The following is a 576,716-nucleotide window of genomic DNA, read 5'->3' as shown; positions in this document are numbered from 1 at the left end:
TTCATATTAAACCTATTTCACTCATACCTTCGATGATGACTCTTTAAGTGACCTAACCTAAACCACTCATTTTCTGATATCTTAGTATCAGATTTGCCTCTTAGTGAAGAGTGGAATTGATATATATATACTTGGGCAGCGTTTTGTCCCTTGTGAACAGACACCTATGACTACAGCTGGCTGCCTGCTGAGTTCAGGGCTTCAAAACCTTCATGTTTTCAGCCATTGCAAGGACTGATTTTCCAAAGTAGTCTCCATCCTATGTTCTTCCTTACTTAGCAAGTCCTTAGCAAGCCTCATCTCTTTGTATTGAGGAGTAGGATTATTCTGGATGGTTGCACCCCCCACTGCAGAAGGTGAGCCCATGTCACTTCACTCCCAACTCTCTTACTGATTACTGACATGAAACAGGGCTGCAGGCAAGTGCTGTCCTGGAGACAGGAACTGAGGCAGGCAGTTCAGAAACTGCTGACAAAAATTTTCTGTTTCTGCTATTTTCATATTCTAAACTCGGAACTTCTCCCTCAAACAAAAGATGCAGGTCACCATTTGTGGGAAAGCTGAATTCTTGATGTTCATTTTCAGCTCCCCTTGTGGGGGTCAGGAGTGCACGTGCCAGAGCAGCCTTCCCCTGCATCCCTGAGCGGTACAAGCCTCATACCTGAGCTGAGGTGTGCCTGTGCTCAGCCCTCTACCTGGTGTGACTTCCTCACTTGCCCCAGACCTATCTCAAAACAGGTGTCTGGTGATCCCTGGACTGCATCTGAGCTCATCACCATCACTGGCCATGCCCTGCCTTCCTGGCTGGGCACAGGGGGACAGCACCCCATCAGTGCAGCGCTCCCCAGCTCCCTGCTCCTGGGCAGTGCCATTCCTTCTCTTTCTCTGCAGGACTGTTTTGGACACTGCCCTTCGGAAAAGCCTGTGTTGCTATCAGTTTCAGAGGGGTTCAATAAATGCACCCCTGATTTTGCTGCTAGAGCTCTTTGTATCCTTCCCAGCCAGAACTGGCATCATTTACCAACTGTGACGGTTGCTCATTTCAGATCCCTACTAGTACAGAAAATGAATAATAAAAGCCTTGCTCTGGCAGCATCAAGCAGAGCTAGAAAGCATATGTGCAGCTTGTTCCAGAGACAACTCCACAACTACAGCAAATTGTTTTTCTATCTTTAAGGATTTTCTTCATCCAAGGCACTGTTCAAGCCATGGCAAATGTGTCACTCCTTAATAAACAACTTGTATCAATTAATAATACTTCATGTCATACTGACAAGCCTCAGGGCTTCCCTGGTTATGTGATGTTTTTTAATTATGCCTTCAGACGTACATGGTCTTTTCTGATGGGGAGAGATGACCACTGGGGCAGGTGTTTCTCCCACTTCCTTTTCTTGTAGTGATTCCACCCAATGCTGGCATCAGCCTGACTGCCAGCAGAGTCTCCTCACAGCTACCCTGTAGGCTCTTCCCTGGTCCCTGCAGCCAGGTTAGCCAAAGAGCCTGCAAAAGTCCCTACTCCTGACCATAACCAGCCCTTATGTCCAAACTGGTGCTACCATAGTGCAGGCCAGGCATGTCAGATTTTGGGGATCATATTCTGGTGTCCCTATTCCTGTGGTGCACATCGCAGTCAATGCAGTTATGCCCATCACTTCTTAGCGCCCCGACATGGTAAACTAATGCACTCCTGCTATGCACTCTCCTCACTGCTGTCCTTTTCCACCACAGAATTTAATAATACGGGACAGTAAACTGAATTTTTTTTTCTCAATTATGCAAAAATGAATGCAAACGAAGGATATGAAACTTGGAAAAAGATCCTTAGAGGACAGCAGAAGCTGGGGCAGGCCATGACATGGAGACCACCTAGGAGAGTGCATGGAGAGAGCTGATGCAGGCTGCAGCCTCTCTGTGCTCCCCAGGTCACAGGGACAAGGACGTACTTAAGCACAGACCTCTGCTTCTTCATTGTAGGACAAAAGGACTGCAGTGGAAATAGAGGTTGCCAGGCCCTGCTCCCTGCCCTCACAGGCAAGCATGTCACGCTGTTCTTTTGAATTTAATAAGCACTGCCTAAAATCTCTTCCTTTATGTCATTTTTGCTCTGCTTGAACAGCTGCTCCAGAGAGGACTGGTTTAGAGAAGAGGAACATCTTTTAATTCCCAGCCTATTTATATCTGGCGTGCAAATGTCAGCTTGTGCTGACACTGTCCTTCTTGTGAAGTGTTCCCGCTCCACCTCCATTGTGCAACTGTAGGCAGCAAGTGTACTGTCCCTCCTACCCTCTCCTGTTATTAAGGTGACCAAGAGTCGCCAGCCGCCTTTCATAAGAGACTGCCCGTTGCCCTGCCCCCTCCTGCCTGTTTCACTCACTTTCACAAGCAGCAACTGGTCCAGCAGGCAGAGCTCTTTGTGAGGCCCCATTCCTGAAAACACTTCCTGCAACTTCTTTTGCTTTCTATAGATTGCTTTCCATGGTATATCATAGTCATTCTCCAGTCGATTGGCAATCTCACACTTTCCTCTCTGGCTGGCAACAATAAGGTCCTTGTTGTCACATGGTTTTTGTTTTTCTCAAATATACAGTAATTCTAATAGGCTATCTAAGCCTCCTCCCTTTTCATGTTACCCCCCAGCTTTATGACGTTAACACATATCACCAACATTGCACTTATTTATTGTGCTGAAATCACTAACGGAATTATTAAAGTTGATGGGTCTAAAGATTAAGGAATTTTCACTGTCAGCATCTCCCTGATTTTCATGCTTTGCAGTCACCCTTGTTCTGTTTACGCAGCAGACCCTAGACGGCAAGGACTGACTGAAGAGCTTGTGCATGCAGAGCAGTATCTTCATGGAGCTGTGCAAAGAAGGCAGCACCAGCCCAGGCAGACTGCAACTGACATCTGGCAGGCGGTGACTTTGTTACAAACCAGCCTCAAGTCATCCGATGCCAGCCAGTGAACAATTGATACAGTGGTGGTGGAAGTTGGTGAGGTGATTACCAATGTGTTGTGGCTGCAAAATGGTTGATTTTCCTATCACCCCTGCAGTGACAGCCAGCTGGAGGGTAGGACAGTCCCAAAGTGCCACTGATGGCATGCATAAATGTTCCTTTCCTATACACACAGCAGCTGTGCTACAGAGACTCCGTGGACACATCAGTGTGAAAGAGTAACACCACTGAGGATGACTTCTTTGACCAGGAGGGCAGATATGACTGCTCCTGTGCTAGCAGATTCAAGCGTGCCCAGCATGCCTCCAAGCATCTGTTGTAGTAAACCATTAGACTGATCCCTGGCCCACACCTGTCCCCTTGCAGCAAGCGTGCTTCCTGAGTAATGCCTGGGCATGGTCGGAGCGGTGTAGGTGGTTTGTGTGCAGCAACCCTGCTTTGGAGGATGAGACAATTTATTAGCATAGATGTAAGCCATTCAATGCCAGTTGGCCGCAGCACCTGGGAGCATTCCTAGGCACATCTGATTTATTATTATAGACGCAGCCTTTGTGAATACCACTGTGGGATACCTTGGCAGTGTGCACAGTGCTCTGTGGCCCAGATCTATTTGAATATGAAAGCAATTTTTTGCTTTTAAAAAATATGAGTATGTGCTGTTATTTCAGGAAAGCTCAATGTACCCTCTACTAGCCCGGCTGATGAGGCCGTTCCCTGCTATGAGAGGACCCGGCAGGAGATGGGTCAGTTGTGGACTGAGCTGCTGCTTAATGAACGCAGAACTAGTATTAGGCAAACTGAAAGCAAAATGGCTCTGTCTGCAACCTGGATGAGGTGCCAGGAAGCCCAGTGTTCTTCGGAGTAGTGGGGTGGGAGGTAAATGGCACAACATTTACAAGGATCACGCAAAGAGCTTTTGCCGGCGAGGGCTTAGGACATCATCAGTTCACAGGTTTGGCACAGGCAACTAAAAAGCTCATCTGTCATCACTGGGAGCAGTCCAAAAGAGGTAGGCATTGCAAGGGCTTTCTGGGCCTGGAGCTTTGTGTAGCAAGTGGTGGTGCCCAGGGAAATAGGGTAAGGAAATGTGTTGCTGTGTTACTTTGTCACATCTATGCCAACTGATAACTGCTTTATATAATTCTGAAATCTATTAAAAGTTCAGATCAGCCTGCCTGTTTCTTGTGTTTCCTTTAAGTACTTATCTGCCAATGGACTGTGGAACTAAGGTATTTAATAAAGCAGGTAGAAGGTGTTTAGAAAGAATAAATACAGCTTTGTTAAGAAATATGTAGACAGTAAACAAAGTTTGAAAATGGCAGCAAACTGCCTGCCATGCTACCTGTGGAGAGGATCCCAACCCCATGCAGCATCACGGCCCCAGTGACGGGGTTACATGTTATCAGTCTTTCTGCTCTTTTCCCCACTATTGCAGTGGACAGAAGACAAAGAAGCTCAAGCCTCTGCTGATACCAATGTCCTGACCAACCCCCTGCCCACGACAGTGTTTTCCAGAAGGTTTCTCAGGTCTGGAGTGCAGTAGTACAGAAATGGTGCTGGAGATGGAGAGATCTGCAGAGTCCCCTCTGCTCATGCTTTCTCACCCGCCAGCTACAAGTGTGGCATTCTGATACCACCTTACCTTCCCCGCCCATCAGCAGACTGTCCCCATCTCCTCTAGCTCCTTGCTCAAGGAGGTGGCTAAGCTCAGACTCAACCTGTATGTCATTGTAGCTGCTTGTACTTCTTCCCCTCCGCTAGTGGGTGAAGTTCCCTTCCCCAAAGCCCTCAGTGGCTGTTGTAGTCTAGAAAAAGTGCGAGCCCTGATATACAACGAGGGAATGACAATATTTTATTTGTCCTAGGAAAGTAATAAAAGCAAATACCTTTTCATATTCTTTTCTATAGCAAGGTCACAGCTAGATGCCTCTGACAGTTCACTAAGCCTTCTTTTCAATGTGTGTCTACTAGAAGCATTTGCCTCATAGGTTATTAGCTTCTAGAAACAATAGCAACAGCTTAAGATTTCCTAATTTTTACAGAAATCAAGAAAATAATTTTTGGCTTGGCAGAAGGCCTAGACAAACTTCAAATAAGACTTTTTTACCAATTAGGATCTTTATATCATAGCCCGTTCACGTTAATTTATTGCAGATGCTAAATTGGAAAAGGCAGTATTTTCTCAGCTCTCATAAAAGTGTTTCTTTGCTAAAAAACCTTTTGTCACTTGGAGGTGGAGCAGTAAATCAATGGATGAAGAAGGACTGCAAGTTATAAGAGGGAGTAAGAATTGCAGTGACATCAGGCTTCATCAGCCAAGAATCAAAAGATGTAGGTGAACACAAACAGGATGCTGAACTGTGATACAGAAGCCTGTTCATTCACCCCTTACGCTCAGGGAGCACATGAAGGGAACAGGTGCCTCTCCAGTGACTTTTCCAGTCAACACAGCCAAGAGACTTCAAAACAGATACCACCCAGGACACTGCCTGAATGCTAGCATTAGTGTCCTAAACTCAATATATGCTATGTGTAGGTACAGTGCAAATATGCAGTCTCTTCTGTTAAGTCTGCCGTTGTAAATACTTAAAAAGCAGTATTCTGTTAAAGCCTAGCAGAAAAAATCTCTAGCTGCAGGCTCAGATATTAGCTCTCCGTCTGGGCTCACACATGCTAGTGATGGCAGAGGAACAGACCACTTCTCCCCTTGACTGAGATCCCATAGCGAATAGTAGCTACCAAAACAATTTCAGTCATTGGTCATGAGATTACATGGAATTTTTCTCCAGGCAGCATCAGCTTGGCATCAGCTGTGTCTCAAGTGCTGATGATGTTCCTTCCTTCCCTGGTTTGTTCTTAAGTTTTACCCTAATGGCCCTGCAGACACTTGTTTGCATGCTTGCTTCCAGGATCCGCCCCAAGGCTGGGGTCCAATCCTGCTTCCTCTGCTTCCAAAGCTTTCTCTAAGACTGTTACTAGTCTCATCCTCAGTTAAAAATGCATTTGGTAGGCTACAATAGCCATCAAACATGGCTATTGGGCCCATGCTGGGTGAAGCCCTTGTCAACTTCATATTAGGGAAATTATCACTGATGTCTTGGCTTGCAGCCAGGGTCCAAACCAGCAATCTGGAACAAAGTTTACGTTTATGGACAGATGGCGTAGTGCAGTGTGGGTAAAAGCCAAGTAAAACCCCATGTTAATACTACAAATAACCCAGCGTGGACAGGGAAGCTTCAGTCAAAACTCTTTCACAAGGTTTTAGGTCTATTTTCTCACATAGCATCCCTCTGTCTCGCAGTCCTTCAGGGCCTACCACACCAGTGCAGTAAGGTGCAGGGCTCTGCAGAAGGCTTGTGTTGTGGGGAGTGAAAGACATCTGCAGAACTTACATCATGCATGCTCACAAATGGTTGTGGTCCAACAGGCTGTTTCTGCCACAGGGAGAGAGGAACAAGGTGCCTTTTTATATTCCCGTGCAAATATAATGAAATCATTGAGCACTGAGGAAAAGGGACCTCTTTCTCAATGTGACATGGGGAGCAGAGACAGCAGGGAATCCTATATTTAAGTATACTGATAGGAACCTTTTGTAGGATACATAAGCATCGAGCTGATCATGCCACGCACGGTATGTTTTGTCTTAACATGGATGGGAGACCAAGGTCAGCCTTTTAATACTGTAGTAACATCACCAGGTTTTGTGAGCTTTTGTTAAAGTAGGGGGAACTTCACTGCTAGTGTGGATGAAATGTTCTGATTCTCCTCTGCCTGCCTACATTTAGGTAAGAAGCTGTTCTTTGGGGAAGAAACAGGATTGCACTAGTGGGTGCGAGAGCTTAAGGATCAGACTTGTAGGGCTTGGTGCCATGGGGGAATGGCTGTGGTAGTACAGTGGAACAATCAGTAATGGGCGTAAGCTGTTACACGAGCACAGACCGCTCTGGCATTTCGAGCATGAGGATGGATGAACGAGCTTTGTACTAGGATTTCTCAATTTGCCTAGGAGAATGTCTACATTGCCATTTTGACCAGTCCGTATCACTGCAATACTGTAAGTATGCCAGCACAGCTCTGTGCACGGCTTAGCATTCCAGAGTAAAACTGGCTTTGCTTCTAAGCAATGAGTATGTTTCCCCGATCAATTTACACTTAAGCGTGGAAAATGAAGAAAAGTTTTTCTGGCTGGTAGGAGCCAACACCTTCTCTGCTTTACACTTACGGCCTGGGAGGAATGGTTTTACTACCATTGAACCACAAGGGGGAGAGAGGAAAAGTAAAGAACAGCTGGGTTTAATGAGCTGGAACAGGTGCAGGTATTAAAGCAATGCCTACACTTGTCATGCAAAGCGTACCCACATGTATATAAATGACGAGCAATTTAAATCAGTATTTCAGTTACAGAATTTACAATGGGCATTATACCCTGAAAAAGGTTCAAAACTTGGTAGCTTAAATTATTATGGGGGCGTGAACTATTAGTCTGTATTTTAATGTGTGATGGACTTTTCATTCTGGACTATATAATGGTTTCCTTTTAAAGCTGTCTGTTCCTCATTTCTCATATTTTATGTCAGGCTATGTGAGTGCTTCCAAGGCAGATTCCTAGAATGCCAGTTAAGTAATCATTTCTTCTTTTGAAGACTGCTCCAGAGGTGATGCATCAACAGCTTTGAGTCTTTGTGCAGTGCTCCTGTGTAGTTGAAAAGGAACAAGCTCAAACCCATTGAAGAGAAATGTGATAGCTTTATAATTTCAGTGAAAGCATTAGAAATAAATCATATGTCAAGAGGATCTCCATACTTCCACACCAATGCAGTCTTAAGTGACAGGATCTGGTATTGGGAATACAGAATTTTCTCTGTAGGGTTAAAGATGCCAATTTATATTTATGCAGATAAATTTAACTGCTTAATTTTAGACTGAGATTAACTATTTTTCATGCTGGTAGCTTGACAGTTTTCAGTATTTAAGTGAGACAGGGATGAAATCATTATAGAAAAACTTTTAATCAGTGACTTATTCTCTAAATCAATGCTAATAGTTAGTCCTAGGGCCAGAAATTTAATAAAAACGTAATGATTATTAAGGATGGCTTATTCTTTTTAATAATTCCTTATTATTAAGGATGGCTTAGAGGAAATGAAATGCCCCAAGAAGGTGTCGCTTTTGCAATAACAACAGTATCTGTATTTAGAATTCAAAACAGCTTTTCCAAATTACCTATGAAAAATCACTATTTCACTTATATGGATTCAGTCCATAAAAGTCTTCCCCTACCTTCGGACAGTCACCTGGAGACATGTGGGCTGCAAGCATAACTAGCAACTGCCCCCAGGTTGAAGAAATCGTGCATCTCTGGAGAGGATTCAGCCCGCGAGGATTTGGATGGTCCACTTTGTCAAGGGGCTGGTGCTTGGCAGACATTTGTGAGGTGCCTTATGCCAAGAGCTCTTTCCAGCAGACGGTAACAGCTGGGTTATGCCCAGCTTCAGCAAAGTACAGAAGGAGCCCTTATCAAAGGCCCGCTGTGTGATCCCAAAGGCTTTTTCTTGCAAGTGAGCTTTTGTTGTATCAGGGCAGAATTCGCTCAGGCCGCTGGGGAGGACACGCGTTGAGAGACCTGCCTTGCTACGGCAGAATATCGGTCTGGGTCCTGCATCACAGGAGACCCAGTGACTCAAATGGAATCTGACCTCTGTGAATGTGAAATATATTCCTTAAAGTAACAGAGGTCTCTTCTTACTGCTGGTGTTGAAAATACTTGTGGTACTGGATATTTTTAATTACTCCAGGAGTGGCCATTCAAACATTGTAAGGAAAAACAGAAGAGTGCCTCAGCTCTTTGCGGTTGTCTTTTTATTAACGGGTGGACCTGTGCCACACAATGCTCTGTACAACAGGTGACTATGTAAATTGCCGACCTTACTCCATATGTATATTCTAAATGATCAGTTTATGCTAAAATTGCACCAAAATATGCATCTTGATTAAATGCATCAATAAATCATGTTTCATTGTTTTGCTTTGCTAGCAAGTAGTCTTATTTTACTCACATTATGCTGTCAAATCATTCCGTGAGGCTGCTCTGGAGTAACCGGGAGCCTAATTAGGAGGCCTGTAATGGCTCAGAAAGCTGTATTTTCAAATCCTGGTAGACATCCAATACTCAAGAATCCAAATTTCATTCAAATATTTTTTTCTGGACTGCACCTCTAACACGTGTCAGAGCTGTAACGCGTGCCAGTTTCCACACAGTTTAAAAAATGCCAGAAAAACAACAACATGGGGAGCGTCTGGCCTGTGGTCAGATCCTGAATTTTTGGGGCAGTTCTGCTGCTCACATACAACAGCCAAAATGCAGTTCTTGTTAGGTGACATGTTTAGCTTGCTTTCATTTAGAAATGTGGTTCTGCTGCTCCTGTTGTCTTCACGTGGGGACTCTACCTGTAATCCCCCGTCTTTTTATTTTGGATACAGCGTCTAATTGGAAGCCCATTGACAGACAATGATTTAAACCCATACAAGTTTCATGGAGATAAGCAGCTGGATGGAAGGTACAAACTGGTTTTAAAGTCTACACAAAGGAGAGGCGTTATGTCTGCCTCGAGTCCAGAAAATACTTGGATAAGTATTTTTATGTCTTCTTAAACATGAGGGAATCTACTGGAAATTAGTACCGTTTGTTCCGCTGCTCAAAGAACTACTTGCTTAGATGTGCATAATACAAAAGATTCACCAGTCCAACATATAGGCGACTTAAGACGAATTCTTCATATTGCTTGGAGCTTGTGCTGCTGCCTGTAGAATGCCAGGCAAAGATCCACCTCCAAACCCAAGACCTCCAAGTGTCGACGTGACTGATTTTTACTGTTCAGGCCAAGAACAACATCGTCACATCTCACAGAAGGGCACGGCTTTTCCTCGGTTCCTGCTAAAAACCTCAACTCAAAGTACAAAATTAATTAGATAGCTAGAGGGAAAAGATACACACAGACACACACGGGCGGACACACAGAAACACACACAAAGACACACACACACTCAGGCACGCACTCACTCAGGCACACACTCACTCAGGAAGACACTCAGGAAGACACTCACTCAGGCACTCAGGCACACGCTCAGACACTCAGGTACTTGCTCAGGCACACACTCACTCAGGCACAGATTCGGCCAGACACTCATTCAGGCATCCACTCACTCAGACACTCACTCACATAGGCACTCAAGTCAGGCAGACATTCACTCATGCACACACTCAGACACATGCTCACTTTAGAACGCACTCAGGCACACACTCTCTCAGGCACTCATTCAGGAACTCACTCAGGCAGACAATCAGGCACTCAGTCAGGCACACACTCAGGCACTCACTCAATTAGGAACACACTCAATCAGGCACAAATCCATTCTCACACACACTCAGGCACTCCCTCGCTCAGACACTTACTCAGGCACACACTCACAGGCACACACTCAGGCACACACTCATTCAGGGAGACACTCAGGCACACACTTAGGCACACACTCACTCAGGCACACACTTAGGCACACACTCACTCAGGCACACACTCAGGAACTCTGGCCCTCACTCAGACACTCACTCACTCAGGTACACACTCAGGCACACACTCTTTAAGGCACACACTCAAGCACACACTCAGCCACACAGTCATTCAGGTACTCAATCAGGCACACTCATTCAGGCACACATTCACTCACGCACACACTCAGGCCCTCACTTGCTCAGACACTCATTCAGGCACACACTCACTCATGCCCTACCTCACTCAGGCACTCAGTCAAGAAAACACTCAGTCAGGCATACACTCACTAAGGCACACACTCACTAAGGCACACACTCAGCCACATGCTCACTCAGGCACACACTGGCTCAATCAGACACTCAGGCACACACTCACTCAGGGACTCACTCAAGCACACTCTCAGATGGGCACTAAGGCACACACACAGGCACAATCTCAGGCAAACACTGAGGCACACAGCCACTCAGGCACACAGTCACTCAGGGACTGACTCAAGCACACTCTCAGACAGACATAAGGCACACAGACAGGCACACACTCAGCCACAAGCTCACTCAAACACATGTTCAGGAACTCACTCAGGCACTCACTCAAGCAGACAGTCAGGCACATACTCACTTTAGCGCACACTTGGCCTCACATTCATTCAGGGACTCACTCAGACACACACTCGCTCAGGGACACACTCAGACACAAACGCACTCAGGCACACTCAGGCAGAAAGGCACACACTCAGGCATACACTCAGGCACACATACACTCAAGCACACACTCGGCCACACACTCATTCAGGCACACTCACTCAGGCATACGCTCACTCAGGCACACGCACACTCACTCAGGTGTAGAGGCATGAAGCCGGGTTAATTAACATTGCTAACACACGGCTGTGGGCTGGCTTCAGGGCGTGGGTTGGCTGATGTAGACAAGGTGCAGCTGTGGCTGGTTCTGTGAAGCGGTTGGGCAGCCAGTGAAGAGGGAGCAGCCGAGGGAGAGAGAGGAGGAAGAAGCAGAGAGAAGGGAGTGTGTGCCCTGGCTGAGAAGAGACTGGGAGAAGGCAGCAGAGGGACTGGCATGGACAGTATGTTGGTACGTGGTGGTAAAAGGCCTTGTTGCAGCTGGCTGGTTTGGAGAGATCTGCGACGCTCAGGCAAACACTGAGGCACGCGCTCACTCAGGCACAAACTCACTCCTGCACACAGTCACTCAGGGACTCCAGGAACACTCTCAGCCAGACACTAAGGCGCTCACTCAGCCACACGCTCACTCAGGCCCACACTCTGGCACACACAGTCACTCAGACCCACACTCACTCAGGCACACACTCACCCACTCACTCATGCAGGCACTCACTGACTCTAGGCACACACTCATGCCCTCAGTCACTCAGGCACTTAGTCATGCAAACACTCGCTCAGGCACACACTCACTCAGGCACATAGACAGACACTCAGGCACATACTCAGCCACACACTCACTCAGGCAGACACTCACTCAATCACATATTCAGGCACACACTCTAGCCACACACTCAATCAGGCACACACTGACTGAGGCACACTCTCACTCAAGAACGTGCTCAGGCACACACTCACTCAGGCAGACACTCAGACACACAATCAGGCAAGCAGTCACTCAGGGACACACACAGGCGCACACTCACGCAGGCACACTCTCACGCAAGCATACTCTCACTCTGGCACACACTCAGACACATGCTCACTCTAACACACTCAGGCACACACTCTCAAGGGCACTCTGTCATGCACTCTCAAAGGCGCATGCTCACTCAGGTGCACACTCGCTCAGGTGCACACTCACTCAGGCACACACTCAAACACATGCTCACTCTAGCACACAGTCACTCAGGCACACACTCAAACACTCAGTCACTCAGGCATGCACATACTCAGGCACATACTCAGGCAAAAACTCAGCCACACACTCACTCAGGTAGACACTCTGGCACACACAGTCACTCAGGCACACGCTCAAACACTCACTCACTGAGGCACACTCACTCACTGAGGCACACACACTCACTCAGGCACACACCTAAACACTCAGTTACTCAGGCACTCACTCAGGCAGACACTCAGGCATACACTCACTGAGGCACATATTCAGCTACACACTCACTCACTCTAGCACTCACTCAGCCACACACTCACTCAGAAACACACACTCACACAGGCAAAAACTCAGGCACACACAGTCACTCAGGCACACACTCAGGCACAAACTCACTCAATCACATGCTCAGGGACTCGCTCACTCACTCAGGCACTCACTCACTCAAGCACTCACTCACTCAGGTATACACTCAGACACGCACACACTCAGGCACACACTAACTCAGGTGTTTGCTCACTCAAGCAGACACTCTAGCCACACACTCAGGCACACACTCACTCAATCACATGCTCATGGACTCAGTCACTCACTCAGGTACACTCCCAGGTACACACACTCACTCTCACTCAATCACATGCTCAGGGACTCAGTCACTCAGGTACACTCTCAGGTACACACAGTCACTCAGGCACTCACTCATTCAAGTACACACTCTAGCCACACACTGAAGCACACACTTACTCAGGCACACACTCAATCAGCCACACACTGAGGCACACACTGACTGAGGCACACACTCACTCAAGCACGCACTCAGACACACACTCACTCAGGCAAGCAGTCACTCAGGGACACGCTCAGGCACAAACACACTTGGAAACACTCACTCAGACAGACTTGCACACACTGAGACACACACACTCAGGCATACACTCACTGAGGAACATGCTTGGCCACACACTCATTCAGGCACACACTCAGAACTATGCTCAGGCACACACTCACTCAGCCACACATTCACTAAGGCCCACACTCAGCAACACGCTCGCTCAGGCACATGCGTAAACACTCAGTTACTCAGGCATTCACTCAGGCAGACACTCAGGCAGACACTCACTCAGGCACACAATTACTCAGGCAGACACTCGGGCCCTCGCCCGCTCAGGTACGCACTCTGGCACACACAGAGTGTGCCGTCTCCTGCTCCCGTCTTCCCAAAATGGCGAGGATTGCTTGTGGCGAGACGAACAAGCTGGTCCGTGACCCTCCCGGCCAAGGCTCAGGCTGACGCCCTGACCAAAATTAAGGCTTGCCTGCACAGTGGAAAGCGCATGCGCAGCCGCAATTTGGAGCCATGCTTTAAGGGGGCATGAAAATTTACCCTTTTAAAATGCCCGTCTCCTGGCTCCTGACTCTCAACCCCCACAAACAAACCTTATACGTGCTAAAAAATGTTTGGTTGGGGTTTTTTATTTATCATTCGTTATGTGGTCTTGCTGTGCTGATGTATCCACGTATGATGATCGCCATGTATCATTCCATGTTTTATACATTTGATTCAACGTGTTGTAGAGTGTTATTGTTTACTTCCTTTTACTTAAATTCATGACAGAAGTTTCTAGACCCATACGGTACATGCGCGTTTAGCTAAGGGGTTGTGGAAATCTATTTTCCTACTGCGTATCCTGACCCCAGCTTTGACAGAGCAGGGCAGCAGACCACATGGACTGCAACTGCTTCGCTTTGTGTTGTCGAATTCACGGGAAATAATGGAATACCTGTATGTTCTTGTACCAATTTATTTTGCAACCTCTGTTTTGCTAACTATTGCTGTAATTTTTATGATGATACTTATTACTTGCCCTTGCAAACGCACACCTTGTAATTGCCCATGTAACCCTTTTCCTTCTGCTTCTGAAACCAGGGACCATGAAACCGGGTTGTAAAAAATTTCGGTTTTGTAATGTTAGTTTATAATATAGTTACTAGAGATGTTGTTAGTTATTAGATGTCGTTAATTATTGTGATACGTGTTATCTCTATTCCTTCCTCCACGGGGTGGTGTAAGAGACTGCGTGGGTGAGGCCCACCATGGCCACAGCAGATGTGCTGTCTCAACATTGCCATGTCAGTGAATGCGCTGTTGAGGCAGGAAGGTAACACCGCTGCCACAGAAGAGATTTGCCTGTACCTTGTTAAAGGAGGAAACCGACTGACGCCATGGAGCAATGGGGGCGGCTGATCCCGCAAAGCTTAACCAAACCGCCGCGCATGTGCCCAGACTTGGGGTCGGGGGGGGTCAAGGTGCCTGGAGGCCCCTGAGGAATGTTGGACATGTACGCCATTGTTGGGTGGGGGGTGTGGTTGAGCAGAACAGCTTGTAACAATTCTATAAAAACCGGAACCAACTAACGCCAACAACCTCCTACGCCAGGTAACATGATGACTTCTTTGTAAACTGTAAGAAAAGTCTATCTGTAAAAAGTTGAAAGGGAATAAAATAATAATTTACATCTCCTTAAAGAAGGCTAAATTGAATAAGGCTACATTTACTTTTCAAATGCATTATCTGTTGTTACAGAAGCTGGCAAGTCTCTAGAGACAACATGGCAAATTCGGGTCACACTTTTGTTTAAACATGATTGCCTGCCTTTCAAATTTGGTGTTTACACTGAAGTACTCTAACTACAGATATTCTGGATTACCAGTCCTTAATATCAGTGTTTCATGTGACCTGTTCATATATCTGTACGCTGGTTTATTGTAGGCTTGATAGCATCTACAGGAATTTTGTTCGTCTGTCTACTGAAGTGTCAGATTACCTTTTTGTAAGTGTTCTTCTGCCTCTAGGCTGTGAACAACTTCAAAAATGGAACTGGCTACACAAAAGGGCTCTGTAAGCAGATTCAGCAGCAGCAGCAGCTGCTACCACCACCGCTACCTGTGACTGTGACACCTCCTGCTGCTCAGGTGACTGCCACCAAACTTTCTAAATCTTGCCCCTCTTCCAATCAGCGGTGTGTTGGAAGAGAAGGTAAGTTTTATTTCAACATATGCTGTTGAAATACTGTATTTATTAGAGCTTGTTTTCCAGCTGTTTGCAATTTATTCACAAAGGCTGCCTGGTTTCTGTAGTAAGACAACTGGCATTACCGTCTTCTGAGCCCCCAAGAACGATCAATACCCTCAACTGGTAAGTGACTGTAACTTTAGAATTTCTTTTTAAAAATTGCCTTCAGATGAACTGAATGGGATTTTTTCTTTTTAGCTCTCCCTACTCCAACAGGTCATCCAATGACAGCCAGTAGAATTCACTCAGCAGTTGGCAGACCAGGCTGGGAACCGTAAATATTCCACAGAAATCCAGTCTATGACTACTTGTAACCTGTTAAACGAGGCCATAACATGCACATAACTTCCACAACAGCTGGTTTATAATTAAATAAGTATGCATAGATAGTTGTGGAGAATACAAGTCGTAATTAATTTTTAAATGGCTCAATTTGAGTTGGCTTTAACAAAGGGGGATCTGTGCTTGCGGTAAAATTATTTCCAATAAAACTTCAGTATGTGATTGTAAAGAGGACTCTGAAAAATGAACACTTTGAGGAAACCATAAGTACATCTCAAAATCAAATATAATCACAGGACAAGGTGGAAAGCCACCCTTTTGATTACTGGCTGGACAGGGCTGAAGAAATTGATTTCCCAATAGAAAACAGCCTCTGACGTTCTATTTTTAATGACTTGGTTGATAGTGATTGAGCAAATTTTTGGAAGAGTCAAAGCTATTATTTTATGACAAATAACGTTCACATACCAGTAGAGGCCAGTATACGCCCCCTTAGATCCATCCATAGCTACGGTGGTTCATGCAATAGAAGTGAGTGGAAATAGACTTACCCTTCCTGTACGTTTTGACACTAACAAAGCAGCAGCTGTCTTAGCTTGTAAGCAGAAACATTTACATGTTACCATGCTCCTCAATTTGCAGTAGCAGTGTATCAGCAGCTGAAAGCAGCTTTGACATAAGCATATGGAGAGGAAAAAAAACCCAAAAACAAATTTGGGAGAGAAAAACGTGGTGTGACTGACCGTTTTGAATTAACTCATTTATTTCCTTTGTGTTGTGTTTGGCTTTTTGGCTGTGTGTTTTGGTGTTTTGGTGTTTGGTTGGTTTTGTTTTGGTTTTTTTTTTTAAGGTTTAAGTCTCCCTGTAGTGCTTCATCTCACTCTACAGGTTTGTATAAACACTCCAAGTCAAGATCAGGTTCTTCCCACTTTCACTGCTGCTCTCGATCATTTAGTCATGCCCACTCTTGTTCCTACCTGCAACCGCTGCCATATCCTAGAAGAGGCAGAGGGAAGAGTTGTAACTATCATTGTAGGTCCAGGTCACATGGCTATCCCTGTTCAAGGTCATGGTCACCCCCATACAGAAGATACCATGCATGGTCAAGGTCTCCAGTATTTAGAGGCCACTCTCCCACTAAACAGGCCACACCTTAAGGGGAAGGAGAATGGGAATGTTTCAACAGATACACAGTTCCACCATATAATATGAAAGCTTACCATGGCAGAAGTGTAGACTTCAGAGATCCATTTGAAAATGAAAGATACAGAAAATGGGAAAGGAACTATAGAGAATGGTATGAAATTTTTCACAAGGGCTATGCTGTTGGTGTTCAACCTTGACTTTTAGTAAAATGAAAGAACTTTTCTCCAGATAGGTTAGGTCCACCTGGAACCAGATGAGAAAATTTACAGGGATGTAAAGAGGATTATCCTGGTGGACAGAGCCATGGAAATTGTAATAGGGCTGGAAATTACCTTGAAGAACCTTCTGGAAGGGAGAGTCATGGCATCAAAGATCCTACAAAATCAAAAGAGAAGGAAGTGCAAAATCCCCTGGGAGATGGCAATGGAAATAAACATAAAAAACACCGGAAGAGAAGAAAAGGGGATGGGAACAAAGGATTTCCCAATACTAAGTTGTTACAAGGTGCAAGCAAAGCAAGAGCCCATTACAGCAGAAGACACTGAAATGGACTCTCTGTTCATGCTCTCAAGCAGAGATGGGGCCAAAACTTTAGTTGTGTTTACCTCTCCACAATTGCTTGCTTACATGTTGAAACAAGAATGTATATCTAATTTCTCCATCATTGGTAGAAGTAGGACATGAAGGAAATACCAGATCAGACAGTCCCCAGTCTGGTAAGAATCTCGTGTCTTCATTGATTAAACGTAGAGTCACAAGATACTAAATTAATTGATTACTCATCATCTTAGTTAGCGGACTCATCCTTTCTCTTGTCTGTTCCCTTAATTGAACACCTTCGGAAAAAATACTGAAAATTTAAGAATTTAAACAAAAGCCGCTTCATGAAGCATTACAAAAGATGGCAGTTTGTATCTCACCCATTACAACTGCACACTTTTTTCCTCTTAACACTAGTTCTACTGGAGGAAGCCCCATTATAAAAAGTGAAGGAAAGCCAGGTAAAAAAGGAAGTGTTATTAAGAACGTGAAGGATTATAACAAGGATATTACAGCCCCTGCTGAAAACATCATTATAATGATTCAGGTCTCTAAGTCAAAGTGGAATGAAGATGACTTTGAGTCTGAAGAGGAAGACATTAAAACTACCCAAGTGCCCACAGATGCAGGAAAACCTGCTAGCATTATAAAGACTGTGAGTGCTAAGCCACCAAACCCCGTAAAACACAATGAAAAAGAGATGAAGCCTTGGGGGAAACACAGAAAACTACCAAAGAGTAAGTTATGAAAGCTTCCAGCATGATGTAGTAAGGTCAAAGAGTTCAATGTCAAATGAAAAAGGAAAAAACAAAGACTGGGGTCATTCTTTGTCAGGCAAGGACACTTCTGAGAAGAGCAGTGTTCAGCAAGAAAAAGACCACTTGGAACATGCAACTGAACAAGGAAATGGACAAAATATTTCTCAGTCTTCCAAAGACCGTAGATCTTCAGAGAAACATGATCCTGGCCATGGGTCCACTGCTAAAGACTTTACTCCTAACCAAGACAACAGGTCTCTCTGTGATAGCAACAGAGATCATTCCAGTTTCAAGTGTAATGATGAAAAGAGTAAATTAGCAAGAAGAGACTCCCCTTCTCAAAACAGAGGATCTATGTTAGTATAGAAAGGCAAGCCAAGACAACAAACAAGCAGAGCCATCCAACAAAAGCACTGGAGATGCCAGAAGGAGCAGCTACAGTCCCCCCTCCGCATGAGCGGAAGCGGTCTGATCCCAAAGCTGCTCATGGTTCAAAGCGTACATTGGAGGAACGCAAACCTCTAGATAAAAATTGAGGAAAAGATAAAGAGAAGCATGTACCAGAAGTAAAGAGCAAAAAAGAGAAACAGCCAGGTGGTGATAAACCACCTTTGAGACAAGAACCACCAGATGTAAAAAATGAGAAAAAGAACACGCCTGGACAAAACATTAGAAGTGTTGTCAAGCCTAAGCATCAGGTAAGCAGCTCCTCACGGCTCTCTTCTGATCTAACTCAAGACTGATGAGGCTCTGCTTGTACCAGACTACAAGGAAGGCAACATTGAGAGTAACGGATCGGCAAAAGCTGAAGCAGCTGCAAGGGAAAACTCCTAAAGGACCAAAAGAGAAGGCTATTGATACAATGAAAGAGGACACAGCAGCACCTGCTGCAGCTGACCAGCCTGAGGGAAGCCGAAGCGGTCCCATCATTAGCTGCAGCTGTAGTCAAAGCCCTTCTGAGAGTCAGCCACAAAGCCACACCAGCAGTGCCAGCTCAGGAGGCAGTCCAGAGAGCGAGGGAAAGAAAAAGAAAAAAAGAGCAGAAGAAACAAACACAAGCAGCAAGAGGCTCATAAACAGCAATGAATCAAAACTGGAAAAGAGCCAAAACCTCAGCACGGTGGGGGTTTAGGGTGTGTGAAGTTAGGGCTGGGATTACGGTAGCGGTTTAGCAATAGTGGGGGAGGGATAGGGGGTTATCGATAGCTATGGTGGGGGGTAGGGGGTTAGCAACAGCCGGGGGGAGGGTTTGGAGGTATGGGGGGGGGGTAGGGTTTGGACGGCAGGGTAGGCGGGGTTATGAGCTAGGCTGGGGGGCTTAGGTTTCTCTACAGTTAGTTTTAGGGTTGTGACACATTCATAAATGTCAAATTTGAGTATGAAAGATTCACATGTTTAAGTCCAGGAAGCAGGAGGTCCTGTTAATATAAAATAAGGTACACAACGTGGCTTACAGGGTTAGGGTTACCAAGCTCCCTAGTTAGCCCTGCCAGACTTAAACAAGCCCTTTCTATTATATTTACCTGAACTGCAAGCAATAGTCAGGGGGGCCAGACAGTCTGCAAGCCATAGGCTATTACTCAGCAGAGCCAGAGCTCGTAATTCACAGCAGGATTTCACGCAGCTGGGCTGTTGCAGCAGCAGCAGGCGTGATGGAGAAAGCACGAAATGTTGTCCTGAGGCACTTCTTAATACTGATGGTTCGTTCCTTACTTAATAGTCATCCTCTCCAGAGTTCAAGCAATTGTGGATGTGCTGCAGTTGGGATGTACGTAGGTTTGTGGCAATAAACAGAAATGGCCACTGGCTTCATTGGCTGAACTTCCTGTAAGTGCAAGGAGACACTCAAACAACCTGAGATGTCCCCTCCCTGTGCTGGCCCTGCAGCACGGGCAGCCCAGTGCCACTTATCAAAGCTCTCGGCATCTTTCCCAGGCTGTCTTGCCCTGGCTGGCTGCTGACAGGAGGGGACAGCTGGTGGGGACAGCCTTGGGGGTGACATAAGGGACACCAGGTGGTGACAGGACATCGGGCAGTGATAGGCCCTGGGCTGTTGAGAGAGCCACCACAGGCACAGGGGCTGACAGGAGGTGACACTGGGTGGTGAAGGCCCCGGGGGGGGGGGGGGGGAGTTACAGGAGGGACACGACAGACCTGGCATGGGGTGGGGAACAAATTTAGGGACAGATGCTGGGGGTGGGGCAGGTGATTCAGGGGAAGGCCCACACATGCGAGGGAAGGGAGACAGGCACACGGAGGGTCTACATGCATAGAAACATTCATTGATAGGGGCACCATAAAAACTGGTGAGTTTTGCTTTTGGTTTTGGCATGAAAAGCTTTCCAGTTGCACAGATCCCAGGGGATTTGGCTTTCGAGGGAGACCCAAATGGTTTCGCCTGTTGCAGACCTAGAATTAGGAGGTTCAGGGTATTTATGTGCCATGGCAGTGGCTCCCACTCCTTCTGCGCAGCCCCGCAGTGAGAAGTCTTTATTTAGGGGAATCAGCCCCAAATCAGGATGGGCAAGGGCAGCTTCTGAAAGTGCTTTTGTATCTTCCATAGACAGGTATTTAGAGGGGGCTAGCATTTTAGAATCCTTTCTATTAACAGGGTTCCTTTGCATTTAAAATTTTTCTATAGCCTAGATGTCATAGTGACCAGGAGATAGATAGAAGACAATGTAGAAAGAAAATTTAAACCCTGATTTGGTAGAAGAAACACAGGAATATTTAAAAAAACGTGGAGAAGGAGATGGATAGGAAGAACCATAATAAAAAAAAATTAAAAGCAACAGGGTACAAGACACACAGGAAATAGTTAAAAAATAGGCACAGGAGAGAGGGAAACAGAAAGAGAAATTAAAATGCAATGGGGTATAAGAAACACAGGAAAGCACTGAAAAATCAGGAGAGGTAGACAGAGAAGGAAACAGAAGAAAATTAATGGATTAGGTGGTAAAGGGCAGAGCTGGAAGAGTCACAAGTTTTGGGGAGCAGACAGGTAGCTGGGCTCACGAAGAGGGAGACAGAATCAGAGGCAGATAGGGAGGCACACAGAGATGTGGGGAAGGACAGCAGAGATGGACTTGGATGTGCACAAGAGAAGGCAAGACTCACCACAGCTCCTGGCACCAGCAGGAGACCTTCACCACCCCGACACTTTTATCCCCGTCTCGGTGGCGGGCACCTCAACGCTCCTCCACCATGAGGCTTCCCAGCAGCTCACACCTCCAGCCCATGGAGACACAGAGCTCCCGGCACCGTGTGCTGGTGATGCGCTCCGGATCCTTCCTGGCTGCAAGGCCTGGCGATTCCTTGCTGGAGGCACCTGCCTGCAAGACCCCCTTGGATTCCCTCCTCAGCCAGTTCCCCTTTGCCAGCTCCCTTGGGCAGGGGTGCCCAGGCAGCCCCTTTACAGCTGGAGCCCCTTCACACAGCAGGGCCAGCCCCATCCTCAGCCTCACTGGGTGCACCTGGGGCTGCCCCAGCTGGAGTCCCAGGGGAACAGGGGCCATTGCCAGAGCCCCACAGCACATCACACACCCCCCTGCACTGGGGCACGGCCAGGAGCTCTGCACCAGGGGCTGCAATGCATCCAGGGGCACAGAGGAGGCAGGAAATGTTTGTTCATTAATGCACGTAAGAAATCCTGGCAGTGAGTTGGCCACAAGACTCAATGTCCAAGTGCAGCAGGACAGGGGGATAAAAGGGAAAAGCAGGAGGAAGGACAGAGGGAGCCGGAAAACGGGATGCTGTGAACAAGAGAGGGACAAGGAGCAGGACATGGGTGTAGAGAGAGGAGGGCTGAGAGACTGAGCAGGAAAAAACAGGGACACTGAGATGGAGGGTTAAATAAGAGACAGAGAGCAGAAAAGAAAGGTGGAAGGGACCAGCAGAACAGCGAGACAGAGGGAAGACAAAGACAGGGGGGGGGAAATCTGAATTGATAGGGGAAAAGAAACACGGCAAGAAATAAAAAACCCAGAAATCGGGAGCTGGATAGAGGTAAGCACAGAAAGAAAAATTTGAAAAGAGACATGGCACAAGAAACACAGGCAAGAACTAACAAATAGGGACAGGGAGATAGAAAAGAGGGAGATGTAGAAAGAAAATGTAAAAAGTGATAGGGTACAGGACTGAGAGGGAAGAAGTAGTATAGCCAGGGAGATGGGATAGAGGGAGACAGAGAAAGACATTTTTGAAAGCCACAGGGTACAAGAACGATAGACAAGAATTAAAACATAGGTACACAGGGCTGCATATTGGGTGAATAGGAAGGAAATTTGAAAAGCGACTGGGTTCAAGAAGCACAGGCAAGAATTAAAAAATAGGGATCAAGAGTCTGACAGAAGGGAAGATGTGGGCTGATCTTTGCTGGCTGCCTGGTGCCCACCAAGCCCCTCTGGTGCTCCCCCCTCCTCAACAAGACTGGGGGGGGGGGGGGGGGGGGGGAGGGTAGAAAATACAATAAAAAACCCTTGTGGGTCATGATAAGGAGAAAGGCATTGCTAACCAATTACTGTCACAGGCAAAACAGACCCAACATAGGGAAAATAATTTAATTTATTGTCAATCAAAGCCTGATCAGGATGAGAAATAAAAACAAATCTAAAAAACACCTTCCCCCTGCCCCTCTCTTTTTTTCCTGGACTTCTTTTCTTTTCTGACTTTTCCACCTCCTCCCCCTGAGCAGCAGAGGGGGACAGCATTGTCTCTGCTGCTGCTCCTTCCTCATGCTCTTGTTCTGCTCCATCATGGGGTCCCTCCCACTGGGCTACAGGTCCCGCCAGAAAACGTGCTCCAGCATGGGCTCCTCTCCACGGGATCACAGCTTCCTTCAAGCACATTCACCTGCTCCAGCATGGGGTCCTCCATGGGCTGCAGGTTCATGTCTGCTCCACCATAGACCTCCATGGGCTGCAGAGGGACAAGCTGTGTCACCATGGTCTTCACCACTGGCTACCGGGGAATCTCTGCTCCTCCTGAAGCACCTCCTCCCCCTCCTTCTGCACTGACTTTGGTGTCTGCAGGGCTGTTTCACACTCACATTTTCTCTATCACAGCTCCCATGCAACATTTTTTAGCCCTTCTTAAATATCACCACAGAGGCACTAGCAGTGTTGCTGATAAGCTCAGCTTTAACCAGCAGCAGATCTATCTTGAACCCGGAACTAGCTGTGCCCAACATGGGGGCAACTCCTGGTTCTCCTCACAGAAGCCACCCCTGCAGCCCCTGTCCCTCCCTAGCCCAGCCAGCAAAACCCTGCCATGTAAACTCCATACAGCAGCAATCGGCTACAGGGCAGAGAGGGGGGATTGAAAAATGGAAAGGAAGCCATGGGGGACAGGGGAGGCAGTCAATTAGCTATGAGCTACAGGCCAGAGAGGAGGAAGAGACAGGGAACCTGACTGAGAGAGATAAGAAAAACAAAGAGTACTGATGGGCCACGGGGCAGAGGTGCAGGAATTTTAAAAGGGAACAGTGAGGTGGACAGACAGAGACTGAGAAATACAAAAAAAACTTTGATGAGCTAAATTGGAAGAGGTAAAGGAATTAAAGAGTAGGGAGCCAGACAGAGAGAGAACGATAAAGACAAAAATGGGCTATGGGACAGGGAGGGAAGAAATTAAAACACAGGGACAGGGGCCTAGAATGAGAGAATGTAAGAAAGAAGAAGCATATCTAGAATGTGGGGCAGAGACAGAGAGGGATTTAAAAACGGACATGGAGGCAGACACTAAGAATTGGCAGGGGTGGAGGGACTGTGAAGGGCTAAAAGGTCGAGGGGAAGGAATTTAAAAATATTGGGATAGGAAGAGAGACAGACGGAGAAAGACAAAAATAGGCATGGGCTGCAGGACAGACAGAGGATCGGAAAAAAAGAGGGACAGGGTACAGCACTGAAGCACAGAGAGAAACAGAAAAGAGAGAGGTAATGACAGAGAAAGAGGGGGACTTGGAGAATGAGGGAGGGAGAGGTACAGGCAAGTGCAAAAATTACATCAGTGAGAGAAAGAGAAGCAGGGGAAGGGAGGGATCGGAATGCAGAAGAGGGGTGACAGCCCCGAGGGTCCAGGACTCACTGTAGCTTACACTCTTGGAGCTGCTGGGTGAATCTGACACTTCAGACTTCTGTCTTTGTCTGTCTCTCCCCCTCCCTTCCTCCTCTGTAGCTCTGGCCACTTGACTGTCATTCACCTAAGGGAATACATTGGTTTCTCCCAGCTCTTAGAACGAGGCTTCCCAGATACACAGCCTCACACGCATGCATGCTACGGGGCTGTGCTGTGCTGTGGTTACACATACAGGCCCTGTTGTGCACGTTGGTGATCCGATCTGCTAAGGACTACACCAAGACAGATCCTTCCTCACCCAGAGATCTTGGCAGTCTGCCAGGATCCTGTCTGCAGCTGGAGGCAGCTGCTGGCTAGATCCCCTTCATTTTATTCTTCAGCTGCTTTACCTTTCTCTGGCATCTCCAGCTTCAGCTGTGGCAGCTCCTGCCCACAGCCAGCAAGTGCCCAACTGTCCCTTTTCACCCATGCCACTAGCAGAATGAAGCCAAAGGCAATGCCCACAAACCTGAGCCAGATGCAGCCAACAACACTCCTGGAAAAGCATCAGGACAAAGAGGTGGATATAGAAAAATCAACGATGGACTAGAGGATATAAAAAAAAGCCAGGGAGAAGGGCAGAGGGGAATAATGGGACAGTGAGCTGGGCAGGGGGATATAGTGAGGAACGAAGGGACAGGCAGTGGTACAGTGATATTCAGGCTAAAAATTAGGGGGAGGATGGAGGGCAAAGAGAATAAGAGAAGAGGGACGGGTAGTAGAGCAGAGATGGAGAAAAAAACATTAGAGCCAGAAAGACAGGACTGAAGCAGAGAGATGGACTAAGAAAGGAAAGATAGTGATGGGTAGGAGGCCAAAGAGACAAGAAGAGACAAGAAGGACAGAGGGATATAGAAAACAGGTGATGGACAGGGAGCCAGAACATGGGATGCTGCAAAAGAGAGGGGGACAGGGATCAGGATGCTGGGATGGACAGCAAAAGAGGAACAGAGAGAATGACAGGGAGGTGGGAGGTGGAGCAAGGGAAAAAACAGGGACAGAGAGGTGAAGGAATAAATTATAGGGTCAGGAAGCAGCACAAAGAGTCAGAGAGAAGGAGATGAACAGGCAGGACAGTGACAGTAAGATACAGAATGGAAAAAAACAGCAACAGGTGAGCAAGACAAAGGGATAGAGCAAAAAAGACAAGGAAGGAAGGACAGGGAGGAAGGCTGGGACAGAAAGTGGCACATATAGGCACAGAGAGGAAAAGAACGCTAGGAAACAGGCCAGAGAAACTGGGGCAGAGAAGGGGGCAGGAAAGACATGGATACAGGTCAGGACATAGAGATGTAGAGGAAAAAACAGCAGTGGGCTGCAGGACGGAGGATGAAAAAGGAGAGGGAGCAGGACAAAAGCAGAGACAAAAAGAAAAAGGATTGGTAGAACAAGAGGGGGGGCAGAAAGGAAGAGGGAGCAGCACAGAAGAATAGAGAGAAGAGGTACTGGGAAGCAAACGAATCACAGCATCACAGGAAAGAGAAGGGCCGAGAGGGGCAGGGAGGGCCCCAGGACACACAAGAGGGGTGACAGGGCCCTGAAGGCCTGGGACTCACCACAGCTCTTGCTCTCGGTGCTGCTGGGAGAATTTGACGGCTCAAATGCTTCTTGTCTCCTCCTCTACTCACTTCCTCTTCTGTAACTCCGGTCACTTGGCTGTCCTTGACCCAAGACAGCACTGCTCTTACAAGATGAAACTTCCTAGACATGTAGCCTCGCTCGCTCATGCACTACACGGCCATGCCACGCTGCTGGTGACACACACACACAGACCCCGCTGTACACGTTGGCAGCCTGGCCTGCTGCGGACTGGAGAGGCAGGATCTCTCTTGCCCGCAGCAGGAGGCAGCTGCCAGCCAGGTAGCCTGTGCTCCCTTCTCCTTCGCCTTTCCCTGGCCGCCCCAGCTCCGGCCCACAGCCGGGCCGTGGCCGCCTGTCCCCTCCCGCACCCGCGCCGCAGGGGGCAGGCCGGGCAGAGCCCACCCCCGGCAGCCCGAGGCGGCGCAGCCCGCGGCATCCCGGGGGGGATGGGCAACCACGCCTCCAGCACGGCCTCTGGGGGAGGGGGGGAGGGAAGCAGCAGCGAGCTCTATGACCGTGGCTCGCCCCTGGCCCAATCCTCTCCCTCCGCGGGGGCTTTTGGAGACGCCGCTCGTTCCCCGCACCGGTGCTGACGGCACCCGTGATAAGGAAGATCAAGAGCACTTGAGAGCTGCCGCCGCTGCACGGGGCGAGCGTGGCCGGCTGAGGCTCAGGGGTCTCTGGCGACCTGGAGAGGCGCTTGGCGTCTACGCCCTGGCGCTCGTCCGCCTCCTTCCCCTCTTCCCTCCCCTCAGCCCTCGGCACCTCCGGGGCCGCCCGGACCCGGCTCGCCCCCAGCGGACCGGGAGCCTGCCGCAGCGGCGGACTGACGCTTCCCGCGCCGCCGCCCCCGCCGCAGGGGCTCGCTCGCCTCACGCCGGCCGCCGGCCCTCTGCCGCCGCCGCTGCGACCGACCGCCAGCCGCGCCGCCGGGCCAGGGCCGGCCGCCAACGCCGGGCTGCGGCTCCGCGCTCCGGGGCGGCAGCGAGCGCCGCGGGCAGCGCGCTACCCCATCGCCACTGCCCGCGGGCGACAACGCGGAGCACGGGGGCGCCGGTGCGCGGGCGGCGCTCCCGAGCTGCGGTACCGACACTTGGGCACGGGGCGGCAGCAGCGCATCAGCGGCCGGTGTCGCAGCCCCGTTTACACCGGCCACTGACGGTCACTACTTACTGAGCTGGGTGTGCATTTCTCCGCCCTTTCCCACTGGCAGGCCAGGCCGTAGTATTCATTGCATCTGTACCAAAACCCATCCCACTGGCTTGAGCATTTCAGTCCTTTCTCCTTGGCGGCTTTCCAGCTCTGCTGGCTGTCGCAGTCCCTGCCTCTCCCGCCTCTTTACCTCAGGAGGAGCAGCAGCAGCAGCACCGGGAACCGGTAAAGCAGGTTCTCCTCCCCAGTCCCCATGTAAGCCCCCGCGATTGCTGTATCCGTCTGCGTGTATCATCAGAGTTGTAAGTGACAGCAGTGAGTCAACAGATACCAGAGATATTTGTTTTAAAAAACGACGTAAAAAATAAGGCAACTCAGGTGGGCATCCTGAGTGCTGCTGAGACCAGACTGACAACTGCTTTGTGCAAGTGGGCCTGCTAATTCAGCGCAAAACAGCGCATCTGAGCAGACCAGACCAGATGCAAGTGGCTGATCTGCAAATTAGCTGGGAGCCTGATGATTCTTGGGCTTTGTTGTGTTGTTTGCACCTTTCCTCACCTCTCTGCTATCAGTAATCTGCTGTCCCATTCCGGCATACACAGGCGGCTTCCGGTGCAGAGCTTGTAGGGAGGAGACACAGCACCGAGTTACTGTCCTGTCCTCCAGCCTGCAAAGTAATTAGACATGAAGCAGGGAAAGCAGAGGCATGTTGGTATATTAGATGTCCTCAGCAGACAACCACAGAGCTCTGGAGGTTCCATCTTGGCTCTGCACTCCTTCCTGCTCCTGCCACCAAGCTTTGCCACTTGCACTTCACTGCCTGCAACATGCAATACTTGGTAGTCCAGATGGGCTCTTCTGCCAGTGTATCAGGCAGGCAGCTCGGTTCCTTTGGCTGCCTAATTTGCCTCCATAAAACAATCACTTCTATACCCAATAAGTATCTTCTGGCCGGCAAGCCATTTTCAGCTGGCAACACAGCTGAAACACAGTGCTGGTAGAAATCTGTCAACCTGGATGTCAAAAGGCTTTTGTAACTTGAACCCTTGATTGTTCTGGCATCAAGAGTTGCAAGGCAAGAAATACACCTCTACTTCACCAAGCAAGACACCTGCCAAACAGCTGTGCACAGCGATACATGTCTGCCTGCAACCGACACCTTCTTCTGCTAAAACCTGACCACGGTTCCCTTCTCCCAGCCTCTGGGAAGTAAGCTGCCAAAGCCGAAGAGTGAAACAGCCACGGCACAACCTACAGTGATTCTGCCTTGCAAGTCTGGCTAGGCCAGACAGCATGGTTGTTGCAGAAACTGCTGGGAGACAGGTATGCTTGCACAGCCCAAGCACTGCTGCCTACGGAGCAAAAGGCGCTATAAAGCAGTGATGAAAAACAAGGATGGCCTATCGAGATGGCAGGAATAACACAGAGAGCCTAAAGCATTAGCAAGGCAGGGCTTGCAACTAACTTCAGGCTGTGGTTTAATCCCAGCCATCAACTACGCAGCACACAACCACTTGCTTACTTCCCGCCCGCTGGTGGGATGGGGGAGTCAATCAGAAAGGTAAAAGTGAAAAAACTCATGGGCTGAGATAAAAACACTTCAATAACCACAACCAACAACGACTTGAAAAGAAGAAGGAAAAAAAGTAACGAGAGAAAACTAAAACCCAAGAAAGACAAGCCATAAAAATGAACACAGTTGCTCACAACCCACTGACCGATGCCCAGCCAGTCCCTGAGCAGCACCCCCTCTGCCAATCTCTCCCCCCAGTTTTATGACTGAACTGGTATTTACGACTGATATGATATTGTATAGTTTGGAATATCCCTTTGGTCAGTTGAGATCAGCTGTCCCGACTTGCTGTGCGCCCCAGCCTGCTCTCAGGCGGGATGGTGTGAGGAGCTCGAATGGCCTCGGTGCTGCGCAAAGGCGCTGCTCATCCCCGGGTTATCAACACCGTTTCCAGCACAAATCCAGTACATAGCAGGAGACTGGAATGGGAGTGGGGTGAAGGGAAGTGGGTGGGGGACAATGGGCAGGTGAGAGGCCGCAGCGAGTACCCTGGGGGCCAAAAGCAGAGGGGTTATGGGGGGAGGGTGCCGAATACACGCGAAGGGGGGGAGGGGGGGAAGAACGGACTTAAGAAAGAGGACCGAGGATGAGGGGGGTGTGTCACAGGAAAACCTCCCATGGGGGGACACTTTGGTGGAGGCACTTGGGGGGGAGGAAGGACACACCAGAGGGGGACAAGGAAGTAAACAGAAACGAAGCAGAAGTTAATGGACACATACAGACAGGGGGGTCTGTGTGGGTAGAAAGATGAAGGGTGGGACATATGTGGGGATGACCTGCACCAGGGGGTCCACCCGGGATAATCCACAGCAGATAACTCACCTAGGATAACCCACAACTGGATAATCCACTCTGGATGACTGACACACACCAGATAATCCCCAGCGATGCCCCTCAAACTGCCAGCATTTACCCTGCATTTTCCCCAAACTGGCTTTTTTTCACTTTTCCACAATATAAAAATTAAGTTTTTTTGCTTTTACAAATAAAAAAATTGGGGTTTTCTGGCACCTTTCTACAACATAAAAATTGGTGATTTTGCTTTTGGTTTTGTGCATGAAAAAGGGGGTAGTTTGTTGGGGTTTTTGCTTTTCAGCTGCACAAATCCAGGTGGATTTAGCTTTCCTGGAAACCTCAGAATGGTATTTCCTCTCCCCCTCGCCCCAATTCCTGCCCACCCCCCATCACAGACCCAGAATCAGGGGGTTTAGGGTATTTCTGTGCCATGCATTGCCCCACAGAGGAAAGTCCACACTTAGGGGAATAGGCCCCAAATCGGGATGGGAAAAGGGGAAAAAGGAGAATGCAGAAGGGGCAGCTTTTGAAAGCACTTTTGCAATTTTGTATCTTCAATAGATAGATATTTAGAGAAGTTTTTACATCCTTTCTATAAACAGGGTTTCTTTGCATTTTAAAAATATAGGGTAGGCAGTTACACTTAAATATCTATTTATTTACACATATATTTCACAGAAAATACCTATTTAATATATATGTTTACACTTGAATATCTGTTAAGACTATGACTACTTACATGATGTCTACTTACAATACAGAACATCTGTTTAGACTAGCTATCTGTTTGGACGTACATTTTGACACTAGTATCTTTTTAGACTTCTCTAGACTTAGATATCTACTTGCAATTACATCTCTTTAGACTTAGTTACCTGTTTAAAATTATATATAATCTCTATTTAGATGACATACAGTATTTACTTAGGTCTATTCAAACTTTTTTCTATTTTAAATTCCTTCATATATATATAGGGGTTTTTTTTGCATTTTAAAGACTTTTATTTCTTAATTTATATATACAGTTATTTTTTGTATTTTAAAAGCCTTTACATCTCTACTTTTTTATATTCTAAAATCCTTTGTATAATATAGCAGATACAGGTTTTTGTTTTGAAATCCTTTTACATATATTATTTTTCAATATATAAAAATGAAAAGTTTTCTCTATTTCAATGTCTTACACCCCTATTTACAGTTTTTAATTTTTTTGGTGGCCACCCCCCTCTGAATTTTCGGCATTTTTGGGCTGTCCCACAAAGGGGATCCCACCCTGTGACCCCTCCCCCCACATCCCTTATTCCGCTGCTCCTACGCCACATTGTCATCCCTCCAGTGACACTGGGGTGCCCCAAATGACATTGTCACCCCCCAAGAACCCATCCCCTTTCATTCACACCCCAAAAAAGGCACAAAATGAGGAACACTGTCCTGACCAGCAGCTTGTTACTCTTGTTACTTTAATAATGCTATTTACATATGTAAACGTCACCCCACCCCCACCCCCCGCCCCGCAGGGGCTCTGCCAGAAAAATAAAGGGGGGCGCAGCTCCCAAAACGATTGCAGCCCCCCCAGCCCCCATCTCACAAGCTGGTGGCTGTCCCATGGCACAGGGGCAGTGTACCCTAGGATGGTGCCTCACTCAGGCTCTGCACCGTGACATTCGCACTCCATTTCCACAGTGGGACAGGCTCCCCAGGAGAACAAATGCCCCCAGTCCCTGTCAGCCCCAGACTCTGCATCAGACAGCCCTTGCTGTGGGGCACACACTGGAAACAGAGCCAGGAGCCTCTGGCCACAGGGCTGGCCCCTTACCATCAGCGTGCTTAAAAACCAGCAGGCAAACCTGGGCTGCAGGGTATCTTATTGAGCATCACGAGGCGCTTGAAATATGAGATCTGAAAAACAAAAATCCTGAACTACATTTCAGCATATTAAAAAAATTACGCACAATAAAGTAGAGGAATTCAGTTGAAATAAGGGATAGGATAGTAGTTCAGCTAAAGGATTCTAGGTAAACAGGTCAGTTCAAAACACAACACAACCTTTAAAAGCTAGAGTGATTTGAACTCGCAGTATTAAGACTAACTGACATTGAACACATTGTCAGCACAAAAGTAAACACTCTTGCCAGTGTAGGAAATGTCTTATCCTTCCTTACAGCACTGCTGAAGGGAGATAACCCCGTGAGGCTGCAGGGCAAAGTTGTACTGTAATCAGAATCTACGCTTACAGATCCATCACAACAGCTACAGCCCTCACGGTGCTGCACAACTTGCTTGCTTGGTCAATAAAGCTGAAAGTGAAGTGTAAAACGTTAAAAAGTAAACCTAACAAATCTCAGTTGATTCCCTTTATAAAAGGGCAATGTATATACATGAAAAGGGGTGTGTATGTTTATATGCATCCACTAAAAATACTTACACTGGTAAAGTATTCAATGTTCTTTTGCATTAACTTCACTTGCATAGCTGTGAATTAATACCATCAAATTATCTCAAAAATATAGTTACAATTTGACTAAGGGCTTTTTGTGCATTACATAATTGGTAGGGACATCTGGCCAGCTGCACTGCCCGAGACAGATGCTACTGAAATGCCACTATTGAAAGCAAGACAGAAATGAAAGAACTTTAGAGCATTCCAGCAAAATATTGGGGAAAAAACCCCGTAATATTCAGTTGCCTCTCTTTTTAAACATTTAGAACAAATGCCTAACTACTTAAATACACCTAATAAATTGTATGCTACAGCTACTTGGCAGTTAGTTTAAACAATGCAAGTCAGTTTGTCAAGTATAACATTTTTCCCCCTCATAAATGAAATTAAAAAAAATAAATCAGTGAGATAAGAGATCCCCCATATAGTTTTATTTTTTAAAAGAAATTTAAAAATTCAGGTCTCTAGTGCTGCAATACATAAGGCTATCAAAAAGGATTTGTAGATTTGCTAATGCTTTTGGCTACAGTGAAGCAAGCAGAGGAATATGTTTTTGTATCTCAACTGTTACGACTGAGAACCCAAAGAGCAGCGATGTCATCAGCTTTTGGAAGACCTGCTATACTTGGGTCTTTGGAAAGAAACTGACTTGAGTTTTCTTGGGGTTTTTTAAGACAGTGAAAAGTCTTGTGGCCGATGATTTATTTCTACTGCCAAGTACATCGTCTCTGAAGATCCAATCTGATGTCAAGTTCATAAAATGCACCTTCTTTGAATGAGAAAGATTTCCATTGTGGAAAATCTCTTTCCAACTGAAGTAAAACATTACACATCGCAGGTTAAGGAAAAAAAGACATTATTGAAGCAATCACTCACCAAAAACACCTCAGGACTCACTATCACTAATTACAAGGCTGCTAATGTTTCTCAGGAAAGCCTGGAAAACATGGGCAGGCAAAGCCAATATGTCCTGTTTTGTCCATGTCTCTTCTTTGACCTTGATTGCTTTTAGTACACATGCTATTATCTCAGCAAGGTTTTTGGGTACTACTATACTTAAAAAACTTATTGACTGAAAAAGCATAAAGCTTTCATCTTGAATATCTGAACTCCTATGAAGAGTTTCTTTCCTCTTTTAGTACAAAATCATTTTCACATTATCATTTAATAGTAATCACACAGAAACAGAAGATTATGCTTTCAGGAAAAGAAAATAAATGGAGGGAATAAAGCTTTGCATAGGCATAACATGCTCCAGGACAGACCTTATTTTTTTTTCTTGGTGATAAAATATTTCAGAGGAAAAGTACACAAGGAGATTTGGCACATTCTTAATGTCAACTTTAAAATCCATACTACAAGTACCTTAGGAAAAATGCAGCCACACATCATAGACATACCTTGTAATCGCAGACCACTACAGATTCTTTCCATTCATCTTGTACTTTCATGGCAGAAGAAAGACAACCACAGTGAAAGGGTGGCACTTGACATTCTGCTGAGAAAGGAAAAAACACTTCAATGTAAAGCTGGGTAGGAATCTAAAGCTTCCTTTTTTTATGAATGTTTGTGAAGACTACAACCAAGTGGAGGAAAAATTATTTTGTACCATCTTTAGTATGGTTGTTGATACAGGCCACTAAAGCTTTTGCATTTTTTAGACAACTGTGCCTTTATTTGACTCATTGGCTGCTTCAATTTCACTTGAACCATTTCCATAGCTTCACGCAGGTGACAGACAGATACTTACATGTAATTTCTCAAGTCTACGTATAGACACGATTTCCTCACCCTATATGCCCCAAGTTGAACATTTTTGTTTAAGAGTACAGCAACACATCTGTCCTTGTGAACTGCCTCCTTGCACAAGAGGAATGATTTTTTTCAGGCCATTTCTCCAAACAGTCAAGATCTTTTAAGACTGCAGTTGTGCCACCAAAGCTGCTTAACATTCCTCCCAACTTTTGACTGTCCTTAGATTTAACAGGCACATACTCTATTCCATCTTGCAACAGTGAAAGTAACAGAACGCTGTCAGACCCAGAGCACACCTCTACCATGTCCACATACACCCTGCTGTTTCAATGAGGAGACACCGAGCATCCCAGTGAGCACAGGTGCATGTGCCAGGTCAGTTTCACCTACACCAATTTCAGTGAATGTAGTTTCTAAGGTTTAAGCTGAAAACTCTACCTTGACACTTCACCACAGCAGAAGTGATCCATAACTAGAACTCTACAAAAATGCAGTAACACAAATTGCACACCCACAACAGCAACAGCTTCTGAAATTTTTAGACCAGAAACAAGGGAGAAAAATGAAACAGCTTTATTATGTGCACAGGAAGCAGCAAATAGAGAAAAGGGTCAGCATTCACAGCCCTTACAGAAAACAGGCATTCTCCTTCCATTCCTAAACTCATTTGTTACGTCTAAATATCACAGCTCTACTGTGGCAATACTGAGTGTAGGGAAAAATAGCCCTGCTGCTGGACATGCTGTTGATTGATGCTATTTATGTAGCAGGACACATAAACAGAGGGACATGCTTTGCCACACACAGCCCTTGTGGGACAAGGCCTGAGAGGCAAGTCTCCAAGTACGGTCCAACTGATAAGCGGGGATGTGCCGGAGCTTGCCGGCCATAAACCTTGGGAGGACGGCTACAAACCTCAGGAGGCCAAGGAATGTGAATAGATAACAAGATAAGGGAATGAGGAACAGATGGCGCCAAGGAGAATTAACACGTTGTTGTTAATTGATGACTGAAAAAACTTACTTAGTCCTTTGTTTGTAGTTAATCAATTAGGGATTGCCTAGTATGTAATGTTTAGTTTAAAGAACCAATCTGTTTAAAGCGCAAGGCCTCTGATAACATATATAAACTTGTGATTGTATACAATAAATTGACATTTGCTTGCATCAAGCAGCGTCCAGTCTCTCATCGTGGCAAACCCTGAATATCCTGAAAATTTATGTTTACCAAAAATAGCCACTTGAACACATTGCCAAACAATATTTGCCAACAGAACTTTGATGTGTTTGACAAACACAATTTTTTGGAAACTTGCTATTTGTTTCCTTTTATTGTTGTGCTTCCTTCAGATACTCTACTTGTAGCCAAGTTATTCACCAGTGGTTTAAGCATTTACCCTCCTGGTATTACCAGCACATTTACACAGGCAAATAACATAACTGCTCTTCTAAAATTATGACAATTACAGCCATGAAAGAGGACTGAAAGAAAAGAAATGGAGAGGTCAGACAGCACAAGAGCTCTGCAGGCTGGCACCAGTCAACATTGCACTTTTTTTTGTTTAATACTCCCCCCCACCCCTCCCTCCCCCCAAAAAAAACCCCAACAAAACCCCACCATATACCCCCTGCAAAAAAACCCAACCAACCAACAAAAACACTACATACCACACAAAACAAAAACCCCTGTGACCTTGTATCTCTTTTTTTCCGCTCCTTTTGGAGTTCATGCCTGTCTCAGCATATCATCTCATCAAAGCATGAAGTGCAGACGAACTGTATCCCAATGACATTTGCATGTGACAAATATGCGTTCAGAAATAGTCCAGATCTGTAAAACCAGTGTCATATTTGTGGTTTTAATAATTGACTTACACATTTGTGAGGAAACTAATTAACTTTTAAATGTAGCCTCTCTTGGGGGAAAAAACATGTTTGAGACTGGAAAAGTACCATTCAGAGCTCCCAGCCATGATGGAGCCATGGGGAAATTGATGAAAGTGAAGGCAAACAGCAGCAACATTAAGTGAAATTCATTCTAATCTTGTACTTAAATAACTCTCCAGGTCTACACCTCAATCCTATGAATTACTAGTGCTTTTTTGGAAGGACAAACCTTTTTTCACCTAAAAGTTCTAGATTGAAGGCTGCATGGAACAGTGGATTGAGCCATGACAAAATGCCAACTCTAACAAAAATAAATTTAAAAAATCAAGTTTAAACATCAGTTTTCATTATGTTTCATTCATTACATTTCTACTGGTATCTCAGTGCTCAAAAATTAACTATACTGATACCATGTATTACTAAAAACTTAGTTACGCATATTAAAATAAAAGGCTGTAACCAACTTGCCCATAAAATTAGTACGAGGAAACAGAAGAAACACATTTGACCCTAAAAAGGGTAACAGGCAGGTCTTAGTTTATTATAGATGAAAGTTTGCTCTTTTACCTGAAAGGAAAACATTTGTAACTACTAAGGGACCAATTTAGGAATGAGGCATGCGCTGAAATTTTTAATCAGCTTTTCTGCACTGGCAGGAAATTTGCCTTTTCTCTGAATTAATGTGGAGCATCTGTAGTGCCCCTGAACTCAGAAACGTTTCTCGCACTCCCCCAGCCCCATACATGCAACTACCTGACGAGCAAGTGAAATAATCCATGCAAGACTTTCTTCATGTGATGCAGAAGGTGACACTGGGAAAAGAAAAGGCAAAACATGAACCTGTTTGTCCCACCATTGGCTAGGTGAAAATGGAGTGGAGGGTTCTGCCAGAGGTGCCATGTAGGGCTAGACTGTGCACCCCAGGAGCTCTGGCCAGTTTCTCGCACCTTTGCCAGGGACCAAGGAGAAGACTGCCTTGTGCTGCCGTCTTGCCCATGGTGCCTCACAGCAGGGCTGCCCCAGGAGAGCCAGGGGACTCACTTCTACCTTCAGGAACGGGACCTGGAGAGACCCTCTGCACAGAGAGGGGCAGACCGCATGGATTTAATCCCTGAGGGAAGAAGCTGGGCTCCCTTTTGGCAGAAAAGATGACTCCCCTGCTGCTAGGAGCTCCTTGCTGGGGACAGCCCTGCCAGTGCCTGGTCATGCTTCAGCCATGCTGGGAGCATAGTCCAACTGATGGATGCTCCAGAGAACAGACACTCCAGCTAACTGCAGCTCCTGCTCACTACAGCCACAGAATTTTGGCTCTGGCTAATACTATAGACAGCAGACCCCCCTTCTCATTCTAGCTCCTGGCTTGCTATGGTTCTGGCTAATGGAAGCCCCAGCTCTACAACACCACTCCAGCTGATTTCAGCTCCTTCTCCTTACAAGCTCCAGCTACTTCAAACAGCCTGGGCTTTTGACAAGGTCGTAAATCAATCCCTATCATAACTTGACTATTACTATTAAATGTCAGAGCCGTGCATTGTATAAACATTAATCAGTTTGTATGATTAATTACTTAATAACTATTCTAAGCAGCATACAAAAAGCTAGATTTGAAGAGGGCATGGGGGTCTGAAAAGTGCTCTTCCCCCCAGAGACCACCTCAGACATTGTTTGGCCTGCTGTGCACTGGCCTCCTGAAGTTCAGGGTCCAACACAACCAGACTCTCACCTCTGGCGAGCACCCATGTACCCTGCCCACCCCCTACTTTCCCCCACAGCCTCCAATGGCCTCCCACCTACACAAACAGCCAAGCTGGCTGCTGCATTTGGCCCCTAAACCAGCTTTAGTGCCCATTTTTGAGCCCAAACCCTCAGCTGCTGAGCCTGTTCCCAAGTCCCCAAAATGCAGGCCTTGACCTGTGTTCCCGAGCCCAAAACCACACAACTTAGACCCTTCTGTCACGTCCTGAAAATGCACAACTCCAGCTGTTTCTGAGCCCCCAAATCAGGTGCAGGACCTGTTTTCAAGCCCCAGGAACAAAAGACCTGGTCTCCATTCTCAACCCCCAAAACAACTCACCCTGTCTGCTCTCTGACCCCCTTTGCAGTCCCCACGTGCAATGCTGAAGGAGGGGTCAGAGCATGTAGCCACCCCACAACCCTGCACCTCCAGGGCCCCACATGCACTTTGGAGGAGTGCTAGGGCACTGCGGAAGGCTCTGCCCCAGGCAGCACCAGCACAGGCATGAACTCGACTTACTACTGCCATTTCAAGCTTTACTTTTCCGGTATCACCAGCACCGCCCAGCCACGCCGGGAGGGCGGCCCGGGCCGCCTCCAGCAAGCGCCGGCGGCTGCAGCCGGGGCCCTTCCCCGGCGTGCGGGCACAGGGACCCGCCTGGCACTGCAAGGTGCCCGATCCGCGCCAGGAACAGCAAAGACTGTCCCTCCCCGCCCTGAACAGCAGCTAAAAGCCAGATGGAGCGGCCCCTACTTCCCCGAGCAGCAGCCCCAAAAGCTGCCAACGACCCTGGGGGCAGCGCTCGGCCCGGGGGCCCCTTCTGTCCCCCCAGACCCAGGACAGAGCCCGAACCCGCCCACATCCACGACCCACCGCGCCCACCGCCCCGTAACGCGCCCGGCCCCGCCGCCTCCCCCCTGCCCCGGCGCGGCACAAAGCGGAACAGAACCGGGCAACTACCCCGGCCCCAGCACGCCCTGCCGCTCGGGAAGCGCCCCGGGCCGGGGCAGCAGCCCTCTCGCCCGCCCCCCGGTTCCGGACGCCGCTTTTCTCCCGCAGGAGCATCGGAGCCTGTTCTCGGCCCTGCGACGCGCTCTGCTGCTCCGTGCCGGGCCCCACCTGCCGGGGGCCAAGTGCTGTTCTCCACCCGCCCACAAAGAGCCGTCCCGGGGCTTCCGCGGTGCGTCCGGCCCCGTCCCACCCCCGAACCGGGGAGAGCCGAGTACGAGCGCAGAGCCTCGGAACAGGGCATGACCCAGTCATGCCGACGGTCCCCGCCCGCTGTCACCTCCCTTTCCGCTCCGCAAATCTTCCCCCCGCCACGCGTGGGGACGACCCACGGTATCCTCAGGCAGGGGCATCCCCAGGGAGCCACGGGCCAGACTGTTCTGGGTATGGGGCTGTGCTGTAGGAAGGCAGCCTGGGGGAGAGATGAGATGAGGGTGCTGAGCACGGTAAGCTGCTGGAGGGAAAGGTGTAGTAGGTTTCCCGTTTTTCCCAGTCTAGTCCTCCGCCCTGGCACCCAGACGCCCCCCCCCCCCCCCCACCCCGATGCAAGCCCCAGGGCCAGAGGAACTACACATACAGTGACAGAAACACAACCCCTGCTGGGGCAGGTTCATGTGGGGGTTGGTAGCTGTGATGAGGTGACCCTTGGCTTTTTTGGGCTCTGGTTGAGGCCCAGCACCTGCTCCTCACTTCTCGGTTTCTCTCACTGCTTGGGAATCCACTGGCCAACACAGTTGGGGGATGCTGCATCACTGCCCATTGCTGTCATGATAATGGGCTTTGGCCAAGGAGGTGCTTGTGCTGTTAGAAACACCAACTCCTTGTACCCGCTGCTGGGGACATCATCTGGTCTGTCAGTCACTTGGACCTCCCGGTGCTTTTTCTTGGTCCTACAGGTTACTGTTCATGGTAACAATGCCAGCACAAAAACATGCGGTGGGACACACATTGCACTGCAGATCCATCGGTGCCACTAACGATGCAACTGGACATATGCAGCTGGTTGGGCAGGAAGGTGAGAGTGCTGCAGCATTCTTATGGGAGGCTCCATTACAGGTCCTGTGCCTAAAGCAAACAGCTGGGGCTCAGGTCTCTGCCCACTCGATATACTTGCTGGTGCTCCTGCAGGGTGTGATGGTTCTGCTCAAGCAGAGATTCACATTGTTGCTTCCTGCACCACTGGCTAGGGCTGGGCAGTGGCTGCTTCAACTGCTCACAGCTGCACTCTGTATGAACCACAGTCAGGCTGGCAATGTGTTTCCAGGCTTAATACTTCTCCTCCAGCGATGTTTGACATCCCCCATGGGATGCAATTGCAGCTTGATTTTAGGCAATCCCAAAATCAGGTATTTCCTCTGGATGGCTCAGGGTTGTGGCCACCCCAGCCCCCAGAGCCAGAGGGCTTTGTTCGGTTCAAGTCACATTCACTTTCATTGAGGTGCAGCATGTTGAGTTGACATCAGAGAGCATCTTGGCATCGCTCCTGGCACCCAGGCACAGAAACTGTCCCAGTGATTGATCCCCTTAATTCTTTATACTGCCCAATATAGCAGCAGTCAATCATGCTTGCTGCTTTCAGGAGGACAGTCAGTAAGAGCAGCTGCCACCCTCCCTGCCACAGGAAATGGCGCTTTGCTGAGGAGGCAGAAGTAGCTTGGATCTTGTGCTCATCACCTTGGATAAACATTTTCTTTTGCCTTTAAGATGGACTTGCAGCCATGGCAGTTCACCTGTGGAAAGAAAAAAAAAAAAAAAAAAGGAAAGTGTTATACTTTTCCCTTTCCATGTTGCAGATGACATTCATTTCCTTTCTTATTTCACACAGGATGAGACAACCGGAGCAGCTGAAGCAAAGCCGAGCACCACAGACCTGTGAGCTGCACACAGCCAGCACAGATGACGGCATCTGTGCAATAGAAGGCAGACAAGAGCAGCTAAGAGGGTGACCGGTAGTGATTTACATTACCTCTCTGTAGGTGTCCTGGGTTAGAATGGGGCCTACAAACAGCACATTCATTCCTGTACTTCAACCTGCTGCCTAGCTCATCTTTTTCAATGACTGTTTTCCAGTCCCCTGTGCTGGTTCATATCTGCAGGGTTCCTTCTTCTGAAACACATAAACCTGGTACTTTAACCGAATTTAGCAGTTCTTGTATTTATGCAATGGTTTTCAATGTCATCTCATTTTTTGTTTGAAACTTGAAAGCAACAGTGGTTTGAAGGCATCAGTTAGTCACATGCTACAGGTAGGGTTAACATTAGGTAAGTCATCTGTTTGTTTGGCTGGAATATTTTGTTCTCCGTGATCCTTCTCTCAACCCTTCATATATTTAACCTCACACCTCCCCTTTGCTTTTTTTTCAGCACTGATTAGGGGTTGATGACATAAGGGCCGTTGTCTGAGACATTAAAATATTTCTCTTCTCAGCTGTCACCATGGGAAGACTGTGCATGCGGAGAGGCCTTGGGCACCTGGAGGGGATGGACAAGGCCTTCTGGCAGCCAGGGCCCAGCAGTGAGAACAAGCATTCCCCACACACAGGTGTATCTCAGACTGTGGCTCCCAGGCAGGCACAGGAAATAGGCTGCCATCCCTGGGTCATGCCAGGAGCCCAGACTGCTCTGCCATCCCTGGACAACTCCACCAGAAAGCAGGATGGGGCCTCATGTCTGCTCCACAGCACAGGTCCCCTACAGCTGGCACCTGCCTGGAGGGTGAATACACATTCCCAGACAAAGAAGGGAACCAAATAGTGACCCAGCATCACTCCTGTCCTTGCCAGGGCACCTCATGGATGAGCCCAGCACATGGTTGAGGAAACTGGTAAAGTATACACAAAACGGCCTCAGCCTGCAGTAGCAAGAGCAGTGTGGGAGGGGAGGGAACATCTTCAAAACTGGTCTTTACTCTCGGTGATGGGTTTTCTTGCCTGCAGGGAGCAGCCACAAAGAGAGCAGCCAAGTCCCAGCTGCTGGCAGCAGTCTCTGTGCAGCTGAGGTTGGGGATGGCTGGGGGAGCAGAGCAGGGACCTCCTGGCCAGGCTCCTTACTCTTATGACACTTAGTGTCTCTGAGAAGGGGTGTTGGCACCAGACACCTCCGGGCACAGGGAGCTCCCACTGAGGGATATTTTGGATGGGCAGCTCTGGGCTCTCCATAATGCAGTTTGTTAGCTGTGTTTCAGTGGTGCCAAGCATCCAGCTATTACCACTGTGTCTGACTGGCAGGCAGGTCCTTGTTGAAACTTGCCATGATCCTTGGCCACTCTGGAGTAATAAGGCACAACACTGCTTCTTGGCTTGCCATAGCATGGCCCTGGCACCAGGGCCAGGAGCTGCTGCTCAAGCAAGAGCTTTGTCCTCCCAGCCATGATGCTGCAGCTGCTTCTTCATGACTGGTTTCTTCAGCACAAGCAATGGTGCAGAGGGCAGCCAAGCAGCAGAAAAGCTCAGCCTGGGCCAGGGCACGAAGCATGACTCCAACACAGGCAGTGCCAGGGGACACCAACATGGGAGAAAAACATTCAGCAAGTGCTCTAAAATAGGCAGGCAAGCAGCTGTGCCATGTTCTAGGGGCTTCTGTCAGGGTCAGGCACCTTGGAAGCATCCCAAATATACACATGCTGAGAAAGCTGTGCCTGTCTGTGCTTGAGGAGAAAAACATGCCATGCTTGTGGTTTCTGGTGGTGGTGCCATTCCTGTTGTGGGGTGGTTTGGGGCTGGCACCACTCCCAGGCTGCAGCAGGGTCAAGGCTGCATCTCTCATCTCTGTTGTGCATGGCTGTTGCTTGGAAAGAAAACATTTTTGCTTTCAGGTTCTAGTGGTGTTAAATGTCCTGCTGCAGGGCAGTTTGCATCTGCACCAGCAACACTACCAGGCAGGGGCCCTGGCTGCAGCAGGACCAGGCCAAGGACTGGGGCTGTGCCCCACAGTTCTGGGACAGGTCACTGCAAGGAAGCAGAGAGAAGCTCCTGCGTCAGTCCGGTCCCAGGGCAGCTTCTCCCCACACCATCAGCGACCGCCGAGCCTGCACCCAGCAAGTTCTGGCATGACTCTCTACACAGCTATACTAGGACAGCCCTGTCCTGCTCCCCCTGGAGTTCCTGGCTGTTCTGGGCCCCTCCTGAAACCCACGTGGCTTGGTTCAGCTTTATTTGATGTTTAGCACTGGACGTGGCTACGACATCTAGCAGGATGTGAAGCGCAGCCTGCAGCTCCCCCAGTCCCACTCCCGGGCAGGGTGAGGGTGGAAGCCAGAGAGGGGCAAGTGCTGTGCCAGGCCATGTTCTGGATGGAACAGCCCATCCTCATCCCCAGTATTGTTAGATGTTGTAAATGCCTGAAGTGCTCCTCACTGAGCAGGAAGGTTTCAGGGAAGTGCACATTCTCACCTGCTCTGTGGTGAAGAATATGTTTTTTTCTGGTTGAGGCCCAAGCTCTCCCATTGTCATTTCTTCCTCCTCACCTCCCATGTGTGGTACTGGGCAGCCTCTGCCAAAAGCAAGATTTCAGTTTCACTCCCTTTTTGCAGATACAGAGGAGATGCCGACACTGCCTTGCCTGCACCCCCTCACAGCGTGGCTGCCCCAGGGGAGCTGGAGGGGAAGAGGCAAGGCTCCCCACTCATGTAAGGACAACAGGCCTTCCTGCTGGACTGGGAAGAGCTCCTTGTTGGGGACAGCCTCAAAATACAAATCTGATTGATGGGACACCCTGGCTGATGGATGCTTTGACTCCAGGTAATTTCAGATCCAGCCAGGAAGCATTTCTTACAGATGCTCCTTCCTGTTACAGCTGTGGGTAAGCTTGGCTCTAGCTAACCCAGAGGCTACAGATTGTGGATGCTACTCCAACTGCACTAGGAACACAGGTCACTGATGGACACCACAGTTTGTTACAGCTCTAGCTAATGTAGCTGTATGGCAGCTCCAGCTTCTTATACTTCTACCTCATGGACACTCTAGTGCATCACCACCCCAGGTAATTTCAGTTCCTGCTTCTTCCAGCTTCAGCTCTATATTGCAGGAAGCAAGCAGCAGGAGCCAGAGCTGTTCAGGTAATCTCAGTTCCAGCTCTTCACAGCAGTGAGATGCTCTTGCTGATCTACATTCCAGTTTGCTTCACTCCAGCTTGTTTCCATTTCAGCTCAAGCTTCATACAGGTTTGGCTCATGGATGCTCCAACTTCTTTCAGGTTCAGGTACTTCAAGCTCCACCTTGTTGAAGCTCCTGCTTCTTACTGCTCCTGCTGATGGACACTCCAGCATGTTTTACTCATGCTTGTTTCAATTGCAGCTGCAGCTCAGAGATGCTCCAACTTGTTTCTGTCTCGGCTAATTTCAGCTCCAGCTCTTCCAGCTGATGGATGCTCCATCTTGTTCCAGCTCAAGTTACATGAAGCAGCAACTCATATACATTTCAACTGCTGCATGCTCCCTCTTGTTACAAGACAATTAAAGCTCCAGATAATTGCAGCAATCTGGACTTTTGGCAAGATCATAAATCAATCAGTCATAACTTGTATGTGAATGTGAACTGCCATTTAGTCTATATATTGACTAACTATTCTGGTGGCCATGCACACCTTGAAAAAAAAAGCGTTACACATGAAAAGAGTCTCTGAGGGAAAAGGCAATCTCAGACATGTAATTTGGCTCAGCATGTGCTGGCCTCCCTTTGAGCAACTAGGCCTTGCCCAACCCCCTCTCATCCACCAGGACCCCAACAGCCTCCCTCCAGCCCCCTCTGTCTCCAAATGTTCTGTTGCGACCCAAGTTTCCACCCCCGCACGCCTCTGTTTTGGGGGCCGAAAATGGCCAGCTGAGCCTCTGCTTCCAAGTCCCAGAAATACAGCAAGCACTTCAGGTGCTTTTTCCCGAGTTCAGAAAACACTGCACTCGGCCTTGCATTTTCAAGTGCTGGAAACACACAAGACTGTCTTTCTCTGAGCTTCAGAAAGGCAGTGCTCAGTCCCTGCTTCAGAACCCCAAAAACCACAGCACTTTGTTTTTCATGCAGGGAGACAGAGACTAAGGGCTCAATTTATTTCCCAAGCCCCAACAACACACAATTTGGTCTTAGATTTCTGAGACACAGAAAGAAATTACCGAGTCTCCCTTTTAAAGTTTTGAAAACACAGCACTTGTTCTTCTGTTGAGCCCCAAAATGCACAGGGCAGTCTCTCTTTTCAGGCTCTGAAAACACTGCACTTTGTCAGTTTTTGAAGACCTTCAGAACAACAGTATCTAGCCTCTGGTTTGGAGACCTCAACCAAACATACCAAGAGAGTTTCAAGCCCAGAAAACAATGCTCTGATGTTTCTCAGGGCTTAGAAAGACACACCTCTCAAACCCAACCCTGCATGAAATGTCTTGTAGATAGGGACAGGGAACCCCTACCCACCCCCAGCCCTGTGCCTTGGAGATCCTACACCGAATTGCTTGGGAACTGGGACTAGGGGCAAGCCACACAGTAGGCACAGCCCTGGTGCTGTCAGGCAGGTCAGGGCTATCACCTGGCTCTGGTCATTCAGGTTTTCTTTTGTGCCAACACTGACAGTCACCCCATGCCCCCTGAGCCAGGGGCAGCACATGCTTTACCCCTTTCTCCTCAAGCAGTATCCAAACTATCTGGAGAACAGCACGTGGCTCAGCAGGGCAAGTTGTTAATCCTCCAGCAGCTTGCCCCAACTTCAACCTGTGGGACAAGGTCTGCAAACCAATGGAGAAATTGCAGCTGGGCCAGACTCCCAGCTCAAGATTCTGGCACAAACTGGGGACAGCAGGCTTGCAAAGACAAAAGATGACAGCCAGTATGCATTAACTACACATGCAGCTTATCAGAACCATGCTCTACTTTGAAGAGGAGCTTCAAAGGCCAATACCAGATTCTGACCCAAAGCCTGCAAGCCTATCAAGCACACATTTCATTGCCTCAAGTCTGACCAGGGAGCTATGCTTAGGACTGCAGGGGGCTCTCCCTCTGCTCACCACAGCAAACACCCGAGTTGTGCTGGGAACAGAGCTGACCCCAAAGATGCCACCCTCCCACAACCAAGCCAGGCAGCAACATCATCGCTGCAGTCCATTTAGGTTCAGCTCTGACCTTTAGAAAACCATCTCATGAGGGTTTAGCTTTCAAGTCATGCTTTGATTTTTCCCATCCCAGTTTCTTTCTGGTCTCTAGTGCTGGGGCCCACAGAAGAGAGGCATCTGGCCAAGCTGCTAGTCCCACTACACCCGAGTGGGTCACCAGGCCCATCTGGGGCAGAGGCTGGCTGTTCTTAGAAGGAAGGGTGCAGCAGGTGCTGATTGTGATTACCTGCCATCAGCCACCTTCCACCTCTGAAGCACCAGTGCCAACATCTTGAGTTGATCCAGGCCACAACAGAATCACCTATGCCATTGGCCACAAAAACAGAGACCTGCCATCCACCCTGGAAGTAAAACAGCCAGTGTTTAGTCAGTGTGGCACAGGTAAAAGTCTATCACCCTCTGAGAAAACATGGGGGTCACACCTGAGCAACACAGCCACAACCATGTGGTATTCCGTGACCGGTACCACACACCAGTTATTACAGGCCCTGGAGCAACGTCTCCTTGGTCTCTGGCTAGCAAGTGCGGAAGACTCTCTGCTTACAATCAAACATCTCCACAGTTCAAGGGACAGCCCAGACCAAGCCCTTCCTCCCCACAGTGCAAGTACACAGGTCAGGAGGGGCAGAAACAAGGAAATTTACCCACAGAGGACCAGCACAGGCAGATGCCTAGAATTTTAGGTGCTCCAGGACCTGACAGTACCTGGCACTGCCATAGGAAACTGGCCTGGGGCCCCCAGCAGGATTTGGCTGTGGCAGGCCTCTGGCAGTCCAGAGGGGCCCAGCTGGCCCCAGAACCAACCCCTGCTCCCCATGGCAAATGGCCCTGGCTGCTCATCTGTGCATGGAAGGGTCCCCGGTGGCCCAGGAAAGCTTGAACAGAGGCAGAAGCACTAGTAGAGCGAGAGGGAGTGGGGCATCCCACAGCACCCACACTGCCTTGGCAGAAGGAATCTCTGGCATGGCTATGTTCCTCACAGGCCAGGAGGTCTTGGCTCAGCTCCACCATGCTCCCTGCCACAGCCCCGACAAAGAAGAGCCAACAGGGCTCTTGGGGCCAGGGCATGGGTGTTGGTGAGCAACATCTCTCCAGCCTCTGCTTCTCACAGCTGCATTTTGTCAGCTTCTCCCACCAGCCACCCACAGCACCAGGGCACTCCACTGTGCAGGAGCAAGGGCTGGGGCTGTACTGAAATGGCACAAGGCTGAAATGAGGAGCAGTGGCAGAGGGACCCACCCCACATGTCTCACGGCTCCATGTCACCTCTGCCACTCACTCAGCTCTGGTTCAGGCTCAGGAGAGTTGAACCCCAGCCTGCCACTGCCCAGCAAAAGGCAGTAAGGAAAGCTTGACCCTGCCAGCAAATGATTGGCTTAGTTTCTAATGTTCCAACTACTGCCTTAAGGTACACCTGTTCAGACCACCACTCAGGATTAGAAGTGCTTAATTCCACAAACTATTCCAGGTATCAGCAGATAATAGCACCAAAAATGAGGCAGAAAGTGTTTGTTTTCATCTCCCCTCCCCTTCTCAATTTCAATCCCTCCACCCATATTCTTAAATAGTTTCATATCACCCTGTGACTCAATCTGTGTGATTACTTACAGAACATAATGAGTTGGGGAAACAGTTAAGAATGAGCGAGTTGGGTCCTATGTACTTGGACAAAAAAGGAATAGTGAGGAAATGTTTTATTTTACACACTGTGCCAGACCAGGAGCAACCTGAAAAGCAGTACCATGTCTTAAGAGAGCACGCAACAAGCACAGCAACATAGCCAAGGGCTAAGGTGCAAGGACTTCAACAGCTCTAGTCTAGTCTTACACACCTGTGTGAGTGCACCTTTAAGGTACTCCCAATGCTGGAGTTCATCAAGTGAAAATAGGTATGCTACATCTAGCTACAGACAGGTACAGTGTTCCCACACCACCACGCAGGCACTACCCAAGATTCAAAGCAGCACTTGTGTACCACAATCCCAACCATACCCATTTAAGCACTCAGACACCAGGCAGCTTCTGTTATCTGCAAACAGAGCAGGAAGAAACACTAGTCAGCTGTTACACAGGTATAGTCAGCTTGTTGGGAACTGGGACACAAGAATAATTTTTTGAAAGCACTGCTAGCAACATTTGACATATCCCAACCCTGACAAGTTTCCAGAGCAGTCTTCACTGCTCCTTTAAAATTCTCCTTCAACTCAATGAAATGAAAATAGGTATCACTTCTGGTAAATGAAAGTTAGCATTATTTCTGCTATGTTACCAAGCTAAAACTAGTTTCTAAATAACACATCAGAAAGTTATTTGAAGGATCAGAGAAGCTTTAAAGGCAGGAAAATAATTCTGTTTATCCTGGCAGCAGCAGAACTCTGCTAGCTCCTGTGTCCCTGGAGCTGCAAGACCACCCATAACTGTGGGACAGGTTACCTCAGCTGGCTGACTGCAGAGATGGGCTTCCTCCCACACCAGGGAGCATGTACCCCTCTTTCCTCTTCCCCATAACCCCCAGACCAAAGCAGCCCCTTCCGGGCTACCTGCTTCAGCCCCAGTGCAGTTCTAGCAGACCCCTCCTAGCAGCCTTCCTGACAATACCCTGCTGTTCCCAGTTCCCTCTGAAACACAACACGTGGGGCTTGTAGAAGCACAGCTCTTCCTAAGGGCAAAGGCTAGCAGCTTTTTAGTAGGAAAGTTGAGGGTGGTATCATCTAACACACCCTGATCAAGAGAAACTGGGCTAAACGGTTCTTGAGGACAGCCTAAGAAATTCAGCCCACAAAGCAGTAAGAGCTAAAGTCCAGAGAGAAAATTCATTCCTGTAAGCCTTCAAGAATTAAACCACACCACTGACCCCAGCCACATACTCTGTAAAAATAAAACCAAAGAACACTGGTTTCCAAGGAGCTTCAGCAAGTGGATCACCTCTCTTTATTGCTCTCCTGCTCTTTTTCATTCAAGTTGATAGGCTTCACCACTATGCAAAAAATATCCAGCTAGATTTACAGACAACCAGGAAGATGTAGGAAGAAGTTCACAGTACATATATACCACATTAGGAGCCAATACATTTGTTACGCTGTCACAACCACGCGCCAAATGCTTTCTGACACAAGAAGCCTGCAGCAGATTTACATTAACACAAAAGCACAGGCAGCTCCATAACCCTACACAAACCTCCCCATCCCTACACATGCATGCTTTCAGAAATTATCTACCAGAAAACCCTGGACCAAGCCATTTGCTGCAGTCACAGGACTCACTGCAACATTTTATGAGACGACACGAGACAGGCTGAGAGTTTTAAGGCAAAAAATACCACCCCACCAAAGACCTTCCAGACTACAGATCTGTCACCTCTCCACAGAAAACATACCTGGCCACGATGTTTTCAAGTGGCCTGAAAATGATCAGGGATAGACCTGCATCTGTCAGTTGTTTGGCTAAGTGAGCCATACCTGAGCAGGGCTTCTCTGATGGACCCACAGACCACCGGCAGCCACCCCATGGTTACCTGTGTCACTGTACGTGCCAAACCACTGTCCAGGAGAGCCACCTGGCCAAACCGCTGGCTCTTCAGCAGGACCCCGAGGAAGCATCTCCCGCTCCCAGCTCCAGTTTCCCCAGCCCCTCCTTCCAACCCCTGCCCAGGCAGGCAGGGACGCCCTCCCACCTTGCTATTCTTTAAGCAAGAGAAGGGCCCGGAGCTGTGACTCGCCCCCGCTGTGACTCGTCACCCCAACGCCCGGGCTCACCCAGCTACGCGGCCCCAGCTACGCAGCTCTCCGAGACGGCCCCTCCACGGGCGAGGCCCAAGCACCGCGAGGCCCCCGAGGCGTCCCCAGGCGGCCGCAGATGCTGAGGGGGCTGACGACGGCCGGACCGCGGCAGCGGCCTCCAGCAGCCCAAGGCAGCGGCAGCAGCCAGGGGTGGACCTCCCACACAGGACTGCAGCGGGGCCACGGGACCGCAAAGAGACGCTTCGCGACCCGGTTTACCTCACGCAGCCCGGGCTCCACACGTACCGACCGGGCCTTGCGCGCGGGGCAGCCGTTAAACGGAAAGCGGCAGGAAGGACCGCCCCGCCGACGGGCCCGCCCCCTCGCCTAGCCGTGGGGCGCCCGCGCCCCCTGCTGGCCAATTCTAGCCATGGCGTCCTGTGGACCTTCATCGTCCCTACTGGCAGCCTTGAGCGGCACCTCGGCCCACCCACCGCGGGGCTCCGGGGGCTCGCGGGGGGTCTCGGCAGGGACACGCCGTGAGGCAGCGCAGGAAGGCCAGCCGCCACACTCGCGGCCACTGAGGGTCACTTTCTTACGGTTACACTGACAAAGGGCGTGGATAAGGCTACAAGCAACAGAAACACTGACCTTTCTGGGCCTTAATTCGCGTAAGCTATAGTGCACGGGAGGGCAGCTCACGGGAGCGGCATGCAGTGCTGCTTGACTTTTATTTTCAGTTCACAGGCTCTTTTCAGAGCTCCTGCCCTGCGCTGTGCCAGCTGCCCTGGGCACCCGGGCTCCTGAGGGAACCCGTTGTTCTGAGACTCCTAAGCATACACTTTCCTTAGCATGAGGCTTGTAGGAGATTTCCAGCAATTTTTAAACCCTGTATCAAATGTGACGGAGTCAAAATAGGGCACTTTAAAAAGGCAGGGGTTTGGGGTTTTTTAACTTTATGATCTATAGATTGGCAAAGAGCACCGGTTCTCTGTCAGTTGCTTGGCTTTCCTTCCAATGAGGTCCCAGCCTCCTGGTGAGATCCTCCTGGAAATACTTCCCTCAACTACGTGGCCACAACGTCCCAAGGCCAGTGAAGAAGCTGACTTTGCCCGTGTCCACACCTGACGTACAGCGTTGCAGAGCGCAGGGAACCCTTGCAGACTGGTTTCACTATGTGTGGGGTCACATCCACTGCATGGGCTGTGGGAAAGGAACAGTGTGGTGAAACGGTGGTGCATGCGGATACATGCTGCTGCACGGGGCATCGCTTTGTCTGCAAGTCGATTCAGATGCTCTGTACAATCGTCAGTCAGAATAAAGGCAGTAGAAGATTTTCCCACTGATTTTAATGAAAGCTGAATGGAGCCCGTAAAAGAAGGCACTAGCTGTTTGATGGTTTTGTTTCCCTGACTTGCAGCTAGCAAAGCCTGTGCAACCTCATGTTAACCATAAACAGTTGAAGAGGGAGCAGACTGTGGAAGCAGAGGCTTGCATCTCAAGCTATGCACTGGAAGCTATTTTGCATCATTAAAAAGTAGATTTTCTTTTCGGGGTTTATATGAGCACTGACCATTGTAAGTATAGCATGCATGTGTCATATCTCACACAGGTTGGGGTTTTTTTGTCATATATCTCTCCCAAAAAGAACCTCATACACCATGTTTGAGATGGTGTTTTCCCATTTCATTTATAAGTAATTACATAGGGTTTTTAAATGCAGAAATAGAAACATGATAGATTTAATACAACTAGCAATTAGATGAGTGCATCTTTAGAGTGTCGGCTGTTCACAAAGCAACCAACCATACCCCTTCTTTAACTCAAAGTTTAAAGGAATACATTTCCAGTGCATCATGTGTGCTGTGTACAATCACATTCCATAGAGCAGTCCAGATTCTTCACTCTGCATTGTACTTCTTGCCCCCAAGATTCTGACAGGACTGAGACAGAAGAGGCCGTTCTGTGGACAGAGCCACTTTCCTGCAGCTGACTCACTCACCTGGGTGCCCCACAGATAATGATTTCCCCACTAAACCTTTACTCAAATGTTTTCCAGTTTCTGCAGGCCCAAAGTATTTCTGTTCATTTTTTTTCCAGGCTGTATGAACAGGACTGATGATTTCCAGAAACAGAAGCAGATTCAGTCCAGTCTAAACATTCTTTGAACTAAACCAACCTGTCTGTAAAAGATAGCTGTACTTTAGACACCACCTCAGAACCAGAGAAGTTACTGTGTCATAAAAAAGGGGGAAAAAAAGGCATTCAGGCTGAGGGGGTTGAACAGCATGCTGCACATGGTGGGAGGTTGGAAAGAAACACTCAAGACCATTAGACTGCCCTTAGTGTTGCAAAGTGTGATATTATTTTAAATTTTGAGTTCAGTAGAAAATAGATTCTGACAATGATTTCTTGTGTGTTGTGCAAGGTCTCTCAGCATCCCTATGCACCGTCTTCCCTTTGTGTCGTGTCAGCTTTGCTTTTGTTTTGTAACTCCCTGAGAAATCCAGTTCTAACTGCACGCCCCTCCCCACCCACCCCCCCCGGCCCCCGCGGTTGCTCTCTAACAAACACAGCTGTAATTGTGGTGGGTTTTTTTGTTTTGTTTTGATTTGGTTTTGTTTTTTTTTTTTTGTGGTGGGTGTGTATGTAGGTGAAAGCTCATACCTCTGCCACTAGAGAAGGTGTCTCCGGAGGCAGGACAGGTGATGATGCTTTCTGACAGAGGACAGAGCTGAGGAGCAGACCGCCTGGGCTTGGTAGATGGCAGCACCTTTCCACAGCTCCCACATCAGAGCAGAGATGCAGGTGAGCACCAAGGAGAGACAAGCAAGCAGAAGCAGCAGTAGAGTGACAGAAAATTACCAGGTGTATGCTACCTACACCTAGTTTTTAGTGTAAGTGATGACTTTTCATGGAATCACTTACATTGGCAAAGACCTTTAAGATGATCAAGTCCAACCATTAATCCAGGACTGCCAAGTCCACCACTAAACCATGTCCCCAAGAACCACATCTACACATTTTTTAAACATGGCCAGGGAAGGTGATTCCATGACATCCCTGGGCACCTGTTCCAAGGCTTGACCACCCTTTCAGTGAAGAAATTTTTCATAATAACCAGTCTGAACTTAACCTGGTGCAACTTGAAGAGGCTTCCTCTTGTCCTGTTAATATTTATGTGGGAAAGGAGACCAGCTCCCACCTCACTACAGCCTCCTTTCAGGTAGCTGTAGAGAGGAATAAGGTCCTCCCTGAACCTCCTTTTCTCCAGACTAAACAACCCCAGTTCCCACAGCCGCTCCTCATCAGACTTGTGCTCCAGACCCTTCACCAGCTCCATTGCCCGCCTCTGGACACGCTGCAGCCCCTCAGTGTCTTTCTTGCAGTGAGGGGCCCAGACCTGAACACAGTATCTGAGGTGCAGCCCACCGGTGCTGAGTACGGGGGACGATTGCTGTCCTGGTCCTGCTGGCCACAATCTTTCAGACACAAGCCAGGAAGCTGTTGGCCTTCTTGGCCCCCTGGGCACCCTGCTGGTTCATGTTCAGCCAGCCGCCAGCCAGCACCCCCGGGTCCTTTTTGGCTGGGCAGCTTTCCAGCCACTCTTCCCTAAGCCTGTAGCATTGCGTGGGGCCCTTGTGCCCCAAGCGCAGGACCCGACACTTCTCCTTGTTGAACTTCATACAGTTGGCCTCAGCCCATCAGTCCAGCCTGTCCAGATCCTTCTGTAGAGCCTGCTGACCCTTATTGTGCAGTTCAACACTCCCCCCAGCTTGGTGTCATCTGCAAACTTACTGAGGGTGCAGCCAATCCCCTCGTTCAGATCGTTGGTGAAGATAATAAACAGGACTGGCCCCAGGGCTGAGCCCTGTGGAACACCACCTGTGACCAGCTGCCAGCTGGATGTAACTCCGTTCATCATCCCTCTTTGGGCTCGGCCACCCAGCCAGTGTTTTACCCAGTGTGGAGTACACCTATCCAAGCCATAAGCAGCTCATTTCTCCAGGAGAATGCTGTGGGAGATGGTGTCCAAGACTTTACTAAGGTCCTGGTAGACAACATGCACAGTCTTTCCCTCATCCACTAGGTGGGTCACCTTGTTCATAGGAGATCAGCATCATCAAGCAGGATTTGCCTTTCATAAACCTGTGCTGGCTAGGCCTGATGGCCTGCTTGTCCTGTACATGCCGAGTGATGGTGCTCAGGATGATGTGCCCCATAACCTTCCCCGGCACCGAGGTCAGGCTGACAGGCCAGTACTTCCCTGGATCCTTCTTCCTGCCCTTCTTGTACATGGATGTCATGTTGGCTAACCTCCAGTCTGCTGGGACCTCCCCAGTTAGCCAGGACTGTTGATAAATGATTGAGAGTGGCTTGGTGAGCTTCTCCACCAGCTCTCTCAGTACTCTCAGGTGGATCCCATCCGGCCCCACAGACTTGTGCATGCCTAAGTAGAGCACCAGGTCACTAACCATTTCCTCCTGGACTGTGGGGACTTCATTCTGCTCCTCCTCATTCCTGTCTTCCAGCTCACGGGTCTGAGTACCCTCAGGGTAACTGGGCTTGCTGTTAAAGACTGAGGCAAAGAAAATGTTAAGTACCTCAGCCTTTTCCTTATCCTCTGTGGCAATGTCCCCCTCACATTCAATAAAGGATGCAGATTATCCTTGGCCCTCCTCTTGTTTCCAACACATTTGTAAAAACATTTTTTGTTATCTTTAATGGCAGCAGCCAGCATGAGTTCTAGCTGGGCTTTTGCCTTTCTAATCTTCTCCCTGCATAACCTTAAGACATCCTTACAATCCTCCAGAGTTGCCTTCCCCTTCTTCCAAAGGTGGCAAACTCTCCTTCTTTCCCTGAGTTCCAGCCAAAGCTCTCTGTTCAGCCAGGCTGGTCTTCTTCCCCGTCAGCTCATCTTTCAGCACGTGGGCACAGCCTGCTCCTGCAACTTTAAGACTACCTTCTTTAAGAATGTCCAGCCTTCCTGGACCCCTTGACCCTTCAGGACTTCACCACATCCTTGCAGCTGCCCCTTCAGGACTCATGGAGAGTGGGGAGGCTGGCCACCCAGCGCAGCCCAGCTTTGCTCCCCTGAACTGTTGTACTGTTTGGTTGCTGCCCTGATCTGGCTGGTATCCTTGCAAAGGGTTTGGGATTTCTGCTGCCTCTCCCTGCCAGCCACAGACCCTGACTGCATTCATCGGAGCTGTTGCCGAGTCACATCCCACTGCCTTGCCGGCAAAACCGGTGACCCTTTTTCAGCCTTGGCCCTCTTTTGTCAGCTTGTTGGCCGTTCATTTATCAGTGCCAGCACTGATCCTGACTCCAGCTCACCCCATTTCCCCCTGTGAGTGCCCAGCAGTAGGTAATGTATGCGTGGAAGAGACACAGTAGTAACCTGGCACAGGCCCTCTGGAAGCATCTTATTTCCATTTTTTCTGTCTCATGACACAAACAGATGACTTAGGAAAAAGCTGCTGTTCCTAGGCCCCTGCTGCATTTCTTCCATTCTTTCTTAAAACTAAAAGCTTTTGGTAAAAGAACCTGGGAAAGTGTTTGATATGAAGCTCATCATTCCTTAGGAATTGCTGACTATGAAAACACCTGCACTGCCTTTGATAGACTGTCCTGGTTTCAGCTGGGATAGAGTTAGTTTTCTTCTTAGTAGCTGGTGCAGTGCCGTGTTTTGGATTTGGTGTGAGAATAATGTTGATAATGTATTTTTAGTTGTTGCTAAGTAATGTTTATAGAAAGCCAAGACTTTTCAGTTCCTTAGGCCCTGCCAGTGAGAAGGCTGGAGGGGCACAAGAAATTGGGAGGGAGGAGACCCAGGACAGCAGACCCGAACAAGCCAAAGGGATATTCCATACCACAGAACATCATGCTCAGTATATAAACTGGGGGGAGCTGGCAGGGCTTGCTGATCACTGCTGGGGGACTGGCTGGGCATTGGTCGGGGCAGAGGGGTAAGCAAATCTGTGGTGGGTCACTTGTTGTTTCCTCCTCTTCCCTTTGGATTTTATTTCTCTCCCCTTCTCTTTCCTTTCCATTACAATTATTCTTATTCTTTCAATTATTAAACTGTTCTTATCTCAGCCCTTGAGTTTTACCTTTTCCTGGATTCTCCTCCCCATCTCTTGTGGCAGAGGAGTGAGTGAGCAGCTGCGTGGCACTCCTTGGTTGCAGGCTGGGGTTAAACCATGACATAGGTGAAAGAGACAAAGATAACTTTGCACAGCAAATTTCTCTTCTATGGGGCTCATTGAGGACTGAGTAATCTGAAAGTAGCTGAATTGTTGAGGCTAGTAATATTTCTTTTAAAAATTGCGTGCAAACTAGTGACAATCAGCATGGTATAAATTTGCCTGAATCACTTGTAAATCAGAATCATCTGCCAATAAAAAGGGGAAGAAGTAACCTCAGTGCCCCAAAGGTTTGAATTCCTACATAAAGGGGTGCGGATGTTATAATGTGTAAGCCTGTAAGTTTTTTGTATTGAATGAGAGGAAACAGCCATCCTGACACATGGAGACTCTCTGGGATTGTGGGCAGGTTGGACTCAGCCAGATGTGGACGGGGTGTTTCTCTGTCCCACAGGGTCTGTCTCTCTCCTCACGCTAAGAGCTGCTCTCCTGCTGGAGAGGCTGGCAGGGTCCTGGCAACTTACTCTTGAGTGGGGGAAGCAGCACGGAGCAGATGGGCCACTGTGCACTGCAGTGGCTGAAATGGAACTGGGTTTCAGGTACACCTCCACTCCATGATTTTTGCCCAGTTATTGGGGCAGCAGGAGAAAACATTGCCTCCCTTTATGCCAGGTTAGTCCCTGGCTTTCAAGACTAAGGTCAGGTCTTTGTCCTGGAAAGGAAATGGATGGGCTTCTCTGTCCATAAACTGCCAACAACATCCAGAGGTAGCTCAGGATTTGAATGGTCTCACTTGCAATGAAAAGCAGGTGAGATGTCTTTCTCTTCACACTATGCAACCACTTCTCTCCAGACAGACACAGCTTTCCCCTGCTGTGGTCCCTAGGACCTTGCAGTGAAGCAGCGAGAAGTTGTTTTATCGCTACACGACCAAATGGGAGCTGAAGTCCCAAGAGACTTAAGCCCCTTGCTGATTGTTGAAGGCCATCTGGAGAGCTGTTACATAGCTTTGGGTTTAGACACCCCTGACAGTTTAACAGTTTGAGTTCCTCGAGATTATGCAGAAAGTGTGGGAAAGAAGAGACAATTAAAGGCAGCCTTCTAGGCTGTAGTGTAGTGCACGGCCCTAAACTCACCCTCCCTACCCATTTTTTGCAAGGCAGCACAAGGCTGGTGCTCTGTATCTCTTGAGTTCCCTGTGCTTGAACATTGCAGTAAATTATTTTGCCTCCTGTGACAGGTTTGAGCATTTCTGATTGACTTCTTTTTGATCTATGGATGAATAAGCAGGAGTAAATCAAGAGATACAGACAGATGTGCACGCCTTAATATGCCTGTTACCAAACATAATTTCCCAGTTTTGTTTCTCACCACTGAAGTGGTTGCACATCGGTGCTTGGATAAATGGTTCCTACGGATGTGATGCTCCTTAAGTGCGTAAGATGTGTTGAAGCAGAAGACCAAGGAAAATGGATTTGCACCATGTTACAATTAACATATTTTGTGCATGGTAGAGTTTTAGGGAGAGAGGGGAGGCAGTGCTAAAGAGGTAGGATGCAGCATGAGTACAATGAGGCAATTCCTCCCACAGGTGGAAAGCAAGGAGGAGGCTGCGCAGAGAGCAGACTCGAAGATGTGAAATTAATGATAAAAATTTGACATTGGGAAAAGCTTTTTTTTTAAAAATAAGATTCTAAATTAGATTCAGCTCTTTGTTTGCTATGGTTTTTTAAATTCCTTGGAAATCTGGATAACTTGGGGCTTGCTAAAAAGGCTCATATATAAGAACAGGATTCTCTGGTCTGTGTTGCAGGAAGGGAACCTCAAAGTGAAATAGGAAGCTGAAAAGAGGGAAGCATCTCTTCAGAAAGACCTCATGAAAATTCCACAGGGCAAGAAAAAATGTGTTGGGCTTTTTTTGTGTGTGTGCAAGCTTTGTACATCAAAGCCCTGTTTCTCCACATCCTCTGAAACACACGTGTGACCTCCTTGCGTGAGGTAAGATCTAAATTCCAGCTTTCTGGGAGAAGATTGTTCCTCTTCAAAATAAGCATATAAAATCCTGAGCCTTGCTCAGAAGGAGGGGGTTAGTGGTTTGGTACAGAAGGTTTGATTTGTGAAGGATTTACCAGCAAGCAACCCCTGCTTGGGTGCTTTCGCACCCCACTGTGCTTTCCTGTTGTTCTGTGCAATGATGGAGTTCAGGTTTACCAGGGGCTGTAAGCACCTCTCTGTTAATAACTACCATCCCTCTCAGCAGCAGTGATCAAAACATGAGGTAAGCCTGGAGCAGCTCCCTGAGCTGCAGAAGAAAATGCATCTGTAAGTTATGATCCTTAAAGTGCCAGGCACCTTTCTTTAAGTGCAACATGGGGGTTGAGAAAGCGGGGAAGGATGTACGGTATCGTCATGCCCAAGACAGGCTCTCCTGCCCATCCATCCATAATCATGTGCAGCTGTGACCTGCCTTCCTTGACCCGTTATATCCCTGTGGCTTGGGAACCCAGGCTACCTCCAGGCAAGAGGGCAGGATATTACTCTGAGACCCCAACGCAAAGTTACCTGCTGGGTTGGGCTGGCAGGGAACAATCAAGCAGTCAGAGGCACCCAAAAATCCCTCGGAGTCAGGGTCCCCGCTCTCACCACACTCTTGTAATGAGAGGCAAGACATTATTTCAAGCAGGAGAGCTCTTGCTGGGGCAAGTCATGCCATACCTGGAGGGCAGGTACCTGCCCACCGACACCTCTGGGCCTTCAATCAGGCCTGGTAACCTCAGCAGCTTCTTAACTGTCATACTAGCTAACCTTTAACTGAATCCATAGCACCCACTCCCTCACCACTCTGTACTTTGCTCTGTAAAGATGATCTCTGTTTGAATGGCCTTTGCAAACAACCACTCGAGATGGATGCATTTCCAGAGAACATGCACACAGAAAGCAGCAAGAACTTTTATGGTCTTGGAAAGATCTGAGTACCACACAGGAAAAAAAATGGATTTTCATGTAAAAAGTGATTTTATTTTATATTTTCTCCAGAGTTCCTTGTGAAAATTTCCATTACTGAAGGGAAAAAAAATACAAATCAGGCAAGCTTATACATCAGTAGTGAAACATGCCCTTCACAGTGTGGCCGTGATCTGTCCTTGCAAGCCTGACTACAGTTCTAGCATTTCACCTTTGAAACAATAGAGAAAACTGTACTGTCTGAAGAGCACTGAGATAAAGAAGGAACCATTAACAGAACAAGATGGCCACAGATATAAAATAAATTAAAAGCATTTGTAAAAGTTTCTTTTCATATACAAAATAACTTTTCTTTTCCGGGGGTAATTTTTATTTTTTTAAATTGACATTGTCTGTACAAAGATTAACCTTTCAACAGAAACATTTAAAAGGTCTGTTTTTACAAGGAGAAATGGGTTGCTAAACAAAACGTCAGTCTCCCGCACACTGCTGAGCCTCTCCACAGATACCAGTGCACAAAGCTTTTGGGCCAGCCCTGTGGCGGAGCACAGTCATTTGCAACCCCAGGGCTGCTCAGCACCTCATGAAAGGCGCTCTGCTCCTTGCAAGTTCAGGGCCCCCAGACAAAGGAAAAAAGAAGAGCCTGCCTTGTGACCCTGTTCAGCGGAACAGGATCATTAGTTCTAGTGGGCAATTCTCCTGGGCCAAGGTACCACATTGCAAGTTTTATTTTGCACTCTCTATTTTGCACACTTACCGTGAGATTCCCTATTCAGCCTCCAGGAGCGGGATTTTCAAGAGCTCTCTGCAGCTGCCTCCTCACAGTCTGCTCCTCACTGGGGACTTTGCTCCCAGAAGAGCCTATCTGAAGAGCGAGCTTGCCCAGCTCAAGACATTCTCCTGCCCATCTTCTGAGCCAGGCATAAAAATTAATGTGCAGGCATCAGATACTATGTAAGTAGATGGGAAGCAGAGCCATTTATCAATAAATAGTATTTAAAAAACCAGAACAGTGGGAAAAGCCCCCTGTGCTGATCTGAGATTAAAATGGTGATTAATAACATGAATTGGAAATTATTTTGAGGTCCCTACTAATACAATATATACAGAAATAATTGCCTGTGTGATTAATACATTACTGATGCAAGACATGGGTTTATGTAGAAAGTTTCATTTACAGATACAAATGCAAAACAAGTCGTGGGCATAAAATGTCTCACTTCTACGTGGCTAATCGAAGAGAACACTCTTAGCTTAGAGTTGGAAGAGGCAGATCACATTTTACGTGGAAGACTGTACCTATTCTACACGATATGGTTCATGAAAAAGTCTGCCTGTATCCCAGTGAAAGCCAAGCATAACATATTCATGTTTGTTTTCAGGTGATGCATTTAAGGCCACTTCCAGGCTGTCTCATTACAGCACTGGAAAGCATTGCCTGTAGCCTCAAACCCGGCTTCAGTCCCAGGGAGCGACTCAGAGCATGGCTGCCCAGACTGCTGTGCCAGCAAAACACCTGTATTTAGTTAGTGCCTCTGTTCTGCAGTGCAAAAGTTGGGAAGCTGGGCTGCCGACATCCTATTCTGATCTGGGTAACTCTGCTAACATCCAAGGGGTGGGCCAGGGTGCATCCGACCTCTGCACTCTCCTCTGAGGAGCCCCGCTCCTGGCACTGCTTGTGATGGACACTGTTCACAAACTGAGCTGTGTTTGGCTCAGGCCCATCCTTCTGCCCAAGAGCCAGCCACTCCCAATTCAGCCCACCAAGTGGGAGGCTGGGGCTCAGCGATTCCTCACTTTATAGGGTCCCCATTCCCCCAGAATTTTCCTGGGGGACTGACTGCCCTTCTCTGAGGCAGCAGCCTCATTTGCAGCAGGATAACCCCCCCCATCCCTCCTGAGGGGTCACGATGGCACCACTGACCAAAAAAAAAGTCAATGACTGAGTGTTTAAACTAGCCTCAAATAGCTGTGAAGCTGCAAGAAGGCATTTATGTAGGAAAACTGTCGTCACCTTCAATATGCTAAGGAATTGCTGACTCCAGAGTAGAGAATTTAACTCTCTTGATGATGGGGAATTAATTTATTCCCTATGAATATCTGCTCTTTAACTACACTATTTCAGAGAGTCAGTTACAGAGGTAACTTACGGAAAAGGCTGTTTGACCTTTACTCTTAGCGCAAACTAAAACATCGCTCCTGTCAGCCAAAAGTGCTTCAAAAAGCATCACCCTCTACGTATTGTGCTGCTGGAAATGGCACCAGGGTTCTGTCTAAAGTACTTCTGTGAACATTTACTCCATAGCACAAAAACCTTTTTGCAGCTGTGCCTGAGATTGATTGGATGTTTTCTTTCCTGCTTGTAGTTTCTCAAATGAATTTTTAAAAGACATCTTAAACTGACAGCATAGGTACAACAAATTTCATTTTCAGGAATGTGAACTGAGATAAGGAGGGGAAATCTACTATCTGATTAATTTAACAATCAAAACTCACCAACCAGAGGCAGTTTTGATCACATAGTTATAGTGAATGCCTACAGATAAGAATTATGCACCAAATAATTTCAGTTTAGGAATCAACTACCATGATTTACTCACAGATTTTTTGCAACTATGTTCTAGAATTGTGTTGAGAACAAGTCACTCAGCTGCTTCACTGAGTGTGATACTTTCATACCCTTGGCCTGCTGCGTTTCTACAGTGGCACTGAGAGAAAACTCTTCATTTCTGAGGTACTGCAATTATGCACACAGCAATGTGTTCTGTGTTCTTCCAACCAAGGATACTGACATCTAATAAGCTGAATTATGAACCCTATGTCAATGAAAATGAATACACACAGGCTATCGGTGACATGTCCTACCAAGAAGATAGATGTGTAAGTTGGATTGTCAAAGGCTCTTAGGATGTCAGATTTGTTTTTCTTCCTTGCTGCACTACTCAATAACCTAAGGCAGAAAGCTTAGTTTTAACATGAAGAATAGTACATTTCTAATCTCCTTCCCCATCAGTCACCATAAGAACGGAGATAAAAATTAACAGCTACTGCTGCTTCCAGAATCTTGCACAAAAATAAATCAGTATGTCCTTCTGGCAGTCTCAAAAATCTTGAAGAGTCTTCTGCAAATTCCTCTTTCATCTCTCAATTTCGACAGAAACAGTCAGTCCCCACTGCCAAAACTTGTGTCTCCGTCAAATTCAGAGATGAACGAAGTTTGTATTCTCCTTCCTTGGAAATGCTATTTGGTTTCCATTCCATTTCCATCCTCACTGTTTGGATCTGTTTAAATTTGTTGGTTTGTTTATTGTCCAAAGGAAATGCATTGGCAGTGCAAACAAGTAGGTATGATGAAACACCTCCCCCCCACCCCTGCCCCAAACAGCAAGTGATTACCTCAGCATTTCAAAAGGGTCTCCTGAGATGTTATCTGCACGCACAGGATTCCACTGTCATGTTGGGGTACACCTTAAGAACCACGTTTTTATTTTCGTCAAAGAATAAGATACTAAGAGAAGACATTTTGTCAGGAACGCAGCAAGGCTCGGGAATGCCTGGGATGACCCCGACGGCTCTCACTATGCTCTGGATGGTGGCATGGTTGGATGGCTTCAAGGCCTGCAAGAGAAAGATACAGCAGAAAATGTAACTGCACCCATGTTAGAATGGACCCAGATATTCTAGAACAAAACGGGTTCCTTGAAGAAGGGCCCTGTGGAGAGCCCACGCCTGTGGGGACAGCTAATCTGTCTTCTACACAACCATTTCCGGTTGTCACCATAGCTGTTCTGAACCAGCAGCAGGGAATGCAAATCTGGCCTGGTTCTTTTGACCACTGGATGCAAATGTTGCTCCACCACTTTCAGCTCAAGCATCTTTCTGGGGGCAGGGGCTTGGACTCTCCCTGGGATGTGCCTTCCCAGGAAAATGCCCAGGCCAGTGGACCTTGCAGCAAGGTGTACCTATAGGTCAAGGTAGTCTCTTCTGAGAGAATTAAGTTACATGTGGGCTGCGATTTAGTCCCGAAACTTATTCAGCTGGGAGGGAGGCAGTCAGTGTGCTAGCAGGCCAAGTCATTAGGGAAGTGAAAGAAATGTAATTTGTAGGCTGGGAAGTCTGGCTGGTGGAATGCTAGGAAAAACAAAAGGGGGTAAAACGCATGCAGATGAGAGAATTCAAGTACTTTATGCCACGATGCTAACTGTTACAGTTTGTTCTCGTGTACGGTTAGGTTGTTTTGCTTGTTCTTCCATGCCAAATCACTTCTTGTTTGTAGTATACACCTTCAGTGACATTGCCAGTAACTGACCCTCCAAATCCTGTGTCAGTTGTTCCTCATATTAAGGTGACATTTTTCTCCAAAGGACAAAGTTTCCTGGATTTATACCCACGTAAATAGGATCACACTTTGGTTTGATATGAACAAAAAGCAAATCTGACCAGTGAGATAACTGTATTTCTTCACAAAACCAGAATACATTAATACCCTCATAAAAATAATAATGAATATATTCATAGAAATGAAAAATACTAAGCTTTACCTCTTAACCCTCAAACCATTCCAAATCCAAGCATCTGTATGAAGATGGGTGAGCAAGAAAAACACACAAGATGCAGGTTTTAGCCAGAGACTTTTGATTTTGTAAGAGTGAAATTTTAACAATGCATATTAGAGCTCTTTTAATACATAGAACCTGGGAATCACACAGTACAATATGCTCAGTCAGGTGCCACCGAGAAATAGAAAGAACAAGATCGCTTGGGCCAAACTGCTGTGACAAGCAATTTGTTTGGGGAAAAATGAGTCTTAAGGGTTCACCTACCCAAGGTGAAAGTCTTAATGACCTTGCATGCAAAAAGCACAGGAATAACTGTGAGATTCCAGTTCAGTGTATTGTTTGTGTAGCATGTTAGTACATTTAAGAGCAACTGCTTCCAATTCTGCTGGCAATACACACGATGTCTAACTTGTCCCTACTGACGGTAGCATAGCTTACAGCTAATGCCAGCTGTATTTTCCTTCCTTCTCATGGAGACAGCTGTTCCCTGAATTCTGACAGAAATGGATCAGAATGGACTTTTTCTGTATCATATTGTTGAAACTGATCTCAAAAGAGAACTGCAACCATTTGACACAGAAGTGAACAGGATTCACTGGGGAGCGTTCGTCTCTTCTTTATGTACATGTCAGACATAATTTGAATGTTTTTCTTCTTTTCACGAGGAACTTATTTTGTCTGCAGGAAGGCTGAGCAACAAATGGTGCCAATCCTACACATCCCTTGCTAAATGCAGACATTACACAGAGCTTAACCTTTTTCCCCTGTTGCTGTTTGTTTACTATCATAGCTCATCAGATGAATGAGATGCAGGGCTGTGGTGATATTGTGTTTAAAATACAAATGCAAAGCTTGTCACATCACCCTCATAATGGTCGTAGACTTTCCCAGCACGGTTACAAAGATATTACTCTCCATCTAGGTAGCTGATTTCAAGACAGACATTTCTGTGTGCTTGTTTTGAATTCAAGAGTATCTATACTCCTCAGCAGTAGTTGATAGTGAGACAAAAATGTCTTAGATTAGCACACAACGCAGATTTCTTATCATTGCTGTCTGCAAAAGGAAGTGAAGGCTCCGGTAGCATCCAGGCTTGTCTCCTTACTCAGCCGTAGTGCAGCACTCTCCACAGGAGAGAAATGGGAGCCAAACAGACCTCCTGAGCCTGCTGATCAGACATCAAAAGGTAGAACATCTATCGAGATCCGATTTCCCACTGCCAGTAGCAGTGGAATTAAAAACAGGCCTCCACATATGCTGTGTTAAGGTCTCATTAGAAACCCTTCCCCTTCAGATATGGAATCCATACCACTAAAACACTAAATTGCACAGAACCAATTTCAAGCATTGCCTTGGTTGTTGGTTGGAATAGCTCAGATACATTCAGTCACTGTATGCTACAAGAAATATCTCTTGTATTTTGTACCTTTGATACAGGTATTGTACAATACAGAAAATTCTCCGTACTGACTTGAAGTCTGTCTTGGATGCCTGCCCCTGGCCCTTAAGGCATGCTCTTGAGGACAAACAGCCTTGGCGTTAACTCTGCTTCTGCCAGTGGGAATTTAACTGTGATCAAAGTAAAATCCAAAGGCATGCACTTCTCAGAAAGCTGAAATCCCCCTTGGAGTACTGAACTGGTGTAACGCCCTGACCGAGGAGGGTGAGTTAGGCTGCTGCCTGCGGGCCACCTACACTCTGTCCAGCACGTGGTCACGAAAAGCAGGCAGAGACTTTCTTTTAGGAGGGGAAAAGCAGGGGAGGGCCAGAGGATTGGTGGGAGGAAAAAGTGCTGAGCTGACTCCAAACTGCCAAATTTGTGAATGAGTCCAGCTGTGGCTCAAGCTGCACCTGCTAAGCTGCACACATCCTTGGGAGACTTGCTGCCCTGTTGAATTTCATTAGGGATGTATTATGAGCAGGGCAAAAGATGTCTGTTACAAGCTTTCATTCCTGACCTGGGAGAGGGTCTGCCTGGCCTGTACACTCTGTGGCATTACACAAGCCCAACACATAGCAGTCAAAGGGCCTAACTGAAATCAGGGAAAGGGCAAGGCCAGAAAATTTGAGTGGAAAGGGGAGGAGGGGGAAGAGGCACATCTGTTCATAATTACCCAACAGGTCATCAAGTTTAGGAGCTTGCCCTCAGCAAGGGAACATTATATACCCATAGGTACAGATTAGTTTGTTATTGCCTGACAGTTAGAGTGTCCTTTTGCAAACACCGTCTTATTAGTAGCACCAGATATAACACATGGCTCAAGAGTAAGACACGGGTCTGGAAGATGCTCACTTCCCCTTTTTATGTAATTTAGCTTTTCACTTGCTTTGGAAAACAAGGTCGTTTTCGTTTCCGTGATTTAAAAAGTGCATAAAAGGAACAATTTGGATTCCAGCATGGACAGAAATCTACCAATTGCTGTCAGGGAACCACACACAATGTGTTTCAGTAACCTGCTCTCTTAACAAATTAGCTCACTCTGCAGTACATGGCAGCAAATATTCAGCTTTGCAGTGACTGAAGAACTATAATGCACTGCTGCTGTAATTCTTCACCCAACCGAGTTAAGAAGAGTTTCACACAGAAAGTTCAGATTACACCTTTCAGCAGGAATTTGTAGAAGAAAACCAGCATCCTGGTTACGGCCTCACAGGCCTGCACTACAGGCTTAGTTCATGGCACTCAGACCTTCTTCTTCATGTCAACGCAGTCATTTACATTCTGTCCTTTATTTGCATACCCATCTCTCCTGTTTATTTCTCACCTTTTTTCTATTATAAGCTTTTTCCAGGGCAGGGATCACTTCTGATAGCACGTACTGGCAGAGGGGTGAAGAGGAGGAGAAATAACACTCCTGTGGGACTGCTAGACTCAATTACTGTGAGAACAGTAGGCCATACCGCAAGTCTACTTATCAGAGGAGATGGAGTTAAACTACAACATCTCAGAGGCCGATGCTACTATCCACAGGAAATTAGAACCTGAATTTGGCAGAAAAAAATTTGGCTGCACACATCTGAAAATCTTCTGATGCAGAGTGTAATACCTCAAGCGAATTACCCAAAGATGAACAACTTGCAGGCAAAGCTGGAACTCCTCTTTCACCCAAGCAATACCTGTTAACCACTGTGTGCACTGTTTGTACCTCTCTGTGATGCTCTGGAGTGTCAAACATAAGTTTAAACTTTGTTTTGCCTCTTTGGAACTACTGGTACTGAATTAATCTTGGGACGTTTTACTTGCAGAAGCATTTGTATGGCTCACTGTATTTCTTTCCACAGGTTTGAAGTTACTCTGGGAACTAAGCCCTGAGTTTATGGAGCATGTTAGGGAATTTCCAGTTGCAGGTGCTAACAAAGGCTCTGTGTGAGGAATAGGAACCTTCTTATTACAGTGCTTCTTTATCATTACTTTTCGTTTCTGAGAGTTTATCTCCATGAATATACATTACGCTTTCTGCTGCTGGAAAATCTGTCTTCTCAAAGTCTGACCTCGACTCTTAACGAGAGACTTCTGTCTTAAATTCATTTCCTATCAGCTCTCAGCAGGATTAGATTTCACTCGGAGCAAGGAGAGATCAGTAACAAGGGCTTCTAAAAACACCACATCCAAAAGTTTTTTTGAGAACATCTTTTTTCTTGAGCATGCACATTATTGAGCAATCTGAGTTTCAATCCAGACTGTAGGAGCTACAGGCAAAGGAGGGTTCTTCCCAGTCTCTGCATCAGGCACTGGCTAACCCTGAAATATATGCTACCTGTTGACTATTAAAAGAGAGCTTTTCTGCCTCAGAAAGTAGAAACGTATTTTGCATGCCTACCAAATGTAAAAAAAACCCCACAAACACAACATCTCTAGCCACTGGGTTGAAACTGTTACTCTCTAGCAAGTGCTAGATCCTGGGAGTTCATCAGCACCTCAACTATCACCTACTTTGAGAGCCAAGAAAGCCAGACCTGATAACCTTAGGAAATGTGAACCTAAACATTTCTGGACTTATAAGACACTATCAAGACTTTCTTAGAAGCTGCTATGCTGCCCCACTGCTCTGATCATCAGAAATACCAGGAACTTGACTGAAATGGTCTTCCAGTAGCATTGAATGTCCAACATGTACTTGACTCTTTGCTTTGTTTCATTTCTAATGCTGATGGTAGCCCGTAGCAGGTGTCTTATTTTAAGTGAAGAATATTTCAGGGGCCATGACCAGCTGAGCTGGAGACACTTTTTTTTTTTTTTTTTTTTTGCATTCCTTCATTCCTTTGAACCAAAGTACTTTTAACTCTTCTGGTTTAAGTTTCATTTTCTCCTAAACAAGAATCAGAGCAATGCTCTTTTATGGTCAGGATAAGGTTTTTATAACTAAAGCTGCAAACAGAAATGCTAACCCAGTGTCGCATTAAAGGAGAATGGGGTAATTTAGCAGGAAACACACCCACCCACCCACCGCCTTCCAACTCTGTCACTGAGGTGAGAGGTTGGGTGCAGCTAGGGTTAAATTCTAGGTGATGTCAAATTTACCGCTATCAGTCCAGTCACGTTTAACCTGTATATTAAACTACCACGGGTCTGGATACACTGATAGCAGTCTGCACTGCCAGTCCAGTCATGCTCATGAACTAGCACGGCTACACCTTAGGGCACGGTTGTGTTCAATGAGAAACTGTTGATGACCAGCTACTTAACAGCACAGTTTTATTAGCAACAGATAGACAAGTTCTTTGGATTGCCAGTGATAGTGACTGTTTGCAAAAAGGCACGTGCAAGTAAAATATTGTAAAGTCTAAAATGCGTGGAAAAGTTACAACAATACAGCCTGGCTACAAATATTAAAAAGTAACTCTCTAGAGATATTTCTAAGCTTCCCAAAGAAGGACTTAGTTTAAGTCTCACCCAAGGCGTCCCAAGTCGGGGAGAAGCAAGGCTCAGCCTGTCGGCTGGTCCCAGAAGTCAGTCTTGGTGGCGTCTTCCCTTCACTTGTTCTCAGTGGTGTTTTCCCCACTTGTCCCCTCATTCGTTCACTTTTTATACTCTTCTTACTCTCAGGTAGAGCTTCAGTGACTCTAGTCTTACATTCCTTTATTATGATTGGTGTAAAATTCTCTTGCTTTCATTTAAAGGTACAGTTCATTTTAAATTTACTGTGCATGCTCCCTGAGCAGGGGATTCACTCTCTTTGGGGGGGTCATTTGAGTAGGAGGTCCGATCTCCCACTACCACAATTATTTTACCCTAGCATCCTTGAGTTTTATCTCTTCAGCAGTTTGCTTTCTTTTAGCATTTAGTATGTCCTTGTTAGAAAGCTTACCTTTTCTTTGAAGTGCTAAAGGAGCCTAGTTCCTGACCATCTCTCGCAGATAATGAGCCTCTTGCTTGGTCTTTGCCACAGTTGTTGGCCCAGCAACAGACATCTTCTCATATATTTTGCAGCCGCTATTCAGCTTATTGGCTGTACGGTACCGTCACATTCCCAGTCCTGCAGGGAGTACAGCAGAGCCTGGCCGCGGTGTCTCCACTCCGTTCCACCCTCCACTGCTCCTCTAGGATAGCAGGTTGTATGATTTTAGGGAACTGTGGTGACGTAGATTCTGTGCATGCCAACTGTTCGAAAGTGGCAACTGTATTTTTCCCTAAAGGGTTGTTATAATATTAGATCTGTAATTCCCCCCTCCAAGCAATTGTACAACACCCAGTCTTAAGCAGAGGGTTACAGCAATCATTTTTGTAATTTACATGTCCTTAAAGCTAGAACGGAAGAAGTCCAGGTCCGGCGCTTTTAGAATTTCTAACCTGCATACCAAGTTACTGGTTTGACAGAGCACGGTTCCCATCAACAATAAAGTAAAAGGCTCAATGTGATGTATTCAAGGGTAATGTGAATGGTCAGGAATGACAGGTATCTCTTCCTGTTCCCTTTCATTTTCTCCTTTGATCCGAAACCTGAAAGCCTGCCATTGCAGTTGGAGGTAGTCAGGTAAGACTCTCTTTCAAAGAGAGACTCCTGCCTTCCTCAGCTTGCTTCCTCTGGGCTCCATCCCCTTCAGTACATTTCCCCACTTGTAATTTTCAAAGGGTGACTCCCTTGGGTCCTTAAGCCACCAAAACGCCACATAAATTTCAGAACTGACTGCTAAAGTTTTGCTGAGGCAGAAATAAAGTTTCCTGAATGTGAGGTTATGGTGGAACCAAAAGCCCCACCTCTACTGACATGTCCCATAGGCATTATTTCTGCGTACCCCTCATTTCAAGCCAGTCTCAAATACTGCATCCTACTTTCAGGTTTCAGTAGACTCCAGGGGAGGTCCATGCTGCTAATAATGACAGCGGGCATTTGCTTTCAAAGAGCTGAATTCATCCACCAAAGTCACAGGCCTCAAAGCACATCACCCTTTCTCGCTATCTGCATGCAACCATCTCACACAATCCAGAGAGTATTTCAAAAGTCAGTGGGCTGGAATCCATTGCTTTTGGATCCACTTGGTCTGTCATAGAAGTTTGACTCTTGCTTACACTTAGAGCTTCCCAACCACTCCCATAGCTCCACAGAGTCTCTATGTCATCGTGACAGTCATAGCTCATGAGGCACACATTTTTTCCTGGAGTGTGCCATGCTGACCAACACCAGCATGGGTCTGGCAGCAAAGACTCCTTTGAGGCATGATGACTACTGTTTAATAAGCACTTTTCTGGATCTGGCTCGTATTATGTTTATTAGACAGGTTAATAACAAGTTCACACATCATAAGCACTATTCAGGAAATGTTTTATGGCAATTTGGGTTCTGGACAAAAAAGTGACTAATTTTTTTTTAATTACCTTTACAAGCCTGTCTTTTTACTAGCTGTCCAACCACCACTCCTTGCAGCACGAGACAAAGATATCACTTATTTACTAGATCTGAACATGTAAGAGGTAACCAGCTGCCTTTTACTGACACAGGAGAGAAAATGCATAGTTTACAGTAATAGACAGTGCAAAAGAATCAATAGACTGTACCTTTGGAATTGGAAACTGGCATTCCCCCGAGCAGTAATAGGCATCGAAGGATTTAGGGGAAATAATCCACTCGCTCCAGCCGATGTCTGCAAAATCCACCTTGAGATAGCGCCGGGCGCAATACCTTGGCTCATTCCACTGCTTCCTCCTTGCCTTCTTCAGTGTTTGCTCATCGAACTGGAGAGTCTGGCTCTTCTGGTGATGATTCTTCCTCTGCTTTTTCTTACTCTTTGCCCTCTCTGCTAACCGCGGCTGGAAGGTTTTGTAGGGCTTTCTGTCTTCCCATCTCTCATCCTCATTGTACTGGTACTCAGCTCCTGGAAGCTCATTATTCTGCAATGGCAACAGGATGTTTGCAGAGCGTTTTCGCCGCCACCTCCTAAGGCTGCTCTTCACGTGGTTTTCTGGCCTGGGAAAAACCCTTGCCAGAGGATGATGGTGTCCTTGCAAACTAGAGACAACATTCTCTGGCTCTGAAATAGCAGAATCATTGGCGTAAACCAGAATGTAGGGTTCATAGTGAGAAGGTGCCCTTTCCCAGGGGTGATGGTGGGTCAGATCCATCCTGACACCGATCAGGAGTTTGTTGCTTTGTTTTGCTTCATGCAGGAGTTGAGTGATATCCTTCCACTGCCAGGAAAGGACATCCTGGTAAGCAGCAGAGACATTTATTGGGAAGCGTCCCAGGCTCCGAGTCCGGTTCCCTACAGAAGAAAAGGTCCAAACTGAAAGATGTATCTGATTTTCAGGTCTCCTGTGCCTGTGATGAGAACAGCCTTCAGACTGGGAACAGTTCCGCTTAGCGTGCAGCAGGTCACCAATATAGTAATACACCGAAGCTGACAAGATGTTTTCAGACTCAGTGAGCGATGTCAAGTTAAAAACGTACATCTCCTGGCTTTCAGAGCTCCCTAGAAGAAATACTTAGATAAGAATATAGACATTTCAAAATTATATAGAGAAAGGACTGAGCCCATTGCTTTCTAGGGTATACATTAAGTTCATGGGAAATTTTCACACAGTGCTGTGGGAATGGGTTTAGGCCACTATTCAGAAAAATAACCAAGCTAGTAAAATGATGGCCGTAAATCACACCCCTTTGATCTGGTTTCCTTGTAATACCTATCTCCATCCAGAAATACTCACACATTTAATATTGCTCCTCTGACTTCAGGAAACAAACTAGGTCACAGGAACACAGCTCAGTAACAGACGCACTAAGGACTTTCTCATGCAGAAATCTGAGCAATGCCATAATAAGCTTTTGCTCTTTTGTTTTCATTTTTCTGCAACATTGCCAAACCCCTCCCTCTCAAAATGCACTTAGGTGACTATGGCTGCTCTGTCCTGAGTGAAGAATCATCTTTCTGTATCAAAGACAGCTGGGACTTCAATGGGACATGAATGGCACTGAATCGTGCCTCAGTCCAGACCAAGCTGAAGCTGGAGAAAGGCTCACACTGGCTTTGCTAGGCACTGGACTGTCTGTAAACTTCCATTATCCTGTTGAGTCACAGCCTCGCTGGAAAGAAAAGATTTGCTTCCATACTAGTAGAGGCTTAATGTGGCAGTGAGGAGGAGGAAAAGCCTGGATTCAAACAGAGCACAATTCTCAGTGTTGGCACAGGTTTTGGAGTTGTACTGCCACATAAGTCACTTAAGCTCCCATCTCCAAGCCAAAAAAAAAAAAAAAAAAGGCAAAAAAAAAAAAAAAAAGCCTAGCTGGTTCCTTTACACCTTCCACTGTGATCCACTGTGATCCAGGCCTCACCTACAACACAGACTTCAAGGCCTGGATGGCACCTATTCTTAGCTTCTAAAGATTTCAAAGATACTCTTAAAGAGGGACTCAAACCCAGGTAACATTTGGTACAGCTATGTGTGTATATCAGGATGCAAAACAGGTAAGGAAACACAGAAAGCACTACGTATTTCAACAGCTAAATGAGAAGATAAATCCAAATCCTGTGCTACAAAGGATGTTTCCTCTCAGTATTAACCATTCCTCCATTACAGTAAGACCAACTTAGGGCCCCTCAAGTGGTCAGTGTCCTCTGCATGCACAACTGGGTCTTCATGACCCAGAGCCCTTTGCAACAGCAAGGTTAGAGTCAAGCACAGAAGGAAGCATAAAGTTACTGACAACAGCCTCGCATACAAAGAAGGAATGCGTCTCGCCTCTGAAGATGTGGGGAGAAGAAATACCAGGGCAGAATCACTGTTTAAACATTTTTAGGGCTTGGATGTCAGCTCTGGAGAAAGAGATGACTCACCATTTATAAAAAGCTAAAGACACACAAGCCGGTCTGACAGCTTTTTGGCTAAGCCAGATGCTAATCGTGACTGAAGACTCCCTCTAGAATAATTAGACCCAGGACTGCTTCAATTATACTGGGTAAATTTATTCATTCCATCTACGACACTTCATCAATTTTCATGCCAGTCAGAGTTAGAAAGTATTTACTAGCATAGCTGAAGGTAGGTGGACAGTACTTGAGCAAACCCAATAACCAAAAGACAGCCAGCCCACAATGTCTTGGATTTGGGGGGCAGTGGCAGTGGCAAAACGCACCCACTTGCCTGGCGCAGAGGGTAACAAGCCAAGGATAAACCTTCCTCATGGTTGGGATGTTACTGTATCATCAGGAGGGATGCAGGGGACAGCAGGGTTTCCACAGCTGTGAAATCAGAGAAGTCAACCTAACCACAGGCATCTTGCACAAACCCAAAGATGCACTCCTACCACAGGCTGATCTGTGAAAACAGATGGCCGGCTACTTTAATTAAAAGGATGCAACAGAAAGGCTTGGGCATAAGTTTAATTTTTATTTTAAAACTTTCTGCTTGGACTGCAGCTACATCTGCCCTTTCAGAGTGAAAGAAATACAGGCCTAAATGTGAAGGTACTGTTGAGAGCTATAAACCCAGGCTGTATGGAAAAGTCAAACATAGTAAAGCAAAGGTATGGTCTGCAGCCCCCCCAAAGGGCTAGAAACAACCCAACACATTAGGAAAACAAAGGAACACGGAGTTAAATGCTTCTTTGACATCATGGCAGGTCAAAACCCTCTCTGGAGGGTGAAGAGAATTCATAGTTCACAGAATTTTGTAAGAGCTTTGCTATTTCTTTTTTTTTAATTTGAAGCAATGACAAGCATAGAGGTGCTCACGGACTAGGAATAAGAGCCTCTCTGCTTCTACCCTCAAAATACTGTACTAAGTCCCCTGCCCAAGCAAGTGAAAACATAATTTCTGGTACTGATCTTTCAAAGATTGTGTCAGCTCTGTGTTCTGGGTGACATTCTGTGCTTCCAGCCTGCAATATCCCAACTGCTAATGCCATTCAGGTAAGTCCAGCAAAAGACTGTATTCTCCCTCCTCCCCCCCATTCCCACCCCAACAATCTAAATGGCCTCTTCTTCTAAACATTTTTTTTCTCATCAATATTTTAACTGATACACTAAAAAAGCAGGAATTAGTTTCACTGGGAAGAAGAACCCTTCTCCCCAATGTATCACATGCACTTCCTCATGCAGTTACGGAGAAAACAACATACAACATTTTCTCAGTGAAATGGGGCGGGGAAGGCCAAGTCCTTTATGGAAGACACCCTTGTTTACACATTCAGCCCAGCCTGATGGTGGATCACACAGGTAAGTTCCCAATAGCTGAAAACTGACATACCAAACCCAACCAGTTTCTAGCTATTAGTTATGCCTGGGGAACTAGATTTTCTCTGAATTCAATCCTACTTTTAATTGCTCAAGCCAAAACCAGCTGTTTATTACATTTGTACTAAGCACACACGAGGACCCGACCTCTGCTTGGTTTGCGATCGCGAATATAATACGGTTAATATGTAATTTGGCAGAGCACGAAGTACATCAGTCTTAGGAACCAGGATTTACGATGTCTCATAAGCACCCATTAAAGAAGTTATTATCTGAATCACTGTTGTATGTTGAATGGCAAGTGTTCATTTTAATTTTTAGTAAGAATTCCACTTAACAAATACTTCCTGTTCTAAATTGGCATATTGCAGCAGAACACAAACCAAGCTGCTTTTATTTGTAAAGAAACCCTAGATGGCGTGAAACAGACAGAGGAGGAATACATAGTTTTGATTAAAAGCAAAACCCAAGAGGCCCCTCTCAGCATGTAGCTGTACCCCCAAGATGGGTACTCACAGCAGGTGGTGCTATTTTCTCACTGAATGATCTCTGCGCTCAAATGACTCCAAGACTTTCTGTATTAGTCTGCAACATCATCTTGAAACTAATTACTAGTAGCCAGAACAGATATCTACAGATTCACTGGCTTCTGGCTCAGGAAAACCCAACCATGTGACCCAGGTTTCTGTCACCACTTAGGAACAGTGTCGAATACATCCGTCGTGTGATGGCAAAACCTGACTCTCAGGTGTGAGCAACGCACAGAAATGAGCATTCTCCAGGCCAGTCATTGCCCTTAAAAATAACAGACATTGAGGAAGATTCAGCTTTAGAATACCTCAGCTTTAGAATACCTACAAATGCACCCTTTCCTCAGGAAAATTTCATTTCGCTTAAATGAAACTTCCTCCTTAAACCCAGAGGACAGAAACTACTGAAAATCTGCCCCCACAATAATGTAGTTTAAACTATTAGCTGAGGACAGGAGCATAGTTTAAACTTTTCACCAGTGTCAGGAGGTGTCAAGGAGCACCTAACAAAAACTTCACTGTGATGTGGGAAGCTTTCCATAAGCCTCATCCAGCTTTCTCTACTGTCACCTGAAGTTTACTTACTGGTGTGAGCTGAGGCTTTAGTCTTTAGAATGACTTATGCTGGTAATTCCTCTAGTCTTTAGAATGACTTACACTGGTAATTCCTCTCATATAAATTTGACTGACTGATTTCTCCCTTCGCTAATCCCAAAAATACCCAAACAAAACCCCAAGCCAAATCCAAGTAGGGCTTTAATTCTAATACCTTGCTCAGTAAATGGTGTTTCGTAGAATGCAGCCATCAATGGCTCGGTGTTAAATGCAGGGCAGGAGAGGGCCAAACCACAGGGTGAAGTCCACCAACACCTGCTCAGCAGCCAGCAGAAAGAGGCAGAATGACTAAGCACAGCTAAGGCCTCTGGCCAGTTTTCCCTCTATGACAAGACCTTTAAAGTCTCAAAGGCAACAAGATCCTCTTGCAACAAAGCCCTCCATTGGTCTAGAAGCATCAAGTCATCTTCACAGGTGAAAGAAAGTCAAACACAGGCCCAGAAACCTATGCCCTAGAAGATCACAGCATCACAAAAGCTTTTTTCCTTATGTTTTCAGTATTGAACAAAACCGGTGAAAACAGCAGCTTTGCAGCAACTTTCTCTGCACTAGCTGCCTAGACAAGAAAAAGTCTGTTGCAGACACAGGCAATGATCCAATGCCAAAACATGACCTTTCAGAGGGATGCTGGACAGAAGGTCCCCCTCTGCCTGGGCTGGCTCTTAGGATACAGCAGTGCTGGGAAGATCTTATGAGCCCGGGGTGTCTGCCCCACAGGCAGCTGCTGCAGCAAACTCACAGTCGGGTCCACCACCTTACTGCCTGGCAAGATTCTGTCCACGATCTCTGAGCAGCTGTAGTTGGTAAACCTCGCCTTTGTCTGCAGTGGTATACAATGCAATTCAGTGGCAACTCAGTATTATTTCAGCAGCAGTAACTTCCCTGGCTCACTTGATATGCCTCCCAATTCTGTGATTTCTATCCAAGCACCACTACTTGTGCTAAGTCTTTCAGTTCTTCCTCTCTGAGAATGAGTTCTGCTAGCTCAGCTTTGCTCTTTTGCAGTACAAGATATGAAGTGCAGAAGACTTCTCAGCAACGAAGTGCATAAGGACAAGAAGATTTAAGAGGAAACAAGCAAATGAAAAATAAGTGCAACAGAGCTACATGCAAGGAATACACTGCTACCTTCCAGATACTCTGAGGCCAGATTTTAACAGCAATCTCTGCTGCCCTTCAAGGAATCACTGTATGTTGCTGCCAGCCTGATGAGGAATTTTCAAGATCAAGCTCTGCATGACAGAGCTCTTTTGAACTGCAGTAGGTAAGACATAGCATCATTGCACTGTTGGTATCACTCACTTCTACAGCATAGAGCTTTGGAGCGGCAGCCACGAGTTAGGCAGAAAGGTACTTGACAAGGAAAACATCTTGTCATTTGTATTCGTGTAGGATACGATTTGGAAGGCACATGCAGTTAAACGGATAGGCTACAGATTTATTGGCCTCCTCAGCGCATATGGAAGTCGTTATTCGTCTGTGCACTCTTCCCTTGCTCAAACGAAACCCAGACACCAGTAGCACCACAGCAAAGCTTGTACTGGGACAGTGTCACTTCCCCAGTCTCCTGCACAAGTGACAGCTGAGCTCTCAGGGGTGTGAGGAGAGGGGAGGTACAGTCTCTCCAAGCCTCAAGCAGAAACGTCTTTATCACACAGGTGGTCACCCAGACGCCAAGTCAGCGTGTGACACCACTTGCTGTTCTGGGTATGAGAGATGCCAGCTTACTGAGAGCTCAACCCAGCTTGTAGCACTACGGTGGAGGTACTTGAACCCACCGAGTCTTCAGAGGCACGGCCCATGCTTCCTCACCTTCCTGCAATAACCCACAGCCATATGGATTGCCTGCTGCTGGCATTAAAGAGACATTTTAAGAAAAAGCAGTAGGTCTGTGGAGACTGACATCAGTGGCCTGAACAGATTCATGTTACGAGGGGCATTTCCAGGCATCAATAAGGTGGAACAAGTCTGTTAACATGTGGTGTGCGTACCTTTATAGAGGATGCAGTGGCATTCTTATGGACTGCCAAATCTAGCCCAAGGGTGAAAAAGGATGCAATAATGAGGACTATTTAGTTATATAGTCACCATGAGTCATCATTTCAATGAGATATTAAAGTTGTGTCCTTGTGCCAGTGCACAGTTAAGAATGTATTGGTGTTTCCATTGTAAAACTTTATTGTCATGGCTTCCATAGCCCAGCCTTAGAGAAGGTTTGCAGATTTGGGCCCAGCCTGCCCAAACCATAGCTCAACACCTTTCAGGTTCCCTCTGCCTGAAAACTACCAGGATGCTTCTGCTGCTGCTTGCATTTTCTTTATAGGGGTACAGCAAAAAAACCCAAAACCAAACAAACAACCCCCCCCAACTCTCACCATCTCCTGCTTGCATGTTTTTAAAGCTCTCATTATAGAAGACCCTTAATGTTACTAGAGCTCAAAGAGGCTAGAATTTGGCCCCTACTGGTTTTTGCAGACTGACGGTGGCTGGTGACTAGCCGGTTTCCCCATGCAGTACTTGGTTTCCTCTGTTTGCGTGGGCATTTCATACCACAACAAAGGAAAGTAAGGCGTTTTGAAAAGGAGGAGAACATAGTTCTTAAACCACAAGAATTGGCCTAGGGGCAGGTGTAATGCCTAAAATTGCTTGAAATTCAGTCAATAAAAAAGAGTTTAAAGTAATTTCTGACTGTATAACTTTACTACAACATCATTAGAGGGACCCTCCAATTAAAGTCGAGTTTTTTAAATGACTCATTTGCAAGACGTTCCTTTAGCGATGCTATGATCAAAAGTACTTTCAAAAGCAAACTGAAAGTCTTGCGTTTGAGGCTTTTATCTCTCCACTCTCATTTATTTATTGCATGCTCTATCTTTCCGCCAGGTCCTGAGCCTCTGAAGTTGTAGATGAGCACACCTCTATGGGGAGCACTGAAGGTAAGCAGATTTGTATCAGGTGAAGGTCTGGTCATTCAGCAGTTGTGCTAACTGGCAGGAGGAAAACAGTCGTGAGCAGAAACTGATCCACAGACTTGACTATAGTTTAACAGTACATTTGCCAGAATTGCCAAAGCGTTCAGCTCTTAACTCACGTATCGTCTGACCTTCTTCCTAGCTGTCTTTGTAGAGTCACAAGGGATGGAAGGAAAACCACGCACTGTTATGGTACCTGCAGATAAAGAACCGGAAAAGGCTCTGTCTTAGTATTTTTCCTGAAGTAGAGCTCACTGTGAGGCCTGGGCTAAGCAAGCTAAGGGCTGCTAGCATCATGCCAGAAACGTCCCACAATGACACAGCTGCCACAGAAATCACGGGCTGAAAGTCCTTTGACTCAAATATTTCTATTTATAGGAATAAATTAGAGCATTTAAGTCAATGAGAGAGGACAGTGCTGGAATATAACTAGATATACTGTGAATGATGTACATCCTTACTTCACTTGTGACAGATTTTGGGCCTGCAGTTTCTTTCAGCTTTGTCGTGGGCATCAAAGGTTCCTTTTTTGAATGATGCAAACTGAACAATTATGTTTTGAAATAATTTAGCAAGATTGACAGACAAGAATTTTGCCCAAACAGAAGATCACATGAACATTCATCAAAATCAAAGGCCAGAACCCCCAGTGCAAACAAAAAACCACATATAATTCAGCCTAATTGTGAAATCTGGTGCACAAGAAATTTCAGGGAAGTGTAGGATGGAAACTTCAGAGGTGCGTGCGCAGGGCTGAAGCCCTCATCCTATCCCCTTGGAGGACTGAGACACGGAAAGAGAAACTTGCATCTAACAGTTGTTAGGACACTTCTTTTGATTAATCATGTCTTAGTTCTTTCTTGTTGGCTGTCCATTGCAAGACCGCAGCTGCCACATGCAACACCAGTTTTCTTGGACTAGAAACAGGGATGAGTTTCAACAAATCCTAGCAGTTCTTGGTCTCATCACACAGCACTCTGTCTTAAAGGGGCTCAAAAATTTGTCTGGTGGCTTACCTAGGAGGTCTGGAAAAGGCCTTTGTTGTGTGCCGCAGAAGAGCCAGAAGCCCTCCAGGGGAAAAGCAAGAACAGAAAGGTTTCACAGCCACATTTGAGAGTTGTGTTGCAGAAAAGAAACAGGAAAATATATGGTTAAATTGCAAAATATATGGTCAAACTGCAAATGAAATCATTAGAGATGTCCTTCAAGGCCTCTTCCTGTAGATGCAGGAGAAATGGGCAGACACGTAGGGAAGTTCTGCTCATCATAGACAAAAAGCTGTCTCCTGAAGGGGCTGGCAGCAGGGATGGTAAAATGCACTGAAGGAGTAGTGACAACGTAATTTATTAATTTAACTGATGCAGCCACATTAGGGATAAGGGAAAGCCTGTGGGAGTCTGAAATTTGCATCCAAAGAGTTCAACAGTCAGAGCAGAGGATCCGGAAGCAAACTACTTGAAAGGGAAATACTGTGGATGCGCCGTTTCCATTGCAGGGCTGGGCAGGCAGTTGGGCACAAGGAAGAAGTCAGAAATCAGAAAAAGCCTTTTTGCAAAGCAGAAAAAGCCTTTTCACTTCCCCCCACCCCCACCCCAAAAAACATTTTATCTAAGGGTTTTCTGGAAATGCACTTTTCTGCCACCCATAAGCATACAAAATGAGCCACTGCCGCCTATGGTGAGAGAAAGACAACAGCTAACTGGTTAAATATTTTGCATAAATACTTACACAAGCATCAAAAACCCTATAACCACTTCCAATTTATTGCTTTGGCACTTGGAAAGTATTGCAGGAGGAGGAAAGGGATTAGTGAATAGTGTGTTTATAGGACTGCTGCCACCCAATGTCAAGTGAGAGTATAAATATAATCAGAAAGACCACAGAGATGAGATTTCAACCAAAGGCCTCTTAGGTTTAGAACAATAAATACCTTGAATCAGATACCCTTAAAGGAGCAAATATCACTCTGCTGAGGTTATACACACACACGCGGCTTTTTTTTTTTTATTATACCTTCCCCGCTTTCAGTGAGGAACTGCTTATTTCAGAACAAAGCAACATACATTAGACTTCATATTGCAAAAAAACAATCATGTTTAAAAGGCAAGAGAGTTCCTCTGTAGGAGCAGTAACTGGGGAGTACCAGCTCTCCATTCTCCAAAACCAGGGTATTTACGCCTCCAGCCTCTAAAGCCTCTCTCGTGGACAGAAATACTTGCAGTAACACATGATGGAGAACATTTGTAGGGCTGAATCCTAAGACACCAAAGCCATCCTATTATTCACAGTATTTGATCTCTGTGCAGAGCTATCCTGTAATAGACATTGTTGCCTTCGAATCATCAGAAGTAATGACTCGCAAAGAAACCTAAGGAAAGTCAGGCACCCAGCGCTCAGTTTTCTGGGAGAGGGAAGTAATCAATGCAGGCTGCTGAAACTCCCAGACAACACTCAGTTTTACTGAAAGATGTTTGTCCGTGAAAAAGCTGCTGGGTCAGTCCACCAGCAAAATGAAAAACAAAGAGACTGGCAAATCAGGCTGCAATGTACAGCATGACAGCTGTCATACAAACAGCAAGTTTTTGGGATGCAGTGGATTTGGAAAGCATATGCAGGCAAGGGTTGCAAGGGATTCTGGCATTTCCACTTAGCCCTTGCAGAGATAAGATGCACAAAAAGCAGAACAGTGGGATTGGGTGATAGAGCACCAAGACAGTGCCATCTTCCCTTCCTGCTAGGACACAGTTCTTTTGGGATGCTGCCATGTGAAATATATGCTCCCCTCCCCTGCCCTTAATGAAAAACGACTTTACATTTTCATAAAGGTACCTGTGCATGCCAGCCTGTAATCACGGGGAGATCCAAGTGCCACCGCCTAAGACGCTGAGATGCAGTATTTACCAAGCACAGATTATGCTTCAACTAAACTCATTTGCCACTGCCCCAACTGCGAGTACTGTCACCAAGGTGTCAGAATCTGTGTACTCTGTAGACAGTCTAAAGGATCGCCAAGCCATGTTATTGCTTTCTCGCATGCAAATCAGCCCTTGGTTTCAACAGAAGCTACACATGCAAAACACCATTAAAAGGAGACTCCAGAGGGGATACGTCAATTACTCTACTTCCCTCATATGGTACTCAGATACCATACGGCAGAGACGCTGCATACAGAGTTGAAGAGATAAGCCAGTAATTGTTACATGGGAGACAACATAAACATTCTACCCCAAAACGCACGACGGTTGCTGCAGGAAGCGTTACTTTTCTAAGCCTCCTCTCATCTTCTTCCCTACAGCAAGGTCCCTGGGCACTCGAACGGACACGCAGCTCAACGAGGCAGGCTGGGCACCGCTCACAGGGGTACGACCGGACCGTTCCCTTCGGGAAGCCCATTTGCCTGCACAGCGGTACCCCACAGCGAGCCGCTCGGGCGGCCGGGTGAGCCCAGCCCGCGGGGCGGCCGCGGTCCCCCAGCCCAGCGCCCTGTCCCGGCTCCGCTCGGCGCGCCCGCAGCCGGGATCCGCCAGCCCCGGGGGAGCGACCGGGGCAGGGGCAGCCGCGTCGGGGGGCTCCGGCGGGCAGCCCCGGCCCCGCTGCCGGCCGGGGGCGGCTCCCGCCCCCTCCGCGCCGCCCTCGCAACGGAGCCGCGGCGATGCGGGCATCTCTCCGGGGCCCCGCGGCGGGGCCCACCGCCGCCCACCCCCGCCGCGCCCTGGGACTCACCTGCCGGCAGCGGGCGGAAGCCGCGCACCGTGTTGCCGCGGCGGAGGTGCAGCCCGGGCTGCCCCGGCGGGTCCTGGGGCCGCGGCGCCGCCGCCCGCCCCCCGCTGTACTGGTCGTAGAGCCGCAGCATGTGCTCCGAGACCTTGTCCCCCGGCCGCGGGCGCTCCGGCGGCCGCCGCCGCTCCTCCTGCCCCGGCCGCTGCCCCGGGCTGTAGTCACCTGCCGCCGCCCTCGCCCGGCCTCCCCGCACAGCGGCCGGGGCTGCCCGCCGCCGCAGCCCGCCGCAGCGAGCCTTCAGCGCGTCCCCCAGCGCCAGGCAGAGGCAGCCCCAGCCCAGGCACAGGCACAGCACCCAGCGGGTGGATGCCGCCATCCCGCCCCTCCGACCCGGCTGGGCGGGCTCCGGGGTCCCCCTCGTCCTGGCTGCCCCGGCCAGCAAGGCAGGCGAGACCCGGACCCCCAACGAAGTTTGTTTCGGCCAGATGCTACCCCCGGCGGCGACGGGTGCGGACGGGGCTGCGCTAAAAATCGCGGACGCGGTCTCGTCTGGTTTTTTGAAGAGGGGCGGAGGAGGAAGGGGGAAAAAGGAAAAAAGAAGAAAATTAAAAAAAGAACAAAGTGGGGTGGAGGAAAGCGCCGCGGTGTAAACCGCCCGTCCTTCCCGGCGCTGGCAGCGAAGGTGTTTATCGCCCTTGCTGCGCAGGTTGTTTTTTGGCGAGAGGTGGAGGTGCTGCTCCCCCGCAGCTGGATGCTCGCTCCCGCCCGGCCCGTGCGGCCGCAGCCCGGCCGAGTCTCCGCGGGGCGTGTGCGCGGATGTGCGCGTGCGAGCGAGTGCGAGCCGCGGCGCGCGCCGGGGCTGATCCGTGCGAGCCGCAGCCAATCGCGCCGCCTGCTCCTGCGGCCCCGGCTGCTAGCAAGAGGCAAAGCGAAGGGGAAACCTCCACCCAAAGGAAAGCGAGCACAAACGCAGAGACAGAGGGAGCCTTGACTCTGGAAAGTCAATCACTGGCACCGAATGCGGCCCTGGGGGCAGCCAAGGAATAGGGTGGCGGGATGTCCCCCTTCCCACCTCCAGTCAGCCTCTTCCAAAGGCAGTATAGTAACATGGTTGCAGTAAAACAAAAATCGCGAGTCAAACCACACTCTTGCCTTCTCCCCTCGAAAATTTTAAGCCTTGGCTGAACTCAGAGCACCGTGCATGTCAGGCGGGTGGAAGGGATGCTAACTGGGCTGCGATGGGGCTCAGCTCACCTCTCCTGAGGGCCGGCCATCCTCGGTGCACTCCGCTTCCTCCTCTGTCACCCTCCAAGCCGGCCAGGGCTGGCAGGTGTCCCTAGCAGCCTGGAGCCCACGGGAAGGGACGTGCACCATGCCCACGTCCAAGGAGGACAGACCCTCTCAGGCACGTAACCCTTCTGTGAGCTGCATGGGGAATCCTGTGCGTCAGGACTCCTCCACTACAGCAGGGCACAGCCAGGTAGGTGTTCCTTGCCTGGAAGAGAGGATTTCATGTGCCTCCCCCCTTTGCTGCTTTTCACCACCAAAAGGCCAGAAACATCTCACTCCCCTTTCCAGTGCCAGAGCAGCAGACAACACCCCACTGGGTATGTAATGCCATCCCTTCCAAAGTAATGCTTTGCAACAGAAAAGGTGCCTTACCTTGTATACCTGGGTGGTGGTGGTGGGGACACAGGAGGGGGAAGAGACGCTTACGGCATTTTCACAGTTTATAAATATGTTGGTCCACAAGAATGACTTAATTTCTAACCTGAAGAAGGGAAATAAGAACATTGGCTTCCAGAATAGTATATGGTGCTTAGCACACATTATTTCCAGCATGGAGCATTCACATTTTCAATGGGCTACAGAAAGTGTATCATTATCAAGCACTAAATATAACACTAAAATACATCATGTATTGGAGGGTGAACTTGCCTTGCAAATTCCACTGAATTTGGGATCGGCAACAAATATGTTAAACAGTTTTAATATGCCCATCTGTAACTACAAAAGGCAAGTGCCTACTGGCAGGTAGGAAAGAAAGAAGATTTTCAAAAGATTGTTACATGCTTCTATATTTGAGTACTCAAATACAGCATCTCATTTTCAAACACTTTTGAGGTATCAAATTTGCCACATGCATCTAAAAGTATTATCCATATATGTACAAACACACACAATTTCAGTATTAATGCCAATAGTAAGTAATGCTTTTCACTTTTCTATGTAAGAAACTTATATTATTGGATTATAAGAACAAGCCGTACAAGCAAACGTATGTAATTAAAACATTAAGGCATGACTGAGTTTTTGGACACAATTAATAGAACCAGTGTGGATCTCTGCAGGAAGAAAACAAAATTATTTGAACCAATAGCTAAAAAGTTCAGCACAAGCAGCAATCTCTGGCTTATATCCACAGCAGAACTGTCAGTCCCAAAGAAGAACCTTTAGGCAAGTGAAATACTGGAATTGCTTCGGTCATGTTATTTTCTGCTCATGAGAGATGCGATTTTAAAAAAAACCCAACAACACACCACAACTCTTAAAATAAAACAACCACAACTGAATCCTCTTTTAAACCTACAGCACCAAATAATTAGCCAGAAGAATGTGCTGTTTTTCACAGCCAATGCGTCTTGCAAACTGCAGCCTGACTTTTGAGATTGGACCACTGTAAATCAAGTATGACTTCAGTTCAAAAAAAAAAATTACTCAGAGACAGCATGTATCTAACACTGTACTCAAGCAAAGGAGGATTAGACAAAAACTTGCTGAAGTTCATCATGGAAGTCCCAGCACCCTTAAACCTTGCTGAGCTTTTATTTAAAAACTTTTCAATGTTATCAGAAAGCTCTGTTTATGCAAAATTAATTCAGAATTTGGCTCCCAGAGCCTTGTCCCACCACTTGACTGTGGTTAAGTGTTTAAAATAGAAAGTTAGCCCTATAGAATCCTATTAAAGCCAGTAAAGAGAGAGAAAGAGGATGCTTGGTGTCAGGCAGAAAGGAAAAAGGAAGTCCTCAAGGCATTAGGTGTCTTCTCTGAATCCCCCTTTTTAGATGGCCATCGCAGTTTTTTGAGAGTGCCGCAGAAGAACACGCTGGGTTTCAAATACCCCTTGCTTTATGGATTGTCCCTGTGACATGGTGGGATGCTTGTTACACGTAGTTCTGTGGCTCCCCAAATGAAAAAAATATCCTTAGAACAAACTGGACATAAGCTTTTTAAATGTCAGACCACCATGACTGCACAAACCAAACCAAACCAAACCAGTACATGTAAGGAGTTACTCCTCATTAGTAAATAAGGGCTGGCAAACCCTTAGACCTGGCTTACGAGATAACGGTGCTTTTGCACTTCTCTATTGTTTTTCCAGTTCTTCCATGGAACTGCTGCAACTTACTAGCAAGTTTAGCATTGTTCAGGGAACCAAACTTCAGCCGTGTCTCAGAGAGTTTACAGTTTAACCCCACAGGTTGCAGAAGAGTTGTGCTGATTTCCAAGAGAAGAAAGAGGCCCGCTGAAGCCACAGATATAACTGTACTGGTACCACGTGCAATGGCAAAGCTGTGTTCTTAGCCTTGATCGAGGAGCACAGTATTTCCACTATAAATACCACAGAGGTAAAGGCACCCACAGGCTCACCCTCAAAACAACAGTTCTGTCAGTGAACTTTTTTATAATTGTCAGCATCAGTAAGGGCCACTGAAACCACCCCTTCCTCTTAGAGATGCAGTATTCCCAATCAGGAGGCACACTGCTTTTTGGCTTTGGAAAAAGAATCTGAAAGATCAAATTCAATGGGTTATTTAGATAATAGAGTCAAATTCCAGCTGCTTTCACAACCCTATAATAATGTATTTGCACATAGCATTTATGGGACAGGATGAGGAGCAGAAAAAAGTAATTCACCAGTGGGCTGGGACAGTGATGCAACATGAAAAGGACACACTGCGACAAATGTCTAGGCTGCCTAGCTCACCCAGCACAGTTAGACCTAGATGAAGGGATGGTACAACCAGTACTGCCAAACGTGGGCATGTTATGCTGTTGCCCTACCCAGTCTTAGAAAAGAGAGGAAAAAGGACTGAGAACCAGTTAAAAATAGATCAAGAACATTAAGAATGAGACACTGACATCCATTTAATCTTTCTTTAATTTCTCCACTAATGACTGAAAGCTCAACGACTCATTATCTCTGCAGTTTTTTGGGTGGGGATACAAATACATGTGACCTCGCTTTTCATCTTCCAGTGACGTACTGCTCGTAACTTGTGGCAAGATGGGCCCTGAGTCAGTGTTAGCCTGCTGGGGCTCTGGTAGGAGGGAAGGGGCCTATACGCTTTACATCTTGCTGCAGCCATTCCAGAGCACAATGCAGAGAGCAGGGAAGTTCCTTTCTGTACCCTGCCAAACAGGGGAGGAGCTGCACCCCTCCCAGCTTTGCAGCAGAGAGCCCTCCTCCCTGTAGGTAATCCTCCACTACTTTATGTTGCTCTCATGGGGCACTAAGGGGCAGATGACACTGAAGAGTCTGCCCTTGTTCTGGTCTTGAGTGACTGTTTTCACAGCAGATTAAATATTCCCTTGTGCAATATGTCTGTCCCCATGAAACCCAGCAGGATGGTTTAACACTTGTATCAGTCTAAGCAGAGTCCACGCTTGTAATTCCATCCTGCCCCCTCACGCATGCTAAAATTACAACGTAATTCTACTAATAATAAATATCAGGCTTACCATGCAGCAGTTCAGCAATGTACTACACAAAACCAGAGCTTACCCTGAACTGAAAGGACTACCTATCTTTTCAGGATGATTTAATCTTCATGACCCCACTTTTCTTGTAAGCTTTCCACTGTGGCTGACTAACAAGAAACCAGCTAATCCCAGCTGTCAGTTCGCTGGTACGACCGCCTCAGAACCGGGAACTGTCCCAGTGTTACTGACTGAGACAGCATTACTATTTCTGTTAGGACAATGCACACCCAGTAAGTGTGCTACAGACAGACTGTGGTGCCGCACTGAAAGGACTCAGCCCACTTCAACATCCTCAGCTCTCACTGTTCTGTGTAAGCGACTGTGAAACATGCAGTCTGCCAGTCCTTATCTAGCAAGCAAACCAGGCTTTGGCAGGAAAAAGCTGTCCTTAATTGAAACTAAGCAGCTCAAAAATCATGAGGGTCATTTTCAATCCATCTTATTGCAGTTTTTGAAGCACGTATTAAATGTGCACAAAACATTCCTGGCTACAAGCTTGCATTGCGACTCTTGGTACACACAGCAAATACACCAGGAAGCTGGTTTTCAGCACAAGTCAAGGCATTATTGAAGTGGAGTAAGATTCTTTTTCAAAGCTCCACTGAACTACTACAGCAGAAGCGCAGGGTGATTTGATGAAATGGGAGTCAGCGGACCTGCTATTCTCAACCGCTTCGGGTACCTCTGGAATTCTAACAGAGGACCACCATAAGCACTCACTGTTACACATGGTGCATTAAGACACCTAGCTTCAGATGTCTGCTTTCCAACTGGGTGCCAATGACGCTCTTCTCATCAATGCAGGGAAATGATCTAAATTCTACTCACTCAGCTTTTAGTTAGCTGGTTTGCTGTCCATGCAACCGCAAAGACACTCTTGGAGTTGTACGGCTGTGACTTTCAACTTCGAAGGCTGAAATATAACACTTTGAAACAATAGTCCTGAGTTAGATCGTGAGCCCTCAAGGTGGTTCTGTAGCCTTCGTCTTCAGGGGCGTGCAGGTGAATACGTGGACAAGAGGCTCTCCAGATTACTGCCCACTTTTGAAAATATATGTCTTGGCACACAAACAGCAGTCTCTGCATCTGAAAGTGGTACTAGGTTTTGCTGATTGTGGGGAGAAAAATCTTCCTTCATCAGTTGATGAATACTCATCACTACTGGTTTGCACATTAATGGCCTTTGATGAGTTGGGAGAAGCAACCCTGCTATCCTCTCAGCCACCGTTTCTTTTCTTTCTATCTAACAATGTTTATTGCTAAGATATGGATGTATTAAAATGTTAAGAGGTAGACAAGGAGATCTGGCAAATTGAGAAAATAGTTTCATTTAAAATGTAATATTTTGGTTGAAATAAACTGCAGCTGGACTACATCCCCATCTTGAATTCTCCACAGGCATCTTTTCAGCTCAGTTTCTTTAACCTCTTACAAACAGCAATGAGACCTATGGAAAGAACCTGTGGTTTGGTTTTCAGTAGATATTTTGACACTGGTGCTACTTTCAGAATGAAAATGTAGTTCTGCAGTTTTTCTTAGTGTACTTTGTGGCCCAAGTCCTGCTCCAAGTGAAGCAGATGGGTGTCTGGCTGCACCAATTGGCCAAGTTTCACAGGGCCAATATACTTAATAACACAATGAGGTCAGCATTTACTGATACATTTTACTACTGTGCTTCATTCTCTGACAAAATTAACATTAACTTTGACTGAGGCAGCAATCTCCTGTGCTTCCAGTTTAGTTCTTGGTTAAAAAAGGAACAAGATAAACAACTATCTTTCAAAAAACAAATGGCAAGGTTTTTGAAAGAGACTCTGCCAGCTCCGTTTTGGAAAGAAGGAAGAAATAGGACAGCTATGGTGCTGCTCTGATATTTTCTACCAAAATGGCCAAATGAAAAGGTCAGATCTGCATCTATTCCCAGAATAACAGGAAGTTCAGGCTTGGTTTCACCCAATATGACCTCAGTCCATGCAACAGATCACCGAGTATCAGAGACTAATCACTGTTAACTGTTGGTGTAAAGCAGCTCCCTAACAGCTTATCTGTGCCCTCCTATGGGAAAGACAAGGGCCTGTGGAGTTACGTGGGGGGGGTGGGGGTGGGGTGGGGTGTGGCGGGGAAGTCTCCTCTGCTGGATCTGCCAGGGTTACATGGTCAAGAGGAGGCGTACCAACAGTTGCCTACCATACAGCCTCACTTCAGTCTCTGGGAAAATCACAGAGCATGTCCTCTTGGGATGTGTTTCTGGGCACATGAGGGAGAAGAAAGTGACTTGGAACAGTCAGCACAGATTTGGCAAGTCATGTCTGACCCACCTGATTGCTTTTAGTGATAAATTGATTGGACTTGCAGATGAGAGACCAGTCGATGATGTTTACCTCAATTTCAGCCAGGGTTCTGCCACTGTCTCCGACAAAATCACTATATCCAAGTTAGGACATTACCATCTGGATAGCTGAAAACCTATTTAAATAATCAGGCTCTGAAGGCTGACATTGATAGGACATAGTCCACTTGGAGGCCAGTAATAAGTGGACAGGTGCAGGAGGCTGACACACCTCTTGGCATCTGACTGATATGAGCCAAAAGCTTGCATTTGCTCTGTAATAATACGCAGTCAAATGCCGAATGTCTTTTTTTTGGGTCAAATCCTCAGCAGACACAAAATACAGGGCTTCACCAATTTCAATGTTATATACACAGCCCAGATTCACTAATTATAATAGTCACGCTTCAAAGATTGGCAGTACTTTTTTCCCCAAGACTCTTAAGAAAACACTCATTTGCTAATTAAACTAGTATTACTTCACCGATTTAAGCTGTAATGTGTTTCCTCATGTACACTTTTGACTTAAGAAGTACAAAAATGGTTAATAACAGTTCTTAAATTTAATATCTCAGCTTTTCAGCTGTCAGCAGAACTGGTCCCAATTACAGCTGAAGAATGACATACCTGAACTTGTCCCTGAATGTGGGTCCACCTGGCGACAACTGATGTGCACCCTGATTGGCTTTTTTGAGTTTTCTATTGATAGAGGCAAAACAAGCCATTTAGAAGGCTAAATGTTAAAGAATGTGCTGAGCCCTGATGTTGATGCAACAGCAGTAAAAATTATTTGCACAGAATGAGATCTAGTCTGAACTTGGTGCAGAAATACTACATATTTTGCATTTTTAATGGAGATGGCTAAATGCGGCATCAATTTCTTATTTTACTTCTTCCCCCCTTTTTTCTCTCTCAGTTTGCTAAATGTAGCAGTGCAATGGCATAATCTTCAAAGCAAGCATGGAATAAAAACTTACCTACCTTTCCTGTATTTATAAAAACAAAGCAAACAAAGCAAACATTTCAGTATGATATACTGACAGGCTCCAAAAACACTCGAAACACTAACTTCCTAAATCACTTCTTTGGATTTATATGGATATCCATATAAACTCATCTGCCTTTCCGCACAGCATACAAATCATTTTGGTACAAATGTACAGATCAGGTCTTAGTCAGTCTGGAGGGCAGGTCTCTACACAAAACAGCTGCCGGGGCATGAAAAGCTACAAAACATGCAGACAGACAAAAAGAATAACCATCACCACATGGGACAAATTCTGCATACACCCTGGTATGATTATGGAGTGACTCCATCCCGTCCATTACAGTCACTCTAGATTTCCCATCTGCAGAGCTGAGATAACAATTTGGACGGCTACAGATAATCAGTTGTCTTGTTGGGAGTTTTGTTGGTTTGGGGGTTTAGGGTTTTTTTACTTCCTGTCCCCCCTCTTCTATTAAGAAACAGGGAAAATGCAAAAAGGTCAAATAATGCTGCTCCAGAAGTAGACACCAAACTCTGGCTGGTGCATGCACATGTGTGTACCTACAGATGCACTTGCAGGCAGATAAACTTGAGGCAAAATCAAACTGAAACTATCTGAAATTCTGGCTATGCATAAGAGAGCCCAACTTTTTTTTTTCCCCTTTAGTAATACAAAAGTTTCATGCCTTACAATTGGGCAGGACTTTCCAAGCTGAGCACTCATCTATACTTATTATACCACAGTACTATAGGAAAAGAGGGTCAGTGGATGCTTCTCCTTTGTTCTCATCTGCATCAGCGAGGAATGGTTATCCACAAACATCCTCCTTCCCAGCTACAGCCAGCACAGCTCCGGTCAGGTCTGTGGATCCTGCTCCCTCTCTGCGAGGCCCTAGCGGCTCCTTGCTAGTACAGCTCCACCTCGATCCACTGCAGAGTCTCCAGTTAGTGAAGCAACCTAGCCTTTTTGTTCCTTAGACCCGGGCACACAGTAGGCTTCAGTCTTAAATAAGTTTATTTAAATGATGAGCAACACCTGTGCCATTATCAGGGCCAGCCTCACCACCCTCCAGCAGCCCCTTTCAAAATTGCTATTTAAACCTCTACCAAAAACTTCCAGGTTTCCACTTTTTCAGAGCTTGCCATGTAATGCACGTACCTGGTAACCACACAGTTATTTGTGCCCTCCACACAAGCATTCGGAAGTCCCAGGGAAGGGGAAACCACAAGTAGTCCTTCTGGGGAAAATTAAATAATTATGTATTTGCATAACAAAGTGATATTAGCAAAATCTGTTCAGCATGTGAAGGCCAATCCCACACTTGCACTTATTAGTAGCCTGGCTTTCTAGAATTTACTTATAAAAGCAATCTCCGCTGCTGTGGCTCCTACATCCAGCTCTCCTCGCTGTCATCTAGTGAATATCCTCTACAGCTTCACCTCGGCTGGCTCACACCAGCCCTCCACACCATCTGCTTGCCCATTTTGGATAGGCTTCTGTGTATTCTGCTGTGGCAGGGCTCCTGCCACCAAGTCTTCAGGTCAGTGACACCAACTTTACTCCCAGCAGCATGTCTCCAACCCCCCAAAGTCACCCTTGCTCTTGGTAGATCCATAATCTCATGATAAGGTGTCTTGTTCTGCCACCAACACCCCCCCCCCACCCCCCCCCCTTGAAGCCATTACTCCAGAGAAATCTTGTCTTTTCTCACTGGACTTGGTCTTTGTGACCCAGTCAGCAGAATCCTCTACAGTCAGCTCTGAATGACTCACTTATCCTAAGCTGTATCATTCGCCTGCACCCCTTATATACACATTCCCACGTACAACATCGTGAAGTTCATAACCAGCACAGAAGAACACTAAACAGCACATCAGCCAGCAATGCTTGGGTTCATGCTACACAAACTGCAATGTGCAGAGCCAGCTCTCCCCTTTTACCAGGTGGTGCTTGCTCTCTTTGACTGTCCTTGCTCATGGCCTTAAGAGATGGGGACAGAAAATAGCCTTTTTCTAGGCAGAGTCATGGTGAGAAACTTGCACCAAACCACTCCTGTGTATAGCTGTTAACATACATCCATGACGCTTGCTCTTTTACATTTGCTAGACTGGCTGTTTGCTCAGGTGGCCAGCACTGGCCTTCCAGCACTGGCCTTCCTGCTGGAGGTGCCTTCCCAGCATAATTTCTTCTCTAGGACTCCGAGATCACATGTTTCTCTCATCACAGAGAACTTCTGCTGTGGGATCTGTTATAACTCTGCTTGGAGCTGAGCTGAAATAAAACATGCCTCAAGCGAATAATAGCCAAATAACAAGAGTCATGTTTTTTCTTCTTGTAAAAAGCGTGTACTGCACACAGGACTAATCTGCATGGCTTCAGTACATCCAGCACCTGTGTTTTTGTTTTCTTTGCAGCGAGAACAGTGGCTTGGCCTGCACTGCTTGTCCCTGCCTGCCTTGCAGAGAATTGCCCAAAGGTTTCACTTATTTTTAATCTGGTTTCTTTTCTGTATGTGGGGAGTTGGAGTTAACGCAGGGTTTTCCCCTACAACCTCTTTCGCTGGTGGCCAAAAGGAGAACATCCAATGACCAAGCTGTACACTGCTTGGAGATCTTGTTCTTTACATGAGCTAGAGGTCAGTTATTCAAATGGCACTGCCACCCCATCTTCTTCTTTCAGCTTCTTCTAGCAGCATCAGAAGATGCAGCTAGGTTGGTGAGGCTGCTGCTAGAATCACAAACCTTAGAGTTCATGAAGTGCTGCTGTGTTTTCTGAGCTGATAGCTTACTGTACAGCTACCAAATTCAAAAGTGCAGCTTAATTACCACCATTGCTCGGTGTCCTCAGACAGCTGGCCTTCCACAAAACCACTTTTGGTCAGAGAATGCAAAGCTGCTGATGCCTCTCCATAAAATCACACCAAACTCACCAGAAATTCATTTCACATCATGCAAGAAGTTTCTAACTACATCAAAGCATCCTGTTGTGACAGTTAAGAAGAAGAAGAAAGAACTTCAGACTTTGGTGTGAAATGACTTTTCTAAATAAAAATGGTACTAAATAATAACTAAATGGTACTAAATAATAACTCTTGCTGTGATTCTGCACGTCGCTCAGGATGGAGCTGTTCACCACCAATCTCGTGCTACTTTTCAGCTTCACTCTATTATCCAACACAACAAGAAGAAGAAGAACAGTGCCAAACGCTGTTGCAAGACCAAAGATCCAGACTCCACATAAAAAGAACAAAACTATGATTTTGGCGGGGAGGTAAAGAAGTATAAAAATCCAAAACAAACACAAGCTAATAAAATCTGTAGACCATAACTCATGTACACAGTTTAGACATGCTTGAACCCCCCCACCCCCCACCCCGTATAAAATCTAAATTCTGGGGATTCTTTGCAAGCATGCACTTTCCTATCAACGCCTAAGATCAGTTATCTCATGGCAGTCTGCAAACTCCGTACCTGCAGTAAATGTCCCAATGAACGATGGTACCAGAGTCTCTTTTCAAAACAGAATGGAGATGTTTCCATTCACCTTATGTTTAGAGCAAGCAATAATTTCAGGCTAGACAGTTTGCATTTGTTTCTGCTAAAAAAATCACAGAGCATAAGAACGTTTACAGGAAGTTTTCATGTGTTTATCAGTCCTCGGAAAGCTTCTCTCTTGATTACCACGTTTTGCATGTCCAGTTCACTGTGTGTCTACCCAGGGCTGACCAGTGACAAGACGTTGGGAAAAACCACCACTGACATTTTAGGGAAATGGACTGTAATAGCACTTAGTTGCTTTTAGGCATATCCTGTTTGTAACAGCACTTAGTTGCTTTTAGGTGCTATCCTGTTTGTCTAAGAAAATTAACCTTTAAAATGCAAGCCAGATTACAGAAGTCTTTGGGGACAGATTTTCGCTTACAGCAGAAGCTTGAGTTTCTTCCAGTTAGGATTGGCAAAGGACTGTAACAAGTAACTTGGGAGCTTTCACTTATGGTAACACTCTGGGGTCCTAGGTTTTGAATGTCAGAAGAGACAGAACACCAGGAGATTAGCTTATAGGCAAAGATGGGTGGGAAGGAATCAAATGAGTTTACTGAGGAGCCAGTAATTCTGTGAATTGCTCAGTGAATACCATTCTTTTGCTGCAGATATTACAGTTTATTTTTTGTTGCAAATGAAGTTTATCACTGACTTCAGAAATAGCATGAAATTACAATTCCATAGGTGGTCAGCACCAACTGCAAAAAAGGAGGCTTCCTACATCTTTACAGCCTTTCAGTAGTTTATCTTTAGAGATGTACAGTGCAGCAATGCACTCGCTGACCTGAAAACACGTAAAGCCCACTTAGATCCAAATTTCCTTCCATCTTCCTGCAGATGTAGACAGAGGGTTCTCCCAGACTTCCTGCTCTTCTTTTGAGTCAAGAGCATCAATTAATAACATGAAAACAAAGGAAACTGAATTTGTAGAAATAACTTCTAAAGTTGAAAATTTACTTCTATTATGTTCTACTTAATTTTATTTTTTATCTATTATGATGCTGAGATAATGTTCTCCAAATTCCAGGGACCACTTTCCAACTTCAGGTTTTTCAACATTACTTTAAAATCTGATTACATTAAGAAATAAAAATTATAATTCATTTGTTGAGAGGAATGAAAACCAGAATTCATACCCTTTCTGCCAATTGTCCATTCTACCAGCCTTCATAATGGGAATTTCTCCATCTCCACTGCTCGAGAGGCAAACCCTAATGTTTTTTAAATGGTTCAGGAGTTTTGAATTTTTCCTTGAAAAAAAACATATCCCAAACTCTAAGCTGTACAATAAAGGCAACCTTGCTTCAATGCTACAAAAAATAGCGGTAGGTCAGTAGCTGGCCCTTCCCTTGCGCTGCCTCACAACACAGTGGCAGCAAAGCAAAGTCGGCTCCACGGCAGAAGCTCTGTTTTCTGGTGCGATGCAAGGAGCGGTACTGCTGCCCGAAGGAAACACCTGGAAGCGCCAAGGTCAGGAGCAGCCTGCCCTAACAGCGCAAGCGCTTCCCTCTGGAGACTTCAGTTTCCAGCGCACGGCCCTGTGCAAAACCGAAGGGTTACGCAGGCTCGGACTGCAGTTCCTTCCGCCCACAGCCCCGGGCGGAGGCTCGGGCTGTACGCTGGGTGCACCCGCTCCGAGGCCAGCGGCTCCGAGGCCAGGGGCTCCAGCGGGCGCTGGGTTTCTTTGCCCGCCGCGGGCCGGGAAGCTCCCCCTGCCGGCGTTCGCTCCGCCGGCGCTAGGGGGCTCTGCTGACCCGGCGATGGCAGCGGAGCCGCGGGCGAGCGGGCGAGCGGGGGAGCGGGGGAGCGGGCCGGCGGCGCGGGCAGGCGGCGGGCAGCATCCTCCGCAGCCCAGCTGCAGGTCAGGGAGCAGTAAACTAACCTCCAGTTTGCGTACCTGCTGCAGAAATCTCAGGGTGCTGTGGGGTGAAGCACTCAATGTAAAAGCAAATTGTCACAGTAAAAGATTTTATTGTATTTTGGAAATGGCAGAACTTCATAACTTTTAAAGTTTTACCAGAAAGAAAACAAGGGTTCTAAGTCTCTCCCAAATTATTGCAGCTTTGAAGTAGCAACTTTCACTTTGTAATTGTTGGAACACTCCCTCTCCTTGCAGTAAAGGGATCTTTAACACACCAACTGCTAAGACCAAAGGCGCTCAGCCTTTTCCAAAGGGAACAGGCTTGCGATGAGGCCAGCAGGTAAACCTCGCCCTATGGTGAGCCTAGCAGTGCTGCTACCATCTTTTTTCTCGTCCGAGTTGCCTAACTTGTCCTCCTCACAAATTCACAGTATTGAGTCCAGAAAAGATCACTATAATCATGCAGTCCCCTTAAAGGTCCAGGGAATTTTATCCAGTCACTTTCTACCTTTGTTTCCTCTGCCTTCACCTCCACATCCTTTTTCTTTGTAATTCCCGCTTTTGCTTCCTGCTAGTTCTTTCTGCTGCTTAGCTCTGTGCCATTTTCCAGTTCTCTGGTAAGCAGACAGCTACGCTGCTGGTATACCAGCTGGGTCATGTAAGTACGGGCAACTTCCCCAAGTGCCCCAGGAATGGAAGGGAGTCCCTTAGGCCATTGCGTTGCTGCCTGAACTTCTGGCAAGTTGGTACTAGAACAGCACCAAGAGCAGGAATGGATGAAAAGTGGCTTTCAAGGAACCATTAATGCCATCAAAACACTGCAGATTTCTTTACATTTACTGGCCTATGTGGTACAACTTCTCCCTGCTACCCTGTGAATGGCTTGGTCCACATTACATGGTGTTAGCTGCTCAACAGATGTCCACGCCAACCTAGAAAAGAGTCTCCCAGGAAGAATTTAAACCATCCCGTTGCTGAGGGGCTATGGAACAGTAGTTTCTTTTCTTTACTCCAGGAAAGAATGCAGCATCTCTGTCCCAGCCACCCTGCTGCCTTAGGAGTAATAGCAAAAAGCTGGGTCCAAGCCTTCTGTCTTACCTTTAGGTGCTTTTGCAATTCACATACCCCAAGGACAAACAAGGGACCCACATACGGACTCTACGGCCTGTACGAGGTCTTCCTTCCACTTTATATCCCTTAGGGGGCAAAGCACAAACCAACTCTAAATCCCTATAAAAATCCCTCTTTCTACCCCTGAACACCACGTAAAGATCTTTCAACCGCTTCTTTTTCTTTCAGAGGACTTTAAAATAGCTAAACAAATCACTGGGAGAAGAGCCACACAGATGGACCTTAGGTCCCTCTTCTGATGATATGGTCATAGATAACAACATAGAGATCAAGATCGGTTTCAACTGGTGGCCATGTCGTCTCCTGAGTAGGCCTGAAACACAGAATATTACAGATACCTGGTCAGGAGAGAGAAAAGACCTGGGTTTTATGTCATTAATTTTCTTCTTCTTCCCTCAGAACATAAAGTTTGATGAATGCAGCTAGCTCTGAGGGTGGGGATTTCTCACTGAAGATGAATGTCCTGGCACCAGACAGTTCCATTTCTCCTGCAAGGCTTTTAGCAGATGCAAAGACAGTGATAAGAGTTCTTTTAGCTAAAATACAACCAGGAACAAGTGGACAAGCAACTGGTCAAAGAGGACGCCTGCTTGCAAAGATCAGGCAGCTGGTCCTAAAGTCTGTTCAAGACTTAACCCCACAAGAGAGAACTTGTGCTGATTTCGGTTTGGCCCATAGCAAGCACTCCTCAAAAGCTTGATCTCTATCAGTGAGTGTTACAGAAAATCCAAAGCCAGATGGATCTCATGGGGATTCACAGGCCTGTGCCCGGCAACCCGTAGGGGGATGCAATGTACACACACAAGTGCTTCTTAGTGTGACTCTTGGCACACGAGGATCTTTCACGTAGACACTAAAGAGCTGGTTATTTGTTACAGATGTTCTGCAGCTGCAGGAAGTTGGATTGGTGGCCCACTTTCAATGCAACCAAACACATTTTTAGGTATGCATTTTTCAATTTCTAACAAACCAATGCACTTATTTTGAAATGCATATAATTTGATATTTTGTAGTGTTACTATTCATATGTGACCATCTCTTATGGGAAGCACATCAAAGAAACCATCATCCTAGATCAGTTCTGTAGAAATCCAACCCGATTATTGCCCAGCTTAGTTCATGTTGGTTTGGAAAGTAACCAAAGCCTGGGTGTGTTTATCACATCTAACTATAGTCCAAGGACTTCAGTTGTAAAGTTTAAAAAAGCGCGGTTGGCACCAGAGGAACATGGCTTCTTGTAGAGGGAAGCTGTCTGTAACATTACCCACGGCAATATAATCAGCTTTCAACCATGGCTGAAAATGGGATATCCAGGTACGATTTGAGCATTTGCTTTGTTCGGATTCAACTGCTATGTAAACAAAACGGTAGAGACCAAACAACTTCAGCAATAATAGGCTCAGAGCCATTTTTAGGTGAAAGCAAAGCACACGTTTGTGCTGTCAGTTATGCATGAGAGACACAGAGACCACAACATTCATCCAGTTTATAGCACTACCGAGGCACAAATATTTTCCTTTCTTTTATTCAGTCATAAGTCCTTCTGATTTACTGCATGCTGGAGAAACACAGCTCTCCACAAGAAGATGCATCTAGTGTCAGATTTCTCTTTTGTAAGTGACAGGGCTTAAAATCCAAGTTTGACCCTTACGCCCGTGATGATCTCAATCTGCTACAGGAACTAAACTACCTTAATGGGGCTGCCTTCCTCAGGACTTCTCAAATCTTTTGTATTAAGGAGCAAGAACAAGGATTATGTGCAGTTGGGAAAGGAACTCTGCCAGTTTCAGTTCACCACTGCAAAAGTGCTGAGGTAGAAGATGGCCCGCACTTCAGATGCAGAAACCGATTCTGCTTTCTGTATTTGATGGTGTTCAGCAGGCCTTGCCAGGATTTGGGACATTACAGTTCCTTCAGGTTGCAGCTTTTGATTCAAAGTACCCTAATATTTATTTATTTTTATCAAATATGTATTTATTTTTATCCACCTGCAGGCATGTTTCATAATAAAGGTCTGATTTTTAAGAGGAGATGGATACAGGGACCAGCAGCCCCAGGACATCACCAACATTTTAGTACTTTTTCCTTTTAGTTAGAGACATGTGTGTCATCCTCTGAGTAAAACAGTGTCATTCTATATATATTCCCATGCTTTGGTCCTCACATCTTCCAGTCAGTCCTGCTTCCCTCCTCAGCCCATTCCCTTTCCTGTGCTTCCCTTTCCTTAGCACTTCTCAGCAGTTCAATTAATAGGACGTAGCCTCGGCCTGCAGCCTGTCCTGGCAGTAGTGGCGACAGTTTTGATTGGAAAGAAAAAAGGGCAGGCAAAGGGGCAGGGTGTAAAAGAACCCCTGCTTTGGAAATCTCACCATTTTATCCGTCAGTTCAGGTTCTGATGTTTGTCGTCACAACGGAAAGACCTAGACACACTCAGTCATAAACAAGCTATGCTAAGTTTATCCTGACAGGGACCAGAGCGGCTGTGTTAACATGGGCAACAGCATGTCTGAGTGAGCCTGAAATGCTAGGTGTGTATTGATAAAGACACTGTTTGCAATTGGACTCAACAGTTTAGCAGTCAAGCTCCACTGCATAAAGGCTATTTAGAATATTGGGGCAGGGAGGAAGACATTTACCTTGGGATCCACGTTTATTATTTTCCTATCATTTTTGTTCTTGAAGAGTAGTCCACAGGCATTTTCGGCAATCACTTGGTAATTTGCGCTGGAATTTGAAGTGCTGACATTTCTATCCCAGTTGTAAAAGCTGTGAAAATGTGAAACAGAAGTTCAGTACTTTTAATGGATGTCATTCTTTCAGCTTAAAGGGCAGATTCTGACCTCCTTGTTCATGTTGAGTAGTTCCTGATTCCCTCTGAAAGCCAGACAGATCCACTGAGGAGCAGAAGCCCACTAAATATTAGAAAACCTGCCCAAATGTGGCTCTACATGTCTGATCTCTGGCAAACCAAAACCAAGGCCCCTAGCTATCTCCTCATCCACTCAGTACTAGTGTTACTAAGAGACTCAGAGCCTGGGTATAACTAGTGGGAAGTGGTAGTGCTTGAGAACTACCACTGTGATGGAAACAGCTCTGGAGACCACCTGAAAGGGCTTCCCAGACCACCACAGATCTGCAAACCAGATGTGGGAACCAACAGTTTCCCCTTAGGATCTCACTGGAACTCTCTTGCTGCCTTGCTGCTTTCCTTTCTCTTGTTTTTAATATAATTCTGGTAGTAAGGAGTTTTTGGAAGTCTCCTTATGAGCCAGACACAGCGGGGGGTGGTGGGTGGGGCTGAACTCCAGCTCCCTGAGGAAAATCCCAGCTCCCTCAAGAGCTGCAGGTGTCAGCCTGGGATTGATTCTGGAGCAAACCATTCGATCAGTCTGACTGTGCTTGCTAGCTCCCAAAATGTCTGGTGCTAAACAAAAGTCAAAAGGAATCAGCCTGCTATGTCAAACACAAAATAGACAAAGGAGGGTTTTAGCGGTTTATCAGCCTCTCTCCCAAGTCAGAAGAGCTGGAACTCCCGGAGCCTTCTCACACTGTTGTTGTTTGGCTTCTCAAACCTTTTAGCACCTGACCTCAGCCCTTCTGGGCTTTGTACTTGCTACACAGGCAACTAACAGGCATGCCCACTGTTAGTATTTGTTCAGAAACCTTTTCAGATCAGATTTCAGATCAGATGTACCTACAAATTGCACAGTGCAATGGCACTGCTACACATACCATGCTGGGATACTCATTTGATCACTGAAGTGGCGCACTGCATTTCTGCTGCTGATCAGATGAGTGCATCTTTTGCAAAAGACAGAGGAGAGGGGAGGAACCCTTGAAATCACTCTGTGTAAGGAGGATTCAAGAAATTTTGAAAATACCTTTTAATTTTCCTGCCTTCTGAAAGCGTACTCCATTCCAGCTAGATAGATGGTTCTGCTTTTTAAAGCATCTTGATTTCTTCCTCACTTTGAAAGTGCAAAACAATAGGCCTTACTGTTAAGTATACTAAACCTTTTTACATCCTGAATGTCTCTGGTAGGAATGGAGCAATGTATACTGACTTGGAGATGAATTTATCATGCCCTTACAGAATTCACCCTGGCATCACTGAAGCCAGTGGGTGACTTGCCACTGAGCTCAATAGCCTTGGATTACAAGCAGATAATGTAGAATGTGCTCAGCTCAAAGTTGCGTCCTCGAGTGAGTGAGTCAGCGCAAGTAGAAGCTGCCATCTGGAACTTCACTCAGCCTAACGCTTAGATGCCTGCAGAAAGTGAGTGAAAGGTGGGTGGACACAATTCATTCAGCTTAGCAGTAATAACTTCTTTGCTTTGATATGCTAATCGGTCACTTTAATTTGTCATCCATAGAATTATTTAATGCTCCAGAATACCTGTATTAAGTAGCAAACAAGATTTTTTTCATTCATTGTTTAGATCCAAGAATAAGAACATGCACAAACTTATACACAGACTAAATACACAGATTCTTTTAAGTCTCTACTCAGTACCTTATTTCATCCATACAGTTTTTCCCAGGACACAACTTGGTTAATGAGTCCAATTGCCGAATAGAGATTGTTTCTGGTGGAAGACTGCTACCAGATTAGGAAGGAATTCCTCTACATTATCTTGAGGCAGAGAGGGGGACTTCTCTCTTCTCTGCTAAGACTTCCTCACATTCATTAAAAAAATTAAACGTCTGAAGGTGGAAATAGTCAGTTAGCTGTCAGATAAAAACTTCCTGCATTTTGCCAAGTTTCCAGTCCCTCTCCTACCATACTTCCCCATTTTAGCCAATGAGGACAAAATCAGAGCTCAGACAGCCTTTCTTCTGGGAAATCAATGTCTAGCACAAACAGTTTTGTTATGTTCTCTTTCACTCCATGACAAATTAGTTTTCATCATGTGCTTAGATGTGAGACGTAAATGCCAAACCCACTAGCAAAACGAAGTGAATCTCTCTGAACCCTGTACTGAGGCCTAAAGGGAATGGGGCAGTGTCCCGTGCAATGCTCCCACTGCCTTTCCCACATATAAGCCCCGAGCTTCTTGGCATTCCTATGTTCTCTAAAACAAAGACCAGCAGACAGTGAGACGGCAGCTGCTTTAAGGAAGCCCAGATGTCTGGCTGTGAAAGGAAATTTCCCCTGCATACCTTTATTCATGCTCTTCGCTGAAAACTGATGACATCAAGAGATTCAAGCAAGCCTCACACCCACCTTCAGCAGGTAGGACGAGAAGGGCTGCTGCAGGCAGAGGACAGCATTACCGGGAGGACAAAGTAATACACACTAGCAGGACATACTCCTAATACTGCCTAAACAGGCAGGAGGTCAGAAGAAAGTTTTGACCAGAGGGGCAAGGGGTTGGAGAAGGCTGCTCTGGAGCAGTCTCTCCCCTGCCAGTTACTGTTAAGGTAAAACTTGCTCACTATAATCAATACATTCTACCATGAGGCTGCTGCAAGAAGAGGGGGCTAGAAATCAGGACCTAGGGAATCCCATCTCATCTGTGTTTCTTTCTCTAGAATAAATATGAAACTAAACTTCAGCAGTAAATGCTATTTAGGAGTTACTACAATCCAAATCCAACCAAACTAACTTTTGTTAGTGGAATTCCATGTGTCTAAATATTTAAATTATCCTGAGACAAAAACATGCTATCAGATCAACATGACCAAATGCCAAAGAAAAAAGAAATTCAGCGTACATTTTTTCTACTATTATTTTGTTTGATTACCATGTGTTTTGGAACAAATGTGACAGTTTTCAGCATCACACTTAAGTTTGTGGAGTATGAGAGACTTAGCAGTGTCCATAGTCCAACTGCAATAAGAATACCTCTTGGCTTTTTTTGTTAATTTCATCATTTTTTCTTTAGACAATGACTTGTTGGTGCAGTGATATATATAACAAGTAACATGCTGTGTTTGGGAATACAGACTAAAATATGAGGCAGTTTTTTTTCATTCATCAGCTAATTCTGTTCTGAGTGGAGTTTCATTCTGCAGGCAGGCAGATGCCCTCCAAGAACACAGGAGTCTGAATACAGGGTTTTGTGCCCTTGAAGTTATCCTTTGGGTACCAGGATGGCAGCACATCAAACCATATGGTGCTTATAGAATGTCTTTCATCCCAAAATCTCTGGGTCCTTTTGTAAACATGCATTAAACCACTTGACATTCTTGTGAGATGTAAGGCAGAATTTATAACAGCTCATCAGTGCTGGGGGGAGCCAGGGCACAAAAAATGTTGGAGATTTTCCCCTAGGATACATGGGCCTATGGCAGAACCACAGAGTCCCAATTGCCAGGTCCAGCCAGGAGACGGGGTGCTTTGGTTTGAGACCTGTGGCTGCTCACATTTAGGGAGCTAGACAACTGTTTTCCTAGAGGCAAATCCTTGGCAAGGTTTCAAAATGGATTTTGATGCCTCAGTGTGGTTGTCCCCCTTTTCCCCTTATTCTGCAGTAGGAAATTAGCTGTGATGGAAGAACTTCTTACATAGCTTATTCCAGGGTTTGAAACGACACGGTGCATCAGAGGTGGACAGATCAGAGAGCACTCCAGACGCTGAACAAACTGAGGGCTGCCAATCACCATCTGACCAAAAGAAGGTGTGCATCTGCAGGGTAACAGCTTTGTTATCCCAACTTACTATTTACTATTTAAATCAGCAAAATCAGGGAGACAGAACATAGTGTAAAGGTGTTTATGTCTGTGTTGGCCCCACCTTTGATCCCGTAGGGTTAGATTATACTACCCTATTCTTTCTTCCCCTCAGGATAAGGATTGGTTCCTCGATTCAGTTCTCCACTTCTCTCTTCCCACCCACACATACACAAAGATAAAACCATTCCCTATAGCAGACTGGGACTTCAGTCAAAAACTAATTATAAACAATGATGGCTCAACAGCTTTTTTCTGTTTGTGGTTCTACGAATTTGCGATGCAAACTATCTGGCTTCAGACCTCCTCCTGGTAGTTTACAGACCAGCTTGCTTTAGTTGGGCAGCAGCAGAAAGGTGCAGACAAGGGAGACAGGGGCATGCAGGACAACAAAGAAGACTGGAACTGGCGATAAAAAGAAGCAGAAGCACCTTTATCCTGGCATTCTCTTTCTTTCTGCCCTCCAGTAGGAGCACTCTGGTAATCGTTCTAATGGGGGGAAACTGGCATTCTGCATACGCTTGCCAAATATGACAAAGTAGCAACATACTTGAATGGGATTTGGCCTGTCAGTCCTTCCACAACTTTCTGGTGCAAATAAGGTCAATGCCTTGGTGGGACACGACACGATGTAATAGAGCACATATGCCTGACTCCATGCCAACTACTGTTTCATAATAAGATGCATGTCACAGACCTCTAGTTAAACAAGAACAAGCTACTTTTTCAACCTAAGAAATTTAAAGATGCTGCGTTTTGCTTTTCTTCTTCATCTTGAAGCAGCTTTGGCTGAAATATAATTATGTTTATCAAATGATTGCCAGAGTAGGGTGAGATATGCTACAGTACTTTGGAAAACCAAGGCTTTGATTTGTCCACAGTAGCTATTTTGGTGATTTTTTTTCCTGCTTACCTGTGCTACACTGTCACTACTGAATTAAAACTGTTGCATTTAGCTAAACTCAGGTGGCTGATCTTGCAAGCTGGTTGTACATCAGGAGTAATTCCAATGAACTCTTGTATAAAATTGTTAGAAATGAGCATCTGGCTGTAGGACCAATTCATGCCTGGGTTTCCTAGAGACAGTGGAAAAGCACAGCACTGCCTGCTGCACATGCAGGTACAAAGCAGGAGTCACTGTAGCAGACAGCAAGCGTCTGATGTGTCCTCTTTATATTCCTGGCACTGGGAGTAATAGGGATCTCTGCTTCTAATCTGTGGCCAAGCTTCCCTGCTCAGAACCAGCATGGTAAGAGGATGTTCAGCGCTGCAGCCAGAAATAAACTTTAAGACTGTTTTAGCCTGCCTTTGCCATTTAGCAGTTACATTTAGTGTAGTTCACTGTGGATCATTTCTGAACTTGGGAAACAGCCCCATCATCACCAGGGTCAGCAATGACATTTGATTGCTGCAAGGCAGTTTTACAGATGAGCACTGCACCAGCTAGCACCGGATATGTCTGAGCCTAGCAGAGGTGCAGCTTCTCCCTCTGGCTCAAATCTGGACAGCTCCTGCAGCAACGCTTTGTGGCCAGCAACTCCTGAACACAGCTGTTCCTGTGCATCTCTCCCAAGCAATCCCTAAAATTCCACTCAACAGAGAACAGCAGCAAAGCTGCCACCGGTTGCAGGAGGGCTGTTGCTCACCCAGTATGTTCAACAAGCATAGGACAAGAACTAACACATCACAGCTCGTCACTGGTATGACAACTACTCCATGGCAATGAAGCTTAAGAATAGCAAGAGTTTGAAAATACCTCCCTGAGCTGTTGACTGCCCCCTTTTTGTATGGCTTTAAAAACAAATATTTTTTTCCCTTTTCCCTTCCTTCACTTCGTTTCTTCTAAAAAAACACATAGGTGACACTCAGCAAGAAGAGCTCTGAAAGGAGCACGTCCATGCCAATTCCTGTTCCCTTGTGATTCCAGAGCAAAAGGGTGATGAACTCAACGCTCCGTGGGACGATTGAGATCCTGATGTGACACCACAAAACTAGTGCTGTGAGGATGTGCAGTCAGCCAAGTGCTCTGCGCAGGGGACCCTGCCACAAAAACTGATGACAAACATTATGCACAGTGAGTGCGAGGAAGTGTCCAGTGGGGCACGGAGATCAGCTTTAGGCCTCTTTTAATTTAACAGTGGCGGTGGTGTGCTGGAGCAACTGTTGAAATCAAAGGGCTTGCAGAGCTCTTCTCAGCACTGTAACCCTTTGACCTTACCCTCCCCTCCCAACAACCCCTCAAGGCACACAGCTGCTCCACTTCCTGCCTAGGGTCTGCCTCTAAGATTGGCCCTTTCTCCCTATATCAAGGAGGAAAAAGGAGTGTGTTATGCAAAAATGATGAGCACCTGCAACTTCTGTTGACCTGATATGAAACCGGATGCCTGCTCAGCAAGTCTCTAAGTCAGCTCTCATGAGTTCATGGGCATGCCGTGAAGGGCAATGCACGGAAAGGCGGTGAAGATAAATGCAAGATGGCTAATGGGACGGTACGAGCTTCACCGAACTATAAACCCACACTGCCCGGGAAACGTACATCTAGACTGCACAAAAGCATAACACAAATCTCAGTCCTACGATGTAAGCTAGAAGTGCCTCAAGGAGGCTGTACGTCTGAAGCTTTCCTACTGTATGCAGCTCCTATCGATGCATTAACTAAATGGTGCATTTTGAGTTTATTACGACTTGGCACACTTCTTAGTCAGAACAGCAGCAACACAAAGAGGACTCAGAAAGCAATTCTGCTACACAAGAGAGTTGGAATCCCCACAGCCAAAAGATGCTATTGTCCCGCGATTCTGTTTTTCAGCCTATTTCTTGACAAAATAATAACCTCCAATCTTCATATAAAATAGTCATTTTTATATTGAAAAACGCAGTACTATCTATGTTCTCAGTTACCGCCAGCACACACCTCTCCTATCTGTCCCCATTAACAGCTGCTGTATAGTTTATCTTGTTGGTCTGTCTACCAGCATCTCAAAAGGCTGGATTTTTTTCCCCTCTTTCACACACACAGACAGAGCCCGTTGAACAATTCTTTGCACAGAGCTTAGTCATCAGGTAAGTTTTCTTCTGGTCCTGAATTATCTATGAATCAAAGACAACTTCAAAGAGGTGTAACACAATGAGCACATGATACATCTGCTCTGTCCGCATACACACCCTCACATGGGTATCCTACAGGCACAGTGGGATTCAGACACTCATCCTGTGCCTCTCTGTGCTACCTTACCAACTGCCCATTCTCCTGTCTCATCCTGTTATGTCACAAGCCATTGCACTTCAGCTTCCCTCAAAGACGAATGACTTCAATAGGGCCACATATTTCAGTTTGCATAATCTAGGCATGTGACTCAAGTTTCTGCTTCAGGAGGATGTCATTAAAATCACCAAACCCTTAACTGCTATATTAAGTTTCCCTTTTTGTTTCTAATATTTAGGACTTTCATTCTTCCCAAACTTCCCTCACCTCTGGGTAGAACATTTTCCTATGGGACCTTAACAAGTGCAAAGAAATGTTTAAAAAATCAGCAGGGTTGATACAAGACAGCATACCGCTGACTGAAGGTACCTTTGAGTGCCAAAGATTTCCTTTCCTAAGTTTGGACTTGTGATGGGTTGACCCTGGCTGGACGCCAGGTGCCCACCAAAGCCGCTCTATCACTCCCCTCTGCAGGTGGACAGTGGAGAGAAAATATAATTAAAAGCTTGTGGGTCAAGATAAGGACAGGGAGAGATCACCCTCACCAATTACTCTCATGGGCAAACCAGACTCCACTTGGGTGAATTAGTTTAATTTATTACCAATCAAATCAGAAAACACTAACAAAAAATAAAACCAAATCTTAAAAACATCTTCCCCCATGCGTCCTTTCTTCCCAGGCTCAAGTTCACTCTCAAATTCTCTCTCTCCTCCCTGCCAGCAGCACAGGGGACAGGGAATGGGTGGTGTGGTCAGTTCATCACACGTTGTCTCTGCTGCTCCTTCCTCCTCAGAGGGAGGGCTCCTCACACTCTTCCCTTGCTCTGGCATGGGGTCCCCCAAAAAGAATTGAATCAGACAATGGGACTAATTTCTGAAATAACCTCATAAACTCCTAGACAAAGAAATATGGCATTGAGTGGATGCATCACATCCCCTATCACCTACAAGCCTCTGGAAAGGTTGAGAGATGTAGTGGACTATTAAAGACTATGTTGAGAGTGTTGGGCAATGGGGCATGGAAGCACTGGGATACAAATTTAGCAGAAGCCACTTGGCTGGTTAACACCAGAGGGTCTGCTAACCATCCTGGCCCTGCCCTAACAAAACCCTTACATACTGTGGGAGAAGATAAGTTCCCTGTAGTGCACATAGGGAAGTGGCTGAGGAAGGCAGTGTGGACGGCTCCTCCCATAGGAAAAGGCAGTGGATAATGTGGAAGGATGGGGAAACCCAGCATGTGCCTCAAGGAGGTTTAACCTTTGGGGGGAAAATAATGTGATGCATTTGTATGTCATAGGAAGTAATGTAGCAGGAATGACCTGAACTGACAAAGAGCAAGTTTCACAAGGAACCAGATGACTGCAATGATGACACAAACCAAGCTAGCGTTGGTGCCCAACAACCAAACATGATGCTTCTCCTGTCCTGAACACCCATCTTGACAGATGGGCCCAAAGCCACAGCCCATTCTTATGCACAGCTGGAGGAGCGGAGGAAGCCCATGGAATGGGAGAGTAATAGCTATCTGCTACATGACCGGGGAGAGTAGTTACTGAGAATGCATAAACCTGTATGTTGGGTATAGATTGTTTAAGTATGTAGTTTAAGTTGTGAGTGTTGGTAAGAAGAGATTTCTTCTCCAAGAGTAATAAGAATTAAATACAATGGGATGGTTAGAAGATACATATATGTATATGTGTGTGTGTGTATTAAATTGTGTGGGACCTAAGCATGACACAAATGGTATGGAATAAGGGGTGGAGATTATATTGGGTCTGGCTAGAGACAGAGTTAATTTTCTCCACAGCAGCCCTCACAGTGTTGTGCTTTGCATTGGTAACTAGAAAAGTGTTGATAACACGCGTGTTTTGGCTACCGCTGAGCAGTGCTCATATAGCATCAGGGCTGTCTCTCCAACATTCCTCCTGCACCAGTAGGCTGAGGGTGGGCAAAATCTGGGGAGGAGACATAGCAGGACAGCTGACCCAAATTGACTAAAGGGATATTCCATACCATATGACACCTGCTTAGCAATAAAAGCTAAGAGAAAGGAGGAGGAAGTTGGGGAAGTCATTATTACCATGTTTGTCTTCCTGAGTAACCACTATGTGTACTGAAGCCCTACTTCCCAGGAAGTGGCTGCAGATTGCCTGCTGATGGGAAGTAGAGAATATTTTTTCCCCTTCGCTTTTGCTTTGTTAAACTGCCCTTATCTTGACCCATGAGGGTTTTTTCCATCTTATTTTCTCCCCTCTCATCCTGCTGAGAAGGGGAGTGATAGAGCAGCTTAGTGGACACCTGGCATCCAGCCAAGGCCAACCCAAAGCAGGGCTGAGAACTATGAATGGGAAATGAAACAAGAGAATTACTGCTTATTTTTTAAAAATACTTAAAATAACCAGCAAAACCCTTCTGAAAAATATCATCATGGGGAGACTATGTTACTGCCTGTCTGGGATGACCCAGGTAATTCAGGTGCTTTCAGAGTTCACAAACAGTACAGTTTCTCAAACTCTGGCAGAACTTTCCATGATAACTGTTGCTGCATATTTACACTCTATCTCCAAACACTGGACTGCTGCCATATGCTGGAGTTTACAGAACTGATTCACCCCTGCTGTGTACTGCTATGTACTTCTGGGCAAATAGGTACACAACAAAACGAGTCTTTTATCAGACAAAAAACGAGGTGAAAGTGAAACCATTAGCTGTGTCGCTCCATCTCTTAAACTCACTTCCACTTGCCAGAGTTGTATATTATGGAAGACCAGGCACTGCCAGATAGAGTATCGCAACTGGTACCATATGAATCAGCTGACATCCTTTTCTTAACCACTGCCAAAGGGGCTTTTACTCTCTCTGTGTCCCTGTGTCCAACACTCCATCTCCACCCAGCAGCGTTTGTGTTGTATGCAGGGCATGCGTGGGCTGTGGCACCAGCAGGAGGACACGGGTGGCTGCAGGCTGGGTGGCAGAACTGTCACAATTGACCGCCCCTCTGGCATCCAAGCCGAGCTGGTATGAAGTTCAACAAGGAGAAGTGTCGGGTCCTGCGCTTGGGGCACAAGGGCCCCACGCAATGCTACAGGCTTAGGGAAGAGTGGCTGGAAAGCTGCCCAGCCAAAAAGGACCCGGGGGTGCTGGCTGGCGGCTGGCTGAACATGAACCAGCAGGGTGCCCAGGGGGCCAAGAAGGCCAACAGCTTCCTGGCTTGTGTCTGAAAGATTGTGGCCAGCAGGACCAGGACAGCAATCGTTCCCCGTACTCAGCACCGGTGGGCTGCACCTCAGATACTGTGTTCAGGTCTGGGCCCCTCACTGCAAGAAAGACACTGAGGGGCTGCAGCGTGTCCAGAGGCGGGCAATGGAGCTGGTGAAGGGTCTGGAGCACAAGTCTGATGAGGAGCGGCTGTGGGAACTGGGGTTGTTTAGTCTGGAGAAAAGAAGGCTCAGGGGGGACCTTATTGCTCTCTACAACTACCTGAAAGGAGGCTGTAGCAAGGTGGGGGTAGGTCCGTTTTCCCATATAACAACTGATGGGACAGGAGGAAATGGCCTCAAGTTACACCAAGGGAGGTTTAGACTTGATACTAGGAAAAATTTCTTCACTGGAAGTGTGGTCAAGCTGTGGAACAGGCTGCCCAGGGACATGGTGGAATTACCATCCCTGGAAGTGTTTAAAAGAAGAGTGGATGTGGGTGGTGCTTAGGGACATGGTTTAGTGGTGGACTTGGCCATCCTGTGTTAATGGTTGGACTTGATGATCCTACAGGTCTTTTCCAACCTAAATGACTCTATGACTCTGTTCCTTTCTGCAATTCACCTTGGCCCTCCACTGCTGGCAGCACAAGTGGTAGTCTAAGAGCTTCAACTTGCAGGTTGATCTGCTTTTGCTTTCAGTGGGTGTTAGCAGACACTCTCAGCACTGGAGCACTTAGAAATGTTTCTCATAGCGAAGATGGTTCTTGTGTAATCTGCTCAGTACTCCCAGCATTGTTTGAACTTTGGCTGGGTACACCTTTTGCATTTCAGAATGAAGGCTAAGATTAATAAGAAAAACAGAAGAAATAAAAGCAATAAAAGGAAAATAAAGTCCTTGGGGTTACAGGCCTCGTTCCAAGAAATTATGAAACTGCTATCAGGCTCCAGAAGTTGTGCAGTAATCACTCAGAATCTATTGTCTTATTAGTTCTCTCCATCTTTAAAGAATAAAACCACCCAGCACATTAGTATTTATGGACCATGAAAAGAAAAAGTTTTATCTTGAAGCTACAACAAAGAAGATAAAAGAGAGGCATGCAATTGTTGAAGGAACAATAGGATGAATATTTTATACATATTATGAAATTAATAATCACTGAAGGCCTGTTGGAAGTTACATGTAGCTGATAGATTGACATACAAAACCAGAGTGCCTGTTCTTTTGCATATCAGTGCATGGTGATCGCAATAGCATCAGGCAATCAAGTAATTTCTTTTCTTCCTAAAGTGCCTTTTCAAAGTTTCTTCAGATCGGAGTCAAAAGAAACACCCTATAATAATAAAAATCTCAGTCATAAAAGTTTCCCTCCTAGCCAGGCCTTGGGTGTTAAAACAAAACCAAACCATATAAACAAAGCAAGCACTATCAACAAAAATGTGCACAAAGCGGTCACTCTGTCCCTGTTCCACACCAAGTGCTGTGGCCAGCTAAGGTTCTGAACAATGGTCTTGGGAGAACAGGGGACCTCTAGTTCATTCACTACACATTTACTGAAATCAGTTCATCACCACAGCAGACAAAGGAATATATAATGATCAGTAATGAGATGGGAGAAAAGATCACTGAATCTTCCTCGGAAAAGAATCAAATCTTAGGGAAAGATTTATTATCTGATTATCTGAGGGGAATTCCTAGCAAAGGCCAACCTAGAATTGAAGAAAGACATCGCAGCAGAACATTTGTGCGTTTGTCACATAGGTTCACATGCTAGCTTTCCTCTTACACTAACGAAAAGCCAGAGTATGATGAACAACTGCAACTCTCCACTATCATTCAGCTCATTGCTTCAGGTGCCAAAGATGCAGGTAAGTGCCAAGACATATTTCCAAAGCTTGAAATTTCTTTACAATTTCTTGTAGTAGGCGGGCGGCATTGCAGGGAGCTTCCGTGGGGGTTTCAAAATCCCCCTGACACCTGCCTACACCTCTTACACTTAAAAACATGACCTTCAGATGTGTGCCAAAGCTGCACCAAAAACAACACTTAGGTGCTTTGTTGGTTCTGCCATAGTTAGACATGATGAGCAGGAAGAGACCGGGAGGAACAAAACGGCAGCTAGACAGGTAGGCGAGCTAGTAAAGGAAATGTCAAAGTATCATTGCATATCAATTTGGATATGTGTATTTGTGGAGCTGGGCCAGCTTCTCCAACACCTTCCCTCCTGAAGGAACTAGGGTTAACATCCATAAATAAATTAGCCTCTTGATCAAAGTTTGATTATGCATCTGAGATGAAATGATGAATTTTCTGAAGGTATGTATTCCAAGCATGCTTAACGTATGCATGTATCTGTCTTTCTTCCTGTGGTTTCTTTCCAGGGGTCTTTCTTCCTTTCAAACTGTAATCTCCTTAGGCAAAGAGTTGAGTCCAGAAAGAATTCCTCTATAAAACCATGTGCTAAAACTTCTAATTATCAGCTGAACTGCTGAAAAATAATTTAATGAAAAATGAACACTTCTTTTTCCTAGTATTTTACTTCAGTGGTTTGAGGTAAAGCCAGGGGAGACAGCTAACCTTCAAGGCATGGAAAGGATTCTTTCCTACCCCTTCCCAGACCTGACTAATGCAAATCCTTTGAAATCCTAATGGCTTGGGCATTGAGGGAATCCTCAGAGCAACCAGCCTGCTGAATGAATAAGGCTGCAATTTCCAAGCAACTTGGGGACATTTAGATGCATCTTTCCCACTGGAACTGGAAAATGGTATGTGGAAAATCTCAGACCCTGAGAACTCAGTTCCTCTTGCACCTTAGTCCAGAAGACTGTGAAGTTGCCAGATCTCCGGCACTGTGGAGGTGGGGCACTGGCCTGCCTTGATGCTTTCTGCAAGCTGTTGCATAACAAGTCTCATATCCTCCAAACTTTGTCAACTACACAAACATTTAGAAGACAAATCTTAAATATTTAGGCACATTTTCAAAATATGGCTCCACAACTCCTTCCTGCCACCCCCCACCTTTCTGCAATATGCTCAGGATTATATATATATATATATATATATATATAACAGTGACCCCAGCTTTTAAACACACAGGAACAGGAGTGATGAGAGTGCATCAGGAGTTTCCATCTTGAGTAACTTAACTTCCCTTCAAGCAGCAAAAATGCCAGCTTTTCAGGAAAGGACTACCCTGCCTTGAAGAAAATGGTCACTCCTAAGCTTATTAGATCTGAAGGGCTGTTGTAAAACACACCCTCAGAAAACGTCTGGATTACAAACTCCAGGTTCAGGATGGAAAAACTGCTGCAAAATGGGCTTTGCAGTTTCCAGCTTGCCAATACTAGTTGAGAAAAAAAGATTTGTTTTGCTGCAATTTGGTGGGACCAGAGCACCCAGGAGACTGCTAAGTCTGGGGAGAACTACTGACAGCTGTTAGTGTAAAAACAAAATCTTAAAAACTAACTTACTTAGTTCCTTAAAAAGCAGTAGGTTTAACTTCAGACAGTGCATCTTGCAAACACCAGCCTTGGTACGATGCATTATTTTCGTACGGTTGAATGTTCGAAACAGGAAAAGGCAGTGCCTGTCCTCTTTTCTGCTAAAAAACTGATACAAGCCACCACTACACACATTTCAACTATCCATGTGATGCACAGCAATGTATAGATTCAATGGCTCAAATCAATGTAACGACTGAAAACAGACTGGACTCTTTTAATGCTTTCACAGTGCAAACTTACTATCCATGTGGGAGACTGACATGCCTAATTTAAATGGATGTTTAGCAACAGAGCAAAGAGATGACAGGGAATCAAGCAGACAACTTTTCTATTTCAATCCAAACAAGGCAGCAGAGCTGTGATATTAATGAAGCAAAATGTCATACAAGGTATTCACATTCCTTGTCTCTAAAATAGATTCAGAGCTTGTAATCAGACTGCAAAGCTTATGTATGTGACACACACATGTATAACTAGATAGTCAAACTGTCACCTACTTGTACATGAAAAGGAGAAACAGTCTATAACCAGAACCTCTTCAAAATCTGGAGGGATATAAGGGATGGAGGCCCCAGTTCCTCAAACCACATGAAACACACTGAATACAACAGGGCTACACACTGCACTGAAAACTCTGCACATGCTTGGGTCAGAAAAAATGTTCCAGGAAGAGGCTGTATGAACCGGAAGAGGTTGTACATACTAACAGTAGACAGTAGGAAAAGCAGGAAAAAGAGACAGAAGTAGAAGGAGAACTTCACATGGTTAAAGGGGTGCTGCATACATGAGGACACGGGACAAGCGGCTTGAAAGCATTTGCTGGGTTTTGAAGGTCAGGACATAGATCACGGATCTGATGTGACGGAGAGAGGATGCTGATAAAGTGGCACGAAGAGAGTGAGTTGGCCATGGTAACTGTTACTCACACCAGCTGCAAACGACCAGAGGTTATTTGCATCACAGGAAGCAACCAAAGAAAGTACATGTCCTTATGTCCTTATGCAGAATGACTGAATCTCTTCAAAACAGGATAAACTGATATGTAGGACTACTGGGACTGCAGTTACTACAACTATTCCATAAAAGACTGTTTAGATAAACAGCTGACAAGGTGAACATTACACCTTCTGTATGATTCAAAGAATCAGATATCCAGAAGGTGCACACTTAATATGGCAGTTTCAATGGCTGCATAATCTATAGCCTTACAAAGAGCAAACCTATTGAATAAACTAAGTCAGCAATACAGTTTTTAAGGAAATCACTCTCCCTGTTCATCTTCAATATGCAGATGTAAAGAGGATATGACTGCATGCTATAAATAAAGAACAACTGCAACAACATCCTCAGCAAGCTACAGCTCAGGAGCAATTTTTTTCTAGCTTACACTGACTTCTGCTTGCTACTCACAGACCACAACAGGGAGTGCATTTTACTCTTTCTGCATATATCTTCACCAAAATGTATGAATATGTAGCATCAAGAGTATTGTAACACCAAAATGTGAAACTACTTAAAATGTCCCATCCAAAAAGAGGAACAGTGGCACTATGGCTGAGAGGCCCCAGTCTGACTGTTTTAACTGGAGTTTACTGAGTGACTTTGCTGACTTTCAGAATCTTACACAGCTTAATTTCACTAACTTCCTCACAGAGTGTATCAGTCTGCAAGCCCTAAAATTGCCATCTTTTCTTTGAGATATTCACCCCAAGACATAACATGAGAAGATTATCACAAATAATATCGAACAAATAGATTTTGTGATCTGCTTCAAAACCCGCAAAGTCCAATACCACTGCCATGGCTCCTGTTGAAGCTGTAAATTTAGTCCCACTGGAGTCAAGGGGGAGGACTGGGACAAAGCTCCAGTGAGAGCAGCCGCATGTGCCTTTTACATATCTGCACATTACACATGAATAACACCCTGTTCCAGAGAGGTGAATGCAAAAGCTCCATGTTAGGCCAAAGCCGCTGCTTCTTTTTGAAAGAAGGATATTCAGAATCATCATCTGCAAATCCTAGGAAGTTATCTCTCATTTAGAAGCAATGTAAGAACAACTCTCATTTCAGTATATGCAGCATTTCACAGAGTAACAACAGAGACAGCGGTGTCTTTTACATGCTTTGCAAAAGACCATATCCATAAAGTTCCTTGACAGCTACAGTAAGATTACTCTGACTTTAATTGCCATGTAGGTAACAACAATTGTAAGACTGCAAGAAAAAACAATTGTCATCTAACACAGAAAGGGATCAAAGTGACAGGGGGGAAAAGCAAAGATGTGACAGTGATGGGGAACATCCGCCTACCAGGCAGCACAGACAGCAGTGTTACAAACCACAATGGACAAATGACAGAGGCCAGAACTTAGCAAAACAATTACAAAAAAAGTTTTCAAGAAACCTATCTCTTTGAAGACAGTGCTTATGGGGTGTACACAAGAAAAAAATGAAGATTCATTGCTTCCCAAAACACTGGAATGGCACAATGGTTTAACAACGGGAAAAATTGACTTCAAGCAGATTAATAACTCTCTAGCAGTTTTAAATTAAAAAACATAGATAAGCTGTTCCCCTCCCTAATGTTTTAAGCTGAACTCTCAAACATTAAGATTTATAACCTATGTAATCATTGTTTTTCCACATCTGCTTAATGTAGTTGAATGTTTTAGAGTACTGGAAATATGATGTGTGTGTCATATATAGAACAGAATATTGCCATGTCCAACAGTAAGAAAAAGGGATATTCTCAGCCAAAAGTTGAGAAATCTTACCAGTTCCTATGCATCCAACTACACCTACATGCTACCACAACTTCTGCCTCCTATACATTTGTTTTAAAACCTATCACCTGTCTTCTTCAGGACAAAATTTCACTAGAGCAGAACACAACATCATTTGTATTATACTTCAGTATTTTATGTAAAGTTATAATTTTGCAAGAAACACATATATCAAGAGGTACTTGCAGGCATGTATCAGTGTTTAAGTGGAACAGTGAACATAGTGGAAAATTACTGTAAAATTAAAGAAGGAAGTCTATGAACACCCATCTATTAAACATATGCAAACATACTCTGGCAAAACTGCAGACACCCTGGCAAATCATGGCCCACAACAGCTCCAAGCTTTCACTGTGACCCCGCTGCTGGCACAACTGGAAGCCAAGGGCCATCACTGTTCCTCTGCCCTGCGGATGAGGGAAGGAGCTTCCACAGCAAACAGCCTCCACCAAAATGCCTTTCCCACCCTTCTCTGTCTGCATGTACAGGGTCATTTGATGCAACGCCAGAGAGACAAATATCACATTCTCCAATGGAGACTGCAACTCTTCCTCTCAGACACGTAGGGCTGAAGCCACAGAGGAATGTACAGATCAGAGCTAGCACTCCCATTCCTTATCCCAGCTTTGGTGTTCAGTGTAGCTTTATTTAAACAAATAATAGGACCTCTATTATCAAAACATTTTCTGCTTCCTTGTTTATTTTAGTAGATGTGAGAGGTCTGATTCATCAGTTGTGGGGTTTTCATTAAAAGTGTCAAATGTGAAAATTCTGACTTCTGTATCAGTTTACAGCTGAAAGGTTAGGATTATATGTTGTAACATTGTATGATATATGTAGGATTACATGATATGAGAAATAATTTAAATGTTCCATTGGAAAAAAAATGGTGTGTCTCCTTACCTCACTAATTCTAGTAAGTGCTTTAAACGGTACCATTTGCTTCAAAGAACATGAAGAACAGAAGAATGACCTTTCCTTCCCCACCTTAAATGCTAGCCCATGCTTCTTCTACCCTTTCTCCTGCTGTTCTTCAGGAAATGTTTTCAGTGTGGTTACAACATGTGCGATCTGCCTGTGCGCAGGAGGCAATAAATCCGTATTACCAAATGTTTGTGTGAGCTTTTGAACATCTTGGAGAGTGTGGTATCAGTATTCCACAAACCTCAGGGTATTACCAGCGCAGGAGAGGGAGCCAGCCAGATACCATGTTGCTACAGAGAACATTTTGATCCAGGGATGCAATCAGAAGCAGAATCACAGGAAGGTTTCCTTGGTGGCAGCTCAAGCACATATGTGCAGGTGCACTGCCCAGACAGAGTGCTGAAACAATGCATTTCTGGCATAGCAAGGACTCCAGCTTGGCTCGACACGCGCAGCTTTCACATCCAAACCTTGTTACTAGATCAGCCTGGAATGTCATTCTAAATCCATAGTCTCCAGGCATTAATCAAGAAAGGGGGCCAGCAGGAGGGGGGATAGCCTATTTAAAACTCAGAGCAGAGGAACAGCATACCCTCTAAAAATGCCTCATCAGTGCAAGGAATTAAGTCACTTTCCTAGCTTGTGGTTGTTTTCAGAGACATAATAAAAATAACCTGTGGGACCCACAGAGTACCTGCAGTTAAGTTGTCATCACATGCGGATGTATGGTATCTTTACTACTGCAGTGCATTACATTATTTCCTTAAATTGGTCTCATACTTCAGCCCCTGGAAAAGCACCAGAAGAATTTACTGGGGTTGTGAGACTTGGATTGCACTGAACAAGCCCCACTGGGCTCACTTGGAAAAGCATGGGAACTCCCTGCCACTCAACCATTAAGCCTGGGATAAAAGGGAAAATAAAAAGCTCCAGGAGTCGTGCTGAGTGGCCACTGCAGCCCAAGCTGCAAGTTCTGAAACCAGGGAGGGCTGCTACGACACTGCCAAAATGACACCTTGGCACTCCCAGGCGAGAGCTGTGTCACTGCACTGTCACAGCACAGTCCGGCAACAGAGAGTACATGCTGTGGCTTTGACTGTGAGACAGTCCCGTTTCCATGAAAAACACAGACGCAAAGAAATGTTATGAAGCTTCCCAGAGGAATGTCCAATTCTGTGAGCCCTCTGTAAGCATCTGTGAGTGAGGAGAAAATGAGGCAAGGGGAATTAAGGAAATTCAGAGACCAAGAAAACTGGGAAAAGATTTCAAAAAAAACTAAAGACAAGGAAAAGAAAGTCATACACTTATTTCATGAAGGAAGAGAAGGGAGGTAAGTGCTGGATGACAGGGAGGGGAAAAAACCCATGTCAAACAGGACATGACACACTTTTAAACATTGACAGTATTTTACATCTGAGACACAATACTCCTACTTGGCATACCCCCTGCTGGCATTAAGCAATCTGCCCTGTCTTGAAGTAGATGAGGCTGAAATGCAACCCTCAGGCTTTCTCCTGAAGGCTTACTGACTCACAAACCAGAATTCCATCTGCTCCCCATAAGCATGGGTGCCTTCAGGATATTGTGAAAATAAAATCACTATTGTGTATCATATAAAGATTTTCACAAACATAAGTATGAACTCTGTAGTGCCAACAAACAAAACAAGATTGTGCCCCCCCTCCTTTTTTTAAAAAAAAGCACCTGAAAATTACTGCAATTACATTAACTTGGTTTTGATAAAGTATCTTTGACATGACTATTGTGGCCAGAAAGGAAGATCTTATAAAATACTGTTGATTTTTATGTAAATACTTACTTTTCACTGATGAAATCTTAGGCTGAGCAGTGAAATGGTTGGAAGCATAAGATATTTCCATACAAAGAAATACTAATTGGCATCATGCAGCAGAAAAGACAAATATGTGGCATCACAATAACCCCAAAATAAGGGAAGACACAATGATACTGAACAAGAACTTTTTTGTACATTATCAAATTACTTGCAGACCTCTGCAGCAGCACAGAAGATAAACAGATTCAGTTCAGGGTACTGAGGAATTTTTCAACCGAATGTTTATTTCAAGACTCTGATCGCCCAGACCTCACCAAGGATGTGGGAAATATTGCTTACCCATCCTTCATTGGATCTTTAATTATTGACATAGCTTAGACAGGAGAGCTTTAAAAATGCAGCCACAAAAGCCAGTAATCACTGAGTTATCCTGAGCTCATTAGGGGTTGTTCTCTGCCTCTCCCTGCTCCTTCCCACCTCCTGAACATTTTAAAGATACTAGGTCTTTCCCAAATAACAGTTTTAAAAGTTTTAGGGCAAAGTTTTTCCAAGGAGTTAAAACAGATCCTTCAACAGACCCCTCCCTCAGTATTAATTCTGGTTCCTGGGAGTTAATCGTCAAGAAACAACCTCTGGTCTCGTAGGCCAGGTGCAGGTATGGGCTATCTATCATGGCAGCTAGGGCTTCACCCTGCTGAGCATTAGGGAGAAATTCTGTTCATGGAAAGATGAAGTGATTCATCAGTTAAACTTTAACACTGTCTGCCACAAATGCACAGCTTTACCTATAGCAGCTGACAACCAAATGTTTGTCATTTGTTTGTAAAAAAAACCCCAACAATACCATCACTTATCAATGCATCGCAGGAGAATTTTGCCATCATTTTCACTAGGATATAGCTGGCAACTGAAGAAAGTACTAGTTATTCCATACAACCATCCATTAAAAAATCTGGACATACCGACATCAGCCACAGCTATTTCCTGGTCTAACTAGAAGGAAAAAGCAGTTTCTCAGACACCCGTATGCAGCAGAAATCACATGCTGCCTCAGGATCACCACACAGTGCTCTGGCTGACGTTTATACATCCAGACAACAAACCAAAAGCACAAAGTTTCCAGAAAAGTACTCGCAAAGCTGTGGGATGCTGTAGCTACATTATAAACATCCCTTTGACGTCCACTGCTAACGAGCAATACTCAGATCAACCCCACAAGGCAAACGGAAGGTGCGCTTGCCATGTCAGGGCAGATGTGTCCAGGCTGCACGGTGCTGGCCAGGCCTGCTGCCTGAGGTGCGTGACACGCTGTGCTGGGCTCAGTGCTGCCTCAACTCCTCTCCCTCTGCACTTCACACACTTATTCTTGCTAACGTAGATTTTAAATAAACAATGCAGCTAATCACGGTGCATCACATTTTAACTTACGTGCTTCTTAACAATTCATGTGCAAATGCATTTCATTATTGAAACCCCAATCTACTGTCCTTATTCAGTTTTCTTGCTTGGAAAAGCATGCAAATACACACTTCAAGTGTTTCTCTAAATATGGAAGTAGTTAAGTGAATGCCTAATTAGGTCCCTTGTTTGTGACCTCACCCATTAGCTGTTATTGTTTCTGATATCATTAATTACACTGCAGCCCTGCCAGGAAGCCCATTCTGGTGGCCACCCTAAAGGGGTCTTTAAAAAGGCAAATTGAGAGCGTTAGGCACATTCTCCATGGGTGAGGTGTGGCTGGGTTTTGGCACATTGACCAGCAGATCTTATGCAAACAACAGGACGATTTAGAAGAGCTCGATAGAAACCAGCCCAACAGTACCAGCACATATCTATTGTCAACAGTGTCAAGAATAATTCAGTATTATTTCTGGTCCACATTAAGAGACAACTGAGGCTGGTGGGAAGATACACAGTTATCTGGTGAGGCAAGATATAAAGGATTTGATCTCGAGGCCTGAAGAGCTCCCTTGGAATGAGGGAATGCACAGGTAAGTACTGCAAAATTGTTCCCTTTATTTGCAGGGAATCAGCAAGAGGAGAAAGAACAACTGTGTTTAGTTTCTGTTGCCTTACACATCTGTCTGTGCACCATAACACTGTGTTCATGCGTAAACAGCCACGAATAATTTCTGATTCTCAAACTCCACACAGAAACTTTGACACAAATCACATTCTGGATAAGCACTTGCCCTTTTTCTGTTTTTTTTTTGAGAGGTTTTTCCTACTGTTCTTTTCTTTCCAGTGATAATATGGCTGCACTGACAAGGAGGGCAAGGTAGCCTTCCCCCTACATTACAATTTTTTCTCTCCTAAGAATTTAGTGATTTGTAGTTTCCAGTTGTCTTTTTCAAGTGTATAGTTAGTTTGTTCAAAGCTGAGAAAAGCCAATCTTTCCTCTTAAAAGACTTTATCTTTCTTACGAGATTGAAGTTTGAATTGAAAAGAAAGAAAAAAATTAAAGGTGAAAAGTAGTATTTGCTGTATTTAAATATAAGCCAGATGCGGAAGCATACATCTCCAAATTAAACATTTACTGAGTTGGCAGCAATGGAATTTTCTTTTCACACATGCAAACATCAAGTCTGAACGTACTCTCTATCTACATGTTCATCTGCTACTTGCTGTCCGTCACCTTGCATACATAAGGGGTGGTTAAGAGTTGTCTGCAGGACTTCTGCACAACCACTCCTCCCACCGACACAGTGGCCAAAACCCTGGATGCCAAACGTGAGATAGCAACATGCATAAGTAGGAACCTAATGGGTGACTGACTAAGCCATAAATACTACTGAAAGCAACAATAGCACAGGTACTGAAAATCTTCAGAAATCAGGCCAGACTACCTGTGAGTTAACACACTAAGTCTCATACATGACAAACAGCATTATAGAAGGAAAGGACTCTGGAGTCACAGATAAAGAGTGAGGAGGACGCTTCTCCGCACAGCTGGAGGTGGTCTTCAGCTGACACGCCTGGAGTGACACCAGCTTTGTTCTCATCTGGGCTCCCTCATTTCACATCATTTGCCACCCATTCCCCCAAAGCCTCAGAAGGAACTGGTTTGGTATTGTTGGGATATCGGTCAACAAACAGAACACAGTGGTAAGCAAAGACCCAGATGGCTTTGTAAACAGTAAGTATTATGACAAACAACTGAAAAAAAAAAAAAAGCATCTAGTTTTTGTGAACTATAAAACTATAAAAAGTATTGCCCCCATCAAACTGCTTAAAATTGGTATCGCTTTTCTAAGAGATCCAATGAAGTTTACTCTGTCAGTTGTGGAAAAGCCATTATGAAATTGGGATGCTGAATTTCTGAATTATGAAAATGGAATGCTGAGATGTACTTTTTTCTCAACCCTGAATACCTTCACACTGCAATATTACTAGCATTATGGTAATCCCTGCAAATCAGGGGGTGGAGCCTGCCTAATCCTCTCCAAGATTAGAGATCACATGTTTTATAAACTGAAGATGTTTTTACCTTTTTCCTGAAATGAAGTTTGGACTTAACTTGTGGTCTATATCCATAGCATCTGATCATTAGAGACAGTAATGAGCTTCTGATTTGCAGGCATTCAACACCACTGAGAAGCTGATTTCTCTTGCATTAGCTGGGGTAGAGTGACACACCAAACAGATGATGAACGGGGTTTGTAGATGTACACCAAGAGTGGAAGTTACTGAAGGGTTTCCCTTTCAGAGCCAACTGAAGTAAACACACCAACTGGAGAAATAGCTAATGGTGGATCTTTCAACACAAGGATAACCTTCTGTTGTATTTGCAAAAAACCTTCTCCTGATCAACAAAACAGAAAACACCGAAACAAGCACAGCCTGTTTTCCTCGGACACCTATTCGACTTCTTGCTCTCTGAAAGCTGGAAGAAGAACCACAGTAATGGGTGTCATCAAGTACAGGGCTCATGCTGCCTGGTGTAGGTGACCTGCTCTTACCTCTAGCTGCTGTAATCCTTGAATTTACAGGCAGCCACAGAGCATGCCCTGGCTGGGGAGAAAGTTTCCAGAGGCTTCAGGCTGCATTCTGGGATTACCACAACCCCTGCACATGGGTCGCTGCTGCCTCCCTGCTCCGGGGGTGCAGCTGTGGCACAGCTGGAGTTCAGTTTGGCTCCTGCCACCTGCTCCTTGAGGGTGGAAAAGTTCTTTGCACATCTTCTGCTGGCCCCAGTGGGACTGCCTGTGCCACAAAGCATGAAAATGCAACTTCTTCCATCTCAGCTCTCACTTGGGTCAGTGGCGTAGCAGCAATCCGCAGGGTATGGGATACAGTGGGGAAGGGAGAAGTTACCTCACACCCCACACCTGGGAATGTAATGCTGGCCGTGATTTGCCTTACAGGTTTTTACAGATTAACAGATGGTATCTTAGAATATACCTGACAATAAAATGGGAGGGAATTCCAACCCCAGTTAATGAATGACTGCCAAATGCTGCGCCCACTTGCAGCCAAAACAGACCACAGCTGAAGCACAAGAGAAGAAGGGCAGAATCTGATGGGCTGGTTCTTGGCAGTAACAAAGAACAACATGTCGTGTCTGAAAGCACCCGTGTATCATGAAGCACTTCTATCGCAGATGAGGTGCATCACCACAAAGCCCTGAATGCTGGACCGCCCATGCTCAGACTGATGCATGCTGGGGCCAAATCCAAATGAGTTTCACTGTTGATGAGATAAGTAAGTGATTTCAAACCATTAGTTCAGGGTAAAATCTAGGACCTGTGTTCTACAGTAAATGGCTCCTTACCTGGCTCTGTTTTACAAAAAAAATGTGCACACTCGCAAGAAGAAATAAAACCACTGCAACCACAAGGCAAGTGTGAGAATGAAACGCTACCGTGTACAGTATCAAAAAACCTTTATCTAGCACGCTGCCACAGAAAGCCAATGAAAAACCAGGGCAGGAGTTCACACGAAATTGAAATAGCCCAATTCTACTACAAGACATTAATTTCATCCTCCTTCACTAGGAGAGACACTCAAAGTACGGCTGATCAGACAGAAGGGAGCCCAAACTTCATCTTTTTCTATGCTGCCTCATCCAGAGTACCTTTTTGGTATGGTTCCATAGAGTGAACATTCTCCATTTTCTTTGAACAAATTGTATTACACTTGTTTCTCATCAGATTACATAAATTAGCTGACAGGGAATGGATTCAATTACAGCACAGATTCCAGATCTCTTAAGAACTGACTGCCTAACACATTCCTTTCATTTAATAAACTGGAACCAAATGAGGATTATATCATATAAATAATGCTCCCTCAACTGGGCAATGCAATAAAATGGCAAGAATACTCAGAGGAACCACGTAGATCAAATACAAAAGCCTCTGATATTACCCACCAGATTTAAGGTATGAACATCACATAAACTTAATTGTTCAGTATTTTTCTTTGTATTGTGAACAAGAATCTGATTCAGAGGGTGCTTAAGACCAAGTTTAGTATCTTCTGACAGCCTCAGACAGCTAAGGAAAAAATGCGTTGCAGCAAAGTATGGATTTCCATCTTTAAAAGATAATCTGATAGCTCTGCAAAAGATACTAACCTCTCCTGAAAAATCCAAGATTTACAGTGTCCCAAGTGACTAGAGTAAGTATGACCAAGAGCAAGGGCTATGTAAAACTCTGAGTGAGACAATTTCCCCAAATGACTTGTTCTTTAAGAAGGCAGCATTTTGGAACAACTTAAACTGATAAAACAACTTCTAGGAACAACCACTTTTGACAGAAATACCAACCCAGTCTTTCAGCCTGAGAAGTAGATATGCCATCTATAGTCAGACATTTTTATACCTGCCTAAACACATAAGTATCCTGGGATGAAAAACATGATGAAAAGACTTAGATTCAGAGGTTGACAAGGGATTCAAAGCCAAAAGCACAAGATTACACATACAGTCAAATTATCCCCGTTCACAAACAGCACTCTTGACACATTTCGAAGAAGCTGGGTAGAAAACAAAGAGGCAAAGGAACAACACTGCCAGGATGAGGGATGACCATTAGGTGTACAATTATCCGTAAGAAAATTCTTTTTAAATTACTGAAGAATGGCTGAAAACAGTTTTGATGACAGCCTATGTAATTACAATTTGGCTAATCCTAAAGCTGTATTTAATCTGGCATGCAACTACAAATACAGGATCCAGCAGGTGAAGGTAAAATTTAAGACTCCAATCAGATGACAGGATGTTTTTATCTACTCAATAAAAAGGTTTTCAGGGACACAGTAAGTTCTCTGCCAAAAAAGATCTTCAAATCAGTACTGGGACTAGCCAAGCATTCCTAGGCTTCTTCATACCCGTCCACCTCTCCAATAAAATTCTCAATGTTCACCAGGAGAGACATGGTGGGAATGAAATGCACTGCTCTGAAGTCTAATTGAACTGATGAAAAATGGGGCACTTGACTACTCCATTGGACCACGGGATACATAAATGTGGTTGAAGAATGTTTGTGACTTGATGGTGCCAGTTTGTACATGCGATGCATCACGAACAACATCATTTAACCATAAAGTGAAGGTATTTTATTTAGCCAGTGTACAATGTACTAAGACTTCAGTATACATAGGTATATTGTTACATATATATATATATTTATATATATATGTATATGAACCTGATTAACTACAGTGCATACATTCATACATTTATATGTAAATAAAACAAATTAGCCTTCCTGGCACTGCATACATTTATCTTAATTGCCCTTTTTGTTCAGCTGGAAAGTTCAAATTCAGTTTTACATGTGTTACATTCTAGTTGTAAACCCCCACATATATGTAATGCTCTATTCCCTCCCCCCCTGCTTTTTTAAACAAAAAGATTAAATTAAATATCACCTGAAGCTGTATTTTACCGCTAGAAGGAATGAACATACTGAGCTGTCCATGAAGTTTGCACTGTACCCTAGTTTTGACACAAGGGAAGGAAAACCAGGTTGAAGTTTACATTAAATGAGACTTGTTCAAGTCAGAATAACCAGGACTAAGCACACTTACAGGATACAATGGTAACATTTCGTATTGGATATGACAATAATAATTTTTAAAGGCTTATTTGTGAGTCACTAATAAAATCCTACTATGTAGAAAGGACATCATATGCAAAGCAGACACAATGTCATGTTTATTCCTGTTCTTAATTCGGTCATAAACAGCAACTGTTTGTTCATCCCCGCGATTTAAAAGCGTAAAATCAGGATTTTTGCTTCCCATCTCAGGTAGTGCGGAGAGATTTCAGTATCTGCCTCATTGCTGACATCTGCTGTCCCGTGGGCGAATAACACAAAACCTCCACCAGCCCACTTGTCCCCTCCAACAGTCATTCCTGCTTTCTTGCTCTGTAACATACACCAGAGCTTGACCGAAGAATATTTGCAGTGATTTGCATTACAGAAAACCACTCCCAGAAAAAGGAGAAATTGCCTTAACTCCTTTGTACTGGACACCTTTCCACCGGGAGGCAGGAACTGCGCGTGACATTGCAGCTAGTTATTGGCAGTTCTTACCTTCCGATGCACGGGAAGAGGAGACTCCAGTAACAATTCACAACACCAGCCCACGGAAACTTTTACCATCTCTTCCCCCATGTCCAACAGCACCTGTCTGCCATATCACATACTGCCTCAGTGCTAAGCACGGCCCCAGGGCTCAGTCAGACTGCCAGCTTTGCTGCACCAAGCCTCTTCAACTTGGCCACAGAAGTGTACAAACATCTCTCATACGTTTGTCTCTGGGCACTCAGGCACAGGGTATATTTTAAGAAAAAATATATTCTTCAGTGAAAAAGCTCACTGACAATGTTTCTCATTAGTCACAGGTAACACGCCAACTTATTTGCCACCAGAAGACCTCTGTGGGTGGCCTACTTCCAAAGCAAAGCATCCTCCCATGGACTCTGTGGAGACCAGGCAAAGCTAGAGATGTTCCAGCAGCTGCTGACTGCAGCTACATGGCCTGTGGCATCTCCAGAAGCGTGCTCTTACAGATCAAAGCGTGTGTGTCACTATTTACAAACTTGTCAGGGTAATGAGTGATGCAGAGACAGGCAATGGTTGTAATGTCCTGATAAACCTTTATGCTCTGAACTAAAAAATCTCACAGGGACCCTTCTCAAAGACATCCTCCACAACTAATTCTGAATCAGGCATTTGCCTTTCAGTGAAAAACACTTTCACAAGCTATCTTCCTACTCAAAAACATTTAAATCTTTCTCTTTATATTGCCTAAATGCAAATAAATGAAAACAAAGCCAAGATAAATACCTCAGATCAGTGTTCCAAGGGAAGAGTCATTTCTTCCCACTGAAGTAGACTTCAAAATCACCTGTTGTCAGTCTGTGTGCATACTCAATGTATGCAGATACCTGCTGATGATGAGTGTTTCAGTCACAAATGAAGATGACGGGCATGAAAACACAAAGGCAGCCACAAATGAAGAATAGAAACACACATTTTTGCACAGATTTCCATATAAAACCATATTTAGAGAGTAGGTAAGTCTTCAACTTCACCTGGGCTATGCTTCCATTAGGAGTTAAGACACTTAAGAATATGTTGTAATACACCATAATTTAAGACACGCTTGGCATCACTGCAGTAAAAGTAAATATAAATGCGGTGTCATGCAACATACCTTTGTGTATTCCCCACATTTCCCGCTGCCACGTTAGAAGGGTTTTCCCAGACTGTATCTCCCAGTTCCTGTACTGTTTCATTCCTAAAAGCTAATGAGTTCCAGAGCAAAAATCTGATAATTTAAATACAAGCAAAAAAACAGCCAATCAAAATCTGTGCCTAGAAATAAAGCTGACTAAAGCAAGGTGGCTACAAGTAGGAGAACGTATTACCCACTGAGCTGCTGCACCTCCATGTGTCAGAGCCAAATTGAAGGTGGCAGTGAGGCACCTGGAGGACAGCAACACATTCAGCAGCGGTTCCAACTGCAAGAGATTACTTTCTGCCTTAGGGCTGCAACACTCGCAAGAACATCTCTGATGCTGCCAAGATGCACGTCACGGACAAAGGCACCGATGGGATGGCTTTTGATACCACTTGTCACTGTGAAATCCTGTTTCCCCATTCACTCCCTATTCCTCCTCTGCTCCTTTACCTTTCATTTGCTTTATTTTCCAACTGAACAGAGAACAGGTCAGGAGAAGGCAATTCTTTTTCACACGCTACCACAACACAAAAAGCAAAAAGAACTGGTAGGATGAGAGTGGACTTGCAAGACTGAAGGATTCTTGCATCTTGGGATCCACCTAAGAAAAACTAAACGTTGAGTATAGAGGTTACCAGGTAGGTGAGGTATAACGCTAATTGTTAGCTGTACGCATGCTTGTTTTTACTCAACTGAAATTAGATGTTATGTCTTTTTGGAATATGGGGGAAATGGAAACAATACCCCATGGAAAGTCTTCAAAAAACATTTTTTATTTTAATAGCAGTAGATTTCTAGAGTGTAATGGTTTATCTGGCAAGCCTTTGTTATACTCAAGACATGTTTCCTTTTTTTCCAATTTCACATTTAATTTTATCAAAACATGTGTTACTCATTGTGCAATTTTGTACCATCAACATTGATATGAAAAAGCCAGAAGAATCTCCTGCAATACATAAAAAAATCTTGAAATAGATGTCTCCTCCCTACCCCCAGCACCCCCCATTTTGAACCACCGATTTATGTGTCTGGAGAACCATGTAAGGGCAGATATGAGGTAATGATAAAAATATGACATCCCCAGCACACAGAAAGGCAACTGTACACGGCACCCACACTTAGATACAAGAGCAGGTGTGTGTCACGCATCTGAAAAAGGGATTTATTGTTCTTCAAAAAAGCTAGTTTTAAATGAACGCCTTGGCTTGCGCAGTATGATCCGATCATTTAAAAAAGCTGGCGGGTGTTACAGTATTTCTTGCAATGTAAAACAGAGGGCTTCAAGGCTCTTCTGCTTAGAAAATTAATCTCCTAAAATCAGCTACAAGTCAACATAGACTACCATCAAAATTGCTTTACAAACTCCATGAGAGGAACCAGAACATCTAAACAACTATGTTGTATGTTAAAGGTAAACTTTTGAGGCCTTCTCCTCAAAATTAAAGGCCTTTGATCCTTCTCATCTGCCAACATCGTTTCTGTTCTTTCCTCATCCGTGATTCATTTCTACTCACGTATAAGCATTCATTCATTAACTATGAATCAGCTTGAATCTTCCTGTTATTCTAAAATTTTTAATTGTGTCCCCCCTTCTCACCCCTGAAAAGACTTGTATAAATTTGCACTCTTTCCTCCCAAAACAATAAAGCTGTTGACTGAAAAGTAACTGAAAAAGAGAACAGAAATACCCTAAAACCCAAAACAGGAAAAATTTCTCCTAAAAGTCTCTTCATTACTCTTCTGATTTGTCTCTAACGCAAAAAATTCTATTAAGCACAGAGTCTGTGCTTTACATCCACCTGTGTGTTTTCAGGAACTTATATGGTAAAAGGTGAAAAAGCTTTAATTTAAGATGGGTTTTGAAAAGTATGCTTACATATAGAGTTTGGGCCTAACAACTGAACCTATTTACAACTGCAGTAAATTTACTTTTAATTACTACAATTTACAGCAAAGTAGAATAGACTAGAACAGAACAGCTCAGTTTGAAGGAACCTACAGTGACCAGCCATGGAGTTTCTTTTCCCACTCTTCTGGTCAGATGCTAGAGGCACATGGAAGTGGGGTGTCATGAAGGACCAAGGGAGGAGTTCTCATAGCTTTAATGGAGTAAATACTAGCACCAATGCTGCCTTCAGCACTGGCATGCAGAGGTGCAAGTCTGCTAAAAGCCACAGAGTTGTGCCTAATTGCTTCAGCCATAAATTTGGCCCATAAATGCCTGCACATCCCCACAACAAAAAAACGGTGGTACTGATGCTTTTGAGAGCCCCGTGGGGAACTCATCTCCCCTGCTGGAGATGAACCCTGTATTTGGCCAGTCAGGAAATGCATACGAGGCTGTGTTCCTCAGCTATGTGCAACAGGGACACAAACCAATGGATTCAAAAAGCCTTAGCTGTATTCAAGGACTGTGACGTACCCAAGAGAACAAACAATACATATTTTCTTCAGAAGTTTAGATGCGTCTCAAAAACGTGGCTGCTGGACTTGAAGTCAAATGTTATGCTTCTTCCAGTACTGACGGAGGAAGCAGTGGGACAGCTGTGCTTAAGGCCAGTGGTCTGAAGAGTGTTAGCAGGTGAGAGGACAGCTACTTGAGAGCCACCTCTTACCAGCTAGGATTTTACCGAGTGCACATCCCACACATGCAAGTTCAAGCAAGTTATATGAAGAAAGCTCTAACTCTTCACAGGTGGCACAAAGGGAGGTTTAAGCCTGCAGTGAAGGGAGATGTAGTATTTGGAGGGGATAACTGTAAATGCCTCCATGTATTTACATTTATTTTTTTTATACAAATATCAATCTCTCCATGGTGAAGGGGCTGAGGCAGTGAATAAAGTTCAAGATCAGCAGGATCCTACATTTCTCTGCATATCTTTCTCACTTCCACCTCCAGTAATTTTTACAGTAGACAAATATTGTGCGATGCCAATGCTCTGATTATTCCAAAACCATTCGCAGCTGCTGCCTCCTATAGGCAAAAGCAGAACGTGTATAAGGAGCTGCACTTGGCTATGCTAAGTATGGGGGCACTTTCTTCAGGAGTGTATGCACGTGAACCTTGGAAAAGACTAATAGCAACCTGTCACATTTCAAACTAGATTAAAGAAATACATCAAAGCACAGTGAATAACCAGTTAATTCAGACATATATTGATCTTCTCGACTACATGGAGTATTTGCACAACATCATTGCCGTCACTGTTTGCTTTTAATGTGCTGCCCTACCAGAGCATTCCAGTGTGTTTCTCCCATTGTCAAAATCAAGTAAAATTTGCACTGGCTTTACCCAGCCCAAAATCAGATCCTATGCTATCATTTAGAAACATTGGAAGTAGGACAGTTAGATGGGAACAAACACAGAAATAAGATAACGTCTGAGTACTTCCAGTACTTGAAGCAGCAAGGTGTTTGATTTGTTATTTTTTTTCCCCCAACACTAGAGTTTCAGTTACCTTGGATAGTATTTGGGGTATTTTTCTGTACCAAACCTAAACTACAAAACTTTTGTAAATTGTACACCACAGTACGCATTGCTTCTTAGAAATCCATGTATCGAGAAATACTGTATGTACTGGGTGGGCCTTCTTGTTGACAGCACACATCCAATCAATCCCTAAGGTCCACTCCAGCCTCCTGCATGCACTTCTGATTTGAATAGCAACCTGAGGGCTGTTTCATCAGACTCATTCAAATGAATGAAACAAAAGGGTGCAATCTTTGTGTCATGCTCCAAATTTGTGAAAGTAAAAAAGGAAGGCCAGAAAAGCTGTTCAATCAGGAAAAATACAAACACAGCTTTCCTTTGGCCATCATTTGTAAACACTGCAGACTCAATTCTCACATATATTAATGCCATTATATACAGCTAAGGAAGTATAAAAGGTTTTTAGAAGAGGCACATACTACATTTACCTCCTGCTTACAGTTTGCTAGCACTAGGCTGCGTAGGAGTCTGGCCCATACCTGCACTGATCTGGGTACTGGGTTTTCCTGGGTTTTGTAGCATGTTCTTCATGCTGTGCTTCAAAAGCTACTAAAATCATCTGCTTAAAAGGCAGGATTGTGCAACCACAAAGGCATTCCACCTTTATCTTTAAAGGAAACAAGCAATTCTGTGCACAATTTCCACAATACCTGAGAAAATACTGTCTATGTTGGGGCCTAGTTCCATCTGTGAAGTTCGAAGTTGTAAGAAAAAGACCCAAAAAACTCCACCTGCCAATGATTCCCTCCTATATAAGGTACTTCGTGTATTGGATTATGTTTTCAAAAACTGGTTTTGATTGCCAGCATGACCTTAAACACGGACACTTAAATGCCAGGACTTGCCCATCATTTGGGGTATACATGCATGCATCATGAGACAGGTTCAATGTTCATCAAAGACAGAAGACCCACTTCCACTTACACTGGCGAGAACTGACCAGACTTGCTGGATTGGAGATAAACTGGTTTGCATTTTTTCCTACTTCGTTAACATTACAACAAAGAATTATGTTCCTCACCTTAAGCTAAATTTGGCTCTTTGAAATAACTTGATGCCTGAAGGATCATTTCTCTCTTGTTAGAGCACTAGGGTGGAACTAAGGGACCTGGCCAAACACTCCACTCCTCTGTGCCCCACTTTTCACTTGGAGAAATCCGTATGAGCATTTACCCTTCATCACCATAACGCAGTGTTAGTCCAACCTGCAGTTTTCATTTGCTGCTGAGTATGTGGTCTAGTGATGGACTTGGCAGTCCTGGGTTAATGGTTGGACTTGATGGTCTTAAAGATGTTTTCCAACCTAAATGATTCTATGATTCTGAGTAACGCTGCTTATGAAAGAAAAGCTATTGATGCAGATAAGCCTTCTGAGGAAGACGTCAATTTTGTGATAACTCCCACATACTGGAAGGCTGTCTTCTTTTTCTTCATAAGGTGATGCTGCAAACAGGCTCTCCAGAGCTCAGACCTTTTTTCTGTGCTAGCAAAGTATACAGCAAGGGCTAACATCATTTATAGGACCAATTAATATCCCTGGGAATGGGAAAAACAACAGGTACTTTTCAGGGATTCAAAGGTATGGGTGTCAATTATCTAGCTCTCCCACAGTCTTTGCTTTTCATCTATCCTTACAGCAGGACGTTCCTACTCTGAATGAAAACATTTCAAGATAGGCTTTTCTTTCAGCACCTCCTCAGCACAGTTTGTGGGCACATCCTACATGCTAATTACAGATGTTTTTTAACTTCATCCAAGGGCTCTGCTGGACTGGGACCTATGAGACCACAAATGAACTGGAGCTCACCATGATTCAGCTTTCTTTGAAATTATTGCAATGCAGGCATGTTCAAGTGCTGTTTAGCTGAGGAGAGAGAATATAAATGGGAATATAAAGAGACCAGCCTTGCTGCCTGGTCAAACACTCTTGTAATGCAAGCCCTTTAATAGCATGCCAAACTGAAGGTAGATGATGGGAAAGTAAAGACAGACAATATTTAGGAGGCAGTTACTAATTCACTGAGGAAGCTCTTTTCATGTGGACAAAGTCACAGGTGGGGACCCAGGGGTACAAGCACAATCAGGCTGAAAGGGACAGGCATAAAATATGTTACCAGTTGAAACATATTTTTAATGAGTAGAAATTTATTTTTGTTGCATAGTATATGCCACCTGCAGATCACGTTACATCTAATAGAAATACCAGTGGGCAACAGTAGCCAGAGAAAGCACCTCATCTCTGTATCTTTAAACCACATGCTATTACCATTTCTGCTCTACAAGTAGGAATAAATTGCTGACCTGTTCTTTTGGTTAGCTGGAAGTGAAAATAGCGTAAAATATAGGCTTACAGGTTGGGATTTACCTCCTGCATGATTTGATTTTGGGTGAAAGGGGCGGGGTACAGAGGAAATACATTGTCCTTTTAGTAGGAAGATTGAACACTGCTCAAGCAAGGCTAGAATGTGCTCTGTGCACATTCCCATGTTTCCATCTGGAAATACCATTCTCTTACTTAGGCTAACTTTGAAACATCTCTAAAACTTGTAATATGTCTGAAATTACTTCAGTTTCCTTCTCCTATGCTCAAAAATGCCAAGTGGTCTTTTGGAGAACACACATCTTTTACCCACTTATGACTGTCCACAAGAAGAAGAACCAAGGACTCAGAGTAAATAGGATCACAGCAGCCTTTAGTCTGCTTTCTTCTCATCTATCTAAAATAAGCAGGATATAGTCTAAAGGTAAGTGCAAATTAAAAAAAAATTAAAGAAAAAAAAGAAGAAATACTTACACATGCAAACACAAATATAAAATTTATGTTTGCCTTGGGTTTTTTTCCTTACTTAAAGTATCTTCAAGCTCTGACCTTAGGAGTTAGATAGCATCTCTATACACCAACCCCTAAATGCGGGATTCCAGCCCCAGAGAGCACTCCCTGGTGCTAACCTGGGACACCAGAGCATGCAGAAGTACTCTTGGATATTTTATTCAGTCAGCAGAAACACAGAGACAAAAACTGTGCTGTAATATAAAGCAGTATGTGCTGTACCTTGTACCAATTGGTAAAACTCTTCTGTGGTTCACAGGGACCTAGCTCATGCTGGTGTTGCAGGAATAACACTGAGAGCAGACCACACAGCTGCTAAAATTATTAGTTAAGGCCCACCACCTCAGTTGTCAGGCAAGGTGTGGCTTTCACAGGGATAAGCAGCAGACTGCCATAGTGAAGGGCTTCAGGCTTTCCTTAGCGACTGCCTGTATTCTGCACATTTATGTACCAGGCAAAGAGCATCAGATGCAGCATTTAGGGGCTGTTTTCAAGGCAAAGGCCTTGAAAGATATTGAGGGAGGGGCTGCTCTCATCTGTTGGGCGGCTCAAGTCTAAATTCAGCCCTAGCTCTGCTGCATACAGCCTATACCATTTTTTTTTCTCTTTTTCCAAAGACCTTTGCAGTCTGAGGATGTAGGAAAAGAAGCCCATTTATTACAATAATTTAAATAAGCAACCAAGACATGGAAAACGTGTTTCTCTGTCCCTGGGGTCAAATTCTTTGAGAAGTCAACTGTGAATGCCCACTATCTTCATCCATCCAACCAGGCACCTTCATATTTATGCCCTGAGAGCAGCCCCTGGCTATTCAGGTGGCAGAGCCTTTGTGCAGACGGGTAGATACCCTGTCTCACTGAACTTCAGCCTCAGGCCAGTACAGCAGCACTGCCCGACAGGACAGCCGGAGGAAGCACAGCCCAGCTGCTGCGCTGCCTGTGGCGATGGTCCTCGGGGCTGGCCATGTGGTATCACTCTGCAGCAGCAGCTGGGGTGCGAGTTGCAGGTCCACAATGGAGCTGGCCTTCTTTAACAGTTCCTTCTGCTCCCCTGGTGTGGTTCTGGGCATATTTCAGAAACACAGGCACCAAGACACATACACACAAATAACCTAACCAAGCTTTTTTGAACCTGGGAAGCAGCATTTGTGGGAAAGGATGGCTGGCCAAGAGGCAGATGTTCTAGCTTTCAACTCTTCAGAGAAAAAAAAAATAAATCTGGTTACCCTTCAGAAGAAGAAATGTTTGCTATGTATGTGAAACATGTGCTTCCCAGTCCCTTACTGTTAAGTGTTCAGCAGCTGCTGCGACTGGAAGAAGCTCTGTGGACTGTGAATTTGCTTATCTATGTAAACAGAGTGTTGCCTCAGTTTGAAAACAGTATTCTGGCTGAGAACAGCCTGCTGAGAGCGTGAGTTTAGATTAATTCTGTTAGCATTAAAATAAAGAAGCTTATTGAAAATAGAAATGTATACAGAACCTAAAATCTTCTCAGACATAAGAAGTCAACATTAGCAGTGCGCAGGTAGCCACAGCCTTTGGGTTCGTCAAATGTGGATCAAGGCATGTTTCCCTGATAAAGAGAGGAGCATTCGCTCTCCGGGTCGATGAAAGAGTGTTACTGCAGGTAAGGCTCTGGGCAGAATGAATAGACATAAGGATGAAAAAACCAGAAATATAAAGGCAGTTTTCTGTGGGGAGGAGAAGAGGAAAACAACAAGAAACAAGACAGAAAAGCTTAAAAAAACCCCAAACAAACCAAAAAGACAAGGCAGTGCAGGATCCCCCCACCCCACCTGAATTTAAGTGTGGAACTGGGGAGAGGAGGGCTGCTTTTCAGTTAAGACCTATCAACAAAGACATAACTGCAGATGCTTCCCAAAATCTTTCTGGGAAGCAAGCTTTTCTTCAAAGCTGCTGAAGAACTACAAGCCTTTCAGTAGATTCAGAAACACAAAGCCAAAACCAAAAAATAACACAGCACATGAAGAGAGAAAGCTGAGGGAAGAACACCCAGAGGAGCTGCCATCTCAGCCTGTTTACGCTCTCTCGAATGAACAAAATCTTATTGAACCACATTCTCTACAAAGATGCTGGCTGAAAGTGCGACTCCATGGAGCTTCTCTGAGCCCCACAACAGGACCTTGTATATCACTGTATGACTACGCTGCTGTGATCCCACAGGAGGCGAAATGAAAACCAGGGGTTTTCTAGCTGCTCAGGATGACACCTTATGCCTGCTACAGAAACCAAGTTCCTGTCTGCTTCTTCCAAATCCCTCTGCCAGCCCCAGCGTATTTTTCAGTGGCATCCAGCCGAGAGGCAGAATGCAGGATTTAGGGGATGTGGGGCCATGGCAGCTCTCCGTTAGGGGAGATGGGGAAAAAGTGCAGGCTGAGTGAGTACCTACTCCAATGCTACAGCCACAGATGGCCTTGCACAGAGAAACAGACTTTAAAGAACAGAAAAAACGTCACAAAGAGGCTCCTTTGTCGATCAAAATCTTCCATGACATTTCATTCTATTTCATTATTTTAAAATAGCATCCTTGAAACTTATTTTGGTAAAAAGAACCACTTTGTAGGTAGAGTCCCTACTGAAATACCTAGATGGTTTCACCTATTTCTCACTATTAGCCCCAATGCTGAGCTCTGTTTGAGCTCTGCTTGTATTAAACTTTCACCAGTTTTGTTTTCCTCAGCTAAATGCCTTTTTTGTGGTGGGTTTTTTCTTTGGCATTTCAGTGCCAACAGTAGTCTAGCACTGAAACAAACCAGAAGGAAAAAAGCACCACTAGCTTCTCCTCTCATTTCACTTCAAACACATCAGCTCAGGGTGTGTTTGATAGCCACATATTTTACTGTCAGTAGCAAGTGAGTGGTTCTTGAGTGTCAACAAATACATATACACACACACACATATATTCCAAATCATCTTCACAGCTGATGCTCTGTCATAATAACTTTGACACGAAACCTCAAGCATCCCCAACAGAAAGAGTGAGTCTCAACTCAAGAATCACTGGAAGAAAGGCTGACTCGTATCTTCCAAGTTTTCTTGAGGATGTGAGTAAGTGTCCTTATTCCTGTACCTGAAGGAGCCCAGACAGAAATCCCCTTGAGCACACAGCGACAGCAGCCAGTAAAACCCACTCGCCTGGACTGCTCTAGCCCCCACTGTGCTGCAAGGGTCTGCGGGGCAGGAAAAGATGTTGTTACTAGGAGACAAGGCTGTGCAGGAGCCCATCAAAGGCCACAGCAAGAGCCAGAGATGCTGAGATAACCCCATTACACACAAGCCACAGGTTTGGCAAGGGCCCCTGGGCTACTTGTTTTTGACACAGATGGCAACGTCTGCAGCTTGTAAGTGAATAGTAATAGCTGAGTCTGCCTGAACAAGGCAGGAAAGGCATCTTTCCTGGATCAGGACTACCCTGGCCACATGACACATTCACTTACACCAGAGAAATTATCTTTTTCTGTACCCTGTCTATACAGAAACCCAGAGAACTGTACGCTAACAATAATTGCATCCTATCAAGCTACCAGCTCCAGTTCTACAGTCTACCCGTAACAAGGATGCACGAAGGTGAAACACCACTTATTAAAAGGGATTTGCTGGCTGATGGTAAAAGGCAGTGGTCTGATCCTGGGAAAGCTCTGTCTTTGGGTCACAAATGCAGAAAAGAGGCAGATTAAAGTCCACCAAAATCTGTTCCTGTCCCTGAAGGGACCAAGAATAGACCTGCAGCTCAAGCATTTCCTAAAGCAGGGATATCTATAACTCGCCTATTAGGTTTTTTGATTAACTCTTCCCTGTGAGCTAAAGGATGTGTTGTGCATCAGACAGCAGAAGCTATTGCAAGTGTAGCTGAGTATACCATCAGCTCCAAGTTTGCAAAAGTAATGACAGATTTGCCACTCACCCATGGTGCCATAGGAAATGAATGTGCAGAGAGAAACAGAAATTCAAGTCACTTTTCTAGCTCATTCACTGAAAACATAGCTTTCTATTTATCTTGCTAAAATGTATAAAAGCTGTGTAATTATTAGATAGATAAATCATTACATAAACTAGCAAAAGATTTCAGCCTGGAAAGTATGCGAGAAGAAATGCAGCCTGTTTTTTCCAGAATCTCAACTTTCAAAAGTCCATAAATATTACTTAAGGGTTTGGGGATGGGTTTTTTCTTTTCAGCTCTCTCTCCTGTACCTGCTCCATCGGAAGGGCATCAAAGTATTTTCCCTGGCAAACACCTAATTTATGAATAAATAAGTAGTGAGCCATGAGAAACTAGAATAATAAGGGTCTGCCTTAAAGTCAGTGAAGCCTGCCCAAATATTGTACCAACTGGATTTCCATGGAGGAGCCTGCCCCCGAGACAAGAGCAGTGCTGCACAGAGGGCTCCTGTATACATGTTGGTCATCCTTGTTCTTCCTCTGTTGGGAAAAAAAAAGAAGAAGAAAAAAAAAAAGGATACATTTTCTGTTAATTGGCCAAGAAACCTTTCAGGGCCCCAGCCCTGTCCTGCTTGACTTTCCCCCCAGATGCGTGTGTCCGGGCAGATGCCCAGCCAGGAGAAGCCTCCCCACAGCACCCGGCCCTGCAGGCCTGTGGGATGAACAATCCTGCAGTGTTCAGAGTGCTGCAGGTGTCTCAGGGTGTCAGCTGCCTGCTATTTATTATTGGTTTGCTGTGTACAGGGAGGCAGGCCAGGCCATCACTAACAACTCTGTGCAAATGGGTCAGGGAAAGGAAAATAAAGCCTGCGCAGCAGGAACCTTTAGGGGCTGGGGTTTTGCTGGCAGGGCCTGGCCGCGTTCCTCTTTAGGTGCTACTTAGAAATTGCTACTTGTTTGACTTGGAAGCAACTTCACATAACTGGGGCTGTGCAAGACATGCGTCGCAGAGAAACCAGCTGGAGGCAGGTGTGCTGCTTTTTTATTTCAAGTCGTACCAGAGGAGCACTTCCTCTGCCCAGTTCTGAGGGGTATTCTTTTTTGAAGTCTGTTTATATAATTTGTTTTTCAGTGGAGAAAAATTACTGTAAAAATAGTACAGGATTCATTTGCATGTCTTTGAACTTGGGGGGCTTGTTTTGGTTTTTTTGTTTTCGTTTTCTTTTGACAGGGTAAAAAAAAAAGACCTCTTACAATTACATGGAAAAATATAAGCAAATAACTTTCCAAATTCCAAATATTTTCCTATTTTCCACTGACCTAAAACACGATCCATGCCGCCCCTTCGGTGCTGATAATGGTTGCAGAACGTCTCACAGTTTCATTTTTTCTCGAGGGGATTATAAAACGGGATTCACATGTAGCTTTGGGATTAGACAAATAGCTCAACTTCAGCAAACCAGATGTCTCCAAAGCTGCTGTTTAAACCACGGCCGAGAGAGCATGCTAGCACTGTGAGCAGAGCACAGGCATGCTGGTCGCAGGCCTGGGGCCTGCAGCTGAGGGAAGGTCACACAGCCGGGCTGTCAAAAACAGCCTGGGAAATTCAATGAGGAAAGCAGATCTCCCTGCTCGCCCTGCTGGAGGAGCTGAGGCACCCCAGCCCGGCTGCCGCACAGGGCTCTGCCTGGGTGTGCACAACCCAGCAGAGCGACCCAAGCATCCTCCCCTGGATCAGGGCTTTGTCTCACAAGACGTGGAGAATGTCTTGGCCAACAAATCTACAAAACTCAGCGTTACTTTGTTCTCAACTGCCATAACCTGTGCTCACCCCAGGATGTCCCACTGCCTTGGCAAACGTGGTGTTTTGACAACCTAGAGCTCCAGTCACTGAGGCAAACCACAGGGCCAGGGCTATGCTGGACGCTTCCGCTCTGCGGCAACAACCCCCAAGAGCAATTTACGTTCAGAGACTGTTATCTGGGTAAGTCCTCCCGTAAGGAGATACAGATACGCAATACACTACGATACCAGAACGCCCTTAATTTTGTACCAGACTACCTAGCTACATGGGAATCAACAAACACCTGAAAAAAGCAACAAGGTGCATAGGATATAACAGCCTTCCTCTTGTGCGGCAAGGACTGAAATGAATACATCACCCCCTGTGCTCTGGGGTCATCTTCATGTCCACAAAAACAACTTCAAGGCAGCAATCCTGCTGACACAAGCAAGTGTTTGCTTTTCTGAAGCCTCCCCTTACTACTTATTTGTCTTTTGGGCAGCTGGAAAACTAGCTGTTTGGCAGGTCAGAGGGGCTGACTGGTGCTAACATCTACAGCCACTTGCTTCTCCAAAAGGAGCAGAATGAGCTCTTTGCTGAATTTATTCACATCTAGGTACAAATGGGTACAGTTTACTAAAACTGATAAAATGTTACTTCTCTTGATGCCACTTCTGATGAAACCAAGGACAGACAAAAAAGGCAAGGGAGAGAAGAACATGCAGCAATCAAAAACCACAGAAGTAACATACCCTAAGAGAAAACCCACGAGGGTTGAACTCCAGGTATGATGACAGCAGCTTCTACAAGATGCTGTGGGCTTTGCAAACATTTTCTATGTGATCACATACACACTTCAACTCTCCTTCAGTTATGAGACCTGAAGGACCACTCCAAAAATTCCTGCCAGATAGAATAAACATTCACTGATGGCTCAAGGTTTGTATGAAATGGTTAAAAAACAGCTTTACTGAGGTCAATCAAAACAAAACTAAGATCCCTGGCCCTAGAGAGCTGCACAAAACTTAAAAAGCAGCTCAAACACACACCAAAATCCTCAAGCCTCCACAAAGGGGCACAAAAAGAAACCCCAAATGAACTAAAAGTAGAAAGACAGGAAAGGAAGTAAAATCAAAGCAAAGCAAAATCATCTTGCTTTTAATGTATCACAGTTTAAATGCTTTTGATCATATAAAAGCATACTCGTTTTTTCCTGTCACCATGCACAGAAGTCAGCTGGCCTATTGATTTTGAAATCATAATTAAAAATAGGGTTTGACATACATCTGCCTAACTCTTATGTGATCTGCTCAAGATGTAAGACTTCTCAAAGGCACTTCTCTGATTCCATTCAGTCTTCCCCAACTCGAGAGCAGGTCAAGCCCGACCTGTGCTGCGGGCTCCCAAGCCCCAGCCTGCACACCCCTTCCAACCACACTGCTTCTCCAAGAGACAAGAAGGATTTGCAATCCTAACAGATTTCTCCTTTTTTTTGTGTGTGTGGGTTGTTTTTTTTTTTTGTTTTTTTTTTGTTGGTTTTTTTTTTGGTAAGGAGTGACCTTTTAAAACAACCCACCTGTCTAAAGAACACTCCTGGTATTTGTCAAGGATATTTGAACAGATTTGACTGTAATGAATGTCATGCCTCCAACTGTTGAACTGAACTAGTTGTTCCCAGACTTCCTTTTTTTTTTTTTTTTTGTTTCATTTTTAAAAATGCTGTTTACTGAAACATTCATAAAATCCACTTGGCAGCCTCAGGGCTTGAACCTTAGCTGTATACCCTGTGTGTACTTAACACTGGCACTGCTGGAAGAGCCCAGGGAGAATTTTTCCCTTTTGCATAGGAGCAGTTACAGATTCGTTACCCAACTTCAAGGGAGGGGGACAGGCCAGGGTCCACACGCTTGTGGTTCTGCACAGATGTGTGGCAGCAGTAAGCTCTGAAGGCACTCAGAAGTTTGCAAACTCTTCAGGGCAGGGAGCTGTTACTAACACCTATTGCTAATGTGCAGAAATTGTTCAGGTATTTTTATTAATAAATGCCAAATCTAATGCCCAGGAAAATGGTACACTGCACATCCAGCATACTTTTCCTGCCACTTTTCTTGGATAAAGCACCCTGCTCTCATCAACTCCTGACCTATTCTGAGGAAGCCATCTGCAAGCAAAGCTGGCTTTCAGGGAAGTTAATTTTTCTCTCAGTATTCCTGCTAATAAGATCTTTAGTTATGCCTGTATGTATGTATGTATGCCTGTATTTTAAAAATATACTTCAATTACTATCAATACCACTGCAATTCATCTGCTTCTGTCATGGGAGGACAGAAATCAACTCATGAGTCCAAATGAGCAGTGGAAATGGTCAAAAGGCAGAATCTCTTGCAGAGGGCACAATCACAGCATGAATAATCAACAGAAAGAGAAGACAAAACTGGGATTGACAGAAGTAGCCTAAACTGACCAAACACACCAAAAGCTCACACTGAACACAAAAAAACAAGGAAAAAAACTGAACACAACTTAATTACTGACTTTGGAAGATGACAGTTTGACTTCTTGACTGACTTCTGAACATGCCTGAGTCAAGCTCTGCAGATGCCCTTTACCACATAGGTAGGACAGCACATGGCACTAACTATTTGGCAACTGGCATTAAAACTGCACCAGACATGAAGAAGTCTCTCAGCATGCTTAGCGCTTAGGTTAAGTCTTCATTTTGAGGTTGAACTGTTCCTTATCCACTCACCCATAGTATCTGTAAATGCCACATACCATGAAAATTACATCACAAGCAAAACCTCATACCCCAGTCTTCTCTGGGTTTGATGTGAGGCTCACCAGAAAAATTCCTCTCTACTGCAGAAGTCAGTCCAAATTCAGATACTCACAGATCTCCTGGTCAAGTGCAGAAATGGCACCTCAGGAACCCCATTTTTACCCACACTTGCATTTTACACCTGTGGGTTTTTTTGACAAAGGACTTAATTAGTCTAGGAACAACTCCTCATTTGGTGAAAACAAACAAAGACTTCTCACTGCAAACTTTCTCACTGGTGCAGGGCCATTACTCTCAGTTCAAACACATGCTTTACTCCAGCCAGCACGATGCCAGCATGGCAAATCCACATACGTGTCCAGTTCACAACGTGAGCCATGATGTGGCACAGTCATGCAAAGCAGATGGGCTGCATAAAGATGATAAAACCTTGGGAGGTGTAAAGCATCAAATATCAGCAGAGACTGGCTCGATTGAAAACATGCTGCTGAGAGGTAGGTTAACTTAGGGCAGGAACAAAGTGGCTGCCATTTACAACAGCAATGGTTAATTGAAAAAATGTCTCTATGGCAAAAAATCTGAAGGGGCTCACTAGTGTAGCCTAATTTATGGAGGCTTCAGGGGCCAGGGAAAGCTCTCATTTGAGCAGCCCTTCCCTGCAGCAAGCACCCCCATTTCTCAGTTTGTCGATTTCTTTCACCAAACTCCTGCTCCAGCCTGAGCTGGTGCAAGAGCTGCCTCCCTCCTTCCACGCTCAGAAGAACACCCGGCAAGTACATCTAACAGCAAAATCACAGGACAGAGATCTCTTCCCGTGTAATTACAGAGTAGTGCCACTGTGCAGATGTCTTCATGCAAAGCTTTGGCAGCCCACAATTAAGCAGAAGAATCCTGCAGCGAATGTGGTTGGAAGGGGGGGTGGTGGGGAAAAGACAAGTGGTTTACCCTAAATTAGACAGAAGTGCCTATAAATAACTATAGGGCCCTGTCAAGCACATCTTTGCTGTAATTTCTCCTAAAATATCATGTCAGTGGGATTTAGTCCCACGTGTATATTTTCTATTGGAAAATAGCCTTGCTAATACGTCTTAAAGATGTCTCACAGCTCTCTGCCTAGCATCTGGAAGGTATGCACGTGGATTTATAAGGCTTATGTGAAGCATAAGTCAGCGGTTAATCCATTTGATTGTAAATCATGTGACTATGTACTGTGACCACATTAAAACTCTGCCATCAATAAAAAAAGGGAAAACTAAGCTAACCTATAATTTTGGTTGACTGAATCAAGCCTGCTCTGTGGACTCACACGCAATTGGTCCCAGATCTGTCAAACAAAGAAGATTCTTGACAGTTGCATCTTTAATGACTTACATGTGCAGCTCATGGGGCTGGAGAATTTTCTCCCCTCCAAAGCTATTTATCCAGCAAAAGAAAAACAAAGAAAACTGAACACTGGCATCATGAAGGGTGCTGAAGTGGGAGAGGTGACTTTTATCACAGTTGCAGCCTTAGGCTAAAGATGGAGCACTGGAATAGAAGGGTAAGGCTTCACCAACTTTGGCAAGACTTCTTGTGACTTCATTCCCTGAAGGAGGGCCAGTGTTACACTGAAGGCAAATTTCAAGCAAACACTTTGGCCCACTACTGCTTCTGTATGCCAATATCCTCATGCCTGTCAAACCTGAAGACTTAGAGAGGCCATCTGCTTACCATTTTTCCTAGCGTTGTAAGCATCTATTCAGTCAACCTGTCACCTTTAAAGGCAGGCATCCCAGCCCTCACGTGCATGACCACAGCGCCCAGGAGCACTGCTGGGATTACTTCCCACGCACAAGTCAGTAAGCCCAACGGGCATAACCCACAGTCGGTGTGCTGCAGTCTATGTGATGCAGTACCAGCTCTTTGAGAGACCAAAGGTCACCTGGGACTTGCACAGGGCTCAGGTGATCAAAGTCCAACCTTTCCATCCAAGGGCTCCAGTGGGACTTTCTCTCCTGTGGCAGACCAGCTCCTTCCCAAACCCCTGCTGGCTGCCCCCCACCCCCCCTGCCACTGGGCTGGGAAAGCCCAGGGTGGCAACACAGAGCCAAAGCTGCTGACAGCAGAATTGCACCTTGCTGCCCTTGGAAGGGAAAAGGAGTTTTTCCTAGGAAACATGCACCACAACTCACCCCTGGCTTCATGCTGTGGCTCAGCTGAGGCTGTGCAACCAGCGCTGCTGAACCGTCCTCCCCTCACTTGTTCCAGCTGAGTAGCCTAAAGTGCGCCAGAAACAAAAACCATCATATCTATCTTACAGTGCTAGAAGTTGTTTACTTTCAGATGTCTTCCACAAATATTTCCTGTCTCTGTCCAAATTTTAGCACTCCACCTCCCCAGAACATGGACTTCTAGACAAGCTATGATCAAAAACTGCAGCATGTGTTGTGCTGCCAACTGGTTTCACTGCAGAAATGGAAAGCTAATTCCTCCCTGCAAGGGGAGTGAGGAAGACAGTGGGAAGTCCTCTCTGGAGGACTTGGTTCTGAGGGTTTCCCTTTCACATCTCAGTGATTTCCTCAGAGGTTCTTCCAAAGACAGCAGTACTCCAACATCAAAGCCAGAGAAAACCGCACTTCTGTGCTTCTGTTTGGCTCCTTTATCAGAGCAGCAGAGTGCTGCAAAATACTCAAAGCCTCATGTTAATTAAGCATCAGTATCATTAGGACAGAAATAATTACCTAAGACTCTATTTATGGAAACATTTTTGTTTCTCCACAGAAAAGACGTGTGACTGGAGAGGGAAGAAAGAAAGGGAGGAGATAGACGTTACTCTGTATTAGTCCTTTAAAGACATGGCAAGAAATATTAAATTGATCGAAGTCTCCCCACCAAGTGTCTAGCCTCTACTAGCTGTGAAGAGACAGGCTTCTTAGGGGAAAACAGGCTTTCAAATACACAAAGAAACCAACCCAGACCTCCCCCTCTCACAAATTACACCACAGCCTTTCTTTTTCATCACTTTTATGTCCTCCTGTGATTTCTTTCAAGCAAATTCACAGATCTGGCCCTCTCTTCCATGCCTCTGCCTCATTTGAAAATCCCTTGCTCTCTCCTCACTTCTCTGTTGCACTGTGGCTCCCCTTCTCTGCTGGCAGTTTTATTTGCATTTCCTAGTTATCCACATAATCTAGAGTACAGGAAATCGGATCCTGGCTCAGTAACGATATGTGCAAAGCATTGTTCCCATTTTCTGATGAATTCTTTGATTTTACGAATTTTCCGGGTTCTTTTGATAGTCCACTGGAGACCTGCAAGGAGATACCACAATGCTGGACTTCACAATTTTGTGGTGAGGTCTGTGGTACTTTGTGTTGCCCCTGCACCTGTGACATTGATTAATAAAACTCTTAGATTTCATACAAAGAAGCCAATAACCTCCAGCCCTGGAAAGGATGGCTTGGAAACTTGAACTAATGTTAGGGGATCAGTGATCAACAGCAAAGTTATGATTACAAACCTGTCCTGACCAAGCAACACCAACATGCCTCATCCCCGTACTGCTCGCATGGATGAAACAATGCACGCAGCCTGCACGAACTCCATGCATTTGACATCTTTCTAAAGTTGTCTTGTATGGTCTAATCCTTATACAGAGAAAAAGCATAAGTAGACCAGAAATCTTCTTGAAAAAATTACCTATCTGCATTTCTAAGAAATCTGACTGGTAACTCCACTTAAGTCTCCCTGTCAGCAGTTTCCCTTTTATCAGTATAACTCCTCAGCTGATCACTTCAGCATGAAATACAGCTCGAAACAAAAACTATACATCTAAAAAGATGGGCAGGCGAAAGATATCCTAAGCATCCTAAGCTGCAGTTTAAAATATAGCTGATTTTAATCAGAAATGTTTCCACATGTTCAATAGCTTATAGAAACATATCTGAGACCATATAGTTCACTTCCCACATGCTCCTTTCCCCTCATGTGATCAACCCAAATTGTTCCTGATAGATTATTTTGACTTTGCTTCTATTTCTCATTTGAAATCATAATCCACTAGCTGATCGGTGCGGGGCTGTTATTTCATGTGAGAAACAAGGTGTTTGAAGTCTCATCTGAAGAATCAGCAGTAGCAGATAAAATGCTAAAATTTTTAGGAGCTGCTTTTTATGTCAGGAGTCCCACAGAGCAATCCAAGAGACAAGAGATTATAAAATTAACAAAGTAGGACAAAAAATCAGGGAGCTACAGCCTCAAATTGAGCCTGGTGTTTTTCAGAAGGGCAGTTATTCTGTTAAAAACCCCTAAAAAATTTTTGTGGTTCGAGTTGCCTGATACGTAATATAAACCTTCACAGGAAATGCTGAAATAGCCAGACTGAGAAATCTGTTTGGTTGGAATAGGTTGGGGTCAGTGCCACGGTTGCCCCAGCAGTCCCCAGACACTGCTGGCCGCTGCAGAAGGTGCTGGCATTTCAGGGGGCTGTGCTTCCCGAGGGCTGTGGGGCCATGCGGCTAATCCTTCCAACAGCCCTCTAGGTCCTGGGAGGACGCCTCTGTGCACAGACAGGGCACAGACAGATTCCCACTCCTCACTTACTACCTTGCGCTGGAGGCTCAGTGGGGGCAGATGTAATAACGGGGTTGATAACATATCCCCGGAGGCTGAACAAGCAAGCGAGGCAGGGTGTGGGTGTCCAGGGTGGGAACTGCAGGGAACGGGAGGAACCTTGATCTTCATGGGAGCGTAGCAAATTTCTCAGATTTGCCATAAATGAGAAGAGTCTGCCCGGATAGCTGCTGCAGAGTCGTAATTGGACTGCAGATGCCAGTAAACTTCCTTTCTGATGTTTTTTTCATGTGCTCATAACTGTGCATTTGGACCTTTAGGGTGGTTCACGCCAGGTATGAGCACACATTCAAGCACTGAAACGGCTTGGGGCCAGTTAAAGGGGAGCTGCTCAAAACTGAGCAGCCATCACAAGTACTGTAGGGAGTGCAGGAAGCATCAAAATAAATGGCTGGGCTGAAATCAAAAGATATCAAAACAGTACTATCAGATCCTGAGCACTTCTCAAAAACCGTCTTATTTAGGTAGAAGTTAAATTTTCTTAGGCACTACTTCTGACTGTTTGAGAATTTTCCCCATGTTGATCCTAACAGAGCTGGCTCAGAGCAACTTACCTGATCCTATTTTCCTTTCTTGTAAGAACCAATTTAGATCTTTGAAAAGTTCATTAACTGCCGTACCTTGACAGGCATTCCCAGCAGGACAACAGCCAAGGTGTAATCTCGTAGAGTAAGAGCAGGAAAAGCACACTGTGGAATTAGACATCTGGATGTTCTTGATGATGTTCTCTGATAGTGCCCTGGCATATTCTGAATAGGTTTTCACATCAAAGAATCACTAATATAAACATACTTTTTTTATTTTGCTCCTCCAAAATCATTGTTCAACATCTTCTAAACATCTATAAATCACTAATCAGGCCAACTTCTACAGCTTTCAACTCACCCGAATTCCAAGTTCACAGTTCAAAACACATTTTCTGATTCTAGTTAAATCGCTAACTCTTAAATCAGTGTAATGCTCCAGCTGAGATACTGCTCAAGTTTTTAAAAAGAGTACTAGGATAGCTTTAAAAGGAATTTAGTGAACAAAATGCCCAGCAGTTCACCCCTCCCGTAAGTCCTGTACAGTAGTACTAGATAAAAGAGCCCTTCAACTTTGAACAAGATCCTTACAATCTAGTGCATGTGATTTAAAAATAGTAATGTTTATCTAAATCGTGTATTAGTAAGAAAACCTAGCACTGCAAAGCAGCTAGGGTAGGCACACATAACTTTCCAAAAGGCAGCTACAAAAATAAGGAAACTAAGTGAATATCTGTGCTTCCACCTCTCCATGATAACTGCACACATTTTTATCCAATGTTGCCTTTTTTTTATAGCTGTTGAAGACATGATTTTCTTCCTCAACTATTTTTCTGATAGCTTTTGATGTTGTAGTTGCTTGTGGTGCTAGAAGGCAGTTTGCCGAAAGGTTGCAAGCAGAGGTGTAGATGTTGTTCTGTCCCCTACAACACCTCTGGGAGAAGAACTGTAGATATTAGAGTTGTGATATAATCTGGGTCATGACCACTTCATATATGGTCAGCAATGTACGTATGGTACATAACAGCACAGACACACCCATGAAGGTTGGGGAAGAGAGGGCCTGCCACCATTAACTGCTATATTCCATGACTGGTTTTGTGCACGAATCCTCCTCAGTGCTTGCGAGCAACTTATTAACTTCTCATACTTTTAAATATTTAGCTGACTGGAGCAAGGGCACATAGCGCAAAAGCCCGTTTGCTGATGAAAACCATTTTTTTTTTTAATATATTGCTGTCGCGGCTATGGAGAGAGAAGGCACTACATACGCTTCTTCCTTGGTCAGGTGCACCAGCATGGTGTTTCCCCAGCCTGACATATATATGTGTGCACTCTTAGCTCTGCAAAGAGTGTTTTGATTCTGGAAATCAGGTTATTACACAAAAAAGTTACAATTAGAACATGAACAGTGGTTAAAAAGGACTACCCATCCAAAAGCAAGAACCCATCAAACTCACCTACTGGAGGAGTTCTGGTTAAACTCTCCCTTCAGAAAAAGCAAGCACACAAGAAAATAAAGAAAAGGCAAAAACGGCCTCACTGACAACTCAGCTGCCCTCTTGTTTTCTTACCTACTGGCCACCTGGTTTTAGACAAACACGCAACTTTATTTTGAACCCATTCTTAATTCAAATCTAAATATGTCATTTTCATCAGGCCCATCCATGGTATAAATTCCATAGTCCTGTTCTAATAAATCATATACTATTTTTTGCGTAAGTAGCATAATAGGTAAGCAAAGCATCATATATAATTGAGTTCTTTTCCTCAAATTCACAAAAATATAAACACCCATAGATTAATTCCACCCCCCCACCCCCCATTGTTTTACTTTGAAGTGAAGTCAAGCATGGCTCTTGATCAAGAAGGTATTTGTACACCTGAGCATGTGTGTACACAGTACAAATGGAAGCATGGGGATTTCCTCTTAGCTAACTCTATTAGCCATGCTCACTTATTTCAAGATTAATTTTCCAGGGGAACTAAAATGATTAGGTTGTCATGGAGCATCAAAGCCACTGGTCATGCAGCAAGCAACGCAACCCAGTCTACACAAAACTACACTTCGAGTTTCAGCCAAAAAGCATCTTAAAAATAAATGCAAACTGAAAAAGAGACAGTAAAAGAGAACAGTAGAAATGTCTGATGGTGCCCACACACTTCCTGGGCTCTACTCAGACAATAAACCTACTGGAAAACCTGTTGGGAAAAGAAGGGTCGTTCCTGCTGTCCTTCCCTGCATGGAACTGCCAGAGGAAGATGGAGAGACATTCCCACTCAGGAAGGTCAGGTGAAGTAAGCCAAGAGGACTATTTTGCTGGGTAGAAAAAAACCTGCATAACATTTTCTGCAGCTATAGTGACAAAGCTAAGGCTGTAGCACTGGTAAGTGCCATGCAGTGCCTCAGGCCAATCTACAGGAGTTGTTTAAGCGGAAGGCAAGCAGCAGGTCAGAGGAAAAAGACCAGTTGTGGAGTTTGCTTGCATACTGGCAGAGTCCATAAACTACAGAGAAGAACATTCCCTAAACTTTGACACAAGAGTAATTAGTTTGGAGTGAAGGTTTTACAATTGCAAAAACCAAGAGGAAGTGTTTGCTGGGTTTGTTTATTTTACTTTAGTTTTTTCAAGCAAAAAGACTGATCATGTATATCAATGGCATGACATAAAAAACATGATCTATTGTTTGCACTAGTATGGAGATTATCCAATTTCTTTCTCTATGCAGAATGAAGCAGTATTAGGGAACTGGCTGCGAGCAGATGCACACACACTTACCGGCACAAAGTCCAGCTCTGAAGGTCCTTCACGCTGTGCTGACAGCATTGCGGCTGCATCATGTTCAAGTTCATATCTTGCTTGTGTCCTGCAGAAGCCTTCCAGCAATGCCTGCATGTGTCTTAAGATTGTAGCAGCAAGCAACCTCCAGCCCAAATAATGGAGCTACGGGCCCCCTCAGTGGAAACGGAAATTTGGACATTTTCCACTTCTTTGCCTGACTTGTCATAGCTGAACTGTACCATGATTCTTTGGGTCAAAACAGAAAACAAATGCATCGTTTCTGTATGAAGTCAGCAAACAGGAACCAAACCAAAGTGCACACAGGCTAAATTGAGAGCATAGGTCTAAATATTGGATGACTGACTGAAGCCTAGCTTCTCACAGACCACAGCAAAACTGTAAAACCAGTGCTGAAATACTTCTCTCAAAATTTCATTTAATCTCTGAGATTGATTTCAGACAGTTGAAACCAAACTGGTAACCTAAACAAGCAATTGCAAGTGCTAGTATTTATATGCTTGTTATCTGGATACAAAGGGAAGCTTTACATATAACCTGAGCTGGCCCTTTCTTCCACATACCAGTTAGATGTTGTACCTACGAGTCTGCAAAAAATAAAATTAAAAAAAACCAAAAAACCAGAAGCATTTTCTGTAACGTACAAAAGACTTTGAAATGTCAAATTTCCTTCACAATCCCTTCACAATCCTTCACAAAATCCCTTCAGAAAACATACTTCTTCCATGAAACTCACAAATATTAATGCACAGTCACCAAAAATTCCATCAAACAATTAAGGAGTGAAAAAAAAAGTGCCCCCAATGTCTAAACCAGCGTGATCTCTGGTTCTAGCAGTAGTTTTGTGCTGGCTGCACTTTGTGCAGGTATGCCACCTAGGGAGGGGGCTCCTTTCCTCCTCCATGCTCCTGCTCACATCATGCCAAATTGATCACGCTTGTCACAAGACCCAAGGGAAATAAGGACCCTTATGAATCGCTATGTGGAAGAAAGATGGAGAATGCACTTCACACCCCCAGACACACAAGCTGCTTCTTCAGGTGGGCTTTCCTGGCAAGCAGTCCATTTTCACAGTGCAGCATCCTACCCCCCAGTTATTGTTACAGTCCTTTGCCAGTAACAGTTTGAAGGTGTCATCTACACTCATAGCTTGGTCGAGCATCAGCTGCAACTCTCCTCGTAAAACCCTCATTAGGTGCTGTACTGTCACTCGCACCAAGATGACAGAGACATGTAATCTCTATAATAGCAGGAGAACGTGCCTACTGCTGAATTACATGTGATGATTTACTTTGATGATACCCCGGTGTGCCACAGGATGCATTTTCACATCAAAGACTTCACGCCCATTTCTCGCGTACTAACTTCTCAGGCAGACAAACCCTAAGCCCCATTTGCAAAACACAATTCTCAACCTTGAAACCAAGGACTAATTGCAAGGACAGACATGACAGAACTACTTATTTAAAATAAGAAGTGGGTTCCTCAGTCCCTACTAAGCAATGTGGTGATCCCAATTAGCAGTATTTTCCAGGTAATTATACTCTTAGAATAACAGCGTTAATAAAAATAACAAATAAGAGGGCACCTGGGATAGTTCTATTGTGCCTCTGTTGAAATTCTAGTAAAAGCTTCTGGAATTCATACCAGCAGACAGTTAAAAAAAAAAAAAAAAAAAGTTAACTTGAATGTACTCCACAATTCAGCTAAATCAAAGCAAATTTTATTGCCCTGAAGTCTGATTCAGTGTCAGTTGATGCAAATGAGCACTAGCTGAATGAATGAATACCTAAGTGCATTCAGCCTTGGTGCCAAAATCACACATGGTATAACTTGTTGATGAATTTGCCTATATGGGTCATGAAGAAAGTATTTTCTGCTTGTTTGCAAGGATAAGCCAGGTTATTAAACTCCCATGAAAAGTTATTTATCAAATGACAATAGCTACTACATAGAATTTAATTCATTCCAATTTTCCTTATCCAGACATATATCACCATTAGACAAAAGATCTGGCACCAAAGATTTTCTGGGAAAGGATGCAACTCACTTCAAGTCCTCAGTTGGCTCAACCTTTTGTTTTGGCAGCCCTCTAAAGAAAGGTGATTTTTGCTATCTTGATAGCTTCTGATTTTCCTTTAACCCATACTTCACAGAAGCTTGCTTCTTTTCAGTATCCTCTCAAACATGTTGAATAAGCAAATATTCCAAAATGCCCCAGCTACGGACTGCCATTTCCATGGGATGGAAAGAACTTGTGATTTATTTCTTTCCCCTCCTTTCTGCTTCTGGTTGGGATTTGTCTGTTTTTTTGTTTTACAAGTCAAAAATATGCCTCTCCAGCATGGACGTTGAGCACCATTTGCCCCATGATTCCCCAAGAAGTCAAAACCACGTGCTTTCCTCACTGGGAACAGTTATACATTCACCGAATGTATACAGGGCTCTTTAATCTTCCAGAAACTAACCTTATCTTTCAACTAGTCTGAAACTACACCTAGGATTATGACAAGATGCCTTTAGATAAGAATCTCTAAAGCTGGTGCTGCCTATGCACACGCGATCCCCTGCTCAGGTGCTCCTGCACACAGAGAGGAGGTAACTGAATGGCCCAGCAGCCAGATGCTTGTTTTTTCTCCCCAGAGGCAGCCACGTACATGCCATTCCTCAGGTCATTCACTCTGGAGATAAAATGATAGCAGTCCTGACAGTTTCTGCTCCCTTGACAGTGTGTGATTCATCAGCTGACCCAGCTGCAGATGTGCTGCCTGCCACAGCCCTCAATTCCCACCACTTACCCAAAGAAAACATAACAAGAACTGGCAAGTCAGAGGCCTCCATCACAGGGTGTCTTACCCAAAAGATAAGGCGAGGAGACTGAGGCATCCCTTTGGTATGCTTTCACTTGGTATGCTGCTGCCTGAGAGGGGGGGAGCCCGTGCCCAGCCCTGCTTGGAGCCAGCTTCCCTTGGGGTCTGTAGCCAGGATGACCTCCTGGGTGAGGGGCAACAGCATGGCTGTTCCTAGCCATGTGGCTGATGGAGTGAAAGGCAGCAGCTCTTGGGCACCTCGTCAGTATGGTACCAGGGCAAAGGAAAGAACTGGTGAAAAATGGCGGGGCTGAGGGAGAGACGGGTAAGATTTTCCTCCACACGCACAGCATTTCCACAGAGAACCAGTTACTGCAGAGCCAAAATGGTCACCATTTACATCTAGCTGCAGCAACTGCCTGTGCCATTTTTTAACTCCATGTCTGAAAACCCAGTGCAGTGACCTCTCCCTCTTGTCCCTCCTGTCCTGTTGCTCTTCCACATGCCCGCTCAGCTTGGTGCAGTTTTGAGTTTATGGCAGTTGCACAGCCCATGTACCTAGAACGTCCTTCCTTAGTCTCTTCAGGACTAAAGTTTGGGGACTCTGCATACAGATGGCAAGGAGGGGAGGGGTGGGGGAGGTGAGCAAGGCAGGCAGACATGGGCTAAGGATGGATTTTGTTCACAGTTCTAATTGCCCCATCTGCCATTGGCCTTTTGACCATAAGTCTAACAGTGACCTTACCATGCCAGCTCTTTAAAATTAGAAACATCTGAAATGCCTCTCATCCGCTGAATGTTTTGGAGAGTTTTTCTATGTGCCAAATAATGGTGCAGCTCCATCCTTTAAAACTTCAGCAAAGCTTCTGAAAATAGCTTGGAAACTGAGCTAAGATGAGAATACGTTATTAACCATTGCTATAACCCCAGCCCAACCAAACACACAAATCCTTTTGTCTTTGCCGGCTACACAACAGCTACAAATTTTGTATTTGCCCATTTTAAGCACTTCAAAATATTTTTGCGAGGGTCTTGAGAATCTTGCAGTAAAAAGCAGCTGTCAAAATGTCTCGTACAATATACTAGCAGACCTCCTCCACACTGCTGCTATAATTAGGTGGTTTGTTGGGTTTTTTTATTATTTTGGCTTTAAATCAGCTTGCAGAGAATATAATTTTCAGCTTGACTATATAAAATGTTCAGAGCATGTCAGGTCCATAATTATATTTCGATTTGAGAAGAATGTGCTGGTTTAAAAGAAAGAAAGCAGCACAGTTGGTGGTAATTTATTTTACCTTTCACAGCTTCTGAAAGCCAAACCCTCAGAGTAACTACAGTTCACAAAGTATGCAAGAACTGGGGACCTCCTTCCGAAGTCAGCCAAGTATCCACATGTCCCTTTCAGGGCAAGACTTTATAGGTAGAAGCTCTGAAGTTTTTACCCTCCAACTCTCTTTCAACCCTTTGTTGACTTCAGTGAAAAGGAGACTTCAACTCCCCACCTCAATGGCCATGACAAATTACAGAGAACAGGGCGTATCTCCTGTTAGGGTCTGGCTGTTTGTGGTGCTCTTGTAACACAAAAAAGCTTAACTGCCTTTACGGACACTCTGTGTCAATGCAACTGTGCAAAAGAGCCAGAGCTTACTGAGGGGTTACTGAGGAGCCTGGCTCCAAAAACATCCCTGAGCACATTTTTGACAGCTCTGTTTAATTGGGCTTCTTTTACAGAAGCCTTGGCCAAACACACTCTGATACAAGCATGCTGAAGCCAAGGGTCATATGGGAGCAAATCTGACCCTGTGCTGCATGGTCTTGCACCTTGTTCTTCGGCCAAATGCCCACCGGTGCCCTATGAAGTTTTACCAGAGGCACAAAAAAAGTTTTAAAATGCAGATGTTTTTTCAGTAGTTCTTTAGGTGTGACATACTCAGCCTTGCCAGGATCAGGACAAGAACTACACTCTGACTCAGAGTTACAACTTTTCCCACCTTCCCCTAGAGAAAAAAGCTGTGAGTTTTTGTTATTGTTGTGATTTTCTTAATATTTCCCCCTTTTCTCAGTTTCCCCAGTCTCCAAGCCTGACTCACCCCCCACACTCTCCCCTCTTTTCTTCTCCTGTGTTCCCTCACGTTTCTGTCCTCTTTGGCCTGTTGCTATCTTTATGTTGCTGAAAACACAGTAGTTCCTTTCTACTTCCTGTTCACAATTTCATGCTTTGAAAAATAAAAGTGAAAATAATTAATCTTTTAAAATTCAATCCTTTTTCCACCTTTGGGTTGGTTGGTCAGTTTGCCTTTTTTTAAATCCCTCTGCTTTCCTTTTTGGACCTTTTCAGCATAAGCCTCTGAAGAACTGCATTTGCAAAGTGAAGATGACATTCTTTCCCATTTATCAGAGTCATTTATCAGAGACAGGAGCAGTGTGATAAACCATAAGGAATGGCAACGCTGCCTTTCTGCACCCAGGCTCTCCTATTTGACTTCTCTTCCTCCAGTTCAGTCCACCAAACCATTGTTTCTTAACAGTCAATGTTTATACCCCTATGGTCTCTTTTTTGCTAGGTTTATTTCTCCAACATTGGAGCTGCTCAGGTCACCAATTTGTGCCTCGGTACCAAGTCTCTGCGCAATTTTGACTGGCTTTTCCACCACCGATGCCCTCTCACGTGAGCAACAGCAAAGTTCACGTGAAAGTTCAACCCCAAACGGCAGTGGTCATCTCACAACATCAGCATTGGTTGTTCACTTCACTTACTTCAGACAGAGCCTGCCGCTTGCTGAACAATCCCAGCCACTGCTGCTGCTATCCCAGAATACTTCCTTTGATTACTCAGACTGCTAAACAAAGGGTTCCTGATTTACATTTGCCTAGGACCCCACGCACTTTAAGTGTACATTTCTAGGCCAGAGGGAGGGAAGAAAACCTTACACTGTAGAAAAGCCCAAGAAAGGCCAGGGGCCAGGTCATCCACACTGCGAAGAGTGCAACGAACAGTTTTGCCAAAACTCTGTAATTGCAGCACCTCTGATAACAGGCTCCTCTTGTCATTGCCATAGAGAATGTGCAGATGGTAAATTCTGCAGGAAGCCTTGAACTGGATATGGCAAAGGAGTGCTAGGTAAGGTTACCAGCACATAGGTATTGGGTTTTATCTAGGAAAGGATGACTGGTTGATTAGGGTAGAAGACACAGAGCAAAAATAAATGGTTCTTGTAATAGAGGGAAGTCTGGGAGTTTTTCAGGGCTCTGTGCTAGGATCTGTGGGGTTAAACAAGCACACACCAGTGCCCTGCAAAAAGGGCCATTGTGAAGCAGTGATAAAGCCTGCTGATGTGACCAAGTTGTTGAGGCCAAGAGGGGCTCCAGCAGCAGCCTCTCCACCTCCCCTCCATCAAACATCAGGAAATAAATCACAGACACGAAAAGGTTTCCGTACAAAGAATATGTGAGTAGACTATGTGGAATAATACAATAGAATGACCTAGAAAGGGATTTACATTTCACTACTCCAAGGAAGAACTAGCGACCATGAGATGAGACTAAGAAGTTTCGAGCCAGCAAAGGGAAAGGCTCCTCACGCAAGGGATAATGAATCTGTAGTACTCCCTGTCATCACACATTGACATCAGAAGTTTACAAATATTCAAGGGCCAGCTGGACAAAGACAGGGAAAATAAAGTCACAGGAAGCTACTGAGTCCACTCTGTCTCCCAGAAACCTCTATTTTACCATTCAGATAAAACTGGGGATGGCCAATAACAAAGATTTGAATTCTCTGAATATCATCTCCTAGCTGTTCTAGCTAGGCAAGAAGCTAAATGCAGGAAGAAGGAGAACTGGGCAGTGAACATCCATCTACAAAGTGAGAAAGCCAGCACCAAGTGGCTGGTACCGCTTTGTTGGTTTTCTTTTTCCCTAGCACATTTATTTAAACAAGTTGCCTGAAACAATGAGTAACATTGAAAATATACACAATACACAAAAGAATCTATCCCAAACGGGCTATATAAACTTCTTAACACAGCCCACAGCCACTTTGAACCTCAGCCTGATCCTACATAATACATGAGCACTGTATACGATACTACTCTCCAACCTTGCCAGTTCTAGGGTTGTACTTTTATGCTGACAACTGCCCTTTAATAATCTTTCCTTCATATTTAATGAGATAATTTTCTCCTCCATTTCTTCAGTTTATTTTTCATCCTGCATAAAAAAAAAGCCCTTATAGTCATGCTTCAGCTCCTCCAAACTATTCTTATTCTTTCACTAGACAAAGCAGAAAATCGGTAATGCATCAAGTAAAATCTTGCTATACACCACTGCTTTTTTCTTGAGAGTGAGTGTGAATCCCTCCTAAACCAAGGTTCCAAATACCTCTGTTACCACTCAAAAATGCGGCCCTATTTATCAAGGCTATGCTGTGAAGTAGATATGGCTTTGATCTTTATTTGGATACATCACTTGCTTAGTCATTTCCTTCTGCCAATACTATTCCATATCCTCAATACTTGTATTTAGAAATCTGATACGGTTTTGAGTTAGGTGGCTTCAAAAGTTAATTCATAAGTTCTCAACAGTAAGGAGACTCATGAACTTTTATGTCTTGCTCTAGTACTTGGACATACAAAATCAATATTTTCGTAGAAAGGTATGACAAAAGGCAGGCAGCCTCTCACTTCAGGAGGAATATGGGGACCTTAACATTTTTTTGGCAGGCTTGGGGTTTTGAGTTTTGGATTTTTTGTTGTTGGGTTTTTTTCAAATGACAGCCTAAGTACCTATGTTGTATATCCTGAGAGGTGGTCTTGTGGCAAAATGTCACAGAAATATTGCAAATAGACTCCCGCATTCCAAACCCATCTAAATCATGCCTAGGCTTACCTCATAAGATACAATTTCACTCTCTTTTTCCATAGCAAATACATGCCTGCAATAGCAACTTCCTTAACAGAAGCCTTGTACTTCTCTGATGTGCTGTCTCATCACTTGGCTGGTTTGTAGAAGCTTGAGGCTGTGAGATTACAAGCTTCTCTGAGGCATTAGGAAGACCACATACACCTGCAGCCACAGACGTCTTCCTCATTGCTACCAGAAGGCCTTCCCGTTCAAAATTACCATGATTATTTCTTGTGCATGAAATTGCAGGCAAACACGATCACAACATTAACTGAGCTGCCATCGATCATTTTGATGCTGATGCTGCTTAAACAGAACCAGCACAAAACACAAGTAAAGCTGCCTCAAAGGCAACACGCCACTTTTTACCAGCTGTGTTGCTTCTGTGCCTCTTCTCCAAGTTATCTTTCACATAGGGTAATTCTGAAAGTCCAAAAGTGACACGAATTGACAGGATGCGTTCAGTCTAGTAAGGCTCTATCTAGGGTACAACAGTGCAGAACCATCAGACTCGCATGTGAAATGTAGGACAAAATACATGCCTGTTCCTGTTAGTCATATCTACTTGTTAATTATATGTATAGCTGCGTACATATCACTCACCTACCACCCTTAGACACACAAGCCCATCCCTGTGGTTGGTATACATTAACGCAGTGCTGTCCAGATCGGCACAAAGGGGCTGGGTGGCAGTGGCCATGCCTAGCCTGCATCTGCTTGGCTGCAGCAGATGGGTACCAGGACAGTCACAAGCTGTTCGTCGCCAACCTGGAAAAGCCCTTCAAAGTTCCCAACCAATTCTAAGGCTCATGCCTTTTTGTTGGAATAGCATCTGTTTACCATCGTGTACTGGTGGATGCAGTGGACATTTCTGACAGTTGAACTCCACATGGAATATGTTCAGACAACTAATTGTGGCTAGTGACTTTTTTGTCTTTACTTTTAAAACATAGATACACACATAACTGCGCAACACTCAAAATGGCAAATTATACACTCACAGCTTTCCTATGAACTGGCTCCATCCAACCATTTATCCATAAGAAACAGTAACAGCAAGAAATGATAGAATTTTTATAATGGAGATTTTTAACTTGAGCCCCATGACAAATTAGTCTGTCTTCTGACTGTAGACTGATAATCATGCTACATTTCTGTTACTGCTCACATATTTTTCTTTTCAATTAGAAGCTTTCTTTCAGGAGTGAGGAGGAGACAAGATATACTTCTCGCTGATAGCAATAAAAAGAGAAAAATAGGGATGGCCTCCCTTTCATTACTGACCCAAAACAACATTGAGTGGACTGTCAAACAGTAATTGAGCTGGATCTATACCTCTTATGTACTCCCAAGAGGTACAATAAACAGCAAGGAGGGCCGTGCAGCACAGCAGTACTAACAGGAACATCCACTTGATAATTAACTGTTGTTTTACTAGACCAGCTCAAAGATATAATGTGTTTTCCCTCAGCTCTCTCAACCGGTCCTCCAAAGTCACAGCAAAGTTGGCCAGGTGGCCCCACAACAGCGAGAGAAACCAGAGCAAACTTGATGGGGGTCCACCGTGGTGCTTGCAGTCCCAGCACTCAGCTGCCCTGCAGAGGAGGAGGGGAGAAGGCAGAAGGCACCCATTTCCCAGGATCAGCCCTGGAGCTCTTAGACATGATTGTAAGGGGAAATTCTTGGGGTCTCAGAATGAGGAAGATAAGAATTTATCTTGGGTTTTTACTAGCATACCCCTAAAGCTACAAGTATTTCATGCCTATGGAAATTGAACCACAGGCAAAGTCTAAAGTGCTCGATGGATTTTTATCCCTTCTGGGAACACTATCAGGAAACCAGCACTTGCTCCAACCTAAGACCTCAGGACTTGTTCCATGGGTGAGTACAGCAGACGAGCGTGAAAATAATTTGCATAATTCAATACCCCATCCCTACAAGTGACAGCATGAAGGCTGTGTGCTCTGGGGAAACAGAGCACCCACAGCACAGCCAGGACGCTCAGGATTAGAGGAATAGAGTACTGAATAGTGCAGGATCCCATCTGACATTTCCTATCCTGTTGTCAGGATGAACAGAAACCACATCTTGGTCCACATTTTTCACTAAACCAAAGCTGACTTTTCTTTCTGCCACTAAAATGGATATCCATTCACTTCAGTAATTTGCAACTGTTGCACATATATATGCATCGATATTCCTGCTACAGATTAGTTTTTAAGGATTTTATATTTAAGGAACATATTTAAGGATTGAGTACTAAAGTTTTAATCAAGTTCCACTAAACCTAATAAGAAATTTACTTGAATAATAATTAAACCAAATTGATATAGTGTGTGGATTTCACTACAAAAAAGCTCAGACTGATGTCCCCCACCTTACTGTACATACACATCACGGTCAGCCCTTGGGGGTGACTCAGCACAGTGTCCGTCGTGGGTGCACCATACAGAACAGGCACTTGGAGAAGCAAGCACGGGTCTCCTTTGGGTTAGGAGAGCCCTGTCACACCAGGATCAGCTGTTGTTTTCAAGGTTGCTTAGGATTTTAATAACTTGAGAATTTGCAATTACCGAGCATGAAATTGCATCTTCATGCTCGGGCTATTACAAGGATTCCAGTTGGGTTCCAGGAAGTCCAGGAAGTGAATGCTGGAAAGGCAAGAGTGGTTACAATGAGCTTCACATGCCATTTGCAGGGCCAAATCCACCCTTGTTATCATTCCAGCGACTTTACTGTAGCTACACCAGAGATGACTGAGGTTCAGTGAATTCCACAGATGCACGAAATAAAAAGGGGCTTTATGCAAATAGTAGCAAATGTGCCCCATGTCTGTCTGAGCATTTTCTAAGTCTGGGAGGCCAGGAAGACATAGCAAAGTCCGCAAGGAGTGTCACTAACTGTGCACGCGGCAGAACACCTTACCAGCTCTCATCTGCCCAGAGCAAGAGCAGAAAATGGAGCCCAGGAAGCTCAAAAGAGGGAGGCAACAGAGGCTGGCTGGGGTAATGGCTTCCCTGCTGACTGCCATTTCTGCTTGTTAAAGGGGAGGCGAATTGCATGTCACCCATAGCAGCAACACCTCATCATTTCAACTTCCCTGCCAACTCACTTGTGGCACCACAAGTGGGGGCAGCAAGAAAACCCATCCACTGTCCGCTAGTTGGCCCCCACTGGGAGCATGGGGAGCTGCCGTCCCCTTCTGCACCCACCCACCCCTCTGACAGATGCGGTGACCAACTAGGTCCCTACCACTGCAACATAAACAGCAAGCGTGCCTTGCAGCAGGGAGGGAACATGTTAGTTGTTGTTAAGTCACTTGTCATCAACCTAAATGCAGATGAATGCAAATCACTGACTTGTAAGTGAAGCACAAAGATGGGAAAAGGCAGATTGCACAGATAGAGCTCTTTGGCACAGAAGTCACGGTGCTGTGTAGCACACCAGAAGGCTTTCATTATGCAGATCTCTTTCAAGGTCTGGTTTGAAAGCAGACAAAAGCTTATAGGCAGTTGGGAGGTATTCCCTTTCTGCAAGAAGTATCGATAGCGTCTAAATGAAGGCTTATAGGCAGTTGGGAGGTATTCCCTTTCTGCAAGAAGTATCGATAGCGTCTAAATGAAGGAAAACACTTGAAATCTAAATTAAACCAAAATTGCGAATCCCACAGACTGGATCTTTTCTTGCCTATTCATTTGTTTCTTAATCCTCTTTTTCCCCGTTTGCATCTGCCTCTGACTCACCGTTATCCCTTTCTTCCATAACACTCTCAATGTTTTCCTGGAGTTTCTTTCTCCACTGTTTTCCTTTATCTATTCTATTCCTGTTTGTTCCTTGAAAAAACGCATCTCTTTACCCTGAACTATTTGTTTTCATTAATGTAATCGGTGTCTTTCCAGGTCTGAGGATCTCCCCAGTTCTCCCTCCTACTTTCTTAACCCCATGTTCGTCCAAGCCTCCTCTGCCCCACACCCTGATGAGGACACAGGCCTGGCAGAGCACATAGGAGCTAGCAGGCAGCTCAGCAAATGCCATGGGAAAGGGGTGCTCGTACTGCACACAAAGCAGCTGGGCACCTTGCAGAAGATAACTCCCTCAACGCCATGTCACCTCCATCCAGCTGAGAAGCACTAGCACAGCTCAGCTTCTGTGGCCGCATGGGAGAACACCACCACATTGTCAGAGTAGAAAGAGAATAAAAGGAAAACTCTCTCCTCTGCAAGATACCTGCCTCTACCATTGCTGTGCCAGTCCTGCCGAGGCACCGTGGTGGGAAATCTTTGACAATGACTACAGGGTAAAAACCACACTTCAGAAGCTAGGCCAACACCTTTTCTCCATTAGTGCCAGTAACAGGAATAAAATGAACTCTCTCCAAAACATCAGTAGCAGGTCCCTCACCTTCCTGCGGACCAGCTATTCAGGCAACTTTACCAGCTCCTACATACACACACATCAGTGGATTTCCTTATTTGAACTCCAGCCAAGCAATGCCCACCGAGTTACAGATGTACATGCTATGGAAGTTTTTTGTTTGCACTAACTCTACAAGTCAAACACCTCAAGTGCGATTTTGGAAATGCTGAGGCCTCAGCTCCAGGTATGTGGCAGCACTTCTTGTCAATTTGAATTTCTAATATATTGTTATGGAGTATTACGGTTGGCAAAAGTAACTTGAGGCTTGCAGAAATGGTTTTGACTGCAACATTAAAATGTAAAGAAAAGCATTCCCAGCCAGAACCATCATCGACATGTACAAGACACAAATTCTTTCACAGGAGTGACAATGCACTCATATGGCATAAATTGTAGTATTTAATCTGTTGAGTCAGTGTGTTTGTAAACTCCCAAATCAGCTCACTCACTGGAATATTTTGGTGTATACAATAATAAAACTACACATTCAAACATCCTTTTACTGTTCTACATTTATTTATAAATAAGTTACCCACACAAGTATGCTTAATTGTCAGGAGCAGACACTAGAATTCACCATAGCTTCTACCCCTGCTTATGGGCAAGCCAAAAATCTCTCTCACAGAATGCAGTGCCAAAGCACTAAGCAGCTGAAAGAGAAGGGAAACAAAGCAGAGTCTTTCCCCAACCAGCCTGGTAAGAAAAGCTCTTCAGAGTCATAGAATCACAGAATGGTTTGGGTTGGAAGGGACCTCCAAGATCATCATCTAGTTCCCACGTCCTGACATGGGCAAGGACACTTTCCCCTAGACCTGGTTGCTCCCAGCCCCGTCCAGCCTGGCCTTGAGCACTGCCAGGGATGGGGCACCCACAGCTGCTCTGGGCAACCTGTGCCAGTGTCTCACCACCCTCACGTTAAAGAATTTCTTCCTACTATCTAATCTAAATCTACCCTCTTCCGGCCTAAAGCCATTCCCCTTGTCCTATCACTACATACCCTTGTAAAAATTCCTTCTCCAGCTTTCTTGTAGGCCCCCTTTAGGTACTTGCCTACAAGCTTAGCACCGATTTCTTAAGTCCTCTTCACCTGAATGAAGTGCAGCTACTTAATCTTACTGAAACTGCTTCTCCACTCTCCAGCCTGTATATATACAGTTATATTTTCATGGGACATCTGTTCTCTGAGACCAGAGAGCCATTTCTAAATGTCAGCAGACTTGATGATAACATTTTTTAATGAGTTATGTGAAAGCATACAAGACTTAAGTCTGTCCTGGAGGAGATACCATGGGCAGCAGCTGCTTTGAGATGTCTTGAAAGAGAGAACATCCAGCAGTGATTTCCCAGAGGCAAAAGAAGAAAACTCACAGCTTACTAACGATCTTGTGTCCTGATGATCACAACCAGAGAGACAAGTTTTCAAGAGAATCATCTAAATAAATATTTGATTTAGACCTAGTTTCAAACGCCCCATGATACAGAGGCACTACGGAATATCAAAGACCAGGGAAAAAATGCAGGTGCTCGTTGGGCTTGCAGACTAGTATTTACACTTGAAAGGAGTGGATGGCAAGAATGGAAACAGCGGAAAACAGGATACTCTTTAAGAAAGGAATGCCTCTTATCTGGCTGTGTGGAAGCAGGATAGGAAAAAGATGGCTTGAGCAGTACATGCTTGGCCACCCTCTTTACTGGCAAGACAAAAAAGATCCAGCTGAAATCTTCTGTCAGCCATTACTGGGTCTCATGTACTTTTCAAATAGGTTAGTAATCCAGAATTGTCACAAAACCCAGATTCCTAACACTCAAGAAAATCAAACACGCTGTAAAATGGCTGGTTAGTGGGTAACCTGTATCAAAAAATCACAAAGCAAACTAAACTTAGAAGCTACAAAATAAAAGTATCAGTGTGTGAATGACAATCAGTTCTCCATTCATACAGAAGAAACAGAAGCTGGATTTGATGTTTCAGGGCAGAGTTTGCCCATCTGTTTGCTTATATTCTCCCACAACGGATCACTTCCAATACATCAGATAATACCACCTTTCTGTTGCACTATAGTATCACCAGGAAGGAACTTCACAAGTTTAATTCATTGTTATTAATCATAAGCATAAAGAATGGGTGAATAAGCAAAACTCCTCTATTATTTTTTTTTTTTAAATCACCAACATAGAGCACATCTTAGCTAGTGTAAGTCAATTTACCAAAGACAATAGAAAATCACCTTACCCAAGCTGGCCATGTGATTTTCTTCTTAAAAAGAAGGGATGAACCATACCTATTATTACTTCAAAAGTGCTTGTTTTGAAAGGCATTAAACTCACTTATAGACACAGGGCTGTTTTCTCCCTCCTCCTGCTGGAAACAATCACATCAGCACATGAAAAGACACAGGTACCAGACTTCAAAATGGAAATCCCACAGGAAGTTATTCCCTTCTGTTATGTAAGGGGGCAACCAAGGTGAACAGAGGTGTCCCTTTTTGAACTCAACCCCCCCCCCAAACCAAAAACCAAAACCAAACAAAAAAAAAATCCCGAACGCTAACAACCTGCTCCTGTTCTTTCATCTCTCCTTTTTCCTCTATATCCACATTGTGTGTATTCAAGGTAAAGCAGAGGTAAAAAGTCACATCTACACCACAACAACCTGTCCTGAAGGAAGTTGACCTGAGTGAGTTAGGCAGAAACAGGTCCACACAGCTGGGCTAGAAGCAAGCAAGACCTCTAACTTTATTGCTATATGCAGGATTTAAATTATGTCTTGAGACAGACATCCTTCTGCATTAAGACAGATTTGCCTTTCAAAGAATTATCTGCTTAATCACAAAATCACCCATTACCAAACCTATCTTCTACATTCTACAAAGTTATAAAAACTACCAACCTAGAACTGAATCTCACTTCTTTTTTAAATAAACCACCATTTTCCCATGAAGGCATTTTTCTCCTAAAACACCTTCCCACTTTCACTTACTGTACATAAGCAGCTTCCCACTTTTTTTTAATTACCAAACAAGTAATTTTTCTACAGAGTGGCATCTCATAGCAGGTGTGAACACAGAATGCACAACTCATGAATGACATGCAAGTCACAGAAGCGTTACCGACATGTAAACCAAGACAACTGTACTGACCTCAGTGCTGTGCCTTATACTGGTCCATCCCTTCCCTGCGTTCAATTGCCTTTTCCTTCCATTTCCAATTCAAATGCAGGCCACACACAAGCAGAGCAAAACTTTGCATTTAAGCTTTTTCAAGCAGCCATGGTATTTATTCCATGTCTTTTGATTGATCCTCCCTCCTAAGAGAAGTTTACAAGTCTACAGGTTTTAGTATTTGTACCAACCTCTGAGATGCTACACCTACAGCTGATAGCACAGCTGCTCAGCAGGAGCATCTGCCATGGGGAACTGTGATAGACTTTCTATTATTGGTGAGAGGGTTGGTGTTAAACATATGAGTAGTTATGCTCCACAATAATTTATGTTTCTAAATGCCTAACTATATAGCATACAGTTAAATATTGGAATGGCTTCACTTACTGTATGTGCACCGGACATTACAGTCATCTACTTAGAAAGATATGAAGGAATAACTGCTCAAAGTTCACATCAAAAGAAAAGAATTTCCAATCTTCCCAACAAGTGCAGACGGAGAGAAGTGCTTCAGCAGATCCCTTTCATAAGCAACTTGGTGCTGAGCAACAGCTCAGACCATGAATGCACATCGAAAGTGGGAATGCACATCCTCTGTCAAGGGTGGAGGTTTAATCCTAACCCGTTCTCTTCTCAGCTTCCCCAGCCTGAACTCATTCAGGATGGAGAGTTAACGCCAGCTGCAGTCCAGTCTTCTTTCTTCACAGACATTGTGTCATACAGTCTATTGCAACAGTAGAGATAAAGAAGTATAAAAATAGAGTTGGTTAATATTTGCCATTAGTTAAAGCCTTAATCTTTGAAGACATGAAGGAAATTAACTAAAATAGTGCCCTGAACTGAGATGATCACAATTTATTAGGTTTTTTTCATGCTACAAACTAGGCATAAGATCAAATTGATCTTGATCTCTTGAACCCAGAAGCATGCAACACCTATAGCCCCCATGGCCATTCCTCTAACCCAGTACCAGGACCAAGTGCATCTCAAAGCAGGTAGCACCTCCAAAAATGGATTTGATGTCACCAGGTCCAGCTCTGAGATTCAGAACTCCTATACCAAAACAGGGACAAGGAGGGGTTCGTGCTACAGCACTCAGGGAAGCTAGTGAGAGTGGATCTGGAAGGACTCATCAACACTTCCGCTATTTCAAACCCAAACAGTACATGCCATTATGCAACGTGGTTTGGCAAACTTCAAGTACCAATATTTAGGCAGGGTGGATTTTTATTAGAACCATTTGCATGGCACTAACCCAAACCAGTGTCTGAGTTTGGGGGCACTGTCATAGCAGATTCCATCTTAAAATGGCCGAGATTTTTCCAAGAACTACCTCTGAAGAAGCATCAATTACCCGTCCACCAACTTCTACCTCTTTTGAACAGAACAGTTTTCTTCATAAAAACTTGTATCATAGCATCTCTCCATTCGTGAGGATGCTCGAGGCAGAGCAAGCACGGAGGGATGTGGCAGCAGCATCTTTTAGGATGCTAGTGCTGACAGTGCAACAACAGCCTCAGCTGTTTTACCCTGAAACAAAGTTTGACTCTGCTTATCTTGATGAAACAAAGATGGGTAGGGACTGATGAGAAGTAAATAGTATAACGCAGCTTTTATGGATTTCCTTTCAGTATTAAAGGATTTAATACATTGCATTTGCCATCCGTGCTCAAACTCCTTAGCCCTCACAAAATGAATGTTTCCCCCTTCCTCAAAGTAAAGGGTTTTTTGCTGTTTGAAACATAACCCAAGTTGCCACTGTAATAACACTGATTTTCTTGTGCTGACCACAGGAAGAGGTGGATGACTGCAGTAAGATAGTTCAAACGTCTTAATTGTAAACAGGATTCCATTGTATTCTCATTTATATAAGACAGCTCCCACTATATACCCCACTGTATAAAAACACCCAGTGAGTATAGTGACCACCCAGAAGTGAAGGACTGAATTCCAAGAGGTTGCGGGGAGAAACATAGCTTAGTTACACACATGTTCTTGTTTATATAATTCTTCAGCAAAATTAAATTGAGCTTTAAGAAAATAAAATTAAATATTGATGTCAACAAAATGCATATTTCTAGATCATCTGTGTCAAAGAAATATAATCAAGCTAATTAGGCACTGGATTAAGCTACAATTATAATAGTCAGATTTAAACAGAAAGGAGAAATTTTAAATTTTTTTTCAAAGTGGAAAGTCCTATAAGATATGTTACAGAAATAAAAGGTACTGCTTTTAAGTAAATGAAAACTACAGAGTAGCTTACTCTGATCTCATTACACCAATCTGTATGTGCATTGCTGTTACTTCATTAAAGACAACAGATTTCCTCTCGTTGAGTGGGGAACTGTTTTTCCCTACTGTTTGTAGTACAGCGGTGTATTGAAAAGACCTCATATACACAAATGTTTTTAACATCTCAACTGAAAAGATAAATAAAGCTCATCCCATTTCACAGATAAAAGCAGTTACACATTAATACCTATTAAGCTGAAATAGCTATAAACTGATAAAAATCCACTGGGCGGTGCTTTCCAGAAATCCAAAGTGCAATGCTTTCAAATCATATCACCTGAGAAAATAATCTTCACCAACTGGCCACAAGAGCAGTAGAAAACTAGGATCTGCTGTTAGAAACTAACGGATGGACCCTGCTATCCTGTGGCGAGACGCTATGATATCTATGATGTGAGCTATCATAGATAAGTTTGTTCATCCCATCATTAGAGAACCTGAATGCTTCTTATTCCTTTACTTCTTTTTGTCAAAATCACCCTGGTAAAAACTACCTAAGGCAGAGACAAGTTATTAATGTCTCATTTTACAGATCAGGAGAAGAGAATATAGCCCAGATTAACATTCCTAATCTTTTTACCCGGTCTATCATTATCTGACACAAAATACCAGAGAGAGAGCTCAGTGCTTTTACAAGTGAGGAAATGAAGAGAAAATGACCTAACAACTGTACTGATATGTTCATAAGGAATGCCCAAGTTTCTATTAAATGTTACTTTGGTAAATGCTACATTCTCTTCTCACTACTACCCAAGATTACAGTGACTGAGTCATCAATGGCAGAATGGATCAGCAATTCTCAGAGCACCAGGAGACTGTTAATAGAATCATAGAATGGTTTGGGTTGGAAGGGACCTTCAAGCTCACCTAGCTCCAACCCCCCCGCCCCGGGCAGGGACACCTTCCACTAGACCAGGCTGCTCAAAGCCTCATCCAGCCTGGACTCGAACACTGCCAGGGATGAGTCACAAAATTTCACTGATAAAGCAGGTTTCATTCACTCTTCAGGTGTTTATCTGGAATTGCCCATGGACGCTCACCTCTGCCTCAGCATCCTTCCTCTCCCACACAGCTCCTCTCTCCTCATCAATCCCTTGGACATTTCTATCCTGCTTGTCTTAAAAAGTAAGCCTATCAACTAGTTAGTCCAGCCTAGCCTGTTAACAGCTCTGTTCAGTTTTAGCAGTTTCTTCCTCGTGGCCACACAAACCCGTGTTTTTACAACACACAGCACTCGAGCCCTGGCCCTTGACAGAGTAGCACAGTAATATAAACAAGAAATAAGACACCAGCATTACCCATCCTAAACAGAAACCCAACCTGTGATGCTGTCCTAACATTCATGTACTTGTTCCATGTCAGCAAAAATGGCCTTTAACCTAAAAAAAATGGCACCGTCACGAGCATACATGGCAAACACGTTGTTTTGCAGTGGAATTTATCAAATGCTACTGTGATGGCAATATTGCAGCTATGGCATCAGGCCTGCGTGAGACCACGGAGGTTCGGCGGGTGTGTACTCAACTTCTTACTGACGTTCGGAGCACAAAGCAGCATGGTGGTTCTAATCCCACATTCAGGCAACGTTCCCATTGACGTCAAACATAAATATTGGAGAGTTCAGCTGTGTAAGCCTTCTGCAGTGCTGAAAACAAGTATATTTTCAGTACTTAAATGCTTGGCATGTTCTTAAAGAGAGTTCAGATGAAGCCCTAAAGGCAGGTCCTTCCAAACAAGAACTTGCCGCTCTAACAACCTTTCAGCTGAACAATGTTCCTGCCTATGTCAAGACACTGGAGCATCAGGCCAAGGCACAGCACAAAAAGCATCTCACCAGTCATGTAATCCTTCTGTTGTCAGCTGTGCTATCTCAGCTGTTAGCTCTGCGGCACACAGAGAAGTAGCAACTACGTGTGAAGGTGCTGCAGGCACGGCGTCAGAAGATTTTGGGCACCACCTAATGGGTTATCCATATGTGCTCCACAGAAGGCATGACCACCTGCTTCTCTTCTATTGCTTGCATTAACTGTTAGAAATTTTTACATGTCAGAGAATAAAACCCAGTCATAAACAAAATACACATCTGTCATGTTTCCCTGTAATTCACAGAACATGGCAGAATTTTCAGCCAGGGTGAAATCACTGTGCATGAGCAGACTCTGCACCTCCGCCACCTCCTGAGCTCTGCATGGGTGAGGACATGCCTGTAACAGCAGCCAACTAGAACAAAATACTTACAGGCTCCTTTAGGAGAAGTCAGTAGAGACTGTCAACAGTGTACAATTATAAGGGCTCATTTTATATTTCCCCCCCTGCTGCTCATTCCTATTTTCACGGGCTAAAATCAATCCCAGAGAAGGAACTCTTCCATTAGAGCAGGAATCAGCACTGCTGAGCATATGCACTGATCAGGATGGCGGCGTGGCTCAACTTCTGTCTCTGGTGCAATGCGAGCGGTGGTAGGGCTGCACGTCTGTTCCAGCCAGGGTAGTTTATATTTATTAGCGCAGAAGTGTAAAAATATTTGGTGGTAAAATGAACCCAGCGGATGTTTTTGCTGGCAGGAGACTGGGAGTGACAACTGTACTACTCATTGTGAAAGAGTAACAGCTGAGCATGTGTTGGACTTGCTTTTGCACTGACAAAGAGGCATCCAGTACTCTGTGCTTAATTGAATTATAGCGGCTTTCCACTTCCCACCCAGATCAATTGGCATTTTAAGTTATTCACTTATCACCCTGGAGGGTGAAAGGTTGAAATGAATTACTTCAATAACAGTCCTTTTGCAAGAGTTCAAAAGACCTCTCCCAGCCCCTGCTCCTGCTCATTTGCTTTGCTGCTTTGCTAGGTTTTCACTATGCTCAACTACAGCATTTTTCTTCATTGGCAAAACAATCAACTAATACAACACAAGATAAAACACTGGGGCATTAATACAATCTCCCCGCCCCGTCCCGCACACCCCCCCCCCCCCCGGTAGAGAAAACATTTCAAACTTTGGTTCAAGTGAAATCAAAAGGATCATGCCCAAGGAAACCAATTTGCAGTATAACCTCCATCCTAGAGAGACATTATTCTGCCACATTTCTTACACAGTGTGAAATTAGTAGTAAATTCTTTGATCTTTCCTCCTACTTTTTGTAAGAACTATGGGATGATTTTCAATAAATTCATTCCCCTGTAATGCCCTAGTCTTGACATTATAGTTTGGTACATTCATTAGCATTTGAGAGGGCATGCCTGTAAAGAGGGAGATCACACACAGGTGATTCCTAGAGTTAAGACATTTTTCAGAGAGTGCCTAAGAGGTACAGTGGAAGAACGTACAACCTGCCCTCACATTTCCCTATGAAGAGATCAGAACTTGGTCTGCGGCGCACACAAACTCTTGACATAAAGGCAGCACAGGATCGGCATTTCTCAGAAGCGCAGAAAAAGCTCACTTGCCATGCAGAATCACAGCACAACTCGTTTGCGAGCCGGAAGGGGAACAGGTGCTTTCTTGAGTGGGTTGGTAAAGCAGGTATTGGCACTTCAGCACAATGAAACACAACTGAAGTAAATAAGAAGTTACCACATTTTTGTCGTTTAAATATGAAGGAAGTATAAACACAACACAAAGCCACTTTCTTTTTTATTCCCTGTAAAGGGGAGGGAAACGGAAGACTAAGAATAAAGTGGCAGGAGAGAGTCATCCCAGGAAACAAAGTGCCTGGTACCAAAATCTTCATCAAGAAAGCAAATTATATTCTGCATGTTTTACAGCACACAAAGCTTTCTACCTCAAAACTGTAAGACACAGAGTTACCACAGCACCATGATGAAAACTATAATGAAACTAGGTGAAGGACTTAGCAGTGGCTTTGCTGAGATATCGTGAAACTTCATAGGGTAATTGTGCGTGTCCTTGTTAGGTAGAGTGTTAATGATCATTTTTCACAAAAAGTAATGTTTAGGATAAGCGAATTCTTGACAAACACTGTCATTCTGACATGCTGAAGGCTTTGTTTGTCAAAGGTGGTGTCAACAGTCTGCTCTCTTCTTTTATATTGCCAGCAGGATCAAAGCCGCATTTTATTGGCTTGATCAATGTTTAGCATTTCTTACATAGCTGATGCACAACCCTGCACTGTCAGCACACAAAGGCAGCTATCATCAGGCTATCTGAAGAATTAGCCTTAGCAGAGCTATTGTTTAGACATCCTCTGGTGTTTTCTCTAACCTGCTGGCACTGCGCTAGCATCGCTTGGCTCCACTGAGTGATGAAACCACAACCCCTTGCCAATGTCATTCACAGAGGAGTCTCAGCTATTTAACATGACCAAACAAATCGCAGGCAAAGCAGCAAGTCAGCTGTATTAGGCTTAACAGTTCCAAACCCAAAGAATGCAGAAAACAAAGGATATAATTAACGTTTACTAGGGTTTTTTAATCTTATGGGACAGGTGCTCCCTTTCTGACTCCCACTAATTGTGGCTAGATGCCAAGCACACAGAGCCACAGGTGGAATCCAACTAATTCACAATTTATGAATCGCAGTAAGTGAATTGGCGCTGGTTGTTAATGCAGTTGGACTGGCAATGCCAATAATCATTGGTTTCCAGCTGAACGTTGCATGAGTAACTACATGAAGCTAAATGATACAAAGGGCAAGTTCAGAGCACAAGCAGTATGCTCCGTCTACCCGAGCTCTGAATCAGCCAGGTGCATCCACTCCTGCATACAACTTAACTCGGCACCTTAAAACAGCCCAGCCCAAGAGGACAGCAGCTGAAATCCAGAAAACGGCTACCTGTGATTACTCAAGTAACGCGTGGCTCTTAGAATCCCCACAAAAGAACTTGTCACAGAGTTAATGAATAAGCCAGAGATCTTGTTACCTCCACAAGTCAGAATTACTTTGCCCTGTTTTGATGCTCAGATCTATGCTGTCTCGCATCATGGCTGACTGCCCACAACATGACAATATTCTCATGCAAAATACCTTTTTTTCCCCCCAGGAATTGTGTCCTCACACCAGATTGCAAACAAGCAATTTCATGAGATCTCTATGAAATGTCTACTATACTTACTCTTCTCTCTGCAGCAAGCAGATTTCTGCCCAAGAAAAAGCAACGTACCTTAACTTTCACAGCTGAAGAAACCCCAAGCAATGTACCACCCAAGAAATTACTCCAACTCTTGTTGTCAGAGGCTGCCAAAGTTTAAGCAATCTCAAACACGCCTCTAAGAAACAACAGGATCTGTGCCAGTTCATTGGTTTGCAAAACACATGGTTCACAAAAATCCAAGTAATTGATTCAAAATCCTGAGATGCTACTCCGAAAACATTCGGCTATTTCAGTACTCCTTCATACACAAAAGACAACCTACAAAGCTGAACAAGACAAATAGTAAAAACGAATTCCTCATCTGAAAGACTGGGATTGACCGTACTCAATTCCCTTTGGCTAAGCTGCAAGGGTATGAAAGCGACTTTGAAGGCAGCAGCACAGGACACCTCTTCTCCCCATTCCAGCACAGCACATGGTCACCCACCCAGGAGAAACGCCTGGCAGACTAGCTGCCTCCTTTTCACAACCTCAGAATACACAGGGAGGCTTCTAAGTGCAGCACCATCCACGGTTCTTCCAAAACCACCAAACACGTGGCCTTGAAGTCTTCCTCCCATTTCAGTGCGAGTGCACCAAAGAAAAAGACTCCAAGAGCAATACTGACATTTGCCACTGAGTCAGCTTGTCCTCTTACAGACAACAGCTCTGAAAAATTCACCTTCTTCCTAAGGGGGATAATCAGCTCCCTGGATTTAAAAACACCATGTTGGAGTTAGTGCGACTCCCATAAGGATCGCATGCCCTTCTCCTTGCTCTGTAACCAACTATACACTTGCTTCAGCTTTAATAAAAAAACTTGGCTTCTGATGATATGGCTGTTTTCTGGAAAAAAGTTCCGAAAAATCAAAATAAATTACTCATTCTGAGTCAACTTTATCTACAATTCTATTAACTGAAATGTTTATGAGGCATGATTTTCCCTAGAAGCAGCCATCCGAGTCTGATTCACCTGGAAATACTTAAACAAATGTTATTCTACACTATTCTACACTCAGTTAGAGGGGTTTTTAATTTCTTCCATGCAGCTGAGTGGCGTGTAACTCCTGGAATTTTTCTGTCTCATGGTTCAAATAAATCCTGAATAAGACTTTAAGTGAATGTATGCAAATCTGTTCATCTTTTGTTTTCCTGTTTATAGGCTTTCTAGTACTCTTGTATTTGAAATCATCTATATGATCCTGAAACAGTTCTAACTTCCAAAGTTCTGTTTAAAAAAAAATAAATAGATTAATTGTAAAGAAACATGATAGCTCTAGTACAGGACTGACCTTAACTGCTTAATCAGGCAAATTCCTACTGACTTACTGGAATCTTTGGTTCCATATGAGCATAGGTGCATTATTTCATTTACTGAACTGGCTGACGTCATTAAGTCATAACAGAGCAGCATGGAACTTCAATTAACCAAAGCTTTTCACCACTGCAAGTTTATACAGATTGGGAGTCAGCTGCCAAGCATTGGAAGTCTAATTCTAGAACTGTTCTACTTTCTTGATCTCCTCAATATCCTCAAATGTTCCTGAATGACCATCATACCACCTAGGAACCATGTTAGACAACTCAGAAATGCCAAATAAGCACAATATTATGCAAAAATTCATTCTGCCACGTCACACGTATTTCAAATCTACCTTCTCAGAAACATGGGTCTTCACAGATGAAGATCCTCCTCCAAGCAATAGCTCCTTGATATGCTCTTGTTGTTTTAGACTGCAAGGTGATGTTTAATTGAAAAGAAGTTATCTACATGGTGCAAAAGCAAACAATCAAGTAAATTAATTATGAAGGCATGCATATTATCATCAAGTTTTTTCTACTGAAGAAAAGCAATACTGTTTAGGCACACCTTCAGCATTTGCTTTCACTGCAAACTAAGCTCATTAACGGTATATAAACTTCCTTTTGCCTTAGGGATTTCAAACATGAAACCCAACCATATAAATATTAATTATATTACTTTTTTAAAGTAAATTTTACATTATAATTGTTTTTAATAATTTTTTGAAAAAAAATAATGGTTTCTTTATTTATTCATCAAATCAAGTAAAATAATAAAATTAATTTTCTGGTATAAATTATAAACATGGAACATATGTAATATCTGTATTAAAAGCTGTAATTATTAATAGTTTTTTCTATGTCTGTAAACATATATTACACATCTACCATTTCTTCAAGATACATTTCTGTAATGCTTCCCATAAAGGAAACCTGGCCTCTAGGTTTCAAGACAATTGCACCTAACAATATACAAGCTGCCATACTGGACCAGCCAGCAATTTTTCTAACACAGGTGTTTGGGGTTTTTTCGTGAAGACACTGACTCATAACCTTTGACCTGTAAATTTACATCTCAAAATACTGATTGCTTTTCCTCCATAAATACGAAACATTCCTAAACTTGCAGTCCATATTTACCTCTTAACACACATGTGGAGAGGCAATAATAAGATCTGAATGCATAAGTGCAAAATAAAAGTCACAGATCAGATTTATACCCCAGAGTAACTTAAAAAATTAAGGATGTGTCAGTAAATTATTCCGTCAGTTCTTTCCAGGCAGCTGCTAAGGGAGAAAAGGACAGGACTGTGCAGAAGGGAGAAGCAAACATTACAGATGCAATTGCTGAGCAGGAACTTGATGGAAAACATGCTTTCCACACCTAAAGATGCTCTGAAAGACACAAAAGCACTTTCTGAAAGCTGACATGTGGAAGCCCAGCCCCTCAAGTGAGAGCAGGCAGCTCCTGATTCCCCTCAAGTCCATTCCCTTCACATGTACAGTCAACAAGGTTTTCAAGAAAGCAGTTTCCTGCTAAAAGGCATCCAGAGCTTCCCCAGTTGCTCTCTTTATGGCACTGCAGGGTGATAGAGAGACCTTCGGACACTTTGAAAGTGCCACTATGTGACAGGTAATGACAGTATGTTGGATACAGGGAAGGCTGCAAACAAACAGGTCAGAGCTTATTGTCCCTTAGTTAATAACCCCAAATCTGAAATGCAAGGAAGTCCGAGGCAATGGCAGCTCTGGTTATCACTGGGGCTGGGCTGGCAGAAAAACTTGATCTGCTGGTGTGCCTGGGGCTGTTTGCTCTGTGCCAGCTTACTGGTTTGAGTATCTGGCAGCAAAACTGATGTGCTTCTGTAAAACAGTTTGGCTCCAACAAGTGGCATCTATTCACAGCAAAAAGCGTTGTCAATTTTTTTAATAGGCTATAGCGATTGCAGAGACCATGGTCTTTCATGGACAGAGAGCTCTGTATCAAGAAAGTAGTTGTAATACTATTTTCAAGAAAGCACAGTCTCAAAGTTTTGTGCTGCAGAAGTTGATGCCAATTATGACAATTTTCTGCACATGTATTTGAAAAGGTGTTTAATGTAGCCACGGTCTTCTCTCATTCTCAAAGCAAATCCCTCTGAAAACATGCCATATCATGCCACAGATGGAGTTCAGCCCTCTGAGACAAGCTGTACTCTGTCTGAGACAGCATTTAAAACAATCATATGAGTATCAGTGTTTCTGTCACTCAAAGTAATGGTGGAAGCAAGGTTAAATGCTGTTCTTTGTGTGATACGAAGACCAAACTGCTTGCTGTCCTATTATGTTATTAGAAGCTATTATTTGCTGCACTGTTCAAGACAAGCAATAATCTTGTATATGAAAAACCTGATAATTTACAAGGAAGTCCACATCTTGCAGCTAAGTAAATAATTCACCAGTTCATTGAGTAGCTCTATCATTTATACAAAATACTCCTTTGTTATATCACCAAAAGTCATCTAAATAGTGATCAGCCAGCCATAAAACAGACCCTGCAGGTCATTACCTATCCTTGTACCTTATCCATCAATGAAAAATAATTGAGGTTATGGTGGCACATGGTCTGGCACTTCTCTTCCATGGCCTCACTTGGCCCTGCTGTATCCTGCTTAGCTGCATTCAATGAACGGCACCCATTCTCTGGTGTAACTGCTGAGAATTTAATTAAATATCCATGAGAGCCAAGGAAGTCAAGATTTGTGCTGAGCCCTATGCGAGAACCCAGGGCTGATGGAGAAGCGAACTTTCCTCCTGACACCCACCCAGCCACTTTCCCCACATGGACCAGGGTCCTCACTTCGGGAAGCATTGCCACCACCAGATTTTTGTGAGGATACAACTTCCAGTTAAAGCAACTTATCTAAAAGAAAAGTCTTGGCAACCTCCATCCAAAAAGACCCAAGAATGTTCTGGAAAAGAATCTAGACAAACTCTCCCAGAAACACTTTGCAATTATTTTCAAGTGCAACATCCAATACAAACATTCATATCAAACCATAAACTTTATGGGACACAAAGTCCTTCTTAGTTATCATTACAATAGGCAGATCAGTTGCTAGCATACAACAGGTAAGATGATAAATACTCCAAGCACTTTCTTGTTTGCTATTGCAGAATTTAATATAGTATTGATAATATGAAACTCACACAGATGATAAAAACTTGTCCAATTCCCCCCTGGCAAGCCTGTGCCATGATTGCTAGTCCAGAGTCAGATCCTGCTCCAGCACACACCCTGCGCAGCAAGGATGTGTCTCGGGGTGGATGGAGGCTGGAAGTTGGCAGAAGCTGTTTTCCTCACACTGTGTGGGGAACATCACATCTCGCTGGCTGAAGCAGTCAGCTCAGGCAGAGACGCTGGCTGAGCAAGGACAGGAAGAAAAGTGGCTCAAAGCTGTGCCAGGCCCTGGCTGGTGAAGCCCCTGCCCCACACGCCATGGCATCTCCCACCAGCTCCCCAACCATCAGCATCACCAGCCCTCACGGCACCCTGATAAGTCCTGTGTATGAAGACACCAGGTATCACCCAGAAATCAATAAAAAAGGGCAAAAAAAGAAGGAAATTACAAGAAGAGCCCCACAATACTGAATAACAATAATTAAAATACAACACTTTTTTTCCTCCTGATCGACCACAGAGAATTCCAGAGTCTCAAAGTCTCTTTCACATGCTGTCCTGATCATTTACCTAAGACGGACTGACAGGTATTATCTCACCTTACTATTATCTGAGTGTACCATAATCTTCCTTCCATCTGATGTTTGTGAGACTAGGGTGTGAGGTTGATGATATTTTACAGGAAGCACAGGGATGCTCAGCGACAGGGCAGACTCTACCTAGACAGCACCAGAGGCCTGGAAAAGTAACTTGCCTTTCAAGTCCCACCACTGATACATCCCTTCCTATCTTCCCTTCTGACATCTTTTTACTTGCACATTTCCGTGCAAAGATTCGAACCTTAAAAATTGTAAAAACAAGTCAACAAAAAATGCCACAAAAGAAACCAAACCCAAAACTTTCCTTACCAAGAACTGTAACACAGTTACACAAATGAAGTTGCTCATGACAACTGCAATATTCAGTCCTTTTACAACATCAACAAAGCATCCTGGGACCAAGAGTGATCATTTCAGCTCTGGACACCGTCATTTAAGTGCCAACACTTAACTGCCAGCAAAAGGCCTGATGATCATTATCTACCTGAATTTGTGAGGAAGAACTCTTGGTTTGTGGGTCCAAGAGAATAAATGGCAGGAGACACCCTGCGTTTCTTAAGGGCGCATATAACAGTTCAGCCAAGGTGTCACGTTCTTTGACCAAGTCCTACAAGTGTCTACGGCAGCTCTCCAAAGCAGCATGAAGATTTATAAGGAAAAGTCCTGAAACTGAATCATTTCATCCAACCTTTCTGCCTTTTTTTGGCCCTCTTTCAATCAGACGAGTATCCTTCAAAACTTCCTGCTCCAAGTGTCTGTGCACCACTCACCACAGACACACACGGGGCTCTAATGGGCTGACACGCAGACATTCCTGGATAATCAAAGCATTTTTAATCAGTATGTTACAAGAAGGAAACACAATGTGGAGGCTCTTTACAATATAAATATAGCAAGATGCTTGCAAATGGGAGATTTAAAAGTCTAATAACAAAATTAGATCAATCAGATGTTATCAATTTCACTAGCACACACATCACCCAAAAGAATGTTGGCTTACATACAAAAATACGGTTGACAGTACTAAAAAAATAATTTAAAAAAACAAGCACAAAACCAAGAAGAAAAAAAACCCAAACCCAACCAAATGAGAAATGCTACATGGAGAACACAAGAACTCAGGCTTAGTTGTGTCTTTTGAATCACCAAGCACACAACCTAAAAATACAGCGTAATGACCTATCACTGTTTCCTTATTGTGGATTCAGTGAGTATTGTTTTTATCACAGCAGCTGTGAAAATAATGGGAGAATGAGGTAGAGCAGATGAAGGGAGCTGGCATCTGGAAAAGCCAGTACTGAACTCTTCAAGTCAAAAAAAAAAAAAAAAAAAAAAGACTAGTCAGAAAAAAAACCTGAAGCCTAAAGGCCTTCAAGTTTAGGAATGACACACGTTACTGAACTGGGATCACTGGAGTTTGAAAGCCATTTTTTAAAAGCCACCATTGCGCAAGTCTTACACACACATCTTATAAAGACACTCCTTTTTTGCCCCAGGACATATTCAAGTGCCAGCAAATATTCAGTTTATGTTTACTTTTTTTTGTTTGCATTTTTAAGAATTTATATTACTCACATTCATTTAATCAGTTGCCTTAAGTGCATTTCACTATCTGACAAGGGTTTTAACAACGACAGCTATTAAATATTACTTAAAGTACTGAACAGTAAACAGAGTTTAATTATTAAACCCAGGGCTACAACAAACATTGATTTTCATGCAGAAAGTCATTCAGGTATTTTTCCACACATATAAAAATGGGTGCATCTCTTTAAAGAGCAAACAGTTGTGGGGAAAGGCTGGCAGATTGTAAAGTCAAAATTAGACCAAACTAAGATAAAAACAGAAAGAAATTATGAAGCTGGAAAACTGTTCTGCAGGCTGCAGTGCATACTTCACAGTTAACCTCATACAGGTCGTTTTATGTAAGGGAATACATTTTTCATGTTAATTGTGATTAATCATCTTATTACTGCCAATGTTGTAAAACACAACATGGCCCAACTTTACGCAGAAAACCGTAACATGCAGTTTCCAGGGAGCCAACTATCTGCCACTGGTCACCAGTACAAGCTCCACAGGCAAAGGCCAAAGTGGACCCAGCCACAGCACTGTGTCAAGGATGCCATTTCCAGAAGCGCTCTGCACTGACTCACTCTGCTTTTGCTGGACTTAACGGGACCTCGATCACGAGGTCTGCTCGGCCCTTCAGTGTTGGTAACACACCAGCAGTAGGAGGCCTTAACAACGAGAGCTATTAAATATTACTTTGCCAGCAATTTAGTCCTGCATTAGTCAGTTAACAGGTCTGTATTTGATACTGGTTTTAAAGCAGTACATTGCTCTCTACTCTGGGCCAGCTGCCCCCTTATTTAGCCCAACTACAAGCGTTGGATGAATGAGGATCAATGAAGGGTTTACCAAAACATTTACGTTAAAAAGAAATTTAACAACAGAGGAAGGGGGAGGTCTATAAGTACTTAAGTCATTACAAGAAGCCTCAAACAAAACTTCAGATACCGGAAAAGTATACAACATCCACGTCCCTACACCACTTTTACACCATGCAACTGAGCAGGGTCTGCATGAACCAAACCAGCTCCAAAACTGGATAGGGACGGCCGTCTCACAATGATGACACTTTGATGTCCATGAACAGAGCTATTATCCTGAACACAGCAATATTGTCCTGTAGCAGCAACACTGCCCTATTGCTCCCACAGCCTCACTAGTATTTACATGTATATGGCACTGCACACGGTGGATGTGCCAACCTGGATAGCAGGAGCTCAGGCATCTCTACACCGTTGGCTATGGTGTGTCCTCAACACAGGGAGAAGACAAAGCCAGATCCTCTGCGGACACACATAGTGGGAAGGCATGCTGCACCACCTCTGATGTACCTTAACCTGTGTCACAGACAGCCTCCCACTTGCAGCGCTGCAGCCTCTCCCCAAAGCTGCTTCAGCAGCTTTTCCCAAGCCTCTGTGGCAGTATTGCTCACTTCTGGTCTTCTTGGATTATTATTCTCTTGGCCTTGCACATTTAAGCCCAGGTATTTTCGCTATGAAGGGTTCTTAGAGGAAACCCATCACCTCTTCTTTCTGCCCCTTATTCTGTCAGCTTTTACTTAACATAGTCCATAACAAAGAAGGTATTAGTCTTCTAAATATCCAGCGGGTGTACCCAGCAATACACAGGCCCAAAAGCTTAGTAACCACTCAGCGTGTGAGACCTGCACCTTAGAGTTTTACCTTTAAAATTCTCCTGTGTTTTCTCTCATGCTCAGTTTCCCTCTTCCCTTTCCCCCCTCCCCTTTTTTTTAAAATAACACAACTTAGAAGTCTATGTACACCTTCAACTAACAAACCCCTAATAAAACTTCATGCACCTCTCAACATTCTTTGTGCCACATCTGCAAGCCAGTGGTTGCATTTCACCATATTTCACCAGCTGGCCAAGCACTGGAAGAAGCTGCCCAGAGAGTCTGCCCAGTCTCCATCCTTGGAGGTTTGCAAGACCCAGCCAGGCAGAGCCCTAAGCAAGCCAGGTCTGGATTCAGTGTTGGATGTGTTTTGAACAGGAAAGGTTGGACTGGAGACCAATGCAAAGTTCCCGGTTGCCTGGTTCCAAGAAATGACAAAGTTGCACAGAATGTGGCATGGTATCAGTCAACGTTAATTCTTTGAAGTGCTTAGAGGGATAGTTTCTGCTTTTTAGTTGCAGAAGCTGACCACTTTCACAGTGTCCAGTCAATGATAAGTAATATGATTAACCGTAAATATGTTTCAGTATTGTGGGAAAAAAGGGTTAATTACAAAAGGGAATGCAAGCCTGGTTGGATCCATAGTACAAGCCACACACACTAACCACTCAACTCAGAAAAAGATTGGGTTAGAGTCTGTACTAGCACTTTTTTTCCTTTTTTCTTCACTACATTCATGTATCTTACTCCCTTTCTAACATTCATTTGGCCATGCTACTGAACTCAAATGTAGCTTGATTCAATGCAGATTGTGGCTCTTCTTTCCCTAGCAACTGTTTGTCCAGCTTTTGCCACGATGATATAAAAAAAAAAATAATCTATGAATCCCACCCAACTAATCAAGGTAACTAAGCAGATGGTAAATTTTGAGAGTGAACAGTGTCAAAGGCATCCATAATTCTGTCTGTACTTCCTAGGTATCTATACTTAAAATTCTGACAGAGAAGTAGGCAAGCCAATTACATCCACATTACTTGTAGAAGTGTGCCCTCAGCCAATCCACCTTCGGGCCTGTGTCCCTGCCTGGGAGCCAGCTGGCTCATCCCAGATTTGGACCAATATGCAGACTTGCATTTAGGCTACGCAAACAATCTTGAGGGCTGGGCTCAAGACTGAAAACAACAGAGAAGGACTAATTTCCCACAATTTGAAGAGGGGCAGAAAAACACCCAGCATGGAAAAGAAACAAAACCATCAGGAGACAATGTCTGTGAAGCAAAGACTTTTTTTTTTTTTTTTTTTTTTTTTTTACCGAAGGATTTACAATCTAGTATCAAGGTGCCATTATCTACAGGTAGTGCTCAAGCAAACTGTCATGTTTATCCTAAACTCTTCCTCATGCCTAGGACACCCTCTGTCCTCTCATGTCCCCCTTATGAAACTCAACATTTTGCAATGTTTAGAAACATTTCTAAATGTTTCTAGTGGAAAGTGGAAGCTGTGTTGATGACTCCTGCCACTAACACTGGGTTGGTGATGAGATGTTTCCAGGCACTCCCCCCATCTTCCAGCATTCATCCCTGCTTTACGTTCCTTTTCTATGCTTGTAGGGTTTTTTGAGACAGGGACTGCTTTTTCTGTATTCGCGAGCAAAACAGACTCTTTGCCATTAGTAGGCTTTATGGAAAAGCAAATAAATAAAACATGACTTAACACTGCTGAAAGTAAACATTCAGAGACAGAACAAGGGGAAAGAACCCTCAAAAAGATTATGAAAAGTTCATTTCTAGAGAGTCCTCAAACAATGCTGATATCGTTGCTTCAATGACATCCACACAATCTTCGAGGAAAATGAAAGCTTAAGGAAAGCTCTGAAAAAGTCACAGAAAAGTGTGGCACATGCAGTACAATTTGCAGTTTGAATGTGCAGTACAAATTGCAATTGAAGAGCATGGCAAGGGACTAACTTAACAACAGACTCAAAAGAACACATGTTGGATCCTGTTCTATTCTCAAGTACCAAGAAAACACAGAAAAAGCAAGGTTGTTATCAAAATGAACTGGGTCACACTTACTGAAGCTTTATAAGTTTTTTTACCACTGCAAGCGAAAAATTCTCATTGCAGTAAACCTAAAACCAGAGGTAAACAATACCTCTATTATGTTTAGTTTCTAGCAGCAGCGCAGATTTCTCTGAAGTGATCAAGGTTGATTATTTTTATTTTTCTTAATAGTCAGCGCTGAAACAAAGTTGTTCATTAACAGGCAGTAATTTGTGTTTCCTTGTACTGGACCGTCTAACCAGTTAATATAGTCAAGTTTCAGGGGTGCCACACCTATAAAATAAAGTTTAAACCACTCATGTCCTAATCTCGGCTGATCAGGACATCTTCAAAACATCTGCAAATTTTGGTGCAGTGCCCAGGAATCATAATTGTTTCTGAGGTGGAGAAATTGAGATTTATTGAGTAAGACAGGGCAATACCTGGAAAATTATGAATCTTAGGAAAGATATGCTATTGCTAATAGCATTTCAAAACTCGATGAGAGTCAGCACTGTGGAATGGTGAACTCCAGGCGTATTTTTAATGATGTTTTTGATTACACTCTATTTAAAAGAATCAGCTGTCAACACTGATCATTTCCTTTTGTATAATTCATAAAGTGGTTAATTTCAGAAGCAAAAATATTATGGGTTTGAGTAATTGGCTGCTGAAGCACAGTAGGTACTAGATCTCCACATCTGGTGACTGGGAGCACATACTTAGCCTGCTACACACTCGCTCAAAAACGTACTGTTTGAAAGAATGTGCTTCCACATGCAGGCTTTCTGCCTGAAGCAGGGGGAGAGAAAACCTCCCCAGTGAGCACAGAGGCCTTGCAATAAATACATTGCCCCATGTACAGCAAGCGTGATGGCTCTCTGTCCTTCTCTAGAGGCAATATATCTGTTTAGGCTTGGAGCAGAGCATGCAGTGAGGTCATGTAACGGTGAGCAAAACCATACCTGTCTGTGGGCTGCAGTGCTCAGGTCTTTATTTACAGTGGTCCCGCACTGTGCCACCCAAATGCAATAATGTTCTGCCAAAAGCGTCAATCAGCCCTATATTGCCACAATTTTATGCCATTACACAGAAACTCAGAAACTTAGACCTGTGGTCTCCAAGGCACTAATTTTTCAACTTTTTCCGTTTCTGAGCATCTAAAAATTTCTCCAGAGGAGAGAGCAAATTCACTTACACTCATAAACGGGTTTTCATTCCCATTATCTTGTTTGCAGACATCACCCTGAGATCTCAGCCAAACCAAACTGATGACCATGGTGACTGATGCGATCAGTGCTCTACCAGCATGACGCCTCACACCCGTAGGCTGTTCTTCCAGCGTCACTGCTAGCACAGAGCTGTGACAGACACACATCCCAATAGCTGAGCCAAGAACAGTGGCAACCAGTCTTTCAACCTTCTCACCTTAGAGCCAGGGCCTCGTCTTTGCCCATGACATGTAGGGACATCATAACAATAAGCCTCCTATTAACTATGCCCCATTTATGCTATTAGAACATACTTCGATACCAATTCTTTGCATTTAACAAATATGCTCAACAAAAGCTTTGCTTGCTGTGGTTGTCGCACTTGGTATCCCTGCTCAACAGCTACTCTGTGTTCTGATGTTTGCATACATTTCCTGCCTCGGATTCTGAAGGCTAATGGTGATACAGCCAGAGGGCTATAAACACATAGAGGACAGTTGGTCTGTCTTACTGACTTGCTGGTGGTATACAGCACTGGAAGCCACAAACAGAGAACACGCATGAAACATTCAGATAAGCATTTAAGAGTCAGTTTTAAATACACCTTGTGATTGTGTGCTGGGAAACTGGTTCTTGTAATCACAGTGATAGATAAAGTTGTAATGGGATTATTTGTGGATTTTCTTTGTGTTTGCATATTTAAGAGAAATACATGACTGAATTCTAAACACAGAGTCACTACAGTTCAGTGAGAAAAATCCTATACTACTACACATTACCAAAAAAAATAAAAATCAAGAATGCAATCTTTCAAATATCTATCTGTTTGTATAAGTATTACAGAAAAGATCGTATTGGTCTTCTGCTAAATCCTATCTGCTAATCATTTATTCAAGGAAAAAAACTTAACAGTAAAAGCAAACCTTTTCTCATGCAGCAATGGATCTGGCAACTTCAAAGTGAATTCTTGCTCTCACAACCAGCATTTTCCATTTTTTGGTGGGCACCTGTAGAACACACACATTTCCTAACTGCTAACGCTGTGTGTGTCTGGTGGGATCTGAACGTCAAACTGGGCCTGTTTCATTGATCGCCAACAACAAAAATTAAGCAGCCAAACTTTGCTCTGTGCAATTTCAACCATTTTGAATGGGTGGCTGGGACAAAGAGCAGAAATTTGTCTTCGAAACGTAATTTAGTTAACAGTTGAGATGGAGATCCAAGATACAGAATATTTTCCAAATCATTTTCTCACAGAATGCCTTTGCAGGATTACAAATAAATGCTATTTAAAACTTACTTTAGTTATGACATGAAATACATGGAACCCCGACTTTCTTCCTCTGAACTGTAAAAAGAAGTTTTGCTCTTTTTAGAGCACTTCAGGAACTCAAACGTGGTATTTGACTTGACCTCTGGACTCAGTTGGGCTCCTCGCACATCTTACTTTCCACAGTAGCATTTCTGCACTGCCCTTAAGTTCCCACCTCAAGCCTAATGTTTGAAGTATTTCACAAATACATAGGCAGCACCTTTCCTGGCAGTAACTCTTTGTGGGTGGGAGGTAGCCACTTCTGTTAGAGGGCTTAATGTCAATACATACACATCTTTTCCAATTTAAAACAGTGTCATACAAAATCATTGGAGAAAGTATCTCAAATTTTCAGAGAGAGAGTTTTGAAACTCATCTGCTTTCAGGTAATTTTCTAACACAGATGTGTTTCAGTCTCTTTATGCAGCACACTAACCTTTACGCTTAACAGTACAGGCAGTAGGGTACGCTTTTTAGTAGGTGCATGTCACAGAGGTGTCATTTGGAGGTCGCTGCATTTCCTAGTGCTGCTGGCTCTACAAGCACAGCACTGGGTTGTCACTGTGAAGGGAGTCATACCTGTGCTTCACTTCATGACCTAAAGGCAGCAATTTTCCTCATTTTAGCGGAGCAGTTTGGGGCACTAATTTAGGTATCTTGTACGCTTTCATAACATCAAAATGTACCTATTTTAATGAACAGAACCATCTAATCATCCATTCCTTCATTTTTTATTACTGACTAGGTCAAAATTGATCACAATTATTCATAGATATCTCACAGTTCTTACACTTGTCTTATACTTGTCTACCCACAGTTTTTGATGCCTCTCAGTCAGGTGTAGTTGTCAACTACAACTTTCACAGGCCGGCCCTTTTTCAGTCTGCCACAACTGCAATTCTTCCTTTCCCATTGTCACAAAAATATGCAGACTTAATACTGCCAAGTGGCAATGTGGGGTGCCAAGGTGGGGAGTTTTCTCCACGGAAACATTTCCCCCCCCACCCCCAGGTTGGTCTTCGCACTGGAGGGAGATTCGAAACAATGTGGCTACATACTCATCTTTTTATACACTACCGTTTCGCGTCACCCGTTTCCTAAAACTATATCCTCTGACTCCAAGCCTGCCTCGCGAACATTGCATCCATTGCTAGCATTTTCTCTGTCATTTCCTACATGAAGTACTCTTCCCAGAGTGAAGCAGACGATGCCACAGAACCTCCACCTGCCATGTCCATGAAGTGACTGAGAGAGTGGAGCACTGAGCAGAGAAGAGCAAAGCAACATGTCCAAGAGTTGATAGGAACCACACGGTTTTATCTACGATGCTTTTCCTAAAACTGGATAAATAGAGAGCATTACTACCCTCCCCATACTGAATGTAAAACGCTGTCCTGTTGAGATTTTTCATAAAGCCAGGCCAGAATTTCTGATATTTTTATGTTCAGAGTCTCTGAACTTCAGCAATTAGAAAATGGTAATTAGTTAATTATATAGAGAAGTCTGACATTTACTGCCTGCAAGTAGCTGTCACCAGTGGTTAGTGCAGAACAATGATTCTGAAGAGAAAATCATTGACCTCAATTTCCATGAGCATGTGACAAAAAACATAGTCATAACATCATTAGCCCAAGATAAATTGGAAGTCTCCAGCAAGATTCAGTGTCTCTGGAAAATACTGCATAAAATACCAAGAGTTAGCAATCTACTATAATGTTTTAGTAACTGACAATTACTTTTCCCTAATATTAGAGGCTTGGGAAGAGGCATGCTGCTTTCACCATCTCAGGAATGTTTGATTCGTTCCCAGCATAGCGCTGAGTGACGTAACTCTGCTTATTAGCAGCTACATCAGTCCTGAACATGCTGTACACAGGAGGCGAGGCAAGTCTTTAGAAATAAACAATTAGAAGGAAATAAGTTACAGACAGGACAAAAGAGCAATACAGAAGCTGCACCCAAATCATGCTTTTCTCATGAGGTTTGAAAGTCCTTTCACAAACGTTAATGTAGTCATCCAATAACGCTATCCAGGGGGCGGGAAGAAAACCCACCAAATCCCATAAGCTCTTTCAGAGAAGGAGCAACTTCTGGAGAAACAAGAATATCCTTTTGGATATATTTGCCTGTTTGGTACCCAGCTTGACTGACTTTCAAGTGCCAAGAACACACACAGCTGCTCCAAATCAGAGTGAGCTGCAGAGACAGGCACTGCTGAGCTGCAATCTATCAAGGGGCCACCTCAAAACAGGGCACCCCTAAAAACCTGGCACTGCATAGATGTCTCTCCGAGCACTTCTCCCAAGTGATACAGAACCACACTTCTCTGCTCTGATAACGCACTAGTGAGGGAAGGATTGTTGGTACTTGATTGGAATATAGGTGCCAAAAATTCTCTGACATCCAGAAGTCTGGAAACTCATGAGACAGGGAGACACAGCTGGAGCAAGCCCCATAGCATCCTTCTGAGGTGATCCCCTCTCCTCAGATAGCTTTCTAAGTCCTGTTTCTGTTCTATCACCTTTCCCCTGCTTCAGCATCTTTGGAGAGCAGGAATTGCCATCAGCTCCTGAGGCAAGGGTATACTTCCAAAAGGAACAGCAAAGAAGCAGAGAAGTTTTTGGAAATCATTGTGAAACTCCATGTTACCAAGTTACTCAAGCCTGCACCAAGCTATTAACTGAAAAAATCTTTGAGCATTTCACTTTTCTAAGTGAACAGAATGATTCACAGGAACTTTCTGGGGTGGGAGATAAGGGGGCAAAGAAAATTTGAGATTTTTAGTCATAGAAGTCAGCAAACAAGCAGGATGAAACTGGAGGAAGAGCAAGCAAAGGTTAGGGCCCACACTGCCTCAGCCATACATTATACTAAAAGTAAATCAGTTGCCAGGAAAACATTTTGTCAGCCAGAGTGACGGCAGAAGAAACCACTCCCAAAAAACTGTATCAGTGCAAAACAATGCTTATTCCACAATAGCTCTCAGTGGAGAGGGGAGGTAAAAAAATGAAGAGCTCTGAATGAGCACAATTACCAACAGGGCCCCAGCAACTTTTCAAAGACTTGTCACTCATCTTGTTAAACTCCTAAAGCTAGCAGCACAGTGGGTCAGGGGAGAACTGGATTCCCCTTCTGCAGGTGCAATTTTGCATACAGAAAATTAATTCCAGATACAAGCCAGAGTACTTGTCCATCTCTAGAATATAAGCCTGTAGTTTGACTGACGTTCACTTGCTGAAAATCCCACCTGCAGTTCAACTGTGGGTTAAAAATGGGGGGAGCTTTCTCCTGGAAATCTGTGCCACTCTCTGTGTTCTGTCCCATTGCCGCATACGTGGCGATACACTGGGGCATGAAGAAATAATCCTACATCTTGAACTTATGCAGAGTATTTTAGACATGTAATTCATGTATGCCGATTATTTGTGATAGATGAAAATATTTTTTCAATTATCAATTAAACTTAAAGGGAAGAAAAACATCTGGAAAAGTCTTTCGTGTACTTGCAAATACAGAATTTTGAAAAAGTATGAAGTCTTTGGGGATGTCAAATTGTTTAAAATTGCTGATAAATCACACTTCCAATTACATTTTTTCCCCTCAATATGCACAGCACTGGAATCTGAGGAAAGCTCAAGATCCAAAACTTCTGTAGAAGTAATCAAATATCACAGCTGGCTCTAAAACAGTGTTGCATGCTATTGAGGTTTACTGCCTGGGATAATTTCAATTAGTTTACATCATTACCAAACATCTAACACTTTCTGAATTGATGCTTGGTATGAGGAGCAGGATCTCAGTGCAGCGACACACCAAGTGTGCTATCTTGGGCATGTATATCACCTGAGGCTTGATTTTGCAAGGATCCACAAGTGCCCCAATCCCAGTGGTCACAGCCCTGGGCAGATTTCCCAGGAAAGCTCTACACTCAGCCATGGGAGCTTGGACAAACATTTTCTCTAACAGGCTAAACTTTTCTATTTAATTTTTCGCAACATGAAACTGAAGACAAAGTGGTAAGAAAAACTCGTTACTAGCACTTACAGCACAATAGAGTAAATACAACCTACTTTCTGTTTTATGTATGGAACGCTGCCAAAAAGACAGGTAAATCACTATAAAAAGGGTCCTTCTTTGCTGCTATCTGAAAATGAATGGCACTTATCAGCAATAACAACTCCCTGCAGTTTATTAAGCCTCACTGGCCGTATTCTGGGGTGCTCCAGTCCAGTTTTTCTGGAGAGAAGAGGGCTGCTCCACAGGAACACACAGGCATCTGCTTTGCAAAGAAGGAATGCTACAGTCTCAGTCACCAAATCTGTGCTTCATGTTTGCTACGTAAACGTGCCAAGAACCACAGCAAGTCAAAAGAGCAGCTAAAGCATCTCCAGCTCTACTACATTGCTCTGGCTGTGCTCTACTGCAGGCTCTCAGCTTCCAGAGACTCACTGCTGGTGGTCAGTAACACATCCAAACCCAAGATGAACTCAGCCGTACTTCGTAGGGGCTACGTGAAGCAACTAATGCCGCGGCAGTCAATACAGGAAAGAAAGATCTCTGATGTTAGAGGGAGGATTCAGAATTGCAGGCTCTCGAGACAAGTGAATCACAGGGAAGCGCAATATCCCCTGGTGAAAACAGACTGCTCTGACTGGCAAACCAGAGCACTTTGAAGAGGACAATGATTGCTGTTCAGAAAGCCTCTCCGGAAGAATGAGAACAGATTTCTTAGACTGAAAAAATTAAAAAAAAAAAAAGATTAAAAGGGCTAGCAAGCTAGAATAAAACTCAGGCTAAGAAAACAACAGATGTAACACAAGGAAACAGATCACAAGTTCCCCACAATGGTGCTCCTCCTGCAGAAGAGCAGCTCTGCTTGTTCTGAGCATGGTAAGGAATAAGGAAGACAGACAGACAACCATTTCCATCTGCATGTCCTTTTCCCACCTGCTTAGATGTGCTTCTGTCACAGCACATCGCAGACCAGCTATGTCTGTCTACATACATTCCAGCTGCAGAACGGCACATCTTTAGGGAAACAGATCCTGGTCATACACCAAGAAGGGAAGAGGTTTTCTCCCCAGTGGCAGCAGGTATCAGGCACACTAACTGACAGCCCGGTTTAACCACACTGATTAGAGCAGTGTCATACAGATGAGTATGCTGTTTATTGTCATTACATATCATGGACTTGAAAAAGCTGCAGCCCAGGCTGGGTGCATGGGGAACTCAGTAGGACTTAATGTGTACCTCCCACCAAAACACAGCCTAGCCAAAAAGAAGGTGCAAGAGAGGAGGCCTATATTGGAATTACAGAGGCTTTCGAGCCCACCAACACCGTTATACATCGAGGTTTCTGCTAACAATTATTCACTCCATTAACCATATTGTTTTTTGTGGACAAAAGGAAGCCGTATCAGCAAATCTCATGTTTCCTGGCTTAACTCCACGCTGATCAAACAGGCCCACAAGTAATAGCATACCACTTGGCATTTTGTGGCCAACAGCAAGGTTCCTTCTCCTGAGGCTGACAAAAGACACAACTCACACAGCTTCAAGAGCTAAGTACCTCTTTTTATTCCTCTAAAGGGATTAGCAATCTGCCAGTGACAGAGTACATTTAACTGACAGCTTTGGGGCCAGCCACAGCAGCGATGCAATGCTGGGGGGAATATGGAGAGAGGGATGAGGTGATGGCTGTGCTCATCCATAGGAAGCTCTCCCATAGGAACAGGTAAATTACTAGCAAGTGATGCTAATGGAGATAATGGAGAGCTGCAGTGTGTGTGTCCCCACACTCCCAGTGAAGCACTCAGGGGTCCAGGCATTTTACATGTACAGTCTAAATAACAGAGATCGCTTCCAAAATCACCAGTTTCTACAGACATCGTGATTATTAAGCAAGAATATCTAAACTAGCCTGGGTGCCTCTCTGCAATGGCTTTTGGCATTGCTTTTTAAAAACAAAACCATTCTAAATAGATAGTATGGAAAGTGGCATTCATTTTATTTGAGGCATATTATATGTATGTATGTATGTACAAATATATCCTAATAGATGGTTTTTACTCCAGTGAGCTTACCAACTGCATTGATAAGACAAGCAAAGGGTGGAGGGGGAGCAGAAGCACAAACCTGTGAAGCAACTTCCCCAAAAATCACAGAGCAGCTGAGCAAACAAGCCAGTAATAAAATCTTGGTCTCCCAATTCCCAGCCAAATATCATATCTGCTAGACTGTACTGCTTCAACTTGTCTGGAAACACTATTTGCATGCATGGACCAATGAACTTATTTACCATTAGAACTGTGCACAAGGTCTGACAGACTGTATAATTTTTATGTTTAATAAAAAGAACAGTAGCCTTTTTTTCCTTAGAGGACTGACTTTGGAGTTACTTTTCCACTGAACTGTACTTCTGTTGGATTACAGTGTTATCTAACAGGCAGCAGATTGTTTATATTCTCATCTTTTTCATCAGCTTCAGGCTTTGAAATCACTTGAGCTCTCTGTGCATCACTGTGCCCAGGGATAAAGCCAGGACAGTAATATTTGTGTGTGAATTTTAAGCAGCAGTATGCCTGTAAATCCAAGGCTATTTTTAAGTCCTTTGAAATTCTTAGGTGTTAAGATTTCTCTTGAGCCTGAGTGACAACTAAAAAACTGAGAAAAGGACTAGGGAGAAATCACCTTGGCCACCAGGTCCAGCCCCCTGGGACTCGGGACAAACACATGGGTGGGTATGACAGGCCAACCCATGGCCGAGTCAACCACAGTCTGAGTGCTTCCAGGGCAGCTGCCTTGCTGAAGCTGGGACATATGGGTGCCCACTAAATCTCTTGGCTTCTGCAGGGAAATAACCATCTCCAGCTGCAACTGCAATTAAGCCATCAGAAGCTGTCGTGTTTGACCTCCCAGGCTGCCCTGGGGGTTGAGCTCCATGTCAGCCTTTCCCCTGTGGAGTCATGTCCTCGCCAGCGAAACCATCACACACTCACTCCTCCAGCAGCCCTCAGCAGTGCTGAGTTTCATGGCTCCAGGCTCTGTGAAGACTGCCCCCTGCACCTGGCAGAGCCAGGAGGGCTGACAACACCTGTGCATGAATGCACTGGGAAGTATATTCCTGTTCCCTATGCTGCCACCACCACCTCCTGCACCATCTCACCAACTCTGGCCACATACAGCCTGACAGAGCACAGAGGCTGATGCCGGGAATCTTATTGCTCTGTTCCCAAACAATGCAGCTCAGGGCCTGGGGCTGTGTGCGGCATGCCTGCTCTCCAACCCACGCAACCACAGCTGCCTCCCCTTAAGACAGGGTGGAAACAGGCTGGGGAGTGCTGTGGTCACACCTCAAAGCAGAGGCTACACATACCTGGGAACTGACCTAGACTGGAACTTCAGATTCAACCCCAGGTCCTCCAGTTTTGGTGCAGCCATTGAGATGCCTAGTTCAAAAGATGCATTCACAGCATACCACCCAAGGAGACCAGGGGAGACCAAGGGTATTTCCAGCATGTTCAGACCACGTGCTGGCTTCATGTTATAAAGACCAGGTAATGTTTTCTCCACCATCATCAATATCTGTGATCATCAATAGGGAAGCCACAATCATAACACAATCCGCATTTATAGATGAGAGACTAATGCTGAAATCTCCCTGACCCCAAGCACTTGGGTCTGTAGTGGCTGGGGCTAAAGGGAAAGCTCTGCTTTTCCAGAGTGCAGCTACATTCTTTCTGAAGCGTATCCAGCCAATTAAAAGCAATTTTCAAAATTTTTCTAGCCCTATTTCTAGTTAAAAAATAAAAGATCAACATGGAAACTCAATCTTCAATTGAAATTAATGGGATCAAGATGGATCCCTGAATTACTGCAGTTGGTGACAGCAGAGCTGAAGTCCACATACACACAAGAAGTAAATTAGCAACTCTCCTCAATTACAGTAAGTTCGTAAAACATACAGCAGATTTGTAAGCTTTTAAGGATGTAAATTCAGAATAACAAGCCCTTGTCTTTAGATAAGGGAAGACAAAGTAGGATTAGATCAAAGCCAGCATTTGAAAGTTGAGTGATTATTTTTAATAGTCTGTAACATGAGCATTTCAAAACATATAATTCACTTTAAGTGTAGCAATTTTCAAGCCAAATCAATTTTTCAAGCTGAAGTTCTAGAAATGTTGATCAGGGGGCACCTTCAGGCTGAAGAATCTACTGCTTTTCATAGTAGGCACATCTGATTTCAGTGACAATGGTCACTTTTTTGCTCTTGGTCTTTGGTTCCAGAAAAGAACCTGAGACAGCTGTCCCCATGTTCTGTTCAACTGCCCTTGCTGCTTTTGGAAAGCGCACATTTTCTGGCAAAGTTATCCCTAGATATGCATTTAAATCAACCCTGGCAGATGTCTCAAAACCTGCTAGCAAAACATCTCCCATATAGTGGATTTCAACAGGATACTCTCTTCACTCAGCAGTGCCGATGATAAAAACCAAATTACAAAGCACATTGTGTCATATACTGTCAGACCTGGCCTCTCATTCCCTCTCTGCCCTGGCTCACATCAGGATATCTCCTTGAAGATCAGGGTTTTGCAGCTTTTTTGTCTACTAGAAGCTCACATATAAAAATACAGCTACACCAGAACTCATACAAAATAAAATCCTATTTTTGATGAAGACTGTTTAAAGGTATCCAGTGCTTTCATACTAATTCAAAGGAAAACAAGGTATCTCAGGAGGAGAAAAGACTATCTACTGTGCCAGGGAAACTTCTCAGCAGCAGGTCAATTAACATCATTGCCTTTCATTCCAAGTGAGTTTAGATTAATGAAGATGCAAAGCAGAAATTCACACAGCTGTCAGCTGGGAGTGGCAATGCCAGACATACTCTGAGGACATCTCAAGGGGGCCTGTCAGATCACAGAAAGGCTTTCTGAGAAAAGCAAGAGCAACCTGGGAACCGCAGCTCCTTTGGAAAGTACCCATGTACTTTAAACCATGTGCTCTGTGGCCTGCAGTATTAACACCGCTCATAGAATCACACAGGTTGGAAAAGACTTTTAAGATCATCAGGTCCAACTGTTAACCCAGAACTGCCAAGTCCATCACTAAACCATGTCCTTCTAGTCAGAGACTGGGCATTACTGCTGGCTCAAGGGACAGGTTGCTTTTCTGTCCTAGATCTTCATATGCGGTGGGAACCAAAAGCCAGTGTTAAAGCCTACAAACACATGAATAAAGTAGCCACTGACGGTCAGTCAAAGCAGTGATGACTAGTCCTGCATGCATATAGGCAATATTCAGGTGGAAACATAGTATATTTGTGTGTATTTGCCCCAATTTCAGGGCCAATATAGTAAGTTTTTATACATCTGTTATTAGACATATCAGGAAAAATAAAATTTGCCAGGGCAAAGCTTCCACTATGTCTTTGTGTTGCCATAGCATCCATGGAGAGCTCCTAACCAACAGAAGTCACTGCACTTTGTAAGGAGCAAAGAGGTATCAGAAAGGCTGTGCCTGCCAGAAAACTGACAAAGGTAATTGGATATGACTGGGGACGTAGTGATCCTGAAAGTCAAAATAAGTCTCACTAGTATCGACCACCAGAGGAAGGCAGGATATAGGGGCAGATGTAAGATAACAGGCTTTTGCACGCATCTTTAACTGAACATTGGTACAGGGGAAAGGATGCTGGAGTGACCAAGGTACGATACACAGGTCGGAAAGAGAACTTTACCTGTGTCAATGCACAGAGAAAGCCACAGCTCAGGAATGACAGGTGAAAAGAACGTGCAGAGCACACTAACTGCAAAGACATGATAATAGGGCCAAAGTCCAAGACAAAGCCCAGGCCACCTATGTACAGAGGCCACTGTATAGATGTACTGCCATTGTAACCAAGGGGAAAGAAAACTTCCCTCAGCAAACCTCTAGGGGATTTTTACATACAGGACAGACACATACATACACACAGGAACATGTAATAAATCACACACCTAGTAAGAGTTCTACATATCAGTTCCCTCTTAAGAACATGAGCACAATACTTATTTATCTATAAATACACTATTGACTGAAGACACCTAAACAACGGGCCAACTGTTCCCTGAGTTTCCATAGATCTTGGAATCAGGAGCCCTTGCCCTGGGCACAGGAATGCAGCCAGTATTCAGACTGCACTCAGCTCCAGTGCAGCTTCCCCAGCACGTGCTGCTAACAGAAGCCAGCATGCGGAACCTGAAGGTCTCATGCTCTCTTAATCAAAAAGTGAATTTTACCTTTATTTCCACAAAAAACACCTCTTTCAGTAAAGATGGAAGATTGCAGAGTTTCACAGCTCCATAATACAGCATTAAGCAGCCAAGCACTCAGACATGCTCTGCAGGTACCAGTGGCCTGTCCGAGCCACAGCATCTCCCTCCTGCCTACAGAGCCCCAGCAGCATCTTCCTCCTTTGGAAGCTCTCTGCTTTGCACGCAGTCCTGGGAACCCCATCAATGAGGAATTGGTTTTCCTTGTTATTTCATTCATGTTGCTGAACACACTCACCTGCTGGGAGACTAAGCACCTACACAGTCCAAAATAAAGGATTCTACACTGATCTCCAACAACAAAAAAAAAACCAACCCCAAAACCTAAATGGGCATTAAAACAGAAAATCCCCAGAACGCAGCCACCTTTGTGAGCCAAGAGCCCAGTGTCAGGGTACCCACAGATCCTCATCACCTTGAACAGAGATGCCTGGCACTCCACTCATCTTCTGTTCAACGGCCCCAGAAACTCAGGCCATGCCCTGGCCCAGGCTATGCTTGCATTTGCGCGGTGCTTGGCCCAGTACCCTACTACTGACCTTCAGACCTACCTCGTCCCTGTGAGCTGCTCTGGTGACCACGGGCTTGTGGCTGACCCTGGTTATCATCACCAGACCTGCACCGCTGCTCTTGCTCAGGTATTGGGAGACCCAGCTGGTGAGGTCCCTTCCCTGCCCTGCCTGCTGTGCTGCCAGCCCCAGCTCCAGGCTCCTTGCCTTGGCAGAAATTCTTTCAACTTCTGCTGCTCCCTGACACCTAGGGAAAATCACACAAGGGGGGCTTACTAAGCTTGGAAGTAACACAATTTTAAAGATTTAAAGTTTTAAAGAGCTTTAAGTGGTTTGCCCAAGTTAACAAGTGATACCTGTGACCGAACAGGTAAACCAAGTCTGAGGTTTTACAATCTCAAGCTCTAACACATCCCTTCTGCCCTCCCAGACTCATCTCCCCACCTTGCAAGTCTCTACTCTTCCTGCCATCACCCCAAAGCCTGCAGAGCTGCCAGATGTTCAAAACCACAGCAGCCTTCATGGCTGCAAACTCACCAGGGATAATTACTCGATTACAAAACAGTTTCATTTGATTTGAGATGGTGGATTGTAACATGATCTGTGTATTTTATTGTGCTTTTTTTCTTTCTTTTTTTGGTACAAGTTCCCTATGCATGATGTGTAAACACAGTATAGTTTACAAATTCCTTAAACAATTGTGTAAATTATGTCTTTCCAACAGTAAACATCATTCAATCTGATACCACCTGTTTGTCTCAGCAACAGTTTATATAATTCTTTAAGAGAAAGGATTTCAACAAGAAACTTCTAAGTAATTGAAGGTAAACTGTAAGCTACCATTTGCACTTAATGAATCCCACCACTTAAACCTCTCAAAACTAAATTAAGCTTCAAAATAGGCAGCAAGCAGAAGCATGTTGCATATTCAGATGGGCACTCCAGAAAAAAGTCTACTTCGCAATCTGCACCCAAGTTCACACCCAAGAGAGGCTTACTGCGAGTATACAGACATGTTAGCCACTACACAGCAAGTTTTCTCCCCTCCCCTTTGGACTGTAATGAGAAAAATCTGCAAGAACTGCTCAGAGATGATGCAAAGCATGGCACATTGTCCCTTTCAGTAAACTTCATATTATCCGACATAAGGCTGCTCACTATAAAACCCGATTGCTCGTGTTGAGGTGAGTCAAAGATACAGTGCCTGGGGGTTTGTGTACTGTCAAAAGAGGATGGACAGAGGAAAGGGGAGCTCAGTAAAACACCACATAATGCTCAGCGCTCTGGTTTACACACTCCTCCTGCTTCCAGAGGAACTGAGTGCTGCTAGCGCTAGATGAGCATTTTTTTCCTTTCCCTTCACACCAGACATGACATGAAGTGATAACCTGCCAGATGAGGAATCCCAAGGGCTACAAGAGAGGGATACAGATTGGACAATGGAGTGTTGGACCTCACGCAGCTCACAGTGTGGTGTCCCCTCAGTGAGGCTGCAAGTGAGCCCTGCCCTGCAGATGGAGAGAGTTTCAGACTCTCGGGAAGAACTTACTGCCTCTCCGGGTTCCTAAGTGAGCAATGAGACCAAACAGTCCAAACCCTTCTTAATTTACAGCTGATGGCAGCCATCTTGCTAGAAATTAATCTCCTTTCTCACTCCCCCTCAGCCAGGAATTCCAGCATAAGCATCTTTAAACCTGTAGTTTTTACTTTTTTATTTTAAGGAATTTAGCATTTGATGAAATACTATGCTATGTAAACAAAAGCATTATCCCTAGCTATTAAACGTAAAGTCCCATGTTTTGTTGAAGAAATACCAACACCAAGTACAAACTCCCTAGATATGCCTGCAAGATATTCAGAGCCATTAACCCCTCTGTCAGACTTCCCTGACCTCTACGACAGATCAGTGACATTTTCAGCAAGCATTTCTTCAGATGTTCTGGCAATACGAATGGTCTGTTCTCACCTGCAGAGTGGAGTTGTCTGCCTGTTTTGGGACATGTGCAGGTTAGAAGCCAGGACAATAAGCTGCCCTTTAGCCTTAGAAAAGTCCTATCACTTAATCTCAATGCTACCCACCTGCAATGCTGACCACACGCATTTCACAAGCACCTTTTTAATGTTTGCTTCCAAACAATCTTAACTGCAGTTTCCAGTCCAGCTCCCAACACATTCATTCTGAAATACTGCGTATAAAAGGGATTATTCAGGAAACCTGAAAGAGCTCTCAGAAACTGAGTATTAAAGACACAAGTACAAATGCTGGAGAACATGCAAGAGAAATCCTGGACTCTCCCTCTGGTGAAAGAATTGCTGAAAACTCTAAACTGCATTTTTGATCGAGGAGATGCTTATGTTCATGCTACTCCAAAGCATAAGATAGCAATATCTTCAGGCTAAAAAAATGGAATCTAAAGCTCACACCTTGGCAAGTAACAGGCTAAGGGAACCACATCCTCAGACAATATAAATCAGCATAGCTTCCGGGCAACAGCTTCCAGTTTTAAATATATCTGCAGATTTTAATCCGATATGTGGCTGAAAAATGTGTGCACAAACCCGAACTCCAAAACTGTGCGTATGGTTATCCTGACTGGAAATCCTTCTCAGAAGTGAACAGTAACATCCAGCTGGACAGGTACCTGCATCACCAGTGTGCATCTGCATGCACAGATCATATGGGCAGGCTCACTTGCGCTAACAGGTTTAGCCTGATCTAAATAGCCAGGTAAATACAATTTTCATGTAGACTATGTGGCAGCTTTAAAGAGCTGCTCATTAAAAGCAATTGGGTAAAGTCTGCTGTTCTTGCAGATCGATTTTATTTCCAGCATGCAGCAAAAGGAGATGACCTACAGCATTCCAGAAAGAAACAGGCTTCAAAGATAATTCTCAGAGAGAAACATAGGACCAAAACGAATTCCTCCCTCCAGCAAAAGCTGCAGTAACTTCAGTGAGAGCTCAACCTGGGCTCAGGAATTCAAAATCTGTCCCACAGCATGAGAACAGTCTCCTGTACCTTGCAGTATAACAACTTTGGCACTATAAAAGGTCTTCACTGTGTACCACCAGTCACGATTGCAAGTGCGGATTTGGAGGCTACATTGCTCTCCTTCAGAGGTTTCATATTAGTGAGATCATCACTGAAAACAACAGGGCTGCACGTCCCAAGTCTTGCCATTGACAATCAATGCAGGAAGATAAATCATTCTGCTGCTGGGCTGCAGCAATCTGTTTACCAGAATTCTGGGCTCTGCTGAACAAATCTTTCCATGTTAATGAGCTCTCTGCTTTTTACTTGGTGACCATGAAATCCTTTAGGATTTTGCTTATGCCTAAAAAATTTGTGATATTCAACAAGTCTTAAATAAAGACATAAATAAAACCAACTCATGATATTCAACAAGTCTTAAATAAATAAACCCAAAAGCTACATCACGAGAGTGAGGCAGAACCAGGAAGACATGCAGTTTGTAAGGAAAAGTACTAGCACGTAAGCCCTGTGATCACCCTGCAAGAAGTGGTCAGAGTTTGAGATTAGGTTCTCTTGGGCTGCACTTTATGCAGTTATTTAAGAAGTCCAAACAAACTGACTGACACTTAGCTGCAGGCTTGTTAACATGTGGGAGGCCATTTCCAGCCCATGCCAGCATGCAGCAGGTGCCTGAGGAAACCCATACTGTTCCTTTGAAGGACCATTACCGAGAATGTTTTTATCCCACAGAGACATCACAAAAAAATTCATTTGTCTCAGAGGAACTAAGACTGACCCAAGGTAAGGGACGATGCCTCCCCTTCCTCTTGTAGCTACCATATCCTCTTCTGCTAGACCAAACCTATAAACAGTAAGGTATAGGTCTGAGAATATGTTTACAATAACATCTTACTGTCTACACACAAGCACTTGACCTGGTTGAAGGTCAGCGATTTTGATATTCTTCCACAACTTCTTCCACAATACTAGTGCCCAGGAGGTGCAATTTCATATTTTGGCAATATATCCTACCTAGTACAAATGTCTGGTCTCCATGAGAACAGTGAGGAAGAAAAAAAAAAAAGTTTGGCTCCTAAATCAGACTTCAGCTCAGCAGTAGTCAAATCATGTAAGTCCCAAGAGGCTCCACAGCCAAGACCATGGAAATCTGGCTTTTGTGTCTGCTCAGACTTCTAAATTAAAGAATGTATTTGCAGAGCAGCCATAGTAGAACTAGACAAGGAGTGTTTTTCACCCAAATAGTAAGTTACTCCAGAAGAAAAAAAAAAGTTGAAAAATAAAAAAAAGAAAGAGATTTGTAGTCAAGACATTAGGATTTATATGGAAAACATATTTCTGAAATAACACATTTCTTATCATTCTAGGCATCTGAGAATAACTCCCAAGCAAGGCATTTTCCTCTGTCTTTTGGCCACATGGAAATGACAGCAACAAAACTAAAACTGTTATGAGTTGAAGCTTGTGCACTTGCTATTAGCCATTTCTAACTTAAAATACCAATTAAATATCATTCTCATTTTGCAAAGGATAGTTTAGTCTCCCAGCCAGCAAGCAGAAACTGGCAACTACACTGTACACCTGTTATTATGCATTACAATGAAATTAAAATATTTAGAGAATTTGGCAAGTCTACACTGCTAAAACTATGCTGGTAGTTGTAACTGTGAACTGTGTAGATGAATGCTGTTCCTGCTTGCTAGAAAAATATTGCTGCATAAAAAACTACCGGTGGCCAGCAGCTGGCCTTTCAAGATAAGTATCAAAAACACGCACTTTGTGACATTTGGTCAGATGGTATGGGTGCCGAGGCTCTTGTTATTCAGCAGGAGCAGCAGGGAAAGAACCCAAGAATGGCCCCCTTGCAAGCCATGTGCACTGACCTCAATGGGTGAAGTGCAGAGCACTATTTATTCAGGTGCAATAATACAAATCTTTGTGGGTTGGTCTGCAATGATAAAACAAAGAGGATTCCAAAGAATGCGCTCCATGTGCGACTTCCTGAGCTCCACCGTAAGCACACCGCATTTGCAATATCAAGTGACAGCCAGAACCAAAATTATTGTCGTTTGGGGCCGCTGAGTGCAAAACTTGAGCAGCTTTTCAAAATGGAAAAATCTTATGGCACTGCAGAGGATAAGTGGGATGTGGGGAATAACTCGGGGACTCAATGGAGATAGGCTTTTTCTCCCTGAAGCACTTATTTCAGCTGCCCTAACCTTTTCATGTGAAAATAAACAGGACAAGCTGGTAATAAAAGGCAATTTATGTGCACTTCTTTTGTCTCCACAAACTAGCTGCACTACTGGAGTACAGGAAACTGTGTGCATCTAAACACAGTGACCGTAGCTTGTGTCATTAATTACTGTGTTTAAGACCAGAGAATTTATGAAACACTACAAGCATACATAGAGGTTAGAATTCTAGTAATGCACAAAAATATATTTCTCATCGTGAACAACAGAAACCAGTGCAGACACCTCAGCATCAATAATACCCTAGATCTGAAAATTAGTCTCAACATAAGCTTAATGCACAGAGACTTCATCCCACACACACCTGATGCTACTTCTAAGTAATCAATCATTCTTGCATTTCTGACCACCAAATGACTGCAGTTTACAGTGTCATTAAGTTATTTTAACCTCATCCACATGTTGAATAACATCCTTGTCCCAGAGTTTTCAAAAGAAAATACCTAAAGGACCAGTGGTTTCCAAACAACACAGTGGTTGTTTCATAAAGAATATGTAAACTGAATCCTCACTGATACTTTTCAGAGAAAATTACGTTCAGTAATCTTAGGCAGTTTTTCCACAAATAGATCAGAGACATATACTGGTTGCAGGTCAGCTGTTGCGCTACACCTGGCCTATTTCAAGAGCATGGAGAGTGATGAGGTGAACTTCAGCCAGCTCCAGGTATCCTCACCCATGCCTACCCCTGGGGCAGGAGAAGGCAACTCTGGGTGCTTCTGCTTCGATTCCCAGCCCTGAAAACTGGCCATCACTGGTTTCCACAAGCATGGCATTTCTGCTTTTTTTGCCGGCATCATGACCTTCTCATACCCCTTGCACCAGACCCATAATGGAATCAAAAAAGGAGGTAACGGAGTGTTCAGAGAAAGAACCCTACCAGGTATTGAATAGAACCTATGTACCTCACAGAAAAAGGAGATATAAACTGAAAAAAAAGGTACATTGAAGGTATACAGTAAAGGACCCCTACTCAGCATACCAGCATTCCTGCAATGCCTGGGTTCTTTTACTTTCACAGCTATGCATCTGAAACTATTCCAGATTGATACAGACAGTAAACACTACCACTGCTATTCCCTGACCCTGATAGCTTTGGATGCCATCTGGCAGATGAGCGCTTTTCTTCAGGGTTCAATTAATCTTAACTCCGATACGCCACCGGCAACACCTGACTCCTTCAGGTCACAGCATTTCCCACAGGAGCTATGTGCTTCCCAATACATTCTACTTTCCTTCTGACTCTTTCCATCAGGATGCTTGGCCCCCACTAGTCACAGTGTCCCCCACCAACACCAGTGTACATCTCTGCCTCATTGAGTATCTTAGACCTCCTCGTCAATACTTGTCACCTGCTTTTAACATGACACTACATAAGATTCTCAGCCTCAATAAAAATCTCCAAGATGAGCAGGAAAGACTCACTGTCAATCTAAGACATTCATTACTTGTGGAGACATTCACTACTTACAGAGTGAAAACGGGGAATTCCATGTTTCACACTCCATTTCTCTTCTGGATGTACACATATGTCCTAACTTGGAGGTCACTTCAATAATTTATTCAATCTAACCACAGACAGCAAAAGAAATATGAAATGTCAACTGTATCTGATTCTTTCCAATGCTGCTAAGAATAGGATGGAGAGACATCCTCAGGTGAAGAACAGATCAAAGTTTCGAAGTAAAAAGGGAAAGTTCAACTGGGAGTCTTTTTTGGTTTGTTTAAAGCAGGGGTCCTCAATCTGCCCCCTGGTATTTACAGAAACCCCCCAACACCACACACACCCCGCCGGGGGTTGGGGGGGGGGGGAAACCAGGCAGCCACAGATGACTGCCTGCCACTTCATCCACGCGCTGGCCCCCTGTTTAAAAAGTTTGAGGACCCCTGGTTTAAAGGGTTAGAAGCAAATGCCTGTGAACCTCAAAATTCTGAGGATCAAAGAAGGAACACCTGATGAACTATTTTCTGACATCAACTTCTCTTTCAGTAGAGCGAGAAATCTGGGCCAAAAGCATCCCAAGCTAGCTTTTAGTCAGAGCAGACTCCTGAAAGACTACGCATGAGTAAGTATTTACCCATTTTCAACTGTAATGAATACCAGTTAACTATCCACCCTCCTTCTGCCCCCAAGAACAGACAACAGTCTCATGCTTTATACCACATCTTTTCCAGCTGTGTGCCTGAAGTACAGTGGAGGAAAGATCCAGCTGAGAGTGGCATCTCCTTTTTCTTCTCTTCAGGAAAAGATGTCCTTCCACCTCTGACTTTACCTTCCTACAACTGAGGGCAAATGGAAAGCAAAAAAAGAGCTGATCCTGCAATTCCCTGTGCGTGCTCCTCAGCTAAGCACAGTGTCAAACACAGCTCTTGAGCATGTAAGCACACTTCCTCAGAAAGCAATATGAAGGCACAGAAGGATGCTATCCCTATATGGATAATGGACCAGTATTTTGGAAGTGAACAAGTAGTTCTCAAAAGGAAAAGGGGCAGGGGGGACAACCCACAAAAAAATTCTTAATTTTTTCTGTTGTTGCTTTACAGGGATTGTGTTTTTAAACGTGGGAAATAAGCAAAACAGAAAACTGCTTCTCAAGTCCATGAAATTGTCCCATTTGAGTATAATGCCAATATGCAGCTGAAAGCACAGGTCCACCAACCAGCACTGGTGCAATGCAGAAGCAAACATCAACACCAAGACCTTTTGGACATAGTGCTCCTTGGACAGCATCTGTTTTTCTAGAAACGCTAAGGAGTAAGCTAATAAGTTATGCATACCTTCGTTCTGCTATATATTTACCCCAGGCATTTCAACGCCCTTTTACAGATCACCTTTTTTTGTAATTTTTTTTATTTTATTTTATTACAGAGGGCCAGTATTTCAGTTTTTCATTTCCAAATTCTGGTCGAGTTGTCTCCACAGAATGTAGAACAGAAAGCTGTTTTCCCTACAATTTTGTTTCCAGTTTGAGCTGTGGGGACATAAATAGATACAATCCCTTAATGTTATTTTTTCCATTAATTCTTCAGCAAAAATAAATACTAATAACTATTGAAGTATGGTGAGGGTTGGAATGTTTTCTTTTATTGTTGTTTTGGGGGTTTTCCCCCCAGGAACTGCTAAGGACATGACAGAGACAGCAACTAATGTAAACTCTGAGAGTCAAATGCTTCTTCTCAGTTAACCTGTTAAATAGGCATTGGATTGAGATCACTACATTAATTCAAAAAACACTCCTGAAACAGACATATAATTGTATTAAGATTGTAATTCTTTTGAGTAGCCATCTGGAGAGATAACTATAAGCTCACCATATACACATGCTTGCAAATTTGAATGGCCTTTGATGGCAGTACCTGGGAAGACAGGATCGGTGTTGTATATGTGCAGAGACAATATGGAGACAAGCTATATGTTTCCAGTTTCAATCCGTGCTAATCTGCCAGTTAATGAAGCTATCCCAGCAGCTCAGATGGAAAAGGACTGCCTTGCTTCTTCTTTCTGCCTTCATTGCACTTAATTACAGAGAGCCATAGAAGGTTTATGCATAGATGGGACTGTCCCATCCTTACATTTAAAAATGAATGCCAGACACAAAACATCTGCCATGTTTTCATAATACGTACTCATATTTTGGCAATAGTTCAGAGTTCTGTTATAAACAGCTTGCGTGTACTAAGGCATCTTGGTAAATTGTACATTGGAGGATAGCAAGTACTGGTCCCCGACTCTCCCAGTCTCCTGCTGCTAGGGAGAGGAGTTTGCAGTCAAAGGATATGACAGCCAGCTTGCTTAGGACTAGGGTAAAACTCAACAGCTTTCAAGGTAAGGTTAGAAAACATTAAATAAAAGAAAAGCAGCATAATTAGCTACAGGAATTTTGAACACAGCTCTTTGTACAGCTCTTTCTTGAGCAGTGTCCTGAACCATACTAAAATGAAGTCAAGTTGCCATACTGAAGAAAAAAGCAAAAGAAACACAGGTATAAAATCTATGTAAAAATACTCACAAAAAACATTTTCCTGTTTGTCTATTTGAATCTGCCTTTTGCCTCTCAGCAACAGATTCATTGCCTTTCTGAACAACAGTGGAGTTCAGGCACATCCATCTATCCTAATAAGAAAGAAAAGTGCAGAGACATCAGACACAGCAGGGTACCATGATCCAGTTTTTGAGAGAGCGCTTGTCAAAAAGCTGTCAGATGAACTGGGTGTTCCTTTGTCAGAGCCGAGAGGCCCCAGTACTAGGAACAGATGTTCCCAGCTGGAAGCTTTTAAGAAAACTTTAGCCTTCTCCTACCTCATCTTGATGGCTGTCAGAAGTAAGAGCATTAGAAGAAAAGCCCAGAGGACCCCTCTGCTCATATCTGCTCATATGCTCAGTATAAGGAATTTGTCAAAGACTCAATGACTCTCTTCCATCAGGAAGTTTCCTGATCTTTCTTACACCACTTTCAGTCTAGATCATGAACACTGACATGGGTAGCATCAGCACAGGGCTTGAGAGGTAGCATCCTGTGACAAATGTTCCTGAGGTCTTTCTCAGGCACAATGAAGTTTTGGAAAATTATGCTTATGCTGTTCCTGCTGGAGTCTGTATTAAGCCATCACACTAAATATGTCTTCATCCTAAAGATTAAAACAACAAAGCAGAGGTAACAGGCAAAGATACAGCAAGTTTCAACATACACTTGCATTTTGACTGATTTCAATTAATTCTGTCTAATAAAACAAGACTTCTCTTGAAAATATCAGGAACTGGGTTTTGTTGCTTTCTTTTCATTGGCAAAGAAGAAACAGGCCCAAACTCAGATTTCTATAGTGGTCAAAAAAACACAGAGAATCAACACTGAAACATAACCTTCTCCTTCATTTAGACTGAATGGTCAGCTGTATGTGAAATACGTTTATTATCGAATCATTGTTCAGACACTGAATGTGTATACAAACCTGCGAGCATTCATCAGGATAAACTCTGCTACAAAAGCCCACAACAAAGTAGGTTTTGAAAAAGAAGAAAATGTGTACATTTCCCTGGGTAAATCAAACTGACTCTGGGAAGACTAGAGTTGTTTGATATGAATTCAAGAACTGACATTTTGATAATGCTGTTTGGCAAAGAAGCATTTACCTGACCCACTACATAGGCATTTAGACTTCATTTCTTTCAACTCCAGTGTGTTTAGGAGGAAAATTATACAGATCAAGAAAGTAACAGAGCTGGCAAAATTCAAAGACTGGATATTACAGCTTCATAGCACTACTGGCTCATATGGAAGGTGCTTCCACTACATCTGGATACATAATAAGAAGTAAATCACGAAGCTAAAATACTTTCCCATTAACGGTTTGAATGAGCACAACTAACATCAAGCTGAACACGTATTCTATCTTCATTACATTCATTGGCCTATGTATAAGTTACCAATTACAGTAAATTAAAAGCACTTGCATTGCCTGCTCTCACCTCATCATTCAGCTTATAGTTCTTTCAAATAATCACACCGAGGGCATTTGACAGAAATAAAACTTGAGATTCCAACCTATTAAAAATACTTCCTTTTGCCTACAGAAATTACAGCTTCTGTGATGTGGATCTTCTTCACCATAAGAAAACAAAAAGGGCAAACTACTCATAGCAGAATAGCCTTCACTGCTGTCTTTCGCCTTCTCCTTGCAATTTTAGTGACTTGGCAGAACGTCTTATTCTAAGGAACTAGAGAAGAATACATCTTACATTTCTAGCTTGTTGTATCATACTTATCTGCTCTTGACTGACACATCCCTGAGAAGTGATTAAAAACCACCTCTTGGATAATATAGCCCTGCTTGACGAACCTGATCTCCTCCTATGACAAGCTGACCCACCTAGTGGATGAGGGAAAGGCTGTGCATGTTGTCTACCAGGACCTTAGTAAAGTCTTGGACACCATCTCCCACAGCATTCTCCTGGAGAAATGAGCTGCTTATGGCTTGGATGGGTGTACTCCACACTGGGTAAAACACTGGCTGGGTGGCCGAGCCCAAAGAGGGATGATGAACGGAGTTACATCCAGCTGGCAGCTGGTCACAGGTGGTGTTCCACAGGGCTCAGCCCTGGGGCCAGTCCTGTTTATTATCTTCACCAACGATCTGAACGAGGGGATTGGGTGCACCCTCAGTAAGTTTGCAGATGACACCAAGCTGGGGGGAGTGTTGAACTGCACAATAAGGGTCAGCAGGCTCTACAGAAGGATCTGGACAGGCTGGACTGATGGGCTGAGGCCAACTGTATGAAGTTCAACAAGGAGAAGTGTCGGGTCCTGCGCTTGGGGCACAAGGGCCCCACGCAATGCTACAGGCTTAGGGAAGAGTGGCTGGAAAGCTGCCCAGCCAGAAAGGACCCGGGGGTGCTGGCTGGCGGCTGGCTGAACATGAACCAGCAGGGTGCCCAGGGGGCCAAGAAGGCCAACAGCTTCCTGGCTTGTGTCTGAAAGATTGTGGCCAGCAGGACCAGGACAGCGATCGTCCCCCGTACTCAGCACCGGTGGGCTGCACCTCAGATACTGTGTTCAGGTCTGGGCCCCTCACTGCAAGAAAGACACTGAGGGGCTGCAGCGTGTCCAGAGGCGGGCAATGGAGCAGCCGAGGGAACTCAGGGTGTTTAGCCTGGAGAAAGGGAGGCTCAGGGACTTTATTCCTCTCTACAACTACCTAAAAGGAGGTTGTAGGCAGGTTGGGGTAGGTCTCTTCTCCCAGATAACAAGTGATAGGACAAGAGGAAATGGCTTTAGATTGGATACAAGGAAAAATTTCTTCACCAGAGTGGTTGTCAAGCATTGGAACAGGCTGCCCTGGGAAGTGGTGGAGTCACACCATCCCTGGAGATACTTAAAAGATGTGTAAACATGGCACTTAGAGACACGGTTTAGTGGTCAACTTGGCAGTGCTGAGTTAACAGTTGGACTCCATGATCTTAAAGGTATTTTACAACCTAAACAATTCTATGATTCTATGTATAAACCGAGATTTCAATGCCTTCTTTGCCTGTTCTTAATGCAAAAAAGTACTCAGGACCAATTCTGCAGGAACAAGATTTTCTGGTCCTGACAAAAACTGAGCCTCTGCAGAGAGATGAAGGTACCACCTGGTGACAGCTGAGACGTTAATTCTGTATTTGTTAGGAGAGAGCTGGTACAAGTGTAGCATGCAAGGCAGGCAAAGCACTAACAGGCCAGAAAGGTGAATGATTTCTCACTCAATAGCTACAGTATCACCAGAACCACAGCAGCTGTCTCTGCCTTTAATATATACAAACATTTAAAACTGAATAAATAAAAAAAGAAGATATCACTGTGGAACACAACACATCCAGCTCACAGCCTGAACAGGGCAACCAGGAAATTAAAGGCTAGAACACAGGTGTGCTGTTGGATCAGCCACAAACTACTGTCCATGATCCCAAACTCGGAAAGGAAGTTGAGATGCTGCATAGTGACTCAGAGCTCAAACAGACAATAAAAAAAACCTCTCGAAGGTAAAGAGGAGCTTGAACCAGACAGGTAAGGTGCATTCAGGCAAGTGAAACTCATATTTTTGTCAAAAACTGGTATATGAATACAGTAGCAACTTCATTCTATAAAAAGAAATGCAGAAAGGTTTTCCCATCCTCACAACCACCAACATGGTACTTCATACTGCTGCACTAATTTTATATCAAAAACCCCTATTTATTTCAGACAAAATGCCAATGTGGGGTTTTTTTAATTCCCTACACACACCCCTTTTTAAACTTTTTTTATTTTTTTTTTACTTTCATCTACTAGGTTCATTAATTTTGGGTATTATACAGTGCCTTCAGATTTACTCACACATATTTTAGGATGAATTCCCCCAGTTCATATTTTAAAGGACACATTCTATCCTGGCTACCTGTTTCTGCAGGCCTATTTTGCATTTCCATGTTTTAGCTCCAAGCTGATTTTTATACTATCACAGCAAGGCTATTGCTATCTCCTGGTAAAACTGATTTTCATACCATACAGTAAAATCATAACTATTTTAAACAGGTCCTGTACATATGTCTATGATTTTGCTAAACACTAATATAGTTTGGAACTGAGCTGTTATTAACTGCTATAACTCTGCTGCTTTTGTCAATTCAGACCCATTTTGGAAAGCAACCTTGCTATTTTTAATGATTCCAGGCCCCGTAACAGACTCCCAAAGGAGCACTGAAAAGGGATCAACGAAGTTTTGTGCAAGTATTGGTGTAGTTCTTGCTATTACATAATGCCGCAACAGCAAAAGAACATCCCAAGAATGCACAAATATTATGAAGCAGGAAAAAAAGAAAAGATAAGCAGAAACCAAAGAGAAGGAAAGTACTCTACTGATTTTGATAGATTAATATTCATTAAGAGTACAAAAACCTTTTAATGAGGCTTAAACTCATGAGTTTGAAAAACCTCTTAAGCTGTCATTAAGCCAAACCATAATACTGTCCACCCAGACTCCATGGGTGAAAACATCATTCAGAACAGTCACGTTGAAGTCTTGCTCCAGAATTTCTGTCAACAATCAATCTGTAGGTTGAATGCTTTAATTCTCCCATTGCACCAGGGAAGGATGGGAATGACCAAACGCAACGAACCATAAACTTGATTCAAAACAAAAGTTCCAATCTGCATAAGGCCTCAGAGGCCACCAAGAAGCATTTTCATCATGAAGCCTGCAATCTGTTCTGCTGCTCTGACACAATCATTGATCATGATGCCAGGCCTCAAACCTTTAAAGTTCTCATGCCTAAGTTGCCCAAGTTCACCAGCAGTAATTGATCACTCAGTGTTTTCTTACGATACAGCACTGATAGATCCAACTGCAACACAGGAAATAGAACCCTCAGTGTGACATAACCCAAACATGTGGAATTTGGTCTTCTCCCTTCTCCCCATTATCTCAGTGAACCTGGAACACACTCCTGAACTGGGCATCCTTGCAGACCAAAAGCAATGTGTGGCTTTCTGATGCAGCCTTCTGTCTCTTGCATGCATTAACCTGAAATACAGCAAATCAGGCAAACAGTCAAGGTTTATTTCCTGCTGTCTGAAGAAAGAGTAAGGGAGGCAGGAGAAAACTCTTTAGATAGATAGATAGATAGATACACATTCCCTAATCAAGCACTATGATAGTGCTATTTATAAAGGAGCTGCATTTCAGATGGAGTAGCTCTCTCCATACAAACTTAAAAGTACACAAAAGGTATATCCATAATGCAGCACTACCTACTAATAGTGCACTAGCTCCCTAGGTCATGCCTGTATTGCACCATGGTCCAGTGCCCCAGAGAGCTGCTCGTCTGTCACTGGGGGGACTAAGCAGCAGAGCCAGGACTATCTCAGTCCGCACACGGGCACTCTGTGTGAAAGTCTATATTGTAGAGACACAAAAGGCAAATACCGTTGACTCCAGGAGGAGCAAGATCTAGTTCAGCCAAACGACCTGCTGCTACTTCAGTACCAATTCCACCTCTCCCAGCAATGTTTTCTCAAATAGTACGGCAAAAGGTCTTCTGACTGATGGAGGAAATAGAGGAAGACAATTTTTTTGAGCAAAACTGAAATAAAGAATTTGAGCAATATAATACACAGCTGCCTAAATATTTCAGTAAATAAAGGTTAATCTATAACTAGCCTCCTTCCAGCCCCCTAGAAATGCAAGGCCATCATTTTACTGTGGTGTAACAAACTTTGGCTTTGGCCTCATGTACATATGGTACAAATTAGCACCTGCATACCTCGGTTATTAAATAAAAAACAGCTCTTTCTACATGACCTGTAGAGTTCTTGTATACAAGGACTTATCCAACAGCATTATGTCTTCCCTTATCAGATGTGTGTGGTATGACATAATGAATGTAGCGCTGCAGTGCAATTGGCGCTAGTTCAAGTCCCAAGCATTGGGTCGCATTTCCCATCGCATTGTTTTAAAGCGGATACTATGGGCTTGGTGGCTAATGGATGGAGACTTGGAATTTTACCTCAGATCCTTCAAATTTAACTTAAGTCTGGTGAACTAAACTCTGTCTCTAGGGAAAAATGCATCTGTCAAAACCACCGCTTACAGCATATGGCTGAATCAAGATGTACACACCAGCAATTTTTATCTTGATTTGTTGCACATAAGTTAAGGTGCCTGCTCTGCAAGCAGGATTTCAAATGAAAAGTTGCTGTTCTAGATATTTTTCCAAAGCGGTGCTTGGGGATTTAGATGGGGGAAAACAAATTGTTTTATTGTTAAAGCACGTCTCTTGGTGTTAAGGGGACCTAGTTTCTATTTCTGACTCTCCCAAGTGTACCATGTGAGCCAACAAAATGCTTTACTACTGTCTCTAGATTTCATCCTTAACCTAGTGTACCAGGGGCTCATGAAAACAGTGGACTTGCACCAACTGTGGATGAAACCATTGATTTCTTACTGCTCTCATATACAAACAACATTTGGCTTAATAACAACGTAGCCATCTTTACTCACAACTGCCAGCAGATTCAAGAACGTGGAAACTTCTTCAGGTGATACACTCCCCACCAGTGTCCTGAGACTCCAGGTGCTGCCTCTGGACACCATACAGGTCAAGCCTTCTTCAGCATTTTAAATATCAGTCAAAAACTAATTGCCCCTTAGGAAAAAGACCTTCAATAGAACAGACTTTACTGAAGGGGGGTGGGGGGCGGGGGGTGGGTGGGGGTGGCAGGGTGGAACCCATGTATCTGGCTATTTTTTGTTCAATATAGCAGAAATCATTGGGGCACTAACGTACAGGATCGCAACGCAGTATATATTTATACATTTAGCTACCGATTAAAGCATTCTTAGTTAGTCCTGTCAATACTGGTTCATTTTTGTACATTTCTCCAACCTTTCAATAGTATGCTGTAGGCTACTGCCAGACAGATTTCCCTAAAGACAAGCTCTATTACTCAAAAACAGAGCTGTGAAAGTACATTTCTAGTGCAAAGACCCCTCCTCACATCCTGAAGACGTTGCAGTGACTGCCTCACACAGAAAGTGATTGAGAAGAACCATGTCATAATAACTTTCAGGAACCCAAATTATTATCTGCTGGCTGGGTCACATCTCAAGCTGACACAAGCTAGACTTGGGCCCCCATGCTGAGCTGCGAACTCACTCCCGCTCAGTTCTGAACTTCCTTCATGCCTCGATGTGGGCTTGAGTTATCAAAATTAACCTAGCATTAAAACTTTGGATCTCGTTTTCAGGTATTTGATGAGGCTGATGTTCTGGTCTAAACCAGTGTTTAACAAGTTGAAACAGCTCAGCACTTAATGCACAGGGGTGAATTTCCTCAGCTACTACTCAGGTTGATACTTTAATGCAATTCTGAGTAGTGATCCATTTTTTTCTATTCACTTTAGTCTAGGCAAGCAGCCCTGTAAAATATGCCTCAAGAGTTCCCTTGCAGTAATCATTCTCAAAGGGTCAGTCAGTGTCAAACAGTAACATTAATTTGCTCTGCACTTGCTCAAAGTCTGCATAAAACAAAACTTTCAAGTGCAAACACTGAGACATCCAAGATTAGATTAAGTGTCTCCCTTTTCATCTCAGCTGAACACTGGCCAGTAAATACTCTAAATGGTGTTGGACAACTTTGTGCAGCTGTTCATTAGAGCTGACAAGAGGAAATCATTAAAGACAGAAACTTCCAGTCACTTGACTTCCACACCAAAATAGAATACAGTGGACATGTCCATGACTCAATTTGCATGCTCTCAAGAAAATTGCCAAGCATGGGCTTGCCTTATAACACAAATGAGTATTTTTCTCCAACGTAATTGAGAACTTTCCAGTTCTGTTCTCCCCGGCTGCCATGCTTAAAAATCCAGTAGCTGGAATTTATGTAATTGCAATTTCACTTTGCGAATATTGTTGAGCTCTTTTTATGCCTGATTTTCTCAACAGCTGCTTCTTGGAGTTGAAGTCTTTACTAATTGTTTCAAACATTTAATGGAAAAATGCAAACCACACTTGATACAATTATTACACAAAAAAAGAGAAAAATTCTCATGGTTTGGAAGATGAGGGGACTAAAGGTTTTTGTGTTGGGTTTTTCCCCCCTTTTGTTCTCCTTTGCTCTTTAAGAACAGCACATGCAAAACATTTATGAAGCCAACACAGCTGCAGGGCCCACTCACCAGACCAGGCACTGTCTACTCAGTATCCTTTCTAGCTTTTTATAGATACAAGTTAAAAACACCATGAAATTTATTTCCTGTAATAATGATTCCCAAATATTTTCTTTGAAAGTCAATGTTTCAGCAAAAATCTCCCCAAAATGTGGAGTTAATGCATTTACATTGTGTTAACATAGTCCTTCCTGCTTCCTTCATTGTTCCCCCTTCATACACTCTTTGGTGCTTTATTTTACCTGCCTCGGTCTTCATGATCTATGAGTCCAGGCTGGCACAAACACCTCTGTTCATTGTTTATTGAGAACTGGCACACCCAACACTGGAGAAAAGGCCACAGACCAATATACAGAGCACACATGTAGGCTCAGAGGCTCTTTTCCTAAACTTCTCTCTTTCCTACTGTAAATTCCTGGGCAGATAAATTTATAGCTCATTTTCCTCTTCTTTATTTGCTTCAGGCTGCTCCTGGTCTCCACCTCTGCATTTTCAGTGTCTAGCCCAACCCCAGGAAGGACCTCTAGAAGCTGTTGTAAAGTAAATATTATTATTTTAAGCTAATAAACATAAGATCTCCTGGCCTACATACACAATCCATTCCAACACACTGATATAATTTCCTCACACAGCACTTGTTCTTTTAACAATTCTACAGACTTCCTTCCATAACAGCAACCCTCTCCATAGTGTAAGAAACACAAGCAATACTTGCCTATATACACCAGACTCTAGACTGCCATTCACGAGGCCATTCGACATTACTTGCAGCGACTGGAAAGCTGACACGGATAACAGCCTAGGACATTGCTCAGAGTATGTCAGCACTTGGTTACAGAACCCGGAGGAAGCCTGGGAGCACTGCCATGTGCTGTTTAGTCAGCATCAAACAGCACGGACCGCTCCTGTACCACCTTCACTTGGTCATACCAGCAAAGCAGCTCCGGAACAGGGCAAACTGGATAATTAATATCCCACAAAACAGCAGAGGAAGAAGAACAGATTGCATACCTAAAAGCTTACTTGCTTATGCCAAATACATCATTCAGTCTAATAAATGACACTGGACCTCACCAAATTGAGAATGTTTCCCCACTGAGGTTATAACAACATGAGAAAACAATATAAAAATGCAAAGCCCAGTTAGCAATGATTGTTCCTAGACTCTTTTTACAACTGTCAGAGTTAAGACAGCAAAAGCATTGAAAGCATATGTATGAACCCAGCCTGGACGGAAATGAGCTCCAATTTCTGAGGCTGGAGTGCACATCCAGGTAAGGATGCAAGGAAGAAAGAGATGATGGAGCGCACAATAATGAGGAGTTTAAGGAAGGCAGAAACTAATGTTACTTTGGCATTTCTTCCTTCTCAGAGGACTTTGCTTTAAAATATCAGGAGTACCCTTCTAAAATAAAGTTTCCACATTAATTTTATAGATAATAAAGCTATGGTTCAACAGCTGTTGTATAATGTTTCTGTTTAGAAAACATGCCCAGGTCTTTGGGCCTGCATCCTATGAGAACCTACACAAGCAACTGGCACATCAGACCTACGATACTTAGCACAGATTTTGAGCTGTTTAGAGGGTTTTGGTTTTGCATCAGAGACAGACCATTACTTGTATTTTACCAAGACCTAAGAGTGCCCAGCTGGCTACTGCAGGAACAGAAAGACGAAACATGAAATGGCAAAGTGTTCAGAGCATATCCTTAACAACACAGAACACAGAAGTAAGGATACCCAACCTCAGATAAATACCTAGGCATTGTTGAAAACTGATGCAGGTCCACTTGCAAGACAAACTCCCTCTTCTGTACTCTGTGCCCAAGGAACAATTCACAGACAGTTGAGACTAATCTAGACCATTCAACTGCTTTGATTTTATATAGCCACAGTGTTACTGTAGAATCCTTCCCTACAAAAGCCACTTTGTGGCTTCACACCATCACTAATGCATTTTTGTGATCCCAGGTAAGCCTAGGCTAGGGTTTGGGGTTTATTTAATTTTTAAAAATGAAAGGTATCAAAGGTTTCATGTTACCCTCTCTTCATGTTTGACAAAAATATTTGGATTTGGCGTTTCTAAAAAAAGCACTCGGTCATTGTCTGCCCACACACTCACCACCAAAGTTTGAGGCTACATACCTTTGCAGGAGAGACTACGACATCAGGGCAGCACAGGTTCCCGCACACTATCTGCATTCTCAAATTCCTTCTTGACTGGGGCCATTTGGGATGTTAGCTGTGAAGGAGGAGGAGGTCATCATCTTCTACAGTGATTTACTCTACCCGCTGATATTTAGGATCTGCACCAAAAGGCAATTTTTCATTTCACTGCCTGTTTTTCTATTCTTAACCCATTTAGTTACCATCTTAGACAATGGTTGCTATAAATTTACTCTGTAAATTTTGGTGTGACAGTAATATCTATGCCTATACATGTTTAAAAAACCCACCAAAACAACAACAACAGAAAAACCCACCACAAAACCCTAGCAACTTGCACACATTATTTCAGAACTGAAATTTGAACAGTGTTTGTCAGCTTACTATTCTCCCTTCTATGGGCAGCTTTCAAGGAACCTCCTGGGAAAAGCCAGTCACGCAGCCTGATATTTCAGAAATATCTGCTAAATGGAACAAGCAATTCTTAGCAGCCAAGGCCACATTTTGATCCCTAATGTTCATGATCCTGATCTGTGTTTTGATCCATGCAGCATCCAGCTCTGACTTGCTTTTCCTTGCAAGAGAAGGGGGTGATCTGCCTGGAGCCTCAGGTTTTGGTTACAGTTTGTTACCTGAGGTATTGAGCGATTGAGACTAATCATCTTCAATATTCTGCAACATGGGAGACCTGAATTAGGTGGCGATTCCCACAGGTGATACTCCTGAAGTATATTTACCTGACAGCAGTGTTAATTGTTTAACCCAGCAGTGTTTTTGTGAAGTACTAAACTTCAATCTGCGCTGGACGCCAGATTCATATACACTGCATAGAAAAGAAAGGAACAGAGTACGGTGTGAAGGGATAAGCGTAACCTAATTCAAGGGACATGGCTTGACAGTCTTTGCTTAACATCCAAGTCAATACAGTTTACTTTGTCAGTATCTACTGTTCATATTTGTAACTGCTAGGTTTCAGCTATGTTCAGAGCCAAAAGTAAAGGAATTGGCTGTTATGATGAAAAATGAGTGGCCCAAGAGATATTTTAAACAGATCTATCTCATTTTATGTGTCAATTAAAAGATAAAATTAGCTTTATTTTACCCCACCTTATTTTGACAACTCTAGTTGTCAACACTAGTTCAGAGTCATATGATAAACAATATTTTTATACTCATCACCTGCAAGCACCAGTTGAAGAAAAAAAAAAAAAAAGAGCCTACAACTGTTACAGTTCTGCACGGAAAACAGGAGTTGCTTTGTTTGCAGTCATATTATTTCACTGTTGCTGATGGCTAAAAGCAGGAGTCCATTCCCAACATATTTACAATGTTTAGTGATTCCTGTTGTTAAACAAAAAGGAACTAGTTACCAGGAAGCACAGAATACATTAGGGAAATCCCCTGTGAGCAAACTCAAGGGGAAAGCCCTCAGAGGGAGGCACCTAAAGGCAGGCACTGATCTTGAATGTCCATCCTGTGACTGGACTAAGTGCAGGGCTTTTCAAAGGCAAGGGGCACAAGGCTTAGTGTTACTGCCGCTTACGTTTTCTAATAACTTCTCCCTCCATCTTGTTCTCTGTAGTAGACCCAGAGTAATTAACTGATGTGACAGTAAAATAAGTCACAACTAGTTATCAACTTAAATTGAACACAGGTGGTTAGGAACAGTTACTGAGCATTGAAACCATGGTGGAAGTATTTCCAAGCTGACTAAATATCCCATCTGTATGAAGCATATCCAATTCTCTCTTTTTTTCTTTTATTTCACAAATATTGCATGGGATGAAGGAATGTCAGGGCTGAACTCTCCAGTACAGATGTAGAACACATGTATTTGCATCAGTTTAAAGCAAGATTACAGACACTAGAAAGCAGCTGTGGTTTGGCACTAGAAATCTTCCATTTTAATTAACTTACGTCCAAATGATCTCTAGAAAGTCTTCTTCCTGTTGCAGGAGTAAGATTACTTCTATTAGGACAGGTTTATCGAACAGATTTTCATGGGGGAAAACTATAAGAAATAATTACTGCAACTCAACAAACTCCACATAACACAATGAATCAATTTGTACATAAGCAAGTTCAGCAAGTTCCACAGGTTATACCAGCAATAATGTCAAAATACATGTGACTGAAGCCCACAGAATATTACCCACCACATGCAGACCACTGCCAGGTGTGCTTCGAGGGGATCTTTCCATACCTCCCAATTTTCCCAATTTGTCTCCTACTTATCTTCTGCATTTCTTCCTGGCTCAGCTCAAGAGAAATTGAGTCAAAGTGGGATCAACTCAGTCAATGAGCAATTGTTCCATTACATCTCTCATCAGGATCATCATTAGTCAATAGGAAATGATTTTACTCCCATACTTGGATGCTGCACAGGGCTACTTGAGCACAGAAAGAAGAATTTGACTAATTCAATTTTTAAGAGTCTTGAGATTGAATCCTTAACAACTCTACACAATTCATCCTTAAGATCAAATCCATGTCTACGGTGCTGGAAATAAGACTGCACCAAGTCCAGTTTACTTTTTCTTATTAACAGCAACAGGCTGTTGGCTGCAGTAAAATTAATAACTGACTTAGCCTGCTGCTGAAATTTGTAGCGATTAAGCTTTGAATGTTAAGAACCTAGAATAATTACCATCTCACAAATAATGTCTTTTTAATAAATCCCTATTCCAAATAATTTTTTTTCTGATATTAACAGTCCCAGCTACAATGATTAAAGACAGGGTTAAAAAGCTGAGTTTCTAGATGGGTGATATTTTGGTCCATTCTGAATTAGAAGGAAAAAAAAATAATAATGAAAGACTCAAGTAAGAAATACAGAACTACCCAATATATTAAAGCTTGTGTATTGTGTTTAAAATGCTGTTTCTCTTGTTGATGGCAAAACTCATGCTAATTTACTGCTAAAATGAGATTTGATCAATGTTTTTTAAAGTCAATCATTTCAGGATTAATTTTTATTGCAAATAACAAACCTAAGAATGGAAAGAAAACAAACTGCTTTATTCAAGATGTCATGTTGTGATTTTAGGTTTGAGAAAATCACCTTTAGCTTTGAAACTTTTAAAGAAAATATTTTAAAAAAATGTTAACTTTTGTAATGATAACCCATAGAATTAGCCATTTGAGAACTGGAAATCTGACATGTCCACTCAGATTTCATGTTTCGGAATAAACAAGACACCTTGCTTTTGGTAACTTTTAAAAAATACTATATACTTAAAAAACTGCTATCTTTTTTCCTTTTTCTATTTGTATTTATCCATTTGGTGCTATAACAGAATTATCTTTAATGTAGCTACAGCTAATACATTTCTTTCTTCAAACCACATGTAACTCTTGATAACTTGATGTATTAGGATGAACGATATGTGCAAGAAAATACTGAGGTGAAGAAGGCTAAAAAAAGATGAATCCTAAAGGCATTTGAAATTCAAAGACCTGGGTTTGGAAACACCAGAAACAGCTTACAGACAAGCTTTGGAAAGCTATGAGAAACACAACTACCCCTGGAACTACACATGACGTGTTTAAGCAGGGTTATGATACCTGCTCCTTTTTCAGTAATGCAATGAGAAATGACAAAATCTGCCCAAGTAACAAATTTACTTTTTAAGGAGTAAGAGAAATTCTGAAGTTATTGAATGATGTTACGCATTCAACCACCTTGAAAATCAACTGTTTTCCTATGTATTGTATCCATGAAACTAAAAATCCTAATTGCTAGTGAGGGCAGTATGAAAGACCCACTACCCAGGCTGTCATGTCATTGTCTCCCAGCTGGCACATGAAACCCAGATGCCTTAACCAAGCAGAAGAGAGTCAAGGACTGAAGGTGATCTCATGATTACCATGGCCAGATTACACGCATGCAAGCAATTACTCTTTAAACCAAAGCAAATGTACCCAGAGCCAAAAATACCTTCCCATTGGAGAGTCAAAGCAATTGCCTTACCGGCGCTGAACCCTATATACATAGCAGCGCAGCTGCTCACCTGTAAGTTAACAGGTCTCTATAGGAGTTACACCAGCAAAGGGTCTTATTTTCTTCATGTTTTTCAAAATATTAATAAACTTAGTTTTATTTGATAGGAAGTACTGCTTCATCTGCTCCTCATTGAAAACTATTTCTTTGTTACATTTAAAGAAAGCACGTCTTTCACTGGGAAGTATGACCGAGTCCTGAGGCCAAGGTTAGCTCAGGACAAGACACCTTTTCGGAACTATTCATGTGAAATGCTGATGACATTTACGAGTGCCTGAAACCATCCTCAGGCCCCGCACAGATGCACCGCAGGGATAACCCCTATATATCTTGCATGCTGTAGCAAGCCTACAAGGCTAATATGCCAACAGACTCCCAGGGGAAGCTGCCCATGGCAACCTGGAGGCAGGTGTAGTTCGATACAGCCTACAAACACCCCAGAAAGCACTCTTCCGGAATAACCCAGACATGGGCAGTGAGTTCATGCAGCTGGGATGAGTATAGCGCTCAAGCTTACGTAAACAGTACAGGAGTAGGAAAAAATGGAAGAGTTTTGGGTGCATTTTAATTGCACATAAAAAAAATCACCATTACGCGTTTCTCAAAAGTTCAGTGAGAATACTGCACTGCCAATACCTACTAAGTCACACTGAGTACAGTGAAACATACATAAAATGCAAGATGAAATCATACCATGGCCTGCTATTTTGCTACTCTGACATTTTCCATTCCATTAATTCCACTCAGTTACGCAAAATTCATATGAATAAACTCTCAAAGCTTGGCAAAATCTGTACTATGAATTTGCAGAAAAAAATATCTAAATACAAACATGGGCTAGAGTATGGTGTCATCTTTTGTTAAATGCTATATTTAAAAAAAAGAAGGGGAGGGGGAATAAGTACGCTAAACTACAATATTACTCCGACAGGATAAAGTGAATACTCAAAATACAGCATGCAATGCTGTCAGAGGATGCCAGGCAACCTTTGGAAAAAGTTTATTTTTTAAACATCAGCTGCTACTGATGTTAGCAGCTCTTCCATAATCGACAGAAGAACAGAGAATACACTAAAAACACACAGTTCTGAACTTCTGAAAAACTTAATTTGTCTCCAGTCTCCAGCTCCTGAAAGATGCAGTTGTAAAAGGCAGGGATACTTCGGGTTGTTACAAGCCCGATGGAAAGAATGTAATGCATTTAAATCACATTCACTATAGAAATATTCCAAGTTAATGTCAGCGCAAGTCCTGTAACACTGTTTTCATGCACTGAGTTGTCTCCTTTTCTCTCTGGCTGATGGCTTTTCCGCTGCCCTACATTAAGTGAACCTCAATGCAACCTTGAACACTGTGGAGTGTTCCTGCCCCCTCTTGTCACAGCTCCATTACTACCACACTACGTTGCTATTTCCATAGAAACTTTAACTCCTTGACTCTCTCGTCTGTCTTAGGGATCCTTCTCCTCCTAAGACATCTTATTTTTAATGCAGATATCCTTTCTTTAGGTTGCAACTCATAATATTTCATACAGCCTTTCAGTCTGCTGCTCCTACGTGTTTTGAATCGACACATAGGTCCCAGGAAAGAGAAGATGTGACTTCTAAAATTGCTGTTTATACTGTCAATAATTCAGGTATCTTCCCTCTTTTTAATAGCAGGGATTCCTCAAAACTGCATGACAGCGTTAGGAAATCAACTGTTCCCCAGTTTGCATGACCTTCCAAATTGGTCTTCTCAACCCAGCGGAGCACTGGCACCACAATGTCTCTTCTCCCAGCAGCAGCCCTCACAGCTCTGCCTGATGCAGCAGCACACCAAGCCACTCCAGGCATGCTGCCTTGCTCAGAGACAGCCTGAAGTGCTACAAGGCACTGCCCAGAGCCGAATGGGGGGATAGAGAGAAGGCAGCAGAAGGGGTTCAGCTCTGACAATACACCAGTGAACACATCTAAACCCCAGCAGGCTCCGCTGGAAATAAACCCTCTTAAAGAGCACATCAGGGAAAAAGGCCTGCATAGAGGAAAGTGGCTGTGGCCATTCAAGCTAAGGCAGAAAAAAATAGGAAAAGTGTGAAAGACTTCTGTTTCACAGACACAAGTATGGACACACATTTCCTTTTATTTAGCAATTTTTTATTAGAATTAATATCATTATGCCTCAGAAGAAAGACCTGAAAGATCTGGATACAGTAATTTTATTTCTACCCAGTGCATGTGCTTTTCATCTGTTTCCACTGCCCTGTGCCTGATACACTTTGCATGTGAAGACTTCATAATTTTCCATACGTTTCTCTTTGCAATGGGAAATACCCTACCTCTATCTTATCAACAGGGCAATTGGCAGACTCATCACATGATTTTTCTAAAGTGTCTAATTGCAACTCTGCTTGCCAAAAGATGTAAGATAAGGCTGTGGCAGAGGAACTCAGACCACTTAAAGACCAGAAGACAACTATCACTTTTCAGTGCCCCTCCTCTTCTGTGCCTCTCTCGTGTATTAATCTCTCCAACGCCTCTCAGGTCTACCTCTTCGTGCAGAACTCTCCTGAAAGAAATCTTTGCCTCTCTCTCTCTGTTTTTCATACATACAAGGTCCAGTGAGCATGCAATGCTACCAACTTTCAAGTGCAATCTAATCAACTGAGGTGCCAAAAATCCCAGTGGCTTCTCACACCTTTCAGGAATAATGGAATACATGGACATCTTTCCAAACCATCTCCTTCCTCATCTTGCCTGTATTAGTTTGTTTTCCTTTTTGTTTTTCTTTTTTTTTTTCCTCTTTCTTTTTTATGACAGTTTCTTTACTTTCAAGTTCAAAAAGCTTCTCTGTGCAGGTCTTTGGGGTTAGAAAGATTTCTTGTGACTACCCATAAAACAGTATCTTCCTTTAAACCTCAAGTCTATTCCCTGCTCTCATACTAACTTTTCTAGTAATGTTACTCATAAAAGTCCTTCTAAAAAAAAGTTGTCTGCTCAGAATCTGGCTACTTCTGCACAAGAACTTTACTGATAAAAGGGCAATCCCGAGGTGCAAAGACTCTTGCTTTCCTCCTCCCAATGCACTGGACATGTTCGAAGGCCTAGAGCACCTCTAGTGTAACAGCTAATCCCAGCTTCACCTCAGAACTGGAACCCCAAGAGCTTGATTTCAATATGATGGCTCAAATATATTCTAAGGATCCATTAAAATCAAGAAAAATGTTCCAGTTTACCTACTTGACTTAATTGGCTTTAAAGGTACCTGAATCAAGATGTAAAAACTGCTACATCCCCATGTTTCACCCAAAACATTATAATGAAATCCTCTGTCCTGGCACCGGACCAAGAAAAGCCTTCATGCTCCATTGCGGGCACCAACAAAACCAGGAACGTTCCAGAAGCCCTGCAAGGCACCGGCAGGCAGGTGCCACCACAGGCTCCCAGCACTCTGCGGCCTAGGAAGCCCGTGTCCTCCAGTCCTCCAGGCTCTGCCAGCCTGGCACCACCATGCCTGTGGGCCAGCACAGCTCCGGGAAGCTGGCTGCTGATGCAGACAAGGCTGCACTGCAATGCAGACACAGAGGGTGACAAAGTTACTCTGTGCATCGCATTTAGGCCTAGCACTGCAAAGCTTCCTTCGCAGAGGGACTTCTCCCACAGAAGTCAGCTACAAAACTCCCGCCTCTCAAAATAACACAGGGCCAGACCCAAAGTGAGGCTTTCCTTCACACCTTTAGAAATAAAAATATGAATTTTGCAAAGGGATAAGTTGAAAAACATATCTCAAGAAAAAACCAGCAGTGCCCAAAATGCTCTATTAAACGTGTTTTCCAGTGACATCACTGCAGCTTGTAGCAATGAGAACTGAAAATAAACCACAAATTCACAACAGACCTCAGATTCAAGACAAACCTTTGAAAAGGAAAAGCAGGGGAGGGGGGTGATGAAGGATTGGATCCTTAATTACATGACATTTGGCTTTAGGTCACCGGAAAGGCAAACCTGCACTCTCTCTGTCTTCAAAGCTCCCTTACAAGGTTTAAGAAAGTGCCCATCAGCCTCCACCCTGCCTTTGGTGCTCATATCAAGGGCAAATGGTTGGGCAGTGGAAGTCTTCACATGAGGCTGAAACACAATAGTGCTGGGAATTCTTCTTAATTTTTTACTTTAAACTTGATCTTTCAGCTGCATGACTGACCAGGTTTTTACCTCTGCTCAACACTGAATGTCCTGGGTCTGCAAACCAGAGACAAACACAGCCATTGTGTGGTGTGCCAAGGAAATGGAGAGGCATTGACAACCATTGCTTTCCAAGGCCAAGGAAAGAAAATACTTGTCTATCAATTCAGCTCGTTACTGTATATTACATTATATCTATTACCAACTGCTGACAATGACTTTAACATTTCCGAGATTAAATAAAAAACAGGTAAGAGTCTGATTTTGTTCTCCTGATGTCTGCTGTGGTATTTCTTTCTTGGACAGCACAAGACCACTTTCATTCATCATCATGTATTTAAAATGATGGGCTTTTTCACCCTTACAATCCATCTATTTTGACATCCCCTAATGCTGTACAAAATCTCTGGCACCACAGTTGTACCAATATCAAAACCAGCACCTCTAACTCAGAAGGGCAGCTTCATTGCAGAAGCAACTAGAAGAGAAGCCAAACTGCCTTCCTAGGAAAGAAACGACCTGCAAAACTTCCAGCACACATTTTACCTTTCAGCTGCATTTCTCACACGAACCTAACTTCATTCTACTACACCTACCTGCCTTCTCCCTCAACTAGAGAGCAATCTGATTTCCCTCAGCTGACTTCTGCTAACACCCAGCTATCCTGTGGAAACTATGTCCCCCCTCTATCCCTACCACTGCCCAACCCGGTATGTTCTTTCTCCCGCAGCTGCTGTCCCATGAGCATGAGGCCACACAACATGTGCCGCCACAGTGGCTTGGGAAGCCCAGGCAAAGAGTCAGTCCTCTTCTAGCCCTTTAGATGAGACAGGAGACACAGCACAAAGCCATGTCCTACACTCTTATTCCATGTGCCCCATTTAACCCGAATAGCCCACACAAGTTACATTCGCCCTTTACTTCTCTGGGCAAGTTCATGAGCTAGACCAAAACCTGGGCCTACACTTCTGTAACTGGTGGATGGATATACCATTTCCTATTTACTAAGGAAAACATTAACATCACCCAAAACAAAATCCATGTTCCCTGTTATAATTGATTCCCTCTTTAGTTTACTTAGCATTCTGACTAAGTAATTGTTCTAAGGAACACACAGAACTATTCCACAAGCAGAAACTTGTTCTTCATTACAGAGAAAGGAAATGCAGGAAGGAAAGAATCTATATGCGTGATTGTATCTCCCCTTACATTAAACTCAAAAGCCTGTGATACTGTTCATTTGTTATGCCCTCAGCATCAATCTTCAGGAATAGCAAATTAGTCAGAATAATTAACAATGACATCTCAATAAAAACAAGAAGGAAGACAGACCTCACCTTTTGAAGGAAGGATAAAGAATAAGTAATGACACAGAAAGATAAAATGTTTCCATTTCTTTCAAAACTACAGAAGGGAGAAATTACATGAAATGAAGTTGGATCAAGCAAAGTGACATCAGCTTTACGTTACAGCAACTAATACGTTACAGAAGCTACCCATGCTACATAATCCTCACTAAGAACCACACTTTCTACCATTCCCAACACCAATCCCACCAATTGGGCAGGAACCCACCCCAGACTTGACTTTGTCCAACTAGGAAACCCTTTCCATTAAAGTACCTATCAGTAAACATGGCAGGATGCTTTTTATACTCCATTCCCTTTCTCTTTCATGACATTTCAGCTGTTGGGTAGTAGGAGGCAGTGAGTTACCATCGTACCACTTTCTGGGTCCTTTTTGCTGAAAGGAATAGCAGGAATTTTCTTGAAGATAAGGACCACCAGCAGCCAGAGAACGGGACAGGATAACTTTTGTAACACATATCACCTATCTACAAATCAGTGGGATGCTTATGCACCTGCCTACTTTAAGCACATGCCTTTCTTTAAGCAGACATACAGGGCCAGCTGCATACCAAGAACTGTACGTGCTTATCAATAAGCATTCTTCTAGGTGCTCTGCTGAATTTTTGCCTTAAGTTAAACATGGAAAAGCTTTGCTCAAATTAAACTAGAGACATACAGCATGCTTTGGTAAATGTTATTATTTATATAATTTCCAGCATTCTTTTGGTGTACTAAGGTTTCATCCTTTCTCCTTTGTTCATACATATCTTCCATCAAAAGCAAACTTCACTGCTTTGCATAATGGATAGGTTCTGAGGGAAAAGCTTAAGAAAAAAAATTACATCTCTCGGAGTTAAATCAAAGGAAGGAGAATATTTCCCACTGCGTTCTGGGCAACAGAAGACAGCCCATCATTCTGATGAAGCCAGAATATTTTTTTTGTATGTGTGTACAACCAGAAGTCTCAGTAAACCTGCCCCTAACTCTTTGAGTTATAAGGTTTATTTTATAAAAGTTTAAATCTTACCTTAGATTTTATTTTCTTCTGCTAATAGCAAAAGCTTACACAATAGCTACTGGTTAATAAGCAACAAGAATCTCATATTATTTTGCCTAAACAGGATGTACAGTCATAAAAACAAAGCAGAACTTTCAATGTTGTTTATTATTATTAAGTAATGCTAAGGTTGCAAACTATCAAGGGGCAGCCCTGAAAAGAAAACAAAAAAGGATTGTAGAACATTCTCTTAAGGTAAACTTCGCCTGTTTCATTCTGACACTAATTTAGCAAATCAAATACTGTAAACACATCACATATATTGGCTTCTTGCATTTGAGAGGAAGTACAACAGAATACAAAAACACCAAGGAAGAACTCATGGCTGATGCAAAGCAGATGAATATGGTGCTTCTATTTGCTAGAAATACTTTAAGAAATCCACAATGATCTGAAATTTTGCATTCTCTGCTTGAACTGCATTTGCCCCTACCTGCCAATGTATTCTGCACATTGTGCAGGAGATGTTTGGACAGCTCTTGAAAAATCTCCCTGTACTAGACATAATTCTTAGGTACTTCAGAGTCATCACTTTATTAGCTCTTGCTGACAAGAGCTATCTAATACTCGATCAATGATTTTAAACAGGAGTGGAGCCCCAGAGACCAGGCAATGGAAAGTCTGAGCATTTTCCTGAGCATACTTTTGGCAGACAGATGGAAATTAAGTGGATCTCATGGTTATATAAATTCATAGGAAGCACTTGTGTTCATTTTCCTCTACTTACGGAACCCACTTCTGTGCAAACGGTGCATCTTAAGACAACTCCTAAATAACACAAAAATGCAGAGAAAAGCATGTCAACATAAGGCAAGTCAGGACTAGTATGTCCTTATTCCTCTTCCAGAGGAATGCTTCCAGAGTCTGCTGACACAGAGTTTTAACTTCCTATTAAGTGATTCAAGAGAATTAGTCGTTGTTTTTTTAACTCTGTAACTGCTGCATCTGCATCTGTCTCCCTGTCAGAAGCTCTGAGCTGGCCTGCCAGAAACAGCACCCTCAGTGAGCCTGCTGGGATTGCAGATGCCTTAGGGTGTGCTGACTCAGCACAAGCTCACTGGCAAAGCAACAGCAGGCATGATGGCATGATGGATGCTCTCAGCTTCAGCAATTAAAAAAAAAAAAAAAAAAAAGGCAAATATTTACAAAAGAAACGAGACTGGAGAAAAAGCAGGCAGGAAAAAAAAAAAAAAAGAGAGATAAGATTTCCAAACAGTAGACATTTTCATTAAAAGTTCAGTTTTGCCAACCTTTTATCCAGCTTGTTCTTCCTACCAACATCAACACTAAGAAAGTGTCTTAGGGTCAAATCCAACAAATACTGACCACATAAATGGCTATGTATCCACAGAAATCTATTCACTGACCAGAATTTCACTTGCTCCATTATCAACAGCATGATGGGTCCCCTTGCAGCTGCATGAGAGAGAAGTGTAACAAAGACCATTTTGATCTCAATTTCCTTTTTCAATTCTTTTTGCAATTAGACTGAACAATAATTCCTGTTACTGTACTTTAGCTGAGACACACACAAGCTACTTAAGTTCTTCTAGCAAAATTAAAAATCCTCTCCGCTAACCTAATTACAGATTCAACAGCATTTTTCTGCATAAAATTAAGCAGAAGCTATAGGTTAAAAACCTAACGTCAGTAAAAGCCAAGTGTTCTAACACACTATTTGAAAACAGGTGTTATGCACAGTACCACTAAGACTTTAAAAAGTCTTTGAAAGAAAAAAGATGAGCTTTCAGAAAGAGAAGCAGCCTCTTGAAGCATACTGAAATGCTACAGACATGGCTGAGAGATAAACAAAGAAAATGAAAAGCAAAAAAATGAAGCAGGCACAAGCCTGGAAACCACAGGACTGGTGAGCGTTAAGGCAAGTCAGAACCATCATGGAGAAGCACAATACAGGAGGAAATGAGAATCATTAAAATAATATGGCAAGAGGCAAGACTGCTGGAAGTTGCCAAGACCATTGGTGAATATAAAACTTGGCTCACTGTTTTTTCTGCCACTGCCCTTTTCTATGGAATTTTGCTGACAATAGGAAAATGTAGCTACATACAAACTAATTTGATTTCTGGAGCATCCCCAGTCTTCCATGAGAAACTGTTTTGTGCGTGTATGAGCAGAACAGGAGGCACTCCTTGTCCCAAAACACTTCCACACTCAGCAGGCGAATAAAGAGAGGGTGAGATAAAACACATGGAAGAACATGTCCCTGAGGTGCTTTCTGAAGATGCAACAGTCTCTTCACCAGAAATAATTTTTAACACTGCTTTGTATCCACTCATGAGGAGACTAAAGCCTGAGCCCTATCCAGCTATAACATGAAAAGGGGAGGGGGAAATCAAGGGGTAGAGAAGAAAGAGATTTTCCTGTTGATGAAACAGGGGCCTTCTATCTTTCAGTATGTTCCTTTGCTACAGCCCAACAGAAAGGGCATCAAGACTATGCTGTGGTCTGGCAGAAAAGGCTGATAAACAATTTATCTGTGGATGATAGCACCACCCAATTGCACAGTGAGTTTGTCTACGTAAAAATTACAATGAGCTTTTACATCTCTTCCCCCAGCACCTATGGTTTGGCAACTTCTGTTCTTTACTTAATACTTCCTTCCCAGCCTTTCAATTTTTTCCTCTTTAGATCCCTGCTTCACTGAATACCTACTTCAGTGCACGGGATATCAACACTGCATCACAGACATATTGACGCAAGTTCATATCACACAGATTCACGTACATAGGCCATTATTTTCTCCATTCTGTCACCCTCTTTTCTATGAAAATCAGTGTACAATTATTGTGTCGCATGGATCACATATTCTCCCCAACACAGACTTCACACACAGGGAACCCAGTCCTGTGCAGTCCTTGCAAGTCAGCTACTATAAGCACTCAAAAAAAATTAAAAGGTGAAATGAACCCACGAAGTGATAATTGTACACAGACTATACATCTCGTTCAAGTGTGCATGACTGCAGACACAAGTGACACCAGCAGAGATCTTGAGTTAAAAGCAATGTGTCTAGTTATGCGTTCTTTGCTAGATTTGCACTGCAGCTTATCTGCGTATTTCAGAGGGAAATTAGTATTTTCACAAGGTACCTTTTCCTTTTTGTCTGCTTTATTTTGTTGCTGAACTGAAAAGAGCATTGAAAATGCTCTATTAATGTTGCTCTCTTCTGGTCAACCACTTACAAAAGTGTTTATTAAAAGAGACTGTTACAAGTACAATAATGAAAGTTATTGGGAGTACTAATTTATGGTGAATGAAACAAATACATTCCTACATGGTAACTGAAGCAATGATTATGAACTCAGGTTTTTGGTTTACTTCAGAGCTACTGGATACCTGTTTCCTTTTTAATTTAGGAGTGACAGTGCTCTACCTCCTACCTGGTGTGCTTTCCACATGCAACAACCACACAGCAGCTGACATTTGCTTCCATTCCAAGTATGCATGCTACATATTCTTTCAGAAAACACCTTACAAATACACGTTTCCAGGAACTTCCCGAAACTGTGATTAGAAAATATGTTTGCCAGATCTGCAGACTAAGTTATGTTCTCCTCATGCATGTCTGGTTTGCAAACCAACTTAAAAGCAATATAACATGACTCTGTTAAACAAAGTGATACACTTGGATATCTGATAGGTATGCCTATAGACACCTGCACATTTATATCAGGTATCCTGTGTTCTCCTTTATATCCTGGCAGCTCAGTTTATTAAAGCAAACATTTCAGAATAGGATAAGTACTTAGGATACATTGGCACCAACTGAGACATGTTGCATCTTCCCAGCACCACAGGCTCAACTTGATTAGTCCCTGTACTGCCAGGCATTAAATTTCAGACTTACAGGAGGGCTAAACAAGACTCTCTGAAGTCTCTGGGTGCCTGTGCTCCCCCAGCACAGCAGGTGATGGGTGGGTGGGCAGGAAGCTGGCCCAAAGAAGGCCCTGCAGGGCATCTGGCCAGAGCCTGGCTCTCAAGCTGCCACCCTCCCACTGCTCCCTTCTGAACCTTGACCATCTTCCTGACTCCCAGCACAGGTGTGAACCGCACCTGGTAGAGCATTAACTTTGTTCAGTGTTAACAAAACAGGAGCTGCACGGGTGCACCTGTTTGTGCGAGGTTACTGGCACCACAAGACTACTGCAGTATACCTAAGAAAAAGACCAGCTGTGCTAAGGGGGAAATTCTCAGCTGGTATTGCAGTTGAGTGAAATAACAGAGTCCAATTTTCCAATTTTCTCATGTCAATTATCCTTTGTTGTGGTGGATTTCTTCTTGCAACACCTGAAGTCTCCTCCTCAGTTCAGTTTGCAGTCTCTGATGTAATGTGTTACCTATTAGACTTTTAAAATTAATTTTTCTAATGCTTTTGAAGCTTAAATTTTTCAGGGTTTTGTCTCATTCTTTAATACACTGACTTCGTAGGTAGTGCACTGACATTAAGATCAGTTTCTGAGGACTTAAGAATGCACAGAAGATGGGGCTACAACTTGTGTAGTATCTGCTGACTCCTCTTGGAAAACTATGATTTACCTTGTGGCTACTAAGTCTTCTTCATGAAGCAAAACCTGCATAAATTTCAGCTCAAGGTGAAAAAACTCTGAACAAGCATATATATATATATATATGCTATATATAACAGAGGCACTACAGTCAAAAAAAAAAAAAAAAAAAAAAAAAAAAAAAAAGACACTTCCTCCTAGTGTTTTCTATGGCCTCTCTATCAGACCAGGGGTGGGAGACATACCCACCCCAGCACGCAGCTGAACAGCTACAGACCACAACAGCTAGGTATTGTAGATGCTGTAGTTCTGCTACATGACCATGCAAGATGACATACACATCCAGTCCACAAGCGCATTTCGATCTACAAAGAGATGGAATTAATCATTCTTGCAAACCAAATCTCCCACTTCAAGTACTAGAATTTATGTATCTTGTTATCATGCACAGGAATAAAGACTACTTCAGAACATTCTAAGAAATGCTGTAGAAGATGTCCCTGCTCATTGCAGGGGAGTTGGACTAGAAGACCTTTAAAGGTTCCCTCCAACCCAAACTATGCTATGATTACATTCCATGATTCTACAGACTTAGCTTGTGTTTCCCAGATTAAAAAAATTTCCATCACTGAAAATATATATCTTTATATATATTTTTTAATATTATATCAATATGTAAAATATCTGTCTTAAGAGGCCAAACTATGAATCTTCAACTCAAATGTTATTTATGCCTTAAACCATAGAGAGGTAAAACATGGAAATCTGCCAAAGATGCAAACGCTTCAGAAGAAATCCAACATTTTGTATTAAGTAGATGCATGTTAAAAATTCAGTGGAGTGCAACAACTATTGTCTCTCAAGTCATTCAGGAAAAAAACTGTAAGTATTCCCAGCCTGCATTAAGTACAAAGCCAGAACTCCTTGGCAGGAGTGCTTCTAGGTAATCAGTGCAACATTAAAAAAAAGGGAGGAAAAAAAGAAGAAAAAAAGATGAACAAAAAAGAAAATAAAAAGAAAAGACTAAACATCTAAGCATCTCCATCCCACACTCTTCAAAAAGAGAACACTTAAGAGTGTTACACATGCAGAAAACAAGCAAAGAACAGTCTGGGACTGACAGGAATGGTGCAGCCTTGTTTAGACCTAAAATCACGCCTAATAGCATGGAAAAGATTCAGATGCAAAAATTAGTTTCATGTTCAATCACTGGCAGAGGGATTAGGTATTACTTTGCACCCAATTACATAGGTATGTGTGCATCACTCCTGCCTGGTCTGCCCATATGGGTGACATCTCTTTTTTGCCATGGATAACAAAAAAGAAGATACTGAACTTAGCTTAAAAGTAAGTGAGAGTGCTGGGTGGCTTGTACAGCAGGATATAATAGCTCCACGTAATTCGTTTTGTAAAAATGACAGAATGATGCAGTAACAAAAACATGCTTTACTGACAGGTGTGATTTCACCCTTGCTTGAAAGGCCATTGCTTAAAAGGAAGATAAAAGACTCAAATCGCTGAATGGGAATGGGAAAAAAAAAATGGATAGAAATAACATTTGTGGTCTCAGGGGAGCCAAGTCATGTGGTTCATGCGGTTTTCCATTTGGCTAAGGAGTCATACTGATTTACAACATGGTCTGAAAGGACCCGATCGAAATTATTTTCATCTGCCTTTGGACAGCTTCTAGAACACATTGGGGCATTTATAAACGCTACAATGGGGCATGTCCAGAGGACTCCACAGCAACAGCATGCCCCCCTCACATGAGCAGCAGTAACTACTATTAAACAACTCTTTTTAATTCATCCGATGCTAACAAGCATAACCCAGATCTCACTATGGTCAGCAACAGTTTCACAACCAACTTTTATAGCACCAAAATTCAACTGTCCATGAATATGGACTTTTATTTATTAACTATTGTTAGTATAGTAACAATAGCCAGCTCCTGCCAGGGCCCTGATGCTATAGATATAGATGTTTTACAGTTACCTCACAGCAAAGTCAATCTCCAATTTGAAGGGAAGGGCAGAAACCAAAGGTATGTGGGCAGGTTTCCACCCTAGAACCGAAGGCAACCTGGGTCACCAAAAGGAGGGGAGAAAAGCACCAAGGGGGGAACCTGGAGGGAGCAAGAACCAATATATTAGGTAGTAGTAACATATAGGGGCAGGAGAGGGAAAGCAGAAAGGCTACCCAGCACAGACCACATGTTCATCTTTCCCTGTCAGACAAAGCACAAGCGCTAGAGCATGTCATGATCATCATTGAGAGAACCCAGGGACAGATTAGGAGGGGAAAAAAAAGAAGAAAAAAAAAGGGGGGTGGGGCGTGGAGGGGATGCAGCAGGGGCTGTTGGTGTGTGGAAAGGCGGCTTTCTAGAGGAAACATAACAGGTTCACAGCATCAGGCCTGCACTTCCTGGACATGGGATATAAGCAAGAAGTACTCTTTAAGAGCTCTGCTTACTGTTAAACAACAAAATCACTGTGACCTATGGAACGTGCACTACTATTTTTTTTCTGTTTCTGAACAACAGAACAGTTATCTCCATTAGTTTCGATTATTTTTTGGATCTTTGACTGGAGTTATTTGCTCATCTACTGCTGTAAACTTACATCACAGATACACCTCACTGCTGTAGATCATCATAGTAAGAAAATCTGCCAGAGACATTTGTACATATCAGCCTCCAGCCTGTTTTCTCAACCTTCTGGAGAAAGCCCATTATCACGTTACAGAACATGAGTCAAAAGCCAGTTGTCTGGATTACATAGGTGATTACAGAACACAAAAGAGCAGCTGATCCCTAATTTTAAGAATGTAATTATTACCAGAAGCACTAAAAGACATCTTTATTTACAAAATACAAATATGTAAATGAGTAAACCAAGATCTCCAACAGTATGTTTCTGGTATACCCTTTTCTGCAATGACTGGATCCACGACTCTGTAAGTGCTCAAATGGTTAAGAGCTCACGAGTTGATATTCGTTAAACACTGTCATACATTTTCCAGATAAGTAAATTCTCACAGCATTTTCACAGCACAAGTTGTGACCCTTCAAGTTGCAGTGATGTGAAAAATAGGCAAAGTCAAGGAATGTACATATACTACTCAAGAAAAACAGCCAATTTGAAAAAGATCTAATGTCTGGTTCTCTCCTTTGACTTATTTTCAAGCCAAGGAGGAGGGAGGAGGACTGTTTTACCTTTGGCATTTCATTGTGTTTTAGGTTAACAATCTGTTTTCTCTTGTATTGTTTTATTTGGCAATTGTGGGACACTCACATAGTTGTTACAAGTATATACGCCAACACATATACTTAGAAGAATTTCAGTAAGGCAGATCTGACTTTCAAGTGTTTGTTTTTGTACGTTGCAGTTTATGATCCAGGACAGCCAAACTGAAAAAGGTTATTAGAACAACAATGCTGACTGAACATCATAAAAACCAGACAATAATAAAGCAATTAAGCATGAGAGGGCTACCTCTATTTAAGAAACAGGCTACAGGCTCTGTAAAAGGAAACTAGGGTAGAGTTTCTCATATGCTGTCAACAGCCATTACTTGAGCACTGCAGAACCACAGTGATCCCATGATCAACATGTCTGAAGGAAAGTTCATTCCCAGCACTGCTGCAAAGTGCTTATGGCACAGTGTGAAATAATTTTCTCCATCTTTTAAAGAAAAAAATGCATCCCCCTTCTCCTTGCTTAAAGGATGCTGGTCAAGCATCATTGTGGTTTCTTCTAACTGTGCAACACCTAGTAAAAAGGGCTTCTGTTTGGATTCTGCAACGCTATTTTAAGTACAAAGAGACAGATTTTACAAGTGTCATTTGTTGAACTTTAGATTAGCTTCCTTTAGAAGTAGATCTGTAAATGATTATGTTTGTCATAGTTCTCTCCCAGACAGCTCATGATGCTATGTAGTTCTACGATTTTCCTGTTCACAGCAAAAATTGTCTCCCAGATTAAGACAGCAGACTGGATATGTGAGAAGTATACTTCCCCTTCGCCCCACTCCCCTCTTTTTTTCCCTCTCCCCTGTGGGAACTGTTCAAAACTTACACACTGGTGAACAAACAGGCTCTGCTGTCTAGCCAGACCTGCAGTTTGACTAAGTTTCAAACAGTTACAACGAAATGTCTAACTTCACCATTTTTGAGGTGCTTACACCTAACATGCCAATATAGCACTATATTTATTTATTAGATAGATAAATGATTATATATTTATTATTTTGAAGCAACACAAATTTTGCTTCAAAACAAACATGGATAAAAATAAAATTCTAAAATACCCACAAATGCTAATGTCTCTCTTGCCCTTGCTTTCTCACTCCTGTTGAGATATATATTTAGTACTCTTGCAAATTATTGATGTTGAAAGCATTTCATTTTCACACAATAGTCCTGCCTGTTGGAGAGAATTTTCTGGACTGCCTGCCTCAACATGAGTTTTCAGTTTCAAGAAAAACACACACGGGCCATGGATTTCACGAAACGCGTACCTACACTTCCATCAAAGATGGCTTATGCCATGGCCCCGCTATGGCTTTTGCCCTGACGCACCTTCCCTGATGGTGCAAGTCAACCCTCAGAGCAGCCACAGCGGCAAGAGCCTCCTTCAGGGGAAAGAACCGTGGAACCAAACAGGCACAACAACAATCCAAAGCTCTTCAAAGACAGCCAGCTACCTAGAAAATACTCCTTATGAGTTATTCAGGAGTTGGGAAACCTCCAGAGTTCGCAAACCTGCTAGAAAATCAGCTCTGCCACACTGGAATACCCTCTGTCAGGACCCCGCTCTGTACTGAGATTTTGGCTGTGTAGGAAGGTTGGCTACTGTATAACACAGTCCTCTTGTATTCCAAGTGAGTTCTTGAGTAAGTGCAGCATATTATTTATAAGATATTCTATTTCAACTGCATCCGTGCGATCTCCATAGGAAATGGAACATCTCCCACATACTGCAGTGTCACCACATTCCAAGTTCCTGTGAGATCAACCAACGTATGTTGTCTGACATTCATGGAGGATTTCAACTGATGCACTTAGTTGACCTCAAGGAACTACAAGAAATTACCTGTAGACATACTTTATGCATGTGCTAGGATCATTTATTACTCTACAACTTAAAAAGTATATACAAAATGAAAGCATACGCTGTATTGACTAGCTCTGCAACAGTTTGAATTAGGAGGTCACTGGGTACTTGGAAAGAATCTGTATGACCATCTGATGACTCGTTGATCCAATGTCATGGTACCAAGGGGCTCTCTCAGTAACGATTCAATCACAGAGAATCACTTTGTCGAAGAGCAACAATTTCCCCTTGTAACAAACTCTGTTCTCAGCAACATCCAGCAGTCCATGAGCATGTACAAAGCATAGCTACAAAGCTGTTCACACTAACAGGCAAGGTGGCCAAGAGTGTCACTCAATGCTAAGGAAGGAAATATTTAGGAATATTGCATATAACAGCGAGAACCCCCTTAAAGCCCATTAGTTCTCATTCCAGCTGTCATCTTGTGCTTCTTTTAGTAATGCTTTGAATGTCTTCTCTTACAGCTGGTTTTCACTGAGTCTCACTTATCAGACCATTAGTTAATTTGAGCATACAAAATGATCTGTTGACAGAATAGCTGTTTATTTCATTCATTTCCACTAAAAGCTTTCATGCATCAGCTCTTTCCGCCTTTCTCTATTGCTTCCTTTAGAGGTAATAATTTGTAATGTGAAAGTCATTGTGTTTGGTAACATTAGGCAGCCAGATGGTTGGGTTGTGTTTTTTTTTTCTACAGCTAGGAAAAGAGAAATACCCCTATTGTGAGGGTTCAAAAGCTGAAAAATGCTAATACATACATGTGGGCATAGTGACTTTTAAAAGTCAGTGACCACAAACAAAAAAAAAAAAATGTTTTTGAACATATCACCATTGTTCTATCAGTACCATCACATTTCACTAAGCTTACCCAGACATCTTTTTACCACACTGCTTATTTGTTTTAAATTAACATTATAAAGCACATACAACCTGAAACACAATGCCTAAGAACAGACACTGAAAGGCTCTTAAAACATTTGCACACTTTTTAAAGAAAATTCCAGTTAAGTCAGATGTTATTACTTATTTACTGCGAACCGGTGACATGTTTCACAAAGGCATTCACAGCAGTTCATTTTGTGCATGCTGAGGAGCGATAAAGAAGTATCTCCAGAGTCACATCTACTACCTTCCAGTTGGGATCTTGTGCATAACTGGTTTTATGTTCTGTAACACCCACTGGGCTTACATTTACACCTGCAAAAAGCTAGTGCTGAGAACATGAAGCAAACTAAGTATCAAATGCTTATCTCAGTTCAATGCAGAAGGAACACAGCTGACAGCAGCAGAGAAATACCAAGATCAGTATGGAACCCAAGATCCTTATTCACACTGAAGAATTATTTTTCTTCCATGAAGCAGTGCTGCCTCAAGGAAGACTAACTTAGTAGTACAGATACAAGGAGATGGGGTTCTGGCTCCATTTAGCTCAATGGTGTCAAAATAGCCACTGATTTCTGCAGGGACGTAACTTCAACCTCCATTTCCAAGTAGACAAAACACTACCTCTACAGATGTGGTAAGCAGCCAGCCAGTACATGTTCTCTGCTTTGTATGATGATCCTACAGAAAAATATCCCAGAAAATAAACACACATCCTTATCGTAAACTTGCCATTTTACAATCTGCATTTAAAGTTTCCAAACTGATAATTTCTGACTTTATAAACAAAAGATTTTAATTTTTTTTTCAGAATATTAATAAGCAAAGGGCAACTGCAGAAAGCTAATTCAAGTTAGGGAAATAATCTGTGAGCAAGTCAATGTCAGCAACCAAAAAAGTTCACTTTAAAAACAGGACTGACTAGCCATTTGAACATTTAAGTACACAAGACAAAAAAATGCAGCAGTTCATCCTGTGGCAGCCACACTGCCATTCCCTACTGCAGGAAGAACTCTCTTTTTTTCCAGCTAAAGCCAACAAGTGTATTCCAAGATTGCTCTGCAATCTAAAACCAATGAGGAGTAGGGCCCACTGACAGAATTGTTTCAAAATCACTCTGCTCATCCCAACTCAAAAGCTAACGTAGACACAGCATCACATGCATGTATGCAATCGCTCATCAGACCCTCTTGAACCATCTTTATAAGGAACCCAAAACTCCTGCTGAGACAAATAAAGCCAGCTACAAGGTCTTTAAAAGAAGTCTAATTGGTCTTCAGTTCATAGTCGTTAATAAAATTATGCATTTTAATCGGAATTCTAAGTGAACCTTCTGACAACAGCTAAACCCATTCAAATAATATGCCCCATGCCTTGCTGTCAGCCGCTCTGAAACACGACCATTTGCCACAGCACAAGTCATTTGCAGTTATTCACAGTTGTTATGTCACTACAATAATACAGTTCATGTATTCTATAAAACATACTCTGCTCTCAATTCTTGCTTCACTTTCAATAAATTACAGAAAAAAATGAAGAAATAAAAAATGCTCTATATTTCTCTTTCCACATGTTTTTCTACACAGAATATCTAATCACGTGATTTTTAGGCATTTCAAATAAAATACAATCCACATGTTACAACTAAACTAGAATGATTTTTACATGATACTGCATCTACAGCTTACAGAGAAGGAATTGGGGTGGTGGTGGGGAAATAACTATATTAACTGTACCTTTTGAAGATAAATTTCTCCAGAACAGAGCTGACAGAAAATCACACTGAACGTAAGAGCTGCCTTATCATGCTGTATAACATTTTAAGTAGCATTCTTTGCTTGCTTTCTTATCCCCTTTCTGTTGTCAGTACTTCATGATCCTACAAGTGAAATAATAGAAATAAAACTACACTGTAAATGTACAGCCAGCTCCCTGACAGCTGATTTTGAGGTTCTGAGGACTCTGGATCCAACAGCCCCATTTCTGAGCATTCCAAGTGCTTTTATACTCTATTACACCTGTTGCCAAACGTGCATCGGCATATGGTACACAAACAGTAGCAGATAATCGTGCCTATAATATCTGGAGATAAAATGTAAGGAAAAAAAGTTTCACCTGTCATTGGCACAAGAAGTCTCAACAAGTAACACAATTTCCACACACCCCTACACCCTTTTAATTGGGAAGAAATGCATACTAAGCCTTCAAGAGATGAAGTAAAAAGACTACATTTATTTCCAGGAAACAGAGTTTCACTTCTTTCATACTACACTCCAATGACATGGAATTTGATATATATTTTTTTACTTCAAGGGCAGAAGTGATTTGTTCAAAATTACGGTGATTACCTGCATAACTCATGCAATTTCCATAGCAGGTTATTAAACAGACATACATGAGTTCAGTTAAAAGAGAAATAAACATATCCATACCCTCTTTTTCTTGAAAGGGAACCCTTCATAGATGTTGGGGAACAGTAAAGGAAAAAAAGATCATGTCAGCACAATATTGTTGGTCATATACAATGCAATCTTACGCTTCATCAAGTTTTCAACACAAGGAAACGGATATACCAGAAAGTGCCTAATTCACAAGTTTTTCTGAATCAGCTGCAGTGGTTGCTTTGAATGGCTCTAAAGGAATAAGCTGTAACCTGTGCTTTTATACAGCTTCAACAGTACAAACTTCAAAGCCAAAAAGGCCCAGCCATCTAGCATTCATAGCCAACACTGAGTGCAGAAAAAACAAAAGGAGTTCAATTCTCCTGGGCATGAATTTCATCTGACCTCCTGGCTGTAGCTCTCACAGGACTGGGAACAGGAACATCAGGGTTGGGGGCTTCTATTTTTTATTTTTTCCTGTGGAAAACTTTTTTTCTCCCCCCAGTCAGTGGAGGAGGGGGAGGAAGGCTGAAACCTTAGCTTACTGATGTCCCTAAAATCCAGCAACAGATTCCACCTAATTCTTTGAAATGCCTAAACACTTCCGATGCTGGCACCAATGCTTGCAAGAACGTAACTATAACTTGTTCTGACTGCCACAAAATCCAAACCCAAGCTTACATGGTACCTATGTCTTCAGACACAGCAGCGTAGCTGTAGTCTTCCTCTCCGCCCCATCACACCAAGCCTCTCCCAAAAATCAACCTCAATGTATTCACACAGTAACCAAAAGACTTGCTCTGGGACACAAAAAGGAGTTCCCGAGTATTGCATAATTTCCTAAGCTTTTGTAAATACAAACTATGATATCCACAGAGCCCTTTATCACCTTGAATAAACAAGTAATATTTAATGCATACCAGAGTAGAGGTGAGGCCTAGACAGGGTAAACATACACCTGTGTAAAGTCAAGACCTGTCTGCCTGCCAAGTTCATCTGATCATAAGACTTGCATTGGATTTCAGGTGAATTCTCATTTATGAGAACATGGAGAATGCACCAGTACTGCCAAAATCCATCAGCAGGCCATTGTTACCTTACGCTGCAGCCCCTGCTCATTTTTTAAAACCACCTTCTACCTCATACATCTTATTTCTCACTTTTCTGGACCAAGCTTTTTAAACAGAACTGGTTAATAAAGCAAACACATGCAACTTCTGTCATGACGGCCTCATTTTAGAGAATTAACCTCCCAGATCAACTTGACCTATGGACGACCTACAAAAGCCAATACGAAACAGAGAGGAAATAGGAACCTCAGCTAATCAAGTCACAGGGAATGACCAAGTACAGCTGAGAGAAATTTATTTTTTTTCCCCCCAGACACAGTAAAGTGCAGTTTTCGAAACTGGATGTTTTTTAATCATCCTGCTCCCACTCTATGTGAGAAAAGGAGGAGACATTTTACCCTGCTTTTTGGTTGCTTTTTTTTCCTTTTGGTTTTGTTGGATTAGGTTTGATGGATTTTGCTCTGGTTTTGTGTTTTTGGGTATTGTGTGGTGGGAGTGGGGTTTTTTTACAAATAGGATAGGCTGGCTGTACATCCAGAGAAGACAAACAGAAAATCGTCTTCTGGCAGAGGTTCATTGCTAAGGGTCCAAACGTACCAGCAGAGCTCCCACCAGCAACATCAGGTGAGAGCACTGACACTATTCACTACATCTCCCAAGTGGAACATCCCTGCCACTGTGACATGCTGAAGAAGCACTGCTAACCCTTAAATAAAAGGCTGAGCCTTGCTGTGAATAATGTTGGAGCAAAGTATGACAAAAATCTTTGTTAAGATCACACTCACTCAGCTTCTGAAAAGTTTTTTAGATCCTTTTCTTTTTCATATCCCATTTCTGCAGTAGCCCTGAAATCTAGTTCTAAAGCCGGTAACCCCATCAAGCAGCATTAATTCTGTTGTGCTGAGGACCACCAAGGCAGATAATCTCATCCTGACAATCCAGTCTTACCTGGATGGATTGAGAAAAGTTTGTCTTCCAATGACCAGTTTTTTGTAAGGAATCCCACGGTTTTAATGATTGGCTCAGAGAGGCCCATGTTGCTATTATTGCATGATGCCACTGAAAGGAGGGTAAGAAGTCACGGTAACTCCCTGCTATGTGCCTCATTTTTATTAGTCCAACTCGCGTGACTTGGAAACAAATCCCACTGCTTGCACTGCCTTCATCTCAAAAGAAGGAGCAGGTTCTAGATATCACACACTGAACAGAGAAGCACAGACACCATGCAAGTGTCTCACTGAGCACGGACAGGGTCCTGCAACGTGAGCATTGCTTGGTAGCTGCTTTAGCTTTCAAAGGAAGCAGTGTTTTCTTTGGGTAGGCCGGTCTTCTCAGCAACCACCATACACAGTCTTACAGCCCAAGTACAACCCCTAAAAATGTACAGAATCACCTGTAGCTCCAGTAATAATACAGGTGGCACTATCAAGCCAAAAAAAATCCCAAGCATGGTTTCATAAGGGAATACCTCCATGCTGTTGGTTCATTAGGCACGCAACAGTAAAAAACAAAAATGTCTGTGTGCATTTATGATTGTAGCCAACAGGTTTATATTCTGCATCACTATTTGAAATGCGTTCCCACACTGAAGTGTATTAAGAAAATATTATGGGGTCTCCTGTAAACCAGCAAACTGCAGGAGAATCAGAGCTGAGGCTGAAATTGCACACTTGACATATTTCATTATATCTAGGTATGTACCGAATAGCTTGTAATAATACTCACTGTTCCAAAAACTTTTCGTACATAACCAGAGGCTGTTTTGGGGGCCTAGAAACTGTATCACTGCAGGGGGCCTGGGAAATTGGGAATTGAGACCAGCTGTCTTCATTTTGATGGGACACTAACTATTTATTTTTTATTTTAATTTTAAAGGCTAGCTCATAATTTATCTATCTTCATTTTTTAGAGACCCACATGTAACTCACCAGGCAGAGCACTGAAACCTTACCAGTGCTTTCTGAACCCAAGCTCTGCTTAGCACAGCTGTGGTGGCTCCCGTCTGCTTGGTTCGATATCCTCTGTGACAGCAGTATAAGGATACACAGCACAAGAGCACAGAGGGGAACCAAACTAGCATCAACATATAAAGACATGCCTCAGAGCATCAGGAAGCAAACAAAAAAAAAAAAATCACCCAAAACCTCTTTTGGTTTAGTAAAGAAAAAAAATAATCATTTTAAGCATATGAACCTATTCTACCTTTTTCTGTCCAGGTTTCTCAGGGTTGAGTTTCACCTAAGGAGGGGAATCTGTAGCAGAAGCTTCCAGGAGTCCACAGACTGCTCTGGATCGTTTCAGGTGCCCAATGAATGCTGCTGCACCGTGTCCCCAAGACTGAGAAGCCTATTACTGACCTCAACCCTTGCCAGTGCCCTCCTCAGGGAACAGAAAAGCACATTTCATTTCCAACCTCCAGACCCACATAGCACCCCGGTCAGCACAGTCTGGGGACTGGAATCAATCCATAGAGAGGTCTCAGCCAGCCCAAAATGCTGGGCTTGGCCCTGCTGCTTTTACTTAAAGCCAGAAATATCTGTTGGTATAAATGGACAGTCCTTCTCTGCGCTTGAACAGTTCTGCATGACTCAGTAGTACCCCCCTCTGTAAAATTAAGAAATTACATTTCCTTTATAGGATGCTCTGAAAACTACAACCAGAAAAGGAACTGCAGGAGTAAGGTGCTAAAATGAGCAAATGCTGGTTGTTGGAGTTTTTTTAAACATTACGGTAAACATGTGGTTCCATTTGCACAGCTAAACCATACATTTAACCTTTTGTGTCCTACTTCTCCCACAGAAATCCCTAAATATCCCAAGAAGCACAGTTCCCAGGATATTTGTCAGGCAGCTGAAACCACAAGGTGTTTGAAGCTTCTTGAGAAAGCTTGCTCACATATGTTGTGGAACCACACTTCAGGAAGCATTTCCTCTGCAAATTCTAGAGATTAATTAGCTAGCCATAAAAGAATAATATTGACCCTAGAATTACAGGAGGGAGGGAGGGGAGTTAGGCTTGTGCTTCAATAGGAAGGAAAGCAAAAAAATCATTAGCATATGCCTGATCAACTTCCTAAGCAAGGAGAACCAGGAAATAAGATCACGATCACTTTTGACTTCCAGAACGCCCAGCGCTGCCTTTGCAGTCACTTGTATTGTTTTTCTTTAACATGACACTCAATCTAACAGACAGAAATCCAGGCTCCTGCTACGCCATAAAGAAGGCAAGAAACAACACTATTCTAACTAAACACAGCAGTAAGGCCAGGATGACCATTCTGGGCCCATTTTCAGTTGTGTTATGAAGTTTAAATGGAAGCAGATTGAACTTAAATGGTGAAATTCAAAACTTCCCTCCTTGTAAAGCAGGCGGGCACAAACTCTTCTTTGTGCAAAACTGAAGTTATTAAAAAGCCAAAGATATAGGACCACCACCCCTTGAAACCAAAGGATATTGATATAGCTATATTTGCAAGTGGCAATTTAAACTTCAGCAACACTGTCCTCAGAGCACACCCACATGAATGTGAGGGAGTGACAGACCAAGCAGGAGAGACTCCCAAGCAGCGTCTGCCAGCATTATCCTGGTTAGGTAAAGCACTGGCAAGCACAGCGCACGGACAGCTTTGCTAGCGCGTGTGAGCTGGCTGAGTCAAGAGGCACACGGCCACGTTCATAACGCTTTCCTACATTAGAGCCAACACATCAAGCACCCCACCAAAACTCATCAGGGAAACTCCAATAGCATCTATGTGAATGAGCTTCAAAGCGAGTCTCTCCCAGCAACAGGCTGCACCTTCCTCTATGTAAAGCACACATGGGAATGAATTTTGCAAGGCAGGAATCTACAACAACTAATGAAATCAAAATACGCTTCACTGGATGTTTTTACTCTTGTATCCTTCAGCTCATCACTTACCTTTTGTAGATTTCTGGGCAGTGTTTTCACATGCTTTGCTTATTTAATTTAAAAAAAAAAAACCAAACCCCAAAAACCAAAAAATAAACCCCAAAACTCTAGGCTTCAAGAAATCTCTCCTAAGTCAAATAATCTTTTCCAAATGTTCCACCTGAAGTGTTCCTGTAAAAAAACCTTTGTTTCCTATTCAGATTCAATCTCAAGCTGTTAAGAAGATTGCGATGTCACAGGTACTCACAGAAATTTTTCCAGTAATATTGGCTTCCACTCTTTCTGCCAGGGCCTGCAAAAAGTTGTCTTCAAGTTATTTTCCTTCACTTGCTAGTGACCTTGGGGGGGGGGGGGGGGGGGGGGAAGTACAATTATTATTACTAATTATTGCCATAGGCTTTGGGTTCACTGTTGGGTTAAGTGTTCTGTAAATATAATGAGACAGTCCTCACCCTCTTGTAGCTTGTCTATTACCTGTTCTGCTTTTACAAACCATTAAATCACTCTTCAAAATTCACCACTACTGCCGGTATACAATATAATGGTAGTTTATCAAAAGGTGACTTCTTCTCACACAAATTTTCATTTGTATAACTGGAGTAGTCTAAGCACTTATTTTATATTTCCAGAATTATGGCCAAAGTAATGTTTACATAAGTATACCAGATTTTCACAGTGTATCAATACAGATTTCAACAGATTTAATACCTTATTCTTCAGCCAGCAAGTAATCAAATGAACTACTGCATACTTGGACTGCTTGGTGGGGTAGGGTCAATATAGTTTCTGTATCCTTAAGTACACAGCATGAAAAGAAAAACTAATTTTGTTCCACAAAAAACGGCAAAAAATAAAAAAAATCCCACCCACACAAGAAAGGATACCACATACTAAAAAGTTCTTGTTAGTCTTTGAACATAGTGCCCTAGAACTCAAACAGCCATTAAAAACAAAAAACACGCATCATATGGACAAAAGCCCTGAATAATGGACAAACCCTTCAACAAAAGCTGAAGGTTTAAAAATGGTTTCTACAAGTCCCTTAGCCTAATCTAATGCCCTTCTCCATCTGCAGGGATCATTGCACCCACTGTGTACTTTGCGCGCATGAGAAGGAAGTGGAGACTTCCTAAATCCTGCACTGAAGTGGCTTTACTGGGAACTTTTCTCCTTTTAACGTCTAAAGTAGTGAATGCTGACCAGAAAGTGCTCTCTCAGGCAACCCAAGGCAAACCAGTGCCTCCCAGTTCAGCACAGATCTACCTGAAAGGGGAAGGATTATTACATCTCCCCATTATCTCGATGTGAACCTTGCAATAAAAAGCAGCAATCTGAGTAGACAGAATACAGCATCAGTAAAGATCTTTCTATCAAGTGTATAATGTATGAAGTTTCAAATTAAAGAGTGACACACAAGCTGAAAATAAATCTCTTTGGTAAGTTTTAATATGTACATGGTTATGTCCTTAAACTGAGTGAAAAACCTGCATATAAGTTTCAAAACTCTCATATAGAGGTATCAGATCAATATCTGGCCACTTTACCAGTCATTATCCAGAAATACAGTTCGAAGCTCTTACAGAAGTGTATCTCCTGCACTGTAAAAAAAAAAAATGAAAGACTAACACATGGATTACAACACCTCAATTAAGTACACGTAAAAGACATAAGAAATGAAGCATCAAATTTTCCTTTTTTCTGTTCAGTTAAGAATTCTAGATCCCCAAAGTATTCCTTTCTCTGGCAGAGGTTACTACTAAATCAACAGTAAATCCACATTTAACAACTACTCTAGCCAAGTCTGTGGCTTCTATCTTGGACCAGACAAAGGGTGTGGGTGCCTGAAAGCTTATGTGTTTTTAGCCACTTAAATCTTACATTCCAGTAAGAGATCTCACCTTTCTTTAAAAGCCTTGTCTTTCTCTCATCCTTCAACCATCATCACAATAATCACTGACCCACTTGCAGAACCCTAAGATGTATAAAACTTCTTTTTTAGTAAATGTCATTACTTCCACATTAGAACATACTTAGCCATGTCATCAAGCTGCGCTGTTCCTGAAAAATACGAGGTATCATTGGCTGGCCCTGTCTAGGTCAAAAATCAGTGTAAAAACACAGAGCTAAAATACCGCAGGTGTGTCAGAGGTGTAAGGGACAACAGAGCAGGGCATAAGCAATCCAGAAGGTTCCTGCAATGTGTTGAAGATAACTTCCTTCTCCATCCTGTCTTGGCGAGCTCTGAAACCAAATACCCAGACACAGAAAAGCCTGGTGGAAAAACTAAAATACAAAAGGTTACTATTCTCATTTTACAAATGGGAATCTGAGGCATGCAAACATTAAGCAGCATATCCAAAGATAACACTGAATGTTTCTTCAAACATGTTATTGTCAGCAACCTGCTGGCACATGCTCCCTAACTAGTTGTGTTGAATATTAATTTTGATATTAACTTCTCCCCTTCTGAAGATAGGCTTTTCCTGCACATACAGAAGCAGCAGCATTAACAATGAGTAACACTCCTCACTACAGTATCCTTCAATAGAAGCAATACTGAAAAGAGTATTACAGTTGAGCAAAAATAGAAGGGATAGTTTTCTAAAGGAACTTGTTTGGGTACAGAAACTCCTAGTGACTTTAATACTATTAACTGTTGGTTGCTGGGTTTAATTCCATAAATACAATTCTTACTTTATGATGCTAAAATTTTCACTTATGAAACCATACATTTCCACACCATATTGCACCTTCCAATCTGTTCTCCTCCTTCCAAGAGCTCCTAGTATTTCCTCTGTCCCACACACCCTTCTCCCGGTCCCACTTCAGATGCCTTTTACTCGCAGCATGCTTCTTTGGTTTTCACTGGTACGTATTAGTGAAGCAGAAAGAAGGAAAGCTCTTTTTGAACTTAGGTTAAGGCTCTTCAATTCTTATTTTGACAGGCTACGCTGCTTTTTTCCCCCATTTTGTTATGGTTCCCTAGGGCTTCATTGACTTTATTTTCCTACATCTTCAGCCACGTGGGCTTTTCCTGAGAGCAGTGGAGTCACAGTTGGAAACAGAACAATGCAGTTTAACTTTTAGAGAGCCCTGCTGAGCTGAAGAATGCTTTTATCAAACTGAGATAATGGGAAGAACTTCTAAAAGTCACACTGTTATCCTTTCAACAGTACGCTCCGTGTTCCCGTTGAGCAGAAAGCCGGACTGGAATGCACAGTCAGGCCTAACTTTTGCAAAGCAGCTGTGTTTTGCAAACACCTGCCCCAAGATTATTGGGGAGACAGGCGTAAGAACATAGTCCCAAATTTTCTCCCTCATCTCAAGACACGTAATTTTTATTTTAAAACAATTAAAGTTTCAACCTCCCAGCACCACATACTTACAGCATTGTGTCCTGAGGCAAGACTATTACTTAAGCACTGTTCCAAGACATCAGGTACCGAGTTGTTTCCTCTACATGAGGAACGCGTACTTTGAAAGGAAGTGAGGGACTCCAGTACGAGATTAAACCTCAGCAACCAGGGTGTAAGGCTGGGACTGGAAAGACCCAAGATCATCATCTCGATCTGTCACAAATACGTGGTGCAAGCTTGGCGAGTTGCTCAGTTTTCTTGTGCCCTAGTTTCTGAAAATCTGAGATGACCCTACTTCTTCAGTTCAATGTGCCCAAACACAGCAAGGCCACCTGTGACTGCACAAGAGGCTTAAAAAGGCATCGGGAATTATTCTGATGCTGTATTAATGGGAACAAATACTCGCTTTTTTACGTCCAGTCACATGAGCTGGAAGCTTGGTCAACCTACTTCTCACTAGCAAGTTTTCTCTGCAAGGATGAGAACACACACCACCTCCACAGTAAAATACTACTTCCATCAAATGTCACTGTGGTCCTGCAGGCTGCCTTGTGGGCGTATCAGACTGGCTCGAGACTTACTAATTCACATTCTCAGGCCTTCCTCCCTTCCTGACAAAACTAACACTGAACACATACTTGCCCCTTTCAACTAATTCTCCTCAAGCAGGATGTGAGGCTCAAAAAAACCTCACGCAACGTTAGCCAATATCCATCAAAATCCTAGTAAAGATTAGCAAAGTAAGAAAGCAGTCTTTGGCTGACCTACCACATGCAGCCAAGGTAAGATAAAGGAAGAATGAAGGCAGTATATCAGCATTGCCAAGACCAATATGCAAGGATATATGTACGGCTGATTTTCACTTCATGGTGCCATCTTTTTTTAATTTTAATGAAATAAAACAGAGTGTCTTCAAACTGCAATGACACCACATAGTGAGATCCTTTAAACCATGATTACCAGAATCCATCTACAAGTTTCCCTCCATTTTTAAAAAGGAAAAATGAAAGAGAAAAAAAACAAAACCAAAAAAAAATAATCAATCACTGATGAGTTTCACAATGAGCTGTCCAAGTCTGACCCTCAGAGTCCAGTCCTCTACTCTTCAGTAGCACTTCCACTGTATTCAAGGGGTAAGACAAAAAAAGGTATCCAAAACATCAACTGCAACCATAAGCTGCATTTGGCTCACTGCACACACAGATGTCTCTACCTTGAGATAAAGGGAAAGCACTTAATTTCTAAATAAACATGATATGGGGATACATAAAGGGAAGGTCTAGATTTTTTTAAAAAACACCTTTTTTTGGTTCAGCTTTGTAAAATAAAGCCTGTTGACCCTACCATCGAATTTGATGTATTGTGTTAACTTGCACTTCCATGGAGCTGCTTTAAGCAACACCAAAAGGTAAAACCATCATGTGACCTTTCTCATATATTACAGAGATAATGATGCAAGGAAAAGACAATTATTTAACTTTCTATGAACCTAAAATAACGGCATCAAACAGCAATAAGCAACAGCATTTTTATAGAGTCTCCATCTGTTAGTTCGTAATTTTAGCGTGTAGCATCACAAGAGCAGAGGACCTAAGCAGGAAGGCATGGCTAAGTAAAATACAGATTAACTTGAAATCTGTTGTATCTCTGTTCCTGACTCTGTGTACTGGAAAAGCATCTCATCTCTACAACACTGTCAGAACTTCTCAGTTACGACGAGAGCAAGCTCTGGCTACAAGGGCACAGTAAGCAAGGAGCTTAATGCCAGCTCCAGGAGAAGGGAGTATATACATGGGCAGAACTGGGTCCAGTGTGACTGTACCCCATTTCACAAAGTCCTAGTAACAGTTTTGGAGGTCTCTGCAGACTGAAAGTACTCCTTTCTTTAGTAAAGTAAAAGCCCTCTGCAAAGCTCCCACTGAGCTTACTAACCCCCAGATCGTGATAAGAATAGGTCAGAACACACTGACATTGAGGTGCACATTTACTTGTACAACTTCATTTAAAAATATTTTTACTGCATGTGTGTCTGTGTTTAAAAAAGAACCATTCCTGACATCAAGGAATATGGTTAGGAACATAGAAGGAGGAGACTGAGCTTCCAACTATTTGGACATTTCGAGGCACATAAACATTTGTAAAATCTGCTATAAAATTTTTGATTGCTGGTTACATAATTGAACATACAGGAAATGCCTTTCTAAGGACCTTAATACCATACATTTCATTGTTTAATAAAATGAACAGGGAACTGTAACAAATATACTTCCTTCATGATATTTGAAACTCCATGGAATAAATGATTTTTTTAAAAAAAAACATTCAAAGTTGCTTATGAACTTCTCTGAAACACTTTCCAGAGGGATCACAGATTTGGCTTGTGTTGAGAAGCCCACACCTGACAAAACACTGGCACCGATATTCTAAATGGTCCAAGCTACCAGTAACATCAGTCCTGTCACTTATCCAACATTCACAAACTTAAAAAAAATAAAAATAATTTTCCTTTATCAGCTCTGGTTAAGGTCCTGGAATACACACAGTGCTGCCTGTTCAAAACAAGGAAGGGAAGAAATCCAGAGATTTTTCCTAGTGCCACTGTCACAGCTCACCATCTATGAGAAAAGGTAACTATATGTCCTATACATTGTGACTTTTGCATGAAAGAATTGGACTTGCAGTCTTTAACTCAGCTCAGGTGACTTTGGGAGGCATGCTGAACACGTGGGCCACAGTTCATGACAAGGAGACGTATTTCAGTTGGGCTGTGGAGTATCTTTTTGTTCATTCAAAGCTGAACTAGCAGCAGGCCAAGCCAGTCTCCTCACAGAGGTCAGAGCAGCCATGAGACCTTTACTCAGGTTTCAACTTGGGCGATGCAGCTGGAGCACTTGCCAGTGAAGATCAAGGCAAAGAAGTCATGAGTACCTCAGCCTTCTCCATGTCCTGGGTAACCAGGTCTCCTGTTTCCTTCTGGAGAGGGCTCATTTTTCCCTAGTCCTCCTTTTATCACCGATGTACCTATAGAAGCTTTTCTTGTTGCCCCTGATGTCTCTGGCCAGATTTAATTCTATCAGGACTTTAGCTTTCCTAACCTGATCCCTGGCTGCTCAGACAATTTTTCTGTATCCTCCCAGGCTACCTGTCCTTGCTTCCACCCTCTGTAGGCTACTTTTTTGTGTCTGAGTGTGTCCAGGAGCTCCTTGTTCATCCATGCAGGCTTTCTGGCATTTTTGTCCAACTTCATCTTTGTTGAGACACATTACTCCTGAGCTTGGAGATGATCCTTGAATATTAATCAGCTTTCTTAGACCTCTCTTCCCTACAGGGCTCTATTCCATTATACCCTACCAAGCAAGTCCTGGAAAAGGCCAAAGACTTCTCTCCTGAAGTCCAGGGTAGCAAGCTTGATGTGCATCCTTGCTGCCCTAAGGAACTTGAAATCCACCATTTCATAGTCACTGCAGCCAAGGCTGCCCTTGAGCTTCACATTCCCCACCAGCTCCTCCTTGTTGGTGAGAATAAGGTCCAGCATAGCACCTCTACTCATTGGCTCCTTTATCACTTGGAGAAGGAAGTTATCTTCAACACATTGCAGGAACCTTCTGGATTGCTTATGCCCTGCTCTGTTGTCCCTTCAACAGATATCGGGGTGGTTGAAGGTACGAACGAGGGCTTGTGAATGTGAGGCTGCTCCGATCTGTCTATATTGGGCCTCATCCACTCAGTCTTCCTAGTCAGGTGGCCTGTAGCAGACCCCTACTGTGCCATCACCTGTCCCTGCCCTTCCTTTAATCCTGACACAAACTCCCAGCCTTCATCCATCCCAAGCAGAGCTCCATGCACTCCAGCTGGTCACTGACATAGGGGGTGACATCTCCTCCTTGCCCTCCCTGCCTGTCCTTCCATCCCAATCTCTACAACACCAGTAAGATCACAGCCCTGCAGGTGTGTGCGCATCTCTGACTCCTCTTCTTTATTCCCCACATTACATGTGTTTGCACAGAGGCAGTTAAGTTGGGCCCCCAGTGAAGCTGACTTACTGGCTGAAGTGGCTGCAATTCCTTTGTGCTGCTCTTTACATGCTCTCTGGCTGACCTGCGATCACTCTTCAGGCTCTGGGAATCTCTTGCTGGCACTGGCATCAAACTGGTAGGAATGGGATGGATTGAGGTTCCCATCCCCTCAGCAACTTTAGTTTAAAGCCCTCTTCACCAGTTTGGCAAGCCTATGACCAAATGGGCCCCATCAGCCTCCAGTAGACCAGATTTCTCAAAGCAAATACCACAGTCTACGTAGCTGAATCCTGGGCTGTGGCACCAGTTTTGGAAGCATCTGTTGCTTCATCAGATTCAACTGGCCCTTTCAAACCCCCTCCCTTTAACCAGCAGGACTGATGAAAGAACTATGCTCCAGAATCCCTTACCACTGCTGCCAGGGCTCTGCAATCCTTCTGGATACTCATCAGACTGCTCCTGACTGTATCACTGGTCCCCACATGAGAGGGCAGCAGTGGATAATAGTCAGTGGACAGTACAAGGCTTGGTAGTCTCTTGGTGACATCTCTGATGTGCCCCCAGTAAGCAGCACACCTCTCTAGAGATTGTCTGGTCAGCAAATAGGTGCCTCTGGACCCCTCAAAATTGAAAAAAAGGTAAAACTCGTGAGTTAAGAACAATTTAAAAATTGAAATAAAATAAAGTACAATAATAATAATAACAACAATAACAACTGTAATGGAAGAGAGAGAGAGAGAGGAAGATAGTAATAAAATTCAAAAGGAAAAACAAGTGATGCATAATACAACTGCTCAGCACCCGCTGACTGTTGCGCAGCCAGTCCCCAAGCAGCGATCACAATAACATCCCATGATATGGAATATCCCTTTGGCCAATTCAGGTCAGCTGTCCTGGCTGTGCGTGTCCCCCCGTTTCTTGTGCCACTTCAGCCTTCTCACCGGCAGGGCCTAAGGAACTGAAAAGTCCTTGGCTTTGTATAAACATTACTTAGCAACAACTAAAAATATCAGTGTTATCAACATTATTCTCATACTAAATTCCTGCATTTCTGGAAACCCAGCAGAACTTGGAATTGGGATATTACTAGTAATGGAGAAACTTACATATGACAATAAAGATACTTATCAAGAGGCTGTCCACTGGATAGGCCAACAAAGTAGATTTAACAAGATAGGTTCTAAATGCATTTCTCTTGTGACGCCAAATAATTTAATTATTTTAACGTGGGAAAACTCTGCTCCAAAGTTGCGGTTCTTAGACAAAACTCTTACTTGCAACTCTGAGAAACAACATCCGTCTCATAACCCTTTCTACTCTTTGTATCAGTCCAAACCTTCATTTCTAAGGGGGGAAAGTGAGCTATAAAAGAGCTACTGCCACTCAGCAGGAGCCACACAGCACCAAAGCCACAGCCACTGAATTCCCTCACCTCCTGGCTCATGCACACCACTCTGCTTGTTTGATGGCAGTGCCTGCCACAGAGAAGGGGAGCTCCTGGGACACACTTCCAGGTGTCAGAAAAATAGTTACTTAACTGCACAGATGGGTGAGGGTCACAGCAGTCAAGATTTGCTAGCCATTTGCCAAGAAGAGATGGCTCTTACAACTGATGTCATGAGAATATATTAACATTTTACTAACAGATGCAACAATGCGGGTTAAAGTCAGATAATCTCTATTTCCAATACAACACAATTTGCTGTAACAACGAAATGAAAAAGCTGCTTTTGGACGAAACAATGCAGAGAACAAATCTTTAAAGAAACTGCTTCCACTCCACACCTGGCCCCTCTGTCCAACTTTTGCTGCCGAGTACTATCACCTTACAACTACCCAAACGTTAGGCATGACTCTCATCTGATGGACGCACTTCACTGTATTCCTTCTCCATGCCTACTCTAGTAATTGAGAACAAAGTATCGCTCAGTTTTTCCCGTGGACTAAATAAGGTCCTCTGTATTTGCTGCCTTTAAATAAATGTTACTAGCCTTGCAGGTTGAATCAGTTCCCACCAGACCCAGCCAGTGCTTTAATACAACGGAGTCAACGACTCTGTGAAGACCTCTTCCTTCGCTTTCTTACCAAAAACAGCTGCTTTAGACAGATGTCACACTGGGGAGGAGAATACAGGAGGGAGGAGAAAGGCTTGAGAAACATGAGCAACGGCCAGAGGCTGATCCCAGTTTCCTCAAAATAACTGGCAAAAACAGTCTACTGCTGGAAATAAGGCTGGAGCAATGGCCAACAGACACAAATACTTGGCAAACGCAGGTTCAAGTGGAACGGGAAAAGCCAGCACACACCTGCTCGCTCCACCTCACAAATGCTCCATGTTTGATGTCCAATTTTCCTGAGGGGGGAAAAAAAAATCACTTCTAAAGCAAAAAGATTTAAAGCACCACACTTACATGAGGTGCTCTTATCTTTTTTGTGCTTGGCTGCCTGACCATTCTCCACTTCAATTCCTTGGCTGCTACTATGCAAATGAGAAAGAAGCCAGAAGTTACGCACCTGTGTTTGCCCCATATTCAATATTCCTATTAAGTCTTAAAGCCTATTATGTGATAGACAGGCCCGCAGGATCGTTCAGCTCAGGTTACAGTAGGGCAGGTGAAGGGCTTTTCAAGTTCAAACAATGGTTACAAAGAATACAAGGCAACACAGTGGTTAGATTTGGTCTTGCAGCTAAGAATAACAAAAACATTGAATACTACTGAAAACATCACATATATTACAGCTGCTACCATGATACTTCATGCTACCATCTGCTACCCAGATACTTCACATGTGAGAAAAGAATAAGCAAGGTCCGAACCCAGCAGGCCTACCTGTCAAGCACAACAAGCAAGTCCAATTCAGAAATTAAACTAAGCTTACGTGCAGTATGGTTTGCAGTGTCAAGGCTTTAACACATTTTCTGGCATAGTTCATAGCACCAAGAGGAAAATTCTTCTTGCATTTTGGGGGATCTTACTGACTGTAAAAGATGTCACAAGGCTAGGTCTAAGCTGTTCTGATTTACTGTTATTGAAAAAACAGCTTCCACTTCATCCGAACCTGGCTTACAATAAACACCGATTTTGCCTTGTGCATACAAGTTATTCTGTATAGAGCTTAAAGTCTGCAGCAATAATTTCCCAGACTGGAGGAAACAGCGAGCAGTATATATACACCACTACATATATTTGAAAGTTTAGTTTCTGAAGCAGCGATTAACAGTGGTACATCTACAAATTTACAAGTTACCATCTTGGGGGGTGGGGAGGGTGGGAAGCAGAGCTGGCGTTCCGAAGCAATATCATCAATCTGACCCTCCAGCCTGGTAAAAACAAAACCTTTGCGAGAAAACACCTTACAATTATCTGTGCCAAGGCATCAATAAAAAGGCTTTTGGGAAAGACAGAAGTCAGACACCATTCAGACAATAGTGTTACCAAACAGTACAACTCTAAGTGAGGGAGTATAAGACAGTTCACTGATTACTTTCTACTAATAGAATAGAACAGGCAAGAATAAACAAAATATCCAGCGCACCAGAGGTGTATGATATAATATATGAAAAAGAAATTGAGATAACATCAAAGAAACTTTAAAAATATGTGGCTGGGCTGCTGGAAGGCTAGTGAGTATGGACAGAAAGCCCGAATGGTACATGCCCAGCAAACTGATAGCGCATCAGATACTTCTCTAGGCTACTCTCAGGATTGGGGGGGTTGTAGGAGAGTAGAGAAGACTGTTTTGTCTGGAATCTCCTGAAAACTCGATAGCAAAAAAAGACCAAAAGCATGACCATCAACTGGCAGCACTTCAGCTTTCCTGGGCACTCAGGAGGTTCGACAATTCTGCTTGGCTACAGAAATGTAGAGTTATTTTCTCTGAGATCTGGTACCAGGGCAGAGTCTAGATGGACATGTACTCCTTTTTCTACTAGCTGACATCCCTTTAGCTGTATTGCTTTAGCTGTTTGTTGTCCTTTGAGCTTCACTAAAACATTTCATTTCTGGAGGAATTCCTACCTCTAAATTATTGATATGTTGCATCAGCTTTCACCTGTGTGCAGTTGTTTGGCTGAGAACCTGATGATTAGGAGTTTTCTTGAAGTCTAGTAATGGAGGAGGAGATGAAGGGGTCTCTGGAGAGAGCGGGAAAGAAATGGGCTTTAGCCCAAACTTTGGTAAACCTTCTCAAACATCGGCAAACATCTCCTAAGCAAGACTAGGACACATATGAACCAAGCGTTGAAAACATTCCATAGGACCTTATTTACTTGCAAATTCAAACTTCCATTGCTCTGAACAATTTTATTTCTCAGGAGCTCACTGATGCTTTTATCAAGACAGCTTGATTTCATAACCATTTCAGTGGAGAAGATTTAAGCTGTCAGCACTAATTAACAGTATACATACTGTTGCACTGATTTACTGGTGAATTGGTATTTTGTTATTGGTACTATTAAGAAAAAAGAAACCACTAACATATGGGATAAAAAATAAACATAGTAGTGAAACACTGCTGTGTACTGAAAAACCAAAACCCCTGACCTTTTAAAGAAAGCTCCCCCCCTCCTCCTCACTTCCAATTTGCCAAGGAAAGCATTTCTAGACTCAGTAAAGTCACTGGTTCAAGTCCAGCTAATGTCCCTGATGCACAGAAACCACCTCACCAGCACCTAGGGATTTATAAATTTGATATTAAATGTATCCAAGTTATTATGAGGTTTGTTGTCTGGAGAGCTGAAAGCCATCCCTTTCTCTTGTCTTCTGTTCTTTTTCATATAATAGAACAGAATTTTTCCACATTTCTGCCAAAAAAAACACTCCACAAAACTGCAATTACTATGTATTTTATGTGTGGGAATTGGGAGGGAATATTGTCTCATCATGTTTACGGTAGGAAAAACCAAATGAAAATTTAAAATCAGTAATAATAACAGATGTCATTTCCCTCCTTTTCCTCCTCACTTCTGACAGGAATACTTTTAGAGCTGTTTTAACTCTCAACATGAGGAACCAACAGAGCTGGCTTAAACCAAATCCATCGCAGACAGATGCTACACAACGTTTCCTAGTGACCTTTGCTCAGTATTTTAGAGGTAACGCCCAAACATCTTTGCTGTTTCTCTCTGGCCTTTCCTACACGAATGATTGCAAACCCTGGCAAAACAGATAAAGCTGAAGGGTATTACCATACCAAGTGTTTGCAATCACAGCTTCCTTGCATTACATCTCAAAAAACCTGCAGATTAGCTGCAACAACACACACGCCACTCTTTCCTCTGGGACATCAAGACTCCATCACCTCCACCAGAGGCTGGCTGTTGGCAACTATAGTGGTGCTGATCAGTACAACAGCCCTGCTGCAGCCGGCCACACATGCCCACAGTCTCCAGCCAGTCCCGGCGGGGCACCGGGCTGCTCCACAGCAGGCAGCGGGTCACAGCCTGGGCACGGCCAGCAAAGGCTGGGCTGCTCCAACAACAGAGCAGCTCTCCTCTGCCATCTAACATCTTGACATACGATCTCTGCTAAAAATGGCACATGCCACTGGTTACTCCTGTGCTCTACAGACCACACAATCGGCAGGAAATGACAGGAAATTACTTGGAAGCCACCTTGGTAAGCCACAACTAGGTTGCTGGCCAATAGCAAAGCCTCTCTTGCCCTAACATGTACATGGGATCGCCACTTAAGCATGAGGGTCAGAGGGTGACTCACACCAAGTGACAGCAATGCACAGAACATAGTGGCATTTAACCACAGATATTTAACACCCAAAGAAATTATCACTAATGCACCACATGTTAGCAACACAGTACAATGCAACCGCTTAAGAAGCGAGTTATGCCCAGACCGCAGCGATGCTGAGGTAAGAAAGTTGATCCCTAAAGAACAGCATGTTTGTTTGAAAGTGTTCGTCTAGTTGTTCATCTGAAAAATATATAATGGGCTGACTTGAAGCTGGGTAGAAAGTCACAGGTGTGTTTCTTTAGAGATAAAGGAGTTTCATTATGAGTAGCATAGAACAAAATTTTTAAAGGACTTGGTACCTGATGAATAAGGTAGACCTTCCAGGTCATCAAAGGAAATAAAATACTCCCAGAACTGCTCCAGAGAAAACAGACAAGGGGATGCAGTCACCTGTACTGCAAGTCTCGTAGATGCAAAGCCAATCAGGACCAGCATTACCTGCACTGCACCTAATATTCCTCATCCTTCTGCATAACCCAGGATTACCCACAGACTTCCTACATTTATCCTAGTGCCTCGCTCGACGTCAACTGCCTATCATAGACAGAATCCCTTTTCGTTTAGAAAGCGTTCTCCATTTCTTGTATGGATTGTAATGAATGAGCAAGGGCAATGCCGGAACCTGCTGACTGAAGGCTCTCTCAGCTATTACAACACCAAGTTTTCCAGCAACACTCTTGTGGAAAACAATACCTTAAGGTAGTACTATGGTTACATTTTTATCAACACTCTTACACCAGTATGTGAGAAAACCAAGCATCTTCTGCATGTGTCTGACTAAAATTAAAGCAGTTTGGGGGTCTCCTAAATATAACTTAACCCTCTGAGCATCCCTGAGAGCCCGATTCCATTCTGACCTAATATATAAAGCCACCACACTGCTCTTCCACAGCTGCTGCAAGATTTCAAACAGAGATGCCTGAAGGCGTAAGAAACCTTGACAGAATTTGTTTTCAGCTGTCTGCAGTACATCTGCCCCCTGACGAGGTTCTGTTACAACCACTGAAACCATGAGCACTAAGAAAGGACAACCAAGATGTCTAGCCTAAAGGAAGACGTAGGGAAGTCACCCATACATCAAGCAGACCTGGGTCCTTAACCAACTCTCTTGTGCCAGGGCACCTCTCCGCATTACTGTGGGGAGGCAGCAAAGCAGCCTGGCAAAGGCAACTCAGTGGGCACCTTGCATGCAGCAGCGCTGCCCCCCCCCAAGCACCCACCAACCCTCCGTGGGAGGGTGACACTGCCCACGCAGTGACCTCACATGCTCGGGCTTTCCTTGCACAGGAATATATGGTTTGAAATTCTGGGATGCTTGGTATAGTATGTGTACATGTACACGTTCTTCCTCTCTCCAAGATAACAGACAGAAGTGGAAGTAATAGTCAATGAAATAAATTTCCCCTATGCTACAGACTTTGATCATGTTTTGTTCAGGTTTTTCAAAGATTATGTGCCTATATGAACTATGTGTTTTTGGGGATTAAAATCACCTTGACAGAGATTAAAGGGGGTGGGTGGGGGTGTGGGGGGGTGTCATTTTGCAGTGTAGGTTAAAATTACCCTTGAGAGAAAAGACAAGTTTCATTTTGAAATGCTGAGATTCATGTTAATTAAACAAAAAAAGTTCTATGAAAATATTTGTACTTAATACCTCACTGTAGGTATCTCCCTTTAGCAAACTGAATTAACAGAAGTAAAAATAAACAATAACAGAAATATTACCTTTATATAGACCTGCAGAAAGTGAGGCAAGTAGATGGAAGCAAACCCCAAATGTTCCAGGGACAGAAGGCACTAGAGCATACTTTTATTGGATCACAATGATATAATCAGTTATTTGTAAAGTCTTAGCAACTATACCATTAAAGAGACTGAAAAAAAGTCTGAAAAAAAGCAAGATATTCCATGCATATAGTTTTCTAAAATGGTAAATGATACAATTTTGCCTCACTTGGGCTAAAGTTCTGTTTAGTGAAATCCAGCAGGATTTGCAATGAGCTTACAGATTCTCATGTAATTGATAATACTTTTGCTATTTTTACTACCTTGCTTCATAACCATTCACATGTGCCATTCTTTTTATACAGTATTATGGTGTCCTATTAGTGTTTTTTTTAATGAAAAATCTAGGTAACCTTTTTATGTAGCTCTAAACTAAATTTATTTTGTGATCCTTTCAGAGACTTACTGCCTCCCAGAAAAATGACCACAGAAACTGTCACAGTCAATTAATAAGCTGATTTTGCACTTTCTCTCCAACTCTCCAAGCTATTCCTTAAGCAAAGGCTAAAAATAAACACTTTCAGAGGCTACAGGAAGGAGGAGGCACTGTTAAACAGCCTTCATTTCTGACTTAATGATAGGAAATAAGACAAAAGCAAAAGCAGAAATCTCACTTTTAGACACTAGCCATCAGCAGCCTACATGCCTAAAGCAAAATACATTATTTTGCTTTAGATAATCTAGCCTTTGTTTCAGCCCCATGCTACTCAACTGTGACTCAAAGACCCAATTACAGGAAGTCCCTCTGGGCCAGCACAGAGATATTTCTGATAGCGATTGAGAAAATGGAAAGCACTCTGTAGAAGAAAATGTTTTCACATAACAAGTCTGCTATGCATAAGCACACTTTAAAACCTAGATAATATTGCACTTAAACCAATGCATCTAGTTATCTTTTGACAACACGCTTGGTTTTAAAGCTACAGCAGACAACATAGCAGCATGTCTTTCTCAAAGTGACTACAGATTGTTATCTCAAGTTGTTTCTTTTCAAGTGACCCTGATTTTCAGCAAGTGCTGAGCATCCACCATGGAAAAATCAAAACCCATGGCCTAGGCAATAAAAAGGTTTTGGTCATTTTTAGAAGCATTTCAGTTGCCATGCCTGTTCATAGAATCACATCCAACACATCCATCTCCACAGCTTCTCAAGGCCAAGTTCCATACAACCTAGCAAACACAGCCGAGAAGATAACATACAGCTGCTGATTTTTTCCAACCAGCACCACACACATCAATCCTTGTTATTTCACAAAATGGGTATTTAGGATGGGGTTTGTGCAGATTATTAGGTTAACTCTGGACTTGAGCACTGAAGCCCTGTGCTTCTGCCATCTTATTTCTCTAATCCATCAACACTGCAAGAAATCTTTCTTACATACTAAAAAGGGTCAGAAGACATTACATCTCCTCTGTACCACATTAAAATAATATGGTATTTGGAAACTAGTTCTCCACCAAAGTGACAGAAAAAAAATCTGATCTTTATTACTTGGATCAGTAGTTGACGTATTTCCTAATGGCTTAGCAATAAAATACAGCTCTAGGGACTTTCTCTTCCACCTACAATAGGGAAGTGTTCAGCGGGTCTGCTTCCCAGCATCAGTAGCCTTGTCCATATAAGCAGAATGAGAGACTGCTGACCATATAGAAAAGGGCTGAAGCCATTCCTACCTTCTCCCCCTTCCTCCCAATATGTGGGGGTTTTCTCCCCTCTTCAAAATACAAGCTTTCAGATTTAAAAAAAAAATATCACATTTTCAATCCAAACCCTTAAGGCAAATGCAAAGTGCAATGGCCTAGTCACTAAGAGGCTTAAATACAAATGTTGTGACTCAAGAAGACACAGTGCTGAAATAGGCTCAAGTACTGTAATAAGCTATGAAGAAAGCTGCTCAAAGCAGCAAGCTAAAAATGCAACGTGAGGAGCTGGATAGAGGCATGCTGGGGCATCGGCAGGGAACAGCCCCAGGACCTTGTCTGAAGTCCTCAGCCAGAGGCAGGGGAAGGAAAAAAAAGACCAAAAAGTGATAACCGTGGTAGTAAAAGCGTTTCAGTGGTCACCTGGTACAGTGACACGTACCTACCACCACTGCATCCGTGCAGCTTTAAGGAGGGGGTCACTGCATCCAAGCTGCCTGCTGGGGCTTGTTTCAGGAACAGCTTAACCCCAGAACTGCAACTGACAGGTCTTTGGGCCCAGGACCAAAGCACCGCTGCCAAGGACCAGTCTAACATCTTCACTACTGGGTGACCATGTTTCTGTGCAGCACACAGGCTCTGGCACCGATTCGTCGCTTAGCACAGAGACAACCAGACAGACTGGGCCAAATGGGATATCCAAAAGCATCAGGGTGCTAACACAAATTCAAGCTCCCAAAATGCAGCAGAGCTAGACCAAAGCAGAAGGGTCCATTCCCTTTGCCAAGAGGTCCTGGGTCCCCAAAACACACTGTAACCCCTCTCATGAGCTGGCATCATCTCCAAACACCAAGGCTGCTGAGAGAGCCCCAAAGCTGCCCAAAAGCCTTGGTTTCCTGTATTGTTGGATAATTTCAAGGACAATAGCTCATCCGACACATTCTGGCCTACCCAACCTCTTCTAAGGCCAGTGGACATGCTGACATAGGTAAGTTATGGCAGTCAGGTGGTAGCAAGTAGAAGCACCTGGAGCTTGCCCAAAAACACTGAGGACCACTATGAAGAGTGGGATATGTGCCTGAAACTTTTTGAGAGAAAACATTACAGCTATTTGCAATCTGCCAAGTGGAAAAAGCACGGATACCCTCAGCACATGGACCTAACACCATACCAGCAAAACAGATTATTTATTTCAGACAGTGGGCTGAATCCTGACCCTATATAAAAATAATTCCATAATATGCTCACGTTTTAGGGCTCCAAGCAACAAGAGATTTTTCAAGCAATGCATCAGTTAACAGCTAAAGGAAAAAAAAAAGGGGGGGGGGGGGGGGAAGACAGAATCGAAAAGCAGTTGAGACCTTTTCTGCTGAGAGAACAGACCAAGAAGGAATTGAAAATCATGAGCTACAACTTGATACAATTACTACTGCTACTCGAGGCTCACAGCTGCTGCCCAAATGTTCCAGAAATTTCTGAAAGCTTTGAGACTGCTGCCAAAGCAAATGCCATATACTGCAACGCTCAAGAGTGGATTTCTAGGCAGGATACCTATCATTACAAGGGAACTCAGAGCAGCTTGAGGATTTTTTGTCAATCTTTTTGTTTAGATCTGAATTCCAAGGTACAAAAGAAAAATCTTTTGACACAAATTGATTGAAGAGACTATTTCTGTGCTGTCTTTGAGAGAGTAAGTTTTTGCCCAATTATAGTTACTCAGCTTATTGCAGACAAAGTTTTCCTTTGATTGCCAGAGAATGCTTTGCTTACAGTAAAAAAAGGTTTTGTATTTTCTCTTCTGCTGACCTATCAAATCACTTTTTTCTGTTAACTTCACAATTTATTAGCTGAACTGACAAGGTAGGAAGACAAGGTGGCATTGCTATGCAAGCATCACATGGATGAACAGCTTTTTAAAACATGCCCACACATAATGAAGAAGATTGTTTAGTAGCTAACAGAGGAAGATGGAATGTGTGAGTATTGTCTTTTCAATAAACTACCAGCATTCTCTTACATATGTCAATATTTTTATCCTGGGATAATCAACTCCTTAACCTTTGGCACTTGAGTTTATTTAACTCAAGATACAGCAATTACTTCATTAAAAGAAAACACCCATGTTGCAACTTACAAACATTAAAATGCTTTTAGTCCTAACCATATACACAGGGAAAAATGTGAGCTGCATTTATGGGGAAAAAAGAAAACAAACAGGGGAAAAGAAAAAAAAAGAAAAGACAGAAAAAAAAGAAAAAGAGGGAACCACATTTCTAGCTCTCACACACATACCTAGAGATACCATGCATCTCAATAAAGCTTCACTAACTTCAGTAGAGCTACACAGATAACAGGTGTGAGTCTGGTCCAATGTCTTAAGTATATATCAATAAAAAATGAAGACATTAAACTAAAATCCTATTATTAGGAGTTTACATGTTGCTACATGTATGTTTGCAAGTATAAAATAGTAGTTTTATTATGTTTGATGAAAGGTAGCACAGTACTCAGCTTCCATACATACCCCCAAACAAGCTCACTCGCAATTGGTAAATCCAAGAAACTGAAATTTTGCCAAGAAATAAATCTTGCCCTAGTAGAATACCTCATACCCCATCCATCTTACTATGAACATAGCTCTGAATTGCTAAATAGTAGTGCAAAGTGCTCTGTAATTTAGAAAACCTGCAGCACTTTTTAAGAGGAAAGTAAAAGTTGTAAGTCAAGGTTTTGTAGCATATGGCTCCTGTTTACAGTTCTTCAGCCTTCCTGGACCCATTTACAAGAACCATAATGAGGTTAAAATGTTTAAGCAGAAAACAAACAAATAAGCATTGCCCAGACAGGCACTGTTCAGCTTTGGTTTACTCTTAGGGTACTCTTCCTTTCAAAACCTAACCTGGAATTGGGAATTGCACAGTTTTATGATGAAACAAGGGAAATACATGCTCTGGCGGCCATACAAATCCAAACGTCGCCACTGTCCATTCATTCATGAGATTTCCACGAGCTTCTCAAAGAGTTGGTTGAAAAAGAAGGACAGGTTTCTGCTGTGACAGAACTAAAGGAAGAACCAAGATGAGACAGTTACACTTCTACAGCCTTGCTGACCGCAACCAAGCACAAAAGAAATTCTCCCAGCACAACGCAGCTCCTGTGCTGACAAGAGTTGTGTGGCACAGCTTGTACACCAACATCTCCTCACGGTACCTGGGCATAAGCAGGGGGTTTTAAAAAGAGAGTTTTAACCACCTAAGCCCAGAAAACTGTAGCTGGAAGTAGGATTTGGGGTTAGGCACTACAGCTTTAGCTGCGCCTGTAAGCTTTATGCCTTCCCATGTTGAAGGCTAGCCAAAAAAGCAGGTATATATGCCAGCCACTTGCAACAGTCCCATTAATTAGCCCTTCAGAGCAGGTTACTGACGTGTGCATCAGAACTCGATATTGACAAATAAATAATTACTGGATCTCCCATTGAAAACAGGCTGGAATCCTGCCCATTGCTTCATGAAATACCTGAAAACTAACAGTTCTATACACCATATAACATCCAAAGCAGGATACAATGTCTGCCCAGCAACTTCCAGAGACGAGAACAGCATTGGATTATTTTTTCTCTAAGAAAAAATGTCTATGTAAAAACATAGACATAAGCTCACTATTTTACAAGTGGTTTGAGCTAGAAAGTTTCATACTAGATCTCAATGTATCTTAGAAACTCTCATTCCCTTTTAAGTTGAAAAACCGCCCACAGAGATCACCTAAATGAAAGATGTAATTTGAAGGCTAGAAAGTAATTTCTTGCATCTTGCTGATATAATTGTGAGCACTTTCTACTTCCTAAACGACTTCTGAAAATTATATCAAAACCAATTCTTTTGTTTACTTATGTCACTAATTACGAGGAAACAACAATTTTTGAAGCTTCCAAGTAATTCAGTTAAGGTTTTCCTTTCAAGAGCTTTTGAAATAAGCCTCTTACTTGCTTTTCATAAGTGCCCAAGTGTTTTGGTAATGCACTGCTTTTTTTCTGTGTAGTTTAAAGTAACTTCGAGTTTAAAGTAAGAGGTAAATATGACGACTTATTGAAAAATCTAGAAAAGAGACAGATAAGAGAATATATTTATTTGATGGTGAAATAATATTTTTTAGACAAGCAATACCACAAATGATGTTGCAAAGTCATGTGCATTAATGCATTTAGTTGTATGAGACTTAAGGCTGCAGAAATTTGCAAGTATCTTATTCATAAAACATGCTATACAGCTAGAAGCACATGACTACAAAAAGTCTGCATTTCAATTGGAGTTGCTAACATAATTCAAGTTGTGAACCTTGACCCTTGAGTGTGAGTATTGGTTCAGAAAACAGTTCATCAGGTCATAAATAATTGGAGGGACATTTAATTCTATGTGGAATAATATTAATCACATTCCTTAGAAAAGTACTGTGGCAGATGTTAATATCAGCAAATCAGCTGCAGAGCACTAAATATTTTGAAGGAAATGAAAAAAAAGTCTGCCAGTTCTAGCATGTACAGTTTGTTTATGCCAGAAGATGGCTTGCAATCAGAACTAGAATGAAACCCCCACAAATTCCAGGACCTTCCAAAGTTTCATTAATTTGCCTAAGAAATTATGAGCTAGGTTTAAATTTGGATTTTAATACTGCCCTGATGCCAAGCATCAAGGAGTGAGAATATCTGAGTTTCTTTCTGTAGCCCATCTCTAGCTTTCACACTCAGCCCTCTAAATGCTTACGCTGCAGGAAGGACTCGTTCACAAAAATAGTTTTAACAGTTTTGTGTTTCAGTACAAGGGGGTTTGTGCACTAATTCCTCCTCCCCTTTTTTTTCCCCTTTAATCCATGTGGGTATACCTTCAGTGATTAAAAAAAGGCATTATAAGAGTAAGATCTCTTGAACTGTACAGCATTATTAGATCCATAAATCAAGCTTTACAAACCTAAATAAACAAAAAGAGCTCAATAATAGTATTTCCCAATGCCACCTAATATTTTTATACATTCAGATATTTTAAGGTACTCTAGTGACTGCTTAGAGTACTTCGTTACGCCTAACACTTCCAAATGTGTGCCTTCTTTTGAGCAGCCTAAACATTGCACAAACAACATTGATAGCTGTATATGTTTTGTCTCTCTAGATTAATTTTTGAGCACATCAGGTTTGAAGCAATACAGTTGTTTTCAAGAGTGCAGTTAGTGAAAAAGGCAAAAGCTTTTCTTGATTGGGGTTTTGCTTATTTAAAACAAACAACAGTGGATGGGGTTCCAGGGAGGGAGAAATGCTATCAGAATAATTGCTTTGTACAGTATTCAGCGTTCAGAGAATTACTACTTGGAGGCACACTGCACTTACAAGAGCAGGAGATGTTCTACAGTAAGCTGCTGAAAGAGAATTTCAGGCCTAAACCCTTTAATCCCTGCAAGTTATGACAAACTGACAAACCCTCAAATATTAAAAAGCTGCACCAAAAAAGGAAGAGAGTTCACTGCTGTGAAATGCATGTGCACACAGCTTTCATGTATCCTGAGTGGGAAAAGAGTTTGAAACATGCCTAGATTATACAGACCCATGTATTTGGTCAAGAGAGGACCCCTCCCCTCATAAGCATTGCAATGGTTTTCAGAAGGTCCATTTTAGAATTGAATACGCGTAAAAGCGGCACTTGATATTAGCACAGCCACCAAATACTGGACCTGACGATTCACCATCATTACTGAGCAACTGTTTTCTTCCTACGGACTGGCAAGTGGGAATTTTTGAATTGGCATTTCCTTAGAGACTAAAGACACTAGACATGCGCAGATGAGTAGTATTAGGTCTGAATTATCTTCTTGCTTCTCCTGCTGGTCTCTTTCCCCCATAGCACACACACTGACTTGCAAGGTTTTGCTGCATCTTCTAATGACCTCAAGTCTCACATCAGTAAACGAGCAGGGCACCGTAGCAAACCCTCCCCACCTCTCCCTGCAGAGGAAAACTGAGCCTGTTTAACACAGGGTGTTCCCTAGTTCCACCAGAAGGTGCTTGTGTTACCCATTCCCTCCAGTGACACGACTGTTCAGGTTAATCCTGGCATCAAGTTTTACATGAGGAAGTGTGAAACAGACTGCAGGAGCCAGAACCAATGCAAGGACGTTTTGCCAGGACGTTTTCAACCTGAATTGCAATACACAGCCACTACAGAATAGATAGATGCAATAGGTCCACCAGTGGCCTCCGCACCACCTCACAAAAACCCCTCCGCATCTCAAGGTTTCACAATAGCTCCAATAAGTGCCTTTATTGAGTAGAGATTGCCAATTGTATTAAACTGTGCCAAGCTACACATGCTGGTTTTGGGACAACTTCTAGAGATGATAAAGACCACGTTCTAGCCCAACCATATTTACAGTAAAATTGCAGCAATTTTGTTCTACATTGCATTATGAAATTTCATGTAATGAGATGTATAAAACAGAAAGCCTGAAAACCATGAAGAAACTACTCATGAGACTACTATCAGAAACCCAACTCAGGAAAGTATTTGAAGTGCATACTAAATTAACTGTTTTCCTAAAGTGAAACCGCACCACTGGAAATGCCATAATGGAACACATGGCAGCACACAGCTGTGGTGGGGAAGAGCGTAATTCAGTTTCTATTTTGCTCACTTGATCAAAAAGCAGTGTTTCTGGACCAGATTCACTCACCCTGGCTAAACAACCATAATTGCCCTGCAAGTGTTCACTATTCACTGCTTTTTATACAATGTTTTCTGCATGTAACTATTTGGAACACTCACCATACAAGTAAAAATCTTTTCTGAAAATTAAGATAAAAATACAAATCTCAGATAAATAGGCACTGTACCTAAAATCTCTTGCATTTCAGTACACAAAATTCTGAGCAGTACATTTCAAGTTCTGAGCAGGAGTTAAATTAAACCAAAATAACAGGAAAGCATAAAATAAGACAGAAATTCTCCTTGCCCCCCCCCCCCCCCCCCCCCATATTCTCATTCAAGAGAATCAACAGAACTCAAGTCCTATCTGAGGGCAAAAATCCATGTATAGCTTCCGCTAGTGTTCAGGAATAGCTTTTTTCCCCCCACTTTTTGGAAAACACTATAAAAACAGCAGACACGCTACATCAACCAAGTTGCCTTTATTTATGCCATTGCAATTTTCTTCAAGAACTCCAACAAAAGCGTGTGGAAGGGTTTCCCCATACAAACACCAGGCTTGTTCCCCAGCACACCACGCTTATCCAAACCCTCTCATGCCATTCCTTCATTACCTTTTTCTAACAGTTTGCCTTGCACAGTTGTCACAGCCTTACCAGTTAATAGTTTACTGACTCTCCCCTAGAATACATTTTTTTAAACAGTTGTCATATTAAATACCTTGGAGTCCTCAGATACTAAGATAGCTCAAGCAAAAATATTTCCAGCAATATAAGCAAGCAAACAGTTTTGTTAAAGATTTCCTTGAAAAATTCTGGGAGAATATAATTTTCAAACGTTTATCACACAAAAACAAAACTAAACAAACCAGCTCTGGGAAATTCAACATCTATCACTAAACTATATTGGAAATCTCCTTTAGGCTAAGCCTAACTCATTTGTGCCCCTGAAGATTTAAAGAAAAAAAAATCCTACTTCTAATAATAAAACAAAACCAAAGAAAGACAAGAGAGCTTTGACTGCAAATATTTGTGGTCATGTGTCACTTAAGTTGCCACCTTCCAAAGCAATTTTACTGTAAGATTAAAACATAAACCCACAAGCAGAATTTTTACCTGAAACTTGTAGAAGTGACCGCAGTGGCCTCAAACACACCAGAAAGAAAAACACACAGCTCCCCAAAACAGAGCAAACAGAGAAAAGCTGCTATGGTCCCTGACATTACCTCATCTTCTAACAGCAAGTGAGATTCATGTCTAAATCACGGGACCTACTAAGGGGCAAACCTCTTCACCTGCACCCAACTGGCAACAAGAGATGTGGTACAGACTTAATGAATCCAGCCTTCAAACCTTCAAAAATCTCCAGAGGCTTATGAAAAAGACCCACCCTTTTAATAACAAATCTAGCATCCTACTTAGCAAGGATAATAAGAAATTACTCCTAAATATAACATGTTGATGGTTAACTGGAAGTTTCTGTATCAGTAAAACTTCTAGGCTTGTTCTATATTTCGATGCATATGCATTATTATGCCACTAAAAGGTCAATTATCCTTGTTAAAAACTTGTCCAGATTAAAAAAGGTTCCTTCCGTATTCTAATCACTGAGATACAATGCTCAGAAGCACATCAATAACAGTTACACATAATATGCTTTACATAAGCATATTATCATGCACCATTTCAATTGAACTAAACTTTTATTAAGCATCTCTGAGCTGTCCCATACAGTAGCAAATTCACAGAGACTGTCTTATTTCTAAGCAGCTGAAGCAGCAGCAAACTCTAACGGGCATTTTCCACTGTCTCTGTTTACCCTCTTCTCACCATTTTCCCAGCGGTCTTACCGTCGCATACAGCTATGTCTTCTGAGTAGTCACAGGGCTAAAAAGTCAAGGCTGACAAGTCCAATAAGCTGTCATAGAGAAGCTAAAAATAAAAGCAGACCCCAGACATGAGAGGAAAGGCTTTGAAGCTTCTGTATTACATTAGCTACAGACACAATTGTTACTTATATTAGCTGAGTCGCATCCCTTCCTATCACAAAAGGAACTGATTATGATCACTACTGCAACATCATTAGTCAGGCTCTGACTGCAAGGATCTGTGAATCCCAGGCATATATTAAAAAAAAAAAAAAAAAAAAAGTCTCAACTAGGGTCTAGTGCCTGTAAGTTATACAGAGGTAGAAAAAAGCAAACACGATAAAGCTTTGCCACTTGAGACATCCTGAGGGTATCAACGTATGTATCTTTTCACCAACACTTCTCCGAGGAGAAAATGAGAAGAAAATTCCAGGGCAGGAATCTTGTAAATCAAGAGCCATGTGTTAAGAAATGCCACCTCACTCAATGAACTGGCTAAAAAAAACAAAAAAAAGTCGAAGTTGTAGCGGTACACCAAGCAGCTGTCGTTAGCATGCAGAACGCTCCCCAGCACACCTCCATCAGGAAGCAGTTGCTCCCTGTGTAAGAAGCTTCTCACCTTTGCGTGGCACATGGGAGATGACAAAACCTGCTCTCCAGTTCCCTACTGCTAAAAAGGACCAGGGATTAGATAATACGAACCCTCAGCAACCACCAACAGCCAGCATCACAGGACCAAAAGACTCCTTTCTTGTAGAACTGTATTGTTGCCATTTCCAAAACCAGGCAATTAGAGTAAAATTTGCAAAAACAGGGGTGGAAGCTTCAAGGACTCAGGCTACTGAAAGTTATAGTGAGTAACCTTCACAGAGCAAAAATAAGGAACCAAGGGAGAAAAAAGCCAAACTGAGTAAGGACTGACAAAGGCCCTTCTTAAAGAAATGCTTCCTCCAAGTTTAACAACCAAGTCACTGCCTCGGGCAAAGGAGAATAGGACTACCTTTCTAACAACAGGACTGTCACCAAGAGGCTCAGCACCACTGAGGAACAATGCTTTGAGACCAAGCAAGGATAACACGGCAGCCTCAGGAGCAACACTATGGTGAAATCCAGTGTCCCTAGAATGGTTTTGGGACTTGGCACTGAACGCACTCTTGAATCGCCTTTCATTTCCTCTCATTCCTTCAAACGCAGGCTGAGAAGAGCAGATCAGCCACCACACGCCACTCGCTCACAAGCAGCCCGTGCTCGCTTATTAATACACTGCCCTATCGAAACCAGGGCCAAAGCACCAGTCAGATTCATGTGAATGGACAGAGCTGGCACAATGGAAGGAGAACTTGCAGTACTTAATTGTGTTAATGACCAAGGAGAACTTGCAGTACTTAATTGTGTTAATGACCAAGAATCACAAGACCAGAAAGAAATAACTTTAAATCAGTGTCCAAAGAAGCATTTAAGTGACTTAAATACTTGTCCCAGGAAGTGACTGACCGTTACTATACTGCAGAACACCTCTGTAAAGGCCCACAGCGGTTAGGGTTTAAAATGTTAAATAAGGAACCCAAGTCCTAGCAATAATTCATAAAAACTTAGTATCTTCTCTTGAAAACAAGGACTGAATAAGCAAACCTCATCTTACAGGTAAATCTCTGACAGATGTGATTAAGTTCTCCAGTGTTAAGTTCCACATTTTAAAAGGGAATGATGTTACTGATAATGACAAAATGCCAGTTCATATTTTTCACCACACATTACAAATGCAATTTTGTCAGCTTGCTTTCCCCAAAATATAATGAAAATTTACACTACACTTTCTAAGCTCTCTACAGACGGTAATGAAAGAGCCAAGTGCATCAGCTCCTTGTGTTTCAGCCTACTGCAGCCAAAGGAACTCCCAACAAACCTCAAAATTCAGGGAATTCTATTTATTTGCTGGAGAGGACCATCTAGTAGAAAGATGCTCATCATCCAAACACATATAAAACATATCCAGCGACTGCATGAATGCCTTCAGATTATGAAAGCTTAAGTCTGACAAAATAACTTACAATTCCCAAAAGCTGCCTCTGCTTCCCCTTAACTACTTTCAAGGGCTTGATTCTGACTTTCACAGAAATTCTACCATTGAACTTATTGCATAAATCACCCAAGAAGATAAACCTCAATTATTATTTTTTTCCACCCCTGCTCTTTTTGCAAGTTAAAGGTTAATGATGAGCTTCAGAATAAAGCACAGGCCAGCTGCTTTGTGATATCATTCACCCAACTCTTTGGCACCATGAAATAATGCACTTCTTGATCCAACTCACTCTGCAATTGCTGACAGCTAAAAATTTACTATCTAAATATTTTTACTCATAAAAAAATTATTAGTACCTCTGTCAGAGTATTTGTGCATATATACTTTAGCCCACATGGTTATAATGTGAAATTCCTTTTGAATACGTGGAATGGTTACTGAAAGAGATCTAATTTTATCATAAATAAATGAAATTAATTGTTCTAAATTTTGCCCAGCCAACAGTCAGTTTCATGTTTTGACTAGTAAAGCCCCGTGGCTTTGCAAGGCTTGGTTTCTTTAGGCAGGAAGGATTCCACAGCTGATCCTGCATCGTTTAACTACACACTCCAAGATCTTAATGGTGAATACCCACACACACGACATGCAGTAGTCTATGTTACTTAAAAAAGGGTAACACTTGCTGAAGCACCACAAATCAAAACCAAGCTTTAGAAATTATTTTACAATGAGAACTATGTCACAGAATAAAACAAATGTTTTCAAGTGTGTATTCTGGGTTTAACATCACCTCTGTTTTCATCTGGATGTACAAACTACCCATCTCTCACCTAGGTGTTCCTATACTTACCTGATAGTCACCACTGCAACACATGAATGTTCCGCACATGAGACCTCTCATAACCACAGAAGCTCTGGAAGACTCTGCGGTCTCAGACTGCCTCGCTAAACTAGACTGTCTTATAGTTTCACAGTTTGAAATTTGATTATACCTAAATGCAGGCATACAGTCCCATTTTAGATCCTGGAGCATTTAGGAGACATGAAGCTGAGGCTGTGAGATATGACACAAACCTCCCAGAAACTTGCACCCGTCTAGAGCAGCAGCTCAAATCCAGCATCCAGGCAGGGACTACTCCATCAGCAGACATGGTGATGGGAACTTGCTACATTACAGAACTCTCACCTATCACCTGACTTCAAAATGCTGGGCAAAATACTGCCTATTTGCTTCGCAGAGCAATCCAAATCTTTGTACGAGAAGAAAAAATTACCATTTCTTTAATATGTGTGAATTATGCAAAACTGTTGGAGCCCTGGAAAGTTCTGAGCATCATCCCTTTGACAGCAACGAGCTTGAACGTGAAGCAGCACTTTGTCACAGACTCAGAGCAGGCCCAGTACAGGCTGTAGAAAACAAGCTTCTCCACTGCCTTCATATTAAAAGTAGTAGTAGTAGTAGTAATAATAATAATTAATATTATATAATGTATACTGTAAAATGTAGTATTTAATGATATATTAGCTTATAGAACATTATTATTGTTATTGTTATTATTATTACAGGATAATTAAGACAGCCAATCAGCTACTGAAAACAATAGAAGAAAACCATTGTGGAAGTTAATGCCTGTTGTTTCTACACCAGTAACAAACTTGAGTTCTGCCTCCCGCTTACCTGACCAACTTGATTTGAGCAGCCATTCCCGTTCCAACAAAGAAGGCAGAAAAGGGGCTGACCTTAGGAAGTAATGTCATTATTTATTTAAGCTTCAGTGACGATCACTATATGGAGTGCTAACATTTTTGTTGAACTGCTGTGAACCACTTACTCTATGCTTTTTTAACTCTTGGAAGCCTTCACTTGAAACATACACTACAGATCCTTGATGTTGCAGAGATGGTCAGGTTTTCCTCAAGACTGGGGGGCTTTCCACAAAACAGGCAGCCTGAGGAGAGCAGAGGACCCAGCTGACCTGCGAGTGTGTGGGGGATGCAATGCTCCAGCACAGAGCCATGCCGAGGCAGGTGGCACGCTCCATGTGGGCACGGAGGAGGTTGGCAGGAGCACACCAGGAGATCTTGGAGGCTGGGTTTCTCTGATACCATCGCTGCACGTTCAAGCTGTGCTCCCTCGATGGGGCAAAATCTGCTGGTGCTCTAGTTAACTGCTGCTGCTCCTTTTAACTCTGCTTTCCGTATTTCTGTGGGCTAAATATCTACATTTCTTTGGCAGACCATTTTCAGTACTCACGTGTGTACTGCATACAGTCCTGAACAGCTGCAGTATCATTAGCAATTTTCCTGTTTTCTTTAAAGTCACCATGATCCACTTTCATTTGGTTTTTCAGGAAAATTAAAGGCAGCTTTAAAATGGAGATCCAAAACCTAATGTACCACAATGAGTATGTGGGCGGGCTGGCAGGAAAAATAAAGGGGGGTAAGAAGGGGTCTCAATTGCTTCCTGTAGTTAAGATGTTAAAATCCATTCCAGAAGAGTCTGGCTTGATACTGTGGGTTTCACACACTTGCATGTGTGCCCCACTTTCAGTAGAAAGCACGTGTTAAACAGATGGAACTCGATTATATTTCCATCAAATACAATTGAAGACTCATATCGAAGATGCTGCCAGATGCCACAAAACCCAAACAGTTTCCAGAAGAAAAGAATTTGCTGTTGCAGTGACAGCACTTTCCAACAAAATAACAGGCTATGCTAACAAACTGAAGGAATTCAGCTTATCCACAGAGAAATTTCTTTTACTTGAGTCATTTATAACTTTTTACAATCAGATGTCCATTTATTCCAACTAATTTGGGGCAGATATTTTAATAATTGGGTACATACTAAGCCAGATTTAAGGCTTCTTTAAACACTCCCACTAATTCCTTCCTTAAAGAACAGTCAGAACATACTCAAACTCGGATGGCCTGACATTCGCACTGACTGCGCTGTATTGCATAGCTGTTATCTGGGCACATGCCAGCCAGCGTTACTGTCAGAGTCAGGTATTTCATATCTGGCCTTACGATGCAATAAACATCTTAATCCCAGCTTTTCTCATTTCTCATTCCTGATTGGACCTTGTCTCATTGTTGTTCGTATCTTTCCTCATGCATAGTACCCCACACGAACAAGAACTGTCATATATAATGCAATTTGCACCAAAAAGGAAGATTTTAGCCATTTCTTATAAATATAAAGAGACTAACATCAACCCCCACTGAAAGGAGCTGGAGGAAACCAAGGTTATTCCTTAATTATAAATGCTTTATGTGCTAAAATGCAATGAGGTATTACTGAGAGCTGTGAAAAACACAGTAAAACAAACTTTCTTTGGGCACAAACTTAAATCTGGTCACAAATCAGATTACTGCAGAGAGGAAAAAAAAGCCTACTGAAAGCCTGCTGCTTGTTAAAGGAAAAAAAGCACATTTTTCCATGTTCCTGTGTAACGACAAGCAGGCATTTTGTCAGGTCACCATTGTCCTCACTGAAGTCCTTAGGCAGGGGATAAGCCTGACTTATGGAACGTGGCTTGCAGCAAGGGTAGACTGTTGCCAGCATCTTCTGAGTAAAAGCATCCCTGTCTGTTAGAACCCAACTTTCTAAACGACCTGTAAATGCCACTTCATTCAGGTTTTTGCAAGGGAGGATACAAATGGAGACAAGAACATAACACCACAATACGAGAAAGAGTAATTTACCATTACAATGGGCAGATATTATAATATTTATCAGGATTAGCATTTTATTCCACATCTTGTAAATATTCTATTCTACTACTATTTAAGACTGTAAAAACATCTGGACTAAGGGCGGTAAGTGGACCTTTATAAGCATATGAAACAGCACAGGAACTCATTATTAATTACATGACCCTACCAAGTAGTAGATGAGTGCTGAAGGGCTGCAATAGCCTCCACGCTTCCTCTCTCCATATAAAACCCACTGACAAGTTAGCAATGGTCAAGAGTGTTTCACTGCACTGCTGAACTAGGAAGCATATGCCTCAAAGATGTACTTCAAAGGCTGGTACATGGGTATAGTTGGAATCGCTTATCAAAAAGATGAAGAGGTGATGGAGTTATAAATGTCTTCATGTGGACAAAATACCGGATATTACCAAGCTCATTAATTTAGCAGGGAAAGACCTAGGCAAAACCAATGGCTAGCAGCTGAAGCCAGACAAAGCCAACAGTTTCAACAGTACAGCCAGCACAACATCTCACCAAAGCCACTCGTGTCGCTTCCATTTCAGAATTTAGACGCAGAGCCAGTGATTTTAATGCAGTGTATTTAGCTATGTTTTTTAAAGAGTAAATCAACATTTTTCCATTAAAAAAACCTCAAATTTTCTTCTGTGAAGAATAGGGTTCCACTGCACCAAGACAGCACACAGCTGATCCTCAGAAGACTCAAAGTATTTTTCACCAAAAGAGAAAAGAATTCCTGAATTTATCAAGCAGAAAAAGGTTCAGCTTCTCCAGGATTAATGAACGTGTCGCTCCATTACAGTCATCAGTATTGAGTTCACACTGCATTTGGTACAATAATAACTGAAACTGTTTGTGAGAGAGACATTTATCACATAACAGCGTTGACATTAGGTGACAAACTACTCAGGCTGATGAGCAAATAAGAATTATTATTTTTACTTAGGCAGCTGTGAAACCAAATTTATGTTTGTCAGCCTTTAAAACACTAGTACCCTCCCGACTCTGAATGAAACTGAAAACTTTAAAAAGCAACTTGCTGAATCACTGAAGGAGCAAAACACATTCCTAAAGCTACAAAAGGTACACGCTGAAAATTCACGGGTCCAAGCATCCTTCAGTCTTGTAGTTTGTCTATAAATCTGTTCTCCCTTATTCTGCTAGAGGGACACACTCAGTTGTCCGTAGAACCTGACAGAAAGACAGAAATAAATCATGTATCAAGTCTAATGATCAAAAGAACAAGTTTATGGACAGCAGGCCCACACGAAACTAAACCTACTTATTTTGTCACTGTTTTGTTTATAATTCTAGCTGAAATGGGGGGGGGGGGGGGGGGGGGGTAGGTCCTGTGGTATATATTTTCAGTGGGACTTCTTTGTCCGTGCAGAAAGAGGGGCAGAAGGCCCATATTTCCTTCATGATTTTTTTTTCCTTAATTATTTCCTCCTAGTAAAAGAATGAGAAAAAGTCAAAAAGGCAAAATAACACTTTATGGAATGTTATTTTTCACTTTTTAAAAGTAACTTTTCACCTTTAAGTGCTAACTTAATGCTTGAAAGCTAAATGAATACATCCCCCACTGTGGCACTTGCAACACAACATAGTGGACTGGTATTAAAAAAAGGAAGACTCCTGTAGCAAAGTCACGAAGGAAAAGCAGTCACCTTGAGTAACCTGAATGGTACAGTGAGAAATCATCACAAATAAGGCACCAGGAGTTGAGCAAGGACTTTTCCTAAGCATGTAAGTGGAAAAATTGAAATCCAAACCACTGTCACTTGGAAACACTCAAAAATTTCTAGCAAAATTTATGATGATATTTACATAGATGGCTAATTCAGAACCGGGGAGAGGTTTTACCACAACCTGAAAGCAGACGATTCAGTCATCTGCTCATATCAGATTAAACCATTGGGGGGCGGGGGGGCAGGGAAACACTAGACTCTAATGGTAGTGTGGCTTGCTTGGCACTTTCACCCTTCATCTCACAGCAAGCTACCCCTGCTTCCATCTTGTTTGCATCTTATGGACATACCTCCCAAAATGATGAATTCAGAAGGAGCACTGAGAGGTGCCAAGGCCTGGCCCACAAAGAGGGAGTTTGCCAAGAGCACTTGGTTCCAGAAAGCTGCATGCAAGGACGCTGATGGGCATCCCTGGCATGTAAGGCTGAGTCATTATGTGCTGGGGCCTTCTTAAATGGGCTGAATATCATGCACCATATATGAGCGATGCATAGACGGAATCTTATACCAGTCACATCAGGGAACCAGCGTGAAAGCATGTAGATGATCCAAGCCCTGAGATGCTGTCTATAATTAAAACCACCTCATCATTGTGTTGGCTGATCCTAGATTTAACGGTCCCTTGTTCTGGAAGATCAAGTTATCTCCAAAGAGTGCTTCTGGAAGATCAAGTTATCTCCAAAGAGTGCAAGTATAGCACAATGCATACCTTTGCAGGTATCATTCTGCCATTGAAACTGAACTTGGAAAAAGCACATGGAACATCTTACTTTAGCTTTATATAAAAAATGTCTTATATGTTATAGCCTGCTTAGAAAAACCAGGCCAAACCCAGTAACACAAATGCTTTAAACAAAGGTATCAGGTGTTGTGGTCATGAAATAAGACTTCTTGGTAGAGAGGAACTGTGGCTTTTGATCAGAACTGAAATCTATTAAAAGCAAATGTTAGAATGTGAATAAAAATTCAATATTTTTACATTGACTTTAAGCTTCTATGAAGGAAAGAGTGAAATCACTGATTAAGTGAAGGGGGATTACACTGCAACACTGAGTGGCTATAGTTGCACAGAGTATAGTGTATCTATCCAGTTTTGGAGATTTGCCATCATAAGAATGCAAATTCAAGCCACCTGGCTATAAAGTGCAAGTGCAAACCTCTTGAAATTCAAATATTTAATCTTTGTCTCCTAATAAATAGAACACAAATGCTTAAGGAATGTGCGACTGTCATTTTGTCTCTTCTTATTACTGTGAAATCTTGAGATGAAAGATTTGATTTCCTGATGTTTTCAGGTAGCACGATCGGTAACTTTTATCTTGACTTCCCACAATCAGCTAAGTATATGCACAATGCAACATACCTGAAAAATGAGAAAGGAACATTCTAAGGATAAGCTAAGGCAAGAAATTATTCAACAGTTCCCTAGAGCTAAGAAGCAAAAGGGTTGACCAAACATTATGACAAAGACAGTCGTATATCTGACATTAGCTGGCAATGCATTCAATTTCAACAGGAGATGAGAGCTAACAGCAAATGGACAGCTGCTGGACCCTTCACAGGCTAGTCAATAACAGGAAGCAGAAATTACCTCAGTGACGGAAAACCCTTCACCTTCTTCAATGGTCAAATCCTTTGCTGGCCCTATGACATGCACAGGAAGATACTTCTGATGCCTATAGCCAGCTCAGCAAAACAAACCCTACTGCACAGTAATTACAAGTTTGTATGAGCTACAGCAGTGCTCACAGACTCAGAATTTTACCAGTAAATTTGCATCATACTGTTCTCTCATGGTTGACAAAGTGAAATCATGCATGTAACAGAACATTTCATGGCTATCTTGGATCTCCTATTTACTAATGCAGATGACTGAGGGCCAGGAGGCGAGAGCAGGACAGGGAGATTGCTGGCAAATTTCTGCCTTCGGAAATTTAGCGCATGGGACTCAAGTGGTGCATGCACATTGGTACCTATTCACCCTGCCAACAGTAAGCATCAAATGCTCCATGTGTGGCAAGGAATTCCTTGCTAGGAATTCCTAACTAGGAGAGTCACAAATGTATTTTACGATCAATTGTATTGCCAAATAAAGCTCCAAGTCTTTGTGCTCCCCTAGACACATCTCACTAAATCTTGCCCTCTGCGTTGCAAATAGCATCTTCCACAACCTTTCCCTCAATTGTGTTTGCCAAAGGAATATGAATTAAAAGAGATCAAGACCCCAGGTCTCAAGACTGCACCTCACTACTTTTCTTTACAGCTTCATCTTAGCAATGTTACTTAATCAGGGCTTACAGTATTTCTGTGATTCTCATAAACACTTTCAAAAGCTCTCTTATAAAGAAAAGGCAGCTGCTAGAAGAAAATTGTTCCTTAAATCATCATATATTTAAGTCAAGCAGTAGAACTGTCTCCAGGTAGCTTTGTTTGCATGTCATACACTCTTCTCATGCAGACAGCCCTAAAAGTAATTGCAACCAGCAACATCTTCCAAGGACTCCAGGTGACCATACCATCAACTTCTACTGCATCACAAGATCATCTATATTATTTTCTTTCAACAAACATATGCATCAGAAGGCAAGAGCTGCAGACCAATGATCCATTTGATGTCACATCCTCCTCGCAGATGCATTTCATGCTACACCCCATGATCTAAAACCCTGCCAAACTTACGAGTATAATCTACTTACTGTGCCTCTCACCCACTTACTGGTTTGCAGCTTACACTGCTTTTAAAGTACTTCTTGATTGTGGCTGAAAGGCTTTAAAGCTAATGATTTCCAACTGCATATCAGTCAATTTTTCAAAAGAGAAAAGGTGGTGATGTCATCTTCAAAGAAGAAATGATAGGAATTTTTGTGGTTTGCTTAAGATTAATATATGGATTTCTGCCACAGAAACCAAGGCAATCGTAAAAGCAAACAATCCCAAGTAATACCAGGAATACAGAGGGGAAAAAACTGATATACCTACAAAAAAATTATCGTATAGGAAATGTTGTTGAAACACTCTCCAAACCATATGCACTGCTTCCATTTCAGTAATAGAGTTAATTTGTACTTAATCCTTACAGATGCCGGAGATAAATTCCTGGGCTCATGTCTCTTCACAGATATCATTACTTACAAACCTCTACATATTCTTCCGTACGTACACAAGATTTAAAATGGCAACATTCTTGATACTACCTGCTTGTTGCTGTATGATTAGTCATAGTTTTCTGATGATTGTAAAATAGCTACGGTGCCAGAGTTTTTGCTTTTTGATTCACATTAACATACAATAGGAAGCATGTTGGTCTGTGTTTTCCACTCAATGGCCTGCAGCAAACTCCAGAACATAATCTGAAATGCTTCTTTGATGCCATCCATTAGATTTTAAGTGAAATTCAAGTTTAGGCTTTTGCACGGTCCCAAGCAAACTGCCCAGTCCTGGGCTTTTTGCATAAGCTACTAGGCAGCTGATATTCCTGGGGTTTCTGTAGAGCTTTTGACTGCAAATGAAGTTCATAAAAACTCCAGTTGAACACCAGTTACCTCCTCCTCTTCACAGGATCTGGTTTCAGAGGAAAACACCTCATCTCTGTGTTTATATATAATGTCATCCTTCTTTGACTAGCTTTGCTTTCTCACTACATCACTTCTCCATGACTGTTTCTGATACCAATCTCAGCAGGATCACTTCACTGGGAGGTTTTAACAGACATTGTCATTGAACTCGCACACTTTTATATCCTGTATCAATAAAACAATTCTGGACTAGTCCTACTCCAAAGGAAACATGCTTAGTGCAGCACAGACATAAAGATTTTATGTGTCTCGATTACAGCCGTGTTTCTGATTTCCAACACAAGCCAGGGGAAAAGAAAAGAAAACAATCTCCAGATAGAGGATCTAAGTGAAATCTATAGATCACAACTCAGCTGAGGTACCTGACACAGTCAATTTCAGTGCAAGTCTACCCCATTTGCAATTCCAGCCACCCACACTTAAGACCCTAACACGTTCTAAACTTACTTGTGCCAAAACCTCTGCAGGACTGTCTGTGAACAGGGATAGCCACAGCTCCAAAAATCAAAGGATAAAAGAAGAAAGAGAGGATGGACAGGCTCGGATGAGAGAAGGGGAAAAAAAACAACCACAAACCAGCACCCCAGGCACCCACAGAACATGGGACAGACTTCACCTCACTTACTTGCTTTGTCTCACCTGCTCACCTCTGAGCTCCTCAAAGCAGCTACCATCTCGTACTAAATTTCAATGTAGCATCTAGCCCAGCTGTGCTACTAACAGGATGTAACAATCCACTTAGCAGAATGGAGTCATCATAAGCTGAGCACCATTTTTAGAGTGACTGCTGTAACCAAGCATTGCAAGTATGCAGCCACTCATCACTGCCCTAGGACACCAAAAGCTACAGAAACCACACATGGCTCAAATTCACTGAATCTGACGAAAATTGCCATCAGAAGCAACTGTGACAGGCCAGAGAGAATCACCTCTGTCCAAGAACCAGCTCCACAGCAGGTAAAACAGTGAAAACACAGTTCAGAAAAAGGGTTAATGAAGTGAACAAGATATTTGAACAATCAGAAGCTACTAGATGTTTATATTTTCTTCAGTTGTTCACTGTACTGTATCAGTTACTTGAGCTTCAAACAGAACAATTAAAGCACATCTGAGAAGCATTACAGAATTCTGGTGCCCCACACAATTATCTCCACAGCAAAACTTGGGGCTAATGTGTTGCAATATGCTATTCAAACACCAAACACTTCCGTTCCTATGATAGAAGATAATCCAGGAATTTAATTTGTGAACTCCCAGGTGGCCGTCTTCCACATTGCACCTGCCTGAGGGCAATGAATCTTCTAATACTTTTTGCACCCTCGGGTGAATGTTCCAGACACCTTCCAAAAAGAGCTCCCCTTCATGTAACCACATCACACAATAACAAGCACGAATTCTTCCTGAAGCCAAACTAAGATTTTATTAAGAGTTACCTAAACACATTGTTGTTTCAGTATTTTTACACACATTTGGTACTCCTTCAATTTCTTCTGAGCATGTCTGAAAAAATAAAACAGGCAAGTTCTGCAGTCTACTCCTACAAAACGGATGCTACTGCAAACAGCAAAGATGCACTTCAAAAACACAACAGGAGCCAATACTTGGTGCTGGAGAGGAAACCGGTCAGTGGAACAAAATGTCTTGATCCACAGAAGGGGTTTTGTGCCTGTCAGGTTAGCATCATTTGCGGTACTGTAATAAGGCAGGTCTCATCTAACACCACAAGTGCAAAGGATGCTCTTATCACCTAGCTTGTAAGAAAATCATCAAGGTTAGTCTGGCCAAAAGGCTTTGATATTGGTACAAAAAGCAGCAAACAATGCAGCAGCAGTTTGAGCAACGAGGTATACTAAAGTGCAGAGCGATGTTTTCATAAGACATCAAAAGTTCCTTAAATCATTAAGGAAGGCACACTCAAAGAACCATCAAATGTACGAGGTCTTTGGTTAAAAAATGTTGGTGGAAGTAAAAAATGCCATTTCTTTTTAAATAATCCTTTGTAATTGGTTAACAGAACTCTAGCTGGGGTTTTTGTTCTTTTTTCTAGTTTAGAGCTAGCCTCTGTCATCCCAAAGCAGCTTTTAAAACATTCCTGCAGCCCCAGAAAAGAGAAGCTGTGTCACACTGTCTTCAGTCCTACTAACACTCACACACCTTTACAGCATCAGCTGATTTCACAGGAGTGGCAGAAACAGCCCACAACAAGAGGTCTACTTCAAATGCCCCGAGATTAACCTCTGACAGCAAGATGAGATTTACCAATCCATCATATTTGCAGCTCTCCAAGTGTGAACAGCCAGTGCACACTGGAAAAACCCTAGGCCTGTGGTAACACAACATGCCTTTAACACCTTAACAATCTTATTCTTTCTTTCAAGGAACTACCATTCATAGCAAAGTTTAGTTGACAGTTCACCCAATGCCAAGAGCCTCATTAGATGCCAGTCTCAGCTGCAGACATGATACTAGATCCACTTCAGCTTGCCTTTAATTGAAGTGCTGTGGCAAGAACTTCATTTTTAAAAATTCTGATTTTTTCTATCTTGTGAAAATGTTACTGAAACAGCAAAAAAAACCCATAACATCATCTTTGTCATTTTTCACTGTGGTTTCATAAAAAGTGAATTGACAGAAAGGTCTTACACGATTGATAATAACTATCAGTTTTTCCTTAGTTTTTCATTGTTGTCCTTACTCATTAGATCTAAAGTAATGTGGGACCTGTTCTTCAGCTGTGCTGTCTTATTTCACATCTCCATTCCTAGACAATCATATATACAGAGAGATTATATAAGGAGATTCAGAGCTCCGCAAAACCTCCCATACAAGAGAAAGTTGCCTGAGTCAGGAGTAAGGAAAGCTGAAGTAATTTCTTAGATTCAGATACTTCTTAAACTTCCATGCACTTCCCTACCCTTCTTCTTGTCTATAGCTTAACATGCACAAATTGCCCACAGAACTGTACATGGGGCAGCTGTTCCACGCATTGCTACAGATGTTAGTCAGCATTCTGCATCAGTACCCTAGTTCACTCTGACAGCAGCTGGAACTGGTTTTCTTTTAGTCAGCATCTCTCAAGATCCCTCGAAGTTCTCTTCTGCGTAGGACCCCACACCACCACTCCGCCTCTGTCACCTCTGAATTAGTTGTGGGCTTTTCATCAACCATCTACTGAGCTGTCTCAACTCACAGCCTTGCACATAGGGAGTAAACAAAGTGGGATTCACCTGAAGCAACTGTGAAGTTCACATCATCAAGTGAAATCCAACCTCAGTGAAAACCAACAAGGTCATCAATTCACTCCAGAAACTTAAAACTGGTTCCATGATTCATTCCTGAAAGCTGTGTCAGCATCACATGAGGAGAAAGTTAGTGAGGACTACAATAGCAGTATACAAGACAGACTTCAAGAAACTATGTGGACACTTTAACAAAAATGCTCACTTACTGCAGAAAAAGACGACTGCTTACCAAACTGTCACATCAGCTATTCTCAGGATCTTACTGTACAGCTATGGGGGGGGGAAAAAACAAATTAAGTAAAAATAATTTGCAATCATTTCTTCAAAGATGATGCAGGTGATTTGTAAGCTTAAAGAATCTGTATAGTGTTGACTTCGCATGTGACAAGGGCTCATACCTATATACCGTTTCCTAAAAAAGGATTTAGGGCCCTCTAAAAAGTAATTTTCCTATTATGAATTTTATCTGAAAACTATGCAAGAAGTTTATCCTTACTGACCTAAAAAGATCTTGATCAATGACATCCATAAGGGTGAACCTTGCTCTCTGAGTGAGACTTTCAGCTATCACTAAATCAGTAAAACGAGAAGAAACAGGTCAATTCTAACAAATTATGAACAAGTCATAGACGAAACTCGTATTTCTCATGGATGCAGACCAAAACATGACTTTTTCCATAAAGTCCAGTGGAGCAGACTCAGCTTTCAAGTCCTTCAGGTAAGAACTGCTGTGCTCTGTTAAGGTACCAGGAGGAAACACATCTTTGGATTGTAAAAGGGAAAATAACCAGACTTGCAAGGAGTTTTACAGATATCAAAAACCCTTTCCAGTAGATGCATGACAAAAATCAAACAGCAGAAAAAGACTTCTCTTCCATTTTCCTTGTTTATATATATAGCGACAACATCATTCTTCTATAATTCATACAGTACAACAGTGGATAAAGCCACACCACCACCATCTGTGCTCTCAGAAAGGATGTTTGCACTATTTTTGGAAACTACTCAAGAGCCAAGAACTGCATCTGCAGTAGCTCATTCCACATAACCATCGGGCAGCTGGGACAATGGTTTGGTATTCCTGTCCAGACGTTCTGTACCCACAAGAGCTACATTTGGTGAACACTGCAGAATGCAATAATGCCTTTGGCTGGCTGCATTGCACACAGGCATAAACCTGGCATGTTGCAGCAGTAACAAGTTCAGCAGTTTCCGTTTTCTTGCTGCAGGCTGCTGCAGACTCACCGCCTGCTTAGCAGCTCAGCATGTGTGTTGGGGGGGCGGGGGACTAGGAGAGAATCATTGTCAGTACTACAAGTCTGCCAGAGCTCCTCCTGACAGCACAGCAGGACCCAGCTAGGCTTAAGCAAGGATGCCCCTAGGCGAGTTCATCTAAACACTATGGCAGGTTAATATAGTTTGCTTCTCTTGAGAATAACAGAAACCTAGAAATCTTGAAAAGAGAACAGGGAAAAAATAACATACAATCATTCTCTGTGTGTTCATTTTGCCTGCAGCTTGTCCCTAAGTGGCAATTGTTAGAAAAAAATCAACTGGTTTCCATCTGCGGGTAGACCGTAAATACAAATAAACTGGCACAGCTGCCTGGAGCTGCAATAGGAAAGTGCCTGGAAATGACCACTGACAGATGGTTGGCAAGGTCCCACAGCCCACACAGGCTTCTGCTTACAGGCTGCCCACCACTGCCCATGGCCCTTCCCAATTTGCTCATGTCAATAGTGTGCATACTGCTGACAGACCAACATCTACATTAGATGGGCCAATTGAAGGGCTGTTTCTACTGAAGCCACAGCTAGGTTCTGCAATGACGAGCTGTGCACTTCAATTCCGATCCATTCTGCCAGAACATCTGCAGAGATCCAGACTCCCAAACATCTCTCCGACTGCCTTCTCACACAATGCCCTGCAGCAACAGCAAACCAGTGCCATGTAAACATATCCAAGCTTGTTCATGGCACTGTATTTGGGAGGGAAGGGCACAGACAGATTTTTACATTCTTAAACCCCTACCCTGTCAGTGACCAAGTGAAAGGAAAAAGCTACGCAGCTCACACATCAAGGTAATTTTTGTATGGTTTGTCTTACCTATCAAGCTCAATGTGGCAGCAACACAAAAACAGGGACTAAGAACATTAAAACCTCAGAGCCAGCCAGCCAAGTCAAAAAGACAAACATGGGTGTCCTGTCCAAAGACCTTGGAATGCCAAAAGAACAAGACCCTGAAATAGTACAAAGAGTAAAGTAAAAACACCGATTATAGAAAATGAGGATAAATATAGCCACTATTTGTTTTACCTAAAGGTAGTTTCTTTTTTCATGTTCTGACTCTAAATCCAACATGTAGCCATGCCTCATCTATGGTGGAGAAACGGACTTTTAACCCACGCCTTCCAATTCCCCTTACTGTGCCATAAAGGAGCCTGTGAAGCAGCAGAAGCCAAGAGTAGCTGCATTCTTCAGAGCAAGTCCACAAGCGAGGATGCGCAGCTTCCCTTCTTACAGGGCTGCAAAGCCCACCACATCTGAAAACCCTACCCTGTCCTACTGCGGTTGATGAAGCCAGTACCCACCCAACACACAAACGCAAGGAGAGCTGCAACACAGGGCAGCTTGGCCACCAGAGTCCCCTATTTCAGTTACCCGTTCTTTTTCTTTACACATACCCCCTTTTTTTTTTTTTTTTTTTTTTTGACTGATAAGGAGAAAGATTTGACCAATCCATATTTCTTCTACTGACTTTTCGTAACAGCTTTCAAATTGTATCTTTCTCTCCACACCAACCCAACAAATGCTGGGGGAAAAAAACCCAAAAAAACCACAAAACACAGAGGCTGTCCAAAGGAATTACAAACAGAAAGACCCATTTGAAAAGAAGGAAAAATTTTAACACTAGTCCTAAGGCATAATTGATTCTGGGTCATGATTTCAAGAGGCGGCTATACCATGCCTCCAGTATAAGTGAGTGTTCAGCAAGTTAATTTGTTGCCTTCCAAACCAAAAACTCCTAAAGTCACCAGTTTAACTGGGTTTACTAGTAAAAATGTGGGCAGAGCGTTTCTTGTGATGGCTGAAAGAAAAACAAGAAGTGTGTGAAGGATGCCTGCAAGGTCATGTTATGCCAAGGACTCCAGGTAAACACAGGTGTCACAGGAAGGCGCACACTGCGCTTTGCTCCCTTGCAGCAACTTAAGACAGTCAACTGTGCTTTGTACATTCAGCTAGAAGAAGGGAGACCAATGGACCGGGAGAAACACTGACAGAAATTCATCTTTTAATATTTGTTCAATACAAATCATTTAACGATCTTTTATTTCAGTAGCAGTTTGTTCATGTTCTGTATCTCACTTTCTGAGTGTTCATGAACAAAAGGAAGAGGCAAGAGGTACAGACAGGGAAGAAGAAATCAAGTTAAAAGCTTTTCTTCCACAAACTGCTTTTCATGCAGCTACCACCTGTCAGTCAGTGGAATTTAATAAGGACTCTCATTCCCCCTGGGAGGGGAAACTTGTGTCTCCTTCTAATATATAAGGAAAAATAGCTAAAGAAGACGACATAAAACTTGAAAAGGCGTATTTTAAATGCATACAAACAGACCTTACAATTGTCACATGCAATAACCTGTGGGGCAGATTCTACACGCCTTAACCAATTGAAACAACATTAATAAGGTGTTGCCAATTTTATTATTAGTGTGCATGCGTGAACAGTTGTTTATGGTTTTTACCCCAAAGTATTCCAGACCTTTAGCAGGAATAAACCTGTGTTATCCTATCAAAGTTTTGGGGGTCACGGCAGCCTGCTAACTGCACCTTTCCCCACACAGAAAGCACTGTCTATAACTTTGCAAGCCCTGATGAACAACGGGCTCTCTAAGTGACAGACCTGCTCGCCTTGTAGGCAAAAGGGGTGATGTAAATCTCTTTCATCTCCACAAATAATCACCAGAGCTTAGGCACATATGGTACCGTTCAATCAGTAAATACAGCTGAAATGGGCAGTAGCTGAGAGCTACAGTCAATCCCTGTTTCATTTTATTGGAAGATAAAGCTAAGCAGGCAAAAGTCTGCATCCCTATTAAAGACAGGTTACAAATTCAGAAAAAAAGATGTGAACCAAAGATTAAAAAAAAAAAAAAAAAAACAAAAAAAAAAAACCAAACCACAAACCTGGGAAAACTTGAGGTTTGGGGGTTTTTTATTGCCTCCAAAGCATCAACCCTGACCCTCTCTTTCCTGTGGCCAACGTTTCTGACTGGATTCAGACAAAACCTTGAACCACCAAAACCAACCTAAGTTCCACTGACATCTTCATCTTTCAGAATGGATTTCACTAAAAGTAAAATGCAGAGTGGAATGAAGAAGTAAAAAGGTGGTCTATTTTGTAGTCCTGTACTTTAAGCAGTTATTTTTATTTATCCCTTTGCACCCCCAGTTACAAGCCATGGTGTGTTCCAGTTGCTTTAGTATTTGAACAGAGCTTTGATTAGGTTACAACATTTAAACCCTATTCCGTGAATATATAAAAGATATCTAAGAAACTTCAGGCTTTATTATACAAAAGTGATCTAAAAAAAACAAACCAAAAAAACCACCACTGAGAGCAACACACTTCTTCAATTAGAAAAGCACAAAAAAAATCCCCACCCAGTTCCAGCCAGATTACTGTTGATTTCAGCTCCATTCATATCACAAGTGTTCAAGGAAAAATTCACACAAACATGAGTACCACTAGGCTTGCTTTAACCACAACTCGGAGTTGAGCCACCACCTCAGTGTGTGGCACAGAACAAAGGGATGCAGCACAGCTTGTATACACTTATCAAATCATTAGTCAATGTTTAAGAAGTTTCCTTTAGTCTTGCCAGTTCTGCGAATCCATCACCTGACTCTGTCCCAGTTGATTCATCTATTCGGCTCCAGCCTCTGCCTCAGTTCCAGGCTTCTCCTCAGATCACGATCTTTCTGCCTGCTTTAACTCACACACTCCTTCAAGCACACTTAGACTTTGAACAAGCAATTCCTATTCATATATACTAATTTTTCTAAAAACACCTGCGTTTCTGAGAGCACCTGTATATACAAATTGACCATCTATTTTTTCTCTGTTCACCTACTGATTAACTTAAGTTTTAAACTACCCTTGGGTTAGGGCTATACAAGGGACAAGGCCCAGTTCTGCCATTTAGCAGCTTCAGCACTTTAGATTTCTTAATTCAAAATACATTTTCTTTAACAACAAGCAGTGATTTTCACATGACTCTACTGTATCTGTGCAAGAGAGAAGAGAAAATGTGTGTGTGTGTGTGTGTGTGTGAGATCACTAACATCTGAAAATACATGCCAACTTAGAGGTTCGAGCAGCTTTCATAGCAAAGGTCCAAGTCCCCAGAAAAGCCCATCTACAAGGTTGAACTGGCACAACACTTAATTCCATGCCCACCATCACCACATCCAAAGTTCACCCTACGAGATGCAGCACAGAGTAACCATATGCATAAGTTTTGGATGTGGAGAGTGGATGTTTTTATTCATTAATTCCTTCATGTAGGAATAATTAAAAAGTGCAATAGATAGTAGAAACATCATAACAGGTAATATCAAGAAGAGAAAGACAAGCTAGACCTAACTTGAGCATTGTTACATATTTAAGACTAAAAGCCAGTTTGACTCCATCTCCTTTTTTGTTGTCTAAGCTCCTAAGGGATAATGGGTCTTATTCCTAATGCTGCTGCATCAGTATGAGCAAAACACAATGATGAAGTAGTTAGCTGAACAGGAGAAGGAATCAATACAGCAATGCTGGATCAAAGCACTAGAAAAGCGGGGTAACAATCAACCTGACTGAAGAAAAGGAAAGAAGATTAAAAACCCAGAAGGTTACAATAATACAAGAAAGAAGGAGTCTTTTCGGCACCAACTTTGGCAACAATATGCCTCTAATATTTACCCGTTCCCTGCGAAAAGGGGTAAAAAAGACACAATGGGAAATGAAGGAACGTAACCACGTGCACAAGTTGAAGCAGAACAACAGCTGAATCTGGAGAGACAAAGAAAGAAAAAGACGCGGAAGCGCATTGGGATAGGTTTAATAAATTTCTACACAGAACACCCACTATAGCATTAGCAGATAGCCTCAACAGAAGCAATGGTGTTAAAGAGGTTTTTAATTTAACCAGCCTAGGCTGGATCTCCCTGAGAAGTGGAAAAATTTTCTTGTATACTTCATTGGTCTCTAAGAAGCAAATCCATTTGTAATCATCATTTTGGCTAAAGTAGGAGGCTTTAAAATATTTTCTTCAGAAAAATCCTTGGTTTGTATCAGTACAAGATAAGAAATATAATCCCTTGCAGCTCTTTATAGGATTGTTAATGACAATGGTTTGCAGAATTTAATGCTACAGAAATCTATGAACTGGAATTGAAAGTGCAGTTATCCTTAAAGAAAGAAGCATTTGAAAACCCGTTTTCTTTTGTGCAGGCTTGAGCCAGAGAGGTAAGTTAGAAGCACAGATCAATGTTCCCATCTGCCTTGTAGACAATAACAAGCCTAGAAAGTTTTTTTTAATAATTTGAACTTCTGTGTAAAGACTAGAGGATCTACCCTGCATCTTTTGAGCAACCCTCAGGGCTTGCTTATTTATTTATTTATTTTAAAATCAGCATATTTTGATGAATGGTGCACTTATGTAAAGAAAACCCAACATTATTTCAGATGTTAATAAATTGTTTTTAATCCCTGTTAGCTAGTGAGCTTGCTGCTACCATTACTGACTATTCTGTAGAACATGATACTTCTCTACAGTGGAAAGGACTGGGTCTTGCTGCCGGGTTCAGATCTCATATAAGTCTTTCATCCTCTATAGCAAAACTGCTTAAAGAAATTTCTAGGAACACTGACCTCTAAATCAGTCCTGAAGAAATCATGCTGGCATCTGCCAGTTGTGGCCCTGACCCACTATTTTAAACTGATGAGTATAAAATCATCAGATGCAGATGATACAGCCTGCTACAGGAAAGAGGACATGAAGAGGATTATTGACAAAGGCATCTCTAAGAGGAAGATCTCTATCTTTCTTCACCCACTAATAAGAGCTTTTCAATTTTATTTTATATACAAATAGAATCTTCATAGAGCTTCTATCCCAGTCATCATACCAGATTTATTCAGTCATAAATTTAGTCTGTTCCTGTCACAAAGGGATTGTTTTATCAAGGTATAAAGCTACAGGAAGTTATGAAGAGTGACTGAGGTCTCAGCCTTAGGTATGTAACACAAAGAACATCCTTGCCCAAGGGAAGACACATTTCAGTAATCTTAAATACAAAATACCTGGAAGTGCTCTTGGAAGGTTTTTTTTGGTATCAGCAACATTGGTATGCATAGGGAAGCATTGCTCAACACCTGCCTACATTACGCTCCTCGGTAGCCAGTGCTATGTATCTTACAAATGCACCAAAATCCTCCACACAGAGCTATGACAAAATCCAAACCAACCTGGCCAAAAGGCCAGCTCACTCATTCTTCCTGCCACTGACAGTTTGTTTTTCAGCTCTCTCTTATAGTTTAGGTTGATTGCTTCCCCTTGCTCCCCACCATAAACAGGAATCGCTGGAATGACGACTTTGCTTTATTTAGCTATCATCCGACTCTGTTCATCTTCAGTTTTCAGATGGGAAGACAGCATCTGTCAGAGTAGAATTTTTATCACTGGACAGAGGAACTTTATACATCAGTCACTCACAACCAGGACTTTGCATCCTCAATGACTTAATCAACAGCAACAGGTTTTTTGCCAACTTCAGCACTCTGCTCAGTCCGCAAACAACTTCTTACATGCTTTCAGAGAACAGCAGTAACTCTCCCTTTTCTCCCCAGCATGCCACTCATTACCATCCTCTGCAACGTACCTCTCATACTAACTTCTGCTGTCTCCTCCGCAGTGCTCAAGACTGGCTGTTCCATCACGCTCTGCTTTCCAGTCCAGTGAGGTTTTTTGCTTGGTTTGTGGGGTTTTTTTCTTTTCTCTATTCTAAAGAAAGCTTCTCTCATTTCAACATTGCTTCCAGAATGCTGGGGTGGTTTGGTTGGGTTTTTTCCCCCTCTCACTTATTTAAGTGGCTGGAAGATCATTTATTTTTCAGCCCTTGCGATATCCTCCGGCTACATTTTTTTACCCTGTGAAAAAACCCTCCTGAAAGCATTGCTTGCTTCTGAGACTTCCGTGGTTTTCCATGCTCCTTTTTGCTCTTCTGTCAAGCTAATCTTTTTCCTGCTCCATTTTTTTATGTGAATAATGTTTTTCCTTTAATTTTTCTCTTCCCAGTTCATGCCTGGAATCTTCATATTCTTGCATACTTGCTGCTGTAAACTAATATAAAGACTGACCACATCTAAGCTGTATTCCAATTTTTTTTTCCTCTATCAAAACTTTTCTCTGCAATCTCTTCCAGGGCCACTTTGTCTGTCCACCCACATGGCTCCACAGACCTTGAAATGGCAGGTGCAGGATCTGAATCTGCCACCAAGCAGCCCCACCTGATCCACACTTCTTGTGCTCTCTAGTACCTACCTGCACACAGAGCTCCCACTGAAAACAGCAATTCTGACAGAGTAACATAAACAGTCTCACCACCCAATAAGGATCAGTTCTCTTCAGAACTACACTTTAGAGTCCTCTCCCACCCCAAGCAATTGTTACTTAATTTTCATAATTGACATATTCTGGCATTAGGTAACATACACAAAGTTTTCACCTCAAATCCAGAACAGTTTTGCCCAATTGCTGCAAAAAATGAGACTTCAAGTTACATGTTGCATAGGCATAGCTGACAGTACCTTTTAACCTTGATTTATGGATGCGAGGCTCAAATCTGTTCCATTTTTTCTGGTTTTGCATTAAAAAAAAAAAACCAAACAAAAAACAATCCTACTTCTTTCCAAGCTCTCAAATTTAAAGATGAAAAATCTGTATTCTCCAGTTGTTCTGTTGTTCTCCAGTTATGTTTCTGAAGATGTTTCTCAGCTCACATATTACACTAATGTAATTGTGAAATAAATATAAAAACAAAACCACAAAGAAACCTGCAGACCTGCAAGGTTTCATCAAGTGTTGCTGCATTTCCTGCCACAAAATAAACTGGCACCTTCCTGCAATAGGGGAGCATGCTTGGTCCTGCTTTACTGTTTTACAATTTTGCTTTTAATCCAGATTTACATCAGCACCTTTTCCATATATGTGAATTTCTTTTACTGTTAAAATATTAACTCCTCACTACAGAAATTCTGCACATACTTGCTTTCCCTGTGTCCTTCCAAAGACTCCCACTTTTCAACGTAGCATATACCAATTTTATACCTCCTGTGTCTAATCTTGTGACAAGACTATTTGTTCAGGTATCTTCCCTAAGATGTCTTCAAGCAGAAGCAAAGATGGTATTAGACCTATGGACTTCCACCAAAATTCATTTTAAACAACAGTAATGATGCAGAAAGTTTGCCACTTTTTTATTAACTCCTCCCTAGATACACACACAGGCAGAAATGCAGCCTCTTTCAAATGCTGTAGGACTTTCCAAAAGATTTTGAAAACAAAGGTATTCAAAACATTACCATAACCTATTCAGAGGCTATGGATCAACAATAAACTCTCATTCCATGCATCATTATACAAAAATTACAGGTTTTTTAAGGTAATTGTAGTACTGTGACACACAGTGGGGAGGCAGGGGGAGAGAATTCATTAAGGTTACCATTCTGTAGAGACAAAAGTCAGAAACATGCTTCCAACTTTTGTTGGTTTTTAAGGGAACTATTCCCTCAGGAATTGAATTTAATCCTGTATGTTCCAACATCAAGATCTCAAGCCTGATGAGGCCATCCAGACTCTGAACACATACATCTCTTGTGACAAGCCACACACATGAATACAGAAGTTCCAAGTACTAACACCTCATGGATATGTTATCAATACTTTCTAACTGAAGAAAATTTGTCTTCTGTCTGTCTTACAGACTCCTACACCATCTCATGCTTTAGCCTCTACATCACAGATATGAACCTTCCACAGACTCTGCCACAAGCTTCTAATTTAGAATTAGAATTTAGAATTCTAAAATTAGAATTCTAATTTAGAAGCTGAGAAACCCTCTCCTTTCCCCCTTAATTCTGAAAAAAAAGAGGGGAAAATAGAAAGAAAACAAAAGCTGGAGTCTCATATTTTTCCCCACAATCCTTTTGCATCTTCAGTGATTGCCTCCAGTGAGAAAGAAAAAACTTCCTGAGGACAGCTGCCTCCTGCAGTCCTTTTTTGCTGTTGCACGTGTGAACTGTCTTGCTGTTAGAAAAAGCTTTACCTGTCCAGTTCTCATCTTTTTGATTGCTGTCATGCTACTCATAACAATAAGCAGTCACAATTGCACTGAAGCTTCCTATTAAACAACCCAACCACTTCTGGGTGTAGTGGCCTGTAATTTAGGGGCCAGGGGTCTTTACATGTGCTGCTAGTGATTTCCAAGATGATTTTCCATAATAGCATAGGTCTACGGATATCACACACTTGATTCATTACGCTCAATTAATAAAAAAAAAAAAGCCCATACTACTACTAAAGACTCCCAAGTTATACCCACATCTCCATATGCCATTGCTAGCAAATACTGATTTCAGACATAAGACACAGTTGTATTCTCTAATGACGTTATTTGTGGACAGAAGACACAACCACCTCAAACAAACAAGTACATCTTTTCAGCATATCTGGAACAGATCCATGCCAACTTTGAACCACAATCTGAAATTTCTATAAATGCCTGACGACCTCCAACTTGTCAAGTTTCACAGTCCTGGATTATTTCCCCCAGTGTCTGCGTTCTTTTAAGACCACCATAAATTACTTGTAGGTCACTTTCTGCATATTCCAGTTCCTAGGGATCTTCATGGAAATAGTTTTATACCACTTACTTCAAAAGCTACAGGAATAACAAATTTTGCTGCTTGTCTCAATTCCGTTCTAGAAAGGACATCTACTACTCTCTTTTCCAAGTATATTTGTGGAGACCACATGTCCCCATGGCCCTGCACTTTGCTAGCCACATTGACTACAACATTGTCTTACTCCTCCACCAGCATTCATAATCTGCTTCAATTTATTCTGCAGCTTAGCTAGTTCTTTTTTCCTCTTATTTAGTTTTTTAAAAAAAAAAAAAAGTATCTACCAATGGTCTTGTTGGAAATGTCATTCCTAATGAAAGTCTGATCTTTCCTTAAGAATCCAAAGGCCTAGATAAACATTGTTGTTTGACAGAGCTGGACAGATTTCTTTCAACAGAAAATTGTTTCAGCAGCTTCTCATGATCCCCATTCTTACCCAAGTTGGTGTTTTTCAAAAGCTTTGCACCTCACCAGGATGCAAAACTTTCCACATACATTACCATTTCTGATAACTGACTTGGTCTTTCTCAATTCCATACTTTAAACAAGTAGAGTGCTTCTATTCCTGCCACAGTCAAAATAGCTGCTTTGTGTTCATGTTCTACCTTGCTTCCTGTCAGGAAGAGTTGAAGTTCATCTCTCAGCTTCCCCTAGGTGTCCCCAGCTCGACTTGTTTGTTTCTTCAGGATTATCACTCCTTTACCATCTCCTACTGTCTATCTGCAGTGTTGCTGTACAGCATTCACTAGCATCCTTAGAGAAGGACACCATAGCAGATTTTAATAACTACCTGGAAATGATGATGATGCCAATGCAAAGCCTGGAAACACAAGTGAGACATTCTCAGTGAGAGGACCCACTTCACATATCCCAGTGTTTACTAGTGTTCCATGCACACCAAAGGCTTTGTTTCTCGGTTCAGGTGCAATATCTACTTTAGAAAGCAAAAAATCAGTATTTTTTTTCTTCTCCCTTCAGAGTTTGATACTGTTGTTACTGTTCAACCTTCAACCAAGTATCTGTTCAAGCAAGCATCCAAATGTTATTTTCAACATTAAAATTCAAAGTAAAGTATTTCAAGATTTTTTCTACTAGCTCTTTTCTCTTTAGTCCTACTTATAACATTCAACTCTTTCATGTGCTTATGATCAGAATCTTTAAATTAGGAAAGGGATATTTACCTTCTATCCAACAGAAGCAGAGCTGTCTTCCTCAAAGAAGAAAAACAATGGAAAAAAACCAGCACGACATGCCCTGAGGAATAATTAAAAAATACTACTCTGTTAATTCTTTTTTAGAACATGAAGTTTAAATTCTGTTATTTAGAAAAATACACCTCTAAGAACAAATGACAGAATTTGTCCTCATTATTCTTATGTTCTTAGAAATTCACACATAGGTCTTAGTATTAAAAAATGTTTTAGGACAGTATCACACCAGGCTTTTCTAATTGCAGATCCCTCCGAGAACAAGTCATTCGCAATTCAAGGAAATAGTCCTGTCTACCAGCTTCATCTGAAGTGACTGAATCACAAAAACACTGGAGATGTGAAACATACGTGGCAGGAATCTACTACAAGTGTTTTCTTTTAAAATAAAATTCTTAGTACATGTGGCTACATTATTAAAATAGATACATGTATTGACAATCCTCAGGGGAAACCTTTTTAGATGAGGAAATAGCAATTTCATTGGCTCAACTTGATACACCTTCAGAAAAAGAAAAACTATCACAAACTTCTGAGATGACCCCTTGTGAAGAATCAGGTCCTCCTAGTGACACCTAACACAACAGTCATTTGAAAAAGAAGAAAAAAACCCGAGTTTGTAGTGGTCAAATAGGACAGCATAAATACATGCATGTTTAAAAATCCATCACATTCCAAAAGTGGTAAGCAATGTAATTTATTGTTTTGGATTTTATGATTACATAACTATTAAGTAAAAGCTTACTAAACAGAATCCACTGAAGACCAAGCTAAGATTTTGCAGGACTTAGGGGGAAGTTTTAATGAAAAATACTAGTTTCTGCATTGACAATCATCACCGTTTTAAATCTGTAATTATCCCTACTTTTATTCACCTCGTACCTCCCATTTTGCACAACTCTTTCTCAGCACTTTGTACCCAACACTGTTTTCCTATTGCAGTAGTATCGCATCATAACACACGAAGATTTTGGCTTGAACTCACAGTCTTAAGGCAGATTTTATAAGAAACTGTTGTGCTTTTCAGTGCATTCGCCATGACATTTTCTCACTAAAAAAATATTTTCCACAGTGAAATGCAGGTGCAAGAGAAAAAGTTAAGTACAGCACAGGAATATTTTTCAGGCTAAGGACAAATATAAATCTTTTAATGTTTAGGTCATATTCTAGCACATCATAAATGGTTTGGGGCTGTGCAACCCAAAATGCTTTATCCCTCTGACAAGCCCATCCTTCTCATAATAAGTCATGGCTTATTACTAAAAAAAAACCTGCAAACCCAATGTCTGTTTTGGCTCTGAACTAGAAAGGCAGCAACACACAAACCAAGCTGCCAGCGTGAAATGATCTCACTGTTCATACACCACTCCGAACCAGAAGACAAGGTCCTTCCAACAACACAGCGTTATACCCACCCAGTCACAGCGCAGCACATCCTACCTTCGCACAAACACCCATACTTCAGATAGTTTGGTCACGAGCCATCATCATAGGATTTCAGCCTTCTCTCTTGCATGCTCTAGGGCCTGCACTAATATACGGTCCTGTGTTTCCTTTTAAAACTCACTCCTCTGCCTCATAGCATACACTGATGAGCAAGGGCCATGCATTTGAAAATAAGACAGTTTAAAACTCTGAGCTCGTAGGTCCACAAGCCATTTCACCAATAGATAGAGGAAGATAATACTTCTCGAAAGTACACAATATCAGTACATCAGTTCGCTACCTGTGGGATTTTCAAAGCCTTTTTTCACATGTCCCATAAAGTTTCCACCTCATTAGGCATTAAACTGCTTTTAAATCTTAGGGCTCCCACAGCAGACAAAGCAAAATTTCAATTTGCCCTCTCAACTCAGCTTCAAGATAAACATAAACTCTTCCCCCACTGCACCACTCCAGAAACAAGGAGGATCCTTCTGGATCCTCCAAAGGGTCCTTCTGCAGTTGCCCCGAGTGAGTTAATGCAGCAAAGACTGGAACTATTTAGTTTTGTTCCACTAGAAGGAGGCAGCAGCCCCAAGCAATGCAAGTAATCCAGTTACACGGCGCTCTCTGGTTAGAAGTACTTCATATGAAACCAGCCACTGTCCCTCGGATATTGCTTTGTCGTGTCCTACACTACAGTACCAGATTTATGTGCACGTCAAGATTCATCCCTAAGAGCTGTCACACCAATTGCCTTGAATATTCCAACTTTAATGCAAATACTGTAGTAACCTTCTTGATTTCTTTCTGTAGTGCAATAATAAGACAAATTGTTTAACCACCCTGTATATTTATAGAACAGAATGCAAAGTTTCAAACAAGCCTCCTGGTTTGAGGTGCATTGTCTGTCCAAAAAGAATAACTTTGTGCCCAGGAATGAAAAACTGATATATGGACTGTTGTCAACCTGTACCTGCAATTAAACTCTATTTCTGGTGCTGTATTAACACAGCAATCAAAACATTTGGCCTGATGATCTCATTAAAAGAGTGCAAAATCTATTTAATACTGTTTCTAGAAGGCTTCAATATTTTTTATTTAAATTATTTATTATTTAAATAAAATTAAATTATTTAAATTATTTAAAGGTGTGGCTCAAATAAAAAGCAAAACCAATAAAGCCCACAGATAAAAAAATTGGGGTTTGGTTTGGGTTTATGGGGGTTTTTTTCTTTAAAAAAACTCAACCATTTTAAATATGTTTCTGTAATTCAGGCGAGTTCAATCTGCTAGTTTCTCTGAAAAGTGAATCAAGTAAAGTCTATGTTTTGTGATATAAAGAGCAATATATTAAAGAGGTGGGACACAGAATATCCTTTTCAGGATAGGTTTCAGGCAAAAGATTAGCAAAATTTTAAAACAAAACCAAGAAGTCATTCCAAATGTTGCTGGAAAACAATAGCCAACCAGAACCTTCAATCACATTCACGCTAAGTACTAGTACAGTAAGCAATAGCTTAGCTAGCTCATATTTTCCACATGTAGATCCACTTTTGTTTTGGCCTCCAGAGCACTGAAGTACTTGAAGCTGCGGTATGAAATTAGCGAAGCACAGGCCTATACCCAGGCCCCGCTCAGTACTGGGACCTGTTCAGCTCTCTGTTGCTGCGCTTCTCATAGCTAAACAAAAAAGGCAGGTTTAAATCCAAAATATTTGAATTACAAATAAATTTGATACAAGGCCTATTTTGTCTTCCAGAAGTATTTCATTAATTTTTAAGAATGATAAAGTGTCCAATCAAAAACAAACCTTATTTAATCCATTTGTACATAATAAACCTGCACCTTGCCTTCATTCTTCTACACTGACAACATACGGCTTTGAAGCCCTGATGGAAAATTAGGCAACTCTCTCCAACCGTTGTTAAAATCTCTTTCAACCTTTAATGTGGTAAGCCCACTGTGTTTTTTCTTTTAACAAAACAAAAACAAACAAAATTAAAACCACACAAAAAAACCCACCACCCAACACAAGTCAAAAGTTACAAGATACTCATTCAATCACATGAGGAAACATAATGAACATTTGAAGTTTTAAGCAAATGCCAAATATCCACATGGCCCATCACACCATTTTCCTCTGCACAGAAGGTAGTACCGAACGCCTCGTGGTGGCTCTTGTAAACAGCACCTTCCGAAGACCTGCTCATGTCAACTACGCTGCTTCCTAGATCTAAAGTCTTCCTAGATTTGCCCAGTGGTGGATACCACCAGATCATCCCTGTCCTCTCAGACAAAAGCATTTAAGCCACAAATGACCACTGTTCCAAGAACCACTGCTGCAGATATTCATGGCTGTCCATGCAAAATGTGGCAGCCAAAGTGTCATGTCCTGTACCACCCGGACAAGATCCCCTTACCTCTAAAAACAGTGACTCAGCATGTAATACTGCTATTTCTCAGACACATGCTTAATTTAAGTACATAATTAACTTTTAAACACTTAAGTCTGTAGGAGTAGTTACAGGCCCTGAAGTTTAATGCTATAATGTAGCATACACACAGTATCTCACTTTGTCTCTGCAGAAATCATTATGCTACCATAGAATGTTTTCTTCCAGAAAACCCACCCACTACGCTAGTCACACATCTGACAAAAGTGCAAGTTACCTCAAATCCTATTATTTATCTGCTTTCTCTCACCACATCCTTAATCTTTCCAGAAAAAAAAGAGAAAAAAAAAAAGTCTACAGCTGTTAAGAATTGTTCTTGGAAATTCAATAAAACACTTTTCCTTGAAACACCGGAGGGTAGGTACTGAAGGCACAATACAGCTCCTGCCCAAACCCACACATCACAGCCCTAAAAAGAGCAGAGTGTTCAGACCAGGTCAATGTGGCCAATGCCATCTCTGCAAAAAACTGCACATAGCAGAGGGCTCACACTGCTTGCTCCTGACAAACAGCAAAGTGAGACTCACCATGTGCTTCCCTGTAACACATCCCAAGAAAGTCTCGCCAAGGAAGCAACAGCCAGCAACTTCCGTGCTTCAGCATCACCATGACTTCCAACCATGTGCAACAGAAGAGGGATCGGTCTCTTCTGCACGCAGGGTATTGTGGAGTTGCGCTAAAGCCACAGCAACAGGAGCAGACAGGAGAACTTCCCCATGCCGGTCACTGAGACTTGCAAAATAATCAACATTAATGCCACGTGCAACATTTCTGCTCTCTCTTCGTTAAGGAGTATTGTCTGATCACTACAATCAAAACAGCCCCTTGAGTTCAGCTAGAGCTGAATCAACCTCTGCTGCTGTGGAAGTTTATCTGTAAACATTCTTTAAATACCACCAACACCTGCAGCCTTGGGGTAACAATCAAGCTGGTTTAAGAATTGCTTGTACCCTTCTGCAATATTTCCCCTAAGCAAGCGATTAATTTACAACGATGTAGGCTCCATCAGTCTTTTCCTTGATTCTTCTCTCTGGCATCCTCTATTTACATGCAGGATCTTTTGTGAGTGCAGGTGTATAAACAGAATAGCTTTGATTAATTGCAATGTTGCCCAGAGCATATGTCTGACCAGTGGCTGTTGTGCACCTGCAGTAATAAAATACCAAGAGAGATAATGTACTGAATTTTAATCCCATGTTGCTGTGTTACATATTAAGACTGTTTAAAAACATTTCCTCTACTCCTGAGCTGTTAGTAAAAGGGTGCTACCAATTAAGCATGAATAGCCTGGGGAATGATATTACAGTTCACACAATTCGGTTATAGTGACTAAGTGGAGAAAAGCAGCTTGCTAGCAGCTGGTATTTTCCTTAAGCGGCTAACATAATAACAGGACATTTTTTCACGAGCCCTTGCAAGGGGAAGGGAGCTGGGATGGTTTAAAAACTCTTGTCACATTGTAATGTGATATTATTGTGTAGCCCAAAATGATTCACAGTTCAATAGAGAAGCTAAAATGAAAACAATCAGTGTGCAGAAAAAACAAAATTAAGAGGAACATTAGTGGCAAGATGTCCCAGAAAAACAATGAGAAATTTCAGTCCTTGCATATTCAGGGAGACAGCCTGTGCCGCTGCAGACAGACATGCGGCCTCAAAGAATGTGTCCAGCAGGAAACAGTACGCTGGCTTTAAAGGCATTTCTTCTAAATTACTCCCACTTTCTGCCAAACACTTTTTTTTTTTTTTCAACACCAAGTATACGGACTGAGTTTAAGGAAATGGGAGTGTTCACTAAAGGCCTTCACTGAAAATAAAGTGCAGGAGAAAAGAAGAGCACACTTTCACCTCTGGCCTTATGTAACGGAGATCCCAAGCTCCGCACATCCTGTCAGTTTCTCAGTTCACGTACGGAATCAGCGCACCCCTGAGGAATGGTACAGCTGATTTTGTCATGCTCTGGCAACTTTATTGACTGGGATAGGAGGATGGGATCAGAGCAGATCTGGTGCTGGCTCCCCAACAGCAAGTGAAAATGTTATTACCAACAGCCTGCACATGAAGATACTCAAGAGTAACTTCCAGCATCACATTTTACTTCTTCAGTGCCACAAAACAAGGACCTTTAGGTATTACGCTTCTGTCTAGGTAATGTGCAAACCAGAGTGTAAAATGAAATGCACTGTGCTTCTCTTGTTTCCCTGCAGGTGTACAATGAGCAGGTACAAGCTGTTCATCCCCAAATGGATTCACACAGAACTTTGCATACGCACTGAAGAAGAATCAAGGCAAAAGAACCCAAACAAGAGATACTCTGATGCTTGTGAGACCAGAATGCCATAAAAAGCAGGCAAACTGTTAACAAGAATCAGTATCCTCTTCAACCATTACAGGGCCAAATGGAACATGATTCTGGTAAGTTCCTTGTGTCTCACATCCTCCTCCACTGTAATACAACTAGTAAAAGTAGTGTCACTTCCAAACCTACAACAGCCCTTAAAGAGTTTTCTCTTTAATAACTTGGGTCAGAAATACAAAAATAGAAGAGCTGTTTGACCGGAACAATCTATTTGGACAGCAGTCCTTGAACCACACGTGCCACTCACTACAAAGTACGGTAAGCAAAGAGGCATGTTCACAGGCATGTGCTCCTATCCCCATCCACAAGGACAACCTATCGCCATCCACTTCCTTGCACTTTTGCCAAAATACAGTCAGCAGGAAAAAATGGCTAACAACAATGCTCTTCGATTTATAGTGTACCTTATTTCCTCCACTGAGGGCTTCAGAAGAGGCAAACCCAAAGTTAACAACTAGGAAAGCACGTTAAAAATGAGCGTAAGTCAAAAAGGACAATGAATACTGGCAGCAATGAAAGCAAAAACTTCAGGAAACAGCAGATATAATAGGAAGAGATTACAAAAAACAAATTGGTAGAGACAAAACCACATAATCCAGGTGTCAAGTCAAAGCAAATGCATTCATTCCCAACTCGATTACTCAGGCAATAATGATGAAAGACACTAAAGAACACGTTTCTCGAAAGCAAAATTTTTTACCTCTACAGCGAGATGGCAACTTGGAGAGAAAGAAGGAGAAAAAGAAGAAAAAAAAAAAAAAAGGGGGGGGGGGGGGGGGGAAGGGGGAAACCCCAACACTAGCACACTAGCAGCCTGCTTTATTAACACCAATTTGTGTGGGATTGAAGCTACCAATGGATATCTCCCAATAGGTCTAATGGTGGTGTAGAAATAGCTCCCAATGATAAACTACAACCTTGTATTTATCAGAAAATGGGAAACTTCTCCAGTTGTAAGGTTTCACTAGATACAAGTGATGTGTGATACTTTGTGACAACAAAAGTGAGACCTATTCTTCCCTGTTCAGTTCACTCTGGATATGATGCAAGGCCACATAATGGTGAGAACACCTTCATCAGAAGTGTGAATGAGTGATCAACCCAACATGTCAAGAGGGATCACAAAATACAGTATCAAGTACGTCCAACCAGGTTCTTCATTCTCACAGTCATTTTTGCCCTTGTGGTTACTGGGTTTCTCTTCTTATTTCCCAGGACAGCATGCACATGACTATTGTTTACTTACTTCCAAACGTGATCCAATCCTTTCATATACGTCTACTAAAATAACTTAGTTAGCTGCTACTATGACAGTTAACCTTCCCTTCATACAAAAGACTTAATGCTGCTCCGCACGCACTCTTTAGACCAAACTACATTCTAGAAGCTTTAAGGTTAACTTTGACATGGCATAGCAAAACTAACTCAATTTACCAACAATGGCTGTAAGCTTTTCTTATCATTATTGTCATTATTTTTAATCAACAACCTAAACTTACTCCTTTTAAGGGCATGTAATATATGGCCCATCATGTTACTCCATAATATAGAATATCATCACCTTAAGCACACACACACTCTCCCAAATGCTGTCTTTTTACTCCTGTCATTTCTGCAGCAACAACACATCACTCATTGATTTTAGTCAATGCCTGGATAGCATATTAAGGAACTTAAATCTATAAATAGTATCTGTACCTCATACAATACAGTTGATTGCACCATCTAGTAGATCTAGTGACAACTTGCTCCTTCGGCAAGGACTAATGGATACGTATGGCAATTAAAGGTATCTTACATTTTTAGCCTCCTCGTTTTCTTTTTCTTTCAGGACTTCAGAAATATTTCTGCTGCTGCCCGCAACTTGGCATTTTTCAGCAATGAATTTCACCTGTCGAATCCATATACTCAGAAGTATTTAACCTTCACAGGAATTAATGGAGGAATGTGAGGAAGAAGGACTGAGCCACCATGATATTCAGTTTTTGCCAAGGTGAAAGATTCTAACACCTTGGGGTTTTTTTAAGCTGGTTTAATGCACACCAAGACAGTTGTTTACTTTACTAACCCTGGGGATAATTATTGTCGAAGACATGCAGAAAGGTTAAGCACACTGTGTCAGACCATTTCTCTTCTTTCCCTCTTAGTAATGTGTTTTCTTAATCTCTTGCCACCCTTCAAACACAACTTGTCCTTTGCCAAAACCAAGTTACCATGATTTTCCAGGTGTTTTATTGTTTATTCCGTGACCAATTAAAGGCATTTCTGTGTAAACACTCACTAATCTGCCTCTGCCTCTCCCTTAAAGTATTTCTAAAAAATGCAGTATTTACTATTCCTCCATGGAGGCAGGGTAGAAGTAGCTTTTAACAATGGATGCCATAAGCTCCATCACTTCATTACTAACTACTCTGGGACTCCAGGGAGTTACACAGACTGGACTTCGTGATACTGCTTGTTAACATTTGTCACTTTTTTCCAGCACAGTTTTCAATACCATTGCCTGTCTTCGCTCCCAGAAAAAACAACACATCTTTCCCACTGTATTCTGTAATGAAACATCAAGGAAAAATATCACCTGGCATCTGAAATTTATGAGTTTATATCATTACTCAAGGTGTACTCTTCTATAGACTTAATACTTTTTTTCTCCATATACTAATAAAACACATTGTTTTCATCTTTGCCTTTGGCTACCCTCTTTTAAGCTCTATCAGCCTTCCTCTGACATACCGAATACTACAATTAAAGCTTCCACTCACCAGCTTTACACATCCAAATTCAGATGATTCTCCCTATACTGAAAAAGACCTCAGATAACAAAATAAGGCAATTTTGCAGCCACTTCAAGCCAGAACACTGCAAGAGGTTTCAAGCAAGTCCAGGGTCTTCTCTAGCTGCTAGAGAAGTGTACTACTGACAATTCCCTGGATTCCAAAGTGAAAAAGCAGAATGTTTCCAAATATTCTCCAGGTTTCCGCAACTTCTCACTTTCAAGCACATTCCAAAGGCAGGATATTGCAGGTAACTGGAGTAGATTTCTCTTGGCAAAAAGGCCAGTTATGCTTCTGATACCTGCTGTAAAGACATGCTTAAGTACTCATTTCTATGTTGGATGTTACCACACAACTTCAATGTACTTGTAAAAACACTCAAAAGCCTTCTCATGGCATTTAATATGAAGACATATACCTAGGAAGCTCCTGAAATACTTGACTACATGGCATAAAATATGAGCTTGCTGCACTGTGATTATACACAGATGATCTATATTAAGCAATATTGCCATGACGATACTCCTGCTGTTTAAAAGGAAATATTTCATTATTAATACCAGTGGCATCAACCGTTAGCTTCCGGACCACTGGGAAAGACAGCCAGCACCACAAGTGGTCCATTCATATTGTGGTTTTTGGGACTTAAATCTGGATGTCAGGACTTTGGGCAGGGGGGAAGAAAAAAAAAGGGGGGGGGGGGCAAGCAGGGGGAGTGGGGAGCTACTGCAGCTAGCTAGTCACTGACTAGTTCCCTCAGGCAAACATTTCCAATGCTGCTGTTTCAATCACAGCAGAAGAGGAGCAACATCAGAGAATTGCAAGTAGTATGTAAAATTTACATGACTTCTCATGAACAGTAGACAGTATGTAGTAATACATACACAGACATCTCAACGAGTAGCAATCTTGAATGGGAATAGATAGCTTTTTCCAGCACCGAAAGACGAGGTCCACAAACTGGCTTTCATCTAAGTTAGCCATAGTAAGACTACCTCACCGACTTTGGCATAGGACCTCTCCTAGTCATTATACATAGCTCATAGGATTATCTAGCACTTGCAAAGAAATACCATCAGGAACTAAGAGAAAGAAAAATGTTTGAAGATATTGCCATACAACAGAATTCAGGGCATGCAAACACTGGGCTGCAGAAAAGACAAGACTCTTGCTAGTGCCCCTGATTCTGATTCCACATCACAGTGGAAAGCTGACAAATTCAGGTGTGACTGGTAGGTAACAGCAATACGAAAGTTGGCAGGACAGAAGTGTGGACCTGTTTGCATGTGGAGCCAGGGGGAACAAATCAGGGTGTGCCAGGGCTATGCTGCACATAAAGTCGTCCAGAAATGAGCATGAAGCCAGGCCACCTGTCCACACCAACTCAACTCCCAATCTCTTCATAAACCCCAGCATCCTTTCAAAGCTAACCTATGGTATCTCAGTCATCTCATTTGGGCTTTCTCACACTGACGTGCAGATAAATCCACGTACAGTCCTTATCTTGTTCAGGTGTAGCAATCCTGTCACCAAGTAGGCTAAGCATTAAGAAGCTCCTCAGGTTTATGGCCTTCCAGACCTGGGAGCACCATTAGCTAAGCTACAGACAACAGCTGTTCAGCTTGTTTCCTGTAATCAAATATATTCCCCAAGGAAGTACTTGTACAGAATTTACAGCATCCCAGTAATTCCTTTACACTCCTCAGATACTGGCCAAGCACTGGAGTTGTGACCTAAGCAGAAGCAGAGATCAGCAAGCCTGTCAGCTTGCAGATCAAAGGCAGAAAGATACAAAGACATTAAGTTCAATTACCTCTCGTACACTGCTCTGCACTGAGAACTAGCAGCTAAAAACAAAAATACACACACACACACACACATACTGTTTGTATTAAAAATTCTCTTACTTTCATCAGGTGATTATTTAACAGATGAATGCTATCTGTAAAAGCTACCTCTAAGGAAGATGCTTAGCAAAAAGCCTGAAGATGGATGCCTCTTGCTCCATTACATACAAGGCTCCTATTAATAAACCACTCTCACCAAATACCAGAAAGAAAAAAATTAATATAGAGGCCTCCTCTCCTAAGTACTGCTAGAAGTTTCAGGCTAACAAGTACTTCCTCAGGTTTTGAAAAGCTACACAAGCAAAAGTAAAGCATGTGACAAGCACTTTTAGAAACTGTACTATTTTAAAACCAGGATTAAGCAGACGTAGCAATAAAGGCGACAAAAAGCAAGCATTTATAGCCAAGTGCCACACCACAGAGAAGCAGGCAAAGACCTCTAGCGAAGAGTCAGATCAGTCCAGACTCCAGTAAAAAATTAGTGAGCAAGCGCATGAAAAAAATCAACACAGCTTCTGTGAGAGGAATCCTGCCTCACCAGCCTCACCGACAAGCATATGCGTAAAGATGATCTGATCGACACTATCTACTTGAATTTTTGAAACCTCACCAGTGAAAGCTTCTGAGGAAACAAACTAGCAGCAGAGTGTGATGAAAGGCTCTTTCTAGGATAAATGTTGCAGAAACTGGTCATTTACTTCTACCTCTATTTTCTATCTTTTAAACAAAGGGACAATAGTAGACTGCTCACTGGAAGTGGGCTTTTAAAACTAGGGAAAAGGGAAAGGGCAATTAGGAGAGAAAGCTTGATGATCAGAAATTATTCAGCAGCACTGGGATGAGCCCAACACCCTAACAACAAGCTATAGAATGACCTCATGAAACTTTGTGACTGGACAATAAAAGACTAAAGGACAATCAATGCAGAAAAATATAAACAGATGTCTATAGCCAAAAAAAATTAATTAAAAAATCCTACCATTACAGCAGAAATAGTAAGTTTAAACTGACTGTTATCATTCAGGAGCGAAATCTCTACATTATGATACAGAGTCTGGGCTGTTGCAACTACTTCCAAGTCAGTCCTGTTTGTTTTCATACAAGTTTCAAGTTGTTATTTCAAAGCCAACCTAAAACAAAGAACTCTCTGGCTGCTGTGTACTTATCCTTAAGAGTTGAAAAAAATGTGCAATTCTGCTATATACAAATTTATTATCCTGATGTAACATAGACATTCATGCCTCACTGCTTTCCATTTACCAAACTGAACTGTAATTTTAAAAAAATTACAATTTTAGCCTGCAAATACCGTAACTAAAAAAATGTTACGAACACAGAAGATATAAGCTAAATGAGCTTTAGAATTTGTCTTGCTAGAAGAGAAGCACAGCATTAATACTACAGACAGCTTCCTGTCTTTAGGAAAAAAAGGTAACAGGGAACATTGCTTTTCTATAGCAATCTTTTGTGACAAGATTCAAAGAAAACTTTGAAGTGTTTGGAAATGACAGATTTGTTCCCTAAACCCCAAAGGCTTAAAACCCTCAATTACCTCCTGTCCTCATTGAAAAGAATACCTTGAGATCCCAGGCTTTTAATGCAACACCCAAGGGAAACTGTCTTTATAACACAGTCCCTGTCTGGATTCAAAGAGAAGAACCACCATAGTGACAACTGAAAGCAACATGACTAGCCAAATTCAGTTGGGGCACGTAAATACGTGAGGAGGAAGAATCCAGCTGTAAGAACCATCCTGCTGCTGAGCCCTCTCCCTCAACCTGGGAGGAAGGCAGCGGCCATTACCACTGTTAGGCATGAGATGGTAGGCCTGCTAGCACTCAAACAGCAGCAAATGCCCTGCAAGGGCATTACAGAGAATCTCTGTACAGCACAATTTAAAAAGCAGGAGGAATCTAGCCACTGAAGCACTGGAGGAAAAATCTCCTCATGTTGTTCCATGTGGAAAACCACACAAAACTAAAGATCAACAGTGCTCCTAAATCATCTTTTTAGGACAGCTACCGGCTGTCTACTACAGTTCAATGGTTTCACACCCATACCCTAGCTGCTCTTTACCTGTTTGTTTTTATCCCAAACAGCTGTAACAGCAAGTTTTGGGTTTCTTTTTAAAATTGTTTGTTACAGTACCCCTGTTCTTTTACTGAGCTTAAAGGTAAGAATCCACATGCTGGTGCCAAACCTGATGCTTGCCTAAGAGAAACTTGCAGACAGCTAAATCCTGGATACGCACGTAATTATTATAACGTTCCTTTTAGAAGCTAACATACTGAATTCTGTGATATTCAGGTACTTCAGCTGGAGTGTAGCAAACGATACTATGGGAAAACAGGGTGTAATCGTGGAGCATGGTGTGTCTCAAGTTCCTACAGAGACTAGTACAAACTGTCTCCATTTTGAAGTTACTGTATAATTTGGTACACACATCTCCCACAGACGAGTTACTGCAAGCTGACAGTTCACACTGTTCCCACCAACTTTGCAATCCTCTACAGGAGCATAAGCCAGAGAAAAAATTGGCCTTGTTAAGTGCACCACTTAACACACATACATACAGTTTAAAGAAACACACCAGAATGTCTCAGAGCAGAACTAGATCCTAGATTAACTACACAAACATGTTACTTAACAACATTCCCAAAAGCATGCATAGCTGCATTACAAGATGCTTTCTATGTCTAGAAGACACATGAAAACATGATTCAATTCCTCTTCCAGCAGGCAGCACTAACCAACACGCTGAGTTCTCTGGTGAGGAAGCACCATCCAAACCCAGTGCTACATCTGTTCAGCACAAAACAAGTGACGCTGGCTACTATAATTTTACAAGGAAGTGCCCCAAGTGGATACCAGCTCCCGAACGTGAACGTACCATCAAGATTTACACACCAAAACCTCTCAACATGAAACACTGAGGTCCCCACAGATTTGCATTCCACAGAAAGTTGGGGTTTGTGTAGCCAAAGCAGCTAGACATTGAAACATTTAAGCAAGTAGCCTCGGCAGATCTTTAGCTTCTATACGTGTATTTGTGAAAGCCACTTCCTCACTGCAACAGAGCTCCCGACAAGACCTTTTTCAAGACTTGACACTCATCGCGTTGGAGGTGGCCAGGCAGAAAATTCTGCCTAGTGCTTAGTGTGGGCCTGCAGCTCTCACTTTGGTGCAGAGAAGAATTTCAGCTCAGAACTACTGTTTTGCAAAAGATCACAATCCCTCACATACTTCAGAGCAGGAAGGCTGCTTTGTTTTTCATTTAACATTGAACACCCGAATTTCAGCACTTTGAAGATGTGTGTTCATATTAGTGGGAAGAAACTGGAAGAAGGTGCAGACTTTTAGCGTCCCTGCCTTAGGCAAATTTATACCAAAAGGTAATAGATACCAAATTCTTTTTAAACGATTTCTCTTCTCTAGGTATTTAGCTAATCTTAGCTGGAGATTGCACTTTTATAATACCTATCTTGTCCAAAAGAAAACTGAACCAGCAAATCATGAACTGCAGGAATTCACAGGCAAATCTATTTCCCAGACTTGGGTTACATTTGCTTGAAGATTACTAGCAAAACAACAAACCATCCCTCTAGAAAGGAAACTTTTCAGCACCTACTTAAACACATTTCATTTATTTATTCCAAATATTTTCCTCAAATCATCCCCAATTTATAAAGAAAAAAGAGAAGTAAAAAGATAAGGACCAATTTATTCTTAAGGAAAGAACATTGATTACTGCAACATATTTCCAGGTGAAAAAATATTTCTGCTAGTGTAACAAATTAACTGCCTAGAGTAGAAAGCTACCCAAACACACCTGGACCTCTTCAAAAAAACATTTAATATCATATTAAGAACATTAAGGATGAAAAACTTGGAATTATCAAAAACTGCTCAGGTTTGTGCACTACTTGGGGGACAACCTTCATGCACAGTGAACTGAATGGTCCCCAGAGATAGATACATACCACTCAAATTTTCTATTAGGCATTTGTTCGGCTGCTTAGCTTTTTCAGAAGCCTATGTCATAGCTTGTGTAGTCAAGGCTGGAAATCCTTACTTATTCTTTCCACATCATATTTTGATTTGCTGGAAAGCACATACATGGACTTATTTCTGTGAAACATCAGTCAGAAATCATGTGACCTATCAACTCATTCCTCATTGTACCACTTAAAAATAAATTCAGGGGCAAAAAAACCCCCCATCACAACAGAAAAAAACCAAACCACAAAATAAAGAGCTTACTGCAGTACCATCTTAAAATTCTGCCCAATGACAGGACAGAAAGATAGAGAAATCTGGTTCTTCCAGTTTTCCCAGTTCTGGAGTATACCATTTAAAACAGACATGTTGTGCTTGCCTGCAGCCATGGAGGCTTCTCTCCTTCCTTCAGCCTTGCCGCCTGGCTTCTAAAGGACCAAAGGCAACCCAAAAATTTCAGTACTCACACACCCAGTATTAGTATGTACACCTTAAAGTTATATCTTCAGCCAAACATACCTATGTGGATGTTTTTGCTTCCCTGCCAAGTTTAGGAAATTTCATTTACATTTCTCAAGACGCTCAACCATACATCATACAAAACTAGGAGAAGTCCGCTGAGGGAAACAAAAGTTCATCATTTTCTTGCCATTTTCAATGCCTCCTAGGCCCACCCTCAAGAAACAAGTTATTGCTTTATCTGCTCCAAGAGGCTTATGCTGAAGACACCACTTGGCACACCGATTTCCTATGGTGTTAGGCATGTAAGAGGAAGCAGAAAAAAAACAGTCACTAAACAGATTTGTGCAGTCTCAGATTGTCTTCTACATCTTTTTCATTTGAGCACGTAGCATCGCAAGTTTGGGGAAAGCCCAGAAAGAACAACTGGAGTTAAGTTCCACTTATGTCTGTGGAATCCCCAAGAAGCTTACAGACGCCTGCCCTATACCACTCAACTTGGGGCTAATTAAATCAAAATAAGGACAGTCAATAAAGTGTCAGCAATTATTTCTTTCCTTACCAGAACACATAAGAAAAGAAAAAAGTGGCATAATGGTTACATGATAATTTACACATGTAGAGTTGCTATTTGCACAGAAACAAAGATCGGAGTAGGTGAAAGAGGTTTTATTTTCCTAGAGACTGGGTTGCTAAGAGCATGGAAAAAAAGCTAACAAAGACACAGACGTAGGCAGCAAGATATAACAGCAAATGCAGAAAAGTTTTCAGTATCAGAAGGGAAAGAGTCCAAGGTCATCAGCACCTATCGCTGACGCTTCCAACTAGTACAATTCTAAAACTTAACCAACTAATCCATCTCCTAGCATTTTCTGCAAAGTAACGCTTTATGGGTAAAAAGTAATTCTCAAGCCCACTCCTTTCTATGGCTGGATCTCAAGAGTTTCAAATCATGACAGAAGCAAAAAGAACTACTGACCTCTAGATCATCAGCAAACGACTGTCAAAGAGTCAGTCTTCCAGCAAGAGTAGGAGTTGCATTTGTCTCCTTCCCTCCTCACTAGTCTGAGAAAGTGTGACTTCTCACTGAATTGTGGAGGAAAACATGCCGCTATTTTAATAGTAGAACAAACAATAAAAATTCAAAGAGAGGGGAAAAAAACTTGGTCTCAATCCTGTTATTAAGTTTAGGGTCAAGAATGGGTCATCCTCCCTTTCCCGCTAAGGTACTGGTTTAAAAGACTGCAAGGGAAGATGTGGAGAAGGAGAGAAACACAGACAGAACAAGAAGATGTCCAAAAAAACTATTTTGCTGGGCCAGAAGGGCCACCATAAAACATTCTTAAGGCTGTTGCAGTTTGCTCTGTTTACCCAATCTTGAATTACCAAGACACACGCAAGCTTCAAAAAATTCAGCTTAGAGAAGCCTTCCAACATTGATATCAATCTAAATGTTATCTATACATTATGGGCTTATAAAAAGGGGGAAGAAAAGAAGAGCTTTAAGATATTCCTGCTGTGGATGTTCTTGCACATTCTCCAATTCTTACTCATTCCGGTGGAGCCAAAAAGCAGACTGTCAGCCACATGACTCAAGCTGTTTGGCCTCCAGTCCCAGCAAGTGCTAAGAGCACAGAGGCACGTTGATATGAAATATAATTAACCATATTTTTTCCATAACATCACAGAAAAAAACCCTCTATCGGAGCTTAGTAATAGCTCTGGGGGAGATTTGGCAGAGGACAAAACAGGAGCGCTCTACCGCATTTGCATGGACTTGGTTCTTCAAAGTCGGTTCCTTCTTCTCGGAGGAAGTTAGCAGGTTCATTCACTGGAGACTGGGTGCCCCCCTGCCTTCTGCACCTCACAGCATTTCACCCTAGGAATGAGTAGGTTTGCTCCATATTTTTAATGCTACCATAAAGCCACAAGTGTTTAAAACAGCTATCCCTTGATCTAACCTCAGCTGTAAAACACCGGCCCACCCAGCAGACTGAGAGAATCACACACTCCCCACATCCTTCCGCTGAAGTAGTCTGATACACTGGGTGGTACGGACTGTACCTTTCCCCCTTCCCTCCTCTGTGAAGGTATAGGCCATGCCAAAGCTGAAATTAATTTATCAGATAAAATGGGAAAGGCAGGTACTGAAATCATGCCACTTCCCTCCAAGATCCTTAAGTGTATTAAGAGAAGGTTAATTCTCCTTCAAGAATAAACAGATTCATCCCTTCCTGCATCCTCCCTCTCAAGGAGTATCCATGAAATACTCAACCACAACTCGATTCATAGAAAGAAAGTACCCTCAAAGAAATTTCAACCCGTAGGTTATCGCATAGCCGTTGAGAATCACAGCAGAGTCCATGAGGCCTGCACTGGGTACACAGCCATTCTAGCAAAAGAATCAGAGAGAAGATTTGAAGGAAGAATCAAACTGCATATTCAGATCCTAGACAATGAATGAAGGCTTGCTTTCGGCAGATTTCTTGTTTTCTTCCTGTACACAAGAAAAGCCTTTAGATCACATGTACACATATGTGAAAACCCCTAACCAATAATTTAATTTTAAAGATGTTGCACTTAACATTATAAATATGTATCTGCTTTGGGATTTGGCATTTCCTGTATCTCCAATCACTGATATACATTAGAAGAATTAGGTTACCATTAAGTGCAGTCATGAAGTTCCATTCTTTCTATTATATTTCAGTGGGATCACTTGCAATACCAAAATCAACAACACTTAAAAAAAAAAAAACAACAAAAAACCCCAACATTGCCTCCATCATTTTTAATGTCCCATTTTAATGGCTTGTTAAGAAAGACAGGACAGCCAAAGACCTAATATTGACCCATGTACCAAAATACCTGTTTTCCATAATGTTTGTAAAAGGAATATGTTTTATTTAGACCTGATTTCTTTCCCAAGAGAAACATTTGTATGCATGAAAACACAGAAGTGTTTAAGCTCACACTTCCCGAGTAAAGGATCAGAGGAGGAGTAGCACAAGAGCATCAGGTGCCAAAGAGAGAAGTGAACTTTAAAACTGTGTTTGGTAGGACACTCATAGCTATAACATTTGAAAGCCAACTGCTCTGCAACTATCCAAAGCCTAGAGTTTGCAGAAATGAAATGAGCTCCCCCTTCTGCTTCATTTTTAACTTTCTCTGACAGACAGGGGCAGTCTGTAAGGTGCCTCCCAAATCACTTTGTACAAAAGAAAAGAGAACGTTGTAACATCTGTCCAATGGCTTAACACATGCTCCCAGGACAGCTGGCACCAGGGTTTCACTCCCTTCTGTCTGATGAAACTTAAATCCAGGTTTTCTACCACCCAGGAGCAAAGCCCAGCTTTGCCATTTGGTGTTCCACTCCCACTCGCACTTGTACGGAAGAAATATTTCTGGGTTCCTGTCCCTGCTCCAAAGGCCAGTGCTGGTGTATTAATCCACAGAAAAGCAGCCCCAGGAGTAATGCTAAAACCCAGGACACCCTCACCTTCTCAGGCACGCCTCCTGGCAGATGGGCTAATTAGTCACCCTCATACTTCTAGGGGGAAAAAAAAATTAAAAAAGTTACACATGAAATGGACCCATTTCAGAGCACAAGGATCCCACACTCCATTCCAGAGCAGCCCGTAGCTGGACATTATTCCTGGGACACAGCAATATCCCTGCATAGAGGTTGCTACACAGCATTTCTAACACTTGCCCGAGTGATGCAGCCCTGATACTCTAAATGGAAGTAGCAGCCTTACCTCCAGAGGAAAGTTTTAACATGGAAGGTTCCAGTTCTTTTGCTTGGGTTCCCCACCCACCCCACCCCCCTTTACCATTGCCGACTCATACCACTAAGCACACAGACGAGAGCGCAAGGGCTGTGAATCTTAAGTAGAGGGAGGCCTCTCCTGGTTACACCAGGTAAGGCACCAAAAACCCGAAGCAGAGAAAGTACGAGATCCCTGTCCTAAAGCTGCTCCCCATTTCAGCCGCTGCTCCCCCAACTGCAGGCTTCAGCAATTCCCTACGCGGAGCACAGGGAACAGAGACAACTCACAGCTACAGAAACCATGCCAGTGACCAGGGCAGTACCAAAGGCACCTCCTCAACCCGGACATAAGCAGAGGAGGAGTTGAAATGGAAGTGATTTACAGTTTTATTGGTGTTGCTTAGTACTCAATCTTGTGGGTAGCAAATACTCAGGTGCCACTCAGAAGTGACTTCAGATCCATGTCAGAGTAGCATAGTTCCTTGGCAAGCAGAGGCCACGGTAATCTGGCAGTAGAACATGAGTATAGGTGCCATATAGACATCAGGAAGTCCACACAGCCTGGCTCCAGGCTCTGAAATACAAAAGCAGTTACAACCTGCTTAAAGCATCATAAGGCAACACTGTATTTCCAGTTGAAACAACTGACCCTAAGTTGTTTCCTGTCAACCAGTTTTATTTATTCTGTGCACACTCAGCTGAAAAAACACAGCTCTTCAAGCATCAATGCTACAGAAGTTACAGGATGTTTTTGAGGAACATGAGATTTTTCCAACACAACCCTGGGTTCAAGCCCCTTCATTCCATATCCCAAACAAACTCACGTACATCCTTGTAGCAAAGAACAGATGGCGTGTTGTGCTTCTATTTGCCTCTCAAAGTCTGTGGTTCACTGTTTTCTATTAACCCATTTCTTTGTTCTTATCAAAAAAAGCCCAAAGCTCTCTGATGGTACCCCTTTTCTGTGGGAAAGCAGCAAGTATTTTAAAGGAACTAGTCTTATTTCTATTTACTTTCCCCTACCAATTATCACTCAACTTCAGATGTGATGCTAAAACCAGTGAAGTTTAAGACTGCTTCACAAAGAGTCCAAAGGAGGAAATAAATGCACTGTCTCCAGCACACCAAAATCCGTTTTCTGCAACATGTAGTCAACTTACTTTTACCATTTGTAAAGAAAGTCCCGTCAATCCTACCAAGTACATCCCTTAACTGATAATGCTATTTAACTAAGCAAGAGGCATTCAGAAAGCAGAAATAAAGATTCAGAGGAAAACCACACTACCATTCTAGATATTCAAGAGAAAATACTGGCCCTTCTGATCAGAAGCAGCTTTGCAATATGGTGTAATACATAGCTACTCTGAAGCTAATTTTTTTCAAATTAGTCAAGATGAGCCTTCCTACACATGAAGAAGATTAATTAGTTCTCGAGCAAACCCTGACCACTATACTTAGGAAGTACAAAACTAGAGAAGCATTCTGAGAATGACCACCTTTCTTTGTGCTCACCTTTACTACCACTCTAAATCATCTATTGAATTCTGCCGTGCTCATTTATTGTTACTCCACAGGACCTATACTTGGAAGTATTTTGTTGTGGCTAGGAGAACTCTTCTCAGTTACTAATCTTTGTGTAAGGCTTTGCATTTCCAACAAATTACAGCCTTCTGCGAAGCCATGGCAGTAAGAGGTTGCTAACTAATACAGTAAATTGTGTAAATTAAGTGTTTATGACCTTTGACAGACAAGCTCTAAAAATACAATTGCATTACGGAAGCCTACAGCAAACAAAGCAGCTATGCATAACACCCAGTGGAACACTATAGAGCTGAAACGCAACAGAGACAATATATATTACGGCTGTTGGCTTACTTTATTACTTTTTAGCAACTGGAGCTTGAAGCTGTTGTTGAGCAATACCAAGGGTATACACAATTCCTTAGGGCTCAGTGTGTTTCTATCAGTAAGGCACACAGGAAGCACACTAGCTGCGGGAACTCTCTTGCTATGAATATCAGCCACTTGCGGCTATTTCCAAAACCATTGACACAAGGGTTTTTTTCCCCAAAGAGAACACAAAAAAGTAATTTACCAGCTAACTCCTCACAGCATGAAAGACTCACATTGTTTTTCCTCGATGGGGAAAATTATTGTGGATGCTATTTTCCTGTCAACTCTTTTGTATAGGACAGCAGTATCATGGCTGTAGGTGGGGGATGGAGAGGGGCATCAAAGCAGAAATCCTGAAGGCACCTTCCTACGGAGCTTTCTGTCATAGGCAAAAATAATCTGAGCAGCCAGAATTAACAGTGACAGTTTCTGAGACCTGTGCAGCCAAGTCCAACTTGAGGAAATTTTTTTCTGTTCAGAGAAAACCACAGATCAATTTTTGCAAGCAGGCAATTCAGAAGCCCTGTCACGGCTTAACCCTAGCTGGCAACCATGTACCACACAGCTGCTTACCCGCTTCCCTCACAATGGGACAGGGGAGAGGATCCAAAGAGTAAAAGTGAGAAAACTTGTGGGTTGAGATAAAGAAAGTTTAACAGGTAAAACAAAAGCCACACACGCAAGCAAAGCAAAACAAGGAGTTAATTCGCTACTTCCCATCGGCAGGCAGGTGCTCAGCCATTTATAGGAAAGCAGGGCTCCATCAAATGGTTGCTTGGAAAGACAAATGCCACAATGCCAAATGTCGCCCCCACTTTCCTCCTCCTTCCCCCAGTTTATATACTCAGCATGACATCATATGGTCTGGAATATCCCTTTGGCTAGTTTGAGTCAACTGTCCCGGCTGTGTCCCCTTCTAATTTCTTGTGCCCCTCCAGCCCTCTCACTGGCAAGGCCTGAGAAACTGAAAAGTCCTTGACTTAGTATAAACATTACCTAGTAACAGCTAAAAACAGCAGTATCCTATCAGCATTATTCTCACATCAGAACCAAAACACAGCACTGCATCAGCTACACTCTATCCCAAGGACAAGCATCTCCTGACACAGACATCTGGATAATCTGCTCAACCAAAAAAGCCACTTAACCCTGTGAGTCAGCCCTGACATTTCACCTACACACTAATGGGAAACAACACAAAGAACAACCAAACCAAAAATGACAGAATAACCACTCAAGCAATGAAGGACACAACTGTGCTGAGAACTCTGATTTTAGTTCATTTGTACTCATCTTCTCAGATGGAATCACTATAAGAGTAATTAGTAATTACCAGTGGTTTAGAAATATACTTTACATTAACATTACAAGACCAAATCGTCAGTCATTTGAGTTCAGTTCTTACTCTCTTGATGTCATCAGCACTGTCACCATCAGCTTCATCTGGCTGCACAGCACATGTGGGCACGAGCCACAACAGTGTCTAAAGTCTAAACATGTAAAAAAAAAAATCCTTTTTGGCTTTATTCAAATTATTAAGCCTTTGGTTTTGCAAAATTAATTTCTCCATACAGTGACACGAACAGTTAATTCTTTAAATGAAAAAAAAGTCACCTTATGCCAGGAATAAAGTTTGATAGAGGACTGTACATGAAGTATGGCAATAGTTTAACTACACAGCACACATGTTCTCAGCCTGCAAATGCTACGAAAGGCACTTGATATGTGCTGTTAAATTATTAAATGATAATTTCATCATAGCACAAAGAGAGAAAAGCACCACTGGAGAATAAAGCTGCTCAGTGGCTCTACTATTCAGGAATCATGTTGACAAAGTATTGTAATAGTGTTATTTAGCTTGTTACAAAAAGCAGTATAATTGTAACAAGGCACCGAAACAAAATTTTTCACTATTTACAGGAGTGATTCATTTATTTTTCGCAAGAGGCAAAGAAAAGAAGAAACCAGAAAAATAAACCACTAAATGTTTTAAGATTTACGGACTGGTTAAACAGAGTGGGGAAGGTGCCAAAATAAAAAGGTAGGGGGAACTAGACACAGGATACAACAAAGCTTTATCGCAAAGCACTGAATTCTCAGTGCAACATGAGTTTTCATGGAAAGTGCACGCTGTAGCTATACATACTGTAACAAGCACGAGATGTGAATCCAAGACAAAACCAAAGCCTAAAAAACCCATGAAAATTGCACATGGACTGCTTGAACTGCCTTTGTCAGAGACTTCTGGAGAGTAAATCAGCTCTTGCCTCAAAGGCTTTTGGAAATGGAAGTAAAATAGCCCACACAAAAGAGCAGACACCTTTTAACAATAGCCAAAGAGATCCTCATCCATTCCAAGCCATTTAAATTACTTCCTAAGTGCTAGTTCCCATAGACTTTTGCATGATATGCTTCAGCAACCCCAGGTAAACAGAGCACTCCCACAGCAATCCCAGTCTCCCCTGACGCCGGGGAAACACTTGCAAGGAACCAAGACAAGCGTACCCACAGGAAAGGAACTGCAGACTATGTTACTCAGTAACACTCGGTCCTTGAAGCCTAGCAACTGATCAGCTAAGGAAGGGTATTTTCCCTTCTCAAACGCCATCCCTTTTCCATCAGTACGGTCCCCATCTTGTTAACAATCAGCCCCAGAAGTTGGGAGTGTTAAAAAACAGACATTACTGGGCTACAACTTTGTAAGGATGATCCAGATATTAAAAGTGCGTGATTTTGTAACCAAGTAGCAGTTCTCAGGTGCCTCAAACCTATCTACCACCTAAGAAACATTGTCGCTCCATTTCTCTTACACTGGTGTTCGAGCCCGGGGGAAAGGTGACATGAGAGAACAGCGCGCACAGGCGGGCGGGCACACCCCAAGCCACCAGGCAGCCCGAGAGCCAGGACGCGGCTTTCGGGGACGGGTAGCTGGCGTTACAGCCTGCCGGGCTCTGCAGGGGCTACCCGGTCGTGGTGCTGACCCGGTCCCCGCTCCCGGCAGCCGCAGGGCCGGTGCCCAGCGAGGTGCGCCCGAAGGCGCAGGGGCCCGCGGGCAGGCAGGCACTTACTTCTGGGGGGGCCGCCGCCCGACCCGCGAACTCCTCCCGCCGCAGCACGTCCCCGGAGCCGCGGAAGCTCCGCTCCGGCAGCTGCCGCCCCGCTCGCCTGGCTCCGCGGGAGGGGAAGGGCGGACGGGGCGCCCGGTTAGCGCCGGCACACCGGGGACGCGCCCCGGCCCGCCGCCACTCCCGCCGCGGGCCGAGGGCGCCACCTGGCGGCGCGGCGGGCGCTGCCGTTCGCCCGCAGCCCGCCCGGACGCCCCTCCGCCCCCCGCCCCATCGCGGGGGCCTGGCCCCGACGGCCCACCGCCAGCGCAGGTGCTCCCGCTTAGGGGGACCCTCCGAGGCTCAGCGACCGGAGAGGGGAACTAAGGAAGGGGGAAGCGGTCTGCCTGACAGCCGGCTCCTGGAAATCTGCTGCGCTGGGCCACCGGCAGCTGCTCCTCAAGCAGGGCTGCGCCCAAAGATGTCATTCACGAGTACGGCCGTGATGAGGGCGCTCCCAAGTGCCAGTGCCCCTTGCCAGAGGGGCCAGGGTACCCACGGTGGTTAACACTACCCGGCCGGCATCGCCGCCACGTGCCAGGCTGCAGCGAGCACATCACCACAGCTGAAGCCTTGCGGTTTCTCACCCACCTGCATCTGCCTGTGCCACACCTAGGCCCCAGGAGCAGACGTGCACCCCTCTTTTTTACACCTCCAGCTGGAAACCGATTCCTGAGTGTACACTAACATCCCTGCAAGAGAGCAACGCTGACTAGTTGAGCGCTGGGGCAGGTGGCAGCGAAGGTGGGGGTGAGGTATTCCCTCCAGCCAGAGCCAGGGTACCTGATAAGCCCTGACAGGCAAAGCACCCCAGGACAAGCGCCCCATGCCACTTCTACCCTGACCAGCTCTTCCCAGGCTGCAGGCAGGCTGCCAGACTCAGTCCCAGTCTCTTAAAACTAAAGAGGGATCGGTAGCTGCTTTCTAAGAGCAAACCTGTAAGCAGTATCACCTGCCTTCTAAATGCAAGACAGAAAACTTTTTGTGACTTTCTCCAAAGAGTTTTCCACTGAGCAATGTGCACTATCATTTTTAGAAGTCAAAATCTCAGCAGTCAGCACCCATCAAATATCACCGTGATGAGAGTTGTTCAACCAAACACACCCCTTAGAATGATTCAACCTAAACACAGTGCTTTGTAAGTACTGGACAAGATCTTCTTCCCACGTCTGGTGAAGAACTGGGCTTGAAGCTGTCTTTGCACACAGAAGCCAGCCCCACCGCCTGTATGTCATCCTACACCTCTAGAGAGACAAAGGTGTTTGTTGCCTCATCTTTGTTAATCAGCGTGAGTATCAATAGCGAACACTACAGAGCAAGCAGCTTTCACACGAAAGGCTTTCTGGTGCAGAGCTGCACTTGGAAGCTTGCTTGTGAGCAGAGCCCTGTTTCGGCCAGCCCCGCGGCACAGCCACTGCCGGCATGCCCCTGCTCCACAGCCACCCCGCTGCTGACGGACCTCAGCCCGCTTTGGGGGATCGATCCGCACGCAGCCCCTGTGCCACCTCCCTCCGGTGAGCAGTTAGCACGGGGAGGAGCAGGGCGGCCTGTTCCCCGAGGATGTGGGGCTTGTTAATGAGATCTTTGCTGACGGACACCACAACTTCACAGGCTCGCAACGGGCCCGACTCCCCTCACAGGCCACGTACTGTCCCGCCACCGCAGCCACGCAGACCTCTCCCACCGCGGCCTGTACCCCCAGGGCACAAGCCCGGGGCTCACGGAGGGGCCCTCCCTACCGCGGGCACACCGGGGCCGGGCGGCCCGCCCCGCCTGCGCCCACCGGGGGAGGGCCGGGGCCGGGCGGGGCGACCCGGGGCGGCGTCCCGCCTCCCACTGACCTCCGGGTACTGCAGGTCCCGCGCCGTCACCGGCGGCTGCCGGTACTCCTCGTAGGTGCGGGCCGGCCGCGGCGGGGAGCCCCGGGCCGCCGCCACCCGCCCGCCCGCGTCTGCGGCATTGCCGAGAGCCGGCGGCGCGATCGGCGGCGCGGATGCTGCGGCGGCACGTGCCACCCCGCCGCGCCCAATCAGCGGCCGCGCGCGCGGGGCCCCGGGGCGCGGGAGGGCGCGCGGCGGCTTTGCAAGTCGCGGGGGGACGGGACGGGACGGGACGGGACGGGACCGGACCCCAGGAACAGTCCTCGGTCAGGGCGGTGTGCGGCAGCCGTGCGCCCCTGGGGGCGGGAGGGGGGCTGCGGGGCTCCTCGCGTTTGTGGGTTCTTGGTTGCTTTGGGGTTGTTTGGGGGTGGGGGTGCGGCGGCTGGCCCGCAGCCATGCTGCAGCACTGCATGGGGCCCAAGGGCTGGGGGGCGGGGGCACTGCACTTGAAAAAGCATATTCCCCTGGGAAAACCCACTTACCCTGCGCCCCTGTTTCCCCCCTGCCCCATTAGTGCAAGCACCTGCAGCCTGCACGGGAAACCGCCACAGGCCCAGCACGCTGTGCCTCAAATGCTGATATTTCAGGCTGGCTGCCTAATTTTTGGTGACCGTTCCAGTGCAGGTTTTTTTTTTTTTGGCCATCCCATTTAGGAGGGGTGGAAACGGAGCCGTAAAGGGGCTCTGTGGGAAGACAGCAAGGCATATCTGCAGCCGATGCCCAGCAGCTCCTGCGCCCATGTTGGTAGGCTCCGCTGAAGGGCCCTGAGCTGTGACACGCTGCAGTCCGGGAGCACAGGGCCTAAGCAAATACTTCTGAGGTTTTGGAAAATTATATATGTCTACAGGCATGTCTGTAGAGGTTAAAAACAAAATGTCACAGGGAGAGGGGGAATGTGGGGGCTTCTTTTCATTTTTGAATTTTAACAAATGCACCCAACAGCATGGGGTGGGGCATGGCCAGCAGCTCATTGCACTCCACTGTGCAGCCCCCTTCTCAGCTCTAGAAGGATTTGTGCCTCCTTTGAGGGCAGCAGTTGTTTGGAAAGGAATTTGGGAATCCCCTTCATTTGTTTTGTTTCCAGCTTTTTCTCCCCAGCACCAGTGGTAAGTCAGAGATGGTGAAAGAGAAAGAAAAAAAACCCCAGGAACGAAAGATGACACACCAACCCCCAACTTCTCAAAATATGCAGGGTTTAAGCCAATGTTTTCCCCATCGAGTGATCAGTTCAGTTTGGAGTTACTCCCTCGGGGAGGGAACATGCTAACAGTGCAGCCTGTGGGCACCACCACCTTCCCAGGGAGCTCATGGCAAAGGGAGCTGGCTGGGGTAAAACACCGGCTTTGCAGAGCAAAAAAGAAGTCAGGTGCTCCAGGGAGACTTTCACATTTATTCCAGCACTTACTAACATCATGCTCTGAGCTGAGCCTCCAGAGGCACTGTGTCTCTCCCCATGCAGTACTTCGCCTAATCAACATCTGAGAGTTTTTATATCTGCAAAGCCTGCAGGGAAAGATGACTCAGAAAGCAAATGAGAGAGGAAAAAAAGGGTGAATTTTAGGTATCGGTCCACATTGTGCAATCGCACCATTTTTAGCCTTGCTGACGAAGAGCTGGGAGGCATCACGCTGGTGCCCTGGGACAACTAACTTCATACGCGCATGTCATCTTCATAGGTCCTGGTTCCCTGGATGCCACCCACCATCGGGCTTGTACCAGCTCTGTTCTCGGCCTGCTCCATGATTAAAATTGCCTGAAAGGCCAGTGGTCCCTCACCAACAGCCATGCAGCTGGCTGATACACAACCCTCCTCCCTGCTTGCATCCAGCAGCCAGACCCCACCATGGTCCCCAAATGCAGAACCCCTTCCCCAGCATGCCCCACTGCCCTCAGCACCCCCAAAAAGAGGGGTAGGAAAGCCCCCTCCCCCTTCATTTTCCCAGAAGGTTTTTCATCTGTGTGCAACAAGATTTAAAGGCAATATGAAGAGCTTTTGTGCAAAATAAGTACAAAAATCTGTTTAAGAGTCCAGCAATTAGTGCTGTTGCTGTTGAAGCCAAGACGATAAATCCACTCGGATGAAACAGGAGCAGCTGACAGGATAGTTTATGTCAGAGTCAAAGCTGCAAAGCCGGAGCCTTTCTTCTTTTCCTGGACTGTCACAGCAATTTTTCCTCCCTCAAGTCACAATACTGAGTATACTCTTGCTCGTGTTGCTTCCACAGGAGCAATACTCTCACCAGCATGGAAGACTAAGCACTGCCAACAAGCAGGAAAGAGGAAGAGAGGCTCTTCTGGTCTCACGTCCTTTCTCCCAGTAAATCCCACCTGCTGAAGAGCAGAGAGGGTCCCCCTTGCCTTGGGAGCAGGACTGCAGGAGGCTCTGGGCTACTGCTCCACGTTTTGTTTGGGCTTCTTGTCCTGCTCAGGGAGCAGTTGGCCAGTGTAATGTGGCCTCGGTTCCGCTTGCAAACGCAGTAGGCAGAAAGGTTTAAATGCAATCAACAGCTGTAAATAAATGTGAGCCAACACCAAAAGCACTTTTGAAATGCAAGAAACATAACACACTGAAAAAGTTACCTTTATTTCTTAATAGGCTCTCAAGTTGTTCACAGGCTATTTTTAAGTTTAACAGAGATATTTACCCATTTTTTAAAATGCCTTCAGTCTCCTCCTGATAAGCAAACATTTAATTTCCTTGCAGAAAAGTGGCCAGAAAGGAACAGAAAGGGTTTGTCAGTCCATACCACTTAGATTACTTGCATTAGGCTCTCTGCTGAGATTGCTAGCAAGCTGCTGTCTGCCACAGCACAGGCCTCTTCATTGTAAAAGTGTGGCTGCATTTTAATAATTGCTGTAATATTAAAGCATCAGCCTCCCCCTGCAGCCTCCCACGCCTGCCAGCCCCCCTTAGCTGTATGCTGTGGGGCTGCTCCTGGTTGCCAGAAACTCCAAGTAAAACATCAGTGTTTCAACAGCAGCCCTCGATGTGTAGCATGGCAGCCCCCATGCCCCTTGGGAAATGGGGTGCGAGGGGGGAAAGCACCTGCACCCCCTCAGCCCACCTCAGTCATCACCCACCCCGAGTAGGAGAGTGCAGGTTTTAATGGCTACCAGAGGGAAGAGACACCCAGGCTGCTTCCTCAGCCAAATTTCACCCGACAGCTCTGAAACACAACAGGTGCTCCTCTTCCCCTTGGTGAGAACAGCGAGGGGCATCACACAGCTCAGCCAGACCCACAAGCACCAGGTGATGGTGGTGCTCATCTGCTGCAGGCATGGGGGCTGCAGGAAGGCTGGCAAGGGGGCCCTGAGCTCCAGCAGCACCCCTCCTTCCTCAGGTTAGTCCAAGGGCAACTTGTGGCCCCCCACGCTCCCACCAACTGCAATAGAGCAAGCGGCACTCCCCAGCAGCTGCATTGGCAAACACTGGATGCTGCCGTCGCAGCTCAGTTCAGGATCAGTTTTCTGCCCAGAAACACAGGGATCAAAGCATCTTTTGTCATACAGATTATTTATCAACAAGAATTTTCATTAAAACAAGGTTTTAAAAAACACCTTTTCCCTCTGAGGGAAAGCAGTGACAACAAGGGACCAGTTCACTCCTCTCTTACCTGCCCAGGGAGCTCCAGGCACCCACCCGATGCTGAGGCAGGCACTCTCCTACATGGCTCCTGCAAATGTTTTCATTCAATTAGTTCATTCAGGTGTCTCCATGCGTCACTGAGCATTAATTATACCCAATTGTGACTAGCTGCTGAACAGCAGATAAGCAGTATTATTTGAATTTTGTAATTTTGTGGTCAGGCTATCTCGCTGCAAATGCACAGTGTGCCCATGTTGGGCTTGCACTCCCCTGCGTGACAGCTGCCCCACAGGAGCCATCGGGAGGTTTGGCCCAGCACACACTACGCGGAGCATGGCGTACAAAGGAAGCACGTGCATCGATTTTGCTCCAATCCACCCTGGTGTCAATACCACACTAGGCAAACCCTCTGACAAAAACATGCATAGTGGCTAATTTAGCAGCAGCCATTCTTCTCCTGCAGAAGAAGAAAAGAAAAAAACACACAGGCAGTAGACAAGCAAGAGATTACACAGCTAAAAATGAAGCACAATTATATTTTATTCCGGCATCCCCACCCATCCCCACACACGGAGTGCGTGCCCTTGTGTGAAAGCGTTCGCTGCCACGTAGAGCGGATGTGTCCGGCCAGGGGCTGCCCAGAAGGACAACGGGTGAAGAACCGTGATTTCAGTGGGAATAGCCACCTGTACCATGATTGGGTTTGCAGAAAAGGCTCGGCAGTGCTGCCTGCCCTCGTTATTGCTGCTCAACACTAGCAGGGCTCAGATTGGGAGGGGTTTTGCCAACACGAGCCCACCTGGGCTCTTATTAAGGCTTAACTGGTGAGCTTCAATGCTACCATTTTCTGTACGTTCACAACACAGCTAAATGCCGATTAAAACCTCCATGTGCACAATTACTCCACAGGTAACACCACAATGGAGAACCAATTTGACAGTCAGGGCCATAGGGCAACCCTGGGTAGGAAAAAACACTTCTGAAGGTACAAGTAGCTGTAACAGCATTTATTGCCACGTCGCCACGCTCACTATAAACTAAAACCCTTCATCCCCCCTGCCCCGTAAGTGTACTGTGAATGGTAAAATAAATCAGCTACGCACACTGTCAGAAGAAACCAGTGGGCACCTGAGGGCCAAAGGTGTCCCTGTCACCAGGGAGCAGGGGTGCGGATGGGCTCCCCCTGGCCATTCCCTGAGGAGGGATTTTGGCGCAGCTCCCTCCCCATACGAGCAGGAATGCCACGGGGCTGGGACAGAGGTATTTTAAACACAGACATCGAAGCTATACTTTGATGGACAAGAGGAGACTCGCTCCTCCAGCTGTCCAGGGAAGAACAGGAGAGACCACGAGGAGCAGGAGCCACCCTCCCCAAGCCTGCGACCCTGAAGGAAAAAAAAATAAAATATCTATTATTGCCAACAAAGAGTTTTAAGACCACCTTGCACCACAAATAAGGTGAATGGATTTGTTGGGCTTGGTCTTGTTGTTTTGCTGTGGAAGGGAGGAGCTGGTTTGTAAGGGAAGGGAAGGGGCAGACCTGGATATACGGTGTCTGAGGTATGGTTGGAGGAAAAAAGTGCAGCAAAAAGGAGATGCAAAAAAAACCAAAAAGAAAAAAAAACCACTTAATACGTTGGCTCTGAACATATCTCTTGTATGAAAATGATTGTCAGAAGAGTCACTGATCAAAATAAGGTAAGAAAATATGTTCGCCATAGAGGTACCTTCCTGCTTCTTTCAACAACAGAAAATTAACCCAACGTCCATCAAGTGTTTTCTGTTCACCACAGGAATACTCTTTGGAAAGCCCAAGTTATGTCATCCCAGGTCACACCTTTGAGGATGCCATCTGCTTTGCATGGTAAAAAGAAGACCTCAAGTCCAGCATGGCAACCTGGAGCCTCCCCACATCTGTCCAGAGCAGGGGGATGCAGGTCTCCCATGGGGTCACCCCCAAAATCTGTCCAGGTGCCCAGTCTCTCCTGTGCCAGCATCCCTGCCATGGGGCACTACCCAAAACGAAACTTCAGCCGGTACTTGATGGGGCCAGGGTTTTTCCGAGGTGGGGACGGAGCGACCTTCGGTTTTGGTGGTGGTGGGGGCTTCTTTTCGGGAAGGGTGACAGTAAAGGCGAGCTCAGGGGGCTGGGGCTGCCAAAAGCGGGGGAGGAAGTGTGTGGAGACGTGCTGGGGCCGGGCACGGGGGCTGCAGCCCCGCTTGGCTTTGCCCCGTTTGTTGAGTGCCACATACCACTGTCGGCCCGAGCGTGGGCTGCGGTGGATGGCCGAGGCGTAAGTGTTGTAGCTGTTCTCCTGGAAGCGCTCCCGAAACTGGCAGTCCGCCGTGAACCGAGCCTGTGGGGACAGAGCCAGGGCACCATTAGCAAATGGCTGGTTTCACCCATTCCCTGCCCTGAGACGCCTGCTGTTTTTAAGTCTCCCAAAACCATGTCCAAAGGAGCAAGCAGCGACACAGGGCACCTGGGAAACCCGCTCCGAGGCTGCCAGGCACCCAACAGTTTGGAAAAACCCCAACACAGATACTTTCAGTAGCTGCATGCCACCCAGTTTTGGACTTTCTTAAGAAAAACAAGCTTGGCCTGTCCAGCAGCAACCTTCCCTCCCACTCCAGTTCTCCTGCCCTTCCCCCTGGCAGGAGGGAGGATGTGGCTCCATACCCACAGAGCTGCAGCTCCGCCAAGGACCCTGGGGTTGAGCCCCCGCTCCATCTCTGTTCCCACCCTCGCACCCCTTGCTTGCGCACTGAATCATCACTTAATAATCTGGAAAGGCAATTTGCATGCAGATTTTCACTGCTTCACTGAACATGGCTTTGATTGTATTGGATTTTTTTTTCTCCTTCTTCATCTTAAACGAACTTGGGGCATTTTGTCCCTTGATGACCTGAAGAAATTACTTGCAGCCCAAGAGAATCACCTCTTATAAACAGTGTGGCCACACTGGCTCCCACATGGCTGGGGGGAAAAGGCTTCCCATTACCCAAGAGGACAGGCTGAACGCTGCCCATAACAGTTCCTTGTTGTTGGCAAGGGGGAGGAGGGAAAAACAAGCATGCAAATACAAGAAGAGAGCCATAACACCCCATCTATGTACCCCATGGCCCTGGGATACCTGGCTGCAGCCTCCAGCAGACCCTCTGAAATCCTTTGCAACACAGGTGTGATACCTGGTGCCCTGGCAGCTTCCCCAGCCATGCCTGAGGCACTGCACCCTGATTGCAAAGCAACACTTCATAGAATCATTTACATTGGAAAAAAACTTTTAAGCTTCAAAACTATTGATGTGAAAGGGATGCTGAGCTCTTGAGCCTCAAAACCCCAGCAATGGAGAACAAGACAAAAGCCCCAAGCAGTGTTTTATAACTATACAGGAGACCCAGTGGGCTGCGACCGTTTTCAAACTCCTAATTTAGCCAGAGGAACTGAGTCCTATAATACAAGCGACAGAGTCCCCAGCTTGCCGTGCGTTTTTTCCTCATAGCACTTTGAATTAAGTCTCCTTCTGCTCTTCGCCTGAAACATCACCTTGATGACTCATTTTTGCTTTCCCTGTCTTTTATACTCGCCAATGCTGTATCGCCTATGCATGAGTATTCACCTTCCTGAGGAAAAGCTTTGCTGACCCCTTGTTGCTCTCTGAAGCCCAAACACATGCAGCAGTGCTCGGTTGAGACACCCCCACACCAGCCTTTGCACAGGGAGGTTTTAGGATTGACCGAGGCCCCAGTGCCCTCTTGAAAGGGTGCTCAGCACAAAGGGCCCTGAAACAGACCCTGCATTCCCCAGTGGGATCTGGGCAAATGGCAACAGCAGGCGTTTTTTGGTGTAGGAGATGAAGTTGGCTGCTGTGCCCTGGGCATCAAGGCTGGCCATGGCTGAGGATCCGATATGAAATTGGCTCCAGCAGGCTTTGCAAGTGTTGCTGTGACTAGCAGAAGTGCGTGTGCCCCCTGCTCATGTGTGTCCCTGGACAGACGGGTAAGCTCACCGCCACTTTGCTCGAGGGTAAGCCGAACTGGCATTCCCAATCTGGCCCAGCATTTTTGGGGCAATACCAACCCCACAAAGGGAGGTGGCAGTAAGAGGGCTGAGGCATCAAAGGAAAAGTTTCTGCTAATAGTGGGTTTGGGGGAACTGCTCCCTAAGAGTCAGAGTAGCCTCCCCTCCAAAGTGGGATCTGGGGGAGTGTGGGAGATCCCCAGCTCTGGACACAGAGTGATGCCACAGGCTGCTCCCGCCAGCAGCCCGGGAATGGAAGAGACCCACCACCAGCAAGCACGGAGGGAAGCCCTCGCCCCCAGAGAGCAAACCATCCTGCGAAGCACATCAGCTGCTGCTTTGCCATCACTCTGACAGGCTTCCCCATGTCCCAGCCTCTCAGCTCAATAACCACACCATTTCAGCCGGGGAAAAGGCATTTTTCCTGGCACAGGGCAGGCAGATGGCCACCGGATTTGCTCTGCAGCAGTTCCAGAAATGAAGCTCCAGAGATGCTCATGAACAGCAATCATGAAGGCAATTAAATTTCAAAATCCAGTTCAACAGGGGTTTGCTCCAGTGAGGACCGTACGTTTTGGTCAAGTCAGAACAACTCCTGAGAAAGGAGTATTACCCGAGACGCTTGTGGGCAAGTCTGTCCTCTGGGGTTCATGCTAGTCCCTGCTGAGACCGATACCAAACCCCTCCTGCCCGTTCCACGCTAAAAATGTACAAACAGGGGACCAATGATTTATCAACGAGGAAAAAGCCATCTGTGCATGCAACTGATAATTGCCGGGATTACTGTCATTTTCTGAAGCTGGTGCCTCTAAAAATGAACTGCTTGGTAATTTAATTAAGTTGCCATCAAAAAAAAAAAAAAAAAAAAAAAAAAAAGAAGAGGGCTGCTGTAAAGCACCAAGCTGGGATAAAGCCAGACACTGAGAACTGGTTTTGAAGGAGCCCGAATCCCTGCAGGAATGACTTTTAACTGCAGTTCAGCACAAAGTCACCGGCGTGACTCTCATATCAAAGTGCTGCCCTGAGTGACGGGCGCAGGACGCGCTTTGTACTGCTCAAAACTCATTAGGCCATGAAATAACTTTACCCTGCCAAGGCAGGAAAGAACAACAGATGCTGGGTTTGCATTATCGGCATTATTTAGCCCAGCAATCTTTAGACATTTGGGTCAAGTTTCTACAAATTCGCAGCTTTCATCTGAGCTGGGCATCGTGTGTCCTCACCCCCGCTCTGACCCGCCTAATTGGGGTCCCTCTCCAGCACTGCCCTTTGTGTGCCGACAATTAACCATACATCGATGAGGTTTGATTTAATTTCTGCCTGCACCAGGGCATAAATCAAGGCTTCAGCTCGAATAAGGGGCCCATTGTACGCAGTGAGGGAGGGGAGGCTCTGGAGGGTCCAGGGATCACATTCTGCTTGCTTCCCTCTCCTCTCCATCCTTTCCACTGCTCTCCTGTTCTGCCTGCTTCCTGCCCTGTCTCCTTCCCTTGTGTTTTCCTCTGCACAGCCATTCTCCCTTTCCCCTAGACACCATTCCCGCTCCTACTTTGTTTCCTAAAATAAGCAGCCATGTGCTCACCCTTTAAGCACCATTAGGTTTCAGGAGCAACACTCCAATAAGACTCAGGGGAGAGAGAGGAGAGTTCATAAATCTCACTTGAAGGCAATCTGCGGGCTAGGGCAGCTTAAGCACATCAGTAACATTCACTTTGCGACCGTGAGGTTTGGCTCATAACTGTGGGGCGGGCAATTGGCTTTTCCCTCTTCCAGGCTATCAGCCCTGAGCAGGCTCCCTGGAAACAAACTTGGGTGACAGGTTGTCCAAGGTGCTGCCTTAAAAAAACCCTTCTTTGAGCGTTGCATTTATATACACCTTTAAAAGATGACAAGTTTCATGTAAGCACAGTAGTTACTTTCATTTGTTTAAATGATCTCTGGAACTAATAAGAAAAAAATAAGGAAGCAGCATCTTGAGGTTGAAAAAAGAAGTGAAATCGACTTGAAGAATTCATTCAATGAAAAAAGCCTGGAAAAAGCACAATTAGACCTGCAGGAAACCCCAGCCTTCAGGAAAACAGCCTGCAGAAACAAGAGTACTGGGGGTTTTCCACTCCAGCTGCAATGCTCCCGCACGTGCTCGACTTCACCTGCCCAAAGCCCTGTGTGCAGCTGCATGCTGTCCCTGGGGATCACCTCTCCCCCGTGGGTGAGCCCAGCCAAAACTCCGGGGCCCCTTCCCCACGCACGCAGGGGCACAGGCGGGCTCTCAGCACCACGCGTGCCGCTCTCCAGGAGACATTTGGCTAAAACCGTCTGCATGATCTGCTGCAGAAGTTGCTAAAAATAAACTGGCAATGCTCAAAGAACAAGTCCTTTTGATGCAAATACCCAACTGCAAAAAAAAAAAAAAAAAAAAAAAAAAAGGGGGACACTTTTCTTGGTTAAATGCAGTCAGTAGGGATTTGGGCTTCAGGGGGTTTGGCTCCACCTGTCCCCTATCTGTCTGGGCGGTGCTGATGCCACCCAGCACGGAGCCTTCCCAGCAGCCAAAGGGGCTCAGCACGCCTGGGACCTGCCTGGGAGCACTGCTGCCACGTGCATGTGAAGGTGTCACAAGGCCTTTAATAAATAATACATACTGATAAGCAGGGGGGTTTACTTACACTTGCATGGAGTTTTCCTTTTTTTGACATCGCTAAAAATTTGTTGCTGAAAACTCCTCGTATTCCTACAATCCCCTGAGACACAGCAAATATTTCCAAAATACCTAGGATGACAAAAATCCCAAAATAAATCACAGTTCTTTTCACATTGGTGTGACAAAGAAAAATAAATTTTAAAAAAAATCAGTCTCATAGGTTTGCATTTCATCTCCACATGACCCTGCTCCTGCTGCCTGGCTCCATGAAGCACTCCTGCTCCATCCTTCTACCCTGCAGAGGGACCTGCATCAACTCCAGGATGGCTACCAGGTGGTAGGTTGGTTTGGGGTTTGGTTTTTTTTTTAAAAAAAAAACAACTATGCTGTAGAAGATAATTTCTGATTTGGCTGCAGCAGAGCAAATTCACCCTGGGGAAATCCCTCTCCGGTGGGAAAAGTCCTTTGTGCCTACAGCCAGCCTGCTAAAATCAGTCTTGCCCGTCCTCCTCCCATACACGCCAGACTCTGAAAGTAAAGGTGTTGCACACACCATTTGGGGCGAGAAGTACCAATAACGGTTTCTTAGGCCCCTCCTCACAGCAGGACTTGGGCAGTGGGGTGCTATGCAGCCCAGCCATGAGAAAACAAACTGTCTTGCCCTCAAAGGGGTATTTTTTGAGCAGGATTGGGCCCTGGCCTCCAACAGGACATGTGTGACCTATAAGTCTCTTACAGAAGAGCTTCAAACTCCGAGCACTGTTCAGCAACAGCACCGACACATTTCCCTTTCCCAGCACAGCAACGTGTCCCCTCTGGCAGAGGAAGGGTGGCAGCAGGGGTCAGGCATACACGCACCCCACCCTCCACCCCCAACATCCCCCCAGCTGGGGGCAGCCAGGGTAAGCACTACATCCCCAACGAACCCTTCCTCCCCTGGGAAAAAAGCATTGCTTCCCCCAGCTGCAGCCCGGGGGGGTCTCAGTGGCCCCTGCCCCCGAGGAAGGAGACTGCGAGAGCCTCTTGCCTAGCCACAGCCAAGGGCCACGCGGATTAATGTGCCAAGAGCAAACATGAAGCTGCTGTTAAATCCCCGAGGCCGGCGGATCGGATCACCACTTCCCATGTTTATTTTAAGGAAGAAGCAGGGCTCCCGGAGGTGTGCAGCTCCCAGCACCAAGAGCCTGGGGGGCACTTTGGGGGGCTGGGGGGCCACTCCTCCTCACCCCACATGCCCCACTGGTAGCAACTGACAAGAGGCAGGGGGTTGTGCCTCGCTGCTGCAACAAGGCACGGCGCCTCTCCAGCACTCTCCCTGTCCTCGAGGGCACCCCAAAACCTGCTGGCCTTTGCGGGGACGGCCGTGCTGGCCGGGAGGCATACTGTTGGTTATTGGGGTTCCCTGGGTCAAGCGCAGTTTCCCAGGGGCCAAAGCTGGGATTTCCTGCCAAAAGCTGACTGCTTCCATACAGGGGACGGCTCCTCAGCGCAACACCCTGGCATAGCCCCTGCTGCCACCAGCACGTGCCACCAGCTGGGGCTGGCTCCGCTCTGAAGTGCAGAGCTGCTGCTGCGGTCACCTTCCCGGGCAGAAAATCCCAGACTAAAGAGGAAGAAACTTCACCTAATCCAAATCCCTGTGAGACAGCTCCGGCATCAAAGGCTGCATACACCTCAGAGGGGTGAGCCCCTCTGCCATGCTGCCGTGGGACACTGGGGGTGGGGCACGGCGCAGGCAGCCCCTCCAAACTCACATCTCCAAATCAGCCCCAGTGTGGATGTCCAGCTTTTCCGTCCAGCCCCTTTGCGGGCCCTAACTCCCTCCTGGCCACACACCCACAGTGCTCCTGGAAAGCCAGGCAGGGTTCCTGGCCTCCCAGCAGCCCTCCTTCGCAGGGCCACAGCACAGACCAGGTCCCGAATTATTTGGTCCAGGCCAGATGTGGCCATTGTTCCATGAGCGCGCCCGACAGCTGAAGCCACGGGTGCTGCCAGGGTCACATCAGGCCCAAGCCCTCAGGCTCTTTAAGTGATTTTTCATCCCTGCCTGCCATTTCATTCCCTCTAACAGGATATCACGGCAACTCGGACCTGAAGGATAAGCCATGAGTTAGCACAGCTTTCTCTCAGGGGAACGTCAGCCTCAGTCCTATTTTTAAACTGAATATATCCTATCACTGTGCTGGAAGAATGAGAATGCAGAGGGAAGGATGGAAAAGTTACACGGGGAAAGGACGAAAAAGGGGCATAAGGGAGAGCAGCCTCCTCCCGTCAAGTACCCCGGTGGGGTGCTGAGGTGGGAGCACAAAACTTGCACCTTTGCGCCGATCCCCACAGACTCTTCCTCAAGGTGGGCGAAACCCGCGGGGCAGCGCTTCACAAAGCAAGCCAGGCAGAGCTCGCCCCGCTCCCCAGGGCGGCATCCCACCCGAGCCCGCAGGCACAGCACCCCCCCGCCCCAGCCTCCCAGGGCACACAGCACCCCAAATCCACCTCTCCCGAAGCCGCCTGGGCCGCAGCCCACCCCAGGTGAAGGCAGCAGGGAGCAAGGGGCTCTGCCACCCCGGGGGAGTCACCTCTTAGGGACGGGGATGCCGCAACCCCGGGGTCACAACGAGAGGGAGAAAGTGCCACACCACCCCCCACGCTAGGGCACGGCCATCCGCCCTCCAGCCCCTCCGGCCACCCCCCACTCCCCGCCCCGGACACTCACTGAGCGGGCTTGCGTCGTGGGCGCCGTCCACCCGGCCGTCGGGGTGCAGCTGGAGGTGGAAGCCGATGCCCACCCGGCAGTACAGCCGGCCCCGCCGCCGCCCCGGGCGGCTCCGCGGGAAGCGGCTCGGCCCCGCCGCCGCCACCGCCGCGGAGGAAGAGGAGGAGGAGGAGGAGGAGGAGGAAGGCGCGGGGGCGTTGCGGCCCGCCGGCCCCGGCTGCGCTCCGCCGGGCACCTGCTGCCGCCGGGCGCGGGCGGGCAGGGCGAGGAGGAGGAGGAGGAGGAGGAAGGACGGGCTCATGCTGCCGGCGGGAGGGAGGGCGCCACGCCGCATCCCGCTCCGCCGCGGAGCCCCGGCGGGGGGGACCGGGCACGGGGGGATCGGGACGCCCCTCCCCGGCACCGCGGGGTATTTATAAGCGGGCGGTGGCCCCGCACCTGTGCCCGGCCCCGGCAGGGCCGAGCACCCCCCGCACCGCCCCGGCTGCGCCGCCCCCCGCAGCAGATGCTGGGGCTCGGGGGGCGCATAAATCTGGGGAATTAACTTGTCCGCCCCGCCGAGACGGAGGCGCTGGGGCTGCGCCTCGGGTTACCGCCGAGAAATACCTTGTCAGCGGCTTCACCCACGGCCGGGCAGCGGGGCTCGGCGGAACCCTGGGGAAGGGATTGGGTTGCAGCCCCCCAGGCCGGGGACGCGGGGGGATGACAGCCGGCAGCTGCACCGCCAGCCCGGCCTCAGCCCTGGGCAAGGGGCATGGGAGCGGATTTGGGGCCGGAGGCGGCACCTCGAGCGGGAAAGCCGCTTTCTGTCCTGCACGGGGTGGCCACGCCGGGCTGAGCCCTAGAGAGCAGCCCTCGGGAGTCAGCAGGGGGCTCCCAGAGCTGCCACCACCATAAGTCCCCTGACAGCACCCGGGGGTGTTGGGGAAGCGCCAGCCCTTGTTTGCGCACAACACGCCCCGCGCGTACCGGGCATGGGGGTGGCGACCCGTGCCCCACCGCCCACCCCCCCCGTCCCCCCCCCACCCGCCGCTGCCAGCGCTGTAACCCTGCCACGTGCCCGGCGCCCCTCAGCACCGGCAGCTGTATTTCTTCCCCATCACAAAGGCAACTGCCACACAGCACCGTGGTGCAAGAGGAGACCCTGTGGCAACAGCCCATCCATCAGCCCAGCCCAGCACCGAGCGTGTTCTGCTTTTCTTTGGCTCCTGGGGCTGTTGAAGAAGCCCTGCACATCTCCCGAAGCCACTAGGAAAACCTCACCTCCACAAAAGCCAACTTCGGCTAAACTCACCCTGCCCGGCACGCAGCCCAAATTCTGCACCTGTGTGCCCTTACTGCTCTTGCAAATCTCCATTTTCCCTCTAAACCCTACCTAGAAAACCCTCTGCAGCCATCACCGGGGTAAGCTCTGGCTGGTGGACGCCTGCCCAGGGCCTGGCTCTGGCAGGAAGGAGGCAGAGCGGGTGGCACGCTGGAGGGTGACCTTCGCCTGCAGAGGAAGCTGAAGGTCAGGGGCGCAGGGAGGGACACACACTTAAGGGGCCATATCCAGCCTGACCGACACCTGGCACAGCCTGGTGTGAACAGAAATGATCTCACAACAACATTACTGCAATTTCAAACTATTTATCAGCACAGATATATATATATATACACACACACAGATATATGTGCACACATGTTTATATATAAATGTGTATATATAGACAACTCTCTATATAGATACACATACCTGAAGGAGGGTCAGGGCACTCAAAAGCATGTTTACTTCTTCCAGCTGTAGTGGTTGGCCTGGTAAAATCTATGGCTTCCAGTTACTCACCTCATCTTGTATTTAATTACATGCACATGCGGACTCTAAATCCAGATCCATGAGCAAGACAAGGACCTAAAGGGGTTAGGAACTTCTCCCATGATGTTTGGACTAGGCCTTGTATATCAGCACAGCTGAAGCACGCACAGAGGCACAGCCACCTCACCTGAGGAAGATCTCCCCTTTTGCATCTTTGCTTTTAAGGCTGCAGCTGCTAAAGGATCAGCTCCAGGGAAATCACTGTTCTCCATCCAGGTCAAGGCAACCATAAACTGTTTCTACCACTGTAAGTTAGGGTAAGTGTAAAAAAGTTTAAAGTCTTCATCGTGGAGGTGTCTGGGCACAGCAGCAGGAAGCAGGGAACAGGAACAGCAGCAGGAAGGAGGTACAAGCAGGTCCTGAGCAGAGATGCCCACCAACACTGCCATGCCTGGAGGTTCACCAGCAAGCCCAGCCTCCCAAATTTTGATCCTAGTGTCCACCTTCATAGTTTTCACCAGCTTTTCTAGTGCTGCCAGGCATCCTCTGCTACTACACTCTTCCAGACCAGTTTCTCCCCTCATAGTGAAAAACTTCCTGAAAACTGGAATTGCTGTGGGGTGAGGCCATTGGAAAGGCTACCAAGAAGGTGACACTGGCCAGGTGAGCTTGACCAAGGGGGTCCTCTAGACCTGCTGTTGGTGGCAACCCCACTGCACCATAGATTCATGACTCCTTCTGGGAGACACCATGAGACAGCCAAGCCCATTGGGGTCTTATTGCTGCACTCTCCACTTTTCCCTGCTGTGGGATAGGACATGCATACCCTGCCTGAGAAGCGGGGTTCTGTCTCAGATGGGGGCTCCTGCCCATCTGCAGGATGCCATTGCCCTCCTCTGGGGACTCCTGAGTCCCCATTAGGGCCCTAGCCCAGCCAGCCACGCTGGCAGAGAAATGACTCACACAATAGATTGTCTTTATGACACATGACATATTTTCATCTTCACGATGAAACCTTAAAGAAAACCCCCAAGCAGTCCTTTGGGCATGAAACTATATTGTCTTGAGCTGTTTTCATTTGCATCTATTAATTAACGTTAATTTCAAATGGTCCGAGCACTCATGTAGCATCACACAGTAAAAAAAAAAAAAAAAAATAATGATGAGGCTTAAATCTAAATAAATAAGTAGATGTAATAGTCAACTTCCTCAAATAATCCGGTGTAATTGCCTTTGGCAGTGGCAACCCTTACATACACACCAGCAGCTTCTGAAGCCTAATGCTGATGTTGTGTTACATAAATTATTCAAGGCTTGGTGACAGAGAAAACTTTTAGCAAATGGAGAAAATAAGCTGGGTTTCAAGTGTAAAATTTCTTGTTTGAAGAGGAGAAGGGCTTTTCTGAGCCTGTTTGATCTGCTGCATAACATGGGCAGTGCTTTGCATGGCAGGAACACTCGCCCCTCCAAACATGAGCCTGGAGCTATTTAATTGCCCCTTAAAAATATGCAAGGTAAAATGTGACAAGACATAAAACAAACCAGCAAAGCTCTGTTCAGCGAGCTTGTGCGTGAAGCTGTAGCCCTGGCTGTACCCAAGCCGCCGCATGCTCCGCCAGCCCTCTGTTTATAGGAACCACCCTGGTTCCCATGGGATGTACGTGTATGGGTATGACAGCCCTGAGCCAAGCCGTGCCAGTCTACAGAAGTGCCCTACCAGATGGCCTCACAGGAAATGCATGCCAGGCTTTCAACATCACTCATTTTTTTCACTCACAGGAAGGTTTATTTCACGGTATTAGCAGAGTAATAACATGCTGGATTCAACCTCTCCGGGGAGTGAGAAGCGACACCACTGTCCCTGTGCTCATGCTGCCACTGGGTGCCCTGGGGCCAGCTACTCCCTAGGGAAACAGCCCACACCACCCCAAAACCTTGCAAAAAAGCCTTTGCAATAAGGATTTGTGGCCTGGAGGAAACTCACCCGCAGCAGGACAGGGTGGGTGGCTGTGCCCCAGATCACTCTGCGTATCCCTCCAGGAAGCATCCCTGCTCCTGGGAGAGGGTGCGAGCTCTGGCCCCTAGAGCAGCTCTGTACAGGGCTGAAAGCAGAATATGTTACCAGCATAAATGCATTAACCCAGTTTAATTTAATTAAGATACCCAGGTGCTGTGGGGAACCCAGATGACATGCACCCCTTCCCCACGGGCACAAAACCCACAGCAAGTTCACTCAGAAGCCACCTCACCAGCCTTACCACTGGAAAACACCAGCCTGGCATGTTCCTGAGAGGCCACAGCTGCAGGCACCTCTAAGAAAGGGCAAAACTGAGCCAAGGCCCGAAGATGCTTCATTTAAGAGAAGCCTGAGCACAGCAGCTTCCCCTGCAGCACTCTGGGCCAGCTCCCCATGGATGGGGCTGCCACCTGGCTGCATTTCTGCAGGCAGGGGCTGGCAGCAGGCTTGCAGGACAATGACAGACAATCGCTGCCCTAATGGGTTAGTTTGGTCTATTAAAACAAAATACAGTGTAAATAGCGTGGCTGGAAGATGGACCTTACGCTGAATACAATAGGCAGTGAGCAGGGTGCTCCCAGGTGTGACACAGCTTTTGCATGCCAACTTCAGCAACTCTCCTGCACTTACCCAGTATTACCATCAACACAAGACACGCCAGCACACACAGTCACCCCTGACACCACTGCAGACGCCCTCTAAAAGAAAACAAACCCACAACCCTTCCCAAATCAATGCAGAGGTATTTCTGGCAGGCAGCTGGTACCAAAGGCGGAACCGCACCAGTAGCATGGGTGTATTTGCACATCGGTGCACATCTATACACAGCCAGTGCCTTTTGCACAGCAAGGCCTCCCAGGACCCTGCAGTTTGTCTATGTCCAAGGCTGCAGTACGTCCCTGAGGTAAGGAAAGTTCTAAAGGCGTCGCTGCAGACATAGACAGTGCAAGGGAGCGGGGATGGGCAGCGCTGCGCTCCCGGACACTGTGCCCAGGGCGACAGGCAGAGCCCAGCTTCAGCCTGCCCGCAGTGCCCCCACGCTGCTGCTGGGCGCCCTCCTCCCACCCGTGGGACCGGGCAGAGAAAGCAACCTGTTCATGTTTAAACCTTGATGGGTACAGTGTCCAGCTGTTGCAATGGAAAACAGGTAAGGAAATAAAAGAGATATTAACAAGTGAAAAATAACTGGTCTTTAAAAAAAATCCAAGGCAAGCCAGGTATTTTCCAGCATTTTGCAGAACAGCACCTTATTTAATAGAAATTTCCCCCCTGCATTTTGTTTTTTGTGTGTATTTGTTTTAAACCCACCATCAATACCTTCTGTACTGGGTAAGATCTTTTCCCCCTCCAAATAAGACCTTAGCAGCAGGGTCTGATTTTGACTCCAAAGTAAAGAATAAATACTGTATAGCTTGTATTATTTTCAAAACAAGTAAACTATTTCAGTCTTTGCTTAGATATTCATAGCCAAATGATGCATTTTTAAGAGCCGGATATTACAATGAAATCTTAATAGCCACTTTTTCAATTTTAACAGCTTGCCCAATTACAGGTTAACTAGTGATACACACCTTGCAAAGAGGATCCCAGCCTACTCAGGAGCAACTGCAGCAAATAGTGTCACCAACCAGGCAGCAGACTTTCATCCCTCCATCATGCCAGCATGTTGCTTTACACTTAGTGGAAAACCCAGCAGAGAGATTTTTGGGCAGCCTCTGCAGACTGTGATGCATATCAAGCGCTTGCCGTGAGCCAGGGGGATGCTCCGGCAGAGCTGGGAGGGGGCTGACCCTTGCTCAGACGCCTCTGTCCAGACCTAAAGTAAAATATCCTGGTGAAAGCAGTCAGCATCCATGCTGTCGTGAGTTCAGCTTCCTGTGTCTGACCGCACGGGTGCTAATCCACAGCTGAACCTGCTGCCACATGAAGCCAGAGGCAAAGCTCTCATTGGCTTTGGTGGGGGCAGGATCAGGCCCCAAGACAGGCAGCTGCTCTCTGCTTTAGCCTGGGGGTTCACGAACTGTGGGTCTGCTGCCCATGGCCACCTGACTGCTGCTTGTTGTATTAAAAACAAACAATAAAGCCGCAAACCAGTCTTGCCCACAAATATGACTGAAATGTATTAGAACAAATGCAATTCAGATCTGCTTTCAAACAGTAACTAATGCAGATGCAAGCGTGCCCACTGCATCCTGGTGACAGATTAATATCTGCATTTGTTGGAATTATTATTTTAATTATTTGCAGCATGGCCTGGCCACAGACCAAGCAGCCTTACCTTGAGCACTGCAGGAAGCAGACAAAGGGTTCCCCTGGCAGCACTGGGGCTGACCGAGGCTGAAGGCTGCCCTTCCTCACTCTCAAGGTGCTCATACTTCTCTGCAGGTTGTCAAAGATGCACCTCATGGCATGGGCTTTGAAGGCAGACGCAGCTGTGTGCTCCCGCACAGGCTTGCAGGGGCAGCTCTCCCAAAGAAATGCCTCAGTGCTGCCTTTTCTGGGCTGCAGTGCTGGGAGAGGATCCCATGCCAGGGAAAGCCGGCTGGTTCTGTGGCTTGGCTAGGCTCTACCCTGCACAGAAATGCAGCACAGTATCAGTCCACAGACAGCAAAAGACACTAAAAAAAAAAAAAAAAAGATATTCCCTTCCTTCCGATTTCGCATGCAACCAGTACTGTTTAATTGACAAAAGAGCAGTGTTTGGGCAATAGCACTCACTCTGACCCTGAGGAAAGCCAGCACGGTTCTGAGGGGGTGAAGGATCTGCTGCGGCCAAGTCCTGAGCCCCAGTGGCCCAAGGGAAACTCCCGTCGCCGTCCTCCGTACAACACCCAACCATACAGGACCAAGGGTGCTGCTTGCCCTTATAATGTGATGTCCTGCTTGTGCAGATAGCATCAGCTGGGTTTTGTATATCACTTCTGAGCCTGATACCAGATTTTATCAAAATAAAGTCTAACATCTTCGATTAGATTTCCTGCCCACAACTCCTGTACATTTTTGGCACTTATGTAGAGAAACAGCGTGAGCTTTGTGTAGCAGTCATGGCACAGGGTGCGTGCTGCACCACAGATGCATTACTACGTGGCATTATTTTTAAGGGGCTGACAGTGCAGGCAGGCACCCCTTAGCCCAGACAGACCGCCAGAGCAAAGCCCTGGGGCTTAACACAGTGCCTGCAGACAGGGTCAAAATGAGAGGGTGGAAGAGCAGGGTGCTGCCGGGGCGAAACAGGGAGAGGCCATGAAGTACTTGGTTTTAATCTGAGAGATGCCGTGTGTGCCGAGGTGCCCGAGCCCCGGTGAGCCAGCTCCCGCAACACTCACCCGTGGGCAAGGCCGAGGGGGCCGAGGACATGAAGCCGCAGCTCTTAACAGCACGAGGACCCAAAAATCAGAGTGCGCGGAGGCGGGGAGAGCTCCGTTTGTACCTTCTTTATCGGGGTGCCGGGCACGCACCGAGCCCCGAGAGCGGCCCCGGGGCTGCTGGAGAAGCGGAGCTGCCCCGCCAGAGGGGCTGGGGAGCCGCGCCCCGCCGAGAAGCGCAGGCAGGCAGCCGGCCACCCCCCGGGCACACCCGGGCATCCCCCGGACAACCTCCGGAGACCCCCGGGCTCCCCCCGGGCATTCCCCGGGCACCCCCGGGCTCCCCCCGGGCACCCCCGGGCACCCCCGCGCTCCCCCCGGGCATCCCCCCGCTCGCCCCGCGCTCCCCGCCGAGCGCGGCCCGCCGGCGGCCCCGCTAGATGGCGATGCCCGCCCGCCCCCGGCGTCGCCGGGCAAAGGGCCCGGTACGGCAGCCCGGGGCACCCCCGAACGCCCTCCCGAGCCACAGCGACGTTACCGCCTCTAAGGAACGCTCCTGGGGGGTAATTAGGGCTCTCGAGCCCGCCATTAATTGCGGGCAGGTGTAGCCACGCGTGTGCCTGACCGCAATGAACAGCGTTTGGGGGCTGGGGGTGACGTTTCAGCACCTTGTGTGGTTTGGGGGTTATTTGTACCGTCCTGGGGGCCAGGCAGATTTTGGCTTTCAAGGGCAAGTGTGCTGATGGGGCAGACATCATCAGAGGGAAGCTGTACGGGGAGGCGGGGGGCACCTCCGGACCCTGATACCAGTTTCCTATCAGTGACCCACTTGTGCTCTTCTGACGTGCAGGAGTGCCGGTGCTGGTGATCGGGCTCAGGTCTCTGCAGGAAGAGACAATGCAGCTCAAACTATGCAGAGCTTTTAAGCGTGTCCCATCTGAAGCTTCAGCTAACTCACCCCGAGCTGTAAAGGTTGTGCAGTAGGTTGGGGTTCTTCATGGCGAATTCCAAAATGGATGGCAGTGGATGCCGGTGGCACCCTGTGCCACATTTGCACAAAACTGTGGGACTCCCAAGCTCTGACTTGGACTCCTGGCATGCCTCCTGCCCTGGGATATTTTCCTCGCTGGCGACCCACGTGCAGCCTTGTCCCTGTGACACCCAGCCCTCACCAGTTACACCAGCTTGTGCGTGGAGATGTTTTCAATACATCACCAAGCTGCTGCATCAGCTAGTGCTCTCCCTTGCACCCAAAAATATGTGGGTCTGACACAAAATGCACCCACTGCAGGTGGTACCCATAGGATCAGGCTGCTCACTGCCATGTCCAGGGAGGATCCCCCTCTCCTGAGCCCTCCCATGTGTCCCTAGCTGTGGGCCCATCACCCCAACAATGCACTGGGGCAGAGGGGACCCACCACCAGCCCCCCCAAGCAGTCCCTGTCTCAGGACACCCCAGACTGGGGGCTCCTCTGTGTCCTGTCACCCCAGGCCCTATGCAACTCCTGGGAGCTCTGCCCACAGCCAGGGCCCAGGCTCCCCTCACCCTGCAAGCTGGGAACCATGCACAGCCCTGGTAAGGGTGGGGGGCAATAAAGGCTCCTGGCAGAGGTGAGATGGGTGGGTGGCATGGAGGAAAGGGGAAGCCCGACAAGAGGGCTGGGAAGGAAAAGGACAAGGAAAAGAAAAGAAAAAAGGAAAAAGGAATAGAAAAAAGGAAAAGGAAAAAGAAAAAAGGAAAGGGAAACGGAAAAGGAGAACTGGAGAGAGGAAAGGAAGAGACAGAAAGAGAAAGAAAGAAAAAGAAAGGCAAAAGGAAAAAATTAAATAAAGCAAAAAATGAGAAAGGGAGACGAAATAAAGGGAAGAACAGGATGAAAGAAAGAGAAACAAAAGGTGAGTAAAATGCGGGGCAAACCCAAGGATGAACAGACGGAAGACCGGACGGCTGTAAGAGGCCGAGGGAAGGAGGGAGCGAAGGGAAGGCGAACGGAGAGGAGAGGCAGCTGAGTCTCGGCCCGGCCCCGCAGCCCGGCCCGGCCCAGGCGGGGGCACCGCTCACGCCGCCGCTCTGCTCCCACCGCCCGCCGCGCCGGCATCGAGTAACGTCCAGGTGCTTTGAAGAAAATAAAGTCATTTATTGTCAAAGCATCCAACATACCCAGATAAACTATAAAGTTTAATAAATCTTTTCGAGAGAGGGGAGGGGGGGGAACCAAACCCAAACCGAAAAAAGGCAAGGTAACACGGAACTATCGAGACTCCATTCCACGGGCACCAAGTGACACTCTGCAGTGACAGGGGCACGGGCGGCGGGGGCCGGGCGGGCGGGAGGCACCCGGCGCATGCAGGACCCCGGCCCGCCGCCCCCGCCGCGCACCTCCCCGCCTTTAGCTTTATATCTAAAATAAAAATTTACCCTGACATATAATTATTATTACATCTAAACCATAAGTGCTTAATAATTTAAGTAGAAACGTATGACAAATGCATCAATATGTTGCAATATATGACATTTTAAAAAATGTATTTTTTTAAGTCATTGGCGCTTTTTTTTTCTTCTTTTTTTCCCGGTGCTTTTATTTTTTTTTTCCTTTTTTCTTCCTCCTCCTTTTTCTTCTTCTTCTTCTCCTTCTCTTCACCCCCGCTGCCCTCCCCGCCCCTCCCCGGAAAGTGAAAATGCGTGCATCGAAAAGAAAGGAAAGAAAGCGTCGGGCGGCCGCTGCCCTCCGCGGGGGGTCCCCGGGGTGGGGTGAGGGGGGTCCCCGCTAGTTGTGCGAGGTCATGTGGCGGGAGAGGTGGTGGCGCTCGCGGAAGGACTCGTTGCAGATGGGGCACTTGAGCTTCTCCTCGCGGCGCCGCTTGACGAGGGGCTCCAGCGCGTACTCCTTCTTGTGATGGGAACGCATGTGGTACACCAGGTCCGAGGTCATGCGGAAGGATGCGTTGCATTTGGCGCACCAGTTCTGGGCCGGCAGGCACAAAGAGGTGAACGACGGCGGCAGCAGCGTCAGCGCCGACGGCAGCTGCAGCTGCAGCGGCCCCGCCGCCGCCGCCGCCACCGCCGCCGCCGCCGAGCTCTTGGGCCAGAAGGCGGTGGTGTAGAGGAAGGGGCTCTGCTTGGGCAGCCCCCCGCCGCCGCCGCCGCCGCCGCCGCCGCCGCCGCCCCCCCCGCCGCCGCCCGCCGCTTCCCCGCCGCCCGGCAGCTTGACGGCCAGCGCCTCGGCGGCATAGAGGCGGGCGGGGGCGCCGGTGCCGTCGGGGCAGGGCTCGCCCAGCCCACCCAGCTTCTGGCCCAACACTAGCGGCGGGACGTGGGGGAAGGAGCGGGCGGGCTGGGAGAAGGCGCTCTTGCGCTCCTCCGCCCCGCCGCCGGGGCCACCCCCCAGCTGCGGCACGGTGGTGAAGGCGCTGCCCCGAGCCGGGCTGCCCCCCTCCAGGCGGGCGGCCAGCGGGCCCCCGGGGCCGCCGCGGGGGCACAGCCCCGGCTCGCTGCCGGCAGCCCCCGGGGCGGCGGGGGAGGCGCGCTCCTGGCCCTCCTCGGGGCCGCCACCGCCGCCGTCGGGCTCGGGGCCGCGGGCCGTCTTCTTCACCTCCACGAAGGCGCTGCGCTTGGCCTCCCCCGTCTCCGGGCTGGGCGGCGCAAAGAGGCGGCCGCCCTCCTCCAAGCCGCAGTAGGAGCCGGTCGCCCGGTACTGCTGCTGCGGGGCGCACACCGGCTCCTCCTTGGGCGCCGAGGGCAGCCCCGGCCGCTCCGTCGGGAAGCGGCCCCGCGCCGCCGCCCCGGCGCCCCGCTCCTCCTCTTCGGGGTACCGCCGCTTGGCTTTCCCGGCCGCCGCCTCGGGGCCGCCTTCGGGGGCCGCCGTCCGCCCCGGCGACCCGCCGTGGCCGCTGCGGGAGTTTTCCAGCTCCCGCGCTAGGTTGTGGAAGTCCGTGGAGGGCTTGGTGCTGGCGGCGGGGCTGCCGCCGTCGGCCCCGGGGAAGGGGTGGTGGAGCGGCCCGCCGGCCTTGCAGTACTTGCCGGCCTCCTGCTCCTTGCCGGCGCCGTCTTTGCCGACCGGGGCCTCGGCGGCGGGACCGGTGTCGGGGCCGTGCAGCCTCTTGGGGCAGCGGAACCGGAGGTGCGCGGCGAAGGGCAGCTCGAACTGGAAGCGCTGGCTGCACTCGGGGCAGGCGAAGGGCGGCGACCCTGCGGCCGGGCACACGCACAGGCGGGACGGGACACACAGAGACGGAGGCACCGTCAGCCGCGGCCGGCGACGGGGCGTCCCCCGGGGAGCAAGGGAAGGGGGGCGGGGGTTCCCGACGCCGGCCGCCTCCCCACAGCCACCCCGGGTGCGGATCCTCGCCCAGCCTCCCCCCTCCACGGCGGCCCCCGGTCACCCGCGGCCGCAGGAAGGTGGTCGCGGCGCGGCCGCGCGGGACACCCACCATTGCTGCGGGCGGGGGCCCGGGCGGGGCTGAGCAGCAGCAGCTCCGTCAGCTCCTTGCCGTACCACACCAGCAGCTCCTCGTCCTTGGCGATGCGGCGCAGCGAGCGGTAGAAGAGCTGCCCGCTCTTGATGTAGGCCTCCAGGTTCTGCTCCTCCCGCTCCCGCGCTGACTGCACCAGCCGCAGCCACATCAGCCCCTCCGACGAGCCGTTGGCTGCCGACGTGTCCACCTGCAAACCCCGCGTTAATAACCGCGCACGGACGGACAGACGGACGGACCGACCGACCGACCGACCGACGGGGTGGGGCCGGGCAGCCCCGGCAGCGGCGGCAGGAGAGCGGCTCTGACATCGCCAGCGGTGGGGTAAAGCATCCCGGCGGCGGAGGGTCCCGCCCGGGGCCGCGGCCAGTCCGACGGGGCTGCGCTCCGCGGCGAGGATGCGCTCGGGCAGCGGCCATCGGGGCGACCGGCGGCGGCGGGCAAGTTCCCCGGCCGCGGGGCGAGCGGCTCTTACCCGGAATATGTAGGGGACGGTGCGCTTGTCGGTGGACTTGAGGGCGATGAAGGCAATGCTGTCGTACAGGGATGTGTGGCTCAGGACGCAGGGGCCGAAAATGGCATTTTCTGGAATGTCGCAGGTGGTGTAAACGCTGGTGAAAATGTCAGTCAAGCACTGCTGGACCGTCTTGGCGTCCCCGTCCCATATTCCCCTCTGGACGCCGGCGTCCTCCATGCCTGCGGGCCGAGAGAGGGGCAGAGCGGAGACGTTACAGCGCGGTGGGGCCCTGCCGCAGGGCTGCGAGGAGGTGCGGCTGCGACCCGCCGGGGAAAACAAAACAAAATATAAAAAATAGTATAATTAACAAAATAATAATAATAAAAAAAAGCGGCAGGCGAGCACTTTCACCGATCTGGAAGAAAAAATAATAAAGGCGGCGAGGAGCTCCGCGAGCGGAGGCGAGGTGCGGGGAAGCTGCCGCGATGGTTTATTTATCAGCGAGCGCGACGGGCGCCGGCGACGGGCAGCGACGGGCAGGCGCTGGGGGGAGAACCCCGGGCCGAATCCTGCCACGGGCAGCAGCCGGGCAAAAAGGGGCCAGCAGCGTGCGGGCCCCCCTTCCCGGCCGGTGTCCCGTCCCCCCCGTCCCCCCCCCCGCCCCTGCAAGAGAGGAGCGGGGCCGTCTCCGGGCAGTGACAGAGGAGCAGAGCGAATGGGTTTCAAGTGGCTTGTCATTGTCGCTGATTGCATGTCAGCTCACCTCTCGCTCCGCTCGACAAGAGGGAACGTATGTCTGCTCATTACCATAATCCAGCACTTTCCCTCCGAGACTTTAATTAAAAGCAGCAAGCAGAGGTAATTATTTTTACCTCGACACGCTTATTTATGGAGGAGGGTGAGCCTCGGCTCCCGTGCCCTGCGAGGGGACGGATGCAGGCGGAGGCGAGGCGGGCGGGCGCAGGCAGCGGGCAGCGGGACGGCGGCCCCCGGCTGCCGGTGCCTCCCGCCGCGCCCCCGCTGCCGAGGCCGGGAAGGAGCTCCGCGCCGGTCTGCGGCTGCCCGCGCCCCTGCCGACCCGGTTACCGTGAGGCTGCCTTCCCCCCACCCCATCTGGCATCGAAATCATTCATTTTGGGTTAGCTCGGGAATAAATCTGTTTCTCTGCGTACGCCTATTTACACCCGAAGCCGCTCGCACCGGGCACGGCCCCGCCGAGCCGCCTTTCCCTGCCGCTTTCGGGAGACAGGCGGGTCGCCGGCGGCCCCCAGCAACTTCGCCCTCCGGAGCGGCGGCGTGGGCGGCGTGGGGTCCCGGGCTCCCTCCCGAGAACGCGGGCCGCGGAGAGGGCGCTTTCGCTGCCTCCCCGCCGCCCTCCTCGTTACGGTGCTGCCCGGCGCATCCCTTCCCCGAAGGGATTATTTCGCCAAACGAAACAAACGGCAGCGAGCGGCCCCCGCCAAACTTTCCACCCGCCCTCGCCGGACCCCGCACGGCTCCCCACGGCCCCGCACCTTCCCGTCTGCTCGGGTCCCCCACCCCTGGACCCCGGCGCTGCCTCCCCCCCGGCCGCCCTTTGTCCGGGCCGGGCGGCGCCGGGGCCGCTCCCGGAGCCTCCGCCGCCGGGCACCGCATCCCGGGCAGGGCCGCCGCGCCCCGACCCCCCGCACGGCCATCTCCCGGCATTGTTCCCTCCTCCGGGGCTACCCCGCCGGCGCAGCGCGGCGCGGCGCGGCTCCACTCGGCTCGGCTCGGCTCGGCTTGGCTCCCCCCGGCCGGCCGCTGGGCCCGGCGGCAGAGGCTCGGGGGGGGGGATGGCGGGGCCCCTCCGCGGGTACTCACCAGGGAGTGTGGGAATAGAATCCTCGCCCCGACAAGTGGCACAAAGACGGGCTCCTGCCTCCGCTGCCCCCGGCGCTATTGTATCAGTGCCGCTCCATGGCCGGGGAGGCGGCGGGCCGGGGGCCGGGGCGCGGGCGGCGGCGGGGAGCGGGCAAGCGAGGCGGTGAGGCGGCCGGGGAGGCGAGTGGTGCAGATGGACCCGATGCAGTGAGTGACTGGCACACAGACACACACTTTTTGTTTGCTGCACATAATCTGCCCAATGACGCGTGACAGCCCACGTCCCCTCCCTTTAACCCCTTCGGGGGCTGCCCGCTCGCTGCCTGCCCACCCGCCCGCCCCTCACCTGGCCCCGCAGCCACAGGGTACCTGCGGGGGGGGGGGGGGGGGGCGCGGACACGGGGCGCATCCCCACCCCCACCCCCCGCGCACCGGCCCTTTCCCGCGGCAGACTGCGGGTCGGGGGGCCGCCGCCCCGGGCCGGCCTGGCAGGGTGTGCGGGAGGGGGAGGCGGGGGGCCCGACGGCCGCTCCGCCCGGCACCGGCATCCCGGCGGCCGCCTTCCCGCTCTGCCCTCTCACCTGCCGGGCAGGGGGGAACCCTCAGACCCGCGAATAACATGCCTCCTCGGCAGGGCAAAGGCAGGCAGGGGTGCCCGTGCGGAGGGGGGGGATTGAACGCCCGTCTCGCTCCGCAGACCCGGCCCTTTCGGGATGCTGGCGGCCGAGGCGGAGAAGGCGCTCGGCGGAGGCCCGACGTGCGAACGGACAGTCTCGGGGGTCCCCTTCCCGGCCGGGATCCTGGCGCGATGCGGAGCGGAGAGCGCTGCCGACGGGGCGGCCCCGGCCGGGCGCCCGCCGCCCGCCGCAGCCCTCGCCGTTGCCGGGGCGCGGGGCAGCGCGAGGGCTCGCACCCCCGCACGCGCAGGGCTCATGTATTGACGGACACGCGCGCACATTTGGTGAGCAAAAGCATCCGCAGATGCTCTGTGCCGAAATAAGGTTTTTACCGCATGGGAAAGTGTTTACCGGTTCCTCCCTCATCGCCGTCATTTCAGACACAAAACAGATTAAAAAAAATAAAATAAAAATAGAATTTAAAGCCTCCTAAACTAAACAAAAGAAGAGACAAAGCGTTTTCCAGAGGCGAACGCAGCGTTGTTTGCAATCAGAGAGTGGGCTGATGTTTGGCTTTCAAATTCACTTATCCTCTACGTAATTACGATTTTCCTTGCATTAGGATTAAAGGCTGCATATAATATGCTTTCAACATTTATCTTATTAATTCGACAAAAGACAGCGGAGATTGTCATAACATTAAAAATATGTGAGGCTGTAAAAATTTGGATCTCAATTCCTGCCTCAAAGGGGTTCACCCCCTCCCCTTTTCCCTTTTCCTGTTTTTTTTTTTCTTTCTCCTCTTTTTTTTTTTTCTTTTTAAGTGCTGCAGTTCTCGCTGTGTGATATAAATTGTCCGAATGACTGGCATTAGTAGAGGGGAAAGAAAACCTACGCGTTATTTTTATTCGCGAGAAATTTAAGGGACACCACGGTACATAAACTATCTCGAAATTGCTTCGACATTATCTCAGCTACCGAAATTCCCCGATACTAAAAAGGACCGTAGCAGCATTTATGGGCATTTATTCAGCCTCCGATGCTACGGTAAAAGTGAATCCCAGGCAACAGCGTCGCCCCAGCCCCGCGGAACAGCACTTTGTGTACGCGGGCTCTTTCCGTGTAAGTTGATGCTTCCAGGCGCCGCGGCCGGGGCGCGCCCGCCGCAGACCCCAGCTGCCCCCGCTCCCTGCGAGAGGCCGGTGCCGGTGCCTGGGCAGCCCGCCGTGCCAGCGGCCGGCAATCACGGGCCGCGGGGCTGGGAGGCGGCCGCTGCCCCGGGCTCACCGAAAAGCCGCACCGGGATTTTTTTTTTATATTTTTTTTTTGAGATGTGGGGGCGGACGGTGAAGGTGCGCCCGGCCCCGATCCAGCTGCCGCCCCGCTGCGGGCCGAGGCCCCGGGCGGGGCGAGGGGGCCCGGCCCTAACCGGGGAGAGAGCGGCTGCCCCCGGCCGCATCCCGGCCAGGCCCCGCGCACCCCGCCGGTGTGTGTCCGCCTGCGGGACCGAGTGAACGCTACCTGCCGCCTCCCGCAAACCACTCACAGAACGTCGCGGCACACGGAGGCACAGTGTATGCGTTTATCCTTTCAGAACATCCCCCGCGGACAGCCAAGGGCGACCCGGGCTAAGGAGCTCCAAGCCACCTTCACACGGAACCGCCAGCCGCCTCCCCGCTTGCTTCCAGCCCCCCAAAAGCGCGGCCCCGGCTCCGCAGCACCTGGCGCCGGCGCAGGCCTCCCGCGCCGGCACTGGCCCGGTGAGAAGGGGCTCCCGGGGAAGGGGAGTCCCCGGCAGCGGCCGCGGCGGGACCGGGACTTGGGCTTGGAGGGGGCCGGCGGGCAAGCCGGCGTCCCACGGACACGCGGGGCCGACGGGTGTCCAGCCCCGGGGGGGCGGCCGGAGCTCTGCTGCTCCCCGGCCGGGACCCCGCTGGGGAGGCAGGGCGGCTGCGGGGGCCAAGGGGCCGGCGATGCTCGGCCGCCGTTATCGCTTAACCTCTCGGCGGGAAGTGCCAGATTTCTGCCCGTGGTGAGTTACCATGGGGATGGCTGCAAAGGACAGAGGAGCTGTCTCTCTGAGGATGTCAGGGCACCCTTCTGGCTTCACTGGAGAAGCCTTCTCTTTCCTCACCAGATTTGACCCGGGAAGGCAAAGGGAAAAGGGGCCAGGTGAGGCTGCACAGCTTGTGTTCAGAAACATTCCTGCATCCTTGGGAAACGCTGCCTCAAAGTTGTGACCTGTGCCAGGCCTGTGGATGTATGGTTGCTCCTTTGAGGAGACACATACGCAGGCCAGAGTCAGCTCACAGGCGACTACTATAAAGTGAAAAAAAAAAATGCTGAGAAAATACGCAAGTTCCCAGAGGCGCAGGAGCCCAGCCATGATCTTTCAGGCAGTGCCAGGGGACCACAGGGAGGAGGGATGAAGGGATGCCCAAAGCTGCCTTGCTGCCCTCTCTGCCCTCTGCTGTCAGAGGCAGGGCTGGCCTGCAGTTCTCAGGGGGAGCGCAGGAGGTGGAGCAGAAAAGCAACTCAAAAAACGAAATGCGGAGCCACAAGCTTTCCTGGTGCCTGAAGAAATGCAGGCAGAATGGTTCTCTTCCCCTGAGACAAACACGGCAGCTAGGCCTCTGTAGTGGAAATAAATGGGGGCCTCAGCTGAATGACAAATCACCATTTCTGCATTTAGCTGTTACCAGGCTTGTGGATGGCGCCAGTCCACAGGAAGTCTTGTACTGGGGCATCAGCAGCATCACTGCCATGCTGCAGACCAGCAAACAGGAGCATGGAGAAGCAGTATTTCTCTCACTGTTAGCAATGCTTCTGCGTAGGCATGAGATCCTTCTGGGACTCCTCAGCCCCGCAACCAGACGGACATTTCACCACCACCACGCCCTTGCCAGGGCTGAGGCACACTGGCAATGTCTGCCCTATCTTGTTTGCAGCTCAGCTCCCGAACAAGCCCATGCTCGCTGTCCCTTCCTATTTCTGTCGACCCTTCAGATGCATCTCACTGATGCTTGCAGCAGCAGCTGGGACGTCCAGGTCAAGTTGCTGCCATGTGACAAAACCATGAAGCCCTTTTTGCCAGACACCAGCTTTGGCTGTGGTTCACTCTAAGAAGGAGCAAACGTTCCTGCTCTCCCAGGAGCCCCAGACAGCCACAGTGGGACTCATTGTCCCTTCCCCACCTGTTCTCATCATGACTCAGAGACGCCATAAGCACCTTGGCTATTTCTTCAGCCCTTGATGGTGCTTGAACTTGCCCTGTACTTCTTTCTGAGCAAATGCAGAAACTAGTTAGAAATATTAATCTGTATATTCACCAAAGGGTCACAGAATTTTTTTTGTAACTGAGCAGAAAACAGATCGCTGAGTGTAATATGGGGCAGTTGGTTAAATGGCTAATATATAGCCCCAAATCACTTCCAACTTTTTTCTCAAAATTATTTCTCTCAACCATGGCTTTCTGTTTCTCCTCCTTACTTGTCATGATAGTAGCACCAAGGTTTAAAACGTGGAAAACCTTCACCAAGCTTTAGCTTCCTTAAAATGTTTAACAGCCTCATGGAGGATGTTACTGGCTATGTGGGACTGAAAAGGGGGAGAAATGGAAGGGGAGAAGGACTGAAATCTACTTCTGCTTCATGTATGCCCTCAAGCCTTTCTGTACCCGTATGCCACCACCAGTGTTTCGTGCTGGGGCCGGAGCTCACCCCACTGCGTGGCTCTTGGTTGCCATCAAGCTTTGGCATGGGACCACACAGAAACCAAGAGATGATTGGCAGCGCTGGAGCTGGTGGCAAAGCCCGAGCCTCTGTAGGGGTGACTGGGGGACAGCACAGAGACTGCTCCCTGTGGGGGATGCTCCTACAGCCCCTGGCCCGGGGGCTGCCCAGCATGGTGGGGCAGCACTGGACTCCCTCTCCTTCAGGAGATCCAGGCTCTGCAGCGTGTGGTAGGCAGCCCAACCCTGGTGTTCCCCTGCTGACCATGTGGCCTGGGTGACATTTGTGTCCCTAAAAACTCACCACTGGGACCTGCTTTCTGGGTTACACATAGACAAGCCTTGGCCAGAGCTGACTGCCCAGCATGTTCCTGTCAGGTGGATGATCCACATCTGGGGATGTTTTTTTCCTTCCCTGGGCAGCCTGCAGGGCTGTGAAGGCCTCTGCTGCTCCCCTGAGTGACAGTCCCTAAAGTTTGCAGAGGTTTGCTAAACCCTGGTGGGGAGGGGGTGGGGAAAGCAGTGAAAGGGACAGACAGACAGAGGGGGAGGGAGGGAGGAAAAAAAGAAAGATGCAGAGGATTTCAGCTCCGGCTCTGCTACAGCAACTTGACTTGGGGTGTGTGAAGGAGCCTGAAACTTAAAAAGATTTATTTTCCCTAGTCATAAATCTCATCCCGTTGTTCCTCTGACCAACCAAGCATGATAAAGTCCTTTTCCATAAAGTATTCAGTATTAAAGCCACAAAGCTCACCCAATCAGTAGCCATCTGCTTCTCCCATAACTGCTGCTCCAGAAGCAGGGAAAAACAGCCAGAAGAGAAAGGGCACCACTGTTACGGCTCAGGGACAAATGAGGAGGCAATGAATAGCAGTCAAAACCTTTAGTTTGCCTTGTATATCTGTATCTATAGAGACAGAGAAAGAAAGGAAGCATTATATTGATACAACAATTGTAAAACAAAAAAAGGAAGAGGCATCTAAAGGGCAATACAGCAGGCATCAGAGGGCCCCACGTAAAAGGGATGCGAACAGATTTATAGAAACCTTTAATTGGTTTTCAATTGAAAGATAAAGAGGCCAAGGAAAAAACGGGGAAGAGCGGCCAAGTGATCTGCATTACACCCGTGCATCGGCACCCGATCTCATGCAGCCACAGCATTTCTTATTTTGTTACGATTTCCCCGCTGTCGACCCCCCCTCCACCCCGTCCCTCCCTGAAAGCATCCCAGCCAGCCCAGCCCAGCTCCGCTGAACTTGACTTTCAGCCGGCTGGAAGAAAGCGACCGATATCGACGCATACGCGCTCACACCTCGCCTCCCGCCCCTCGGGGCTAAACGTTGTGAAGGGCCATCCCCAAAGGATGCCCGGCAAGGGCGGGGGGCAGGGCCTGCCCCTCGAGGGGTGTTTGGGGGGTACCTCTCCTCCGGGGCTCGGAACTCGCCGCGCCCCACTCCGCGCCGCTGCCTTGGCTACAGAAATAAAAGCAGCGGTGCAGGTTATAGTGAACGCGGGGGGCGGGGGTGGTGGTGGTGCGGGACCAGGACGACCGTCCTGCGCGAAGCCGCAGGAGCGAGCCAGGGGCGGGTGACTTGGCCGGGGGGCGGGAGGAGCACAAGCCCCGGCTGGGGCAGCATTGCCCAGACCAGGCGGAGCGTGGCCCCCCGCCCCTTCCCGCACCCACCGCCGGGTAATTAGAGGGTTAATGACCGAATTATCTGGTGCCGTAAGAGCAAAGCGTTTGGCCGAAAATCCCCACCGCATCGCGCAAGTGGCCTCGCCCCCCGCCTTGCGCGGGGACATCACCCCCGAGACCGACGGGACTCCTGCACACGGACCCCCGCACACGGACCCGCACACGCATCCGCGCACAGGGACCCGCGCACACGGACCCGCACACGCTGCGGCGGCGGGTCGGGATTAGCCGCCGCTGTAATGCCGCTTTCCGGGATTACGCCCGGGATTAGGCGGCAGACGCGGGGCAGGCAGGCGGCCCCGTCCCCCGGCGCTGCTGCGGCGGGGGGGGCTTTGGGCGGGGAGCTCCCGGGAGTTCGGAGGAGTTTCGGGGCGGCCCGGACCCCCCCGGCTTTTCCCCGCAAGGGCAGCCGCTGTGCAGGGAGCGTGCTGCCGATGGAGGGCAGGAGAGGAAAGACGAAGCCGGAGCTGCTGCCGGCGGCGACATTCACACCCCAGGCACCTTCCTGCGGCCGGGCCGGCCCCGCGGGGGGACGGCGCCCCCCGCCCGGCAGCGCTGTCAGCCGCGCCCGGCCCAGCCCCCGGCCCCGGCGGGGAGGGCGAGGTGCGGGGCCGGGGGGGCCGCAGGGACCAGCTGGGGCCGGGCCTCAAACAGGAAAAAGGGTGTTGTGTGGGTTTTGTTTTGTTTTTGTTGTTGGTTTGTTTTGGTTCTTTTTAGGTCCCCTGGCACGTGAGGGAAACCATCCCAAATAGAATTTATGTGCGTATTAAAAACACCGGTGAGATGCGCTACCCCCCCTCACACAGGTTTTGTTTGTCTCTCTCAGACCTGTGAGTGAGATTGAATGCTGAGTTGAAGGCACAAGTTACTCGGTGGCTTTTCCCAAGCACTATCGTGTCCAGCAGCACTGTATTATGTCAAAAATCTGGCATGGCAGCCAGTGGCACATCTGCTAGGTGTGGATGACATTCATTAGCCAAGGTTCTCTGCTAAATGGCCTGCCAGAGTCTCAGCAGTAATGTCCAATGCCAATCACTCGTTTGCTGCCAGCTGAAAGGCAATCCTGCTTCAGGGATGGCTTCTTTCCATGCTGGCAGGAGAAACAGAGGAAACAATGCATTTAGATGTTTGGGATGTGAGCGAGGTTGCACATGGGAGCAGCAAGCAGATGTAGCAGAAGAAGCGATGAAGTTGTGAAGTGTCATTTAATAATTGCAGCACACGGGAAATGTACTGGCAAGTTGAGATTTAGGAAGGGAAAGCGTTAACCCCTTTCCAAACCACAGGGCAGACAGTGGTGGATGCTTTTTGAAAGGAAATGTAATGAGACCAACCCAGCAAATCACCTGTTTGTGCCCATAAAGGATACGCAACATCTTCAGCACAGGGAGTCTCACGTCAAGACATCCTGGAAAGCAACTCAGGCCCATGAATGTGTCAGTGTCGCAAATCTTGGCATCCATGAACATGGCTTTGAAAGCAAGCAGTGAAGCAGCTGGGTTGGGCATTGAGATGCCATTGTAACTGAGTTGTGTGGAGGTTTTCTTTCTTATTCTAGTGTGTGTGGGGTTTTTTTGTTTGTTTTTTTTTTTTTTTTTTGGGGGGGGGATGAATAAATGCAAGCAACTTTGAAGCAGATTGCTTGTGTGTGGGCTCTTCTGAACCCCATGAAAAGGGAGGCAGGACAGGTCTGCAGTGCTCACCTCCCCACTGCCTGGGTGCACCAAGCCCACGACTGCCCCCCTGCCTAGCCACTTCAGGCATGACCTGCTGCCTCTGCAGGGGGATGAGCAGCACTGGCCTGCTCAAGAGTCAACCTGACTCAGGTTGCCCTTCCTCTCTGGAGGTCTACCTGCTGCAGTCTGGACCATCTCCCTGCTTGTGACTTAGTGGGCTCAGTGCTGGTTTTGACATCTTGGTTCACAGCCTAAAAAGGGCAGCTGCGTAACTGGGGCAGGCTGGGCACTCATTGCACTCTCCTTTGAATGATGTGGAGGCCAGAGACGGAGGGAAGAAGCACCTGCTCAGCACTGCTAATATCATCTTTCTCTGGGAAGAGAGGCTTCATTTTCCTCTTCTCATAGGTCCTGTAAAGGTCCTTGTTCCTACAAAGGAATTAAAACACCTTAGGGTGAGATGGGTGTAAAGATGTTAATACTCCCCTCTTATGACTTTCATAAAACTACAACCACCTAACGAGGTTTGAATTTGAGCCAGTATTTGCATTCCAGTGAACCCAGAAAGCAACCTCAAATAGGTGCTCAATGAAAACTTCCCTCATCCCTCTGCTTTCCTTCTTTCAGCTTCCACTCCTACTTCTATTTCTGTTTACATCCATTCATTTAAGTAGTGGTTCATAAAATGTTTAAAATGCTACCTACACACAAGAGCATACTGTCCTTGCCTCCCAGATGAATTTCTATGACAGCCTCAGTATCTTAAATCTTCCACTACTTTTGCTCATGCAGTGAAAGACCCCTGGTAGCTCTCACTGCCTTTTTTACTTCTTTCAACCAGTCAAGGAATTACTGGTTTTTCCTCCCAGTGTTGGCCTCTCTGCAATTACCTGTTCTGTTAAACCCCCACATACACCTTTCTGCAGTCCCCCAAGAGCCTCACATCCATGCATGCCCCACCAGGTCAGCATCCTGCACCAAGGTGGTGCCCACCTCTAATGCCACGTGTGCTCTGCCCGAGGTTTATAGGACAACTCATAGCCAGCGGCTGTGGCGCCCCCAGTTTCCCCTGCCCAGCTGTCTGTGGTACAGGCTCAGTTGTCAGCCCTCATCCTGGTAGCCTTCTGCTCCCACCACTCTGGGAAGTCACTGTACTGGGGACTGAGCCTTATCAACCTTCTGTTTCTGTGTTTCTGCAGTGGGTTTGTCTCTGTTCTGGTTAGCAGGTTGGCCTCAACTACCTAAGTGTCTGTGAATTATAAGGTATGTCCCCAGTTTCCTACTTTTCATGCTTTAACACTTGCTGTACCACACCAACATACTTTTGGCACAGGCTGTGTGAACGCCGTAACGTACCATCCTCAGGCACTGGCACTGGGTGTGTTTTAAGAGCGGGAACCAAACAGAGAGGCAGAGATGTGACGGTGCTTCTGCCTGCCATCTCCAAACGTTATACCTTTGCTTAAACATATGAGCAATCCCATTTGATCTACCCTGGTGCGTAAAGCTAAGGCTATTAAGTGTGCGCAGGGTAGCGGTCTCCTCACAGAGGAGTCAGAAGAGAGTGGAAAGGAGAGGACAGGGCACGGCTCTGGAGGGGAGCTGTGGTGGTAGGAAACACTTCCTTGCTCTCCTTCCCCCTGGGACCATCCATGTTCTCCTTCGGCTGCTCCTGGTGCTGTACGGCAACATTGTCGGGCTCCCCTCGGGGTTTGGCATTTCCACTGGCATCAGCTACGTGAATGCAGTAATCATTAGGGCTGTCAAGACGTGTGCGTGTGGGGGCAAGTATTTTAAAAACTCTTGTCAAAAGCCCAATTTCATTTTTTAATTCCAGGTTGGACTTAGTGGTCATTGTGTTTGAAAGCTTGTATCATTTTATTTCCAATGTGTTTCTCACATGACTCGTTACAACTGCGTTCGTTGTCACTATTTTCAGACAACTACATGGGAGAGAGCAGAGTTATTGCTGCTCCTACAATGAGGGCTCTGTGCAAAAAAGCACTCATGCACGTGTTTCCTTCACTTTCAAAGGATTTTAAGCATGTACTTAGATTTAAGCCTAAGTACTTTTTGGAACAGGGAACATCTCTCAGAAGTGGGACTTGATTCAAAATCTGTATGTCCACAGAGCTCTGTCTCTTACCTCCCTGCTTTAAGCACTAGAACGTCTCCTGCCTCAGCTGTACAAAACCATGTCACGCCGTTTGATACATTTCTTGGCACGTGCACATTCTACTTCACAATACTACCATTTCTTCCCCTTTTATTTAGTTTGCTTTTCTTTGAGTGCAGTGTAATATGTTTTACTGTATGTACTACTACATACTGCTTGCACAATGTTTTGCATGATCTAATATTCTTTGTTCAAAACTGCAAAAAAATCTAAATAAAGACTATAGTGTGTCGCATCAGTATAGGCATCAGCTAACGTTTTCTACGGCATATGGTACTTCAGAAGCCATATGTACCACTGTTTAGTGATTCTGGCAAAGAGGCACAGAATGGTGAAATCCAACTGCCAGGATTTCTGAAAACAAATATGTAAATGCTCCAGTGCTTTTGTTATTCATAACATACCTCTAACACAGCACATACAATATGCTGTTCATTCTGTAACAAGTATACTACTAAACTATATTTGTTTCAGTTCTCATTTTAAAAGATTTTTTTCTTCTGTGTACGATTCCTCCACCCTTTCTATCAAAATCAATTTAAATTGCAATTTAGAAAAGGCATTTTATCTATTTTAAAGGATGCATTTTCCAGAGGGATTGTGTATCTATGCGAGGGTCTCATATCAGAACAAAGACAGACATTATTTCAGCAGTCTGAGAATGCCTGTTATAACTAGTGGAATGAAAGCAAGAAAGGAAACCGCATTTAATAAGATCAGTTGTGCAGAGTGAAGTCTGTTCAGCCAGGAATAACCTCCCAGGGAAAACCAGTTGGTTGGCCCCGTTCACGGGCAAAGCGAGTAGGCTGACAAATCCTTTGGGAATATGCCCTAGGAGACAATAGTTGTGAAGGAAACAGATGATTTCAGACACATGGTCAAAGGTAGATGGCAGCTGCCAAACTTTGACGTGGGCTGGGATCGGTCCGGGTGAGCTGGGGCTCCATCACTGGCTGAGGAACAAAGGAGAAGCTCCACAGCTGTGGGCTTCTCCACAGAAGGGCCAGCAGCACCAATGCTGGCATCTTTTGTGCAGCAGCCTGAGATGTCAGGGCACCAGCATTAGGGCAATGCACAGAGCACAGCTCTCTAACTCATTTGGGCAAGCATAACTCGCCCAGAGCCCATCCCTCACTCATGCAGAACATGCATGCATTGGTGAAGGTGCTTTAGACCCCACCGGAGAAGGCAGGAGCACTCCTTCCAGAGCCAGCACAGGCAGGTGAACAAGGATCAACACCTGATTCCCCCATCTCTGGCAGCGCTACTTCATGATGCTGCTCTAATCTGCAGAGAGCCCATCATTTTGCTATGATGAAGTATTTCAAAAAGTTGCTATTTAACATTCAGCCTCACCATTCACAACAAACATTTTAAAATTCCTTGTCGCCATGATTGCCTCTGTCTTTCGGTTTATCAGTGTACACGGAGACTGAAATTATGGGACTGATCAAACATGTTAGCAAGTTGTTCTGCAGCTCACTCTGCCCTCGTCTGAAGCAAGGCTGCTGTAAATCACTGTCAGAGCCTGCTCGGTACCCCTCCAGCTATGGGTGACACCAGCGAACCAGGCAAACCTGGAGCTGCCTGGGGAATCAGAGGAGGGAAAAAATACAGCGATGCCTCTGAGAAACACTTAAATTTTCAGTCATTGCTTTTGTTACTTATATTGTTAAAACTAACTAACCAAACCATGACTCCCCTGCACACATTCTCAGCAAAATACTGTCATGCTACAAGTTCTTGAAAAATTTCAGCCGTCTCCAGACATGACAACATTACCTGAGACACACAGATGCCTTTCTTCCAAGGGATCAAGGACTGCTTTTCCTTTCTTTGCCCATCTTGAACTACAGCATCCCATTTCAATAAGCACAACCTTCCTCACTGGGGTCTCATGCCCACCACAGCCTCTGCTTAGCTTACTTCCTACGCACATTGCAGACTTGCTCATTAACTAAAATCTCCTGTCAAGTCCCCACTATACTATTCTGAACTGAAAACAGTCTGGGTGCCAAGCAATTCCTTTATGGTAGGTTTTTTTCTCCCCCACAATGTTAACCAGGATCCTGCTTTCCTCCTCAGAAGTTAAAAGAAATACCCTGTTATAAAGCTTAAGCTAGAACTCTGCATGCAGTCAGGTCTTTCGCTTCTAAACACTCACTTTTTTTTTGTATTCTAACGCAAAAACAAATCTTAAAATTAACCTTCATGTTTTCCTACTTTCACAGATCCTTAAGCCAGACCCTGTTTTTTTCTGTTCTTTTCTAGCCAGCAGGTGATAATAAGTCGCCATAAGAAATGTTGGCTCTGAGCATAAGAAGTGCCTGGATTAGAAAAAGAGACAATTAGAAAATGAAAAGTGGCAACAAACTCCTAAGAAGCCAAAAATAAATGAACAAACATACAATCTGGCGATCAGAAAAGCTGCATTTTTTCCCTTACTGCAATAAAAACCAACAATGCAGCAATCACAGAATAGTTTGAATGAAGTCTATGAGGACAGGAAAAAACACAGCAGTCAGCCACAGTCAAAAAGGTAAAGCCATGGACAACCCCAAGAAAACCATCTGAATAAGTGAAAGGGGCTGTGCTGCAATCCGGGACCAAGCCAAGCTGCTGCATGAAAGGAAGTAACAAGAAGGGCTGAGCGGCTCGCACCGGGTGGCTGCTGATAAGACATTGCAGTAGCCACGCAGCCACACGGTAAGACAAACTGCACAAAGGGAAGGGAGCCAAAAAAAGAGCGCGTTGATTGAACTGGTTCATGTACACCGGCATTTATGGCAGAGCAAAGGTCACTCTTGTATTATCTCTTGTGAATCCCTCTTGAATGAGCAGGCTGGTGATTTAATGGGCTAAGAATGAAGATTTATTGACATACCATGGGTTGCTGGCCCTAACTCTTAACCCGCTGGCAGAGGGTTTATTTTTTATTAAGGGGAGGTGGTGGCATACATGTAATAGTTACTTGCTTATGTTAAGAGGAAATGTGATCTCATCCCACAGAGCTTGCTGCTGCGTATCAGTCTACTTTTTTTCTTTAAGCACAAAAGTTAACAGAAAGCTTCCTCACTTGAAACCATCTCTACGGTTGAGGGCATGGAGGGGAGAGTAAGAGGAAAGTTGAAAAGTCTGTCACATAGTTGCTGGTACATCTGCGTTGTTTGATTTATCATATCTGCGAGATCAACATCAGCAGAGAAACCCCCAAACACCGCTAAAAAAGAACACGCCAGGTACTCTTCCCTTTCCCTGTAGGAACCCTATTTCTTGAGCCAGGTGAGGACCCCACAACCGATGCAAAGACAGACATCTCCAGAGGGTGATTCAGAACTCATGTCTTCCTCTTAGCACCACACAAGCTGGCCTGTTTTTAAGAGAGAAGAGTCCTTATGTGGGATATAACCCCCTCAACAGACTTTCTCCCTCTCCTAAATCATCATCCTTGATTGCACAGCAACAGTGGCTTAACACAGGAAGACCAATCTGAACAGTTCTGTATTTACAAAACCACATCCTTGCATCTCTTCTACCAATAATTTCCACTGAGGTCCTCACCTCTACACTCTTGGTCCCTCCATCTGGAGCATTGCCTCTGGCTGCCTGTATGTGAACTACTGGGTTATTTTTTCCCACTATTCTTAGGAGGTTCCTATCGGCCCTGCCATACCCAGCATACATTTTTTTCCTTTTTTTACAAGATCCACCTCAATTTTGAAACCCTCTTAGACCCCTGAGCTTTCACTGGCAGTGAAAAAAAAGAAAAAAAAATGGACTCCACATCCTGTTTTTATACTTACAGCTCTTGCACGCTTCATGCTTGCTTCTACCTTTTCCTGTTGCAACCCATATTCCCCATGGTGCCGGATGGGAGCACAGGGGAACTACATCCCCTCCCCTCCTTTCCTTCCTGCTGTCTCAGGCAAGCCACACAGCTGTCCTCTGCTTTCTTCTCCCTTTTGTGAAGGGAGGCAGAGCTTTCTTACCTTGTGGGGGCCAGAACAAGCTTCCCCACGGGCCTGGGACACTGACACACCCAAATCCCTCTGGGCACCTGGGCGAGAGCAGCTGGGAGAGCCGCATAAGGACTGGGAGAGGGATTCCCAATATGTGCTCCTGCAGAATGAATGAATAATTTCCCTTCTGCAGCTAGTGCCAGCACTTGCTCTTTGCCAGTTGGCAGAGGGTACCGCTTCCTTCTCCGAGGAACGCTTAACATCCACCTTTCTCCCCACTGAGGGGTGCTACGGAGGCTCGTGCAAGTCTTTCGGAGCAGCCAGGCGTCTGCAGGAACTGCAGGTTAGGGCAAGGAGGAGGAATCCAGCAAGGAGATGGTTCCTGCTTCAGGAGCTCCTTTTCACTGAAGGGGAGCGGCTGGCCTGTCTCTCTGCCTTACCTGAGAGTTCCCATGGGAACACAGAAGGGCTCTGTAACAGAAAATTTTGGAACAGGCATGCATGTGAAAAACTTTTGATATAATATTTGAGTCCTCAGATGTTCAACCATTTGCACATACTGCGTGAATGCCTTATTTGCATAGGATTTTTATTTGTTGGTATTCACATTTGTAGGAGAACGCATACATTAGATTAATGTCATCACAGTTTATGGAGATCATCTGTGCCACAGTATCAGCTCGAGGCTCTGACTGCATTCAGCGCCCCGTGGCGTGCTGCAGTCCCTCCTGCCCTCCCAGAAGGGCAAGGCAGGGCCATCAAGAGCCGGGATGGCTGGCACTGGATTGCAGGCCTGGAAATAGCCACACTGAGCCCCAAGCCTGGTCCTGGTGGACTACCCTGTTTACAAGGCCATGCTAACTTTTGAAAACAGACATGATTAAGATCATTAGGAGCAACTGGCTGAAATTGCTTAACCCACGTGTCCAAAGGTGAAGTTAATGGAACTGTTTGGATTTCTTCTATTTGCTTATATGATCTTACATCACACTCCCTGCCCACATCTTTAGTGCCTACGTAGGGATGTTCAGCTGTAAAACAGTCCAACTAGGTGGTCCCTTCCAGTCTTGCAACAGCATCCCTCACTCTGTAAAATGGGAATGGTTATTATTCACTCCCTGTTTTACCATGGCACCTGGGTGCTCTCGTCTGCTAGACAGCTGGAAACTGTCACTAGAGATGCTGTTCTCACAGAAGCGTTGCTAGGCTCAGTCAGATATTGTTTGTAAAGCAGATGGAAAACCTCAGAAGAACAGCACTGCAGCAACAGAAAGCTCATTTTTCTGCTAGGAAATTTTTGTTATTGGGCAATGTTTTCATCAGGTGATTTCACATCCCAGTGAGCCCACATGCCAGGACAGTCTAATAATGATTTTGTTAACCTACTTCCATTATTGAAACCACACAGGTTTACTTTCCACAGCTAGCCAACTGTCCCAGGTCACTTTACAATCCCTGCACTCCCAAACTGCCTGACACAGAGAGCACCTGAAAGCAGCAAAGGTCGGGCTCACACCCCCAGTGACAGCCAAAGTACTCCCAGCTCTGTCACCCAGAAAGCCTTCCTGCAGATGACTGCTCCATCCCTGAACAGCCGCTCACACACGAGCCTCTCATCTTGGCTTTCAAATTAGAGCCACTCTTCATGCACGGGATCAGTTGGATCTCTGTCGCAGGCAGTCCACACCCCGAGCAGCAGCAACTAGCACAGCTGCCTAGGAAGCGGGGTCCTGCCCTTCCCAGCAGGCAAGGACAAAGTGGGACCAGCCTTTGCAGGATGCTCAAACAGCCTGAGCTAAACCTGATCACTTTAGTGGCTATTTTGGAGAAACTCAGAGAGGTCAGTTGGCAAGGGAGTTAGATTCTAGGCCAAAAGCTCAGTTTGCTCAGTCACAACCACCACCGTGCACGGCATGACAATGCACTGAAGGACTGCATGCCAGTTTTGAGACTTCCATATAGCTGTTCACACTACAATACTGCTGCTCTTCCTTCTTCCTCAAACTGTGTGTGACATATGCAATTCAGGATACACCCCCTGCCAAATACAGTCATTATCTGCTGCTTGAGGGAGAGGTGTAGTAATCAGCCAAGAGCCAAATCCTCTCCGGGCAAATCTGCTGCTTGAGGGAGAGGTGTAGTAATCAGCCAAGAGCCAAATCCTCTCCGGGCAATGATGTGTTACTGCGAAATCTGTCTCAATCTTGATGATGCAACCAAAAGGAAGTAGGTAACACAAAGGAAGAGCGTACATCTCCAAATCTGTCTTTTAATGATTTCATGCTTATTCCGGTAACCGGCCAAGTAACACCATTCTGGCAGTCATTAATAGTTCTACTACTAGGAACACGTGCCACCAACCTACGTTCAAGCTAAGTCTGCAACCAACTTGCTCTAATTTCTCTCTTACACAGGCACAGCTCGCCCACCTTGCAGCAAAGGTCCCATCCCCACTGCATTCAACACACAAAGCCACTATCTTACAACTTGTTCACGAGAAAGGCATGCCCAACCTTAACATGTTTTTGGTAGACGTGATTTGAAGTTATGACTGTTAGAAGCAACAGAAATTTCTTGGAAAGTCTTTTCAGTATTTGAGTACTTCAGCCTTATTTTCCCAAGTGATTTATGCACTAAGAAACCTAGACAGAAACTTTCAAATCAAAATCCTTAGCTATTTCAGAGAATTTTTCCCCAAATTTTTCTGTAAGAAACATGCTTGTGACAGATAGCTCCCTGTTTTTCTTTTCATTGTTTCCTACTTCTCACCAACATCTGTTACTATGATTATGATCTCTAATGAGCTTCTAAATTGTATCATGGCATTCTGCATTGATGAGCTACATTCAGTAACTAAGTGTTTCATCCTGCAAGATGTGAAATGCTTCCTACAAGAAGCTGAATGCTCTCAATTCCCACAGCACAAAAGGCGAGAAACTATGGGGTGATTTTTTTTTGTTTTGTTTGTTTTGTTTTAAACACACTTTATTCAAGGAAACACAGAAACTTTTAAGAACAAGAGACAGAGATTCGAGCCTACCTACTTCACACACTGAAGATCTTTATGTGAAGAGGGGGGGTCTTTTCATGCACAGTAGCATGTGTGTTGTGATGGCATGTGATCGGACATCTGTAAGGTGGTAGGACAGTGGAAAAAAGCATAAGACAAGGTCCCAGAGAAACTTAGCATTATTTTTGTTTTGATTTCAAGTTAAAAATGAAGGTTAGTTTGCATGATTTACCTAAGTACTTGGGATGCTGTACTGTCTCAGTTCCCCCACGCTGCCAGGATCCAGCGTTATGCCCCACACCTCCACATCCAGATGTGCACACACAAACTTTTTTTTTTCCTAATGACCACACTGGGAGATTTTGGTATTGGCAAAACTGTAAAAGTTAATATGAACAAACAAGGTCTGATACCTTGGCTATAAGGAACTAGGTTCACAGCTGTGATCACACAGTCCTGCAAACGTATCCCCACTCTGGCTGGCAATGTCTAGATGACTTTGATCTCTCGGATCTATGTTTCTGTTAATTTCTGAGACAACCTGTAGTACAACAGCAGCCCTGCTCCACTGCCTTGCTAGAACTTGCTCCCAACATGCACACCCGGAGTCGTATCTCACATGACTGTCACTTGCCTTGTCTGGAAAGGGGGATACTGTGTGCTCAGCCAGTCCTGTCTCAGGAAAAGGATGGAAGAAGACTTATTTTTTCCACAGAGCGCACAAGTAATTTTCCATGAGGTAGGTAGCAAGGTGATGACTCCCTGCTGATGACTCAGCCATGTCTTTCGCTGCAGTTCATCGAGGTTCTTGTGACAAGGCTCACAAGAGTAGAGATTGGTAGGGTTGGATTTCTAGCAATCTAGTTGGATTTATGGGGGTTATTCCTCACTTCCTGCAGATAAGGACATGCAGTGATGATAAGCAGTTTCCACATTTCCAGCTCAGGGTAGCTGTGCTTGCCGTGCAACTCCTGTCTATGGCCAGCCTTCCGCTTTGTGTCTGCAAAGCAGCTTTGACTCTAGTGGGATGCCATGTGCTGCGCACAGTAAGCACAGGAATAACCGCTGCCATTGCTGTGCCACTCCTGGTACAGCTGGGCTCCTAAGCACTGCAGCAGAGTGCCTTTGCAGGCAAGAAAGCTGCAGCCTGCAGACACAAAGCCTGACCTTGTGGCTGTCAGGACCAATGGCAGGCCATGTGATTTCTACAGGTGGCAGTCATCCCACTGAACACAATCTTTTTTGCTAGTGTCTGAACACAAGCTCTGCACTATTGTCCACAAAAACAATTCAACCCATCCACATGAACTTTCTCTCCATCTTCTCCATCACCTGGAAAGACTAACTCACTGTGGACGTTCACCATCTAGGACAAGTTCAACAAGATGTTGCCGTAAGCCACACTTGACCTCCTCTGCACACGGAGAGGTGCACATGATTCACCTTTCCTAGCCAAACACTGGAGAACTGATTGGCTTTTAACATCATTTCAGCCTTAGCAAGTGCTTGAGTGTTAGGCAGATAACAACATGCTGAAAACATCTGCAGATTGAAATGCATTCCTGGAAGGAAGAAATATTGCCGGCACCCCTCTAACTGGCAATAAGTTCCCATGCAAACTGTATTTCTAAGGGCACAATGGGAAAAAGCAAGGGGACAACCCTAACTGCGGAGCAGTAGACTGGTCCCGGATGAACCTTGTTCAACTGCAACATCTGCCTGCTCTTGCCTCAGCTGACAGCATCTCCCATTTCTTTTGCTCTGTATGCACCAAGTGCCTTTCCAGGCTCACAATGACTCTGACTCGCTCCTTGAGGTGCGGTTGGTTCCAATGGTTCTCGTGAGTTCAGGAGCATGAAAGCCTAAATGAACAAACAGAAAACCAAGTAAACACTGCTGAGCAGAGACAGATGGGACAGCACAGTACTGGCAGGGAACTGCTACGGGGCATACGCACCATAGCTTGTCTGTGCCACAAGGCATCTCTGCTTACATCTAGGTGAGGTGTCTGTGAGTCGCCCAGGTGAACGCACATTGACTCACCACTGTCTCCGACTCAGGAAATGAGTTAGCCAGTGAATTAAACTAGATCTTATTTGCACATCCTCAGCAGGGACTGAAGCACATCCCACTCTGAATGTGCTTCACTACAGGTGTCTTTTGCTTTGATGGTCTTGTAATCAGGGGAAAAAGCTGCTTTTGTGCAGAAACTGTAATTCTTCTCAAGTGTGTGGCACTTCTCAAACTAGCCAGGGACATGCAGATAGGCACAATAAGCCCAAACCTCCACTTGCACTGGCTGACTGCGGGCAAGCCTGCTCTCTCTGCTGTCAGAGGGAGAGTTGGGCAGGTGCCTGCTGGAGTCTGTATGAGAAGAGATGCTTGTGCTGAGATGCTGGATAAGACAAATCCATGCAGGAATTGCACGCAGGACATCCCCAAGGAAATACACATACAGTAACAAAGGTGTCCATTCCCTAGCACTACAGAAACCCTAGGGAGATCAGAGAAGTATTTTGCCCAGAGAGTTTGCGGAGTCTACTTCTCTGGAGATGTTCAAAACCCGTCTGGATGCAATTCTGTGCAAGCTGCTTTAGGAGGACCTGCTTTAGCAGAGGGTTGACCTCCAAAAGTCCCTTCCAACCCCAACTGTTTTGTGATTCTGTGATCAGGCTTCATTGGGCACTGTTTTCTAAACATTCCAGGCAGCAAAGGAATAGCAGAAACCAAGTCATCGTGTCACAGACAGAAAGCTGACAATCAAGCGATGGGATACCTGCTGGGTATCATCTAGGAAATAGCGGCAGGTTTCACATTATCAAGTCTTCCTCTGCAATCAACTTTTGAGCCTTAAGCACAAGGCCAGCCTTACTTTTCCAAAATCGCTGGAGAGACAGGCTGAGAGGGCCATCGTCAGTACCATGAGCTATTTGGCTCCTTGTTGAGTTTTGCTGAACAAAACCTTTGCTTCGTAATGCTTTCTTTTCAGCTGAGAGACCACAAGAATTCAACATGAATACTAAAATACTGCACATTAGGGTGATGGTTTAGTGCCCTAGCTCTTTTCCTGGGACTGTTATGTATGGTAACTGTAAATGTTCCCCAAACCCATTGCTAAGTATGTCACCTTCTACATCCTGAAAAGCTGGTCCATGGAGGTACGTTCAGCACTAGCCTATGTTTCCAAGGCACTGAAAACATGAAGCCCTTATAAAGCTGTTTCATCTGCTCTTCTCTGGGTGAAGACACACTATCCTTCCTGTCTATGGTAGATAACTGCATTCACTGCTCTGCCAACACCACTGCTTGAAATGAAATCTGCAATCCCAGACAACACTGCTCCGCATCTATCTTAACTACGCAACCACAGGAAGAAAAAAAATAATCTCTTGAAATACAGAAAACAGGACATGAGTACTGCTTGCTGTATGGTACAAGTTTAACTTTTCAAGTGTTGAGAAACTGAAGAAAGGATAATCCAGAGTCATGCAAATGTAAACACCAGTCAGTTAAGATACATCACAACTATCTCACTCCTGTCTGAAGGTCAGTACAGACACACCGATGCACAAAAACCTGCTTCTCATCCAGGCAGATGGGGAAACCGCTCACACGAATAGGGCAAGTAAGACTGATATATGCCAGAATTACTGGTGTGGCTCAGCTGGTAAGTAAACTGGCATGGCCGTGACTCAGCTGGCAAACACTCCCACAACAAGCACTCTCTCTGCCCAGCAGTCTCTGTCAGCAGACAGAATTATAAGACTGACTGTGATAGAAATCCCAGGCTACTTCGTAAATTTGTGTTTTCACCAAGCACATACTCTAGAAGGTGACTAGAGTTTTCATTTCTGTTGAAAAGTTTTCAGTAACCCAAAATTATACAAGGCAGCAGAAGACCGCAACCAAATTTAAGACCTGCATATCCAAAGCATGTCATACCTTTAAGCCAAAGAAGAAAAAATCTCCAGTAAATGAGATTGTAAAGTACATCAGACAGTCCAACCTCCTGCTCAAAGCATGGTAAACACCGAGTCCAGACCAAAGCTCAGGGCTTTGACCAGTTAGGCCTTAAAACTCCTCAAGGGTGCAGGGTGCACTCCATCTGGGATGCCTTGCTCCAGTGTTCAGCTGGCTTTGTGGTGACAAGGTTTCCCTCTGTCCTGCTGCCACTGCTCAGCACTGTGCTGCCTTCCTATCCCAACCTAACGCACACAGCCAGCCAGTCACCCAGTCCCCTGTGTAACTCCACACCTCACAACTGCTCCTGCATGTGGATGGCAGTCCCTCTCCCCTTCCTCCCCATCCCTCTCCTGGAGGACTCATATCCATCCACAGCAGCACTCCCTCCACTTCTCAGGTGCCCACATGGAATCCTGGACCAGCAGGGACATGTGGAGGCTCTGCTCCTCCCACACTTCCCATGCCACAAGGATGTAGGCTTTAAGGTGAGCACCTATCTGAACTGTTTTACTCCTGAGGACTCTGCAGCAGACAACACCCTACCTTGCATGCTCAGCACCCACAACCTCAATCCACAATGATTCTTCCCTCCCTTGTTATCAGGGTAGCAGACATGAAAACCACAAGCAGGGAAGGAGCCCTCCTGCGGCTGTCAAGTGGCACAGGCTGCCAACCTGTGCCACATTGGAGCCTCCATTCACCTCTCATGGCACCACCAACTCCAGCCATCCCTCCTCCCACAGGCTCTGGTGCTTATCTGCAGGCAGGTCTCTACAAAATCCCAACAAAATGTCTGGCATCTCTTTGCCTGCCCCTCCTTGTGCTAGGCAGCCCCAAGCCTTCATCCTCCAGCTCTTTCCTCCACAAGGGTCCCGCAGACCAGACCATCATAGCTGCCCCTGGGCCAGCACTGGATCTTCCTCGGGGCCCCACCAGCAGCACCTGCTCCCCCAGGCACAAGGACAGCCAGGTGCCAGCTGGTAACCAAGCCCCCAGACAGCCTGGCTGCACAGCCCTGACCTTCTGGAAGCAGTACATCCACCTCTCCCTGCTCTACAAACCTCCAGATTCTCTCTGCACGGAGCTCCAGGAGCATGACTCCCTCTCATGAGCAGCAGCATACCGCCCAGGGGGTACCTAGTAAAAGAGAACGGACCCTCAGGGTTCAGGCTTTATAATCACAGAACCACTATCAGGGAACATGAAACAACTGCTGTCTACTGCAGGTGGCCCCAGAAGCAACCCAGAGCAGTGACCCTGACCTATAGAAAGTAGAACTTGCTTGAAAAGCCAGATGACTAAATCCCAAAAATTGCTGTTGGGGGGGGAGGAAGGGAAAAGAAAACTGGAAAAAAGGAGTGCCCAAAAGCCAACACGCTTCCTCAAAACATCACGCATGAAAAAAAGCTGCAAAGAAAACACAGAAAACCCAGCCCAAAACCCTCTCCCAAACATATAAAAGCCCCTGTCTAAATAAATAAAATAGATAAATGCTCCATCGGTAAACTCCAAAATTGGAGAACCTCTCAAATTATGGGTGAAAAAAAGAGGAAAAAAGGAGAAAGAAAAAGATCCAAATAAACCAGCAAAAAACATGGAAAGGAATGAGACCACCCACCTCAAGAAAGGGGAACCATGAAAAGTTGTGGAAAGAAGCACCAGCAACAGTATCACCAAGGAAATCCCCCCTGGTGAAAAAACACAGTGGAAATCCCTCCCAGCCCCAGCCTCTCCAAGTGTCAGCCTCTGCTGAGCTCCCACTTCCCTGCTGAATTGTGCCCCCAGTGGATCCCTTCCCTTGTCAGCAGGAAAAATAACCTACAAAGGGTAAAGAGAGGTAAGGAACAGCCCTAAATCCAGCAGGCTTTTGGTTGGGCCCTAAATGAGTTATGTTTGGTCAAAGCATGGGCAAGGTGTTTTGGAGTGTTTTGTTCTTACAAGGAGCTGTAGGTAACTGCCTGTGAGTGCGATGTGTCCCTGGCTATAGGTCTGGCAAAACCTTAGTGTCTGCTGAACCACATTTTTAGGGAGATACATGGTACTTTGGCAGTGTATACGGCTCGTATGGGAATGAATTTCACACTCTATCATGAGTACGATGCTGACAGCGAACGGGGGCTGTGTGTGGTCTGCAGGCTGTTTGGCAGTGCCCAAACCCCCTGGTGCAAACAAGGCTCACAGGTTTCAGGCGCTGCCTGCTGCTGCTGCTAAGCTCAAAGCTCTTCGTGACTGTCACTTGACCATGATTGCATGCCGGAAGAACGTTGCACAGATTACTTCATAAAACAAAATTAAGAGTCATACATAAGAAAGGACATTGCCAAAGCTCTGGCATAATTAGGACCCATCATCATCAAATACAGGAAATTGGCACATCTGCTTTTCAGGCTGTTGATCCAACAGTGGCTCGTGCACGCTGTCAGGGGGAGTCCTGCTGCAGCTCGCTGGCCCTGCAAAGCTGTCTCTGTACAAATGTTTACATAATTTCCCACAAACAGCAGTATAAGCAGTTGTTTTATCATTTATCCTCACAATTGTTCTTTTCTCTCTCTCCTAGGCCTAGGAAGACAGAACTGACTTCATAGCTGCGTAACATTTGCTTTCTCCTTTCCAGCCTCAAAGGTCAGGCTAGATAGATAAACATCAGTCACTTTTCAACCAGTATAACTCCAAATAGATCAAAAGTTGCACTTTTGTTTGGATGCACCCTAGAAGGGGCTGGATCCTTTTCCCCCAGAGTCAATGATAAGACTGCCACATACTGGGTGGCTGTGGGATCGTGACCCATTTTGTACCTGCTTATGCCTTTTTTTTTTTTGCCTTCATATGTTACTCAGAAATGTGTTTTCCTTTTTTATGGCATCCCTGTTCTTCAGGGAGAGTTCCTGCTTGCTTCATTCCTCTGTCTCCTCTGGTTGGGCCGTTGTTTCCTGAGAAGACCAAAAAGGGTCACTACAACTCTAAAGTTGTGCTAAAATCCCAGCCTAAGTGTTATCCCTCAGTGCTGCTCTGAGCCAGCAGCGGCTCCCAGGGCAGAGTGGGAGTTCAATGTTTTCTATCGTGCTTTTTTTTTTTTTCTCTCCTGGGCCAAGTTGGATTTATTTTTATTCTGTGATGGTTTGCACCACGACAGCCCATCTTTCCTTCTCTGTTTTCATTCCTTCTGCTCATCTGAGCGCAGTGGAAACAAACAGATCTGAAAAAGTGGAAACAAACAGCTCTGTGCCCTGTGCAGGGAGTTGGCCAGCAGATAATCACACCAGAGAATAAAGGAGTCTTCTCCACCTTTGTTGAGACCAGAAATAAGTACCAATTATCATCCCTGGCTTTTCTGGGCAACTAATGGTCCAGTGTGCATCTATTAGTGCCATCATTCTGTAGTCTTACGTTTACAGCTTCTCTCATCCAACATATTGCTAATATTAGGTTTCCTAGTTTTCAGAGTTGGGAGGTTTTGGGTTTTTTTCTTGTATTTTTGTGTGTATTTTCAGCAATCATTGCAAACTGCTAATGATGTTGGAAAGGAATGGTTACTCAGGAATTCTGAGCTTGTATAATTCTCTTGATATGTCTAGACGGATACTTTCCATCTGGATGGTACATGGCAACACCACACTAACATGAGAGTTCCTGTGTTACTTAATGCTATCCTTTTTATTTATTCATTTATACACAAATTTACAGAATGAGCACAGACCATGAGGCCACATCTGTAAAAGGGAAAAAGGATCTGTGTGGCTAACCCTCCAGGAGGCAGCTCCTAAATAACTACTGCAGATTGTGTAAGTCCTGGAGTCACTCTGGTTTCTCTTTTCTTTTGCAAAGCATGAGACTTCCACGTGTTGTTCATATCCTGTGGTGAGAGAAGAAAAATATTCTCCTGTGAGCTGCCTTGAGTCAAACTCTGTTTCAAGCTGGAATGGCTCAAGGGTTCACATTAGCATCACCCTGTCCTTCAGTTCATACAGCTCTGAGCGTCTCAAAGTGCTGGCTGGTGCCTGCCACCACGTTATCAGCAGCCGTTGCTTTGGAGTAGCCAGGTGGCATGCTGTACTTGCAGCATCGTTGGAGCTCTGAAACAGACCAGGACACCTTCAGCTCTCCTGTTTCACTCTGCTCCTGTAGCATGTGGCAGAATGACAAATTCAGACCTTAATCAGAAAGTATATTTAATTAATCAGAACTGCAGCTGTGCACACACACACACACAAGTTTAATTTTTCCCAGACAAAATTTTGGCAATCATTTGGCAATCTACACGATCCCGTAGAAAGCAGTCTTTCTCACCATTGCTGTACAGAGGTATCTTGGACCAGAATTGAATTTAACAAGCAACAAAGACCTCCCGACCCTTTGTAATCCATAGAAAAGGCGGCTGGTGCCATCGCCAAACCACTGTTTGACATTGGTTAAGCCTGAAGGTCCTTTCTCCATCTGCTGAAGTCACCTCACCACATCAATGACGTATTTCCCACCACCAAGAATCACCTTTCTGCTGCAGCACTAACAAGTATCCAAGGGCAGGGCCAGGCTTACAGCTAGGTTACATTGAAGTTGCAGGTCAACTTTTTGCTCCAACTACTTACCTTTGAAATACACCAAGTTTGATTTGGCACATGTGTCTAAGGTCTTACCAACTAGTCTGGACCAAAAAGAAGATGGGAGTGGGTGGATCTTAAAGGACAACATGTGGGGAAATCATCTGCAAGCACACACACACAAAAAAGAACGGAGCTGTACAACCCCATACATGTTGTAAACTTGTACTGTTTACTACTTTCTCTGCAGTAAATCTTGGCAGTAAACTTATGTTCATCTGCACATCAACCTTCCATGCAAAACCTTCTGCTTCTATTGCATGATTTTTAAGCTGTATTTGAGTCCTGTTCTAAATTACTGTAGTTTTCCTTGCTTTAGCATAGCTTAACACCTTTCTTTCATTATCTGTATTTGCTGCATGCAGAATAGAAAGGATCCTCAGAAGAAGCACAAATAGTCTTTTTCTGCCTTGTGAATTTTTCATAGCCAAAATATGACTTCTCAGTACCAGGTAAGCAACCCCAACCCCAAAAAACTACCACCTGAGTTGTAGGTCTCTATTCATTTATCCAAGCACATAAGTACAGCATAGTCTCACATCTTATGATGGATATCGTAATCCACCAGGTTTGAGCCGGCCATGGCCTGAAGATGAGAAATGCTGTGCAACTATGAGACGAGTGGTGGTATAAAATGCAAACCTGCTGGCTTGAGTAGATCGGTTGTCCAAAGCCAGGACATGCGTGACCTGAGAGTCCTGCAACAGCAGGGGCATGGACTCATCACTGCAGGCTCTTCCTGCAGTGTGGAGGTCTGCCTGCATTATGTGTCTGTGGGACAAACAGTGCCAGACCCACTTTTCTTTCCCCAGACCGAACAGTGGACAGAAATGAAACAAAACTTTAGTGTTTCTGAGAGGTAAGAAAAGTCTGAAAGGGGCCAACTCTCATTAGGCACTTCAAGAAGTTTTAGATACGCCCACATTTTAGGAGATGCTTCTTTTTCATGGCCTCTCCAAACTCTGTTAGCCTTATACATGCCAAGTGCACCTGAGGATGGTTTCTCCTAGGTTCCCCTGTTTTTCCTGCTGTCCCAACAGCCCGTGAATACCGTGGTGCAAGAAACCGGTGTAAAGGAGGTCCTAGCGCAAGTAAGCTCCACTTGAGACCAATGGGATGGTGAGTGTGGGGAAGCTGTTGCTACCGCAGGTGTGGAAGCAGTACTCAGAGCTGGCAGGAGACTTGCCCAGTGTCAGGGCAGAGGTCTGCAGCTGGCCTTGGTCCCTCAATACAGGCAAGAGCATGAGGAGTCCCCTCCTGCTGTTGCAACATCATCTTTTCCTCTGTGCTGGCAAGCTACTGACACCCCGTCCAGGTCCTTGGATATAAGCAAGTATCTCCACTGGCTCTGGACGGAGCAGCACGTGGGTCCAATTTAAGGAACATCTTGCAGCATTTCTCCGCTCATCTCCACGAGTCTGTTTTTCTGTCAGTTTGTATACAAACAGTCGTCAGGGCAGTTACGTGTCTCTGCGCTGCACTTCCCGTGTTGGTGTGTGCATAGTGAAAAACGCCCGTCCCGCTGGGGCTGGGCCCTGCAGTCCAAGTTCTACTCAGCGCTGTGGTGGTGGGGGAGGAAGGGAAAGAGAAGAGCATCATCTAATGAGTTCTGAGAACTGGGAAAGAAGGCCCCTGAGCCCTTGTGTGCATGAAGCCAAACACGTGTAAATAGCCACGAGCTACGGCCTGGTACCTCCTCCGTGCCTATCTCCTTCTCATCCAACCGTTCCAGCAAAACAGGCATGATTTATCTGCTACTTCAGCAGAAACCACAGGCTAAAAGAGGAATTCACACACTTGGAAACAAGAAAAGAGCAAACCCTGGCTACCACAGATCCCCAACTGTCAGGGGTAGCTTGTTCCAAACACAGTTGGTCACATGTGCTTGAAGTAAAATTTCCAACAGCTGGATAACATGACACGTACTCCCAGGCAAGGCAAGCACTCCTAGGGCTTGGGGCTGACTCGTGCAGCTCTGAAAGCTGAAGCGCAGCTTGTTTTGGAAATCCTCAGAAAGCCTGTTCTGCTGTACTGCACGCCTCTGTGGAGAGAGGGAGAGGCGGCACTGCACAGTGTGTCTGAGATGTAAGGGATTATCAGCATTTGCTTTTGCTGGGTCTTTGGCAAAGCAGTGGTTCTGCTTGGTCCTTAATCTTCTGCAATTTGTGCATCCACAGGGACTGTAAAATACTGCTTACCTACCCTTTGGCCTTGCTAGCTCAAAGACATTAAGAACTTCATGAGCCAGATCTTTTGCTGACATAAATCACTGCTGGTCTGTGGACTTCTGTGAAATTTCCAACTTGCATCATACTGAGGCTTGGCTTTGCATTCAGGTCGGCATGGAGAAGGCATTCTGACATGGATGTGTTAGGTCAGAGCACTATGCCCACAGGAAACCTCCCAAAGACAGCAGGAAATGGGATGAAATGAAAGACGTCTGCCAGGCCGCATTTGACCCTGACCTTCCCAGCTCCTTTTGCAGAGGGAAGATTCTTAAAATCCTCTTTGGAGCAGGCGATGTGCCTGATTCACCTACATAGCCTGCGGGAGCCACATGATCCTTGTTAGGTCATTGTCTTGGTTAAAAACCAATTCTGTCCTGTCTGTGCAGACAAAACTTTCAACCACTGGTAGGCTAAGATGTGGAGGTATGGTATAGGTTAGGACTGAATTCTAGCTGCATGTAATTTTGTGTATTTATTTCACACACTTCATTTTGTAAAGCTCTTTGCAGTCCTCCCATTCTAACTTCCTGACAGAGCCACTTCATCCGACTGTTTTATTTGCACTGAGAGCAGAATGAAGTGATATAGAAAGTAAAAAAATATACTGTAACACCAGTACATATTCAATGTTAAATTTGTTCAGAACTTAATCTATGACACATGACTACACACGGGGAATGCTGACAGCAATCTGCAATGCTCAAGTCCTTGCTATAAGAAATAGTACTTGTACTAAGGCTGTTCAAAAATCTGCAGCAGGGAAAGCAGAAATTATTTGTTTGATCCCACAGCAGTGGGACTGTGTTGTGACCCGATTTAACAAGAAAATACTTGATAATTCTGCATGGAGTCCTGTCATTCCAACAAGTGATTCAGCATGGGAAAACTGTCTGTTAGAAGTGACAAGGAGAAGATGGATGTTAAAGAGATCAACTTTGCCAGTTTACCGCTGGTGTGACTGACGCAGGATTCTTCCTGTATTTTATCATGCATGAACAAGAAAGACGTTGACTGAGAGATGCAGTATGCCAGCCTTTACATCCACAGTAAAACAGAGATCCTGCTATGGAAGCTTGCAGTAAGCTGTGCTTTTCCAATAGCCACAGTTCTTGCCAGAGAGAAATACAAACAATGTGTTTCTCCCTTAAACTTTTCTTTGGTAGCCCCTCTTGAATCAAAGACACACTGTTTCACCTCCTGGTAGAAGGGACTACTTGCTGGAAGACAGAGCATCAGGGTCTGGTGGCTGGAGCACTAGTTGTGCTGCTGGGAGGTTTACATACCTAAATAAATCATGACAGGATCATTGCCCTCCTTCTCACCTGTATTCCCCATGCATCAGGCCTGCTACCGCACTCAAGTCCTGTGCCCTGCAGTGCCTACGCCAACAGCATTTCTCACGGGGAGGTTTTTGAAGAGCCCATACCTCTGCATTATGCTGGCAGGATGCCTAGCAGCATGAGGAAATCTCATCAAATTAAAAACAGACCATGGAGCAGTGACTGCTGAAAGGGAAGTGTAAATAAGATGGTCAACCTCAGAAATGAGATAGTTACTATGAGGGGAAAAAAAAAAAAAAAGAGCATCTTGGGAACAAATGGTAGGGTTCCAGGTAATATCCTCTATGCAGCCCCATAAAACATTAATTTAATAAAAGCCACAAGGCCATGGCAGCTTGCTGCCAGTCACAAATGCATACTGACTCATGAACAATTTATTTGGCAGGTGATGGGAGAAATCAGTAATTTCTGGGGGATTTTTGTCTTGGTGAATTGCTCACCCTCTGACCACTTCCGTTGCAAGCCAAAACTGTCAGATTCTGAAGGAAACATGTTTGGGTTATTTTTGTCATAAGGCATGGGGCACCTCTGAACTGCGTTTTATCTTTCCACAGTTGGACAGCCTTATTGACTCACTGCTCCTGTGATTGATGTGATGATGGGAGACAGGCTTTTGAGAGCTCTAGCACATTACTTGGCTAGTAAAATGTAACTTAACACGTTCTGAGAGAGAATCCCGAGTCTGGTCCTAATTTGAAGTCTCCTGAGGTCTCTGATGCTCGAGAGCCCTGTGTCTTGAGCTTCCAGGCATCATAGTGGTGAATGCAGCCCGCTGTAAATTAAAGCTGCTCCAACTAGATGCTATTAAAACAAAGCACTGAACACACAAACAGTGAAGAAAAGAATAACCAGTTTTATTTCAAGTCCTTGTAACTGCTTGTCACATAGAGCTTGTGGAGAGAACTCCAGAAAGGAAACAAAGAAATAGAGGCTAGACATTTATTTTTAACTTACGAGATAATTTGGGTTTATGCAGCTTGTCATGTGACCAGCATTTTTCTTCACTGAAAATTCATGCATCTTTTTAGCCTTCAGATAATATTTTAAGATTATTAGGCACATTTGAACTTCCTGTGAAAATCTGAAACCACAGATGGAAAAATCTGAAAGATAATATTCTTGCAGCATAAAGTGATGCTTTCTACAGTGCCTCATGTTCACTGTGAAGGATCCAGATTATGCTTCAAACCAAATGTCTGCTCTATATTTAGTTTTGCAGAGTCTATTGTAAATCAGTGCGTTTTGGCAGTTACCACGTGCACAGCCCCAGAGCAACAGTTTGGATCTATTGTAGCCAGTTTCCAACACTGAGAAAATGGCTGAAACACGGGGTGCAACAGCTTTTAGATGGCTGCTGATTTAGAACAACGTCCAACGTTCAGCACCCCTGGTAAAGAACCCTAAGAGTTATTTAAAAATAATTTAAAAAAAGGACCCCAGCAGGCTCCCAGTTAAACCTCCTCAGAGTGGTACTCGACACACACTGACTTCACGGACAGTTTGAGTACCAAACCCCAGCGAGGAAGCGGCTTAGAGGAACGTAAAGGCAAGCTGCCTGCCCCCCCGAAGTACGAAACGCTTAGGGAGCCACGGGTTTCGTTTTAATTACGCGTCTTCATTGTCAGCGTGGAATAACGTACACGTAGCACCTCGCAAACAGTTCTGTCAGCTCTTGCCGGCTTGCGAACTTCGCACAACCCAAGCTGAACCCGGGCAGGGCAGGGCAGGGCAGGGCAGGGCAGGGGACGCTGCCGCTCCCCCGGCGACCACTCCACGGGTGGGCTGCAGCCCGCGGCACGGCGCGGCACGGCGGCCTTTCGCACCTCAGGGGCCGTAGCCTCCCCCCGCCCGGCTCTGAGCCGCTGCCCCCCGCAGCCCCAACCCCGCGGCAGCGGCTGCCACACGGCGAGAAGCGGCCTCCGCGTCGGGAGCCTGCCCCGCCGCCGGGCCGGGGCCTTCGCGGAGGGCGAGGGGAGGCTCCCGCCGGACCCGGCCGCCGGGGACCCGAAGCCCGGGTCAGCCGCGGGCCGCCGGCGAGGCCGCCGCCTGACGGGGAGGCGCCTGCGGCGGGGGAGCGGGGCGGGGGGGGCGGCGCGGGGTCGCCATTGCCTAAGTTGCGGGTGGCCGCCGAGGCCGGGCGGGTGAGGGAGGCGGGCCGCGCCACACAGGCGCAGAGGGGCGCGCCGAGCCCGCCCGGCCCCGGCCCCCGCCTCAGGCACCGCCGCCGCGGCTGACGGGCGGGGAGGGTCGGGCCGGGCCGGGCCGGGCGAGCCGCGGCGACGGGCGAGGGGCGGCCATTTCAGCACCGCCCGCGCCCGCTGAGCGGCAGGACGGCAGCGCCTGGCCCCCGCCTGCCCTCGCCGCCGCGTCCCGCCATTCTGAGGCCCCATGGCGGGGCCCGTGCCCCGGGGGCGCCTCGGTCCGCGCGGCCCGGCGCCGCCGCTGCTGCTGCTGCTGCTGCTGCTGCTGCCCGCCGCCGCCCCAGCCCCGGAGGGGCCGTCGTGCCACGGCGCCTTCGACATGTACTTCGTGCTGGACAAGTAAGGGGAGCGCGGGGGGACGGCGCCGCCGCCGCCGCTTTGCTCCGGGCGCGGCTTTTGTTCCGGCCGTGCGCACCCCTCAGAGCCACCGCGGGGCTGAGGGGCCGCCCCGGGCCAACGGCCGCCCCGGGCTAACGGCCGCCTGCCGCCGCCGCGCTGCGCGGGGAGGGGGGGGCGCGGGTGGGGGTCGGTGTGGCAGCGGGAAGGAAAGTTTTAGGCTCTCGCTGTGGCGGGGGGTTTGGGGGGGGGGGGGCGTCGCGGTTGTGGGTCGGGGTGGTTTTGACACCCGCCCCCTCCCACCCGCTTGCGTGGAAACTTGCGAGGATTTTGGCGAGGGCGCCGCTCCTGACCGAGGGCACCGGGGAGCGCGGTGCTGAGGCGGCCCGAGCGCCCGGCGGCGTCTGCCGCCCCTCCCCCCGGCAGCTGCTGCTGCCCGCGTTGTTGTGGTGCCGCCGGCGCGGCCGCACGCGCCCGGAGCGGGGCAGGGGCAGCCGGTGCCGCTGGGCCTGGCGGCGGGAGCCCTCACGCGTCTTTCACTTCGGGGTGCTGTTTAATGCCTTCGCGCGACAAAACGTGTCAAAAATCACAGGGGAGTGCCACCGTGAGCCGGGGTTGGCGGTAACTTGAAATAATTAGAAGAGCAACTAGTCCTGTATTGTCTGGTTTCTCATTGAAGTGGTCACCCTTCCTTGCCGGGCTTCCTTAAATAAGGCCTACTAACGTGCTTTTGTTTTCTTTTCAGGTCTGGGAGCGTAGCACAGAACTGGCATGAAATATTTGATTTTGTAAATCAGCTGACAGAGAGATTTGTGAGGTGCGTTTTGCTGCGTGTGACATTGATAATACTGGGATATGTTGAAAAGACTTCTATAAGCTCAGTAGATACGTTTCATAAACATGTTAAGAGTTTGGTTTCTAGTGCCCAGATTGCTGGAAAATACTGGAAACTTTTACTTCATTTTCTCATGTCTGGAGCTCAGTAAAAAGGTGATAGTATGCATCTTTAGATACTTGATCTCTGAAACTACTCTCAGACGTGATTTGATGATTTTTTTAAACTTTTCTTTCATAAGCCACGTGCCTGATTTCTGATGGAAGTGCTTTTTGTGTATTGCTTTTAGAGCTCTCTTTAAAATAGTCTGAATGCATGTCTGTATATATGTAAATACATGGTACAGGGCAAAAGGAAGGGAGCATCTTTCAAGCTCAAGAGTACAGAAAGATTATGCCATGTTAACGGTATATTTTGTTGTACATATGTGTAATCAACTTTGCGACTGGCTAGCAGTATTGTCTGGCAAGTATTGCTGCCACAGAAATGGCTCATGTAAATACTGGCTAACTATACTCTGATGAGGATTACTGTGATGCAGCAATTTGCTTTTAAAAAAACCACACTGAGAAAACAGAATAAAACAAAGGAAGTCCCCAAAAGACAGAGACATAGATGTTGTGGTAGTTTTTGGAAAGGAAAATGAAGTGCAGTGGGCAATTAAAATCTTGCCTTGCTAATAAAGGGATACAGTTAGGCTTGCATAATTAAATATTGCTTACATTCGTCTTGTGAAAAGCAAATCTTCTGTAAACCAAGTGGGTGACACAAGCTTTTGAGAGTTATTTTGTAAGCTCTAGAACAATAAAAGAAAAAGAGCCTGTGGATACCAGAGCAGCACTTCTTTTCAGTGAGTGGTAAAAAACCACATTTACCCCACTGAAAGGGTGGTGCTTGTTCAGTATAGGTCTTTCAGTTCATCATTTTTTTACAGCCAAGCGATGCTCCCTTTTGCAACAGTTGTTTGTAGTGGTCTGGCTGCATTATCTGAAATAAAGCTATTGAGTTGGCTGGCCACTCTGCTGACCTTTCACAACACCAAAGGAGGATCAATTATGGCACAGAGCCAGACAGTCCAACCTGCAGGCATCTCGCTCGGCATCTGGGTGCTGAGCGCTCAGCCTTATGTGGCACAGACCCTTCACAGCATGACAGCTGTTGGGCTCTTGTGGGAGCCTGAACGGTGTATCTCCCTCTGTGTTTCCCCAGTGGGGCTGGAGTGCCCCTGAAGGCTGATGAGGCTTTGTCCTGCCTTCAGGCCTCAGTACACTTTTAGAATAGGGCACAGAGTTATTTTGCCCTTTCTTAAATTGAAGAGTAGTTGTGGGAGGAAGGCAAGGAACCGCAATTGGTAGCAGTTTCCTTTGGTGCTTCACCTGAAGAATTAATTCATGATGGTGTGTCTGCGCTGCAGTTGGACTTGCCTGTAACTGCGTGTTGCACTAATAGCGCTGCATACTGATTATTTTGGTTCTGAAAGGGCTGCCCCTGGCAGGGCGATCATGTCAATGGGTGTGTTCATACAATCCTCCTCCCTTGTCACAGTGTCTGAGTGCTTGGAGAGGGGAACAGAAACAGGATGTCTTGTGAAGAGGATAGTTTTGTGGTTGTCCTAAAGACAAGTTAGCTAAATCGTAACTTCAAGGTTATTATGCACAGAGAGTTGCATCTCAAATAGGGGAGTCTTACCTTACCTGGATTAGGTGGTGACATGATTACCAGAGACTGTGATTGCAAGTACTTGCTTTTAGTTTGGCAGCTGCTTGCAGCAACTAAGAAGATTGATAATCCCATGGTTTAGAGTATAATTGAATTTAGAACATTCAGATTTTTATATTGAGAGCCTGAATGAACAGACTGCAAGACTGAATCTTAAATCCAAGATCTGTGCAGTTCTGTGCAAATACTAGCCCAGTACTTAATTTCCATGATGTCAATAATTTTAAGTTGCTTTATCAACAGAAGTGAACTGAAAATGTACAGTCATTCATCTTTACAAGCGTTGCGTCTTTACTAACATTAACCTGATTAATTAATGCTCATACACATAGACTGTGAATTATAAAATTACTGAATATATTGACATTGCCATGAATAAAAACTAAAAGCAGGTAGGAGAGATGTTGTTACAACTTGCCTTGGGGAAGTTACTGTCTTGGGCTTTCAGAGTATCAGTTCTAATGCATTTTCCACTGATAGTTGGATAAATATAGTTGCATACAATTCCTTGTAATCTTGTTGCAAGAGACAGGTGGGCTTTCTCAAAAAACACTGAATTCCTTCATAAAATAAATTTTTACAGTATTGCATGTCATAATGACATTTCCCCACGTAGTTTTATGGAAGTTGATCTTAAGCGTCACACCTGTTATATCACCAAATGAAAAACATACTTGTTCTGAAAGAGTTTGTCATGCAGCTTTTTTAGAGATGAGTCAGTCAGAAGGCACTGTTTCTTTTATGACCAAAAAGCACAGCTTGAAATTTACAATTGTCAGGATCAGCCTTTAAATAGGGGAAACTGACTTTTGAATGTGTCCATGCCTAGCACCCTGGAGCAAGAGTGTACCCAGAGTCTATGTCCCCGACTTATTTTTATACCAGTACCCATAAAAATATAAAAGGATGCATTACCTTCTGTACTTCGGTAGGTTACGACCTATGAAGTTCACTTTCAGTTGGGTCACATGAGATCTTAACGTGTCTTGATCTGGAGTCTTGTCAGGCTAGGAAGAATAGTAATTGCACTGCATCATTCTCAAAGCATCTGGGTAAGGAGTAGATGGGCAGAAATCCTTTCATTCCTCTCTCATTTTAGATTTGTAGTTCAAAAGTATGTTCTTTGGAGGTTGGAGGACTATGATACTGATGAAGCATGAATAAGTGAATGGAATGCTGTGCATCTGTACATTTCATTTGTCTAAAAAGTGTTTTTTTTTTTCCTCTTTCATTTTTTTTAAAAGCCCCAAGATGAGATTATCGTTTATCGTGTTTTCCACCCAAGCACACATCATTATGCCATTAACTGGAGACAGGTTAGTGCACTGCTTTTTTAATTCTCCTTCTCCCTCCTCCCGGGCAAGGGCTCTTATTGAATCAGAGAAACAGTAACAGATACGGAACAATAACTGATACTTTTAAGTGGTGGCCAGTCATGAAGCCTCTCTGCAGAGCTGGATTTAATTTTGTGAACATATTGATGGATAGCCTAGTAAAAATGAAGGAGAGGAATGATGGGAAATAAATTCTTGGTGTGAACTCTGCCACCACTTTGCAGAACAGTTACAAGTAATGTTTTCATCTCTGTGTGAGACTGCATCTTCTTGGCACAGCAGGAGAAATTATTCTTGCTTTTATGTTTGTAAAGCAACATCTGTAGCTGTCTTTGGTATTTTTTCCTGTCTAGGTAAAGAATACAATGGTAAATTAAGGTTGTCCATAGTCTCATGTAAGGTAGATATTTCATTTTGCATTTTCAAATCATGACTTCAAGATCGGTTTTGGACGGTGGAGCTGGTGCCACTTGAAAGGTGTGAGATCGTTCTGGCACTGTGATGATGTATGGATGTGCCTTCCTTTCAGTTGAAGTTTTCAAAGGTCACTCTGGTTTCTAAAGCAGATAAGAATTAGCAGCTAGGATAGGTCAAGGATAGGTGGGGGGAAACAGAAGGAGAAAACCAGGTGGAGAAGAGATTGTTGCAAAATTATCTACTGAAATCACAGGAATTGGAAAACTGTACTGTGGAATCAGCGCTTTCAGCAGAGGACAGTTGCACTGTGGTCAGAGTCCTTCAGTATACTTTCAGCCTTGTCAAAACCAACACGACCTCCCCCCTCTCTCTCTCCCCCTTCTGTCCAGTAGCTAGCCATGCTGCGCAACTTTTGGGATTTCGGACATGTGGCTAAAACATTTAGGAATCATTTTAATGAACTGTGGTGGGATGGACGTGAGGTAGTCCTTCCTTTCTTGCTCCTTTTAGCAGGGTCAGTGCAAAACATAGTCTGCGATAGTCAGTTGGTTTACTGTGTGGTTTTGGGTTTGTTTTGTGGTTTTTTTTAAAAAATAATACATAATAGCAAGTACAAGACTTACTGAAGAGACCTGTCATTGGAAACAGACAGATGTGTCACGCTGCAGAAATGTATGATGACATCCTAGAAATAGGATGTCAAACCCCCCAATTTTAAGCCCCTCCTGTTATAGCATTTAAAGAAGTCATCTGAACTTGAGAATGGCCAAGTTTTCACTTCCCTCCACCCGGACTTGGATCTGCTGTCTTCAGGGAGAGAGAAGGTTATGAGCCATTTTTCCAGATGGCCTGAGAGAGGTCAGGAGAGGACACTTAAGCCTGTTCTGAGTGCTCCTGAAGTCAATGACATCCTTTCTCTCCATTTCAATAGGCCCTTAATCCCCATCAGTGGCCTATTCCTTATCAAGCACGAAGAGTCAGCACTGATAGCATACAGACCACTTGGAATGCTTGGGCAGAACTCTGGAACCCTGCCACAGAAACACAAGGGCCTTTTTCATTGCATGTCTGTGGCACGTTTAAAGCCATGGAAAGAACTGCATTTTTCTCAGAAGCCTCATTTAAAGCATAGCAAGAGCTTTCTTGAGTTCTAGTGAGTTCCTTTTGTGGGACTTTTCTTTAATGCAGGGTTTGCTGATGCTTTTGTGAGCGTGGTAGGGGCAAGGGAATTACTACCCTTACTGTTTATAAGGAGAATGAAGAAGGAGATGTTAGTAACTGTGACCATATGTACACAGGTAAGAATGGATAGGTGCAGCTGGAACAGCTATCCTTTTAAATATTGAAGAAGTCAACTGAGGAAAATGACTTAGAATGTCTAACTCCCATTGTTCCAAACAGGAGATGAGGATGCTAAGTACAGTGCAGTTTTGGGGATGGGTGTGTGTGTGTGATTATGGGATGTTATGGCCTTGGGTTTTTTATGTGCGTTTTTGACTTGCAGAGATGTTTTCCCCCTTGCTTGCTAATTCAAAAATGTCAGGAAACTAATTGGTTCCTAGCAGTTAGTTCAAAGTAGGGAAGTCTTTTTGTTTTGAAAGCCTTAGGCTTCTGATTGTTTGCACAGAGTTCTTGTTGGTTTTTACTGCATAATAAAGCTGTGGATATAAGGAAACCCACACCATAGCATCAAAGCCCCCAGATTACCAAATATTTTGTGACTATGAACAGTGCTATGTGAATAACTCTGGAAACAGAAGTCACTGTTAACCACAGTACACTCAATCCTATCATAAATACATAGAATAAAAATAACACCCAGACGGAAAAGATTTCTCACAAGGGTTATATCCCATTTTAGACATACATGTTTCCCCCTGTGAAGTTTAGCTGGAAACTGTCTGCTAAGTGGTAAACAGAGATCTGTGCATTCACATTTGGGGCTCAGTTTTGCTACTAGTTTTGAAAATAAAGTTGTTTGGAGAAGTGGATACATTTACAGATGTAATCCAGATGGTGCACTGTTGTTCGCATTCTCTTTTGTCCAACTGTATGCTGGCCAGCAGAATTTCAGGTTTCTGTGGACCTGTTTCTGCAGCATTTGACCGACATCCACAGCTGGGACTAGCCCTGCTGACTCTGCTTAGGTGAAACACCAGTTGGAGCTAAAGAAGATCATATGAATGAAGGTGAAAAAATAGGACAGTTAAGCACCTGGTATCTGACCAACTGTACTTTACTGTGCTTGCTCGTCTGGTGGAGCATGGACTATTCCTTTATTGCACAGAGACATTTAACCTAGCGAGACATTCATGCGTTTTTTGCCTCGGTCACATAAGCTAACCTTATACTTCAATTCAAAGAAGCTTGCCAAAATAGAGCCATCTGCAGAGAGTGTGTTCTGCTGCGTGTATAAAGTACAGCCACTGTTGTGGTTTATCCCTGACTGGCAACCAAGCACCATGGAGCTGCTCACTCACTCCCCCCATCACCCAGAGGGATCTGGAGGAGAACTGGAAAAGAATATAAAACTCGAGGGTTGATTTAAGAACAATTTAATAGGTAAAGAAAAAGCCATGCATGCAGGCAGCGCAAAACAAGGTATTAATTCACTGCTTCCCATCGGCAGGCAGGTGTTCAGCCATCTCCAGGAAAGCAGGGCTCCATCAGGTGACAAATGCCATAATGCCAGATGTCCCCCCCTTTCCTTCTTCTTTCCCCAGTTTATATACTCAGCATGACGTCATATGGTATGGAATATCCCTTTGGCTAGCTTGGGTCACCTGTCCTGGCTGTGTCCCCTCCCAGTGTCCTGTGCCCCTCCAGCCCTCTCGCTGGCAGGGCCCAAGAAACTGAAAAGTCCTTGACTTGGTATAAGTATTACCTAGCAATACTAAAACATCAGTGTGCTATTGGCATTGTTCTCACACCAAATCCAAAACACAGCACTGCATCAGCTACTAAGAAGAAAATTAAGTCTATCCCAGCTGAAACCAGGATGGCCACTGACATGTTTTTCATCTGGAGCCCGTGCAGGAGCCCTGAAATTTGAAGCAGAACAATTATTATCATTGTATTGAGCTCTCTGTAGTGTTTGAGAGGTGCAGAAAGTAGGAACGTCCCCCAAATCATGCATCTGGGGAGGCTGATGCATGGGGCTTACTGTCACCAGTATGATAGCTCTGTTCATCGGGGATGTAACTGTAACACTTTTTTTTAAAGAACACTTCCTCCCCCCTCCCCCCTGCCCTTGTTTCACTGACAAATTTTGTGTTCCTGTTACTATACTTCCTTCTTAGCAGCAAAACCGAAGTACCTGTTTTGTTTGCCTTTATTTGTTAGAGATAAAGTAGCCTCACAGGCACATAGCCTCTTTCCTGATGATGAATATACGCTTATTTGGAATCACAATTTCCCTGCCAGTGCTCATACTCTCAACACACTGAAAAATGATTCAGGATTCCAGCACTTCAGTAGGTAGAATGCAACATGGAAAAGAAATAGGAGATACTGTTCCCCACCCAGAAGAGCTAAGAATACTGCCACTTAAAACTGCATTTTGTACAAGGCAGCCCCTTGCCCAGCTGAATCGGGACGATCTGAAGCTTGTGTGGCAATTTTAGCTGGTTCTAACCTCTGCAGCACTGATGTACAAGCACAAAATTTTCTCCCTAAAAAAAATCAGGGATTGGAATGGTTTTTAAGATTCAGTCCTCAAGCATACTTTGCTTTCAAGTAATAAGCCTGCCTTTGTACGTGTTGAAGATGCATCTATTTCCTTTAAGGCAAATTATTGTCCCTTTCTGTTAAGTGTTCTAATCGCGTCTCTGAGAAACTAAAGTGGCTTGTGTTTCGTAACTGGTCTGTAGCTTTATCGTTGGTCCTCTCAAACAGGGGTGTGATCTCCATCCTGCTGCAGTAGAAGAAAGTATTACCTGTCTTCCACTGCCAACAAGTGCTGACTGTGGCCCTGTCTATGCAAGGAAAGAAGGCAGTGCCTTAACAACATCGGTAGCCTGACCACTTGGCTGCTGACAGCACTGTTTTTAGCATTGTGTCAATTAAACTTACTTAAAGCAAGACATAATATTGAACAGCAATGAAGACAAAACCAGTTGGGTTGCTTAAATAAAAGCTTGCAGCTTGGCGCAATGGAGCTAATGCAGAGAAACCTCTTCTGTAAACTGGTGATGGTTACCTTGGCATAATTTGAACTTGGAAAGGCAAACATCTTAGACCTGAAAGTAAATCTGAATTGTGGAGTGTGCTCAGGAGAAGTTGCTACATTTCAATTTATGCTAAATTAATTTCTTCAGATATTTGCAAAGCTGGGCTGCTCTGTAATCTCTCTTCGCTAACTGTCTGTTTTCAATTCTAAATTCACTTACGCAGTTCCCTGCCTTGGGAAGGCACTGAGAGTACAAGACAAGCTCAGCATGGACTTTGGCCTGTGCAGGGAGCAGTGTTCGTAGATAGGCCCATGTGCCACAGCACACAAGCCCTCTGCAGCCATGGTGTCTAGTGCTGATGCAAGGTCCCACTCCCTGAGGCAGAGCACAGCAGAGCTCCCCAGAGAAGTAAGAGCAGTGGACGCTGCTGAATCTGCTGCCAGAACCTCTCTTGACCTCAGCCAGCCTGGGATTACAGCTGCAGCCCCTGTTCATGGACTAGCTAAAAAGGGTCCACGGAGCAAAATGATTGAGAGCTTGTAGCTGTGGTTGTGTTTGGCTGGCTGCTGCTAGAAGAATTATCTGAAGTTGTTACAAAGATTAAAAGAGAGAATAGACAGGATAGCTATTAAAAATTAGATGTGCATTTTCTAAAAAAAGAGAGATGTGATGCAGTGCATATGCTGAACGGGGAAAAGATTTTACATGTGTACTCATTCAGCCCAAACACAGACAGGCTGCAAGTTGCTGATTTTGTTTTGCTTTTTTGCCTCTGTTCCTTGTCTGACTTACACCATGAAGCCAGTGGCCCTTCAGCCTTTATCACTGTTACTGAACTGTATTGCAGCAGTGTCCAGACACCCAGGCTGAGGTCATGGCTCTGTTACTGCAGTACTGATGACTTTTAAAACCAGACCACTTCTGTGGATTATTGTGGCTATAAAAAATTGTTACAGAAACTAGAGAAAGGAGAATTTTGAGACACTGAAGAATGGGAATGAGGGCTTCAGAGTGCTATGGCTGACTGACTAAGGAGAGTCGCATTATCAGAATGATTCAGGCAGATGCAAGCTCTTGTGCCCACCTTCCAAACCAGCTGGTTGTGAGCTCTAGTGTGGTTGAACTAACCTCTCCTGCTGTCTGGTGGGGCTCATTTGCTGCGACCCTGAGTTCCGCACCCACATTGGCCTTGTGATACCCAGACTAGGACTCAGTCGTACCTGACCGTCTTGGAGCACAGGTGGAGTTTGTTCACATCTGGCAGGGCCTATCTAGTACAGATGTGCCCAGAGGGAAAGAGATGGTGACTGATTAAGTGCAGCTAAAAATGCTCATGCTGCCAAAGATTTTCCTGGAACCCCTTGTAGGCAGAGGCCTGGAAACACCAGAGATTTCTGTGTGACCCGGTCACAAGACATTTCAGATAAATAAAACTGAACTGATTGTACAAAAGCTATTTTTGCAAAATGAAATCTGTTTCAGAAAAACTGGGACTTCAGTTGCAGCTTGTTTCTTGGCAGCAGAACACTTAACGCCTGTGATGCGCTGCCACTCATTTCTGGCAAGCACTAAGTATGTGGTTTATAATCTGCGTTCATACATAATCAGTTTTAAGTTGTTTCTATAGATGCTGAATGTAAAATATTTGGATCAAACAGACTGTATTATCTTACGTAACTTATTATCTTCCATACATTCAATGCCACATTTCTCTTCCCACCCCACCCCCCTTTCCGATTGTATCGGTTGATCCTGTGATTGGGAGCTTATTACAGCTATGGATTGTACTTTGGAACAGAGCTTCTAAACATAGAGGAAGCCCATCAGTAGAACAAATGACTAGTGGGTGGCATTCAGGCAGAGCAGCATATGCATTCTTTCTCATTTTGTTTGCCCTAAGGAAAGCTTTCATCCATTATGCGATGTATTTTCCCTCCATCTCCTCACCTCAGCTGGTTTTCCCTTTGTGACCTATGTTTGCTACAGCGTTCTATATATTCTGGCCCAAATTTTGCCCCTACTTAGTTTTTCCTTGTCCTTTCCTCCCACAACTTTCTATGGCCTTCACTAGAATTTTACTTGCATAAGAGAAGAGTGAAGAACTCCCAGATGTGATTATTTTGGTAAAGTCTCTCTGCCTGTTTTTCCCCCTCATGTTGAGTTCACTGGGGAAAGTTCCTTTTGTGCTAGCTAGCAGCTACTCCAGTCTTACCATCATAGTTAGCATCTCCCAGTCAAAGATGGATTTATTCGCCCATGAGAAATCATGGCACAACCTTATCCTTCTGTTAAATAACTGTGACCTGTGTGCCAGTGTGATGTCTTGTCAAAGGTCACATAGAGAGGTAGAGACAGCCAAAAATTAAAAAAACTATCCTTAATTGTAGTCCCTTTTCTTTGATATGAGAGGTGTCTTGCAAATGCTGCATTTGCCTACTGATACTTACTCTTTAAGGGAGATGATGTTAATTATTGTGATTCTGTCCTACCCCATTAAATACCTGCATATTGACCTGGAAGGTTTCTCTAGAAATAGAACTGCTGTTTTAGGGGATTTCTTTTTTAACTGCAGCATGATTGGAAGTGAAGTTGGTTTAAAAGAGCAAAGTAGACTTAATATAACAGAATTTCCATGGGGCTGTTTAATGCTGAGGCGTTGCCACTTCTTTGTAATATCTACTCTGTCTGAAACATTTTACTAGATTCTAGGTCTTTGACTCACTGAGGCATATTGTGTTATTTAGGTCTAAGAGATCTGTTACCGCAGTGCTGTTTCCGTTGCAAATACAAAATCCGCCTCCACGTGGTATCTCAGCTAAATGCTGTATTTTACAGATTTTAATTTCAGATCTTCTTTATGGCAAATAAAATTTTTTCCATCAATAAACTAACCCCTTTCCCCACTTCACATCACGCCAACAGTCTTTTACCCTTTTGTTTTCAGAGAGAAAATCAAGAAAGGTCTTAAGGATTTGGAGGAGGTAAAACCAGCAGGTGACACATATATACATGAAGGGTTAAAACAGGTAGGTTTTAATCATCTTCCTGCAATCAAAATATCCTCTGTTCTCACCCTTTGGATAAGAAAACCAGCAACCTGTAACATAAATGGGTTGATCATGTGCCTCAGACTGTTAACACTCAAATCTTTTTGGTTTCCTAAGTAGTTCCAAGATTGCTCAGATACTATGCAAATCCCATGCAGAAGATTAGCCATCACAGAAAATTGCCATATGGAATTTCTTTGACTTGATCCTTCGCAGGAGAGTGGTTCTTTGTTGTGAATTTAACAGCTAACACAGCATACCAACTACATGGTAAACAGTCACATGCAGCTTTGTAGGGCTGCGAGTCTTAACAGTGCCTTCTAGAACACGTGCTTATGAGAGTTTACTGCACAGATCAGCATTTTCAAGACAAATGGTCTTAATTTTGGAATGTCTTAGTTATGGAGTTCCCAACTCCCTATATTTTCTTGAGACATACATTTTTGTTTGCAGTTTTGCTGAAGGACTCAGGCCCTGAAAGTGAGGGGTAAGGTGAGGATCTATGCTTTCACTGTTATGGATAGAAACTCAGTTTCTTCCTTTATGCCAGTGGAGCCAAGTTTGTAATTGCAGTCTACAAGGCTGAAAAGCTAGGCAAACAGAAGCATTTAAAAAAAAATACTCAGTTTTAAGCCATTGTTTTTGTATCTTGGAACCTACGGACTGGCATTTGAAATCTGGGGTGTAGCAAAGGAAACCTTATAGTGGATTTAAAGAGAAGTGAGCTTCACAACTTGAAGAGTATCTGTCCTGAAAGAATCAAGTGTTTGTTTCTAAGGGTTGATCAGTTAGTGACCCCAGCCCTTTGGAGATGGACTCACCAGTGACTGGAAAATACTGATGAATGATATCCTTGTTGTAGTGAGTTAAAGGGAGGCAGAGGATTGTCGTGAGAGATGGGTTTGAAGATGAGGCTGAATGTTATGTCAGATGCTATAGTCACTTAGAAGATGCACCTTGGTTAAAAGTTCAGGTGTATTTTTCAGCTGGATAAATGTTTTTTGTTTTCAGGCCAACATGCAAATTGCGAAGCAAGGAGCCTCAAGGTTTTCTAGTATCATCATTGCATTGACAGATGGCAAGCTAGATGGTCTGATTCCCTTGCATGCAGAGAAAGAGGTGAGCACTAGGTCAAAATGCATATTATATTCTGAAAAGTTTGGGTGTTGCCTGTTGAATGAAAAAATGCTTATTCCTTTGTTCTTTTTTGGGACAGGCAAAGAAATCCAGAGAGCTGGGAGCTAGAGTTTACTGTGTTGGTGTCCTTGATTTTGTACAAGAACAGGTAAGAATGTTACTGTTCTAGATTACTAGGCAGTACCTTGTCGCAGGGTTTTATACAGTTAAGTAATACAGAAATCAATTTTACTTACGTTAGGTAGTATAACATCTTCTCTGTCTCAGGAAGCAGACACGTATTAAGATGTGTATATAGACATAGAATGTGTGCATGTTGCTTTCATTACTGAGAAGACCTGTCAGAAATACCCTTGCTAGCTGGTAGTTGCCAGCAGGAAATGATACAGGTAGAACCCCTGTCATTAAGATGGTAACCAGATTAGGCTACGGGTCGCATCAACAAAGTAGGTACAGACAAGCTTCAAGTAGCGTTTACAACAGCTTTGGAATAAGAAAAAGAAGAAAATAGAAAATGTCCTTCATTGACTGAAAGCTCTTCCATGGTTGTCATGTCCTAGTGAGGGCTGTAGCTACTCTTGTACAGTGGAGGTGACTTAAACAAAGTGTAGAGGAATGAAGCCGGGTTAATTAACATTGCTAACATACAGCTGTGGGCTGGCTTCAGAGCGTGGGTTGGCTGATGTAGACAAGGTGCAGCTGTGGCTGGTTCTGTGAAGCGGTTGGGCAGCCAGTGAAGAGGGAGCAGCCGAGGGAGAGAGAGGAGGAAGAAGCAGAGAGAAGGGAGTGTGTGCCCTGGCTGAGAAGAGACTGGGAGAAGGCAGCAGAGGGACTGGCATGGACAGTATGTTGGTACGTGGTGGTAAAAGGCCTTGTTGCAGCTGGCTGGTTTGGAGAGTGCCGTGACAACGGAGAAGTAGGCAAATGGCCCTTCACTATATAGCAAGTGCATAGAAAGCCTTTAATGGAAGGCAGAGCAAACAGGGAAGATATTTGGAAAGAGTTATGAAATCACTGCCAAGATCCAGGCACTGAAAGGTTTCTTTGGTGTGGTGGTTTGTCATGATGGCTAGCCACTATACCATTTTGTTAGCTGTAGTAGGTTGTAGTAAGTCTTCCTGTTTAGGAAAGCCATAGTTAGCTGTGAGGGAACTTCAGAATGTTCCTTCTCTTTGCAGAGTTGATGGGAGTTGTTTTTAGACATCCATGTACATTTTAAGGGTAAAGAGCAGTGTGACAGATTTAGTTTGCCAAATGATTCACCTGTTTGTATCCATTTTCTCTCCAAAGCTTGAAAAAATTGCTGACACAAAAGAGCAAGTCTTCCCTGTCACTGGAGGATTCCAAGCACTTAAGGGGATAATAAATTCTGTGAGTATCAGGCAATAAGCTTAATATTTCCTCAAGATTACAGCTTACTACTCTCTGGTCCCACTTACATTTCCAGACAAAATTGGGTCCTAAATCAGTAATTACAAAATACTAAGTTTTTTCCTCCTTATCTTAGAGATGCAGTTCTGTAAATTAACGTTGCCTGCCACTCCTGGAATTGCTCATGCTCAGGCCTGATGGGGAGTTGGAGGACTCCATACAAGTGTAGTGAGTTTGAGGGGCATGCGCTGAGGAATGTCTGCTATAGGTTTAGCATGAAAAATGGGACATTTCCTCTGCAAGAGTTGAGGACAACTGGTTAAAATCATGAGGAATTGTCTAAATCTTTATATACAGAGAAGCATTCTAAATACATATTTTAGCCTTGACTTTAATCGCATTTTTCCCCAGTAAGCAATAAGACTTTCAGTTTCTTTTTTTTTTTAGCATTCCATGAGAAACTCCCTTCAATGAGATGAGGCCATTCAACTGGTTACTTTGATTTGCAAGAAGGGATCAAAGCAAGAAGAACATTTTTCTTGTGATCAGTGGCTTGACAGTATTTTAGCTGTGTGTCAAGACGACATGTTCAGTTGTGGGGACCTAATTTATTTGCCTCATCTTAAACTAAAAGCTGTGTGTTTTAAGCAAGGTTAATGATGGTGCTGCTGCATGTAGGAAGCACAATGAAAAAAGCCTACTGTCAAAAGTCAAGTTAAAACCAATAATGAAATCCTTTTACTGAGAGAGATCCCACTATAACTCATTTCCCTTTCCTGCTTTTCTTTTTTAATAAACAAAGGATACTGCTCAAATTCAGGATACTATGCAGTCATGAATTTATCACTTCCCTTGAATAGTGTGTTTTTTGTGGAAGTTGATGTCATAATGAAACAACTTATTTTCCTTCTTGATGCTTTAAATAAGTGTAACTTCAGAATCTTTATTGCACCTTCTAAAGAAATACAATCAACCTTTTCTTGCAGTGATGTTTATATTCCTGAAAAGGCAGTACACCCCATGCAGTACTGCTTTTTTTAAAAAATCTCATTCTATGCCATTTTAAAGACTTAGAAGAATCCGTTACTCTGCTAGTGCAACGTGATGCAACATTGAAGCTACTAGTGATAGACTTATTCACGAGCTGAATGTTTAACCCCAGTTGATTACATTAAGTTTCCAAGGATACTACATTTCAAAATTTCTATGTCAAGATAGAACTAGACAAGGGATTAAAGACATTCACACCTGGAGTTTCCCCTCCAGCAAGGGTCACTGACCTGCATATTGGATCATTCCAAGGAGTCAGGTTTCCCTGTGCTTGAAGCAGCAGGGGTAGGATCACTTGAGATTTTTGAAGAGTTCAGCTCTTCAAACACGCAGAAGACTGGTGTCACTCGTAGGTTGTCCCATTATCCCCTATTTGTGGCCAAGGTATTTTTGGACAGTCTCTGGCTAATAGCAGTGCCCATTGCCTCTTCTATACCTCCCAGGAGCTTTCAAGCATCTTCACTTTTTTGTGGACAGAGGAGGGAAGCTTTTCTGATAAGATTGGGCAGATGGTTCTTAAGCAAACCTCAGTCCAGGTTCTTCTGGCACTTGGGAAAAACCCAAGCATAAAAATCCTTCATTTGTACAATATCATGGCTGTAGAGCAAGAGAAAACGCACATAACAGTATGACCTTGTTTTAAGATAACAGCTTAGCATTGACAGGGGCTGTACAGAAAAAGCAAACTTCAGCTATGCTGTTCCACATCTTAAATGCGTTGTCTGCTCCTTTAAACGGTGACTGAACTGAATTGTTTAGGGTTTTAACAGACTGCAGCTGGAGTAGACTTCTCAACACTTAGCTTACTGCACATTTCTGTCCATAAAAAGACTCCTATGTTGTGGTTGTCAGGGCAGTGGAAAATGTTTTTGCTTATAAATAAAGGAGCATAAGGCCTTTCTGATAGAAAAAAATCAACTGACTTCAGTCTTACCTGCATCAGTCTTGTTTGTTGGGATAAAGGATCCAACAAAACCAGTTAATGCTAGTGATTTGATAGCTCCTGAGAGCTTTTAGAGGCTTAAATATTGTTTACAGATTTCTGAAAATCACTGAATCTAACCAGAATTTCATTGAGCAGTCAAGGCATTTGAAACTCCCCTTTCCTTTTCTCTAGTAAAGATGTTAAATGTGTTTATTAGAAGCAGTGGGAGAATGATACTTTGCCAGCGTCCCAATTTCACCACAGAACATGGATGGAAGTATTCGTAGATAGTGATTTTTGTTTGTTGGTTTAGTTTTTTTTTTTAATGCATTTTTTTCTTTCTTTTTTTTTTTTTTTTTTAGTGCATGTGTGGTGGCTGTATTAATATGACTTTTTGGTACACTGTAGTTATAACTCTGTTTTCTTTGAAGGGCTTTTGACAGACCGATTCTGCCAATTCATTCTCATTGCATTATAAAGCTGATATGCAGATCTAATTGAACATGAAATAGTCAGTTTTCCTTTTTATTCACAATTATAAATCTATTTCAGTTTGCAAGTTAGCTAGAGAATACGGGCTCAAAGAGACACTCTCATAAAAGGGAAAGCTAATTTCAAAACAGATGAAAGTGAAATACCCACATCACAAACACGCAGAAGTATTGCTCAAAGTGTGGTGTCAAAGGTGCAGTTGTGAAACCCTCCATGAACATTGTTGAACACTTCTCGTTTAGCGAAAATATACTGTTTACAGAAATGGCAGCAACCCAGGAATTAAAACCCTCAAGCAAAACTGCAGCACAGAACTGTTCAGTAGGAATGATTGGAGGAGCTGCTCAAAGCCTCTACTACATTTGTCTACCAGACTTGGCTGTGAAATTTTTTGGCTGCTACATTGTTATAGCAAATTCCAGGAGAGCTGAGCAGTTAATCTTCATTTGTTGATGAAAAAAAAAAGTGATGAGTTCGATCATAGAGTATCTGTTAGTACCTGCTTCTGCAGTTGTTTGAAGCCTAAGTAATTCCAATTTATTTTCTTTGGACAGATACACAAAATATGTTTAATTTTGGCAAGGGATTAACATTCAAGACAGTAGGGATGAACATTTAGAGAAAACCTAACTCAGATGTTGAGTGGCTTGCATTGTGTTTTGACCTTCTTATTAGTTAAGATAAAATCCCAGTGAAGTGAGTAAGGATTTAAGCACCACCATGCTGTGTTTGGTTTCTGATGAATAATACCAACTAGCGATTCAAAACCCTGTGCAGGCTTCTGTGAAGAGCCAACCATTTTATGAATTTTCCAGCTCTTCTGATGCTGCTAACCTCTAACTTCACAAAGTAGTAACTAAACAGCATTGTCAGGGTAAATAAATCTAAGGAAAAGTCTAGAGCTTAAAAGAAAAATGCTGAAGGCAAGTTATTATGCTATCAGGAGCAGTTTACTGATGTAGTTTGGCTGGTAATTACATGGAGTATGGCCTCATGAGCAAGCCATAGCAGCGTGAACTGTAAGGGTTTGGGAGAGCACAATTTATATCACCGTGTGCCAGTTCAGTACTATATAAGAAAATGAAATCCATTCTTCTTTCTCTTCCTTTCTTATATATGTTATTATTTTCTTTTACCCATTTGATAAAGAACCACTTGAGAATTTATCATTTATACTGTTAAGTCTGAGTCCATCTGTCATAACTAAAATAGCACTTTCCTACCTGGCTTTTGGGGGTGTGTTAGTGAGGCTGCACATTTCTTGATCCAAGGGTGCTGAGCTGTAAGCAAGCAGTCTGTAAGGAAGGAAGCTCAAGAGTGCCTCACTTGCACTTACCAGATATGGTTACGAACCAGCACTTGCATCAGGTGAAACTGTGGAGACTTTGTGCCTATGAGATAGCTCAGTCAGACTTGAAAGTTCCGTGAGAGATGAGTTTCTGCAAGGTGACTAAAGGCTGTGGGGCTGACAGCCTTGAGAGCACTGGATGATCTCTCAGGCATTGGCTAAACTCTTCTCTGTAGTGTAAAAAACAGTATTGGACTCCTGGTCACAGAGAGGAGCAGAAGATGTTTGTATTCACAGGAGCAGGAAATTTTGCTGTTCTGAACACTGTTCATTTTAGCTGTTCACTAACAAAATGATAAATGGACGAATAGTGATAAGCAATTAAATTAAGGAGCTGGGAGCCAAGGTGCCATACCGCTTGAATTAAACACATGCAGTCTTTCAACAAGACAGTATCTTTCATGAGGCTGAAGTTTCTGTAATGTTCCTGTAATGCTCTGCTGTAAACCAGTATGTTTTGTTTTCCAATTTTCCCCTGCAATTTTCCCAAGTTTTGCCTGCTTGTGTGGCACGTTTCTGTGCATGTGGTTTGCACAGCTCAACAAATCTGAATCACTTTTATGTGCCACATTCTGAAAAACCCCCCAGACAAACAGTGAAAGAACCTTGCTTCCCCTTTCTGTTAAACACAAGTCCTGCTGATTTGTGAGTGGAAGTTGGTTGTCTCTGCAGGCAGAATGGGACAAGGCTACTGCCTCTCAAAGTTACATTAGTGGAACTCACTTCAGTAACGTTATTAGGGTGGGTGACGGTTCTAAGTCAACTTAAACACATTTTTATACTAAAGTGAGGTGGCAGCACTTCATACAGGAAGGTAAAATATATTTTGTACTTAAGAAACCCCATTAAAGTGTAATCAGATAAGACTACAGGAACTGATACGTGCAGAACGTAAGAGGAAGTAGTCAGTTGAAGAAAAGTTCAATCTAAAATTGTTTTATCTTTGTTACAAGATTTCTTAAGAATTCTGCCTGAGAAGGATTAGGAATAGAATTGGTAAGCTGTCCTTTGCTTGTTCATTTTGCAGGTGGTCAGTTTCAAATTGTTCATTTTATGTGGGAAAACCACCCTTAAACATAGTGGACAAAAAGAAATTGACCAAAACATGTAAGCTGAGCAGTTAGACTATCTAAAACATTGTAAATTGAAGCTAAATTGTCTCCAGGGTGGCTAAGCCTCTCAGGAAAAACCTCTAACCTTTATGCATAAAGTTTTAAGTTTGTCCAAGAAAAGTTACAAATTCATAGAGAATATTGCCACAGAATGTTAAGTCTTGAACGTTAGCGTAGGTATGGAGAGACAAGACACTGCACCACCGCCTGTGGATGGCCCTGCTGCAGCTGTGCCTTGACTACTGTGTTGCCAGTACTAATGTTGCTGCAGGAATGATACTAACAAAAACTGGAAGAAGGTTAGCTAACAGTGTAACCATGAGGGGGAAGGGACAGTACCACAGGAAGGAATGATTCGTGGAAGAATAGCATAATATATACATCAGTAGTTCTTTGCTCAGGCAGAGCTTTTTCTTGTGAAAATGCCTGCGCTGAAATGAGTAGTACCACTTGCTATGTGGTACCTTACCCCTTGTGGTGACATTTCTCAGTATCTACTCAAGTATCGACCTCTCAGTGAAAGGGTAACTTGCGGGAGAGGAGACCTTGGTGTTTGTAGCATATAAACTCTGAGGCTAAAGTAGAGTTACTTAGAACCCATCCCATGAGTGTACCTAGGAACAGTAAAATTGAACAAAGGATTAAATGCGTCCAGAGTCCTTTAAAAAAATATGCACCACGAACGTAGGGGCAGACTCTTGCTAGAGTGGTATAAGCAGGTAGTGCTATAAAAAAATCCTACTGCCTAATTGCAGAATTCTTTCCAGCAAAACTCTTGTTTTAGGATAGAGGGAACTCTGCTCTGGTTATAAAGAACAGTCAGCAAAATCTTTTTAGCATTCACATTCATTTGAGCAACAGTGAAGGATACGTATTGAATATCTGGGGGGAGGTGGGTGGGTTTCCACTCAGATGGTCACTGTATCAATCACTGTGCACGACAGTGCATTCCTACCTTTAAGTTACATGAACTGGTGACAGCTAGATCAGCAGGGCCTAGGGGGAACCACTGCAGAAAACATACATCGCAGTGGTGTGCTCAACAGTTCTCAGTACATGACAAGTCACTTCTCACCCTGAATGTGGCAACAGTTGTCATCACTACACTTGTACCCCAGTGCCTCAGTAGAGGGAGGGGCCACACAGGCTGTTGGCAAGATTTGGTGGAAAGCAGACCTGTATGCCTTAGAGTCTTAACAAAAAAAGTCAGCAGGGAGAGAGGTAAGCGACTCACATTGAACAGTGAGTTGATGCCGGATGGGGGAAGGAACGAAGTCTAGCAAGTGATAGCCAGTTATGCTGAGGTAGGCCAGAGCGAAGAACAATTTTAGCCTTTAGGTTTGTAAAACTTACTGCAAGGACTTTACAAAAATGTCCTCTGGTCTCTGTGAATCTGACACCTTCTGCACTAGATAAGCTATCAGCAACACTTCCTTGTTCTGACCTGACTTTTGCACTGAGGTGATAGTGAATTACTAAACTCATATGAGTCAATCAACATCTGGCATTGTTACCTGCTGTAAGGCAATAGGACAGGTCAGCAGAGTTCACGTTTCAGGTGTAGTGGGAAATTTAACAACCACAACAGTTAGTGCTCCAAGGTTAGATGTTCTGGTAAATGCACAGTACCTCTAATGTGAATGTTCACTGAGCCTCTTCTGTCTAAACTGCTTGTGTCTTGGTGGCTTGCATCTTGGCCATTGAGTAGCAATCGGGGACTACATTATTCTGAAGTAGCTGATACTTCTGTCATGAACTAGCTTATCTCACTAGAGCTGAAATTCTTCCATAGTCCACCTTGCTTAGAGTATGCAGAGTCTGACCTTCCCCTTATTCCTTAAATGGGTGTGGATGAAGGAAGGAGGGTCAACCAACTGACCACATGCTGTTAAGATTTTTCAAGAGCAAAATCAGCTTAAATGGTTCATTATCAATTATACATCAACTTAATTGGATCATTTCCTGTAGGAAGAAAATATGCTCAGTTTATGCACTGTGAATCCAGGAAGCAAACTATTAAACATTTAAGGAGGTGGGGGGAGGAGAAATGCAACAAGTTATCATTAAAAGAATTATTCTGATTAAATCATTCATCTTCATCAGTCCCTTTGGATGGTCTGATATGCAAGCTGCACCGGGTGCAAGGTTTAGAACTAACGTTGTGCTATGTTTTCCATGTGATTGAGACAGAGTAGATAGTTTTGGGAATTACTGCATGTAGTTGTTAAAAGGAATCAATGGCCTGGAATAGAATGCTTTCTGCTCTACCCTTCACTGCTGTGCAGCCTTTAATTTGACATTCTCTGACATATTACAAACCATATAATGTTCTCCTAGAGAACAGAGAGCTTGATAAGCCAGCAACATAACTGACATGGTTCCAGTTTGCATGAGCATGTGTGTGCCTTGTGATTTGAATTTGACTTGTCAGCTATCCTGGCATGGCTATCAGTTCTGTTACATAAGGGAGGCTGTAAAACTCACTTGGAGTGAAGCACTTGCAAGTCCAAGTGAAATGTAGTGTTTCCTTAGTGGTAAGTTGTTTTGAGCCAGATTTTCCTTACTAATTAAAAAAAAAAATTAATAGCCCAAACAACTTTTTTCCTGTTATAGAAAGTAACAGTTTGTCTTGATTCTTACTTACATTACTTGATAAGTAATGGGTTTAGCGTTGTTTTTGTCATTTTGGGGGTAAAGGGTTCTGATACTGCTAAAATACGCATCTCTCATGACCTAGTGTTTTGCATTCTACATTTGGTTTACTCAGTGACTGCAAATGAGGTACTGCTTAGACATTGTGTAATTAGAATATTCTCACTAACCTGACACTGCACCAGGCTTCTCTCTGATGGTTATTTTATGCAAGACCATATGTCTCAGGGATTTTTTTTTTCCCCCATTTAGATAGGGGACAGGATAGCAACCTTACCCCCTTTACCCTTGCTCTTTGTCTAAAGCATTGCTGTGCAGTGTCAGGAAGTATGCTGACATTAGCAGAGAGTTGTAGTTAAGAACACAGATGTTTGGCAGCAGATAGAGGTAGATCTCATTAGATATTAACTGCTATAGTTCCTTTGCTGTGACTTTGTTGGGGAGAAGCATCAAAATGGTGTTCCCTGTGAAAGCTTGCATTTAATTCCAAGTTACCTTGAATTGATTGTCTTCTGTCTAGTGTGAGGCAGCCCTGTTGCCTCATTGGTTTCCACCCAGATTAGTCCTGGGAAAAAAAATGGGAAAGGGTAGGGCTTGCTTTGACGCAGTAGAGACACATGATGTGGGACTGGCCCATATAGTATGGCATTTCATTTTGCCTATGAGTTGCCATGGGTTGTTTTTTTCTTTTTAATACTCTTCTTTTTCCATTAAGTTCAGATTATAATGTCACAGACCTTGTGACACTATCTGAAAGAATAGAAGATTTCACTTTGGAAACAAGCAATTAACTTTAGGGAGTTTAAATATTAGTTGGCATATGGAGAAGCTGGCCTTTCCAGAGCCTAAGGTGTGCTGTGAATGTCCTTCTGGTGTAAAGATCCCAGGTATGATTAAGGTTACTCAGGTGTCATCACTGAAATCAAGGGCTGCACTTAATTTTCACTTGTAACCTATTCCAGGTCTTTATCTTTAAAGCCTAAGTCCACCACAGTATAAGGGACACAACTCCTATGCAGGCAAAAAAAAGCATTAACTCATGAATGAGAGAAACCTGTAATGATACCAGCATACTTACAGTCTGAGATTTTCACCACCCCGATTTCACACATGTTCGCTTTTACATGCTGTAAGATTCAATGAATTCAGTGTGAAAAATAATGATGTGTAGACAGTCAGCATTTCATTGTCTAAAAAAACCCCACCAGCCAGTGAGTCCATTACACCAATTAAACACCTCTTGCTTTACTTTCATTTCCTTTTTACTGCCACAGCAATAGTGGAAAAAAAAAAAAGTTCTAAGTTACAGGAAAAAAAAAAAAAAAGAAGGAATAAAGCTGCCAGTAGTACTTCCAGATGACTCATAGAAAAATAAAAATATGTGGGAACATGGGTTGAGCCCAGTCCTAATTCAGCCAATCAGCACAAAATATTTTAAGAGCTAAACAAAGTGCTGCATGAACTCAGTTTTGATAGGTTCTGCCTGACTCACTCCAGCCAGACAGGCTGCTAGCCCAACCTAATTCAAAGCAACTAAATCAAACAGGAGTACAGTGCTGTTTTCATTACACATTCTTCAGAGGAGTTCTACAGCCCCAAGCTGGGGCAAAGCTCAAGAAGGTATTAGCTCAGAGAAGGGAGTAACTCCACAGCAGTGTTCCACAGGTTCAGACAGCTTCGTACAGCTCCAGCCTAGGGTTCCTAGACCCTACTTACAGGCACTACTACTCCTGTGCACCCCAACAGTTCTGTTCCTGCCTACTGCTTAAGTATCAGCTCCCTGAGTCCCAGTTATCCAGGTGTGTGGCATTCCTTGATCAGCATTCAGTGGGAGCCAAAAGGTGTGGGGAATCCCTAATCAGGAAACAGCCCAAGAAATTGAGTGTTACAGCTGACAATCGAAGACACTTCGTGTAGGTACACAGATCCAACTGAGACTAGTAATGCTAAACGTGGTTTTAAATGCTCTTACGTCATCAGGGCTCTCTCAGATACTGGTTTGTGCATTAGCTGTAGTGTGTGCTATCTTCCCTTCCTACTTCCTTTCTTTCAGTACATTTTATCGAATTAAGTATCTGTTTTGCAGTAACAGTTACAAGGTTGTAGTGGCTAACTTGAGCATGTTTACCAGTACGGCTTGATTGAGGGTGGAACTAAAGGAGATGCACCTCTTTGTGATGGAGGTTTCACAGGGCACTTGGCACAGTATGTGAGGAAAAGTGCATCCTTTTTGTGTGTCATGCTATGAACATAGCTTCTCCAGTTTTAATTATGTTTGCAGTTTACTGTAGTGCCTTCATCTGCTTTCCTTCTGTTTTGTTATATTTTGCTTACTAGGCGTTATGCTTACAGTATCCCTAGAGAAAATGATGAGCCCCACATTGGAAGGGAGAGAGGAAAGAAAAGGGGAAGGAAATCTCCACAGAAAAGCCACTGTCTTCAGTTTGCTGTCAGACTAGCATTTAAGGTTTTTTTTAGTGCTGTTTTGCCATCTTTCTGAATTGTGCAGCACACATTTTGCAGTGAGTATACACATGGCTGGCTAGCGGCGTATCAATGGGCAGTGCTCCAGGCGCAAGCTCAGAGTGCAGTGAGCAGGAGCTAATACTGCTGTAAATACATTTTTGCACACAGACTGTGGAAGTGGTTATATTGCACTGTCAGCATGCTTTGCACATGTCTTGCCATACATTAGTACAGCAAATAAGATTATTTTTTAAAGGTGAACATTTATTTGCTCTTTAAAATTTGGTTCTGGAAATGGCAAGTTAGATGCATTTGTTTTATTACAGTACCTAGCTTTTGTTCAGGGAACCATATTGCCTGCCCCTGTAGAGAGTCAAGCCAACCTGATTTGGGATTGGCTTCCAATGAGCAATGATGTAAACAAAGAGGTGCATGTTTGAAATTGAAACGTAGGGAGCAAAGCCCGTGGATGACTCTAGAAATCCTGAGTTGTTCAGAATCATTAGTGTGCCAAGTCTGACCAAAACGGGTCAAAGAGCTCTCTTCCTCTGGCAGTTCACGGTTATCTTTTTACTGGGAAGCAAACACCTTATACATCCATACATCCTTTTCTAGTTTCAGAACAGTAGACTTAAAAATTGTGAATGGTTGTTCAATAAAGAATCCAGCTGTGCTGACGACCTGCCCCAAATCCTGAACTCGGCGTACAGTTCCGGGGAGGAACAGATGCCATGCGATTTTTGATTTATGGTGCTGACTGCTGCCAAAAACTTTTGAACTGCATACTGGGGCTAAGCGTAATCGAACGGTGCTGTGAAATAAATTGACACTTAGCGTATTTTGTTAATTGTGGATGTACAGTTGGGTTGCTCATGGCTCGTTACTACTGCATTGTTCTCACAATTTCTTGGAACATGAAATTCATTAAAGTGCTGGAAGGGAAAGTTGTTGTTTTAGCCTGCATGTAACACTGTACCGCATGGTACAGCTCTGTTCCACAGTATGTTCCGAGTGTATGGTAGTCAAAATACTTAAAAAGCTACAGGAGCTGTACTGCTTTACTCTTTAAATTCTGAAAACTTTTAAGAGGAGGTAGCAAGGGTGAAAAAGTGAATCAAAGCAGAGCCAGGCCCAGTCTGTGACAAGTTAAAGAGGTACTGGAAGATGCAGTAGTCACGTTTTCTGTGGAAAGAAATGTTTGCATAAAGTAGAGACAAGAACTATGATAAAGCCAAAATTTATAAACAGAGGTGGAGTTCACAAAGACTGAAAGCACTAGTGGGCCTGATGTCATCTTGTTATTTGGTTGGCTTTTTGCAATTTATTGCAGGAGCATCTGCCTTTTCTATGCTAATGTAATTATTTGCATAGGTCTATTGTTTCTGAAGCTTAAATCTAACAAAACATGATTCTGTTTTTCAATTCAGACACCTACAGGTTAAAAACTGACAATGTTTCTGTAAAACATCTTGAATTGAATTATATGTTTTTTTAATGACAATAATGCTAAACCACTGATTTAGGAAGTGGGCTGTGAAGTTTATGTGAACCTTTGGGAACCTTTGAGTGGGAAGTGCATAGAAATCCATGCCACTGATAAGGATTGATATTGGTTTTAAGTACAGATTAACAATCAGGTTGTTCAGAAAAAAATCTGCTAGGTGAGAAGTGGTCCCAAATGGGAAAGCTGATGAAGTGGATGGAATAGATTTTCTACAACTGTTTTAAATTACATGTGTATGTATTTGTGCCTGAGCAAGATTAAACTTACATTGAACACAAAACTGTGGCTTGTAAGCCTCTGAAATAGCTTGAGAGATGGAGATAGGTGACAATCGGACTATGTAGAACTGAAGGAGAAAATCTGAACACTAGTTAGGTGGTTCAGGAGCTAAACAGTTCTGTTTCTGATTGCTACACGCTTCACTGTTAGTGAGCTGATAGAAGGCGTTTGACAGTAAGAGTGCATAGAGATGCTTGTAAAGGACAGGGTCTCTGAGAGCTGTGTGCGTGCCAGATTCTACAGGACTGTTGTGCAGGGAAGCTGTATCTGATTTTCAGTATGGGACATCAAAGCCTCAGTCTGGCAAGGACCATCTTTAACTGTAAGTCAGGATCTCATCCCACCATATTGAACAGAGTATTCATATGCCTAAAGTTACACATGCAGATAAGGAACATGATGGGTGGCTCACAGACAGAGCTGGGTAGTCCAGCAGTTGATTTACAAGTGACCCTTTCAGAAAAGAAAAGCCTGTTTGGCCAAATAGAATCCCAGTGTATGTCAGTGGGTTTACACTGAGGGTGAATTTGCTTTTGAGTGCCCATGGGCTATCTCAGATGCCTTTATTCTGATAACTTCTGCTCTCCGAAGTATTCTGAAGTTACTAACCTGCATTACTGAGAAATGCTATGGAAAGCATACAGTATCCTTTTACTTAATAGCCATAAGATAAGATTTCACTAAGAGCTTTAGAAGCTCCTCTGCCTTCAGCCAACCCTCAGAAGCTATGCCAGGTGGTCTTTCAGTGCTGAGCATAAGCTACATACATTCATGCTGCTTGTTACTGAGGTAGCTGTTGTAATAACTGTTCTTAGAAAATGGGATAACAACATTTTTTTTAATCTTCGATGCTCCACTGCTGCTGTTGCAATATGGCAGCAATGTAACAAATTCTGTGTATGGGGGAGCTACAGAATAGGGTTTCCGTAGCAGTCTGTTGTTTTGTTGTTCAATAGGAGGATGTTCAGGGTCTGAATTTCATGTGCCAGTTTCTTCAAGTACAAGAAACTGACTACCTTGAAGAGCAGAACTCTACTGCCTTCTCTTTTTCTAGCAGCCACATGTGCTTCCTAACAAGTGTTTAAATCACAAGCTCACAGCTGTGATTTTGATGTGATCCTCCCATTTTGATTAGCCTCTGTGTTTTTCCAGCTGTAACCAGTGTAGTTCTTCCACAGTTCTGTTTCTGAAGCTGTAAGATGATGGGAAACAGGCTGACAGGTTTCAACTCTGTTTTGCACTTTGGTTTGTGGGGAAATGTTTCTTTCTGGGACAGCTAGCATTTAGGGAGGTGACTAGAAGGAAAGCCTTTGCAAGCCTGGGAGAAGAGGGCCCTATATTTGGTGCAGAGTTTTGGCAATGAAATGGATGACATAAGCTCTTTGAATCTTTCCCTGCATGTTGTTAAACCAAGGCAATTTATAGTCTTATTTGAATTCATTTTATGTCAGCAGAGTGTTTAACTGTCCTATCCGAGGATGGCCTTATATAGTGATTATTTCAACTTTTCTTGTGGGCAGTAAGTTTCTAAATAATGAATTTGCAATGCCAGGTCACTCTCTTCGATTATCCTGAACTGGGGAAGAGGGAGTGTAGTACAGATTTTTGGGGAGTTAATTTCAACCTTGCTGAATTTGCACCCCAGGTTTCCACAGCAAGATAGTTTAAAGTTAGTTTTACATTTTCAAAAGGGGAGGTGGGGTGACATATGCATACTTTGGTTTGCATGGTGCCATTGTTAAATGTGCTTCCTTAACACACAGCTGAGATAGCTCCATTAAAAGCTGTTACTGTTGAGGGTGGTCAGATCCCTCCTCTCAGGCTGCAGAAGTGGTAAGGATGCTAGATTTCAGTTGTGCGCAAGAGCTCCCACACTCTGCGCAAGCCCAGTGTTTACCCCTTTCAGCTGCATGTAAAGCAGCAACATCTTGAAAAGGGGAACTTTGGCAATTAATATGCACTTTGGAAAATCCCTCATCAGCTGTTGCTGAAAGAGCACGCTCCAAGGGTACTGGTAGGGGTGAAACAGAACTGATCTAGAGATATGAAGACATGTTAAATAATGAACATGGATCATAAGGCAACTTGGGTAAGATGCCTTCACATCATTCCTCCTAAAGAAAAGAGATGAGCTTTTTATTGGAGTGCGCTGTGCTAGCTTGGAAGGAACAGCTTGCATGGAAAGAGTGAGAAAAAAAAAAAAAAGATTAAAACAGATAGAAGAGTGTGAGCCAGAGCAAGAAAAGAGTAAATGAAGGCCACAAGTTTCTATAAATCCTTTTAAGATGCGAAAATATGTTCTCCTCTCCCACATGTGAAAGAACAAGTGGCAGTTGCCATCTTGGAAAATATTTTCAGGTTTTCCATTGTGACAGCTAAATGCTGGTTACTGTATCCTTGTGAGCCGAACCATTCAAAATGGTTGTGCTTGGTACAGTCAATGGGATTTGACCCTTTGCAAGGATGCTGTGATTTTCACTTCATTGATGGAAAATTCAGTTCAGTATAGTGTTTCAGTGTTGCTTAGAGGGTGCGTTGAGAAGAAACCAGAATGTAACAGGTTGAGAGAAGAGCTCTCTGTGTGGTGTTAGGTTGGTTCCACCTGATACAGTTCAATTCTTTGGAAGGTTTCTTTTACTTCTGCTTCTTAAGGTTACTTGATGGTTATTGTTGAAGGGAAGGATTTTCAGGGACAAGGCTGATTTCTATACCATTATTAATTTTTTAAAGCATGGACTATCAAGAAACTTTCTGAATGGCAGAAAAGGAACTAGTTAAACTTAGATAAACAAATTTTAGTATTTGCACACAGTGGGAGTTTTTCCTCTAGTGTAAGCTTTGTTTGGGTGAAAATGACAGTCTTAGTTCACCACCCTTGCAAAGAGACCGAGGATCTCTGAACAGTACAGCTTTTTCAAGCCAAGTGGAGAACGGTAGTAATTAAAATGATGAAAAATTAGTGTCAAAGCAATTGTTCATTTCTAGGAACAGTATTAAACTGCAGTATTTTCCTGCTTTATGTCAAGAGCAGCACATCTACGTGTATAAATATGAATTCGATGCTGACGTGTGGGAAATCAGTGTATCCTGAACCTTATATTGAAATTTGCTTTTGTTCATGAATTGGGTTCAATTAATTTAGGCTGTATTTTATCATAGTTGGGGTTCCCCCCCCCCCCCCCCCCGAGTTTATTCTTAAATCCAAAGGGAATTAAGCATGTCCAAATAGTTTCTTTTCCTGTTTTACATTATATTTGGAAATACAGTGTTAGAAAAATCACTATCAGAGTCAGTGCAATTAACAGAAATACTACTTGCCAAGAAAAGGCAGATTATGTCCATCATTGTCTTCCCCTCTCCAACCCCCCCCAATTCATAATGGCACCCTGCTTCATCAGACAGCAGGCACATGAGGACCGGATAGGAGTTGGAAAATTTCTGTCTGTATAGTGCTGCTCTACAAAAAGAAAAAGAAGGAATTCAGTGGGCTTTGATAGTGCCAACTGCTAGATCTGTACGTAATATGAATGGAAGTCTATAGTCTCATTAGCTTAAACTGTACTATTGATATGGCTCAGTCTCTTCAGAGGAAAAAAAACAGAAAGTGTTTTTACAGTAAAGAAATAAAATGTTTTATTCTTCCTGTGTTTTATTCTGTGCAAAATATCCCACCCGCGCCCCCCCCTCAATGAACTACATGACACTCTCTCTACACCGAAATAGAAATCAAAAAGTTAAGTCCTTTTTTGGAAGTGAGATGAGGTCCACAGATAATGTAAACTGGTCGACTTGCACTGAATGTCAAGCTACATTCTTTCCAAAGATCTCTGTTGCTGTGTATTATCCAATTGTATGTGCATGCAAGGTCTCTTATTTTTAAAAATACTACTTAATGTTTATAAATGTGGTTTGAAGCACTAAAAAGATAATTTGTCCACAACATTTTGTGGGGAGACAGGTGATATGGAAAGTGTTAAATGAGGCAGGCTATTCTTTTTCAAAGAGCTTGGCATGCTTTTTGTCATAACAATGACAAATATGTTATTGTTTCTAGGGGGCCTGGATATGTGGCAACAAAACCCACTAGCAAATAAGAGTAGGCAGAGTAAAAAAAAAAAGGACTACTTAGGAGTTACATTTACTGACAGTTAGGCCAGCTCAGGAGCATGCACAGTTTTGGCAAATGGAGGTGGAGAGGGGACAGTAACAGGACTTTAAACTATGCATGTGATTACAGGGACCTGAATTGATTCCATGTAGTATTATATATGAATGCCAGCTAAAAATATGCCACTTATTACAGGGAAAGCTATATAAAAACGTCATGAAAGTTTCCTGAGAGAAAAATTAAAAACCTTTTGGAAGAAAACCGCCACATATTACCATGTGGTTTTATTATTAAATTATGGATTGCTTGTGTGTGCTTAACCCTGCAAGCTTCAAGAGACTTATTCTCCCAGGGTTAACAGACATTGTTACCTGCTTAGAGGTGGGGATTAAGAGATGGGGCCCTGCTGTGAGACTGAGATAGTGGCAGTGGGAGGAGAGTGTGGTCTCATGGTTTGATTCTAGCAACAGCTGTAGTCCAACAAGCTTGATGCATTCCTCTGAGATGCACCATTTTCAAATGGAAAAATAAAGTGGTCTGCAGTAATCAACACCTGGGTGCTATTTATGCCTCTGCTCAGGTGACCGTGGGTAACTTGATCACTTGATGTATTTGCAAATGGTAAAATGTGACTTGGCTGAAGCTAAGGGTAGCTTCTAGAACCTTTATAAGTACAAATCCATCCAAGGTGTCTAGTTCCTCCTTTTTCTTACATTCTATCCCTTGTATTTCTAAGTCATCTGTAGGGAGTATTGTTTTGTCCCAGCCTTCTGGAAGAATATTCCCTGACTGGTTGGAGAATTGAAGCAGGCCAACCGGTACAGCAGTGAGGAAACCCCATCCAACAGAAGGCAGTGTAGTCAAGAACACCATGCGTTCTTGCTCTGCTTTACGGAGGGCAGGATGCCAGCACTTGGAATAACATGCACTTGGCTTGACCCACAGATTGTTGGAAGACTGCTTTTGCCTGGATTAGGTTTTGGATCAGGGTCCTTGTGACTAATTTTTGGCTTAAACGTTAGGATTGGGGTTCATGGAAGATTAGCTTAGGTTCTGGATAGAAATTTAAAGACTGAAGTCAGACATCATGTTTTAAAGGCTGTGCTGGATTTAACCAACCAATCCATGTCTTATGAACTTCGAGGAGACTTCACTGTGCAGGCATGCAGAAGTTTTACATGGTCAAGGCAGTGTCCTACAAAGTCATACTTAGGCAAATCAAACCTGTAGCTGTGCATGTGTATCTTCTAGACACAAGTGTTTGTTTGCAAATAATATTTTTCACTGAAAAAGCACTCAAACCTGTTTATGACTAGTTTCCTCCTTTGCAATAGGTTTTGAAGCAATCATGCACTGAGATTTTATATTTGGAGCCATCCAGCGTCTGTGTGGGAGGTAAATTTTTTGTAATTTTAAAATAATAGTTGTTATAGGACTGTGATGTCTCTATTTTACTTAAAGGAAAACCCCACAGGTCTCTAAAATAAAACATTTCTATAAAAAAATCATCAAGGAGTTTAAGAAAGATCAGATCCTTCTTTGTTGATTCATTTTTCTCCTCAGAGGAGCAGTCTTCCAGGGCCTACTGTCATAATTTAGGTAATGCATGTAAAAATTTGAGATGCGTTTATCTGCCCCTCTCCCATCAGTAATGCTCTGAAGTTGCCCTTGGTATTCAAAGCAGTGATATTTTTTCAGTGATACTCGCATACCATTTTACCTGTGGTCATGTAGTTAAGTTCTGAGAATCCTGATAACATTATGTTCATATAAATTCATGACTATTTCTAGTGCCTTGTCCCAAAACTGTGGAGCATAAGCAGTTAAGCATTTGACTTTATTTTTGTGCATCAAATGGCAATACATTTACTAAGTAGAAGGGTTGCACAAAATTTTAAGGGCTTGTCGTCTTTGTGGGGTTTCACAATCCATGCATAGTTTGAGACCAATCAAAATAAGGTAGTTGCAAAATCTCCTTATTTTGATGTTTTTATAAAAACATGCATCATCTTAATGAAATCAGTGGCCTTGGTAAATAAACCATTTTCACTCCTCCTCTGCACAATTCACAAATAGCATGGCCCTTATGCTGCTTCCAGAGAAATCATACTAACGAGGAATGTTTTCTTCATCTGGCACTTTAAATGGCCCTGATCCAGGTTTGGGGAGTCTACTTGTTATGAGACCCAGATTTCTCATTTGTCAAAGTATTCAGTGAGAAACTGTTCCTTACTGTGCAACTGAGCCCCAGATCCTGTTGATAGTCGGAATTAACTTTCGTTTTAATAGGGCTGTGTCGGTGATAAATAAAGATTTATTCCCAAATCTTTTTCCTATAGTGACCTAACAGAAGATTGCAGTACCAGGGGTCAATTAAAAAGGAGACCTGAGTTACATTTGAGGCATTGCTTATTGTACTTCATTTATTGTAGGCTATATTGAAATTCTCCTTGTCTTACTGCAGTGCATTAAAAATTGGTGATTTTGGGTTTTTTCTTTTCTCTCCAGAGGAGTTCCAGGTGGTTCTTAGAGGAAGTGGCTTAACCCTTGGTGGGAGAACTGATGGTGTTACTTGTACCTATCAAGTGAACGGAACTACAATTCGTAAGTACTGAAGTTTGAGATGATCTGCCTTTATATTTTCTAATAACTGACTACTTTTGCTTCTTGTTAACTCATTTAATTAAATTAAAAGAGAAAAAATACTGAAGAGGAAGAAAACAGGAAAGCTCTGAAGATTAGTAAGAGGATGTAAGTTATTTTACATCTTGCTCAGTGGTTTGAATTTGTATTGATGGCCATTAGCTGTAAGCTGTGACTGGTGTTTGGAAGCCCAGCTGGCTGTGTGAATTAACATGGTGATAACTCTCTGGCTCCTGCTGTTCAAGTAAGCAGATGTTTGCCCATGAAACATACATGACCACAGAGTGAACTGACCGTGCCTGGAGACCCAGGCCAAGACACAGGCTCTCACCGTGATTCCAAAAGACACTGTTTTCCTGGGTGCACTTACCTTGTTATCTTGGAGCATCTCTGCCCCTTCTGTCTGGCATACCAGCTATGTAGCCACTGTGCTGTTTGTTTCTGGGCTTGGCAGGGCATGACTGCCCCTCCATGACACGGAGTCAGTCCTCTTCCTGGGCCTCCTGCAACAGCATAGAGTAAGGGCAAGTCAGAACAGCTGGTACTATTTTGTCCCTGTATTTTGACGTGGTTCATCAGCTCAGTGTCCCAAGGGAGGACTGGGTCTCGTTGCAGCCAGATCCCTAGCTGGACTCTACTTCCTGACTTGTGGAAAGGAATTCTGTTTCAGACAGAGTGACTGTGGCATCTTTTACAGGGACTTTCCCTGTTTATCTGTTGTTTTTTTGGGTTTGTTTTTTGAGGTTTTTTTATTAGTTTTTGTTGGGTGTGGTTTTGGGTTTTTTGGGGGTGTGGGGGTTGGTGATGGTGCAGATGGGAGGGTTTTTTTTATTATTACTAGTACTCATAATTGGCCAGATGTTAATCCTTATCCCTTTGTCAAACTACAAGTCTCACTGGGGAATTTTTTAGGAGTGGAGTGCTGCAGAAGTTAGTAAAGCTCTAAAAGCAATTGAAAGGTAATGCAGACTATTTTCTTCTTGCTGTCTGATTAAGCAAATGTGCTCGTGGAGGATTTAATTTTCAGCAAAATAGTCAAGAATTGGTCTTCTCTTGCTCAGTGCATTAACTTGGAACAGAGCAGGTGAAAAGTCATGCCAGAATTTGGATTCATCTCCTCGTGCTGCTCTGTTCCCTGAGCTGGCACAAGGTAGATGGCGGTGGAAAAAATGCCATTAATGGAGACCTCCTCCATTTTTTATATCCACAAGCTGAATTGGACAGCTAGTATAAGTATATCCAACTTCTTGCTCTAAGCAGTATCCCTTAGAAGCAAGGCAGACTGGAAAATGACCAAAAATGGGCCAGTAGAAAAGACCCAACTAATTTTTTTCCCTGCCTACTGTCTGATTTTTATATTAGCCTGTCTTAAATTCCTACCCAATTGAACATGTGTTTCCAGTACAATTTCTTCCTTACTCTGGATATCATATATACTTGAATGGGCTGCCAGTCTCTCCTGTCTGTTAAATATCTAAAATGATAGGGTAGAATGAAAGAATAGCACAGTAGTTCTGGATAAAGGCAACCTTTATAAATAAATTCTCTTCTATAAATTTCACTTCAGGTTCAATTAAAATTCTCACCTTTGTTTCCCATGTTAAGCTACAGCTTGCTTATTTCAACTTGTTGCATAAATTAGCTTCATAGACCTAGAATTTGGAATGTGCTACAGTTGTGTATCTGTTGTCATGGTGTGCCTTTTTTACTTGGAGAAGTGGGGAAACAGTAGTTTAGTTCCAGGTGAATAAAACTAATTTCACGCTATCTAGGGTAAACAGTTGTGACATCAGTTACATGACCTGAAGATAATTAGAACTTAAATTTGAATTGAAGTGTCTGGTCTGCAAGTCATCAGGACTCCTCAGTTCTATTCCTGCTTTGCTCCTGACTTATTGTTTACCATGAGCAGTCACTTCTCTATACCCCAGCCTGTCCATTTGGGAAATTAAAACAATAACACATACCTTCTTCACATGAATGTCTTGAGGCTTGCATCAATATGGTTGTGTTAGTAGTGGCACTTGTACTGTTCAAGAGTTCCTGATAGAGTATGTTACAGTACTGGTGGAGATGAGGACCTACAGAATACGAGAGTTAAGGAGGAATTTAGCCATTTTCCATAAGCATCACAAATGTAAACCTCCTCTGACCTGCTGGTGAGTGCTGCTATCATACTAAAAGTTTTGGCTTATTTAGTAGCAATGCTAGCAGTGTACATCAAGTAGGCTTACGATACTTATTGATAGGTTGCAATGCTGTTCAAATTCAAGGTTGTGCTGCCAACGGTAGCCCCTAGGAACCTGGATTTTGATGTGCTCCATGCTACAAGTGTGGGATGGATCTCCACTGTGAAGAGTGTCGAGAGGAAGCAGGCAAAGATGGGTAGAAGTCGAGAACACAAGTGTAAGGAAGGACAGAAAAGTTCAGTTTATTACATCTACAGGAAGAGAAGAATGCCCAAAGTAATTGTTAAATTACTCCTAAATGGGCTCCTAAAGCCCATCATCCCATTTTGCGCCGTTGCCGACGACTTTACGTGTTATTTCCTCACCGACGACGGTGCAAGGAGCCAGGCAGGTGCTGAGCAAACCCCTTTGTACCAACTATCAGTTGCTACTCTTGCGATGGTGTGTGTGCTGCTGCAAAGCTGAAAAAAATAAGCTGGGCTCTCCCAGTCTACTGAGAAAAGAACATGAGGCAACAGGCTTCAAATTCTACAGCAGATCTAGATGATGTGTATTAGGAGAATGGTTCTCATTGTGTAAAGATCTTAGGGATGGAAAAGGTTACTTAGCTTTTTAACAGCTTAGATGAGTGTCAGTGAAGAATGTCTGAAGTGTGTGCCTTCTTTAAATGACCTTTTGAAATGTTTTCTGACCCTAGTTTCTCTGATTGTTCAGTCTTTTATAGCCGTACAGCATGTGTATGTCTGCTTTGCCATGGTAGAAATAACTATACTTGAGCAGGATGAAGCCCCCAAATACTTGCTAGCATCTGATGTGAGAATTTCCAACTAGGTTTCTGGGCTGCTTTTTTTTTTCCCCTCTTGGCTTCAGGAAAGAAGGGAGAGGAATGGCATACTGATGTATTTATCATACGTTGCAGTGTGAAAACACAATCTGCTGTAAGGGGTCTTGCCAGAGGCCTGCTGCAACCAACCCAGGTTCTTGTCTTCAGCAATGGACAACAGCAAATATTTAGGGAATAGTATAGGAAGGAAATAGGGAAATTTAATGTGAACCTTCCCCCGATACGCAAGCTCATTCTTTACAGCTCTACGCTGGGCTCCAAGTGCTTTTGCCTCAGAGGAGACCTAAAGGAGAACAGTCGAGCTGGGATGGACAAAAAGGTAGGAAGGGTGCTTTGAGCAGTATGGTCCCAAGAAAAGGGAAATTGTGCCTGTCTCACTGCATTCTCCTCTGCAATAAACTGGCAGTCTATCAGTGGAACCCTCACCATGTGAGGGTGTAACAGAGGGTACTTGCACGAGGATGTACTTCAGTGTTAGAGTTCTCCTTACTGATAGCCTGAGCTCCGCTTTGGGACCGGCCTCAGAGCAAACCATTATTTTGTCAGTTCTTCTGGTTTTAAAAGATGCATTTGGCATGTTTCTCTTTTTGCATTTATAAAGAACCATTACCAAATGCTAGAAAGGAAACCTGCCAAATGTAGCTGTGGGATAGAAAAATAATCTATGAAACATACCATTAAGACAAAAACATATGGCAATGTGCTAATCCCTCTTCCCCACCTCACAACTAGCCCTAAATCTAGGCCAAGCAGTTAGTGCAGATTATAGCACATTGGAAAAGCTCATTTATGCTAACAGCTCCTCCTTCAGCTGCCCCTGAACTACTTGTATGTCTGCCTGTTTCCTAAATGCAGGACAGAGTCATCTCCAAGTTTATCTGGCAGATCATTTATCTGCTCTCACCCATAAATCAGGAAATAGTCCATGCTCACAGGAGCAGCTCTGGTACAGAAATTAACAGTCCTACTGTGGGGAAGTTTGGGAGGATGGTTCTGCATCCAGGAGCAGAGTTCTTCCCGGCTTACCAAATGCATGAGGTAAAAGAGCTCCTTCCTCTCCTTCTCACAGCTGCAGAAAAGGAGTGCTGTGCTGGACATGGTGCTCTACAGATAGATGCGTTGTAAGTTTTAAGAGATTTGTTAAGCTGGAGACTCAAAAGCATGAGAAACACTGGAGAAATAGACATGCCAATCACAACCAATGAACTAGTCCTTGAATGCAGTGCACAGGGTTGGAGCTAATTAGAAACAGATCTTCATCTTCCAAGTATTACCAAACCCCTAATAGTGTTCTCAGTCTTTGCAGAAATGGCCTCAGTTCTAGGAAATTACCTCTCTGAAAGAGCGTGAGCTGACTTGAGTACAATAAAGTAGACTATGTAATGTGGGCTCACATTCACATTTGAAGCTAACTCCGGGTTTGTATGTTCAAGGTGTGGTTTTAAAAATGTAGCAGCTTTATTCCCTAACTTAGGTCTGCCTGGCTTGCAAGTTCCAGACATTACCAAACAAGTAACCAGCATATTGTGAGAAGGGAAGGGACTTCATAACATGTTCATGCATCAGCTTCTCATTTAAGCAGCACAGTATATTAACCTCATGTGATTTGTTTTTTTCAGATGAAAAACCAAAAACGGTGAAATCTGATTTTTTGCTGTGTCCTGCACCAATCCTATACAAAAGCGGCCAGTAAGTACTTGAAACAAATGTCATCCTATGTTTTACTAGAATTGGACCCATTATTGCTGATGTTAATCATGAGGGGTTTTGGCTAGAGGCAGTCTTTTGTTGTTTTTACGTGGGGTGGTTTGTTGTTGCTTTTTTTTTCTGCTTTTCTTGGGTTATTTCCCTGGTGTATTTGCCAGCTTTGGAATAGGCTTTAAATAGTCATCTGTGACCAAACCAATTTGGACAATGCCTTTAAAAATGAATATTCAGCCAGTTTATTGAACACTGAAAAGGTCTGGCTTGTCATAAGTTTTATGCAGATTAGCTGTTTTAACAGGGCATAATATGCTCTCTTCTGGATAATCTTTAGGCTCATTGTTAAATAGATTACATTATCACTGACACTTACAAGCTATTATTAAAATTATGTGTCAAGATGTGTACCACTGCTTAACATGTAATGATAAAATGAGGCACTAATTTAACAACGGTAGCAATCTCGTAACAGCACTGTGGCTATACTGCAGTTCTAGCCTTATTCTAAGTGTCACTAGCCATGGCTGCACATTACTTCCGGCCCTTTGAGGATTAATCCTTCCCTCCTCCTCTCAAATTCAGACATGCCCTAGGCTTTTAAGATCACTTCAACTTCGCTGTTCAGATTTGTGAAATTCTAAGCTAATCAGAAGTCAGAAAATGGTATGTCACATCTCAGCCCTGTAGGAGGGCAAAGGTTTTCAGGCTGTTGAATTTCTCCCTGTTTTTGCAAGTAGTTCTTCTCAGAGAGTTATTTAGGATGAGGTTAATACTAATCCGGTAGGAAGCACAGCAGTTTGTTACAGCTCTGCGTTTTCTTTCTTCTGTGGCAATTCTTAGCAGTTCAAGACCTAAGCATATCGCATAGATAATTTTCTGAGTTAAGCAACAATCAGCCACCTCAGTTGTGCTCTAAGACCGACAGCAAAACCCCAGATACACATCTGTTTTGTGCATTAAATAGCGACCAGGAGGAGAAAAGTTGGAAAGTGGTAAAAGAAAAAAACAGTGATTAACCCCAGTGGAAGGGAGTGGAGCAAATTACTGTGGAGGAGCTACGTTGTAGCCTCTGTGCAGCAGGCAAGGCTCCTGGGGGGAGCGAGCGCTGGTTTGTGGCAATGCAGGGAAAACAAGCGTGGAGGAGAGTGACATGGAGAGTAGAGGAAAGGGATGAGTTTTTAATGCTGTGATGTTTTCTTGCTACTCAAGTTGCATTTTGTGCAGCTAGGCGAAATGTTGATCTTGTCCTATGTGCAGTGGGAGTTCGGTAGACTTATGTGCCTTTATGTCAAATAGTGCAGTTGCACCCTTTTCCATTGAGCTAGGCTGTATGTGGTTGTGCGCAAATTGTACAGAAACCCAGCTGTAACAAACTGCTGTCTTAGCTAAAACCTATCAGCACCGTGTACAGCTGTAAGAATGCTAATTTTCATCAGAACCATGTAAATCAGTCAGGTTAAGAACCCCTTCTCTCCATGCCAATTACTTCAGTGGAGTTGCCTTACAACAGAAGAACAGTAGCAAATTAGGCCGCTGGTATTAAGCACCTCGCGACCTGAAGCTGTAAATGCTTTTCTACACACTGTTAGTCTGAGAGCCTGTAAACAGCTTATCCTGACAAATCAATGGGAAATATATGGAGATGCATGGAATATTTGTATAGATTAAACCACGGTTTAAGTTACTTGAATATGCTGCATTTTTTGTTGTTCTGTGAAGAGCTTGTTTGGCTTGTGAAGCGTTACTGAAATAGACAACTCACCATATTGTCATTGCAGTGTAGATCAAGCACCTAATTACAGCACGTTTCTTCTCAGCAGCATTTGTAAAAAAGAATGCGTGAACAGTACACATTAAGTTGTACAGGTTAACAGGATTTTTTTTTTTCCAAAGTTACTATATGAAATATACTGTCATAACCTGATACTGAAGTAGTTAGTTTTGGCCCAGAGATAAACAGTTTGCTATGCAGAAGACTGACAGCTATGAAAGATATGTATGTACTTGAACTCTTGACTTTCCATTGGCACAGCTCAGACTATTGCTGGATAACTCCCAGTAATTCCTCATGTAGTGGAGCTAATATTAGTTGTTAATGTACCAACAAGCGATCTGCTCTTTTTCTAGTGCTCTTTTTAGTGGAATTAAGAGCAACAGAAACAAAGTTAGCTTTGTGACTTTTAAACCTGCAGTTTTGTTTCTGGGTAAATGGTAAAGACTCACTTAACAGGTTTCATAGTATTTTTCTAATTGGAGACACTTCTCGTTAATTGATGAATTTGCAGTTTTCACATGCAGAACAATAGAAATCCATGTGGAATAGATAAAATGCCAAAGTACCCAAGATGTTGGGTTGGTAAACCCCTGGTATCCTGGACTTACGCCACTGTGTATTTCCACTTTTATTTCCAGCTGCTGGCTGCATTTACTTTGGAGCCTCAAAAATGCCAGCTGTAGATTTAACCAAGCATTCTTTTCAAAGCCTATTTTTTCACAGTGCCATGTAGCAGATGGATGTAGTATCATTAGGTTATGTGACAACATGACTGCACTGCTTGTACCATTTGAAATACCTTCTTGTCATGCCACTTCTGAAGTGCAAAATTACATAGTCTTCTTACAAAACCAGCTCATTTTGAAGGACCCTTGATTAGCTAACAGAGAATTACTTGGGATTTCTAAACCTATGCATTATAAAAAAATGTTAGAAAATATTGAAATGTTTCAGAAAGGAAAAGTACCATTGTCACTCTTCAGGAAGAAGACAAGGAGACAAGTCCAAGTTGAATTGCTTTGCTTCCTGTGCTTTGAGAGATCATATGCAAGTGATGGCAAGTGTAACATTACAACTAAGCTGGCTTACTACAAAGGACTCAGATTAAACTGCACTGATCATTTAAAAGCCATATATTTTTAGGGTCTTGCAGAATGTTTGAGAAAATCGGTTTCCCAGTCTAGCTTAGGCTTGAATTTGCTGTCCAGCTCAAGGGAATCAAATTGTTTCTGTAGTCATTGTTACTTTGAAAAGAAAACAGAGCCCTTGTTGCTTTGGAAGACCGGTACAGGAAAAACTGGTATATTTTTGGAAGTCGATGTTCTTCTGCTGCCTTTGCTTTTGTTCTTTTCATTTTGTTCCAGGTTCTTTGAGAACGCATTCAGACAATGTATCTATAGGCTTGACTTCACAAACAGATGGTTTCTGTTCCTCTAAGCCAGTGGTAAAATCCCCTCTGCCTGCAGGGGAAAGGCTATCAGAACAATATACATTTCTCTTCCTGAACATTTACAAATTCTCTTGTGTTTTTAGATGAGTGGATGACAATAAAAGTTTAAATTACACAGCAATACAATATTTTACTGAAATATTTGTAGTGGATATTTACATGTCTGCTACTTAACTATCTCTGTTTGAACTCTGGTTTCTCACTGGAGTATTACAGTAAGAGATTTTGGATTCGTTGGTGCGTGCTGAAAAAATCCCATTTGATCTTGTGCAGAATCTCATCTAAGGAAAGCAAGAAAGGTTAGGTCTAGGCTAGGCAGTGAATTATTCAAAATGAACCAACAGACTGAGAGAATATCATTGTTCTTAAAATAGTTCAGAGAACTACAGAAGTTTATTTTTTAATGCTGCTGCAGTGTTACTGGCCAGCTTCCACCTTTATGCATCCTGCACTTGAATTCATACGGTGTTTACTCTAAGATTAGCTTGTAATATGAAGTGAGCATTTACCCCTCAGTCCAGCAACATATATGAACTTATAACTTGACACAGATAGACTTAAGTGTGTCTGAGCACATGTGCAAAAATTTGGTTATGTGTTTCAAAACACCAATGGAAGGACAAACATCAGGTTAAGTGGGGTCACTGCTTTCATTAGGTATCACATGATTTCCATCTCTCAGTTGAGTGATGTTTTGACACTGTTGCCGTGAATGGCACTCGCCTCTGTCTGTCTAAGGGGTGGCCTTGAGAGAAGTGGGCAGTATCTTTCTCCTTGGGTTTGTAAGCTTAAGGAACAACAGAGCCAAAAAAGATAAATCCGAACATAAACCTGAGCGCGAGTGAAACCTTACTTGCAGTTACATTGAATTTATGATCAGATCACATGCAGAGATGGTACAGTCTGCACTACTGTGTTTAATGACCTTATTTGCCCTCTATTCAAATCATGTTGGTTTCAGCTTGCATATATCCCTTCCTACATCCTGTCCAACATGAACAGCTGGTGGCACTTAAAGAGCAAAGATTAAATAGGAATTATTTTTTTGTGTGGTAGGAAGGAAAATTACTATGCTTATATTCCCAAATTCTTAGTTGCCTCCAGTTTCAAAGCAGCAGACCTAAGTTTAGTCTACAGTGTGCAGTTCACTTGAAACAAAGCACACAGCAATGCATGATAATCTGTTAGCGATTATCAGATATTTTTTTTTAATGTAGTGGTAGTAGTAACTGCTTTTGGCAACAGCACAAGTTGACAAGTTTAGAGGTAACTTTGAATGTACCTCCTATCCAGACATTTCAGTAAGGAGTTACTGAGGGAAAAATTAACCTTATTGAGCAAATCTTAATCTGTGTCTGAATGTAATTGGAGAATAAATACCTCAGACTCTTACAACTGTAAGAAAAAGTAAGAACCTCTGTCCTAGAAAGAAAACATAGTGGGAAACAATCTCTAGGAGCAAGCACATTGCTTGCTTTGTATTTCTGAACTGCAAATGTTACCTTGAGACATGCTTTTATTTGGCTATTAACCAGATTTCTCACAGGAGGAGCCTGTGTCATTCAAGTCTTTGTTCTTCCTGTTGACAACAGCTGCTTTGCTTGTTTTGCACTCATTTGTGAAAGGGATGGCAGCTCAGAGGGAGTTCAGAAACATAAACACATCGTGTGGTTTCTGCACTGTCACTTCTCAGGTCTTTAGATATTTATTTTTTTATTTGTTTGTTTCTGGTTTACCGCCAATTTTCTTTGGATCCTGTCTTTGTAACTTGGATATTGTCCCTTAGGCCTTTGGAAAGGAAAGATGAGAGAAGAAAGAAGTAACCATCTCCTTAATTTATGTAGTACCTTTAGCCTTTCTGTAACCTATTTCAGGAACTAGCTTAACCACCTATTGCATCCATGTGTCATCCTTTTAAGAAGTTTCTCAACTTCTCTACATATGAAAATAAAACTTTTTTTTGGGGGGGGTTATGTTTCACTTTTATAGAGTATCAGTTGTTTTTTCCACAGCAGGAAGTCCATCCTGTAATGTTCAGTAATGCTGTCTGGCTGTTTACATTTGACAGTTTGCATTGCCTGCCCTCTGTCTATTTTTGTTTGAGCTAGAGCTAAAAGAAGCTCCATTTCTCTTCTTTTTTTTATACCATTTTGTATAGCCTGTGATAGCTGGAATGCAGGCAAGAGTTTTCTCATTCTCTGGCCAAAATTTTGATGGTGCGATCTTAATCTCTGAAGTACAGATTTAGGGCAGAATTAGCTATTCTGCTTTTTGCTGTGGATCACATACAGGGCTGAGGACAATAGGAATCAACCACAAGCTTCAATATAAACATGACTTTGAGAACATCTCTCAATAGGGGCTTAAGGGAAGCCACGGTTATGTCTTCTGGAAGAGCTTGTAGCTCTGCGCAATTGGAGAGGTAAACTTGATAGCCCGGTGCATTTCTTCCTATGGGTTTCTGACAAATTACCATAAAAGCAGTTCAAAGTTACACAGTACTGTGGGAGTCCATTTAAAACTTATGGCAGTTTACAGGATGCACCAAAAAGTTCCTGCTTGCTGCTTTAGAGGCCTCAAACGTTTTTCGCAGCAGCTACGCAGGTGAGAACTAAAGCTAGCTCAATGCCTAGAAATTCACGCCCAAGCTGTCACTGGCATTCCTGCCCTGGGTTTCCGCCTTCCTGGGAAACAATCTCCTGATACAAAGAGGAAGCACGTGCTTCATATTTAATTCTAGGTGCTTTGAGTGAAAGATGTTTCCATGACAGTGGAACAGTGGTACTTTTGAGTCTTGCTTTCCAGTCTTGAAGTGTCATTTTTATTAATACCAGCACCAGATTTAAGAGGAAGAGTGTGAACACATGAAAGCAGACACAGTGAAGATGAATGGGTTGTGGGCTCCATCCTGCAAATTACCTCATTTGGTTTCTAGACAGCTGCTCTCGAATGAGAGCAGCTGAAAGGTGTTCTACAAAATGGTTGTCATGGCAGGCTTCTAACAAAGGATGCTAACTATTCCCCCCCTGCCCCAGCTAGCCCAAAGATAGAACATATTATGCCTTTATGCCATCCACTGCTTCTTGTGACATAAACGGAGCCAGAAACTTAAAATTTACTTTCGTATTTCACCTCTTGGGGAACAAGACCATGTTACATTGGCCAGCAGTGTTCTCTAGTTCATTATGCAGGCAGAATGCCATGGAAGCCTTGCATCTTCAGGGATGTGTACAATACATGCAGAAGCAGTGAAGCCATCCTTTTTCAAAAAAAACTTTTTCTACTGTTTGTTCCCTTTCCTCCTCCAACACCTGTAGGTCCTTAAACAAGCCTCACCGCTTCCTCCCATGTGCTAGCATACTTACAGTCTTAAGAGGCACGTTGTTTAAGGCAATTACCTGGAGCATTGCAGTTTTCATTAGTACAAGGTGATCAGATTTCATAAATGTATTTATTACTGCAACTCCTTTATGGGATCTTTACTTTTTCCCTGCTTTTTTCTGTGGTTGATAATGGCTCTGAAGAAGTAAAAGCAGTGTTAAAAGTAGTGGTGCTTTGTAAGGTGACTGATGTTTAATATGTTTGCGTAATTACCTTCTGGCTAATAATTCTAACCCATTAAGTAGCTAGTTAGTACATGTTTCGAATAAACACATCTGGTCATGCAATGAGTGAGGGTTCTGCCTACGTGTGGGTGACAGATGTGATGGTAGTTTCCCCAGTGCTCTCTTTTAAATAATTAACAGCACGCTAGTGAAGTGGCCTTAGACAGACAGCCTCAAAGCCAGCTGTATAATCTCAGAGCTGTGTCTATGGACATGTGCCCCATCTCGTTTGTCTGCTCCAGCTCTAACATTCCCTCTTCTTTGGTATTTCAAAAGCTACATGTAGCTGTAAGAAACAGCCCTTTAGATAACTTTGGACTCTTGGCTGCTGGTCTGAAAGGCAGCAGAAGGAATAATGTGTCAGGCCACCCAAGGGGCAAATAGTTTTGAATTCACAAGCCTTGCACATTGATCTTTCCTACCAAACAAAGGGCATTTGAAATAGTCCCGCCCTGTTTTTTCATTACGTGGAGCTGCTGGGTTAGGTTTGGAGACAACTTTATTTTGGAGGAAATGTCATCTTGTGGTAGTGGACTTTTTTATGTGGTCAGTTAGCTTCCTAGGCTGGAACAGCTGGTAATTCTTACAAATTTCAAAAGTGAGAAAAACCAAGATCAGTTATATGCAGAAGAGACCATCACTTCCAACTCAGCTGTCATTTTGTTTTTCACATTTTGGCTTTTTGTGATGGGGCTGTTTAAAGTTGGTTGTGTCCACACACCACCCCCACCCCCCCCCAGCTGAGGGAGGAATTATGTCAATAAATTAAATAAATAGCAGGATATTTTGCAAGAGGCTAATTTGCACAGAAATTACTGGGTAAAAATGAGACTTGAGTTCTTGCTTACCAAAGGGCAAGGTAAGATTTATTCCTACTTCTGAGGGTCTGTGAACCCTGATGATTTTGTGTCTATGCTATAATGGTTAACATGCAGCTGTCATTAGTTCTAGTGATACAGGCTCAGTCTGTGACCTTTGTTTTGTAAGGCATCAACAATAGCACAGCTGCCCCTGCATAGTTGAGATCTCAAACCTGCAATTTGGCAAGAGGAACAGAACAAATTGGATAAATACACATAAACACATTGTGAAGGAAGGGAAAACAGAACAGAATGAACCAGAGCATCATCCTACAACTTGTTTGATAGGGATGATTTAAGTAGGCATATGGTATAGTTAAATGTGCTTTCAAAAACATTGGCCTGATTCTTCAAGCAAATATGAAATAAATATCTAAATAGAAAGAGAGCTGATACAGTGTCATTAATTCTCTCAAAGGAGGCATATGAATGCCTTTGGAAATGTGTGCAAGGAGGGGGGCTGGGCATGAATGATAAGCAGATTTATATTCCCACACAAAAAGTGTTGCTAACTGATTGTTAAGATTACACAGTTGTACTTTCTTCCAAGGCTGCAATCATTAAAAAAAACACCCAGGCAGGCAATAAGCTAATATTCAGACCTAACCCAGCACCAGTTTTCACATCTTACTAGCTCAGTGTTGTTGTAACAGACCACCGCAGCCACTGTAATACCTCTCACACACCGTTTCCATCTAACAGTGGCACTGCCTACAGCGGGCATATTTAAGAGCTGAAAATCTCTGCCATGCTCATCCTACATTGCAATCTTTCAATACTGTATTGTTTAGTAACTCAGTAACAATTGTAAGTTAAAATTAGCCTTTGTCTTTCTGCATTCCTTTTACCAGATGGAAAAAGCCTACAAAGTAGATAAGCTAAGAAATTCCAAAGGTCTTATCACAAAATAAGTCTAAACATATATTCAAATGATGCTTTTCACAAGTCAGTTATATCTCCCACATAAGCTACGTGCAAATACTCAAATATGCAAATGATGTGATTTCCTGAGCTTGTAGATAAACATGTGAGGTGACCTATTTATTCAGACAAGTCCATAACTTTGTCAGGTTCATTAATTTGAGTAGGATGTTCATTTGTCTGCCTGAAGGAGTACTGAGAAAAGTTGTAACTTAATTGAGTTTTCTTGTGACATGGAAATGAGTAACCGAAAACCACATAAAGGCGATAATTACTATTGTTTTCTATGGCTAGGGTGGAATCAGTGTTACTATTATTATTTTCCTCCTTGGTTGAGAAAGGTAACATTTTGGGAATCATGTTGCAAGTGCAGGGAAGAAGTGCTGAAGAAGGGGGGGTTGCATGCAGGCTTGTATACCTTCCAGAGTTGTTTAAGAAAGGATTAGTATTTCATGGTGCATATTGAGCGTTTTCTGTTCTCTTTCTAGATAAGTAGTTACATTTACCTTCTTTTTGTGGTATTGTTAACTAAATAGCCTTTTCACAACCTTTGTGACAATTGAAGCAAGAGGTTAATTTGGCCACAGAACGACATTACTCGTTAATATAAGGGGCATGAGTCATGTGATGAGTACTTAGCCACTTTGAGTTAGGCAGCTTGTTTAAATGTTCAAGTGTGGGTTTAAGGACCCATTTTCAAAGACATCCTCAGCCTATAAACTACATTGCAACTACATACTGCTTGAGGAACGCCCTGTCCAGAGCAAAGGGGAGCAATTTGAATTAGGATTCAATAGGATTTCTCAGCGAAGAGGTAGCTTATTGACTAAGATACTTCGAGTTCCAGATAATGCCAGTCATTACTATAAAAAGACAAAAGCACAATAAACCCACGTGACTAGCTGCCTCTCAGTAACCAGTTATACAGCACTCAATGAAGGAGGACAGGCAGTCTGCTGTTGCCAAAGGAGGTACCAGCCACCAGGACAAACCCTGGGCTTCGTTTGGCTTGTCAGCCTTCCTAAAGCCTTTCTGTCTTCCCTGCACACATCAGCTGAGCAGCTTTCAAACACAGGGGACATGATAGCCAACACCAAAAAAAAAAAAAAAAAAAAAAGGGGGGGGGGGGAATACTTGCTCCCTTCTAACTTCCTGCTGCCCATGTCAGCCGTGTGAGTTCCCTGTGCTCACAAATTGGTAGGGTGCCATCTCCAAATTGAGTTGTTTTCACCTGTTATTCTCATTCCAGAGCCCCTGTGCTCAGGTGGCTGGAATACTTCATCAGATATGTACTCATTGCTCATCACACTCGTTGGTTTGATATTAACTTTATTCTTCAGTGTAGATAGCTCTTCTTCCCCAGTAGCACTGGCTAAAGACAGTTGTCATGAATTGGATCCTCTCCCACCTGCACTAATTCCTTTCTTTGCAAAGTCAGTGAGACTTAGCATTTATTTTCAGCACCAGCACTTCAGCTTCCCGGCGCCACCCCCACCCCCCGCAAGCATTTTGTTCCAACAACAATAAAAAAGAGTGTGGTTACCAATCACTGCTTACTTACGTGGTACAATCTCCCCCCTCCCCAACAGCTAGGGAGAAACCAGAATTATGGCTGGATTAGGCTTAATGTCTGTTATAAATATTAACTTCTGAAAATATTTTAGAAATACATTTAGTTTGACACAATTAGATTATAATGGGAACTATTCACAGATGGAAACATCCTCAATGAATTGTATAGGCTAACTGGCTCCTAAGACATATGGATCTGATGTTAAGATCAGTAGTAATTTCTAATGCAGTCCTTCACGTTCCTCAATAGGGCACACAGTGTTCCCAGAGCATTAAGAAAGAGTGCGTGAGCAGAACTAAGTGCTTAATATTATGCAGTGGACATAGTATCCTGAGCTGAATTAATAGACTAATTTAACATAATAATGACATTTCATACCCTGTTACTGCAGGTTCCCATGATTCCATGAGAGTAGAGCTAATTCATTGCTGGCTTCCAGTTCTTTCAAATTCACTAGCACTTCCCAGCAGTGAAATTCTTAGGACTTGGTACTTCTGTCCATTTCCGGTGGAAAGCCAAACCCAAGCAGACAGTATGTCGAACACTCTGCTGAGAGAGCTAGGTTCTTCTGGGGTAACAAGAGGGTAAGAGAACTATAACTTGAATTTATGTCCATGCTAAGATACAGCAAGAATGGTGGCAGGGAGGGGTGGGGTAAGAGTTTGTGTCGATTCTTTACCAGAACTGCAAAACATCTTAATGATTTGCACAGTGTGCAAGTCTTGCTATCCTTGGGAAAATAATTAGATATTCCTTTTATGCCTGTGTAGTTGGTAGGAGGAAAACAACTCTGACCATTCATCATAACTGCAGATTAACTGTCCCCACTACAATTTACATTGACTCGAGTAAATGGTTTCCTATGCTCCCCAGGCATAGATGACCCTTGGCATAGTGAAACTGCACTGAATGTTTGGCAGGCAAGGTTTGTAACCCTGTTCCAAGGGAGCCGGCTGTGTCCTTGTGCAGCTGGGGCTTTTGATCTGGGAAGAGCAACAAAACTGGACCTTCCTCCATGGCTGCAGGGATCTGTCCGTAGACACAGAGAGTCAGATCTGTGGTCCTGGAGTGTTAACTGAGAACCCGAAAAAGGATACTCTGTGCTTTGGTTGGTGAGAACGTGTGGGTAAATACCAGTTGTATCCCCGGTGAATAATGGCCAACGATTTCAAGCTCAAGTTGGTCAAATGAGACCCTGTGTCTGCACAGTGAGATTGGAGCTGACCCCACTGAGACACCATCATCTGTTGCGCAGGGTCCTATGGCTGTCTCACATACCCTGTCTGACTTAGTTGTCTCCCTGTGTATGTCACTATGCTTGCTTTTCAACCTTTGGGCAGAAAATGAGGGGTGACATGACAAAGACTGGCTCACCTGGCACTAAAAATTTCAGTCTTCTTCCTGAGGTGAGATCGGTATTTTTTGGCAACGGAGCTTTTCCTTCAAACTCTTATACACAAAGTACTTGCACTGAATGACACCTTGTATTTGCTCCAGCTGTGAACAGTGGTGAGTATTTCTTTGTTAAAAACTTGAACATGCTTTTGTCAGTCACAGTGTGTTCCGGTTTCCCCGTCCTTCAGGTGACCATCAAAATAAAGTATGGTTGTGGCGGCACCCCTTTTTGCTGCCAGGATGTTGTGTAGGGGATGGAAATTACATGGGGGTAAAGTGATAGGCATGCAAAAAATTATAGTTAAATTGGTAGTTCCACCAGAACCTTCTCCCACACTGATACTGATTTTCTGGTGTGTGATTTTTATCTATCTATCTATCTATCTATCTATCTATCTATCTATCTATCTATCTATCTATCTATCTATCTATCTATCTATCTATCTATCTATCTGTGTGTGTGTGTGTATGTAAACACACACACAGATACATATGTATGTATGGATATATTTGGACTACGTACACACACGCACACTTACTGGCCTATCAATATTAACTGTAATACAGCTATATATTAGTTCATAGAGGTAGTTTTTTTTTCTAGGAAAAAGCACCCTTTTACGTAAATAGATCTGTTCTTTTTCTTCCTACTATGTACAGCATTTTAGCTACTTTAATGCTGGCACTTGATTCTAAAATACCTTTGTCACCATAATTTTAGTAACTTTTTGAGCAGTTGCCAGTTTAATTTTCAGTGCGTGAAAATTGCAGGTAAATTATTTATTACTTCCAGCAAATGTCTTTCACAATTTTATTTAATTTTTTCATCTTTTTTAATGGGTCATAAAATGGCAGTCTTTTATTGGATACTCGTAAAGTAAGGAGCAAATGAATACTTTGCAAATAGGTTACTGTGGATTGAAATGTCAGCTGTATTTCACAGCGTATGAAATTCTTTAGACCAGAGCTGTAGTGACATATGGCAGTGGGCCATGCTTCTCTTCTGTAACAATAAAACAGCAGTGGACATAAAAGAAAGAATTGCAATTGTTGGGTCATCTCAAGTTACACTTTTTGGTAAATTATTTATTTTAGTGACCACTGGGCCATGACTGACACAGTTGAAAGTTGCAAGAGTTTTCTAGTTAACTTTGGTCGTAAATAAGGACATTTTTAAAAAGCTGTTCACAGACTAAAATTTCCAGGATTGATTCCCAACCAAAAAATGATAGTTCACAGACAAAAAGAGAGGGAAATCCCTTCCACATTGAGCAGGGGCTATGAACTGTAAATAAAACCCGCGGTTTTTTTCCTGTTACAATGAAATAGCTTTGAAAGTATGGACCACTGGAAAATTGCACATTAGACCTGTGGTACATAAAAAGCAGTAGTTTGTGAGTATCTGCACAGCATGTTAATTACACATGCTTATTAGCTCAACTTTGCCCTCTCTTTGATTCCACTTGACTCAAGGCCTGTGTTAGAAGTGATCAGAAGATAGGAAATGAGCATCCTGGCTAAAAGCCTTAAAAAGATGCAGAGTTTGGGCACTGCTGCATTTCTGAGACCAGTGCAGAGGGCTGCACTCGCCTTCCCTTGTTTCTGCAGCCATGTTTATCAAACTAGGCATAGGGAAGCTGGTCAGCTCCTTGTGTTTTGGGGTATAAGTGCACAAAGGCCTGGGTATTTGTGCATGCTGAGAGCGGGCCTCAGTTACTAGAACCTCTGATTGTTACCCTGGGGGTCCGCACCCCCTTCCTGTGTGCACAGGGGTCAGATGCACACCAAGACCCAGTCAGAATGTGTCACACAGCAGAGGTGGGGTATTAGCTGGGTGATGGAGGATGTCTTCCTGGGTTGCTACAGCAACATCAACACTGACACTTCCTGATTCTTGGTGGTTTTTATTCAGGGTTGACATATCCTGCAGCTTTCAGGAACTCAGCACTTGGCTTTGTTATGTGCTGCTATGGAACTAGCATCAATCTAACTTTTCCTTGCAAAAATAGGGTTGCGTCAAAGGGTCTGTTTTATTTCAGGGACAGTCAGCCCTCAGGTGCGCAGCTGTGCTGGTTGGTGTGACCAGATTCACTGGAGACAGGGCACAAGTGAGGGTTCCAAGGCAGCCTGGATGCCAGCACAGTCTTTCTTTCTGTGCCCGGGGACACACTGACACCTTCTCTTCTCTTGTCTTGCTCTCTCAGCATACTTCAGCAGAAGGAAAAGCAATTTTCCTGGAGTCTTTGGAAAACAGTAATGGGTGTAATCGTGTAAATCACCTAAATAATTGCTGGGAGATCTGGCCATACAGACTTACAAAACCAGGCATTTAGTGCCTGTGGAGACATTGTTGAGGCGATGCTCTCACCGGGCAGACTGAAGTCATGGTCTTAAACAATCAGCTGAGCAAAATCCATGCTGCTGTCTTCCCTCTTGAGCTGAGCCCCTCACGAAAAATCACTGCAGTCCATAACACTTTAAATTGTGTTCTTCCAGTCTAAAGAAAAAAAGTATCAGCAGAGGCCCAAAGATTTAGAAATGTTATCTGGTGACATATCTGGTGACATATGCTGGTTCAGCTCTTAGCTGATTTGAGCTTTACTGATGGAACCTGACACTTGCAAAATACTGACAATCACCAGTGGGAAATTAAGGTGCCCCCAAACCAGAATTGCTGCAGAACGTCATTTTATTTTCAAAATATTTGCAGTTTATGCTGAGTACTGAGCTAAAAGCCTCACACATGCGGACAGTTACTAGTAAACACTAGTGGATTTATGTGTACATCTTTCTCTTGGATGTTCGTGAGTGAGTGAGTGAGTAGGAGAAATAGGACACCTAGTTTTTGGAACTCCAGATCTGAAGGGGTAGTGTTTATATGAATCAGAAGTACACATAGCCCATCAAACAGGTGGATGCTAAAGAAATAAAACCCCACATTTCTTACACTCTACGGACATGACAGTTTCAGGAAAGAAGTGATTTTGTATGTTGACAGGTTCATCCTTTTGAAGATGAGATAATTATCTGTATGAGTTCACTCTGTGGCTTCTAGAACTGAGCGAGTATGATCAACTCCTATGAAAATCTCAAGTGGCTCATCCCTGCAGCTGTGTATCAGGATGGAAGTGGATAGGGAAACTGGTTGTTCCTACTGCATTGTATGTGCGCTGATAGCTGATGTGTTCAGTGAGCCTGTTGCTTGGCATATTTGTCAGACCATCTGACAGCTAAAGGTCAGGACAATGTGAAGTGTGACAGTAGTGAGGTGGCACATGGCACCAGGGACTTGAAAAGCCACTCTTCCCGTAGTCTGTGGGAGTTGGTGAGTGGTGGGGCCGGTTCTCGTTTAGACACACGTGTGGTCGATGCCCTTTTCTGGGGCCTCCTGTACTGCTAGCACAGTGTGCAGAGGCATTGCGTGAATGAGTGTCAGATTGGTAGACCTCACTGGCAGCAAAGTTCAGACCCAAAGGGCTACAGGATCTTGCTCAGTGGCACCTCCCAAAAATACAGGCAAGCTCCCCGCTGTAGTAACTGCCTCTAGTTACTGCACAGACTTTGTGGTATGCTTTTGTTCAGCTAATGACAAGTTTCCTCCTGGGCATTTTTCCTGGACTGAGATTCTTGTGCTGGTTTTGAGGACCTGTTTCCATCAACTTACGTACTCTTTAACAGGAATTGGTTATTTGTCCTTTACTCGGTACCTGGTTGCGGCTGTGTTCTGAAGCTAAGAAAAAGAGCTTAAAGTGCTGGAGTTGTGTCCTGGTGACCCGGCTTGCTCAGCATACCACCCCTCTGGGACTCAGGCAGGTCACATGAGAGAACAGATTACAAACATCCCTACTAGCTGGTTTTCTCCCAAATCCCAGGTAAAATATTTAGATAAGTGAATGAGGCCAGAATACAGTGCTCAGGCCTGTACAGTACATCAGCCGAGCAAACATTTTCTTTTGGGGCTGGAATTTAAAGGTGTCTTTTCTGGCAGAAGACAGTAGTGGTAATGTTACCACTTTTTAGTCCATTGGGGAATTCCTGTTTGAGTAGAGCTTGTCAGTGGACATGAATAGTGGCCAGCTCTGTGCTGCAAACAGTAAGGTCTAAACATGGGCACTAGTCCACTTAGAAATCTTAGCTATTACGCAAAAGTTTTCATACAGCCTAGTGAGTTGAAGGAAGTTTAAAGTTTCACAAGGTAACTGGGCAACGATCCTTTTCTTTTGAATGGGTTAAGATGTTCTTCTGGAGTGTTCTGTCCAATTGTCTTTGAGTCCGTTTGGTAGCAAAGATCATCTAAAAAATATCATAGTTTCTTAATAGCTAAATTAGACAAACCTTGCATATTTCAGCCAAGACGTGTCAAGCTCGCAGTGGCAAATAGCTAAGTGTGGTAGCTGCAGAACGCTCCTAGAAAAGACTAAATGCCAAGTGTTCCATACAAAGGCAAGAGAGAACTGTCCATAAAAATTCAAGATAAGAATATGTATTGCAGCAGGAACATGCAGTTTGCTGCACGACACAAGGAAGCTAGAAGAAAAGAAGGTGTTTTTTGCTTCAAGCTTCAATACGTCCACCTTCAGGATAAGCCCTGATGCACACCTAGATGCTTGCTGACAAATCTGTCAGGGTGTGGGGGACAGCCTGGACGCTGTGAGTATAGAAAGTGTTATTGCAAAGAAGTAATTTATTTCCTGAAGTTCTAAGGGGTATGTGGAAGTCTACTTTTATGAAGATCTGTATGAAATAATTTATAATTCTAGTGAACTTAGCAGTTTTTGTGTGTTGGGTTTCTTATACAGGAGAGTGAAATTAAACATGAGTAGCAGTTAGAGGTACTGCTAGCATGGTGAGAATGTGCCTCAGCAGTACTTTACCTCTCCTTTGTATTTCAAATGGTTTTTGTTTCCCAGTTGCTCAGCTGAAAAACATGTGAGCCTGAGCATATGACGTGTCAGATAGTGCTTGCTAATGCTGGCAGTGGTAGCCAGCCACCAATGCATCTTCCTTTTCAACCGTGTAGGCTTGGGACTGGTAGTAATACGTCGTGCAAATCAACAAACTGCCAGAGTATAAAAAACATTGTGAAATGACGTTAGGAAATATTCCTGACTGACAAGAACACACATGGGTCAGGAGGAAGGATGATATTGCCAGACAGCAAAGGGGTTTAATTAGTAAGGGGATAGCAGAAAAAATCCCATAGGAAATCAAGGACTTAGGTTTGTTTTAAATAAATAAATAAATAAATTAAATGGGGAAAAAGCAAGCATCTGAAAGCATTTTGGAAATTTGACCCTAGTAGCTAGCAGCAGCCATAGTCAGGCGTAGTGTTACTGGCCAAATCCAGCAATTCTTCACTCGTGCATAGGCAGAATTGTGTTTTATCTCAGTGGGAGTTTTGCCCAACAAGAGACTATAGATATGGTTCAAACCAAAGATAAAAGAGCTGAGGAAAACCTACAATGTATTTAGACACAGTTAAAATATGATCAGAAATCTAGGCTCTTGAAGATCATGATAGGTTAATTTAAAAATCAAAATTATTCAGTGTACTATATCTGGATTTAGAGCAATTAGAAGGCTTTTTGCCACGCTAGCAGGCTTTGAACCAAGCAATACACTCCAAATTATGGCACCGATCAGCAGAAAGGCACCCCCCACTATTTAGACAAGTTCAGAAAAAGTAGAAGGGCTGAATAGGTCTTGTTCAGGAAACATGACTGCAGTGAATGCCCATTCTTGGGTGTAACCCAAGTTCAAAACTTTGTGCAGAGCCTGTGGTGTGTTTCTCCAAGTTGTGCTTTAAAAAGATGAGGCTAATGGGGAAAAATGAAACATTTAAGAGATTAACCTTTCCTTTTTGAATTTGTGCTTCACTGAGAAGTTGCCATCCAAAAATACTTCTGTGCGCTATGGATTCTTTGGTATTTATGGACAGAATTCAGTTACTCCCTTCCACTTAAGGTATTCTAGGATTCTGTGATTCAGTTACACCTGTGCAGTCGTAGTTAATGCAGTGGTATGACCAGGGTGCAAAAGGATGCAGCCACAGGACACCAGAAAGAGTCATGTTAATATAACTGGGCTGTAGGTGACTTAGACAGAAAAATGCTTGATGTGATGCATTTATAATGCAGAAATCCCCCAAAGGTTTAAGAGTTTAAACATGCAAACTTCTTCAGGGACATTTGTCAGGATTTGGGCTGTGTTTCAGCAACACAGCATGTACTTCAGTCCATCTCTGATCAAGAAAAGGCATGGCATGATATCCTTTTGCACTGCAGTTCATAGGATTGCTTTTCTAGTCAAACTTGAGCAGAATCGTAGTGCTGAAATTTCCCACAGTATTTCTCAGTAAAGTGGCAAAGCAAAACTTTGAAAATTTTTTAAAAAAATCACATTTAAAAAGTTCATCACTAACAAAAGTTTTGTTATAGTTTGCTTTATTTAGTGCATTGAAAGGGAATTGAATTAATTTTTTATTTCTATCTGTTCTGATTCACTTATTCCAGTAATAATTAGAAGTAAATTTAGAGTTATTCTTTCTGTTTAGATCAATTATTCATAACACAGATCATTTAAAAATGAGTTTAGCAGAAGCAACTTCCTTCATTTTTACTAACTGGAAAACTGGAAAAGAAATTAGCCAAATTAGTTAAAATAGCTTTGAACTCCATATTGACTAAAGCATTTGTGCCAGAATAAAAATTCATGACATATAAGAACAGTAGAAGTGATTACTCATTTTAGTTCATGGATATCTATATTTTTATTTAATTACATCTATGCATAATATAAACTGTCTGAATCTTGGGAATCCAAGCCAGAGAAGCTGAAGAGTCTTCTGATGTTTAACATTCACCATGTGTTGTTTTCTTCTAGGGTTAATTTGTAAAATGTAAACCACATACTATTTGTATGCAGTGTTTATGTACTATTTATAGAAAGTCTTGACCATTTATAATTATCCGACATTTTTATCCATAATGTCTGCATATGACTAAAGAGATGTTTATGGAACAGACAAAACAATGTTATTTTTACAGTTGAACTTCAGTTTATTTTATGTAAAACTTTTTGGAGTATTTTATGCTACAAGGAACAGAGAAGGGATATTCTCTACTTAGCTCTCTATCAAGAAGATGTAAATTATTTCCGAAGAGTAATCAACACAGTATCCACAGGAGACTGTATTGTTTATTTGAAGGAACATAAATTGAGGAGAAGAAAGCTCAGTCTGAAATGACCAGAAATTGCTTTCTGAAAGCTGCAAGGTCCAACCCTGTAGCAGCCAAGTATCTTCATCACTTGAAAGTCATCAGAGGTTTCTAGAAATGATAATACAAAGTAATAACGTTAGTTTTGTGATTTCCTTGAAATCACTTGTGGTGTCTGGTGCTGCTCAGAGGCTCCAACTTCCATCTTCCTCTCTTGGAACTTTTCCTCTGTTTAACAGCGTGTATGTACAAGCTCCTCTGTAGCATGTATATGCTTTTATTGACTGTTTTACATCTGCTGATTTTAGGGGTTTTTTTCTCTTTCTTTCCAGAACTCTGGAGGTTTTGGTGAGTTTGAATGAAGGGCAGTCTTTCATGTCCAGCTCACTAACAATCACCGCTTCAGAGTGTGTAAGTAAATGGCTCACATAATTCAATGTAAAATCCTGAAATCCAGTTTCTCTTTTGGTTTTACCATTGCATCACCTTTCAGTGTGGAGAACCTCAACACGTGGCAAGTTCCATTAGGCGTTTAGAATGCACAATCCTCCTAACTAAAAAATACACCAGTGTAGATGCATACAGAATATACATAATTTAATGATACATGATTCCTTAATAGGCAGTGCATACATACATATGTCTATATGTCCTAAGTCCCTTTCTCTGTATTTTGAGACACGCTTAAAATCTGTTTTGTAGCACCACTACAGTCAACAAAAGAATTTTCAGCTGTTTTAAATTCCCTGATAAAGTGTGTGTGTGGGGCTGCAGACATTTTTTTCTGCAGTTATATAAGACAATTCCCTTAATTCTTCCCATTAAGATGGCAAACAGCTTTATTTTAGGAAGATTTTTTTTTTCCCAGTACTCCACATAAGTGAAGTACTGCTGCATGTATCATCTGAGACTTCCTAATAACACATGAAAGCCATCACTTGTGTGGCAGGCTTGGAGATTTATCTTTGCTTTCTGACATAGGCTCTGTTATCGGGGTTTCTCCTTTCATTCATGCTGCGTCTGTGTTGCTAGCTGCTTCAGGAGCTGCTGGTATAGACTACATGCAGAACTGTATGTAGAGGGCAAGCCCCGGAATTCTGCTCCTCTCCCACGCTACCTCAGGCAGCTCTCCCCTGAGATCCAACCAGTGGCAGTGCGTTCCTTGTCTGTGTGGGGTTTATGTTATTCTATAGCTTGTGAATTGTATTCTGTTAAATACATTACAACAAATTACTTCAGCACAGTGTGCAGTTGTGGCTTTCAAAATATTGGGAAGCTTCCATGCCACCCAGAGACTTGCTCACTATAATGTGTCTATGTGTGACACAGTCACCTGGGATCCCATTCCAGCACAGCTCTGCTGAGTAGGATCAGTGGGAGCAGGCTGAAGCTGAGTAGGCAGAACCATAGGACTTCAGCCAGGGTGTGGAAGGTGGTCATAATTCTACAGGAGGATACTAACGTGACATAACTAGTTACCTGATGTTGGTGCCTGAATAAGGAGTGTAGGCTCTCAAGTCTGTTAATTAGGGGGGAGAGAGTCTTTGTCGAAGCACGGGCTGCAGTACATAAGTTAAGCCTAGGATTAAGATAGTATGAACATCCTGCTATGTTTTTATCATAGGCTTATAGAGAAGAGTTAAAAACAACCTCTAGAATAAACCACATACTTATGCAGCCAGTGACTTTTCTAACTTAATATATAAAATGTCTAATCTCATTTCTGCTCTCCATTATTTTCTTCTGTCTTCTGTATTATATAGACAGGACAATTAAAATTTTTGCAGTTAGACACAAGACGACTATGTAGGGATGGAGTTTTTGAAAACATGCTGTGCATGGATACCATGTTTCTGCAAATTTGTCTCATTTAAAGTGTGACTTCAGCGCAGCTTTCCTGTCAGGCATAGAAGCATACAGAACAGTACCTTCTGCTCATCAGCATGTATTTTTCCAACAGTATTTTTATCGCTTGTAGGTAATTAACCTAAAAGAGAAAAAAATACATTTTTATTCTATTAGTTTAAAAATTAAATACTTGGGTAACTGTGGACATCAGAGTCATCTCAGTTCAGCTCTTCAGTTTCAGGAAGAAAACCTGAATGAATTTAAGAGCTGAAGAAACACTACCCAAATCGTGTTTCTCTGTGTAAGGGCCTCCTTATCATGTGGAAGCATTTCAGTCTTACACCAAAGCACACTGAAACAGCCTCTCAGCCTGATAATGTAAGGACAGTACAGTCACAGGAGGATGCTGGAGACTAACAGTAGACTGCTTTTCTCTTTTATCTTAGTGCTTTCAGAGAACGGACATGTTAAGTTTGTCCCCATGCCCCCTTAAAAATTGCTAAGATTGCACATACAGGTAAAACCAAAGCATCAGTGCAAAGCAAATCACACCAAATTGCCGGGTATGGCTGTCTTCCCTCTGCTGTACACTTAACAGTGCTTCTCTGTGGTCAGAAATTTTCACTAACAGAAGACAGCATGAGTACAGATGTGCACTGACAGAAAGAACTGTCATACTACTGATCATCTCCCCTACCCCCCCGCTTTTTTTTTCCCCCTTTCATACATGTTGCAGCAAAGACTGCTTCATACAAGGAGAGCTGCTGTTTCCATAGTAGCAGATGGGCAACTGCAAGAAATGGGTCACTGCTAGAATTGTTCCACTAATTCTGATAGCTGAGCAGCTGATGGCTAGTTGGTTGGAGTTACAAGTTACAGCCTCCCCTAGCAAACACACACTGTTGCAGTGAAAACAAAAAAAAACCCAACCCATTGCATCTGGGCATCAAGGCATGCATCTTGCCTGTTTCTTGTAAATGCGAATGCCTCACTGTACCTATGTGTACTTGGAATAAAGCTCTGTCTCACCTTCCATTTGCAATGGTGTACCTCCAGTACAACTTTTCTCACTTTGACAGAACTCCTTACACTCTACTTTAGTCTTAGTGGTTCCCTGGGTGTCCCTCCTTTCCTTTTTCCCTGGCTGAAGCCTGAATACCTTCTATTTTCATAAGGTCACTTGCATTTTTCTCACTGGTGTTCTAAACCAACACAGCAGTAGAGAACACCAAATGTAAAAATAAAAAGCACCTGCAGGATGTGGGTTTGAGGTGGCAGGAGGCTGCCCATGTCTTTGTTAGAAGCAGTATTTCTGGAGGCAGTAACACTAGATCAGAATTTCGTAGGATGGTGGTTTCAGGTTCAAATAGCACTACAACAGGGATTTAGTGTGCTATAGTCTGTATATGCGCAAATGCCCCAGATGTGTGGGTGATAAGTGTAAAAGCCCTATTTATGTATTGTTAGTAGAGATTCCTTAAAATTCCACCCACCTACCTGTGTCCTCACAGGAGGAGAAGGGCAGCCCTCATCCACAGGCTTAGAGGGAGACTTTCCCCATTTGCATCTAACAGCTCATTTCTTAGCAGTCAACATACCTGTTATTTTCTTCAAGTTGAGCCTCATTCTTATCTCAAAGATACCAGGTTTACATCAAAATAAATGCACTGTCTTCAGCAGAAATAATCCTGGCTTGCACTGGGGCAAGTTGGGCCTGTTACCCATGACTGAATAACTTAATAAACTGAGGTTTTACTGGTAGACAGAAAAAAAAGTAGTTTTCAAAGTTTTGTAATTTTCAGTTTAGTATGTCCATCAATACTGCTGTGTTCAGCATGCTGTGTTCAGTCCCTTAGAAAACCTGAGACCTGCAGACCCCAGAATATTTAGGGAAGGAGAAACACAAATAGCATCTTACCATCTCCTCCCTCTTTTTAGTGTTGATACATCATTCATTGTGATACAGAGCTTCTGTTGAAGCATCCTAGCTTACCTTCTACATAACTCATGGAACTGAGGAGGCTTATGGTGTCACTGAACTTGTGCTACATATGAATTTGGCTAAGACACCCTTCTTGATCCTCTGTCGACAGTAATAGGAACTGACGAGTGGGAACGATTTGTTTGGGATTTGAATTGGTCAGTAGGAAGCTGTTTTGGGGTGAGCGGGAGAACCAGGCAGCAGTTACTTGCAGCATCCACTTACACTGTCTTTCTGCTTTCCTTGCAGTCTAGTGGAGTGGCAGCGCTTATTGCTGTTCTTGTGCTGTTACTGTTGGTGGCACTTGGTCTGCTCTGGTGGTTTTGGCCCCTCTGCTGCAAAGTGGTGAGTAAAGGCTGGAAGAAAAAGTCACTGGATGTGACTCACGATTGTAACTCATTGTGTTGGGAAACACAGATACTGTAGGAAATAGGTTAAGTAACAGGAGAGCTACATGTGACATAAGCCATCTGTTGGGGGAGTTTTCTTTCATTAGTGATATGCAATAAATGGAAGAAGAGACCAGCTTCAACACTGTGGACTGCACTCTTTAAAAGAGCTTCTGGCTTTCTGAGACCCATACACACATGAACCAGCATCAGTGTGCTGCTCACTGGCTTTCTACTGAGTGAGCATGTGTTGTATTTCTGTGAAATCTTTGATAAAAGCCTCTTCTCTACTATTTGAAAGTTGTTGGCCATAATGATATGCAGATGTTACCCTGAAATCAAGGATCATTTTAAAAGTACTATAACTAGAATTGGTATTTGTAGTCCATTACGGGCTCTCGAGTTGGAAATCCCATATCATCTTAATAATCCCTTGCACATGTTGCATCTCTTTTCATCTGAGTGCGCTCTTTATCCTACTAGCAGCGGTCAGCAATGCTGTTCCACTAACTCCTTCCATCTCCTTGTGTTGGGGTTTTTAAATTGCTGAAGTTTATTATTCATCCAGTTCAGTGACAGCGCTGAGGACTTGGGAAGTAGATACTGCTTCCAGGCTGTTACTGTATTGCGTGCCTAGTCTTGGGCTTGTGGAACCTGGGGCAGCAGAGGAGCTGGCCTTGCCTGACCATGCTGAAGCTCACATAACCAAAAGCTTTGGTGTAGTCTGTCAGGCCCCAGGCTATCCTAGGGCAACAAGTCCTCAGCCCCCATCGTCATGGTACGGAGTTTCTGAGGCAAGAATGACCAGCTCTTCTCTAATAAAAAGACTCTCTTCTGTCTCATACTCCACAATACAGTCCCATTGGAAATCTAGGGAGATTGTCTGTTAGTTGTTTTTCTTCATTTTATATTGTAAGCTTTCCTGTGGAAAAGGAAAATTTGAAATCAGTAAGAAGAAAGCTTCCTATTTTCTTATTTCAAAATAATTGGCTAACCTTGATTTGTAGATCATCTTCACACTGCTTAGTTTGTAGTCTTTCTGTCTGTAGAAGGAGGCTACAGCAACGCATTTCATGTAGATCTGCCATCTGGGGCAGGGCCAGAGGGAGATGGAGGACATGAGGAAATAATATTGCAGCAGACTTAGGCTAGTAGAGGAGTGAACATTATGTGTTTCAAAGTCTAGTTATTTTAAAAATTTGCATGTAAAATACAATTTAAATCCTTAAGTGAAGCCAAGTAAGGTTTTTTTCAGTGTCTCCTGTCAGCCAATTACAGATATACTTTGGAGTGAGTTGTTCCGCTACTTGCTCATAGTTGTTGAGAGGGATCATATCCCTTCTCAAGAGCTGCTTTAATGAAAGCAGCTACTTTTCTTTTGTCCTTTTCATAACTTCTCAAGTTTTTTTTGTTTGTTTTTTTTTGTTTCCCTAAGACAAACACACTTCCTTTTCAGTTGACTGATACCAGGAAACCTAATGTTCCTTTAGTTTGTTGGAGCTCTCAGAATGAGTTACCTCACTAAAACTTTGGTTTTTGTCACTAGCTGAATATGACTGTCAGAACATAATCCGTGCATCTGTAATTTATGTTAGCCCAGTCTTTTGCAGTTGGAAGTGCAATTGATCACATCATATTCAGTTGTGCATGCAGTTTAAATAATTTTCCAAGCAGATGCTTTTTTTTCGGGCATCAGGTTTACATATGTACAACCTAGTGAAAAAAAATCAAAATACCCTTCATGCTGGTCAGTGTTCCAAAGTCAGTGCTCATCAGTGGTCAGTTCCCATGGTATAGTAAAATTTCACATGCTATGCATTTTCCTTTCATTGTGGTAAAGTGATTGCCATATCTCGGTCCACTGACAGCAGGAATTCTCTTTCCAGTGATGGCTCGTAGTGACAAACAGTAAGGTGCTTTCTGTTTTGGTTCTTTTTTTTTTTTTTTTAATATCAAGGTTCTACATTAATAAAAGGCCAAATGTGTAGTTCTATAGTATTAATTTCCAGCCTTTTTGATATCTATGCTAATATAATACATTAAAATATTAGCTGCACCAGCCTATTCCCATTATAAGTGAAAGGAATTCCGTTTACATTACAGTTATGCTTCAGCACATCATGCAGAGCTGTGGAGGGATACCTAAGCTAGGATCTGACTAACTAGAACAGATGCCCTTTATAATGAATTGCAGAGCAAAGACACTACCTTGGATGCCAAAGATGCACCGTGGCATTAAGGCAGGTTTCTGTCTGGGCTAAACTATGTGGAGCTGTATCTGCACAAAGAGCTGCACTGAGCTGTGAGAAAATATCCCTTGGTTCTGATTCACATTGTCCTTAAGTCTGTTGCTCCCTGATGTTTCAGGGATAGTACCTTAACCTGTACATCTTTTCTGGATGTAGTGTTTGGTGCAGGAGTAATTGGCTATTTCTAGGGAAGTCTTGAGCTGTAGATTGGTAAGTTATTACTAAGAAGCAGCCTGACTTCTATGGGAGCAACAAAACCATGGCACTTTAAATATTAGTGCCCTCTGTTGTTTCCTCCCACTTCTCATGGATGTTATTTGTTTCTTAATGTCATTTTAGGACTCATTGCTACAACAATACTGAGTTCCAAAACCACATACTGTTGCAATGAACCTATTGCCAAATAGTGACTCTTCCTTTGGTTTTTTGTTTTGATGCTGGTTTCTTCAGATCATTGTACTGTGCCTCCGTTCTTCTCCCTCTCTCCTGCATCTGAGGTGCTCATATTACCTGTTATGGCCACATCTGCCATATGTGGGATACCACATGGCATCCCATGCTTCAGAATCAAATGGAAGAAAGAGAGGCAAAAGGTGTTGTGGACAGAAGACAATGAGCATCCAGAGCCACACAAGCATGTAATCCCTACTGCCTGCAGGCAGAGTGGTGATCTTCTGGTGGTTCAGGCACTCCGCTCCATCCTTGCTAGGACTCAGTCTTGACATCATTCCTTGCTATGAGGTCCACGTACACTTACAGGTTGTGGTAGGGGGACTCCTTTTTCTTCCCCCCCTCCCCCTTTTTTTTAAAGGCAGTTCACTGTTGACAGTTCTTTCACTCTTCCCTCAATATCAGAACATATGATCGCATCAAGCTGGCTTCAGGCTCTGGTGCTGACATTTCCTAATGCCCACATCACGCGAACATTTGAAAAGTGTTAATGAGCAGATCAAAGGGACTGTTGCCTGAAGCAACTAACTTTTTTTCTTTCTTTTTTTTTTTTAAGAAATCGGCTCTCCTCCAAACTTAAGTCTTCATTCTTTGCGACTAAATAAATGAGATGCAGCCTTGCCTTGTGATGATGATAATAAAACAAAACAAAACAAAATTAGGAAGTAATCCATTGCTATGTGGAGTTAATAAGACAGCAGCATTATTCACAGTCTTCTGTATTTAAACAATCTGAATTAAGTTCAGGAAAAGTTAATTTGCAATGTTGTGATCTTCAGCACGTGTAGTTTCATGTTAGATTTGCGTTGTTTTCTGCCAAAGCCGCATGGGTTTCTCGGATTTATCTTTTTAAAAAATGGCTTTCTGCTGATTTCACTTGAAATATCACACAGGACTGAAAATAATCTTTGTGTGCGCACGTGTGTGTGTGTGTGAGAGAGAGAAAGAGTGTGAGTGTGTGAGGAGCCTGTGGAAACATAAGGATGCAGGCATTTACATTCCACTTCTGTCAGCAGGGGTGAGTGTCTGCTACTCAAAGCAGATTATTTTCTCACACCACTGTCACGTTTAACACAAGTTTCATTTTCTGAAGCTATTAGAAGTAGCAGCTAATTAATGTATTGGTTAGCTTCACATCAAGTTTGCCCTCTAACTTCAGGGAGTTTAGCAGCTGGCACAGGAATAGATCCTTTGCTCAGCGAGTCAAAAACTGCCATTGACTCGTGATTTTTGAAGCCCGGTAAGGTCAACAGAATTTTTCTTGATATAGTGGGGTAGAAATTTTGATTCCATAAACACCAACAGGCATAGGGCCCAAGTGAACTTCAGCGTGCATCACAGAGAAGTTTTCCTATGCAAAGCTGTCTTTGCTTGGGTGAGATTGCAAGACTGAAGAATTGTATATAAAGAACTATAAAAAGTGGAGTGATAATACCGTTTAGTATGTATTTATATAAATCCGCAACCTATCTAGGACTTTCCCTCCATATAATTTGCAGTCTTGGCAGCAAAATAGATTTTTTTTGAGGTAACCATTAGAGACAGGAAAAAGGGAAATAAGAATGGGAATTAAATAAGATAAGGTGACCCTTAATATATGGAAAGTACTGTTTTACTGTTTCCAGTCTTGTAATTGCTTTCAGTGAGAATTAAGTATCTTCATGCTTCAGAAAATCTGGCTTAGCATCCAAGTATCTCTCAGAATCTGTCCCATGATCCCCCTCTGTTGTGTTTCCTGTAAAGTGAGGGCAGTAATTCCAATTTGGCTCTCAAGAATGCTTTACTAATTAAATAACACATTTCTGTCAAGTATTCTGAAAATTCTTGATGGGTGGGAAGAAAAAGTATTCAGAACTATTTAAAGAAAAGTAATTTCTGGGATGTTTTTGCAACATCTTAGCAGCAAAGGGATCTCTGGTTAAAATCCATAGTTTACTTTCCAATCCACTCGAAGTACTCTGAGCTTGCTTGATGAACAGTTCAGTATCTTAAACCAGAAGTGCTGTAGAAAACTGTTCCCAAGGGTGCCATAACTTATTTCTCTTATTTGATAGAATGCCTGTATCCAGTGCTAAAAGTCCATAGCTTGTTTAGGCAGTAACTAGTAGCTATCCTGGTGGCACTATGACTGCATGTAAATCAAGTAATATAAATCAAGAAGGAAAAATCTTGATTATAGGTCAAGAAAAATGTTTCTTGTATGTATGATGCTATACATCTGTGCAGTGATTTTATTTATAGGCAGTGGTAAATGAATGTACTATAATTAATAGCACGGAGTGAATAAAATAAGACATATTTCAATTAAGGTTTTTAATCCTGCGTTAGGAGATTTAGGTTTTTGTCATCATGGACAGTTTTGGTTATGGTTGCATAATACTAAGGCATAGCAGAAGCAGACTCCTTTATATTCATGGTGTATTTCTGTACAATATTCAAGCACATAAAATGACTTGATATCACTGAAGTACTTCTTTTTAGCTTACAAACCTGCTTTTCTTGTGGAAGAACGGCTGTGCATTCCATTTTCATCTTAATCATTTAAGAGGGTTGCTGCTTTCCTCTTCCCCTCCCTGTACTGTTCAGTGGATTCCTGCCAGTACCAGGGAACTCACTGAGGTTTACAATGTATATGTGAGAGAGAGACTGGGAAGAAACTGTAGGTAGAGGTTTAAATATAGGTGAATTATCCTAAGAGCAGGCCTTATCCAGAAACAGTTTAAGAAGCCTTGTGAATGTAACTCCTGCTTGCAGGTACTCCACACTGAACAGTCAAGGAGCTACATAAATTACTGGATCTGAAATGTGACGTTTGTGGAAATGGTCTAGTCATCTGTAGAGGTGAGGTCTGAGCTACCAGAAGGTGTTTCACACTTGTCATGGGGCCAGAAATTATCCAGCATCATGGTACAGGGAAGCAGGGATCTTGGCTCAATATGTTGCAAGACCTCACATAGACCTTGGGATGCTTTTCCTCCTAGGCTTGCCAATTAACTCCTTAGGGTTTCATCACTGGCTATTACGTGGAATGACTGAGTTTATCCGGTCAGGAAGCAAAGTGGCAGACACGTCTGTCCAGAGTGTCTGCCAGTCAATTGATGTTATTTTCTATTAGATGGATGGTGTTATTTTCCAGAAGGCCTTGATAATCGATACCCAAGGGACTTGGCAGCAGTGGTTGCCAGTTTGCAAGCAAATGTGGGAGACTCAGATGGAAACAGTTCGCTCTTAAAATTTTATGTTGGCTTTTGGGTGCTGCCAGTGTGATTCCTTATGCTTTTATATGTTTGGCTCTTTCAGGTCATCAAAGATCCCCCTCCACCTCCACCAGCTCCAAAAGAGGTATGGTATGATGGTGCTCCAGTCATCACACTGGTTACATGATACCACTCCTATGTGCTTTCCTGTGTTCCATGAATCCAGTTCTTTGTCCTAGCTGCTGAAGAAGAAAGAACTGGCCCGTGGGAAGCCTTAAGCTGAGAGCAAGATGGCCAAAGTCCAAGTCTCTGTTCTGTCTCAGTCATCTCAGTGTGGCATGAATTAAGCCCAAATCCACAGAAATATTTAGGGGCTTTATCCCAGGATAATTGAACAGTATTTTTCCCATTCTGCAGCAAAAGCAGAAAGACTGAGTAGCTCTTGCATAACAGTCTAAAGATTAATGTATAACTTAAACAGCATTTTCCCACAGCTTTGGCATTCCAGACACTGAAGAACCCTCACAAGGGAATTTCTCTCCCTCTTGTGGGCAATAATGCACTAGAGGATCTCCTGGTGTCCTCAGTATTTTTGCCCCTTGGTCTTGATTTAGCCAGTTGCTTGAGCGTACTCAAGTGTACTCTGACAGTTAAGTCCGTGATAAGGCACACTTCATTGAGCTGAGGCAGCCAAGAGCGAGTTTGACAAAGGTTGGCTTAGGAAACTGTGATCGGCTGTGTAACCTTTATCTGCAGATCTGCTGAACACCGTCTGCTGAATCCAAATGAGTGGGGCTGATGATCTGGCTGTGTGAAGGCATTATATTTTCTGTAGAAGCAGTCACTGCAAATCCTTTTCTTTGTGTCTGTTTTGCTTATTTTTATTAGCGGAAAGGAAAAGGATGAGACAAACAAATAGTTGTCAGTAGAACACACAGTTGGATTCACCATTTGGACTTTCCTAACGGTTGCCACCAATGCTTTTCCCATGCAAAATGTCAAAAATATTTCCAAATGTGACCAGATCTTGTTTGCTATTCAGTAAACATTTGGGGAACCTAAATACCTCATCTTTCACACCTAACATGGGAAAACTTTCTGTCTGTGAGCTCTAGTGAAATACACACCTAGTAAGAGGGAAGAAAGAGGTGTATTTTTAAAGTAAATGTTATTTGAATTTATTTGTACAGGAGGAAGAACAAGAGCCCCTGCCTACCAAGAAATGGCCCACAGTGGATGCTTCCTACTATGGCGGACGAGGAGTTGGAGGAATTAAAAGGATGGAGGTTTGTACGATATGGAGATGCCAATTCACTAAAACACAAGCTCTCTGAGGCTGCAAATGGTGGAAACAAAGGCTTTTAAAGTGTACTGAAAATACAAGGGCATAATGTGTGCTTCTTTTCCAGTGACATAAGCCTTGTAAAATTTTTTACTATTTTGAACAATTTTGACCTTGCCTATGAAAGAACAGCTTTCAGTAGTTCCATTTGACTGGAACTTTAAAGAGCTGCCTGAAGACATGCTCTTTCCATCAAGCTAATGAGAAAGAGGGAGTGAGAGCCTTTTCTGAATGTTTTGGAAGAAATTACAGTGAAACATAAGTCCTCCAACTGTGGGCCAGCCAAATGCGCTGACAATGGTGATGCTAAGGAGAGGCTTGATCCCAAAGGAACTCACAGCGACAACAGTGCCTGTCTTTGAAGAGACATGATAGCATCATGTTAATTAAAACAGAATGAAAAATGTGCATCCTTATGGGCACGTCCTTATGTCAGATTTTATAGTCAAGTCAGCCTTTATGGAATTTGCAAAGCAGTTTTCTGCAGTTTTTAACTTCAGTCTAGGAAACTGTTTCTGTCTGAAATACCCACCTAGGCCCTGTTGATGTATCTTGATGAAACTTTAAAGGCAATGGCCTAAGAATCAGCTTTGCTTGAGTTCTTAAATGCGGTAGAAGAACATGCAAGATTAAAGCTGTGCTGCTTATGTGTGTTTCCTTCAGCGGTTCAGAACTACTAATTTAGAAGAGCTTCAGATTTTAGAAAAAGAAAACATTTTGTGCAGTGCTTTTCAGAGCCAAACTAGAAAATACTTACCAACGTAAAGAATTACAAGCTTGGATTTCTAACAGGAGCCATGATGAGCTCCAAGAGTTCCAGGAGGGCTTCCAGGGTTTACGTCTTTACAGTTTGTAAATGGGATCTCATACAGTAAAAGAGAAACCAAACAGATACCTCATGAACAAAAGTAACATCAGTGCCATAAATAAATGCATTTCATCACATGGCAAAAATACAGTATTTTCTCTTCAAAGAAGGGAGTGGAAAGTAACCATCAGGTTAGAAAATATTTTCATCTGTGCTAGGAGTTTTGCACAAGACTAAGGGCTATACACGTAAACCAGCTGAAATTGCTGACAACACAATCAGGGGCTCTGGAAAGGCAACTCATTCTGTGGAGCTGTCCCTGTCCATCTCCGGGATCTGAGAGTACTGATAAATTCCAGGGTTGGGTGTCATGTCATAAATGCCTCCGCATTTGAATACGGAGCTTTACCTCTGTCCTGTCTGTACCAGTAGGGCTGAGGAAAATGCTGTCTTAACAGCCCTTCCCCAGCTGTTGGGACAGAGTGGTATCAGACCTCATAACTTCCACTGGCTCAAGAGAGAACATTGCTTTTTTGGTGAATCAGGGCAGAGTGAATGTGGAAACAAGAGAGAAAATGAAAACAGACTTAGGATGATGAAGGTGAGCGGGTCAAAGGGAGCTTATTCCTTACTTGAGAGTTAAATGTTGTTTCTGTGCTGTGACCAACGAAAAACTTGCTGGACTAGTCATTATGTTTCTTCCTGGGTTTCAGTTCATGTAGTAATGCAGTTGTCTATTTTTTTATTGCTCCTCTGTGCTCTCTTCTTCTGGCAGCTTGATTCTTCTGGCAGCTGTCTTGCATAGACAAAACGAGAGCATGAACCAGTAAATGTCTGCTTACCACTCCTGTCCTACTTCGCTTCCTATATTCCCTTTCAGGGCAGTTACACATTCACTCCTGCCTTCTCCACTAGCTTCACCCCTCTATGACAGTCCAAAATAATTTAGCCAGCGTTGTTCACCCTTCCTAGATCTGTATTTTGGCATTGCTTTAAAGTTTTATGGTGTAATTTCTAGACCCCACCCATTACAGGCAGTAAACTTTTATGTCAGACTTCACAAATTCTGGTTTCTTCTGAGTGAAGTTGCTTTAGTCGGAAGGAGAAGGTCATTTTATCAGTAAGGAATCCACCATCTACCTCTAAGTGGTTTTAACAGTGTTTAAAATACATTTTAACAACGTCATAAAAACCACTGTAAAAGTACCATTGATCACGGTGAAAGATACAGATGCATTTTAATGACCCAGCAGGGCCTACTTGGACATGAAAGCCTGTTCTGATATTGCAGAGAGAGGATTCCCCAGTGAGAAAAAGAAATCACTAAGCAAGCCAAACAGTAAAGTTCAAAATAACAAAAAGGTTCAAAACAATCCCCCTCCTAAGAAATGATGGTCTGTATTTTACCAAGATGAGTTACAGTACTGCAGACCAAGTTTAGCTCTGTTGTACTTTGCTGCTGTCATTCTGTATGGTGAGATGACAGTGGTAAAAGACACACAGTGGTGATAAGGTGACAAGATTTTTCCCCAAGGTATTTATTTTTCTGAAGGGGGCTAGACTCTGACTTGCCTACATGTTTTCCTCACTTTCTGTGTCAGCCCATTCTGCAAATGGTGCTGATGAGCATGAAGAAGTCAGGCTGTTTCCTTCTCCCGTGCTATGGCATAATTATCCCGGCACATTATAGAATGTCCCTAGCAAGAACTGGAGCAGTATTCTTCCATCCCTCTGGGTAACAGAAGGAAGACCAGGGGTGTGTCTTTTTCCTGGTGAGCAAAACGATGTGCCCCTTTGCAGTGGGAAAGCTGTTGCATCGCACGGTTCTTGTGCCTACTTCTCAAATGCTTTGTATTGGCAAGTAGCAAGACAGAACTGACGTACAGCTCCCAAGCAGTGTGCAGTGAAGCTCTTAATTCTTTCCCTCAGGGTGGAAGGTCAGTCTTCTCTGATTTTTCTTACTTGGATTCTTCTCTTTTCATGACTGGCATCTCCAGTCAGGAGGTCACTGAAAAAACCAAGTATGTTGGTGGAGTCCTGCAGTAATGGTTAGTTATTTTCTAGTAACAGTTTAATGACTCATCAGTGTGTCACATTTACTCAAGATGTAATGTCAAAATTTAATTTCCTGGGCTTAGGTGTATCAGGTCCTCCTTGCAGGCTAGATTGTAGCAGAGGGCATGATTTAGTAAGTCTTGCACTGAAAATAATCCAGACCAGTTTTACTAAGAACTTTCAAACTCCAGCCACAGCTTTAAGATGCTGTTTTTGGATGATAAAGTAACAGTCTTGTCTAGTCTTGTTTCTTTGTACAATACAGCAAACATCCTTGCTCAAATTGCTGCACGGTGTTTCCAATTACAAGATGAAATAAGATTACTGTAGCAAGACAAATCATCTCTCTTGGAAGGTTTTTTCCTGTATTTCCTCTTTATAGCATAGTAACTACAACCTTTTATGAAGTGGAAATATGTGCTTGTCTCACCACCAGCAGTAATCCAGGTTTCCTTTCTTTCTGAAGCCTTTGTATATATTTTATATACTTGTGGTGGTGATAAAATATACACTGCTACATGTTTTACATTTACTTATTATGCAGGTTAGACTGATTCATCTGCGTTTTCTCCAGTGTGTATCTTCTTGCAGAACTACTTGAAAACTTGGGCTTCTGCTAAAACTCGCTCAAGTATCTATCGCCTTCTGTGTAGATTGGGGTTCTCAACAAACATACTGTGCTAGGAAATCTGGGGTGACAAAAATCTAGGCTTTCTTTGGTGCCAGATTAAGGTCTGGTATTTCAGGATATATCGGAACTGGAAATCATATTTTTACATCATCAGTTAAAGAAGATTTCCCAGTTTTCCTGTCTCCTATCTAGCCTGTGTGATGCATGGTGGAATTTTCTTTCAGTATTTCTCTTGACTTTTTTCTACTGAGAGACTCATATTTACAAATATATTTAACTAAGACTGCTTGTCATCAAAAATGAAGAGGGAACATTTTCCTCAGTACCTCCCCTCTTGTTTATTCAGAACTTCTTCCAGATTTAAGCTTTTTTAGCTACTTCTGTTATTTGCAACAGCTTCCTTGTCCTTTGCATGCAGTGCATTTACATCTGAACTCTGGCTTTACTTACTTAGGTTCGCTGGGGTGATAAGGGATCCACGGAAGAAGGGGCTAGATTAGAAAAAGCAAAAAATGCTGTGGTGAAGCTCCCGGAAGAACCAGAAGAACCTTTTCATCCTAAACCACCTAAACCAAAGCCTACCTCACCAGCCATTCAAGAGAAGTGGTATACGCCAATTAAGGTAAATTTTAGTCTTCAGTACAATATAATCTTGTACTGAAGGTTGGATTTTGTCTGCCTTACCAGTCTTACATGCTGAACCATACATTATTTTTGAAGTATTCCCATTCAAGTGTAACGTACTACTCTCAAAGTGAACACCTACTCAGGATGAATAGCAGGAGCCATTTTTAGCCTAAATGCAGTACTTCATCATTACTGCCACATTCTGTTTTCCCTCCCCAGAAAAGGGACATATGATACAGTAAGAGTACTAAAATCTGTGGGGGTTTTATTGACATTTGGTCTATCTCAATGTATATCTAATTAAGCCTAAAATTACAGTTTGTAGCTGTTGTACCAACTTTTAAACATACATACTCATTACCAACCAAGAAAAGCAAAAAAATATATAAAACAATATAATGCAAAAAGTCTGACAAACAAGTGAAGCATAATAAATGGCTTAAAATAAAATTCTGTTTTATTTTTTAAAATTTCTAAAATAAAATAAAAAAAAAGTTTTCCTCTGTAGATGACATGAGTTGCTTGCAAACCCATAACAAACTCTTCTTAAAAACGAAAGATGGGTCCATAAATGCCTTGCTTTATATGTGTAAAGCAGAGAATACACAGGTTTAGCTGGCACTATGGATACATCTATTCTGTCTTCACAACGTCTGATAAGTCCTTTCTGACCACCGGAAGGTCCTGAAGCTGCGTTACCCACACACACACGCAAACTCGGCAACCCATCTGTGCGGAGCAGGATGCTTCTGACAAGCAATGGAACTGCTGTGCATGTTCGGCACAGGTAGCCTGCGTGCTCGCAGTGAACCTGCTGCATACGCTGCCTGTGGGACTTACTGCCCAGCACAAATCAGACCTAGCAGGTCTGAGGCTTCCTGAGAATGATAAACTTGCTATATACGTGCTGTAAAGACAAATACATTTATATGTGGGAGAAATCCCAGATGGACATATGGCAATGGAGCCCAAAATATTGGCAAATAAACATATTACTTCTACACAGCTCAGCAGTAAACGTGGGTTAGGTCACCGCTACTCTGCTCCCAGTGGAGGTGAGAGTGCAGGACGGAGCATTCACTGATGGGAAAGAACAGCACCACGGCTGTGCAGCATAGGTGGCACAGCCTAAGCTTATACTTTGCTTCTCTGCCTCTGAGGAACTGGTGCTCATTCTTCATGTAAATGTAAATTTCTCCATGGATGTCCTCGGACTGTAACTTAGCAGGTGTGGTGTACTTTCTGTCGACTGATTTTATTGTACTGAAAGTCCTGTTCTCTATTGCCACAGGGTCGACTTGATGCGCTGTGGGCACTGTTACGAAGACAGTATGACAGAGTCTCTTTGATGCGACCACAGCAAGGAGATGAGGTTTGTGTGTGGCGTGTGCATCTGCTATGGTTGGCAAAAGTGGGGCATGTTACAGCCAGGCTTTAGCAGCTGTTGAACACCAGTAATTCTGTGACCTTAACTAAAAAAGCACTGCAACCAAAAGAATAGCACAGCAGAAAGAATAATGCACTGGGGAAACAAAGCGTGTTGAAAGACATATCACACCAGCCCAGATAGGTTGCAGAGGCTGGATCTCCTGAAAGCAAAGTGAAGGATTCTGTATTTTGTGAGTGTTCAGCTGGAAAACAAAAACACAGCATGCACTTCATTCAGTGTAAATGCTCTGTAGCAAATACTAAACCTTCCTTATAACCAGTTATTTGTAAGACTAGAGTCTGGCAGTCAGAATACTAAAACCACCTCAAACTGAAGTGACCACCAATAACTTTCATGCAAGTTGCTTCACATAGCTTTGCACTTCCATGCCAAGGACAACTTTCACAGAAAGAAAAGGTGAGGAAGCTAGTTTTCTTATAGTACACTCATGGCCTGTGAAGAAGTGGCCTCCACTAGAGACTGCTATGACTGGGAAGTGGAGTTATGGTTTGAACTTTTTGCAGTGAGGCTATACTGTGTATTTCTGATCGTTATTTCTTAAGAAAGTATTACTTTAAATCTTAGCATTTATCTCAAATACCTATTGACAAGGTATTTCGGATCTACTGGGACCATTCAGCTTTCCTGTTTGTGGCACATTGAGAGACATAGGAGCAAAGAATTTCCTCTAAATGAGATGGCAACTTACAATAAATCAACAAACTGGCCCCAGATGGGTGTGACAGATGAGATCCATACTACAAAGCAGTAGCGTCCAAGAACACTATATTTGCAACATATACCATAACGATGACATAAAAGAATTAGAGGGGTTAAAGGCAAGGAGTTACCTTTGGAGAATGAGAGGTAATTGGTATTTAGATTATTTTCCTGGGGTGAAGTATGGTACTGTTCTGAAGAAGGAAAAGGTGGGACTTAAGACAAGGACAAGCGTTGGAAGAAGCAGGATGACAAAGTGCAATGCTGGAAATAGGGAACACAGTCAAATACTAGTGTTACCATTCTAGTTGTCACGTTGGCAAATTATTTACTGTTTGCATGAATGATGCATGTTACAAGTAGGAGAATTAACAGTAACAAATCTATATACAAGATATACAATACAATACAATTCAACAGGTAAATTCAATGTAAATGGAAATGTAGAAGAAATGGTGCCTGAACAGGCTAAAAAATAAGTCAGTCAGGCCCTGTTTTGAGGATTTCTGACCATAAAGACAGGCAGTTACTACAAAAATTGCCTGCCAGTGGAGGCTTTGCTGAGCCACTGTGAAGTTAGGCATCTGCCTTCTCTGGACCTGGCAGGAAGACGTTGACCAACATCTTGGTTTATGAAAAAGAGAGAAGTAGCTCACAGATCTTCAGTATCCCCACTGAAAAATGGAGTAGGATTTGTACTGATTAATAAATTCTAAACCAATGGTGTGACCTGTGATGCTGTAGGAGTGCAATTTCTCTCTGGCGTGGTATTTTACATCTTGGGGGAAAAATACAAATCCTTTTACTTGTTCCTAACTTGCTAGGTAGAGATCCCATGCCGTACCCCTGATGAGTATTAAGTCAGTGGACAAATGAGCAGTCATGCATATGTACAGCCAGACATGCATACACATACTTATTTGGAAGCGCTCTTATGGTAAACAGCAGCCACATAATTGTTTTGTTTTGTTGTCCTTCTTTTATTGTTCAAGAACTTGGTAGTTCCCATTTGTAGAAGAATTCACTGCTGAATTCAAGTCCTTGATCAAGTAATTGAAATTTAGGCATGAAGTATCAAAGCAGAGTGAGCTTTTTCTTCCTCCGCTCCCACCTCTGCCATGTTGCCAGACAATGCTAGGGTGGCCTAGTTTGAGCGCTGCACGCAGTTGAGCCAAGAAGCTTTGATTGTGGATGGAGGTCCTTTGAGTCATAAATTTTTCAGGTAGCAGTCCGTGAGGTTAGGGAAGCTTGTACAGGTGTGAGCTAGCAGGTTGTCGCCGACATCTGTTTGGAGTGGAGGCACAGGTCCTCAGCAGCCTGCAGCGAGGCTGCAGGATTGTCAGCAGATGTAGTTAAGAGTGGCAGAACAGTTTTGGTCTCACATTTGCCGCCTGGGGGCTGAAACACTAAAGGTAGAGTGGGGGTGGACACAGCTGCGCTCCTAAACATGCCTCAGGCACAAATAAAGAGATCTAATATAGTTTGACTCTGTTGTGGTGGGGAGATGAGGACAGAGAGCCACTTCAGAGACAACTTAATGCTGCAACATCTGCCGCCAAGTTTCCAGGGAGTGACAGGGGACAGCAGGTACAGATCGAAGTCCCCACATAAACAGCCTCCATTAAGCCATGAACTCTTTTGAAGGGCTCCCATCAAACGTAGTGGAGTCCGCAGCAGGAGATTTTGTTTTCAAAGCCACGTTTTGTTTTCTGCACTAACAAGATAATTTATAAATGATGCATTACCCTGCATTCATACTCCTATCTATAATTTCTTTCCTTTTTTTATTAAAGTGGCAAAGAAGAATGAACTGTGCGAGTTTTGGGGTACTTTGATAAACCAGTTAACTGTCTGAGGGTTTTAACTGACATTATGGCAACCTTCAGTCTACAGCGTTAAGTTCAACTAGGAAGTAGAGCTGAGTGTGTGTGCCGTTACGGCGGCGTTGTGGAGGAGCAGCTGCCATTGTTTCTGACTGGAACACCTCTTCCAGGGATTTTGTTACTGCCCAAGAACAGAACCTGGTACAGGTTTCCAATGGGAGCGTTAGGGTCCTGTTCTTTTCTCTAAATCCTTGTGTTTATTTTCTGATTTGTAGTTTAGCACCTAAAGGTAATCACCAGGGTTTTTGCAATTCTTGAAAATATGACCATGTTGCTTTGTGCAATTTGATAGTGGCTGAGATTCTGATCCTGTGCACATTTATGCATGCAAATGTATTTTAAGTCCGCAGACAGCCTATGGCACTTCTATTTTAAGATTTTGCCCTATTGGGATGCAGATATGTGTGACTGGTAAAAGGAAAAAATCCATAACTAATTCTAGAAGAAATTCTACAATAGAACTATTGAATGCTTTCAGCTTTTTTAAGGTTACAAAACAGCCTAATAAAAAGGAAGACAATTCTTCTTGTTTTTAATTTTAAGCCTATTAGCATTTACCTGCTTTAGATTCGTTTATAATAATGGCTGCAGAATCAGTGCAAGCATCTGTTTAAACTGATGTTACTTTGTGAGCATCTCTATGTTATATGAAAGAATTATATTATGCATTGTAACTCTGTTAGCATCACACAATTTACAGTTAGAAACCCTTTGACAGTATTGCATTCTCTGAGAAGAGGCCCATGTTACTGTTCCCTTTGTGTTTCTTCAGTAATTCATATGCTGGGCACAGGCGGAAAATACTAGATCATTAGCTCAGTCTGTCAATTGTAGAGTGGAATAGTAATTGTTAGGAAGCTGATGCTTCGAGTGCCTTACAACTGAGAGAAAACTTGCTGTTTTGAAACAAAAGACTCACTGCAGTGCCTAGTAGCATCCTAGCTGTCAGTTCCCACAGTGCCTTCCCTGGGTTCGATGGGCAGTTCATCACCAACCTTCGCAGCAGAGCTGCCCGTCTGCCGGCACTGTTACTAGCCTAGTGCTTTATAACTCGCTGAGCGATGCTTGCTTGCCTGCAGGGTAATGGGAGCAGGAATGAGACTGTATATTACTCCTGTATCCTCTAAAACCAGAATTGTTTGGCCATTTCCTACCCAACGAGGACCTCCTTCAAGAAAATGGAAGGTGATTTGGCTTTTTTCTTTAATCACTGCAAATTGTTGAAATATATAGAGAAATAACAAGTTACAGTTAGAGAAAGATTACTATGGTACTTGGAAGTAGTACACTTTTTGGTTTAAAACTTAAAAAAACCCCTGCACCTAGCAGGTGTTGTATTACAACATAAGATGGCTCACTGGAGCTCCCTGTTCAGTGATAGTATGATACAGTGTCTTTGGTGGAACATGGAAATTATGCTCAAGAAATTGTTGACTGAGAGTTTTAAAAAGAAACTTCACCATCACTCACATAGCACAGTTTATGTTTATGCTGGATCTTCTAAATTGCTGCAATGGTAAGAAGCTGCAATACTAGTTAAGAAATATGTGAGATTAGAAGGGAGTTAAAGCACCTCTTTTTCTTAAACGATTTCTGCCAAAATACTCCTTCTGTCACTTCTTCAAGTGAGAATGTGTTTGTATAGACCTGAGAGCCAAACTGGAGCCAAAGTTTTTCTTAAACTTCCAGAACAGACCCATATTACTGTTAAAATTAAGTTCACTGTTACAGAAAGTAGGAGAAAACATTTGAACTGCCCTATTCAGACTGAATTCAGGGGTTGGTCTCTGACGTAAAGCAGTGCATCGCACCGAGTGAAGCACTGAACTAAATTTCAGGAAAAACAATCATACTTTGGCCTGACTAAAAGAAAAAAGTGTTTTTTTGGAGAGGACACCTGCCCCTTTTGTTAAAATGGTGAGCAGTAGCCAAGAGATAAGTATAAGTATGAATTACAAACTTACTGGAGTTTTGTTGTGCTGAAGATGCAGAAGAATATTCTGTAATGAAAACATCTAGATAATAGTACTTCCTCCAAAAGGATGCTCATCGTAAATGGGTATCACAGCTTCACTTTATTAAAACCGGATTGCAGGCTACCATCCAGGAGGGTCCAGCCTGTCTGCCTCTCAGGTGCCCCATCCTACCTAGAGTGGTTATTGTAACAGGTTTGCTGGCTGTCAAACCATATAAGCAGTAGTTATCATCTCTATTGAAAGATGATGTTGTTCTGGTGTTTGGAGAAACAAGGGTATTTTCCCATCTACGTAGGCAGTCACTTTTGGCACTCCCTCCCTTTGTGCAGATGAGTGCTGTTGCTCTTTAAAATGAGCCTTCAGAATTCATTAGTGTGAGTATAAACGCTTGTATGAATGAAATAGTAGAAAGAAAGAAACCTGCTTGTCAATTTTAAGGTCATGACACTTTTACCGATTTGACCCGTACTCCCACAGAGTAAACTGGTCAAACCAGCACTGACAAGACCTCGTGCGGGTCCTTGGAGGCAGTACCACACCGGTGAGCATGCTGCTCTGCCTGTGTGGTTCCCATATCTGTTAGACAGCAGCAGGTATGGTTGGGTGATGGTCCTGATGGAAGCACTGTCATGCCAGCACAGGATATACTTCGTGAGGCCGTGATATACTTTATAATAGAGCATTTTAAAAAGCTGAGCTGCCAGCAGAGCATGCAGCCAGAAGAAGTCTTGCTGTCTTTATTAGTTTACAAATGGCTAGCTGAAAGACAAGTGCTTTAGGCCTCCTAAAATGCAACAAATGCACCATACCGGGCATCGTGGTAACTTAATAATGCCTATTAGGAAAAGTCAGTCTTTTCTTGGTGAAGTATGAATTTGCTATAGCTGTCAAATACCTACTTTGCCACCCTAAAGAGCATTGCAATTCTTCCTCCGCTCCAAGCTGTACCAAAAAGAAAACATTTCATTTTTCAGTGCAGTTTTTGTTAATAACTGTTTGTTTCATTGGGCATGATTCAAAAGGGAAAAAACAAATTTGTTTCCTTCATTCCTCAAAACATTTTTTATGGAGTGGATTGCAGTAAACCCAGTTACATTTAATCACTACCTGGCTTCCAGCGAAGGGAGAGCAGTATATATCTAACCAAACCCAGTCATAAAACACAGCTCCCTGCTTGGGCAGAGCCCTTATGTAGTTCATGTTCATGCTGAGTATCTCATTAGTCCAGCTTACAGAGAGACCGGCTACCTTCAAGAAGTAGCAAGAAGAAAGCCAACAGGTTCATTCAGTTGCTACTTTCCAGAAGAGATGTGACAGCTTTGACTGTCTTGGGTGTCCAGATTTATGAACTAGTCCTACGCTCTTAACCAGATTAGTTCCTTTTCCATTAACTGCTGAAAGTAGGGCAGCTGTCCGAGCGGCTGGTTGTAAATTCGATAATGTCTGCTGTGTTAATCTGTAGGCTTTTCAGATGAAGAAGGCAGCAGATAACAGGATTAAAGTTTCACGACCCAGGGTTTTCACAGCCCGAGACGCGGGCGTAGGGGGATAGAGAATGACTTCTGTCATTAATCTTAATTGATTGCCAAGAGGTTTTAATCTGGGTTATTAATTAGGAAGGTCCTTAACACACTGTCTACATATCAACATCAGATGCTCTTTTGGGACTTTTGGGACATATGGCCTATCTTATATTTACATTCACACAATTTACACATACATACATTTCTGTATGAAGAAATTGTTACATGTATATATGCATACAAGTAGCTGTAGAAGCATTTGCATGCAGAGAGGCATCACATATTCTTTGGCAAAATGTGATGAAAAAGGAAAAACTGCTTTGCAGAAAGGTTAAATTTCCACGCAGTAAACGTGTATACCTCTGTTTATGCTGATATGTATATGAATCCATTTTGATGATATATGCCATTTATCTAGATTATCTTTCAAACAGAAATCTTTGATTTGCAGATTTAAGTAATCTTTAACTAAAGTGCAGTACATGGCTCTGTGTGCCTCTGGCCATTCAAACACAGAGACATTGCGAACAGAAACATTACCATTTTTATCTTCCACAGTTCCGATGAGTTAATGTTCAGGCCTTCACTTTTCACTTTTCTTATTTTTAAACAAGTTACTGTTGGACAGCTAGAATGGATAGAGGTGCAACTATCCATAGCTGCAGCTACGTAACTATGTGATAAATCCCAGTAATGTTGCTTCAACGTTTACCAAAGTACTGTTTGCAGGAGGAAATATTAAATTATGATTTCAGTATATAAACCAGGCAAGAAAAGAAAACACTGTGACAGAGTCCTGGCATTTGAATTTTGTGCAGATTTGAACTGTGCCACAAATTTCTGCAGTCTTTCCTTTCTTTACAGAAGATTATTTACATGATTAATCCCGTGTATGGAAACGGGAGCCATGGCTGAGGAGGCCCTTTGTTTTAAGTCCTCTGTGAGTGACAGTGGAAGACTGCTGTTTTTTGTTAAGCGTGCTAGGCCATGCTGTGTCCTGCTTTCCAAAGCAAAATGCAAACATCATAACATAAGGCAACCACTTAGTTACTCGGGAGGTGAAAAGTTTGCTTTATAAAGTGTTCGCAACAAGTAAGAATGCTTTGAGATACTTCAGACTAGAGAGAAGGGTGTAACTGCAGTTTTCTAGGAAGAGACGGAAAAAAAAAAAAAGGCCTGTAATCAGGGAGGATTTGCTGACAACTGAGTCCAAGAATTTCTGAGTTTTTGCTGGGAAATGGAGATTGATCACTTGGCTCACCTAAAGTTAGGCTGTAGCAGCTTGTAGACAAAGCAGCTGTAATGCTGTAGGGACCTCTATCAATGGAAATGCACATGAAACCATGTGAAAGCTCTTTTGTCATGTCCTTTTTGGGTACTGCGTTGCCTCTTTGAAACAGTTATGTGCAGCTTTTACTCTTCTGCAGTAAATTGCATTGTCTACCCTAAGTAGAGGTGTGTCAACTATTGCACCACCACACAGGGGCATCCCACAAAAGCACCCGCCTGCCAAAGACTTGCTGTGGTTTTCTGCTCCAACTTGGATCTCATAGGAATTAACTGCTGGCCAATTCCAGAGTACTTGGACTCTTAAAAAAGAATTAATTTTGACTCATTGCTAAGCTATTTATCAGAGTCCCATCTATGGAAGACTTACAGCGTGATGTCCTATATCGTCTTACTCTTGAAGCATGTTCATCTCAAGCAGCCTGTATAGCTTCATTTGGACTACTGGGCTGTGTGGGTTTTGCTAAAGTCCTGTCTTGCACCAGTCATTCAGCAGCCGCTTGAATCAGTGTGTAATTTTTCACTTTGCATCTGAGATGCTTCTGCTGAGAAGGTACAGCATAGTAACAACAGAATCCCAAGAAGGTGTCTTACTGATTTGGCGGAGAATCCATTGTTGTAGTGATTCAGGAGTTCTCTCACCGGGTCATGAGGGCCTCCGTGTTGGCAGATTCAGGAACAGGTCAGAACTTGGATTTCAGACAATGGCATCAATTCTTCCACCTTGTCACAAATTTGAAGTCCAAGGATGAAATTACTTTGATGACCATGATTCCTTGACATAACTCTGTGCCTGCCTTTTACCTGTGAGTCACAGATAAAGAAGAGGAATAAAAATAATTTGAAACCACATTGTAAGCCACAGACACCAAGAGTGGATGAAAAGCCCTCCAATTGCTCACGCAGAATCAGCAAGGAATTTCCATTAGCTGTGTATCTGTACCCCTGTGAGTTTGCTTTTTGACAACACTTAAAAGATTTTATTTGGAGCAAAAATAATGCATTAGTCATTTAAGCTCCTGTGCTCCCAAAGATCATTAGGAATAGTGTATTTTATTGGAGATGGGATTCTCAATAGCTGTAGAAGTGAACGGCCCCAGCATTCTTCAACGGTGATATGGCATGCTTTAAAAGATTCAGACTGTGATTTCACTGCCACTTGGAGGAAATCTGTGCAAATACTTTGCATAGAGAGATGAGTGAAGATGGAAATCAACTGACCAGGAACCAGAGACGCTCTGGGATGGGAAACTTGGTGACAGAATGAAGTGAAAAGAAATAGGCTAGTTTTCCTTTGACTCTGCTAGGCTCTTCTCTAACCAACAGGAAAGGCTTGTGAAAACATCTTGAAAAGACTATTTTTAGAAAGCGAGAGTTTGTGTATCACTTAGAAGGTGTTAGTGTCACCTGCAGGTAGCTGTGGCAGCTCAGGCTTCAAGGAGGCTTACTTCCTTAGGATGAGTTTATTATAAGCTTGTGCTAAATTGTAGCTAATTGGGTTCAGAGAATGCTCAAATACGCCCTCCCAGATACTCACTGCACCCATACAAGAGTCTCTAAAGCCTGAAAGCAGTTGCACATGTTAATAATTTTGTGCATGCAGATTTTCTCATTAGTTTTAATACAACATTATCAAGAAGAAGGCGGGGTGAGGGAGCTGTTCCATTATTTTGACATTGATTGCATAGCTGTTGCGGAATCAAGGCATGAACAAGAAGATAAGAAGTTGGGAGGGACTACAGTACATGTGCTGCTGATTGTGACAGCTGTATGTTAGAGGTGGACAGTGGGGAGAAAAAGAAAAAAGATCACAAAGTATATTTATTGCTTCTGATCTTTTTACTGTATTTCCATAATTCAAAATTACTTTTGTTCTGAAATAAATTTTTGCATGTCTAAGTCCATTATGAACTACAAGTCCATACAGAATTAACAAAAAAAACCCCTAAATACTTGGGTTAGTAGCATTTTAAAATGACAGAGTCTTGATAAGCTATAATATTTTCAGAACAACTCAGCTGCAATATCTTTATGGAGTGCCTTCAAGTAATGTACACCTCTCATCTTCGTCTGTTTGCATGTTCTATCTAAAGGGGAAAGTGCTACTTAGTAAAAGAAGTGAGTGTGCCACACATTGCCAAAGGCCATTATACTTTCAGGTTCAGGCTGACATCCATCCATAAATTAGAATGTCTCAATACATTTGAGTGTTGTCTCTCAACAGTGTGACATAATGGCGCACCCTCAGCTTTAACATTTAATTTTAATAGTGAATGTGCTGCTTTTTGATGGTTTGTGTCATAGCCTTCATGTAATTTAAACAGTCTTAAAAAAAGTTAATTCAGTTACAAGTAATGGAGTTCTTAATGCTGCTTTGCATCACTAAGGATATATAGATGCATATGATTTTGTTCCTTTCAAGTCACTCTGAAATGAATTTTGCAACTTCTGATAACTGTGGTGGACAAATGCTAAATGAAAATCAATTATTTAAGTTTAAATGCACTAAGCTCACCATCTTCCTTCAACAGCCTCTGGTGGACAGCTAACCAGATGATAAGCAACAGTGTCACTGACCTATAGCCTTGTAATGTTTTAACGTAACCCTCTAAGGACAGCACTCCTCTGCCATTGCATTGCTTGTACTCTAGCACTCGGGATTTCTCATTCATAGATTACTTGATGTTTGATACACATTTCTACCTGTAGTTTTCTCCCACAGTATTGCTCCTTCTTTATTACTTAGTCTAGCAATCCAAACCCTGCAATTTAAATCAGTTTGATCACAATAAGAAGGATTAGGTTTTCTTGGATTTCATTATCACTTTTTTCCACTGGAAACAATAGAAATTCTTTCATGGTCTGAAATAAAAATTTCCTTGCTGGATACAAAATATTACTGTCTGATCAGAGAAGGTAAATGCAGGTGGAAAGTGCACGGTAGCTAGTAGCGCACTTTATGTCTTTCTGTGCTGAAGTAGATGGATGGTATTTCATTCTGTGTTACAGTACAAGATAAAACCTGCTAAAATTTGGAATGGTTGTAAAATGATGGACAGGTATCTTTAGGAAGTAGAGTATGATCCCAGAAGAAAGTTGATTGTTTAGGGCTGAAATTTTTCAGAAGAGCCTAAGGGCTTTTAGGGTGTTACTCAGTACCATGGAAGAACTTTCCCAGCAAACCCAAGCGCACCTCAGTGCTACAAGCTGTAGCAGGTCTCTGAATCATACAGCAATCCTGCATATTGTTACTAGAGAACAGCAGCTCACCCCAGGAGAGATGTTAGTTTCAGGGCACAACCTTATGTCAGGGCTGCTTGCTTCTCCATTCCAGTGCTGCCTTGCCCTGTTCCTGGCTCCATTCCTCAGCTAGCATGGACTGCTCTGTTTGTCCACTGGAGAGCTTTAGGTGGCTATCTTAAACCTGGAGTATCTATCATAGTTGAGCCACAACTAGTCACAGGGCATTTATTTCATTGATAAAATAATAACATCTATAGGCAAAGGCTTCTGCGTACTAATAGCCGGTTTGAGTCTCGGGCAGTTGATGGGAATGACCTTTCGTTTGTGCAGTCATTTTCATAATGATATTTGGGGTCAGGCGTGATAACCATCTGCCATGCATTGGTAGTAGACATCAGTTCCTTTGGTAGCATGATAGAGAGAAACCCCAAGCAGATAGTCAGAGATCATAGTTCGCTAATGAACTTGATGGGGCATTTTATTAAGAATATGATGGCAACTAAGTAAGGTTTTTCCCTCTCATAGCCTGTTGTGGATTTGCGTCCCTTGAATCAATCTTAGTGAGCCAAGCACAACAGAGTCATACATCATCTCCTTGAAAGTCCTTCCTGCTCCTAGCATTTGCTTTTTTTGGTGTATAGGCATTCAAAACTTTTCAGACCTTCCAAACTGAAATCCCATTTATCCTTCCTTTTTTCCCTCCTACTGATGGTATGCCTTCATGTTTAACTTTCCCCATAAAGTTCTGGGCTAGTCTTTGTGGACGTGACCCTGGGGGTATCAAGGCCAGTTATCACTGGTCCTAGTCAGGGCCAAATCAATAAACAGCACAAAGCCATCAAGCTTGGAATAGCACTTTATACCATTTTATGCTTTAAATTCCTGCCAAGTACAACATAATTTTACTGAATGAAAGCCTGTTTCTCTGAGCTAAACAAACATAACATCTGTGGCTCAAATTGCAAGTGGTATTCTACATTTTGACTTTTAAAGGTTTGAGTGTTCTGGGTCACAGGTATTTAAGAAACCCCTTAATTTCCTGGCATACTACTCTAGTTCCGTTCATCCAGCCTGTTCACACTCAGCCTGCGTGGAGTGATGATAGCTGGGGATTAACCTGCACAGCGGATCCCAAGCTATGGCACTTGCCTCCCACTTCAGATCACTAAAACCTACATCTAATGGTTTTCAGCAAGGACTGCAACATTTCCTCCAAGGGCTTGTTTGAGGATTAGCAAATATAACTGGTCTTCAACTGAAATAATTATTTGTTATACCTGATCTATAAGGTGCTTCCATGTTAAAACTCAACTTTCTGGCTAATTGTACCTGCTGCTGACTTAGATCTGTGATTGCCAATGCTGCGTTTAGGCTCAGTGGTGGTGAGGGTTTGGTAACTTGTGAATGTAGCACTGAAAAATGCCTCCAATTTAGGCCTTCCAAAGTTCAGTTTTAATATATTTCTATAGTCCAAAAGAAAGTAAATTGAAGGAAATCTTCCTATTTCTTTAAATTTATATTTCCTATGTTGATTGTAATTAAAGCCCTTTTCTTCAAAGTCAGCCACATGCTCAGTTGGTGGTCTGTGAATACTCTTAGGTATGTTTGGTGTGTGTTTTATGTCAGTCTTTCCTGATTTATAAAACTATAAATGCGCTGCCTAGGGAAAGAAAAGAATATTAGTTTTTGGCTCAGAAGAAGTCAGGAAAAAAACCAGTACACCATATGCTACAGCAGTGAAGTGTTGTTGACGAGAGTATGCTTTATTGTCACGTATTTTCATGAAGACAGTAGTACAGAAATTTACTCCAAATGTGCATCTCTGATCTGGTCACAGTCAGGTGTTCCTTACTGGAGTTTTAAGAAACATTTGCATGACTGAAATCTGCCCCTCTGGCATGAAGGCTGCAGGACCTGGCCTTTCACTGGCCTCTGTCAACCCTGCTGCCATACCCAAGATGGTAACCATCCATACCACCAAGGTGATTACGATGCGTTGAACATCTCTGAGCTTTTTTCCCTAGAGTACTACTGTACTTGAGTTTTTAAAAATGTTAAACTTATTTAAATTGTACATGGCCCCTGAATTTGTAAGAAGAAACGCTAAAGAAGACAGTTCTACAAAACAAAAACACGGGGCTGTGAACTGTCTTGGCATTCAAAAGAAAGTGTATGACAGCAGCACTGATCAGTCTGATCAGCAAAGGAGACCTGTTCATTTATTGAACCTACTGTCAGACAAAGGCCAGCATGTGTGGGGCCCTGGTGCCTCCTCAGAAGCAACCACAGTGGTTCTCTCCGGGAGATGCTCCCAGCCGGGCTGAATCTCCAATGTTACTGAGAGCCCAAGGACAACTCACAGCAGCAAAGGGTCTGCCTGCTCTCCACTCCTTTCCTACCAGGGATGGTGAGGACTCGCACTGGCTGACACTCAAGACATTTTTCATCTGATGCCTCTTCTAGTCTGCTTCTCAGGCTGCCATCTCCACCAAGATCACAACAGAAATATACATGCTACTTGATAGGAGTGGAGGTATAAAAGACACTTCAACAAAACCAGGAGGAAGATATAAGAGAAACAGAAAACGTGCCTTCTAACTGGCTCATTTTTGATTTCCACTCAGCACTTCCCAGCAACTGGGCCACTGCTGCGCATACAAGTTGCAGGTTCATTAAATCCAACGTGTCTTCTCTGGGCAAAGCAGCAGGGCTTCCCCCGAGTGACAGTGGTGGTAATTAAGACACAGGAGACAGGGCAGCAGGTTTCTAAGGGTTACAGTGTCTAAGGAGGATGGTGCAATAAAGAACAAAGCCAGTGATAGCATCTGACATTTCTGTAGCAGTGAACTGCAAGTAATGAAGGCAGAGCCACCTTACATGATAGGGGATAAAGAGATGCCTCTAGTGAACTCTGAACAACAGCTAGGAACGGAAGGCTACTGATACAGGTAAAAGAGTTCATATTCCATTTTTAGTGGATGAAAATAGGAGAGTTAAACTCTAAAAGCGGAGACAAGGACCTTTGGTGCAAATGAAGTGCAACATACATAGGTTTGCTCCCATAGCTCTGTTGAGTGCAGGTAAATGTCACTGAATAATACCCCATTGGTATTATTCTCCACTCTCAGGGATCTCACTGCAATACCAGGGTTTTCTTCTATGTGATAACAACATACATGTGCAACACCACGCTGGTAAGTTTTGTGGAAGTGCCTAATGAATACATTCTTATTTGTCATGGAGCTTAAGGCATCTTAAGAGATTTTACCTTGTATACAGCACAAAAATCAAGTAAAGTCAGATCTTACGCCAGACTAGACTGACCTATATGAAATCACCTGTACATACCAAAGATGTGAACTGCTTACTGGTAGAATATCATGGCATGAAAGGCTTTATTCTTAAGATGGCTCTGAACAATAGTTCTGTTAATACATGTTAATTAGACCTAAGCTGTGTGCCTTCAAGCCTCCTTGGAGACAAGATGGTAGCAACATCGGTCAGCCCACTTGGGAGAGGGGCAGCTGTTGGAGCTGACCACAGCCCTTGTCAGCGGTAATGACCATTAAGCAGACACTTCATCCCAGTCTCCCTCCTTCAGTGTACCAGTATCGCATTGGAATAATTACCGCATGTCATGCCCTGTTTTGCACACATTCTCCTCTTGGTCAGCCCAGTCACACAAGTGAGCTGTGACTGGATGCTAAACTAATGCTGGCTCTCTCTTTGTGTCTGGGCTTCTCTGTGTGTGTGTGATAGACACACACAGAGCTCACCTCTGCATGCGTTATGTTCAGTGCACAGATAGTATCAGTGGGTAAGTTCCATCAGTGAGGGTCAGATGGCCGCTCTGTCCTTCCTGAACCCTGTCAGATGTGAATCATCATCATCATGTGAGGTGTTCCACCTCCTGGAGAGCCTGAGCTTTTATTGGCTGTACCATGCTCCACAGCTGTAGTCCCCTCCAGGCTGTGGGTCTCAAGAACACAGAGAAACCTTTTAATCCCATCTGGAACCAGTTCTCTCCATCTCTTTGGATTTCTGGGTCCTATGCCCAGGACATCTTGATTCTGAGAGCTGTGTGGGTGCTACATGGTCTGAGAGGTAACTCTCAACAGATTTTAGCGAAGGACTGTTTTGCAGTTTGGAATAGATGGTGCATGTCTTCACAGCTCAGATTCTCCATCCCTCCTTTTACTCTTCCGGTGTTACAACTCCTGGACCAGGCACATCTCTGTGTGGACTACTACTATGCCTGTACCAGCAGGAAGACACTTGAGGTTGGACAGGTGTATCCAGTGTTCTTGCTCCACCTTTGCAATGTTATACAAAGCAACCTGACCACTATAAATGAAGTTTTTTTTCTTTGGCTGCTGGGCCAGCTCAAGATCTGTATTGAAGAGGTGAACATTCAGAGATAGGAAAAAAATCAAGTCCAAGAAAAAGTGCTGTCCTGGCTGTCCCCTGCAGCGACTGAAGCTTAGACTGTCTCTCTTTGCTGATGAGTACCTGGGGAGATGGTGTGCTTCCTCTTTGCCCCTCCAAAAGGGTAACCTCAGGCAGGGGCACTGAGGCCAACAACCTCAGTTCTGTGGTCTGAAGTCTGCATCCGATGAACAAACTTCACTCTACTTCTGGCTGTATTGAATGCAGACCTCATCCAAACGATTGTAAAGTCACCAGAAAACCAGGAAAATTGTTGTGAGAAATTACTGATAACCTGGTTTTTTTTTCAGTACATGCTTGGATATGGTATTTTCTGTGCTTTTGTCAAATGATGCTTTCAGCGGAGATCACCTGAAAAAGCTGGTTTGGCAGTAATGAAATGACTGGTAGAAGGAAACACAGCAAATTGTGCTCTGTGTTCAACTTTTGATTTAGGATCATTCTCCCCAGTGGTGGTTTACTGTCTGTCCTGCAGAGCCTGCATTAAGAGACTTCCTCCTGAGTAGCCTAACAGTTGTGACACTGTTACTGCAGAACCTATGTGTGCAGTAGTAAAAGCAACAGGAAATATTTCTGTTTTCCTGTTTGCAGCTGGTGATGTGCATTAGGATGACTTAATCCTCTCAGACTTGCAGTAAAGTAATGCTGGTTGGTGAGAGAGAAGTTCTGAATTTCCTTCTGGTGTAAGAGGATGCAAATCTGTTTATATCAGTGGTAAGTTTAGTCATACACGTTTCAGGTTTTTGAGGCTGATATTTCCAGACATGCTACTCATCTGTTTTAAGGGTTCTTCATGCTGTAAGTTTGTGAAGAGCCTGCATTAGAGTTTTAAAGCACTGCTTTGGGAAGTTATTATCAGTAGATATTAATTATTGAATGTTATACCTTCTGGAAAAGTTGTTTCATCACTGGAAAGTGACCTTGTTAGAAGAGGCAGAGGGAAAGAGATGTATAGTGCCTCATGAGATCAAGTGGAGTGATGCGTATCAAGAGAAGACACTAAAGATTTATTGTCTGTGGCAAAAGAAACGGAGATCTCTGCTTGTGCAGTAAGTGTTTTTGACATCATACACCGTAAAGAATGATTGGATACTGTAGGTTAAAAAGTGTTTCACTGAAGGAAAATAATAGACATTTCCACAGTGCTGTTTTGTATTTATATCTTTGTATTAAGATGTCGGACCGCATGGCTGTGTAGCCTAGCTGGTCCTGAGAATTTGATGGTGTTGAGTTAAGCCAATTTTGTGTTAAAAGGCGGCTGAATAATCCAAAGAGAGGATACTGAGATTTTATCTAAGTAAAAGGAAATGTAACCTAAGGGAAAAATCTGTTGGGTTTTTTTGTGTTCTGCTTTTTTCCATGAAGTTTATAGTTAGTGAACAAAAAATGTAACTGTAGCCTTTCACAGCTGCTGTTAGAAAAGACTCTGGGAAAGTTCAAGTGGTTGCATTGCTCACGCAGGTAGCACAAGCTGTATTGCCATGATGCTTTTAGGTATTGCATTTGTGACATTCTCTGTTTTACAACAAAAGCTTCTGTCATTGCAGCTCCTATTTAACATTTATTGAAAGAAGATCCTTTTTGACCTTGGTGATTGCTGGTAAAGGTTCTTGCTGTGTGACATCCATACCACTGGACAAGTCCAACATCAGCATTGTTTGGAAGCCTTGCATGGGAATTTAATTTATTAATCTCCCCCTGGCCTTTCCCCTGGAATATATTTTTTTTTTTCACAGCTGTGTGTGCAGCACTGTGCTTGTCTTCAGGTAATACTGCTGTTTGGAGTTTTCTTATCGCTCAGTCAGCTTGAACTGGTTAAAAACAACCGGGATAAATAGGAATTCAGTATAAAAGAAAAGCTAGGGAAAAGCGACCACTCAAACTCATCTCTCTTTTATCAATGCCTCCGTTAGATTGGAGAACAAGGCATTATGGCCAGAGAGCTTTTAGATAAATCATAATTAGATACACGTGCAAATACATCAGCTAGGCCTAGGCGCACAATTAGGCACCTAATTATGTTGAAAATGCAATTGCACACTTAGCTAAAATGGCTACGCTTCCTCTGAAGCTGTTGGGTGGTTTCCGTCCCATCCTCCAGTGAGGCTCTGGGATGGACCTGCGGAAGACGCCTCTGCGAGTGGAGGCGGAGGTGTTGTGCACGGGCTGAGCGCTCGCCATCCCGGCTTTCATTCACCACCAGCCCTTTCAAAGCGGGAGCGCCTGCTGGGGCAAGGTGTTCACGACAGGTTTCTGCTGCAGCCTGCACAAGCACATCCCATGCTTTGGCCTGGATTTCCTGCCAAGCCAGAGGTGATGGTACCGTGCAGTGATGGAGGGGACAGGCTGCAGTATGAGTGTGCTGGCTGTCAGTCAGCTGGGAACAAGCCTGGCACCCTTCACAGCAAAATGGAGTTTCATAGAAGTCACGTTGCCTGTAAGCATCATTGAAGAAGTGGCCAGGTAGAAAAAGAAGATGTTAGAAAAAGAAGGTGTTTCCTTGGAAGGACAAGCTGCAGCACAGGCAGCTGCCTGAGGACACACTTGATATCCATGCTGATGTGCTCTCAAAGCATCAGTCCATAGGAAACCAGGCTGTGCCAAGTTGATTTCTTGTGGAACTACTTGTTTTTGAGGAAATGAATGTGGACTCATCAGAGGGTATGATAAAGACAGGAGGAACTGGTAGTTCCCAACATCTCTGGCGTTGGGCCATTCTTGGCTTTTATTTAGCTATTTTTTTTTCTTTCTGCTGCGGCTTCTTCTTCCTTTCAACAAGGAAAAGAGGGGAAAAACCCAGCCAACTGTGATTTGTGATTCAGCTGACAGACAGTGTGTGATTGAAACTGCAGCTAGGTTGATTCCAAAGAAAAAAAATGCAGTTTAAAATAACATTGTCACTATTCAGGAACAGCATTTTCTTTATGGAAATGTCTTATCAGAGAATGTTGTCGATCCACTTGGGGCCTAATTTTTCAGCCACTACTTTCTCTGAAATGACTTCTCACTGGCAGAGATTATGTGCAAGCATTAGCATTTTCAAAGTAACAACATGTGAACTGGAAGGTGAAGCTGAGGGGTGGGGGGGAACAGCTGTACCCTTTTCAGTTAATACTACATAGGTGATATGTGATTGGCTTCGCTTCTCTTTGCTTCTGCTGAATTTTTCCACCTGGATTTTAAAACCTGAGCCAAGGGCAACTGAGTGAGATGACTGATTCTCAGATCAGGAAAACCAAATTGTATTTTTCGTGTGCCTATTCAACTTCAACACACTATACTACCCATTTTCTTTATTCTTAGCCTTTTCATGACTTAAAAACATCATGCCTTCACAGTAAGGTCTTCAGAAGTTCCTCGCAAATACAGCATTACAGCAGTGTATCAGTGCCATGAACTCCAGAGGTGCGTGCAGAATGGCAAGAGCCCCTTCTGCCTGGTAAAAAGGGGATACCCTAAGGCATAGTTTTAAAAACTGGGGAGACAGAAGACATAGTATGTCTGCCTGGCAGCTGACAGCAATAACCAGCCAAGCACTAGTTTATAACTCTGCTGGAGACAGAGATCAGTGTGGAAGAGCAGGAGCTTTAAAACAGCATCTGAGCCAACAATGCAAAAAGCCCTAGATAAGCGGCAGCCGTTAATTTTTCCTGGTAAAAGGACAGCAAGAGGACCAGAATTGCAAAATTATGCTTTCACTGAATGACCTTAAAAGTTCAGAAAAGAAAAAGCTAGGTATTTATAAAGATGAATGTTTATATATACGTATGTGCGCACACAAACCCATGCTTCCTTTAAGGAAAGGGAAAGGATGGTGGAGTGAGCAGAGTACTCGGAGGTCAGTTCCCAGCAGGGCCCCAGAGCCCGGCCAGGAGCCGGAACACCAAAGTGGCAGTCTTGAAGACATGAAAGATACTGCCAGCAGTGGTGGATATGCTTAATGTGTTTAAGAGCTTAACGGCCTATTGAAATTAAACTGCAAACGTATGGTGCCAAAGTCTTGTGTCTGCCAACAGTCCTGTGAACTGCCTCTCCAAGCTTCCAGTTTGCTTGCCTTCCCTGCTATTCACCGGAATAACCTGCCCTTTATTTTCCTGACCAAAGTATTTTAACCTTGCCATTTACCAGGAACCAAATGTTGAGGGAGATGGGGGTGTGTGATGATGATTTTTCCTGTGTTTAGATGGATACATTTCCCCCCCCCTTTCTAATCCTTGAAATGCACTATTTTATAATCCAGAACTTTCTTCTTCTACTGTAGCTTTTTTTGAATGTATTTAAATGATTGTAATATGAGTAGTTATTCTTGCATAGTGCTCAATTTATTAAGCATCTGAATAAGAAAGAAGTAGCCCTTAAAATAAAGCAGTCGCTTCCCTTTTTTTACAACATGGTACTTCCTCTGGAAGAGTAGCTGGAATTGAAAACTTCATGTTAAAAGTCCGAGAGTAAGACTTGTTGCAGAAAACTGACAAGCCAAGGAGTAAAGATATGTTCCCCCTCCATCCTTTTTTTTTAAACGCTATAAAATCTTAGGGCTGATTTTTAAAATTACTGTGGTTTTTACTTAAAAAATTCATATAATTTGCACAAGCTGAGGTGCTACTCAAAGAAACTTTGTCTGCTTCAGGGAATCTTAATTAGGTTGATTCGAACATGGAAAAAAAGGATTTCTGCATAGATTCTGGAAGATAGGTTGCCTTGGCCTTATTTTCCGTTATTTTCACCCCACTTGCAATGATTAGGCCACACAGCTGAGAACAGTTTGCACTTCATTCTTGTGTTCACAACCAGTATAAAAATGCTAAGGAAAGCCATTATTTTGCTTGGGAAAAAATATCTTCCCGTTTTTCCCAACTTCTTGCCTGCATTTCCAAAGAATGCAACCATGTTCCAAAAGCCCGCCAAAAATTCAAGCAGTTCTGGTTCTCATTAGCAGTAGAGTTAGGAATTGTAATTGTATTTGAGAAAGCCAGCTTTTCTGCACTTTGATCCAGGCGTTTTAGGTGTAAACACAGGATTAACAGAATTAGAGAAACATCTGAACCTTCAAGTGCTGGTTAGTGCTTTTGTTGGCTTGAGAGGGAAATGGTAGGACTAGCAGTAAAATGTCCTGCTTTTGGTACCAGAACTAGCTAAGTACTGCCATTGGGCATGACACACCACAGGACCTGCACATCCCGACACGGGGTGGCTGCCTGCAGGGGAGCAGGCGTCTAGGAGACCTGTTGATTCTTGGCAGTCCCACCAGTGGTCTGTCAGCACTGTGGCATGCCGTGCCCCAGAAAGCTCAAGGGAGAGTAGCACTTGTGCGGTCCAGCAAGTTTGGGATTCCTTTCAAATGTGGCTGTAGCTTGGCACCACTGAGGTGCCAATCTAGGTGCAAACAGGGTGTCACTTCCTGGCTACCGCGGGACTGTGCTTCCCCAGCCGTGGGCTGAGCGAGCCAGATGATTAAAAACATCCCACTTGAATGCCTGAGCTAACTAACATGTAAGTTGTTAGCAGCAGCTCTGAAGTTCTGCTTGCACGCAGCTGCTAACACACTGCATCTCTTAAAGCCTCTCCCAGGCTATTCTGGTTAGGTGCCTGTTGACAGCCCCACGTGCTGCCATGCTGTGCGAGCTCCTGCTGCGTTTAGAGTGCTGTATTAAACCAGGACAAGCTCATGTGCATTTTTGAGATAATGTGCCAATAATCCCTTACAGAATTCATGCACGTAGTACAGGACCTACTACCTGCTCTGGTTTTGTATTTCTCTCAAAAAAAGGCTGGCCTCTTCCTCCTCCAGTCCTTTTGTATGTTGCCAGCCTCAGAGCAGCCAGTTCAGAGGAGGCAGAAACGCATGAGAAAGGAGAAAGTGTCTTTTGCAGACCCTACCTTTCTGTGTCCTCTCCAGGGACACAGGACCCCACCTTGGAAGCACAGTTACCACAGGTGCTGTCACCCACTGTGCCTGTACCATGCATGAGGCGGCTCAAAATGGGGCAGAAGCTCTCGCATCCCCTTCTCTTCAGGATTCCTCATCAGCTGTTATCATCTCTGTTACCGAGGCAGAACAGGCACTGTATTTTTCTTATTGTCACTATCAAGGCTGCAGTGATTTATTCCTCTAGTCTGTAACCGAATTAAAATCTTAATTAAGCTTATGCCACTTTTTTCTTCTTTTTAATTAGGTATAGCTAAATCACTTGTCTGTGGGAAGAAGTAAGGAAAAGATAAAGAGCAGAAACATTTTTTACTGATCTGTACTTGTAGTTGTGAAGCCTTAGTGAGCATATCCTCTCGAGATATCAAAGGGGATTTTTTTTTTCTTTTTTTTATTTATGTTAAGAATTAATTTGTCCTGAAAACTTTTAAGCCTGCTATGCAGTTGTATCCTATGTCTTCTAGACAGGAAATTCTGATAAAGACATTCTTGTCCCACCGAGCCTGGCAGTGCCAGCTGGTGACCTGACCACACACAAGCAGAAGTGTCACGGTGAAGGCTTCCCCTTTAACAAATGTGGTGTCTGTTGGGTGGCAGGGTGCTGCCTGACTGAAAGGAGGCTAGGCCTAAGAAAGACCGGTCAAGAAGTCCCGTACGGGTGGGGAGCGGCTGTACTGGGCCAGAGGGGTAACACAGTGCCCGTGCCCATTCTCCACGCACAGACAGATACCTCTTCCCTTGCTTGTCCTCAGAAACTGCTAAGACTCCACAACTTATTTCTGGTGAGAAAAAAACAATCGCCAGTGCCCCTGCATGATACCAGGTGCCGCTACTTCATCTCATCTCCCTGTTCTGCTCACAGGGAAGATTCTTTGCATGCTTTCATTCGCAAGAAGTTTAAGCAAGATGGCATAGTCGAGTGCAGCTACAATTGGATTTTACATTTGGGTCCCGACAAAGATGAGAAGTCACACACAGTGCAACATCCCTGGCTATTTTGATTTTAAAAGCTTGCAGCCACCGTGGTGCAGTACTGGGGGAAGGAGCTCAGCAGCCAGCTGAAGAGCCAGCAGCCATCTTTCCAGCTGAACGCATTGTCCGTGCTTAGCTGTGTGCCACGACTTGATCATCAGCACTGTCAGCTTTCTAGTCAGCTTCTTATCTGGGCTCTTACCAGAGTAAAGAGAGTGCTGTTGTACAGGAAACCTCAATAATTTACATAAATATTTTTCTTAAGTGTTTCCTGGTATTAATTCCACACCCAGCTTCTACAGTTCTTTCTTAATTTAATAAGACACCAGGAGATGACACATTGCAGCAATGAGGTTTTGATGGCTGTAATAAACACGGCTTCCATCTAAAACAATAAACCACAGTAAAATGGAGAATCAGTGGATTCAGAATGGATTTGGCCTGTGTTGCACTACAGATGTCTGTCCTGGATTTTCAGATGCAACTGCAATCCTTAGCAGGTTTGGTGGAAAGGGTGCACCCAGCTGCAGCTCCCCGTGCTTCCCCTGAATGCATTGCTTCTCCTTCCTGCTAATGTTTTACCCACAGCAAAGGTTAAACAGATTACAGGGTTCCCTCAAGCAAATTAGAAGTTTGTACCAAGCTTTCCTAAAATAACAAATGCTACCATCAGTGAAGTCTAAATCTGTAACTTTTAGCAGTGAAGGGATTTTTGTTTGGTCTTCTTTCATCGTTACCCATTCATTTTACTCTTGCCTCAACCAGCCTTTTCAAAGGCTACAGCTTTGTGGAAAAAGTGTAAGCTGGTTCTTTTCAGGGAAACTATAGCTGAGTTAATGTACATCTGCAGGGTGGAATCTTTCCTAGCTTTCAGCCTTTGAAGGTCTGGTTTCAGCCAAAGCTTTTTTGCTGGTCTGTGTTGTGTGTGGGTAGGATTTCAATCCACATTAAATTCTGACGATTCCTCTGTAATGCAACTTTGTAACACCTATTTGTTACAAAAGCCAGCTTCTGCTGTTACCATACTGTTCATAAAATACATTATTAATGAAGACTTTATTAATGAGTCTTAGGAAGAAACTCTCAAACCTCCTAAGTGCATGTTCCATGCCTTGCCCTATGGAAACATGGAGCACTCCTTTTGCTTGAAATCAGCTGTTTAGTGAGAAGCTTTTTTTTTTTTTTAAAAAAAAGCTTGTCTCTTGTAGTCATAACTAAACCCACTTCTTTCCACATTAACCTCATCATTTGAGTTTAATCTGTGCTATCCTTTGGGAGAGAAGGAATTCTGGCATGTGATTGTTTTAGTGTCCAAGTGGCAGACCTTCAAACATGCGAGCCCATCTCTGGTCTGACAGCTTACTCCAATTAAGGCTGACACTCTGTCCTTAACTCATCCTCTTGTGCATAGGTGCTGCAGCACATATGGTACGTACCATCATGTGCTGATCCAAGACCTCTGCTGCACCTTCACGTGAAAGGGAAGGGAGGTGAGAGGGGTGGGAGTGATTCTGGTCCAACTCCAGCCTGATTTTATATCAGTGTGTGCGCACCAAGGTCCATGGACACACTCTGTTGCGTAGGCACGTGCGGAAGAGAAGCGGCCGTCCCTCTAAATTCAGTCCAGTCTGAAGGTCGATGTACTTCCACTAGCAAATCTGGCTACTTCAGTGAAATAGGACTGAGATTTTCTAAGGGTTTTACGGGATGTGAAGTGTTTCAGTGGGACTTGGAGACTTTAAGTTATGTAAATCTACTGCTTAACATTTGCGTGTTGACATTTTCTACTTAAGGGGGCTTTTGGCATCTTTTGCATTAATTCATAATGCTGTGATAGTTGGGTTGCAAGCACTGCAAGAAGACTTTATTTTAAAAAAGACTTTGCTTTGAAATGAGATTTGATTCAATACAGAGATTGACCAGATTTCAACTTCTCATGTCAGTTTTTGGTTTTTTTCGGGGTGGGGGGTGGGTTTGGGTTTTTTTTTTGCTTGTTTGAATAGATTTTAGATATATTTCCTAGCAAAATTTTCCTGTATCTTTACATTTCACGTGTTTTAATGACACTGACAATATTTTGTACACCTTCCTGTGTTAACGGTGTCTTGATGTCGCCCCACTGATTTTAAGTCAAGGAAGAAACCCACCTCATTGATGGTGGCTTCTGTTCTGTTTAGCTGAAGTATTTTGTTCAAACTGTTCTCAGAGTTTAAACCTTTAAAGATTCTGGGAGCAAGAAGCCCGAGCTGTTAATTTGTCCATTACAACAGGTGTGATTACATATTAGTATTCAGCTGTAGATGAAACTGTATAGTTCTCATCCTGTAAGGAATAATGCTAGCAGTGCATTTTCTTAATCTGGCCTTAAGTGACAATAGTGGGTTTTGAATTTTTTGTACTTGTACCCTATATGTATTTCACAAACTCTGAAACTTTAGTTGGTTTGCAAAGATATAATTCGGAGCAAGGATTTTTAAATAAGCGAAGCAGGGCTTAGTAAGGCTATTTATTTCATTAAGGCCTTACATACGCAAATGATAGACTGGCTTGATTAAATTCTATTCCAACTGGTAAAAGACCCTTTTATCAACATGCCTGAGTCGTTTTAAAATTTTAAAAATCATTTAGCTTAAATCAGCTCTTTACTAACAGCAGCTAAATAAATGTAAACCATTTTAAGATGGTTCACAATGCTGCCTTTACTAATTTGTCTACACTTGTTTGAAAATATAATTTGAAATATGCAACTAGTTACAATATTTAAACCTATATTTTATTTTTGCAAGATAATTTTTATTTATAATGTAACAGTGTAGCCTTTTGTTTTATTATGGTCTTAACTAGAAATAGTTATCCTCATCAGTGATAGGATTTAAAAAAGGCACCAATCTACCTGTATTATAATTAAATTCATGCTTAAGTATGTGTGTGTCTCCAGCTTTAGAAGGTAATTGTGCACACCTCATTGCTTTTTACTTCTAAATGTTGCTGTGGTCGTTTACCAGGTAATTTCAGAGACAAGTTCTAAATTACCAGTGATTTCATAAAGTTTAAAATATTCATACCTAGCTAGAGGATGACTGGGCATTTCCTCCTCCCCTCCCAAACAGCAAATTAAGCATTCATGAAAAAGACCTAAAACAAAGGGAGGCGAAAAGTGCGTACTTTGAAGGGCTCTCAGGCAGCAAATTTTCACAGTTTACTCTGCTGTGTAATAAACAAAGTGTCACCATAGCAACAGTCACATAACTTCATTTTTATATAACCAGCGACAAACCCCATTTCCTTTCCTTAAATTCACCTCGATTTCAACATACTGTACCATCTCCCTACTCTTATCTTAAACAAGGATCTTTTTGTGGTGATCGTTAGTTTTCTTTTCACCAATTAAAAAAATTCAATACCTTAGGCAGCAATCTTGAAATAGACTATGAGGATGATTATAATCTCTTTCAACCCCCTTGAAACTTTTTTCTCCTTCTCTTGTTGCCATTTCTAAGTGTCTCCTCGCGCAGGGAGGCCAGCGCAGGTTCAGAGCAGAGCACTGCCCTGCGGCGCGTTAACGAGCACGGCCACGGCAGCGAGGTCCACACTCACCTCACACACCATGCGCTGTTGTGAGAGGGACACGTCTGGCAGAGCTCACTGTGTATGCGCTGCCGAGGAACCCTGCACTGCTCAGAGGTGCAGAGATCATTTGTGGAAGGGAGAGGATTTGGCAATGCGCTTCTTCATGGCCTGGCGCAGTCAGCGGCTCAGTGGCTGCTGGAGCTTCCCGGCTTTGCCCCCCAGCTCTGTAAATCCCCATGAGCCCAGCTGTCCCTGCGCTAACAGGAGCCAGCCCCCGGCTGAACCTTCTCCTCCTCCTCCCAGACTGGTGAAGCTGCACAGAGGTAGCTGGCTGAGAGCACCGACATGGCTGGATACAGATGCTAGTCTGGCTCATGCCTTCATCCCCCCTGCCCCAAACCACAACCACAGACCGAGTTTATATAAAATAATGGTGGCATAATCGGTAGCACGTTGCTTCACATTTCAGTTCTGCAAGATGGATCACCCATCTTGCTATGGCTGTCATCTGGCTACACCAGATGCAGACCTATCATTCAGCTGTGCCCAGGTCTGTGCCGCATTCTGTTCACTGCCCGTACTAGGTAAGCAGTAGGTACTGCTATACACCGATCAGTAGGAAAACCCTTGTAATCCCAGACAGGGAAGTAAGAGCGAAGGTGTTTTGGGTCAGAAGGTAGAAACCTACAGAGATGTCAGATGCTGGCCATTTTTCATTTGTATTAGAGTAGTTTTTCAGTAGGCGCCAGTTCAAGTAGTATCCAAGTAATCAAAGGCCAATTCCTAAATTAAGCAGAGGGGCTTCCTTCCTTAATTAGAAAGCTGACAACTTGATCACCACCTCTATATGGCAATGTATAGCTCTAAGCTCTGACAAGTCTTATATATGCTACAAATGAAGAACCAGATGTTCACTCTCTCCACAGCTCTTAAAAGTTAGTTTCATGTTCTGAAATTGTCCTCAAGGGTGTTTCCCATCCAATGTGTTTAAAAAAAAATACAAAAAACCAGAAGCTTTTGATAATGAAGCAAACATATTTTTGTGGTGTGGGCTATTTTTTTCAGTCTGCTGCTAGTTTTTAAAGATAAAGTATAGCATATGTTTAACACAGAACATATGGAAAGAAAGAAAAAGCAAATCTTGAATTCCAAATATCACATTCTTAGCAGAAAAGATTCCATAGTGTGAAAGTGGTCATTCAGAACAAAAAAAAAAAATAAATTGTGTATATATATATATATATATATATGTAAATTTATAAAACTAGCTCCAGTTCTTCTCTTATATATCCTGATGTAAATATGAAGTAAGAGTGTTCAAGACAGCACAAAGTGTTGGCATTCTTTTCTGAATAAGTAGTTTTGGGGAGTCAGTTCAGTATGTGTGTAAGAGCATGTCTGAAAAACCAACCTTCATGCAACAGACCAAGAGCAGCTGCTGTTGCTTTTATACCTCCTGTGTCATCAGCAGGCTGGGCTCCCCAAGCTATTCCCTCCAGGGCAGGGCTCCCCAAGCAAGCGGTGGACCTGCCTCCCCTGTTCCAGGCTGGCCTAGGTGGGGCAGGGGCTGGTGCCCCCCAGGCCTAAGGCCAGCCACACACCTTCATGCACCACCACCTACAGAACCTGCTGTCAGCGCTGCTCAGGCACAGTGCTGGTCTGGTCTTGGTGGAGCTGCTGGTAAAGGCCTGCTATTACAGACCGAGGCCTCCTGCTATGTGCTGTAGAAATACCACAGCCAAAGGCAGTCCATATAAATTATGATTATGCCATTAGTTGAGCTATAAATTGTCTTTACTCTAGAGTGTCTTTGGTGAAAGGATGCAAATTCTATTCCCAGACTAGGACACCTGCCCCATGAATGCAAAACACTTAGCAGCAAGAACTGGCACTGGAGGTAAGCCCCCGAAGGAGAGATGGTGTGTATGTATAAATCACAAGCTCTACTCTACAATATCAGATCTGAATAAAAATACACTATGAATGGAGCGTTCATCAAACAGTGCGCAAATAAAACGCCGATACTCCCAACGTCTGTTCTTGCTGAAAGGGTCCACTGTAAGGTCATCCTAATTTCAGGGAATGCTTATGTTACAAGTAAGAGAAAATTCCATCAGTTTTGGCACTGTCCAGGCAAACACAAAGATGAGTCGTTCTTTGGAGTAGAACATTTGATTCATCAGTCTCAGTAGGAACAGTGTTCAGCTCAGAGGTGGCTTCTTAGCCCCTCTGCCAGAAGCTTGTGTGCTCTTTCCTAGTGTAAGTTAGGCTGGGTAAGGCACATTATTTGTCTTGACAGACTGATATTGAGCTGATTTAATTAAAGTATTTTTTAAGCCAGATAATTATCTTTTAAATTCTTAGCAGACAGTTACGTTCAGTTTAAGAGCCCTTTCATTTCTATTTATATCTGCTTTTCCTATTTTCTTCCTACCTACTTAGGACAAATTGATCCAAACCGCTCTCAACTAAGGGTATGCACAAAAGTTCTTTTTCTTGGGTTCAGTGAAACTGGTCTTAAATGAAAAAGAGGAAGTCTTTGCTTTTAGTTCACAGTTTCTTAAATGGCCAGACTACATTCATCTGGACAAGGGAGCTGCAGAGCTAGGAGCAGTTAACTTCATGATGCGGGTGTAGCTGTACTGGGGAAAAAAGAGACCCTAAGTATCAGATGGGTGCTCTGGGTGCTGCCCGTCAGTCTGTGTCCAGAGACAGGTGTGAACACACCTGGACCATGATGCTTTCATTGGCTTTGCCAGGATTTCCTTCCCTGTATTGGTGTTAAGACTTTCCTTGTCTCACAGATACACAGAGATGTATGGTTCAGAGGCCCTTCTCTCGAAGCTTCCTCAGCCTAGGCAGGCAGCGGGGAGGAGGAAGTTAAGGCAGGATGAGGTGGAAGGTGGATGCTGGCTCTGGTCCTTGACTGCCTACAAAAGCATGGCTATGGCGTATTGTTTGCTGCTGTAAGACAGGTAGTGATAAAGCTTTGGCCTGTGCAGGATGCTCTGATTTCTCAGGAATCTTTGAAGAAGGTTACTATGCTGCTGTTATCAGTACTCTCTGACTTTCAACAGGGAACACTTGTATATTATGACAAGATGACATTTTAAAACCAGTAAACTATGAAAATGCTCACCTTTCCCTTTAATTACAGGAAAGAAACCATAAAGGGCTATTTACACCTCAGTTTTTTTGACCAGCAGATGACTGAATAGAAAGTGAAATGACAAACCCAGCACGGTGACATCTGCATTCCTATATGCAGTCAATATTGTAAATAACCTTCAGCGCTAGCTGACAGACTAAAGGCAGCACTTGGTCCAAAATCTCTCTGACCAAACTGAAACAAGATGCAATGGAAAAAAAGACCATTACCAGTCCAAAACTGTCCCTCAGACTGCAGTAGTTTTTTCTTTTTTAAGTCTTGCCAGTTTGCCTTTCCTTTAGAACACAAGGGTATGGAGAATTTATTTGAACACCATGGCAGGATGAAGCAGCTCTTCTTTACAAATTAAAACTCAGAAAGGACATGGCAGATTTTATCAGCAGTTGAAATGAGGGACATCAGTGCAGGTGTTTGCATTCACCAGTGTGTCTTTCTCCCTGAGATCCATTAGTGACAGCAGCAAGCATAAAGCTCTAGGTGCCATCCTTACTGTTTCTCTTCCTCCTTCCCCGCCTTTCTTTTTCTTTCTCCCCCTTCCCCCCCCCCCCCTTTTTTTTTTTTTAGTGCACTTCCAGATAAATGCCAGTCATTTGGCCAGGGCTAACTCACAGAAGGTACAGCAGGCACAGATGGTACTAATGCATAAATGTAATCTAGCAAAAGGATGCCAACACCAACCCAGAAAAGGTTCCAAGTAACTGCAGTGCACTTACAGGAATACAGTGATTGGCAAGGTGAAAGCTGAGATTTGCAAGAGCTTACTGTTCCCAAATCAACAATAGAAATTCTACAACAAACGAGCATATTTATTTATTAATTTCTAAAATGCACTTAATGCCAAGATCTCTGGGCTTATGTATAATGAAGCCTCACCAAACCCCACACTTACTGTACAAATCATACTGGTCAAAGTAAAAGAAGAGAGAAAGGGAAAGGTGGAAACTGGAAACTGGAACAAAATCCAGCACTGCATATCCATTCCCCCGTGTTTCTCAGGAGAGCTCCTGAGAGGAAAGATAGGCAGCACAGAAGTGCTTGTAAGTCAAGTCATCTAGACAGCGTCTGGGCAGCAACAAAAAGAAATTTCACATGGGTAGCTTTGTAGACAGACCATAACCACCCTATCCTTCCTCAGGATTCAGAGCATAAAAAGATCCATAACAAATCCTTTGTTCCCATAGTAGCTCATAATGTACACTTAGAAAAAATGTACAGGGAGGAGAATGAATGCAGTTTGACCATGTCCCCATGGGACACTTCTAGCTTCTGGAGAACATGAGCATCTCCACTAAGCACATCTGGAGCAGTGATTTCCAATGAGGAGAAAATATTTAAGGTAGTACAGACTTCACCCCACATAGCCCTGTCCACAAGGAAGGAAAAAAGTGCAACTGCTGCAGGACTCAAGCGGTATCTCTGCAGTGCACACACATCCTAGAGGCTGCCAGCACCACTTGTGACGGGCCAACTGCTTGGGAGTCCTGAAAAGGAGCCCATGATAGACACCACACTGTCATAATACAAGCTGAGGACCAGCTTCTGATCTTATTTCCATGAGCTTTACACTGCTAACTTTAAAGGAACTATTCCTGATTTTCAGTAAGACACATGAAATCAGAAGCAGTGCCTAAAAATTAACAGAAGCTGGCAACTGTGACACTAGTACCTCCAAGTGAATTGTTAGCAAATGCCTTGCTAGTGGGAAGTAAGGAGACTACTGCTATCTGGCAAGATAATCCAGGACAAAAGTCTTCCTAAATTAACAGGCTTTTTGGCAAAGAATTACTACAGAAACCTGCCACGTGTGCTGCCCACCCTGCCTTGCTTGCTGGAATAACTTCTTGTACAAGGAGAAACTCGTACATTCCTCTCTTCCTCTGCTGTGACTGACTGATCGTCATCTTCCATTGCACAAGAGCTGTTATTCAAAGGCCACCCTGACCTGTGTGTGCTACGAGTAGCTGCAGTTCACCAGAGCACTGTGACTGCTAGCAGCATGTCTCTTCAGCAGTCTGTAATGTCCAAGTGAGAGATTAAGCTTTAATTTTGTATGCAAGGGGGGCAGACATGCAGCCCTCAATTGTAGCAGTTTTGTGCTGCTGGACAGAGGCACCGACCGACTCCTAATTCAAACGCTAGACTGTAGAGGAATCGTAGAGGACTGTATGAAAAGTTTATTTGTAAAAAGGTTGTAATAATTGTTAAAACATAAGGTATGAAATGTTAAAAAAAAGGGGGGGGAATTGTAGAGGAAAGAGGCTGGGTTAATTAGCATTGATAATATACAACTGTGATTTGGCTGATGTAGACAAGGTGCAGCTGTGGCTGGTTCTGTGAAGTGGTTGGGCAGCCAGTGAAGAGGGAGCAGCCGAGGAAGAAGTAGAGAGAGGAAGAATCAAGAGAAGAGAGAACACATGCCCTGGGTGAGGAGAAGACAGCAGAGGGACTGGTATGAAGGGTATGTTGGTATGAGATGGTAAAAGACCTTGTTACAGCTGGCTAGTTTGGAGAGTGCCGCAACACTAGACAGATGTGGAAATGTGTATTGGCATTTTGTATTTGTCCCCATTTATAAGCATCAGAGGTCAGCACTTTTTATCGTAAGGGACTAGTTACAGCAATCTCTTCTTCTCTGTTCTCTGAGTACAGTGGCTCGTGGCTCAATGGCTAGGGCTTCTACCAGCAGTAACGCTAGCAACAATAGCAATAAATTAGCACCATTTGAAATATGCCTGACATACAATTAATAGACATCTTTGCAAACTGAGAGCAACGCAGACTGACAGAGATGTGTACGAACACAAATCAGACAGGTTCATAGAGTCTCCTCCTCTCGTAATCCAGAAGGTCTAAATCAGATGTGGAGCAGGCTCCATGATATATTCTACAATCGTTTTAATTATGGTGTTGCATGAGGGTTTGGCTTGCAGGAAGGATTTAGGCCTGGTCCAAGGTAGAGGATTCTGGAGCTGCCACTTCTAACGTTGCTCTGGATGGAGAAGATTTCGGTTTTAGGGGGGAAGGGGAGGGATGTCTGTCTGTGAAGTTTATGATTACTGGTCAATCTGAATTAAAACAAAAGCCTATGTGCTGCAGTGTTTTGTCTGCAGGAAGGAGTTGACTCTGTGACGTGTACTCATTGTACCAGGGAAGCCGACACGGGTTGAAGGGTGGGGAAGCAGCTTGGCGTTGGCATTCTTTACCGGGCCCAGTGGTCAGTGTCATTAATGCTGAATTCATTATCGCTGTGAAGGATCCAGCTATCAGATATTGCTGTAACAGCTTCAGCTGGTGCAGTGACAGCTGGATCACAGTGGCATCTAGAGGGCTGCTGCATGCAGTGTGTGCAGGCGTCCACGTGGCAGAGCGAGGTTCCTGCTGGGGCTCCCTCCGTCTTGCCACCTACAGAGCCATGTCAATCTAAGCAGTCACAACTGCAGTAGAGCTGCACCCTCCTGCCATGCCACGGCCTTTCTAGTCTTCCTCCTAAGAGACAGATTCGCTTTTTCCCCCCAGAACTTCTTCAGTGGGTTTTGGGTTTTTTTTTCCTCATAATAATTGCATGATAATTATTTAAAATCCTAAATGCTATATCATTGGGGTGACTTCTCTCTTTACAAGTAATTATCATATGCCAGCCAGATACCATAAAATCAAATGAGCTAGGTTTTTGGCTGGGGTATGAATGCCGTGTTGGTGCTCTGTAATGACCTGAGAACATGAGCCCTGGATGACTCGTGAACCTCACAGCTGTAGAGCATCTGCTTCTTAGGTATAGGAGCCATCTGAAGAGCTCTTCAGAAAAGCCCGGGTTAAAGAAGTCAATCAGGCAAAGGAGACTGGGAAGCATTCCTAAAGGAAGGAGGTCGTAGGAGAGGTGTGAAGGGGACTTTGCTGACTTTCCCGTGTTGAGGTCATGACGGAGGAGAGGAGGCGTTTGAAGTGAATGGTTCTTCTGCCAGTTATGGTTTATCTCTTGCTACCTCTGATTTCAGAGAAAGATAAATTGCATTATTCTCACTTTGAGTAGTTGTACAGAGGGGAGGAAGGAAGAATAATGGAGATGTTTGACTTTTGCTTTAGAGATGGCAGCTCTAGGAACTGTAAATTTCTGATATTCTTTGCCTTTTTAGATGAAAAAGACCCCAAAGCACCAGGTTTTGATGTTTGTTGGGTTTAGTGGGCTTAAAATTGGGCTCTGTTTCTGATTTCACAGGGCTTGAAAAGTGATGCATCTAGTAGCATATGCTCTTTCTTTTCTTCCTAAAAAAGATGTAGAGGACTTGAGGAGTCATTTAGGATGCTAACACGAGGAAACCATTTGGCACTAAAGCTTAGGCGTGCTGTCAGTTTGGCTGGAGTCCTCCCATAACATAAATGGGGATCCCCAGTAATAACTCCTGACAAGGATTAATCCCAGTTAGAAGAGTTCCAAGAGCCAAGACACTTCTCGGATTAAACATCTCTCCTGTTCTTCAGCAACCCCGCCCAACCCCAGCGAAGCATGCATACCACCGAGATTAAAGAAGAGCTCTTGAAGCCTCACCTGGAGCCATGTTACAGTCCTCCCCTCTGGTCTATCACATGAGTGTATCAGTCTGGGGATGAGAGAAGATGTCCTGGTTATTGCGCCCACGTGAGTGAGTGAGTGAGCTTCAGCGCTGGGTTAGGTGTGTGCTGGGAAGGCCGCCAGGACAGAGATCACTTTCCCTCTGGCAGCGAGAACAAGCCTGATCTGCCTTCCAAGGCGTAATTAGATCTGAAGGAGAAGAGCCCTCCATTGGCAGGCACTTGCAATGGGAAAACAAAACAAGAACGTGTCCTTCAGGAAAGAAGGGTCAAACCTTGCCAGGCCATAGTGTATTTCCATGGAGGCAGAAGTGCTGCAAGTGAGGGAGGCTTACTGCCAAGGGGTCAGATGGAGAGCGCGCCAGGGCCCTCGCTGCAAAGAATCTGTGGTAGAATAACAGGGACTCTCCAGGCCATTTCCACATCCTTTCCTTTTGCATAAGCAATGCTTCCTTTGTATGAGGAAAACAACAAACTCCTGCCCTCTAGAGACAGGAGACCTCCAGCTCTGCTGAATAAAATATTTGCCACAACCTCCTTTTGAAGCAGATGCTACAAATGCATACAGTTTTATTCTCCCCTAAGGCCCACACAACTGGCTCAGCAGCTCGTCGCACACTCTCCTCCCAGACCTGGAAGGCCAACTCACAGGAGAGGCAGCTTGTCACAACCACTCTTTTTCAAGGCAGTAGTTTATTTGGAGAACTGCTGAATAAAGCAGTCACAGAAAACTTGGCAAAGGAGGATAAATCCCTCCCTTCTTCATTACCAAAACCTGTCCAGGAAGGATGGGAAATGCTCACACTAGTTGAGCACTCGTTTCCTTTCCCTTCGCTGGCTGACTGCATACCTCTGCAATCTACTTGCCTTCTTGTCCTTCTCTGAAAACCGGTCAGGGCAAGACTGCCTCCCTGGTATTTAAATGACAGAGTGACTTACATTCGGGCACAAACGGAGTACAGATGATAAGAATACCCGTAGCTCTTGCCCTCACTTGTGCCGATGGTTGTCTTGCTCCGGAGCAGCCCCACAGACCACAGGTCTGTGCTCATGCAGGCAAGGAGCTGTACAGTGCCTGTGCTGTTTGTGTTTGACCTGATTAGCAGGAGGTCAGTGTGGATGGAGCTTTTCAGATTTCTCTGCAGAAGTTGCTTGGAATTTCAAAGGTGCGAAAACAGTGTTGAAAGTCTAGCCCTGCATCTTTACTCTCAAGTACCGGGAGTCTTGGCAGCAGCACTCCCTTCAGTGCCACGTAGCATATTGAGCTACAAAAATCCCTTCAGTCCTGGGTTTCACAAGGTTACACCACTGGTAAAAATGTACTTTGAAGATTTTGTTCGCTGTAGCAACTGTGCTGAAATGTCCATATGTCCAGTTACAAAATAAGCGTTATTAGTGGGGGGGGGGAAGCTGTTTTAATAGCATTTTCTCAAAGCTGCCAGTGGACTAAAAATACCACAGATAATACCCCTTGACTCCTCACTGCAGTGCACCAAGTATTTTCATTTACATCTAAGCAAAGTGTGTACGAAGCAGATACCAACCTCTGCCAGATGACAACAGCAGCATTTTATACGTGCACGCTTGCTCTGCATCACTGAAAGTTTCCTCCAAGCGTTTAGCAAACTGTCAGCACAAGAATTACCAAAACACACACCTAAATCACAGGCACTTGGAAAAAAAACCCAACAAGCCAGAACTTAGCAACTTTGTTCAACAGTAGTGACTGCTGAATCAGGGCTATGTCAGATACAACACATAAATAGGCTTAAGATACCCACAGGGTTCCTCTCCGCAAATTAATACTTACTGCATAATATTTATATTAAGGTAAAAATTTGAGGCAGATGGCTACAACTGAGCTACATATTTTCCTGCAAGAAACAGCAGCAACATACTCTCAGCCACCCATTGCACACTTTTATATACATAGTATTGTTAAAATAACTGTTTTGAACCTATTACTGGCAGTTTTGGTTTTTGGCCTGTACTCTAAAAACCAGTTGCTGTCTTTCTGCACCAGATAAATACTATCTTGTAAAAGAAACTAGCCCTGTCCTCCTCCTCTGGACCTCACGTTCACTTTAGATGCCTACACCACTAAAGAGGACTGAGGGATGAAAGGCAGCTGTGAAGTCAGACTTTGCTACTGAGGTACACATCTAATTGTGCTGCCACATTGTCCTCAAAACTGTCTTTTTTTGAGGCAGATGATGCCAGTTTTCATTGTGAAACTACTGTTCTTGAAATTCAGATTATGTGGCTTTTGGAAGTTGACCTACAGGACCACTACATTGCTTGGAAAGATCACGAGGTTCATGCACACATGCTAAGGAGGCTATGTTACATAAATACGAGCGTAATAAACAAGTTATATGCCTTTCCACTTATCTCAAGTTACTGGCAAAAATTGCTAGAGTGGAGAAAAAAAAATCCCTTTTAAGGTAAAAATATACAGCGCTATTAATCTGTAGTTTGTTTCTTTTTATTATGTTGTTACTTTACAAGGATTTTGAGCCCATCCATAGTTGTTCTTGGGGTTCAGAGCTTGCCTCATCTCTTTCAGAGATGTTTCAGCCATCAATTAAGTAATTTTGGGGAGAAAGCCTGCTTGGGCAGCCCTAGAAATGATCCTGATGTCTGCATCAGTAGTGATAGCTTCTGTAGCAATAACACCGGTTTAAGACTATTCCTCTAAGAGATTCATTGCTGATTTATTCTGTGAAAAATGATACTTCCAGCCGTGTATAGTGCTGCAAGTCATCTTTTCCCAGGTGCTAAATATCTACCACCATAGTGTGCTTCAGGGATGCTGATTGGGACTTCTTCACTTGCAACTTGTGCAGCTGCCTAACGGCACTGCATTAGGATGGTGATTGGTGAGCATGCAGCTGCTGAAACCTGTTGCAGGTGGGCTTCTGTGGGCAGTAACATGACATATGCAAGGACAGGAAACTCTTTGACAACTTAAGATGGTTTTGCTTTATATAAAATAAACATGCTGGCAGCAATGTGCATCTGCAGAGATGAGGTCTGAGTGCTATGAGCTCGGCAACAGAACATGCAGGTTTCTGTTAGCAGAAGTGTAAAGCCAATTCCAAACTTAAAATGTTCTGAGCTTCTTGGGTCTCTGAGTGATGGGATTACCTGGTTGGCAGGGTCAAAGAGCAAGTGTGAGAGACATGTCTGTTTAAATCGCTGCTTAGAGCTGTACAGGACATGGGTGGGTGGGTTAGCAACCCTGCTCCAAAGTAAACATATAAATCAGCTATCTTTAAAAAAAAAAAAGTATATAAACTTAACTTCAGTTGTATGCTCCAGCTTGTCAACGGGTATTTATGAGGCAAGCGTAATATTATAACGGTTATAGCAGTGAAATACATCCCAAGCGGGGGAGCTAGTAAAGAAGCGCACGGATGTTAGTGCCAGTAGAATTTTAATGCCCAGGAGATGGGGGCAAGGTGACACTAGCTCTAGTTAATGTTGCTTTTGCTAGCTACAGCGAGGGAAGATCACTGATGGCCCTTTTTGAAGGCTCTAAGACGGTAGGGTTTGGCTCCTGAGCCCGGCAAAGGCATGTTGACGCAAACTGCTGTCTTGTTCCGCTCTGTGGTACCAGGCTGTGCTGAGGGGAAGCAGTGGGATTTTTCCAGTAAGGAAACAGCCACGACTCTTCAGCTTTTGTACCAGGACTTTGAGGAGGTTGGTGCCAAATGCTGGCATCTCAGCACCTAGTTTGAATCACTGCTGGTTTGATTCCTTTAAAAGGCCCTTTTGTTGTCACAACTGCACATGAGTGTGCAGGTTGGGAGCATGTGCAGGAGTTCATTATCCCCAGTAAGCTTTGCACTGGGAGTTAGTGATTCTAAAGAGGTTCAGAAAGCAGGAAATTGCCTGTTCCCTTGCATTAGCAAAAAACAAAAGCTTTACACGGTCCTGTCCTTTACTGAAAGGGCTACAGGGAAGAAGAACCTGATACTCTCAACTTTGATTCCTTATAGAGAAGCAAACTGCAGGCTGGGCCACAGGGAAAATAAGCGTAAGAAGAAACGGAATCAGGTAAACCAGATTCTCGTCTGCTGATCCAACTGCACCAGCAGTCTCAGCAGACTGTCACGGAGAGCTGTCACGAGAAACAGCTTCCTGGGGAATGACAAAGCTGGACTAACAGGGATGCACTGATCACAGAGATGAAAGATGCTCTGACAGTGCTGTGAAGACAGGGCCAACATAAATGACATTGCTAAATATGTGTCTCTGGAGTGACATTATTCTAAAACCCTCTCCTTCCTCACAGCTATGCTGATCAATTGGCCTGGAGGGCACAGAGCTCATGTGCCATATAAGTGACAAATCCCAAAAGGGTATGTTCTCTTTATGGGGACACTGCAGCTGGGGTAGAAGCACATGACTCTCAGCTTCTGCTGGTGTGTCAGCAACATACAGTGGAGCATCTTTGAGCCTCCAAGGCCAAAAAGAGCCAGTCTTTTAGGGCATTGTGTATTATAGAGGGTAGTACAACTGTTGTGGACAAAACAGGGCTCTGTAAGTGCTCCTCTGCAAAATGCAGATGCTTTTATCAGTCCTAAATTGGATGCTGAACAATTCAGCAGCATACAGGGAACCTTTTCCTACATATATATACAGCGATTCAGCATGTTAAAGAAATTGAGCCATACGCAAGGACAGGTATGGTTGAATGACTAAGTACTTGAGAACAGATGGTGCAGCATAGGTTGGGTGGCTGGATATCATCACAGCCCATGTCCACCCTCCTTGATTATACAGACTGCTTCAGCTGCCCTTTCTGAATTACTGAGGAATACTACAAGCAGGGCCAAATATACCAAAGTATATTTGTAGTAGCCAGAGACAGTGGGCTGAAGGTGGTATGTTAAAAGCTACCTCATAAAACCATAAAACCAGAAAAATGCTTTCTGCGTCATACTGGTTATTTTTCATAGGTAGCCTGAGCCTGTCAGCTCAGTAGCATTTGGAGGAAGGCCATGATGAAGGATCCATGGCTTCAAAGGAGATCACATCTCACCAGGAGCCTTGTAGCAGCATCCAGTAGTTGATGCTGGCTTCAAGGTTTTATATAGAGAACCTGACTTCCCTTAATTGCATCCTTTTAAGCAATTACACAATAAAGGAGAGCAAACCAGAAAACTTAAAGCATTTGTTATCCAACCCGTGATTAGATACTAATTTTAGAAAAGTCCTTTCCGTGCAATGAGGCCCTTAGGTTCAAAAGATAATTTATTAGTTTAGTATTTCATAGGTGAATACAAAAAGCCTATTACGCAGGAAAAGAAAGAAGAATGGTTCTATTGCCAGATTTCAGCTTTGGAGTTAGTGCTGTGAGGACTGCTGCTGCTGATTTGGCAAACCCAGTCCACGTTTGAGATACCAGGAACGGAGCCCATGTATCCATATCCGTATCCATGTATTTGTCTCTCCTTTGCATGTATGTCATATACTAAAAAAGATGCTTCTCAAAAAGCTCTAGGCACTCCAGATGGTACTTAATAATAGAAAAAGTTATACTCTGACATGACTCAAGGCAATAAAACTCTTCCCAGCCAAGCAGGCAGCTATGGCATTGGCACCCAGCTTCCCCCCCCCCACCCCCCCACCCCCCACCCCCCAAGCCTGTGCCTATCCGGTACTACAGTGAGGGGGAAAGGGAGGGTGAAGAGCTCTCCCAGCCCACGCCCTCAGTAAGGGACTTCCACGTTCATCTCAACAAACGCAATGCATACAGCTTCTGCGATGGCCAGTTACCATCCTGCTACTCATTTAAAATCTACCCTTACACCTTTGTTGCCTTTCATCTATTTCAGTTTGGAAAGATCTAGCAAAATTTATTAGTCATTTCCAGGAGAGTGCCGCCTGTCATTCTCACATTTTCCAACTCTTTTTGCTGAGCAGCATGTCTTCTAGCCGCTTTACTTGAGGGGAGGAAAACCCCCACCTCAATAGCCCATTTTAAACAGCTGACAGGACATAAAGTTTTATGGCAGTACACATTTGCAGCTTCTAACTGAAAAGAGCAGAAAGTCTGTAGTTCAGTTTGAAAAAAACGCAGCAGAGAAGTAGAACTCACTTTATTCTCTAGATCACGCAGGAGCTACACGGTGAATGTATGTACAGCTTTTTGAACAGGGAAGGCCAGCAGGCTGGGCTCTGGAGGAATCTGTGAAGTTTCCCCCACTTGCCCCCACCAAGAGCCCAGCATTACGTTAGGGATTGCAGGAAGGTGGTGCACACTGGCTCACACACGCACACATACAAATTAAAGTGCTTTTCGTACCTACCTAGCCAACATCCACAGCTGATTTCCAGGCTTTTATCAGAGTGCAGTCCACACGTGTGCAGTGCGCTGTTCCAGCAGAGCTGTGCAGCCTCAGAGAAGGTCACACTGGAGGAGGAAACACAGCTGTTTCTGCAAGCCCCTCTTGGTGCCTTTTTGGGGGGGGTGAGGGGGGTGGGGTGCGGGCAGGGCGGTGCCAGGTGAGGCTCAAATCTGCAGTTCACTTCCCTTGAGATTGTGTGCCCTGTAAGGACTTACCTTGGCTACCCTATAGCTTAAATTTAGTAAGATATTCAACAATTTAAGAAATGGTTTTGATGTAACATAGAAGTATTCCCTTCTTGGTTAAAACCCCTTGCCATAGATCTCTGCCCTCTTTCTTTCTTTATCTTGTTAAATACCTGCCATATTCTTCTCGTGCACCTTTGAGAGTTAAGGGTGTTTTGTTTTTATTTCTTCTATTGAATCTTGTGCGTGGACTCAGTTCCAGTATTCCACACAAAGACTACAGAATACTTGCATAACTCATTTTACAATTACTCCAGTCCTAAACCACTAATTTAGTTCAATTTTATACTGACTACATGTTGGTATTGTTAAGGTTTATGATCCAGTGATTTACAAGGCATGATACATCTGATTTCAAATTGGTTGTATTGATTGTTTAATTGAGTACGGGGACACGAGTGTAACATTAACTCACCAAACTAGTGGATCATGGCAGTGCTACTAGGATGGTAATTCACTGGTATAATCAGTTACATAGAACAAGCATGTTTTAATTGTGAAGGCCAAAACAGACTGATGAGTCTACCATTTGGTAAATAGTGCTTCTATTTAAGTAAATAGTCCTTTTTGTAAAGTTCAGATTAATCAGAAGAAAATTTAGTATTCTATTTCTAAAAGCTGCTCTTAATGATGAAGCTGATATCACCACATAGGAAGTTTTGAATTAATTTACAGGAAAGAGTTATGCAAGTATGCACCTTTTTCTCAAAACCAACTTGCACGAAGACAGTGATATTGCTTACATCACATACAACCCAGTTTTCTAGTTGAAGAAAACCCATAGTTTATAGTTGTTTGATCTGTAATGGTAAATCCTTAACAATTGAAAATTAATCTTTTGTCTTCTGCTTACTTCAGTTTGTCCATCTAGAATGCAAATGGTTTAAAACCTCAGTTAAACTACTTACAAGGTATTTGATACTATCAATTATTGTCTGATACTGGCACTGTTTTGATAGTGGGTATTTCTTAGGTGCTTTGAGATTCTCCAGTTCATGGCGTTTTGTGTGCTTCTGGGATTACATGAGCATGGGTCTGGCTGACCAAACAATTCCTTTTCCTCCTTCCTCCCCTGTGAGTCCTCAAGTAAGGAGGCTGGAGCAGACACCACGGGAGATGAGTGGGAAATCATAATGCTGACTGCTCATTTAAGGCTCTCCTCTGTCCCTGCTTTGTCTGGAACCACTCGTCCTGGATGGAAAAACCCTCTAAGCCAGCATGTAGGGCAAAAAGTTACATTTGAACAAACTGTGGCAAGCAGACCAAGAGAGAGGCTTGCTGATACACATGTATCTACTGTATGTATGGTATTTGTGCAAGTTAAACTTAAATTGCGAGCATGGTGAGACCTCAAAGCCCTTTATGTTGGCTGGAAAGCTGCTAGTTAATGCATTTCATGTGTAGGTATTGTGAAACCAGGCACCTTGTCGCATCCCATTACCTAAATGGAAAAGCTGTTCTCTACTATGCCGGTGTGCGGTATTTGCTGTTCCATTAATGACACTACAGTGTTCCTGACCTTCTCATTAATTAGCACTTTCAGTGTATTTTCCAATCCTGATCTCAGCTCTGTCCTTTGCAGGCATCACACTGTACACAAAAAATGGTTTCTTACATGGAAGGCTTTGCTTTCATTTGAAGTCTCTCATCCACCAGGTTTCTTAAGAAAAGGTAGTCAAAGTTGCCAGTACAGAAAATCACCTAAGTTATAGCACTACCTGATCATACATCAAATATACTGACTAACTTAATGCCTACGGGTAGGTTCAGAGTGGAAGTGACTCTGCCTCAGGCAGTAAGGAAAAAAACCAACAAGTATCACAGGATGATCTTCCAAAAGATCTTTACTATAGGCTGGCAAAGATGATGTGTTTAGAACAAAACATAACATATTTTTCTTATTCTAGTAAAAGCAATGTCCTGTAACTCCTAAGATGTCACCTCTCAGCTTTATTTTAAGGCTTCACAATTTCCAGATTTATTTTGGAACAGGTTGATGTTCCCTTTCTTCCTCAGTTCCCCCCTTACATTGTTCAAAAATAATCTACCACTCATGGTCAGCCTTCAGAAGATGACAGACACCCCAAAATTGCAGGGCATGTAGGAGAACACACCTGGCCAAAGCAGCAGTGCCCAGTGCTACAGACCTGCAGTGCATCCCCCTTGCCCCGGAGAGGCTAGGACGGAGCAGAGGGAGCAGCTCTCACTGCAGAGCGGTTCAGCCTTCGCTGCCAGTACAGCTCATGGGATTTGTAGTGACAGTTACATTCCTGCTACCTGGTAGGATCCCCGCCAAGGCAGAGATAGAAACCTACGCTGTCTTCGGTAACAAGATTTCAAAGTGAAAGTTCTCCCTAATTTTCCATACTTGGCTTTTCAACTGGAGACGCTTCCTACGGCCACAGAACACCATCTTCCCTAGTACTAAGGGGCTAATTTCCCCTTTAAACGACATTTGTTATGTAGTTCATTAATGCTGTTCTCAAGAACTAAAAACACACTTGGCCCCTCTTAACGCACTGCACTAACTGACTTCATGCAGTCAGACCCTGAGGGACTTATTTTTGATTACAGTGGTTATTTCAGACCTCAGGTAAAAAGCATTGAGCCACTAAAATGCCTTCTGAATGCAGACACCAAAATGAATAATAGTCAAATCATTTGTCCAAAATTCACATAAATTCATACACTGGTAACTATCTTTAAAGAATGGTAAGAAAGCTACAAACAAAAGCAGAAATTTTGTACTGATAGGTAAATTGTAATATTAATTACATCAGCTAGGAACTACAGCAATTCCCCCGTTAACTGTTTTCTGCTAATGTTTTGCAGAGTCTTATTTTTCCATTATGGCATTAACGTCAATGTAAGCATCGTTCCTGTCAGTGTTTATTTAACATAAGCTCTGTCGTCAGAAGTACTCAAGTTGCACAGCATTTCTGGATTTTATGCTCCAGAAATACTTTGCTTCTACAACAGAATTCATTTTGGTATCCTTAATTTAACAACAACAACAGCAACAACGAACCAAAACCCAACAATAAACCAAGCAAATGGAAAGGTGCATAAAGATGTCCAGGCCTCTTATACTTTGCCTTTAAAGAAACCTCTTTGCGCTCCTGGCTGATCTCTCTGCTTCTCTTCTGCGTTTATAATACAGATGGTAGCAGCTAGAGGTTACTACAATTACCGCACCCACCTATTCACCAATCTTATATTTATTATGCAGTTGACAGAAAGAGAATCATTAGAAAAGCATTAGGGGAAAAAAAAAAAATCCCTTAGAATGCCACCCCTTTCATGCCAGTCACAGGCAGGTGCCAGCTGAGACTTGCTTGAGTAGTGCCAAACAACGCAGTGTGAATCACCCTCCCTGTTAACTGGTAAAATGTTTACATCAAAATAAATAAATGAAAGGTGCATGAAATTCAGCCCTAATTTCACTTGATAATTCTGTAATCTCCTAGGTTTAAGAAGAAAGCAGTAATTTCCCCCCAACCATGCATCTCTAAAAAGAAATAAGGATTGCAAATGTAAGCACAGCTGCTTATTTCAAAACTAGCAGAGGTTTCTTGGCATCATCTTTTACAGTTCTCTTACAAATTGTTTCACGGACATGGCAATCTCAAGTCCTCATGTAGGAATTGAAGGGGACAGAGGAGAGGAAACACGCTCAGTTTTTTTCCTTTTGAGGAGACTTTCACATAAAATCCCTCTAAACCCTGTGAAACCTGTACCCTACACACCTGTGAAGATCTCCCCCGCAGTCCAGAGACAGCCACTTGAGAACAGGCTAGCGTAGGCCCAGAGACCGGCCCTGGCCGAGGCCATCACCGTACGGGCTCCTTATGGCCCGCCCGGTGCGGGACTCTGTGTGACAGGGCCCACTGGATGGGAGAGGCTTCGTAACAAATGAAGAACCTCACGCCAAAAGACACGATACCGGCTGGCATTCAGTAGTCGTGCCGCATATGTTTTCGTACAAGTACGTAATACTTCCATATCATACCTTGGAGAATTACTTTTCTCTGGGTGGAGAAGTTCTGAACAAGGGCTCAATGTAAGCTGGCTTTTTCCATCACAGAAAGGAAAGGTATCGCTGCTGTTCACAAAAGAGCTGGTCAAAGAGACGAGCTGTCCTGTTGAGAGTACACCATACTTCAAAAACACATGTTCACTTTGGAGTTTGGACATGTAAATAAGCTCTGAGAAGTGACTGACAATTTTTAGTGCTTATCCCAAATTAATAAAAAGAGGTCCTGGTATTTGCTAGCGGATTTGTTTCATTCAGCTACACCAAAAGCTGTCAAGATTAATCTGGGCCCATTTATGGGAGAATGGTATTTACTTGGGAACGACATCAAGAGAAACTGCTTTTCCTTTTGGTGCACAGCAATTTTAAAGCACTTAAGAACAGAGTTTATAGATGCAAAGCTTGGGTTATTGCTAATAAAATACATTCTCAAATCAGCAGCAGCCCTGCTAACTAACAGTCACATTTATCTGCACTGCAGCGTGCGAGGATTTGGCTTGGGGGAGAGCTGTGGGGATTATCTGTCTTTGCCATGATCTTCCTTTACCATGTTGAGACAGGTTTGAGCTTGCTCGCTACAGTTACTGAGAATTTGTAAATTATCCTCACAAAAGACCTGAGAGCGTTCAGAATGTGTCTTCTGTGTCATCGCTGCTTTCCTAACATGATAAATTTGTAAGTCAAATGTAATGCCTCACTCTGGGTAATTTCCATTAATTCTTAAAAGGTTTTTCATGGGTATGTTATTTTCACAAACATCTGAATTTAAATTACAGCCGCCTTCTAGCATCTAATATTCAGCATTCAGAAGTCTTGGCTGCATGTATTATTCCACCAATAAGAGCTTCTCTCTTTCTCCCTCCCTCAGGGCCGGTGTATCAACTTCACCCGAGTTCAATCTCAGTAGAGGAGGAGAAGAGGACACCAGGAGGAAAGACAGCCACATTGCCACTTTTCAACCAAGCAGAGAGAACTGAGCACTTCCTTTCATTTCTTGGATCATCTTCAAGCCTGAACTCAGAAGGTTTCTGCATTCCCTGCTCCCAGGAGCCAGTGTTGCTGTACCGAGCTCCTGTGTTTCACCCCAGTGCGTTGATGCTCTGTGATGTGCAACAGTGACAAGAAGAGAAGCATTGACTTGCATGCCTATGCTTTTATAGAATACAAAAGGGAGAATAGAGACACCAAAGATGATAACATTTTTCTGGTTTTCTTATTTTATGTTTTTTTTAAGGACTACAAATTCTCAGGACATAATGTGCTTTTAGCAGAGATGCAAAGCTTCTCAGATGCAGAGATGGCACGTGTTATTTAAACAGGGACTACTAGCCAAAGGCGGAGGATAAAAATTCCCACCAGGCTAAGCAAGCACAAGAGTTGAGTGCCTTACAGCGATGTCAGATCACAAAACCCTTGCGAGTCTCCCATCGCATTGTGCCTTACGGGAACCTTCTGACTGGAAATCTTGTCATTCTAACACTGAAAAGTGCACACGCATGACAAAATGTAGACAGGATGCCTCAAGGTATTGGTAGCAAGCAAGACTTTGCCCTTTAGTTTTTGAAGACACCTTTCTTTCATTATGCACCCGGGACAGGAAGAGAATTAATAGAGCGTTATTCTGCGGGAAGACAGCCTGTAACCAGAGATCTTGAGCGGAGTTTGAGGGACTGATGCTTCAAGACCTTGACACCGTGGCTGGTGGTTTTTTCCCCTTTCCTGCATTCACAGTTCAGTAGCGCATAAAACATCATCATCTATAAACATACCTAGCAGTCGTAGGCTTATGTATTTTTTTTTCCAGATTAAAAAAAGCAGTAGCCACTAAGCTGGTATCTCAGGGTTTTACCCCCCCCCCCCCCCCCCCAAATCTCCAAGGGCTCTTCAGCGTCACAAGCCAGCAACTCTCTTTGCATGAGAATTTCAAAGTTTAATTAATATAATTAAAGGCAACAGCAAGCAGCAGCCTGTGAAGATTTTGCTCATCTTTTTTATGCCTTTTGACATTGAATGACCTATTACTGTATGTGCATTACTCGGTTTTCGAGGGGGCACAGAGCATTGGTTAAGATTCAGCAGTGGAAAAAGACCTCCTTCCATCAATTTAGAAATCAAATTTACGGGAGTGCCGGCCATCACAAAACATTGACGATGTATGTATTATAATTTTTTAGAAAAACCAGTGTCGTGTCACGTCGACGATGCCAAATTATGTTAGCGTGAGCGGAAACACTGTGGGGGAGGAAGGAGGGAGCAGCTGAAGAAAAAGGCTCAAATGATCCAGTCACTTTCGATACTGTACTTCAGATGCAAAATGGATATTCGAGTCGAAACCTGACAAAGCGCGCCCGCTTTGATGGGAACTGGTATAGACAATGACCAGTGGCTGGGTCAGTGGGATGTCTCTCTGCGAGCAGGGAGGCTTATCAAATGACACTAAAAATAAGTTCAACAACCATCACGTTGGAGGGGAAAAGGCGAACATTTCACATTTGGTGGGCATGAATGTGCGCAAGATGGAAAGAGCAATGCGAAGCATCCTGGTCTAATTATCTCCTTTGTGCTCTTCATTGAAATTGCAAGGGACATAAATAATTCTCTTGGTCGATGTCCAAATTTGTGGCACTGCCCAAAGAAGCCTTTACATATATCCACTCGCTTACATCTTTTGCTTGAGTTTGTTAATGTCACTGGTAGCCTCATCATCAACAGCCATGTGTGCACATTAGACTATAAATAAAATTATTATCTGAAGTTTCAGTGATTATTTCCTTCTTCTTCTCCTCCCCCCTAGCTTCCCATCCTCTTCGCAGCCTTCATTTAGCCAGCTACACGGTCACCTCGATACCAGCTTCAAAAGACAGGCCACCTTCCTGTGGCCCTGCGTGGCGTGCTAAGGGAGCCTGCCACAGCCTAATTCGGGGGGCTCCTGATTGTCCAGAGCTACTGAGAACCTGTCAGACACCAGCTCGTACAGTACGTAGTATCAGTCACGTAAGCAGAGCAATAAAGCGCCCACAGAGATGGCTTGTTGCACCTGTACCTCGCGAAATCACAGCTGCAATACCGTGGGCCTTTGGCTGGGGATGGTTAGCCCAGTTGTGCAGGGAAGGCTAATTTAATCCACAAAGCTGAACCGTCAGTGAGTCTTTGGCTTACTTTGAGCCACTGCTTAAACCTGTGTGCACTTTCCAGCTTAACTCAAGATGAAGAAGGAAAACTGGGTAAGTTTGCTAGGACACAGGTGAGGTTCTGTACCACTCCTCAAGATACTGAGCTGGTACAGGCAGAAACACTGATCTCATCAGATGCCAAGTTAAATCTACTCTGTCGTAGTTATTTTTCCTCCGTTTTTAATGTAAACGCGACACTTCTTTTAAGATATCACTGGAATTGTCAGCTTGCATTTTGAGCAGTGTGTTGCATAACGGGAAAACATGCAGATGAAGAGGATTTTTCCCCTCACATGTATCTGCTGTCTTTCAAAGAATATTTGTAACAAATAGAGCCACAGAAATAGAAATCCACTAATAATCTTTTGTCCTCTCTAGCTGTCTATCCATATTCATTATAAACTGTGGAACGTGCAGTTTTTCACAGGGTGGCCGATACCAAGCAAAAACGTATTTCGAGTATCTACATTGATTTTCCCTTCTAATTGGCACAATATTACAGCACGTTACACTTTTCATTTAGCTGATGATAATATCCTAAGAGTTTCATCATTATACAGTGTGGAATATCTGTCACAAATAATTTGGGGGGCAAGAGGCATAGGGTAATAATACTTTAAAATCCACTGATTCAAAAAGACACAAAGAAAGACTTCCTTGGCAGGAGAGCTCAAAATGCTTGAGAAAACCATGATCGGGAGGTTTAATTGAGTGTGGTCCTTGCGCAGTTTCAAACCTTGGGTATCCTTACAAAAAGACCATGTCCTGATAACATTGTTGGCATGTATTTTAGCCTGCATAAGAAAAGTAACAATCTCTAGAAAAATTAAATGAGCACAGGAGTGATGCAAAAAACATTCCACTTAGAAGTATGTATAAACCCCACAGTCTAAAATGATTCTTTAACAAGATGCCTCGTCTTCAGTACCTCATTTCTGTGTCAAAAAGATGCTCAAAATACAGATGAGACTGCAACCACATGCACTGCGTGGTGTGACCATTCACATGTTAAACCAGTTTAAGAAATCTCTGATCTCTCAAAAAACGATGGGAGAAAGACTGTATAATCAGACAAGCTTCCCTTCTTGGGAAGGTGCAGTTTCCAGGAACGGGTGCTCCGGATTTCTGTTCTGTACAGAGCGAGGGTTACTGCCCCGGCCCCGGCAAACAGAGCCCGAGACGGCGTTCCCAGGCAGACTCACTGGCATACCCATGTGTCCCTGTGTGCTGCGCTGCGGTTTGGGTCATGCAGTCAGTACTCGGGATGCTGGTTTGGTCTCTAGAGACGTTCCCCTAAAAAACACTAGACTCTTGGGGTTTTTATGTTGTAAGCATGAAGATTAACACAGAGCAAAGGAAAAAAACCACCACCCCGAACAATCCTGCTGCACGGCAAATTACAAAAGCCCTGAGGGGTGACAATAAGAACCATTTTTCTCCTGAGTGGTGTGTTATTTCACTTACCTGCAAATGCCTTGCGTTGCACAGACACTGAGCATTCATTTGCTTCCGTTATAGTTGGAACTACAAGTTCTGCTTCAATACCAGCTTTGTAAATGGTACGCACCTGGCCCGCAAAGAGCGCGCCAACAACATACTGTGGATATACAACATGAGGCAAAGTAATTATGGGGAAGCAAGTATCAATTCCAGGGGACAAGAAATCTAAATGGATCCTCACCCAGATGCCACCAGCTACACTGAAACCTGTTTCAGATGCAGTACAACTGAGCAGGGAGAAAACCCCCAAAGTACCAGGAAAATGGGAAGTTGGTTTCATTGCCTTTATGCTCTATTCCCCGGTAATCCTAGATGTCTGCAAATGCTGTTCACAGGCAAGCTGTTCAAACAAAACTGGGTCTGCATGAGACATAAACAGCACTCTATAATAATCCCTCAATTTTTAAGAGATTTATTGATGCTCCTTTTACTTGATCATGCTGAGAAACAGAACGCATACCTCACCACATATGAGGGTATCACCACAAGAAAAGCACATTGGTGAAAATGGTTTTCTAAAGAGCAATGTACAGAATGCATAGAAATACCACCTTGAGGTCCTTGAGGAGCTCCTGTGATGACCAAAACAAAGCAGGATTTATAGGAACAGGAAACATTATTGTGGACAACAGGATATCCTAAATGTAACAAGACTGGTTTGATTTTATACATTTCCATGACAGCATAAATTAATTGGCTGGCATTAATATGAAATAAAAACAAAAATTATTTTTTCAGTCCTTTCAGTTGATTTTTAATTTAACAAGAACTACAGCTTTCATCAAGCATTAATCCGCTGGGCTTAAACCAAAGGAGACGGGTCAGGCTGATCTGTCTAAGGTGAAAGGTAAGGGAATTTTCTCGAATGCCACGATGCAGGTTCATTCCAAGTCATGCGCACTGCATGAAAGCCCGGGCTGGCTGGTATAAATTCATGCTGGTATTTTTCCTGCAGGAAATTACCGTGCCGCATTTCTCCTCTTCTAATTGTCCTCAATGCGACATCACAACTCTGCACCTTACATACTGATGTTTACTTAACGTCTTCGTATTAAAATGTTCTAACATGCCCGCATTGTGGATGCAATCCTGTGTGTGGTGTGGATTTTTTTTTTAAGGCAAAAGATAATGTTATTTTTTAACAGGTCTCAGTAAACGGTACCTCATGCAGGTCATGTTTATATCCCTTCCCCATGATTTTGATAGACTCCGAATACACAGTTACCCAGCCTCTTCAAAATTCGTGGTGACATAAGACTGCACTGTTCATTGTTTTCACTTTTAAGCATGTCCTTACAATTCAAATCATGTTGATGTACTCAAGGGAAAAAAAGAAAAAGGTGAAAGCCAGAAGCAGGGTAGGTTTTACCTTTTGCTTCTCCTCCCTGCATGTGGAAAGGGACTAGGGAATTTTGTGTTCTGCCATTTCAGAGAAAATATCCCTTTGCAGCTGTGGGAGAATGATCTCTTTTATTTGTCACAATTTAGGCTGCAGGGAAGGATGAAGAAACTGACTGCTATCAATTAGGTTTTTTCCAGGTGGGAAAAACACAGTTTATCCTGTGGTTATTGACTGCTACCTCATGACTAAAATAACACTGGTCTGCTGCAGACCAGTTTTCTTTTTTCTAGCTCATTGGGAAGCAGCGAAGGTGCTGTCACCATCTGTCTTCAGATTTTAGCTCACTGGAACTTCTCACTTGCAAGAGAAGCCTCGAGGAGAATTTTGGAAACTAAAATCTGCAGTGTTGAGAGGCAGGGCCTGACTCTGACCGCTCCCACTCCCACCTCTCACGTGCCGCTGAATGTTTCCCATCTCTAAGAAACGGTAAGATGCCCCGGGACGGGACGTTCTGCGATAAGCACACGCCTCCCTCTCAGTACCTACTCCAGATGTACTAATCTTGCAGCAGCAGTACTGACTTTCTTTTCTCCATCCTATGGCCACCGTGGCTGGGGATGCACCCTGTGGCCAGAGGATCTCCCAAGATCTCCCAAGGAGTCAGGAGAAGGCAGGCACATAACAGTAACCTGACCTAGATATACAGTAGCTGTCTTCAGGTGTGAGCACACAAGTCAGGGGTTCATCTTGTTGGAGCCACCTCTGTGTAGACATATTGTATGTTTTTTGTACAGATTTTTTGGGAGCTCAGCTTTGAGTTTCCCTGCATGCAGAGCTTTGCTCAACCGGACTGAGACAGGCAGGAATGAGGATGGCCAGCAACACGCTCTGCAGACCCTGTCCTCCACAGCAGCCTGCCATGGGTACAGAGGTTTGCTTTTTCATGAGCAGGTTTGCTTGGTGGTGGGTGAAACGGAAAGGTTAAATATTCCTTCCATGCCAAAAATTTCAGCCTGACACTACCAGCAGAACGGGCATAAGTAATGAGGTTATTTGCTGTTGAAGCCGAGCTCAAATGTTACAAGAGAGAGGTGTTCCCTTCCAGATTGCTGAAGGGGGTGGGGAGGTTTTGCCGTTGTCTTCAGCAAAGAGAAAAGGATCCAGCCCAAGGAGCTGAATTTGAGAACGATACCATTACAATGGCAAAGCCTCAGATGTCAAAAGGAGGCAGATAAACTGTACCAAGGAAAAATTAAAGCAGGAAGAAACGTGCTGATCAGAAATTTAAGAGATTACAGTAAGCAAGTGAAGTAAATGATACATTTGCTAATGAGCATCTTCTAAACTACCTCTTGTGCCATTACAAAATTACTTAATGTCAAAATTTCTAGTAAAAGCCTTATTAGACCTGGCATGTACTATTTTATTTCACAAATCTGTTTTGCATTGGCTCAATTAAAATTGTTATGTATTTTTGGGTCTTGTGTAGGTGCCATCTGTTTAACAGTACAAGTGGGTCCTGTGATGCACTTGTAAATTTTCTGCTGCAGTAATTTTTTCATATAATGAGGGACTTTGGATAGAAGAAACTGCCTATACTCAATGATTTTTTTATTTTTTGGCAGTAAACTTAGAACGATTCTTACCGTGTTACAAGGATGGCTCTGAATCCTATGGAAAAGCAAACACTTGATCTACATGTTTGCACCAAAGTCATATTATTTAATTCACACTTATTTTTTTAATTTGCTTGTTCAGCCTTATTTTGTAAATGAGCTCATTTTCCCAAACTAGAATCCGTAGGATTGCTCTCAGCTGGTTTCCTATGGTTGTAGCTGCTGCCTTCCACGGAGCTACTGGGACCATGTGTTGAAGCCAAGTCTTTACCCAAGCAACAGAGAAGGACAAGTTCCTGTAGGAGTGGGCCTGTCTGCCTTACACATCAGGCCTCTGATGCCTGTTTCAGCACAAATTTAACTGTTATTCAAGTCCTGGGTAATGGACAAAGAAAATGTATCTGACAACAAGGAGTCACAACAGTCACCTCCAAATCCCAGGAGCTACACAGTACCTTGCCTCACCAGTATTTCTGCAGGAACGAGGATTCCTGACACGGTGCTGTTGTGGGGGATGAGGACCCCACAGGAGACTCCCAACACGGACAAAGTGGTGCTTCCTGCTGAGCAAAGTCAGGGAGAAAAAACCCTCAGATTTCACCATCATCAGATTTGCTGCCAAGTTGCTGATCCAGCTTTTGAAGCCAGTGTGCCTGGACCAAGCTGAAGCTGCAAAAGCAGCCGGGCCCAGTACCGCTGTTACTGACATGCTTTGGAGAACTTGGCCCCAGGTGTCCCTGGGAAGGAGGACATTGGTAAAGCACAAGGCACACAATAAAGTCTGCAGTCCAGGACGGCACAAAGGACCGCCCCAGACCAGCTCAGGCCTGAGGGGCCACCTGAGCTCCTCAGTGAGAAGTTCCCTGCACCCAGAGCTGCCCAAGTTTGAACTCACCTACCACACATGGCTCACCCCCAAACCCACGTATCTGGTACACACTGCCACCAGCATTGTTGCTGAAGCCAATTAAAACAAACTACATGAATATCTCAGTAATATGACTGGGAACAAATGCACCTTTTTTGATGCAAAAATCCCATCCGCACAGAAACAGTTGGATATGCTCTACAGCAGAGTGAAACCCGGATACAAATCTCCTGCGGAAACAGCTAAAACATTTTTTTGTACTTTGGCAGTTTTTTATTACAATTTTTAGCTCTTGCTATTACGTCACAATCACTGAAATGCTATTCCTAAATCACAGTGAATTACAACAAAGCCCCAGACTCAACTCATTAGTTGGCCTTCCTCTAAAAAGCATGTCTCAAATTCTTCTGCTAAAATATCCAATATGTTGTAGGAGGAAGGTATTTGCAATGACCACAATACTGCAGCTTATTTTGAAGTTCTCATTTTTGCTTTATAGTCAAGTAGGAGATGCCAGATTAAAGTGCACAATTTATGTATGTAGAACTGCTTTTTTCTGTATAGTGGATCAAGCAATACACAAAAAAGCCTTCAGCTACCTGCAGTGCTGCTTAGGAGGCTCAGTAGGATGGTCCCCTCGAGCGAGCATCAGAGATCAGAAAAAGAACTGTCTTGTTACAAACTCTTCATATGGACTATAGTATCTTGGCCACCTTGGATGGCGCTCAGTTTTTCATCTTAACATTCCCCACATACTCACTGAGGCATGACTTTCTTAAATGTGGCAAACATGCTTGTTTATCCCCAGCTGACGGCTGTCTGAGGACTTGCTGAGGGCACCAACACTTACAGTCTCCTGGCACTCCTAGAGCAGAGCCGTCTGTGGTAACTGTAAAGAAAGATGAAAACTTCCCTAACATCATGCTTCTTCTAAGGTATCTCTAGGGAACCAGATGTACCCAAAGTACACTTGTCTATTTCCGGAATTTACTTACAAGACTAAAATCAGTCACGGAGAGATTCCTCGTCAACCAAACTGCTTGCTTTAGCATCTACTCAGGACCTCAGGAGCCAAGTACCACACTAGCCCTGGCCACCTGGCTGAGCACCAGCAACATCCCTTGCTCCCCTGGACAATCTACTGACAGCACAGGGAAACTTGTCTGCTCTGACTACAGTGCTAGAGCAAAGCATCTGCTGTACCAGGCAGCTGAACACTCCAGCAAAGAACCCACACCACTACAACACACCGAAGCAACAGTGTTCGATGCAGCAGCCCAAGATGCCTTTACTCCTTCCAAAAACCTCTCCCCATTATCCATGCGCTCAGCAATTCCTCAGTACTTGGGACAGCTGCTCAGGGTATTGTCAATACCCGGAATATATTGTGTCTATTGATAGGAGTGCAAAATGCTGATTAAATTATGTGCTTTAGCCAACCTGTGTAGGGAAAATTAATTGAACTGCAAAACTGATGGGTTCAGTGTTACCTTGTTGGAATGAGGAGGCTGGGCTATGTAATGCTTGATCTCCTTTTATTTGATTAGGCAAATTAGGAAACAACAGTGTGAAATGCATTATTGTACTAATACGATGTCCAAAATGTGAATCTCATTAGAGCTCTGGCCTTGATGCTTTTCATTTGGTTTCTCTCTAAGCTGAGGAAGAATAAGTAGGCCAGAAAGATATATTTTTCAAATTACAGTGGAATTGCCCAGTAAGCAACATCATATTCTGTACAGGCTTTAGTCACTGGCACATCTCCTCATAAAAAACATTTCTAAGCTCCTGGATAAATTTAGTGCAAAATGTACTAGAAATGGAGGAAACACAGTAGGTAGATGAGGTTGGAGCCAGAGAGCGTTATCCATTAACATAAGTTCACTTAGAGCTGAAAGGTGCCTCGGAGAAAAGGAGCTTTATGGGGCGAGACCCCTGGGGGAGTGGGGACACTGTAGCTCCCCAAATGGCTGAATAGTCACAAAACATATTTTGCAAAACTTACCTTGGCGAAGGTGCATGTAACGGGCCTGGGGAGAAAGAAGGCACAAAGAAGCAAGGAGGACAGACTGAGATGATCTCAGGGACAGCTAACTGCCATGCTGCCAGACCAAGGGAAGCTTGGATTGGCTCTGCAGAGAGCTTTGCTGTGGCAAAGCCTGTGCTGGTGCTCTCAGGGCTTGTGCAGTACCCCCTCACGACATCAGTCTCTTCCAGGAAAGGTTTGAATTCAAGGTCACTCCATAACACTAGGGGAGAACAAACATATGGTATAAAAGTAAAACAACACTACATTTCATCTGTATAAGGGTTTTATGAGAAGAGCCAGTTCAGGTATCAGTTGGTAAAGGGTCACTTCACAATATAGCCCTTTCAAATTGCAGTTCAAACTCGGAATTAATTATCCTTTCACTGTCTTGGGTTTTCTTTTCTTCTTTGCTTCACATTAACTGCAGCTGAAATTATTTTAAAGCAATGATCTTGAACATCATGTCCTTCAGCTGGCCCTGAAAACCCATTTTCTATGGAAAGCCTCCTTTCTTTTCCAAGATTTCTGTGAGTGTATAAAGCTCATCAAGGCTCTGGTTCTCTAGGGGTGTCAGATGCTCGAATAATACCCAGGTGCCTGCCTGCTGGAGCAGCTCCAAGGTACTTTATTAGCATGAATAGGCCAATTTGAAAGCAGTTTAACTCCTTCGGCTTTCAGGGATACAGCGTGCGTGTCCTGCAGCAGCAGGACACTTTGCGCATGTGCACAGCTACAAATACAAATTCTGAGTCATCAAGTTGCGAGATAAAAACAGAACATCAAGGGCAACAGGCACAGGCTGAGACATGCCAGCCTGACAAAAGAGATTTTTTTTCGTGTGATGATACCTATAAAGAAGTATCTTTAAGGCCAGAGCTACTCCGGAAACACCACTTTCCCCCTTCCCTGTGTTAACTCCAGGCACAGCAGAGAAATAAGGTGGCTTTCCCATGTGAAGCTGTCACAGCTGTGTTTCAAGAAGCTATTTACATACTTCAGCTGCTCTCAGCTCATGGTTAGATGTGCCATTTAGTTATGGCTGTCAATGGAAGGAGAGGCTCTCGGGGCCACATTCCTGGCTCCTGCCACTGTGCCAGTGGGATTACAAGGCTGCACGACGTGCCACAAGGTAAGTAATTTACTCAGCACACTGGGGGCGTGTTGACTCCCTATTTTACATTCCTATTCCACATGGGTTTCCAAGGGAATGAAGAAAACATCCCATTTTAAACATCCTGCATAGGGGATGGTCCCAATCCAAACCAACCTCTACACAGAGAGAGAGTGAAAGCCGATTTCTGAGTCAACTTCGGGCTGAAAAATTTGCATCCCCCCCCTGCGCCTAGGGGAATGCTAGTCTTCTGCTTCCTCTCATGAAAAGCTGTTCCAACCTTCGCCTCATGCCAGGTTTTCACATGGCACCGCGTGAGGCTCAAGCACACACAGTGGGCCTGTAGGTACAAGTATAAGCTGGAGGGAGATAATGCTCTGACACCCAAGCCTCCAGAGCTGCCTTCGCTCTATTCTTGGAACTCCCACAATGCCTAGGCTAGGACAGTATGAGCAGAGCTAAAGACAGAGCTCAAGAGATAACAGGCTGCAACGTCCCCCTTTCGCCAGCCCAGCTTGCTAAATGTAGACCCCTAGCCCATGCTATGTCCTACCCAAAGCAAGCTGAAGGACAGGTTGAACCAGCAGCGCCTCCTGGGAGTCACACAACGCCGAGATTTCCCTTTCCCTTCTCCACCCCAACAATCTGTTAGTGGGTGTTGATGAAAAACTGCTTCAGACAGGATTTTCAGAAGCTTTTCACCAAAGCTTAATACCATAGCTTGGAAACAAATGGGAATTTATTACCAACATCAGCCCACAGCCAAAACAGTGCCAAGAGTTCTTGAAAGTTATGCCCCATGAAATCAACAGTTTTCTCGAGTGGGAATGATCCTGTTTCACAGGGACCATCCGAAATTTGGTGCAGGGGGGCTGTTTCTTACAAGGGTCACCAAAGGCTCTGGCCAAGGGGCTTGCCAAAGGAGCGGCTGCAAGAAACAGCAGGGTAGAATCTGCCAAGGTGTCACGGGAACAATCCCACTTTGGGTTGAAGTGATGCAGCCCTGATGGCCAGCAGGCTGGGAGGGGTTTTGCAAGTAACTCACAAATCTCCGCTGTCTTAGAGCTGATCTTGCCAAGGAGAAAAGCTGTTGCTGCTGACCATTGCTACAATGCATTAGCTGGTGAGGAGTGCCACACTTCCCTGTGATTTGGGCATACTGTAAACACTGCCATAACCTGGCCCTCTGATGAAATATGCAGGAGACAGCAGTGCCAAACAGAAGAAACTGAGACAAGGCTTAGCTGCGGGTTGCTGTGACTGCAATACACGGCAGACACTGGAGCTGGCTAAGACCAGGATCTTGGCTCACTAAATACTGACTTTTCCTGTTCACATTCTCCAGAGAACAACAACATATAAGGCAAATAACAGCATAATGAAACACTGAATTCTGGGGTCTCACTGAGATTTGCAGTTACTTAAATTGGCTCTTGAGATGTACTCTTCCTCAAATAAGCCCCATATATCCACAGCCTCCCTGTTAAACAGGCCTCCTGATTTTTTAATTTCTAAATAAACTTGCTGGAGATTCAACCCAGGGGCTTAAGAGTTCCTGCAGCCTGAAGAAACAAGAGCATGCACTAATTTTTATTTTTTTTTAAATGATGATGGCCCATGTTCAACTCTTCTGCTGCTAAGTTTTGTTTCCCTTCTGTTTTGGTCAGGGCTGTGTTCCCAAATGCCTCTGCCTCCAGTGCACTTCTTATGAAGCTGGGGGAAGGTGCTTTGTCACCATGCTCAACTCCCTCTTCAGCCCGTACCTCTCAGAGCACCTTTCACAGAACCCCACTGAGGGTAGCTCTGTAACATGGCAGAGATGTTCCTCAAGTCACAGTTGCTTCCCCTTCTGCCAAGCAAGTCAGTATAAGCCTCCCACATCCAATCCTCTTACAGCGGGAGAGCATAATTTCTGCAGGGTGTGACCTGCCATACATTAACACAAAAACCCAAGAAAGAGGCTCTTGTCTCTAACACAGGAGCCCAAGTGGTACAAAGCAAAGGTAAGACCAGGGAGATGACTCCATTGCAGGGGTGAGCAGAAAACCCCCTTGTTAGTGGTACCTCTCTGCATCTGCCGCTTTACGGAGGTTTGTCTGCACATAAACTGCAGCTGCTGCTGCTGCTCTCCCTTATTTTAAAATTTCCACATGCAATGACTCTGCCACTTTGGTGTTTATTCCCTGCGGACACAAAGCCCTGTGTACCAGCTCTGGCACACTGAGGTGTCATATCCCACTACAACACAGGAACACAGCTTTCCAACAAGATCCAGCTGGAAGGCTGCGCAACAGGTGCTGCCCAGGAACACTATCAGCAGAGTGAATGAAACCACATGGGACTGTTTTTCCTAGCTGTTTATCTGCATGATAGAGACAACAGTAAATAACACTTTTCCCCTCCTTTCTTCTCCATATGCATTCTTCTTCTCTGTCATCTAATCTCTCATTATCATGAGTTGGCTTCACTGAAGAAAACTTTGTCTAGAGCATGGGATAATTTTCCCTAAAACCGTATGTGATATTGCCAACATCTCTGGGCTCTTTTGAACTCCATCTCCTCCAATAAATGCTCAAGGGAACAATGGAGTTACCACAACTTCCCCAGGAATAAACAGGGAGGACTGACCACTGTATGTTTTGCACCACTGTGTGACAGCTCAACTAAATTTTGACCTCTTGTGATGATTGGTTTTCTTACCTCAAGAGAGACAACCGTTTCATCATATCTAGAGTTTTAATTGGTGAAAAATTGTCTTGGTAATTTTGCTATCAGTGATAGCAAGTCTTGAGTAATGTTTAATAAAGACTGAAGGATGCACAGATCTGTGGTGTATGAAATTCGTTAAGGGCAGTGAAAAGTAAATGCACGAGCAATGGATGAAGTTAAGTACCTGGAAAATACAGGATAGATATCAAGTGAAGCTTCTAGGAGATCGGGGAAGCAGAGGTCATGCCTTTTGTTCACTCTTTGGGTCATGCTGCTTCATCCCACCAGGCATTCACTGCTTCTCACTGCCACTGAAACATCTCAAGGAAGAAATATCTACTGTCTTGTCAGCATAGCTGGGAAGATCACCTGGTGAAGTCGCACCCACGTAAAGAATGGAGAGTTGCGTGAACAGCCACAGAACACAGCTCTGCTGCATACCTGCTGCTCCAGGCCCTCCTCCTGCTCAGACAGAAACTGCTTTACAAGAAATTGGCAAAACCATCTGCGTGATGCTGCTTCTTTCCTCACACTGATGGCAGCAAGTGGGGAAAGAATGTGTTGACTGTTTTTCAGGTGTGAAGTTGTCCCCCTCTCAACCCACAAGGTGTGAGGTGTGGGCCAGTGTCCCCCCTTTACTGCAGGGCTGGTTGCTGCATGCAGGGGAGTCGCATGGCAGCGACTGTCCCAGCGAAGCGGGAAGCCAGCTGTAATGCAGGGACCTCACAAGATGTCTGTGCCCCTGTCAGTGAGTGGGGCACAGGCAAGAAGGGACTTCACCATGCCCAAAGCGACGTGGCAGGGCGAGGTGAGGCTGTGTCTCTGATTGATCCAAGCAAACGTGAAATCAGCAGCAAAGCAACAGAGCATGTGAAGATCCTGTCAACACACACTTAAAATAAGAACTGCAAGCAGATGCCCTTAGCTTTCTAGGGACTACAGAAAACTTAAGCTCCTTGCTTGGTGCTCCAGCAATTTGCTTCAAAAATGGAAGAACCAGAAGGGACTGCCGGATGCACAGCAGAAAGCATGTCCATCGGGACACCACACCCGCTGCTCTAAGGTTGGCTTTTCAGCCCACTTGCCACAAAGCAGCTGAATTGGAATGAGGTCTCTTGTTCAGCTGGAAAATGCTGTTAATGAACTAGTAGTGTGGCACAAAAAGGCATGTGCCCATCTGTTCCTTGTTGCCAGCACAGCTAATAAACCTAGAGAACTAGTCCCTCCTCTTTATGAACCAAATAGCATCAACGACTTATTTGAGCATCCTCCCCATGCCATCTCACCTTTCTGCAGAGAAGGTGTCCCTGCCAGTCCTGTTACATGCAACTGCTCCTGATCGCTGCTCAGGCCTGATACAGAGATCCCTGCTACATTTTAATCACAAAGCCCCACTATAGCAAGACGTGGCTAACCTACTTCCTCTAAACTCTATATAACGAGATATATTGCCGTCTACTGAGTCAAAGAAGGTGCAGAGAGATGATGACAAGTGCTCTGGCAGAAGGAGAACGAGCTCAGGGACTGCTCCATCACCTCTCATCTTCTAAGTTATGCAGACTGGTTATTATTAAGAATCCCAAAAATACCACTGCAGCAGTAACAGTTCAGACCAAACATCCATCTAGTCCAGCTTCCTGTCACAGTGATACACAGCAGGAGCAGCATAAAAATACAAGGCTATGACAACATCACCGGCACATATATTTTCCCTGGATGCTCTCCCAGGTCACAATTAGCAGTCCGAGGATGCCCTGACCTAGAGACAGGAATTTTTGTCTCGCTGCTGAGATCACATAGTCTCAATCCCACTCTTCTACACAAGACAACTTCATTTTCAGTATGCAGAACTGGACTATGCAAAACAAAAAAATAAAACTCACAATTCCCAGCCTTACAAAAAAACAAAAAATCATTTTCCACTTTAAAAGCAAAGCTTCTTTTAAACTGCACAAGTGCATTACTTCAAAGATTCCAGCAAAAAGCTAAAGATCTGAGCCACCAAGATACATAAGATTTGAGCAAATATAATCCCAAAGGCACTGTTTAAAATTTTAAAAATCTAAGGTGCAAGCTATTTATAAGCTGCTTGAGGCCTTGTTACCAGTGTCTGAAAGCAGAGGGCTGAGCATGGAGGCTTTCCTAAGAGAAACTGGAATTTCCTCACCTCCACAGAGCAAGCAAGTGCAGAGATTGCTCAGGGTCAGTGTTTAGCACCCAAGTCCCCCAGCTGACACTCAAATTCCACTTCCGTTCTGCAGCACCAACATCTCCCACATCCTTTCCACAAGGCTCAAGAGCTCTGCACACAGACCCCCGCCAGCTTCGCTAGCAATGCACTTGCTCTTACTTGAAAAGACTTATTAAAGGGTTTTCACTTTGCAGTTAGAAACTGTAAAGGACATTCCTTGGCATTTGCATCTATTCTCTGCAACTATTCTCTGCATCCCCTGGCACTTCCTCTGGTAGTGCACAGGGAAAGTGAGCGCGGGGACTGATTGCAGCTGGGGGTCATTGCACTTACAGGGAAATATTCTGATCGCCATCATCAGTTTTTAAGGAGGACATGGTGGCCACAGCACATCGTAAATCCCAAACAAGCTCTCTAAATGTTTTTCCTGCCCACAAAAAATAGGGCAGGAAATCCAGTGCTTTGTTTTGGCTTCTCCCTGGTATTTCCCAGGGAGTCACGCAGCCATCTCCCTGCAGCACAGTGACTCAGGGCATGGAGCATGGGAACAAGCCGCACAGTGCTTTGTGCTCCACACAAAGATTGGTTTCTTCCCAGACATGCAAGGTTTGATTGTCCCCACATTAGCACGTAGAATACTACTGTGCACGGGATAACCTTGTCACTAAAGCGCTGCTACAGCTTTTCTCCTTGTGGCTGCTAGCTGACTAGCCATGGTGCTAAGGGATTGAATTTGGCTGCCCAGAGCATCCTTGCTGGATATCTGCAATATCCAGGGGAACCCACAGTTCAAAACCTCCTAGTGTTACCTCTTCTCCTGTCCCAGCCTGCCCTGATGCACAGATCAGGGCCCTCTTTTTTCTGCAGGAAAATCAAAGGAGATGCTTACATTACTGGGCCAAGGGCCCCTGTGCCCTCAGTTCTTGAAGGTGAGGCATGCATGTGCCAATATATTCTACAATCATTGTACAAAAAGATCATGGTAACCTTCCGGGGCTCCTCTAAACCAATCTTTATGGTAATTCTCTCTAAAGTTACAAACATAAGGACTGCAGGACTTCTCGAAACTAGCTCCTAACTTTCTGTATCTGTAACTAAATCAAAGCAGCTGATGGAGTGGTTTTACTATTTCAAATAATTTCCTCTGAACAGGCCATCTGACAAACACTGAAAGTTCCCTTTTTTTAATTTTATGGGGTGACATTATTTGACACAATGTTTGTGCCCAATCCAGACTGTGCAAGTCAGCTGAAAGACTTTTACTCACCTTTTTGGTTGCTGGACTTCGCTTTCAAAGCTTTAGAAGTTCTGAGGTTAAAGGCTCTCTCCACAAAGGGGAACACGCCATTTCTGCTTCTTCTGATGCATAAAGAAAAGGTATAAACCCTGTTTTCTCGAGCCATTTTTTTTTCTCTACATGAAAACTTCCCTTTTTTCTTAAAAGCAGCTGGAGAAATAGGTGAAGTTCTGCTATTATGCGTAACAGGAGTACCCAAGAAAATTTTCTGAGCACCTGAGAAAGTAAATACACTTTGGCCTGACCACTTCATAATGATTTTAGTCTTTGAGATCTAATATGTTCGCTTTATAAGAACTCTAAACTCTCCGGGGCAAACTCATTGCTTCAAACCTCTGCGAAAAGGCTCATTCCTTTCTTTGGTTTGATTAGAGAGGAGAAAGTTTCCTTAAAGTTTTGGGTGCTTCCAGGTGGAAGTCATCATCATCAGAAGATAGTGGACCCCACAGCTCCTTGCCATCACAACACCCTGTACGGCCCCTGGTCTTCACAATTAAACACTTGCCACTGACCTTTAACCCTCTTTGTGATGAAAAGCAGCCACAAGCACATTGAAGGAGACCAGTGATGGACGATTCTGTCCCTGGCAGAGCAGACTGAATGTAGCATCTTATCCTGCTCCTGTGGCAGCCCTGGTCCCAGCTCAGCACTTGGGGGATGCAGTGAACTTTGCAGTCCATTTGCTCTGCAAAGGTGAGGTCTAACCTGTGCCCAACAGGCCAGGAGAATAGCAACAGTTTGGAGCCAGCCTCATCTTCTCTATTCCCCACTGCTGTCGACTAGGTCACAGGGAAGGATGTATGAACCCTCATGTTGGAGATTACTTACTCCTTTGATGTTGCAGCTACAGGCCACATCTATGCAACCGAAGAAAACATTTTATGTTGCCAAAGTATTACGTCGCGCAGGAGGCTGGTAATACAAAATTAGGGAACAGCTGGCAAGCGCGAGGTTTCCTGTAGCTGGGCTCTCAAACATATTGAGGAAAGATGAATCTTGGGAAGAGTGAAAGGAAGTTCAAATCCTCTGCAGAACAGGGATCCAGAGCCCACAGCAGCTGAAAGGGGAGGAGAGAAAAAAAAGCTATTAGCTCTGCATCCCAGCTGAAGGGAAAATCAGCGTCACTGGTAAGAACTGGAGAGATAAATGAAGTGGCAAGAAAAAGCTCTCGCAATGTTGTTGCAGTATTTCACTTAACAAAACCACTTCAATCTCTCGTGCCCTCCCCACTCCCTGAGGGATGCCCAGTTGTTACGCCAGGCCAAGAGGGGGGCAGATGTCGCCCCGGGAGCGTCAGCTGAGCCCACGGGTGCCTCCAGAACTGCTGTCGTGCTGGCCAACAGCAGCTGAGATGACTCGCAGTGTTCATCTTCCTGCCAAGACAGGACTGTAGCAAAGAGGTTTACTTGACCAGGACCTAGAAATGCATAAGATGAGTTGCTCAGACAAAGCCAATGGTGAGTAATTTCATAGTGGGTGGTGGCTTTCAATACCCTTGCAGAACAGCTGGGAACTGAGCTGGGACATCACCTAACAAGCTCAGGCCCACTGAGCTGTCCAAGATCAGGCTGTTTTCTCCTAAAGCAGCCCAAAACACATTTTATTCCTCTCTCTTCTAGGAATGAGGCTGTGCCCTCTAGCATATGTCATACCTAGAGGAACTTCTTCAGCTGTATGGAGGTGATGAGGGCTTTTACAAGTGGCCAATGTGACACAGGGTACCTCCCCCACCCAGATGTTGTGGTTCAGGGTGACTGGTGGCACCAGCTGACTGCCTTCTCTAGCCCCAAATGCACCCGCTGGGTCAGTGTTAAGCAACAAAATGTTTGTAGGACAATGGGACTCCCTTTTTATTTATATTTCCCATTACATAGCTGCTTCAACCCGCAGCTGAAGTTTAAATAGGACTGGCTTAAAAGGTAAACATTTCTCACAGCTTTCTCATCAACTATATTAAATACAGTCATAAAAAAAGCCCCACAATATTTTCTGTATTTGCTGAAGGATGACGTCCTCCTTGCCTTAAGCGTGTGCCAGATTACTCATAAACCTGGACCATATGCCACTGCAATTTACTGATGGGCCCAAGCTGTTTTGGTAGATACAAAATCCGAGGGGATTAGGGAGGCTCGATCCACGCTGAAAACAGAGCAACAGTGGTGGGGCAGCTGTGTGCTCTCTTTGCTCAGTCTCAATTTAGGTCAGTAGCCAACAGACCTCCCAAACACAACGCTTGAGAGCTGGGCTGTCCTGTGCTCAGGCACACGCAGTGGCCGGCCCCACTCATGGGCACCCCTGCCCTTTGGGGTGCTTGCCCTTCATCAGGACTCAGCGTCCATCCTGTAATACGCAGCAAGAAGAGCATGCAGGAGCAGATCAAACAGCCCTGGTTTCTCACATTTAGAGTTAGGCTGCCAGACCTGACTGAATAACCCTCAATTCAAAGCAAAAAAGGGGTTGCTTCCCCCTGCCCCACTTCCCTTCCCGTGTGAATACACCACTCACAGCTGCACAGTTATACACCCCTGGGGTGGTGTGGGTGGGGGAAGCCCAAGGGCGAGGGCAGCAGAGCAGGGTGAACATTCAGCAAGAGTTTAGCAAAGCTCCCTTATGCAGACCTTGCTGGCGGCCTCTCTGGAAGGTGGCTGACAGTGGGCAGGTCACCACAGCTATTTTTCTGTGTTCCACGACCTAGAGAGGGGTCCCCTTTTTAAGAAAGGAAGGGGAGAGCCCAACTGAAAGTAATGCCTGAAATGGGGGTTTCTCCCAGGTGGTAGTTACCCAGACCAGGGGTGCTTGCAATCAGTCAGACCTTGGCTTTTGGTCTGGTGCCTTGGCTTCTTCCTCAAGAGGCTGATACTCACATGAAATATCAGGTGACATAAATGATATGCTGATTCAAGAAAAGCCTATTTAATACCTAGTAGTAGACATAATTCAGTTGGAGCAAGCAGCTACATATTGAACAACTTTTTCACTGGATCACTGGAATCTCTTTCCCCTCCACATTACCTTAAATTTCTTCTTTCCTAAGTAAAGAGACAAGCACCTCCATCACCCTGAAGAAAGGCACTGGTATCATCAGGGAATCACAAAGCATTGCAGAGGAATTGGGGATCAGACAGGCCGAGTGTGAACACCCTACATTTCTCCATACAGATGAGAAGCACTCCTGATCACAGCTGCCGTACATGAAATATCAAACCTAAATCACGTGAATCTTCTTTTCAGTATATTCATCCACTGGGTGTAATTTGGGATTGTAACTTCTCATAATTTAGAAGACATTCCTGATCAGCACAGTCTGACTGATTTTTCCAGCTGTCAGACAGCAGACTGCTTTACTCAATACAGCGTCTTTTTATCCTTGCAAGGACAAGTTGCGCCCAAAGATTTCCCTGCTTGGCACAATTAAGTAGATTAGGGTCTGGCCATTATTACTTTTACTTGAAGTGAGAGTTTGCAATTTTAACCTCACGTGTCTCATCTTGACAGCTGAAATGCATCCAAAAGCTACAGACTTGTATCTGCCAGGCTTCAGAGGTAGGTGCAAATGAGTCCGATAGCAGAAGCTTGGCTCAAGAAACCTGCGCTACAAGTACTTGTGAAGGGTGAGGCAGCAGCAGGCTTCCAGCTGAATCCCTTGGCTGCTCCCTCTCCTTCAAGAGATGAACCCATCCCGTACCTCCATGCCTTTGCACTCAGACCCCAATGTGGAGGGGGGAACTGGCACATTGACCCCTCTAAGCCACTCTGTCAGGTGTGATCATCTTCTTTTGCCTCTTGCTTATGCTGGTGAAACTTCATTCATTTCAGATGTATTGTTCCTCCTCATGCGTGAACACTCAGGCCCTGCTATACCAAGTCCCATATGCTGTAATAAACATTGGCCCAAAGTCCTCACTGATGTCGAAATCCTTTTGTATCAATTTGGCAAAGTAGAGAGTCTACACAGCTTTGTGAAAACGAGCCCAAAAGCATCCAGCGATGGGTTGCCAGAAGGCGAGGACACTAATGTCTGATTGGAAGGGTATTTATTAGTTTTTTTGCTTATTTTACAGCTTGGTCCTCCTCAAGTTTCTCTGTCATTACTATGTCCCAGAGCAAGCCTGAAACATGCATGCCTTCTCTTCTGGGCCAGGGTAGCTGAGATTGAATACTATTACTCTCTGCTTCGCATGCCCAGATGTGCAATGCAGATGGGGTTTGCAGAAAGGGACAAGGTCTGGCTGATGATAATTGTTTACAACTTTTATTAAACCCATTTTCCTTTTCTAATTATTATAATAGTTCCCGAAAACATCATCCGTGGACTTTAAATGTTTGATGATTGTGTGTTTTAATGAAAGCTGTGGAATTATCCTGTGCTTGGTGCCACATGGCCCCACAAAGAAATGGAGATGCTAAATAATTTTTAAAAATTTATAGTTTACAAGATATATGTCCCATCTGTGGCAATACAGTATCTCCCAAATGCATTATATTTCACTGCATTAACAACACCTCCTAAAAACAATTGGCTTAACTCCACAGGATGGTTTTATAATGACCTGAGAAGTGCATTATAATGTATACACATGTTGAAGATTAACATCATGAGATCAAATGCTACCAAATCAAATAAACTCCATGTCCAAACCAAGTGCTTTTATACTTCAAAGTAATGCATTGCTATTCAAAGTATTAATCCCATTAAGAAAGAGAGAAAGAAGCTCCTTTTGGCAACTGTGCAATAGCTCAGCCCAACAACCAAAGCTATGACAGCAACAAAAACCGGTAGAGTCTAAAATGTAGTGTCTATAAAATGATTAATCCCTGGGGTGAGATTAGTAGTGACTTTTCCTTCCCTTCTCTCCCCAGAGACACTCTCTGTTACACGGCAAAAATACATGAACTGTGCCCAACTTAAAAATTGATTTTGGGATGTAAGCCAGACCAGATGGTTAGAAAAGCTAAATACCGTTGATTTATTTCTTACCCTTTACGAAGCAATATTAGAGACAATGGACCTTATCAGCACAAATGAGAATAAACATGGGGATGCAGACTCAATAGAGAATTAACAACCAAAGCTACCAGATTCTATTATGCTATGATTAATTCTGAAATTGTGGAAGTATTATCAGCAGCAAACGTCTAGCTTTATCTAATGAAACCAGTGCCAAACTAGACAACTTTAGAGCTCTTCAATTTGCAGGATACTTCAGCAGGAATAAAGTGCAGAAGATGCCAGGCTTTGCGCTGTTAAGTCAGCTGGAAAATTTGCTTAAACATTGCCTCTCACCTGAACCCTAAGAAACCCACAAAAAAGTCCAGATTGACGCCACCATGAGCTGAATGTCTCCAAGGAGGCCTGAGGGATCTCACTAGGCAATCCTCAGAGATGCAGCCAGAAGGCTGTCACCCTTCCTTGCCAGTTCCCTCCGAAACAAACAAGTGTCCCTCAGCCCCCTGCTTACCATCCCATAAGGCCAAAGGGGTAACAATAACCTGGACTATCCATTTTTCCTCTTCACCTGCTATGGCTTCCTGTGGCTCTGAAGGCTGCTGCAGATGATCCAATGGTTTTGGTCACAGGGCAAATAACTTTGGCCTGCAGTCACAAAATCAGCGAGGCACTCCTGCATCAGGAAGCAGTGGGTACTGAAATGCTTTTGCGGCTCTGGTCTGTGCCCCGTGAGCCTCAGTTACCCCATCCACAACCCAGCATGACCTCCCTGCTGGGTGCCTCCCCCCAGCACAACCAACAGTCCCCTGCAGAACTCCCCCTCCCTCTGGCAGGGACAAAAGGTGCATGATGCTATTTATTGCTTTGTGCCTGTCGGGCACTCCTTGTAAACAGGTTATATTAATTACTTAACAAGTGTTTACCGCTGTCCTATATCACCCTCAGGTTCAACCGTCTCTGCAGAGAGAGTATTCAGTGCTGGTTAACTGCTGCTGGCAACAAGAGGAAATGGACTTTCTGATGGAAATGTTTAAGGCCCGTTATTTGTGAAATGCAGCTGAGATGGGACGTAATGAATTTAGCCCTGTTTCGCTTCATTTACCATAGCTAACGCATACAATAAAAGTTTAGTTTATACTCTGGTGCTGCCATGCATGAATATCTCATTATAACTGCAAAGACTTCTTATTTTTATTGGGACCTGTAACAGCATTGTGCTGTGTTAATTACCAACCATGTAACAAAAGTGCAGCAAGGTTTGTTTCCTTCCTTCCTTCCCCTTATACGGGCATAATGAAAACCAAGGGGGCCTGCAGACAGGCCAGCATTTAAGCTGGCATGTTTTATTACATTATGGCTGCAGTTAATAGCGACTAGATGCAGAGCACGGGGAAAATGGCAAGGAAGTGCCTCCCGCTTTGGCGTGCAGCCATGTCCATCGCACCTGCAAGGAGCCTCCCTAGAGCTTGGCCGCTCCTCCCACTGCCCCCCCGAGGCACCGCTTGCCGCAGGTGCCAGAGGCACACGCTACATCTCCTGCAGACCCATGTGCAGGCCCCGCTGCTCTCGGCTCCATCTCCTTCTCGTCCCAGAAGTCAAGACTAGCACTTCTGCAATGTACAGCCGGAGAGACCCACCACTTCATGACAAGCTGCTGACGGGCTGGGGCCAAGGGCACCATGCAGACTTGATGGCCCTAGCACCTTTTCACTACCTTTCCACTGCCTGGGGTATGATTTCCGTTCTGGCAAGAAATGTGTGCTAGCGTCCATTTATTTGATTAACGAACAGGTTGCTGCTGTCCCACTGGGCTTCGGCAGGGTCTCACCACCCTCCCACAGCTCACAATGAGCCAGGAGTTGCAAGTAAGATGCACTTGATGAGGGTATGGCCTTTTGGAGGAAAGGGAAGGAGGACAGGACTAGCAGGTCAGCAACTGAGCAAAGATGGGTGCCAGAAATTAGGAAGTGAGATTAGATATATTTTAGGACATCCTGGTCTGCTGAACATCCTGGCTACCAGGAAAGCCAGGCTGCTGCGGTCCCACATGCCAGACTCATCAGTGGTGAGACCACAAAGGTGACATCATGTCCTAAAACATAGCTAGCAGAAAAAAAATGCCAGCACATTATCATATCCTGCCTTTAAAGAAGTGGTTTCTTCAAGTGACACGACCATTTGGAGGAATAGGCACCACTGGTGGTGCTAGAAAAGCCGTATGTAACTGCCTTGGTGACAGCTTCTTAGGGAGGCTGTGATTTTTCTTAGGACCTTGCCGAAAGCTGGAACTTTGTTTCACCTTTATCTCCAGGCAGGGAAAGCAGCTGTTTACTATCTCTGTGCAAAAGGACTTTGAACACAGCTTATCTGCTTGTAGCTTCAACAAGGTCGTATTTCCCAGCTCTTCCATAATATCCCTAAAGCAGAGCCAAAAGAGAAAGAGGCAGCTGGGAGGAGGCAGAGGACATTTAAGGAGTCCTTGCAAAGAGTAAAAACATTTTTACTTCTGAAAAGCCGAAGGCTCTCTAAAAAAGGGACGAGAGTGAAGGTACACAGGAAGGAAATCCAAATGCAAAGAAAAACAGAGCCAGCACATGTAGTGAGATACCATCACACAAAAGATCTAGAAACTTATTAGGTAACATAATCCTCCAACACAGATGCCTTTTACAAAACTGAATCCTTAAAAACACTTGGTGTCTTTTGTTTTTTTTTTCCTTTCACAAACATTCATATTTTGGAAAACTCCACACTGGAAGTTGTTCAAACTGTTAATGCTCCCAGGGCTGCGGCTACAATGAGTCACTCTGCTACATACAGTGACCTTTTGAAAACCCGCTGTACAACTGAGCAATCGGCTGTAATCACAACAGTGAAAAAAGATGTAAACTGTTCTTTTTTTAGGGGCTCCGAAGACTGAGCTCAGATCAGACCCAAACAGGTGCAATGCTACTGGCACCAGCGACTTTTTGCCCAAAAAGCCAGTTTTCCAGATTTGTGCCCCAAAGAGAAACAAATGAGCAGTGGCTTGCCCTGTCCCCTCTTCACCTATCAGAAAGGATTCTGCCTTTCCAGGTATATAAAATTCATCCCTTTTACCCCCAAGCTAAGCTTTGCTTAGTGTCAAGATTGCTTTCTCCTTCGCTGCCTTGAGTTTGGCTTTCAGTGTAAGAGTCTGCTGAATAAGAGAAAAACCTCAAAATGCTTTAAATCAGGCAGCTCCAACCCTGTCACTGGCTTCAGAATTCAAAGTCCACAACTACTAGCTGTAAGAATATGGCTACGTGACTGGCCATGGAAAGCAACTGCTACGCTCATTTTATTTTGCCTCAAGACAACAGTGAGCAAGGGGACTTCACTGCATTGCTGCATCCACAGACCTGTAAGCATTTCTTCAACTACCTCTTGATTTTTGTAGTGGTGACATCTCGGCAATTGGTGTTGATGGGGCTTTACACTGCCCATCTGGTTACCTGTGGACAGCAATGAATCTTTCCCTGTGCCCACCGGTGAGGTCCTGGTTAAGTCTGTTCACATGCCACAGATACCGAGGACCACAGAGCCCTGACGTGAATTATAGTGGGATGGCTGGCAGGCCATGGGTCATCACAGTGCTTCCCAAGGCGCAAGAAAGGACTTGCATACAGCTCACTGTTTCAGCATTTGGGGGATAAGCCTCCCTGTTGAAGGGAGCCATGATTTAGGTCATGCTGGCAAGAGGGCCTCTCAGTCTGCAGGCATGTGTCATTTGTCCTGCTCTGCGCCAGGTTTGAGAGCTGGGACTGTTTTCCAGCATGAGGGGCCTGCGTTCTTCATGTCTCAGAGCAACAGGGAGAACACAGGGCTGCATCCCAAGCCAGGAGGCAGTGGCAGGTGTTTACCAGGCTGCTGGGATGTGAGCCTTGATAAAACTTCTCAGCTCTGGAAAACAAAATAGGAATGTACTTTACTGCTTTTCAAACTCTTTCAGCCTTTTTATCGCTCTCCTGTCCATTACTGTGACTTATGACTAAATTGCATTGCTATTCACACTTCATCTTCTCCAGTTTGGCTCCTTTAATAGGTCTCTCCCAAAAGCTGAGGAAGATCTGAGCTGCCATTTGGCTCTACCTGACCTCTTCTTCCCTTCTTAACTTTCAGCTCTTTTCATGAGAAGGGCTTTCTAATCTTCTTGGTTTCTGCATGATCTGGAACCTGGTCTGAGGCTACGTGGCTGGCAGTGGGGTGGTACAGCCAAAATGCACCTACTGCCTCCATTTTGACAGGGTAGGCTCCTAACCAGAGCAGCGCCTGACAGAATCGGGTTGCCCAGGACAATTCAAGAGATTGTCCTGGTCCGATTGTCTAAGAAGGACTGTATTAGCTGTGGTGAAACAAAAGCTTGGGCAAACCCTGTTTGCACTAAAGAGGAAACACAATCCCTCGCAGCCTTCTCTAGTTTACACTGCTCAGTAGAAGTGCATTACTTTAAAGTACTGCTCTTATTCAACTAAAAGGTCCAGGCTGAAACAGCTTGGCCCTGGCAGCACCTAATGCATTGTAGTTTAATGTAACTTTACGTTTCTAGTGCTTCCAGTTCAGTCTTGGCTGGTTAGCAAGGCTAAATGACTTCTTTATTGCTTATCCAGGCCAACCAGGGAACTTTCCTGAAATTTTTCCAGTTTTTGTGGACTTGTAGTTTGGCTCCAATTTTGTATTGACCTGTGGCTATAGCAACGAGTTTGAAGCCAGATCTTTGATCTATAAGAAAGCCAGACAGCCCCCTACACATATATTCTGTATATGGTTTTATGCGGCAGTTACTTTGCTTAGGGTCAGCTCCAATTCTCACTGCAAAACGTGCCTCCAGACCCACATTTTGTAGTTCATAGCATACAAATAACTTGACATGGGACATAAACACCTGCTTTTGCAATCTGTGGTCAGAAAAGCTCAGGGGATATGGATCTGGCAATATATGCTTTTGGCATGACTGCAGGAAACTGGTGGTTCAGAAGTTCAAGGTTTTTGACTCTTCAAAGGGAACAGCTAGCACAGCTCTTAAAATTGTACATGTATAGATGGGAGGGAATGGAACTTCTTCCTACAGCCTTTAGCAAAAACCAAATCTAACTTGTACCATATGAAAGTTGCTGCTCTTAACATGAAGTTGGTGTCAAGTCGCTGAGAAATAGTGATGCTCCCTGAGCACTCAGCACAGCTATGATGTTTTGAAGTGGAAGCCAACAGTACTTCTAAAAAGGAAACTCCATCAATACAACAAAAGGTAGGTGTGGTTCTTGGCCTTCCAGAACACCTGTGTAATCATTGCAGAATAATACATTGCCCCACTGATGCCCTCCTGGCTGCATTCACAGCCTTCAGCTCACCTTACTTTCAGTGACGTGCAAAACACTTTTCTCCCTAAACTGTTGACATGACAGAGGCTGCCCTATGGCTGTTCCTTTTGTTACAGCTCACCTTCCATTCAGTCCTGAGCCATCTTGCACTGAATTATCTCGGTGACTTGAGGCAGGCATTGCCTTCCCCTCTGCGCTGCCTGGATTCCCTGTAGCCACTCCATAGGAGGGCAATATTTTGTTGTCTGTATCGCCTACAAAGCACAGCAGCTTTGTGTAACAGCTGAGGCTTGTATTGCATGCCTTGCAGGCCGGAGCTCACGCGTGTCAGCAGGCTGTGTGCTGGAGACGTTTCTCTCCTCCCAGCTTGCAAAACGAAACAAAGCAACCCCTCTCAAGAGGCAACCATGGCACTGGAAAACAGGAAACAAGAACTTCTTGCTAAATCTGTTGTTCGATCTTGAGTGATGATATGGCCACACCTAAAAAGCTTCTGCCTTTAAGTGCACAGGCAGGTCTCCTGGGGAAGGGGTTCATGCCCTGTTACTCCCAAATCCCATCTCCTTCTGCTCCAGAGAGCACTCTCCCCTCCACCCCCTTGCAGTGGAAGTGAGATGGATGTGACACATGCTGGGAGAGGAGACTGTTACATGTCTGACTTTGGCAGCTGGCTCTGTATTTTTCTTTGGCCTCAACAAGACACTGATGTTCAAGGTCTCTCATTTCCAAGAGTTTGTGTAATGAGAGCTGCCCTTTGAAAACTGACAGCGTGACTACAAATGGAGAGCACTGAATGCAAACCTGAGCTCCAGCTCAACAGAAAAAACAACCAACCAACCTCAGATAAAAACAGAGAGGTCACATTTTAGTGCCCATTGGGAAAACCAACATCCTGAGGGCTTTCCACATGAGCTCAGCAAAGTCATCTAGTCAAGCTACACCAGTCAGAAAAAACAAAAATAGCAATGGCAGTGCCTTACGCATGAGTTAAAAGCTGTTCTACTTCATGGTACTCACCAACTTACAATAAAGCCCTGCCTTTACTTGCAAAAGAGTTTAAGATGCACTCAGAAAAAAGAACAAATGAAAATAATGCTGGATACGATCCTGGAGTCAGATTGCTCCTGGCTGGGATGCTGTGTTACACATGCACCTTGCTTGGAAGAGGTATTCACTAACTCAGGGATACGGCGCTTTAGGCAAGTCCCACACACTAGCAGCTATGGCTCTACTCCTCCCCAGCAGCATTTTAAAAACCCAGGAGCCCATGGCTCCCACTTGCCCGGGGCTGTATGCCCCTTGGGAACTCTCACTGCAGTGCTGTGGCAGGGAACTGCCACCTCTGGTTCCTGAGCATCAGCCAGCCCTACCACGGATGGGTCTGTGGCACCAGTAGCATCACCCTTGCTGCTGGTGCTAAGTGTGAGACATGGGAAGGGCACCACCGCCACATGCTCCAGTTTGACCAGTAAAACTAAGACAGCTATAGAGGATAGAGACACCTCCTGCTCGTAAGTATAGTTTGTGGCACACATACTTAATGCCAGCTGATACTTGTGCTAGACAATCTGACCACTTTTCATTGGGATTCCCCATGTTGCGAAGTACCATACAGTGGTCATCTCTATTTCTCCAAAGGGACTGGTGGCATTCTGTTTTGCCACCCTGCTGACATACACATAGAAGAAACTTTTTCTGCATAGAGCAGCAATGAGATAGGGGAGTAAAACATTAAATACTACAGGAACTCTAGTTACATCCAATGCTGTATCTGTCAGGTGGAGAACCTGTACGTCTTTTCTGCAGCTTCCTTCTTACAAAGATTTTATCTAACCAATTTATTTCCCTAAGTAGATTTAGATATCAAAATAAATTAAATAAATGCATCTCTGCTGTAGGCTTTGAAAAGTTCCCTAATAACTGTGGCAACTGATGCGGAGTTGGTATTCCTCTTAAAAAAACCCACAATTTTTAATTTCTGCTTACATGATTAGGTCCTGAAGCATGGATACATTCAATCACCATCTTGGGAGTACATTGTAAATCTCTGCTCAGTATCAGAGTAATAACAACAGAAGAGAACCTAAACTGCTATATGCAGAGTATTCCCATTTGCTGTGGTTTGAGTAAGGCTTGTCTTCCTACAGAGTGTGTTGGTTTACCTGAGGGTGCAGAAACAGCACCAAATTCCTCTTAGAAAACTGAGCTATGCCTTGGTACGTGTCAGCTACATTGCATCGGGTGCCCAGGTATGCTGCAACATCCCCCTTCATGGGCTGTCAACTCTAGACTCCTTGGGCACCTCAGGTCTCTCCTCTCCCCCAGCTTTGTTTGATATCCCATGCCCTAAAATCACTTTCAAAATTGAGCTAGTTAAATTGCTGGAAATTGCTGTGTGGGTGAATGGAAATCAATTTCTCTCCAGTTTATGTCAAATATAGCTTAAATCACCAAGGGATCAGATTAAGTTACATCAGTACAAGACAGGTTTAAAATAAATGTCTACAAGAGTTTCTCTACCAGTGCAGTGGAATAGATTAGAACAAGTTTATACCAGCACTACTCTGAATCACACGTTTCTGCCACTGATACTCGTACTCCTTTTGCAAGCTTATGTCCAAGAACAAGAATGGGGGGTGGGGGGATGCTCAGGATTTGGCTCCATTAGCTCCACAGAGAGGTAACTGTGCCAGGAGTGCTGCCCTGTACCACAGGTCTGTGCCACACAGTTCTCTTTCTTCAACCCCTTATCCCACTTGCAAGTTTAGGGCTCAATTCCCACTTCAGCTACTACTCTCCCCAGTCGTAACACAGCCTGTATTTCTAGGTCTGTGCAGACAAACAGGTTGAAAAAGTGGCTCAAGCCCTACACAAAGGTCATATCTGGACTGAATTGTTGACCTCTTGGTCTTTACAGCTCCAGGTTATTTATTACAGGACACAAAACTTCCTTCTCTGGGGCTGAGAGGCTCAAAATGTATTCACAATAGAAAGTGGCTAAGCAAATGCAACCAATACTTGGGTGAAGCACTTGGAGGCTTAGTGCAGGCAAAGGACAACATCTGTGCTCCATGTGCTCAGCTCTCAGAAAAAGAAGCCAAATACAGTAGGTGGTGAGTTAGTGAAATACCATAATCCCACTTCTTTTAAAATTGATTTATGATCATAGCAGGGCCTGCTGAGATAGAACAAGGGGTAATGGTTTTAAACTAAAAGAGGGTAGATATAAACTAGATCTAAGGAAGAATTTTTTTATGTTGAGGGTGATAAAACACTGGTACACGTTGCCCAGAGAGGTGGTGGATGCCCCACATCCCTGGAAACTTTCAAGGTCAGGTTGGAGGGAGCTCTGAGCAACCTGATCTAGCTGAAGATGTCCCTGCTCATCACAGGAGGGTTGGACTAGATGGCCTTCAAAGGCACCTTCCAACCCAAACAATTCTATGATTCTATGATCAAATCCAAATTATACATAGCATTTTATTGCACTAAGTAATACAGTGACTTACTCAGCCTAAACTTGTGGTCAGACAAAGAAATTACACAGCTCTCAAACTGCTCTACAAGTGTAAATGCTGACTACTGCTTACATGGGCCAATGCTGTACAAAAAGCAGCCACATGCAATAGCTTACTCCAACCAGAAAGCATGAGGCTAACTTACCAATGCAAGTGAAAGACGAAAAGGCTTTAAAGGAAAGGATTGAAGTATAGAATCTTCCTAGGTTGAGAGGAGTATAAGGCATTCATCTGATAGTTCTGCACATAACAAAAAGGTAAGTGGGTTTGGAGAGGCTCTGGGGACTGCAATAGCACTTGCATGGTGGTATTGAATGGAAGCTGTCGGGTAGGGATGCCTGGTGGCCCATGCAAAATTGTTTGATTTGACAGAGGGCCTCTCCTGAAATGCTTGGGAGGTGTTAAGTGAAGCAGAAGAAACATGTGGGGAAAAACAGACTGCATATTGGTTTGACTCTGAATGTAATTTACAGTTTGGCCATATTAAAAGATCTTGCATGTTTGCTCACTGTGAAAACGTAGATGTTCAGACTTGCTTAGAGAAAACACTGAATGCTAGCCTTAAATATTCACCCCAATCAAACTTCCAAATGATAAATGAACATTTAACACTCATAAATTAAGTCAGCAGTGGAACCAAGGGATTCATTAGGAACAACAGAACACAAACATTGCCTCAAATAATTCTCAACCTAAACACAAGTATTTACAAACTGCTTTATACAACTTGTTGCATTATGATTAAGCAGCCTTTACTAAGTAGGGTCCCTTCTCCTTTCTTCTCATCCATACACCATGTTTCTTCCACCGCACCTGCTTTGTACATTTGTCCAATTGAAAATACTCCAAGCAAATTTCATCACACTGCTGCACACTGTGTTCTCACATGATACAGACAGTAGTGAGGTGCAGCTTTTATGAGGGCAATACAGCACTGGAAGAGTTCCTGCCTGGCTGGTTTTTAAGTTAATCTCCTTTTCTTTCAGGTGACAAAAAAGTGTTTTGAATGGTGTGAACAAAGTTTTTTTTCTCCAAATAAACTCTCATCTGTTACCAGCCTCATTTCTATTCCTATGCATGAATTATCAAGAAAATACATATTGAAAATACTGTTACAGCAGTGTTCACCAGGGGATGGCATCACCCCAGTGCTAAAAATACTTTTTCCTTAGCTCATGACCAAGCATTTTACTGTTGCGAGATGAACCTTGACTGTGCTTTCTAACACAGGGCCTTTGGGGGAGCTGTGGCAGCAGCAGCAAGTCCCACTTCTGCTCTGCCCTTCTACCTAGACTCCATTTTTGAAACTGTGCTGCTGGTGGAGAACAGGCCTTGATATCTGAGAAAAAGAGCAGCACCAGCTGTGAACTGCTCTGATGCAATACTAGTTTGTCAAGTGTAAATGGCACATGAGCGTGCTAAGGAAATACAGAAGGAAGTCGATCCCAGTGAGCTCAGCATCTTTTCACACCATGCTCCACACTGTGGATTTTCTTGTGTTTTGATGCAGATGCAACTGTGCCTCTTCACAACTTGGCCTCACACTGAGCCACACCGTGATGATGTGACTGATGGTGGGCGAACATGGATGTGGTATTTCCCTTTGGTGTGGTTAGTAGCTGAGCCAAAGCCCAATAAGGGAAACAAAATGTCCCAGAGTTTGTGCAAGGCCCTTGCATGGATGAAGTGAAGAAAGCAGTGTGAAGCTAATGACAACAAAAGAACTGGGGAAAGAGGTCACCTCTTCGATCTCCAGTTAAATGACTCTTCAGTCATGACTGCCTGGAACACACAACTCCACTAGGCTATGTGATGCTACAACAGGCGTATCTGCAAGAGAAGGGCCTAACCCCCTGCCAGAATTCCTTTCATAAACCCAAACTGGTTTCCAGTTTCATACTGCAGCTTTAGCTATGTTTTTATAATAAGGTATCTCACCATTATGTTTCTCTCAAATCTATTATTGACCAGGCAACTCAGTTTCACACACTAGTTGCTCTACAATCCTGTAACGACACTCTCCCCCTCAAAGACAAGAGTAGAAACATTCTAAAAAAACCCTCTGCAGCACAGGAGAGCGCCATGGGGGAAATGGTGAGGAAAACTCTTTATTTTCTTGGAAGATTTGCTAAGATAAGATGTTGCAGATATTTTTCACAATTAATTAGACACTGAAATGGAATGCTGCATTTTCAGTCTTGCTTTTACACTACGCTATTAACAAGCTCATACATATTACAAAATGTGCACAACAGTACAAAAAAGGTACGTTAAAGATGGGGGAAGAAGATGTCAAAAGAGAATTACCTAAATATTTGATTCTTCTCTACTTTAAGCTCAGGAATAGTTGCAGACACACAACCAGATGAAAAAACACCTCAAAACCTCCAGCCAGAAAATCCATGCTGACCTCTTCTCTGTCATAGTCCCAGATGACAGCACTTAGCATCCTGCAAAATCCAGTTCTGTGCCCATGAAGAATAACGCTCACTTACTTGCAGTTGCTGGTAATGTCAGAATGAATGAATATGTCAAAGAGGAAGAGACTTGACAATAAAAATTGTGCCCTGTGCTTTGAAGCTAGTTAGACCTGAGTTTAAACTGATGCCCTACAGCAAAGAATTGAATGGCTGAGAGGTTCCTGCTCAACAAGAGGCCTAAGCTTTATCCTTTCAAGACAAGAAGCAGCATTTCCTAAGGTAGCCATGCCTGACCACCACTATCCTGAGATGTCTTCAGTCTTGGGCCTAAACTAAAAAATCACGGTGTGCTTAAAATTAGGTACCTGCCTTTGCTGACTTTGTCCTGAAAGCAGTGGGAACTGGCTTCATTAGGACTGCAGTCTCAGGTGATGGTAGGGCTAGAGCAGTGTCTGTGACGAGGCTATTTAAGCCACACCACATGGATCTGGCTCCCTCTGTGCAACAGCTGAGCTGTGCTGGCCCCTGCACATCATCATCATGTCTGCAGAAGCACAAGCACTCCTCACAGTGCCATCAGTCATGACCGAGGTGCAATGAGCAGAAGCGAGAGTCCTGCAGAGAATCACAGGTTTTCAAGTGGTACTTCACACCCCAACAAATGCAAATACTTGCAGCTTTGGTGCTCAAGAGGCATACATGTAGGAGAGGCATACATGTAGGAGACTGAGTCAGGACACCACAATGACTACATTCATACTTGCTCCTTATGACTTCTGGAGAGCATGCTGAAGCAGACTGGTCCCTTTGTATCACCAACTGTCCTGTTACCACCCCTGAATGATAAATATATCAGGACTGTGACATTGATGGCTCTCCTTTGGCTGCAAATCCCCTTCAAAGAGGAAGCCGTGTGAAACAGTGGGAGATGCTGACAGCATGATGTTTGAGCCAGCCAAGACGCCTGGGCTGCGGGAGATGGAGTTGGAAGAAGGGCAGACGAAGGCCCAGGCGCCGCGCACGCATGACCGGTGATCTGTGGGGTTCAGGCTGTCAGTTCCTGAAGGTCCACGGACTTGGCAGGCACCGCTCCCTGCCCCTTCTGTGCAGACAGAAAGGTAGATGCCAAAAATGCTCCCCATCCTGGATGCATTTCAGATGGTGAAGGAAAGGTAAAGAGCTGGACCACACCACAGCTTGTGAGCCACTGTGATTTTCTTCCGAGAATTCAATCTGGTATCAGCTTATAAAGGAACTTGCTTATTAAAGTAACATCAAGTTTATAACCACTTTTCAGCCATTTGACACTGATTTTTTCAGCTACGAGTTGTTAAAAGCATAAAATGAGTGGTTTCTTAAGTGCCCTCCTCTTCCCTCATTCTCTGGGCAATTCTGAGCTTATGTAAAATTTGCCTTTTGTTTTGTCTGTGTGAAGTGGGAAGAGGACCACAGCAAGGTGTGTGTTGATACTGCAGAAGCAGCAGTATTACATTAGGCTAGTCATAGTTACAGACTTCTTTTTTTTTCTTCTATTATACTTGTCATGAATGTAAAAAAAACCCACAGAAACCTCTAAGTACCTTCACCAAAGCCATATTTTCCTGCAATTCAGAGTTTTAGTAATGAGCTTTTCTCCCCTCAAAGACTGCAATTTCCAATTTAGAAGCAATGATGCTTACAGTCTTTTAATGGTTTTCCTTTAATGGGACAGCTCTGAATATAAACAAAAAATACCAACAAGCTATGCTTTCATTTATAAATATTATTCCAAGACACTCAGGCTTTGGTAGTCCCAGAAGTCACTTGAAGGTCATCTGTAATTCCTAAATGAATATAAAAAAATACATATAATTCCACTTTTTAATGTGGAGTTCAAAAGATAAATATCAACCACGCACTGATGAAATATACATCTATCCATTAATTGCCTATCATTCATCTCACAAGCTTTGGGGTATGATGGCTGTTTACAGGCTCACAAGTTTATGTCTTTGACATTTTTTCACTCCCTTCATTTAGCCTACTAAAAGGTTTTATTCTCCACATCCAGCTTCACATGGATTGCATTTGGCTCTGCCCTAACAGTAAGATATGTTTTCATATTTTTGACATACCTCTTATAAAAACTGTTTCATGTATTTTTCAAAGGTGGTGAAACTGTTACCTATGTCTGACAAAAAACTGCCGCAGGGTTCCTCAGTGAATAAATCTAGAATGCAAAAGTGTGATCTGCAAGGTACATCACTGCATCTCATACCACCTTCCCCCACTTTGCCCAGGAAAAGGGAAAAAGCCCCAGGGGTGCACAACCAGCCCACATGCTGGTACCCTCCCTGCTTGTGAGGTTGTGCCAGCGCTCTGGGGACAGGACCAGAAACAGCTAGTATCAGGCCAGTACCATCCACTGCACAAGGCCATCACCCACAGGACTACACAGTTTCAATTTTTAGTATCTGCCATTATTTCAACACAGAATGATAGTCAGCGGGTTCCGCGAAGCTCAAACCTCTGTCCACTCCTAGGCAACTCCTTTGTATTTGGCAGAGAGACAGCTCAAAGCTCAGCTACTAGCTAAAAAGCTTGTGAAGAAAACTGAAACTTTATATAGACTTGTACTACATGCTGGGAAGAGGCTAGCAGTGAAGAATCAGAAAGGTTTTAGCAGTCTCCTGATTGCCTAAGTAAGAACTAGAGGAAAGAGCAAGGGAAATATCTAGAATCACAGACTACAATAAAGTCAAGAAGTAAATAACAAGGAACTACACAGTCAGACACAAACAGACTTACATCATTGAGGTACCTAGGCTAAAACGTAGCAAATGTTAGAAACCAAGGCAGATAAATGGAGAATCCCACATCTTGAGCAAAGAATAAGAATTAATATCCGCTAGAGTGAATAAATGCAGCAATACATCGACAAGGAAGAGGTTTGGGAAGCATGGAGAAAACTTCCTCGAGCTACCAGCACAAAGAGCATCTCTGCAGCAATGGAAACAAACAGGCAAAGTGCTATTATGAGCTCTTAGTCTAAACCAAAAGACAAGGGGGGTTACCATTATGTACAGCACAACTCCTCCTTATGGCTTTTCAGCAATGTTAACCACACTACAAGGTGCTGGCTAACAGACATACCTGACAAGAGGAAGGCAATGGAACTGTTACAAATGCAGTTTATTAAAACTACAGGGCACCTCCATCAAATAATCACAACTGTCTTGCTCATCACCCAAAAGCATAGGCATTTAGTTTCAGTACTGTACAGTGTCTTCCAGTTTTAATTGTATTTTTTCTTGGCTTTGGCATCACCAACTGCTACTCCATTTGACAGCTTTCCCTAACAATAGGCTGTACACAAATGTGGTAATTTCACAGGGTTTAAAAAAAACCCAAAAACTTAACATCCACACTTATTGTAATGCGGTTTGCAGCCAAAACAGACCTGCGTCTAGTATCCTTTCCCCCATGGCCACCACAAACCCCCCCCACTTTTACATTACAGCTGTAACCAACCAGTCATATATTTCAGCAGTCCTCCTCTCAGAAATTGCAGGAGACACATTGCTCTCTGGAGAGGCACGTAAAGCTCTTAAAGATCCTGTATCCTAATTAAATGGATTGCTAGTATAACGCCTGAGAGGGGACAAGGCATGCTTGTTGCTTGTTTCAGTTCAAGGACCGCACTTCATGACAAAGAATATTTTTCATTGCAATCATCAAGACCGAGGAAGCTGTCTCCATCACTAGAAACTTTATTTTAAACCCCATCGCATGCAGGATGAGGGTCTCTGGCACTGGGAAGCAAGCTGGGCTCCTTAAAACAACATGGATCGCTCAGTGAATGTTATTGCCAATGTTATTGCCATCCAGATATAAATATGTACATGGACTATCATTTTCTTGTAACAAATGGTAAAAGCTATCCTGGTGACAGTGAGGCAGTGATGGAGAAAGGATGACTTTATCACCTACCTATGACTATGTTTCCCAAGCAACCTTCTCACCAATCCGGAGCCCTGTGTGATCATTAGTTCCTGCACATGGCAGCAATGAAATTGTCCCTTAAAGTAAATCATTCAAGGATTTTTATAATCTGAAATAAAATTTTCTAATATTTTTTTCCTAAGTTTTCCAGGTTTAAGGTTTTAATCTTCTATTATTTATCGTACGGCAGTTGTGAAGGGCATGATGAGAAGCCCTGCGTAAATATTCGTCATTGGAGGATTGGTGCGTGACAATGCTGCATTTAAGAAATTAATGTTTTCTTTTCTTTCTCTTATTACTGCCATGCTCTCTCCAAGGGTGTTCAAATACAACAAAAAAAGGTAAGAGTAAAACAAAACAAACTAAACCTGCACTTTGGCTTCTGTGTGTTTTCCTACCTTGTGGCTGAAGTTGCTGATAAATATTCTTTAGAAATGGTACTGGAGGAGACCAGCATATATTTTCTTTTCTTCCTTCACACTCAGAGCATCAAATTCAAAAGACAACAATTTTCTACTGGTTGAGATGCAGAGTATTCCTCTATTCTTGTACTCTCTAGAATTTATCGATCTTTTTAACTACTGCAAACACAATTTAACCTTTGCTATCTTTACCTCTGGTAATTTTCTTTATCCCACCACAGCCTGAATTACATGCTAATCGTAGCAAAATACTGGACATTCTCTTAACTGTGGGCTTAAAAATAATCCTCTTTCAATAGAAAAAGACATAAAATATCTCATTAGACCAATAGCACTACCAGGCACGATCCATCCTAGAGCATAAAAAAATTTATGCTGTGTGTCATTTCTTTCTACCTAAATTCTCTGACACCTGGAACTCAGAGATGGAATATTTTGGTGTGAGACCATTGCTGAATTGACAGTCATATAGCTCCAGCACTTACTTTCAGGGCTTCATCCTGCTCAAATCAACAAGGTTTCAGTAGGGAGTAAGGTCAAAGCTTCATACAGAGGTCTTCTCCTAAGCCACTGAAGCACCTGACTGTTGTATTAAGGGCATGATTAAAAAAGATCACATTGGGTCCTTTATTTCTATGTATCACATTTTTATTCTTCATGTACTGCTACTTGTCGAATATTTCATGAGGGGTATAAAATCACTGTGGTATGTGTCCAGGATGGATTACAGCAGCGTGACCAGCATCTATCCAGACAGCCAAAGAGCAGAATCCACCTAGGTAAACACAGCACTCTGGGACTGGGCACTGCATTGCCCTGGTGCCACTAGGCACTGCCGTCTTCTGACTGCAAACTCAGTCAGAAGTCATCACTTATGTTTGGTACCATGAGAAATGGTAGTATGGAAAGAAAGTGGGAGCAGGCTGACGGCTTTCTGCAAAGAAAACTTCAGGAAGGGAAGCCATAGAAACTACACAGTCACTGACAGGGTAAGTGCTTAGAGATATAGGAGACTCTGGAGAATAAATCCCAGCCCCACAGATGTTGCTTACTCACTCAGCACCGTAGAGGACACTATTAGACCTATCACTCAACACTGTATGGGACAGAGACTCTCCTTACTAGACTGATGTGTACTTGATTTTAAAAAGCAACTCTAATACATTTGGGCTCGATCACATAAAAAAAAATTACAAGAATAACCTGCTTCTTAGGAGCAGCTCACATGACTAACTGCTTGCAGGATCTGGTCCACTGTGGCTTTTAAATCCTTCTGAACAAACCCCCATCCTCAAATGAAGGCAGCTGAGGCTCCTCCTTGCACTTCACTGTTCTACGTCCTTCACATCTTTTTTTATCTGCTTGACTGTATGTCCTACATTAGGACCAAATCCATACAGTAGTAAGGACTTATAATTCATCCCAAATGATCAAGGATAATTATATGCTTAAAGAGCAATATGCAGAGGTTCTCCTACAGATAATTAAGGAGAAAACTCACAGTTCACCCATGTGGGAAGTTAGCCAGGAAGTGCAGACATACTTTGGGAATTCATCCATTATTTATAATCTGCAGTGTCTTGTCAAAAACCCTAAATGAAAAGTTAAAGCTTTAACACATTCTCTAGCATACTGCTGGGCCATCACCTCCCATTAGTTTTTAAGTAACACTCCCATTGGGCCAGATTCATCAGAAGGTTTCCTGGCACCTGCTTAAACTCGCTGGCCCTCAAGTGCAGAGTCAGCTCAAGGAAGCTCAAAACCAGCCACCATCACCGCCCCCGCCCTGTGATTTGGCCGGATGCACGTGAATGCAGCTTTGCGTCCCGGCGTGAGTTAGGGGCTCAGCCCCCAACCCACACACCTCCGACATCCCAGTGGGGTCTTCCCCACTGCTGAGCGGAGGCTTATGCAAGTGCTCCAGCCCTCATCCTCGCAATATGTTTACCACTGCTGTGCATGGGCAGTGTCAAACGTGGGAGTAGTTGATGGCAAGATGGCTGCTTATGGGCCAGAACTAAGTCACAGTCTTACCTTCCAGTCTGAAACTGGGACTCTCCAACCTATATGCTACAGGTGACAAAACAGTGCTTTGGGTTACTGGTACTGTAATGCTACTGTTTATTTCCTCTTGGAAACAACTTTCCTCTGCATTAAAAAGGTAAAATAACACCAGGGTTCCATTTCCCCTGTAGAAGGATCCTACAGTATTTCAATTAAAACATCTCATCTTTAGACCCATTTTTTTTCCTGGACACTTCTACACTTCCATTCACAGCTAAGGCGCAAAACTCAATTAGTTATTAATTGAGGCACGTTAAAATTCATTAACTCTGCTTGTGAAGCTTAAGCTATAATTAACTGTCTTCCCAGGCTTTTGTTCTTTAATCTCCAGGTAGAAGGTCCCATTGTTAGTAAGAAAGATAACGCATAATCCTACCACCCCTCTTGTGGGTAGATAGCTTAGTTCTGGTGGTGGCAATGTGACATTAACCCCAGTGGTGACTTCACATGTTAATGCTGTCCTGTCAGCTATTGACTATCCTGTGCCATGTGTGAACTGAAGCATATTTTGAAAGAAGGGGAGCATGAAAAAACCCTGATGAAAATATTTTGGAAAAGGTCATTTTCAACAAGCTCTATGTCCTGCTACAGGACACACATAGCAATCTCATTACTACACGCAGATCTTGCCTTCCAGCTTCGCCTCTGCAAGAATTTTCATTTTAAAGAGCTACTAAAAAAGCAGCTCAAGGCGAATTCTTGTTTCACATATGGAACAGCATGAAGCCAACCTTTTTTTTAAAGCAAAATGAACACAGAAATTAACTTACATGTCAAGTTCCAAGGCTTAACATGGCAGCACTTGCTCTGGCATTTGCATACACTTCTGCTACATCTCCACTTGCTTTATGGATGCCCAGGCTTGTGAAGAAAGCAGCTGAAACCTAACCTACATAAAAACTGGCTCTTCCCAAACGGAGATGCTTTTGGGGTGGAATTTAAAGAACAGTGGTGCACTGGAAGTGACTTCCCACTTCTAGTACGAACTGTTGGCGGCAGAACAGAAAAATTTTGACTTTAAACCTGGAGATGGTGGATCCTGTATCTATAAGCAACTTCAAGAAGATAACTTGAGAAAACGGAGTAACCAAACAGTGAAATGGGATATCTTGTACTTGAGGTTTTGTTGAGGTGCTGACCTATGAGTCACAGTACTGAGGTGCTAGGAATAAATAAATAATAAAGGCAGGGGGGAAAGCAGAAGAGACAGAAAACAAGCTGCTTTTTGGGGTGGGTATTTTTTCCAAGCTCAGCCATCACTCACTTATTCTGTGCACTCTTTTTGCAGTAATAACCAAGATCCTCTGTGTGTCAGAAGGACAGGTACACCAGGTGTAACACGCAGGTAGAGACAGTGCCTGTACTCAAGGAGAGGTGGGAGGCTCTGCCTTGGGTTTCGGCCTGTAGCTTTTCTCCAAATTTGGGAGGACAGCTGTAAACTTATTTTCTAGGTGTTGAAATCTGCAGTTCAGAAAGTAGCACAGCATCAGGGCACTCCCCTCCCTCCAACACCTGCGGTATTTGGTGTGACATACCGGGGTGGGGAAAAGGTGGCAGCAAGGCTGCCCCAAATTTCAAGAGTACTGTGCTCCTGTCCAAAGTTTGGACATGCTCCAGGGGCCCATGGCTTCCTGGGGCGAGGAAGGGGACAGCCTTAATGTCCCCATCCTTCCATGGAGACTCATGCTGCCCAGTGATGCCAACAGCTGATCTGTCTCACCACAAAGAGGTTCCCGTGGAGCCACGGAAGGCCAGAGCATGGGACAGGTCAGAATGGGAGGCGATGGAGCCAGGACTCTGTTTCCACTCCTTCCCCCGCCCCCCCTCATTTCTGCAATGTGCCAGCCTACACATTGGAGCTGGCACAGAGGGAAGGCAGTCAGTGCCAGAAAACAAGTCTGGTGCAGATTATTTTCCTGCTGGAGCAATGAGGAAGCCATAGAGACTCTGGGAGTCGCAATATGGTTGCTAACCCAGTTCCTGCTGCAACACAATCACACACTGCTGCTTACGGGGGCTGGACTGTCTGCAGGCCCTCATCCAGCCAGTGGCGCCCAGCGCAGCACCGCTGCAGCAATACTGATTTTTTCAGGCTCTACCGAAGCTTTTAGGGTGGTATGAGTATCTGTATGAGCTGCATGAGTTCATCCAGTGGCAAGTGCATGCCAGGTTACCGATCTGGAGACATCTGGGATAAAGACTGTTTTCTGCTTCCATAGCCAGAAGCAGCAGCAGCAAAATAAAATGAAACCGGACATCAGAAAACAGTCAAAATGCAACCCAATTTTTGCAGTACCCTGTGTATGTGCACTGTGATTTGTCATACTGTTTTGCTTCACAGAACATGTGGACACTGTGACCATCCACACAGACGGGCCTTTAAACAGATGACCCGCACCTCTGTCTTGATATGGCACCAACCACTGCAAATCTGCATTTGAGATCTTGCATTTCCAAGTACATCAGTCCACGGAGCCAGCTCCATCAGACATCGAAGCTTCCCAATATGATTCTCCCTTCCTTTCTCTTTCCAGGGCTGACAAGCCTGTGCCATGGATCTGTGGATCCATGGGAAGTCATTTTGCCCACTGGCTGTCTCCAGAGGGAAAAAGCTCAAGCAAACAGCCTCAGAGCCTGTGGAAAAGCTGTCTGAAAGCACCATTTGGACCGAGACTTTTCTGTCAAGCAGGCAGAGCCAGCATGGTGTGTTGCTTACTCATCTTGCCAACTGACTTAGTAGCAGCACTGATGAATTCATTTCTCTGTGTTGAGAAGTCAGGGAAGCAAACAGGGCTTTTGTGAAAGCCCAGAAAAAAAATTGCAGTGACCTTGCACAATTTTTCACATGCTTCTGTATCAATCACACACGTCCTGTCCTCATAAACTGGAAAAGCAGCTCTAATACTAATATTGATGATGCTGTCAAGCCTTCACAATAGGTGCCTGACAGCACCATGTAAGCCAGAGATACGGATAGTTTGGGCAATCAATAGCTTGAGAAAAGTCTCACGCAGAAGCAGCCACTCAGTACAAGCACAGAAGAGACTGCGAAAAGCTTCTTCCTTCCTTTTTCTAATCTTGTAAGGATTAATGCTTAAGGGAGTTACCTACCTCAGACTCCGCTAGAAAGATGCTTATTTTCACAGAAGACCAAAACAATTAAGCCCTGTTTCTACCAAGCAGCATCTGGGGTTGAGAATTCACAGTGCTCTGCTGTGAGAAGCAGCTGAAAAGAAAGCAGAGGATGAGAACAATCGTATTACACTTCCACCTTTGAGTCTGCGAACACTGTGGTCGATTTGCTTGCCATTGCTGGGTTTTCCTCATATGGGTCTGTAAGGTAACAGATCACCTTACCAAGAAGCCTACCTCTGCTCTAAATCCAGTGGCTTCATTACTCTATCAAAATATTAATAGCTGTGTTATAAGATCAACATTTGTTTTGCCAAGAGCAATGAATAATGCAAACAGTACCGCCTAAAATCATTACTATTTTATTTAGATCAGAGACTGAGAGCCACCCTCTGATCCTGTGCCAAAACTGAAAGAAAATGAAGTGTATTTAGAGCTGGTGAAAGGTAATGGATAAAAAGGCACAGAGAATGAACTGCTTAATCTAGCAACAAAATACAGAAAGTCAACAGCAGCACTGTGTTCCCCAAACTACACCTGCCAAACACACCATTTTTTTTCCTTTCATGTCACCTTTGGAGCCTGTATACCGCAGAAGCTGAAAAATGTTTGTTTCTAGAAGAAAGAAGTTTTCTGGTTTGCTTCTTTCTGAAAGCAGTGACCCAAAAACTCTATCATTAGTAACAATAATTAAAAGGTGCCATAAGAGGGAGTGTATGGATGATTGCCACTAAAAGGAACATTCTCATTAATTTATTACAGATTTTTAACTTGGCTTCATTAGGACATGTCTGTTGAAGGCCATTTAGGACTCTGGGGATATTCCCGTACTTCAGGCTCCCTTAGTGTTGTCAGGAAGAAGGAAGGCAAGAAAGATCTGTTGGCTGATATGCGGTTTTGCCTGTTGGCCAGGGAAGTTACAATTTTGTCAGTCTGCTAGCCAAAAAAGAGCACCCTCTTTAAATCAGGGGCCTGACTGATTGAGCAGCCATTTCAGCCACGTCCTTCTGACATTTCCAGTCTCACAAACACACCAGTGTTCCCCTGAAGAAGGGAAGCACATCAGGCTATCTCAATAGCAACCACCTTCTCATGGCGTTTGGGCACCTCAATCCTTTAAATGTTTTTGGAGAAACGCATTTCACTGAATCTTTTATGAACACACCCAAAAGTTCACTCTTACATGTAGCTTTTTAACTGGGGCACCAGTTAAAAGGCACTGCAGCCCTACAAATAAATGATAACTAATGATGAGCACTGGGGAGAGGTTCCCTTGTCAGACAATACTCACAAAGTAGAGTTTAATAATTAACAAACCTAGCAGATACTAAGTATGCAGCCCTCTCTAACAGAGCAGAAGACAGGGAAATATTAAAGAAGTGCTAACAGCTGGCTTGTTAACATTCAGAGCCAATTTCTTACATAAGACACAAATGGGAAGGCAGAATTGTAATTAAAGTCTATTTTAAGATAAATAGAAAAAACCCTGTCATGAATCATATATTTACATGTATTTTGCAACTATTGGTCTTACCTAGTTTCCCTGGTTGCCTCCTGCCCTCACCCAGGACTGATCCAACAGCACCCTGAGAAAGGAAACGCCCTGGGGCACATTGTTCGGTTTCCGTAATGGTGTTCCAGCAGAAGGGCCTATTAAGCTAAGAGGGAAAAGCCCTCAGAAAGCACCTGCGCACAAGGAAGCTTTTCCCCAGATGTGGGCTATGGACTCACCATGCTAAGCAGACTAGGTAACGCTACTGTTGTTCTGCCATCATCATAAAGATCATTAGCCGAGACCGTCAATCACTTGATTTTTCACAGCTAGGGAGTAGCTGGAGCGCATGGCAGATGCCTGGGAATGAAAAGCAAGGCAAAGCAAGATGTGGGCCACCAGCCGAAGTCATTCTGGGTGATTTCCAGCCTCCTGCAGTCGCTGGAGACATGGGCTTTAGGAAACAATTTCTACTACTATCATGTTAGAAAAGATACTTCCATAAAAGCACAGTTTTAAACCATTTTTTTCTTACTTATAATGAACTTTCAGGAATGCTTTGAGGTGTGTTTCTCAAAAAAAGATGCCTGTGATTTTCTTTTATTGTGCTGAACGCGTAATCTGTGAATTGCCTCTGCTGTTGTTTTACCAGCAGCAGGCTTTGTTCCTACGTATACTTTTCTTCTAATTGCAGTCGGAAAGAAAACACTCAGGTCTTTCATCAGATACCATCCGGACTGAGTTATCAGGGTTAAATCCACCCTGGATGGTAAAAGCAAATTAATCTAGGCTGATAAAGCGTGAGCTTTAGTTGCCAGGAATCCACTAAAGCTCCAATCTGCAGAGATTTATTCCTGTACTTCATTTCAAGAAAAGAACACAGCCAGCCTGTCTCCCTCCAACCCAGCACAACTTCACTGCATGCATGTATATATTTTCTCAACTGATATGTAAATAAAAGGATTTTGTACCTGCTGCTAAGACTTAACATGCAACTAGTAAGTTTATACAGTAAGACATCTTCAATTTAAAGTAACATCTAATGCATGCATTTGTATTTCACTAAAATAAAATCAAAGATGCCACCAGTCTTTCAAGTGAGTGCAAATCACTGTTTTTAATAGCAAAGTAAACAGAGAGAAGAATCACGTTCTAGATTATTGCATGTCTAAAATATTTCACTTCATCCAGAAACAATTTTTAAGGCATGATTCTTTTCATACCTGAAGATTTTCTTTATTAACAGATGAGAAATGTTTGGTGAGAACATTGGGACAAAACTTTGGGGAAAGGCAGATGATTGCTCCAGCCGTGGTTTATTGCAGCCTCCTGTGCACTCAATAGCAGCTGCACATGACAAGCTATTGCTACATTACTGAGGTGTTTATGTAAGTGTGTTCAAATGAGCTATTTTAAAGCTCTGGGGTGCAGTGTCTACCTACTCACTAACCTGATGGTAGCAAATATATGGAGCCCAGGACACCCGATTTGAAGCACAGGCTAAATATATTTTTGGAAGCAAGCAGGGTCCCAATATTGCTAGTTTCCTCCTAGAGCAAAGAAAGAAACATCACACCTCTCCTGAAATGCTTCTCTACCCCTTGTAAAACAAAAGACTTGAAACAAGATGGGAAAAAAATTACGAGAAGTGCCCTATACACAACCACCAGGAAGAGAGACATTCTAAGATATATCAGAGGCACTCCTGCTCCTGAAGTAAATAAAAGCCTAGTGTTTCTGTCCTAGGCAAGGGGGTGTTGTCATTGTCTGTAGGATTCCTCAACTCATTTGTGCCTTAAAAGGTTAACCCCCAAATGATGGCACAACAGTTTTTCCTTCCACAGCCTGCTCTTTTGGCATGCCAAACTGCCTTGCTGACACAAGCCCTGGTGCAGGTTGGGTGCTGACAGCAAGGATTTGCCATGGAGCAAGAAAGCCCACCACAGCCCAGCCCTGCCTGAGAGAGCTGCCAGCTGATGGAGAAAGCCAAGGCTGCTGGCCTGGGCTTGAGGCAAACAGCTCTGGCAATTGGACACCTGTAGCTCCAGGACCAGGGAAAGAAATTCATGTTTTATGACTAGGATCTAAAGCAAATTTTATTGGAAGCTTTTATGTTTGTAGGTTTGAGTAGTTTTTATAGAGAGGAGTTCTGAAAACTGCCATAAAATTTTGCCTTGGGGGTTATGATTACATTTGTATCTTTCCCAAACTTATATAAATAAAGACGACAGCTTTTACTGTAGAAGCTTAAAAGGTTAGAGTGGTATTTGGTCTGTGATGAACCTTTTATAGATATGATGTTGTAAGAATTTATTCTTAAATATCAATAAAAAAATACAACTTAACATTCCTTGATAAAGCAATGGTGATTAGAAATAGAGCTGTCAAAGAGGTGCTGGCATTGCTAGTGGCTTCCTTTCCGTTAAAATAACGCTTTATTACATTTTCGTTCACTGGAAACCATTAACTAATTTGCATTCTATCAGAGGGGAAACATTCTTTCTAAGGACAATGCTTTGTGGTGTTCTAATACTAAATGTGATATTCACCTCACACATGATCTCAGTGGCAAGCTGATACAATGCCCCTTTATGAGGGACTGGCACCTCATACAATTATACCTTTCTCATTATGCTTTTATGCTTTTGGAAAGAGTAAGTGAGAAATGATACCTGTGTTTTACGTAGCATGTGACAGGCTAAAAACATGGCAGGACTCCATGTGTTTGGCCCCACTACAGGTTTTTTATTAAGAGATCCATTTACCAAAATGCTCTGAACACAGCCAGTGTCCTACCAGCCCACCTCCTGGGCCTGACTCCCCTTTATTGCCTGACTCCCTGTTTCACACTCAACTGTTTCAAACTGCTCAGGAACAGCCTGCCACAAGCCGTGCTTCCTCCAAGACTCAGTACTTGTCTGTTCCCAGCTCCTGCCTCGCTGCTTTCAGGGCACCCACCTCCCAACAGCAGCAGAGCCAAGGAAAAGGCAGGCACCCTGCAGTGACCACACACTGACACCCAAGGCTGCTCCCACAGTTCCCAGCAAGGCGGCCAGAGCTGCAGAGTCAACACCTGCCCAGGCTCTCTGAGAGAGGCAGCATTTTTGAGCACTGTACTAAAATTGTACCTCTTGGGTCTTGACCTGCTGGGCAGCTTCTCCTTGAGAGCAAACAGGCATAGCTCTTGCCTCCTTAGCAGAGGGGGAGCAGCTGAGCCCAAGAACCAGACTCATGTGGAGCCTATCCTGCCTGCAGCACCTACCCTGCTTTTCTTTCAGAGAACAAAGATATAGCAGCATACTGCCAGGCTGCATCTCCTGCTGAGTGTGGTTGCTGGCATTGCAGCCTGGCCAGCATGCCCTGGGCACACGCGTGCCCTGCCAACAGTAGGGACTTTCCTATGTTCTGCAAAACACAGCTCTGAAATCTCAGTAACAAGCACTGCTGTTGCTTGGGTGCAGGTAGCCCTGGTTTCTTACTGATGCTTTTTAATGGCCTGTGGCCAGGTTGTACATCTGCCCTAAGCCTGCTCTTTGCCCAGTCTTTGAGTTTAGTTGAAGTCTTTACCTGTACAATAACCCTGTGTGACTCAGAGGAGCACTTAGAATCAGCACCTCTGTAACAGCAACAGGTCTTTCCAAACAGACATTTTAAAAGTTTCATTTTCTAGACACTGTACTCACACAAAATTTTCAGAAACTCTAGGAGTGGATCAGGGTATGGGCTCAAAGTTTGTCCTGTATCACAAGGATGCTCCCTCTGTTCCTCACAGGAGAGTGTAGTCTTGTTGAAAGGGAAGAAGTCAGGAGCTGCACAGCTCAATGTCTCCCTGGTTCCTCTGAAAAGCCACCAGGCTCCATGCTTCTGCTGGTTCCTGATGTGTTTTCCTGCAGTCCAGGACCTTTCTCTCATCCTCATCTCCCCCACACACATATAAGCATGCCCATAACCAAGTACTCCCAAAGTTCAGCAGTGACAGGAACACAAAAGCAAATAACTCCCAGTTCCACGAGCACTTAGTACTGGTTAAAACAGGTGTTGCAAGTTGTCTCAGGGGGGCGAGGCAAACCTCAGTGGTGGGGCTCTTCATCGGGATTAATACACTTGCTTTGCAAACACGGAACAGATTGTGTGTAAAGTGAACACTTGAACACTGGAAATGAGAACTATTGAACCCACTCTCTCTCCTCAAGCACAACTACATTAGGATTTTAGATTTCAATAAAAAACAGCGATAATCTTATTTGTTGCAGATAGGATGACTAATTAGTGAGGAAAACTCCCTCAAAGCATTCAGTGTAAGCAGTTCTCAGTCTGCGCACAGTGTGTGGCACAGTGGGGCTCCAAGCACTGCATTAGCACAGGCACACCCTACTCACCCAAGCACCCTGTGAACCTGTTCCAGAGAAAGCACACAGATTAAATCCTGGGGAAGGCCTTTATGAAGTTATGTAGTCTTGACTATACATCTGAATAAAACCTTTTGCCCACAAATACAAATTGGATACCTTCATTCAAAAATTATACATGTTAACACAAGTATTAACAATGAATTCATGCTCTGCATAATTGGCAATAGACACATAGTAAAATGAAAATTAGGGTATCCAAAACAGAACATCAAAAGCACACATTGGGGCAGAGAAAAAGGCACTTTATTTGGCTTTTTTTCCCCCATCTCCCTCTCTCTTACCTTGATTTCCTCAGTTGAATGCTGCTTAAAACAGAATCATCTGTTCCAGCCATTGGAAAGACGTGGTTTTCACAGAACGTCATTTGGAATCACAGTATTTGTATCTGTTTGCAGTACTTTATTCAGAGTTAATGTGTTTCTTAGTAATTACCCTTTCACCTGACACAAGTTCCCTGGTAAGTAAGATTTTAATGCCTCCTACCTTACAGTCTTCATCCCTTGTTCTGCCTCACACTCATACACCTGAGTGGTCACTTCATGGCTGTGCTTGGGTCCCTGGAGATACAGCTGTACTGCAGCATATGACACAGAGAAGATAGCTGGTTCACATAATAGTCCTGCAAAATAAACATGCAGGGTTGAACTAAGTCACAATAAAATGTGTATTTCATGTTCAAAAATTTTCCATTCTATGAGAAACATAACTGTACTTTAGCCTTCTGTACTAGTTAGTATAATGTTTCAAGCCATTGTGCGCAGCATGAAAATTCTCTTTTCACAGTTCCAGTAGTGTCTATCCTTTTGCCACCACCTCTCCTTCCCTTATGCCATGTTTTCTCAGAACGGTAGGCCTTGAAAAGCGAGCTTATCCACCACTCTGTATTTGCAGAGTGCCTGTTCTCAGTGGGCCTCCAGGCACTATGCTAATACAAATAATAAATAACAGGACATGTTATGACCAGTGCCTGGCTTTCAAGCAATTAATGAATGTTCACATTCTACAAAACATTTCAACATATGCCCAAGCCCCACTGACACCCAAGTTAAACATTTGCTGAAGCACTTGGTCAAATAATAAAAGATTCCCCAACAGCTTTATTTTAGTTGCATCTATTAGTGGGCTTAATAGAGAAAGCTAGTGGACAGGTACCCTTTAAATACTACCACACAGCCACCTGGAAAATCAGTTACTTTACAGCAATTAAAAACTGAGAAACTTTATAACAGCAAATTCATTATTATTTTTTTCCTCTTTCCCTCAGGAAGAGTCCAGGTCTTGCTAAAGCTGTGACACCCATGTCTAGTTGAAATACCGTTACCTGGGATAAAAGGCTACAGGCACCCATTACTGTTTTGTCCTTGCAGCGGTTTCTTTCCTCTCTTTCCAATGCCAGTTTTACTTGAAAGATGGCATTTGTCTTGTTTCTAAACCTTATGTTTACCCAGTCAGCCAGCAGCCACAGTAGCATGGGCATTTAGATTGACAATCACCACACAAAGCAAGTGATGAAAATCAAATGTTGGCATCTAAAAGCTCATGAGAATTAATGTGACTGAAAATTATTTGCATCAGGTGTTGCCTGGGGAATTAAGAGATACATATTTTTGTTAAGAACCTCATCTGTCTTCAGTATTTCTGGATGAAGGAAAAAAGTTTAAATCATCATGTAATTTATTCTTTATGAAAGGCCTCTTTAGGGCTTACTACAGTTATTAATACCTATTTTTTTGAATATAATGCTTAAAAGTGTCACTGACAATGACACAGAGTTCCACCCCAGGCCAAAATAACATTAGAAAGAATTTGGGCCTTGTAATTCAAGGGGGGGTTATAAGAAATCCAATTTTAATGAATGTTTGTGGGATGTTCCTGACAAAAAAGGTTTTGTAGTCCACACTACAAAAGTAAAGGTGAGCATGTATAAGAAGATATGGGGTGTGGCTGAGGAGAGAGGAGCCGGGGAGGGGAGGGAGAGAGAGACAGCATGCTAAACTGAAATCCTCAGCTTCTGGATCTGAAAACATTCCTTTGAAAAGAAAGGATTAAATGAAGCATCAGTCACAGAAAACCAAGTGGGATGTGGTTTAATTTTCTTTCCACAATGAAGCCAAATCCAATCTTGAAAACTGGTAGAAAACACACTTGCTCTCCTGCCATTCAATCCAGGCTACTCCAAGACCACAGCAAACAACTACTCCAACCTCATCTGTCGCTGCTCTCAGTTCCCTCAGGCTCTCTGTGCAGCAGAGGTGTGGAGATACCTGCAGATGAGGCAGCAGAACAACCTATGCCTCATCTTGGAGCCCTTCTGCTTGGGTGAGACCTCTAATGTGAGCATCCCCACTGGATGAGGCCTTTAGAGATGGTAAAGCAAAAGAATGTGAGCTGTGGTCCCCAGGGTTGTAAATCGCCAACTTAAACTGTGGCATTTTGCCAAGCAAGTATCTCTGGCAGGAGAAGTCATTTCAGCTTGTGTCCGCCCGGGACTTCTACTCCGTTCTACTCCGTACTACAGCCTGCATCTGTATAACCGGTGGAAATGCTGCCTTGCCCTTGACACCAAAATCCAAGACTCAAAGCTTTAGTAAGGCTGATAATCAGCTATTTCAATAAACTCCTGTAGGTACCCTGAACAGCATATTTTACATATATTGACTGGGCTCAAAGGACTATAGCAGCTAAATATTGCCCAAGGGTAAACAGAGTTTCAGAGACAGTGGAACATTGCCGGCAGCTGGAGGCTGAAGGCAATATGCACAATCAAAGGAGCTATTGTTACCTGAGGCCATCTTACTACTGCTGTCTCTAGGGATAGCCACAGTTTGTTTATCATCCTTAAAGTATTCTTCTGGATGCTGAAGACTTTCTGTGCACAAGGGCTTTGTATATAAATACCACACATCCACAAGGAAACTTTTCAAGGTGGCAGCCTTCTGGCGTGGCACAGCAATAGGCTCTAGTTGCTGCCCTGGGATTTGGTACCAGAACTTGAACCCACAGAAGTCCAGACCACACTGCAAATCTGAGCCACTTATCAGAGATCAAGCCACACCACCGAGTAAGAAAGGATGCAACAGGATATGCAAGGCTTGTAGTTGGGGTCTGGATTAAATCAGTAATGAGAAACACCACTACCTAGGCACATCTAGGCACATCTGTGCCTTTTCGCTGCTGTTCTGTCCTGGCCAGGGGAAGGGCATCAATTGCACAGCTGGACAGGAGAGGAAGGCTGGCTCCTCTTGCGAGGATAGGAGGGAGGGAACCCTGGGAACACTGGCTTCCACTTGTCCTGGCCTGCTGAAACATGCCTCTAGAGGCTCCGGTGACAGAAAGAGCTTTCCAAGGACAGGAACACTGTGGCCATTAGGCTTATTTTTAAGTACTAGAGACATCTCCCACCCTGCAATACATGACTCATGTGGACATCAGTGCAGTTATTTTATTTCATTGTTTTTAACTATCAAATATACAATTCCTTATCACAAAACCCAAAAGGTTTCCTAGGAAGGCTAACCAAATCTTCCCAATTTGATTACATAGGCCACATACTTCTGAAGCACTGGTCTGTTTCTCTTCTGTCAAATAATCACACTTTGAGCAGAGGAAGCTATGGAGTCTTAGAAGGGCAAATCTTAATGCTGGCAGGCAAACTTTAATATTGATGGTGTATTCTCTCAGTTTATTACACATTTTAATAAAGCCTGACTGCTAAAGCAGCCAGTAACCTTTATAACTCAGCTGTACATGAAACCCAGCAAGCATTTTCCAGCATTTTCCATTGCTTTGCCTGCAAACACCAAACCTCCACATACACTCTTAATGGTCTTAATAGCAGAAAACTTAGCCGCATTTTGTTGCAGAAGCATTATAGGCACTGCGTCCTCCAGCCAGCAGAAGGGCTGTTTTAGTTAACCTTTACGTTTTCCTCATTAAACTTAGTAGCTGTCACTTGGTCTTTGTTTGGTGGGGGTTTTTTTGGTTTTTTTGTTTGTTTGTTTGTTTTTAATTCCTGCCTTTGAATTGATTGTTTGATGACAAAGAGCTAAAAGCAGATTTACTGTGTGGCATAGAAACCATAGTCCAAAATGAATCAATTTTTACAGGCATGCTTGTTTTTTATTAGGTCACTCTTGATTAGTGTTGTCACTTAAAAATATCCCAAATAACCAGGATAATGACTGAAACTCACACGCCGTCTTTATCCCAGAGGTCTTCACAAGTGATACACAAGACACACTCACAAAGCTGCCCTGAAAAAGGCTGATCTACCACACAGGCTCACAGCTATCTGGAGTGGAAACTGGGGAACAGCAGCAGTGCGGGGAGGGGAGGGGACACAACCTTCAGCAGCTGAATGCACGCAGGGGAAGATGAGGCAAAGTGAATGTCATTATCCTGCTGGGGACATGCTCAGAAATGAGGGAATTGGGAAATGCCAGACAAGACAAGACTGGCCCAAATAGAAAGCCTTCACAACACCTTCACCCCTTCATCCAGTTTTGTTTCCTTTTTTTTTAATTTTCATTTTTTTAAATAAGAATGTGCTATTTGACCCAGGCTTATCCCAAGCCCAGACCTCAAGCAAGTCTGAGAGCAGAATGGCAGGAGACACACACATCTCCAGACCTACCCTTGGAGAGTGCAGACTCCACACAAAATGCCGAGGCTGCGACCTTGGCACCAGCCAACTTGAGTGGCCATTCCCAGAACAGTCTCAGAGGCCCAAAACAGAGACGTGCAGTTTCGAGGCATTTGGTTACCATCAGCCTTGTTTCTCGCTACTCCAGCAGAAGCATCCGTGCTCTGTGTGGGAAAGGGACAGAGGAATGTCCTGGAGGAGTTCAGGGGTTCAAGAAGCCCCCAAGCCCCTTTGCCCCTTACCCACCATCCCCTGCTTCATTCTAGAATTACTCTCCTCCTCGTAATCAGGTACACTAAGCACATGCTGGGGGTATAAAATGGCCACAGGGGCCCCACCATGTGGCAGAGACCACTCTACATGCTGGAAGTGGTTAGCATCGCACAGATTCTTGCAGGGCCTGTGCGGCAGCACTGGTGTCTCCATCCAGCCTCTGCCAGGCCTGGCCGTTGGACTCTCCTCATTCCCTCACACAGGGTGTGCAGACAAGATGATGAAAGCTTCACGGAGGAATTTTTGCCAGCATGTATCTTTGTACTATTGTTACAGGTTGGCATCTCCAAAGAGCAGGGAGAGGGTGCCAAGTTTATTACTACCCAAGTTTTATAATTTACAGCCTGCACAACTAAAGGCTGAAAACACAGCAATTTTGCAGGGTAATTCTGGGAAGTAACCATCCTGCAGCACCAATTATTAAAACCACTTGCACACATTAAAGCTATAAAGATTAAAAATATAGCACACTTGTCATTAAATATGAATGAAGTCATGTAATATGTATTATATACCAGTGCAATGGCCAGCCGCATGTGCTTCAGCACAACCCTACGGAAGAACTGCAAACCCCAAGTCCCAAATCAGCATGCATTTTGTCAAAGCCGAGGAACAAGTTTGTCATGCAAAATAAACACAGATGTTCCAAGCATTGACTGTAGCTTTCAGGCAATGCTAGGAAAAGAAAGTGCTTTGGGAAAATAGGCCTCTCAGTGCAAGCCTACCGGCTCTGCACATACTATACTTCAGCATCAGCTGAGGCTGGATGAGTCATTTAAAGGACATATCCTGTTGTTGTTTTTAATTTGGTTTGCTGTTCATTGTATTTTTTCCTCAATACTCTGTCTTGAAATATATTCAAATGGCTCCCCATGCTGATATGCCTGGCATGCTTTGGTGACACAGGCACTCTTTTGCGTGGTGCTTACTAAATCTGCTTCATGTTTCAGAAAGGCTAGATTTTATTAGCACCTCAGGCCTTGCTTTGCTTTTTTATTGCAATTGTTTTCCTCGTTTCCCTCATTCTGTTCCCTGGAGAAATGAATCACTTTCTACTGTGCCACGCAGAACAACATCTTCCAGTTTCTCTAACTACCACATGCAATTCCCTGCAACACTCTTTAGGCACACATACACCCATACAAACGCATGCACCCATACGACATGTGTGCATGCACACACAACAGCATCTCTCAACTTCAAGCCCAGTTTTAATATTTTTCTAGATAAAAGTACAGTCAGTGTTTCTGGTAGAGCTAATATTTGTCTTGGCCAGGAAAAAAGATCAACTGAAGCTACAGGGAAAAAAAAGTTAGTATTCTCCTTTAAATTACATTTTTAAAATAAGTCTCTGTGGTTGTAATGAGCAGTAAAATTGGCTGACTTGGACACTGAAAATGAAATTATTTAGTCTTATGGAAGAAGCATTTCAAGCATTGGAACAGGCTGCCCCTGGAGGTGGTGGAATCACCATCCCTGGAGGTGTTCAAAAAACACGTAGATGCGGTGCTTAGCAACATGGTTTAGTGGTGGTCTTGGCAGTGCTGGGTTAATGGTTGGACTTGATGATCTCAAAGGTCTTCCCCAACCTAAATGATTCGAAGGGGAGATCCTGTTTTCAGCTTGGCCACAGGCTTGTGTTGGACTGACTGGCTTCTTTCTTCTCTGCCTTAGTTCCTCAGCTCAGCAATGACACTCAAAGATGGTGTTTCTGTGATGTACTGTGAAAACACGACACAGGAAATGGAGAGGCTTTTGGACACAGTCCAGTAACAAGGACCACAGTAGAATGACTCTCCTCCCAGCAAGGATCATTTTATTTGCTTTCTGTAATCCCACAGAAAAAGCTTTTCAGCTCAATAACCCAGTAAACTACACGTTTTTGTCTTCACAGCAATGCTTTGGGCCTGCTTCCCTGAGAACCCATATGGCCTTTTTGAATTCAAACACGTGACACTGGCATCTCTGTACCAGCTCAAACACTGCTACTTAATTCTTGCATGCCACTTTGCATTACGAGCACAGCTTTCTCTTTCAGCCCATGAAGGGCACTACTCTACGTACACTAACAGAACAAAGCTTAAGCTTAACTCTATACATAATTATGAGGGAAACTACCATTACTGAAGCTCAGAAGCACATCTAAATTTTTCTCAAACAGGAAGTCACTCTGCGTTCTGATGCACCGGAAGATGAAAGCACAGGCACAAGTCCCACACACCAGCCATTTCACCTCCCCAAGTCCAGGGCAGGCTTCTTCCTCTGAAATTCAAAACACACCACAACCAGTTCAAGGCCAAGGGGTTGAGTATGCTGGAGGATGAACAAGATGATACTTCTCCACACTACCTTCCCTTACTGTTTACAACCCTGCTGAGATCAGCCTCTTGACAAGGAGGAATCTGGTTATCCATCACATGCCAAGCACATCTCTAGACCTGTTTAAAAGATCATCAAACACTCTGTGCAGACCAAACATAGCTGCTAAGAGGTAAAAACACAGCTGTTCCCTCTGCAACAATTCACACCTGTTAAGTTTTGCAATGTGATTTGCTTGTGGCCATTCTGTTACCTCAGCTTTTGCCCTTTGCAAGAAGAAAGACAAAATTGTTCCCTTTGTTATCATGTGCAGGACAGCACTTAACTTCATGGCATACTATTGCTCAGAAACTTTCTCTTTTCTGTATCAGTGCTTGAAATACTGAAATCAATATTCAGGATACACCATGCTTAACCTTCTAACACCTCCTCTCACTAAGAAATAATGCAGATATTCATTACTACATTATTATTTTAAACTAGGGAAAGCATCTCCTAAAGGCTCTCAGTTACTCATCTCTAAGCCTAATGCTTTTCTGACATTTTCCTTTCCTTGACTTCAGTTTAGCATGGAACACTGGGAACCTCACCGACCAGGAGCTGATGCATATTTGTGTCTTCTGCCCCATCTTCAGCCAAGGAGCATGGGAAGGGATGCAACATCCTCATCTGCCCTAGCCTGACTTGAAAAAAAGGTCCACGCTGCACAATCAAAACTGATGACAAAGTTTTTGTGCTCTTCTAACTCACTGTGAGACACTTGCAAACACCTGTAGAGAAACTGGTATTTTGGTGCACCAAAAAGAGATGATGGTATCTGATCTGACACAGAGTACTTGTTCATCAAAACTGATCACATACTTGATTTAGAGGATATGCATATACAAAAAATTCAATAAAACTATTCCAAAATTAAGCTAAGACCCTTCTGACACTGAAAACATTCTTCAGGGATTAGGGTCAAAATGTTAAATTCAAAAACCAATCAAGAAAACCCACAATGCTACTGAACTCCCAAGAACCTTTCAGCAGCTGCCCAGGCTCTGGCAGAATTACAGTCTTCAGTCTTCATTAGGGTCCCAAACTGCTAACACGTCAGGCAAACAACGAGGTCACATATGGGCTAAACTCAACACCTTCATAAACATCCTCGTGCTGAAAGGCCCAACAGTACAACTACAGCAGTGAGCAATGCTGTTGTCAGCAGTGTATTAATGTCCCTGCAAGACCTCGCAGGGCTGCTACGCTGGTCTCAGGTAAGTTACACCCACATAATTTAATTCAGTTCCCTGCCTTCAATATGCTTTTCTGGCATATGCAATGGTATGTTGCTAAAACTGCTTGCACAGGGGAGGGTTTTCTTCCTATTGTAATTATGCCACAGTTTCATCCTTGACAAGGACTGAAAGACATACAAGAGGGAAACAAACCACGTACTGTAGATCTTACCCAACTAACCTAAACTAAGCACCAGATCTCGCATTTCCAGTGTGCTGAGTAGTGAATTTGCCTGGAAATTTGCATAAAATCAGCCACAGATGATGGAAGGAGAAACAAAGAGAAGTTAATCAAGTAACTTCAGAAATGTAAATGGATGCAGGAAACCTGGGATACTTGCAAAGATTTACTATGAATAGAACAAAAGGTTAAATTTGTCAAGTAAATTACTCGCAGAACATTCTTCTCCCAGCTCTAGTTACCAGTAGCGAGCCTCAGACAATGGATAATTCATTACCCACGCATCTCTGTCTGAACAGGGCAACACAAGTCATTTGGCGTCTGCAGACCTAATTAGGTATCATTAAACGGACTGATGCTCATTTTCCTGCCGCACAACTAAGAAGGCAATTTGTTTGTGTGATGCAGTTGCAAAGATGGAGGAAGTGTTAAAATCTACTTCAACTTTGCATAACGTGACTGCAACTGGAATTGCAGAAAACCTGGGGTGGGAGTAAGGGGCGTACAACATGGGACAGGTTTTTGGCCTCTTACACCGCTTATGTGACGTGCACAAGCATGCACAACTGCTGATGTTCAGTTTGCTATTGAAAGCAGCAGGCCCCACACAAAATACACTGAAGCACTGGAAACCTGGAGAGAGGGAAGCATAAAATCCCAACATCTGGAAAAAACCCTCCTTAATGAGATATTTTACACCTTTCTCTGTTTTATGCACTGCTTCTCATTACACAAGAAGAACACAAGCCAGAGCCCACGGAGGTCACAGTAACCTTTCCTAAAGAATCATTCAGGTGCTAATACATAGGTGTTCAGTGCCCTTCCGCACAGTCTAGAGGCATCCAAATGGAACTAGGTCCTCAATACCTACCTTCAGGCATGTGAATTACTCTCAGAGTTGTTTCAGAGGGCACTGGCTGTAGCTCCACATTGCCTCTGTAGCTGATAAAAACTCTGCTACAAGACCAAGCCAGGTGAGACACTCGCAACACCTCCTGCTTCTGTTTGCAGGTAACTGCTTTTTTTACTGAACTTTTCAACTGGAGTCCTAGACCTGAAACAACCCAGTGTTTTGAAGCTGCTCCAATACATGGATTCTGCTCCAATAAGTATATTCTGCTAAATCCAAGGCCAGTTTGTGGTTTGGGGATGTACCCTAAAAAGCATACAACCAAGTATTTTTGCTGTACCCGAGCTAACATCCTGTTTGGTTTTCTTTGTACTTTAAATTATTTACTGATGCACCAGAATAACTGATGTGGTTGTCTCTAGCAGGTACTTCTTTTTCCATGGGGTGATGTAGATGTTTTAGATATCATATAAGGACATATACCAGGCAGACCCAGTTCTGAATCTGGATGAAGGAATGTCATATGAAGATACTTCAAATAAACTGCTAAAGGCACAAAGCAATGAAAGTTTGCAGAATTACAGCTAGCTGAAGCACCATATCAGAACCACATATATACTCAAAGATCACACCGAGTCTAAACACGTATGTTTTAGAAAAACTTACTCTCCTGTGGCCAAGCTTGAATACCCACACATGGATTACAGATTGCATCCATACTGTTATTTCATTAAGGTAGCAGTCTCCAAGCTTCTCCAGCGCAAAAGTTGCTTGCACAGTGCAATGGCAACTACAGTGAAGTGCTCTGCTAAATAGCATCTGCTGCTACTCCAAAGCCATGTTGGCATTCTGTATGCCATACCGAAAATTGTCGGTTGCACAAAACATTCTGGAAAAACCACCCAGAATTATTGGTGTTGAAATATTGAAAAACGTGGCAACAGCCCTATGGGCTGTACTTCCGAAAGCAGTTATTAAGAGAGTGACTTCTTGTAACGACGTGTAATCAAAGGGACTCATGCTATGCCGGCTTCTCAATGCTTGAACACTATTGCAAATGTTAACAACAACCTTAAACCATCTTCTGAGACTGCTTTTGAAATCTGTGTCTTTTAGTAACAGGTTTGTGGTGACAGCATTTCTAGTTTGGAAGGCAGCCACAGTCTGTTTGACTGAAGGTAGGTACCAGTATAAAAATTGGAAGTTTTATCTACCTTAGTCCAGAATTTGCAAACCCCCCAACTAGAGAAGAGCCCCAGCCTTGCTTGGCAGCTCATTGGTAGAAGCCAGCCCTGGTGCATTGTGATGCAGGATCTTCCCGTCCATCCATTAAAAATGACAAGACTTAGGTCTCTCCTTAAAATCCTCCCTGTTCACAGACCAGAGCTGCACTTACTGGGCCACTTACCAGGACAGCAGCTAAGCAAAAATCACATGCATCGAGTATTTGGCCTATACTATCTAAACAGAAATTCAGCCAGGTCATTTAAATGGTGAGGAACCCAACCCAGTACAACCTATCTGCAGCAAACCTAGACAGCTCACCAGCAGCAAACTGAGTAACCCCCAGCATCTTCACCCAAGCTCTAGGAGCTCAAAGGACACTTCTGTCTGGGACTCCAAAGAACGTAAGACGATTAAAACCAACAGCGCACTGAAACTGGGTAGGGGCTTGCATAGTTGTGTCCTACAAGGATGCTTTTAATATGCTGCTGCAGGCAAAAAGTACTTTCCTCCAGACTGTTCTTATTTTTCTGCCTTCAGATTACTCCTGAACTACTAAAAGCCTGGGAGAACATGAGAGAGCGCTACAAAGCTACTTAAGACTTGGAGAAGAAGCATAAGGAAAGATTACTTGCTATTTATCACAGTAAGGGAATGTAGCAATATTCACTGAAATGATCAAGTGGAAGGTTTAAAACAACCAGAAAGATGACCTTGACACCTCAAGCTGGGAATGCCAAAAAGCAAACAGATTCAGAAAGCAACTGGGCAAAAAGCTCAGAAGTGAGGTATATGGGGTTAAGAGGTCATGGGATGGCTGCCAGCCCACAGACACTGCAGAAGTCAAAGAAAGCTATATCATCAACGCCAGTTCAGGAGAGGAGGCCATTACACAGGGAGCAAGGTGATATCACGGTGTCAGACGGGTCCCACATATAAGTCCATAAAGCTTTAACCTGGCCAAACCATAACGGTCTTTTCTGAGATTGCTGCCAAGTAAAGTATTGTCTGAACTGTTCTGACTGAAGTCAGCAGTGAAATTGTTACTGGTATAGTTTTGTTTATGATAAAATAAAAAGTAAACTCGGACTTTTTCTTAGAGAAAACCTAAATGTGTTTATGTTTTTATCAAGACACTATTTCAAACATGACCTTGACAGAAATAATAACCAACAGCCCTTAAAATATACTTAGGGCAAAATCTAAGGGGTGGAAATACAAGGAAAGGAATTCAGTTTGCATGTCTACAAAGGAAACAACAATAACTTCTTCTACAAAATGTTTCATTTTTTGATTTACCTGTTTACTAAGCCATATAAAGCAAGATGCCTTCTCTCAGTTCTCTTACTAAGCAGAAAGGTCAAGAGTATCTTGACCTCATCAGTAAAGGCAGTTACACTACTACTGTGCTGTGATGCTTCCTTACAAGCTAAAACAATTTTCTCTTGAACCAGATGATGCTAGTGCATGAAACACATGTATAGTGGCTGCAGATTGTATTTGTCTGGTCAACCTCCTGGTTACTTGCCTACATCACATTTGTGGTGGCACTGGCCGTTACTGCTTAAATATTTACGGGTCCAGGCAAGGCTCTGTAAGGACATACAAAAAAGATGGGTTTTGCCATGAGGAACTTTTGGTCTGACATGAGATACAACTGCTCTGGTTACTTTATACCTGTGCTATCCTCCAAACATTATCACTACTGCTAGCACAAGCATCTTTTGCCATTTGTCACTCACCCTGACACCACAGCAGCTATAAAGAAGGTAAAAACCCTACACTTGCCTTGATTTGTCTATTTTCTGCCACTATCGGACAGCTCTTAGCTACACAACCCCATCCTTATATTTTCCATACATTTCTGCCTCACCTGAGACTACAGGACAGAACTGCTCATTGCTTTCAAGTGCCTTGTTTCCGAGTTTGTGTTTGGTACATTGCTGCTTTCTTTATTTACTGAACCTTTGCTTAAAACCTCTCAGGATTTGCGACTTCAAGCTTTCCAAGATGCTCTTTGCAGTTGTGCCTCCCAGACCAAAACACATCTTACCTACATACCCCAGTGGAATGGTATGAGGTCATATTAGGCCTGTTACTCTAGAGAGGGGGATCTGAAGCAAAGAGATGTTATAATGAAAACGCCCGTTACTTTTAAGTACCCAATCAGAGATGCCAAAAGATTTCATATTTTTTTCTATACAGCACATCCTAAATTGCAAGCCCAGCTCCCCTTGATTTCAGACAGACCGTAAGTGTTCCACATTCCTGACAAGTACACTCAGGGAACGAAGGGTGTGCTAACAGTCCCCTGGAATGAGGTGGTCAAGACAGTACTTGCATGAACACCACACCACACACAGGAACTGAATCCAGTTCACGGGGAACCCTTTCTTTCCCATGAAGACACTTTGTTCCCCATGTGACACTTGCCGGACATATCCACTGTGCAGCTTTTGAGACTACGGTCCATCTGAAAGATGCCATAATGCCACTGCCCCAAATAAGCTGCTCCTGTGCACACGAGACAGAGGTCTGCAGAATACCATCTCATAAGCATGATGTGCAAGATCAAATTCCAGCCTCCTTTCTGGCAATTTCTACCTATTTAACTTTGCAGATAAACCCCTTCCCATATACCAAGGGCCATGAGTTATAAAGTGTGAGATGTAGATCTACTGTTGAATCATATTCAGTTACTGTTGCTGTCTCTCTTTTCTTTATCATGCTCAGTATTATTTAAGTGAGAAGAAAAATCTCCCTATACAAGCATTTTCTAGGCTATTCCAAAGGCTGAAGCAACTCTCACTTTATTAATTAACTATTAATGATAAGGCACTAAGTAATACATGGACTATGAACTACCCCCTCCTGCTTCTCTCAGACACTAGCATGTCTCTGGCTTATCCTTGTGTCACACAGATGTAAGATGTTTTTTGTTAATTTCTGGCCTATGTGGTCAGGAACATCTTGGCTTTTGTCTTTCAGAGTGGTGACTAGCTTTCAGGATCCCAGAGAACAACTGCAAAACTGACCAGAAGCAAGGATGGATTTTGTTTTGGTCCTGTGAATCCTCAAGCTGAACTGCTGAGGCCAAGGGGGACTAAGACCAGATCACCATTTGGGGCTGAGGGTTAAGTAGTGCTAACCCCCAGTTAACTTGCAGTCGCTCGAGACAAGTACATACCTGGGGACAGCCATATCCTCTCCTCTTATGTAATTAAGGCTCTGCCATAAAAAAACCCCATAGTGCTTGATTATCCATGATTTTCTACTAAAAGCATGCATTGGTCTTGCTTTGCATATGCTTGCATAGGCAATAAGCTTTATCAGGCCAGATTCTCAGCTGGGACATTCCTCAGTTAATAAACTGAACTCTGTCGAGCTGTTTTACACCAGCTGCTAATGTGGCTTCTTGGTCTTTGGTTTTAATTGCCAGCTAAACGTAATCCTACAGATGTGTACTTTGGACTTGCTTCTACTAATCCCTTTAGCTTTGAAATGGCCAATGAAAGGGGAAAAGGCAAGAGTCAGCCTAGTTGTCATGTCCGTGGGCATACACTAGTCACATCCTACCGACACACTCGCAGTACAAGGCAAGACAAAGCAGGAGGACTTCACCTCGCCTACTCCTTGGGAAAGCCAGCCACAAAGTCCAAACAACTGTTACTGATTTCAGGAGGCATAAAACAGCTTCCATTTTCTCCTTGCAGAGGGAACGGCAGCCAACAGCTTGGTTTTTAGCCAGAACCGTACATATGGATAAAATGGGGTCACCTCCCATTCTCAGGAATTCAACATTCATGCACAGCTGTTTTAGCTGGACTGATACCAGTGCATGATGTACCAGTGAGGGTGGCACTGGATCTTTTAAGCTATGGAAGAAACAGCAAGGGGGTGGGGGGAAGAATGGGATCAGAATAATATTTCCAGTCTTTTGCAGCATTGTCAAGCAGAGAAATCTGGAACCCACAGTGTTAACAAGTATAAGCTGCTTTGACAAGGGAATATATACTGTTAAATCTTGGGAGTTATTTAAAATGCCAGTGAGTATAATAGCAGTGCTCTGAAATAACCATTTCATCTGCCTACATTACTCTAAAATTAATGAATAATGAAGCGATGCCCTTCACATTCTCTTCCCTTTCCATTCCAAGATATATTGATCAGATGACATTTATTTAAGTTTGGGATAATGTATTAATTTCAAGATAATTATTCAATATACTTTTGTCACTGTTGATATGCTTCAATGTCATACAGGGGCCAGGGGATGAATAAACTGTTATCTGACATTGCTGGACAGGGTGCTAGAAATAAATGCAATTTTTCTCCTTGAGAATCACTGTCTTAGTTTTTCCTTTTCTTTTTTTTTTCCCTTCGGTGGGGAGGGAGTGTCGAGGAAGGCATTCTGATGGAGCAGAGCCAGGCGAGACAGATAAGGGGGGGTGGAGGGAGAGATAGTACTGTGGGATGAACTGCTCTTTCGTTGTCACTGGGGTCAGCCTGATGCTTAGCAAAGCTGACAGAGCCCATCCTTAGTGGATGCCACTGCAATATTAACACTCATTTGGAGCAGATGTGGCTAAAAGCATAAAACATTGAACAAACAGCTGCCACGGATCCAGTGCCATTGCACGAGCACTTATGTTCTATTAATGCAGTGTGTTCCTGAGGCCAGGAGGGCAGCCTTTATTCCCCTCCGTTCTTTGGCAGATGGGTCAAGCAGCAGCATTGTGGAGCTCCTTTTGTGGCGTGCCAGGCTGCACCGCTCACCGCACTCAATGCCCACCTGACCCCTCTGTGCCGCACCATTCCACCGCTTGTTTTACATAGCGGCATCATTTTTGCCCCAGATTTATTCATACAGAGAAATGGTAACTTTTTTTTTTTTTAATCTTCAGTCTTTATGTGGCCCTCCACATATCACCACAGCAGACAGCAAAATGGGACAGTAAAGACTCAAAAATCCCAGCTCAGCTTTGGGAGATCTCTAGTGTAAATCTGGAGTAAATCTGTTGACCCACACAGACTTATTTCTGGTGTGCCCGAGAGCCAAAATCTTAGCTGTCATGTACGTGGATGAGAAGATGAAAGATACGAAAACCTTCCTCTGGGCTTACTATTAAAAAGAGAAGAGTTTGCTGGCAGTGCCAGTCTTGTCCTGCTAGCTCTTGCTCTCTTCTCTCCTAGCTCACTTCATGGCTCTCTGCAATGCAACCAGCCACCAGCTGTGGACTGGGAGGAACCGTGGAGCTTGCTGCATCCTTAAGTGCCCACGTATGTCTGTGTCCCTGAGAGGGGCAGACACATCCACCTGTTAACATAGGCCTCAGCGTTACATGCTGCAGCACAAAAATACCCAAGGGAACTCATACATGTTTTCTAGGTGTGATGACAATGATACAGGTGTTCCAATTTGCTCTGGGTCTTGTGCTCTTAAATAATTTTGATGTAACAAATCTACAGTTATTTCGGGATCTACCTAAAGTGCCCTCATCATTAGGAGCAAAACATACAGCAAAGCTTAGCTGAAGGCTGCATTAGCCAGCGGACTCACTGACTTAGCAGACTTCTGTTCAACAGTGGCAGGGAGTTACACTCTCAACCAAGAAAAAGTGCTAGAAAAACAGAAAGGACACTGTGGCCAAATAAAGGCAATTGGGACTATGCCGGCATCCTTGATGACTGAAGGAAACTACTAAAAAACAGCAGCTTGAGACTTCTGTATCCATAACCAGCTCTTATCTAGGTATCTTGTAATCAGTGGGGCTAGTCTCCCTACACAGTAGTGAGTGTCTGAAGGACATGTGGATAAGGGACTTGGACTTCAACTCAGACCTTGTGCTGTGCGTGGGCACCACCCTGAGCAGTATCTCCAGGGAATCCTCAAGTTGCTGTAGAGAAGAATGCTCCATAGCAGCTGTTGGCATTCACATCCTGCACCTCCAGAGCTGAAATAGCCCTCTTCCTTCTTCTCAGACAGAAACAAAAAAATATTAAGGGAATAAATGTCACTACTTGGGAGTTAATGCCTTGTGACTTTTACCTTATCAAATGTATGCAATAAATTCCAAGGGGGTGAGCTCACTGCCTTTAAAAAAATACTACTAGCAACAGATCTGCAGTTGTGAAGATAAGAACCCCTGTATATATAACCTGTCAGGCAAGCCAAATTTTGTAGCCTACCACGATTGGAGAATTTTCATGGCAGCTATCAAAGGTTGACTTGTATGTGAACTATGTAGAAAAGATGGCACTCATCACCTCCTAAGAAACATCCCAGCTCTCGCATGAGACATGGGGTGACACTGCTGACCCTTTAATATCCTTTAGCCAGCAAAACCAGGTACTAGTGCCTTTTTTCCCAGGCTGAAGATGTGTGGCTCCAAGGGGACAGCGCATGCTAACAGCCTCCTCAGCACCACTGCTGAAGCCTGTGTGGGGACATGAGATGACAATGAGTAGGAGTTCACTAGACAGAAGATGCATCAGGCTCCTCTAGATTACAGCCATATGTATGCCATTTCGGAATTTTAGGGTTTTCTAAATGATTTCTCCCCCATATTTTAAGATTGCCATCTCTTCATCTGCTACTTATCTAAGCTCTCCTACCAAAAAGAACTTCAGGTAGTAAAAAGTAGTTGAGTCTGCTGAGGTAAACACTATTAATTTAACATTAATTACCATAAAGCACCATTAACTGGGAGTCCTGTTTGAAAAGGAAGAAGATTACCCGGTTTTCTTCTATTTAAGAACTAAATCCTGAAGAAGGCCAAAAGCAAAGAGGGCAAAAAGAGAAACCTGTAACTTAAGTACTATTTCAAATAGAACAAGTTACCTACCAAGAGGGCAGAAAACCAAAGGACACTGACAGCTAGGACCCTAATCACTGTCACCTCTTTGTCTCCATTTCCTCCTACTTGCTCAGGGTCACCAGCAAGACATTAACTCTGTCTTTACTGTACAGCAGGGTTGCATTTCAGTACATGTGGAAAGGACGTTTCCGGTGCTTGTAGATTCCTAGCAGCTTAACTGAGATATGTTTGTCATCATTATTATTTCAAAAGTAAGTCAGATGCCGTATTTCCCCACCCAGAACCAGGTATTTGCTATTCAGGTTTTCAAAAGCAAAGGCAGCCACTGCCACTTGTGAGATGAGCTGCAAAGGGGGACTCATGACTCAGGTTTCTGATATGGCATGCTGCAATGCAATGCAAATTCTCCCTTAAGTGCAGTAAATCACACTTGGCTTTGCAGTCTGTGCTGTTTGCCAGCTGACAGGGATTCCAATTTTCCTCTTGCTTGTCCTAGTTCACTGAGGGTACCTTCAGTTGTGTAGAACCCTGCCTTTTACTTTTATTACCCTTTGATGCCTGCATTTGCATAAGCCACAATGGTAACAAAAAACACCCCCCAAAACCATAAAGAAAGGGGAAGATCTTCTATTCTCAAGTGCTGTGAGATGCCAGTGAGAAGCAGAAATGGCACCATGGCACAGCACGTTCACTGACACAATGTAAGAGCATCTCCTCCCTCCCTCAGCATCAACTACAAGATACAACAGCAGCATAATGAAGTGTCATTGCCATCGTTAGTGACATGATGGACTGTCCTCCATTAATTCACCTGATGGTCAGGTCTGCCCTCTGTTCACCTCCTTCCGCCTTTCAAGCGTGCTCCTAATCCTCACACTTCAAGTAGCACAGCCTATAAATCAAATCGTCAGCAGTTCCTTTCCAAAATGGGCAAAACTGCGTACTTAACTTCCCTTTCCTGTGTCTGTCATCATTCTGCCTAGTAAATCAGAAGCTGATATATATTTGTTATGTCCCTGACAGAATGGAGATGAGTCAGCGTCAGCAACTCCCTGAAGGATTCGAAATTTATACCAGTGACAACTCTGGTCTTTTCTATTGCCTTTTCATCAATTAGTGTAATTCTGAAAGCTGTATTCCCCCACTCTGGTACGTTTCTTAGTTCTTACATGTTCAAAGCTGATAAGTAACAACCGGGCAAGGAACAAGCAAAAAAGTTTCTCAAGGTCTCTCTGTCTCTTCATATTGCACAGTAAATCTGAAACACACAAAACCCATCATCTCTAAAAGATACTGCTCAATCACATGACAGCACATAACCAGGATGAATTTTGAATTAAATGCTGTGCGCATACATGAATAAGCCACAACTGATTCCCAGAATGCACATTAGCCTATATTTGTTGGAAGAGATGCTCAAAAATTATTTTGGGAGGTATTTGCAAAATGCCTATGTGACTTACTGTGTAGTCAATGAGAGCTGTATTTTCAATTTACAAAAAGCTTTTGTAAATGTCACTATGTATACATATGGCTAACTTAAAGTATATTGGACAGCCACAGAAATACACAGATGTGCTATATCTGTGATTCACAAACCATCCCAGAGAAAAGGCCAGGAAAGCTGCATCCAGTTTATGCCATATTACCATAGGAAACAGACACCTACCTGCTCCTTAAGACTTCTGCAGACATTGCTGCATTTGTTTCTTGTTTCAACGACCCATACCGACATTACAAGAAAGTCAGCAGCCCAGACTAGCCCCTATACCAACCTCTGTGCCTGATCACACTCTTATTCTAACTGGGCTTAAGTGAATTCTATGCCTCTTACAATATGGTGTGAGATACTAAAATTAACTCACAAACAGTTAAGCTACCAAGCCCTTTTGAATCGCAAGACCTGGGGTCAAGGCTTACATTGATGGGAAGCATGTCAACATAGCACTTGGTCTTCACCTCACACTTCTCTTCCTCTTGAAATAACATATTAATTCTTTATTCAGCCATGCAAGCTAATATAGAGACCGTGGAGCCACAATGGTTCAGGTCCTCTGATCTGCACAGAGCAGCTTCATCCTGGCTGCAGCGAGAAGGTGAGGGGTGCCACAGCTCCCCAGGCAGCAGACAGGACAGGTGGGGTGGGACATCCAACACAGAAGGGTGTTGCAAGCACACAGCAGAGCCCTGAGCTGGGTGAGGTTCAATCCTGCTCTCTCTTCCAGAGCCAGGGGGCCACGACATACCTTAGACGACAGCACAACACAGCTGGCTTCCACTGCTCTCAGAAGAGTCCCCAGGCATTTTTTGGTATCTCTTTTTTCCAACTAACCAAAAAAATGGAAGTGGTTTGATACCTAGTGATGAAAAATGCAACAGCTCAGCAAGACTGTAAGAATGAAGACCAGGACTGACTTGCCCTGTGCATCTATTCTGGTACTCTCTGAGCACTCTGGAGACACTCTGGAGCATCAGAAAGCATTGTAGTGGCAGACAGCTGCCTCTTGGCAGGCAACAAGTTCTCTGCTACAGCCCTCTTTTCTTCCTTTCACATCCTATAGGGAACCTGTGCCAACGTTTTTGCATTTGGCTTCAGCTTAAACAGGCAGATTCTTTCATGCACTCCTTTTCAGTGTTTCATTACAAAATAGAAATTAAAAAAAAATCCCCCAAAACAGTAATACCAAAACCAAAGTCTGCAGTCATGAGTATAGCTTTCATATTTGTTTCTTTCAAGGTTTTGTCTTTAGCCTTTGAATAAAGGGAAGAAAATCTGTATGATAAGCAAGGTTATTCTGATTGCATCTGACAGCTTTAAAGTGCACCCCTTTCTCCTCAAGAGACTTTGATCCTCTGGCTAACAGGACTTGTAGCTGCAGAAAATTACCTTGTCATCTGCAACACAGTGTTACAGGCTGGTATTGACAGTGCAAAGTGTCAGTAACCGATGCACAGACCAGCAAGGCTAAATAATTAATAACGCAAACTGGCTCCCCCTTTCCTCCCTCACCAAGCAAATGCAGTCCAAGCTGACTGCTCACTAGGATCCTGTGAAGGCATCTTCCTTGTCTTGCCCCAGCTCAGCAATCTCAACACTTACTATAAAGATGTACCAGGACAAAACTGAGACCATCAATAAAGAGCAGAGATCCAAAAAAGGGCAGATGGAAACTGCAGAAATTTGCCAGGTATTTTTAGAATTATTTTTTAGAATTGCCTGTATTCTCCAGCAGGGCACAAAAGAAGCGTCTGCACTTCCACTTTGAACAATGGCTAAATCAACGAGAATCCCCCAAGTTAAAGGTCAATGACTAATTCACTGAGCTGTAGCACAGTATATCACTTACTCTACCTTGTAATAACACATGGAGGCACAGGGGGAAAAAAGACAGAAAATCTATCCTGGTAGAAATAACACCTCTGGCTACTGGGTATGAAAAGTGCATTTCTAAAAGCCATTTCATGATTGAGATGAAGCAGGGAAGGCAGTGAAAAGCTGAACCATCTGAAGGGTGAAGATAGTAGGTGAAGTAGGCAAGCGAAGGGAAAAGTATCACATTCCTGTATTCAGTTGCTTGCAGCTTTACAGCAGTGCCCAACTCCCTTTAACGCCCAATGAAGCAACTCCACTCAATGGCTCAGACTCTGCAACTGTTGGAAGCATCTAGCAGGATGGAAAATGGATGTAGACAAAAAGTGAAAAGGCATAAATTTTTAGCAGATCATTTTCCGAGCTTTCCCCTACTCCTTAGATGTTCTTAGCATTCACAGGCTGGCTACCTCCTGTTTCTCCATTTATCACAACTGGAATAAGCAATCTGGTTTGCCTAGTTTGCTGAAATTCACCTGACATTTTCTGCTCAGTCTTAGATATGCCTACTGTCTTTTGATTTTGTATTTGTATTATAAAGCCCACAGTCTATACTCACTTCCTTAAGTCAGTGATAATGAACCTGTGGTTGTGCTTTGCTCCTTCTGTCTTTTTCACAAGTTTATTCCATTCTATCTTTAAAACAAGCCCTGTACACTCTTAACGCATTTCAGATCAAACACAAATATCAAAGCCAAAGCAATCTGCATCTATCAACTGTAATCAAGATCACTGGCAATGCTGCTGTGGCATCCTGGGCTTCACCTGCCCCATGAGTTCAAAGGCTACAGCAATATTAGCATATTTCCACAGACAGGGCAAAGAAATGAGTGAATATTTCAACAGTGCCAAAATATCACACACACCTCCTCTTCCTCAGAATTGGATTTGTCAGCTCTTAAATTGTGTGCATTTTCAAGCAATGCAGCTTACTGTCTGAAAAGCCGTCACATAGTTCCCATTTCTATCGCAAATTGCTTTATAAATGTTAAAGGATAACGTTACATTCCCCATTGCAATTAGGCAGTGCTTCCTGACAGACAGGAATAATGTGTTCCATATATAGTTCGTTATTTACCAGGGAGGAAGCTGGAAAGATTTGTGCTTTCACAAGCAATTGGATACAAATAAAATCTGGGGGCCAACTGCAGAATGCTTTTACGTCTCCTGTTCACATGGAAGCTCTTCACCGATGCCACATTTCCCTGGTAAAGACACAAGAATGAGCAAGGCTGCTTTTACTGATCAAATGAGTACAGGTATGTAGTCTAAGTGCCTTCTCAGATAAAAAGGACAAACAGAATGAAGACAAGTAAATACATTTTATTTATCACCAACATGTGTCACCGGATGGAGTCACGTTTGATGTGCGGAGATGGCATTAGTGAGGATCAGGGGGTAATCTTTGCCCACAATACAATGTTCAGATGGCTCTTGGCTCACTGATTCTCTAAGAGGTAACAGTTGGTTGGTTAAGTAGTAAAAGCTGGAATCAAGCAGCCTGAAAGTTTGCTTGTAACTGCAGGCTTACCATAAGTCACTTCTTTAATAAATAACACATAAGTAGAAAACCATGACAAAATTTTAGCAGAACTTTTGAGAGCCCTACACTCATTAAACAGGCCAAGCTGTGGTACCTAAGGTTGAAGACAACACAGTAAAGGTAAGGGATAACACATCATGCTTCTAACTCAGAATATATCAAGTAGCAAAAACACACCCAAGCAGCTAAAAAGACACCACTGAAAGACCACCCAGGTTGGTGCCTTCCCTTCCACACCCAATTCGCTGTGACAAACTTGAAACTTAGCAATTTTTTGGGTGCATGGCCAATGAATTAAAAACCAGTATCTTATCCACTTACTGAGACACACCCACTGAAAGGTTAAAAAATTTAAGTATTATGGCAAGACTTAATCCAGCTGAAAACGTTTTCTGCATCAGTTCTCACGCACCACCCCAGGGAGGTACTCTTATGAGCTCCATCCTGACAGCTGTGGGCACCCCAGAAAGCAGCACTAGGCATCCTGAGAAAAGCTCAGAAATGAATCCAAGGGGCGGCTGGGAACTAGCTTCAGCGGCCAGAGGACCACAAGAACGGGAGATGGTATCAAGCTAGGACCATTTGTGAACTAGAAGATGGGGAGGAATTCATTACACTGCTACACCAGGGTATAACTGAAAACTATTTAAAAAAAAATATCTAGGTGATAGTAGGTAAGTTCCTGGTCCATACTGGAAACTATATGTTTTGGTTTTTCTTTCACTGAAGTCAGGAAGAGAAGAATCATTTGCAGTTACAGGATTACATCCCCAGTTCACATTATTTAGTCTGTTTTTCTTGCTCTGTTATATTGACAAGGCACCAAAGCACTTAACTCCAGAATAACCACGTTTTCAACAGGAGAGGTTCAAAGTTTCAGAACTACCTAAAACTACCTCTGTCCCCACAGAAAATGTTCCCTACCTCAGTCCCCACAGAAAACGTTCCCTCACAACTCAAAAGAAGGAAAATAAGCTTTCAGCTTATTTCAGCCCTGCTTTTAATTGCAAGGACTGAGAAGTAACAGATGGCTGAGAGAAGAAGAAAAGCACCTACTGACCCTGCAGGGCTACGTCTGCTGTGCGGGTGATCTGACTGCATAGCACAGAGTGTGCGCTGAGCTCATACGCAGGACTTCATCAGCCAGGACCGGATTTTAGGCCTGTTATTGCATGGGCTACAGATGAGATAGCCAGGTTCAGTTTCCCCCCTGGAAAAGATGTCTCTTGTTTTCTCTGTCCAAAGCTTGGTTTTGCTGTTTCTGAGACTATAATAATGATGGAATTTGGTCCCAGGTGTTTTTCACACTATCTGTCCAGTTCTGCTTGAGATAGTATTACAAATAATGTAAACCCTCCAGAGTATGAAAAGCAACCGTAATGATTTTTGTGGAGAAGACAGACAGGACAAGAGAGAAGAAACTGGAATGTTAAGACTTAAAATTTAGGGACTATTCTTTTCCTTCTAGCCATTTTTATATATCAAAGCATTTCCCAGCAATATAGACTTGCACTTAGTTCATAAAAAACAAGTAACCCCCATACATTAATATGTTTATTTAGAAGGAAATACATCAAATGATGTAAAGGGGATCAGGCCTTACTATAAGGAAAAGGTCAACAAGCTCACTATTTTGGTCACTCGGCTAGAAAAAACAAATAAACTGCTATGTATTTAAAGGAGTAAAAGCCTTCCACTTCGTTTACAGAGGATGGGAAGAGCCAGGGCCCCCAGCAACGCTGGCTGAGGTGGAACTGCTTGCTCCCTGCCTGGCTACAGAAGCAGCAGATGACTATTCTTTAAACAGCAGTACACATGCCCCAGAGCCCACCAGTACTCTGATCACACCAGCCAGCAGTTCAGCGTGGTTGTCCACCAGCTGCCTCCAATGGGAGACAAAAAGCCAAGAGCAGAAACCCAACCAGGGGGTGAAACCTGGACACCTGCCAGTGTGCAGGAGTTTGTGGCACACGGGATTAATGACTGTACTAGCTGATGGCTCCTGTTAAGAGTCCCCAGAGGTGTCATTGACTGGACTAAGGCAGAGGTGCTAATGACAACTCTACACCCACAGCGCTTGTCTCCGTGACTATGCTGGGACTTCCAGTTTTCACCATTTAAAACCTCCCAAACCTCCACAGTGACAAAGCGACACAGGACATGCAACACACAATCAATAGAGCTGCAGGGGGAAGCGCTAAAGACTGTTAAGCTTGTGCTCATAGCAGCACTGTTTTTATTCCAAGATTACTGTTCCAGCTTTGCCAACTCAAGAGGGTATGGGGCAAAAGGAGAGCTGGCCTGGGGCCAGGCACAGTGCCACAGCAGCTCAGGCTCAGTGCTGGGCAAAGTCATCTGACCACAGCTGCCTCTCCAGGGCAAACCAACACCCACTTAGTGCCTGAGACAGGGAAGGGCAGCCTGGCCAGGGCAGCTGGGGAAAGGCCACTGCCTGTGCTGAATCTGGTCAACCCCAAGCATGGGGTAATGTCATGGGATATGGTGCTTGTCCATCAAACTCAAGACTTAAAAGCAGTAGCACACTCCAAATGAGCTTTGTTGAAAAGGAACGATAAATATTTTTGCTCCCCTTCTGCTCTGGGAATGGAGGTGACCCTTCCCCAGCACCCTCAGTCGGAGAAGGGACCCACATTACATGCTCAGGGGCTGGGCAGACTCCCCACAGCAGCGCTGTCTCTGTACTGAGCTCGGAGCTGTCTCCTATAACCCCATGGCCACCACCAAAAAGACTCTGCTGTCCACTGCCTTAGTCCATAAACACTCCCAGTAGCGTCAGGGGAGCCACTCACAAGAGGAAAACGTTCCCTGGTGCCATTTCTAGCATTTAAACTCTTCCATTTTGTGCTGCCAGTCATTGGGCTCCTTTGGATTAAAAAATCCCTCCAAAAGAGGACTTGCTAATTAAAATCCAACAGTAGCTAATCCAGACTAGTGGAACTCCTGGACACTCTTTACATCCATAAATGTCCTCTCTGCTTAATAAAAGGCAATTCATCAGTGTTCATTTACAGCTGAGATGCAGGACTATTTCTAACTGCTCCAAAGGGGGCCATGGAAGAGTATTTTATTCATAAACTGAGGCTGCTGATTTTAATTACCAGAGCATATAGATTATTTAATAATGCTCACAAAGGACTTCCTTTAGCTGACCCCATGCCCCAGGAGACAGAGCTGGTAGTTGGGTGAACTGTTCTTTGACAGAAAATGTCAGTAACAAAGCAAAATGTGAATAGCTTTGAGGGAGGCTGCTAATGGCTCTCTTGAAGGACAGGGCGGAAGTTCTCTAGCCATAAGTTTACACACTGCACCACACCCCAGCACAGAAATGCCTCTTGAAGAACATCAACAGAAGCTACCTGGCCTCATTTATGCAAAAGAGCCATGGAGCCGAGCATTGAGATTGCTCTGGTCTGTACTAGCATGAGTGTATTTTTCTATTATAGTGCCTGAGTCTCCCTGTTGATACACTAAATCAGTGAATACATTGCTGAAATCACAAGTCCCAGCTAAAAATTCCTTGGTACTGCTGCTATTGCTCCCATTTTGAAAACCATTTTACAAAACTGGGAAACAGATTCCCTGGAGGCTTTCCCTGTTGCTCTGTGCATTTTTTTGAAATCTAACACAGCAGCCAAAACCAAGGGAACAGCTTAGCTTTGCCACCAGCTCAGACCCTGTATTACCGGGACAAAGCCCCCAGCTGGTGCCCATAGATCCAACTTCCGTGACGCTACTGGGGCTGAGCTTACCTGTGCTGGCTGGGGACTAGCATTCGGCAGTAATGATATGGGTGGGAGAAGTCACAGGCTTCCTATAAACACATCTCATTCTGCATGGTGTAAAGGGCAGAAGGGAGGCAGTTTTCAGAAATGCTTGTCAGTGCTTGATTCAGAGAAAATGTAATGAACAAAAGGTCAAGTCACTCTAGCATGCCATCATAATCAGACACGTGCAAAGGCAGGGAAAATAATGATGGAGACATACAATTTGGCTGTGCGTAAAGGACTCCTATTTTCTTTCTGCATCACATTCTAATCAGGCTAAACATCACTCCTGTCTGCTTCTGCTAGCCAATTTTTAAGGAAGTGTTCATCTCTTCAGGGTTATTTCAGTGGGTTTTTTCCCCCATTTTTTTCTACTTCGACAGAGATTGAGCAAAGTGTGATAAAAAGTGTTGAAGTGTTGCCTGAACAAAGGTGAAGTCAAAGCAAGAAAGAAAAAGGCTAGGCACTTGCCAAAATAATTTGCGCAGGTTGCAGAGATTCAATGATCCTTAAGCAAGGGCATATGCAGAACTAAGCGTGCATGGATTGGTTTTTCTTTTTCCTTTTGCAAAGGACCCCGCTTTAAAAACAAAAGCAATACTGTTAAGCTTATCAAGCCAGTGGAAAGACTATCTCCAGCTTCAGCAGAAACAAAATACAAATACTACAAAGGCACTGGAAGCTTGAGGTGTTTTCATAGGGAAGAGAGCACTCTGTCTGGACAAGCAGCAGCAAAGGCCCTGTTACAACTGCAAGAGCACAGCCACATCAGGCCCAGAAGTATTCATTCATCTTTGACTTCACACCACATCACTTCGGTGGGATGTACAGGATCTCTTCTCACATAAGCAGAGTGCATTCAGCCCCTATTCAGCTGGACGCTGAAAAGCCATTCCCCCATGTCAGATGTGTGTCCAGGCTCAGGTATCTTCCCTCAAGTGCAGTTTTCCACATACTGAAGGGAATAATTCCCCAAGCACAGTCCAAGCTTGACCCCGCTCCGCACCTTTCCCAACTTGGGGAAGCTCTGAGTGCCCATACGGTCACAGGCTGCCCAAGCCAACCCAAACATCTGCTCCTCCTCTGACCAGCCGCTGAACCAGAGCATGCCCCCAATTCCTTTGTGCAACAGGGCTTGTTTTCAACACCCTTTCCTTCATGCAAGCGCAGGTGAAGAACACTCTGTGCACAGAGAAACAGGGCCCTGTTCCCCAGACTGGGGTATCCCTTTCTCTAGCCTATTGCAAAGCTGATACAATCACTGTCAAAATTCCCACCAGAAACTAGGATGCATGTGTATCACCTGGTCAAAGGAAGCAGAGTGAAAAGGAGATTAATGCCCCCAGAGAGAATGTAACTTTTAACCGCCTTCTTGCTATTGTCATTGTGGCGAAAACTCATGACATGTGCAATTCAGAGGAGAACAGCAAGGTGTGCCAGAACCTTGCTTAATGACCCGCAGGACTGCTCTACAAGCGGACAATAATCCTCTGGGGCTCAAACTCTGGCCTGGCCGTTTCCTCCCTCTCCTGACACACCCTGTTTCACCCTACTACCTCCAAAATCCTCTCTGTTTTGGGGAGGCCAAAGAAAAAAAAAAAATCTGCTACCTGCCAGGGTACCCTTCTACAGCCCAGAGGTCCTCGTAGGAACTAAAACAATCCATCTTGGGGAGGTAAGACCAGACACAACTTTTGCAGGGAAGAAGCATGACTGAGAATTTGATCCCTCAAACTGCAAGGTAACCCAGACTACAAGATACTCTTTGTGTGAAGCAGAAGATTGGGAACACGCACATATGAAAAGGGCTCTGCTGGCTCACCCAGAAGGTGCATGAGTTTGGCACAGTGTATCTGATGATGGTCAGCAGCACATGCCCTAAGAAGACTATGAATGCGTGAATCTCATGATTGAATATTCCCGCCCTCACCCCACAAAAAATGCTCTAATGGGTCCAATTCATAGAAATTGGGGGCCCTGGATGTTCAGCTCCCAGACAACACATTTCCCTAGCTGGGGGTGGCTACAATTACAGCCAGCTGAAAGGCAATAGGCTTGTTTTGGTTTTGTCTTATCCTGTCTGCCTGCCTATAGGCCTGTAAGGAGTTGGGCCTTAATACACTGTCCCGTACAGTGAAGGTTTTATAGCCCAACCTAGAAAGGAGGTCTTTTCCCTTGGTGATCCAGAGCAGAGCGAGCATGGAGACATGCCAGGCAGGTGCATTTTTATGTGATAAATTATCAGTTGCACGCTCAGTGTGTGATTCTTGTTAAAATCCAGCATTGGAACAGCTCCCAAATCACACTGCTACCACCTCCAACAATCTCTTTTGCATCTCATTGGCATTTGAGAACGTTAATTGACTCATTATTTCAATTCATATTCAGGGAAGGAAGTTGATTAAGGCAGGCAGATGCAGAATCTCCAGACACATTTGTAGCTGCGTTGTTGTCCCGGCAGTTTACCCGAGTTATTAGAATACTTAGGAGGTAATAGCCAGGAGAACAGGAAACGAATCCTGGGAAGGGGGGGGTGTCCCTTGCAGAATCTGTCTTTTAACCCGCAATGACACAGCCTCGCCCTTCATCAGACGTCTCCCTGCCAAAGCTCCAACAGAACAGCAATTTTGCCTGAGCACTCAGGGCTAAACACAAACTGCTCCAACACACTGAGAGGCTCCCAGGAAACTACTCATTGGTGCTTCTCTTTGGGTTTAACTTTGTTGTGGAGAGCCTTCTACAGAAAGCCAGTACCAGTATTTCGTTAACTAGTATCTCATCCCCACCCTTTGCTTAAAAAAAGTACAGACATCATTACTTTCAAGACAACAGCTCTGCATCAGTGTAAAACAGGGCACAACCTTGCCTCCTACATTTTTGCAGATGTTGCTAGGAGAACTGCATGAAACCCACAGTGACCAATAAAGCACAAAGATCTTCTCAAGACTTTGTCAAGCATCTACATACTGTGCAGGCCACGTTATTTCAGGCTGCTGTCCAAAAAAACCCAACCCCCAAAACAACCACCTACCACCCAAAACCAGAAAAATGTGACTACTTGCAGGGCTCTTCTCGAGGCCCCTAAAAACACGCTCAGCGGGTAGGTAGCTAATAGCCATTGTGAGTGGTGTCCAGGAGGCAGGCCATGGTGTATTCCACATCAGCGCCCAAGCCCAGGTCTAACCTAACCTGCATCCTGGCCACAGCACAAGTGCCACAGCACCCTTCCCAGTGCTTTTGCTTTTTAAATCACTGCATTGCTTATGGATGTGGTCTTTTCTGTCCCAGCTGCAATGGCCTGAAGATTTTTGTGGGAGTGTTCTACAGCATTTACTGAATGCCAGGTTGCGGGCTGTGCTTTATTTCAGCTGGCTGGAGTGGAACAGTTGGTTTTAAAATGCTTGGGGCTCTTCTTGGCCCCACAGGCAGCTGCACCTACTCACAGTCCATGAAAAAGCTCAAACCACTTTGTCCCTTTTTGCAGGAGGGAGCTGCACTTTCAGTAGAGGTCTGACCCAGGGAGAGAGGGGAGGGTGGAGGAAAAAAAAGCCACTTTACACCTGATCTTAACCTATGTAAGTCTTCCAATAAGTAGGGTCTGGTGGTGACCACATTGGACTTTATAATGTGCCTCCACCACAATCCAAACAAACTCAAACTAAATCAAACATCAGTTTCTTTAAAGAAAACTTCTGTTGACATGCAACAGTTTCACACAAATAAGGGCAGAAGGATGACTAACCTCCTTCCTCTGCTGTAGTGCAGTATTACTGCTTTTGCTTAGAGCCCCACTTCTCACTGCTGGCCTCTTTACCTTCAGATGCACAAACACCAACCTGAAGAAGGAAAATATTCCTTATGGAAGTCTATTAGGAGTGACACAGCAGACAATAATGGATCCTTTGGAGCTGTTATGATCTGTCATGTAAATACATAATTAAGGGTTTGTTAAAATGCAGATTATGTAAATATATATTAAGGGTCTTCTCAAAATGCAGATTATTGACCCACTGGAACCAAATGACTCCTCTGGAGCTGTTCATAAATACATACTTACATTCTGAAGCACAGATTACCAACCCAAAAGTCCAGTAGCTTCTCCAGTGACTCTTAAAACTGCCTGTACATGTATCTATACAGTGAAGCAATACTTATAAAAAAAATTCTGGACGATTGCCATCTATGCAAAAGGAGAGGCCTCTCAGCAGAGAAGGTCTTTTCTGAAAATCACAAAACAGTT

At 44.0% G+C, this 576,716-nt stretch overlaps 5 protein-coding genes, 1 long non-coding RNA gene and 2 pseudogenes across 9 annotated transcripts; 3 read left to right on the top strand and 5 right to left on the bottom strand.

Annotated features, from left to right (window-relative positions):
* Window positions 1–15,731: 15,731 nt before the first annotated feature.
* Window positions 15,732–24,767, top strand: LOC129734137 (E3 ubiquitin-protein ligase RBBP6-like; annotated as a pseudogene). The gene is made up of 3 exons (XR_008730054.1): window positions 15,732–15,741; window positions 16,395–17,363; window positions 23,972–24,767. The product of XR_008730054.1 is annotated as an E3 ubiquitin-protein ligase RBBP6-like (transcript).
* Window positions 17,702–19,319, top strand: LOC114014228 (E3 ubiquitin-protein ligase RBBP6-like; annotated as a pseudogene).
* A 33,382-nt stretch (window positions 24,768–58,149) lies between the features above and the next one.
* BMP3 (bone morphogenetic protein 3) lies at window positions 58,150–81,978 on the bottom strand. Of its 2 annotated transcripts, XM_055700770.1 has the most exons (4): window positions 81,185–81,978; window positions 69,674–70,584; window positions 61,514–61,735; window positions 58,150–61,399 (listed from the first exon to the last, which is right to left on the bottom strand). In XM_055700770.1, the coding sequence occupies exons 1-3, from the start codon at window positions 81,555–81,557 to the stop codon at window positions 61,544–61,546; spliced, it is 1,476 nt and encodes a 491-aa protein (XP_055556745.1). In that variant the 5' UTR covers window positions 81,558–81,978; the 3' UTR covers window positions 58,150–61,399; window positions 61,514–61,543. The 2 variants fall into 2 exon arrangements, with proteins under 2 accessions (XP_055556745.1, XP_055556744.1); XM_055700769.1 differs by having other exon boundaries at window positions 58,150–61,735.
* A 14,041-nt stretch (window positions 81,979–96,019) lies between these two features.
* CFAP299 (cilia and flagella associated protein 299) lies at window positions 96,020–322,838 on the bottom strand. Its single transcript, XM_055697888.1, is given in 7 exon segments — window positions 96,020–96,100; window positions 98,434–98,563; window positions 126,178–126,319; window positions 243,908–243,999; window positions 291,009–291,013; window positions 319,250–319,368; window positions 322,772–322,838. Coding segments are annotated over 7 exon segments (636 nt in total).
* Window positions 322,839–323,857: 1,019 nt separating this feature from the next.
* Window positions 323,858–334,445, bottom strand: FGF5 (fibroblast growth factor 5). Its single transcript, XM_055722074.1, has 3 exons — window positions 334,145–334,445; window positions 331,457–331,560; window positions 323,858–327,126 (listed from the first exon to the last, which is right to left on the bottom strand). Exons 1-3 carry the CDS (start codon window positions 334,443–334,445, stop codon window positions 326,782–326,784), a joined length of 750 nt encoding a protein of 249 aa, XP_055578049.1. The 3' UTR covers window positions 323,858–326,781.
* A 9,471-nt stretch (window positions 334,446–343,916) lies between these two features.
* Window positions 343,917–348,294, bottom strand: PRDM8 (PR/SET domain 8). 2 transcript variants are annotated; one of them, XM_055701061.1, is made up of 4 exons: window positions 348,034–348,294; window positions 346,210–346,507; window positions 345,693–345,924; window positions 343,917–345,450 (listed from the first exon to the last, which is right to left on the bottom strand). In XM_055701061.1, exons 2-4 carry the CDS (start codon window positions 346,426–346,428, stop codon window positions 344,030–344,032), a joined length of 1,872 nt encoding a protein of 623 aa, XP_055557036.1. In that variant the 5' UTR covers window positions 346,429–346,507; window positions 348,034–348,294; the 3' UTR covers window positions 343,917–344,029. The 2 variants fall into 2 exon arrangements, with proteins under 2 accessions (XP_055557036.1, XP_055557035.1); XM_055701060.1 differs by having other exon boundaries at window positions 346,210–346,430; window positions 348,034–348,293.
* Window positions 348,295–379,227: 30,933 nt separating this feature from the next.
* On the top strand, window positions 379,228–499,390 carry ANTXR2 (ANTXR cell adhesion molecule 2). Its single transcript, XM_055706780.1, has 17 exons — window positions 379,228–379,566; window positions 380,309–380,380; window positions 383,362–383,433; window positions 390,982–391,063; window positions 392,096–392,203; window positions 392,301–392,369; window positions 393,512–393,592; window positions 410,863–410,923; window positions 412,037–412,132; window positions 416,824–416,893; window positions 436,036–436,114; window positions 439,782–439,877; window positions 445,921–445,962; window positions 447,008–447,103; window positions 451,108–451,275; window positions 452,572–452,652; window positions 497,499–499,390. The coding sequence occupies exons 1-17, from the start codon at window positions 379,415–379,417 to the stop codon at window positions 497,535–497,537; spliced, it is 1,464 nt and encodes a 487-aa protein (XP_055562755.1). The 5' UTR covers window positions 379,228–379,414; the 3' UTR covers window positions 497,538–499,390.
* On the bottom strand, window positions 386,407–395,729 carry LOC129735819 (uncharacterized). Its single transcript, XR_008731679.1, has 2 exons — window positions 394,873–395,729; window positions 386,407–386,909 (listed from the first exon to the last, which is right to left on the bottom strand). It is a non-coding gene; the product is annotated as an uncharacterized LOC129735819 (long non-coding RNA).
* Window positions 499,391–576,716: the final 77,326 nt, after the last annotated feature.

The sequence above is a fragment of the Falco cherrug genome, chromosome 1 (assembly GCF_023634085.1).
Source record: "Falco cherrug isolate bFalChe1 chromosome 1, bFalChe1.pri, whole genome shotgun sequence".
NCBI classification, from domain to species: Eukaryota; Metazoa; Chordata; class Aves; order Falconiformes; family Falconidae; genus Falco; species Falco cherrug.
Note: the sequence above shows the minus strand (reverse complement) of the source record. Positions and strands in the feature narration are given on the sequence as shown.

Bases quoted from the DNA above. Each gene is read 5' to 3' on its own strand.
- ANTXR2 (XM_055706780.1), top strand. From the start codon at position 379,415: ATGGCGGGGCCCGTGCCCCGGGGGCGCCTCGGTCCGCGCGGCCCGGCG. The intron at 416,894-436,035 runs GTAAGTACTTGA...CTTTCTTTCCAG, and splicing joins ATCCTATACAAAAGCGGCCA to AACTCTGGAGGTTTTGGTGA. The intron at 439,878-445,920 runs GTGAGTAAAGGC...TGGCTCTTTCAG, and splicing joins GGCCCCTCTGCTGCAAAGTG to GTCATCAAAGATCCCCCTCC.
- PRDM8 (XM_055701061.1), bottom strand. From the start codon at position 346,428: ATGGAGGACGCCGGCGTCCAGAGGGGAATATGGGACGGGGACGCCAAG. The intron at 345,925-346,209 runs GTAAGAGCCGCT...CGGGGTTTGCAG, and splicing joins CCGTCCCCTACATATTCCGG to GTGGACACGTCGGCAGCCAA. The intron at 345,451-345,692 runs GTGGGTGTCCCG...GCCCGGCCGCAG, and splicing joins GGCCCCCGCCCGCAGCAATG to GGTCGCCGCCCTTCGCCTGC.
- BMP3 (XM_055700769.1), bottom strand. From the start codon at position 81,557: ATGGCGGCATCCACCCGCTGGGTGCTGTGCCTGTGCCTGGGCTGGGGC. The intron at 70,585-81,184 runs GTGAGTCCCAGG...TATTTCTTCTAG, and splicing joins CTTCCGCCCGCTGCCGGCAG to GGAGCTCTGAAAGCCAGGAG. The intron at 61,736-69,673 runs GTACAGTCTATT...TTTCTCTTGCAG, and splicing joins GCCAGTTTCCAATTCCAAAG to GCCTTGAAGCCATCCAACCA.
- FGF5 (XM_055722074.1), bottom strand. From the start codon at position 334,445: ATGAGCCCGTCCTTCCTCCTCCTCCTCCTCCTCCTCGCCCTGCCCGCC. The intron at 331,561-334,144 runs GTGAGTGTCCGG...TTGTCATCCTAG, and splicing joins CCACGACGCAAGCCCGCTCA to GTATTTTGGAAATATTTGCT. The intron at 327,127-331,456 runs GTAAGTAAACCC...CTGTCCCCACAG, and splicing joins AAGGAAAACTCCATGCAAGT to GCTCGGTTCACGGCGGACTG.